Source organism: Lycorma delicatula, chromosome 3 (assembly GCF_047948215.1).
Source record: "Lycorma delicatula isolate Av1 chromosome 3, ASM4794821v1, whole genome shotgun sequence".
NCBI lineage: Eukaryota > Metazoa > Arthropoda > Insecta > Hemiptera > Fulgoridae > Lycorma > Lycorma delicatula.
This window is the reverse complement of record NC_134457.1, coordinates 28347854-28924569: the sequence shown is the minus strand read 5'-3', so window position 1 is coordinate 28924569 and position 576716 is coordinate 28347854. Positions and strand designations below refer to the sequence as shown.

Below are 576716 nucleotides of genomic sequence, written 5' to 3'. Positions count from 1 at the left end.
CTATTTCGTTAACAAATAAATTTTTTTCTAACAGTACGTTTTTTTTTTTTTACTTTTTATTATTAGGTACAGAATCATATATATTTATTATTTTTTTACGTTTTCTTCAAAAATAAAATTGGGTTAAACTGGTATAGAAGATTAAGTGAAATTTAAGTGTTTGAACTGATTTCATAATTTTTATAGATTTCTTTGGTAATAAGTTTATTTGCTTATCATTGATTGAAGTCTAAAGGTTTACTTTTAACGCAGCAACTAGAACGAACAGAAAAATTCAACAGTTCACTTGAAAATGTACTGATTGATAGATTACATTGTAAAGTCTCTTAACCTGATTTTAAATGTACTTGTGATTTAGAAAATAAATAGTAGTTAAAATTGATTATAATAATAATAATGATAAACAATTATAATAATTTAACTTAAATCTTTCTCTGTTTATTTCTATTTTCGGTTAGTTGTAAACTAGCTTTAGAATTTTTATCGTGTTAACATCTCTAAATTTTATATCAGTCTTTCATTTGGTAATAAAATTTATTTTACGCTGCTTTTTTTAAAATATGGATAGAAATAGTTTATATTTAAATTTTGTTGATTATTTATATTATAAATGTTAGCATTATGTTTTTTTATGTTAAACATGTCGAGAAATTAAATCAACAAGCCTGTTTCTCGTGGGTTGTAATTAGGTAAACAAAATTTCCTAAGTAAACTATACATCTATTTGTAACTTAACCGTACGTAATCAAGTTATAACCTTACTTTAAAACCGTTAAAATGAGTTTCAGCGTACTGTAGATTCTCTCGATTTATTTATTATTTTCTAGTGCAAACCTCTTTTTTTTTCTGATCGTAGTTCTGGAATAACTGTTAATAATCTTCGATTATGTTTTTTTCTTAGCGATCAAGAGTCTTTTTGTCATGTTGTTCTTGTTAAAACAGTAGTGGTTATAATGTAAGAGGGTATTATTTTTTTTAAATTCTTTTTCTGAGTTTAATTTTTTTTTATTGAATTTCTTGTTTTTATTTATATCTTTTGTGTTTTAATTAAAGGTTAAAGGTATTATTTAATACTGAATACAGGTAAATTCGACGTAAATTTCTTTTATTTTTCTTACAAATTAACTCGTATAAAAAAAAAAAATATGAATTCACTATTAAATTAAAGTGGTTCTGGCAAAGTTTAAAATTAAAATTAAACATTACAATGATTAGTCTCATCATTCAAAATTATTTTATATTAATAATTTAACATTTTATTTAACCTGTTAGTTAACATTTATTTTTAATACTTAGTTTTGGCATTTGATTTAAAATAACATAATCCTATAAATAATAAGTTTTGATTCTCTTTTTGGGGCGCCTTTGTGTAATTTTCGTTATATTTATCAAAACTAAAAGGTTGGACTTAGATGTTCAACGTACTGGATTAGAATATAAAACAGACAATGCCATATATATATATATATATATAACTATTTTTACAATTTCTGCGTTATATTAAAAACCAATATTTTTCTGTACTTTTAAAATTGAATTAATAAAAAAAATTTTTAATTACATATTAAATCATATTCTTGTTTTTTAACAGTTTTTTACCATATGTACGTAATCTTCATTGAATTTAAAAAAAATCTGTTTAAAGATTTTACATAAATATTTATCATTTATAACCGTTGCTATCTGTACTTCCTAATGACATAAATTTACCAATTTGTAGAAAAAAATGAATTACGCATATATCTATAAAATGCGAAAGTTTCTTTGTCGACAGGACCAAGCAAGAATCTACTGACCGATTGCTTTCAAATCTTCAAAATACATTCGTGTTATCCTAGAGAAGGTTTTCAGCTAGAGTTCGAGGTCCTAGGAATCTAGGAGGTGGGGAGTGTAGTTGTTATTTAAAGATATTCACTAAAGAAAGAAAAATTTATCCTTTTACTCCATTATATTTCTGCCACCATGATAATAGAAATATAGCGTGTCCCAAAAAGAATCATCCAATTTGAATTCTTTATATTTTGAAAAATATTGAATATAAAAGCTTAAGATTAATTTTGTAGTAAGGTTTATTCATGAAGTTTTATTATATACCAAGTCATAGGTGCTCAGTATAATCCACTTGAGATGCAAGGCATCGTTAATATTTAATTTTTGAGGAAGCACCCACCATGGACTAATCCGGTAGCCCTCCACCCCTGCAGTTTCTAGGTTAAAGCTTTTACCTGCAGTCCTCAAACGCCCTCGACTTGCACTTTCCAGTACTCGCCGGGCTGCTATGTCCATTCCTTTAGCCTTCCTGGAATTGCCTCCAGCCTGTTCGGGAATTATCCCGGAACGGCACAAGAATGTCGAATCGGGCGCCTCTCAACTCTGAATAGCCGTCCCTGAGGGCGTGCGCCCTAATATCTGTTTCCTATAATCGCCGCATGTCCCGTTTACAATATCATTTCTTTAACGATGACAAATATGGACCGCCCTACCCTGCACAGAGTTCCCCTCAGAGTTAACAAGAGAGCGCGACCTCAAAGGGCCCCGCTTTGTAGCTGGGGAGACTGTCTGTAGCCTAAGCTCTACGTAATCGTAGTTATATTACTCACATTATTTCACATATACCGTGAATAGGGCTTTTCCTTTCTCATCTTCCATTAAAACCTTTAATGTCAAACAGGTGCTCAATACGGTTTAAGTTCCTGATCAAAATAATTCGGTCGTGCTCATCTGGAAATAGTTTGTATATGTGCCTACCGCGAGGCGATTCGTCCCAACGACGTTGCCAATCGTCGTAGCCTTGCTGCTCAATCTCAGTACATCGTTCAGAGATATAATTTTCAAATCTCCGCAGGGCAAACTTCTTCATCCTTTCAGTGGCCACGATATCAAGTGGTTTGACGCTAGCTGTAACATTCATCGCATCGCTTAAGACACCAGAGACGCCACACCTTAGCAAGTGTTTCACTATTCACTGCTGCCACGGCTGCTGTTATGCGGTTCCGTAGTTTGACCGCTGTTGCTGGAAGGGGAGGCACATAAACGGAATCTTTTACAAACCCCACAAGTAAAAATCACACATAATGAGTGTGGTAATCTCGGAGACCAGTGATGTAAAGCTGAATCGTTAGGTCCCAAACGGCATTTCCATCGTTGAGGAATCCTATCGTTAAAAAATTCTTGAAAGTACAGACTCCAGTGAGGTGGTGTTCTGTACTGTTGGAAAATGAAATCTTCCGAATCGGCCTCTAATTGAGGGGAAAGCCAATTTTCAAACATATAGAGGTACATTGCTCCCGTAACAGTGTTCTCTAAGAAAAAAGAGACTATACACCTTTACCCGAGAAATTGCACAAAAATATGAACTTTTGGAGAGTGTCTCTCATGCTGTACAAATCAATGTAGCTTCTCCATACCCCATATTCTAACATTGTGGCAGTTTACTTTCCCACTTAAATGAAAAAACAGCCTCGTAACTAAGCACTAAGCGTGTTACAAAATTGTCTACTGCCACCTTGTTAAGGACGAATTCACAAAATTCTACTTGTCATTTTTAGTCATCTACATAAAGACCTTGCAGTAACTGAATTTTGCACGGTTTCCGAAGTAAACGTCGACACGAAACTTCCCACGTTGTCGTTCTAGGAATCTTAATTTCGGGGGTTTCGTGAAAAACTTGATTTCCTCATACACAAACAACGCTTGTCTGTAAATTATCTATACTGTCGCCTAATGCTCTGAATGGTAGGAGGGTCAGCATCGTATTCACAACGAAAATCACGCTGAACAGTAATTCCGGAGTCACACCGCGCAAAGCGTAGAACACGAAATGGTTTCGGTTAGGAGTCGCTATTTTCTTTAGCACTGAAATGAACGAAGTTCTGGTGCTACCTAGCGGCAACCGGTGAAACTCGAGAGTACTTTGTTCGATCAAAACGGATTAAAACCTGAATAGTTATGAAATTTTAAAATCGGATATTTGTAAAATATTTAATATTCATAGTACTGTAGTTACTACTACTCTGTCTTTTGTAATTTAGATTTTATTAAACATTATTTGTAATGTCTGTAGATTTCTTCTTTGTCGTTTCCTTTTCTCTATTTTTTTTTTTTTGTAGATTACGTTCCCTTTAATTATTCATTTTTCTTTTACCTCCTTTCATATAGTGCTTTCAATTTTCTTTTCATTATGCTCTAAATCATTATTATAATTTTTTTCATTAAATCTAGGACGATCAAATTTCGCTAAGCGTAGCCGGGTTTCCAGAGAACAAGAAACTAAAGTGGAAAGAGATCAGTGCCTGAAGCTTGAACGAGCATATAAATGCGATAGTTTCTCACAACCATGAGGGTAACGCACACATACAGAGTCCGGACTAGACGGTCGGGCGAGTCAAGCGAGCACAGACCGGCTAATATATATATGTAATAAATTCTCGAATTGGTCTAAAATAATTAAAAATATTCGTAGATTATAGACTGGTAGTATTTTATATAATTTTTAAGAGAATAGTATTTTTTTATGTTTGATGGTAACAGCTTTTCTTACCTGTAGAAAACGTTTATATCTAACCAGGTTTAAGAAAATCGAACATGGGTGCCTAAAAAAAAATTATCTAAGAAGTTTCACTAATAAGATAAAAATCAACACAAATTTTTTTACGTTTTTTCTCGAATGATTAAATAAACATATTCTATTACTTATGACAGTTATACTAACAAAGAATGTCTTGAGATAAACGTGAGGAAAAATATATATTTGTAATCATAAAATTTTGACTATTGCAAAAAAAAACGTTCTTATCTTATTTACCAGTACCTTGTAATTTTAAATAATTACTTGTTTGTTGTGTCTCCCCCCAAATTCAACAAATAAAGTTAAGCAATTTAGCCATTTTAGATATAATTAAATAATATATCATTCATTTTATATATTTATACCTGTGTAAAATCCTCGTGCTGTATAAAAAAATAATTTACTCATTTAACTAAAAAAGACTTTTTATTGTGATCAAACTGTAAGTGGGGAATCACATTTTTTTAATATATATATAAATTTTATATTATATATAAAATGTCATTCCCTACTTACAGTTTGATCACAACAAAAAGTCTTTTTAGTTAAATGAGTAATTACTCTTTTTTATAAGTTTATTTTGTTTTCTATCGTTCTAATTACCCTGAATGGTACTGAAATTATATATAGTGGGAGTTATTTATAAAACTTTGATGTGGGTGACCACGTCGTGACTTCTTTGTTCGCGTATTAACTTACACTTTTTTTTTAATATGAAAAGTACATAAAATTTTATTTCATTTATAACTTCTATATTTCTTTTTTTTTATTATTGTTGAATTAATATTAATCGTAATTTAATTTTACAATCAGAGGTTAATAATTATTATTAAATCAATATATATAAATTAAAAAAAAAACCCTTTCGGAACGCCGGACGGCGGAGTCAGATTTCACTAATTAGGTGATAAAAATGTTTCCACCTTAAAGTTAAGAAAAACTTCAAATTTCCTCAATACAACAGTTGTATCTGAAAAAAGTTTCATATGCTTAGAATACGACAAGCCCCCATCTTCCTACAATTCCAGCAGTATTTCGGTCATCCCTTGCCGTAAGGGTGATCACATCAAAAATTGTTTCCGACAAAGGTTTTAGGTAAGGTTTAGAGGACTAACGACCACTTTCAACGGATTCGATTCTGTGCCTATTAAGGGAGGTACGTTTTTTTGTCTTCGAAGTTTAATTACTCTTTTACCTTCGAGATTTCTTTTTACCTTCTTTATTTTATTTTTTACCTTCGTAAAAAAGTTAATATTTTATCAGTATCCGTTTGGATTTCATAATTAAAAAAAAACACTGAAGATATCTGATCGGGTTTATAATATTTATCGAAAAACTTGTGAAATATCAACTAAAAGTTTTTAAAACATAAATATATTTTACTATATCAAGGTAAACTAAACGTAGTTAATTCTAACTATTACAGCGTAACCTAACTAAGCTAAAGTAAATTAAGTCTACTTTAATTAAATTTAGTTTAACTAAATTGAACCGTGGTAAACTAAAGTAAATACAGATAAAAACGAATCTAAACCGAAGCAAATGTAGTTTATTATAGTTTAACTTATCAGTTTTGTTTAGTTTTGCTAGGAAGAGATATGAGCAGTCTATGAGAACTCTGATAAATCAATATTTCATGTTGGAAAGCTGTATCCCTTATATGAATATGTATGTGTAAATATTTTTTTTATATCTGAGAATTAATTTTTATTCATGGTTTTACATTAATGGGTTTTTTATAGGGGGTTCTCATTAAACATATTTTTATAAAATTTTTTTTTTTTCTTGAATTAGCCACCATAGGTCCACAATAAACATCTGAATCATTTTTTTAAAAATTCCTTTCTTCCCAATATTTCTTCATTCTTTCTCCATGTTTTCGCTTTCTTTCTTCACTCCATCTGTTGTAATATCTTTTTTTCAGTTTTGTTTGGAAACCCTTTTTTTCTAAAATAATATTTCTGAATTTATTCCTATTTATGATTATTTCTTTTGTGTTATTTATTTCTCTCATATTCTTTAAAGCTTCATTAAACCAGGTGTATTTTTTAGTTTTTTGATTACAAATAATATTAAAAATTCTTTTAGACAGACTTCTTTCTTCCATTCTGAAAATATGTCCAAAAAACATTAGTTTTCTTTTCCTTATAACATCTTAAAGTTTTTCATTAAATGTATAAAGTACTTGCTTTTTCTAATCCTTCAGTTTTACCTGGCTGTAATATTTTTCTGTCTTTCTTTTCTAGCTTTTCAATTTCGCCTATCTTATTCATACATAAACACTCCGCATTACAGACATTCTAATAACTATTATAATGCCTAATTTTTGTTTTACTAGAAATTGATTTTTTATTGTATAAACGCTTTGGTGTGTGTGTTATATGCAAGATTAATTGCTAGCTTTCGTTTTACTTGAGTCTATCTAAACCATTGGGGATTTAATAATTTCACCTGGATATTTAAATTTATTCACTATATTCATTTTTCCTATTCGGTTTTGTTAAATCTTTTTTTTGAAAAAAGAAATTTTTTTATAAACCTTGGGTTTTCTGCTTAATTTGAATTTTCGCAATTTTAATATCCGGGAACAAAATTTCCAGATCATCTTCAAAGGCCAAACAATTGATTTTGAGATTCATACCCATACATCCAAGTTTCTTATATTTTATCTTTAAAATTTTCATCTGAGTATGTAAGTATTCATTTTATTTTTTTAACTCTGAAAGATTACTGAGAATTAATTTTTATTCATACGGCTAAATTAATCTTTTTTTTTTTTTACCTAGGATGGAACGGAGATAGTATATGTGTTTGGGGTAAGAGGTTGTGCGTATGTTTGTGTGTATGGCTGTTACCATTTTCCTCAAAAACTACTAGACCGATTTCGATGCGGTTTTTTGCATTACATAGGTATCACTTCAGAGCAGGTTCTTAGGCAGGTTTTATGGTTATAGGCCAACAGGGGGCGCTGCAGGAAATTTGTTTCTCTAAAACGGTTGGACCGATTTTGATGCGATTTTTGTATTACATAGGTACATCTCGGAGCAGGTTCTTAGATTAGTTTTAAGGCTACATGCCACCAGACGGCGCTGCAGTAGATATGTTACTTCAAAACTGTTTCGTAGGTTTTTAAAAAAATTTTAATTTTATCACTTGTTAAGTAAAATTAGTTTTTATAATTTTTTTGCATTTTAAGTAGTTTTAAAAAATTTCTTTTCATTCTTTTACTTATGGTCGCATTAATAATTTTTTAATTTTATATTTTTCATCATACAAATTACAGAATAAATGTTAGAAAAATTATATGACTCACCTTAAGGTTTCTCTACCGATAAATTTGAAAATAAATTATTAATGTTTTGTTTAAAGTAATCTTTATCAGGTTTGGTTAATTAATAGGTATTTTTAATATTTATTTTATGATATTTAAACAATTTTTTTCATCAACTAAATTTGTTAATACTACTATGATAATTTTTTTTTATAGTTCATTTTAAATTTACATTTTATTTCTTTATCGACATTTTGCTTTTAAAAGTGAAATAATATAGCAAAGTTAAGAAGGATTGATGTTTTTACAATTTTAATGGGAAAATAGAAAGTTGGCCAAATGATTGTCTCTTTAAGAATGCTACTCATGAACCCGTATGTTTTCAAAATGAGATTTTATCTTCTTATCCGATTTCCATCTTTCACGAAGTTTCGTGCTTTTTTTTCTTATAAGATTTTATAAATAAGATATAATTAGTTTAGGTTTGTTTTCTATGCCGTTCCACTTTGTAGATTTACTACTGCTTGGTTCTCGTTAGAATTACACCATCGTAAAGTCTTTCTATTGAGAAAGAAAATTTAGTCAAGATTTTATCGCATCTTCTTCTTCTCATTCCTGCATTCAACAATATTAACGACTTTCCTTTCATTTTATTTCTTCAATGGTGACGGTTCCCGCATCTTTTCTCTTCTTACATCCATTCATTCTCTCTTTGTACCTTTTCTATGTCATTTCTCAAATAAAAAGAACTTCTTTCGCCCCCAAAGACTAAAAGTTTTAAAGATTTAATTAATTTATCCGTTAAAATTATTATGATGTAAATAATAACAGTATATATGTTTAATTAAAATATATTTAATAATTTCATTATTCTCAGATTTTTATAGTCTTTATAAAAACTCTTGTTTTCGATAAATTTATCAAAATTTCTATAAATATTTCAATAAATTTAGTCAAAATTAATTGGGGAAAAAATTATGTAGGTAGAAGTAAATTTTTACGCCTTTTTACAGTGTTTTTAATTCTTCGTAAAAAATCTGATTCCTCCGAAAGATACTTGCGTGACGTACTTCTAAAAGATGGAAATAATTATGTTATTTAAAAAAATATAATTTTACCAGCATATATAATTTGTAAATTTGTAGATTTATTTTTAATAAAATGTAATGGTAACATAATAATATTTGCATAACGTAAATAATTGTGAATCGAAATAGTTGTTACATTATACCCTTTTCTTATAGTATATCATTCATGAAATCCAAAAAACTCTGGTAACTCGTAAAAAACAATTTTTTACGATTAAAATAATAATGTAACAGGTTTCCCTCTTTTGTCTCTTGACCATTATTTGTTATTATCGTCTAAATAAAAAAAAAATTCTGCAATGAATAATTTGTACTATATTATATTTAAATACACATTTGTTCCACGTATAGAAGACGCAGTTTTCTTGTCATATTAAATCAACCGAATAGCTTAAAAAAAATTATATAAAAAATTAAGATTTACAAAGATATTTATTGAAACTATAATAATTAACCGATAATTTCTCAAATTATGAAATATATGTATGAAATTAAAATGATTTGCTCTACTATTTTACTTTAAATTGATTGATTTGTGTAATTTTGTTGAAACTTGTATAGTTTTGTAGTATCTACCTGACTCTCGTAAGTGATCAACAGAAAATTTGTTAAGTATAAAACTGTACCAAAAAACACAATTTTTACCAACTACACACTAAATACTTTACACTAAATACACACTTTTGATTTTAGTGATCCTATTGAAACATGGTTTTCATTTATTTTTACTTTTTCGGCTATAACGATATATACGATTAGCGTAATAAGGAAATTGACTCAAAATAGGGGTAAAAAAAAAAATTTAAGTTTTTTTCTCTTGTGTCTTAGACATTTAAAAAAAATTTAACAAAAAAAAAAATTTAATAATTTGCGAAAAAAATGTTATTCCAATGCTTCCAACTCCAAAAAATATTTTTTTTTTTTCAAGACGGACGTTTGTGCGTATGTATGTTGGCATCTGGTTTTATAACTCCCGTTAACCGATTATCTTCAAAATTGTTAGACAGGTACTATCTTTGAGGGAAAGAATGCATTAAATTTTGTAAAAATTGGAGAAAGGGGTATGGTTGTTTTGGCTGATATAAATATATGATATATATAAAATGCATATCGTGCTAAAACTTTTTTTATCGTGTTTTTTTTTTTTTTTTTATAAAACACAGATGTTTTAGCTGTTAAATATAATTCAAAGAAATTTGGTCGTTGTGTTTGACAGCGGCCATCTTGCATTGATCTGATTGATTTTCCTTTGTTTACATTTCCAAATCAAAAATGTACAAATTAAAAATATATAGATAGATTTATTAAAAATAGATGAAAACAATCTTTGATGCGGGTTATATATCGTGCTAAAATTTGAGCTCAATGGGTGCAGAACATTTTGAGTTTTTGAAGCGTACACAAACGAACTTAACATTTATATATATATATATATATATATATATAATCATTAAACCTTTATATCACTATACAAATTTTTATCCATCCCAGTCCAATGGTCTGTGGTTGCAATAAAATATTACTTTAATTCAAAAAAAAAAAAAAAAAAATTAAATTTAAAACAATTGAAATCCATCTCACAAGCTACCTATTTAAAATGTAAAGATCTTAATTTTTTTTCTATCGTTTGTTTATAGCGGTGTCAACGATCAGTCATTAGCGACTTGGATAACAAATATTGGAACATTACCACTAGACTATTTTCACTGCGCACACAGTATTCTTTAAGGGATCTCTAGTAAGCTAAAAACCCCTAAATCAAGTTCTTCATCCCACTGTCATAGAGAACTTAGTTACTAACAATTGGAAGTCACTATTATTTGTCCATCTTTGCACTAAGTTCAGGAAATTCTGTCTTCTTTCTGTAGTAGTTTCGATCTTTTTGTCTCTACAGTTGATAGTGATGTTAGCGAATATACTTTTTTCACCGGGTGAATGGTCATATCTTCTACCACATTTATATCCAGCAGAAGAGCATTTTACTTAGGAAAAATGTTTCGAAACTCCATTTATAATTTCAAAGACTTTTGAAAATACCCCATTAGCCCTAACATGGATCGTTCGTTTACTCAGAAAATTAACCGCAAAGTTTAACATATTTCCGATAACACCGTTCTGTAGACAAGGATTATACTTTCTTTCCAAACCATCTCATAGCCCTTTTCAGTGCCTAAGATCACTAAAAGGAAACGTTAGATATGCTCTTTAGAGGTGAATGCCTCACAGACATTAGTCTGTACAGATACTAACTAGGTGATCCACGGTAGATCTCTTTTCTCTGAAACCGTATTGGTACGAGGAGAAGAACTTAACTCTTTCCAGATGCCGTTTCAGTCGGTAATTTTTTATCTTCTCCATCACCTTGCAAAGGATGCATGTTAAGGTAATCTGATCGTAGTTCTCTGCCGAAGTGAAGTCACGGTTGGGCTTAGCCACGGGATAACTGCAGCCTTCCTCCAGACACCCGGAAACACCCTTTCTTCCAGGATAGTGTTGAACAGGTTTCAGAGGTGGTGGAAATCTTCATGGTAGCTGCCGTTCGAAGACATACAATATTCCAACAGGCCCAGGGCTGCAAGAATTTTAATTTGCAAGTGCCCGTAATTCGCTCAAGGTTAGAGGAGCGTTCAGCTCCCGGTTTATGTTAGTATCCCGCCAAAGCATGCACTCAAAGCTGAATTGAGGGATATTCTTAAACCTACCGGGTTGGTCTAGTGGTGAACGCGTCTTCCCAAATCAGCTGATTTGGAAGTCGAGAGTTTCCAGCGTTCAAGTCCTAGTAAAGCCAGTTATTTTTACACGGATTTGAATACTAGATCGTGGATACCGGTGTTCTTTGGTGGTTGGGTTTCAATTAACCACACATCTCAGAATTCGTCGAACTGAGAATGTACAAGACTACACTTCATTTACACTCATACATATCATCCTCATTCATCCTCTGAAGTATTATCAAAACGGTAGTTACCGGAGGCTAAACAGGAAAAAGAAAAGAAAGGGATATTCTTCATCCTCTGAAAACTGTCGTTAAATTTTGAGTCGCTCGAATTAAATTTTTTATCTGTTACTGTTATTTTTTATCTGTTACTCTTTAGTGTTTCTTGAAAAAAAAGTTAGTCAAAAATATTGGTTCCCTTCGTAGAAAATTGCAACTTATTAACAATTATGGCTATATCTTTGTATTTTTAAACGATTTTAAAAAGTTATTTTTTTTTTATTTATTATCACCACTTACGGATTATTTCTTAAAAATAACTTTATCCAAATGCATTCTTTTTGAAAATGGAAGCCTCTAAAATGAATTTTTTTTCCCAATTTGAATTTTTAATGCTTAAATCGAATTTTTTTAAACAATAAAGTCACTAAAATAGAATCCCCTTCTATGATGGTAGAGCTCCTAAATTTACAGAAAATCGTAAAAAAAGTGTTTTTAATTTATATAAAATCAACTTTAGTAAATATTTTATTTATTAGAAAATCTTCTTGATGTATGAGCCCTCAAATTTTCAAAAGTCGAAAACATATTTTTCGAATTTGTGATGCTAATATTCTAATATTACAAATTTTGGTTATTTTATTGAGCATCTTGACTTCAAAGATAAAAATATTTAAATATAATCAAACACGTAATTTTATATTTAATAGAAAAAAATTTAAATGCTTAAACAATTGAAATAATTTTAAAATGATAGGCAATGTAAACAATTTTTTTTTTTGTAGAATAGCATTTACTTTACATATTTTTGCCATCATTCGTCATACTTGCAGTAGGTAAATGAACATATTAAAAGATAGTTGTAATATTTCTTAATTTTCTTGAAGAAAATTTAAAAAATGAAAACTTATGTATTCAACTGCAATATTAAATTTATCATATCGTGTACTTGTCAACATTTCCACGCTATATTAATAATTCCCTTTGTATCATTTATCAGTCTTTCTTTCTCCCTCATTGTCTATCTTTTTATTTCTCATTTAATCTGATAAGAATTGTGTACAGGAATGTTTGGAATACTTCCGTTTAAAAGCAGTATATATATATATAGATATATATATGTATGTATATATCCCACGAAGAAACTGAGAAACTTTCAAAAAATGTTCTACTGGTGAAAAATCCCGAAAAAAAGTTTATATATAAACATAGTTCTGGAAACGTTTTGTTTTCGAGTTACGGTTAGCAAAAGATTTTGCCCTTATTTCAGCTCCAATAATAAAAGGAAGCTCCGTTGTAATTTTTGGGACTCAAATTAAGGAGTAACGTTGGTTGTTTCTTATGTAATTTGAACTGGAAAATAGGATAAAATAGGTCCCAGATCCTTTACTCCAGTAGGTTTTAAGAGACACGTAAAACACAAAATTCTGTGTCAAAATAATTTTTTTTTTAGGTTTTTAGTTCAGTAATTTAGTTAAATAAATGCGGAAGATTAATAACAAAATTTGTACAGAATTTAAATTAGAAAATTAATATAAATACAGCCAATAAAATGTAAATACATTTTTTAGAAATAAAAGTAATAAAATTATATATAAAAAAAACAATAAAAAAAAAACATTTTTTTTGGTATATTAACGTTTTTCCACATCCCCAAATGAAGTAATCTAGTGTCGATAAGTCAGATAATCGTGGTAACCAATCGATTGTCCCACCACGTCCAGTCCAGTTAAGAAATTAGCAATCAAGTGATTTCTAGTTACTAAAGTTTTGGCGAACCATTTGCAATCTAGTTTGATTATTTTTCAGAAAATGAAGGAATGCATCTCTCATAAGGTTTTCATCAAGAAAACAAATTGTCCCAGAATTTTGTCATAAATAATGCCACACCAAATATTACTGTGAAATTTACCAGTATAAATTAACTGAATGAAATCTCGTATGTTAGAAGCTAGTTTCCAAAGTACCATGTGAATTTTCTTCGTTCCTAATGACTACTTTTATAACTGAAGATTCCTTATAAATATTCTTTACCAAAACAAAAATATAAAATAGACGAAATGATATATTGAACACTGAAGAATATTTAAAAAATAAAAAATTATTAGGTACACAAAGAATAATTCGATTTTCTGTCTATTTTTCGTCTGTTTTATTTAAATAAAAAAACCGGTTTTTGAAAGGTTTTATATAATTTTTATTCTCTGTATTTACATTCATCTTCTCAAAATTAAATTATTCACTAGTTTTGTTACTAAATCTTTCGCATTTATTAGTTATTTAACAAAGTTATTGTATTACAAACCTAAAAAAAACTTGTTTTTTGACATTGAATTTTGTGTTGTCGGCTATCTTAAAAACTACTGAGTTACAGTTCTGAGACCTATTTTAATCATATTTCCTAGCTCAAATTACGTAATAAACCACCAATTACACTCCTTAATTGGGTCCCAAAAATTACAGTAGGACTTCCTTTTTATTAGAAAAGCTGAAATCCGGGCGTAATCTTTTCGCTAGCCCGAACTTGAAAACAAAGCGTTTCCAGATTTATGTTTACATGAACATTTTTCGTTATTTTCATTAGTAAAATATTTTCTAAAAGTTTCTTCGTGCGATACTCTGTGTATGTATTTATATTTATAAATATTAAATTTAGTTCGTCTCTGTACAGTATTTCTTTATTTGTGTACACGATTTTGCTACAGTTCTTTAAAGCGTGATACCATATGCTATTTCATACTACATTAGGGATAGATAAAAAGAGTTTTTTGAAAATATCCTGAAATATGTTGCAGTTTCATTCACTTGTGGTTACCGTAAATGATAAATTTTTTTTTGCTCGTGTTTCTCTGAAATATGGATTTAAACGAAAGAATATTTAAATAAGCAATCGATTTTAGAGTCCCTTGATAAGCTACTTTCTGTTTAAGAGAGGTACATATTGTCGGGAAATAATATTTAGATAAAATATCATATTTAATTCAATTTTTTAATGAAAGGAAACTAAACAAAACTGTTTTTAGTTACTGGTACTTCAATAAAAAAATATTTTGTAAAGTTTTTAGGTTAGTTGTATGCGATACATTACTTACATAAAAGTTAGCGCAATACGTTACGTTTCTTGGTCTACTTATACACAGAAACTGACTTTAATTTCAGGTGCAAGCTTGTTTGTGTTTGGTTATTATAGATTGGTAGTTAATTTTTTAAAATATTTTTGTACATCACCATAATCAAAATGAGGTTTAAATTTTAAAAAGTAATGAATTATTATTAATTAATTAATAAGACACATATTACTTCTTACTTAATTAAACCATTTCTATTTTCACGGCTGAAATATTTTTGCAAAATACATCTATGTATAAAATGAAAAACAAACGTGCAAATGAAATTCTTTTTCTAGTGTCAGTATAATATTGATAACGCCATAGGCTGCATAATTAAAAGGCTCAATAAAAATATATAGATCAGTAATTTACGCTCACATCAGCAAACTGCAGCCGAACTTACCTTTTACTGCAGAATGTATACCTCGAACTCTCCAAAGTAGATAATAATTTCACAAATAAAGTAAGTAGAAAGCTATTCAGAACTGACACAGTTATACAAAAATCTCCAATTACTATACAAAAATTAATATGAAGGTTTTTTAAATTCAGTTATTATGGTTATTATAGATATTATTATCAGTTAACAATTTTGTTAATGAGTTTACAACAGCATTTAGCAAATTTTCTTTTTCCTCCTACATTTGCTGACAGCATGACATACAATGTATATAAACATTTCTAAAAATTTCCGGCATTTTATTAAATTATGTTGTTCTCTGTTATTTCTTAAATAATGTTATTCTGTAAAATTTCAGATCGTATTATTAAAAATCACCATTAAGCAGTTATCAAGGATAAAGTTAGTAACTAAGGAGAATGAATACTAATTAAATTGTTGTTCCTCTCCAATGATTGCCCTGTTGAGCGCTCATTCATCCAGTCATAAAAAATACACACACAAATGTAGGATGTACTACAAAAGAATCATGCAAACCATCGGTATACTATTAGGGTTGTCCAATTTTTCCGATATTTAAAAGGATTAGTTCATTGAGTTTATGTTATAAATCTTGGCCGATTTGGACCGAAGACGGAGTAATAAATTTATTAAATTCGACCGACCGGTTATTTATTTAATCTTAATCGTTACATGTGTGAGTGTGCATTTATCAACTTTACTTTTTCTCATAATGTATTAATCAAGTAATGGTTTACCAGTTAAATTGCTTTACAAAAAGTATTTACTTGCTTTTCTTAAACTTGCAATGTTTTTTTTCATGTTAGTCCTCAATTCTTGTATCCTTAATTTAGTATGACATTGCCGATTGATGAAATTTTGCACAGTTACTAAGGTAGGGTGAGAATACAGTATTCCATCATTACGTTTGCAAAAATCTCCCCGTACAGGGGGTAAATTAAGGGTGCAGGTATAATAATTTAACATACTTCCTGATATTGGCTATTGATGAAATTATGCCCAGAAGATAAAAATATAATATAGAGAGGTGGTAGGTTTATGGATTATGTATTAAGATATCCAGGCTTAGTTTCTAGACGATAAGACAGTAAAGAAGAACAATAGAATGTATAAAGTACGTAAATGAGGATTTCGGTTGGGTTAAACATGTTGAAAGGTTAAAAGATTAGGGCAGAACAGAGATAATAGAAAAGACACTGAAATAAACCACGGCCCCAAAAATTAAAAAAAAATGATATAAATTCTGTATTGAAATCCCAATTTTTATTTTATCAAATTTGTCCTCAAATCTTGCATCCTTAATTTAACATACTTCCTGATTGATGAAATTTTGCACAGTTACTAAGGTCGGGTGATAATACAATATTCCACCATTACTTTTGTATACATCCTCCCGTACGGTGGTAAATTAAGGGTGCGGGTGTAAAAAATTGCAAAATCTGAAAAACGGCTATGGGGGATTTTGCGGGTCGCAGATGACAAATCCGGTAGCCGTTTGACATAAAAGAAGAAACAGCGACTCAGCAAAAAAGGAGTTTAGAGAAACCGTGGCAGAAATATCTGGACAAAGAGAAGATAGATGAGAATAATGAAGCAAAGCGTGGTAGATTGGATTCAGATAGCCAATACAATGCGCAACGAAGAGCTACCGAAAAAAACTAAAACAGCGTGTAGGTCGATTGACACTTCAAAGACAACGCCAGTTGCAATCCCATGCAGCAGAGATCACATGTTTGATTGAAAAATTGTTTGATATTTTATAAATATATTAGAAATGTCAATATATGAAGTTTTCTTTTGAAATCCAAATTAACCTATGAATTAAAATCATGCAATGTATGATAATAATTTTTTTAAAGTGTGACTAAAAGTATAAAGCGAGTAAAAAGTATAATCAGTTTTCTTATCTTTAACGGAACCAAACAGGGTGATATTAAATTATGTAAACGGTTTCATATTTCAAAACTGGGTGATACTAGGTGATAGAAAGAAGTATCTACATAGTTACAAAATTACTAATTTATGGTGCGTTTGAAATTTTGCCATCGTATATTTAGATCTATGTTCAGTTACAATTAGACCAATTTTTCCCTGTGTTCAGTAACGTTTTCTTCATCGTTTTCAATTATACTTCTACCTTTTTTACTAACTAGATTAAAATAGTTTACATAACTGAAATGAATCTTTTCGTTTCAAGATAAGCCTTCCGCCGTCGCGTCGGTTCTATTTTTCTAATGACACATTCCAATGAAAAATTAAACAAAACTGGATAAAGCGTGTGTTTCTCCTTCAGCTTATTACAAATATTAAAATCATGAGTCATTGTATATTATGTATCAATTTGAAAGTGATTGGCGCAAAATTACGGCAGTTTTCGTCTACATTAGAAAATGAAATATATATATATAAACTTTTGAAGTGATGGTGGTTTTGGGGTCTGGGGAATGTGAAACGTGAAGATACATCGAAAGTTTCCGGAAGTAGAATCACGGTACCTATTACAATAGGTAGCTTTCTTATGAAAACTATCTAAAAGTAACGTGGTAGACAAAGTGCAAATTTAAATGGCAAGTTTGGCCTTCAGAAAATGATAACGGTACTTAAAAAACACCAAACTTACTGTCCGACCTTGTCTATGATCGGCGTAGAAAGCACGTCAAGTTCATTTTTTTTTGTTAGTAATTAACAAAAAAAAATTGTTAATTACTAAAAAAATGTTAGTTATTAAAAAATTATTAACTAACATTTTTTAAATTCTAATTTATCACTTATATTGTTTTTTACTAACTGTTTTTGTATCTGTGAGTAATATTTTTTTGTATAATATATTTACAATAATCATTTCGAAGTATACTTTTCTTTATTTTATCGAAATTTTATTAATACTATCATTAGTATTTTCATTCGTCCGTTTTTTTTTTGGCGCGGAGGGGGTTGTACGTATGTGCGGGTGGGTGCTTCCTCTAGTAACAGTTTTATAGTTGAACCTGCAGATGAAGTCTTTATCATCATTTTTATTTCGACTATACCTCTGTTAGTGTTGCAGCAGAGTAGCTATAAAGTATCCAACAGTCAAAATTTTGGGTATCGGGGTTTTTGCAAATGTCGAAGTTTGAAGACTCTAAAAAAAATCTAAAAAAAAAACCGCATAAAATTTTTTACAAAAATTTCCGGAAAAATGTATATATGTACTATGTATGTACATTTATTATACTGTATTTTGATTAATATCGCCGGACTTTTTTTTCTTTCTTTTTATGTTTAGCTTCCAGGAATCACCGTCAATTATTACTTAAGATGATGAATGAGGATGATATGTTTGAGCTTAAATGAAGTGTAGTCTTGTACAGTCTCAGTTCGACCATTCCTGAGATGTGTGGTTAATTGAAATCCAACCACCAAAGAACACCGGTATCCACGATCTAGTATTCAAATCTTTATAAAAGTAACTGCCTTTATTAGAACGATCGATAATATTACTCATAGCTTCTAAGAATAATATACGTAATTCTACATGAATGAATACCATAAAAATTTAATAAACAATTTATCCAAATACTAAACGTGATTCCTAACTATTCTAAGAAGAGCATCTTTAATTTCAATAATTAAGAACTTGATTATTTTCTTGGAAGATCTTCTGGAAGGATGATAATTCAGATTATTTTAGAAAGCTTATAAAATAAGTAATTCTTAAATTTCTTTAGTTTCTTAAACTAATATTTGCTTAATTTTTTGTTTTATACTTTGAATTAGTTATTTGAGGAAATGTGCTTCTGTGCGCGGGTGTGTATAGCGATGAAATTTAAATGGTTGTCTTTTGATTTATTGAGCGTAACATTTTATATTACGTTTAATATAATGTGAATTAGGTCAGTAATAGAACCTTAATGTAATGGCAAATCTAATATCTAGGTTAATCTTTTTCAAGTATAAATCATTTTTATGTAAGAGAAAGTTAAAAAGTGTAATTTTTTTCGTAAACTCTGTTTACGTGATGTTGATAATGTCTTTTAAGTGCACGTTTTAAGTTCAGTGCATTTTAATAATTTTCAACATCCATCTTAATCTTATCCTTCGTTCCATATAATTAATCAGGATATGTACTAAAATTGTGTAGTAGAAAATTTTAATTTTATTTATCTCTATTTTTTTTATTTCTTTACAGGTAGGTGGTGGTGTCAGTTAATGTTGATGTCGGTTGAATTAATGCTGATAAGAACTTCATAAATTGTATTCGTGGGTAAATAAATTACACGACTGTATGTTCCCCATTTTAATTATACTACTTTTTAATTATTACTACATTTCAGGTAAGTTTTATTCTGATGCACAAATATCTCGTAATAATCATTTAATTTACTTTTGAATACACAGTAGCGTTTATATTATAATATTATTCAGGCATAGTTTTCTTATTAATAAATAAAACATCTATTTAGGATTTTATAATATAAAATCCTAAGTAAAAGATCTCCATTTTATTGAAAAATATTATTTTATAATAAAGTAACTGCTTCATTTATATTTTTATTTAATTTTGCCTTTCCTTCTATTAAATGGAATAAAAGAGGTAAGTACTGATAATCCATTATGACAATCTCACCTTTGAGCTCACTCCCCAGTTTTTTATTGTGTATTTTGTAAGATTCTTTTATCAGTTTTAATGTAATGTATTTTTTATAATTTTTTTTTAAACGCAGAATTGAAAAAATGATTATTTTCATGAAACAAGAATTTATATTTATACAACTGATTTTATAAAAGAATTTTGTTTGTTATAAAAAATAATAAACTATTTGTCGTAAATAACTATTATTTGTTGTAAAAACTGCAATTTAAGTTGTTATAAGTTACTGGGAAACCTAGGATTGTATAAGATTTCCTCATTAGTGTGAAGAATGTATGAAACTGGAGAAATACCTCCGATTTCTTAAGGAATATAAATGTTACCAAATCAAAGAAAGTAGTAGCAAATAAATATGAGAAGTATTATACACCCAATTATATCTCGTACGTTAAAAATATTTTAGAATAGCTTTTATTTTAAAATTATAAAAAATAACTTTGTAATTAATTACAATGCAAAAAATCAAGTATAAATATTTTTCCTCTTGTATATACAGAGTATCCCACGAAGAGGTATACGCTTTTGATTTATTAATACTTGCCCATCCCCCCACCGATTTTGTTTAAACTTTACAGACCTTTTAAGGAAGGTTCTGAAACACGTTCTGTGAAAATTTCAACCTTCTAGGATCTATAAAAAAAAATGGCGGCTTTCAAATTAAAACATCATTTCAGATAAACCATATTTTCATTCATTACAAAATAGCTGGTAAAAATTATTAAAAATAGATGATGTTAAACAGCTGTTAAAATTGAATAAAATAAGTTAATAATTAGTTATAACCATGATTAAAATTATGTAATTGTTTTTAATTATTCCAGTTCTAATTATCATCTGTTTTTAATCATTTATACCAGTTATTTTATATGAATAAAAAATGTGGTTTATCTGAAATTGATATTTTTATTTGAAAGCTACCTATACTATACTATAAATTTGAGAGCTTCTGTTTCTATAAATCCTAAAAGGTTGAAATTTTTACAGGACATTTTTAGAACCTTTGTTAAAATTTCTGTAAAGTTTCAATAGAATTTGTAGGGGAATGGGCGAGTGATACTAAATCAAAAACGTATACCTCTTCGTGGGGCGCACTATATATAATTAATACGAGTAAAATATTTTTTATTTGTTCATAAAATAACATACTTTTTATATTAAGTAATGAGTTAAAAAACATATGTTAATATTTTGTTACTACAAGATTGTTTTATACTCTTATTTTTAACTAAAATACGTCATTTAAAATTTACGTCAAAACGTAAAAAAATGTGTTTTTTGACCCTATTTTTGGCGTTTTACATGTGATATCTCAGAAACTTAGAGAGATACAGTTCTGGAACCTATTATTTTCGATTTTCCAGCTCAAAAACCATAAGAAACAATTGAATTTGCCCCTTAATTGACCTTCCCAGAATTTCAGAAAGCGTTAATTTACCCGTTGGAACTGAAACCCGGGCGAAATCTTTCACTCTGTATAACTCGCTAACGAAGCGTTTTCGAACCTATGTTTATATTAAATTTTATCTTATTTTTAGCCTCTAGAATGAGTTGTCAAAGTATTGGCCTATCCTCCTGAATTATTCTGTATAAATACATTAAAAATTAAGTCAAACAATGATATACTGAAAAGTAAAAAAAGAAACAATTCATGAAACGTAATATCAATTTTTCATAGATTTGTCTTTTTTAACTTTTTAAATTTGTTGTCAAACATGTTGAGGGAATTAAATTTAGGGAGTACTGACATAATACTACTGTCTACTTGTGAGAGTTAGGGACAGGTAACTGATTTTAATTGTGTAAAATTTGGAATTCTAAAATTATTTACAGAATTATTATTAATAATATTAATAATTAATATATATATATATATATATATATATATATATATATTAGATATCTATAATACACAGTAGCCGCTATATAACGGCGAATTTGGATGATCAGCCCGCACGTCAGTGCTGTACTGTTGTTCTCTGAAACATTGGCACACCATGATTAGTCATCTCTTAGTTGCATATACATGATGGTACTTTTTTTTACGAAGCAATGTATTTTTGTGTTCTTACAGTATTAAAAAAGTGACATCTTGTTTCAAATACAAAAAAATTACTTTTTTTGCTTCCTTGTACGAAGTAAAGGAAGTATGGTGATCTCGGAAAATCTCGGTTTTCAGATTTCAACGGAAATACCCAATTTGACCAGCCCTTAATCCATTTTGACTAGTTTCGACGTGACGTCTGTACGTACGTATGTACCACGCGTAACTCAAAAACGATTAGCTGTAGGATGCTAAAATTTTGGATTTAGGACGTTTGTAACATCTAGTTGTGCAGCACCTCCCCTTTTAATTGCAATCGACTGGATCAAAAGTGTCCAAAGAGCCCAAAATCCAAAAAAACTAGATTTTTCATTTTTTCTTAACTGCAGTAAAAAGCCCTCATTGAGAGCTTTTCAACGATATATCATAAGCGGTACTGTTTTCATTGGTTGCAGAGTTGTAGCCAAATAAAATTTTAATTAATGAAACATTTGGATCTTACGAGGGAAGTCATATCGGTTCGAATCAGACTTCATCTCCTTCATCCGTTATTACATTTTACAGTGTACAATACAGAATTAGTCGACTGTATTTAATTTCGAATTGTTGCATTCATTTATTAAAAATAGAACAATTATTTGGTAAGGGGGATTACTAAGAGCGAGGAACAGTAATGGGAAAAAAGGTTAAGTTTTTTGAAAGTTTTTTTTTCACAAACCTACTGATTATTATTATTTTAAGTCGAGAACTTCCCAATGGAAGACGTTAAGCATTCATGATTCATATTTCTTTCGCTTGGCATTCTTCTTTTCCCTCAAAAATTCTTTCATTCTTTCCGTTCTGCAGACCATTTCGGACGATGTTGTTTAGGCTTCGGGGCTTCTGGTTTAACTTCCCATCTATCTATTTTGTTTTTGTATCTGTTTCTGTCTCCCTCCAGCGTAATTCCGGCGTGTTCTAAATCTTTTCGTGTTTCTGCGAGCCAGGGTATTGTAACTTTTAATGATGTTAAGTACGCGATTATTATTTTCGTCAGTCGGTTTTCCGGCATCCTGCAAAGGTGTCCGAAGAATTTCTTTCGTCTTTTCCTTATGTCAGTTTCTATGTTAGAGTATGTTTCAACAATTTTGTTCGGTTGTGATCTGTATCCTTCTTCAGTTTGTCTCAGTCCCAATATTTTCCTTATAATCTTCCTTTCCTTTTTCTTTATTTCTTCTATTTCGGTTTTCCTATTTAAGGTCAATGTTCCTCTGGCATATAATGCTGTGGGTTTAATAACTGTGTTGTAATGCCGAATTTTCGTTTGGTGCGAGAGGGATTTCTTGTCGTAGAGATTTTGTACTAAACCTAGATCTTTCCTGATCTTCTGCAGACGGTCCAATTGACTCGGTTTCTCAGAGCTCTTCGGCGTAATAAATTCTCCAAGGTATTTAAAGTAAAGGACTTTATTTATTATTCCTTATTTTGTGATTAAATTTGGGTTTTTTATTCTGGAGAAGATGAATACTGTTTTTTCAAACGAAATTTGTAGTCCCACTTTTTCTGCACATTCCTTGAGTGTTTCTATTTGTTTTATCGCAGTATGTTGTTCGTCTTTGGCAAATCGTCTGCAAATGCCAGGTAAGTAAGGGATACCTAAATTTAATTTCGCAAATCCCAATGAAATCGGTTTCCAGTATTTTTGTTGTTTGAGTGTATCTTCCCACTCTTTCATCACTTTGTCCAACGTGATGTTAAATAGCAGGGGGGAGAGTCCATCCACTTGTCTCACTCCCGTCTTGATTTCAAAAGGTTCTGAGATTTTGCCCATAAATTTTATTTTAGATTTAGTTCCAGTTAATATTTGTTCTATTAATCGTCGAGTTTTCTGATCTAGTCCTCTCTCTTCTAGAATTTTGAAAAGAGATTGTCTGTCTACGGAGTCGTAGGCTTTTTTGAAATCTACAAATGTGCAGATGTGGGTTTTCTTCTGCTTTTTTTAATTTTGATTATCGTTTTAAGGCTGAAAACGTCTTCTGGGCATGACCTATTAGGTCTAAAGCCTGCTTGATATTTTGATAGGTTTGTTTCCGTTGTTCTTGTGCTCTAGTTAAAAGACAGGATGATAGGATTTTGTATGCAACCGGTAAAAGGGAAATTCCTCTGTAGTTGTTTTTACGTCTGTCGTATCGCCCTTTTTATATAATGGGTGAATTAAAGCGGTTTTCCACTCTTCCAGGAACTTTTCCGTTTACCAGATGTCGTGAATAATTTTTGTGATTTCCTTCAGAGAGTTGGGTCCTAAATTCTTCAGGAGTTCGGCTATTATTCCATCTACTGATTATTTGTTATAATTAGTTATTTTCTAGAATTTATAACTTAATATCAGTTGTAGGGACTCTAATTTATATTTAATAAAAAATTATATTTAATTTTCGGGTTGTTCCCATAAATTAAATTGCAAGTTATTAAATTGTCCTGTCATATTGGTATATGACAGGACAACTCATTTACCTGAGTTGCATGATGGCGATTCTGGTTTTGATTATTGATTTACTGAATGTTACGTAACTATACATAGTGTTTCTGTCTAAAAATAATATTTTTAGTATATGTTACATTTATATAACACATATTTTATTTCTGTAGACTACATCCATTATAATTTATTAAACCAATATATAATGTAGAAAAGTAAATCTGCGCTATTTTCACAATATGTTATGGAAATGCATTATCGTTAGGTTGTTTATTATATGTAATATACGATCGATGTTTGGTCAGTTATTTTGCTCTTTTATTCCTATCAGAAAGAGTTAGGGGTGTGGAAACAAAACGAGCTGATTAATTCAAGATTAAAGCTAATTTTAAAATACAATAAATTGATTTCCTCTGCAGTTATCAGTGTTTGTGTGTGTGCATGTATTTCGTAAATATTTAAAATCCTAGTTATGGTAAAATATTGCAAGCTGTAAATTTTAATATACATTATGTTTAGAAACCATATTAATATTGCCAGATACTGTATCTAGCTCTGTTGTAATTAATTAAATGGGACTTTGTGGGCGTGGTCTTTCTGCTCCAATCGATAATTTATATGAGAGTAAACTGTGTCCCTTCTATTCAGTAATATTAACAAATTTAAATTTTATTTATTTTTTATTTTTTTGTAATTGTTAAATATATTTAGGGTATTTACTTTTGTCATGCGATCTACTTCATATGTATATTTTATTTCAAGAATAAAATAAATAATGTAGTTCAACAAATTTCCGATTATTGTACAACTGGTGGATGAATTAAGAAAAATTTGATTGTCTATTTACCATAGTAGTGAAAAGGACTTTGTAAATCCTTTTTACAACGCGTTCCAATAAGCTAAAACGCTGACGTTTAGAATAAAGTAACGTTGACGTTTAGAATAAGTAAAGTACAGTTAACGTCACCTGAGAAAAACTGTATAAATAGCAACTTTTTTCGTTCTGTTGGTTTTTTCATCAATTTTATTCCTTATTTTTGTTTTTTAAATAAACAGTTATAAGAAATAATATCTTAAAAACAACCTCTGTATGTCATAAAGCTAATTTAACATTTAAATTGATTAAAGAAATTAATCTACCCTTACTGTGATTTTAGCTAACATATAAATTCAATGTAGTTTATATTTTACCTTTTAAATATTTCAATTTTGGTTGATGTAAATAATACCGACTCTTGTCGAAGACAGACGTCGAATTATAATTACCCTTCACGTTTTATCTCTTTTAGAAAGATCCAATTTTTTCCTTAAAGAGGAAAAATAATTAAATAGATGAGAAGACCCGGAAAATTGGTAGATTGTACATTTTCATTTATAATAGAGGATTTAATCATATATTTTATTTCAGAAAATGTCATCCTTAAAAAAAAGGAAATAATTTCTTCAACCCATTGGTACACGATACCATTTTCAATTTCCTCTGTTACTAGACAGCACAACATTTTTAAAACTTTTTAGTATATTAAATACTTTGAAACAGGTATTTTCTTAACAAAAGTGGTTGTGAAAGAGCTTCTGAAACGATTGAACTTCTTTACATTTTAGCACTTTTCTGACTGGAAATTGAAATCTGTTTTGATCCTTTGGCATCTTTTTGATAATGACCATTTCTTGTTATTTTACGGTGCACTTGATTTTCAGATGGATTCATGTGAACTTTCACGCTTTTTCTCCGCCTAGGTTTTTCCTTTATCACTTTGTAGCCCTTGTCTTCCTAGTATTTGTTGCAATATTTCTTTCCTTCCTTCTACTTTTATAAGATGTATTGTCTTTGTTGTGTTTTATAAAATTTTAAGCCATTTTTTCTGGACTTAATGCTTTAGAAACACCTTTCATTAATGATACATTGCAACTAATTTCATTGTAAAGGTACAATTTCATTTACAATGAAATTCTTTTGTTCTTGATCTGTATTAACTATAAATTACTTGAAATTTTGATTTAAATTAGCATATATTACAGTTTTATGATTACAAGACGGTATAATTCGGCATGTGAAGGTTAGTTCTCCAAAAAATATCTACTAAATTTTGTTTTATAAATACACTATTTTTAATGATGAAAAAATTCTTGCTCAGTTCTGCACAAGAAGAACGACTTTTCGTTATTCTATTTTGTTTCCAGTTGTTCTAGCTTGCAGCATCATAACGAACGAACCACTCTTCTAACATGACCAGCTCAAATTTTTTTGCCCTTAAATTTAGAGTAACTCAAGAACGACTCAACCAATCTTTGTTAAGTTTTCACATGCATACTGCACATTCACTACTATAGCATATCTCAATTTCAATGAAATTGATCCAGTAATTTTGGAGATTTTCGAGCCACATAATTTTAAACATAGACCTATAAATAAATAAAAAAATTATTGTATATTGTATAAACTGTTTACCAATATATATTCGTTTCCCTCTAGCGGTTTCGGCTATTGTGCCATCTTCAGGATGGATTGTAATTTATGATTGAAATATAAGAAAGTTTAAAACTAGCATATTTAAATATACATGACAATTGATCTTCATTTTGTAAAAGTTAAAGTGTCACGTCAAAGTAACTACGTCCGTATTGTAGTAGTATCACAATTGTTATGCACCATGTAGATAGTGGAATCAGTTTAGCCAACTTAATTAATATTATTTGCTTATATAAAATAACATTATCGAATTTAATTTGTCCATTTATTAGTTTGTTGTGATTATTGTTTATATGGAATTTTTTGAGATTAAAAGTATTGTAATAATTATTAGAGTATTTCAATACTTCCATGAATTTGTTTGGATCATAATTATGTTTGGTTTCCAGAATATATGTTTAGCGAATTTTGAACATTATATAAAGATATCTTACAAAGACCGTTAATTCATAACATTTTTTTATTTTATTTTATTTTATAACTTCCGGCTCCACCGTTAGGCATGCTTCAGAGGATAAAATTAATTGTAGAGTGTGTGAAAATGCCATGCCTGATCGGGATAACAATTGTGATACTATTACAATACGGACGTTATTACTTCGATTTAAGACTTAAACTTTTACAAAACGACGATCAATTGTTATGTATATTTTGATATGCGAGTTTTAAACTTTTATGTATTTCAATTATAAATTATAATCACTCCTGAAGATGACAGGATACCCGAAAGCGCTGGAGGGGAACGAATAATATATTTATAAGTAGTTTATATTATATATAATCATTTTATTTTACCAATTGTGCCATGTTAGAAAGACTTAAAAAGCAAAATGTTTTGTGTATTATATATATTTTTATATAATTTTTTTATATATAATGAAACCACAGATGTTTTTGTTTGTTTTAATGAATTGTATTTTCGTACTCCACGTACTTCAATTTTTCAATAAAGAAAAATCATTTTTACACTTCACTCCCATCATGCGACTGAAAGTAATATTGTAATTTTCTTTGAAAAACCCGTAAAAATCCTTAATGTTCCTGATTTCTTATTTTCGCGTTTACCGTTTCTCTCCCTTTTTGAAGAAGTATTTTTAATACTATCATAGACCTACTCTAATAGTAGTAATAGAATGTTTTTTATAGCTCTTCCACCCGTTCTCTTGTAGAGCATCTTTACCACCCTAGACAGACATAAAGTGGCAGGTAACAGAGGGAATTTACATACAGCAAACAGCCGAAGCCACTAGTATTGCTCAGTAAAAAAAGAGAAAAACCCAAGAACAGCAAGGGATCACTTAAAAAACGAAGCGATGCCGTCAAACAAGTAGAGTCAAAGTTACAGTAAGATTCTCTACATATTATTCTTGAAAATGTTTTTATCTTCTTCGAAGAAATCAATGTCGTTCCACAATGCAGAGGTGTACTAAAAAATCTTCGATCTGAAGCGGGCGATCTTTAATTTGGGACGATCAGAGGACAAAAATTGCGCAGTCTTCTGGTTGGTATTCTGAGACTGATATTCGATGCAGAACCACGACCCTTTATTACGTTGTAACATAGTAGTGCATTGTTAAACTGTCTTCTCGCAGATAAAAGCGGCAGTTTATATCGGAGTCGAATATCATCAGCAGTAAGGTTTTATAACTCGAATTTATGACGCAACCATAGTATGAAATTATTCTGGACGCCCTCAATATCGGCATCGGGATTAGCGCGTATTCTGCTCCAGGATGTTGTAGCATACTCAAGATGACATCTTATATGCGCTTTGTTGCAGTAGAAAACATTTGGCGATCTCTTGATAAGGTTTAGATATCCATTTTATAAATCCGAAATTGCCCTTAGCCTTATTAACAATATTATTAATGATTATTCATAGTTTATATATTAATACGTAATTTGGAGTCAAAAATAACGCCGGGATCGCGAACAAGCCTTTCTCTTCTTATTACATGGGAATCTATGAAGTAATGGATGATAGTTAAGTTTATCTTTCGTAAATATGTGATATAAACAATTTTTCGTTATTCAGCGGCATATAATTTAGCTGTAACCATCTGAAAACGCCATCAGTATTCTTCTGGAGGTGATGGTGATTATAAACAGAACATATATTATGGTGGATCTTTAGGTCATCGGCGTAAAGTTGAAAATCAATAGACATGACTTCCGAATATCATTTACGAAGAGCAGAACAGAAGGGGGCCCAGATTCGACCTCTGCGGTACTCCATATAATTATAATATATATGAAAACGGAAAAAATTCCTGGGAATTATTACTGATATGTCCATTATGTTTTTCGCTTTATTTAATTCATCATGTCATTTATTTATTACTTTTTTTAATAAATTTAAAATGTTTTTAATTGTTTTTTTAACGTATGAATTTTTTTTTCTTTTATTAAACTTATTTATCTATTTAACGGTACGGAAGGTGTAGAAATAATGCCAAAACTGCTCTTTGGTATTATATTCTAAATAAATACTACATCTTATTAAACAAAAAGCACAAGTCTGATATTTTTCTTCATGAAACTTTGCATAATTATTTAATTTGGAAATCTTATTTTGTATAATGAATGTAAAGCTTGATCGGAACTAAACCCTGGACTTTCTAATTGAAAGACTGAGGCGCTGTAGAGATCATTCTATGCTTAATAAGAAAGAATCTAAACAAAATAATGAGGATTAAATTACCGTAACAAATAAAGCAAAAGAAATGATGATAGATGTAAAATAAAACAAAAATATTTAATTTTAAAATTATATATTTGTTAGTATTAAATATTAGTTAAATATTTAATATTAGTTTAAATATTAGTTGATATTTAAACATAAAAATAAATGTTGAGACTTAAAACTTAACATGTATACTATTAACGATGATTAATCTTAAATGTTACCCATTTAATTAACAAATTTTACGCCTTAATGTAGAATCCAGCTAAAGTGTCATTGAAAATATCAAAGAAGGTATCCTCTATGTAGTTAATCTCAGTAATTCATACGAGGGTGGGTTTCTTGACATAATAAGGGGTTACTCTTATTCAAGTGACACTAATTTATCTTATCATGAGTTTTAAAGTAGAAATATAAAATCTGCACCAACAAAAAAAAATTTAATACATAATTTAATAATTAATAATTAATTTAATTTAACAAATTAGTGCTTTATAACCCCCTCACAAATGACAACTGAAAGTACGGTTGAAGATTTAATTTCTAGCCAAAAATGTTTGTTACTAATTCAATTAATATGGTTTACTTTTGTATTTTTTTCTGTATATTTACGAGTTGGTATTAATTCATACAAAAATTTAAAAAAAAAAGAGAAGGAAACAATTTTTTTTTCATTTTAACTATACCTCTTTTATATTAATATTACCGTAATACTTTTATAGCAGAGCATGTCATACGTTTATTTTATATCAGAATTAAATTTTGTTAATGAAGTAAAAAAAAATAATATTAACCGATTGCTTTGTAATAATTTTGCTAGATTTTTGTCAATAAATTACACAGTCTTGACATTCAATAATCAGTTTCTCAAAAACTATCCGTAATATTTTTTTTTTAATAAAAAAAATGTGGTGTGGACACCACATGACTTTCTTGTACGCCTATTAAATTACATATACACATTTTTTCTGCTCTTTATTTAAACTTATTTCATTTGAAATTGCGATACGATCATCCAATTTTTTAATAAATTGGAAAGTTTCACAATCTTTAAAATATTAGTTTTTATTAACATCAAATATATTATTCATTTATTATTTCAACAATCTTACCTGGAAAATTAGGTTAGAAAGTCCTTTTCTTACTCTTTAAATAAATGTGTCTTATATGTATCTAATTCTATGTTTCTTAAGTTATTATTATGTAACCGTCAACAAAATGAAAACAAAAACGAAACAGGAGAAGGTTTCTAAATTTTATAATAATATTTATGATCAACTTGATTGAAACAAATTAATAAATAAAAATAATACGATTCTAAATTATAATTTTCAATTAATATTAAATAATCAGACGTTTCACCAAATCTGATTTGACACCTTGACTTCCTTGTACATCTATTAAATGACATTCACACAATTTTTAAAGTACATAAAATCTTATTTCACTAATAACTTCTGAATTATTTTTAAATATTTGTTTTATTACTGTTATTGAATTATTTATTGTAAACATTTTTTTTTTACAATAATATACACATACAGTAATGTAAACATTTTTTTTTGTGCCTTCCCCTTTTAGGATCCAAATATTTCATTAATTAAATTTTTATTAGACTACAACTGGAACCAATTAAGTACCACTAATGACATATCGTTGAAAAACTCTCAATGAGGGCTTATTACTGCACTTAAGAAAAAGTCCAAAATCCAAATTTGTTCGGATTTTGGGCTTTTTTTGGATACACTTGGTTCAATCGATTGCAATCAAAAGTGAAGGTGAACTAGATGTTACAAAAATCCTAAAACCAAAATTTCAACATCCTATAGTTAATCGTTTTTGAGTTGTGCTAATACATATGTACGAACAGACACCACAATAAAACTAGTCAAAATGGATTCAGCGGGATGGTCAAAATGGATATTTCCGTTGAAATCTGAAAACCGAAATTTTTCGCGCTCACCATACTTCCTTTACTTCCTACGAGAAAGTAAAAAGATTAATACATAATTCTCTTACATCATTTTCTGTTTATTAAATTATCATGCTTTACGTGATCATCTGAAAACTTTGTATTAACATGAATTATAAAATTATATATGACTTTCTCGTCTAGGTAGCGGTTTGTATGTATTTACATACATACCGCTTCCTAGATATGGCTATCTCTTGGGAGATGATTCTATAGCCAAAAGTAAGAAAAAAAGTTCATATAAACACATCAGAACTGGCAGTTTCGGTTCGCAAAACATTTAGCTTCCTTTCTGCTCCTTCTGTGAAATTAAATCGTCATCTAAAATTATTTGTGTAAAAATCGAGGGGTTAATTTGATGCTTCCTTTATGGTTTTTTATCCGAGAAATTGGATGAAAGTATTCCAGACCATTTAGGTTTTAAGAAAAATGTTATAAAAGACTAAAAGGTTTTGTTGGAAATACACATGGATTGAACAGAATGGCGGCCATTTAGCAACTGATTTGAAGAAATATTTGCAGCTTTATTTTGATTTTTAACAATTTTTAGACAAAACAAAAAGGTATTTGATTACTAGGTAGATTTCATAAGAATGCTACCTATTGTAATGGATTCTGTGATTCGACTTCCGGAAAATTTCGACACATCTTCGCGTTTCACATACCCCAGACTCCAAAACCACCGTCAGTTCAAAAGTGTATAGATACATCTATACATATATATATGTAATATGTATATTTCACTTTCTTTTGGACACGATAACTGCCGTAATTTTGCGCTAATCACTTTCAAATATATACATAAAATATAACGACCCAAAATCTTGGTCGAGTTTGTTAATGGGCAAAATCGGTTCATGGGAGTGGAATGAAGGGCTTTTGCGAAAAACAAAATATTGCTATCACTTTCTTATTAATTAAAGTATCGAATTTATTTAAAATTCCTACTATTCTTTAGATAAGATCTAAAACTTATGTAAAGTTTTTTGATATCACCAATTATTGGCTGAGGGGGTGGAAAAAATTTGGTTTCGAAGACAAAGTCACACCTCCCTTAATAGGCATAGTATCGAATCGGTTTAAAGTGGTCGTTAGTCCTCTAAACATTATCTAAAACTTTTGTTTGAAACAAATTTTAATATGACCACCAACCCTTAAGGCAAGGGATGACCAAAATGATGCTGTAATTGTAAGAAGATGGCGGCTTTTGTATGCTAAACATGTGAAACGTTTGTCACATGCAGTCATTGTCGTATTGAGTAAATTTGAAGTTTTTCTTTACTTGAAAGCGGAAATTTATTTTATCCCTTACTTAGCACCGGTTAAATCTACCTCTCCGCCTTCCGGCTTGCCGACAGGGATTAATTTATTGTAAAATTTATTTAAATTCTTTTTTTTATTGATAAGGTATCCAAAAGGTTTCTGTTTGTTTTCATTTACATTATGTTGTTCAAACAGTGATGAAACCTGTTCTATTTAAAATCGTATCACTTTTCCGATCCAATTTGTGTTGTTTGTTTCTAATTTAAGTTGAACTTTTCAAGTTTGTGTTTAATTTTAATAGACTTTATTTATGTCACTTTTCTCAGAGTTAAATTCTCTACAAAGAGAACTAGAAATTTTCATTTATTTATTGGTAAATTAACCAAGTTTTTTTTTCCAAACCTAAAAAAGAGTATTTTCCGACAAAACTTTATTCATGTTTTGTAAGCTACTTTGAAATAACTTATTGTATTTAATAGAATAAAAGGATCCTGTGTATTTAACCTCAATAGAACACGTAAAGGAGAAATTACAAGTTAATTTGATTAGTAAAACGATTCTTCTACATAGCGTCTATTTTCTGCGGGATAGAAGAAATAGTGTAAAATAATATTCATGTCTCAGTATTTATGAAAATTCTCTATAATTATTCTTACAGTAACTTACTGTACGTCACTATATTATTGTTTTAAGTTGAAAATCGCTTACATAATTAACTGAATTAAGCAATTCGATAAGCACTGATTATCATCAGCACACAATTTGTCTTCTCTTTTACTATCAAGTTTATAGTACGAGTATGATTGAGCTGTCTGAATAATAAGGTGATTTAATTTCAAACAAATAGCTTATTTGTTTTTTGCACTGCTACCGGTAAACATTTTTTTATCGAGGCATACAGTAAGGTGAAAAATATTATATTATAGATGTATCTCCACCAAACTGCACTCCTAATAACATACAAAACAATTCCATTTGACACGCCGGAAGGCACCGGGGAAAATTAGAAATAGGTGAAGCTCGGATTGTACTAGCTCGTATCAAACATTACTTTTCATTTTTTACGGACACTACACTTTTTCATTAGACTACAAGCTATTGGTAAATATATCAAGACTTCCTTATGATTTTTCCTGAACTGCTTACCAACACACCTATTTGAGGATCAGTGGTAGATTCTAGGTTTGCTTCTTTGTATTGATAAAAAAAAAAAATGTCTTCAGAAAGTTTTATTTAAAAACGTATAAATTTAACGACAGTGATGTTGAGAAGCTGATTTGAAAGTACAACAGGCTTACTTTACGCACATTAAGGGCGTAAACAACTTACATTAGATACTCTACCTTGTTTGAATATACCGAACGTTTCTTCTTATGTCTAGGCATATTTACTCATATTCACATTAAGCAAGGATAACGCACAGAAAAATCACACTCGTGACGATAAAATATTTTCATTTGCAAAAATTAAAATATACATAGTACTAAGTCACGGCACTTTAAAATGCGTTCACTTCAAATTCACTCAATACGACAATGGTTTCATGTGTAAACAAGTTTCACATGTTTAACAAATGGGAAGCCTCTTCTCCTTACAATTCCAACGACATGTTTATCCCTTGTCGTAAGGGTTGATCATATTAAAAATCGTTTAGGACAAAATCTTTAATTACTGTTTAGAGGACTAACGACCATTGTAAACGGATTCGATCCTGTGCCTGTTAAGGTATGATTTTTTTTTGTCCTTGAAATCCACCTTTTCCATCCTTAGTCCTTATCCAAAGAATAATAGGAACTTTAAACGAATTCGCTGTTTTACTTATTACGAAAGTTATAGCGATATTTGATTTTATTTATTTATTTTTTTGTTTCTGTAAGGGTCATATCAAAAATTGTTACAGACAGAAGTTTTAGATAATCTTTAGAGGAATAACGACCACTTTAACCGATTCGATACTGCGCCTATTAAGGGAGGTATGATGGTTTTTGTCTTCGAAAGCCCATTTTTTCCACCCTCTGGGCCAACGGTTGGCGTTATCAAAATATTTTATTTAGATAAGTATCAGGCCCTTATGGAAAGAATAGTAGGAACTTTAAACGAATTCGATATTTTACTTAATAAGAAAGTTATAACCATATTTTGTTTTTTCGAAAAATCCACTCCAATTTTACCCCCGTGGTCCGATTTTGCACATTAACGAACTCGTTTGAGATTTTGGGTCATTGTATAATATGTATCAATTTGAAAGTGATTAAAATCAAAATTACGGCAAGTGATCAAAATTACGGCAGTTTTCGTCTTCACGAGAAAATTATATGTATATATTTTCTTTTCCATTTATTTATAGATGTATGTGTAAAATTTTGAACTGACGGTGGTTTTCGGGTCTGGGGAATGTGAAACGCGAAGATACATCGTAATTTTCCGGAAGTCGAATCATGGTACCCATTACAATATGAAAACTACCTAAAGATAACGTGGTAGGCAAAAGTTTAAATTTAAACGTCAAGTCTGACCTTCAGAAAATGATAATGGTACTTAAAAAACAGCAAAAATACTGTCCGACCTTGTCTATGATCGGTGTAGCAAGCATGTCAAGTTCATTTTTTTTTTTTTTTTAGTAATCAATTCTAATTTATCACTTATATTGTTTTATAATAAATGTTTTTGTATCTGTGAGTAATAGTTTTTTGTAAAATTTATTTACAATAATCATTTCGAAGTATAATTTTCTTTATTTTATCGAAATATTTATTAATACTATCATTAGTATTTTCATGGGCCGTTGTTTTTTTTTTTTTGGGTGTACGTATGTGTGGGTGATTGCTTTCTCTAGTAACAGTTTGATAGTTAAACTTGCAGATGAAGTCTTTATGATCATTATTATTTCGACTATACCTCTGTTAGTGCTGCAGCAGAGTAGCTATAAAGTATCTAACAGTCAAAATTTTGGGTATCGGGGTTTTTGCAAATGTCGAAATTTGAAGACCCTAAAAAAACGCATAAAATTTTTATACAAAAATTTCCGGAAAAATGTATATATGTACTATGTATGTACATTTATTGTACTGTATTTTGATTAATTTCTCGGGACTTTTTTTCTTTCTTTTCTTCTTTAGCCTCCGGGAATTACCGTTCAGATAATAGTTCAGAGGATGAATGAGGATGATATGTATGATTGTAAATGAAGTGTAGTCTTGTACAGTCTTAGGTCAACCAATCCTGAGATGTGTAGTTAATTGAAACCCAACCACCAAAGAACACCGGTATCCACCATATAGTATTCAAATCCGTGTAAAAATAACTGACTTTACTAGGACTTGAACGCTGGAACTCTCGACTTCCAAATCAGCTGATTCGGGAAACGCGACCCATCCCATCGCATTGTGACCAATGCGGGTTAAACCCGCATTGGTTTATCATAAATTCTTCAAAAATAGCTCAAATATTTTCTACATAGGGGCCATTGATGCCGTTATATTTTGATGAGAATTAAAAAAGGGGGATGGGTAGATTTCGCTATTTCGGATTTTTTATTTTTTTGTGTTGAGTACTGAAAAATTGGACTTCAGTACGATGAAAGTAGTTGTTAAGTTATTATTTCAAACTTTTAAGTTTTAAATCGATCAGATATTCTACATTATTTATAAACAGTTTTTGCCACATATATTTTTAACGGAAAACTCTTTGATCGAAAAGAAGTTACCTACCTCCGCGGCTGAGTAAGTAAAATCTCGGCATTTTGTGTGGAGGTCCCCGATTCGAATTCCGGCCAGACATGGCATTTTTTCGTAAGCTGCCAGTTTCCATCGGGCTAATGACTATAGCTGTTGATGCCGGTTTCTTTCATAACAAGAAAAAAAGGTGAATACGAATATTCAGTTTTATATATTTATATATATATATATATATATATATATATATATATCCCAGCTTTTAGCCTGACCCATCGGACAAGGACACATCACGGAACCCATATTTTATTTTAGTAAATCATAATTTTTTTAATTTATTGAATAAAAGTGGGTCAGCGTATTGAAATAAATCATTACACCAGACACAAATTTTAATGTCCCCAAAACAAATCGGACTAAATAGAATCGTACTAAAATATCAATCGTTTAAAGTTTAATTTTCAAGACTGGAAATTCAACTTTATTTAGTATTGATGTAGACGACATGGAAAACTGTTTAATAAAGGAGGGTTCCATGGGACCCAACTTTTTTTAAATTTTTGATATTTTACTTGTTTTTCAAGCTGTGACTTGTTATTACAAATTTATATGAAGTAGGTTTCGAACAAAATGGTCAAATGAATCTCTCATCTTTTTACTAAAATTTGATTTTTTTTTTAATAACAATTATACCCTTAATACAGTTTAATTGTGATGATAAAAACGTCGTTTTGTCAGTAAGGTCAACTGGGACCCACTTTTTTTTAATAATTTTTTCTCGTTTTTATATTAACAGTAGTGAAAGAAGAGACATACTTATTAGCAGACATATTACAAAGACATACTAAGGTGTCAATCGAATAGTTGCGTTGATATTGGAGGTACAGGTAGATGGAAAAAATTGTGCAGGCAGGCAATGTTTGGAAATGAAACGTCTGGCACTAGCTAGGGAATCTTGGAGAGCTGCAACAAACCAGTCAAATGACTGAAGTCAAAAAAAAAAATTAATACTCTATCAGGTATAATATAATTTTAAGGAAAAAATGTCATTTGATGAAGAGGCCAAATCGGACCTAAATATTTTTACTGAACATTTTGATATTTTTCGTTATTTTTCGAAAAATGTCAGTTTACAGATTTCAACGGAAATATTCATTTTGACCATCCCTGAACCCATTTTGACTAGTTTTTCGTGTCGGCTGTACTTACGTATGTATCTTGCATAACTCAAAAACGATTAGCCGTAGAATGTTGAAATTTTGAATTTAGGTCTGTTGTAATATTTAGTTGTGCACCTACCCTTTTTGATTGCAATCGACTGAACCAAAAGTGTCCAAAAAAAACAAAACCCAAAATTATTTGGATTTTGGACTTTCTGTTAACTGCAGTAATAAGCCCTCATTGGCAGCTTTTCAATGAAACATCATAAGTGGTACTTAATTTCATTGGTTCCAGAGTTATAGTCAGATAAAATTTTAATTAACAAAATATTTGGATCTTACAAGGGAAAGACACATCCTTTCGAATCCGACTTCATCTCCTTTTTTTTTATTTAAATGTATTGATTTATTAATAATTATTAATTGATTGTAAAAAAGAAAATTCGGTAAATAATAATTCAGTAATAACAAAAAAAGAAAAGAAAAAATAACAGAAGTTATTAATGAAATAAAATTTTATGTACTTTTCAATTTAAAAAACAAAATGTGTAAATGTATTTTAATAGGCGTACAAGGAAGTCACGTGTTATTCATATCACATCTAAAAAAATTAAATTAAATTTTAAATATTAACAATTTTAATTTATGTTTCGACGTATAAACAAACTAATATCTTATTTATTATATATATCTTATTTTATGACTTAAACTATCTCAAACATGAAATACACGAGGGTATGATAAGATAAGTAGGAAACCAATTAGAGTTTTTTAAACCATGTGCAATTTTTTTTTAAGTCATACGTTTAAAAAGGTGAACTGAAAACAAAATATTCTGTTGATAAATAATTTTATTAAGTAGTTATTCATTCCTTACATCTTTTAATTCAATCGATATTTGATTCAGTGAGAGAAAAAATGAATATAGTACTCGGATAAAGGATTAAGCATTTATTTTTCAAATTTTTAAAATCTGTATTTTTAGTAATCCATTATTTCCATTTAAGTAGGTTGTGTAAAAACGATGAAAATGGTGCCTACTATTGCTCGGTGGGTTCGTTCAATTTGCACGCTTCCCTATCGATGACGCACGCTTATGTTCCGTTATGGTTTATATTAAAAAAAAAAGTAAGTTTTGCAGAGCTAGCAGTGTGGTAGTAGCAGCAGTAGAAGCGGATACTGAACGAGTGGTTTTAACACAGAAAAGATGATTAATTGGGTGAGATGAAGCGGACTGTTAACTGTACACCTAATTACACTGCGCTGCGCTATCGTCTACCGACCCATTTTCATCCTATCGTCATAGTGTTATCCTTTTCCTTGTTTCGCACATTTAGCGTTCAAAACTTAAACGAAACCACTCTTCATCAACATCATCATCATCATCATCATCATCATCATCATCATCATTGTTGTCGTCATTTAATTATCATCATTTATAATTTTTATAATAAACTTTATCATTGTTATAGTAATAAATTTTCTTTAAGATATCTTAACGTTAAAAAAATTATTATATAAATTCTGAATACCGTCATCAATTATAAAGTTTTGTTTAATCTTTTCACACGTTTTTCTTTGAAATTTTTCTTATAGCCGATGATTTGTACAGCTTATATTAAACGTTGAGTTGCAACTCATCGTATAAATTCCAATACCAAAGAATATTTTTGAATTTTTATTTATCTATTTTTGAATTTGATCTGTTACTTGTAATCATCGTAATTTGTTGTTTTTTACGAAACATGCTTCCGAAAAAATAAATGTTTTTAGAATGGTAATGTTCATATCCTAAATTCAGTCCATTGAAATTTCAAAATGGTCCACTCGTAGATGTTGGAGGTTATGATAAATTTTGAAGTGGTTTTGTTGTCCCTTCAAGAAGCATTTGTTACTAAATAACTAAAGTTTTATTTTTGGAATTACTGTTGTAGCTAATTGCTAACGAAAATTAAGAGTATGTATGATTCTCAGCTGATTAGCTGTTTTGACGAGCAGACTTGAGTAAGATCCAAGTGTTATATTTTGTAAAAAGGTTTCGAAGAAAGGATTTTCTATGAAAATTGACCGGGTCTATTATTAGCCGTTTGAAAAATAACGTAGGGCATTGCAACCGTCTCTAGAAATATTAATCAATATTGCCACGTGTCTAAAATTGATTCTCAGAATTAATCCAAGAAAAGTTCTTGGTGTCAACTTTTTTCTTTACTTTCATTCTTTTCTCTTCAGAGAGAAACTTCATTTCAAAGAATGAAATTATTTTTTCTATATTCTTTTTCTTACATACACGCGAGCTCGTGTATATATATATGTATATACATATATAAACACACACACAAATACATGTATATACAAAAATAAAGAAAATATTCCAGGTACTGCATGATTAATGGTAGCTGTTTCCATGTGACAAAATAACCAAAATTTGTTTACTTCTTTGTATAGGTAAGATATCCATTTTACCTATGATGTTGGTTCCATTCATACTTATAGATATTACAGTATTTGTAACATTTCGTACTTTTATTGTTATCGTTAACGGAAGAAGTTCTTTTTGTTTTTTTGTCTTCAGTCATTTCACTAGTTTGATGCAGCTCTCCAACATTCCCTATATAGTAGTGCTAGTCGTTTCATTTCGGTATACTCCCTACATCCTACATCCCTAACAATTTGTTTTACATATTCCAAACGTTGCCTGCCTGCACAATTTTTTCCTTCTACCTGACCCTCTAATATTAAAGCGACTAAGCCAGGATGCATTAATATGTGGCCTATAAGTCTGTCTCTTCAACTATATTTTTCCAAATGCTTCTTTCTTCATCTATTTGCCGCAACACCTCTTCTTTATTTGTCACTTTATCCACCCATTTGATTTTTAACATTTTCCTGTAGCATCACGTTTCAAAAGCTTCTAATCTTTTTTTCTCAGGTACTCTGATCGTCCAAGTTTCACTTCCATATAAAGCGAAGCTCCAAATATACACTTTCAAAAATATTTTCCTGACATTTAAATTAATTTTTTATGTAAACATATTATATTTCTGATTGAAAGCTCGTTTCGCCAGTGCTATTCGGCATTTTATATCGCTCCTGCTTCGTCCATCTTTAATAATTCTACTTCCCAAATAACAAAATTCTTTTACCTCCACAATCTTTTCACCTCCTATTTTCACATTCAGTGGTCCATCTTTGTTATTTCTACTAAATTTCATTACTTTCGTTTTGTTCTTGTTATTTTCATGCGGTAGTTGCGTAGGAATTCATCCGTGCCGTTCATTGTTTCTTCTAAATCCATTTTACTCTCAGCTAGAATTACTATATCATCAGCAAAACGTAGCATCTTTATTTTTTCATCTTGTACTGTTACTCCGAATCTAAATTGGTCTTTAACATCATTAACTGCTAGTTCTATGTTAAGATAAAAAGTAACGGGAATAGGGAACATCATTGTCGGACTCCGTTTCTTATTACAGCCTCTTTCTTACGTTCTTCAATTATTACTGTTGCTCTTTGGTTCCCGTAAATGTTTGCAATCGTTCTTCTATCTCTGTATTTGAACCCTAATTTTTTTTAAATGCTGAACATTTTATTCCAGTCTGCGTTATTCCAGAATGCCTTTTGTAGGTCGGTAAACTAAGTATGTTGGTTTTTTCTTTAATCTTCCTTTTACTATTAATCTGAGGCCTAAAATTGCCTCCATTTTTCCTATACTTTTTCTGAAACCAAATTGGTCTTCTAACACTTCTTCCACTCTCCTTTAAATTCTGCAGTAAAGAATTCTAGTTAATATTTTTCATGCATGGCTAGTTAAGCTAATTGTCTGTTTTCTTCACATTTATCATCTCCTGCTTTCTTTCGTGTCATGACTTTAACACTCTTTTTGAAGTCTGACGGAACTTCCCCTTTTTCATAAATATTACACACCAGTTTTTATAATCTACCATCGCTTCCTCACCTGCACTACGCAGTAATTCTACAGGTATTCCGTTTATTTCAGAAGCCTTTGTGCCATTCAAATCTTTTCATGCTCTCTTAAATTCAGATCTCAGTATTGTTTCTCCCGTTTCATCCTCTTCGACTTCCTCTTCTTCCTCTATAACACCATTTTCTAATTCATTTTCTCCGTTTAATTCTTCAATTTATTCCACCCACCTATCGACTTTGCCTTGCGTATTATAAATCGGTGTACCAGAACCAGTATTTGTTTACCACATTATTATATTATAATTTATGTACCCCAAAATTGTCCTTACCTGTACTTTATTTTCCGTCTATTTTACTAATGTTCATTTCTCTTTCCACTTCTGAACACTTTTCTTTAATCCACTCTTCTTCGCTAGTTTGCGCTTCCTGTTTATACTGTTTCTTAATTGTCTATAGTTCCTTTTACTTTCTTCATCTCTAGCATTCTTATATTTTCTACGCTGATTCATCAGCCGCAATATATCGCCTGAAATCCAAGGTTTTCTACCAGTTCTGTTTGTTCCGCCTAAGCTCGCTTCTGCTTATTTAAGAATTTCCTTTTTAAGATTCTCCCATTCTTCTTCTACTTTATCTTTTTTATTCATATCTCTTGCGATGTTCTCCTCAAAAATTTACTTTACCACCTCTTCATCAAGCTTCTCTACATTCCACCGATTCATCTGACATCTTTTCTTCAGATTTTTAAACCCCTATCTACATTTCATTATCACTAAATTATGGTCGCTATCAATATCTGCTCCAGGGTAAGTTTTGCAGTCGACGAGTTGATTTTTAAATGGTATAATCTATCTGATACTTTGCAGTATCGCCTCGCTTTTTCCAAGTGCATATTCTTCTATTATGATTTTTAAACTATATGTTGGGAATTAATAAATTATACTTCGTGGATATTCGTTTTTGTAAAACCGATATTCGTTTTTGTACAACTTACTCTGTAAGTTGTACAAAAACGAATATCGGTATTTTACTTTGCTATATTTGTTGGATGAAATGTAAGGGTTTGACAACATTCTAGAATAAAAAACCAAAAATAAAAAAAGATACTTTTATTTGCGCAAATGGTGATACATTGCTTTAGTGACTTTCCGCTTGACAATGCCGCTTTTAGAAAATATGGCGACTACTGAACACAAACTCCTTCTGTGTTTTTCAGTTTGCTAAGTGTGAATCTGTAGTTACAGTACAACATGCGTTCCATAGGAAAGTTAACTGTAACCATCCAAGTGACAACAACTTTTTTCGATGGCATAATCACTTGTAAAGAAGAAGTCTGTGGTAAGGAAAGAGTTCTGAACGACCAAGAGTGTCTGAAGAAGTTTTTGAACGTGTTAGGGAGTCTTTCCTCCGTAGTCCTAAAAAATCTGTTAAGAAGACCGGCGCTTACTAGAAACGCCGGTGACCACAATGTGGAATGTTTTACGTAATCGCTTACATATGCTTCCATACCATTTACAACTGTTTTCTACATATTTCGCTATGCGTGCCGATTTTCCAATGAAAATGTTGCAACATGAACTTTCTTGTTCGTATATAAAAAAAATTTTTTTTTTTACTGACGATTAAACATTTCATCTTAGTGAAAAAGTTAACACACACAATTAATATCCGTATCTGGGGGGTTAGAAAATCCCCGTGAACTCTTACAGTGTAAAAGGGACTCAAATTAACTATTTACCGTGCCATAGTTTATGGCTTCGCTGAATCATTTTTGCATATTCTTATTACGAAGCATATTTGGATATGCTGCGTACTTAGCTCTTTCCTCAACTGCAGAATGGACCAGAGAATTATTATTACCTCTGATATAATAATAATTTGGATCACACAGAATTATACCTCCGGTTTACATAATTTTACCGAGACATTACAGACGGAATTATACAGAGATATAATGCTCTGGTCCGGAGTTATTACTTCAGAGGATGAGATGATTAAACATTTTTGTAGCGTGTAAAAAATACCAAGCCTGACCGGGATTCGAACCCGGGACCTCCGGATGAAATGTCAAACGCTACCACACGGAGGCCGACAGATAAATTTTATTTGGCAACAAGTTAGTGCACCTCCTCACTAGCATAATTCTGTACGAGATCCGTTGAATGACGTTTTTCCCATCTTTTGGATAGTCGGAACGGATCCGATGACAGAGCTTGCTTGCGTGGCCTCCAAGATCACCCGCTCGGACTCCATGTGGTTTCTTTTCCTTTGAATTTTTATAAAGGATCTGGTGTATGTAGGAAAACTTGTAGGAAAAATCTAAAGAATTAATCTTTCATTCTATTTGCGATTTGTTACTCAAGTCAAAGTTATGAATAGTACGAGTATTTAAACCCCGATTACGTGATTATTTAGAAGAAATGCCAACGTAATAAGTAAAATGTATTATATTAATATAAATAAATATTATATATTTTTAAAGATAATATTATTTTTTTATGCATATAAAGATTTATTACAGGTTGGATTTAATTAGCCATCTAAATCAAAACTTCGTGTTCAATTATTTATTTTCTGCACAATAAAACTTTCATCCAATTACTGCAAGCTATCCTGTAGCTTCACATATAGCACCAGATAAACTTTGATGTTAATATTCTACGAATTCGTGTAATAATTTTCATTTACAACTAAATGGAAGTGACCTATTTCAGAAAAAACGTAACATAATAATCGTTGTCTGTGTAACCAGTTCATTACATAAAGAATAACTAGCGAATACAGCCATCATCCTGAAAAGGATAATATTTACATGATAGTTATTTATTTTATACTACAATAGTATATAGTAGTTAAATGTACTATTTACTTTGAATAATTTAAATTTATTATTTTTACTATAATTTAAATGGCTTATTTAGAAACTGGATTTAATTTACATAACTCTTTTAAAATTAAATAGATAGATTTCAGTGAACTCAGTATTTCAATAAATTAACATAATAATGTTTAAAGCAAATAAAACAATTTCTATAATATTTTTAAATATAATTATTAAATATTTTGTAGGTAATAGTAAAAGTCAGAGTCTAATAAACGTGAATATGTAAGTAGTTTGAACGTATAATAATTGTATATTTTCATAGATTTTTGTCGTAAATCTTTATTATAACTTTTCTTAATATTGCTTTCTTATGTAAAATTACTCTGAGATTTGTTATATTTTGATAAATACAGTGCGTTAAAACCTTTTCAGATCATGTAGCCTTGGAACTGGCTATGTACGGCAACAGTTTTAAAACGCTGTTACAAAATCATTTTATATGGCATCTAAGTCGGTTATTTTGTTTTATATTCACAAAGGAATCAGTTTTATTACACAATTTGAACGACGTTTATACGATGTAAAATGTTTTATTTAGACTAGAATGAATATAACCATTTTTTTTCCTCAGAAATGTGCTTGTGTGTGTATGTGTGACTTGTGTATTATAATTGCTATGAGGGTTACGGATTTACTTCCGAATATGGGTAACGAAAACACTTATGAAATTATGGAGTACATTCGTGCGAGCCCTAAGGCCATGAATTATGTGCCAAAAACAAACAAAGACTTTACGGCCCTTTCTTCTTCCAGGAGGCAACCCCATAAATGATATCGTTTATCTGGACGTGCTTCAAAAGTTTCTAATCCCTCATTTAGACGATGATGAACATGATGGACGCCATTACTATCAGAAAGGCAGGGTACCCCCACACTACCGCCTAGAAGTCCGAGATTTTCTTGACATTCGATTCAAAGACCTAACATTTTTGAAATTGGTGGATTGGTCGTGAAGGTCCAACTACATGGCCACCTCGCTCCCAGGTTTGACCCCGCTAGATTTTTTTCTTGTGATATTTTATAAAAGATTGGTTACATACCACATTTACCGATCCTTTGATTATGTTGAGCTAGACTTTGAATTAACGCCGTAGCTGTAGAGTAACGCCCGACTTGCTGGCTACAATCTGGAACGAAATCGACTTCAGGTGGGATATATATCGCGTTACAAATGGAATCCATATCGAACCAAAGTGGATGTTGAGTGACGAACTTGATGTGTTTTTCTATGAAATGGGACCTTAATCGAATCTGTAAGTTATCGTAATAAATTTGTGTATGCTTTTAAAGTTGTGAAGTCCTTTTTGAATCACCCGGTATACCTATTCTTAATTACGTATTGTAATTTGGTCAGTGGGGTTTCTTAGTTAGTAATATTTTAGAAACAGTTTATATAAAACTGAAAAATTTTAATTTTATTTGTATTCTATCTTTTAAAGGTAAGATCCATACAACAATAGAATTTTGCAATAAATAATCCATTATTATAAGAATGAAGAAATTTTGGCACGTTTATTAGTGGTCATTCTATTACTTTTCATACTCAATTGTAGATTAATCTTTGAATTTTTCAAATGTAAACAGTTACTTCTTTGAATATTTAAAGATATAACTGTGGATTTTCGTATGTTGTTTTCAGTATAATCTTTTTCTAAAACTTAAATAAATATGTATGTACGTTTGTTTCACCGAAGCAGCTCAACAACTGAACCGATTTAGATTTATGACCACACCTTTGAATCCTTACTTTACCGGGAGTCTACATATATATATATATATATATATATATATATATATATATATATATTTATATATAATGTTTAAATACATTTAAAAAAACTGAAAAAAAAATGTAAACAAAATTGTCACTTGCACGCTCTTCAATTATACTACATTGAAGAGCAATATTTGTCAGCAATGTTTTTCCGTCATGTTTTTTAATTTTCAATATTTATCTCTTGTTGAAGAAGAGTGAATGAAAGTTGAATCTCAATCAGAACAATTCAGTATGGAAAAAACTTAACTGGTTAAGATATCAGAATAAAAGTGATCATCAGAACAGTTTTCAGAGATCAATAGAAAATCCAAAAGAGAAAAGTCCGATGAAAAAAGTAAAAATTATAGATGATCTATAAGGAAACAGTTTTATTGGGAATAAATGAGAATTGTGACTAACACACGGTGCGAGGGACCTACTTTATACTTAAATATTCCTGTCAGTTTAAATGCTTTGCTATGGGATAGACTTTCTTGAAATACCTTTTGCATTTTTTTTTTCTTTTTTTTTTTTTTTTTTAATTAAAGAAGTATAATAGAAAGTATATCTTAAGGTAAACATTTGCTTTCCATTTTTTACTGTTCATATACTCGTAAATTTTCTTTTATAATGTTTCGTAATGCCTTTATTTCGTTTTTTATTAACAATTCCTTTTAAAAAGTGGTTATACGGTACTTTTAAAAGAAACATTAACTATATCTTTATTTTTTGTTATATGCAAAAATCAATTTTAACTATAAACATGTTTGTTTGTTCTATACGATAATATTACTTGAGTTTATTGTGTAATATTTTATTGATGACCAATATATTGCAAAATATTAGATTTGTATTTTATAAAACGAGTTGCTTTATCTTATAAAAGAAATTAATTGAAGTTAAATTGAATTGAAATGTAAAAATATATCAAATTACGGATTTTAAATTAATTATTGTTGATAAAAGTTTAATTTTGTTAATCTTGTTATATGTTTTTTTTACGTAAATTGAAAATATCAGTAATTATTTCCTTCTTTGTTAAACTTATTGATTTTTCGTTTTTGTTCTTTTTTTTTCATTTTTAATCTTTAATTAACATTTTTTAACAATTTAATACAATTAACAAATTTCTTTTTTAATTAAAATTTCTTTGAATTTACTAATATCAACCTGCTTGGATATACGCTTTAATACCCTTATATATTAAATAATTTTTTATAAGTGGCCTACTTATCGTTCTTTTAATTACTCCTCAGTTTTGGATGATTAATAATAATTACTTAATTTTCTCATAATTCTAATAAAAATAGATTAACATTTTCTCAAAGTATGCGGAAAAATATTCTTGTTTAAAGCACTTTATTTTTCATTGTATAAATCGTATACTGATGTAGTATTATTATTAATTTATATGGACGTGAAATTAATTTTCGTTTTTTACGGTTATTGAAAAAATTGTATGTAGATTAAGGTACATTCTATAAAATGTTTTTCCTAATAAATACAATACAGAAATTTTAAATCAAAACCATTTGACATTAAGATACCGACAACCTGGTTTTTCCAAACCGCTATCTGTGATAAGATTAACATAACCGACTAAAGAAATTGTTCAGTATTTTTGACCCTGGAAACTGATCAAAAAATGTGTTTATATTTTAAACAAGAGTTTTAAAGAATTTTAATAAGAAAAGAGAATTCGATAGTCGGGAAATTTTCTTTATCAATAAAATTGCGATTCCAGGACCTAAAAAAGCATTAAATTTTTTATTTATTTTAAAATAATTTTATATCATTAGATAAAATCATTCTGTGTTTATTCACTTTTAAACTTTTTCGTGGTAAAGAAGAATATCTCTTTTATCCGTTTACGATCTATCTTTCCTTAAATTAATTTGTATCTGTTCCTACCGTTTATAACAAGCGTATGTTAGATCGTGATGGACTTTTTTTCCTGTGGTTAGGGGAGTAATCCCATTTGCGGACATTGTCGGACTCGCTAACAGGTTCCGCAGATATTATGACGTATGTAGCCTGCGCCCTACTGACTAAACCTCCACCTCACCAGTCCCCCCTCCAGAGGCCGGAAACCGCATGTAAGCATTACTCAGCCCCTGGAGGCGGCTTCGAGCTCACTGTATTCAGAGTCCCCGTGCTTCATCACTATCGCTCATCCATGCAAGCACGAACGAACGCCAGCTCTGCAGAGGGCTGTCTGTCTTCCCTTCGCTCTCCAGTCCGGTATCCTTCACCTCACTTCTTGAGGTCTTCGCTGGTCTTCGCTGGACGCATGTTATTATCGGAGAGCCTTGCCTCCTCATTTGAGTTGAGTCAGCCATGACTCAACTCCCAATGCCTAGACGTGGTTGCGTCCCGTTTCTTCTCACTATCTGTTCAGCTGTCCACTCTGCTCCTTCTCTCGCAGAATCTTTGTGGCCGGTTCTGCTACTCACTCTCTATCTCCCCTGAGCATATACTCCAGCATATTGTTCGGCGTCAGTTGGAGGACGCCGAGGTCTCTCCGTAGCAGCACCCACTTTCCACAGTCGAAGAAGGTGTGCTCTGGGTTATCTAAAGTAGACAAACTCAAGATCTGCACTATGCGTAATCTGTGCTGGTAGGCTCCAAAATCGCCGTGGCGAATGAGAATCTGTGTAAGGTAGTAATTCAGCTCCCCATGCCTTCTGCTTTGCCACGATTCAATCCGTGCGACGAGCTTCCAGGTCCACCTCCCCTTCTCCGACGTGTCCCATTGTTCTTGCCAGGCCGCTGTAAGCTGCTGCCTGGCTTCTACTGGTGTCAGTCCTCTACGTCTCTGGTCTAGTTCCTCAATCAGTAACCTCAGTGGATGTAGTCCTGTCAGTACTTGTATCGCCTCCCCCGAAACCGTCCTGTACGCCGTTGTTATACGTAGCGCAACCCTACGCTGTACGGCTTCTAAGCGTTTCTTGCCACTCTCATCACCTCACACGAAGCTGGCGCAGCGTACAAGAGGAGGAGATTGAGACAGTCGCCGACATGACCAGTCTCCTCCTTGAATTCCTGGGCATTATCCTGCCCAGTAGATCGGGATGGACTGTGTGAATTAATGCTTTCAATGATTTGTAAGCTTATTACGATGTTATCGGGATTGTGTAAAACGAAAACAGTTTTTATTTTTTACTTTGATTAAAAAAAAATTTATTTATTCATTATTTATTGATGATGATTGTTTAACAAATGAATTGACCATCTATTTTTAAATTTTAAATAACCTTTTTTAAACAGTTTTTATCTTTGATTTATTACAATAACTGCTAAGTATAACTATAAATATTCAAGCTATGATAATATTTTACAACAAATAAAAATTAAAAATCAGTAATTGTCTTATTTGTTTTATTTACTTTTCCATACATATATTTTATGCTAAATCTTTTTTTTTTAAATATATGTTTTCTCGTCGTATGCATTATTTATTTTTCTTTACGGTCATAAATGTTATATAATGTAATATTCTGTATTTATATCTCTCATTTGCTCTTAAACTTCTAACACTCTACTCTATTAACTAATTATTATACTAAATTTATATGTATGCACATATATGTATGTACTACACGCAGGCACATTCGCAGACAACACACACACAAATATTACATATCAGATGCATAAGTCATCATTTTTTACACTTTCTAGCTAATGGCACCATAGCAATTCGGGTCATCGGACACATCTTCTCGCAATAGGTGGGTCACGTACGATATATTTAAAGAAATCCTGGTCAATATAAGATTATCAGTACAAGTTTGCAAGAATATATATATTTACTTATATTATTACAAAGTTATTTATATTATGAGCATTATGATTATTATTCATATTACTGTTATATATTTATGATTCTCATATCAAGATTAATGTAACTATGAGTATTATTATTATTATTATTATATTATTCTTACTGTACTACTATTTTTATACATCGTCATTGATTTGTGATCACTATTATATATTATATTGATAAAAAAATTTTAAATGTACTTGCTTTATCTTGTACTACTGAAACATAATAATGATTTAATTCATATTTATATAATATTTATGTAACTTATAACTTAATTATATTGATATTCACATGTTATTGTCAGAAAAAAGTACTTCTTTTCTGGCGGGCAGTACGTTCAGATTCATTTGTTTTTTGTCCTCTTACTTAATGTAAAGATCTCCTTTCATTTTCTTTCTTCTTATTTGTTAATTAACCAGCCGATATTAATTAGTGTTCGAATTATTTATATGAATTTATTTTTTTCTTTTAGATGTATTAGCTACGTCACTAATTTTTTATTGTTCTAGCTAGACATATTTCATATATATATTTAAAATGTGAATAAATGTGAACTTAACTAAAAACATAAATTATTATAACTCGTTGCAATTTTTAATTAATGAAGTGTAAATCTAGAAAGTAAATAAAGGAAGTGATGGTTAGTAATTAGTTATCCGGCATTACTTAATGTGAACAGTTTACACAACCAACGAATTGCTCCGCGCCTGAAATTGTTGTTCACTAATAATCATTCTTTTAAAACATTTGTTTAAGCATTCTTTTTAAAAATTATACGGTGTACCATTTATCATTTCGTGCATTTTATTTTTTTGTTTTGCTGTATTAAAAATGTTTATCGGTACAGAAAGAATAATACGATTTTCTGTCCATTATTCTTTATATTATTTGTATTTTATTTTGTCTATATTCTTTTTATTTTCGTCTGTTTTGATAAAAATAAAAAAGATATCTTTAAAAGTTTTTATTGGCTGTACGTATATTAATTTTCCCTACAAGTTTTATTTGTAAATCTCCCGCATCTGTTTGTTATTTAACAAGCTATTGTAGTACAAACCTAGAAAAAGAATTGTTTTTCGATACCGAATTTTGTGTTTTACATCTTAACACGTATTGGAGTTATAGATCTGAGACCTTTTTATCCTGTTTGTCAGCTTAAATTAAATAAACTACTAATTTTACTCCTTAATAATTTGAGTCCCAAAAATTAGCTGGACTTCTTAGAAAAGAACTGAAAGCTGGGAGAATCTTTTGCTAGCCATAACTCGAAAGCAAAGTGTTTCAAAGCGGTCTGGAAACGTTTTGTTTTCGAGTTACGTTTTAGCTTTTTATTAACTTTTTCATTATTTTCATTAGTAGAACATATCCTGAAAGTTTCTCCGTTTCTTCGTGGACACTGTATCTTTTATTCAACTTGTCTGCGGATGTCTTTACAAAGATAATTTTTTTTTTTAACTTTGGCTATACAATACATGTTCATGCTTAGTTCTGTTACCTGAAGAACTGGTAGGATGATGGAAGAAAGTCATTATATAACACTTTTACCTTCTACGAGTAAGTAGTTTAACTCCTTTGTTAGTTAGGTATTTTCAGTCTTTCTTAAGACTCTGTGAGATTGTTTTGAGTTCATTAATCAGTAGTACATCGATGGGAATGTCACTCGTGGCCGAGGCGGACTGGAATATTTCAGAAGCCGAGGTTTCGAAGATGACCTCCGGTAAAGCCCGTAAGGGCTATCCGGTGGAGGGTGTCTTCCCCTACTGGGTCAGGATAACACGTATGCGCTTCTCAATTGCTTATAATACGAAAGGTTCAAGACATCCTTTTATGTAGGATTGATTGTTATTGATCTGTCGCGCTAGATTTATCCGTTTTGGTAAATACAATGCACAATGTTACGGTGACTAAGAGTTATACTGGTAAGCTAAAACGGAAGAATTGTATTAGCTGATGGAAGGGGAAAAAATTAAGGTCAAGATGTCGACGGGTAATAATAGATGAAACCTTTGTGGTAACAGTGGGGAAGTTAGTAGATGGGTGAGTGCAGGTCGGTGATGGATGACTGACGAAACGTGTTATACGGAGCAGCCTTCTCCCCTCCAATCAAATCATTCGACTAGCCAATAGGCTAACTGCTAGCCGCTAGCCGCTAGCAGATCCTATTTCAGGTTTTGTTTCTTTCCTTGGTTATAGTCGTCCTCCCCCCTCCTGTAACGTACATCCATTCAGTCTTGTAATAGACAAAGTAAAGAATTGGGAAGTAGTTGATGATTGGCATGTCAGTACCATTTTATTTAAAGAATCCATAATTAATTAGATAACACAATATTTTATCTATTTTACTTTATTTAATGAATTTCATAACATTTGGTAATCTTGTTTTAAGAACCATAATATTTTTCGCTTGTTGTAGAACAGTCACACTGAAAGAAACCTTAAGAAAATCAGGATCGACATTTTGTCAATGAACAGTAATTTTTATCCATTAGTGTAAACCTTCCCATTAGTGTAACGATTTTATCTATTATTTGTTGACGTTGTAGCCGTAATAAATTTCTAAATTGGGTTTATAAAAATGATGGATTACTTTGAAATTAGTTACTTTATATTTCCTTGTACAAAGTAAAGGAAGTATTGCCATTGCGAAAAACAGATTTCAACGGAAATATCCGTTTTGACCATCCCCGAATTCATTTTGATTAGTTTCGATGTGACGTCTGTACCTACGTATGTATCTCGCATAATTCAAAAACGATTAGCTGTAGTATGTTGAAATTTTGGATTAAGGATCCAAAATTTGGATAAGCCCTCATTATAAGCTTTTCAACGATGTATCATAAGTGGTACTTATTTTTTTGGTTCCAGAGTTATAGTTAAATGAAATTTTAATTAATGAAATTTTTGGGTCTTACAAGGGGAAGGCACATCGGTTTGAATCCGATTTTTTCGAGTCTCCCTTTTTTTTAACTGATCAATTTAAATATATTGATTTATTAATAATTATTAACCTCTATTGTAAAAAAAAAAATCATTAAATAGTAATCCAATAAGAATAAAAAAAAGTTATTAATGAAATAAAATTTTAGGACTTCTTATTTCAAAAACATGTGTATATATAATTTAATAGACGTGCAAGGAAGTCATGTGATGCCCAAATCAGATTTTTTCTATTATTGTTTGTTGAGGTTGTAGCCGTATTAAATTTTTAAATTCGGGTTCTAAAAATAATGGATTACTACGAAATTAGGTACGCCTTTTATTAAAATTACACAAAAACCACGCTTAAAATTACGATTTGTAAGGTAGGTGTACGTCATGAATATCTTATTTTGAAAAAAATATCCGGAAAATTAAATTTTTTTAACAAGTATAACTACGTTGGTTTTCCACAAAGTATGATTTTTTTTAATTGTTCCTCGAATTTTTTTAAAATGATTTTTGAGAAATAAATTATTATACGACTGTTAAACTGAATAAGTTCAAAAAATTGGACTCTTCACGGCGTGTAGTGGAAAGATAAATTAGATTTATTAACAGAAAGAGAATTATAGTATTTTTTTAATTTTCTTTTAATAACTTTATATATTAAAGTGTGATATATTAACAACTGAAAGACCAGATATTTATCAAAAGAAAATAATTGATACGTCTAACTAGATAGTAGCTTTTGGTTAAGGACGGTATTCGGTAAAAACTACAGAAGAAAACCGAAAGTAAAATATAATTTTGAATGTAGGAACTATGTTGAGTTTAAAAAGTATTGTGAGTATAGATAATATAGCCGGCCTCCGTGGCGCTAGTCGTAGCCTCTCGGCCTTTAATCCGGAAGTCTCGGGTTCGAATCCCGGTCAGACATGGGATTTTTTCACATGCTACAAAATTGTCATTTCATCTCATCCTCTGAAGCATTACCTAACCTAAGTAGAAGATATATTTATAAGCGAACAATTGAGTAATGATAGTACAAAATAAGCCTAAAATAATGCACGAATGCAATGGAAGTTACGACCGAGCCTTGGCTCGTGTAGTAAAGTTCGCCAAAGTGCATTAATAGTCATAACAGAGAGTTGCACACCGTGTTTTTTCTATGGCTGAGAAAATACTGGAATTATTGATTTAAATTAATGGTAGAATACATTATTTACGGAATATTTTTTAAATTTTTTTTCAAAAAATACATTAAACATATTTCGTGGCAATAATTAATTAGTCATTAGTTCTGCATTTTCTTTAGAATCAATTGGTGGTGACATTTCTTCATTAGTATCCGAGGTAATTAACAAAAGGACAAACAGTGCAATACAGAAATTTAGTGTACTTTCATATTAACCTCTGCTTGCTAACTATTAAATCGTTTTATAATTAAGTAAAAAACAGCTGATACATTAAACAATACCGCTTCTGATTGGTCAGTGCTTGCAGGCTTTTGGTCGGGTTAGCGCTGTTTCATAATGAAAATTTGTTTCATAATGACTCTCATTATGATACAGGTCCATCCGCGTAATTAAAACGTTTTAATACAGCCGCCAAAGTCGTTTTTTATGAAACTATATTTTTTTGTAATTTTCATAGAAAAGTTACTATTTCTTACTCTATAATGCTGTTTTTTCTTAATAGTTTTATAAACTTTTATACTTTTTACATATAGACTACAGTAGAATTTTAAATTCTTTATATCGTTTATTAGGTGGATTTCATAAGAAAGCTACCTACTGTAATGGGTACCATGATTCGACCTCCGGAAAATTTCGACATATCTTCGCGTTTCACATAGCCCAGATCCCAAAACCACCGTCAGCCCAAAAGTTTATATGTGTATATATATATATATATATATATATATATATATATATTTCACTTGTGGACACGATAACTGCCGTAATTTTTCGCCATTCACTTTCAAATTATTCCTTAAAAATAGCTCTTCCCAAATTCTCGGTCGAGTTTGTTAACGGCCAAAATCGGATCATGGAGGTGGAAAAGGGGGAATTTTTTTTGATAAAACAAAATATCGCTGTGATTTTTTATTAAGTGAAATATAGAATTCTTTTAAAGTTTCTTTAAAGTTTAAAATTATGTTTTGAAGACAAAAAAACTTAATAGGCACAGAATCGAATCGGTTTATAGTGGTCGTTGGTCCTGTAAACATTACTTGAAATTTTTGTGTGAAACAATTTTTGATATGACCAACCTTTACGGCAAGGGATGACCAAAAAATTGCTGGAACTGTAAGAAGATGGGGCTTCCATATGCAACCATTGTCGTATTGAGTAAATTTGAAGTTGTCTGAACTTTAGGTGGACATTTTTTTTGTTTCGTACTTAGCACCGGTGAAATCTACCTCCGCCTATTTAATCGGTTAACTTCTTCATTCATTTCTGAACAGATTCTGAACAGATATTGATGATGAATATTACCTCTTAGATTACCAAGCACTTTTTTGTTATATGGAATACCAAGGGGTTTCGTAGAGCCCGCAGCAGTCAGGCTTCATTGTTATCAATAAAATATAAACTAACCTAGTTATGTCTCTATAATACAGTTTAATACACATATTACTAAAAAATGCCTTTTAGTGGTTGCAAAATTAACACAATTACAATTACTAGAGTTTACTTTAAAAAAGGTTTTTACTTTATAATTTATTTTTTGCTTTATATGGAAATGAAACTTGGACGATCGGAGTATCCGAGAAGAAAAGATCAATCTGATACTGACATTTTGTATCTGACGTAATCTGACTATTCCTTTAACTATCAATTTACTGATGAGGAAAATAAAATTTAAATCTTTTTAGTACAAAAAGATTAGTAGCAAAAAGAAAGTAGCATTTGGAAAAATATAGTTAAAAGAAGAGACAGACTTATAGGCCACATACTAAGGCATCCTGGAATAGTCACTTTAATATTGGAAGGACAGGTAGAAGGAAAAAATTGTGTAGGCAGGCCACGTTTGGAATATGTAAAACAAATTGTTAGGCATGTAGGATGTAGAGGGTATACTGAAATGAAACGACTAGCACTAGATAGGGAATCTTGGAGAGCTGCATCAAACTAGTCAAATGACTGAAGACAAAAAAAATTACAAAAAGTATAATTAGCCTCCAACTAATAGATTAATAATATTAAAAAGATGAAGATAGAATTTAAATACAATTTAAGCTTTTGGAATGTGGATGGTGTAGGAGAATGTTAAAAATCAGATGGGTGGATAAAGTGACAAATGAAGAGGTGTTGCGGCAAATTGATGAAGAAGAAGCATTTGGAAAAATATAGCTAAAAGAAGAGACAGACTTATAGGTCACATATTAAGGCATCGTGGAATAGTCGCTTTAATATTGGAGGGACAGGTAGAAGGAAACAATTTTGTAGGCAGGCAACGTTTGAAATATTTAAAACAAATTGTTAGGGATGTAGGATGTAGGGGGTATACCGAAATAAAACGACTAGCAGTAGATAGGGAATCTTGGAGAGTTGCATCAAACCAGTCAAATGACGACAAAAAAAAATTATTTTTAAAGACATTATTTTGTAAATTGAAACACGTTCATTCCAAGTCACTTGAGGAAACACATCGGGTGCAGTTTACTACAGTTTCAGAATGCTTCTTGCACTCAAGTCTGTTGCGGGAATGACAATATTGAAATTTTTTGCTCACATTAGGTGCTTTTTTTCGATGATCCATTCTTTGCGTATATGTAACATTGACCTCTATTCCCGGGCAATTATTAATAAAAAAATATTGTTCGTACAAAGTTAAAAATTAATTTTTAAAGAAATAATAAGTAAAAAATAATTAATGTTTTACGACATGTTGACATTCTTATGCCTAAACAATTGTTTAGGAAACCGATCGATTTCCAATGGGGGGAGGGGTTCCTAGAGCCCGCTTGTAACGTTTCTGTCTGTCACGTGTAAAAACGTGCATATTGTTTTTTACCTTTTCCCCAATAGTAAACTGTTTTTGACACATAGCTTAGAAGAAACGATTTTAAAAGAAGCGGTTCCTGTAAAATCGATAAAATTGTAAGGTATGGGCAGTTGGAACCCCCCCCCCCCCCCTCTTTGTAATGTGTTATAAAATCGAAATGAGTTTGCAGATATATATTTAATTTTTGAGGAACTACTAATTTATTTTTTTTAAACTAAGATGATGTAACTGACAAATTCTCGGGATTGTATGTCTTTTACAAATGCCTCTCCTTAATACTTCGATTGCATCTGAATTTGTTGAATAGTTAAGCAAGACGCTATCTTATTTATAAGACAATATTATTGTTCATGAAATAAATTCAAAATTGAACAAAGTTTCCGTCACGACGGGTAGCATCTTATGAGAAACGTGTTATTCTCTTCATTGAACATCATAAGTTACTGTCAGTTTTGAAAGACTTAGTTACAAGTTATGCATATATCATGATACCTATGTCATTACATGCTTGCGATTTAATTTATTTTGTTGCTGATGTTATTTGAAATCATTTCCAGTTGCCTTTAGTATCACGAGTTGATTTCCCAAAGGGCCGCGCCAAATTTGCGGCCAACATTGCGGTGTATGCGAGTTTAGTTACCGAGCAGATCCAGAGTTCTCCTTTCTTTTCCTTTCGTATATTTCCATCTTTCCAATTACTTTATCAATTTATTCTTTTCAATTTTTCTTTTTTAATTCTTTTTTATCCGTTTTTATATTCCACGTATATTATTCATTCTACATTGTATGATTTAAATGAGTCAATTCCTATGAATGTATAAGGAAGAGATACTTTTTTACTATAATCTCGCTTTTATTATATCTACTGTTTTGGGCTATCGAAAAAGAATAACGTATCTGATAACCATTTACATGTATACGCTGCATTAATGTTTTGACCACTAACTTCATGTAGGGTACACTTGTTTTCATTATTATGCAAGTAAAGATTTTTTTTTGGAAATGAAAAGGAAAATCATAATTGTTTAAAACTTGATTAGAGTGGGTATCTTCAAATAAGACGTAAAAAGTGGTTCTCCATATTTAGTTTATAGAACATTATATAATATTGATTTAAAAGGAATCTAAGTAAAAGAGATAAAACTTTAATCTTTAGTCAAAATAAACATAAAAATATCTGATGTGGGCCCTACATTGACTTCCTTGTAGGCCTATTAAATTACAAATACACATTTATTTAAAATGAAAAGTACATAAAATTTTATTTCGTTAATAACTTATGATATTTTGTCATACTTTTTTTTTATTATTGATCGTAATTTTTTTTTTACAATCAGAAGTTATTAATAAATCAAAATATTTAATTTAAAACAAAAAAAGTTAAAAAAAAGGAGATGAAGTCTGATTAGAACCGATTTGCCTTTTTCTTCTAAGATCCAAATATTTCATTTGGCTATAACTCTGGAACCAATGAAAATAAGTACTACTTAAAAATTATCGTTGAATAGGTCTCAATTAGGGCTTATTACTGCAGTTAAAAGAAAGTCCAAAATCCACAAAAAAATTGGATTTTGAGATTTTTTTTTGGACGCTTTTGGTTCAGTCAATTGCAATCAAAAAGGGAGATGTACAACTAAATATTACAACAGTCCTAAATACAAAATTTCAACATCCTACGGCCAATCGTTTTTGAGTTGGCGAGATACGTATATAATATATACGTACGTACAGACGTCACCCCGAAACTAGTCAGTATGAAATCTGAAGACCGAAATCTTTCGCGATCTCCTTTACTTCGTACAAGGAAGTAAAAAATAAAAAAAACTGAATTTCATTAGTCAATTTGTCTGTTATTACCTACACCGGCACGCAATTTTACACATTTCTTTCACCCGTTTGAGGTTGCTTTTTATCTTATTCGATTTTTCTGTTGTATTTATAAGATTAATTTTTTTTACGGTAGGGTTGATGATCTCCTCCGAACATTAAACTGTTAATATTTCGTAATAGGCAGAATGAGTTTACATAAATTTACAATAGAGACGGGGTGAATAATAATTTTTCGAACTTTTTAAATTTTTTTTTATAAATTTCTTTTTTTTGTTTCCTTTTTACTGAACGGTATTAAAACTTGATTAATACCGTTTAAAAGAAAGTTGTTTTAATAAAAGTTTGTAATTCAAATTTGTACTTTATTGAACGTTGTGTTATGTAAGTTTCTTCTACACCGTTTGAGAATCAAGGTTTATAAATTTTACCCGATGGCCATTATGCTACTGGCTGCTTGCCTGTTACCAACTGCCCTTTATGCGCCACCTCAAAGGCTTGCTGAATATTTTATTTAGCTGAGCTAGCAAACCCCCCTCTACTCTTATTCTCACGCCCCTCTCTTTCTCTCATCTTTCCTTCCCTAATATTTTTTGCGGGAGAATGAATGGATCACTTGCTATGTTGTATGTTTTTCCTCCGTTTACTTTCATGAATGTATGCCTTTCAAAACTGCATATCACATGAATTATTCAAACATTTTCGATCCGTAATGAAATGTTTATATATTAATAATCTTGTATTATTTATGTATCTGTATTATTATTTTTATATTTATTTTATCCAGTATTGCTTCTTTAGAAAGTAACGTTTGTTTTTTTATAAAAAGATATAAATTAACAGTATGCGCTGGAAAAAATTTAATTATAAAATAATCTTTAACGTAAATAAATTTAATTACAACAAACATTTACTGGAAAAATTTAAAAATTGTTTATTTTTTATTCATTCAAGTCTAATTGTTGTAATAAATAATACATAATAAACCCGCCGGGTTTGTCTGTTTGAACTCTCATCGCAAATCAGCTGATTTTCGAAGTCGAGAGTCTAAGGTTCTTGGCATTGTAAAGGTATTTTCTTTTATATGAATGTAAATGCTAGACTGTATATAATAGTGTTATCTGGTGGTTTTTATTTTTACTGTTTGGCCTCCGGAAGTATTACCGTTCAGGTATTACTTCAGAGAATGAATGAATATAAAAATAATATAAATATAAAAAAAAAGAAAAAAAGAATGAATGAATATGATATGTACGAGTGTAAATTAAGTGTAGTCTTGTACAGTCTCAGTTCGACCATTCTGAGATACGTGGTTAATTAAAACCAAACCACCAAAGAACACCGGTATCCACGATAGTATTCAAATCCATGTAAAAATATCTGGCTTTACTACTACTTGAACGCTGGAACTCTCGACTTCCAAATCAGCTGATTTGGGAAGACGCGTTCACCACTAGATCAACTCGGTGGGGTTGTTATTTGGTGGTTGGGTTTCAATTAACCACACGTCTCAGGAGTGATCGACTTGAATCTGTTCCAGACTGTTTGTTTACCCGTACATTTACACTTACATTGCACTACATCTATAGTATTTACATCAGGCCTGGAAATTCGGTAACAGTTATTGCATTTGCGTATTCACGCATACCCGACCTGACAGTTGCTGGAAAACTGGTTCGAGAAATAAAAATAAAATTAATATGTTATTAATTATTTCGCAAAAATTAAAGAGAACTGGTTAGAAAAATGGAAATGAAAAACAAACACTTAATATCACCAAGCATTAACTCGCTGGATAGTGGTTTCTTCATGTAACTTTCTCTATATTCCATATTTTATTTATTTTTTTAAATCACATATTCCTTACTTAAGTTTTTTTCTTCTCAATGACTTATTTCCATGTTGGCATTAATATTTTAAATAAGAATTTTAAAAAAACCTTTCAATAACTATTACGAACTTGTAAAAATAAAATAAAAATATTATAATTTTATTTTTTTTTAATTTTGGTTTTCTTGAATAGACGCTAACATATACTAGCAATTTACTAATCTTTAGTTTGTCCCTTAAATTTATATAAATTTGGAGATAATTATTTTTAATATTTGAGATGAACACGCATATAAAAGTATATAGTAGTATATACTACGTATATAATAGTAGTATTTACACTTTCATCTGACTGAACCTGAAACGTTCATTAACGGTTAAGTTTGAAATTTTTTTTTTACTACAAAATTCATCTCACATTATCATTACCAGAGACTGTATGAGTAATATGTTAACATATTTGCTATTTGAGTTTAATGAAAAATATTTATTATTATTACATAATTTAAAAAAGTTATACGGGAATTTTATTGGAAATTAAATAATTACACCAGAAAGAGGTAAGCGATTTGAATAATTATTACAGAGTTTCAGGATCATTACATTGAAAGTGTTTGTAAATTTACAGTAATTTATAATTTCTTTTTGTTAAAGGATATGACGTGTTTAATAATACTAAAACAATCACACAAAACTGTTCGAAAAACTAATGTAAATTTAATAATAATCGTCAAATGGAAAAAATTTTAATTTAAGAATGTTTTATCCATCCAGTACTATGCCTAACAGGATTACATTTTTAATATCAGCAAACAAATCTGAAATTATAGCGATAGTCCAACGATCATTTTGTCATAAATAAATTAAAATCTTACCCTTGTCTATTTGGTCAATGCAGATTCTTATCTTTACTGTATTCTGCAAAGAATTAAAGAAATTTCCTTCTAAAATGTAATAGTATTGACAGTGTTTGTTTTTACATTATATTACAGATAATAACCTCAATTAAGCGTAAATACAGCTCCGTGGGGTGCCATCGTCTCAAACTAACTCGGCAGAACACACGATCCCACCCAGATAGACCCGGTCTTTCGATTAGTCGCCATGCTTCAAATGAGGGACCTCGAAAGGATCCTGTTCACCGAGACTCCGGTCTTTAGTGAAATTTCACTAATCATAACGCCCCGCCTCTAGTGAAGAACTCCTAGAGGGAACCCCCACCGGGACTACTGTCTTATTTACCCACCCATGGCTCTACCAGGAGTCCCCGTCCACTTATCGGTGATGAAACCCCGGAGAATCCCACCCCTCCTGAACGAGTCTATCCCGCGCCGGAGCCACCATAATTCTATGCTCCACAAAGATTACACCTCATTTTCGGTGTACGTCTCTGCAACCCCGAGGCTGCAGGAAGTGCAGCGGGCTTCCTTCTGGCAATTCATTTTGACACGGCCAACTTCCCCGCAGTTAAAACATTGGCCAGTCCTGTCAGGGCCACTACACAGCTTCGCCCGGTGCCTCGTATCCCAAAAACGGAAACACCGCTCTTGCAGTGGCCGGCGCATTACTCTGCAGGCCACCCACCAATCTGCACCCGGCCGTCGTGTAGTAATCTATCCATCAAGATGGTTGGCAGAGCTATATATCACAGATAATAAGTATATATTTATTTACTTTTTACTATGTTTTTATATTTTTTACAAAGTAAATACTTAAATAACAGTATTAAACAAGTAAAGTGCACTCGGTGCGTGTAAAAAAAAATAATGGTAATAACGTAATTTATTTACTTGTAAATAATTTTTCCTATTATCTTTAAACGTTAAAATTCATCATGTTTAATAATGTTAATTACATCTATCATATATATATATTATCTATGATAATATATTTGTTATGTTTAACAGTACATTATTATCTTTAAAAACCTTTTCCGGCTAACGCTTATTAAAAAAAAAAAATGTATTCAACTTCGTCAACTTGTACGAAGTAAAGCGAGAAATTTTGATCGCGAGAAATTTCATTTTTCAGATTTCAACGGAAGTATCCATTTTGGCCATCCCTGAATCCATTTTGACTAGTTTCGGCGTGACGTTTATACTTGCGTACGAATGTGCGTATGTATTTCGCGTAACTCAAAAACTATTAGACGTAGGATGTTAAAATTTTGGATTGACGAATGTTATAACATCTAGTTATGCACCTCTACTTTTGATTGCAATTGACTGGACGAAAAGTGTCCAAAAAAAGCCCGACATCCAAACAATTTGGATTTTGGAGTTTTTCTTAACTGCAGTAATAAGCCCTCATTGAGAGCTTTTCAACTATTATCATAAGTGGTACTTATTTTCTTGGTTCCAGAGTTATAGCCAAATGAAATTTTAATTAATGAAATATTTGGATCTTAGAAGGACACGGCACATGGGTTCGAATCATTCACAATGAGACTTCATCTCATTTTTAAAACATTTTTTTAAAATTTATTTATATTGATTTACTAATAATTATTATTAACCTATGATTGTAAAAACATTTTACAATAAATAATAATATTCAGTAATAACAATAAAAAAAATATATGAAAAACTATCTGAAGTTATGAATGAAATAGAATTTTATGTACTTTTCATTTAAAAAAATGTGTATATGTAATCGAATAGGCGTCCAAGGAAGTAATATGGTGCCCATATCAAATTTTTTTATGCCACGATACCCGGCTTTCAGCATAACTGAGATCCATATTGTATTACTTTCGGGACTCTAGTGAATGGTTTGGAGAGTCCTGAGCACAATAACAACAGCGTTGACCCCTGGGGACTTCCAACTACCTGCCCGCCTATACCGGCAGCCATTAACCGTGATGATCCTGTTTTATTATTTTAGTCTGAAGAACGTCTCTGTTCATGGCTGATATCGCATTCCAGCGGGTTTCACTGTCTAATTGTTTGGCCATCAGGTTGGCAACGCGAAATCCTCTGGTGATATCAATACGTCGTTGTCTCACCTCAACCCACCTGGCGCAATCAAAGAAGGTTGATTGACACAGACTTACTTTGTCACCCAAACACAGTAGTCACACCCTGAATCTTCTCTTCTTCTTTTCGCTGAAAAGAAATCGTTGTTTCGCAAATGAGTAGACGTAATGCAACAGTGATCTTCTGATTGATATCCAACCATATAGGAATTTCAGGCATTGTGCGCCCAGACATTGCGACAAATGAGGCTTGTTTTCAGACTCCTTTTACCAGTTGCGTTGCTTCTAACGATCTTGTCTGTTTCCTGAAGAGGGTAGTTCATGATGAGTGAAAAATAGAGTGGGATGCTACCATGAACAATTAACTTCGCCCATTTAAAATCACCGTTTCACTGTGGACTCCTGGTGCAGAAATAACCGTCGAGAGGAGGTTATTATCTGTCGTTTGCGAATAGGACACGCTGGCGTGCCCTATTCGATGCCCTATTCCATGAGTGAGCCTGGGCTCACTCATGGATATTTGATGACTCAGACAGACGCACCAATTTGTGTGCTCGCTGCCACTGCCGACTGAGAGTTCACTACAGCCTTATGTATTGTATCTAATATGCGGCATTGCGTCGCACATTTAAAGTAAGGACTAACATGCAAACAATTATTTGGGGATAGTGAATGCGGTTACCTTCTATTTTAAAATTTCTTATAACCGTTCGTTTGTATTCAGATATATAAATTACTGAGTGTGTTCCAAATATTCCGTTTGCTATAATGCAGATTGCGATTTTTTCCTTGACATATATATCGTGATGTATCTTTGTATTGTTATTTCGTTATTAATATGCGTAATAGGCTTTTTACTTTAACGATATAATTTTGCGTATCGGGGATTTTAGTTTTTTAATTCAGTTTTAACTGTCCACTGTTTTAAGAACAAATATCGTACCTGGGCTACGATAACACCAAACTGTTTTCGCCTCAAAAAATAAAAACCTTTTCGCTAAGTAAGCATTGAAGGCTTTATGAACCGTTAAAAGCTGGGTAAGTCAGAATTTGACCTTCCCATGTCCCCGACAAATCCACCTTTCACACTCGGAATGACAACATGTGTCCAACGACCAGTAGTGGAATCATTCCGCCTCTCTTGGTATCTTTCCATTATTAAGAACCTGGCCTGCTCCTTTGTTTTGCCCTTCCACTTTTCTTGAGACTCTCTTTTATTTGGGGGTCGGTCCAAAAACGGAGTTCCGGCAATCACGAAAACCGCATCTCCAAAACGCTCCTGTAAGTGGAGGCTATCCGCACTGCCATCCTCCTCTGGATTCCATTTAGCGTCTTGCATCTACCGAAGTCTAGCATGTTGTGCCAGACCGAACTCGCAACTTCCTTATGGAAACACGATGACCTCCTATATTCTTCATAAGCGTGGAGAGCGCCATAGCTACCTTTTCCACTTTCTTTACCGTCTTGAGAATGTAAACCGTGAATCTTATTTTCCTGTCTAGCCATTCGTCGAGATATTTGATTGTCGCAACCGGACAATTGGCAGCCTCAACTCCTTGCCTTCCAGCCATGTTCTCGCGATCTCTACAGTTTGGTTGGCCCTTGGTTGTAGGCCACTAGGCTACTTGTCTATTTTACAATCAAGGCTACGTTTCTATTCAACCTGATTAATAAAGTTTATATTTCTAACTAAATCCGATTTATTCCTTTATTTAATTATCATTAAATACAATATATTTAGATTTAAAAATTGTAATTTTAAAAACGGTGAAATCTTGTTTTTAAAAATTTTGATTATGATATAAAATATTAACGATGCTGATCGTATTCATTTATGTATGCTGAAATTATGAACAAAATACTGGCTGGTAAACTATATTTTTTTAACTTAAGTATATTAAATCTTAGAATAATATTGAAGGACGACTTTCAGTATTGATTATAAATTATTTTAAATTCTTCATTTATGGTTGCATATGTTTTGGTATTACATATTTTATTTTTATAATAAGTTGATTAAATGCACTAAAATTATGGTATTTAATTTCTAAAAGTCAATGAGGTATATAAGTCCTGAAAATTATGAGGTAGTTTATTTTACTGTGTTATTTTAAATAAAATCAAATATTAAGACTTAATTTTTGATTTTTCGAAGTTTGCATCTAATTAGATATAATTACCTCCAACTTATTAACAAACCATTAATTTGGTGCTGACTTCAAAAAGTCAGAATTATTAATTTAAATATTTTTTTGCCGTCTAGTTTCTTTTTTAGATCAACATTATTAACTCTTATGTTTTTTTCAGTTTAGTGTATGGATATGCCTACAAAATCGTTGGCTGTATGAAAAAAAAACCGTTTCCACGAAACGTACTATAATTTTGCGTTTAAAACGATGCAGATTGCAGAAACGAATAACTATATACATTCGTATGTTATTATTTATATTCATTAAAAAAAATTTCTTATTTATATGCTTTTAATATAATTTGTATCTATATTTTTGATGTTACTTCAGATCACTGAACTCAATATTAATTTTTTTCTTTAACTTTCATCTTACTGTAATTTTATTTTTATGTATAAATTCATAAACGAATATTGTTTTACTGAAAATCGTTAATACAGATACACTGAAAAATATTAATATTTATCGCTGAAGTTACCTTGAGTAACGATTATTATTTTTAATTTATGTTTCAATGGCACAATCTGGTGCTGCAGGGATCAGTTACTGAAAATTGATGTTTTATACATAGAGGTCTTTAAACTGTATAAAAAAAAATATATGATGAAGTAGAAGAAAAAGTTGATAGGAGGGTTAGATTGCTTTTAATTTTGGTTGTGACAGAGGGTGGGACACAGATGATATTTGACTTGAGCCGTCATTTGTTTTTGTACCCCTTAATGGTAGTCCATTGTGGGCAATGCATATCGCCCACTTAACGCTACCCAGTGGTAGTTCCCTCAGAAATTAATTCGTTCCTCATCCCTTCTGTTATTATTATTGAACGTTACTCATAACTTGATGACTGGTATGAATGTTCTCCCTTTTTGTGAATAGCCGACGCTCAGTCGGTATCGCCTAGTTCTCTTATTACACATTTCCATTTGCTTTATTAAATAATCTCTTACTTGCCCTTATTGGAGTATTGTAAAACGTCTCTTAATGTGTGTATTTCTTTATGTTTATTAAAATAAATAAATCGGCTGGTCTTCATGGCGCTAGTGGTACCGTCTCGTTCATTCATCCAGAGGTCCTGGGTTCGATTCGCGTCAGGCATGACATTCTCTCACGCTACAAAATTGTCATTTCAACTTAAATAATTTGAAGTTGAGAGGGGTTACATAAAAGCTTTTAATTACCGGAAAATTCGAATTAAATACGTTTTAATTTCGGGAGTTTAAAATCCACTGAAATAAAGATCCTAGATTTATAAGGGGGGGGGGGGGAAATTATGCTCAAAAAAACTTTACTATAAATAAAATAATAATATTATTAATAATAATATTTATATGATTAAATCATAAAAAATGAACGATTACATCAACTCAAGTGATAAAATTACGGTGTGAACAGTGTTAGTGTGTAATCATGCCGCATTGTTAACTCGCTAGAATAATTTTTTTTCTACGCTAGAGCAGGCATTTCTGCCAATTTATTCCTCACAACCCAATATATAGCCGCCATATTAAAATGGCTCTAGTCAGTTACCATAGGTCAAGTTGCCGGACATACAAATATATGATCGGCTGTCATTTCTTCTTCGTTGCATAGAAGTCACTGTGAAATCTCAGCTACTCCTGTTCTGTTTAGATGGTGTCGCACGTTATCTAGACAGTATCTAAATGTCCCCTAAAGCTAGGATAATGGTTTTCTCCTTATAGATAATAACTAATCTTAGAGAAAAACACTCCATATATGAAAAAATAATATACATGAATACGGGAATAATTGTTTAATTACGAAAAATCGAATAAATTATAAAATTGCAAATTAAATGAAGTATAGTATACGTTAGCATTTTTGCAAACAAAAAAACAGCGAATGCCGGCTTCCGTGGCGCGAGTGGTAGCGCCTCGACCTTTCATCCGGAGGTCCCGGGTTCGAATCCCGGTCAGGTATGAGATTTTCACACACGCTATAAATCATTCAACTCATCCTCTAAAGAATGTCTAACGGTGGATTTAAAAAAAAAAAATGCAGAAAAAAAAATTGTAAAAATTCAGTAATTCTTTTAATACACAAATATGCACACATACATTTAATAAAAAAGGAACTTATTGGGTATGAGAGAGTAGTGATTAAACATATTTATTTACAAGTTTTGAATTTTGGTGAATGAGATAATTTACTACGTTTATCCTCTCTTAATTGTGTGGTTTGTAGTCTGATACATAACTATTTTTAGAAAAAGGTGAAATACTTCATTTAAAAAAAAATATAGCAAAACAACTATAACTATCTCCTGATTATAGAATTTTATTATCAGAAATCATGTTACTTATTGCTTTCTCTTCTCCTGTAAAAATAATAATTTATTTTCTTTACATGATTTGAACAAATATGAGAGACAGTATGTTTTTTTCTTATCCTTCTGTCGTATAGCGAATACAAATATTCGCTAAACTCGAAAGTTTCCATCGTAGAATATATAAAAAGTAAATGCAAGGTACTCCACATTAATAGATGCCAATGGGAAAATCACCCGTAAACGGAAACCGTAAACAATAAAACACTTGATAAAATGCTCAAAAACTAAACTTACAGATATCTAGGATTCCATCGAATATCAAAATCGATTGTACATGTAAAAATGCGACTCAAAAACGAATTCCAAAACCGGCTTATTAAACTTCTAAGACAAACTAAATTCCAAAAACCTTCAGCCATCAGCACATTTGCCATACCCGTCCTCACATTCTTCTTTGACATCATCAAACGGTCACAGTCAGATGTAGAAAACATTCATTTTTTCAACCACTCGGAACTCACTAAATTCAGAATGTTACATCTCAACACATGTAAAGAAAAACTTAGCATAGAGAGAAGACAAGGGAGTAGAGAAATCATAGACATACAGTCGGCTACACAAAAAAAAAAAAAAAAAATACAAACGCCTAGGAATTTCTTTTATACGAAGTAAACCAACCTACATACAACAATAGTAAAAGCAGACACAAACTGCACACCCCTCACCTTATCACACACAAGCCACGCAGCAGACACGCCAATCACAAAAAGAAAAGATGAATACGAGTACCTAGTCACTAAAAACATTCCATGGAAAACACAGATAACACGTTACACAAGATTACATCAAAACAAATAATCATATACCTGGTTATAGGACGGTCAGCTCTTCCCCGAAACAGAAGGTTTCCTACTTGCTATCCAAGAGTACATCATAGCAACCCGAGTTTACAAAAAGCATATAATCGGTGACCCATCCGTCCCAAATGGCACATGTAGGAGATGTCATCAACAAAAGGAAACAGTGAACACACATCACAGGTAGATGCAGAACTCTATCTAAACAAAAAAGCGCGCGCGTGTGTGTGCGTGTGCGCACACCCACACACACACACACACACACAGATCGGACGCACAGCCAAATATAACTACTCTGGGATGATAAAATACCGATAAAATAATCCTTGATACTAGACCAGACATAACCTTATCCAAAAAAAAAATCACCCACCTAATCATAATAGTATGAATTGTAAAAATTGTAATTGTATAGTAATTGAAAAATACAGAATCATAATAATATTTGTACCGACTTGGCATAGTCTTTTAGCGCAGAATAAAACTAATAATGATTATTAATAAATGTATAAAAATAAATAAAAATGGTTTTTATAAAAAGATATTGCCATCCCCAACGACATAAACATTCAAACCAAATACACCGACCTAGCAGTAGAAACAAAAAGCTCTGGAAACAAGAAAACGTCATCAGTCCCCTCATTATGTCAGTCACACACCTCACACATTCACTCCAAATCTAATACAGTTAGGGTTCAGTAGACATGTGCAGAGACTTTCAGAAATCAGTCATACTCAAAGGATGTATCATTGTCGTCAGATCTTTCTTTAATGCAGAATCATAAGTATTCGTACCGACTTGGCATAGTCCGTCAATGCAGATTAATACGACAATCACTAAAGGGAAAAGAAAAATGCATAGCCTTCGTCCAATCCAAAAAAAAAAAACATCACCTACCTAATGGAGATTTCCATTCCCAACGACATAAATATTCAAACCAAATACACCGAACTAGTGATAGAAATAAAAATGATTTGGAAAAAAGAAAAAATCATTATCATCTCCTCATTATGTCAGTCAGACGCCTCACACCGTAATAGTATTTATACTGACTTCACATAGCCTGCCAGTGCAGATTTGGATTGCAATCAGGGGAAAAAAATATATTGATTAATAATCATAATAAATATATAAAAATTGTTTTTATAAAAAATGTGTTTAATTTTTCTGTGTATGGAAACTTATGGGATATTTTGCATATACAAATTTAATTAAAAATATATGAACCGTTCTCGCAGATGATTTTACAAAGATATCACGAAATTCATTATATACAAATTATATAGGCTGTATACATGCCTGGAGTAAAACATGAAATGTTGTAATATGATGAAATAGGCAATCCTTTGTATGCCTAAATATTAATTTATTTTAAAATTTTATTCACGCTATGAATTTTGTTAAATATGTACCTTTTGTTTAGAATCATTTTGATTTATATTTTTTCTTATTGTATATAATTTTTCTGAGTGAGTATAAAACAAGTTTTGTCATTTTAAGTTATTATTCCACTGCTATGAGTACAAAAGTACCTTCCTTTTATTATTATTATTAATATTATTATTATTATTATTATTATTATTATTATTATTATTATTTTTAACTTTACAAGTTTATTCAATATAAATTGAAGAAAAAATGAGATTGAATTTCCTGACATACATTGGTTTTTTTTTTTCAGTTTTCAGTTTATTGAAGAAAATTAATTTTTTAAACGATCAGACTGTAAAACACAATTTAGCTTTTATTGTGGGATTTTGAAAAGGACTTTTTTAAAAGCAGAAGTTGTACGAGCATACCAGAGTTTTATCCATCGTCTTTTTTTATTTCTTATGTCTCTTCTTCCATCAGAAAATCGTTTTACAAAGTTTCTTTTAACGTTAAGCAATTCAAACAAAATGTAGAAATTCTTTCCTTCGATGTCTATTGGCTACAACTTTTTAACTTTTTGGTTTGAAGGACCATTCTGGTTTTTTTTCTCTTCTGTACAAAAAAAAAACTTTTAAATTGATAATTTTTTTTCATTTTATGCACCACATAATATTTTTGTTGCTGTTATTACTATAGATGACGTATATATTTACGTCACAATGAGTATATATTTATTCTACCTACATAAAAAATATAAAGGTCCTTTATTGTAAATTTATTATTATTTAGTTTATCGAAAAATTTTCAATAAAATTCTCTACTCTATTCTTTTTATATTTTTTAATGTTTAATTCTTTCTACATAAGATTTCTTTAGTTCATAAGTATGGTAGTTTAGTGGAAAAAAACAAATCTAGGACCTGTGGTGTATCACTTAATAGCTATCCGCTGTGATACCGAATTTAAGTACGATAGAAAACATTCACTCGCCATGAATATTAAAAAGTAAAAGTTTGTCCATAAACATCTAAAAATTTCATAGAAGCGTATTTCTCTTTCCTTGATTTTTATCTGCAAAACTGTGATTTAACAGTCAAAATAAATATGTTTTATAAGAAAGCGTGAAAAATTATGTTGTAGGTTCAATGACATCACTGTGTTCAATGTCTTTGCAATTTACTAATTTATACTTTTAGATGTTTTTTTTTTTTTTTTAATTTCAACTCTGCACAATATTTTGCATAATAAAAAAAATTAGAGCAGTAGTCTCCCTTGGGTGATGGGTAGTGGGTAATCAATTACCTTAAACATGATAAGACGAAAAATATTGTTATTAGAAAACTGCTTACTGTCGTAACTACATGTTCGGTCTACCTGGTATTATAGTGCTGAACTGTGCGCCATTAATAAGGCTTTTAATATCATTAACCCAAAATACCGTCAAATCCTTATTTGTAGCGATTCGTATAGCGCACTGCAAATCTTAGAAAATTTCATCAAGGATACTTTGCTTTCATGTAACTCTTCATGCAAGAATAACCGTCGAGAGGAGGTCATTATTTGCCGTTTCAGAATAGAACACACAAACCCTACTCATAGACACCTAATGAATCAGACCGATGCACCCGTTTGTGTTTTCTGTGACTGTTCACGAACGATACACCGCATCCTTGTGGACTCAGTGTGTTGTGCGGCATTGCGTCGTAAGTTTAAATTAGTAGCTAACATAAAGATATTCTAAAAAAACAATATGCGGTTGTTGTCGAATATCTTGTATTTTAAGGCCGTGCAAGTGTATTCGACTGTTTAATAATTATTGTGATATTTTTTTTTAATATAGATTAAAAAAACAGATAGATATGTACCATATAGATAGATATGGGTATGGATATAGGCATATATAGATAGATATGTAACAGATATATGGATAAGAGATAGATACATAGACTTTTTTGTAATGCAGGTTATATTTGTTCCAGGCGACGATAACGCAAAATTGTAATAATCATACTTTTAAAAAATCTGATGTGGATACTACATGACTTCCTTGTACGCCTATTAAATTGCATGTACACATTTTTCTAAAATGAAAGATACATAAAATTTTATTTCATTAATAACATCTGATATTTTATCATATTTTTTTTATTGATATTATTGAATGATTATTTAATGTAAAACTAATGTAAAATCAGAGGTTAATAAATATTAATAAATCAATACATGTAATTAAAAAAAGGAGATAAAGTCGGATTCGAATTGATGTGTCTTCCTCTTGTAAGATCCAAATATTTCATTAATTAGAATTTTATTTGGCTATAATTCGGGAACCAATGAAAATAAGTACCACTTATGATAGATCGTTGAATAGTTCTTAATGAGGGCTTATTACTATAATAAAGAGAAAACCCAAAACTCAAAAAAAATTTGGATTTTGGGCTTTTTTCCATACTTTTGGTCCAATCAATTGTAGTTAAAAAGAGAAGGTGCATAACTATATGTTATAAAGTCCGAAATCCAAAATTTCAACATTCTACAGCTAGTCGTTTTTGAGTTATGCAAGGTACATACGTACGTTCAGACGTCACGCCGAATGTAGTCAGAATGGATTTAGGGATGGTCAAAATGGATATTTCCGTTGCAATTTGATAACCGAAATTGTTCGCGATCACATTACTTAAGTAAAAAAGACCTTTCAGATACAAAGATAGTATAAATTTCTAATACAGGATAGTTAACATCAGATATACTAGGACTAGAATATTATAGGAATAGTGTACTAGGAGAGAATGAATATTCATTTAGCCTGTATTACATTTAGTAGGATCATTAAGACACCGAAATATGCACTTATTTTCGTGTGAGAGTAAAAAAATAATCTAATAACAATGTTGTATACTTTCCTGGCATTGGTTATTTATTTTTGTATAGTGGAAAAATAATTTTTAATATTACTAAAAATTTAAATAAATGACCTAAGGTATTAAAAAATTCCAAAAAATTGGATATTTTAAAATTTGATCGGTTCCCCTTCAATGTTACCCCTAAAGTAATTTATTTTTATTTTTTGTTTGGGTCACTTTACGATTATTATGCCTAGGAAGATAAAAAAATGATTCGGTTAAAAAATATGCAGTAAATAAGTAAATTGTTGTTTTCAGATTTTGGGAAAGAAGGAGTTTCCTATTCTACTCGTGAAAATAATGGATAATCACTTGTTCTAACACGATTCGTTTGCGAGCTGGAAAAAGATTTTGTTTGGATTTCAGTTACCCCGTTGAAATTAGATGTTACTAAAATTTTTAGGACGTTAATTAAGGAGGAGAGTTAATGATTTATTATGGCTTTTGTCCTGAAACATTGAATAAAATAGACCCCAGAACCGTTTGTGCAGCATCTTTTGAGAAATCTGGGGTGAAAACCAATAAATTGTGGTAAAAAAACCCTTTCTGTTTATGTTTGACGTACAATAACGTTAAATGGGTAATAAACATGTAAAATCTTTAAACAAAACTTGTAGAAAATTTGTAGAATTCACTAGTTCTGCCTCCTAATTAACATGCTAAAAATTGTAGTATGATCTCATTTCACCGCGGTCGCTGAAATCCGAGCGAAATCTTTCACTAGCCATAACTCGCTAAGGAAACATTTTAGGACAAATATTTATATGAATTTTTTCCATTATTTTCACGAGTAGAATAGGTAATGTAAGTCCCAGGAGAACTTCACATTCTGTATATATCTTTGTATATGTGTGTGTGTGTGTGTGTGCGCGCGCAAACACACACACAAAGATATATACAGATTTTTTCTCTCGCAGAAACCGTTGTAGAAATCATGTTACGTCCCAATTAAAAATTCGTGAACTGTAAACACAAAGAACACAAAAAAAATCATAGGAAGAACGGTTTTTATTTCATGTTTAAATACATATTTAAGTATCACGTTTCACCTTTACATTCATTAATTTTATACGTTTGTACTTTTTGTTATTTCTATGTTGAAGAAATTATCTCTCTTTTATGATGTACAAAATATTTCCTTTCATAACTATAAATACTTTTATAAGAAATATTTACAAGTATAATTATCAGTAAAATTAAAGTTATTTTACAAGGAAAATGGAAAATGTAGTTTTATGATATTGTATAGATTTATAATGTTTATAAGTTCGGCTTGTTAACTGACAAGTAGAGAAATTATGCAGTTTGGAGATTGTTGAATTTTAAATGCAAAAAAATCATGCATTTTTAAAAAAATTGTTGCTAAACGTATATAATTAAATGTTATTAAGTTATATAGTTATATAGAAAATAACAGATTTTAATTGTTAGATAATTTTTTCCAACTGAAGTTTTTTCTTTCAAAAATACAATTTAAGTACGTTGATTATATAAACGTCCGTAAAAAGCGTAATTTTTATTTAATAACGTTAACGTTACGTTGTTTATAAAGAAATCATTTATGTTTCTTTTTATAAATTGTTAGGAAAACATCTGAATTTTGCTATTTTTACTGATATTTCTAGTGGTTTCATAGTATGCTGGCTCGGTTTTGATTACAGTTATGTTTTAGTTGTAAAAACGGTCCGCAACGTAAATTTTGTGTTTTACTTGTTTTTGAAAATGATTAACCTTGAATTATATAACATTTCATTTTAATATGGTAACATAGTTTGCTTTATGAAACATAAATTAGAAATATCAATCTTGCCCTTGGAAGAAAGTTTAGTACACTGCACGTTTAACCTTTATTATGTACTTTAAGTGAATTTCATTAACGAAACGTATTTTGTAATATATATTGTTTGTTCAAATATTTAACGTGTATGTTGGACTTATTTTGTGGTTTTAAATTGAAATAGTCAGATTTTATTTTTATTATTATTAGAGAAACGTTGTTATTTATTGATTCGATCATTTTATTTTAATTCCGCTATAAAAGAGGGTGTTATTTTGTAGATTCTCTCTGTAAACAATTCATAAAAGAAGTAATATATTTCAGAACAACCCTTGTTTAGAATACAAAAAGGAATTTCTGTTTATTTATAGTGACCGTATTTACAATTTATAAGGCACTCTATTCAAAGAATAAGTAGACCTACCCCTATTCAGTGAGAAAAATCGTAATAGAAGGGGTTGCTGTTTAAGGCTGGGGATGGCAATTGGGGCTGCATAAATTAACGCTCGAGTCATTACGTCGGCCCCCATATCCCCTCTAATTATCCCCTCTTTCGTACCCCGTTCCTTTATACCAGTGAAAAATTCCGCTGCTATGTGGTCTCACTAATGACTCCTGAATAAAATATCATTCTTCCCAGCTGATAAAACACTAATGAAATGGTACCGAGGCTTTTTTAACACCCATACTTGCACTATACTAAAATCAACGCTATTAATGTTACTGTTTCCAGTAAATCCCATTTTATTATTACTATACGCTTTAATTTTAATTATTTTTTTTCGTTTATTTGTTATAATGGTATATGTAAATTAATAAATTTGTTCATTGTATTTGCCAATGATAGTTTCAGTGACAAAAAGGTTTTTGTATTTATTTTTTTTGCAGAGCTCGTTACTTGAAATAGAAAGTTTCAATTTCTTACAAAAAATATCTTTTTTTTGTTTATTGTAATATTTTCAAAAGGGTGTTACATTATTTAAATATTGTCACATATTTCATTTATCTATCCCCGTAAAATGCACCAGTACCTTTTTTTTATTAAAAAAAATAATTGAAAAAATTTAATGAAAAAAATGACTTTCTCTCTCTCTCTGTCTATATATATATATATATATCTTTCTCTTCACTACAAAGTTCACTTTAAAATTTAATATTTGGCCTGTAAAAAAAGACAACTGTAATATCTGAGTAAAATTATAAGCGAAAGATTATAAGCAATATTCGATTATTACACTGATTTTTGGGGGGATTAGTGTAAACCAAAGAAGAAACTATTTTGAAATAAATTTTTTAAATAAGAATAAAGTAGATTTGATAAAAATAACGGTAAGGAATAAAAATATACAAAGATAAGGTAATATAATATACTAAAAGTTGAATTGTCTTATTTAGACAATAAAATTTAAAATGGATGACGAATTAAGGATAGTATAAAAAGAAGGCACAAACAAGGAGGTCACTCAGAAAAAAGTAGTATGTGGACACCATATGACTTCCTTGTACGCCTATTAATTGCTATAAAAATGTTTTCTTGCACTTCATTCAAACTTATTTCATAGTGACAGTTACACAATTACTGAAACTAGAGAACGTGTACACAAATTAAGATCAAACCAAAGAGCGATTAAATGATTGGCAACAAATAAACGAAGGGAGAATATTGTCCGACAATATCAGAGGAGTAATGAACTAAAAGATAAGAAGTTTTTAAAATTTATTAAAGATCGAGCATGTATGCCTTAGTGTATATGTTGTTCTTGTGAGGGTCTATTTTTCAGTCACTCTGTAGTTAAATTTAATGTAGATAAAATTAAACAGAAGTTCCAGAATAATAAAATAAAATTAAACAGAAATTAAACTAGAAAATCCAAAATAAATACGATTGTAAATTATAATTTTTAATTAATATTAAATAATCAGATGCTTCACCAAATCTACTGCTACATATACACAAATGTAATAAAAACTATTAAATTAAATATACACATTTTTAAGAGTACATAAAATTTTATTTCACCAATAACTTCTGATTTTTTTCATATTTTTTTCTCTATTGTTATTATTTAATTATTAGTTATTGTAATTTTTTTTACAATCGTGGGTTAATAATTATTAATAAATCAATATATTTAAATTAAAAAAAAGAAGTGAAAAAAAAAAAAAAAGTTAAAAAACAAAAGTAGATGAAGTCTGATTCGAACCGATGTGCCTTCCCTTATAAGATCCAAACATTCCATTAATTAAATTTTATTTGGCTATAACTCTGGAACCAATGGAAATAAGTACACTTATGACAAAAGCTGTGAATGAGGGCTTATTACTGCAATTAAGAAAAAGTCTAAAATCCATATTTGTTAGGATTTCGGTCTTTTTTTGGATACTTCACTGGTTCAGTCGATTGCAATCAAAACGAGAGGTGCACAACTGGATGTTACAACAGTCTTAAATCCAAAATTTCAACATCCTACGGCTAATCGTTTTTGCTTATGCCATACACATGCGTACGTTTTAATATGACTACCAGAAGATAAAAATTAATTTACAGAGGAGGTAGGTTTATGGACTATGTATTATGATATCCAGGTTTTGTTAGTTTGATTTCTAGATGACAAGAACAATAGCAAGAAACAAGAACAGTAGAACAAAAGATTAGGGAAGAACAGAGATAACGTAAAATAAAGACACTCAAATGAACCACGATCCCAAAAATTTAAAAAAGTGATGTAAATTCTGTATTGAAATATCAATTTTTATTTTATCATGTTTGTCCTCAAATTTTGCATCCTTAATTTAATATACTTTCTGACATTGCCGATTGATGAAATTTTGCTTAGTTACTAAGGTCGGGTGACAATATAATATTCCTCCATTACGTTTGCTGATATCCCCCCTTACGGGGGTAAATTAAAGGTGCGGGTGTAAAAAATTGAAAAATAGCAAAACGGCTATGCGGGGTTTTTGGGGCCGCAGGTGGCAAATCCGATAACCGTTTGACATAAAAATGTCCATCTCTCGATGGAGTTGGAACGAAGAATTGGACAACTCCAAATTTACAGGAAGAAAACCTTGCAGTAACGATGAGTTATCAGAGATAGATCGAATGAGAAATCTTTTATAAAAACGTTTGTCGAAAATTGGGATAGTTAATTGAATAAATAAAATAGAAATTTCACTTTGCAAAAATTTCCCTATTTCGTTATTTTGTATAGTAAATGTTTGATTGAAAATATATTGATATTTTATAAATTTCAATATATGATGCTATGTTTTGAAATCCAAATTAACCTACTAATTAAACTCGTGCAATGTATGTTAATAATTTTATTTAAGTATGAATAAAAAGTATAAAGCAAGTTTTAAAAAAATTTGTAATATTATTTTTAGATTTTATTTTACTTTTTTTTTGGAGTGGGAGGGAAAATAAAAATAAAATAAACTCAGAAAAATAACATTTAACTGTAAAATTTTACGAATTGCATTTTGCTTTATTAATTAAATTGTTAAACTTTTTATATACTGAATGGTATCAGTATTCAGTGCATTGGCAGATATTAATATGTGGGATCACTGTTTCTTTTGGCTGTAATGCATACTTGAAAACACTTTATGTACAGGAGACAGTAATCGGAGTTGTTTCCTTTGTGAAAAATAATGATCTTTATTGTAGGTTCCTTATAGTATCGCTTCTCAGCCTCTTGGTTGAGATCAAAGTGTAGGTACCGTATAGTAAACAGTAAGAAGTTATCGGTTGTTGGGTTATATTATTTACATTTCGGTGAGTTTGGCATGCTGTTATTCAACATTTTATTCAATTCAATGATGACGGCGATGAAAAACCATTTCACTTCTCTAATTTTAATACTCGTAGACCTTGAGATTGTAAATCTTGTTAATAGCTATGTCATTTTCATGATTCACTTTTGTCTCATATGGATTACTTACTACTGCAGGTTATGAGACCTACGACTTTTTAAATATTTCTCAAGGAATGAATTTCTAATTTATTCGTCTACATTTTGTTTTTCTTAAAACATCTTTTCAGTAATTATTTATACTTTCCCGCCGAATATAGCTAAAATACCTATGTTAAGAAGAAAATTATATTGATTCTGTCAAAACTGACGTATTGAGTTTTTGGTAGACATTTATATTTTAGCATCCAACTAGTTCATCTAGTTTAAAAAAAAAACAACAAAAAACATGAATGTACGTGTGTCGCATTACTTTCGACCTTGTCTCTCAGGATTGTCCGAAACAACTTTCTTCAAATTCCGCTCAAATACAATACTGTATTTTCTATATACGGCGGGGGCATTGATCATACTAATTTATTCAAAACTTGTTAAGGGGGTTGAATTGGTTGACTTGGCATTTCTCCCGCCACCACCTTATTCAGTCGCCCTAAAGCATAAGACCGAATGAATGTCTGTGCCACAAACGGCTACTTAGCCTCGAAACAGTTTAGCGACCAGTGTCCTAACTAGCTACTAGAGCTAACCTAAAAACGTGAACGGACTAAGCGCGGTGCCATTAACCACCGGCTTACTTGTCCCTACCGCTCACTTGTCACATATTTACTGAAATGGGTAGGCGCACCCCGTCAACCACTTAAAATATATATCACATCCGTAAATTAAAATTTACTTTGTCTAGACAGCAATTCATTGCCATATCTAGGTCGCTGAAAGCACTTGGAGCTCTAATTGGCTGGTGGTCGGCCATATATCTTATGGCCGACCATGGGAGTGGGGGTTATCGCGAACAACCAATTTTGATTTTCATCAGCGGTATTTTAGAGAAAAAATTATTGAAACAAATTGCTATCTACGCATATATAAATAACCCAAAAAAAACTTTTTCAAAAAATCAACCCCCACCTCTTAAAATTGAAATATATGTTTTGTTCTTCCCTTCGGTTTAAGTATTTTTTTAAAAACTTTTTAAAGTTTATACTTTTTATATAGAGCTATCAGGAAATGTGTACAATCTTTTTAAATTATTGACCCCGGACCTAAAATGCAGAAACGTTTTTTGAACATTCTCTTTTTTATTTTAACCTTTATTGAACGAGGTATTAAATTTACAGAATACCCTATTTAAGCAAGTTTGTTAAGGTTAACCCATATATGAATATTTTTAAAATAACTTTTATTTAAATTTATTCATCCACCTTTAAAATATATGTTTATATATTTATTTTTTGACTCTAACCCTTTTAATTAAAATTTTTTGGTTGATGATTAATTCATCGATTAATTCATCGATTAATCACATAAGCTTGTACGTTGGAATAAGTAATGTAAATGTAGCATATGAAAAATCCCTTGCTTGACCGGTATTTGAACTCTGAACCGTTTGGATGATGCGCTAACACTGCATTTAAAAAAAAAAAAAAATTGTTGTGATTAATGAATAAATTATGATATCAAAAAACTAATGATGTATTTAATTTACTTTAGCACCAAAAAAGATTTAAAGATTACCTTTTTTTAATACTAACAGCATTGCTAATTTTTTACAGAATTTTGTGAAAACTTTGAGAAATGTGAAGGATTTTGTACAGATAGTTTAACTTTGATGCTTGCTTGTCATTTGAATTTATTTATTTTCTTTTTGCTTAAATTGAGTAAAAGATTAATTTTGTGTACTGGTGTTTTTGAAATGTTTTATGAGAAATGTTTCAATTTCTTTTTAAAATAAAATGAAAATATTACTTCTCAGAAAAAAAACTGTAAAAACAAATTTAAAGAAAGCCTTATTGACATTTCAGTAAAATATATAAAAAAAAAAAAATATATCGGTCTTTTTTACTACTTTGAAAAACGTTTTATTAAAAATGTACTACGCCAGGTGAATAAATTTTGTTTAATTTATTCAGTTTAAAGCTTGTAGTTTTTAAACTTTTCTATTAGGTGACCCAATAAAATAATTACATTTCTAACAAGACAGTTCGTAATAGAAGTGATAATATTTTAATAAATAAAATAAATTATGATGGAAATATTTTAGAAAATTATTAAAATATTTTCTTATTAAATAACTATTGTATGAGGAAAGAATTTTGCAACTTTGTTTAAAAACCACCTTAATGAAAATTTTACTGCAGTAAAAAAATTTTAACGTATTCAGAAAAATATTTTTTCTCCAGTAACCTCATCGTTCCAGTTCTTGTATTAATCATTTCCTGGAGTCTTGTAAGTGATTCTTTCTTCTCCACCTGGAAAAAAAGCTTTGATCACTCCTATCACCACACGCTATTCCCACGGGTACCTTTACTACAGAATCATCCACATATATCAGTCCTTCCCTCAACATCTAAAGTTTTGAAGAGAATTGTCTTTGGAGACATCTATTCTCTCGTCCGACACATTCGTTCGCCGACGCAGCACAGTTTCAGAAAAAGACGATTAGCATTGTCTTAATCTGGTAGCACTCATGATTTAAAAAAAAAGTAGAATACTTTAATTTATAAAAAGCCCTACATCGTAAGGTGCCCCATCGCCAGCTATATCAAAAGCAGCTGGGCTTGTTTCCCTGGTTTTAGTAACCAATACGTCAACTGTATAAAATTTTATCTTCATGGTAGAACTTTCTCGGTGTGTTATACTGGCAAAATTTCTCGTCATTCCTCTATGTCTTCCAGGGTTCTCCAGGATCAAGTCATCGCTTCCTTCTGGACCTTTTATTCATTAACGACATTTTTAATGTAACTGATTGCAAATTCAATTACGAATTTATATAGTATAATATTTGCACCAGACGATCATCATATTTTACAAAATAATGTTTATAAAATCTGTGATTGTACACGAACCAACTTTATGCCACGGTGGAAAAACTATCTGGTTTTTCCACCGGTAGAAAAACCACCGTGAAAAAACTTCAGGTTGTATTATTCTCAAGGAAATCTTCCACCTTGTATAACAGTTAAAGCGTTGATGTACCTTTTGTGTATATGAAGTGAGGGATTTAGAAATCTTATTTAACGGTAAACTTCTCTTAGTAAAGCTAGAAGAAACCTTGGTCTCTTATAATGGATGGCGCGTAACTAAGGGTGAACACCTGTATTGTTCTGTCTAAGACAATTATGTGGTCTCATCTTGAATATTATACAGTCATCTGGAATCGTGACCGAGAATACATCTCTATTATGATTGAGGGTGTCAGGACAGGTTTCTCTTGTGGTTTAAGAGGAAGTTTCTTTCCTGCCAACTGTGACGAAAGAATGTATCCTTCAACAATTCGACTTTCTTCTTCTTGCTGATGGAAGACGTCTCTGGAATATCCTACATTTTAATCGCCTCCTGCACGGTTAATTTTTCCAGGAATCAGATATTCAGGTTCCTCATTATATAATAATGATATAATTTGTTCCTCATTAAGGATTCGACGATTGTTTTTGTATGATCGAAGGTTTAATATTTCATCTAATGAGCGATGTAAAGAGGTAGCTAATGTTTACAATAAAAAAATTGACTTATTTCAATTCAATGGGAACAAATCTAAAAATAAAATTAAGGAGGTAATATACTCATAGGTAATATGCCCTGTACTGATTGGTTCCCTATATTTATTATGCAACTGGCCAAGGCTAAAATAAATAACATATCAGATTTTTATTATAATAGTTTTGTTTTTGGTCTACTTATTTTTTGGTGGAATGTGTTAATAATGGTTATATTTTTTTCATTTTTAAAATTACAATCATTATCTGCACGTAAATGTTTTTTGTTGAGTGTACAATGTACAAAGGCTTACGTAGTTGTAAGCCTTTTTTGTAAGCCTTTCTGTTGTACTTTTTTTTTTGTCTTCAGTCATTTGACTGGTTTGATGTAGCTCTCCAAGATTCCCTATCTAGTGCTAGTCGTTTCATTTCAGTATACCCTCTACATCCTACATCCCTAACAATTTGTTTTACATATTCCAAACGTGGCCTGCCTACACTTTCCCTTCTACCTGTCCTTCCAATATTAAAGCGACTATTCCAGGATGCCTTAATATGTAGCCTATAAGTCTGTTCCTTCGTTTAATTATATTTTTCCAAATGCTTCTTTCTTCATCTATTTGCCGCAATACCTCTTCATTTGTCACTTTATCCACCCATCTGATTTTTAACATACTCCTATAGCACCACATTTCAAAAGCTTCTAATCTTTTTTTTCTCAGATACTCCGATCGTCCAAGTTTCACTTCCATATAAAGCGACACTCCAAACATACACTTTCAAAAATCTTTTCCTGACATTTAAATTAATTTTTGATGTAAACAAATTATATATTTTACTGAAGACTCGTTTAGCTTGTGCTATTCGGCATTTTATATCGCTCCTGCTTCGTCCATCTTTAGTAATTCTACTTCCCAAATAACAAAATTCTTCTACCTCCATAATGTTTTCTCTTCCTATTTTCACATTCAGTGGTCCGTCTTTGTTATTTCTACTACATTTCATGTAGTACTTTAGTACATTTCTGTTGTACTAAATAAATAAAATTAATTATTATTATTATACCACTTATCAATCTATCGTATTATAATTATTATTATTATTCTACTTTATGTCAGAGGCTAAACAAAAATTGGTGGAATTCAACCAGAGTCCATGGTGCATATGTTAAACATTTTTTTTTTTAAAGTAAGTTTTTTGTAAATATGACATTAATATTTCGATAATAACTGTGAGCATTTAAAATAAATTAAAAAAAACAAAATGCAAGCTGACATAAGCAATGATTTAAAACAAAAAAAATAGTCATAAAATAATGTGCAGGAAAATAAATTAAAATTAGATAGGCTTGAATTAAGTTAAGCATATTTTATTATTTACAGAGGTGAAAATGGTAACAAAATTCCGTTCGTAGAGATTTTTGTATAAATAATGTATATAGAATTTCGTAACTTTTTTACAAGCTTATTTTTGTAATGTTATCTCATTTTGTTAGTCGATGCAGCCTAGTTAATATTAACGCCTGCACAGGTAACGATAAGCAAAGACCCATGGCTATTTCTTTTCTTTGCGGATAATACAGGTTCTGTCTTCCGTCGAACACTTTTTTTTTTAATCTATTTTTGTTATTTTATTTTGTAATTATTTTTCGTTGTAGTCCATTGGTTAATTTCAGATTTTTTTAAAATTGTCATTCCGTTTTCCCTCAAGGATAATCGATTGATATTTAGAAAATTAGAACTAAATTTGTATTTACTCTTGTTTCTTAATTGTCGTTATTAGTTATATGTATTATATTCAATAATAAATTATTATATATTTATTGTAATTAATTAAATTTTATTTCATTTTAATGATTTAAAGATTAATATCATGTATGTTATGCTTACCTAAAAATACATTGTTGAAAAGGATTCCAAAAATAGTACCAGAAAAACCTACTTAAAAATAATTCCATCATCGAAAAATTATTTTAATATCTCCCTACGGAGATGTCAAACGTACAAAAGTTGTGAGATGTTCGTACGTTTACAGACTAACAATTTTTTTATTAATTAACTGAAATATGAGTTGCTAATTTTATTTTTAATTTTAATAAAATTTCGTGTTTGGTTTTATATTCTTGAAAAATATTGGTATATGAATTATAATGAACTTGCAATGCTACTTTTTCGTTTTCCGTTGGTATTTCCTTTTATATAACAACTTCTATGAATTTACGCTCTCTTGTTTATTAGTAGGCTGGATATGAAACACTGAATCTATTTAATTATTCAGTTTCATGTTTTTATTGTTTGATAAAAGTTTTTATTCCCTATGGTTACTGTTATGAGTCGATTGATGCTGAAAAAAAGGATGCTCTCTTAGTTTGCTCTAATAATTTACTCGTTTCATTTTATTACCATCTCCTGTCACCCTGTTATTTATTATTTTCATGTTAGCGTAGTAACGACCAATAATAACTGTTCTTGTTCTAAGTCAACAAAAAATAATTGGAATCAAGCTAGTTCGACTTTTATTACTTGTTATTTATGCTTTAATATCACTCTTGTATAGCCTTAGTTTAATTGTTTTGTATTTTTGTACTTTTTGAACTTACACGTAAACATGCGCGCGGACGCACGCGCACAGAGTGAGAGAGAGAGAGAGACAGAGTGAGTGTTACAAATGAAACGTATCAACGTTTACAAACATTTAATTTGTTATATTCAAATAATTGTAATAGAAACACAGGAATAATATTCGCTACGATTAATTTTTATTAAAGGGGAATTTCAATAACGTCACCATTTGTCTTTAGAAATGCTTGAACACGTTTCAACATGTTTAAAAATTCACGCTAAAGCACCAAAGGAATGATTACATTTACAAATTCAGTTACGTTATTTTTCAGTTATTTTTTTTTTCAGATTGGATTAATCTTGTAAACAGAATCTTTCATTGCTCCCCATAAATAGAAATCTGTATTTAAAACATCTGGAATGTCAGTCACCAAATATTCTTTGAAATGATCCTATTCTCGAAAACTTAACGCAGCAAATTTAGCGAAACATCGGCCGACGAAAGGATAAATGATCTCATTTTAACGTTCTGAATTTATAGTGTTGCATTAAAATATCGTTTTTTTAGTATTTTATTGAATTATTTTTTTATACTAAACCCTTATTCATTGTTATGCATGTACTATAACAGATTCTTTAGTTAAATCATTATTCTCTATCTTCTCTACGTGAACAAGTTGCTTCATGTGCCCTCACAAATAAAAGTCCATATGTGTAAGGTCGGATGATCTTTGTGACTATTCCACTGTGCCACGCCGACCAATCCATTGGTCAGACATCGAGCCACTGATGAACACAAAGTGTGGCGAAGCACCATCTTGTTGAAAAAACGAAGGGAACGTTTCATCGTCATTTAAAGGGGAAGGAAAGACAGTGTCTCTCATCATGTCTAAGTATCGCTCGGAATTAAGGACTCCGCCGATGAAGATTGGTCCAAACACACGGGTACCCCGTATCTCACACCACATCATAATTTTAACATCTCTAACAACATTAGATGGGTCAATCCAGTGGGGGGATTTTCATCACACCAATATTGGTGATTCTGCCGGTTCACCTCGCCACTGATATAAAACATTGCCTCGTCACTGAATAGGATACTCTGTGGGAATGTAGGATTGTTCTGATATTGACGAACTGCCCTCGTACAGAATTCGACACTTCTGTCTGGGTCATCCTCAGAAGGTTTTTGCAGCGTTTGCATCTTAAATGGGATGCCATTTGTTATTATGAAGAATACGCAGAATGGAGGAACGACTAACGTCAATTTCACTTGTAAGACGTCGAGTGCTGCGTTGTTGGCTCCTCACAAAGGTAGCCAAGATCATTGTCGAGGTTGTCTCATCAGTGAAAGATTTGGGACGACCACTCCGTCGTCTGTCGGACACATTTTCAGTTTCCTTGAATTTGGATATGAGACATGCAACAATGTTATGCGAAATCGGTGTTCTCTCTGGGTAGCGCCTGTTGAAATGTGCTGCAACGACTCGTCGACTGCTTCGTCCACCATATATCAGAGTCACCGTAATTCGGTCTTCCTTCGTCAATACCATCATATATCACCTGCAAAAGATAAGATTTTCAAACTTTTGGATGCCAATTACTCCTACACCGTAACAGTTATGTGAAATCTGATTGCAAAAATGAATTCGTGGAAAAATTGCAATCTGCTTTGATACGTTACATGACTTCCTTCCCATTTAAATAAATGAACGACGATTCAAAATGGCGGCTATTGTTGTGTTGTACCCCAAAGGTGGGCCTTCATAATTAATTTACGTTGGTGTATCCAAATGTTTCATTTTCTTTACAACTTCTGAAATAATAGTCTGTGCTGCGACTTTTGAACTATTTTGTATATGCTTTTATATACATACAGAGAGAGAGAGAGAGAGAGAGAGAGAGTGCGTGAGAGAATGAGCAGACGAGCAGATCAATATTGCTAAAATAAATAATAGACATACAGGTAGACTGTGCAGATTTATTTATTATATAGATTGCATAATCATACACAAAGCAGAATAAAACAATTTATTAATAATTGTTTAAAGTGGTTTTTGTTTCCAAACGGCACACTCTTCCATTGCATCAGTCGATAATCACGATGACTTAAGTTCCAATTATTATTTAATGCTTTTATTTGAATTTTCTAACATCCGTCGGGTTCTGTTCGATAAATATTAATTAATTGGTTGTTACTGATTGTTGACATTAGAATCTTTGTTGACTTTCAAAGCAGTATGTATTTATAAGTTTGAATAGTTATTTACATCAGTAGTAATTTATGGTGTAGTATTCTGACTTTGATGTTAATTGTTATAAATCTAATAATATATTATTTCAGTCGTGTATTTTGTAATTGCTGTTCCGTTAATTTTCCATCTGCTTCTTTATTCATCAATTATTATATAAGTGAATGCTACATTTCAGTTTAATTAATTATCTAGCGTTGATCTTGTGATATGTTTGTATCCGTATGTATGCACAAAAGTTAAACGCGCACCCGCGCGCGCGCGCGCGCGCACACACACACACACACATATGCATATATATATATATATATATATATATATATCACACGCTTGATTTCTTCGTTTCATTTAGAACTCGCTCGCTCGTTTTATTTAATAGCTGAAACGTTGGTTGGTTGATATCGGTGACAAATGCAGTGTCTGAAGCAGTAATCTCTTGTGGCGGGAGTTAAAAGTACATCAGTCAACCAGCAAGTCTGTTATTGTTTCCGTCCAACTATAAAACTTAGAGCATCGTTCACAGTTTCTTGGTAATGACGTCACTTAACTACTCGAATGAGTTACTTAGTTACAGAGTTTGTTAAAGTTAACATGACAAATAAGTATACTTCCTTACAGGTCTTATTTAATGAGTCGGATATTTAATTTTAAGATATAATCTTAAAATCAGAGTAATTTGTTGTTTCTTCTCAGTTAACTGTTTCTAATTATTTTATCTTTTACAAAAGCAAAACTAAGATTTTGTGTTTCTGGTTTTGTAACAGCTTGATTTAGGTTTTTTTTTATTATGTAAGTGTAGATGTTAAATAAGTATTCTTTTATCTAGATAATTGCGATGTTAGATGCAGAATAACTTCTTTAAAATATCTTTTATTGTTTATGGATTTACAGTTAATTCATTGATGAAATATATTATTATTATTTTATTTATTTTTTTTGTAAGTTATTAACATTGATTGGGTCGCAAAATTGGTTTTGAAACATCGTCTTCCTATATTTTCTTGTAGCCTTTTAAGGGAAGGATATGTGGAGTAAGTAATATATCCCATTTTTGAGGAATCTAAATAATGTATTGTTTTTCCCAGATTCCAACCTTTTCATACGATGATTTGAATAAAATATGTATGTATTTATTTATTATAGAAAAAGTACTTGTTATTGGATTTCTGCATTGCTACTGTTCCCATTCTTTTAAAAAACTGTAAAAGTTATTCTCATCGTATTCTTAACTGCTCCGGATGCTACAGAAGTTTTCTTCTGTATATATAAATAATTATTAGTCTAGTTAAAAATAATGTGGTGTTTGTATTCAAAAATATATTTACTTCCCCCAAAAAAAACTGAGATGAAAGACTTATAATTGAAATGAAGAAATAAAAAATTTAATAAAAAAATCAAATAATAATTTACGTAATGAAGTTGTAAAATTAATGGTTTGATAAAGTTCTGATTTAAGAAGAAATTTTTTTTATTGCTGTGAAATTGAAACCATTTAATTCCTTTGTATTACAAATTTTACTTTACAGGAAAATTATACGGTACATAGATACAGCATATCATAACAGAAACAAACAATTTACTTTTCTGTTCATTTCCTTTATTGTTTAATCATGGATTTCATTGTTTTATTGTACACATGGTGCATATACTAGTGTGAATCTATCTTAGGAAGCCTTTAATCGTTGACTAATAAGTATTTTTAAGGTTTAATAAAATTATTAAATCTACTGCATGTTACGTATTGTTAGGCATAAATAGAATTACACATGATTTAACAAAATCATGTGTAATTAAATCAAAGTTATATCTTACAATTTAATTTTTAGGTTAAAAAAGATGGCTTGATAACTAAAGATACTATTTACTTCGTCTAAAAATTAGTATAGGCGATGAACTTTTTACCTACTTGTTCAGGGTAAAGGAAGTATTGTGAACGCGAAAAATCTCGGTTTTCACATTTCAACGGAAATATCCATTATGACCATCCCTGAATCCATTTTTACTAGTTTCGGCGTGACGACTGTAAGTACATATGTACGTACGTACGTGCGTGCGTATGTACATATGTATCTCGCATAACTCAAAAACAATAAGCGGTAAATTTTTGAAATTTTGGATTTAGGACTGTTGTAACATGTAGTTGTGCTCACCTCCCGTTTTGATTGAAATCGACTGGACCGAAAGTGCCATTTATTATAAAACTTTTTTACAATCACAAGTTAATAATTATAAATCAATATATTTTAATAAAAAAAAAGTTAAAAAAAGGAAATTATGTCTGATTCGAACCGATGTCTTCCCCTTTTAAGTTCCAGATAGTTCATTAATTAAAATTTTATTTGTCTGTAACTCAGGAATCAATGAAAATAAGTACCATTTATGATATATCGTTGAAAAGCTCTCAATGAGAGCTTATTATTGCAGTGAAGGAAAAGTTCAAAATCTTAATTTTTGGGGTTTTTGACTCTTTTGAACACTTGATTGCAGTCAAAAGGCGAAGTGTTCAACTAGATGTTACAACAGTCCTAAATTTCAACATTATACGGCTAATCGTTTTGAAGTTATGCGGGATACATCCGTACGAATAGTCTTCACGGTGAAACTAGTAAAAATGCATTCAGGAATGGTCAAAATTGATATTTACGTTGAAATCTGAAAACCGAAATTTTTCGCAGTTATAATACTTCGTACAAGGAAGTAAAACTATTAAAAACTACCAGAAGTTATTAATGAAATAAAATTGTATGTACTTTTTATTTAAAAAAAAAAAAAATGTGTTTATGTAATTTAATAGGTGTACAAGGAAATCATGTGGTGTCCACATCAGATTCTTTTACTACTAGTAATGAAATGAAATTGATGTAATTCGTAAATTTACAAATTAAAATAAACTAATCAGTTAGAGGATGTCCGAGGAAACATTATAGTTGCTGTCTAATCTAATCTTATTTCTGAAGAAGTAGATATTATTTTGTAACATATATATATATATATATATATATATATATAATAATATATATATATAATATAATAATAATATAATAATATAATAATATATATAATAATATAATAATATATATATATATATATATATATATATATATATATATATATATATATATAGCAAATATTCTCATAACTAATAATATATATATATATATATATATATATATATATATATTATTAGTTATGAGAATATTTGCTAATGTGTTGTTTGGTTTGATAGCGAATACATACATGCACAACGTAATATATATATATATATATATATATATATATATATATATATGTAGGATAAATATGTATGTATAACGTCAGTAAAAATCATATTTAAACAAGAGTGTCGGTAACCTCGTTTTTCTGACGTCACTTAATTTGTAATTATGACGGAAGCAAAAAGCGGTGAAGGGATTGGGGAACACATGGCAATTGTTATAGAAGCAAAAATCCATATGAGGGTGAAACGTTTTAGACGGGTGAGACGGTTCGGTGAGGGAAACCGAAGTCGGGGATGAGAGAAACACATGGACTCCCCTAATCGTGGACATGAGGCTACGATAGGTTGACTGGCCTCTCACTCCGCTTTAGATAACGGGGATTTGCGCACGCGGGGAAACTGCACAGATTAGATACAAGTCGGCAACGAGCCAGATCCAGCCGCATTAGCTACTGGCGCCTGTAGCGGCAGACCGCTGAATTAAACGAAATACGTAATGCATTGTGTTGTACTTAGTTTAACTTAAAATAATGTTTGTTACGCTTTAGTTAGGTATTAAGTTGACACATGTATATATAGATCGGACTGTAGTGATACGCTACATTCTGAATCGTGCTGTTATTTGCATTTAGTATTTTGTAATTAACTTGTGGTCTCGTTGCTGTAATAACCCGTGTTGGTTAATTAACGGGTATCAGTAATATTTGAATAGAATCACAAATTAAAATTAACCAAGATGACAAATTATAAATTGATATCTATATTCTCCGCTGATGTATCATTTTTGAAATTGATCTTGAAATACAGAATTGAATGGTTTTAATGGTATTTTTTAATTAATTTTTTTTTTAATATAAGTGATACACTGTATTTTGTTAAATGCCCCTATAAAATTCCATCTCAATTAAATGGTGTTTTTTTACACTTTTTTTTTTTTATAAGTACACATATATTTTTTATAAAAGCTACATTAACTTTTTATGTTGTATACACACTGTAAATTATTAATACGCCTGTTTTACAAATGTTGTAACTTAACTTCTGTCAACTGAAGTAATTTTAATATTGGTTGTTAAAACAATACAAAATGAATTGTATTTAATTATTGTAATTTTCCTCTATTTAATCCGGTTTTAAAATAACCTATCGATTATTTTCCTTTTTTCTATTTATTATTTGCAATCAATGATTAATTATGTAATATTATTTATGTAATATACTTTAGAATTAATTCAGTTTTGATAATTGCTCTGAATAATTGATTCGTAATAATAAAATGATTATTTTATTAGTGGATAGAAATTCTGTATATTAATGAATAGAAATTTCGTTTATGCTTTTATAAGCATCTCTTGATTAAATTGTTTAAATAAAAATCAATTAAGTGGTTCAGAAACCATATTTGCTTATTAATAATTCTAAAAGTTTGGAAATAATTATATAATATGACTAATTTTAAGTATAATTTATTCGTGAGCAAAATTTTAGATCATTACCTAATGTAAAGAGTAACTTCAAACAAAACAAATCTTAAAGAACTATATGAACTGTAAAATTGAGAAATTCGGTAACGGGAGATTGGGAGTATGGAACGACACTAATTTTATTAATCCTGGAAGTAATAATTATTTTATAATTAGTAGTTGTTTTAATCATTAAAAAAAATGAAAAATGTTTATTTTGATAAGCTGATTATAAAAACGTATATAATACTAAAAACTGCTCGGTCGTAGATGAACTCGTCATCGCAAATTAACTGATTTTGAAGTCGAACGTTCTAAGGTACAAATCCTAGTAAAGGTTGCTTTTATACGAATTTGAATACTAGATCGTGAATACCGATGTTCTTTGGTGGTTGGTTTTCAATTAACCACACATCTCAGGATTGGTCGACCTGAGACTGTACAAGACTACACTTTATTTAGATTCATTCATATCATCCACTGAAGTAATTCCTTACGGTGGTTCCGGATGATAAATGGAAAAAAGAAAAGATAAAGAAGAAGAGATGAAATGGTATCTTGGGAGTTACTGACGATTAAAATAACTCTCAGTAGAAAAGGTTCAACCGGCGTATTGTTATACAACGAGTTCTCATAATAACATACGTGTGGTTTATCTTATTATTTGATTATTTCAATGCTTTTACCTTTCCATTACGGTTAATTTAGAAATTATTTTAAATGATTTTTTTCTTCCAAGTATTACTCCGTTTATATTATGAAAATGATTACTTTTAATTTCTGTACACATTTTTTTTTTAGCTTAGTTATTAGGAAGCTAATAGAACATATTTTAATATTATTTTTTCTTACTTTAAACCAACGTAAATCATGTTCGGTTTAAAAAATCCCAAAAGATAATTTCACTTTAATTTTTTCATACATTTTTGAAGACAGATTTTTGGAATGTGAGCTTACATAAGCTAGGAGATAACTAATGGGGGAAAGATAGCAAGTTGCCCTCGACTCTTTTCCCTTTTTTTAAAACGAGTTATTAAGCTTCTGACTCATCGGTAATCGTTTAACGCGACTAGTATAGTAGAGTGCATAGATACTCGATGTTTATTGGGTGGTATTTACTTATTATCGATACTCAGTTCCCGTCACCATGTGTCTCGTCGTGGTTTTTTTTTTAAGAAAAGCCTATTTTTATTTATTTTCAAAGTCGGCTTTCACAGTTTTTCTTGTCTTTCGTGAGTAAGATTTTATGGCTAAGTACATACATGAACGGATAAAAGGGGAGTTTTATTTGTTTTATAAATGAGCGGTATCATCAGAAGCTGATTTTTTTATGTAAATTCAGCATCTTCGCGAAAATAGAATTAAGCTATAAAATTTACATCGAATCTTTTTTTTATTATAATTTTTTTTTTTTTTTTAGTCTACTGTGGTTAAACTGAATTTTAATTAATTTTATTTTTTAAGTTCCCAGTTCGATCACTGTGCAATTTATCTACGTATCTTCAGTTTTATAGGTACTATTCAACACCAGATATATCGATTTTGATGATTTTTCTTTTTGAATTTTTAAACCATGTTCTAGCGGTCCTGTTGTATGTTCCATTTTAAGCTAAAAAAAAAAATGTGACAACAAAGTTGTAATACTTTCCTGACATTTGTTGTTTATTCTTTATAACGAAGCAGAAGCGATATAAAATGCCGAATAGCACAAGCGAAACGAGCCTTCAGTAAGAAATATAATTTGTTTACAACAAAAATTAATTTAAATGTCAGGAAAAAATTTTTGAAAGTATATGTTTGGAGTGTCGCTTTATATGGAAGTGAAGCTTGGGCAATCGGAGTATCTGAGAAGATTAGAAGCTATTGAAATGTGGTGCTATAGGAGAATGTTAAAAATCAGATGGGTGGATAAAGTGACAAATGAAGAGGTATTGCGGCAAATAGAAGAAGAAAGAAGCATTTGGAAAAATATAGTTAAAAGAAGAGACAGACTTATAGGCCACCTACTAAGGCATTCTGGAATAGTCGCTTTAATATTGGAAGGACAGGTAGAAGGAAAAAAATTGTGTAGCAGGCCACGTTTGGAATATGTAAAACAAATTGTTAGGGATGTAGGATGTAGAGGGTATACTGAAATGAAACGACTAGCACTAGATAGGGAATCTTGGAGAGCTGCATCAAACCAGTCAAATGACTGAAGACAAAAAAAAAATGGAGAAATAATTATGCTGTACATGGAAAAAGTTACCTAAAAGTTTTTTGTGTTGGAGGTAATGTATGACGAAGTTTTAATGTAAAGTTATCGTTTTAATTAAAAACTAAATCGGTTTTTTAAACATTTTTTTCTGCTACTCCCCTTCAAAATCATCTTCCAAAATTGTTTTTTTATTTTTATACCTTTGCTATGTTAAATGTAAAAAAGTAAAAAAAAATCGACTAAAAAATGGACAACCAATAAAAAGTTACCTGAGATTTCTTTTTTGTGGGTGGCGGTAAATTATGAAATTTTATTATAATGTTATTACTAAAAGTTAATTATTATACTTTTAATGTTATTAAGTGTAACATAATAATAAATAACTTATACCAAAGTACAGTTTAAAAAAATTTATAGCGTATTCTTATTTTTGCGAAGATACTTAATTTATACAAAAAAAATTATACAGTTTTCGATGCTACCGCTCGTTTACAAAACAAATGAAAGACCTTATATATGTTTTTTTGGCCACAAAAATCTTGTCCACCAAAGCAAAAAAATTATAAAACCCAACCTTTAAAATAAATAAAAATAGTATTTAGGTAGAAGAAAACTGTTAATAGTTTTAAAAATTTAAATAACCCAAAAAAGTTTTGAAAGTTTAAAAAAATCGAAATTTTAAAACATTAATATGGTTCTCCTACTCCTAATATTACCTCCAAAGTACGGATTTTTGAGCTATTTGCATTTATACTATGCCTAGGAAGACATTTTAAAATATTTGGTTAAAAATATATAATAAATAAAAAGAGTAAGCACGTAAGAATATTATCCCCTTTTTAGGTAGATTTCATAAGAAAACTACCTATTGTAATGGGTATCATGATTGACTTCCGAAAAATTTCGACATATCTTTGCGTTTCGCATCCCCAAGACCCCAAAACGACCGTCAGCTCAAACGTTTATATATACATATTTCACTTTCTTGTGGATACAATAACTACTGTAATTTTGCGTCAATCACTTTAAAATTGTTCCTTAAAAATAACTCGTCAAAAAATCTCAATCGAGTTCGTTAACGGCCAAAATCGGACCATGGGGGTGTAACTGAGGGGTCTTTTTCGAAAAAAAAACAAAATACCGCTATAACTTTCTTATTAAGTAAAATGTCGAATTTGTTTAAAGTTCCTACTATTTATTTGGATAAGGGCCTAAAACGTACGTAAAGCTTTTTGATATCACCAACCGTTGGCTCAGGGGGTTGAAAAAATGGGGTTTCGAAAACAAAAAAAGTATACTTCTTTAATATGCACAGTATCAAATCGGTTTAAAGTGGTCGTTAGTTCTCTAAATATTATCTAAAACCTTTGTCTGATACAATTGTCTGGAATTATAAGAAGATGGGGCTTGCCGTATGATAACCATGTTAAACTTTCTTTCACTTGCAACCACTGTCGTATTGAGTAAATTTGAAGTTTTTCTTAACTTTAAGGTGGAAATATTTTTTATCCCTTCCTTAGCACCGGTTAACTTTACCTCCGCCTTCCGGCGTGACGAAAGGGAATTTTATTTTTTATTTTTTGGATCCCTGAGTTATGAGTCGTGAAGAAAAACCCATATTCCATTTATTAACTGATTACCATACTTCCATCTTGCTTCATAGATCTAGAGGTATGATGCCAGGAAAATAAAAATGAAATATTTAATTGGTCTGTTTATGATGATACAAATTTCAAGATGCTCTTTATTTGCATGTTCTAATAAACTGTTATTATAATGTAAAATAATTAGAATAGTTAAACAATTTTCACGTCCAACTTTAATTGAAAAATACGATATAAAAAGTTGTATAAAATTTCTGCTGAAATGTAATTTTTATCATTCCACTTATTACTTGTAACCACATTTTTTGTTTCATATGAGTAATTTTACTTTTCATTAGGAAGTTGTTTTTTCTTTTACTTACCCTTTAAAAATTAAAAACAAAAAAAAACTAATTACACAGTCTGAAAACAATAACAACATACTGTTCCAAAAAAACCGCATTAAAATTACTTGTAATAGTATTAAATACTATTAAATATTAACAGTACTCTTAATAATCCATTTTAAATTCATAAATAATAATTATATTTTATATTTTTCAAATATTTAATACTCAAGCAGTAAATATCCATAGAACTTTGAAGGAAATTTTCTTAAAAATAAAGAAAAAAGAAACGAAAAAAGGTATTAATTTGAAGTAATCTGATATAAAATCGTCTTTTTATAGCTACATATTATAATAGCGAATCATTTCTTTTATGTTATTTTTATAGAGGCCATTTATTTCCAAGTAGTAATCTTATAGTTGTTGAGAGATGTATACATGGAATTTTTGATATAATATAAAGCTTTATTGGGGTGTGATGAGATGCTATAGTCCGTGCTATGCGTTGAATGAGACATCTTTTTGTAAGTGGAGAGAAGTTGTCAGGCGGTCATTGTACTCATAAGAGTTGAAGGATTCAGGAGAGGAAGGCAGATGTGAGCAAAGCTTCAAGCAGTAGTACGTTGTAGGCTGGCGGGCAGACAGGATGGTTTTATTGCTTGGCTCAAGATGGATGGTCGGGAGTTGCCAATACCTTCTCGCCCCTCTCGCCACTATTTTCCCCACCATTGTCCTGCGATTGCCGCCCACAAAAAAAAAAAAAAACTTATGAATTTATACTGTTTGGCTCCGCCTAACAGCTGACGTTGTGTCAAAACTTTTGTAACTCAGTACTTTTTTGAATCGATTTTGTTTTTTCGTGATCGATAGCATACATTGAATAAAAAATCTGATGTTGATACCGCATGACTTCCTTTTAAACGCCATTTAACTTTATCCTTTTTTTAAAAAAAACAAAAGTACATAAAATCGTATTTCATTTCAAACATTTAATATTTTTTCATTTTTTTAAAATTATTATTGAATTATTATTTATTGTAAAACTTTTTTTACAATCTGAGCTTAATTATTATTAATAAATCAATATATTTAAATATAAAAAAAAGTTAAAAAAAAGGAGTGAAGTTGGATTCGATCCGATGTGCCTTCCCCTTGTAAGACCCGTATATTTCATTAATTAGAGTTTATTTGGCTATAACTCTAGAACCAATAAAAATAAGTACTACTTATGATATATCACTGAAAAGCTCTCTGTGAGGGCTTATTACTGCAGTTAAGAAAGTCCAATAGTGTTGAACGCATCTTCCCGAATCAACTGATTTGTATGTCGGTAGTTCCAGCGTTCAAGTCCTAGTAAAGTCATTTATTTTTACACGGATTTGAATACTCGATCGTGGATACCGGTGTTCTTTGGTGGTTGGGTTTCAATTAACCACACATCTCAGGAATGATCGAACGAAGACTGTACAAGACTACACTTCATTTACATTCATACTCATTCATCCTCTGAAGTATTATCTGAAAGGTAATTACCGGAGACTAAACAGGAAAAAAATAAAGAACTTAAGAAAGTCCAGCATCCAAATTTTCTTTTGGATTTTGAGCTTTTTTGGACAATTTTGGTCCAGTTGATTGCAATCAAAAGGGGATGTTATGACAGTCCGAAATCTAAAATTTCAACATCCTACCGGTAATCGTTTTTGAGTCATGCGAGATACATACCTACTGACGTCATGCCGAAACTAGTCAAAATTAATTCAGGGATGGTCAAAATGGATATTTCCGTTGAAATCTGAAAACCGAAATTTTTCGCGATCACAATACTTCCTTTACTTCGTACAAGAAAGTAAAAAGAAACTAAATATTTCGATTTTATTATGTAACTGCACTTTCATTTATAGAAAGTAATTTAATTTAAAAAAAGTAGTTTAAATTAAGAAAGTAATTATTTCATACAATAATTCGGTAAAATTAATTTATGTATATTGATATATATATATATGTGTGTGTGTGTGTGTGTGTGTGTTTTCTGTTCAATTTCTTCGGAGATCGGATTGTATAGCAAGTTAAAATAAATTAAATGTAATATTTATCAAGGTACTCTTTATATTTATTATTTTTTTATGGTGAAAAATTATTTATAAATATTAAAAGCACTATTTTCTCATTTGGTTTAGTAACCATGACTGAACAACTAAAGATCCTGATTTCGGCCAAAACTTTTTTTTATTTTAAAGAGTATTCTCTCACTCAATAATGCCTTAATTCTTAATAAAGGTGTTATGTAACGTATTATAGTAATATGTATACTTCTTAACGACACAATTGTATACGCATTACATGTAAGGGGATATGTACTTTCCCAAACAGATTAACTGTTTATATGTAAACATCTATTTACTTTTCTGTTTTATGATGTAAGTATATGTGCTCTAACATATCGTTAAGGTTAAACAGTTTGTAGTACAATCTATACATTTTATAATTCTTGAATTATAAAATGTTAGCCTCAATCTGCAAACCTTCCATCTAAAATAGAAAGTGTCGTAATGGAATGCGTATTAGTCCAATGTACATACAGTTGAGTAATTTTATGTAATTTTTCATATTATTTATATTTTTCACGTAGTTTGGTATTCGATGTTTTATTTTTTATTTCTTAATATTACAGGTGCGGAAGACGTTTATCGTTTCTCCGGCAATACATCCGCATCCGATTATTTTCGGTTGGTTATTCAAGATGGACCATCGCTTCTTGTTGGCGCCAGGTGAGTTATCCTTTTATTCTTGTTTTAAATTTCATTATCTGTTTTAACTGATTTTTTAGAGCTTTAAACATTTTTTAGCACTTGGAAATTTCGAACGATAAAAAGTTATCTTTTATATTTTTGCAATAAATAGTATTCCGATAGTTTTTACTTTAAGACGTAAATAATCTAAATGAATACAGAATTGTTTGTCAGTTGGTGTTCGTATTTATGGGAGATATATTTTATTTTACTATACTGTTCGATGGAAGTGTTTTTGGTAAACTATTTCACTGTGTTTATTCATACATGTATATTTTTATTATATAAATCTCAGTTCTATGTATTTTTCTATAAAATAAATTTTTTTTATGAAGCTGTTCCCTAGTGTACAATAAAAAACTACTTTTAATACTTTATGGTAAAATTAATTTTTATGTTTTTCTAATATTTATATTATTATTATTATTATTATTATTATATTAGCCTACATAATACGTGAATCGCAAATGTTGAACTAATAAATTTTGTGATTGTTTTTTTCGACATAACAAAAAAAAAATAATTAAATTGTAACATACGTGCTTAACCAAATTTGTAATATTTCCTTGTAATCTAAAACTTTAATAAATAGTTTTTCTTAGTAGTTTAAACAAATTTATATACCAAATTTTAGATGGTTTTTTTTTTTACCTAAATGCTTGCTCAAGAAACATATTTAATGATTCATGAAGAATATAATAAGAGACTTTTAGGATATATTTTACTAGTTAAAATAAAGAAGAAAGTTCATGTAAATATAGGTTTGGAAATATTTTAGAAAAAAAAAACAAGGAAAATTTAATTGTTTATAAGTTGATTTATTGTTTGTGTTGTATTTGTTATTTTCCTAAAATATTTAATTTGTAATGTTTCGTTTAATACTTAATATCACATTATAATTTGTTTTGTTATTAATAACAAATACTTCGAAACTTTTACGTTTGTATTTGACTATGGACTTTATTCATACCATTTTACTTAAAATCAAATTCTCTACAAGTTTTGTTTAAAAAATTTATGTAATTATTATTTTTTAACAAATTTATTTTACGTTAAACAAAAAATAGTGTTTTTGCAACCCAAATTTGTTACCCTAGAATTTTTAACCTAGAATTATCGACAATCTATTAAAGTAAATTAATGGAACAAATTTTGTTTTTTAATATTTGAAGATCAGATTTCATATAAAATTGCTAAATTTACCCCTTAATTTGGCTTCCAAAAAGAACAGTCTGGCTTAAATTCTACCGAAGGCGCAGAAATCAGAGCAAAATCTTTCGCTAGCTGACAATAGCGAACGCCGAATCTATGAAGAAACGTCCCGTATCTATGTTTATATTTTGAAGTTTCTTCTTTGTTTTCACCATTGGAACATACCCAGAAAGTGTTAAAATCTTGTGTGTCATAAGAATTTCTATTTTATTTAATTATTTTAATTTACTTTCAGTTTAAAGAAATTATTGAAGCTTTTTTTGACGATTATAAAAAAAAAGTTTTGGTGGATCATTTATATACTTAAAACAATCTTTAATTTGTTACAACCATCTACAATTCAAAACTTATAAAATATTTTTTAACAGTAATTAATTGTTCGTGAGTTAGTGTATTGATTAGCATGCTGAGTTCTAGTTTATTCCCAGCATGTGATAACTTGTTTTCGCGTATCAAACTTGATATCTGATATTATTTATTAAAAACCGTGCAAAAGGATTACCTGAAGACGTAAAAATGTAATTTAACTATTCTATTTTTCTAAAAAAATAAATTCATATAAGTAACAAAAACGGATGTGCAATCGTAAAACGTTGAATTTTTACGCCATAATTATCAATATCGTTATTATTTCATTAAAAACGTTTTTTGCACAATACCGTTATAGTTCTTTATTGAAAGATGGTTTAAAGAGAAGATCAATAAAAAACTGATGACAAGAGATTTGACATGCTGAGTGATTCACGAAATATGTAACAAACTTAAGGTCAGACTTCCGGTCAGATAATGACATCTAACAGGAAAAATTAAAAAAAAAAAAAAAATTAATATGGTTCAATAACTGTATTTCTACAACTTTTCGAGAAATCTGGGATAAAAAATAAAATATTGTTGTCGAAAACTACACTATCTTATGTTTGGCGTAAAATAACTTTGTTAAATGTGTAATAAACGCAATAAAAGTTAATGAAACAGTAAAATAATAAGAATAAAGTCCACAAAAACTGAATAAAACTTAAGGATTTCGAAGTTTATTCAATTCAAAACATCCTAATGTGTCAAATTTTAACTAGGTATTAAACGAAACAAAATTTCACATAGATTGATTTCATATAAAACAACTAAATTTACCCCTTAATTTGTATACCAATTATATAGCTAGCTTAATTTTATCGAAAGCGCAGAAATCAGGGCGAATTCATTAACGAAACGTTTCCGAACTTATGTTTATATTATGAATATCCTTCTTTATTTTCACCTGTTGAACATGTCCTGAAGGTTTGTTGCAACTTCGTGAATCACTCTGTATAATGAAAAAATATTAAAAGTCGTTAATTAGATAAAGATAGTTTATTAATACTTTTCTTTATTAATACTTTCTTTTACGACTAGCATTTCTTTGTATCTATACTACAGAAAATACGCGTCAGATATATTCTATGCACCGTAAATACTGTACAAGGTACAGTTTCAGAATATTTTCGATATTATAAAAAAAGGTAAAAGCCAAACGGAATTACATATTATTGTTACTTTTTTACAGCTAATTTAAGTTTATTGAAATGAATTTTTTAATTTTTTTTTTTTAGAAGTATTCGGTTAGTTTTTTCATTGTTGAAATAATTTAACAGTTTTATTTTTTTATGGAAATTGTTATAAAAATAGCTGTTTTATATGGACAACTTTTTTAATTATTATTAATGTATAGACACTCAACAATTTCTTTTTAGCGTATATTACATGAAAGATTAAAAAATTCTGTGTCTTGAAATAATAATACATGAGTTTAATGTTGAAAACGTGAAATTTTAAAAGGAAAAGAATACAGTTGTGATGTTGGTAGGCGTGGATGCGGACCAGTTGCTCAGGCTGTGCGGTATAGCGCACTTTTGGTGAACACAAAGCAAATTAGGAAAACTGTGTAGTGTAATCTGGCCTGTGTAATCAGAGTGGACACAAGACACTGCACAGCGTACAGCTCACTGTGAAACGGCACACCGGCTACTAATTACCAAACACCTGGCAGCCTCGCTCTGACCTCTATCTTTCTTGCTCCTATATGTTTATCTCCCACATTCCCTCTGATGCTTATTTTCTCTGTCTTTCTCTTTTCTCTTCCAAACACACAGTGGCTATTCCTATCTTACCATGATTTTTCTCTCTCGGGACACAATCCCCACTTGCTTACCCTTGCGGGAAATGAACGCTTTTGTATGTACTTTTTACCTCTCCTGTTATTTCATTTCCTTGTTATTCCTAATGTTATTTTATGTACATTCGTGGAAGAAGAATAGAAAACGTTTGTTTAATTTTTTTTCTATAAATGTCCTGTAAAACAGTTTTTTTATAAGTTGCACAGATTATAATTTAAATGTTACATTATATTACGCCCTGTTATTTTGAACAGTAATCAAATGTTATCTTTGGTTTTTTAAATAACAAACTTCATATACATGTTTTGTTATCTACAGGTACGATTTATAGATGAACCATAATTTATATTGAAGACAACTGATTTTTTTTAATCAATGTTACTTCTCCTTCGGATATACAAAAAAATAGAATATGTGTCGAACCAGTTTTGTAGAAAATTAATACTCTTTCAATATGTATTATCATTTTTATTAAAAAAAAAAAATCATTCAAAAACTAGTAATAGTAAGGAAGTAGCCCTTTACTTTCATAAAAAGGTGATCTTTTGCCCTGGAAAATTTTCTTCATTAGCCCTTCTTGCTAGAGAATGCTTCTTAGCAATCAGAATGTTATCTGTCAGTCAAATTCGTTTTTAAAATTGAATTTTAACGAATAATGATTAGAAAATAGTTTATACCAGTTTGGCATTTTCAATCAAATAAATTGAACCGAACAACATGATGAAAACGTGATTACAGTTTTAAGTTAATAAGCATTATAAATGAGTTGTTTACAGAATATATAAAGCTTAGATACGTTTTGGATGGGCGGCTGAATGATAGATTCATTAAGAATGAAATGGGTAACGACAAAATAAATTCAAAACTCTATACTAAACGTAAATAACCCTTCATTTTCATCTTCCATTCTTATATCAACAAAAAAAAAAATGTAGAAAGGTACAGAAAAATACAAGAAACGAAAATACTACTGCCAGTCTAAAGAGTAACGAAAAAAATTCGGCGCTAAGCTCTGTAATATTGTGACATATTTTTCAATAAGTATCACAAATTAATCTTTAATTATTGATTAATTATTTACTTTTCTTTTGATGTATTATTTGACATTATTATAACTAAATAATCTTTAAAAATTACGTATATTTAAAGTCGAGTAACATATATGGTACTCACGGCCTCCTGCAGGAATTTACTGAGTACCAATAATGGTACTCATACCAGTCAATTTTATATATATATATATATATATATTTATAAAATTCAAAAGTCCATTTTCCTCTTAACTGTTGAAGATGAAAATTAACTAGTAACAAAACTAGTACAAAAAAATTTTTAACTAGCACAAAACCATAACTTCACTTTACACAATATTCAATCTCCCCGGTTTTTTGATGAAGGGAGTAGAGTGGGAACCTGCTTAGATATTTTAAATATAACTTTAGCTCGTGTGGCATATAATTTAAAGTCTGTTTTTTTTTCTTTTAAAACAAACCACAATGGTCAGAACTGGAACATTGATCAACACTACGTAGTTTAATCAATATATAAAAAGGAAAATTATTCGTAAATTATTTGAGGTTCCCAGGATTGTTTTGATCCTGGTTGATTCCAGGTTTTTAGGATGTTTTGATAATTATTACAAAATGAAACATTTAAAAAGATTTTTTTAAATTTATTTACTTAATTTTTAAAATGAAATCTCAAATCGTTATTCCTTAGAAAATTAGCCTACTTCCAAATACATTGTTGCACGTCAGTATGCTAAGCATACCGAAATTAGGAGATATTTCTTTCTAAAATTGTTATTTTCACTTTCAGAAATAATCGTTGACTGTTTATAAAATAAGCGAATAATTTCCAATGATTACTAAAAACTTCTATGATATCCCTTTTAAAATAAGCATTCAAATTGTACAATCATATTTTGCTGGCTGTAGTGGAGATGTTGTTGAAAACCTTTCCTAACATTACGCAGTTTGATATAGGCTTGGTAACGATAAAGTGACGAGAACAAGATATTATAGATTATAAATGTATTGTGTTACTGTAGTACCACGACTGTGGTACTACTTCAACTAGTCTTAATAATCCCTTACCATTTGTAATATTTTAATAAATACAATTTTGACGTTTATATTTATATGTTTCAAACTAATTTATAAATTAGTAAAAAATTTTAAAACAGCCTGCAAAACTGTATTTTGGACGATTCATAAATGAAGATGACAGGAGAGATTGCATTAAACCAATTAATAATTACGTGACGTATCTAAACAATTTTAAATCTATGATCGTTGGTTTTTGTAATTATATAGTAGAAAATTATTTGTCAAAGGTATTTATATTTAACTTGTAAAATTTATCCTGCAAAAAAGCGAAAGGGAGAGTAAGATATAGCTTTTTTACGTGCTAAGTGCGATAAACAAATTGTATTTACTTAGTGAAGCTTATTACTCTTGCTTTCTAGACCTCGCCTTTGGGATTGGGAAGAAGACTGCAGCTCTTTAGAGTTTCTATTAATTACGGCAGCGGAGAGAGCTAAGTTTTTAAAAGAGATCCCTTTGTTTTGTGGTCTCAAGTATGTTCTAATCTTACCACTCTTTTACGTACACTTTCTTTATTTTTGTTTGTTCGTTCTTTACTTCTACTTTTATTGTTTTTTCTTTTGTTTATTTGATGTTACACTTTCTATATACACATTATTATTATTACTACTACTATTTTATAATTATTTTAATTCTAATGTGATGAAAGTGGTAAATAATATCAGAAATAGTATATATATGCATAATCGTTTATTTCCTAGAATAATCAGATACTTTTCGCAGTTACAGCTGAGGTTTCAAAAGTCCCAGCTATTGGTTCATTACGATAGAATAAACATTGGGTTATACTCAGTGATTTTAATGATTTGAGTTACTTATCTAACAAATGACGAAACTGTAACTTAGTACAAAGAGAAACTTTTCTGTTAATATTTGTTCGAATAAATGAAGTTATAAGTAACTGTATATATTTGTAAACGGCACCCTCATATGTGCATTTTAGCTCTAAATTTTACTATAAACGACGTGAGAGAAAAAAGGAAACAGGTATGTACGAGGTATAAGCGTTATTGGTTGCTGACAGAAATTCACACTTGGCGTTGTCCATCCATCAAATTTGTTATATGCAAGGTATCCAAATAGCTCTGTGCCATACGTTCAAATCTAAAACCAATTTGGATGTATGGCATAGAGTTATGGTGTACTTCGAGCAAGAGCAATATTGAAATTATACTACGTTTCCAAAATAAGTTGGCGAGATCAATAGCATAAGCACTGCGGTTCGCACGAACGAAGAAATTCACAACTAACTCGAATTACCTTATATTTGCAAAGAGGTCAAACGGTTCGGTTTAAATTATAGACAGAGGTTAGATAACCATGTGAACTTTCTAGCAGTTAATCTCCTAGAAAACAGCGGGGATGTCCGGAAACTAAAATGCCTTCGCTGTACTGGACTTGGGGGAATCTTGGTGACTCTTAACCTGGTTTAATATCATTTAGGTGATGAGCATCTCTTTGTACCTTGATGAGGAGCCTAGCATCTTTCCATTTATCTCCATGAGCTTGTTACGTTGTTATTTGTTTCTTTCTTTACTGTTAAATGATGTTATAACTTTTTTTAATTTTTCATTAGGCCTTAATAAACTGTAGTGTCTGTGCGGCCTAATTCAGTGCGAGTGTGTTTATATATATGAACTTTATATAAGTATGTGCTTTATTTATACCTTTACTTATATCTACGTTTTGTTACGGGTGTTCATTGGGAACCCCTCATCATGTGAATTTTGTAATACTATTTACTTGTGGTTTCTTACCCGGAACCGATTGCAAATAAACAAATTGTGAGGCAAAAAAAAAAAAAAATAAAAATATTTTACTGTATTTAAGTGTACCTTAACATGATAGGTAATCTGTTATAAAATATTTACTTCGGAAAAAATTAGATATACATTTCCAAACATAACCCCCCATGGTAGGGTTGACAGAGCTAATGAATTATGGTGGGATTTCTCGTTGTGTTCTTTTGAACCGAATATGCTCTTGCGCATAAGTACACCAATCGTACCGAAATTACGAAACGTTCTGTTCTAAATTTCTTATTTTTACTTTCAGAAACAACTGTGAACTATTTATACAGTGGATATCACTTTTTACACCCAAAGAATTTGTCCTACGGTTCTTTTACTAATTAAAATTGTAGTTTCATTTTTACAAGATGTTTTAGTTGAACAGGATTTATCCTTTTACTTTAAACTGATATATATATATTTTTATTAAATAATTTTCTCATAACATTTGACTTGTACGAACACGTTATTCATTTTTACTTACACTTAATATATTTCAAACAGTATGCTACTGTTTTCTTATTTCTGGTTGAAACAATTTGATTATTAGACTACCAACAGAAAAAAAGAAACATCTTAAGATTTTTCATCATTACCGGAAATGAAGGTTCTTTAACAATAAAAGAAATGTAGCATTGATCATTATCAAACGTTCTTATTTAATTAAGCTATTTGTTGTCTTTAAAGATTTTTATTAGAAATTTATATATGTATATTACGCGATTCTACTTTGTTCTGCTTTGTAGCTATTAATTTGTATCGCTTAACTATAATAATATTACTGATTTTATTTTACTAATAACAATTAAAAAAAACTATCATAATAATTGGTGATAAAAACATTTCCATGAATTTGAATCAGGGATTTATCTTATCATAAGAGGGTGGATTGAAAAGTTCTCAGTCTTGTCCGTAGATCGCAGCACTTGTCGCATGATTTTTGTTTCCTCGCATTTTGGTACAACTGTTAGAAGGCGTCATGTGAAATTGCAAGTAATTCCATTCAGCAGTTGGCTGTAGGCAGCCATCTGACCCAGTTTCGGTCTCTGTATTGTTATAAATGAAGTAGTCGAGTATCGTGAAGTAATAAAATCGATAAATAAGAGGTTTGACGCCGACTGAGATTCATTCAAGGATAGTAAATGTATATGGTGATTCTTCTTCAATTTCCACCGTGAAGAAATGGACGGCCGAGTTTATACGTGTTCGTGAAAGCGTCCAAGATGATCAACGTGAAGGACATCCGAAACGTCCAACCATACCATAAATCGAAAAAGTTCGCGACATGATTTTGGAAGATCTGCGTACGAAGGTGCGTGAAATTGCCGAGACTCTAGGGATTTCAGAAGAACACGTCGGTTACGTTTTGTACGAAGAAATGCACATGAAAGAGTTGTGCTAGATGGGTACCGTGCGTGCTCACGGCGGATCAAAAACGCATGCATTCATACGACACTTTCCGAACCGTGCTTGGCGAGTTTTACGAAGACAATAGTAATTTTCTGAAACGATATGTGACAGTGGATGAAACCTGCATTTACCATTACGCATCAAAATCGAAACAACAATCCAAATAGTGAACAGAAGCCGGTTCTTCAGCTTCGAAGAAGGCGAAGACAACGCCATCGGTTGGAATGGTCATGTCGTCAGTTTTTTGGGGATTTGAGATGAATTATCGTAATCATCTGAGAAAAAGTAAAACTATAACTGGGAAATACTATTGTAACCTTTAAACCAAACTGGATGGAAAACTTCTTGGACCCGGCTTGCAGAAGAAAATAATCATCTTCCATCAATTTTATTTCTTCCTACAAAATTGTCTTGGCGATGGGAAAATTGAGGGATTTCCGCTACGAAGTGCTAGAAAATCCACCCTATTCAAGTTTGACTCCCGCGGACTTCTATTTCTTCCCAAAACTCAAAATCTTCCTCGCTTTTCAGCGTTTTTTGTCCAATCAAGAAGCGATTGCGGCTGAAAACGAGTATTTTGCAGCATTTCCGGAGGAATACTACAGTGAGGGGATAATTGTAATAGAAAAACTTTTCATATACGTTATGAATGGCCTAAAGAGCCAATCGGGTGCAAACATGAGAACCCCATTCCTTTGCGAGTAGAAATGAATTTTTTTCCGAAGCTAGTTCACCAGTAATTCGTTAAACTATTCTTTTTGTGATTCTTGTGACAGACGCAACGCGTTCTACAACTTTTTTTGGGTCACTAACAAACATTCCAACTGCAGCTTCTTCTGCCATGTAATTAAAAACGTTGTGTAAAATTTGTTTTCCTTTGAATGCCTTTTTCATGAAAATTAGATATAATATGCGAAATAATAAAATAAATTCACTACCATAAGAATAGAGCCGATAAAAATTGTGCTGGAACACCGCGAATGAAATGTATCGAAGGAGATTATGTTGAAAAATAATTTTTTTTTGTAAACATAAAGTCTCAGGTCTGTAAGGACAAGAACTTTTCAGACCACTATCTTACGATTCACTAATATAAATTTTTTCTAGATTTTACATTCATTCTTTTAACCTATATCTAAAATGTTTTTTATTTGTTGAAATTTTTAAATTTGCATGAAGTTTTCATGCTTTTTATTAAATCGGTAATAAAATGAGTTAGTAATGTAAAAAAAAATCATAAATCCTTTATGAATTAAAGGGATGTGAAATTAGCAGATCATAGTGCGGTTGAAGTTTAAGGGAATACACGTATTTAAGTAGTTTCGTAGATACACTCTTTAGTGAGGCGAGGAGAATTCAGAACGGAGGGTTTAGGTGGATTTCGCAATCATATCAGCGAGTGGGGAAGAATGGAGAGATGTTATAAGATTTAGTATAGCAGGGAGTATCATCGGTCGGGGAGGGTAAAACTGCTTAGCGAAGTCCTAAAAAAAAATCCTTCGTTTTTATTGTCTCGCTTTTATGGCAGTTCTTATAAATCTGGCGCTGATGACGGCGGCACTTGCGGCCATTAGACTCTCTTACTTCACTACAGTACATTCGTTCAACTTATTATCTAGATTTCAGTTCTTTTTTGTTCTTTATCATTGCTTTTATAGTTTTTAAAAAAATTTTAAAAGTGATTCATGTCATTTAAAAAGTCTCTCTTTTTCTTCTTGGAACAATAACGGAACTCTTTTTTTCGTAATAAATTATGTTTGCTATCATTTTAAACATTTTATCAATTTTTGTTTTATAATTTTATGAACATATGTTACAAAAAAAAAAAAAAAATAAAATTTTATCTTTTTCTATTATCTAGTTATATTGTTATATCGTTATATTTAAAAAAAAAATTACCTATTTTTTTGTCACTTTTCAGAAATTTATTCATAGATATAAAAATGTTATATTACAGATTATCAGTAATAATAAACAATTTATTGGTGTTTATTAGAAGCCTTACTTTTTTACATTTAGGTAGTTTAATTATTCATGTATTAAGAAAAATAATTATCTTTTATGACCGCATAGGATCACTTTAGTCAGTCCATTAGCCACGTCTCTTCGATGGGACTGTTTGGGACTTGCTGTCCTCCCAGAATTTTTTCATACGTTCCGGTCTTTGTGCTCTTTCTAATGTTAAAAATGTTTGCGTTGTGAGTTTTTTCTTGATGTGTTTTTGTTTTTTATTTTCTTGTTTAATTTGATCTTAGCTGTGGTGTCTTCTGGTGTAAGCCCAATTTTGTTGATCATCTCTTATTTCTTTGATCCATTTGCATCTTGTCTTGGGTCACTTTTCGAGTCGAGCTTGTACTGCACTAGCTATTTCAGAAGTTTTGAATCTTACATTCTCATGATATGCCTAAAGAATCGTATCTCCTTTCACGCATGGTATCAGTGATGGATGGGTTCTAACTCTTTGTACACGACGTTTTTGGGCACTGTCCACCACTGCCCGTCTTTTTGGTACTTTGTACTAATGCAGGTTCTTCCAATTCTACTTTTGATTTTCTGGAGTCTATCTTTGATTGTTCTTTCAGGTAGAAGAGTATTGCTGCTGCATAAGTGGCTTCTGGTTGTTAAACTGTGTTGTAGTGTCCCATTTTTGCGTTTATTTTTATTGTAAGTGTACCAGGTTAATTTTTGAGCTTTAGTTAGTTTGTTTCTTCTTATTTGGATCGAGGTTTTTTCGTTTAGGTTTTTTTATTATTTAATCTATGTATTTAAATTGAGTTACTATTTTGATTTTATATTTTTATTACTTCTTTTAATCTTGTTGATTTATGGGGCATAATTTCTGTCTTTTTGAATTTTATTTTGAGGCTAATTTTATTTATAATGTTTTAACGTTCTAATATCTGTGATGTAGCTTCGTCGATGTCGTTTACTATTAGTGGCAGGGCGTCAGCGTAACCAAGACAGTTTGCTTTGATTTTTTGGCTAATTTTTACTTTTGGGAGGCATTTTTTGTGCAATTCCCTCATTATCGCTTCTAGAGCGTACTTTTATATTATTCAATATCAGTATATACTGAATATTGAATATCAGTATATACTTGAGACATCAGTATATGTCTCAACTATAGTGTGGTATATTTTTTATATTAAGGTTTATATTTATATTCCTATTGTAATTTATAATTGTTTGTTTCCTGTGTTTTTTGTCACTCGGAAAGTACCCTTAGTCAAAATGAGGAAATATTTTCATTAATTAATTTTATTTTTGTTTTAATCATGGAACACTGAAATCATTACTAAAATCTACATACAATAAGAAAAATCGCGTAAAGATTTCTTCCAGAAAATACTCGGAGCCCCTGTTTAAAACTTAAAAACGTTTTCTTTGTAAATTTTGTTTTTTATGATGTTTTTGTCTTCTGATTTTGATTTTTGTTTAATAATTTGTTTTGTGTAAAACATAAACTATTAAACTGTTTTTTTTTTGAGCAAAAAATCCAAAAACCGGAAGTGTGTGTTTATATATATATTTTTTTTTTGTTAATAAGAACTGTGAGATTTCCTCTACGCATTTTCAGTTAATAATTACCTAAATGTTCAATCAAATTAAAATAAATTCATCCAGTTGCAAAATTCCATTTTTGTATGTGAGTTTGTGTGTGCGCGCGCGCGCGTATGTGTGTATACATACGTGTATACATATGTGTGTTCTACCTCATTTGTACCTATGAAAAATTTGAACTATTAAATAAATATAAGGTATTAAATAAAAAGTATTTGTACACTTTTTATTTAATACCTTATAATTTTTTCAAATGTCCGATTTTAATTAAATAGAATACAAAAAAGTCCATATAATTTTTTTGAATTTCACTATGGAAACCATATTGCTACCTTTTATAGTACGTTATTTGTTGTCGTGTGAAATTTTGCTAATGAAAAATATCAGTGAAAAATGTGACAAATATCGGTTAAATCACACCCACAACCTTTTTGAAAGTTCAATAAATTAAATATTATTTAAATACGATCAGAAATTTCTGAGATCTACTTGAATCGAAATAAACAAATATACATATTCTGCTTAAATTTAAAGACTAATTATTAACCTGTCTGCTTCTTTTATTACATAAAAATTTATAAATGAAATTTTTGTTAACTGTAATTTTAGGAAGGTCCTTTGAATTGATACTTAATTAATATCAATCTAGTTTAAGTGAAGATCATTTTATTTTGTCAATTGTGGGATTTTTTTATTGAAATATCAATGTATGAAAAGTGTTTATTAAGGGACTGTAGATCTTCATGTTTTATGGTGTGATGTTCTCATTTAACAGGAATTTTTTTAGTGCACCATTATCTACCCAAATTATAAATTAATACATATATATGTTATCGAGAAAGATCGATATCTGTAAATTTCGATATTCTTGGGTGAATGTCGACACATACCAAATCCATCGGTGAAAGACCGAAATATTTGCTTATTTGAACCTTCGCCGGTATATGTCGGCAAACACAGATAAGCTCTGGTGGGAGTCGAAACGATTCAAAATAAATTAGAAATCAAAAATAAAATCACCCAATACCAATCTCTAACGTAAATAGATTGAGAAACCCCCATAAAAATAGAAAGTTTAAATTTAAACAAAACATAACCTGCACTTCGCTCGCTAACCTCGTCTAATTAATGTTACATATACAAATTATACGCTTATATATTACACTCCAACACTCGAGGGGATTAATGAAATTCACCACATTTATGAAAAGATTTAATCAAATTTTTTGTATTTTATGAATTGAAAGGACCAGTCAGGATGTATAGAATATGTTAACTGGATGGATGAATGATGATGATAAAAATAATTGGTCAGATGGTTTGCCCTTTGTTCGGTTTTCTATAAAAATTATATTTATTCAATTTTCACCATCAGCGCATGCCTCCAGTGTTGGAGAATCAGATATATACTCGTAATTTGTACATTGAACGTTAATTAGAAGAGTTTAGCGAGCGAAGCAAGCGTAGATTATGTTTGTCGTAATGTTTCTAGTTATCGTTTCGATTTCCACCAGATCTTATCTGTATTTGTCGACATATACCGGCCGAATAAGAAAATATTTTGGCTTCACCGTCATATTTAGTATGTTTTGACATTCACCGGAAAATATTGAATGAAATTCTTTAATTTCGGTGTTTCACAGTGACAAATGTTTATTTATGTACATGAAATCACTGAAATCTTCATAAGTAATGATTAATGTAAAATAGTTAACTATATTATGGTATTTTGAATGAAGCCATGCGCAAAAGGCTATTTTTCTCGGTTCTCAAAACCTAAGCGCAAAGTAATAAAAGAAAGCAGTGTTTAAGAATTATTTCATCATTATTTAGTAAAAATTAAAATTAAGAGTTTTTTATTCATTTTTTTTGTCGTTTGTTCAATGATACTCGATAAGAATTACATTTTTAAATTAAAAAATCAAAAATCGGTTCGGTAGTTTTAAAATCAGGTAAGATTTCTACCTACCTAGAAAAATATACTGAATATTACTAAAATACCAGATTTACATTTTCTGTAACTTATTATTTTGAGATGAAATTGCGTCTTTAAATTTATTCCTATACCAGAAAAATACTCTTACGTACTGCTGCTTGTAAAATACAATGACTTCATGGTAAAAGCTATTATCACCTTAACAGAAAAACTTCTCTAGAATTTTGTAATGTAGATCATAAAATCCTCTAAATCAAGATTTTATTGAACATTATGACTTTATTTATTTTTAACTTGATGCCTTTATTTATTATAATTTCAAAACCAATTACTTTATAATAAAATGTCACGCAAGTTTATTATTCACTTAATTACCAGTAATTAGCAGTATCTTTAACTTCATTAAAAAAACCTTCCCTCTTTTAAAATATGGTACACATAAAAAGTAATTATATATTTTACCGTTAATCGTTACGTAACAAAATTATTAGTCATTCATTCACGTAGTTATTAATTAATCAATAATTCATTCATTCACTGTATCCATCCATTTTTTAATTACTTTTAGGATAATTTATTTTGTAACATTAATATGAATTTTATTATCGGTTTTGTTTAATACCCTTTGAATGTATTATTTTAATAACCGATTTAAAAAAATGATCATTTTAAAGAAAGGTCTTGGTAAATTTTTAGTGTTACGTATCGAGAAAAAAAAAATTGAGGTTTAATTTGTTAATTCAGTTGACTTGTTGTAACCAATTTGCATCGCATCATGAAGTATCTAAATTTTTCACCGCCGCCGTTATTTTATTCACCGACTGATTTATTCATCGACATTAATTCAGACCGGGTAGCTTTTCTTCCCGGTACACTTCATTCTTTTCCCTACCTCTTATCATCTAGTATATTTACTCCTCTTATTCCTTCCTGTTTCCCTTCCATCCCCTAAGGAGTCTCTTACTATTCCGTTTTCCACAGCACCGGCTTGAATGGAAACTACGCTTGTAAATACGTGAAAAGCAAAGAAAGCTCAGTAAGTGAAATCGACTCGTAATGTATTTTGTATGCTCCTTTTTTTCTGTTTCATTGAAACTCTTACGAAGAAAAATACTTGTTAACAAAAGTAAGGAATAGTAATCCATTACTGTACCATCAACTAAATTTATATTTTTTAACGTAGATATTTTTCAAGTAAGTTTATTCCAAAAGTAATTAAAATAAGTTTCTTTTTTCACTTTATTTGGGGTTGAAGTTATAAATTAGTTTGTTATTATTTAGAATGTAGGTAGACATTTTAATGGTTTTAAATACGAGTGTTTTTTTTTAATTTAGAAATAACAATAATGTATTATTTCTAGTAATTTTAAATATAACTATATATTACGCTGATGCAGATTATAAAATCATCTTTCTGTTAACATAAAATTAGATCATTAAAATACGTGTACCATACTAAATCTGTATTATTAAAAACTGAGAAACTTTATTGAAAATATCCTTTGGGATATTACGAGGTTTGCCCCAATAGTAAGTGTACCGATTTTTTATTTAATTATCTATTGGACTTACCTGAAATTACAAGTTATCTCCTTCGCATTATGACCCTTGGAAAGTTACACAGCGGTTCCAACGTTTTTTCCACTGGTCATAGTAGTACCGGAAGTTATTTTCCTTACCCTTGTGTAGCTCATCGGTTACAGTTTTTTTATGTTTTTCATCGTCCCGAAATGATGACCCTTCAACTTCAATTTCAACTTAGGGAAGAGGTAGAAATCGCACGGAGCTAGAGCTGAGCTGTAGGAATGCTGTGGAAAGGGGAATGTTTTACTTCACCAGTAATTCTCGAATTAAAAGCGAAGTTTAAGGTGGTGCGTTATCGTGGTACAGCACCCAATCATACGCAGTATCCGTTTGGACTCGCTGGAAACACGTTTTCAACACATGTTTCAAGACATCTTTGTAAAAGGCGCTATTAACTGTCTGTCTTGGAGGTAAAAATTCTTTGTACACAATCCACACAGCTCGCACCACTTCCACTTTTCATATTTTATTGACGAGTTTGATCTTTCAGAACGAGGGTCGTCTTCAACATTTTCTTGGCCCTCTTTGAAAGTTTTGTGCCATTTAAAAACCATAGTTTTTGGAGTAGCATCTCCATACGTTTTAGTTAAAGAATCAAATATTCCTGTGGGAGACTTATTGAGTTTCACACGAAATTTGGTAGCGTAACGTTGTTCAATATTTTCCTCCATCGCAAACCTAAGGAGGTTATAAAACATGACTGACCATACACGAACAGCAATAGCGCGCGACTGACTCAACCGATCCAGTTCAAACAAGATAGATGCACGGGCAGCCGTGGTCACTATCTTTTTTTCTTTTACTGTTTAATCTCTGGTAATTACCGTTCAGATAATACTTCAGAGGATGATATGTATGAATGTAAATGAAGTGTGGTCTTGTACAGTCTCAGTTCGACCATTCCTGGAAATGTGTGGTTAATTGAAACCCAACCACCAAAGATCAACCGGTATCCACGATCCTGTATTCAAATCCGAGTAAAAACAACTGACTCTACTAGGACTTGAACGCTGGAACTCTCGACTTCCAAATCCACTGATTTGGGAAGACGCGTTCCCCACTAGACCGACCCGGTGGGTTAAGGTCACTATTTACGCTCTGTTATTTATCAAGGACGTTTTGCAATATCTGTTCGTCCGTAGGAAAATCCTGTACAGTTACTTTTGGGACAAACTTAGGTTATCTCAACGTTATTTTGTTATAAGTTAATTTGTAAGTTATTTTGTTATCCTTTGCAAGTATTATGTTTTCTGATTATATTTGTTAATTCTTAATTATGTAATATTTTGTACAAGGGAAATAAAGGTTTATTTAATCATTCTAAAAATTTGCCACGGATAAGGAAGAAACTCCGTCGAACCATCCCAATGAAAAAACTTAAGTAAAGTTTAAAATAAATATTGTATTAATACAATATTATTATTAATATATTTAATTAAATATTGTTCAGTCAGCAAGTTTATTCTCAATCATATATAATGATTTTTTTATCTTTTTATATGGAAACGTGAATGCATGAAGAGATATTGAAATAGATTGACTGCCAAGGAAAGTGACATTTAATAAATGTTCTCCTTATATATTTTCATTACTGAAGTCAGGTGAGACAGATCCATTAGTCTAATATCTACACACTTTGCTATTTAAGGTTTTCATTCATTTATATAGAAGAATACTGAATAATTTATAACGCAGCAGATGAAATGCATTATACTAGACCTTAGCAACAATAGAATTGAAAGTGTGTTGAACTAATAATATCTACTCGACGGCTTCAACGGTCGCCTATTAAAAATTAAGAAATAAGAATACGTAGTTAAAGTTGTGGAGAAATCGTAATATCTTGATGGAATGCGCCTCGCATGGTAATGATACTAAATTAAAATATGTAATAACGTCAAAAATATTTTCATCAAAATTTTATTTATTAAATTTCCTTTTGAAACGTTTATTTTAAAGTAAAATTTATAATAAGGAAAATTAGGAAACCGTTTTTTTTTTCTTTTTTATTAAAAGAGGCGGCATCTCCAGGTATTTTATGACGTATTAAATATCTAAAGTTTGAATCAGCCAAAATCCCTTTTCGAGTTTCATTAAAAGTATATTGGTTATAAAGGAAAAAAGACTATAAGAATCAAAAATGTTGTAAAAACTTTATAAATAACCTCCGTTTGTTTTCTTATTTATCTCATTTCGTTTCAATAAATATTTCATCGCTGGATGCTAATCCATCTTTTTCAGTCTATAAAACCTAGTTCATACATCTATTGGATTGAAGTTCAACTGAAGACTTTGTAGATTGTTTGGGTACATACATAAGTCACAAACTTGTGAAAATAAGGGTTTTCATTAAGAAAGGCTTAAGTTGCTTTTTTGTATCGTGTAGAAAGGTATTTTTTACATCATATGTTAGAGTTTTCACTGCAGCTAGCTCAATCAACAATTTACTTTATCCTGGATAAAGAAATCGCTGTCCATCAGGAAGTTATTGAAGAAATGGATTCCCACCGGTTCCAAAGGTGGGAATGAAGCACTTCTTAAGATGGAGTTGTTTGTTTTTTAACGGTTTTTTCAGTGATAATTCGTTCCTTTATTGCTATCCATCCATTTCCTTGTTCTTGATATTTTCCCGGCTAGATAACGTCTGTATCCTCACATTGATTTTGTAGACCTATTTTTCGGTTACGCTATTCTTGATACCTGTTTGAGTTTGTTGAGAACGAATTCTCCCTTGGAATCATATCGAGCCTCTGTTTAAAAACAGAGGCTCGATGTTTTTGAAAAAAAACATAATTTTATGGTATGGTAACTTTTAGTAATAACGGGTTTCCTGACTTTTCATAATATACGAGGTCTGTTAACAAAATAACCGAACTTTTTTAATTAGGCGCCACCGGAGATATTTAGTGAAGTGCGGTTGGCAGTATTGTGTTTCGCATAACCTCCTCTGTAACCAAATGTCCTTGGATTGTTGATATCTCGTTTAGTTTATGTGTTATTGTTGTTTGAGTGCAACGTGTTTAAGTATTAGTAGCGGTTTTCGTAATGTGCGACTTTTTGATAATTGAACTCTTGCCTCATGTCGTAGCCGTAAACCAGGCTTTCGTCTCCCGTTACGATCGATCCTTTGCATGAATATTTTATTGTCGTCGGTTTGCTTAAGGAGTTGTTCTTTCTGCTGTTCGATCATCAAACGAGAAACAAACTTTGCTGCAACTCTATACATTTTCAGTCAAAATCACGGCATGATCCAATGGAGATGTTAAACCGTTCTGCATGTTCTTTCACAATCGGCGATTTGCTTGCACCAAATGGTTGATTTTCTGAACGTGTGTGTCATCAATTGAAGTCGAAGGTCGACTTCAATTGAATGACAACCACTTCTTAATCGTGAAAATCATTCGCAGCATTGCGTACTTGATTAATTATGATTTAATTATTGATTAATTATGTGTAGTATGGTTAATATTTATTTTCACTAAATATTGAGATGTCGACGAAAATTGAATTAAAAAACGAAACGTCGAAAAATTAATAATTAGTGTAATTAATAAATTTTCATCCACGTTACTTAAGATTATTTTAAAAAAGTACCTCCTGCATTTTTTTTAATTTAATAATTTTGATGTTTCATAATCATGTGATAGATTACTTAATCAATTAATAAAAAATTAAAGCACTATAAAAAAAGCAATGTAGTTAAAATTTTAGTAGAAATTTTTATCATTTTTTTCATTCTTTATTTTACTATCTATTTTACCTAATTTTAGATAATTGTAAATTTAAAACAATTTTAGAAAATTTTTTATAAAATTAATCAGCTACAAAAATTATAACTTCAATTTTTTAAATATACTTTAAACTATATTTATTTTACAAACTGGCATTTTTATTTTCAAAGAGCCGTTCAATACTTCATAAGTTGCATAGAATCAAATGCGAACTGACAATTTAAATTTGTAGGTTAAGTTGATTGTTATTGAATGCACAATGAATGATGTGTATACATCATTAAAATTCATGAAAAATCATGTAAAATACTCACTTCAATACTACATCTTACAAATTTGCACATTGTATATTTTTTAATTACACTTTAAAACGTTATTTCAATAAATAATAATATAATATTCTCAATAAGCGCGCAATTCTAGCACACTCGGAAATGCTTCGCTATCGCTAGATTTGAGTATACATACAGAGTAAATGAACACAATTGAAAGTTTCATAAAACGTTAAAAACAATGAACATTAGGAACTTCACAAAATCTAACCTTTCACTTTATAAAAGTCAGATTGTAAATAAATCCAAATGGGCAAAACAACAGCACTACCTATAGGATTTATTTCACACCACTCTCTAATCAGAGTATTCGGTGGAAAATAATTTTTTAACGAAAAGGGTTGTGGCTGCAAAATCATTACAATTAATACTGAACATTAAGAAATTTACAAAATATTACGGAACTTTATAAAATTTAACCTTTCACTTTATAAAAGTCAGAATGTAAATAAATCCAATTGTCAGAACAGTACTACCTATCGGATTATATTCAAACTATTCTCTAAACACAGTAGACCGTTAAAAATACGAATTTTAATGTAATAATAACATTAATCTACCACGCAAGTAACTGATATGCGAAAAAGCAACAAAAGAAAAAAATTTCCTAGAATCCGATCGCAGCACCAACTAACGGTTCTGACTGATATGACAAAAATTAAAAAAAATTCTAAAATACGCAGCGCTGCCTACCGGATCCAATTGTGAACCTTAACCATCCCAAGTTCAACAACAACACATAAATAAATTAATAAAAAAAAAAAAAAAAACATTTTCTATCGGATGAAATTCTGAATCTAAGCCATTCTCGAATCAACTTAATCACACACACAAAATTTCATCAAAATCAGTCCAGCCGTTTAGGAGGAGTTCAGTTACATACACACGCACACAAGAAATATATATGTAAAGATTATTATTTATATTTTGGTCTTCGGTCGATATCCGCTAAGGGAGTCTAAATTTCTTTTTCATCTAATATTTCATATTATTTTCAACTTTTAAATAACTAAAAAAAAAAATCATAAACGAGATCATAATTTATTTCCTTTTTTTTAAGCAACTACACTAACCATTCAATTACAGCCATAGTAAAATATGAAGTTTGAACCTTGTGAAAACTGCTAAATCTGGGATTCGAATCCAGGATCCAACGAATGAAAGTCAGAGAAGCTATCACTTAGCCAGAAAGTAATATTAATAAAAAATATCAGAGTTGATAAAGACGCCTTTGAATCCGGAGCATGAATAGGCTTTAAAAACCTGTTACCACTGCTTTTTTACTGGAACTGGCCGTTACTTTGAACTCTTTTTGGATCAGAAAACTCTCCTGAATGTTAGAATGTAATTTGATGTGGTTTCCTCTACTGTACATATTAAAATTTACATTTCGTTTATTATTTGTTTAAATTATTATTATCTAAAATTATTATATTTTAATTTTTAAATTTTTAATTTTTTAATTTTTTAAAAAAATGCACTTATTTGAGTAATAATAAAGCAGGGTTAGCGGTATTATATTTATCATATCTTAACTTTGACAAGAAATATCATCTTAAATAAATAATATATCATAATTATAAATCTAAAAATATTAAATATATCTTAAATATGATGATTTCCCTAGTCGGTTTTGACGTTAAGCTTCTTCACAGAAACAAAATTGTAATGGTTTTCAAATTGCTTGTACCTTGTCTTTTCATTTTCTCTTTGTTTAAATGATATATTCGACGCTTGACAGTTTCTAAAGTTTTCTGCCCGACTGGTTTCCATATCTACCTACTAATAAAAATTATTATTGCTATGGTTACCAGTCAAGTACTAACAACAGACATCAAAATAGATAATAGCTTAGTACGGGTTGGGCTCTCAATATTCTTTTTATTCCTTCATGTATCCTTATTTTATTACTGATGATGTAATACTAACACTTGAATCCTAAGGTTATCTGAATAAACTTATTTACTTAATACCCAATACAATATTCTATTTCAGATTGTAATAATAATGCAAACGATTATCATTTAAGCTTATATCAAAACTACTTCGAAACTAGCGTGCTCAAGGATCTCGAATCAAGTCAGATAAATGTGCTGAACTTTTAAAATTGTGTATAAAATGTACTTGACGTCTGTTAAACTGATCTCCTTTTCTCTCGGATTTGATGATTTGCGAAAAAAAAGATTTTTCGATAATAAATTATTTGTATCTGTTTTTTCTTTTTATATTTTATTGATATGAATATTTTTGAAAGAGATAAAATGAAATTTTGTGGAGCGTGTGGTAAAAATATTATTGCAAGTTTATATTGCTCATATTTTTGTATTTCATGTCCGTTTTGTTATATTATTGTATTTTATGTAGTGTTTTGTGGTTTTCACTAATTGGGTGATAATAAACTTTACGGTAACTACTGTTGTGGTTTTAATATTGGAAATTAGTACATATATTTTTATTTTAATTAATAACTTTTTCCTTTGTTCTCACTCCTACTCTCATTCTCTCTCTCTCTCTCTCTCTATCTCTCTCTCTCTCTCTCTATATATATATATATAGAGAGAGAAATGAGAGAAATGAAAGTATATGAAAGTAAGTATATGAAAGTAAGTAAATGAAAGTATATATATGAGAGAGAAATGAAAGTTTGGCTGAAAAATTTCATCCTAACGTATTACAACTCGGAATTTGTACAATACAATACGCAGTTTTGCGCAAATTACACCAAATTTTCAGGTGGTGCAATTTAAGCGTTTATATATATATTTTTTTATCTCAGATGAAAAATAAAAGCAGAAATTACGGCCTGTGGCATGGAAAGGGACACTGCTGCATAAAATGATGGGGATACAGGGCTTAAGGCCATTTGTAGAACTTATCCAGGCCCAAAGAAAACCTTTGAAAAGAAAAATACATCGCTACAGACGCTAAACAATTTTTTGGTCGTCACCAAGATTTGCCTCCTGAATTAGAAAATCAATTTAAAAAATAATCAATCATTAGAAAATCAATCATACTTTATAAATAGAAAATATGTTTCTTGGGTTTGATAGAGACGAACTGAAAAAATAATTACTTCTGAAATTACTGAAGCCAATTCCATTCCGCATGGATTCAACAAACAATTTAAAACGGCGGGGACAAGTGGTATAAATCAAATCATTTAAATCTTAACACCCAGAGTTGACTATACGGAAACCGGAGGCTACAACAATAGCAAGGGCTACTCATACAAAGATAGTTTATATAACAATTTACAACTGCAGATATCGTTAACGTAGATGAAACTGCGCTCTTCAAGGTCCAAAGACCTCGTAAAGTTTTAGTTCAAAAATGAATACACCAAGTAGGATCATATAGAGTGCGGAAAGAACTAAAATGACGGGATATTTTTTTTCACGAATGCAGCTGGCGTTTATGTTCCTCCTATTTAGGTCTTCAAAGGGCTAAAGTTTAAGTTGAAAAGAGGAGCTCCACCACGGACATGCTTGAGTGAAAGTAGTCTGGACAAACTGATCCAGTAAGAAAAAGATAAAAAAAGCTTAAAGGGAAGAAATTGAGACATAGGGAAGAAAAATAATAAAGAAAAGATACAAAAGTAAACCCGTCATTGTAAAAAAAAATTGACTTTGAAGCTAATTCTAAAAACTCCCAGCTTGTTTATGAGAAAAACATTAAAAATGTATAATTACGTCATCCTCGTTCTGCAGAATTTGTAAGGTAGCAAAGAAAGAAGACAGGATTCAATACTTACAGCGTTTTGTTGGGCTTCATGTGGTCTCTACTGGTGTAAAACCATCTCAAAAAAGTTTTATTGTTCCTTTTGCAAGGACGGATTGGCTCAAAATATTTTACCTAAGAACGTTTTTAGTGTGACTACAATTAGAAGAATTATTTTGACAATTTTCTGTTCTATTTTACTTTAGTTAAGGGTGCTTAGATTATAAAACAACATTTGTCTATTTTTTTAATAAATATAATTAGTTAATTTTTACTTTCCCGCTTAGAGCTATAGTTCTAGATGGGAAAATATTGTAATCGGTCCAATTTGGGCACATGCGGATTTCACCGGATTTTGACATCTAAGGAACTCAAAAAACCCAAAAAACTAGATAGAAATATTCCTGATGTTCACATGTACGTGTGTATGTTCGGTGTCGCCCTCTAAATCACCTGAACTACTGGACCGATTTTGACCAAACTTCATCAGATTACCCCATATATTATCATATATGGGGGATTGATGTCATTAAACTTTCAACTTAAAAGGTCAAGGGGGTAAGTCAAGGGGGTTTCAAGTCAAGGTCAAGGGGGTAAGGCTGTAGAGCAAGGTCACCCTTAGTATCTCGAGATTTCGCCTAATTAAGGTCTTGGTTTCCTTAGTACATATTTAACAATTAAAAATTATAATATTTCCAAAAAACCTTTTGCAAAATTACACTCCAACCCCAAACATACTCTAAATAAACCAAAGGCTAAATGGGTAAACTGTGTCAACCCCCTCTCATCACAAGGAGTGCTAGTGAAGCACTGAAGTACAGCTGCTGAGTCAACTGCTATGTTGTGACGTCATAGGTGAGCGGTAGAATTAAATAAATGAATAATATTTAAAGTGTAAAAAAATATTTAAAGTGGCCGCTAGTATCACCACAACCGCGAAAATGAAGTACGGTATTCGCGCGCGCTTTAGTTAAAATCGTTGAATTAAATAAACAAAAAATAAACAACTATTTAATTTAATTTTAAATAAAATTAAGTTAACAACTTTTTCTTGTACTCATTTAACATAATAATTTTTTATTTTTTTATTTATGGAGTACTTCTTTTCTTTAAGGGCAATTTAAGAAAACTGTGTATTTTAGACAATGAACGGTACAATTTCTGCACACAAGGTGCAAGTTGGAAATATTTTTCTCACTATATAATTATTTATTACTCAGGATATTTTTCACGTTTTCCTATAAGTTATCACTTGGACATTACTTCATAAACAGTATTTCATAAGAGTTTTGATTAAGCATAAAAGATTTCAATGTAACCAATAAAGTATCGTTCTTAAGAGTGTATACATATTTTAAGAGTGTATACGTATTGTATTGTACAAATTCCGAGTTGTAATAGGTTAGGATGAAATTTTTCAGCCAAACTTGAGGATATTTCATTGCTAACTTTAACCACTTGAAAACTATGTAATTGAAATTTTACTCGCCATATAAAAGAGCGTGTTGTAAGCATTTTAACAACGCGTGAAAATAGCAAAACACACGATTTAACAATAATTTCTTATAGCGGAGCTATTATGCATGCGAGGATAACGGAACTTAGTGCTGGGACTTGAGTAGAATTAAAGATCACATATTATCTCCTTGGATCGTTGCATACAAAATCATTTCTAAAATATTTACGAGTAATGATGAATTTAATTCAATTTTCTTGCGTGTTTATACTAACAGTACAAATTAATAAATAAATTTACAAATAATGAATCTGAGAACTAAAAGAGTTGAAATTATGAGTGTGTAATAACATATTAAGTAATAATTGTTCAGAAATAATTTATCAACGTGTTAATGGTAATTCGCTTTTCTGATAATTTTCGTATGTCTACTCTTTTCAACGTGTGCTTGTGATATGAAAAATATATATCACAATAAACTTATATAATTAATTGTAATTGTAAAATTATTAATAAAATTGTTGCGGTGACGGACGTAATAAGTTGTGTAAGGAATTTAAAATGATAAATGGACAATTGATTTGATCCTTTGGGCATTTTCAAATAGGGATGAACAAGGAAGATTAAAAGTTATAAATTTGGTTATAAATCTGTCTGTAAATTGTCACCGATTCTGTAGAAATATTATGACAGAATAGAAAGGAAGAGAAGAGTGATCAATGAAAATAAATAACAATAATATTAAACGTAAATAATTTTGTTTGATTTTCATCTCTGTACTTGATTATAATTTTTCAGAATTAAAATACCCTAAATGTTTCGGTTAATTACTTAAAATTTCAGCCCAAGTATAAAATTTCAAGTTATAACACTTAATATTGGAAATGAAAGCGTGTCTTTATGAATTATAAAAATATATACCGTAGTAATATAAATGTTGAATTTATATACGTATGAAAAAAAAATACAAGGTAAAAGGTCAAAACTTGAATGATATAAGTAAAAGTTGGTTTGATCAGTACAATATTTTCCCTTTGGTGTGCAATCAACCTTATATTTATGTATCTACTCTATTTCAGATAAACTACAAAATTCAAACAAAATGATATTTTCCTATTTTCTTCATGAATAAAAAACACATATTTTAGTTACAGGTGAACAAAAATATTTTAAGGAATTGTGCAAAAAAAAAACCTTTTATGCTTTAGTCTAAATTTTAAATTAAAATAAACTAACATATAAAAATAACTTTTACTGATATTACATACATTTTAGAAAAAAAAGTTTTAGTAAAGCTATGACGTGTCATGAATGCACGCCTTTTTTTTTTGTTAATTTATTCCTAAATAAAAATTAAGACTAGCCAAAAAGTAGCTAAACTTATACAATAATGCTTCAGTTTGATTGAAAATATATACAATATTTAACTGAAATACATTTTTATATTTTAGTTCTTTGTATTGGTTTTTCATTTGTAAAAAAAAACATAAGAACCTCTATCAACCTTCATACAATAATATCACTTGTTACTCGTATTACCGGTTTGATATTTTTCGTTGAAAATTATTGCTTTGAAAGAGTTATGTTTTATTAAAAAGCATTCAGTCCGACGTATTATTAAAGTTTACCGAGTTATAGGCTGACGCAATGAGAATTTTATAATAGTGAGATCGCCGTTGTTTTTCTCGAGTTTTTATGCTGAGGAATGCCTGCCTAAAGTTGTCGGAGCTCTCAAGAAGTTGCGCCCTACCTCAACGATGAACACATGGTTTCTTCACCACGATAACGCTCTAGCGCACAACTCCAAATTTTTCTTCAAATATTTGACAAGTACTGAAATAAAACTGTGGTGAGTTAGAACACCCTCCCTTCAGTTCTGATGACCTCCATGTGACCTCGCACTGTACCTCCAGATGAAGAACCGACTGAAAGGAAGGCATATTACGAGCGACGATGACTTGAAACCTGATGGCTTGAAACGAGTGTTTCCAGAACTTCGACGAAATTTGGCAGGGTTTCTTTGAACGACTGGTTTCAAAGGATGGAGAGTATATTTAATATGTGGTAGAAACCACATTTTGTCTCCGTGTGCTACACGGAGACAAAAGGTACTGTTGAGTTGAGCGTGGCAGCACATGATAGCTAAAATCCTCCTCTACAAACTTTCGATAATGCGTTGAAATCCGTTTACCGGTTTGTTTTCAGTAGCAGTTAAAATGGAGTCAAGTACGGCAAATATATCAACACGGTTAAAATAGCGCTACGTGATCGAATTTTTAACAGCAGAAAATGTGAATCCTACGAATATTTTTCATCGTTTAAAGGCGGTTACCGGTAATGAAACTGTTGACAGGAGTACTGTGAATAGGTGGGCAATGAGATTTCGCAAATGTGAAGATGGTAAAGCGACAACTGAGGACGCACCTTGCAGCGGACGACTAGTTTCTGTGACTGACGAGAATCATCGAAAGGAGGTGGATGATTTGTTTCAAAGTGACCGTTGAATCGCCCAGCAACGCTTCGTTTCTAAAGAACGAGTAGGCCATGTTATCGAGCAATTGGGTTACCGTAAAATTTGTGCACGATGGGTACCGCGCAACCTCTCTGATGGATTTCCGCAAGCTGAAGTCATTACACCACCGACGATGAGGTGAAGAAAGCTTGGTGACCACTTTGCAAAAACTTGTCACCCGTAGGGAAAGATGTATGAGTGTAAACGGGAATTTTTGAGAGAATATCTAAACAAATTTCTAGATTTTTCGAAATTCGACCTTGAAAGGGGTAAAAAAAGTAAAAAGTATTTTGAACAATGATTGTAAATTTTCCCCTTTTCTGACTGTAATAAAACGATATATTCACTAAATTAGGGATTGAAAATACTCTAAAAAAAAGATAAATATCTAAAAACCATTTTCGATCTAGTTTAATTTCGATTTTTTAAGGGGTGCGACACTGTGTACGGCGCGCGCAGGTTCAATCAGAACAGCCACTGCTACTTTTTACTGTGTATGCTACGCGACTGGCTGCACTTGTCTCCGGCCATTTGACTAAAAAATATAAAATAAAACAAAATTGAATTTACCTCCCAGTGGTATTTGATGGGTAACGGTAAGAACCGGGAAAAATATTTTTACCTATACGAAGGACGGATAACCAGTTATAACTATTTTTAAGATTGAGGCCGATTAGTTTGAAACCTGCCTTTTCAGATCACTCAATGTTCGGGTGGGTCCTGTACTGTCCAAACTGTTGCTCTGAAGAAATTACAATACACTGTTAGTTTTTATAAATTGAAAAGGCTTTAATTTTTATTTATCATCATTATTCTCACAATCATGAGTTAATGATCACAGGGAATGATCCACGGGGTAGAGCTCCTTGATTGGCTAGTATGTATATTTGTTTAAGTTATCTAAAAGAAAAAGTTATATTTTTCCGATCTGAAATTTATATTATTCCATTCCATCTTTTAGAAGGTTTCATTTAGAATATAGTTTAACCACAAAAAACACAGGTTAAAAATTGTAATAATGTTTAGGCCTACTAATAATAATAACAGATTCATAAAATTAATATTAAAATTTAAAACCTAATTCTGTTTAATTGAAATCGTAAACATTTGGAGGCTTTACAGTTAGTTGTTATTTATTCTTTTTTCTTTCTTTGTTTTTTACTCAGCTCCCCCGGAGCCGAACCCGCAATTAAGCATAAATAAAACTCCGGGGGGGGGGGGGGTGCCATCGCCCCAGACTACCTCGGCAGAACACAAGGTCCCACCTAGATAGCCGGGACCCGGTGTTTCGATTAGTCATAATACCTCAAGCGAACCTCAAGGGGAACCCTTCGGGGTCCCGTCACCGGGACTCCGGTCTTTACGCCTCGTCTCTAGTGAGGAACCCCCAGAGGGATCCCCCGCCAGGACTACGGTCTTATTTACCCCCCTCTCATAAAGGATTCCCCATCACTCATCGGTGATGAGACGCCTGGACGAGATGAGACCTCTCCTGGACGAGACTATCCCGCCCCGGAGCTTCCATAATTCTATGCTCCACAGCGAGTAAACCTCACTATTTATTCTTTTTTGTAATGTATTAAATAAAGTTGTAATTTTTTAATATCTGGAGTAATACTAGAATATTATTTTTAAAAAATAGATTGATCTACCAAGACAAAGGGTATGCTTAAATAGTGACATATCAGACAATGAGTTTAAAACGTGGAAGTACTAGAATATATGAACTATTTACATTAAAAATAGTTTATAAAAGTTTGTTATATTTTATCATTTTAGTTCATGAATATTTAACTTTTTAAATCATTTAGATATAAAATTTTTATATGCATTTAAAAAAATGTAATATGTAATTCGTCCGCAGGATTATTGTATGTAGGCGCGTGTTCGCGGCTCGATCAGGATATTGAGAGATTTACAATTGAAAATGTTTATATAATTACAATTTATTAGTTAAAGAACATAAGTAAAACAGATAAATCAATAATAATAGTAATAATAATAAGGACAGTAAAAAACAACTCACAATAATTATTAGAATAATGACAATAATGAATAAACAATTAATGTTTGTAGTGATCACAACCAAAACAACAACTACAACAATAATAATAATAACAATAATAAATGTTAATAATAGTAATACTAAACAGTGATTACATACAAAACAGAATTTAAAGTAATCTTCAGGATTATTTACATGTAGTTAAATATAATTCAGTCCCGTTGACAAAAAGACATTAGAATGACCGATAGTCTTAACTCTTTTAACCACTAGTCGTGTATTAATAACAATAGTACTATAAATAAGACAAGTATAAAGTTCTTTTACTGCAAATACCTTTGCTGTTTCCAAATAAAACTACCCTAACAGTTTATGAATGAAATTTAGTACATTATATCTTTCACTTATAATCTAACAGTCACTCATCGAACCATTTCTTGTTTTCGTGTACTGGAATTACTCGTGGCGTCACTTTATTTGCATCGAACCTGCACTCGAAAATTTCCTCTTCACTGACCTTCTCGCAGAATACTCTCGCTGACTGATATCTCGGACTCTCATCTCGCAGACTAACATCATAACGTCTCGCTTAGACTGATTTCAGAGAAATAATTTCAACTGGTCTTCCCCGGAGTATTTATACTCCTATTTTCTTTACCTGCAGGATCAGACCCCAGTTGAGGGTGAGAACAATCGACCGCCCTCACATTTTCCCATGAATTTCCAAACCTTGGTCCGGTAACTCTTCTCACGGAATTACATTTCTGTAGGTGTGTCAGTAGGCATTATTACAAAAGAAAATTGCTAAACGGACCTGTTACCTTTACTAAAAGGGTTTCTTTTAGCCCCTTTCTGGATTCCTTCCATTATTGTATTTTCTACTACTTTCTTTTTAATTGGTAGGAATCCGTTACTTAGGTCCGTTATACAGGTCTTGTTTCAATATACAAGTATATATATATATATATACATATATATATATATAAATAGTTTATTTATCATAGAAAATTATATTTGTTTTAAAAGGTTATATATACTTTTAATTAAGAAAAGGCTTTTATACGAATTAAACAAGGTTAACCATAATAGTTATAGTCTTTATACAGTGATAGCATAAGTACATTTATATTTAATGAAGTCAAAAAAAAGGGGTCGAAAATAGGGTGTGTGTCGACTTGGTAACCGAGAACCTTGCCTTCCTTCAAAACCACTTCTTCCCCTCTTTTCTTTGCAAGTCAACACGGCAATTGTAATTAAATGCAAACACATTTAACTAAATACAGACGTCGTAGAACTAACTCTTAATCAGCTCTATCTAACTCTTCCTCAAAGTACTTCGTTTCTTTCTTTACCCCAAATTCCCGGACCGAAAGAATTTGTTGAATAATTACATTTGGTTTATTTTAATTTCTATTTAATCTTCTAATTAGAAGATTGTTAACAACTTTATTTTGTTTAATTTTTATTTCGTTCAGAATTATTCAAAAATAATTTTAATGCAGTCTTATCTACAGTGTTCTGTGATCTGTATTTTCCTACACACAAATGAAGATATTTTCTAAAAATACTAAAATGTATTTAAAAGTTTTACTAATGTTGTGTGTTACTGGTATAGTTTTGTATAAAGTTCATGTCATTTCTATTTTCTAATTACGTAAATGATAAATTTGAAGCTAATTATTCGTTGTTTTTAATGACGCATTATTACAAAACCTATTAAAAAAAGATTACCAATTACGCATAATGTTAGAAGAAAATTAGTCATTGAAAGTATAAAACATAATTCACCACAGAATTTACAGAGAAGATTGTACTTGGGAATATTGAAATGGAATTTTGTAGCGTATAAAAAAAGACGCCTGACCGGTATTCGAATCGGAAAACTTCAATAATAGGCCGAAACACTAACACTCCGCCACGGAGATCGGCAATTTATGTTTTAAACTATTATTAAAGAGTGAAGGTGACACCCGCTTTAGGGTTGAGTATTACAAACATTTTTGTTTGCTTGCCGTGCTGACGTGCGACCAGTGGCGACTCGTAGCTAAAGGTAGAGGGGGTGCTGCTACAGAAAATGTTTTTCTGGGCCTTTTGAAGACCCGAGGTTAAAGTTTTCTGTAAAATAAAAGAACCGAAAAAAAATTAATCAAACAGAATAGCTAGAAGCAGGTTGGTTAGTAATTCAGTTTAACCGAATAAATAATAAAATGTCAATACAGATAATATTTTGTAATATTATTAGATAACTTAATAAAACGTCCGCTTAAAAACACCATAGTCCAGTGGTGCTTATTTAAATTTCTATGTACACAAAAACAAATAGTTTTTACTAATTACCTTCTCTTTCGCCCTTCCAGTGTGTTTTTGGACAAATTTGGCAATCAAAGAGCGTTTGCTTTCCGCCATCTTCTGATCCCTACTGAAAAAAACAACTAAACCACTCTCATATTCCTTCCACCGACTAAACTAGAAAAGGGAACGAACAAGGAACGTTTCATACACATACGGAGTAAAAAAAAAAACTACCTTCAACCGGCACGCCAGGGTCAGCACTGCGAGAGTGATAGTGCCCTCTCTTCCTCGCAGTCTTGTGTCCAGCTTCCTAAGTGCGCATGCGCTTAACAGCCATACACCCCGCCGTTGAAACTGCGGAGCGCACAGTCCCATATAAAGATTTTTATATATTTATCATAAACTGGACGAGATCTAATGACATTAAGTTTAAGGATTTTATATATTGTACAAATATAAAGAAAGAATTAAGAAAGAGGACTGCTATTATATGTTATCGATAATATCAAGTGGAAACAGGTTGCTACAGTTTCACAGTGGCTATACACGAGCCGCCACTGCGTGCGACAATACACTCTTCGGTTCATTGACAAAATTTGTAAAATCCAATTCATTTTCCCTCATGTTTCTTAGTAAGTCTGGCATGAGATGATTGTTATTCTTGATAATGCTTCAATTTTAAGTTATAGTATATGTCTATGTATAGTATATAGTATATAGTTTAAGTCGGAAGTTTAAAATTTAGGTAGACTGTGATTATCTATGATGAAAACGAAGGTAGGTGTTCCCAGTACATAAAATCGACGGTTAATTAAAGATATATTATTAAGCATTACTTTTTACATATGTGGTGTTTTTATTTATTAAATATGATACATCGTTTCTGATAAATAAAAAAGAAAAGGTTTTTACCCATTATAAAAATAATTTGTCAGAAAATATCATGAAATTTTTATTATGTAGAATGTCAAATGTTCTAGAAATCCAGGATTTTTCCATTTCTATAAAACTTTAACCCTATGTCTCGAGAGATTATTTTCAGAGCAATAATTTTTTTCATAATTTAAATATCACGAATATGATTTTTGTTTTATACATTTAAATAAAGGAGAACATAATAAAGTATTGTGATAATCTGGTAAATCTGTAACTATAAAATTCTTGGTAGAAGCTCTGATTTAGAATAAACAAATTCCTAATCCAAACTTAGAAACCACCGCTTTAATTTTTCAGATTTTTGTAGCTGAATTTTCCAAAATTGTTTTGATAAGCATGATATGATTTGAAATTTTTGTGGAGTTGTTTATTTTCATGTTGAATATTTAATTTTTTGCCACCTGGAAAGAAATTTTCACAAAATTGTTGAAGAAATGAATTGTTTATATCTATAAAAGAAATTGAATTTAAAAACTGAATTATGAGGCAGTCAATTTTTAAATGTATTTTTTTAATTTAAAAAGAGATTGGTGTAATTGAAAATCACTTAATTGATGATGATTGATTATTTTTAAAGATTGTTATTCGATTAAATATTGTTTCTCATATCATAAATATAAATATTATGATTATTAATAATAATTTTTCAATTTTAAATCGCTTCATATTTATCAATTACCATCGTAATTGATAAATTACCATATTTATAATTAAAATTGTAAATTAGTAGGGAAATTTAATATTTATGCAATACACAATTTAATACAACACATAAAGAATTTATCAAATTCAGTATAAGAAACTTGTTTCACAAATGAATGCATATATATTTTGTTATTGTATTTTTATTATACAATAACAAAAACTTTGTTATACTTTTGTCATTGATATATATATATATATATATATATATATATATATATATATATATGGACAACTTATGAACTTAGTCTTTACGAACCAAGTAGAATAACACCCAAGGGAAATTTCAGATCAGATAAATAACTTTCCCTTGAAAATTTATTAGTTTATTTTTTATTTTTTGTAATTATATCGACTAATATTTTTGCATCAAGATAAGAAATATTTATTCTTAAAAAAAGTGTTTAGAATTCTGGCTTAATGCAGCTTATTAAATCAAGGTGAATGAACAAAAACTTTAATCTTAGGAAACAACAATGAACAAAAAATCAAATAAAAATAGTTGGAAAAGACTCAATTTTTATAAAAATTAACAAAATCGTAGTATAATACAAATAAACTGTTGGCTATCTGCAGCTATCATTAACAACAATGCTAATGGATCCAAAAAGCCTCTGGAACAAACATTCTATCAATTTGAAAATTAGTCGTTTATTTTTTAACAATAGTTATTCCTTTTTTTGAGAGAAAAAACATTACGAACTTTTAAGTTATATTTAAAAAAAAAAGTTTAATCGCACCATTTTCTAATCTCTGAATAAGTTTTATAAAAGGAAATTTTTATTCGAATCAAATAGCGTATATTTTTATTTGATAGCAGGCTTCCTATTCTTCAAGATATTCCAGCAAATTTACCGACTTCTGACAAAACACCTTCATAGTGGTAGGGTTTCTTCTGCCTTTGATCCAAAAGGTTTCCGATTGAAAAAACCAGTCAGGCATAGTATTTTTCACGTATATAAAAATTCCTTCGCATATGCTTTAATCTTATTACTGAAGTGTATAATACATAAATAAAAAAAATTTTCAATATATTATGTGTCAGTCGACATCTTATTTTGGAATAAATCACTTTTTCCTTCTTTATTTCACCTTCACTACCGCTAGCTTTATTAATAATTTGCTCACTGGTTGGTTATATAGTCAAAGTTAAAAACATTTTTAGGATCTCCTATCAACTAATAATGAATATTTTACTCATAAATCTCTTTTCCCATAAAATTTTATCGTTATTTTCATACAAACTTTTTTCAAGTCATTTTTATTCTTTCAACCATTACAATGTACAGTACATAACAATTTTATACAAACAGAAAACTTTATTTGGGACTTAATATATAAAAAAATAAAAATAGTAAAAAAGCCAAAATTAAATTTTTTCCTGTGTCAAGGTTACCATGGGACTTAAAAATTAGTAATTGATGGAGAATTAAAACTAAAGTTATTAAATTAAAACTAGAGTTAAAAAAAGTAAAAGTAGTAATTAATCATTTGCAGCAGAGCGCACAAGTAAAAAATATTAAAAAAAAAAAAAATAATAATAATGGATTTACCAGCATGAATTCTATAATTTGAGAAAACCTATTGTACAGCTAGTAATAATAAAGATAGAAGCTACTCTAAAAAAATACAAAATTAAATACATAACATTACAATACAAATATTACTAATAAACACTCATTACACTGTAGTGTTGATAACCAGTTTTTCAAATTTCTTTTAAATAATTTAATGTTTTAGAGAGTTTTTGTTTATAAATACAGGTAATTTTATTAAACATTCTTGGGTAAAAATATGTGTAAAATTTATTAAATGTAAAACAATTTGATTTTGGCATGTGAAAGTCGTGCCTAGACCTCAACTGTTGTCGGTATATATTAATTTCTTTTGGTTTGCTACCATTTCTTTTGTAAAAAAATTTTAAAATTTTATAAACATACAAATGTTGTAGTGGGAAGATATTTAGATTAAAAAAATTTATCTCGAACGTTCAGTTTGAGCTTCTTTTTGCAATTATTGGAATAATTTTTTTGTATGTTAGCAATAGGAATTAAGTTTGTGTCAAAAGCCGCTCCGTAATTAGTTAATCCTTATGGATTAATCTAATTTACCTTTCATCAAAGAAAAATAGAGCTTTCGACTGATCTCTTATGGGCAGAGATTAGTTAGGAAGTTAAAAATTCTTGTGATTTTATTTAACTTTTTTTTTCATCTATGAGAATACCCAAATATTTCGTAGAAAATTCTCTGGGGGAGCATTTTTAGCATGCACTGCGTGAAACGATACACTGCAGACACCTATAAATAACCGAGTTAAAAGACTCTTGAGATTTTCTTACAGAGAAATTAATATAATTTGTTTTTTGAGTGCTTAGAATCATTTCATGTTTAGAGAACCATAAACTTAATTTGAGCAAATCTTCTTCCATAACATCTTTATTTTCTAACCAAGATAAAATAACGCAGTATCATCTGCAAAGGATATTATTTTACCGTTAAATCTTCCACCATATATATATGTTAATATATATGAGAAACAAAATTGGGCCTAACACGGTTCTTGAGGTACCCTGGCATTAACAAAACCCCAGTCACTAATCTGTTCTCCTACTTAACACATTGTTTCCTACCTGATTAGTAACTTTCAAACCACCTATGTGTCACTTCTCTAATGCCGCAATTCCACATTATTTTTAATAATTTACTGTGATCCACCATATCAAATGCTTTTGTTATATCGAGAAAAAGGCCACTGATTTTTCGTTCTTCGTCGACTCAAAGCAACTACAGAGCTGCTTTGACTCATAAACAACAACGCTAACGATTTCATCTCTTAAAATGAACGTATAAATAGCTTCTGAAGACATTGAAAGAAAAAGTCTTAACGAAGTTAATTTAAAATTATGTTTTGCAGACTTCCGTAACTGAGTAGGTAGCGTCACAGCGTTTCGTGCGGAGATCCCGGGTTCGAATACCGGTCAGGCATGACAGCTTTTCATACGCTACCAATTTCCACTGGGCTAATGAACGCTCTTTCATAACAAATAAAAAAAATCTGATATGGACACGACATGACTTCCTTTTACGCTTATTTTGATATACACATTTTTTGCTGCACTTCATTTAAACTTATTTCATTTGAAAGTGAGATACGATCCTCCAATTCTATAATAAAGTGGACAGTTACACAGTTGATGAAACTAGAGAACGCTTACACAAATTAAGATCAGAAGAATTATATGAAACCAAAAAGCGATTAAATGTTTGGCAACAAAAAACAAATAAACGAAATTGATTGATCATCATTAAGTCGGAATCGATTCCGACTTAGGGAGAATATTGTCCGACAATATCAGAGGAGTGATGAACTAAATGATAAAGATTTTTGGCAATTTATTAAAGATCGGGCATGTATGCCTTAGTGTACATGTTGTTCTTTTGAGGTTTTTTTTTCATTCACTCTGTAGTTAACTTTATTGTAAATAAAATTAAACAGAAATTCCAGAAAAATTAAATATAATTAAACAGAAATTAAATTAGAAAATCCACAAATAGGACGATTGTAAATTATAATTTTTAATTAATATTAAATAATCAGATGTTTCACCAACTCTACTACTACATATACACCTATGTAATAATGCCTATTAAATTAAATATACACATTTTTAAAAGTACATAAAATTTTATTTCACTAATAACTTCTGATTTTTTCTCTATTGTTATTAATTAATTATTAGTTATTGTAATTTTTTTTTAAATCGTTTGTTAATAATTATGAATAAATCAATATATTTAAATTAAAAAAAAGTTAATAAATTAAAAAAAAAAAAAAAGGAGATGAAGTCTGATTCGAACCGATGTGCCTTCCCCTTGTAATGGAATATTTCATTAATTAAAATTTTATTATACCAATGAAAATAGGTACCACTTATGATATTTCGTTGAAAAGCTCTCAATGAGCGCTTAATACTGCAGTTAAAAATCAATTCAGTCAAAATCAATTTTTTTGGGATTTGGGCTTTTTTGGACACCTTTGGTCGAGTTGATTGTAATCAAAAGGGGAGGTGCACAACTGCATGTTATAACAGCCTTAAATCTAAAATTTTAATATTCTACTAGTAATCGTTTTTGAGTTATGCGAGGTACATACGTCACGCCGAAACTAGTCAAAATGGATTCACAGACGATCAAAATGGATATTTCCGTTGAAATCTGAAAACCGAAATTTTTCACGATCTCAATTCTTCTTTTACTTCTACGAGGAAGTAAAAAGAAAAAAGAAAATTATGTTTTAATTTGAATTTACTATAATTCGGAACATTTATGTTTCGTTCGTTAGTTAATTTTGACAGTCCTCCTCTTTCTTTATCTTAGTTGTACACAATATCTATTACCTTGAATCATTTTAAATAGTCTATTTACATTAAAGGAACACCTCATTTTGAAAATTTATTATAACTCAGAATTGATTTTGTTACAGTACTCCCTTGACATTGTTTTATGTATAAAATATTACGTCAGTTTACGTAAGTATTTTTAATTGTGTTTTCGCACACCATTTTTTAATGTTAACTATTATTAATAACGAGTTGAGATTTAAAGCGGTGAAATCCACTTTGCGGTAGCAAAATAGACGATGGGACGGTTTTGGCACAGCCTTAATACAGAAGAAGAAAGTTTTTCAACACAATCAGATTAATTAGAAGTTTGTGGGTAATGGCGCGACGGTGTCGCTGTCGATCCAGAGACGGCTTCTTGCTATAAATCACTGAACCCACATTCATTTATAACCTACCGTCAAGAGTTTTTTCTTCAACTATTCTCAAAGTTTTTTTTAACGTTTTATCTTAAACGACATGTTTGCTTTTGTAATCTTTGGCGCTCGGCATAATTTCTGGTTTTAATTTATTATTGTAATAAAAAAAATTGTGAAAATTAGATTTACATAAGTAAGCCGATCTCGTTAAAGAAGCAGACACGTAAATTAGATTACAAAATTGATTAAAAAAAAACTGTATTAGCCTTACTTTACTATATTTATTGTATATTATAATTTATGTTCGTTATTTTCGAAAGCTGTTTTCTTTGCATATTATTTTACTTATATAAGACCTATATTTATTCTTTTTTCAATTTATTTTCGTCATAGTAATTTATTTTATACAACTCTTTACTGTAAGTTATTATCGGAGATCCGATTTTATCGAGTGTCAAATGCTTAGAGCCGTTCTTTAGAAATATGGTTATGTAATTAAAACTATTTTATAAGTTATTCTTTCAGTTGTAGTTATAATAGTACTACTAGAAATAGTTTTTAGATCGCTTTGAAACTCTTAGATAGCAATTTCATTGCAGGTTTTGACTTACCTAGCCGAAAAAGTTTTAAAGAAACCGACCTTTAAAATTTAGTTTAACAGTACGATTAAACGACAGAAATTTCTTTTTCGATTTCAAAATAGTAAGAATATTAAAGGTAATAAATAGAAACCTCGACTACGAACAAATCGAACGTAATCAAAATCAATCTTTGTTAGATTTTATCAACACATCAATCAAACAGGTATTGTAAACTATTTTTTTTTTTTTTTATTACTATCTCAACGAAAAGAAAAAAAATCCCTTTCGGCACTTCAGAAGGCGGAGTTTGATTTCACCTGTACCAAGTAGGGAATAAAAAGATTTCCACCTTCCATGAAAAACTTCAAATTTACTCAATACGACAATTGTTGCATGTGAAAAAATGTTTCACACACGACAAGCCCCGTCTTCTTACAATTCCAGCAATATTTTTTTCATCCCTTGCCTTATGGGTTGGTCATATCAAAAATTGTTTCAGACAAACGTTTAGGTAATGTTTAATGAACTAACGACCACTTTAAACAGATTTAATACTGTGCCTATTAAGGGAGGTATGATTTTTTTGTCTTCAAAACATCATTTTTCCACCCCACGGGCCAACGGTTGGTTATATCAAAAACCTTTACATAGGTAAGTTTTCTACCCCATTTTTTCTACCCCTGAGCCAATAAATATAAAAAAAAACTTTACTTTCATAAGTTTTAGGCCTTTATCCAAAAAAATAGTAGGAACTTCAAACGAGTTCGAAATTTTATTTAACAAGAAAGTTATAGCGATCTCTTGTTTTTTCGAAAAAGCCCCCCCCCACCATTTCTACCCGATATTGCCTTTTAACGAACTCGACAGATATTTTGGGTCGTAATATTTCATGTATCAATCTGAAAGTGATTGGTGCAAAATTACGGCAATTATCGTGTCCACATATAAACTTTTGAACTGCGGTGATTCTGGGGGATGTAAAACTCGAAGATATGTCGAAATTTTCCGGAAGTCGAATCATGGTACCCATTACCCATTACAATAGGTCGCTTTCTTATGAAATCTACCTGAAAAAGATCATATGTTTTTTTTTATACTGATGAATTTTTGAATAGTAAATTATTATTGAACTTCAAAAATATTAAATTATATCTCTATTGTTATTCTTTTTTATTTTTTATTTTTGGATGTATCCCAAAAATATATTATTATTTGTAGGATTTAAACAAAGATTTTGATATTCTATTCTTTAACACTTTTTTAACGTTGTAAAATTAATATTCAAACCTTACTTATTCTAACTTATAATATCTGTTCCCTAGTTTTTCTTAAGGCTATTACGTATGTAAAATTAAACAGTACAGGCTTACGGAAAATAACTTAGCGCCATATAGAATAAAAACTAACAAAAAAGGGAAATTTTTGAAAAAAACAACTGACAACACAGTTGTAGGACTAGTTCTACAAGTAATGGTTGTTTCTAATGCACGACTTACACACACATATACACAACTTAATTTAAAATATTTATAATTTTATTTAAATGTAATATTTTTTCATTTATCTAATTCAATGATTCTAACTAAAGTGCGTGCACATACCGTATTTAATTCACGCAGGTGTGGCGGTATTAGCGGCGACAATCGACACTAACTAAAATAATGTAATTTCGCAACATGCAGAGAACAAATTTAGCTTTTACGGTTGGCAGACTGGTGTAGTCGCGAAGCTATTAAGCCTCGCTTAACCGCATAAACTGGTGAATTAGCACCAGTTACTGAGTAAAACGGGAGATCGAATTCGAGACCAAGCCAGACCGAGTTATTTTTTATACTTTAAATATTATTAATTTTTTTAATTCAATAACTCACCTGTGACGTCACAACATAGGACGACTGCAACAGCGTTTTATGTGGTGGGGTAAGATTTTGTGATAATTTTTTGTTGTTGCAGATACTGCTTATTTTTTAATTATTAAAAAATAGGTCTAAGAAAAATGTGATCTTAATTAGGCGAAATCTCGAGATAGTGAGGGTGATCTTGCACTACGCATTGATTCTCAAACTTTTTCGCCGACCGTCCACATTGAGAATCAAACATTTTCTAGCTCCCCCAAAATTTTTTTAATTTACCATCTGTTAAAAATATTACCGGAATTGCTGTTTTTAAGATGCGCTTTTAAAAAAAGCAACTGCAATTACTGTTTTTAAACATGGCGTATCTTACTTCTGAGTTGAAACTTACGTTTTAAATGAGAGAAATTAAAACGCATACTTAATCATATTTGGAAGTATTTTTATTAAAATTGCTTTCAAAAGAATTGCAATTGTGCCTATACAGTTATATAACAACCATAGTGATAGTATATTCAATACAACTATACAATAATTAAAAGAAAGCTTTCAATTGAAAAATTACACTTAAGTGAAATATGAATCTGATGTGCTTTAACGAGTTTGTTAATATCAGGCTCGAATTTACTTAAAAACAGCCGTAAGTTGCCGCGTTCGGTAACTTGCAACCGATTTCTCTTTTTGGTTAGCAACGTTAGCAAAGTTTTAAAAATTGGAAAGTTTTTCTTCGTGTTTGATCGACCGCATGGTGGAAACGAAATTTTTTTCAGTAAACTTGTTAAAATCGTTTGAAAGCTTAAGACTAGCTTAATTTCTTCTTTTGTATGTTTCTCTACGATTTTCCTGAACCGTAATATTTCACTTAAAAGAGTTTTAAAAAAGTTTTTCTTTAGTGTTGCATATCTTCCGACTTAAGCGATGTATTGATACAAATAAATATGGAAATTAAAGGGCTTTGATGTAGCTTTAATGACAGATTATGAGGTCTTTAATGTAGTCATTGAAGTTTTTGGATTTTGTTCATTTTGTGCCGAGATATTGAAATCTTTAACGATTGCGACAGTAACATGATCTTGGATTAAGCTGAGAGCGGTTGATACATGTTGCCGTCTTAATATGCAGCATTAAAGACAAAAGTGGCGTTTTCTCTTTAAAGTGGAATATTTCAATTCAGAAAAATCGTAGAAAGACGTACAAAAGAAAAAGCTAAAACTAATGTCTTAACTTTTCAAACGATTTTAATGCAGTATACTGAAAAAAATTCTTTTACACCATGCGCTCGATTAAACAAGAAATTTTTTCGAATTCGTCTTCGTAAGCCTCAAAGTTAAAGTAGTTTGAATACAATCATTTTTTCTCATAAAATACAGGTGTCCTTTAATTTATTGTACTAGCGTAGACTGTATTTAATTTTAGTTTGAAATATCAGGAAAACATTATTTTTTCCCTGTTTCTAATCAGCCATCCCCTTCCTAGACTGCGTGAACGCCCCCAATTTTCTGAGGACCTTATACCGCCCTTTTTGAAGGCCTCCAGCGCCCAGAAAGGGGCGTTATCGCCCACTTTGAGAACGAATGTTCTGCAGCCTCATTCCCTTGAACTTTTAAGTTGAAGATTTAATGGCATCAACGTTCCATATATAGAAGTTCTAACCAAGTTTGGTGAAGATCGGTCCACCGATATAATCATTTACATTTTATTCAAAATTATATTCGTTCAGTTGAAAAAAAATGTGGGACATGGAATGGTGATATGGAACAGTTGTTATTCTTTGGATGGTTATACTGATTTCAGCAGTGACTTCTATCTTTTTTTATGATTATACACGTAATAAATAAAAACAACTGGATCTTTAACGATATAATACGCTTATTTTTTTATTTAATTTACAAAAACCTGTAGTGGTTTTAGTTAAAAATTATTTAATTTAATCCTGACTTTCATTAATCCGTAGAATCTTCCACCAATTAATACAGATTAAAAGTTCTGTTGTATCTTTATTTATGAAGGTATAGTTAGGAAATTACGTTCATATTTCCGCAATATTGAGGGAGATGTGTGTATAACAAATTTAATAATATGTTTCGTAAGTGTAATCGAATTAAGTTGTATGATTAATTAATTCTTTATGCTTCTGAATTTAGTAAGCTTTAAAAAACAGAATTTTTTGATTGTTTGAAAGGTAGCGGTAAAATATTTAAAGAAAATTTTCAAATGCAAATGGTGGTATCCTTCATCTGTAGTCGTCGAGGAAATTACAATAAGTTTCCCCTCTTAGTCGGTCTCCGTCGGGATAGAGGCACGTCAGCAGTCGTTTCTCGCGCTTGTTCCACCCTCTTCTTTAATCAACATACTCATTATAGAGTCGGTAGACTTAATTTATTGCCTAGTTGCGTCCCTCTAAAACCGCACCACACGAACGGTATCTTACGTGCTTACTTATTACTCTGATATAATCGAGTGTGTGGCTTTCACAGCTGATGTATTCGTGTTTGTACTGTCAGATCCTTTAAAATTTTCATACGTTTTGACTGCCTTGCTGTACTTTGATAAAGTTCTACCGTGCTATTAATTTTTTGTATTAAATTATTTTAAGAAATTAAATTTTTTACTTGAATAATTTTTTCACGTTTAACTTATATATTCACTTAATGGTATAAATTAAGAAAAAACAAACTAAAATTTTACATATTTCCATTAAGTTTTTAGTTTTCGTTTGAAAGAACTAATAAAAGAAAATTACCTGGCCGGAAAAAGGATATCCATGGAAAATATAGAAATATGTAATATTCATTGATGATGCTAACCAAAACAGAAGGTACAATGAATTTATAAATTCGATTACAAGTAAAACCAGTGAATCATTGTGAATAAAATGAAACAGAAAGGTAAACTAATTAGTTTTTTTTTTAACTCCTCCAAGACCCACGCTAAAAAGATTAACACAGTCGCCTCAGGGTTTCATGGCAGCGCAGTCTGCCCTCCCTAGCTCGTCCAAAGTCGGACATCCCATCGAGGTTTCCCGTGCCTCCTCGAAATCATACTGATCACCTCTTCCGGTGATCAGAATTTTTCTCCGCAGGAGAGCACCCTTCCAGTCCCTATTGTACCTGATCAAGACACACATTTCGTTTGCCCTTCACAGTTACGCGTCCCCCCATGCACACCTCGAGGGTCCCCCATGCCATCATCGGGGAGCTCCGACCCACCCACTCTTGCCCGTGAGTAGGCCCGAACACCCTAGGCATAGAGGCTGCCTCCCTGGCCCCTACACGCATCAAGATGGACTTGTACCTGTCCTCGATCCCCCACGCATTCCCATGACCCCCCTCATTACTTGTTGCGCCATGTCTCCCTTGCCGTCAGCGGTAGAGCACCGCACACAATATCCCCCCACCCCATGTACATCGGTATATCCGGCAGCATAATCCAACAACAACATGAGCAAAGACACATAGTACAATCATAAATTCCTAACCTAGCAAAGTACATTAACAACTACAAAAACAAAACACATTTCGACGTCTCTTTTGACATCGAGGGCCGTGTGCACGTCAAGGTGGTTCCTCCTGCCTCTTCGCTGTTAGTACGAGACGAGCCACTCTCTCTACCTCCCTCCACCCATTCTCACTCTGGAGCATGTGTCTGACGACGTTATCTGGTGTTAAGGCCACCGGAATGTGACGTCTCTCGTTCTCCCATCTGACACAGTCGAACCAGGTGTGTTCGGCTGTGTTACTGACTTTTAATTAGTTACTAAGGTAACTAATTAAGGTTAAGCACATCACATGATATAGTGTGGTATATGTCTTAACAGAAACAATCCGTTTGCTGTTCCTTTGAATTCTATGTCATATGCACGCCCCTTTGTGTAGGATTGATTGATTCCAACAGATTGTATTCATATTATATTATGATACATTATGTTCTTTTCAGGCGGTATGAGACATTCTTTGCACATCCAAAAATTGCGGACATTGTAACGTCTGTTTTTCTGCTCAGGAAGACGTTTGTTACTTAAAATTGTACTACAAATTACACCTTTCTGTAAGTCTGTTCTTACGCCCAAGCTAACTCATTTACGCCCAACGGTACCAACCTAAGTCATTTTTCTGCCTTCCTTTTTTTATACAATCGTCAATTTTTTTAATAATAATTGTTCTTGTATGTGCTTACGTGTTTGGTATACTATTTAAGTACGCTTGATTTTTTTTACTATAAAATAAGTATGATTTTCTTCATTTCTTGTCGACGATAAATAGTATAACCTTTCTAATTTCATCCGGAAAATTCTGAGTCGAATACAGGTCAACTTACGTATTTTTAATTCGTTAGAAAATTCATTCTAACATAAAAGAAAACTGTAATTTGGCGGCAGGTTGTTATTTATTTATCTTTAAAATAAATATTGCCATGCTTTCTATCTCCGACATAAAAAAAATATATATTGAAATTTTCTTATGAGGGACTCTAAAAAAATAAAAATGTAAATTTTTTTTTTTTAAATTGACTTATTTTTGTTTCTAGAAGGTTCAAATTATTCTTTTTGTTTTGTCATTCTTACTTACTTGTTTTTACATCCTAAAAAAAGAACTAAAAATAAGATAAAAATTTAAAAATTTGTATCAAGTAAAATACAAGAAGTTTTATATAAACAAAGCACAGAATATTCATGTTTTTTTTTTTAATAAAATATTCTGTAATAAAACATTTTTTAATTAATTTTTTTACTTTGTTTTTTTATGGATAAAGTAAAAAATAACTGAGATGTTTATTAGGATAGAAATCGATAAAAAATAGTTAACTAAACTTTTAAATTTGTAATATTGAAAGAAATAAGTAACTGTAAAAAGGTGTGAACTTTTATATGGACAATATTAATATTACGTATGTCTTTTTTTTTCACACTTTTTTGTTAGTTTCTAGTTTTTATTGTTAATGCAACTATTGTTATATACATATATTTTTCGTTCCTTTAAAATTATATTTTCTGCTAATTTTTTTATGATGAAAACTTAGAAGACGAATTTAATTTAGAAGTTATTAATTTTTACAGTAAACAGAACAAGGGATTAAAATTAGTTTATTTCTAGTATAATCTCTCTCTTCATTCATCCCCCTCCTTTCACTCTCTATCTCTCTCACTCTCTCTCTCTCTCTGTCTGTCTGTCTCTCTCTCTCTCTCTCTCTCTCTCTCTCTCTCTCTGTGTGTGTGTGTGTGTGTGTGTGTGTGTGTTTGGTGGGAGGGGGTGGATTTGTGTATATATGATGCATATGATTACATATTTATACAATATATTTAAATTTTATATTACATTTTTTGTATTTGTATGTGCGATTATAATTACTGAAGTTTTTACAGTAAAAAAAAAATAAATAAAAAAACTGGTAGTAACATAACGGGTATAAATTATATTTTATAGTCTATATATTCATATTAGCTAAAATAATTTTAAAATTTTTATCAACATACGTCAGGATGAAACTAGCAGAGAGTAGGAAAAAAAATACTGTGAAATATTTTATTATAAGAGATGAAATATATTCATTGATTCCAATAAGAGTATCACAATTTGAACGACAGAAACCAATTAGAAAGAAAAAAAATATCAAGAGAAAAATGTAATTCGGTAAAAAAAAATATATATACTTTTATTTTTCCTTGTGTATATAATATATATAATGAATTCCTTTTATTTTTATTATTATTACTATTCATTCAACCATCGTCTTATAAAAAAGTTATTTTCATCTTTCATTTATTTGTTCGAGTCAAATGCATGAGGGGAAACCGAACGGAGGACTTGTCATTCTTATTGCCTCATTACTTTTTCAACTTTGATTTTTTTTTTTGAATCTTAAATAAACTCATACTTTCGTAGGAAAGTAGTCTAAGATATTATATTTCCTATAGTTTATTTCTGCCCGATCGTATTTAAATCCATTTATTCAGTAACTCTTTCAATATGAAAGTTTTTTTCTCCTTATATGTGAATTCGCTAAGCTTCTATGGAATATTTGAATTACTGTCGAATGAAAGACTCAATAAATATATTAGAACCTCAAAAACGTTTATGCAAACGATACATAAAAGCAAAGAAATCAATTTTTACAATTTTGATAAAGCTTAAAGATTAAATTATAGAATTATGTCTTCAATTGGATTTTGCAAAAATCGATTATCAGTTTTTTTACACTACTGCCCAAAAAGGAGTGTTATGTATTCAGGGTGTATGTATGTATGTTTGTTCCACCGTAGCATGTCAACGGCTGAACCGATTTAGATGTATGACTCCTTCGTTACATAAATAAATATACTGTGTATATTTGTATATACATCCAAAAAAATTACAATGAAATTGTAAACCGTACGATAAGTCTCGCAGATATCATTTCTTCCGCTTAAAACACAAAAATTTCTGTATTATAAATAAAACTGTTTTTAACAAAACGATACTGATATCAAAAACGGTAAGACGCTACATTTCTGTTATCAAAATCTGTTATTAATTTTAGAATTATCTGTTAGAATTTTCTTTAAAAAATACATGTTATATATATATATGGAATAGACAATAGATATACAATAATACATAATAAGCAGCAATGTTTAAGCGTTCCATATAATAATAAACAAAAAGAAAAATTTTTTACAAAACTCTTACCGGTCCGATTTCATTTATTAATTTATTGAACGAATAAGAATTGCATTATTTCTGTGAATGTGATATGTATTATTTTATTTTGATAATGATAATAATATTGATGATTTTGGTAATAGAAATGTAATGTCTTACCTTTTTTGACATCATTATCATTTTTTAAAAACAGTTTTATTTATATTACAGAAATTTTTGTTTTTTGAGCGAAAGAAATGACAGTTACATTGTAATTTTTTTGGATATCATTGCGTTTTCTTAGATTATTATTTTTTTTATTACTAATTGTTATCTTATTGATTTATTATTAAATTTTATTGCTTTTCTAGAACAGATAAATTGAATTTCACGGCCAATTTTTTTTCTTTGTTGCTAGTCATATTATATATTTTTTTTTTTAATAAAACTAGTATAATGACTTTTACGAATCGAAGATCCGCATTGGAATATTGCACTTATTACTTTGTAAGTGTAACCTTCTATTTTTATCGTTAAATTCGGATTTACCAATCGAATTTATTTCTGTTTTATTTATTCCTTTTTTAATAAAACTAATATAATTTCTTGTAAACAAATACTTTTTTTTTTTAAGAAGTGATGGGAATTAAAAAAATTGTTTCTTCTTCAGTACTTTCATTTAAATAAACTGTAGTATATTTTCTTTAATTTTTTTTTAATTTTATTCTTTATTACGAATCTGATTGAACTGAAATATAATGTTTTCACAATTATTTTATTCTTTTCCCATTTTTATTTCACACTTAGGTTGGGTTTCACATTTAGAACTGTAAATGTAAACTTCGTCGGCTGTTACCGACGAAGTTCTAACGATCTCCGTGATAGATATGTAGTAGTGGAAATTTACTGGTTGAAGTACAAACTTAATGAACTGTGAGTCTTTATCATTGTGTGAGCTGGGTTTAAACTGATTGATTCGAATCAGTCGAATAAATAATATTACAAAAAAAAATTAGAATTAAATTTACGTTAAATAAAATAAAATATAGGATAAATTAAAAAAATTACTGTTTAATAATAATTGACTTCTCGTGGGGACTGCGTGTGAGGCTAGAGTGGAGAGGTGAAGCGAACACCTCGTCCGAGGCTAGACCAATAATGATCATCATCTGCTGGTAACAAACGGGGTGCCCCTGGGGCGCTGTTTTGGGAGGTGCAATGGGATGCTTTTATAATATCTCTCCAAAAGAGCGGCGATTTTTTTTTTGTAGTCTTGTTTGTTAATTTTTTATACTTCTCTGTTGTTTTATTATCAGGAACGATTCTTTGTAAAATATAATAAAATAACAATTGCTGTTAGGTTCGTTTTAATAATTTGAGGAGGAAGATGTGTATATTTATTTAAAAAATCATAATTAAACCTGGAACAAAATAATATTTGAAAAAATATTAAAATCGCTCAATAAAATGGAATTACCTTTTTTTACAATTATTATGAATCAAGCTGTTTAGTTTCAAATTCGTCAGAAAATATATGTTCGTTATAATAAATAACAAATATAATATAATATTTGTGTCATAAAACAGACGCTAAAGTTTTGAATTTAATTTTATTTATTTTGAATTTTAATAACTTCAAACAAATAAAATTTTTGGTTAATTTTTTTTTCCTATGAAATTTTTATTCGTATATTTAGTATCAAAGAATGTAACTATTACTATGTTTCATTCTTTTTCTTTCTTTAGCGTTGAGAGTACATCTGCCTTGTGTTATTAAAGGAGTAGTTAACATTGTGGTAAAATTCTGTTAACTATTTTCTTGAGATTGCAGCAACAATCTCAAGATAATAACTATATACATTTACTACCTTATTAATATTAGCATTTTAGTACAATGCAGTAATGTTCTGTATTAACTTAAGTGAAGCTAGCTTAATAATAGTAAAATAGTAACCGTACAGAAGTTGTATTAAGGAATGTTTGTGTATTAGATTACTTCCAGCATTCAGTTTATTTGTTATTTGATTTATTTAATGGTAAATAGTAAACATTTCAAAATTACCTTTAAGTTTCCGATTAAATTTATTTGTATTTCGTTATAATGTATGGAAGAATATTTTATTTGGTTATTATATTAAAATTTGTGGGAATAAGGTAACTTATTAACAAAAATAATGATGTTTATTCCAAGGAATGGTATTTAGTATCCAACAACGAGTGGTTAAAATTAGTTACCTAGTTGTAATGATAAAGTATATCTTCGTTATTGGTGGAAGATGATCATTCGAACGAATCACCATCACCTTATGAATCAATGACGGTAAGATGAGATAATTTTTCTTAAATAACTTACATCATTTTAAAAGTAAACTAAGTATTTTTGATTACATTTTACAAAGAGTAAACAAATTTGAAATACATAAGTATAATTCTAAACTTTGGTTCTGTTAAATATGCATGTATATTAGACGCCATAACAAATAAAATTGTAGAAGAGATCTGATATAAGTCAAAAATTATTTCCGAAACAGACATAAACAATTCTCCATGCAGGATGCCCAGGCTTACTAAAGATAATGACCAGGGAAGTGGTTTCCTTTTCCCTTCTTCACTGAGATAATATACTGTTGTACTAGACATCCCAAGCGTAGTAAAATGTAGATATTCTGCTTTAAAAATGTCGACATTTTTAATGGTCACTAATGCACTGGTTATATTAATGGATATCATTGATTTCAGAGAAAATAACTCGATAGTGACACTTATATTTTATGTATTTTTCCTGCATCACAGCCATAAGGAAGACAAATAATTTAAGCACCACATTAATTTATTTATTACTGTTTTACATCAAGAAGCAGTATAAGTTTGAAGTATCTTACAAATCTTGTAAACTCTTTACCCCGTTGTATATAATATCCTGACCCCCATAGGGGAAGACACCCTTCTCGTGACGATCCGGATCGCCACACCATCCCCTCCGTTCATAGCTCTAATGGGTATTACCGGAGGTCATCTTTTAGACCTTGTAAACTCGATAACACAGTCATCAATTGAGCCTCCGTAAGGAAGCCACCGATGCAAATGCCTCGGCAGACATCTCCATCAGTGTATTTACACAACCTACTGTCGCCTTCATACGACCTCTTCCAACCACGACCACCTACCATAATTTACAACCCTCAACTATCAAATTAACCGATTCGCGGAAGCGCGATCTCCGCGTCTTCCTCTAACACCGAAGGTTTCACACAAAAATTCTTCCCATATCTAACTTCAGTTAGACTATGCACTCAGATCATTACTTGGTTAGTCTTTAAACCCCAAAAAAATATTATCCTCATACTTACAGATTCACAAATTTTAATAAGCCTCTAATGAAAGCATATCCTGTCTACTATCTCTGCTCTGATCCGCCTTCCGGAGACAGGTCAGTGCCTTCACCCTCCTTCACCACAGCTCCATCGCATCTATCTCATCCTAACAGCGAATATCTCAGTTAACCGGGACTCGATGTCAAAACGTCTATCTTGGCGGAGTAAGCACCCAGGCGGGTCCCTAGCCACCCAATTTGGTATTGCAGCTAAATATCTATAACAGCATTAGATCCTCTCAATCATCCCCACAGGACTAAGAATCTAAGAATGCCAGCAGCTATGTTCTATTCCCTTTCGATTTTCCAATTAACTTGTAGATGAAAACCACAATTGATTCTTGCAAGCTCTCCAGCTATTTCGTTACGTTCAGCTTCCTTCGTGGGGCAGTCACATGAGACATGGCGCACATCATCATGGGCCAAGCACTCTGGTCATACTCCTTGTATATATGCAAGTATGTGAAATAAGAAGTGAAATAAATTATTTTTCACGTTTTAACATTTTTAAATGTTTTATCAATTGTAATTTATGATCAGCTGGTTGACTGGTATTATTTTTTTTTGCAGTTTGGTCTTAAAAGTTTTGCTGTATTTTAATGTATCTTTATTTGTTTTAAGTAAGTATTCATATTTCATTTCTATTAGAATAATTTGTTGGCAAACTGATTTTCTCTTATAGCAACCAATTCCTCATCGGTAATAGTGGAAATTGTATATCCTCTTAAATAAAGATATCCTACATAAAATTAAAAAAATTTAGAAAGAAAGTGCAGAAGAGCTCTCTTCCATCGTGAATTTTTTAATGTATGTATGTGTACATAAGTACGTATTTATATATTGGTATTTGTACTCCCCCAATAAGAATTTTATTAGTATATTAAAATCATTTTAATTTAATGCAGTTGAATTTAAAAAAAATCCCTTTTCGGCACACTAGAAGGCGGAGGCAGATTTCACCGGTGCTAAGTTGGGGATAAAAAAGATTTTTTCCTTAAAGTTAAGAAAAATGTCAAATTTACTCAATACGACAGTGGTTGCATGTGAAAAAAGGTTTCACATGTTTAGCATACGACAAGCGTCTTAAAATTCTATAAAAATTTTGGTCATCCCTTGGCGTAAGGGTTGCTCATATCAAAAATTATTTCAGTCAAAATGTTTTAGGTAATGTTTAGAGGACTAACGACAACTTTAAACAGATTCGATACTGTGCCTATTAAGAGAGGTATGATTTTTTTTGTCTTCGAAACCCCATTCTTTCCACCCCTCACTCCGTGGGCCAGTGGTTGATGATATCAAAAAACTTTACTTAGATTAGTTTTAGGCCATTATCCAAAGAATAGTAGTAGCAACTTTAAACGAATTCGATATTTTACTTAATAAGAAAGATACAGCGATATTTTTTTTTTGTTTTAGTCATCTTTTGCCGTAAAAGTGGATCATATAAAAAATTGTTTCAGACAAAAGATTTAAATAATGTTTCGAGGACTAACGACCACTTCAAACCGATTCTATACTGTGCCTATTAAGAGAGGTATGATTTTTTTTGCCTTCGAAACCCCATTTTTTCCACCCCTTGGTCCAATGATTGGTGATATCAAAAATACTTTACTTACGTAGGTTTTAGGCCCTTATCAAAAGAGTAGTTAGAACTTTAAATGAATTCGATAGTTTGCTTGATAAGAAAGGTATAGTGATATTTTTTTTTCGGGAGGAAAAAGCCCTCCCGATGGTCCGATTGTGTCCTTTAACGAACTCGACCGAGATTTTGGGACGAGTTATTTTTAAGAAGCAGTTTGAAAGTGATTGGCGCAAAATTACGGCAGTTATCATGTCCACAAGAAAGTGTAATATATATATATAAAGTAACTTAGGACTTTAATTAAATTAAATAAATTGTATGAGACATGTTTTTTTTAAAGTAAATACCGTTTTGATATAAAAAATAATAATCAAACTTTTTTTGAAAAAATTATATTCACCTGAAAGCCTGGATCTTAATGTACTATTTTACATAATTTCTGCTTAAATTAAGGCTTTTATCGTATCGTGTAAGTTTCTGCATTCCAGCTACGTATAAATATGCCGCCTGAAAAAATAACCATTGCTGACATCCTCGTCGTCGTGTTGCTGCTTAAAATGCAAGAAAAAGTGGTAGTGTCTGGTCACCAGGTCAGGACTATACAGTGGTTGATTAATTTGTTCCCAGACGAATGACCAGATAAGTTCTTGGGTACGTGAACCGAGTGTGACCGACTATTGTGAAACACCAGGATTCCCGTATCGAGCATGTCACAGCTCCTTTTTTTTGATCTCCGTGACGCAGTTTAGTCAAGGTCTTACAATATGTCTTCGCATTTAATTTGTTACCCCAAGGCAAAAAATCAACAATCAACGGCCTCTGTCTATTTCAAAACCTTAAAACACCCATAACACTGTGCAGATGTTTTCGGGGCTGACATTGTTTGCTTGAAATTCATTTTCTTGGGAAATGTTGAGTGTCTCCTTTCCATTTGCTATTGTTTTGTTTTCGGTGTAATGAGAGATACCCTTCTCGTCACCGGTGGACTTAAATATGGATCGCCTTCATTACTATATTTCGTGAGAAAATTCAAAACATTGGTTAAATGTTTGTTTTTGTTTAACTCGGTCACAATTTTTGATGCACAGTTTGTGCAAAACTTCCCGTAATTTAAGGGTACCTCGTATTATTGTACTTATTAAAGCTATTTTCTTAAATGTTCTCTGGGAGAAATATTATTCTTGGTTATTAAAAAAAGAGATATTCCTGGAAAAGTACGGATTAACAAGGGAATTTCGGCCCTTAATCCGAGTTTTTTAGTCTAATTTTAGTTATTGTATTTATCTTATATAATAAATTTTATAACGAAATCCAATGGTGTAAGCTTAGTTTAATTATTAAACAGACATCTTAGTTTTGTTTCTATAATAGAATTACTGTTTTTATTTAATTAATTCAACATCGTTTGTTGATGACGTGTTCAGTTAATTTTCATCATGTATCGACGTAACTTCATATTTATGTGATTTAATATTGTATATCCATAATCAAAATAATAATAATAAGAATAATAATATGATTCCCTGTCTCTGTAGCGAAAGCATTTCATCACTCACAAAAGCGTAGAAACTATTTACTACTCTGTTTGTTTTACTAAGTTACACCTGTATATATATATATATATATGTGTGTGTGTGTGTGTGTGTGTGTGTGTGTGTGTGTGTGTGTACCTCGTTTCAATTGTGTGTGTTTTATCGTTGTTATTGTTTATATGATGCCATCTCACGGCAAAACCAGTTATGTTATTGTGCAATCTCCGATAATCTATTAAATTGTACAAAACTGCCAGAGGAATGAATATTTGCTTCGTTGCACAATATTTGTTTGACTTGTGTATGTCAATCGTTTAAGTTATTACAATTAAATAAATAAATAGCTTTATAATTTAAATAATAAAGAACCGAAGAACTCTTTTTATCCATAACTGTTATTATTTTTAAATATATCCTCACGACTGACATAAAATTATTATATATTAATACTATTAAAATGGATGTACCTTTGATCACAAAGGATGTTATAATATTTATCCTTCGTTAATGTCATTACATTTCTGTTTCTGTTAAAGCGTACATTTTAATTGATATTCATTGGGGTTGATCAAAATGTAAAATGAGTTGGGGATAGTGAAAAAACATGTTGATATATATAGTACCAGCGTAATTCCCTTTCTAATACGCTTTTTGTATTGTTTTAATGTCACTGATATAACAGTATAGTATTAGTTATATTCGGTGTGTGGATAGCACTTCTCAGTTACGTATTTTTATTTATTCATTCGTTTATTCTTTTTATATTATACGGGTGTTTATTGACATTTAATACTATTATCAAATATAACTGTAAAAAAAAAGAAAAAAAAGTTTTTATTATAAATTCTAGTAATAGTATTAGTGAATATTCATACAATTTACGAAAAGCTTATAATATACATTTCTTTTATGGTGAAGTTTAAAATTAATAATTTTTTTTTTAAATGAGAAATTATTGTTCCGTTTAAGTGAAAGATATTTTATAAATTATTGATGAATTATTATGATATAATATAGTTGTATGTAATTTTTTGCACAAATATTGAAAATACAATAAATTGCAAAGTAAAAATATATGAAAATTTAAAACAGTTTTTAAAAAGATTTCAGATTAAGTGGAGTTCATATTGGTTTGGTATAGAATATATGAGTAAAACATATTGTCATTACAAAAATGTTTTATCTATGGGTATGTTTATCTATTACTTTACATTTTACGTCCTAATTTTTTTTTATGGCTGTGATGCGTGGAAACTATCTGATATACAAGAATCATGAGTCCAGTCAGAGTCGTTTTTTCTGAGAGGAATGATGTTCCTTACGCAACCAATCTCTGTAGTGAAATTAAGATCTCATCGGTAAGGATAGTTATCATCTGCATTTTGATAGGCTTGACAAATTGATATTCAGCAAATTTTAATCGGTGAATTAAAGGGAAAACTTTTCAATTTTCACATTTCTTAAATCTAAATTGTAAACCAATAATTGTACGCTTGTTATTCTTCATAATGTGAGACTTTTTACTTATTTCGGTTTTTTAGTTAAAATTTTAATTTATGATAAAAACGTTTTAATAAAATTATTTTTATTTACGCAAACTTATATCGTTTATCTGATTTATTATTTCGGATTTAAGTACGTTTTATATGTAAATAAAGCGAGTTACTTAATTCAGTAACTCGGCAAAAGTTAGTATGATAGTATTTTAAACAACCATATGTTATTTGAAAATAAAAGTGTCTTAATATATTAAAAGGAGAGTATGCGCGTGTAGTCTAATTTTAGAATGTTTAATACAGGTCGTAAGGTCACAGGAGTACAGAAAAAGTTCGAAAAAAAATATGAGGTGAAGGCCGAATTTGCATAGAGATAAGAAGTCAACCGTTTTGGAAAAGCGCTCTAGTGACCTTACTGAGTTGCGGGTTAAAATTTGCGAGAACCAATTTCAGAATCAATTTATGAAGACATCCCGTGCGGCCGCAAAGAGGTTGAAAGCACCTATACGAGTAGCGTCGTCGCAATGCGCGTCTCTGGCGCCAACAGTAAGGCGCCTTCCCTTCCTTTTTGGAATTTCTTTTTCTACTGAACTATATCTCCGGAAAACATTCGTCCAGTCCGACTGTCCGGTTTAAACATATACACTTTCCATGTTCGTGCCGAAAATATTTTTCACAAACACTATCGGTGTTCGTTAACTTTTGTTGTACCATTTCCTTTAGTTATAGTTTTGGCTATGTTATTTGTAAAAGTTATGTTGTTTGTAAGTTAGTTAGTCTTTCTACAATGAATTCCTATAGTGATCCAGTTGTAATGAATTTTATCAAAGTATCGTATAGAGGAGCCATTTAATTCTAGCACTCTAAACATTATTGCAGCAAAGGTTTTGTATGTTTTTTTGAAAAGTATAAAGCGTAAATTATTTGAAAACTCTGAAACCGTTTTCATTTCAGAAAATTATTTCTAACTTATTTTTGTTTCAATACCACGCTTCATATTTTTACATTGAACGTTCGCTTACGTTGTCTGTTAAATTGCTCGTAAAGTCTTTCATCAAATTTTTAACTAAAATCTGAAAGTTATTTTATAATATTTTCATACTTTTCAACGTTATATATCAATAATTTAATTAATTTGAAACGAATACTATTCTTACATTTTTAACCTTTAATAAATATTGAAAGTTGTCAAACAATTATTTTTTTTCAGTTGTACATTTATATTTCTGTAGATAAATTAAGTGATAAAGCCTGTTTTAAATAAAGTGATTTAAGCCTGACTGATAAATTAAGCTATAAAAATTTTTGTTTTAAATTCTGCATTCATGATATGGAACATACAAACGTGAAGTATATGAATGAAATATCCTTCGTTTTGGTCGGTGGACACGAACATGTATTTGTATTTAATTTCCTTCATTCATCGGAAAAAGTATTATAAAGAAATGAAATTTGATATATTTACCTTTTTTTATCAGTAGCAACAAATAATATATTTTGAAAAATTGCATTAGGGATGGGCAGGTAATGAAAGGATATTTAGAGTAAACGTTTAACTTAAAATTTTATTGAAGATATTAGAAATATATTGAAAATTTTTGAAAAAAATTTAAATAAGTACCTCCACCCTTAACCCACCGGGTTGGTCTAGTGGTTAACGCGTCTTCCCAAATCAGCTGATTTGGAAGTCGAGAGTTACAGCGTTCAAGTCCTAGTAAAGCCAGCTATTTTTACACGGACTTGAATACTAGATCGTGGATACCGGTGTTCTTTGGTGGTTGGGTTTCAATTAACTACACATCTCAGGTATGGTCGAACTGAGAATGTACAAGACTACACTTCATTCATACTCATACATATCATCCTCATTCATCCTCTGAAGTATTATCTAAATGGTAGTTACCGGAGGCTAAACAGGAAAAAGAAAGAAAGTACCTCCAACCTTAAGTAAAATAGATTATTTTTCTAAGTATTGACTGTTAAACAGAACGCAAGGAACTTTTTTTTTTAATTTATCTCTTTTAAATGTGTGATGGAAGTCGAGCCTCTCGACTTGTGATGACTGTGAGCCTCTTTCCTTATCATGATGGAAGTCGTTTTCAACCCTTTTTAAAGAGGGGTTTTGAATTAATACCCCGTTACCCCTCAAAAACGACTTTATTTTTTTTTAGCTATCTCTCTCGAAATAAGAATTATTTTAAAATAAAATACCTACTCTGTAAATTATAACCATTTTATATAATCGTGAAAAGTAAAAGTAGATTTTTCTTCATGTTTCTATTACTTATTTTACGGACCATTATCATTATTTAAATCATTACAACAATTTGGATAGTTTTTTGTTTATGTTAAAGTAATTTTTCTTTTAATAACCAAAAATATTTTAATTTGAGGTTCTATTAGAATAGTCAGATACTTGCACTTGTAACTGCTATTTTTTTTTCATAATTGCCCAAAAATACGAGTGTAATATTTTTAGGGTGTATCTATGTTTGTTTCACCGTAGCGGATCAACGATTGAACCGATTTAGATGTATGACTCGCGTTGGAATCCTTAAATTACCGGGAATGTCATATGCTATATGAATATGTAGGATTGGAGATTTGCCGGTTGAAGCACACAAACTGTGAAACTGTGAGCCTCTATCACTGTATGAGCTGGGTTTGAACTGAATTATTCGAATCAATCAAATGTAAAATATTACAAAAATAATAATATCTAAATATGTTAAACAAAATAAAATAATATTAAAAAATTAGAAATTCTTTTGTTAAAAATAATAATGGGCATCACCTTAGACGCAGTACCGTGGGTACTGCGTCTAAGGTGATGCGAGCAGCTCGTGCGATGTATCTTGTACTTATGAAAAGGTGTTATTTATTATTGCGATTTGTATTTTCATTTATGTTCATTACATTAATAAAACTGCATGCGTTCTTGGAATATTATTTGTCCAAAAACCAATACAATGTATTTAGGGTACAGTGTATCCTTAATGTATGTTTTTTTCCACCGTAGCAGCTCAATGATTGAACCGATTTAGATATTTGTCCCAGCATTTAGAATCCTTACGTTACCGGGAGTATCATGTATATATATATGTTTAAATAATGTTAAAAAATTGTAGACAATTATACTATATACAAAATTTTCACCCGCACGCTCTTTAATTATCGTATTTACTAATAATTCTATATTAAACAGCATTTTTTTTTTTGTAATCGTATCTTTTAATTTTTAATATTTATAAATATCTCTTGTTTATCTAATCAATATAGAATATTATTTTTTCCCTTAGAAAATAAAGTATGTTAAAAAAATAAGAAAATAAAAATATGATTATATTTTGAGCTCACTTTAAAGACCTGTGGAAACAAATTTTGCAACATTTCTTTCTTTAAATTCTTACTTTTAAGTATTATTTTTACAATTTTAATGAATGTTATATTTATTATATTTTTCCTTTTATTTCCTTAGTGTTTATTCTTATATGTAACAAATACAACGTAGAGGGTTACTTTCTAAAAAGATTAATACGTAGAAGGTATATATACCTTTTACGGTATATATTAGAGAAGAAAATATACTTTGATCATCTGATTTTTATTCTGACTCCTTCTAAAGGTTGCTAAATATACTCGGTACAATTTGTATTATTTAAGAAAAGCTATTGTGTTCCCTAGAATAATGTAAACAGTAGAACTGATAAACAGAAATTTGTTTCTCTAAATTATAAGCTTAGCCACGAACTTTTGACCTTGTAGCCAGAAACGTGCTAGTTTTATTTCTTTTTACTCTGTTATGGAATACTAAGTGTTAAAAACATAACAAAATAGTGGTACCCGCAAAAATACTGCATAATGTTTACACTTGTACCAATTAAAATTAAATTTAAAAAAAAAACATTGCATATTCATTTACGCACTGATAATAAATTAGATTTATTTTCAATCTTCGCAGCTAAATATTTTGTGTTTTTTTATTTTAAATAAATAATAATCTGAGAATTCACCTGATCTTTAAAAACTGGTGAATTATTAATTTAACAATTATAATATAATTAGACTTTCCTCTTTCTCTTACTTGACAAATAGGTCAAACAATCATTTTTCAATAAAAAGGCTATATTTAATTAAAAAAATCTCCATTACACTTTCGAGATATCTCAATATTCGTAACAGGAAATAATTAACTTATTTCCACTATTTATACCAAGATTATTATTACGTCTATCAGATAATGCTATACTTCTTTCTTAGAATGAGTAATAGATAAAAAAAATTATTAAATCTCTTTCAAGAACTCCCAATAAAATATTAAAATCGATGCAAGATTAAACCTAATAGCGGCAAACATCGCAGCTGCGACGTGGAACTTTATCCATACAAATATCACATGTGGAGCTCTTGGTTATAAGATTTTTTTTATTCAAATTTTTTTATTCTTAATACTCTTGATTATCGTAGTATTTATTTCTTCATCATACTGTAAATTCTAATTATTCTTTCGAATTACTCATTTGATATTTTTTGTTTCAAAACGTTCCTTTTACATGACTTTAAAAATGACAAAAATATCATAACTTCCTGGTTATGTTTACCTACTCTGGTTTGATTTCATTGTTTGTTTTGCTTTTGTAATTCAGAGTGTATTTTAGCGTGTTTCAGATGTAATTTTGTATACTTTTTTTTTTTTTGTTTTTTTTTTTATTAAAATTATATAATATTTTATGTAAAAATAAATAGGAAATTATGTGATCGGTCGATAACAAAAAAAAAATTAACTAAGCTAATATTACTACTCCACATAATAATAAATCTCTAAGTTTATTTTTTGTTACTTTAGTATAAAATAAGGCATAATTTGTGTTTGATAAATCAGTGTCAGGACTTGACATAATTTTTCCGTATCTGACATCGTAGCTCTAGAGCTATGCTGCAAGAAGGAAATAAATCAGTCAAAAAATTGTTTAAAGGTTATACCTACATCTTTCTACATTTTAGACAGACCCTGGCACCGCAAAATAATAAAAAAGCGAGGGTATGTACGTGTGTTGTCATGTTTTGAGCTTAATAACTTCAACGATAGATAATTTTTGGGGTCAATTTTCTCAAAATTTTGCTAACGTAATCCCACTTTTTATTAATCTAAGAATATGCGTGTATGTTTATCTTACAATTTTTTTTTTTAATTTGCAACTAAAATTCCCCCTTCTCCAAAAATCGAATAAAGATATCTTTTTAATTATTTATTTTTTTGCATATTTTTTAACCGATTTTGTTTTGTTTTCTTAGGCATAATAGTAATGAAAGTCACAAAAAAAATTTTGAGGCAATTTTGAGGGTGGGGAGCCGATCAAACTTTATAAATATAATTTTTTTTTTTTTAATTTTTTAAATACCTTTTTATTTTCATGTATAATTTTTTTTCCAGTATATAAGACAATTTTAGGATTATTATATCCTGGAAGTAGGGTGGATAATTTGTTGGGGGTCAATTTTCTCAAAATCTTGCTAAAGTAATTCCACTTCTTAAGCTCAGAACATGCGTGTACGCTTATCTTAGCATTTTTTTTTTTTTTAATTTGCCGCAAAATTCCCTCTTCCTAATAATCGAAAAATAATTTTTATATTTTATCTATTATGCATACCTTTTAACCAATTTTTAAAAAATATCTTCCTAGTGATAGAAATAGAGTAAATAACTTTAAAAAAAAGATATTTTGGAGGGTAATACTGGGAGTGGGGAGCTGACAAAAGTTTAAAAATATCGATTTTTTTTTACTCATTTAAATCTATTATTATTTTTCCACTTTATAAGAATAAATAACCAAAGCCGGGCAAGTACTTGTATTACAACTTTGTCGTAAGATTTTTTTTTATTAATTATTATCCCAATTAAATTTGTTTTGTGTTAGTAAAAATATTTGAGAAATATTACTAAAAAACAATTAAGATATGTTATAAATACAAATAATACAGTTGTGATTAAAATTTTATCTTTAATATAATATGCAATACGAAAAATAAAACTTTTGTAATTTTAAATAGGACTCTACGTGTTCCTAACAGCATACATGTGGATTCTTTATGATATAACTGCCATTAAAAGGTTTAATTAAGAAAAGAATTAGATCACGAATACTGAGTTGTTGAAACTACTTGAATCTATAAAAAAAACCACTTGGTCGTATCCAACACTAGTAATTTTTTTGCCCACCCAATACATAATTACAGTCTCGCTTTCTATTTCAGACAAAAGAAAATATTACGATTGATTATGAACAAAAAAATGGTACAATAGGATTGCCAAAAGAATCATCAGTGATTTCAATGGGCAAGGAAATTTATTTGACTGAACCTGATAAATTTCGATGTTTGAATTAAATCTTACCTTTGATTTTTAGGGGATCGTTTTTCTGTAGTTACTTCTCTTTGTAGTAAATATATGTATCTGCTAATAAAATTATTCTCTTCAATTTGTATATAGAATAATTTAATATTATAGAGTAATATTAATATGTATATATGCATATTGATATATATATAGAGTAATATTAATATTCGTAAAAAACGTAATAAAATTTTAATGAACTTTATTTTATTATTTTATTGATTTTTAATTGTTTTTTACACGTTTTGTGATTTACTACTTTTCTTTACCCGGGTTTATGGTTTAATCTTACTTTAATTAAATTAAGGTATATCTTTTGAAACTCTGTAATAATGTGCTATAAATACTGGTTTAAATATTTACTTAAGATATATGTATCAAGTTCGTTCTAGCAATAATAACTTTGTAATCCACTTTATATACTTGTTACAAACTTAATACTTTGAAAACGTTGTACTTTATTATTATTACTATATCTTCTTTATTAAAGTTCGATAGATTATTATGTGACTTTATCTTAATTTTGGTTGAATTAATACTCATATTACTATTTTTTCAGTTATCTTTAAACATTTATTTTATTTTTAAATGTCCTTTTTAATCCTGAGAATGACAGTACACTTAATTAAACTTAAAAATATGTGTATTTAAAAATTTATAAAAAATATATTGCCGGGAATAAAGAAAAATTATTTATAAAAACAAGTGAAGCCTAAATAATAAGAGAACATATGGAAGAGAATTATTCCTGCTTCTTTTAACCGAAATATCATTATTAGTTTTTTATTTCCTTGTACGAAGTAACCGAACTATCGCGATCGCGAAAAATTTCAGTTTTCAGAATTCAACGGCTATATCCATTTTGACCATCCCTGAATCCATTTTGACTAGTTTCGGCGTGACGTCTTGGAATTTTGAATTTAGGTGTGTTGTAACATCTAGTTATGTACCTTTCCTTTTGATTGCAATTGACTGGACCAAAAGTGTATAAAAAACCCCAAAACTCAAACAGTTTTAATTTTGGAATTTTTCTTAACTGTAGTAATAAGCCCTCATTCAGAGCTTTTCGACTATATATCATAAGTGATACTTATTTTCATTGGTTCCAGAATTATAGCCAAATAAGATATAAAATGAAATATTTGCATCTTACAAGGGAAAGGCACATCGCTTCGAATTCTACTTCATCTCTTATTTTTAACTTTTTTTTTAATTTAAATATATTGATTTAGTAATAATTATTAACCTCTCGTTGTAAACAATAAATAATTCAAAAATAACAAGAAAAAATAATGAATGAATATCAGAAGTTATTAATGGAATAAAATTTTATGTACTTTTCATTTAAAAAAAATATGTATATGTAATTTAATAGGCATACAAGGAAGTCAACATCAGAATGTGTTGTCAACATCAGATTTTTTAATATTTGGAACACAAACATTATCGTATTTATATATACAGAGTGATTTAGGAAATGTGTAAGATATTCTCAAACATTTGTATTAGGTAAGAAAATGCTAGTCCAATTCGCTAACGAAGCATTTGGAACCTAAATTAAATGTTAAATTTAGTGGTTTTATGTGAAATTTGACCTGCAAATTTTTTTCTGGTTTTTTAGTCTATTGTTCTTTTTTTTATCAATTTATTTTTCTCTTGTAATAAACAATATTTCGTATCGAAGAGCTATCAATATTTGTTCTAAATAATCGTTTGTTTCTTCAAAACTATGCTGTTATCAGCGAAACTTAATATCTTTATTCTCTATGCTTGAAAAGTATTATTGGAAGGACAGGTAGAAGGAAAAAATTGTGTAGGCAGGCCACGTTTGGAATATGTAAAACAAATTGTTAGGGATGTAGGATGTAGAGGGTATACTGAAATGAAACGACTAGCACTAGATAGGGAATATTGGAGAGCTGCCTCAAACCAGTCAAATGACTGAAGACAAAAAAAAAAAAATGCCACTGCAATTCCTTTATTTACCTCTTTAATTTAAACATTTAATTGGCGACAACAGGAATGAAATGTTACTTTAGATCTTTCTGTATTACAATTTGCCTTTTTTCGTTATTCTTATAATATCATTACTCACATTACTCTTACAATAACTATATTACTCTTATAACAGCTAGCTTCTTGGTATATTTCAAATTCAATTAGTAATATTTCATTTGTTTTGTGTTATAACCAACGTCAACCCGATCAGTTTATTAAAATTTAAAAATTATGTGCAAGCAAGGTTTTTGTTTGTTTCTAACTATTAAGATAATTCTTAGAATTTAATTTTTCCTCGCATACGAAATACCGATAAAAATATTTAGAGTTTTTTGATTTTATTTCTTATTGAGCTAAAAATAAAACAAATTTAGTTGTTTTTTTTAATCAGTAACTACAAACAATAATAATATAGAAATTAGCTTGGATAAATCCCCAATGGTTTTCCAAAAAATATTCCCTTTATGCCTTGATATTTAAAAAATAAATATACATAAAAAATAAATATTTCGATAAAAAAAATGTATTTAAAAAAGTCGCAGAATAGAGGTTCTTTTGAATACAAAAAAGAGAGCGTATGTGCTGGACAGAACGAAAACACATCTTAGTGAAAGAATGAAAGAATTTTAGAGAAGAAAGAAGCAAAATCAGAACAGAAGGAATTGAAATGTTTTTTGTGAAGTTCTCTGTTGGAGGTTGAAAAAAATTGTATTTAAAAAAATAAATATAAATATGCAGGTATATTAATTTATTATGGTGAATTAATAATTAAAGATTTTCCCTTGACACAATCAAGCAGAAGTTAATTTTTTATAATTATACTTATAGACGAGTATTTCTTGACATTTGACAGGGTACTTATTAACATTCGAGAATTTTTTTTACCAGTTTTTATTTGTGAAGCATATATCAAGAATTTTGGTAAATTGATACGATATTGATCTTAACTTCATTAATTATTAATATTACTCACTTTATTGTACTTAATAACGTTGAAGTTATGAATAAATGGATATCATTTTTCATGGTGTTATAAATCAATTCAGTTTCTAAAACTGAAAAATCAAAGATAAAAATTTGCAAATGTCGGATCGGAATTAAATAATGTGAATGATTTTTATCATCGACAAGAAATTAATTTATTTAGAGTTTTTGATATTTGCTCTGTTGTATTATACAGTAAAGTTAACATTCAGAATTTAAAAAAAGGAAAGATATAAATTGTTTCAAATATTCTAAATCTAACAATATTATACTTTTGTCAAAATCCTACATTTAACTTATTACTCTGGACTGTGTTATTGTGAAAAATTTTTGGACGTGCTACGTATTTTATTTTTATTTGCTATGAATATTTTATTAAACATATAAGTGAAATATTTTTATTTTTATTGTTTTTTTTTTTTACTTACTTGCACGAAGTAAACTTTTCACGTTTCTTTGCACGATATTTTTTAGGAAATATCCATTTTGACCATTCTTGAATCCATTTTGACTAGTTTCGACGTGACATCTGTATGTACGAATGTATGTATAAGATACATACGTACGTATACGTATGTATATGTACGTATCTATCTCGTATAACTCAAAAACGATTAGCCGTAAGAAGTTGAAATTTTGGATTTAGGACTGTTGTAACACCTAAATCTAGTTGTGCACCTCTCCTTCTGATTGATCAAACAATTTGAATTTTGGACTTTTTCTTAACTGCAGTATTATAAGACCTCATTGATAGCTTATCATCGATGTGTCATAAATAGTACTTAATTTCATTGGTGCCAGAGTTATAGCCAAATAAATTTTAATTAATGAAATATCTGGATCTTAGAAGGGGAAGGTTCGAATTCTCGTCAACTCTTCAACAGTGTGCCATATGTGGAGTTCAAGACGCACATGCTTCCTATGTAACTCTCAAGAGGAAGAAACAATTGCACATTTTCTGGTTCATGTCGGATTCTCTGAATATTAGATTACTGGTACTTCTCATTTGGAGGAAGCCGAAATGATTTAGGAGAGCATCTGTATATTAAATGAAGAAGACTAATCCGTTAATTATGCCCGGGATGCACTAAATTTAGAAGTTTAATTATTAATTAGGAAATGTCAATATTTTTTGTGTAGCCTGTCTTTAATTTTTGAGTTTTTTTCTGTAACTAATATTGAACATCAGTAAAAGATTTTTCTGAAACTAAATTGGTAGACGGTCATGCTAAAAGATATGGTAATCTTTGTACATTTTTTTTTAATTGCTCTTTGACTAATTCATTTTTTATAATTCTATTTAACGTCAATAAGCATACAGTTTTTATTTTTTATTTTTTACCTGAATTTTAACGGGCATCGACTGCTAAGGTCATTAGCCCTCGTCACATTCTTTAAAAGAAATTACTATCACCATCTGGATCGTCATATGTAAGGGTGTAAAGGGCCCTTACATTTTATTTAAAAGCACAAACTACACAAAACATTAAGACAAGTACAACACACAACACTTACGGTGTGTAAAGGGCCCCGATATTAAAATTTGAGATAAGGTTCTCAAAAGACCATGAAATTAAAAATTCAACCCATCAATACCACATCCTTCTTTCTTTCTTCTACGAGTCTCGTTTATAGTTTGTTTGAGCACCCTCGGGGCGACCAGAACCGCCGTTGAGCAGTATATCAGTCGCGCCTGGGTGCCGTGGCAGTTGAATCCTTCTTATAAACAGGCTATAGGCATGCACCGCGCACACCCATAGCCTCGCGTCCTCAATCCACCCTTGAGGGTCCCCTAAGCCATCATCGGACACACCCCGACTCACTGCTCTTGAATGCCGGTGAGCCAAAATGGCCTAGGCAAGAGGGCTACCTCCCGTCACTATACGTGCCACGCTTCGAGACTCCCCTATATATATATAAAACTACCGCTAAGAGATTCTTTTGTCACAGCTTTAAACTTTCATTTTATAGACTTTTAAGAAGTCCACTGGCGTATAAAAATGCAACTATATTTTCTTCATTTCCACAGTTTTTGTTATTATTATTGATTTTACTTTCGCTGATTTTTGGTCCATCTGTCGGAAAGTAGATGTATGATTTGTATACGACAATTAGCTTTTAGTCATGTTTATTTTAGAAATAAAAATAAAAATAATTATCCCTGTAAAGACAATATTTTTATAACATAAGAGAAATTTTATTTCAATAAGAAAATAAATAAAAATGACATATATATAATTGTTGTATATTATAAAATACTGTATTTTAATTAACATTATAAATGAAATAAAAATAGTTTTTTATATGTAATTCCTCAAAAAAGCTTATTTTATCTTAGAGGAAATTTTATTACTACTGTAATACGACTCAATAAATAAATAAATAAATAAAAAAAATATTATTATTTAATTCAACCTAACGTTAAATTAAGTGATATGATAATACTAAAATTTGTTTTAAATAGACGTTATTGTTTAACTAACATAAGTATGAAGGATTTTTATTCAAAAAGCTTTTGTACCTCGAATGTATATTAACAAAGACAGTATTAAGTATTAAAGTAAATTATTTACATTTCACGCATCAATATAGAAAATTTGTGCATGAAATACAAAATATATAAATGTATAACTAATTCTTTTATTTAAATTTAATCTTTTAATTTCCTGTTAGTCGGTGTTTAACAGTGTTTGATTGTAAATAAAACTGGTTGTTTTTCCATTTTGGTGGAGGAGTGTATTTTTGAAAATTGTAATGCAAGCGAGTTCTACTGGGCCCGTTTTTAGTCAGTGTAAATACAGATACGCTGTATGAATGTTGTCTGGTAAGGATTAACGTATGCTAGGGTTCTGTTCGTACGGGGGGTGAGATCCATGGTGTGTAGTACAGAGCAGGGAATGTTGAGCCGTTCGCGATCATGCTGTGCTATGAAGGGTTGAGGCCGGGTTGATGTTTGCAGTAATAAGATGATTATCACCCCATGTTGACGCAAGGACAAAAGACGGGCTCCAGTTCCTGCAGCGGGTTTCATTACAGCGGCTCATATTCCATTCCTTCCACTCGCTTATCCCTCACTTTCATCCCCCCTTTTTCATTCCCTTCTAACTATTCCATCCTTGCTTTCAATACATCCACAGCCGACTAGTGACTACCCTCATTTACTCATGCACATATACACGTGTACAAACATACGCAAATGCCTTCACTCATGCATGTAACATGCTTGCTTACGTTCATGAAATCATGAAATATAACTTTCCTGAAGCACCTTTACTGTTCATTACATTATAGGAGGGTATGGCAGCTTTTAGTGTAACTTTGATTTTATTCAGTTATTCATATTTGTTGCTTAGTTGGTTTTCTATTTCTTTTTATTTTTTCCCCTTATTTCACTCGCGTTTCCAGGTAAGAAGATTAATGATGCTTTATAATTTCAAGAGGATAGTATTATTTTATAATTTTTTTCTATTTTAAAAGACATTGTAGGTTTTCCATTTTTATAAATAAAATATTTATAAAAAAAATGTTGTAATTAAAGGTTTATTATATTCCGAGAATTAAAAAATATATTTATAAAATCATTTCAGTTTTATAATTCTGTTTAAAAAAATAAAAAAAATTGCGCAGTATTGTGCAAGAAGACAGTCTTTTCTTTCATTTAATTTGGTTTTAATATTTTAACATTTTTTTTAATTTGGTTTAATATTGCTAATAACAGATACAGCGTATCTGTATACGCCTTTAGCTTGCCCCGACGAGGGGAAATGTTTTCGACGTTAAATTGACCATAACTCAAGAAATACTCGACAATCTTCATACAATTTTCATATTCATAACTTTAGGCACATTAGTATAGCGTATCTAAATTTCAAAGAAATTGTTTGTAGTTCTTGAGATTTTCGAGTCACAAAATTTGAGTCTTAAATTGAGTGTAACACAAGAAAGACATCTTATGAAGATGTCTTATGAAGACATCTTCATAAATTTTTCATATGTGTAACTTTAGGTACATTAGTGTAGCATATCTAAATTTCAAAGAAATTGTTTGGAGTTTTTGAGAAGGGACGGTGGACACATCAGGTGCTTGGTGATGTCAAGCGGTGGAGCGGCAGACGCCACGGCTCTCTAGATTATTACTTAACGCAGTTCCTGACGGGCCATGGAGGGTTTAAGTCCTACCTGTTCAGGTTCTGCCTGGACGATTCCGATGAATGCCCTGTCTGCCACGAGAAGGAAACCGCCTACCATGTGTTTTATAAGTGCGCAATATACGATCGTGAAAGAAAAAAATCTATTAGATGTTTTGCATAAAGAGGATATGCTCACACCAGAAGCGCAAGATATATTATTGCACTCGGAGACGAATTGGAAGGCTGTTGCTGACTATACCAGGACAGTCCTGCGGGACCTAATTACCTGCTAGGAGACCCGCATAGGAGCTAGGCGTCGAAGGACACGTGGGCGAACAGGCCCTCGGCCGAGCGCCTAGGAGGCCCCCCGGGCGTGTGAGGGTTGCCTTGGCGCGATGAAGCTGCGGGCACATCGCACAGATGTTGGATGGCGGTCTGGGTGGCTTGGTATTTTAGGTATGTACTGTACCTGTGAAACGAGTAACAGCTGTGTACAGCTTCTGTGGGCTGCGCTTCTGGTGTGACATACTCTGTATATTTTTATCTTCTAGTACTTATATAATTTTTAGTTTTAGGTATTATGTAAAATGTATGTATCCTATTCTGAATGATAATAGCTGTATTTGTACATGGATACATGGATAATGTATAATTTGTATCATTTGATGTTTGTATTGTGTTTTGTACTGAATATTTAATGATCTCATGTAAGAATCTTTAATGTGTTTTCAACTTATGATCTGTATTTGTAGTATGATATGACGTTTGACTGTATATGTATAGGCGATCTCTCCTACCTGATGGAATGCGTTATTAGCTATGCCAGGGAGGGTGGATAGCCAGGGTTGGAGGTTTAGTCGGTAGTGCACAGGTATTCATACGCTCTTCCTAAACCCTAGCGAAACCTGTTAGTGACCCCGACCCTGCTTCGGCGTCTGTAAAATCTTCGTTCACCAAGTGCTTTTTTATGGTGTGGGCTATTCTGTACTTTACATGGATCTAAATCGCTCAAAGGTAAACAATTTAAGCAGAAAACTAATGCCACAAATTTATTTCAACTTCACACCAAGGAGGTTGAACAAAACACCGATGGTCTTTGGTTGGAGACAGCTGCATTATATCACCAAAAAGGTGCACATTAACTCTGCCGAATAACTTATCGTTATTAAACAAGAAATTAGGAAATAATTATTTTCAAAAAAATAGAACCGTTATCAAAATGCGCGCTAAAATGTAAGAAATAATTTCTTACAAATATATAATTCATTTCTTAGATACTTTTTTGAATCGGCGCCAAAATGCACGATCCATGGTACTTGAATGAATATGTAGATGGCGTGTATAAAAAAACGCAGTAATCTCAAACGGAAAAGCAAGCAAAGTACATAAATATGAATTTCACTGATGCAATATCGGTATTGGGTTTTATATAGTATACATATATAGTATTATAGAACAAATTTATATTATATCTAGAAATTAATTTTGTAATAGCTGGCGCCGATTCAGAAAAGTGTCTAAGGGATTAGTTATTTGGACGAAAATATCTTACATTTTAGTGCATTTTGTTGTCGATTCCATTATTTTAAAAATTATTATTAACATTCTGGATTGGGTTAATATAAATTATTCGAAAATTATTAATTTTTTAACGGCAATTTTTAACAGTAAATTTTGTTTTTACAAATTTTTCACACCACCAAAAAAGTATTTGGTTTTTGTTTATTTAAATAAGTACTTTACTGGAAAATTTAGTAATGACCCTCTCTAAATAAAATTCAAATTTATCTAACATTTCTCTGTGTTATTCAACTTATTTTACACCATTCTGTTCAAATGAAATTTTATACAAGTTTTGTTTAAAAGTTTTACTTGCTTATTACCCTTTTGACAAATTGATGTACGTACATTAAACATAAATATGGGTATTTTTACTTTAATTTATTGGTTTTCACCCGAGATTTCTAACAAAACAATACTGGAGATATAATACAATACTGAAAAACAATATATTTCTAGGAACTATTTTATTCGATCTTTTAGGTGAAAAAACATAAGAAATCATTAATTCTGACCCGTAATTAACGTCCTAATAATTTCAGTTCGACCTCATTTCACTGCGGTAGCTGAAACCCGAGCGAAATGTTTCACTAACCGTAACTTGCAAACGAAGCATTTTAGGCTTGAACTAATATATGAGCTTTGTCACGAGTAGAATAGGTTATGAAAGTCCCGGGAGAACTTCGTGATACACTCTGTGTACTTTATCCTGTAAAGAAAGTTCCTTGATACTCTAAATTTCATAAATAGTATTTATAATATAATATATTATTCTCTTACGGATGTACTCGTATATACGTTTTTTTACAAATAAATATTTACTTACTTTGATATATTTAAAGTTGCTTTGAATCGACCCATACATAATCTACTTCTTGTTGATTTCATATTACTTTCTTGTTTGCTGCCAAAAGTTTTTTGTTACATTCGCACCATTATCTGTAAAAGTCAAAAGTAAATTTTACAATTAATTTAATTCATTTTCAATTATTAATCTACATTACTGTTTTTTTTTGTATATTTAATTTTTCATTTATATCATGTTTACATATATTGGTGTGTTTGATTAGATTAATTAATTTTGTAAATCTCCAATTTCATGATATATTTTTTGTTTAATATAATGTTACAGTAACATTGGTAATACTCTTTAGGTATAATGAATTACAATAGATTTTTATAATTTATAATTATTATTTCACAGAAATATTATTGTTATAAATATAAAAACAAAGCCGATCTCCGTGGTGGAGTGGGGGGCTTATGTGGGGAATATATACGTATATATATTATTATTATTATTATTATTATAGATATTATCGTTGAATTATTATTGTTATTTTACATACTGCGGAACTCTATTAATGATTACTCCAACGTTTGTTTTGGTTTCAATATATACTTTACGCTATTTATATTTATTTCGTTGTTTCCGTTTAAAATATGTTTGTATTTTTCCTATAAAACATTTTTATATATTTAGCTTGGTTTTTAACTTACATTAAATGTTATAATACTCATCTTTTCATATACGCATTGAAATTCAAATAAAAATCCTTCTGTTCCGGATGTGCACTTGAATGCTAGCCCCTGCATGGAGATTTAAATATTGTAACGGATAGGACTTTTAATTTTGCAGTGGGTAATCATAACTTATATAATTACTGTTCAGTTGTTGTTCGATTCACTTTTGCTCCTAAATTGAAAATAATATCATAGACAAACTAATATAAGTAGAACTAATATAAGTCAGGAACGAGTTTTTGTCTTTAATATTGTTGGGAAAATATACTGCTACCGCTGTCCTTCATGTGGAATTATATGTGAGATTTCTTAATACTTTGCTACCGACCCTGTTGACATTTGCGTAAGGCGAACATAAAATTTAAAAATACTGGAGGCGTTGATGCTCTACTGTGGTCAGATAGGCCTGTAACTAGTTTTTTTACAGAAAAGAAGTTTAGTTAAAGGCGTTTAAAATTACAACCGGAAATGCTTCCTTTATGATGGAAATACATGTAAAAAATATATGGAAAATTTTAAAGGAACGGAAGTTAGTTATCGGCCAAGATTTATGTGCACGTCTTGCTGGTGATTCTGGTCGAAGGATGGAATTTATTATTTATTTTGAAAATATTCTCATTTTTCTACTCGGTGGTGCAATCTGATGAAACAGGCTGCTGATGAATAATGAGTAGCATCAACATGATTAAAATATTCCCTATCACCGGGACATTCTCAGGATGGGCGCCGTAAGTTTTTCTGTGCGTTTTGTTTTTTGTGCGTTCTGCATTTTCTTCGTGTAGATCACCCTTTCTTTCCTACCAACCTCTTATTCTTTTTTTGTTTTCCCCTATGTTAACTTTTACGGTAAGAAATCTAAGTATCCTAGGTCTGTGCTGGATGGCGATTACACTCATAATATGGACGTTAATTTTCACTTTGCTCTCCTCTAATCTTATATCCTTATATACCTTTAAACCCTTATACCTTTAACTATCATTTCCTTTCATTTGATGATCATTTTCTTAATTTCATGAATTTACAAAATATTTTGCGTAAAGTATCTCAGTTTTAAAAAATAAAACATAACTGAACATTTTTCTAGGTTAATGACGAATTTAATTTACAGCTCAAAATAATTAGAATAATTATGTAAATCCTCTTTCTTCAATTCTCATAAATTAAATTTGTTACTGTGTTTCTGTATTATAATTTAACTTGTAAGTTTATCGAATTATAAAATTACAAAAGAAATGTATCTTCAATGGCGATTCAAAAAAAAAATTATGATTCCATATTTCAGAGTGCAGCAGTGGATCGCTTAAAATAAAATAACAAAATAACTTTGGTGGTTGGGGTTCAGTTAACCTCACGTCTCGAAAATGGTCGGCCTGATTCTGAACAAGACTACATCTCATTTACATCTCCTATAGGAGCGTGAGAGGTGGCTTACCGTTTACTAGTTGAACAGTTCAATGTACACATTAGGAAAAAAATAATATTAGCCAACATTTTGCAAACTTAAGCTTTACAAAGTATGGAAAGTCATGTACTACTAAACTTTACCTTCAAAATACAAGTTCAAATATTTAAAAATAAACACGAGAAGTTTTCTATTTTTTTTTTGTCATATAATAAAATTATAAAAAGAGTAATGTTTTTAGAGTAATTTTTTTTAAAACGAATATTCGTCGTAATTTTTGCGATATCTACAAGTCGTAAGCCAATTGTTTGTTCAGCTCTCCATCCTCAGAAAAAAACATTAGACTCTTTTGAAAACAGTAGGATTTTGTTATTATAAATAATCTCCTCTTACCAGGAAAATAATTTTAAATTTAAGTATATTTTTTCGTAAATTTTCATAAGTTCAGATTATCTTCAAATTAATAATTACAATTCCAATAATAAAATATAAGAAATCAAGTTATTTAATATATGAAGATTAAAAGTACACTTTTTACATCAAATAATTCATAAAGTACAACTCTTTAAAGTTATGTCATTCTTTGAACAAACATATTATAGAGAAATCTTTCTCATCAAAAAGGCGTGTGGATTTGATTGTTTGTCGTATGTGTTCACATTTTTATTTTAGCTGCTATTGGTACAGAGCAGACCAATGTTGGTGCGTCGGGTGGCTGCGCACGGCGACCCCCCCTCAGCCAATTCTCTACCGCTGTCAGTTAATTTACAGATTATTTAATTTAATTACCAAGCGTAGATTATTTTTATTTATTAATTTTATATATATCTTTTTTTAAGAAAAGAAAGGAATTATTAGTTGATATTAGCAATAAAAAGAAAAAAAATATATATTTTTTTTACCTAGCGGGAGAGAGTCGTTGGCGGGCATCCGGCCGGCCCTTTACGTGGTCCACTCTGCGGCAATAGCCAGCAGCTGGACCGGCAATTAACAACCTCACACGAACACACACGAGACTAAACGAAAAAGCTCTTCCTGTTATCGATATGGCTAGTGTTAAACATTGTATTTCTCTTAAAAACAATAAAATTCTATATCTACTCGCTCCTGAAGCCTATTTTAAATATAAAAACACCAAAATATTCAGAAAAATATTCTCTACGCAATAATATTTCTTTTCTTAAAATATTTCTTTAAAATACTTAATATTTTCAAAAATATTAAGTATTTTAATACTTGCTCCCTGGACCCTCGCGTCGAGAGTCCAGAGAGCAAAACCCCCTGACTAGACGCCTGGAATGTTGTAAATAAAAAGGGTGTAGGGTTTGTTTGTTGTATGTGCTCACATTTTTATTTCAGCTGCTATTGGTGCAGAGCGGACCACGTGGTGGTGCGCAGCGCACGAACGATTCATTCGTTCGAACGATTTATATTTCTTGATACGAACCATTTATCTAAAATTATATTTCTGTTTTGGGGATAAAAAAAGGAAAACACTGAGGTCAGAACTGTGTTAAAAATCGTAACTCAAGAAATAGCTAAAAACTTTTTGAAGCTTTTCGTTGTAATCTTTTTTTGTTGTTAGTACGCTGAATTCATTAACGTTGTTTAGTTAAAACTGGCAAAAGCATTTAACAAATTCGTATGTAATGAAACATAAATCATACAAAATTTTCGCGCCGTTTTTCTGGTAGAGAAATAGTTTATTATTTGCGAATCATAGTAGTATAACCGGATTGATATTTCACATATTTTACTTTTTTCTCGAATGTAGATGCAGTGTAAATTATGTTTCCATATAAAATAAACATCAGTGTAAGATATTGTGAATTGATTATTGTAGTTCGTCGATATAATAATTCAAAAATAATGTATGTAGCGCCATTAAAAAGAAAAAAACTTATGTGTTATTAAATGAGGTTACGATCGCGTGACGTCATACGTCATTTGATAAGATCCTCCTGTTGCTATATTACAATATAGTGTTTAACTACATTATACCTTCCCTTATTAGCATATTTGAAAATTTATTTAATTATTTCAGTTTGTTGAATCAACACGAGCTGGTGTCATGCAATGCATGGCGTGTTATGCAACAATATTACTTACCTTGTTTCTTACATTTTTTTTAAATTTTACCTTGTACTTATTTTTACATTAAAACTATATTCTTTTCGGCTTAACTTCTTTTCGGATTGTGTGAATTTCTAACAGAAAGTCAGGTGTACTCGCCTGTTTTGTAGACTCCTTTCTATCTAACATTTTTCACTTTTTTCAGTTTGAGACAGTAATGTTTTCCTATGTAATACTTAGTACTCTTTACCTGTATACAGCTTTTATTGTGATAGTATAGCAGGGATCTTTGATGTAAGTTCAGTCCTTGATATATCCATTTCCAATTCCCGTTTTTCCATTAGAAATAATATATTATTTAATGATTCATATTTGTTATAATAGTTTTTCCATTTGCGTATGGTATTATTTATACATGTATGATAACGATGCAGTTTATCATATTGATAATTTAATTTTTATTTTTATTTTATATTCGAATATAAAGTATATGTTGATTTAAATTTGTCAAATCTCATTGCATACCTTTAGAATTCTAGGTTTGTAGTTTTAAATATTATGAAATTCCAAATATTTTATTATTCTTATGAAAGATATATCAGATAGGTGATGAAATTAACTAGTGAAAAATTTCGCCTAATACGGATGGATCTTACAGAAAGATCTTTAGATCTTAAATTTTTACCATTTAATTAGATGATTAAGAATTCTTTTTTTTAACCAAAAAACACTGTTGTGATTTGATCAGTTGATATAGTTCATATTTTCTCTGCAAGACTGAGATCGTTTTGTCGTTCTGAGCAGTGCAAATATTTAGTTCCTAAAAATAAGTAAGAATTTTTTATTAAGAAAAAAAGTCTTGTTTTTTATTGAAAAAAAAAAAAACTTAAAACAAAGAAAAGGTAAACATTTTTTTGGTCTGTTATTAAATTTTAGTCATTATTTTCTTACGAATATTACTTACATTGAGTAAAAACACAGGTTCTTTTTCACAAATAAAAACACATTGAATAAAAATATTTTTTTTTACAGTATTGAAATACATTTCTGAATATATTTTTTTCTAAATTAAATATTAAATATTTTCTTTTAATGTGTCTTTTGTTTGCTATCTCTCTTTCTCTTTTTTGTGTGTAGCCTCCGGAACTACCGCAAGGTATTACTACAGAGGATGAATGAGGATGATATGTATGAATGTGAATGAGTCTTGTACAGACTCAGGTCGACCATTCCTGAGATGGGTGGTTAATTGAAACCCAACCATCAAAGAATACGTACAAAAGTAATTGTCTTTACTAGGATTTGAACCTTATAACTCTCGACTTTGAAATCAGTTGGTTTGTGACGACGAGTTCATCACCAGACCAGCCCAGTGGGGTAGCCTATTGCATCTGAAAATGTTAAGGTTACCCCTTAATAATTTAATTTTATAGAAGTGATTTATTGCATTATTTATTTAATTCATTCAGATGTGTTAAAAAATGTGTCGAATTTTTCGTCCTTAACGATTCCATTACTTATATACTTGGTATTGTAGGCTAGCTTTTCCAGTGAAAAGCTATATTGCATAATATAAGTATAATTTTTTGAAAAAGCATACTTCTAAAAAGTTAATTTTTCATAATTATAATTTTTTTTTTATGTTATGCTAAATTTTTATTTAGCATAAAAATTTCGTAGCTTATGAAAAATGCTGATCCTTACCAGGGATTCGAACCAAAAGAAGCCGGTTGAAAGGCTGTAACGATACCGTACTTTCCGGAAGATTACATTTTTCACTTTATTTTAAATATGCTGCTTGTAAAAATTTATGTCTTATATGCATTATTACTTCCTTGTATGAAGTAAAGGAAGTATTGTGATCGCAAAAAATTTCGGTTTTCAGATTTAAATGGAAATATACATTTTGACCATCACTGAATCCATCTTGACTAGTTTCGGCTTGACGTTTGTACGTACGTGCAAAAAAACCTGGAGTTTTTACTTTTTCTTAACTACAGTAATCAGCCCTCATTGAGAGCTTTTCAACGATATATCATAAGTGGTACTTATTTTCATTGGTTCCAGATTTATAGCCAAATAAAATTTTAATTAATGAAATTTTTGGATCTTTGAAGGCACATCGGGGAGAATCCGACTTTTTTTTTGTTTTTTTTATTTTTATTTAAATATATTGATTTATAAATAGATTTTTTCACTAAAGAAAGAGGTACGTTGTACTAACTGCTCCATTCTTTCTTATGGCTGTGATACATATATATCACAGTTTTTAAGTACCTGAGGTACAAGAGACACCAGTAAGAGTTGCTTTTTCTGATAGTAGTGATATATATAACCAGTCTCTTTGGTGAAAAGCATGGTCATATCATTCGTAAGATTGAATGGCTGTCATTTTCGGAAATGACTTTTGACTCTTATTAGATCGCCTACAATCGTTATGTTTGTAGCGTATAATAAACTGTAAAAAAAAAAAAAACTAATTATGTATATAATCTTAAGTTTTTTCTGTTCGTTTTAATAATCAATTTTCTTTTTATTGGTATAATAAAGAGTTATCAGAAAAACTTTACAAAAAATAATCGGTAGGAAGAAAATTTGATTACTTACTTTAAAACACAAAAAGGTAGGGTTTTTGTTGTGCCTTCAGTTTTATGTATTATTTTGAAATATTTTTCTACTTTATATTTTTCATTAAAAAAAACTAATATAACCCTTTTAAGTATGTAAAAAAAATTTCCTGAGGTTAAAACATTATTCCTACCTTTTCTTGGTATTAACATTCTAAAAATTGTATGTGTTTTAATTGATAAAATGTTTTATTTTGAATGTTTAATGTGATTAAAAATCATTGAGGAATTTTTATTTACTTATTTTTTTTATTTTTATTTATAACAATCATAATTATTTATATTTTAATGTAAAATAGAAAATAACCAACTGATATTATTTTATATATTTATTGGCCGTGTTTTTAAAATATTTTTTTGAACTTTTTCTATTGGTAACAAAATAATAAGTTTCTTTTGATAAGTCAGAACAGTTTATTTGTCACGCTATGTAACAGGTTTCATATTCGTTATTTAATACTATAAAAATTCTTGATTTGTAAACTTCTATAAATAAATTACATTTCATTCTCTGAAAACTGTATTAACCGAAACTAATTTCGGTTAATTTTGGTAATAAACATAAGAATTATCATTTTATGTATTATCAAACAATAATATACCGATTAAGAGATAGCATTAAAAATAATCTTACAAAAATTATTGTAGTATTCAGTAATTCAAGATAAGGACAGAAGACTGTGGAAGCAGCAGTCATTCTTAACGTTGAAGTGCTACTTGGATTGTAAAATGTTTGCGTTTCTTTTCGACTTTACACCGAAGTAATTCAGATCGTCCTGAGGTGATGGGACCTTGCTAGGCATTCCCTTCAATCGATTTCTTCTGAAAGCTTTTAACTCTGAATGAGTCGAAGAGTTAGTTGTCCTCACGCGACTTGACGACGAATTGCTCCTCCATTATTCACAACTCTTCTTAAGTGGTTCCAGATAATTGCTGTTATTCAGCTCCATTTACCGTTCAGAATTCGTTGATTTAACTACCGAATAACTTAAAAAAAAGAAAAAACACAGTGTTTTATTATATTATGAATTTTTTTCTAGTTTTGATTTATCCGTGAAGATTAATTTTAATTGCTGTTTAAATAAAAAAAAAAAAAATCGTTTTGTCTTAGGAAAATGATTCAATTGTCTACTCTTTTTTTTTTCAGAACCGTTTTACAGAGCACAATATTAACCTGTTGGTCCAAACTTTCATTTAATTAGCATTGATTCGCGCCGTTCGTGTAATATTCCTAACATTTTTATGAAACGACAAACTAGTATAAGAAAGAAAACGTTTAACAGTAAATTACCAGTAAGTCCTATAAATTCAATTTAAATGCTAGTGATTTGTTTTAACGTAGTGTGTTTTAAAAAAGTAGACAATGAGTAAATTTTGTTTAAATAATCAATAAAGGGGAACTGAATAGGTAAAAAATCTGAATAAAGTAAATTTAAATAAAAGCTTTAGCGATTGATCCATTGTCGTTTCGTCTAATCAGATTGTTAAGGATTTCTAATTTGTTAATATGAATCAGTTTAATATTTTCATAATTACTTAAATTTTACTGAAATTGATAATAAATTATAACTACAAGTATTTATAAAATATATATATATATATCTACGATGATATATAAATATCATCGATAATAAATACTCTCATCAATATTTATAACTATTTTTGTGTGTATATTTGTTCTTACAATTAGTTTAGTTTAAGTTATATTTTAGTTTAATAAATAATCCTCAAAAGAATATTTTTTTAAATATTTATAGATTTTATAAGAAAAATAGGGTTTACGTAAAACTGGCAAAATATGAAAATCCCCTTTTCACCATTACCCTTCAGTAATATATATTCTACTTTTTTTTATAACATATCTTACATTGAATTAGTTAATTTTGAAATAATTACGTTCGCTTCTTAACTTTATTGTGATTTCGATGAAATACTGTCGGTGTAGAAATTTTCTATCCTCTTTAGAACAGGAGTAAGTTCGAATTCTGATCAGACTTTGCATTTTACACACGCTATTAATTTCGGTTTTTATATTTTATAGTTGTTAGACTGGAAATTAGTCGTAAAAATTTCGCCTAACTTGAAAAATGTACTCGCAAAAACGGATATAAAGGATATCTCCTTTTTATCTGCAATTAAAGAATAGTTGTTAGAGTTTAGTTATTTTATAGTTGTTAGACTGGAAATTAGTCGTAAAAATTTCGCCTAACTTGAAAAATGTACTCGCAAAAACGGATATAAAGGATATCTCCTTTTTATCTGTAATTAAAGAATAGTTGTTAGAGTTTAGTTATTTTATAGTTGTTAGACTGGAAATTAGTCGTAAAAATTTCGCCTAACTTGAAAAATGTACTCGCAAAAACGGATATAAAGGATATCTCCTTTTTATCTGTAATTAAAGAATAGTTGTTAGAGTTTAGTTATTTTATAGTTGTTAGACTGGAAATTAGTCGTAAAAATTTCGCCTAACTTGAAAAATGTACTCGCAAAAACGGATATAAAGGATATCTCCTTTTTATCTGTAATTAAAGGATAGTTGTTAGAGTTTAGTTATTTTATAGTTGTTAGACTGGAAATTAGTCGTAAAAATTTCGCCTAACTTGAAAAATGTACTCGCAAATACGGATACAAAGGATATCTCCTTTTTATCTGTAATTAAAGGATAGTTGTTAGAGTTTAGTTATTTTATAGTTGTTAGACTGGAAATTAGTCGTAAAAATTTCGCCTAACTTGAAAAATGTACTCGCAAATACGGATATAAAGGATATCTCCTTTTTATCTGTAATTAAAGGATAGTTGTTAGAGTTTAATTTAGAGTTTAGTTGTTAGAGTTTTAGTTTAATAAATAATCCTCAAAAGAATATTTTTAAAAATATTTATAGATTTTATAAGTAAAATAGGGTTTAATGGTGAAAATCCCCTTTTCACCATTACCCTTCAGTAATATATATTCTACTTTTTTTTATAACATATCTTACATTGAATTAGTTAATTTTGAAATAATTACGTTCGCTTCTTAACTTTACTGTGATTTCGATGAAATACTGTCGGTGTAGAAATTTTCTATCCTCTTTAGAACAGGAGTAAGTTTGAATTCTGATCAGCCTTTGCAATTTACACACGCTATTAATTTCGGTTTTTATATTTTATAGTTGTTAGACTGGAAATTAGTCGTAAAAATTTCTCCTAACTTGAAAAATGTACTCGCAAAAACGGATGTAAAGATACAAAAATGTATTGTGTAGAAATATTCCTGATGATTAGAAGAGTCCTTCAGTAATTATCTTATAAACTGCCTGATACGAATCGTCACTCATTGTAGTGTTTAATTATATAGCGTTTAATTAAGTTTTAATAAAACAAAATGAAAAGTCTCTTAGATGTAAACAATAAAAAGTATGTTTGATGCTGCCCTACCGGCAAATGAAGCATTCTGACCTCAGACCTGATGCTTCATGGTGGTTCAGGACCATTCGACGAGCATAAAATTAATTTAATTTGATAAAAAAATCAATAAAAAAATCGTTTGTACGATTAATTTAAAACATTTGTAATGTTTCTTTCTTCGATAGGAATAATTTTACAGAAATAAGAACGAATATATGATGATTAAACGTAATTAAAGGATATCTCCTTTTTATCTGTAATTAAAGGATATTTCCTTTCTTTTTGACCATCTTTGGTTGTAATGACTTATTAATTTTACAGTGACAAAGTTATAGGAACGGGAAAACACTTAGTTGAATGTATCCGGATTCGTTTAATAAGCTCAGACAGTTGCAATAAAAAAATAATAACAGAAAAATTATATAGAAGATAGAAAAATATAAGGAAGGATGCTAATTGGATAAGAACGCTAGAAATGAGAAATTCTGAAAACTGAAGTTAAAATTATAGAGGAATTTTATGTGATATTTAAGAGCATTTATATTTTGTCGTAAGATATTTTGATTAACACAAAAAACAACACTCTCTCTTTCTCTCTCTGTGTGTATATATATATATATATATATATATATATATATATGTGTGTGTGTGTGTGTGTGTGTGTGTGTGTGTGTGTATTGTATGGAGGAGTATATTGAGGGGGATGTACAGAGGAAGAGTTAAGATGAACAATTTTACAATTTATAGTGCACTTTCTTACTTTTTTCTTATTTTCTTGTTTGTCTTTACACTTGGATAATTCATATTTAATATATTTTATGAGAAAATTTTATTGGTCTCGACAAGTACTTCTCCTGTTCAATAGTTCTTGTTGTTTGTGTTTTATATGTTGTACTTAAAAGATGGTTTTATTTTACATGTAAAAAGGTAGTATATGTATTAAAACAATAAAAATGCGGTTGTTTCCTGGTTTTATTACCGTATTCTTACACATGGTTACATTTTTAATAATATTAAAAACTGTGATTTAAAAAAAAAGTAATAATAATAAACTTACAATTAAGGATTGAATGAAAAAACCGGTTCAAAAGTCATTAAAACTGTTGAAATTTAATAAAAAAGTACGAAAAATTTGTTATATCTTAACATTATTCATAGAAAAATCGTATTTTTTTTTTTAATAATGGCTTTTGTTTAAGAAGACGTTCACGCTTCCCTATGCTCACCAATGAAACTGACCTGACAGTTAACATCGCTTCTTTTATCGGCAGTTGTTTATCTCCACTGTCTTTTTTCCCCTTCAGTCATTTGACTGGTTTGATGCAACTCTCCAAGATTCCCTATGTAGTGTCAGTCGTTTCATTTCGGTATACCCCCTACATCCTACATCCCTGACAATTTGTTTTACGTATTCCAAACGTTGTCTGTCTGCACAATTTTTTCCATTTACCCTGTCCCTCCAATATCAAAGCGACTATTCTAGGATGCCTTAAGAAATGACCTATAAGTCTCTCTCTTCTTTTAGCTATATTTTTTAAATGCTTCTTCAATCAATTTGCCACAATATCACTTCATTTTTCACTTTATCCACCCATCTGATTCATCTTTATTCATCCATTCCACTCAACATTAACCTACACCACCGCATTTCAAAATATTCTAATATTTCCTTCTAATATTTTCCTTCTCAGGTACTCCGATCGTCCAAGTTTCATTTCTGTATAAAGCTACGCTGCAAACATATATTTTCAAAATTGCTTTCCTGATATTTAAATTAATTTTTCATGTAAGCAAATTATATTTTTCACTGAAAACTCGTTTCGCTTGTACTATTCGGCATTTTATATCGTTTCTGCTTCGTCAATCTTCAGTAATTGTATTTCCCAAATAACAGAATTGTTTTACTTCCATAGTCATTTCTCATTTTTTTTATATTCAGTGGTCCATTTATTTTATTTCTACAGGAACATTAATCTTGAAAAAATCGGTTAAATTTTTTACTTTTTTTACTCTATTGTTTATGTCAAAATATCAATTTTCTTAAAAAAACATTAGTTGTATTTCAATTAAATATTGTTTCCTGCAATGTCAAAATAAAAAAATGAAAAAAATAAAGATTGTTCCTTTTCTTATGTTAAACTATTAATCTAAAAAAATCCCTTTCGGTAGGCCGGAAGGCAGAGGTAGATTTCACCGGTGCTAAGTAGAGAATAAAAAATATTTCAACCTTAAAGCTAAGAAAAATTTTTAATTTACTCTAACGTCAATGGTTGCATGTGAAAAAAACTCAAATGTTTAGCATAAGACATGCCCCATCTTCTTACAATTTCAGCAACATTTTGGCCATCCCTTGCGGTAAGGGTTGGATATATTAAAAATTGTTCCAGACATTGTTTTAGGTTCCAAAAATTGTTTTAGGTAATGTTTAGAGGACTAACTACTTCTTTAAACCGATTCCATACTGTGTCTATTAAGGAAGATATGATTTTTTTTTTGTCTTTAAAACCCCATTTTTTCCACCCCCTGGATCAATGTTTGGTGATATAAAAAAAATTTACGTACATTAGTTTTAGGCCCTTATCCAAAGAAACGTAAGAATTTTAAACGAATTCGATATTTTGCTTAATAAGAAAGTTATAGCGATATTTTGTATTTTCGAAAAAACCCATTTCCACCTTATGGTCCTAGTTTGCCCATTAACGAATTCGATCGAGATTTTGGGTCGTTATATTGTATGTATCAATTTGAAAGTGATTGACACAAAATTACGGCAGTTATCGTGTCCACAAGAAAGTGAAATATATATATAAATGTATATATAAATTTTTTACTGACGGAGGTTATGGGGTCTGGGGAATGTGAAACGCAAAAATATGTTGTAATTTTCCGGAAGTCGAATCATGGTACCCATTACAATTGGTAGCTTTCTTGAGAAATCTACCTAATACTGAAAGCGGTAAGAGTCCCTATAATATAATATTATATCGTTCTTATATTTGCTTTTGTAAAAACGTTATTATATAGATTGTAATATTAAATTATTTTTATCAAATATCAACTAATTAATGTATAATTTTTCTTGTAGTTTATTATTCTAATTTGAATAAAAGTAAAATAATGGAAGTAAAAGAAATATTATTTTTTTATTATGAAAAAGTTTAAAATATATTTCCTTAGAAAGTTACTTAAATATTCTTTTTAGCTATAAAATAGTTATACATTTTAAAAAGGAGAGCTTGTGTAAAGAATCCTAAGGCAAAGAAATTTCTATAATAAATAAAGACGACGAAGACTTTTCATTCATTGATGCTTTCAAAACTTTATATCGTTTTCAAGAAAATTTTAATAATATTTTCTCGTATCATTTTTATGAAGAAATTTTATAATATTACTTTAAACGTTTGCATGTATTCAGAAATTATAAAAAAAATCTAAAAATGTATATGTATATATTTCTTTTCTAATTTAAATTAGATAACAAAAAGCACACGTATATTCTTATAATCAATTTTTAATCAAACATGACTAAGAACGCATGTTTTTTATTTTGCTCTTTTGAATTTTGTACTTATTTTAAAATGAATTGTACAGTTTTCTAATGAAGTGTTCACTGCAACAAAAGGTCTCACACATTAATAAAAAAAAGAATGATAAAAATAATTTATTAATATTATACATCTACTTTTAATGTTTGTTTTAATAACCTGAGTAGGTTTTAATTTTTTTTTCTATTGCTGCTAATGATAGCTAGCCACCGGTAGCTAAACTAATCAATTACTGTAATTAAATAAACATAACCAAGTTGTAAACTAATTTATTTTATAATTTCTTACTTTTTTATCATACTGGAAGTTTTGTTGTTAAACATACCCAAAAGGGTATGTTAGGTGCAACCCAAAATTTCGGGGAATTTTACCGTAAAAATAAAATAGCTTACCATAACTTATAATTTTCAATGTCTCCTTCAAAGTAATCCCCTTGGGCATTTATACAGTGATCCCAGCGTTTTTCCAATGATTCCATGCATCCCTGGGAGTCTGCAGGTGTGAGTGTTCGAAGCACGTTCTGTGTTTCTTCCTGAATCACTTCAATTGTGTTAAAACGACGGCCTTTCAATTGAAATTTTATCTTCGGAAAGAGAAAAAAGTCGCACGGGGCAAGGTCAGGCGAATAGGGTGGGTGGGGAATCACTACCGTCTTTTTGGAAGCCAAGAAATTCCGAACGGCTAGCGATGTGTGCCGGACGCGTTGTCATGGTGCAGAACCCAGCTGTTGTTACACCACAGATCTGAACGTTTGCGCCTAATGCTTTCACGTAACCGCTTCAAAACTTCATGATAGAACAACATCCCATTGACAGTTTGACCAAGAGGAACAAATTCCTTATGGATAATGCCTTTGATGTCAAAGAAAACAATCATCATGGACTTCACGTTGCTGCGAACTTGGCGTGCTTTTTTTGGCCGCGGTGAACTTGGCGACTTCCACTACGACGACTGCTGCTGTTTCAGGGTCATACCCGTATACCCACGTTTCGTCACCGGTTATGATATTGGAGATGAAGTTAGGGTCATCTCTTGCTTAATTTTTCAATTCACTACAGACAGCTACGCGATTTTGTTTCTGGTCGCTGTTCAACAGTCTCTGTTCAAATTTTGCAGCGATGCGTCTCATGTTCAAATTGTCCGAAAAGATGCGTTGCACGGACCCATATGGCATTTGTATGAATGCGCAAACATCATGGATTGTTTGTCTACGATCCGCAACAATAGCCTCTCGCACTTTCGCGATGTTTACCTGTGTTGCGCTTGTTGATGATCTTCCTGAACGCTCATCGTCATCGACTGTCGTTCGTCCATCTTTGAATCGTTTATACCACGAAAAAGTTTTACTTTTATTCATAGTATTGTCACCAAATGCTTCCACAAGCATGCGATGTGTTTCTGCACCAGTTTTTTAAGCATGAAGCAAAATTTGATGCAGGTTCTTTGCTCTTTAAAATCTGTCATTTAGAACTTCGCCGAAGCAGTAAAACACAACGTTACAGAACCGCACGATTTATCTATCTATCTAGCCACATCTATCGGCAGCAGGTCGTACCAGCAATGTTTCGCGCGCGAAATTCAAATTCCCCGAACTTTTGGGTAGCGCCGCGTATAAATTGAAGTATGTAATTAATATTCCATAACTTCAGTTAATATGTATATTACATTAAAAATGTATTTTTTAAGCAAATTTAAGAACGTAATTTTATCTGTCGTTTAATTTTTTTTCCAGTGATTTATTCCTATGTGACTATTTCGATACATTATAACAAAAAAAATATTAAATAGATGATAACAATCAAATTATATATGATTCCACATAATTTAAATTAACGGAATCGTTGTTAAAACGATTATAAAAGAAAAAGAAATTTTAATTAAAATTACTGGCAATTACGGCTTTTGGTTACAAGAGATAAGTATTAAAAATTAAAAAACACGACTGCTAAAAAAAAAACCATTGCTCTTTAATACAGGATAATTAAAGAGCGGGCAGGTGACAGTTTTGTTATAGTATAATTTTGTTTTCAAATTTAAAAAAAATTTATCTAAACATGTATAATGATTTCCCGGTAACATAAATATTCCAATGCGAGTCATACATATAAATCGGTTCAGCCGTTGAACTGCTACGTTGAAACAAACATATATACAATATACACTCCAAATACATTACACTTCTTTTTGGGCAGTTTTGTAATAAATTATTAGAGAATAAATCACAGTGAGTATTTTTTAAATATTTTAATTTTTAAAAGGTCCAAATTTATTGTACTAAAAATAACAGTTTTTAATTTTTAGAAATTCATAAGATATTGGATAGATTTCATATGAAAGCTAACTATTGTAATGGGTATCATGATTCGACTTCCGGAAAATTTCGATATCTTTTCGTTTCACATTCCCCAGACCCCATAACCACCGTCAGCTCAAAAGTTTATATATATATATATATATATATTTCACTTTCTTGTGGACACCACTGCCGTAATTTTGCCCAGTCACTTTCAAATCTCGGTTGAGTTGTTAACAGCCATAATCGGACCATGGGGGATAGAAATGGGGATTTCTAATGGGGACCATGGGAATGTCTTTTACGAAAAAAAAATATCGCTATAACCTTATTATTAATAAAATATTGAATTCGTTTAAAGTTGCTACTATTCTTTGGATAAGAACCTAAAACTTATCTTAAGTAAGGTTTTTGGATATCATCAACCATTGGTACAAGGGTGGAGAAAGTAGGGGTTCGATGACAAAAAACCATACCTACCTAAATAGGCACAGTATAGAATCGGTTTAAGGTGGTGGTTAGTCCTGCATACATTACCTAAAACTTAGGTCTGAAACAACATTTTTGATATGACCATCCCTTACGGCAAGGGATGACCAGAATGTTGCTGGAATGTTGCTAAATGTTGATGGAGCATGTCGTACGATAAACATGTGAAATATTTTTTCACATACAACCATTATCGTACTGAATAAATATAAAACTTTTTATAACTTTAAGGTAGAAATTTTTTTTATACCGTACTTAGCACTTGTAAAATCTACCTCCGCCTTCCAGCGTGCCGAAAGGAATTTTTTTTTTTAAGTTTGTCAGGATAAAATTTATTATACATTTAACAAAGTTATTATTGTACTTCAAACCTAAAAAAAAGTTTTTCGTCATGAAATTTTTCTGTTTTATGTGGGGATATCATGAAAACTACGGAAAGTTCTATGACCTGTTTTATTCGATTTTTCAATTCGAAAAATAAGACCATCAAGTTTGCCCCTAAAATACTAAAATTTCACTAGGGTATTGAAATTCGCTAGTTGTAACTCGATAACAAAGCGTTTTCGGACATATGTTTGTATCAAAGTTTTTCCTTATTTTAAACACTAGAATCAGTTTCCAGATTATTTCCCTTTCCTTTTGAATCACCAGCATATCTTTATATGTATATATTTCTTGTGTGCGTGTGTATGAAAGTGAACTTCTCCTAAACGGCTGGACTGATTTTGATGAAATTTTGTGTGTGTGTTCAAGGGGATTCGAGAATGATTTAGATTCAGAATTTGGTCCACTAGAAAATGTTTTTTTAATTAATTTTTTATTTATAAGTAGTTGTTGATTTTGGAATGTTTTACATTGAATCCGGCAGACTGCACTACCATCGCAGTATCGAATATTCAATAATATTCTATTTTAATTTTTAAGTTTGTCTCGACAGTTGGTGCTGCGATCAAATTGAGAAAAATATTTCGTAATTTTGTGTTATTATTGTGTTACAAAAAATCCCAAGAAAACAGTCTTTTAATAAATAAGAGGCTAATAAATCAGATGGAAATGTAAACAAAGGAAAACCAATCAGATCAATGCAAGATGGCCGCTGTCAAACACAACGACCAATCACAAAGAGCCCGTATGGCCGTTGCCAATGTAAACAAAATCACAACTGATTAAGTAACAAGTAGGCAGCACTGCGATCGCGTTTAGAATTGTGCGCGTATTGAGAAATATTATATTATTTATTGAAATAACGTTTTAAAGTGTAATTAAAAAATATACATTGTGCAAATTTGTAAGGTACAGTATTGAAGTGAAAATGTTTTTTTAAATTTATTTATGTGTTGTTGATCTTGGGATGGTTAAGGTTCACAATTGGGTCCGGTAAGCAACGTGTGGGTCCGGTAGGCAGAGCTGCGTTCGCGTTTTAGAAGGTTTTTTTTAATTTTTGTTTTTCAGTCAAACCCGGTAGTTGGTGCTGCGATCGGATTCTAGGAATTTTTTTTATTTTGTTGCTTTTTCGAATATCAGTTACTTGCGTCGTAGCTTAGTGTTGTTCTTACATTAAAATTCGTATTTTTAACGGACTACTGTGTTTAGAGAATAGTTTGAATTAAATCCGATAGGTAGTGCTGTTCTGACAATTGGATTCATTTACATTCTGAATTTTATAAAGTTAAAGGTGAAATTTTATAAGGTTCCGTAATGTTTTGTAAGTTTCTTAATGTTCAGTATTAATTGTAATGATTTTGCAGTCACAACACTTTTCGTTAAAAAATTATTTTCCACCGATTACCGTGATTAGAGAGTGGTGTGAATTAAATCCGATAGGTAGTGCTGTTCTTTTGCCATTTGGATTTATTTACATTCTGACTTTTATAAAGTGAAAGGTTAAATTTTGTTAAATTGCTAATGTTCAGTTTTTTAAGGTTTTATGAAACTTTCAATTTGTCATTTAATCTGTATGTATACTCACATCTAGCAATAGCGAAGCATTGCCGAGTCTGCTAGAATTGCGCGCTTATTGAGAATATTATATTATATTATTATTTAAATAAATAATAAATAACGCTTTAAAGTTTAATTAAAAAATGTACATTGTGCAAATTTTTAAGGTGCAGTATTGAAGTGAGTATTTTACATGATTTTTCATGAATTTTAATGATGTATACACGTGCATTCAATAACAATCAACTTAACCTACAAATTTAAATTGTCAGTTCTCATTTAATTCTATGCAACTTATGAAGTATTGAACGGCTCTTTGAAAATAAAAATTTAAGTTTGTAAAATAAATTATAACATTTATAAAATTAAAATATAAGTTACTTATAATATACTTTAAAGTATATTTAAAAAATTGAATTTATAATGTTTTAACCGATTAATTTTATAAAAAGTTTTCTAAAATTATTTTTAATTTACAGTTATCTAAAATTTGGTAAAATAGATGTTAAAATAAAGAATGAGAAAAATTATAAAAATTTCTACTAAAATTTTAACTACGTTGCCTTTTTACAGTGCTTTAATTTTTTTATTAATTGATTAATTAAGCTGTTACTTGGTTATGAAACATCAAAATTATTAAATAAAATAAAAAAATATTTAGGAGGTACTTTTTTAGAATGATGTTGTGAAAATTAGTAGTAATGTGGATGGAAATTTATTAATTACACTAATTATTAATTTTACGACGTTTCGATTTTTTAATATCATACTAATCGTCATTTTAATGAAATTTAGAACACATTCCTGCTAATTTTAACTTAATTAAGTTACTTATATTTATGTGTGTGCATTTATTACAGAATAATGCCGCGTCAGGACAACGTCTGTCGGGTCCGCTAGTATATATATATAAATCGGTTCAGCCGTTGAGCTGCTACGGTGGAAAAAACATACATACTTACACCCTAAATATATTACACTCCTTTTTTAGCAGTTTTGTAAAAAGAACACAGTGGCCTCATATTACTCTTCACTTAAATAGCTGTTCAAACATACACAATGTCTTCAGCTGTTTTTACGCTTACGAGAACAGACTATTGTACTGTTGTATAAATTAAGTTTCCACTTGCCAACAATTTTAAAAGTATAAATCCTAATACTTTCGGAGCTGTTACACCATCTTCAGGGATTTTATTTAAAAATTAAATTTTTATTTTAAATTTTGTTTAAAAACGATTATTGATTTGAATTTAAATTAACATCCCTGAAGATGGAGTAATAGCTCCGAAAGTATTAGGATTTACACTTTTTAAAATGTTGGTAAGTGGAAACTTAATTTATTACAATTGTATTAATACCAACGGTGCCAAATACTTAGTAAATTAAATCTAAATATTATACTGTTTCTTAATCAGCAACGGTTTCCGCCGGCTTTTTTTTTGTTTTCGGCAGATTCTCTAACCCTGTCTTAATTAAAATTATCTATGTACCGTATTAATGTTGTTAATGTATATAGTTAAATTCATAAAAAATTGTTTCGGAGCTCTTTCGAAAACTGAAATACAATTTTTTTTAATGATCATCATATGAAAATCAATTAACGGAAAAATTCTTAAAAAATCGTTAAAATTTGTTCTTAAATACATAAGTACTATTTTTCTTATACAACCTATTAACAGATTTATCGAACTTGTAAATTACATTATTATAAGTGGTGAAGTTTCCGTTTTATGCGTAATCTACCATACGAAATTCCTTTACGTTTTATTTAAATATATATATTTTTTTTTAATCACGGTTCGTTAGACGCAACTGTTTAAAGACAAGTTTTTTTCTTTTGTGAACACAATTTATTAAACGAAAGAATGTGAGGCAAATCAAAACAAATCAGATTTCAAAACTCATTGATTAAATAGAATAGTCAATGAAAGTACTTTGCAATCTTTTGATTCTGATAAATTTTACTGTCTCAAGTATTAGAATAAATAAGAAGTGAAAAACTGTTGTTAGTAGTCAAAAAAATGCCCCCCTCATATTTTTTATCTTCTCTCCTATCTTTAAACGGTTTGCTTAGTCCAAATAAAGAGAATTTCTGTAGAAAACTCCCGTCGTATATGAAAATTGTACTTTATATCTCAAAATAATTTATTTCTAAAATCATGAAATTTAGAGGAATTAATTATATTGCATGTTTTAAAAATTCAGTTAGGCGTATGGTGAAGTTAAAGTTAAATCAAATTAAAATTATACTTTAGATATGGATACTGTCTCGAACGGGAATTGTGCAAAAATCGACGTTTATTTGTTATAGGTTTTTACTCTACTGATGAAAAAAAATTGAAAAGTGGGGCCGATAATACAATTGAAAAAATACCTGCAAACACAACCTATACTTCCTCCTATAAATTGATTAAAGTTGAGTGATTGGTTGGTTTATGAGCAGCTTAATTTAGGTTTGTAATTTTACAAATTTATTTAAAGTAGAATATTTAATTCTCGTAGAAAAATGTAATTAAAAACATTTTCTATTTTTACTTCCTTGTATAAATTAAAAAAAGTATTGTGGTCACGAAAATTTCAGTTTTCAGATTTTAACGAAAATATCCATTTTGACCATCTCTGAATACGTTTTGATTAGTTTCGGCTTGACGTCTGCACGTACGTGTGTACGTATGATGTCGCATAAAAAACAATTAGTAGGATGTTGTAATTTTGTATTTAGGACTGTTTTAACATCCAGCTATGCACCTCCTCTTTTGATTGCAGTAGACTGAACCAAACGTGTCCAACTAAGCCCAAAATTAAAAAAAATTCGATATTGAACTTTTTCTTAACTGCAACAATAAGCCTTCATTGAGAGCTTTTCAACGATATACCATAACTGGTATTTATTTACATTGGTTCCAGAGTTAAATTAAAATAAAATTTTAATTAATGAAATATTTTGATCTTGGAAGGGAAAAGCACATCGGTTCGAATCCGGCTTCATTTCCTTTTTTTCTTTTTCTTTTTTTAATTTAAATATATTGATTTATTAATAATTATTAACCTGTGATTGTAAAAAAAAATGCAATAAATAATAATTCAATAATAACTATAAAAATTAAAAAAAATAAATATAAAAAGAAATCAGAAGTTAATAATGAAATAAAATTTTATGTAATTTTAAAATAAAAATGTTTATATGTAATTTAGTAGGCCTACAAGGAAGTCGTATGGAATCCACATCAGATTTTTTACTTTTGAAAGTTAAACAATTATATTGTTTTAAACGAACTATTTTTTTCTTTATTAGCAACTTAAATTTTTATAAGAAATCACCTAATTGAAAACTCGTATATTATAAAAAAAATTACATGTTAGATATGATTAAATATAGTAGATTATAATTAATTGTAGTAGATATAAATCAATCTACTATGGCTTACAAAAAAGTTCAGTCGTCTGCTACATTAGCATATCAGTAGGTCTGTTTATTATGCCAGATGTGATGATTTTCTACCATTATTTGTTATATCTTAACGATGTAAAATTTGTAATTTGTATAAAAGTTACAAACATTTTGAAATTGAAATAATAAATAATATTTTAACAAATAGGCTTTTAATTTGAAATCCTTTCGATAAAAGGATAATTTAAAAAATTTAAAAATAGAAAAATGTTTTGTTTCAATTTTTTCTTATTGATTACTAAACAATTTTTACTCATAATTATTGATTTTGATGGTATAAAATGGTAGATTTATTGTACAACGAATGCGGTAAGTAGTATTGATATATAATTTTAAAAAATGTTTAGATTGTTTTTTACTTCCTTGTACGAAGTACAATTGTAATCGCGAAGAATTTCGGATCTCAGTGTTCAACGGAAGTATCCATTTTGACCATCCCTGAATCCATTACGTACGTATGTAGGTATGTGTGTGAATACAAATAGTATACGAGTACAAGCATGTAAATACAAATCTTCTGAATATCTCGTTTCCTGTAGCCGGGATTGAGATTTTTAATCATTGATCATCATTTTTTTTATCATTCTTCATCCCCTTTCAAGGTTGAATTAAAAAAAAAAACTATAAATTTTATTGACGAAAATTATAATCACCAAAAAATCCGGTTGATTTTATCATTCAATTTTGCGTAACTCAAAAACGATTAACCGTAAAGTATTGAAATTTTGGATTTTGGACTGTTTTAATATCTAATTGTTCACGTCCCTTTTTGATTCCAATTGACTGGACAAAAGATGTCCAAAAAGAGCCCAAAACCCAAAACATTTGGACTTAAGGCTTTTTCTTAACTGCAATAATAAGCTTTCATTGAGAGCTTTTCAACGATATATCATATGTGCTACTTATTTTCATTGGTTCCAGCCCAAATTTTCATTGGGTTAGAGCCGAATAAAATTTAAATTAATGAAATATTAGGATCTTTCAAGGGGAAGACATCTCGGCGGGAATCCGAGATCAAAAAAGGGAGATTTCATTTCTTTTTTTTAATTTAATAATATTGATTTATTAATAATTATTAACCTGTGATCGTAAGCAGTTTTTAAAATAAATAATAATTCAATAATAACAGGAAAAAAGTAAAAAAAATATAAATATATAAAAAATTTCGTAATTTAATTAATAAATAGGCTTATAAGGAAATCATTTGTTGTACACATCAGATTTTTTCTTTTTATTTATTTATAAGTTTTTATAAAACGAACGATTTTAAGTTCGATATTAAAAGAAGAGAATCAGACTGTACTCATGACCCAGTTCGAAATTATATGACCATTTCCAATATTCTCATATTATACCACCGCTCGACCCTTGCGTGGTTTCCCTCCTACTTGACATCAACTTTGTATCCCAAGTATTCGATCTTGGACTATTTTTAACAGAACGTATTCAACCGTGTATGAATGTTTTCATTATTATTTTCAACTATACCGCTGCAACCATCTTTATCATTATTTTTTCTTTTTTTTTGTTCGGGAACATTTAATTCAAATAAAACACCTTGTTTCTTTAATAGATTTTTGTAATTGATTTTATTTTTATTACTAATTCTTTATAATGTACCCTGAATTAATAATAAGCAAACGTTAAATTATTTTTTTTTTCTAAAACTCTAAGTATTTCTTTGTTGCTGAATTTTTATTTAATCTTAAGTAATGGTAACTGTAAAAACCAAAAAATTGAATTTTTCTAGTACGAACCAAGAAGAATGTAAACAATAGCTTTTTACGTTCAACAACAGCGGAAGATATTTATAAAATTAATTATTATAAGAGTATTTACTCACTTCCATCATTAAAAATATATTTCATACCTTTTTAGAAAAAAAATTACAAGATATTAATATTATACAATTAGATCTATCATACAGAATGTATCATGATCTGACAAAAATATTTTACGAACATTCTCTTTTAATAATATTAAAGAAAAAAGTTCGGGTAAAAAAGATCAATAAAACATGTATTTATCTAACTGTTATCGAAATATTTAATACAAATTTTAGTATAAAAGCGCTTATTATGAGTAACTTTAATTTTGTATTTGTGTTAATTTTGTATTAATAGAATTAATGGTTCTTGTTACAAATTCAGAGAGGATAATTTGAATTGATAGGTTTTAAATTTTAAGAATTTCTCTACATTAACTACAAATTAGTTAAAAAAAAGACCTAAAACACACCACGTGAAATTTTAACGTTTAGCATTGAATCACTGTAGATATTTATGAAATAATGATAAATAAATAAATAAATATATATTTATTCTGTAAATTGCATTATAATTACAATATATTACATAGAACGGTTATTCTGAATATATCCTCCTACCCTACTAAAGAACATTTTTGTGTGTGTCTCCCTTAACGTAGCACCAGAATGTACTGATCACTAGCGGAAAATTCCGATTCGTTATTATCAATTTTTAGAGTTAAATTTCTAATTTAATTATTGTTATATAAATTTTCATCATTCAAAAAAAAAAATGTATTTTTACACAAGAGGTAATCAATTTTGGACACCTAATAATCCCATTCCGAGATCCCGCCAGCCAGGGCAACCCATCCGGAGGACGTGTCTACGGCTTGCCTCTCCAGCTAATATATATTTATATATAAACAGCATATATTATAAACATACATAAACAGCATATATTTATAAACAGCATATACATATAGCTGAAATCTCATTTTAAGTGAAATCTGTCGCTAGCCGTAACTCGCAAACGAAGCATTTTTAGTACATAAATATATCTATATGAACTTTTCCCTTATTTTCACGAGTATAATAGGTTATGGAAGTCCCGGGAGAACTTCCTGATACTCTGTATTTATATATATATATATATATATATATATAAAATAATAATAAAGAAATTACTAAATAGTGATGAAAATTAAATCTCCAACTTCCTCGTATATTAAAGTGCAGTTTATTTAACGTTCGTAAAATTACAAAGATTCAGTTTTTATTTAAAACAAAGCTGTTTATAGACAAAATTCACCGGATTGATCTAGTTGTGAACTCGTCATCGCAAATCATCTGATTTCGAAGTCAAGAGTTCTAAGATTCAAATCCTAATAAAGGCAGTTAATTTTATTCGGATTTGTATGCTCGGATCGCGGATACCGGTGTTCTTTCGTGGTTGGGTTTTGATTAACCATACATCTGAGGAATGGTCGACTAGAGACTGTACAAGACTACACTTCATTTATATTCATATATTACATCCTCATCAATCCTCTGAAGTAATACCTTACGGTGGTTCTGGAGGCTAAACAGAAAAATAGAGAAAGGTTTATAGGCAAAACAAATAATAAGTAAAATTAAAAGTAGTGTGTTTGCTGTATTTGAAACACTAATTATGCTTTTATTCTAAAAATTAATGCTATATCTTTATCGGTAGTAAACTGAAATTTTTTTTATATATGTATGTTTATGAGAATCGTTATTATTTTTATTTTATCAGGCTCGTTTCTTAAGTATTTTTGTTCGTAACAGATTTCTTTGTTGTTTGCAGTACAGGTATATTATTAGTAAAATTAATTACATAAAATCATTTAGCATTTGTTACATGTGATAGCTAGCAATTTTAATACTTAGTACTACTTCAGTTTTATAAATCTATTGTACATAATCGATTTTAGCTTTAAAAATACAGATAAAGTTATTTTTTTTAAGAATAACTTTTTTAAAGTTCTTAAAATTATTTGCTGGCTGAAATAAAAAAAAAAAATAATTTAGCTGTATTTCGTATTTGTGGAAATTTTTAATTTTTAAAATTCATCAGTTTTTTCATAACATAAGTTATAGTCTGAAAGTATAACTACACGAGTAAATACGATATTTTACGATAAAATACGATGTTTTAAAAGTTAGTAATGTATCAATTAACTAATGATTTAAAAAATAAAGTGACAGAATTAGAAAATTATATTATTTACTAAGCATTTGGCACCGTTGGTATTAATAAAATTGTATAAACAAAAATTTCCAACAATTAAAAACCAACAATTTAAAAAGTATAAATCCTTGTACTTTCGGAGCTGTTACTCCATCTTCAGTGATGTTAATTTAAATTCAAATCAATATTCGTTTTTAAAATTAAACTGTTATGTTTATAATAGTCGGTCGTAGAATAAAATTAATTCGTACGTCAACAAGACAGTAACGTCATGTTTGTAAGATATTTGCGACTATCAATAATCGCAAACATTTACAAATAATAATAATAGTAATAATAAAACACAATGAAAAGCTGCAGAAATATACAGATTTTGCTTTTGAAATTCAAGAAATGTGGAATCAAAAAGAATTTTATATAATCCCAATAATTATATCTGCGGAGGGAATAATACCATCTACTTTGCACTACAGTCTTGAAAAACTGAAGGTGCAGTGGAAGACCCATGCGTTAATGCAAAGGAGTGTGTAATTGACACCTGCCATGTTGCCCGGAAGCCACTTAGTCAACAATAGCAAGCCTAATCTCTCGTTTGTATAAATTCCTCCGAGTTTAGGGAATTTCACCGGCAAAAGAAAAAGCTGTGAAAGTGTGTGGGGTAAAAATAATAGTAATAGTAGTAATAACAGTAATAATAATAATAATAATAATAATAATAATATAATAATAGTTAATAGTCGCAAACATCTTAAAAACATGATGTTACTGTCTGATTGACGTACGAATTAATTGTATTCTTGACGACCGACTATTATAAACGTAACAGTTTAATTTTAAAAACTATTATGATTTGAATTTAAATTAACATCTTTTAGAAAATCTCTGAAGATGGAGTAACACCTTCGAAAGTACTAGGCTTTACACTTTTTAAATTGTTGATAAGTGGAAATTTAATTTATACAATTATATTATGACATTTGACTCGATCTGGTATTTACAGTGTGGCTTTACATACAGCACTAGAATTTTAGCGGGAGTTTATTAAAATTTATAACCTACCGACCTATATTATTTCAGCTGTACAAACATATACCTACGGATATTGCAGGTGTCATAATTACTTTATATTGATCATGTTTAATTTTATTGATAATTACTGTTTCATGAATAAAATTTCACGTGTGAAATTTACGCGTTTTTTTAGTGTTGTTTTCTTAAGAGAAATTGTGGTGAACATCAAAATAGAAAAAAACCTCCCTCTGAAGATCAATTCTTATTAATCCATTTGCATTACACACGTATAACTTGTGTTATTTCTTTGTAGAAAAGTGCGAACTACTTCTTATACAACAGTTCAATAAATTGGTAACTAAATTTTAATGTTTAATGTTTCGCCAGTAAACTTTATTTATTTCTGCTTATGTTTCATTAGAATTTTGTGATTATTAGGAATATTGTTTTATTTATTATGGCATGGCATTATTTCACAGGACTATTTTTCTAGTAAATTTAAAGAAAGTTAATATATTTTTATTGATTTTTATGCTGGAAATTATGTAAAACTATTGGTTATAATTGACTTTCTTTCTTTGTTGAACTTTAAAACTAGCAAAATTTATTGTAAAAGAATTACTATAAAATTATTTGGGAATTATTCTTACAATAGACTACTAGCAAAACATAACCTTAGTATAAAAATTTAATCGTTTAGATTGCACTATGTACTATATCGGACAGACAGGGTGCACATTCATTTGTAGTTGCAATAGACATTACGGAATAAACTTTGACAAACTATTTTGTATAATTTATATATATATATATATATATATATATATATATATATATATATATTTACATAGACACACAAAAAAATTTTATATAACATTTAAAGTTGCTATAATATTTAAAATAAGAAATTAATGTACCTACTAAAAAGGTTTTTAACATTTTTACTTCGGACTCCGTTAAAGCAACGCTAAGTAAAGGAAAAAAAACAGCAGAAAGTGCTGCTAATTAGCTCCGAATGGATCTCTGAAAGAAACATTTTTATGAAGTTTTATTTATCAGTCTTGTAATTTTTAATAATTTCAAGCAATGTTAAAAGAAGTTATTTAAAATGTATAATTAATTAATTTACTGATTAAACACTTTTAACTGCCATTAAACTTCTTTAGTGAGTAGGATTGAAACTTATTTTCTTTCTTTTCTGAACTGGTATTAAATTTTATATAAAATATGCTTGATGTAGGAATCTTGCTTTCTATAGATATAATTCTATTGTTATTCTATCATAATTTGTTAATACTTAAAATATTTGGTCGGTGAAGTAGTAGTGTACGCATTGTCTTAATTTGATTTATTATGTAAGCATTGTCTTGAAGTGTATACAATAGTATAGAAGCGTAACATCTTGTTTGGAGAAGGTACGTGCTTACATCATTTTCAGTATAAAGAAAGTTCTTGCGATTGTACGAAGTTTGCTATGAAATATTTCTTGGAAAGGATCGCCCATACAGGATATTTAATAAGGAACATGTCTTGTAATGAAATTTTCTGAGACAAATATGCTTTTCTGCGCCCCTTCTACGTATTTCATAATACCGCTTTTCATTTCCTGTCACAACGTTCCGTGAAATCGGCGATTGCAAAATGAATTCAATAGATGTCTTAATGTAAAGATTCGATAAAACCTTAGCTGTTCAGGATATTTGATTTTTATAAATATATATTTTTAAATATCTCTATTTATTTTATGAGTTTTTGAATGCATATTTTATAATTTAATTGATTTTTCTCATATTGATATTAGTATTTTTTCCTTTATATAAACACACGCTTCTGTGCGTTTATTTTTTGTAAACTTGATTTTATTGATAAAAATCTTGTGTTCAAAGGAAAAATGTTATTTTTATTTAATACTTTTTGTATAACATCCTGTTTAGAAGTAAATGACATTTACAATTCATACTATTTAAAAAAAATTGTAATCTGTATAATAATTTTATTCTTTTTACCAATCAAGATTAATCAATGATCCGATTGTAATATGAAAGCATCCGTGTTTATTAGACGACTGCCCGAAAAGGAGTGTAATGTATTTAGGGTGTATGTGTGTTTGTTCGTTGCACCGTAGCAGCTCAACGGCTGAACCGATTTAGATTATGACCGCGTTGCAATCCTTACGTTACTGGGAGTGTCATAGGCTTTATAAATAAATGTATGTTTAAAAAAATCTGAGTGGACACCACATGACTTCCTTGTACGCCTATTAAATTCCATATACACATTTTTTTCAAAATGAAAGGTACATAACATTTTATTTCATTAATAACTTCTGATATTTTTTCATGTTTTTTTTTTATTGTTATTACTTATATTTTTTATATATTTATATTTTTTACAACCAGAGGTTAATAATTATTAATAAATCAATATATTTATATTAAAAAATAAGTTAAAAAAAAGGGAAATGAAGTACGATTCGAACCGATGTGCCTTACCCTTGTAAGATGCAAATATTTCATTAATTAACATTTTATTTGGCAATAACTCTGGAACCAATGAAAATAAGTACCACTTATGATATATCATTGAAAAGCTCTTAATGAAGGCTTATTATTACACTTAAGAAAAAGTCAAAAAACCAATTCTTTTTTTAATTTTGTACTTTTTTGGACACTTTTGGTTCAGTCAATTGCAGTCAAAAAGGGAGGTGCACAACTAAATGTTGCAACAGTCCTAAATTCAAAATTTCAACACCATACGGCTAATCGTTTTTGAGTTATGCGAGATACATACGTACGTATAGACGGCACGCCGAAACTAGTCAAAATGGATTTAGGGATGGTGAAAATTGATATTATTTCTGTTGAAATTTGAAAACCAAAATTTTTCACGATCACAATACTACCTTTACTTCGTACAAGGATGTAAAAATAAGTATATATATATATAAATTTTGTTTTAAAAAACTGTTCCTTAATATTTTTGATGAGAGGTCAATATCCGTTGAAATTAAAAAAGGGTTAATTAAAATTTTATATTAAATATTATAAAATATGACCTGAATGTTTAAAACAATTGCTTACCAAAAGATAAAACCCTTGTTTAATTTTTCAAAAAAAACATGTTTTAAAAACTAGTTTTTTAAACTATTTTTTTCTCTTTAATATTTATTTATTCTCTTTAATTCATTTGTTACATTTCAGCTTTCGTGATTAAATCATAAAAAGTTACTTCCGGAGGAAGAGTCATTCCTCCTTTCCCTTCGTTCAATATTTAAGCAGTTATCATAAATATTGTTGCAAATTAAAAAAAAATAATAATAAAATTAAATGTTACAATCACATTAAGTTTTTAGTTTTTATTAAACTTTATAGTTTTTTTTTTTTCAGTTTTTATACATATTCTGTTAAGTAAATTTTGTGTTTACAGAATTTCTGACATTTATGAATTAGATTAGATTATAGAATATTTCCAGAATTATTCTGATATTTTGAAATATTAAAAATAAGCTAACTTTTGTAAGGATTTCCTGTTTCATGTTCACACAGTTTTTCTATGGCATTAGGAAAGGCAAAGTGTTGGCCGGGTTTTTTCCATGAAACATTGAAAAGGTCTTGCCGAAGAAAAATAGACGTATTACATGGGTTGAATTTATTTTAGAGTTTTCTTGACTTCTCGACTCATCTTGGAATCAATGGTCGTTCCTACCACTTTAAGACAACAGAATATGTGTCCTGTTTTTACGACCTTTATCTATCTGACAATCCTAGTAAAGCCTTTTACACCTTTATATCTTTGCGTTTTCCTTTATGTAACTGAATTTAAATTTTAAAACAAACATTTGTTTATTATTGCAACAAGGGTGTGTTGTGTTTTTTAAATTTGCTTTTTCTCTTAAATTCCATGGATCTTGGGCTAAGAAATATTCATGCGGGAATGAAATTCGTATTTATATTATAAAAAAACGTGGTGTTTTCTATAATTTAACAGATAACAGAGCATTATAAAATTTTAATTTAGATACTTATTTCCCTTTTTAAATAACTGTATGTTTTCATTAAATTATTTATGTCATTACGTATAACTCCAATGCCCTCATTCATTGTATTTTTTATTAAATGATACAATAAATGTCAATAATACATATTTATAATATTCTAATAAATATCTTTTATTAAACTGCGGTTGCATTTTTTTTTTTCAATTTGTAATTTTTATCGGATTATTGGTCAAATTTGTAGTATGCTGAATAACGTTTATTATTTTGTATAATTATTTTATTTTTTTATTAAATAAAATAATGACTGTACGAATAATCAATCCCATATGAGTTGAACCTTTCACAGTCTTCCGAATTAAATCTGGTACACTATAACGATTCAGTTTGTAAGGAAGTTTTTATCATTTAATTTATCAAATCAGAAATATTATTCAGATAATGTACGGTTACAACTTATCCTGCTGAGTTATAGCGTGAATCAATTTAGCATACTCTTATAACATTTAATACTAGATCCTATTTTACAGATCTGAAAGAAAAGTGAGCACTATAATCAAGGAAACAAGAAAATGTCTGTAAACGTTAACTTAACTGGATAGAAGTAATCATTTTTTTTTTTTTATTTGCTTTTCGTAATAAGAAAAAGGCGACGGTCTTTTTTTATTTTATCAGCAGTAAGGGTCTTTTGAAAACATTTTACTGTTGAATTATATAAATTTTCTCGTATTTAAATTTGACAGTTTATTCTCAGTTTTAGAGAAAATGTTGTGTGGTATGTTAAATTATACAGGTTATATGGCTACATAAGATAAAATTATTTTTAAGTAAGACGAACATTTTTCGGAGTTTGATTTATGTAATATTAAAATTGTTAAATAAATTACTTATTTATTTTGGTAGCGTTGATTTTGTAATATTTTCGTTTTATTAGAAAATTCATGAACATCTATTTGTATATAAATACCTACATTTACAACTAGAGTTTTTTCTTAATAAATTAATTAATAAACTTAGCATAAATGAATTAATTGACTCTAAAAACACTACATGCAAGTAAAATATGTGATACAACAGTACATCAGATAATTTGAAAAAAGACCTGAGAAGTATTGTTTTACAACGTTAAACATTTTCAAACATCTCTCATGTTTAAATAAAAAATCCAAGAGGTCTATAAAAACATAAATTGGTTTGTCTGGTATTTCTTCCACTACCATCCCATTCGGTCGCCCTAAGCATAAGACCGAATTTCGGTAACGACCACTATCCTAATTAGCTTCTAGAGCTTACCTAACTGCGTGAGCGGAATAAGCGTGGTGCCCTACACCACTTGCTTGCGTGTCCCACCTCTCACTTGTCATATATTACTAAAATGGGTCGGCGCACCCCGTCTACATACTAAAATTTATGACTTATCAATAAACTAAAATGTATTCTGTCAAAGACAGAAATTTGCTGCCACGCCTAGGATCGCTGAATGCCAGCAAGTACCTGTCCACCATATTATAGCGCTTGAAGCTATATTTAACGATGGCCAGCCATTTCTCGAGGGTAGCTTTCTACGGCGCTTGCCGTAGGAGTCTTATTTCTCTGAAAAAAGCAACGGCATTAAGGAACTCCCACATGGTCCAACAATGCGGCTCACGCCACATTGACTCGCCGCTTATGAGTAGCCAATTTTCCCCTTGACCACTAAGTTCCAGGGTGGCCTGAGTTCTGGGCCCCCCAAGAGGTGGGCAGTCGAACATCATGTGTTCGTTCGACTGGACCTCCCCGCAGACGCACAGCTCATCAGCTTCAGGTGGAATCGAAACAAATATTGGTTCAAATTCGCGTGGTTGGAGAGGAGTTGTGCTCCCGTTGCCCTTAAAAACGAGCTAGAGGCGTACCATCTCCCCAAGTCCTGCATAAATCGATACAAGAACATATCCTTACTTGTGGCATGCCATGCTTCCATCGCGAGACTGTAAAGCCTCCTCCGCAGGCGGGAGATGGGCAACTGTTCGAAATTTAGAACCGGTGCATTGAGATCACCGTTCACCGTTCCGCTCCGGTACTGGCCCGGCTCGAAACCCCATCCCAAATACATCATCCTCCCTACCACTTCACAATTTCTACATGGCCGCCTGTACTTTCACCACTAAATCGATTGAGAGAGCCTTTCCCAATACAGCGGTAGCCTCGTAGGAGATTGTTTTAAACATACCAGTGTATACGATTAAGGCTCTGCGCTGGGCATTCCTTAAATTTAAATAAGTGCTGGATTTCTTTCCAAACTATGCGCCCAAACGGACGCAGCATAAGAGGTCATATCTTCGAGGACACCTCGGTATAGAAAGATACATTATTATTCTCGTAAAATGAATATAAAATAATAGCTTTTACATTTTCCATTAAATTATTAAACGTTCGTTGAAATAAACATTAACGAAATTCATAAAAACGTTTTTAAAGAAATAAATAATTAAATAAAATTTTGAAAAGTTGATAAATAAAAAAAAAATTATTTAATTTTTATTGTTATGAAAAACTTTAATCAGAATGATTATATGTTTTGGAAACTATGATGATGATGACAGTCAAAGAATTAAGACGAGATAAAATAATTAAAAAAGAAAGAAATATTTTAAGAAAGATCTTAATACTTAAATGTAAAATTAATAAAAATATCTTAAGATTAAATGAGGAAATTTAACAGAAATTTGAAAAAATAAGAAAAAGAAGATTTCGCTTTTACGGACACTTAAAAAGAATGTATGGTAACAGATAAATTATCTTTCTAAATTAAAAAATAAAAATAACTGCTTTCAGGAAATCGAAAACGGTCTAAAGGAATTAAATATTAAAAGAAGAAGAAATTTTGGATCAAAATACTTTCACAAATAAAACTAAAAAAAATTATTTTAAGAACAAGAGGTGGAAAATTTTTTTCAGAAAAAGGGAGACGAATTTAGTTAAAAAATTAAAGAATACTGGCAGAAAAGAAACAAAATTCACAATAAAGATGTTTCATTAATGCGATTCTTAAGAAGATGAAAAATCAAGTGTATTATTTAGGTTATATTAGCATTTTAATTATTAGGAACCTCGTTAAGTATACCGATTTCTGAAAAACAATACATATTTTAATTTTTTTAGGAATAAAAATTAATTCAAGATATATATATATATATATATATATATATATATAGTAAAAAATAAATGAAAAAAATTTGTTTCATTTTCAATAGGTAATGAATGAAGATAATTTACAAAAAAAAAAAGAAAACGCAAAAATAAATTAAGAAAGATTGTGTTTAATTAAACGAGTAAAATTAAACTGAGGGTTATAATATAAATTTTAAAATTAACTAATACCTCTTTGTAATTTCTTAATGAATTCAATTATCATAACCAAACCAAGTAGAAACCATTGTGAAGCCGCAATAATGAAAACTGTTACATTATTATTATTAATTTTATCATTATTGTTTAACAAATATTCGTTGTAGAAAAGCACATATACATCGTGTAATGTAGTCTGTGAAGATACACAAGTAAACTCTGTTTAAGAGTGTGTGTGTGTGTGTGTGTGTGTGTGGATGTATGTATGTTGTTATGCGTTTTGTTTGTTCTTGAAGTAGTAATTAGTTTGCAGAGATTCCCGAACAATGAAGTAGCTGTATGAGCATGAGGTGACTGCAAATCACTTGTGTTGGTTCATCCCATATCGCAGCCAACCTTAAGACCTGACACGAACTGAACTTAAACAAAGAACGGAAAACAAGGTTACCGGTTAAGGGCTCACGCTCACGCGTGTGTGTATGTATTAACTTAACCCATTTATGGTGACAACGAGATACACTTCAACAATATTCTCTTATTCTCTTACTTATATTAGGAAGATAAAATATATTGTTACCAGTATTAAAGAGCTTATTTAAATGGAGCAATAATAATAATGAAATGAAAATACTAACTGTATAAAAAAAAAATTCTACTGTAATAAATATAACCGAAAAAATTTAGTAATGTATTTTATACAAACAAATTAAAAATATATTTGTGAAAAAGTAACTTTTTTCATTGAATTTACGTTTAATACAAGAAAAGAGCAGCAAATTGCGGCATAAAATGAACATTTTATAAAGCAAACAATAGAACAATTCTTTTGTTATGAATTTATGTACAAAATATACGGGTAAACTAATATAATAGCCTATTAAATTCTTTTTATTTATACATATAAAAAATAACTTTTTCCATAAACTGGCAGTTTATTTAATCATATTTTAATTTTAGGAATATGTTATGAAAAAACTTTTCATAAACGTTTTAATTTTTTCTTGAAAGACCAGTTTGAATTTACTTTTTACTTTTTTATAAGAAGTAAAGAAAGTATTGTGATCGCGAAAAATTTCGGTTTTCAGATTTTAACGGAAATATCCATTTTGTCCATCCCTAAATCCATTTTTACTAGTTTCGGCGTAATGTCTGTACATACGTATGTATCTCGCATAAATAAAAAACGATTAGCCATAGTATGTTGAAATTTTCGATTTAGCACTGTTGTAACATCTAGTTGTAGATCTCCCCTCTTGATTGCAATCAACTCAACCAAAAGTGTCCAAAAAAGTCCAAAATCCAAACCAAATTGGATTTTGGACTTTTTCTTAACTGCAGTAACAAGCTCTCATAGAGAGCTTTTCAACAATACATCTTAACTGGTACTTATTTTCATTGGTTCCAGAGTTATAGCCAAATAAAATTTTAATTAATGAAATATTTGGATCTTACAAGGGTAAGGCACATCAGTTCTAATCCGACATCTCCTTTTTTAATTTTTAATTTATTTTAAATGTACTCGTATTGATTTATTAATATTTCTTAACCTCAATAAATAAAAAAAATACAATAAATAATAATTCAATAATGACAATAAAAAAAAGAAAAGAAAATATATCAGAAGTTATTAATGAAGTAAAATTTTACGTACTTTTCATTTTGAAGAAATGTTTATATGTAATTTAATAGGCGTTCAAGGAAGTAATGTGTTGACCATATCTGAATTTTTCTTGAAAGACCAGTTAGAATCTAATTTTTTTTATTTATTTATTTTTACTTTTAGAAACGGATTGAAAATGTTTTTCCTAAAAAGATATTAGTAGCCCTTCCGACTGGTTTAGTGGTTAACGCCTCTTTGCAAATCATTTTTTTAACTGATTTTGGAAGTCGAAGGTTTAGAGGTTCAAATCCTTGTAAAAGTTAGTTGCTTTTATACGGATTTGAATACTAGACAGTGGATACCGGTTTATCTTTGGAGGGTTGGAATTCAATTAACTACTTATCTCAGGAATGATCGGTCTCACTCTGTAGAAAACTACATCTCATTTACATATCATACATATTCTAATCTGATTGGGCCGTGGTGGGATTGGTTATTGTTCTCTAGTTGAACAGATTACAACGTACACATTAAAAAAAAGAAGATATTTGTTTCATTCACACGTTTTTTATTTCTTCAGATAGACTGTGCCATAATATTCGTAGTTGAATCAAATAAAATTAACAAATATTTTGTTGAGATTTTATCTAGATATATAAGCTTATTAAAACTTTATTTATAGTTTTTCGTGTAGTTTGGTGTGAACTTAACTTAATTTTTTTTTGTTACAATAAATTCTTCTCTTTCTGATCGACTATTTACGGAATTAAAATAATAAATTTAATTCTTATGAAATTAAATATCAACCGTACAAGTTGATATCTTAAATTATGAATTTATAACAAGTTCTCAGGAAAGTTTTTATTATTCATTCCTGTAATGACCTAATTGGTATCGTATTAATTATCTTTTATCATATTTCTTTACTGCTTCATTACAAAATGTATTCGTAATTTGTTACATAATTAATTTATTATTATTATTATGTTATTGTAATTTTAATACTTTATCTAACGGAGTTTAGTGGTGATTAGGTTTCATATTTCATATGCAGCGGAAGCTGAACGGTTATTGTTTTCATATCAATGTGGCAGCGGTGATGGTAAAGAAAGGAGAGCAGTTTCGGAGAGGGGGCTGGAGGACGTGTTCACTTCAAAGCTCATCTCGTTATTTCTGACGGAGTCGTTCGTGTTGGGCATCAATATTCTGCTAGACCGGCTGGGTGGAAGCGCTTCTACGAATATTCAATATTCCACTGCTCCATCCCTATTTTTCCCGTCCTTCTTCACCTCATCGTCCTTTTCCTTCACCTTCTAAGCTACCCATTCCTTCTTTCTTCTCTATTTCTTATCTTTTTCTCTCTTTCCTAGTTCATCTTCTATCACTTCTCAATCTCCGTTAACATCGAATCGTTCTTAGAAAAATAATTATACCGGAAAGGTTTGCGACGGACTTGACTTCAGTTAGCATCCTGTGTCGTGGACGTTTCTGTTTTAATAGTTCCTATGGGAATTTATGTTATCAACTATAAATCTGATCTTTAATCTTTATCGCTTTCCCCCTTCACTATTTTTAATTTAAATGAAATTTCTCATTTTATGATATCGTTTTCTTAGATACTCTTCTGAGGTTTATTTTTATCTTTGTAAAAAAAAGAGAAAAATAAATTTCTTGTTATTTATTTCTATGTTGAATAAAAATACAGTAGTGTAGTTTTAAAAATATTTTTTTTCTTTTCAGAGTTAACAATTTCCCTCTGTAAATAAAATAAACCCTATCCTTGCTCAATATTTAATGCCATAGCATTACCTAAAACCAACAAGTCTCGTTCAATGCATAAGATGCCAATAGTAAGGGAACACAAAAAACAATTACATCAGGCTCTTCCGCTGTGTGAAATGTGGGGAAGGCTACCATACACCCATTGTCCCAGGAAGGACAGGAGCAACCTGTGCTTTATACTTATCCGACCATTCGGCAAACTATCGGAGTTACAGTGTACCAAAAAATAGAGAAAAAAGAAAGACAAAAGGCGAATCGGAACTCACAACTTACTTCAAAACTTGAATCTGCTAGCTGTAGGACAACTGGCCTCACGTTTGATGATAACTAAAAGTAGAAATAAATAATTGCAGTACATTATTAAAAAAAATTATAAATTAATAAAATTTTCCAAACATTTAGAATTTTCTATATAAATAAAAATGTAAATGTTCATTTGTCCAATATACCAACTATTTATATACCTAATATGTTACACCTGTGAAAAAACATGCTTTTTTTAAAAAAAAACAGCGATATCTTTTGGACGTAAATGCAACACACGCTATACTAAATATTTTACGATTTCATTACAGTGTTTCTGATATGTGTATCCGCTATAGCAAAATGGAAAAAAGGGGAAAATGGGGAAGAGGAATAAAAAGAAAAAGAGGAAAGGGAAATAAGGGAAGGAGAAATGAGGGAAGGAAAGGGAAAGGGTACATAGGGAAAGAGAGAGGCTAACGGGGGAAATGGAAAGGAATAGTGTGGAAAGGGAAACGGAATATGCTAAAAATGAAAATGGGAAAAGGAAAGAAGAAAGGGAGGTAAAAGGGAAAGATTAAATTTTGTGAAGTTCCGTAATGTTCATTTTGCTAATGTTTTATCCAACTTTCATTTGTGTTCATTTAATCTATATATATATATATATATATATATATATATATATATATATATATATATATATATATCAAATCTAGCAATAGCGAAACATTACCGGGTCTGCTAGTAGATAAATAATATAATTAGAAAAATTAAATATGTATTAACCATACATAAATTACCAATGAATTACATAATTACATATTAAAGAATTTCATATTACTTTACATTCATGTAATAATAACGCAAAAAATAATCTCAGTAAGAAACACAAATATAAATCTGTGATGTTGTACCTTGAACGTATAATACTATCCAAAGAAACATGATGAAATGGTTATTCAAAAAATACCAAACTAGTTTTTTACTACAAATTAACCGTGTGAGTAGAAAGAAGTTTAGTATTAAGAAATTTTTCCGAAGGTACTTTTAAGTATAAATTATCAAACTAGTGTGCAAGAATTGTGTTGAATGTAAATTAGTAATTAGCAGATAAAAACCCACCGGGTTGGTCTAGTGGTGAACGCGTCTTCCCAAATTAGCTGATTTGGAAGTCGAGAGTTCCAGCGTTCAAGTAGTAGTAAAGCCAGTTATTTTTACACGGATTTGAATACTATATCGTGGATAACGGTGTTCTTTGGTGGTTGGGTTTCAATTAACCACCATACATATCTCAGGAATGGTCGAACTGAGAATGTACAAGACTACACTTCATTTTCACTCATACATATCATCCTCATTCATCCTCTGAAGTATTATCTGAACGGGAAATAGGAAAAAAATTAACAGATAAAAAAAAAATAGAATTTTTAAAGTCTGTTTTGTAATATTTATTGAAGTTTAATTTTTTTTGCAAAGGAGATAACTGTACCTCAGTACAGCCAGAGAAGCTGTAGAAATGGTTATAACTTCACAATATATTTAAATGTTATTACTATTTATGCTTATTATTTTAAGTGAAGAAACTCTATACATCACTATTTCCTGCAGGTTTTATTAAAATAAATCGAACCGATTTTCCATTAGTAATCGAAAAATGACGCTAATTTTTTTCATTTTTATATGAAATTTAAAAAAAAAATTATTTATTATTTTTTTTAAATTATTGACGAAACTACAGTTTTTACTTAAATATTTTATGTAATGTTATGTTTAAAATTTTTAATAAAATATGTAGTATTTCATTTCCCAATTATTTTAAATTATTTTTCCCTACAGATACATTGTTATTTTATGATGATATTCAATTTGGATTCTAATAAATAATTAATGTATATTTAAAAGTTACACTATGTTTCCTTGTAATTCATTTTCATTTGTATTTTATTACAATTTAATTAGGTGATATTATTACATTCCTAAAATTAATGTTTTAAATTTAATTAGGGTACGGTTACTAAAACATTTTGTTTCATTGAGTTTGGGAAACAGATGTAATCAAGTTGCACTTTACCAGATTAACAGACATAAACTGAGTCGTAAAACTATGGCTTTAACCAAAATATTGTGTTAGATTTTATTGCCCGTATAATATTCCATCTAATCCTTTACAAACTGGTACAGTTCATTACTAAATTTAACTTCATTTTGTTAATCATTTCTATGTTATTAATTAATGTTACTTTTTATGTGATACTCCTTTAAATTATTAATTCGTGTATAATTTGATTTTGTTTATTTTATTACTCTGATAAAACATTCTTTATGTTATGCAAACGGGGATGTTTTTAATTTAAAAGGAAGTGGGAATCTTATAATTCTATATGTGTACATCACATTACATGGTTTTGATGTCGGTTCCATTTTTAAAAAAAAAATAATTACTATAGTTTTAAATATCTAATGTCAAATTTTACATAATATAAATTTACTTAATATATTATGCTTACGATCATCCTGTTACTTGTAAAGCCATCATATTTATTAGATATTAATCGATGTGGATTGGGTAAGAGGCTTAAATCATTCTGTCAGCTGATCATGTCCATTTAGTTTTAAATATACTTAATTGTATTTCAGGCCCGTTTTGTAACCATTATACATTTGTCATTAAAGTTAAATTAAAAGTTTTGTCACCAAATTGGTTGACCTGAAAACGGACAAGACAGTATGGAAATTGTCAAAACGCATTTTATTTAAAGGGAAAAGATAATAGAGACGTGACCTGTTATTAGACGTAAACACCAGCGAAAGTGACATATTATTAAGAATAACATGTATACTACTAAATAAGGAAAAAATGAGGATTGAAGTAATTTCGCGTTACTTTCTATAGTTACTTAGCTTAATCTGAGTACACTCAGTTATACTGTTAGTTTTACCATACTAATCCCAGATAATTACAGTTCGACTTTCAGTCTAGGATGTCTTTTTCACTCTGTTCAATTCAGGTTGTACAGTGAATATCATTTTTCTTATTGAAAACACGGTGACTGGTGCTTCTTCTATTTCATAACAAAACCGTAGAAACGACTCTGCCTTTGGTCAAAAAAATAGAAATGTGTCCATTTACATATAATTCTTCGATTTAGTACGGGAATAATTTTGTTGGACATATGAAAATAAAATCTTTAACCGTAAAATGTTTATGTGAAGGCCTTTAGGATCACTCTTGAAGATGTTCAAAAAAATTATTTTTTACCTATGGAATTTAAGAATAATTACCAAAACACTTTTTTTTTTATTTTTAGGATTATTCTAATTTCTTGCTTTTTTAAAATTTATATAAATCTAAAAAAAAAAAATAGAAAATTAAGTAAGCCGCTAATTTTGTATTTTGATAGGCTTTTTCGTTTACTTATTTATTATTTTTTCGCAAAATTTACAAAAAAAAATTATATAATTACGGTTTGAATTCTTTTTTAATAGAAACTCAAAAATCTTTAAGCTTTATATCGTAAAAAAAATAAAATATGTGTGTATATATATATATATATATATATATATATATATATAGTGTTTCTAAAATGTATATCTCAAGTTTGGATAGAGGAATCATATTAATATTTGGTAAGCGTCTTTGTAATAAAGCTGTAAAATTACGAAAATTCACGACTTAAATACCTTCGCAAATTACAAAATGGCGGCCATGTTTGTTTTTCACTCCATTTTATGTCCATAAATATTAGTTTTATCAAAATTTATGTTATTGACTTAAATATTATGCCTTTTATTTTGAACAAAATGACATTTTATTTTTGAAAATCGGTTAAAAAATAGCAAGTTACGGCTGAAAATTGATGTAATTATGTGTCTGTTTTCATGACCTCCACTTTACATTCAATTCGATGAAATATTAATTGTTTTTATTTATTGTTAATTCTAGTATTGTAAATTAGTATCAAATTAAGTAGGTATTTTCTCACAATAATAGACGTAATAATTATGACACAAAATTACAACATCAATCTTCTCCCATAACTCGACTTACGTAAAATACAGGTTTTACGGGCTTATTGAAGTACATATATAAAATATTACATGGATGTTAATTATATATTCAATTAACTAATGGAATCGAAGGTAATCGTGATAAATGTAGTGAAAATAATATCGATCAGAAATGTGATCCAACTAAAACATTTTTAATGTAAATTTTTAGTTATCGTGAATAAATATTTACCGGAAAATATTATTTTGATAATTTAAATAGAGAATCGTATATTCATGCTTTTGTTATCAATAGGAGTTTTTATTGCTATGTTTATTCATGTATGAAGTGTTTGCGTATACAGAATATTTGCCGTTAAAAAGAAAAAAACTTTCCATCATTATATTACAAGTTTGCAGGCAACATTCGTTTTTCATATTATAATTAAAAGGTTGTCTCAAAAGAGTCTATCATACTATCACAAATTAATACAAAACAGCGTTAAATATTGTAAAGATGAAAAATTATTCTAAAGATTATTTGATTTTTTTTTTTAATACTTTTATTTATTGTCGGATCAAAAATGAAATCAATTAGCGAATTATCAGTATAATGTAACTGTACCGGTAAATGTGCAATCTTGAACAAACTTAGTCCAACCATTCCTGAGACGTGTCGTTAATTAAAACCCAACCACCAAAGAAAACCTACATCCACGATTTAGTACTCAAATCTGAATAAAAACAACTACATTTATTAGGATTTTAACTGACAACTTCCACTTCGAAATCATCTTATTTATTACAAGTTTACCACTAGACCAACCCGGTGGGTTTAGACACTTTTAATTATTAATACTTTCCATTCAACTAATAATTTTTTTTTTTGCCTATTTGTGTTTCTGTAGATTATTTTTAATATATATTGTTAGTATTACGTTATCCAGAAAATATTTGCTTATTGTAGAAAACCAACGATTTAATAATCTGATAAAAATATTGATAACTACACCAAAAAGAATTTATCTTGTTTTAGTTAAGATACATTTAATGCGTATTTAAGGGCTAGCTATACATTTTAAAAGCTAAGAAATATGCATTTCTTTGATTTTTTTAAAAGCTTCTATCCCTGCTGTCTTTTACGTCCAATATTTTATATCTTAAGCACTCAAATTTTGTTACTTGACTCATAAAAAAAAAAAAAAAATATTTTTATAGCAATAATAACGCATTCTTGAGTCGCGTTAAATTTTAAATGTTAACATTTATTTTTTGAATGTAGATATACAAACAGAAGTACCTACTAGAAACAAGAGAGAAATTCAGCATGGATGTAGGAATGAAAGGAGCACTAAAATGATAGTGGGGGGATAAACTACTGTGTTATATTGGAAAACCCGAAATGTGGGCGTACGAAAACACGGTCGTATGTTTTCCCCTGCTGCTATGAAACGTGCAAATAAAATGATACAGTTGCGCCACATCCGACTACCATAAATTGCACCTACAGAATGGGGCAGGCGTCATACCGCTCCGGTTTAAACAATGCAGAGAGGTTTACGGGAGGAAGTAGAGTGAATTGACAAGACTTGTGCGGTAACACCAAACAACCAGCGAAAGCGCAATGCAACTACAACGTGTAGCTTACATAATGTGCGACGTCGTATAATTAATATTGTATCATACTATTATAAATTATATGTATATATATATATATATATATATATACACACACATACAAAAACATACGCGCACACATATACACAAATCATTTTACGTGTTTCTATATTTTTTAGTTTCGTTATCTCTTTTATTTTGCGAGATAATAATTTATTCTTGCACATTTACACGTATACAGTGTGTCTGTATGTAATTTTATGAAAAGGGTTAGATGAGAAATTCCATTTATTACAAACAATAACGCTACAATCCTTTCTAAGGTTATTCAAGAAAATCCTAAACGTTAGTCACCTTTGAGTAATTAGTATTCTAGGTAAATGCCAAATATTTTTAATTAAAATTTTCAGTTTTACGCTACAATATTTCATTTAGTATTAGTTTTAAGTATCATAATATTTTATCCCTTAATCTTAAATTTAAAATCTTTGTTAAATTACATGTAGGACGTCACATATAAGTTTATTTTGATGTTTCAATATTCAGTATGTAAATATAAAAGATTACTAAAAAGGTAATTGAGTACGTACAGTTTAAGAAATAAACGTTTACGATACTTTGGGATTTGAAAAAATAAAAATCTTAAACACGGATTAAAATAAAAGGCTTAAGTATTTGAAATTTAATATTAAAGTAGGAGGTAATGACTAAGGAGTTGTCTAAGAGAGTTAAATGCAAGAAACAGGTTTTTGATGTACAATATCAGTGACGGCTCGTGTATAGGCACTGTGGAACTGCAGCACCCTCTGTTTCCACTTGATAATACCGATAACATTTAATATAATGAGTCCCATTTTTTTTAATTCTTTGTTTATATTTTTACAATATATAATTCATAAGTTTAATGTCAGTACCCATCCTCCAGTTTATGAAAAAGATACAAAGATATTTGTACGGAACAGTGAGATTCACAGTTCCAGCGGCGTGGTGTTTGGCTGTTGTGCGCATGCGCACGTAGGAAACTGCACGCGAGGCTGTGTGGGAGAGAGAGCACTGTCGCTCCCGCAAGTGCCGTGCTGGTGTGGAAGGAATTTTTTTTTTACTCTGCGTGTGTATGGAACTTCCTTGTTTGTTCTCTTTTCTAATTTAGTCGGTGGAAGGAATATGAAAGTAGTTAAGTTGTTTTTTTAGTAGCGATCAGAAGATGGCGGAAAGCAAGGGCTCTTTGATTGCCAAATCTGTCCAGAAACAAGCAGGAAGGGCAAAAGAGAAGGTAATTAGTAAAAACTAATTATGCATTTGTCTCTGTGGTACATAGAAATCTAAATTACGCACCGTTAGACTATAGTGGTTTTAAGCGGACATTTTATTAAGTTATTATCTAATAATACAAAAAAATTATCTGTATTGCCATTTTATTATTTATTCGGTTAAACCGAATACCAGTATGGATACGGTACCGAGTACCATATTCTTGAATGTGATAAAGTGTAGAGTTAAATTATTATCCTGCTTCCAGCATTCTATTTGATTAATTTTTTCGGTTCTTTTATTTTACAGAAAACTTTAACCATTGCCTTGAAAAGGCCCAGAAAAAAATGTTCTGGAACAGCACTCACATCAATTTTAGCTACAAGCCGCCACTTTACAATTTGGTTAATAAACAGAAACAAAATTAAAAAAGTGAATCGTTTTTACGAGTAGTTATTTTTTTAAGGGTTTAAGTGTATCTATAAAAGGAAGAAGCTGAAGGAATAATTTGAAAAAAGTATAATGCTGTTAGTTTTATTTACAATTATGAACCAGGTAAATAACAGGTTTGAACGAGTAAATCATTTTAATAAACTTTGAGAATTCTAATTTTCTTTGAAAGCGGTTATTTAAAATTTATTGATGTATATGTCAGTGGAAAGAATATTGATATATTTAGATTTTATCAGTTATTCATTTTAAAGAGATATATTTCTACAACAAATGACTCTGTAAATACCATTTACAGAGTAAATAATAAATTTAATTGATACATACCGGTTTGGTCTAGTGATAGAATTCGTCGTCGTAAATCAACTACTTTCGAAGTTGAGATTTATAAGGTTAAAATCCTCATAAAGGTACAACCGGTATCCACTAGACCGTGGATACCGGTGTTCTTTGATGGTTGGAATTTAATTAACCACACGTCTCAGGAATGTTTCGGCTGAGTCTGTTCAAGACTACTCATTTATCGGTACGTTTACATTTACACGTTAGACTTCGCACAGATGCCTTGAAAGCAGCAGACTATAGTGACATGATGTCACTTTACTGTGTTACAGGTATTATATAAATAAATAAAAAAACATTTTATAAATCATTTTGTATTCATCGACTTTAAAAATTAGACTTATACAGATGATCATGACTTATACAGATTATCTTGGGACCTAGTTTTTTTTTCAGTTTTGTAGGTCAGATTCATGTAAAACAACCACATTTATTAAATGCAGATATCAGGGTGAAATCTTTCGCCAGCTGACGCTCGCTAACAACGCGTTTTCGTACCTATGCTTATATGAACTATCTTCTATTTTCACTGCTAGAACGTGTGCTGAAATTTTGTTACATTCTTTGTGAATCATCTGTAGAACAATAATATACGTGTACTAAAAAACGTTAACCTGGGTTTTTACTTTTCTGTATATAAATAGAGTAATGAACGAAATCCTTACAAAAGCAGTATAGTTAGGAATTTTAAAACAGACACCCCATTCACTTAAAACCTTTGCTGGGTTGATCCTCCGTGCAGGGTCTAAATAATTCAACAGATAAAATATTTGCCTCGGAGATTACACCCGTTTATAGCGGAAGTGGACTAAATCAACCCCAAGCTACGGGAAAGTAACCCCACGCTACCTGATACTATGCGTTGTTAATAATTACTGTTACTAATTAATATGTTAATTATTTTAAAAGGTCTATATTTTGCTAAGACTATTCAGAAAACTTTGAAAAATAATCAATTAAAAGCTAGTTTATTATTAAGAATATTTAATTTTGTGTAGTTTAATAATTAAATTAAATAATGGAAAGTGAAACGACATTTTTGTGATATTGTAATCTATCAAAGGTGCCGTTGTTGTTGAAATGAGCAGCTGACGCGCATCATTTTTTTTTTAACACTTCAACACACCGAACAATGACAATGCAATGTGCGAACATTTTACATCAAGTGGCGAGGAGGGTGGTTGGAATGGGGTTGTTGGAAAGAGATTTTGAATAAAACGAGCCGAACTCGTCGGGTACGATAACCGGGCTTCTCCCCGTCGATGCACATAAACACAGGAACACGTATACGCAGAGAACGAACGAGTAAGAGAGAGATAAAACGAGCGTATGAGGTACTATGGATGGTGAAAGGGAAGTGGCAAGAGTGAGATAGACAACGACCTCTATCCACAATTAATCATACGGCGACATTTTCCTTGATTAATGGTGCGAGCTGTGCTATGCTGTGCGGTGAGACTCCTTCGCGCGCTTTTCTCGCCGACCTGTGAACGTTAAATTGAAATGTTATCGATTTGAGAATTTAACTCGGCTGTTAGATCTTATTTATCTTCATATTTTAAAAATTGAATTTTTATTATTAGAAATTAGTTAGATGAAATTTCATTTGAATCATTTAATTTAACCTTTACGTTCAATTTGAAGGTTTAATAATCAAATTTTAATTTAATTTTATCTTAAATTTTATCCATTTTTTTTCCTTATGTAAAATATGAAGTTTAATTTTTAAACTTGCATTACTCAGATTCCAATATATTAGTTTTCAGGTAATATACTATTTAAAGATATCCGAATTTTTTAAATTTTCGTTTACAGCACATTTATATATTAACTCAATGTTTTTAATTCTTTAAAGCAGTTATTATTCTGTACTGATTTATTTTATTACCTCAATCAATTTTCATATTTTTTTCAAACTACTATTTTTCAAATATGTTAATATAACCAGTTCCAATTTTTTATTTATATATTATTTTGATCGTGGTTATTCTATTCTGTTTACACGCAGAAAAACAAATCATTGTAATACTTCTTTTTTTACGTATGGTTTACCGTATTTATTCCTTATATATAATTACGAATGGTAAAATATACATATTCTCTGTAAATAAATTAAAAGAATTTTAAGTATTTTTCATTTCAACTTCTTCTTTCCGAATATTTCATCTTAATTATAAGACATTCTTTCTTTTACCTCAAACGTTTTCAATTTTGTTTTTTTTTCCATAGATACAAAACATGTCATGTGAAAAATTAAACTTTATTGTATTTTTATCTATTAACTGATTTCAAAAAAGGAGGTTTGATTCCACCTGTAAATATATATTTTTTTTTTATGTTCGCGCATATTTTTTTCCCTATAATCCGATTGAAATAAAATATTTTCGCAATCGACGCAGATGCTTTTGACGGTGATACCATGACGAAAAATAGTTTTAGACGGAAAAAATGGGTTTGAAAATTGACAAAAAAGTTTTTCGTCCTCCGGTTGGTAGTTAGAAATAGTGAGAATCTGATATTCTATATTTAGAACACGTTATATGAAAGTACACGTTAGATGATGTTTTATGGGGTTCTATGGGGCAGTTAATGTGAGTGTTTGGACAAGATATCGTTAATAAAAATTATCAAAAATGAGATATTTCGTCTTAAATCTTTCAGACCCAATATATGTATGTATAATATTCAGCAATGGACGAACAGTGGGAATCTTATAGTTCTGTATACGAATATCACGTTACGTAGTCTCGCTGTTGGTTTCATTTTTTTTTTTAAATAATTATTTTATTTACAATTTATTATTTTTCATTTGGTATTGTTAGTTACAAAGCATTAATTTTTAATCCAGACTTTCTTTAAACTAAAATTTTTCTAATATAAACACTTATTTGTTCGGGTTTTAATTAATAAAAAAGAGTCGTAAACTTCATTATGGAATAATACTTTCAGATCAGTATATTACTGAATAATTAATTGGACCAAAAGTGTCTAAAAAAGACCAAAAACAAAATAAAATATGATTTTTGACTTTTTTCCTAACTGCAATAAGCCTTCGTTGAGAGCTTTTCAACTATATGTCATATAAGTGGTACTTATTTTCATTGGTTCCTGAGTTATAGCCAAATAAAATTTCAATTAATGAAATATTTGGATCTTACAAGGCACATTGGTCCGAATCAGATTTAATTTCCTTTTCTTTTAGGAAGATTTCATAAGAAAGCTACCCATTGCAATGGGTACCATGATTCGACTTCCGGAAAATTTCAACATATCTTCGCGTTTCACATCCCTCAGACCCCAAAACCACCGTTAGCTCAAATTTTTATTTATACAATATATATAAATTTCACTTCCTTGTGGACATGATAACTGCCGTAATTTTGCGCCAATCACTTTCAAATTTTTTCTTAAAAATAACTCGTCTCAAAATCTCGATCGAGTTTGTTAAATTTTGGGTAAAATCGGACCATGAAGATGGAAATGGGGGATCTTTTTCGAAAAAAAACATAATATCAATATAACTTTCTTATTAAGTAAAATATCGAATTTGTTTAAAGTTCCTACTGTTGTTTAGATAAGGTCCTAAAACATATGTAAGTGAAATCTTTTTATATCACCAACCACTGACCCAGGGGGTGGAAAAAATGGGGTTTCGAAGAAAAAAACAGTCATACCTTCCTTAAATGGCGCAGTATCGAATCGGTTTAAAGTTGTCGTTAGTCCTCTAAACATTATCTAAAACTTTTATCTGAAACAATTTTTGATATTACCAACCGTTACGGCAAGGGATGACCAAAATGTTGCTGGAGTTGTAAGAAGAAGGGCTTATCGTATGCTAAACATGTGAAACTTTTTTCACATGTAACCATTGTCGTATTGAGTAAATTTAAAGTTTTTCTTAACTTCAAGGTGGAAATCTTTTTTAACCCTTACTTCTTTCTTTTTCCTGTTTAGCCTCCGTAAATTACCGTTCAAGTATTACTTCAGAGGATGAATCAGAATGATATGTGTTAGTATAAATGAAAAGTAGTCTTGTACAGTCTTAGATCGACCATTCCTGAGATGTGTGGTTAATTGAAATCCAGTCACCAAACACCGGTATCCACGATCTAGTATTCAAATCTGTATAAAAGTAACTGCCTTTACTAGGGCTTGAACGCTGGAACTCTCGACTTCCAAATCAGCTGATTTGGGAAGACGCGTTTACCACTAGACCAACCCGGTGGGGTTTTATCCCCTACTTACCATCGGTGAAATCTACCTTCGCCTTCCGGCGTGCGGAAAGGAATTTTTTTTAAAATTTAAATATGTTGATTTATTTATAATTATTAACTTCTGATTGTAAAAAAAATTACGATAAATAATAATTCAATAATAAAAAAAAAGTATGAAAAAAATCAGAAGTTATTAATGAAAACATATTTTATGCACTTTTCATTAAAAAAAAAAAAAAAAAATGTGTATATTTTGTAATTTAATAGGCGTATACGAAAGTCATGTGATGTACACATAGATTTTTTTTTGTTTTTGAAACGTCTGAAATGATATTGAATAATATTAAAGGTTTTCTATGTATGTTATAAATGAAATTGGTGAAAAATAATTCTGTTTTTAATTTAAAATAGTTGAACATTTATATATAATTGTACTTTATTCTGTATATTGACTTGATATATTTTAAATTTCGTTAGATGATCAGTTGTTCTTGTTCATTCTTTTATTTCTTTCATTCCACATTTTTTATATCAATGGAGATAAAAACTCAATCGGTTGCTTTGTTGTAAATATTACATAATTGTATTTGATGCATTTTACGTTTATATCGATAGATTTGTAACAACCTGATCTATAATGTAATTAGTCTGGGATTTAACCAAATTATCTGATTCTGAAATTGTACGACTGACTTTGCGAAAGAAATACAGTTGATGATAGAGAGAGATCGTGAGAAGGGGTTGTAACTGGGTCCGGCCCAGTCTAAACAAGCGCTGTGTATATGCAATAAAGCATTTGACATGTGGGTGTGTTTGCATTAATACAATATGCGGGATGCTGTTTTCCTCATGCGGTATGGTGTTGTATGTTTCGACTGGCAGGAGTGGTTGTCAGAGTTACATTGCGTCACGGCTGACCCACGGCTTGACCGTATTGACCTGGCTACCCTTTACCGTTCCCTCCATTGAAATTTCTCATCCCTGCTTTTCTTGAACAGCGTAACCTCGTCTTCTCCGTTTTATAATATTTCGTGTCAAGCTCCTTTTGAATAAATAACCTTGCTGTTTTTGTTATCGTGCATGTTTCCCCAAAATATTCTACATCTGGCTTTTATGTATTGTTATTCGTTTTACGGTCTCCTTGTATGTTACCTATGTTGTATACATTAATTTACAGTCGTTTGACCGTTTTGTTTATAAAAATAAAACTTATAAATTTATTACTATTTTATATCGTATGTGGACATACATGGAAACATATTACAGAATACATTTATTTATACATGTATAAATCTGTCTTAGATAGATTTATATTACAAATACGAGTATAAACTGGATTATATTTGTATTAACAGAATTCTTGATAGAATACACGATATTTCATGTTTTATAGGAATTATCGTATTTTTCACTGCGGTATAAAAAATGATTATTTTTTATTCTTTTTCAACGAACAGTATGTTTTCTCTGTATTGCAAATAATGAAAATTAGGTAATAAAAAAGTACTTAAAAAATAACATTTTTAGAATGAGAAAAGCAAATAAATCACTAATAATACCCGTTATAATATGTCCTTTGTCCTTAATTGCAACGGTTTATTATTTCTTTACCTAATAATGTATTCGCTTTAATGTTTTACATATTATTTAATGAATCTAATTTTAGATTTCAATAATAACAGGCGACATTTTTCAATAAAAATTTAATTTACCCGACATTTTGTTATGAAAAACAAAAATTTAATATAAAATATTAAGCACCTTTTTTATATGCCACCATTTCTATTACCGGTATAGAATATATAACCTTTTCTTTTATATAAATGAGTTTCTTGTAAAAGGTAATTAAATCTCTTTAGAAGTAAGGTAGATTTTTTAGATGTATTTTTTATCTCTTTAGATGTAGATTTTTTATCAAATCATACGTAAGAAGTAGGAATGCTTTTTCCTTACACGTTATACTTTGCTCTATGAAAGGATCTTATTATTTTTCTGATGATAAGTGTTTAAATAATACTACTTTGTATTTTTCATACTTGTTTCATAAACTTAAATACGTATTCGTTTTTTTTTTTCAATTAATGCCTTCAGTATTTGATTTTTGTACTGAATCAATTTTATTACTTTTATGTAGTACTGTTACTAATAAGTAATTATTATTTCTTTTTATTATATGGACTGGAACTATTTTTATTTTTTTTTTTCTTATGTTACGTTCTGCTTTAATCAAGAGTTTTCCTTGATAATTCCTGGAAAACTTTCGAGCAGATTTGCTTATTTGATATTCTTTGAATATCACGTGCACGATTTTTGACGTGATTTATATAATGTACAATTATACATCTTAATATAATTAAAATATGAAGCTTTTCGTCGAAACTCTTTGATAATAAACTGTATTATTACAATCATTTAACAATAGCACCTTCTTTTTATTAAGTTGGAATGTTGACTGTGAAAGCTGTTTACCGAAAACTAATTATAACAGTTTTGGATCATGTAATTATTACTACGTATTTTATAAAATGTTCTTTGTTATCTTGTTTATAAAATACATGAGCTGTACGTAGTAAATTAAATTATAAATGTCTTTTCTCAGTATTAAACGTACTTTAAAATTTAAGAACGTAGTTAAAAAAGAACTCTATTAAAAAGCAGTTCAGTTTAGTATGTTAAATAGTTATTTTAAGTGTATTTTATTATATACTGTTATAAAGAAGTGTATCAGGTGCTTTCAAATAATATGTAAGTATAATTTTAATGATTTTAGCCCTTTGTTAGAAATTACGGACGTAAAGACCATAACATTATTATTTTTTTATTTCGTTACAGATTTCATTTTTTAATTTACGCGCTATAATTTTTTTTTGAACTATCTATTTTTAAAATCTGTCGCCAAAAGGAAATTGCGATTAGAAGTAAAATGTTTGGCTATACGATCTCAAATACGATATTAAGAACGTAAGAAAATACAAAGCTTTTAATTAGCCCTACGTCCCTTGTCAGAGATTGTAAGCAAAGCTCTCTCCTTCCCCTGAGATGCTTACATGCTACTTGAACGGCTCCATATAATAGTACATTGTCACTGTTAATATACATATATTATAATTGTTAGTGTATATATATATATATATATATATATATTATAATAATTGTATGAATGTTTAGATATATTTTAGAAATTATGATGTATTTTAATGAATGAGCTTTAAGCTAATTTGATATTATCTACTGATTTATTCCGTGTACGTGAGGAATATTCCTTTATTCCAGTAAGTTTGTTGTTCATTTAACTGCTTTAGCATGCCTTATTAGTAAACAAATACTCACGGGTAACCTCAGGGTTTTACGGTTTAGTTTTTAGAATAATGCGTTTTGTATAATATTACTTGTTCTGTTTGAAAAGGTACTCTTTATATTTCAATAAAACTAATATTATTTATTGTTGTTATAATATGAAGATTATTTACAAGAATTAATGGTTTGTAGGATACATTTTTGTTAAAATAAATATTATTTTTTATTACTAATATACTTATCTTTAAAATAATTTGTTTTTATTTGAAATACGGTCTACTTTTGAAAATTATAAAACCTACTAGTTTCGTTTGTTTTTATTGCATTATTACGTTACGATCGGTAAGTAACTTAAATTCACCGAAGTCTAATGAAGGTAACTTTTTTACCTTCATTTATGATTCCACTTAAATATGGTACATTTATCAAATTGTCGACTTTTGGTAGTACATTTTGAAGTTAGAGTTAGTTTAAGCTATAATTATTAACGGGTATAATTATTAACCACATATTAACAGATAATCCTTGTATTCCTTGAATTTTAACTTTATACGAGTAATTCACCAGAAATTGAAACTCGCCTAAAATATATAAATTATTTCTTTCAAGGTTGTTTGAAATAAGATGTGCTTTAAATTGTTTAAAAAATGAACTTATACATTTGTTTAACTGAAATAATATACAATACGAGCGAACTTATACCATGGTCTGATTTTTACAAAAATTTAATAATATCAATGTTGCATTAACACATTTTACCCTATCTAATGTCATATTTATAAGTTTAAATTTTCCAGACACGTAAAATTGTACGAATTTCACTGTCTTGTTTTATCTTGAGAAGGTGTCGTAGATAATTTGTTTTTGTTTTTGCTTTTGAAGGGACTTTAAAATGTCGGAGTGAAACAAAAAGAATCTTCATAATGTTTATAAGGGCGTTTCATAATGTTCTTCGGAGTTTTGAAAATTCATTAACAAAAAACTATTTCACTCATAAGAATAAAACAAGTACTGTACGAAAGAATACTTCAAATAGTTTTTTCCACATATACTAGGCAGTTAGTAAACCATTTGCTCGCTAGGCGCCGACAGTAGAGAAGATGGCTGCCACGGGAAGCGAGAAGTCGTTTTGTGTGTTAGAATTTCACTTGTCAAAGTCAGTAATTTCTGGGCAACGTGCGTTTCGGTTGAAATTTCATAAGGAGCCACCAAGTGACAATTCAATTTGTGCACGGTCTAAATAATTCAGTGAAACCGGTTTCCTTGTGCAAGCGAAAATCAACTGGTCGTCCATCAACCTCAGAAGTCAATGTCGAACGTGTGCGTGCAAGTTTCATTCGCAGCCCGTCAAAATAGACTGCGGCTGCATGCAAAGAATTAGGAATTCCGAAAACAACAGTGTGGAGAGTACTGCGTAAACGTTTATTATGCAAACCGTACCGTCTTCAATTAATCCAGCGTCTTTCTGATGGAGAATAAACACGTAGGCTCGATTTTTGTTTACAGTTACAGGAAAAGATGCTGTTAGATGAAGGTTTTCTAAACAAGGTAATTTTCAGCGATGAAGCTACTTTCCATGTTAGCTGCAAAGTAAACCGTCATAACGTGCAAGTTTGGAGAACTGAAAATCCACACGCTTATGTGGAACGCATTCGGGATTCTCCGAAAGTAAACGTTTTTTGCGATCTCTCGTGAGGCAGTGTATGGGCCGTTATTTTTTATGGAAACGACAGTAACCGGCATGATATACCTGGATATGTTACAATTATGGCTTTTGTCTCAGCTACTCAACGACTTCATTTTCCAGGAAGACGGTTGTCCTGCCCGTTTTCATAACGAGGTTCGACAGTACCTTAACACAACATTACCTCGGCGCTGGATAGGACGTGCGTCTGGAGAAGACCAACACATTATGCTGTGGCCACCAAGATCACCGGATCTCACGCCATGCGATTTCTTTCTCTGGGAATACGTGAAAGATAAGGTGTTTATCCCACCAATGCCGCACAATATCGCTGAGCTAATGGATCGCATAATCAATCCAATCAACTCTGTCCAAAAATACATGTTAGAACTTTCGTGTTGATGTGTGCCGTATCACCAGAGGAGCACATATTGAATATTTATAGATTTTAACAAAAACTGTTGAGTCCCTGCCTCACCTCGTACAACTTTCATTTAGGTAAGTGAAATACCTTTTTTGTACTGAATATTTGTAACTCCTAAGAACATTATGAAACGCCTTGTATTTTTAAAATATTTTTTAGTAAAAAAATACCATCCGTCCATTTGTAGGGGATAGGTTCACTGTTAATTTAATTTTTGGGTGCGTGCGCCCCGTCTGTGTGTGTACATTCCTCGACATTTTCTGTGTGTACATATACACACAGAAAATGTCGAGGAATATAGAAGAAGATCTAGCATGCTAATCCAAAATTTGCCTTGTTATAGTAGTTTTCCTTTAATATCCACCAAAGTAAAAATTATTTAGCAAAAGGAATAAAAAGTTCTTCCTCAGTACATATTAATTCGCTATATTTTATAGAATTCTTTTTTTTAATTTATATTTTAGATAAATAACTTTAACATGGCCGGCTATCTATGTGAATGTTTTAGTTTAAAAAACATCCTAAGTTTTTAGTAGAAGTTTTTCGGATTTCATTTTGATTCAGCTTTTTTGATTACCAACGAAGACATAAACTCAATTTACTGAAGTAATTATTAAATTTGCTTCACTTAAAAAAAAAAAAAAACAACAGGAAATTTATACTACTACACTACGTATAATTTTGAATATTTTATAGACGTATTTTGCCTCTTAAATGTATCATCAAATGGTTTTGAATAGTAACACAGTTGTTTCTCTATGTATGTAACCAGTATAGTATTAGTAGTATCTTCTTTTTTTTTTTACTTTTTAAGTTGTCTACCATACTTGATAGTAGGCGTTAGTTGCTAAATACAGTCTATTCTTAAAAATCGTGTATTCACACTATTTATATTTATTATGATAATAATTTAAAACAAAATGTATACTATGACTTAAAGTATATACATCCGTTTATGTATTTTTTAAGAAGAATTAAATATATTTTTTCAAATATATAAATTATTAATGGTTTTATAAAATTAAAATAATTCTTATTAATGATGCATTTTTTTTTTTAATTTCAGAAATCTGGTTTATAATCTCAGTCTCAGCGACATGTCAGAAAATCAGGTAATGCATTTTATGTATGCTACAAATATATTTATCATTTATTTATTAAAAATCTTTCTTCTGTATCTCTATGATTTCATTATACTTAAAGATATTCTTCAATTTTTTTTCAGAAGTTTTACTTGAAAGAGTACGTGTATTATAACATTACATAACAATATCTATGTATGTAATATTTATAAATAGTAAAATTATTATATACGAGTTTTTTAAGATAATATTATTCTTATTATTACATTTTGATTCAGTTTTTTTGATTACCAACGAAGTCATAAACTCAATTTACTCAAATAATTATTAAATTTGCTTCATTTAAAAAAAAAAAAACAACAGAAAATTTATACTACTACACTACGTATAATTTTGAATATTTTACAGACGTATTCTGCCGTTTAAATGTATAATCAAATGGTTTTGAATAGTAACACAGTTGTTTCTCTATGTATGTAACCAGTAGTATTAGTAGTATCTTCTTTTTTTTTACTTTTTAAGTTGTCTACCATACTTGATAGTAGGCGTTAGTTGCTAAATACAGTCTATTGCTAAAAATCGTGTTTTCACACCAATTAAATTATGATAATAATTTAAAATAAAATGTATACTGTGACTTAAGTATATACATCCGTATATACTTTGATACATCCGTATACTTGAAATTGATTATTCGCGAAATCAATATACGGTGACTTATATTACAGTAATCAAAATGTGTATTATAGTACGTTTTTGGTTTATTTTAAAATTATGTGTAATTCATTAAACAAAAAAATATTAAATTACAAAAAATGTTTTTAAACAAGATTACCAGATTCTTATATTTAAATTGGGTGAGTTTAAGAGTGTCTACCCGGGCTTCTACATTAAAGAAGTGTTTTATTGATATTTTCTTAATATATTACAAGATTTTGAGCTACATTTCTAGCTGTATAATTTATATGTTGTTATTTAAATCTGTTTATTATTTATTTTCTTTCTTTTAAAAAAACGTATATTTTTGATCAGTATAGGGTTTTGGCTATTTTTATTTTAATTTGGTATTTTTTTTTTAAATTTTATCCTTTACAACCACGTACTATATTAACATTTTCAAATTTAATGATTTCATTTACCAAGGGAAATTTTTAATTATATTTTATATTAAAGGCATACGAATATTTTACTTGACAAAAATATGTTTGCTTTCTTTAAAAAAAAATCCGATTCATACAAGTTAAAAAGGTTTTGTATGCTTACTTATAATGTAGACTGTTAAATTCTTTTCATAATAATCACGATAATAATAACTTTTTTACGGCATGTTAAAAATTCTACTGTTAGTAAGAGTTATGTTAAAATTAATGTACATGTGTAATTTAAAAAAGAAGATAAATAATTTTAGAAAACCAATCAAAAGATTAAAATTTAATCGATTAAAAATTTATATAATAATTATTTACAGTTTATAGAATTAACAAATTACCTTTAAAAGTTTAGTTATACAAATTAATAATTTACGAAATATTACACATTTTAAGGAATCCATATTATTAAATAAATGTTAATGCAAAAAAAAAGTTGAAACAAGGTTGTTATACTATCTTGGCATTAGGTGTTTATTCTCGTGAAAAAAGAATAAAAATTGCAAAGAATTGGTGTTTATAAACTCTGATCGGTTCCCCTACCCTCAATATTCCCCTCAAAGTATTGTTTTGGGTCATTTACACTATTATTATGAAGACATAAAGAAAATTCAATAAAAAAGTATGCAATAAATAAAAAGATAGCTTTTTTGATTTTTGGGGAAGGGGAGAATTTGGAAATATAATTTTTTTAAATAGTAAGACAATCATGTACCCATGTACTGAGGTTAATATAAACTGTATTTATGTTAGCAAAATTTTGGAAAATATTCACCCCAAGGAAACTATCTACCTCTGAAGATATTGATCTCAAACCTTTATCAAAAAATATATCCCCATATACGTGAGTCTCTGTGCCATATTTTATTAAAATAGGTTTATCCAATTAAAAGTTATTAAGCTTCAAACGATACTTTCCTTCTTGCGGCATAGCGATGCCGGAAAAGTAAAAATGGTAAAACGTTTGTTTTATAATTTACCGGAAGTTAATTTCCAACTAATGTTAAAATATACAATTTGTTAATAACAAAAGTCTTATTTAAACTAAATACAATAATCAACATACAAAATGTCTCAAGAAAATAGCAGTACTTAAAAACAGAGAAAATTAAGTGCTCCCCTCCCCGTTAACACGTACGTACGTGTGGAATTTATCAAAAATGCCACACTAAAAAATAAAAAACAGTACTATTCATCAGTCCTTTCAATTTTGACTTTATGAAATTTGGTTAATTTATTACACGATTGCCCAAAAAGAAGTGTTATGTATTTAGGGTGTGTGTATGTTCCTCTGTAGCAGCTTAACGGCTGAACCGATTTAGATGTATCACCCCGCGTTGGAATTTTAACGTTACCAGGAGTATCATAGGCCTGTATAAATGTGTGTGTGTGTGTGTATATATATATATATTTATATATATATTTATGTAGTAGTGGAAATTTTCCGGTTGAAGCGCAAATTTTAATGAATTGAATTAATGAACTGTGATCGGTGAGCATCTGTCACTATCTGAGCTTGGATTGAACTGAATGATTCGAATCGATCGAATGAATAATATTACAAAATTAAATATTTAATTATTATAGAATTAAATTAAATAGAATTAAATTTTCGTTAAATAAAATAATATTCTATAGATTTAAAAAATTTATGTTTAACAATAATGGACTTCCCATGGGAACTTGGTGTTAGGCTAAAGTGGTGAGGTGATGCAAGTGCTTTGTGCGAGGCTAGACCAAATATCATCATCACCTGATAAGAAACAGGGTGCCCCTCGGCGCTGTTTTGGGAGGTGCAATTACTCTTGTAATATTTCTGCAAAAAATCGTCCTACTTTCAAAATTTAGACAAGGTATTTGTTAGTAGGTTGAAGGCTAACTTTTGCATGCGTCAGGTACACTCTCGATCTAACAGATCACGGTTATTCGGAAATGTTGTTATAACTTCGCAACAATTTTTCGATTTTCAAAATTCAAACGGGGTATTCGTATAATACAAAATCATGATTGAACTAAACCAGAATGGAAAGGGCAGTGTTTGTCAGCTATGTTTTTGTTTCAGCAGTCGTGTTTTTTTAATATTTATCTCTTATAAAATTCTGCAAATCGTTTATTTGGGGGAGATTTCAGAGATAAAAATTTAAAGAAAAATATTTTACTTTATTATGCTTTTTTTTTTTTTTTAAAAAAAAAAAACATTATTATATTTTTATTTGCGAAATGGGCTGTATGTTTGTCTTCAAATAAATATCCCTATAGACCATTCTCAAGAAAATGAAAACGTGAACCGAGCGTTTTGATTAAAATAACAAGAATATCGCAAAATTTAGTAACTTACACTAAACATTAACTAAGGCTGTCAAAAAATGTGGAAGTATTTGTTAATACTTTCAAACAGTTTTTTTTTTAATTTTCGCCCAAAAAGATATTTCAATAATATCAGGGAAAAAACAGTCGAACTGAGAATCTTTTGTTTAGGAAAATTATTTTAAATAAATAGCCTAGAAAACGATATAAAAAGAAAATCCCCTATCTACGAAAGATAGAATTATCAAACGCCCCAATAATTCACTATGAACAAAAACCTTATTCTACTTTATAGGTTGAAGAAAAATTACTGAATATTATGAGGCCGTAACGTGAAATCATTGGCGAACCAAGCACCAGCCTCAATAAATACCATGAAGGCTCTAATTTTTTGAAATATGATTTGATTTTTCATACAGATTTAGAGAATGATACAACGGCATGAACAGTTAATATTTTATGATTTAGTTATTCATGAAGCGTGGCAATGGAATTCGATAATCTCTCTTTTAATTTTTGGACCATCTGATCAACTTTTGAATTTTATAAATACTTATGCAATAGGAAAATATAAAGTAAATATAAAAATAATAATGAAGATTATATATATATATAGAATCTTCAAATATAATATATATTGTTCCGTTTCACGTCGAGCCGTCCGGTACTGCGATCTAGTGGGTGCTAGCGCTCACCGGAGAGTTCCGCCCGTACTAGCATTCGGCGCTCAAATCTGATCCAAGGCGTCACATCACACTTTTAGTCCGGATGGACTCCATTGTTTGTTCGGATGAACGTTAGCTTCAATGTTTTATTTAATTTTTTATTTTTATATGTCAAGTTACACGTGATGTTATAATTCATTTCATTAACTGTCAATACGACAATTCATTAAACCATTATTCAACAAGCAACAAGGCGTTGTCTTCATTCATCACCTATGAACATACAGTCCAACTTCGCTCTAAAATCTATCATATATAAGTAAACGTGTGCTTTTTTAGTAGATAGGTTCTTGAATAGTATACGCTCGTTATTTAAATGATTTTAATTCAATTTTGAGACATCTTGACTCCTAATAATGCAATTACATTGCTTTGGTTGTTCTAAAATTAGTTCCAAGAACTGATAAATGATAAGGGTGCATTTTTTATTAAATGTGTTAAGATTTTCTCTGTCAGATAAATTGAGAACTATATGAAATTAGATTTATCAAAGTAAATTATCTATCATTTTGTTAATTTAGCTTCTTTCTAAAATAATCCATTAAGTGATATAATAATTGATCTGTAATTATTACAATACAAGGATATTCATACATCCACAAATTGAGATATTGTACGAGATGCATTCTCCTTATAATAACCTGGAGAGGTTATTTTTCCCGTTTTAATGAAAATTAATAAATTTTCCTTAAAAAAAAATAGTACTACGTCAGAGATAGAATTCTTGAATCTTTGTACCGACTAGTCCAAGTGAATATTAATATCTAGATGATAATGAGAGATGATGTATGAGAAGGATGAGAGGATAAAGGATAGGGAATATTAAAATTATAATGTGGTGAAGATGAATAACAAACAAACGAAAGCGTAAACGGCGTGTTTAAACATCCTTATTATACAGAATTACAGGTGTATAAACATTTATCCTTAGTATACTCTTATGTATGTGAATTAGGAGAGTTTGCGTAATTGAATAAACTTAGTCTGATTCTGTTTTTTAATTTATTTATTTTGATATAAGTTGTTATTTTTTCAACATTGTAAATCTTCCTTTTTTGTTTTAATTTTTTGGTGTTTGCTTCTCTTGAAAATTAGTATTATTGATCTTTTTTTGTTATTATTTAATCCATTTATTTATAAATTTTCTACGTTTGCTAAAAAGGAATAATCAATTATTCTTAAAAAGTTACAGTATCCACTATTTTCAAACCAGAAAACAAATCTGTATTCGTGTAACTCAACAGAATACTTAGAGTTACGAGAAAGAACCATTTTTAATAAATTATAAAATACCATTTAAAAACTCTTTCTCGTTTATTTGAATTACGATTAACATATTTTTATAGAAATAATATTAGCATTTTATCTATTTTTAAATAATCAACTTTTAAAAATATTCTAAAATTGTTTACATCCCGTTCAGATGGGCATAAATATATGCTGAAATAATTTTTATAACGTCCTCTGAATTGTAGTTTTATTTATTTTATAGTATATTTATTTGTAGTTATTTATATTCTTTTTTACCAAGGAAGGCGCCTACATCTTTGTTATATGAAAATACAGAGAGCTTCATTTTCTTGGAAAAAAGCAGCTGTAATTCTCCATTTCTTTTACCTGCGCAGTACTCAGAAGATTGAGTGATGTTGTATGACCGTTTAAGTCGTCCTAACCTACGCCCTTAACAATTACTGAAAGAGCTGCTGCCCTCTTTCAGGAATCATTCCTTAGTCTGGCTCTCAACAGATACCTTTCCGATATGGTTACGCCTTCAATCCATCTACTCTGTGTCACTGAGCACTCAAGCCCCTTCATCATCGGCAAAGTGTCATGATTCATAGAGGGAGATTACTAAAGATGAACAGGACTAATGATGGACGAAGCAGGAGCGATATAAAATGCCGAATAACACAGGCGAAACAAGGCTTCAGTCAGAAATATAATTTGTTTACATCAAAAATTAAAGATTTTTGAAAGTATATGTTTGGAGCGTAGCTATATGTGAAAGTGAAACTTGGACGATCGGAGTACCTGAGAAGAAAAGATTAGAAGCTTTTGAAATGTGGTACTGTAGGAGAATGTTAAAAATCAGATAGGTAGATAAAGTGACAAATGAAGAGGTATTGCGATAAATTGATGAAGAAAGAAGCATTTGGAAAAATATAGTTAAAAGAAGGAACAGACTTATAGACCACATATTAAGGCATCCTGGAATAGTCGCTTTAATATTGGAGGGACAGGTAGAAGGGAAAGGTTGTGCAGGCAGGCAACGTTTGGAACACGTAAAATAAATTTTTAGGTATGTAGGATGTAAGGGATATACCGAAATGAAACGACTAGCACTAGGTAGGGAATCTTGGAGAGCTGCATCAAACCAGTCAAATTACTGAAGAGAAAAAGAAATACTCTTTTATTACTATTATTCCTTGTTCAACCATGTATCCTCTCCTTCTTACTTTATGTAAATAAAGAAACTAATTCTCTCTTCTTTTTATTCATGTAATGCTATAAAAATATTTTTATAATTCAGTTGGCTTAATTACCAGCTGACTTTTAGGGAAGTGCTATAAATTATTACATTGTTCAGTGTAAATTTAGTATTCGTTACGTACATACACATTCAGTAACACATATATTTTTCAACAATGTAATATACAAATTAAATTAAATGGAAACATTAAAGGGATCATATTTAAATATAAAGTGAACAATGTCTCTTTCATTATTATTTGAACCAGCAAGTTAATATTCGAATAATGGATTCAGAACGGTAGTTGTTCGATCAACACTCCTTATCAAATAAAATGTTGATGTTCAAAGTTATCCTTGAACCTATCTGGACGTATGGGATCCTGCTCTGGGGGACGACAAGTAACAGAAATATTTAAATAATTCAAAGATTCCAAAATAAATTGGTGAGGACCATAACAGAGGCGCCATGGCTTGTTAGAGGTAGAGAAATTCAAGGTAATCTTGGATTACGGGTTTATCCTTCTGTTTACGAAGAGATCCAAAAATTTAGCTCGCGGTATAAACAGAGATTAGACAAGCATATAAATTATCTGGTAGTAAATCTATTGGATAAAAGCGATGACATCATGTGACTAAAACGTTTCACGTGTTGCACCTGGGAGATATAACCAGAGGAGTGAGCGGGAAAAGGAATTTAGAGTGGGAACACTGGATGAGTCTGCCACGTGCAATGAACGTCACTTTATAGTCTAAAAATTACATATCCTATTACCGACGAATATTTGTTTAATTTACAGCGTTATTTTCCTATACTGGTACTTATGACATAGTTTTTGTTTTTATTTTGGGTTCTTTTTACCTGTGATTTGTTTCTGATGTGTTGAGTATTGAGTTTTACTTGGACTACTTAGGCAAGTACTTTTTCTATATTTGAGGTATTGAACTTTGGTATATGATTTAATGACGGGTTTATCGTGGACCTCTCTTCACGTGATTATCATTAATCATATTTACTTATGGCCCCCTAAGAGGTACCGATTGCATGTACTAACACATAAACAAAAAACAAATTATACTTCTTATTTATTTATAATTATTTATTTAATATATTTATTTTATTTTTTTATGTTTTACTTCCCCGTCTAATATACCTATACTAAAGGAAAAGTATAGTAATCGAATTCCAAAACTGGTTTTGTCTCAAAGGAACGTTTTAGAAAAAACATTTTTTTCACCCGAAATATATCCTAACATTTTATATTAAAATTGAAAAGAAAAAATTGTAACATTATCGTTAAGCCCTAAGTAACCATCTTTATGAATATAAGTGAATTTTTTTATACGAATATATGTTGGCCTGTTTGAACCCCAAATTCTGCGATGCAATTTTCTTAAAACTTTGTAGGAAGATGCGTTCTCGGGCGTTTTATTATATTAAATGTTTATAAAAATTTGAAAACAGGGTGGGGGTGTTTTGTCTAAAATAGAATTAGTAGATTTTTACTAAAATATTTTATCCAAAGATATTCTTATAAAAGTTCCTTTTTATCAGGATATCAAACTGTCAAATTTTTTTTAATATTCACTCCCACCCAAAACAATGAATTAATTGTTTTTTATATTTTAGCTATTTCTTGCTTTAGAAAAGGAATTAATGGGAATATCTTACATTAATATTCTTTTCATCAACGGGCATTTAAATGATTATGAAAAGGTTTTCCCTGTTCCATTCCTATAGGCTGTTGCCACGAAAAATCGTTTTTTGAATTTTTTAAATGTTTAAAAGCTCAGGGTGTAATAGCTTTTGCGTTTAAAATGTGAATGTACTGATATTTCATTATCGCCAAATTGTGGTATATTTAAAACATAAAAAATTGGCAAAAAATCTCCACCTCCTTCCTAAAAGATCATACTTGAATTTATTTAAAATTATGGGTGTATCCTTTTATTGTTTCAATATTTAAAAAAAATTTTTCTTTACATTTTTATTGCGACTTTGGGGCTAATTTTTTTAAATATTATTATATTTAGTATCTTCGCATATATTTTTTTTTGTCTTCAGTCATTTGACTGGTTTGATGCAGTTCTCCAAGATTCCCTATCTAGTGCTAGTCGTCTCATTTCGGTTTACATCCTACATCCTTAACAATTTGTTTTACATATTCCAAACGTGGCCTGCCTACACAATTTTTTCCTTCTACCTGTCCTTCCAATATTAAAGCGACTATTCCAGGATGCCTTAGTATGTGGCCTATAAGTCTGTATCTTCTTTTAAATATATTTTTCCAAATGTTTCTTTCTTCATCTATTTGCCGCAATACCTCTTCATTTGTCACTTTATCCACCCATCTGATTTTTAACATTCTCCTATAGCACCGCATTTCAAAAGCTTCTAATCTTTCTTCTCAGATACTCCGATTGTCCAAGTTTCACTTCCATATAAAGCGACACTCCAAACATACACTTTCAAAAATCTTTTCCTGACATTTAAATTAATTTTTGATGTAAACAAATTATATTTCTTACTGAAGGCTCGTTTAGCTTGTGCTATTCGGCATTTTATATCGCTCTTGCTTCGTCCATCTTTAGTAATTCTACCTCCCAAATAACAAAATTCTTCTACCTCCATAATCTTTTCTCCTCCTATTTTCACATTCAGTGGTCCATCTTTGTTATTTCTACTACATTTCATTACTTTTGTTTTGTTCTTGTTTATTTTCATGCGATAGTTCTTGCGTAGGACTTCATCTTTGCCGTTCATTGTTTCTTCTAAATCCTTTTTACTCTCGGCTAGAATTACTATATCATCAGCAAATCGTAGCATCTTTATCTTTTCACTTTGTACTGTTACTCCGAATCTAAATTGTTCTTTAACGTCATTAACTGCTAGTTCTATGTAAAGATTAAAAAGTAACGGGGATAGGGAACATCCTTGTCGGACTTTCTTATTACGGCTTCTTTCTTATGTTCTTCAATTATTACTGTTGCACATAATTTACCTTACTATTATTTTATGCGTTAATATTTTAAATAATTAATATGGATCTTAATCTGTCTGTATTTTATAATTAATTACATATTTTCAATGCACTTTAATCAACGTTTTACCAGGTTCCCTTGATTAATTCAGCCTGATGCTGAAGCAATTCCTTTTTTTTTAGCCGTGTAATAACACAGCTATCCACTCGTGATCTATGTAGCACATTTTTATGTACTGATCCAAACAAAATATTCATTTATGCATAAGAAAAAAAAATTAATAAATCGAAAATAATCTTATAATGTTTTATTTATGAACTAGTACCTGCTTAAGAATATGCTATGAAAATAATATTATCGAATTTTTACGTTGAATTTTTTTGAAAAAACATGCAATTTGATTGCGTTTGAAAAGACTTTCATTGAAACTAAGATTTTTATTAAAAAAATAAAAAAACTGTATATTTATTAACAAAATATAGTAAAAAGCAGATTTTTATACAATAATGATTTCTTATAATACCATATCCAAAGTATATATTTGCTATCTATGTAAAAATTTATAATCTAATTAAATAAAATGGATTTTGTTGTTGTTGTTGTTGTGATTTCGACATTATACGTAGACTTAGTTTTGGATTATTAGGCGTTGGTTGGTATCTTGTTTATGATTGCTTTTATGAAACGTTGGATCAGTGAATGAATGAACGAGTGGTCAGTTGAGTGGAATGTGGTAGGGTTAGGATTTGTTAGGCGTAGTTGTTACTAAGGGATCGTTCGAGTTAATTCAGTCGTATACTAATCGATTCACGTCAGTTATGCTTTTCTCTTTTTTGATTGGCATCCTATGCAGATGAATAATTTTGAACTAGCGTGTCGTTCTATAAAGTACAACGTGATTGACGAATCTTGTTGCACGTGTTTCATAAATTTATCTTTTTCATTATTTTTTTTACTTTATTTTTATTACATAATATTTTATTGCTTTATCGTTTTACTACGTTTCGTAATATCACATATTTTTATTTAGTACCCATGTAAATCTGTATTATATTTTACAATTTAAAAATAAAATACAATATAAAATAAATGTCCACTATTAATTAAGTGATATTAAAACCTACCTCTGAAATGCGTCTTTATGATTAATTATATAATAATTTCTACTTACCAACTATTTTTATGTCCGAGCGCTTTCAGATATTAATCCATCATCAGGAACATTTATGTGTTACGCATTATAATTATTTCCTTCATAAATTAATATATTAAATGAATTTTGCATTTTAAAAACAAAAATTATAAATACAACAATTGGTGAAAATAAAATAAATGCCAAAAGGTAAAAATAATGTCGAGGTCCGTCATGTCAGTACGAAGAACTTCAAACTGACATGAAGGACAACGTCGTTATTATTTTTACGACGATCAATTGTTGTATTTATAATTTGGTTTTAAAATTCAAAATTCATTTAATGTATGAATTTGTGAAGGAAATAATTTTAATACGTAATACTTAAATGTTCCTGATGATGGATTAATATCCGAAAGCGCTCTGACATAATAATAAAAATAGTTGGTAAGTAAAATTATTATATAATTAATTTATATTTATACCACGGGGCTATGATTAATGATAAAAGTCTTGCCGTTTCATTTTTAACACTTGATGGCACAGATATATAACTTTTATATATATATAATATTTCTTATTTGTATATATATATATATATCTGATTGTGTGTGGAGTACACAGATAGACACAACGGATTATCAATTTGTTTTAAAAGAAGTTTATATTTTTTTATTTTTTCAGTGAGCGAAAAACATTGTGAAATATAATTTGTTTTTTTTTAACTTAAAGATTGACGAATCAAAAAACGGCTGCAGCAAAAGTTGTAAAAAGGAACAAATAAAGGGTAGAAAAAATGTGAAGTTCATAAGTAAGATTACTGAGAAAATAGGTCAAATGTTAACGTGGGAAATGATAGGCATTAGGACCTCCCTTAATTCTTGATCTTTCCTTTCAAAAAATTAAAAGAATTCTATTTTTTTTTTTAAATAAAAAAAAAATAAAAAAAAAAATATATATATATATATATATATATATATATATATTTTTTTTTGTGGATTTTTGTGTTGCCATATTTCTGTGTGATAGATATTTTCATCCATCACATTTTTTTTTTATCATATGATCCCTTTACCAACTTTAAAATATTTTGTTTCAGGATAAACAACATCGTAAAAAACAAATTACGATGCTGCTACGTACACAGAAATATCAATGTTTAGTTTTGAATAAAAATTTGAAATACTAAGTAACGTATGTTGTAAAATTATTATTGTTGAAAGATATTTTCCGTGCGGAATGTTAAGTTTAATCCTTGGCCGGTTTTTTTAACTTTTAATTCATTCGATTCTTCTGTACTTGTATCTCAGCCATTATTTTGTTATTAGACTGTAATTAACTATTTATTCTGGTTTGGTGATCCAAAGATGTTACAAAATTCAGACGCACAAATACGGAATGCAGTAGTTTTATTATCCTCGATTAAACCAAACTGTTACGAAGAATTTTTGTAATGTGAGTAATTTAATTAATTGTTATTAGAAACGGTTTGTTAGAGGGTTGACAATGATTGTCAACCCTTTAATTGTGGTTACACATTTTAAATTTATTTTTTAATAAATCTTTTCATTCATCGATTTAAAATCAATAAATTTGAAAATTAAAAAATATATTACTCTTAAGTAAAGAGGGGTTTTATTTAAAAATATTAACAGTTATACAGTGTGTAAATTAATTAAACTTTTAATTTATGTTTATAATTTTTAAATTTATAATTAATTTTGTTGTAAATGAAGTTCAATTAAATGTTTACTTAATGTTATTGTGCTTCGTTGAAAGGTTTGAAAATTAAACATGTTTACTTAAAAGTTAATTAACTTCACTTTACACGGAAATAAATACACACAAATTTATCGTTATGCTTTTGAATTTACTTTAAAATGTAAGTAACATTATTTGTTTTATTAATGATAATTTGAAATTAAATTACTTCGATAAGTTTGTTATTAATAATAAAATGTATTAATTAGTTACTTGAATTAGATTATTGTCATGATTTACGTGTTGCATTGTTATTAGCGTTAAATAAGAAATTATACTTAAATAAATATTTTTTAACCCTTTTATTGTTTTCCAACCTCTTTCTTTGGTCATCTAGACTTTGGGCTGTGGGATTTTATATTTGAATATCAGTTATTTAAATTTAAAATATATATTAATTTACCATAATTATTTGTACACCTTTGTAACTTCTTATATTGTAAATTGTAGTAGGGAAGCAGCGATTACGGCTTGTTTACAGACGAGATCATTTGTTTTTTAAAGTGGTATAATTGAGTGAAATTATATTTGGGTATGTCGTAGTTTTAACCCCTTGTCTCCCGCTGCTTACATATTAACCACTGGTAATCAATTTTTCAAATTCAAATTTCTCATGAACCATTTAACATAGAAAAAAGATTTTTTATATGGATTTAATCACAACGCCTTGAATTATGAGAAAATTCAATAAGCGTAACAGCCGTGTATAGTGTAGATATTTCACAAGGGATCACAGTACTTTTTTTTCACTGAAGTCATTTTATTATTTTGGTATTTTTTTATTTATTTGATTCTTATATACATTAGCGGTTTGTTATCTTCTATGTAATTGCTATGCAAATATAAATTCAACAGAATAACGAGTTAACGTGACTTTATGAAAGAAAGCAATAATTTTAAATTATTTTTTTAAATCATACTTGTTCTTTATTCAATATTTTTATACATGTATCAAAAGCAAAACTTTATATATATATATATATATATATATATCAAAGTTAGATTTTATACTGGTTTAATGACACAAACGTACGCACGTATACTCGCATGCATAGTCAGGCCTAGGATTTTATTTCAATAGCGCAGTCCATTGCGGAGCGAGATACGGTATTGTAGTGCGTTACTGTAGTGTTCACGAGTATTTATATTATTATTTTTTTCTTTATAAACTACATATTTTATATTACTTATATAAAAAAACATAGGTCACTGATCACTAAAAAAAAAAAATCAAAAACTAAAAAATTGTAGTTTTTTATACCACATTATATTAACAAAAATTAATATTTGTTGAACAATATGAATTAATAACGCATTGTTTAGCGCAAGCTAAACGAGCCTTCAGTAAGAAATATAATTTGTTTACATCAAAAATTAATTTAAATGTCAGGAAAAGATTTTTGAAAGTGTATGTTCCGAGTGTCGCTTTATATGGAAGTGAAACTTGGACAATCGGAGTATCTGAGAAGAAAAGATTAGAAGCTTTTGAAATGTGGTGCTATAGGAGAATGTTAAAAATCAGATGGGTGGATAAAGTGACAAATGAAGAGGTATTGCGGCAAATAGATGAAGAAAGAAGCATTTGGAAAAATATAGTTAAAAGAAGAGACAGACTTATAGGCCACATACTAAGGCATCCTGGAATAGTAGTTTAATATTGGAAGGACAGGTAAAAGGGAAAAATTGTGTAGGCAGGCCACGTTTGGAATATGTAAAACAGATTGTTAGGGATGTAGGATGTAGAGGGTATACTGAAATGAAACGACTAGTACTAGATAGGGAATCTTGTAGAGCTGCATCAAACCAGTCAAATGACTGAAGACAAAAAAAAAACGCATTGTTAACATCACTATTTTTTTCAGATTTTTTGGATGAAAAACAATTCAGTAATAGCGAGATAAACAAACGTTAACCAAAATCAAGATTTGCGCGCGAAATAAAGCGGGAAGTTAAGGGTTAAGTGTGGTTATAAGATTTTCTAATCCTAAACGTTCAAGAAAAATACAATTACATAACTCGTAAACTATATTTTCCGATTTACTCTGAATTCTAAGCTTGTAAATTTTGTAATGTAAATTACAAGCACGCACATACATGTATTATCATTTAAGTTAAAAACGATTTATTTTATTAGTTTATTTATATTTTTACTTAATTTTTTTTTAGCTGATTTCTAAAGAACAATATTAATCTAAATTTTATCTCAGATATATATTTGGGCTCTGAGCTAATTTTGCCTAGTTTAGTTTTCTTTTATATTTTTTTTTGTTATGTAGTTAATTATAAAAAGGGAGGCATTTAATGCGTCAGCGAATTTTCTAGTCCAAATTTTTGCCTTGATTTGTAGAATTATAACTATTAGTACAAGAGTGCAATGAGATTCACGACTTGTCAGCTTTAAATATTTAAAAAAAAAAAATTTTCTACTCGTTGAATATACAATTTATGTTTCATTGAATTTGTTCTCTGCAAAGCATGGCACAGAATTAATTGGCCTACTCATCCCTGAAACTTAGTCCTTTCTGATGGTCGAATGAATTTGAAATTTAAATATAAGCTAACATCTGTATGGAAATTAGGAATGAATAATTCACTCTTATTTATCCTTTAGAACGTTCTAAAATATTTTTATGGTCCAACATAACAATTTAAATAATTATTGCTTTTTGTATAAATAATTATTTTTATCTTTTGCGGTGTTCCTATATACATATATATGTATAAAATAAGAAGGTATCTCTTAATATAGTACTATTCATTCAAGGGTCTTTCATTTACTCTTTCGTTCGCGTATTTTAGTTAGTGCTCTGCTCCGACGTTAATACTTCACTCACGTGCTGTTCATTGTTTACGTAACTAAATACTCATTAATTTTGTTAAGCAAAATTGAAACTTTTCAGTATAATTGAAACATTGAGTGTTCTTTAATTAGTGTTAATAAATATTTATTTAAGTACGTACAGTGCGTGTATTATATATCAATTTCATACATGTTTTTATATAGTACCTTTAATAACTACGATGAACGGTGTACATATTTATATTACTGTTTATATTTACGTTCATCCTAATTATGGGTGTATTGACTTTTATTCCTACATATGGATTCGAATACAGAATTTTACATTTCATTTATAATATTTTAATCCATATTAAAGCCTTCTTAGATATCCACCAGACCTTCGACAAGATCTGGCTGCGTGGGCTTTTATACAAGACGTAACTTCTCAAACTTATTACTTTGTTCTTTGTGATCTACTTGGATGGGCATTTCTCCCTGGTAAAATATAATCAATTATAATCTGCGTTTTTTGACACTAAGTCGGGGGTTCTGTAAGGCTTAGTTTTGGGACCTGTCTTATACTGTATCTTTATTGTCAATCTTTCGCTTGAGAATGGAATCGTTGACGCTTCTTTTGCTGATGACACAGCTATTCTGACTGTTGATGGCATTCTCAACTAGTCACCCTCAACTGATCTACAAGCCGAATTAAATCTAACCAGTAGATGGCCGGATATATGGAAGATAACGGTTAATCAAGCTAAGTCGATCGATTACGAGACTGAGAAGAGGAGACTGCCCACGGATCTTCCTTGATCGCATTTTAATCCCGCTTACAGAAATGTAAGGTACTTGGGTCTTCACCTGGATCGTCCTTTGATGTAGAAGGTTTACGTAAAGGAGCAGGGAAAGAAACTTAACATGAAGTTCATGGAAATGTACTAGTTGCTGGGCAGGAGGTCTGAATTATCTTTGATTAATAAGCTACTTTTTTACTCAGCAATTTTGTAATCAACATTGACATATGGCATTCAACTATGGAAACGGAAAGCAAGTCAAATGTTGAAATCATACAGCGGTTTCAAAACAAACGAGCGAGTTGTATAGCTGAGGGGCCGTGATCTGCTAAAAAGGTGGTGTGCCTATGTTACATATATAATTAGAAGGTATCTCTGATTATAATACGAGTTATTCAAAGATCGTTATCCTTTCATTCCAGTATTTTAATTAGTGTTCTGTTCATACGTTACTACTTCAAACATATGCTTTCATTGATTACGTAATTAAATAGTCAATAATTTTTTTAAGCAGAATTGAAACGTTTTAGTGTAAATGAAAAATTGAGAGTTTTGATATTCAACGAATATCGAATGGGTCTACGGTACGTCAAGAAAGAAATACAACATTTCAGTTTGAAATATGAACTTCGGCTAAATTTCCACTTTAACCTCTTCGGCCGTAAACCTTCTAGACAGTTGTGAGGATGTTAGAAGATAAAGCATAATTTGTTAGAAAATTAACATTCAATAATAAAGCGAATTATTTATATATATACATGAAAAGAGCAAATAAGTATTTCTTTTGAAATAAGGGAAAATAGAAAATTCATGTAATTTCTAGAGAAGGGATTCTTTTCAAGTTTAATGTTTACAGGGTAAGAATGTTAAATAATTTATAAATTCTTTCATTAATTTTTAATATTATTTTTTTAACTTGTGTACCAATTTTCAAACGACTAAGAAAAAAGAATAGATTCCTTTACAACATTTCAAAATATTTTATTGTAGATTTTTTTATTAAATTTTTATTTATGTATTCATAAAAAATAAAATTCGTAATAATACATGACTTTGATTTATTTTTTTCTCTAATATCAATTTCTAGCGTTTATAATTATTTTTGTAATTAATTGGTTTAGAGTGATAATTTTTTCTAGAATTCCATTTAGATTCCGGGTTGAGATGGATAGATTTATGTATTGAATAATAATGAAAATAAACAAGAAAATATTCCCAGTTTTTATTAGTTATTTATGTTTTTTTTTTAATATTTAATTTTTTCGTTGTAAAACATCTTATACCTTATTTATTAATATTTTAACAAACAAAATTTAAAACCCTATGAAGAGTGTTACACTCTTCAAATATCATTAGATATGAATGAAATTGTTTTTAAAGTATTTTGTAGTTAAATAAATTTGTAAAATTGTAATTTTTAACTAATGTTAACATAATATTACTGATTTATCATTTGGATACAGAAATTAACAAGTTTTCATTTATCATAGATTTTAAAACTGTCAGCTTTCCATAATTTTTATCATATTTCTCATGTTTTATTTCCTTTAAAAGTTTATACCTTTCATAAGTTTAAAAAAATTCAAATCATTAATCATTTTCTTCAGTATACGTAATAAATTATTCGCTTTTAAAATTGTGATCTTTTTACGATAATAATTTTTATATGAATTTATTTCTTGATGAAGTGTAAACAATGTTTAATTTTATTTTAATTATAAAACAAGTGGTTGTCATGTTATTCTAAAAGATAATGACAAATATTAATAATATAAACCTATTACTTCTTGTCAAAACCTATTTAAAATAGAAGTAAGGTTTCAAGATATAAAGCATTACAACCACAAAAATGAAAAAAAAGTGACTAGTAAAGGTATAGTTTATTGATTTGTTTTAATTGCTGAAAAAAAAGTTTAGTATTACTTAACAATTTTTTGAAATGCATTATACTGCTTTAAGATCTTTTTGTTGAAATTTTTGTTTTGTTCTAATTGAAACCGATTTCGTAACAAAATTAATAACCAATGGCATTTATTTTTTTTGCATTATTTACGATTGTATGAAACTGGAATTTGTCGGTATATATAAAAATATTTCTTATATGTTTTGTACGTTTATAAAAAAAAACAAAAATAAAAATTATTCAGATTATAAGGGGACATCGCATGGTGATCTTGTATTTGACCTTCACAGTTATTTCAAGGTTAACTCATTTTTTTTAATGGAATGCCCTATATTTGACTCCATTAGTGAAAAAAGCAGACTTTTTTTATTGAAATATGTGGTCACAATATGACGTTGAAATTTTTTTCCAGGGTGTTTCATTTTAATCGCCTCAGGATATTTTATCGTAAACTACGCACAATAAAAAAAATTACCTAAAGAAAGGTTACTCAGATTAGAGAAGGAACCTTATAATGATCTTGGATTTGACCTTTAACATGTCCTTGACTTTATTTCAAGATTAACACGATTTTTAAAATGTAATGATGCCACCAATGAAATGAGCAAAATATTTTTCATTGAAATATGTGGTCACACATGTTATTGGACCTTTTTTAAGGTCATACGGCTAGCCATCAGATATAGCGTTATACGGAAATAGTATTTTACGAAGTTAAACGTTTTTGAAGGTCATACAATATTCCTAGCATATTCATATTCCAGGCTATTTATTTCGAAAACTACACGAGAGAGCATAAAAATGACTTTACACTGTTGTATAACACTATCTCTGACGATCAGCAGTATGACCTTCAAAAAAGGTTCAAGATCATACTTGTGATCACATATTTAAATGTAAAATACTTTGTTATTTTCATTGGTGGGTTCAAAAATAAGTCAATCCATTCAAAAATCGTGTTAACCTTGAAATAAGGTCAAGGTCAAAAACAAGGTCCCCATGAGATTTCATTCTTCAATCTGACTTTTGTTAGGACATTTTTTTATTGTGCGTATTTTACGAGAAAATCGCTAGGGCGATTAAAATGAAACACACACACACATATATATATATATATATATATATAGGCATAATGTCTTTTCTCAGAAATGTTTGTTTAACGTACCTATAGCTCATTACCTAGTTTTTATTATACGGGTTTTTTTACATATTTGGTTTTGTTTGTTTTCAGTTTTTTTACAAAACGAACATTCCGTTGATTATATTTACTTTAAGACATCATGCAGGATTAAATATTAACTTTATGCAAATCATTCTTATATTTATTTATTTTAATGATCCTGTTATGTCGTATCTGATTTTATTACTCTAGCTTAGGTTATATTCGTATCCTTATAGCGTGTTTTATGGTTGACATTACAGAATTAAGATGGCGTTGTAATTCGTTTTATTGCTAACGAAATCGTAAATGTCCATTAACGGACTTTCTTTTATGTGATGTGTATGTGTTAGTGTGAGTCCATACGCGTCAACATTTGTTTAATCCACTAGTCAAATATCATTTTGTTCTTTTACTTTGAATTTTATGGACATATAAAACATAAAAATGGAATATCCATAAATAGTGTTTTTGAATTTTTAATTGTAAAATTAATTAAAATTCACCAGTAATTCAAATTAAAAATAATCTACTTGTTCCCATTATCACGTAAACGAATTATTTTATTTTAGGTAACAAGAAATCAGCTGATTTTCTTTTATTAAATAAAACAATTATTTTATAATTTTTTTTTTCAAAATTCGGTTGTTTTTATACGGATTTGAATACTAGAAAAGTGGATACTGGTGTTCTTTGGTGGTCGGGATTCAATTAACCACACATCCCAGGAATGGTGGAACTGAGACTGTACAAGTCTACATTTCATTTACACTCATACATAACATCCTCTGAAAAAGTAATACCTGAACGGTAATTCTCGTTCAGGAGGATAAATAGGAAAAAGAAAGATTTGAAAAATAATAGCTCTAAAATGACATCATAAAATATTACGTTATAAATAATAGATTTTGTACTTTATTAAATATACCTAATAATCTCGTACTTTATTTCGCTTTCAGCGTACCTCACAGGCGTTTCCCATTTTTTGCTGTGTTATTATATTAGATGTTTCGGCACATATGTTGGCGTAGGGACTGAAAGCCTACGTACTAGCATTTTGCATGCATTAGCTTCTATTATAAGCAAACTAAAAACATTGTCATTTTCTATTTGTCTTATGTGGTATGGTAATATATAAAAAACAGGTTTCATAAACTTGCTGTAGCGAATGTAATTGTTGAATTTTATTCTAAATTATATATTGATATTGTTATGTAGGCCTACTTCCTGTTGCATAGCTATTAATAATCGTAGAATCATTCATGAATCATACCTGACTAGTGTGCTATTTATGAATTGTTGAAAATACAACACGCAATTATAAGAATTTCATTTACCTATTTTTAATCAACTCTAATCATTACGCTGTGAAGAATCATATGTCATACATCGTTTGTAATTATGTTCTAAAAGTGGTTATCACAGAAACATTTATTGCGTTATATATTATACTTAATGAAGTGAATTGCTGTTAGTGATTTATTTTTACTATTTTTTCTGTTGTTTTCGTTTAAGGTTTTGTCATAGATTCAGTCATGTAAAATTTTAATATTACAATATTGTTATTTTCTTTTAAATTGCCCAAGTTAGGAGGAAAAGGTACAGTAGTTCATAATCAGGCGAGGGAGATTGTAATCAATATTTACAATTTATTTTTACAAAATAATGCCGGAACCGGATAGCGCAGAAAACTAAAGTGTTGAATACGGTTGTTCAAGCGAAAAAGTATCAAAACGAACGGTCCAAAGAATTTTAGGTGAAGGAAAATCAAATGAAATTAAGAAGTCTGTGTTCGTTTTGCCAATGAAGGGTGTAAATTGCCCCAGTATGGTGTGCAATTTAGATTCGGTTGACATGGATGCTTCGAAGAGCTTAATAAATAAATTTTAGAAAATGCGTTACTATTGTGAAGAGAATCATGCAAAAATCCCGCGAAAGTAAAATTAATTACAAAGAGATCTTTAAGGACTTGAAATAACTTTAAGGAGAATATTACATAAAATGGGAAAAAAACAGAAGACATTCGGAAAATACTGAGAGAACAACATGACATTAAAATGAAAAGAATTTAATTTTTACGACAGATTTCCCTGTTTCGCAAAGAAGGAAGACCGATTGTATACACAGATGAAACCTACATTCACAGTAGTCATGCGACACCAAGATCGTGATTAGACACAACAAACCATGACGGAGTGAAAACACCAGTATCCAAGGGATCATTATTAATAATTGTTTATGCCGGCTGTAATAAAGGATTCGTTAACAATGCTTTACATGTATGAAATAAGAAGGGAGATTATCACAAATCGATGGGTACCAAAAAGTACACGAATTGGTTACGGGAGAAGTGTGTTCCCAACTTGCCACCTCGGTCTATTGTACTAGATAACGCATCGCATTACAACGTTCTGCTAAAAAAGCAGCCAAATTCTAACACTTTAAAAAGCAATATGATATATTGGTTAGCCGAACAACGAATTATCTGTTCTCCTGCTATGACGAAGACTGAATTATATGATATAAAATTACACAAAGAAAATGAAAAGAAATTTCTAATAGATGATATTTTCAAAAATTATGGTCACACAGTTCTATGATTGCCACCTTATCACACTGACTTAATTTTCATTGAAGTAATCTGGAGTCAAGCGAAAAGGTAAGTAGCTAAAAGAAATACAATTTTTAACATGTTCTTATGTTAGCTGAAGAGGAATTTCATAAAGTGTCTGAAAGCTGAGTAAAGAAATATCTATGAGCATGTTGTCAACGTTGAATAAAAAAAAAACATTAAAGATGAGCATTTATATGATGTGCACATCGACAATTTTACGATAAATGTAAATTCAGAATCCAACGCGAGTTCTTTAAAATCTACCAACGACAGTAACTTCGGAATTCGGGAACTACAGAAATTGAAGTGGATAGAAAAAATAGCTATTTAAAATATTTTAAAATAATAATATTAAATGGGATAGTAAAGTAGTTTTAATTAAATAGCATCGTATGTATTTTTAGTTATAAATATCATCTACGAGATATATTAAACTGACAATGTTTTTAGTCCGCCTAGTACCGTGCCAAATGTTTGCTGAATGCATGTACTTTTTGTGCGAACTTATGTGCCCTAAAGTTCTACTGGGTGTTAGTTTTTAATTATTTTTAATTGTAAATTTTTAAACTTTATTTATTTACTTACTATACTCTCATTTTGTCCGGGTAATGATGATATTTCTTTTACGCCCAGAAAAAAAACGTGCTTTCAACTGCATCTTCCGGTTGTTACAGTATGGATTTCAATTCCGAAATAAGCAAGACAAGGGTCTTTGTATACTCCAGCTGCTTTTAAAATGTTATATTTGATTTATGAAAGATAAAAATATACAATACGAAAACCAGGAAGTAAAATGATGGAAGCTTTTAGAAAGTTATGTAACAAAGGATGTTTAAAATTAGATCGGTTTATAAGGTAAGAAATGAAAAGGTTTTATGATAGAAGATAATGGTTGAAAAAAGAACTAAAAGGTTGGTGGATGCAAGTAAATAATGTAAAGGGAAACAAAGATTAGAATTCAGAAAAGAATCGTTGCATATAAATAATGGCGAATCGTTATAAATATTATTGAAGTTATGAAATTACCAGAAAGGGTATTAAAAAAAAAAGGGAAAAAGAATTGATTTTGAAAAGCTGGCTAGTAAAAGATTTGAAACAATAGAATTTATTGTTTCGTTTTAGTAAACACATTGAATGAAAGCCTAAAACATCAGTTAACAGATTAGTTTATCTTTTAGGAATTTTTAAAATATTTTATCTTTTTACTTCTTTATACGAAGTAAAAGAAGTATTGTGATCGCGAAAAATTTCGGTTTTCAAATTTCAATGGAAATATTCATTTTCAACATCCCTGAATCCATTTTTATTAGTTTCGGCGTGCCGTCTGTGCGTACGTATGTATCTCGCATAGCAAAAACGATTAGCCGTAGAATGTTGAAATTTTGGATGTAGAACTGTTGTAACGTCTAGTTGCCCACATTCCCTTTTAATTGCAATCAACTGAACCAAAAGTGTCCAAAAAAGCCAAAAATCTCCCAAAATTTGGATTTTGGACTTTTTTTTAACTGCAGTAATAAGACCTCATTGAGAGGTTTTCAACGATATATCATAAGTAGTGCTTATTTTGATTAGTTTTAGAGTTATCGCCAAATAAAATTTTAATTAATGAAATAATTTGATTTTACAATGGGAAGGCACATCGGTTCGAATCCGACTTTATATATATATGTCGGAGAATAAAGTACAGTGGAGTATCTTCCGACAAAACGATGAGAATATTCTTTAGAATATCTGTATTTTTAGTAGTTTTAAGAAATGTACTATTACTTGTAATATTTTGTAAAATAAGGTTTAAATTGTTTTATTGCGGTAGGCTTAGGCCTAGGTAGGCACATGGTTGTCAACGTAGTCGGGATCCCAGGACGATAGGGGTATCATAAAATTAATAAGGAAAAGGAAATATGCAGTAGGCATATTATTTGAGAATATTGAGAAAAGGTAGTCTTGCTTTGGAACCCAGATCGAACAGACGTCCTGGTGATCGCGAATTCGTTATTTCCCTGAGCCTCGGTCTATCGCAAGTTGTTTTAATATTATTTGAATTCTAAATTGAATTAATCTTATATTATAATTCGTGTACTACTGAGTTATTGATAAGTGATAATTATCATTTGTAATTATTTCATTGTACGAGTTATCTACTCATTTTTATTAATTGAACTTTATTATAATCTTATATATTCTCCACTTGTAATAATAAAAATGAGTGAAACACAATACGTTGAATCCCTGACAAATCTCCTCGCCTCTCCGACATATATATACTTTTTTAAACTTTTTTTTACTTTAAATATATTGATTTATTAATAATTATTAACATCTGATTGTAAAAAAAAATTAACAATAAATAATAATTCAATAATAATATTAAAAAAAAAGAAAATATCAGAAATTATTAGTGAAATAAAATTTTATGTACTTTTAATTTAAAAAAAAAAAGTGAATATAATAGGCGTAGAAGGATGTCATTTAGTGTCTACAACAGAATTTTTAAAAATTTTATTACTGTAGTACAATGTTTCTCATCCTGTGGGGCGCCACGCTTCCCTAAGGGGTGCATGCTAACACTAAACTGGAGGCGGGGGGGGGGGGGGGCGAGCATATGAAAAGAAAATATTATTAAAAGAATTTATAAATTTACTGAAATGAAAGCAAAACAAAATACATTCTGACATAATAAGTAATAAAATACACATTTACACTAATATAATACACTTATTAATAGGATTGTATTAGTAGTGCACAATGCATTGTGCATTGCTGACTACTATAGTAAAACTAAATACTAAATTATAAACAAGTTAATATTTATTAGTGACCCCCTTGCATCTGTCTTGTAGATGAACGTTTTTCGAAGGAACGTTTAACATTAGAAATAGACACTCTAAGTTCTTTTTCTATATTTAACTCAGATGTATATTTTGTCTTCAAAGCAGCCACTCCAGAAAATCCGGTTTCGCAAAAGTAGGATGTTGAAAATGGTAATAGTATACGAAATGCTCTTGCTTTATTGCAGAAAACTCATCATCCACCCCTGCCCAAAATTGAAATGGTGTTTTGCTACTAAACTGTTTTTTTTTAATTTCGCCACTTGCCGTGAAGTCTATTAAGATTTGTACTTCGGCAGTTGAGAGCCCTTCGGGTGTACTTTGAAATGGATCCCTAACACACTCATAACTTGTTATACCAAGTTTTCAGCAAGAAAATACTTTTCAAAATTCTTTGCCAGCATGGCTAAATGATTTTCAATGGTTACAAATATAACTTTCACATGTTCTTTAGCCTTGTAATTTTTAACACATTCATTCATATTTGCAAACATTTCTAGGTTTGCTTTAAATTTCTGTTCCACAATTCCAATTTTCTACAAAAAGCATTAACTTTATCAGGTATCCGCTACTTGTAGTTGAAGATTGAAGGTATTTAATTTCTGAATACGTTGACCAAGTAGCTCAATTCAATTACAAATAAACCATCTCGAAACTTCTCGGCTTCCGGCCGGTTTTCCTTTTCTAGATAAATGGCGATTTCATCTCTTAATTCATAAACACGTTCCAGAATATTCGAGGCAAATCGAAACTACTCGCGAAGCCGCGAGAATGTCCGATATGGTGGACGTAAGACAGAGAGCAATAGGGAGACATCGAATCTGGTTTTGCCAATGCAGCGGAACGGTGTTGGCAAAAACACCGTGTTCATAAATTTACTTATTCTTGGTAATTTGTAAGGTTTGTAATTAAGGTCGTAGTGTAGCTTTAGCGTCAAAATACTCAAAATATATTATTATTGTATACATTGTTCTTGTTTGAGAGGGTGGGTCGTGATTAAAATTATAATCGAAAATTGGATGGCAAATACTAAGAGGTTGAGTAACTCTGCCGTAGTACTTTGATTTAGTTTTGTTTATATTTCTATGGTTTTGAATACTTTTATAATAAAACTGATGTGAAATAATCCGAATGAAACCCCCAGTAAATTAAGGATAATTTAAAAGACAAGAAGATCATTACTTCCTTGCTGCACCTATTGTGGCCGATATCGACCTAGGTGTTGTCATAATATTGAAAATGTTACAATATGAGGCAGTGTGGTTTTTATCAGTGTATGTAATAGTAGTACTAGTATTACAAACTAAGGAACAAGAGTTAATCCACTAGAGTGGTTGTAAAATTTACTAAACGAATAAGCGAATTTTCTTGTGCCAACTTACTGTGTTATGTATTTTACGTAGTTTGATTGCTGCTGCTGTTACATACTTTTTTTTAGAGAAGGTAGTCTTTTGTGGTCTTTACCGTCTAATGCACACCCTCAAACCTGTTCAGTTCATTGAGTATTGATTCAGTATTTTACTTATTTTTTATATACCAGCTTGGTCAAATGGTTTTTGTTACTTTTTATTTAATAAAAGTTTGTAATATATTTAGGTCTGGTTATTTTTTTTACATCGTACTTAATAAAAACCGTTTAAAATGTGTTCTGTTTTTTGTATTTTGTTTTAATGTGTATTTTTACGTAAAATATTCTAAGAAGTTAATGATGCTTAATAGAAAAATACATAATAATGCAGTAATTTTGTAAATAATAGAATTTGCGTGAAATGTAATGAATAAATTAAATCATAATGTGCCAGCGTTAGGAGCTAATAGATAAAAATCAATCAGTTATGTAAAAGTACTGTAAATAAAATGTAGAACTTCAGTCAACAGATTAGTTTATCTTTTAGGAACGCTTTTAAATATTTTATATTTTTTAAATTTTATTACTGTAGTACTGCAGAGATAAAAATCGATCAATTATGTTAAAATACTGTTACAGGCAGTAGATTTGAGTAAAAAAATTATTTTCTCAATCCACGTGTGGTAAATCTTTTTTTTAAAATACATTTGTCTAGAAATAATAAATAAACCAGATATATTATTAAAAGTTTATAATATTTATAGAGTGTTTCATTTTAATCACCATAGGCTATTTTCTCGTAAACTACACACAATACAAAAAAAACAAAATTACCTAAATAGAAGTTACTCATATTGGAGGGGAATACCTCATGATGACTCTCGATTTCACCTTGACCTTATTTCAAGGTTAACATCATTTTTCAAATGGAATGACCTATTTTTGACCTATCACTAAAGAGGAGAAAAGTTTACATTGGAATATTAGTCACATATATGACCTTGGAATTTTTTTTTGAAGGTCATAGGCTAACTATCAGTGATAAGGTAATGCAAAGTCATTTTTATGTTCTTTCCCATAGTTTATGAGATAAATGCCCTTGAATATACGACTAAATATTCCAGGAATGACTTTTAAAAACTTGTAACTCGTATAACACTATTTCCGTATAATAGTATCACCCGTATAACACTATCTCTGATGTTTAGCTGTATAATATTAAAAAAAGTTCCGATGTCATCTGTGTCACCAAATATTCCAATGTAAAACTTCGTATGTTTTTTTCATTGGTCTGATAAAAAATGGGCCATTCCATTTGAAAAAATCTTGAAATAACGGTCAAGGTTAAGTTCAAGATCAAATCCAAGGTCACTATAAGGTGTCCCTATCCAATCTGAGTAGATATTTATTTTGTAATTAAAATAAATTTGAATGTACGGAAGGGATTAAAAAACCCTATTTTAAAGATTAAATTGGTAGTGTTGCTGCCTCTCTGTCATACTTGACAAGAGGGCGTTATCGACCACCCCTTATATGTGACAATACAATATCATTCTTATATTTTGCATTTTATTGTCTTATTTAAAATTATTACACCTAATAATTTTTTTTTTTTTATTTCATCTTCTCTATTTTAAGTAATTATTTTGTTATTATTATAATTTTAATTTTTATAATCCGTTTAATATAACTTAGAATTTCACGACATTATTAAATAATTCACAACAATTATTACAAATAGTTACTTAATATCTGTAATTTAAATTATACGTTTTAGAAATGTAGGTAGAAAACCATAGGTAAGACGTTAAAAAACAAAAATTATTGTTGGCATGAATATCCAATCACAATCAGACAAGGAATCACGATACATAAGGAATAATTAAGTGATGTATTGATGTAAAAAAAAGAAATTTGTTTTGATTAAATGGAAGCTGATTAAAATTATACAGATTTAAACAAGTGTAAGAATGTAATAGAAATAAATTAATATATTTGACCGAATTGCAATTTTGATTATTAGACGTATATACGATTGAATAAGCTACAAGAAGTTATTAAAATTTTCATTATACAAACTTTATGCAAGATTAAATCTTCTCGGAGAAGTATTTTCAAATTCCAGTAAAAGTATAATAAAATAATTATAGTTTAAAAATAAAGAAGAGAAGATAAATACGTTTTAGAACTAGGCTCACGATCTGCGTGGTATTTAAACGGTATTATAAATGTTGTGAGCTGACATTTTTTTTTATAAGAACGTTAAGGTTTATAGGATATAAATAAATAAATAGAAGATTTAATAATCTGTGTAAGAATTTATAGAAAACCAAAAGGCTGTTACAATATGATCATCAGTAAAGGTCGAATGAATGGAGTCAGTTTACAGGCAGTGGGTGTTACGCTAGAAAGGTTGAAAAGGTGTGTGTACTTGGGGAGTAGTTTTTACGAACGGTGAGATCGCAGACTGGAAATAAAGTGCAGTATTGAGAAGGCCAGAACAGCCTTCTTCCCATTTAAAAACGTGCTCGTGTCGCTAGAACTTTCATTGGGCCTGCGTAAAAGAATGCTCAGATGCTCGTGTTTTTTAACTTGTATATGGTAAATCGTAGACACTCACTAAGGTATCTATTAAAAAGCTTGAAGTCTTCCAAATGTGGTCTTACAGGAACATTTTAAAAGTGCGTTAGACGGACACGGAACCAGAGATTGTGCGAACAGTCAAAATCAGGAAATTATCCAATTTTCTCCACATTATGAGATATACAGATAAATACTCCCTGTAATATCTAGTTATTCAGGGATAGATATCACAACATTTTGGTCCAGACAGATAGAAGACATCATGGTTAAAAAATTTGTGATAACGTTTTGGAATGTCGAGTACACTTATTTTCCGGACAGCTGTGTATAAAATTATGATGGCCAGTATGCTTAACCAATGTTCGTTGAGCGGATAATGCAGAATGCTTAAAAAAGTGTTTATTAGGTACAAAAAATAAAATACGATTTTCTGTCTATTTTCCATCTGTTTTCCTACAATAAAAAACGATTTTTAAAAGTTAATATGCACTTTTTATTTATAGTAGTAATTTTCTCAGATTTAAATTCTCTCCACGTTTTTGTTACTAAATTTTCCGCATTTTTAGTCATTTAACAAGACTATTATACTAGATACCTAAAAAAACTTGTTTTTCGACACCAAATATAGTGTTTTACGTCAGATATCTTAAAACCTACTGGAGTTACAGTTCTGTGAGCTGTTCTGTCCTATTTCCCAGCTGAAATTACATTAGAAACCTTTTATAATTACAATAAGAAACTTTTATAATAAATATTTTTATAGAAGGATATTAAATGCAGATTTTCATTATGAATAAAAAGTAACATCTTTATCAAAACAAGAATTAAAAATTAAATATATATTTATATGAATGTAACACTTATTTTTGTTTAGCATACGTTATCAAGAAGTTCGTTAGAACTTCGCCGGTAAGAGTCCGTAGAACTGGACGGCACGGCGAAGTCAACCAACTGTGTTTACAGTTGTAAACTTGACCCTAAAACTGAAATGAAAATGGAAAAAAGAAATTTTAAAAAACGTATGAAAACATTATATTTCATTATATTGAATTTTTAATAAAGAGTACTTTCAAAAACTACCTCAAATTTTATTAAATAGCGTTTCTTCTTCCATTTGATGAACCGCGGGACTCGAATATGTCACTTTTCCTCATAAAGGTGGGTTTACGAATTGCGCCACTAGGTAGCACTACTTGATAGTACTAGGTACAGATAATAAACAGTGTTTAAGCGTTTCATATAGTAAGCAAAAAATAGAAAAAAAATGTTATAATACTCTTACCGGCCTGATTTGAATTACTCGTATCAAACAACGAAATTGGACCGGTAAGAGTTTTGTAACAAATGTTTCTATTTTTTCTTATATGAATTGCTTAAACATTGTTTATCATCTATTATTTTATGTTTATTGTCTATTACTTATGTTTAACATGTACTTTTTAAACAAAATTCTGAATTAATAACAGATTCTGATAATGTATAACAGATTCAGATTCTGATTATCCGAATATATCTGATATATTCGGATGTAGCGTCTTAGATTTTTAATATCAGTATCATTTTGTTAAAAACAGTTTTATTTATATTACGGAAATTTTTGTTTTTTTGAGCGCAACAAATGATGTACGAGACTCGTACCGTACGGTTTACAATTTCATTGTAATTTTTTTGGATGTATTAAATACTTCGGATATCACTTTTCTATGAAATAAATTCCTGGTTATATAATTTGCTTTAATGATACTTCATACTGTTACCCCATACAAAAGAAAAATTTAATACAATTTTTATTTGATTAAAACTTAATATTTTTATTTTCATAACTTTTGCCTGTTGAACTTCTTGGATAAAAGTACATAGGTTTTTTATCATTTTATCCGTTTCTTTTGTTGTGTGTTTTCATCTCCTTTATTTGTAAAATAGTGTAACAAAGATATTTACGTAGAATCATTCACTTTTTGATCACGTATTCTTTTAAGTAAACAAACATATTTTTATTCTTGTTTAATTTTTTTTCTCTTTTTTGGATAAATGTTGTTGAAGAAACTGTTGTTTTTTTCGGACTCGATTCTTTTTTTTTTTTAAAGCGATAAATTGTACTGTGTATGACGAAAGAAATACTTTACTTTTTCTTTCGATGTTGTGTAACTTTTATATTGGTTTATTTGTTCTATTTTATTCTAAATATTTTTGAAAAATTAAATTTTCGTTGAATTTGTTTATAAAATTTATGAATTTGTTTTTTACTTCCTTGTACGAAGAAAAGGAAATATTGTGATCGCGAAAAATATAGGTTTTCAGATTTCAACGGAAATATCCATTTTGACTAGTTTCGGTGTGACGTCTGTACGTACGTATGTATGTATCTCGCATAACTCAAAAAAGATTAGCCGTATGATGTTGAAATTTTAGATTTAGGACCGTTGTCAAATCTAGTTGTGCACCTTTCTTTTTGATTGCAATCTGCTGAACCAGAGTGTCCAAAAAAGGCCGAAATCCTAAAACCGAGATTTTGAAACGAGTTATTTTTAAGGAATAATTTCAAAGTGATTGGCCCAAAATTACGGCAGTTATCGTGTCCACAAGAAACTGAAATATATATATAAAAACGTTAAACGGTAAACTTTTGAGCTGAGGGTGGTTTTGGGTTCTGGGGAATTTGAAACGCGAAGATATGTCGAAATTTTCAAGAAGTCGAATCATGGAACCCATTACAATAGCTTTCTTATGAAATCTACTTAAAAAGAAACACAACGATATGAAAAACAGTATTTCAAACAGTTAGAATAAATTTTATTTCATATCTATAAATACCATCAAATTGAATTTTTTGTTAATCATTAAACATTTAAAAAATTTATTCGTACTATTCCAAATAGTCTACAGAATAGAAGGTGTACAGCTGTTTTACTTGTAAAACTTTTCACTTTACTAGGAAGTAATGCTGCAAATGACTGAGAAATAAAGTTTACCGGTAGAAATGTTAGCGTAGTTTCTCAGCTGAATCTATACATACAGTACTTAGTACTGAAATCGAAATAGGAATGAAACTTTTCCTTGATGTTAGTTACTAATAATAAATTAATAGCAAATCTATTTCTCTTTATTACATAAATCTGACTCATAAAGCATAATATTGCTACGACTACATCTCTTAGTTTGTGTTTGTCTTTTTGTTTGATGACAATCAAAGTATACACTCTAGTTTATTTAAATATTCATTTCCGAAAAGTAAAGTAAACAATTGGTTTTTGTTTTCATTTTAATTAATTTGTTTTCTTATTTACTTATCATTAGTAAATAATGATAAGTTCTGACGAGAAATAAAATGATTACAGTGTATTGAATTTTATAAAATCCTGGGCTGCATTTATTTTTTTATATTCTCCTCTCTAGAGAAGGTAAAATACTATATATTATAATTTATATAATATACATTTTTTTTGTTACAACTGTAGTGGTTAGATGCTGTAATAAAATAATTGTAGGTGACCTGAATGCATCGGCATACTCTTAAAAGTTATGTTATCATTCTTAATGGTTTAGAAAAATAAGTATCTCTGAACCAGTCTTATTAGAGAAAATTGAATTTAAAATGAATTTCCTTTATCTTCAATGTATCAAATATATTATTTATTGTATATTAATATGCCAGGCTTATCGAATATATGGATGTTTTGAGCCCTTTAAATGAGACGGACCTTCTCTATTCCCACAGGGGATGTCTATATAATTGACGTCATTATTCTCAGACAAAGCGAGTCTGACCGGGGTCTCCTTCACCTCAGGTGCTTTACATGCATCACAGACATAGGAAAAACTTGGATGAATAGTATAGAACAAATAAATTAATTTATCACTTTCTGATTGAAGTAGTATACTATATCCATTTCCTCCGTTCAGTTGTAGAAGACAGCTACTATCTCAAGGTAATTTAAAACAATAAATTAATTTGTCAACTTCCGACTGAAGTAGTATAATGTGTATTATTTGCATTTCCTCCGTTCAGTTCTAGAAGACATCTATTATCAGAAGCAATTTAAATCTTTTTTTATTAAATTATGCATAAATTCAAGTCGGTTACTTTTTAATCATTTCTTAAAATTTAATTTTTTTGAAAATGGTTTTTCATAAGATGTTAATCTATATATATAAAAAAAATGTAAATGTTCGTTTGTTCAAAATCTTAAATCTCCGAAAGTTCTTCACCGATTGCTTTGAAATTTTGACACAACGTTACATTCGATTACGCGCGTGTTTTTACATACCTAAACATGTTACATGTAATATAACTAAGATATTACATATGTGGCAGGTAAAATATACTTTTTTTTAAAACAGCCCTATCTTTTGGACGTAAAAGCACCACCACTATACCAAACATTTTACGATTCCATTTCAATGTTAACGATAAAGTGTGTCCGCTGTAGATTAAAAAACTACTGGACCGATTTACGCGCGGGGAAAAAAGAAGAAGGGAATAATCGGAAAAGTGAAAGGAAAGAAGGGGAAAATGGAAAAAAGGGGAAAACAAGAAAATGAAATGGAAAAGTGAAAGGAGAAAAAATAAAAGGGGATGGGGGTGAAGAGGAAGTGGAAAGGGAAAAAAGAAAAAGATAAATTGGGAAGGAAGGGAAATGGGTGGAAAGGGGGGTGGAGAAGGGAAATGAGGAAAAGGAATACGATAAAAATGAAAATGGAAAAATGGTGGAAGAGAGAAAGGAGAAAAAGTGAGAAAGGGTAAAAGGAAAGGTTAAATTTTGTAAAGTTCCGTAATGTGCATTATGTTAGTGTTTTATCAAACGTTCAATTGTGTTCATTTAATCTATATATATATAATGAGCACATCTTACTAATAATAAAAGAAAGTGTTAAGTTAAAATGAAAACTTGATGATTGGCTTTTCTATTTAAATAGTTTTTTCATAATTGGATTCTACCATCAACAAGCCCTTTTTTAGTTTTAAAGGCGATTCTGCATTTTGGTAAAAATTACGTATTTCGATTTCATTCAGCCACTATTAAATAATATGCATTTTCCCGAGTAGGAAAGCTATTATACCTGTGTCGTTATCTAGCTGCTTTTAGGAGAGAAAGTTGGTGTTATTGATATCATCTAGTAAGGCAACACCCAGAATGCACTGAATATATAGGTTCTGACATCCTCCCCATGAAGAACATATCAAGATAAGAACTTTATTATCAAAACCATTAGCGGACTGGAAGTGTTCTTCACTAGCAAAAGAAGTGGATGGTGACAGAAGACGATTTACATTTAAAGAAACCGTACCGCGATCCAAACAACTCTTCCAGAATTTCAACCTCAAACCCTGGCTCTCTTCCACTATCCTCGGGATTCTAGGCTTTCTTACGTAGATAAAAACACCGTTTTGCGTTCATTATCCTAACTTGTATTGCAGAAAAATTTTCTATCTGTATTAAAGTACTATTTACAAGTACAAGTTTCTTTATGAAACTTGTACTTTACCATCTTTAGAATTATGCGGCGTAACCAGTTGCACTGTACACAGTTCTTCTAATGCTTAAATTTGTTACAGTTTTCTTTAATTTTCAGCCAAATCGGAATAGTAACCGTTAATTGAATTTTTGTAGTTACCGTAAATTAAAAATATTGTTTTACATGTAACTTCGAAGAAACCTTAATTTTTCAACGAAGAGTATACCTATAACGCATTAATTTTCAACAGGTTTTTTGTTATTTGTATTATATTAATATTTAGAATTTACCCCGCGTCATTAACTTTTTCTTTTATTATCTTTCTCTTGGAATTAATGTCAGGATTTTTTCAACCGAATGTCATTACTGACGCCATCCTGCTGTAGGATGCTAACAGCTAATGAAAAAAAATGCGTGTTCGCTCATCCGTTTACTAATTTTTCTTAATGTAACTTAATTCTTAATATCTCTGTGAGTTATTGGTAAACGTAAATATTTCAGCTTTTCTTCTTGTTAATTGATTAAACTTTACTGCGCTGTTCGAAAATGGCAATTAAAAAGAAATTTTGAGTTATTTTGCATTTTATCACTAAAAATTTGAAAAACAAAAGATTATTCATACTATTCTTGTATTTTTAATTCTATATGAAACTAAAGCAAGAAATTCTTGTTTATAGGCAAGAAGAGTAACTTTTCATTATTTTATTTTGTATAATATTTTCGCGCAAGAAATATACAAAAGATAAATGAAAAAACTTAAGCAGATATAATATTTTTATTTTTTAATATTAACGTATATTTTCTGTTTATAAAACAATTAAATTATTATAACAGTTGATAAAATAATTAAAAATAACGAGTAGTACCTACATGGAGATATCAAGTTTAAACTCATTCGTCACTGTGACTCACTGGATAAGCGTGTGTGAAAAATACATTACAAAATCAAAATTACTTCAAATTGAGGTTAGGTTATCTATTATACTTAATTGAAGAACGGACTCAACCAATCTTCATCAAATTCTCTTATGCACCACTTCGGATACACTATTACAGCATATTTAAATTTCAATGAAGTTGATCTTGTAGTTTTAGAAATTTTCGAGCCACAAAATTGTATACATGAATACGCCCCCTATGAATAGTATAAAGAAAATTCATTTTCACCCCCTTAATTTCACCAAAAGATTACCTCAAATTGAGATTTTATTGTCTATTGTAGACCTTAAATATGACGTAACTCAGGAACGACTCAACCAATCTTCATCAAATTTTCACGTGCCCAACATATCACTCTTAATATTTACAGTAATAACATTTCTAAATTTCAATGAAATTTATCTAGCTAGTAGTTTTGGAAATTTTTGAGCTACAATTTTATACATATTTTATATATACAGAGTGTTCCTAAAATGGTGGGCTGGCTAACCTTTATCGGATTCTACTTATAAAATTAAACAAAAAATATCCTTACGAAAAATAGCGATTTCTCCTTCGTTCTCCGCCGTCCGCCATTTTGTTTATTTTATATAATAATTTATATCTCGAGTTCGGATTGATGAATCACCTTAATATTTGGTAAGCGTCTTTGTAATAAAGTTTTAAAATTAGCAAAAAATCAAGACTTAAATTACAAAATGGATGTCATTTTTATTTTTCAATTCGTTATATTTCCATAAATATTATTTATCAACATTTATGTTATTTTCTATAATATTAAGTTTTTATTTTCGACATAATGACATGTTATTTTTTTTAAATCGGTTAACAAATAGTCGAGTTATGGGAGAAAATTTATGTTGTAATTTTGTATCATAATTATTAGATCTATTATTGTGAGAAAATTATTACTTAATTTGATACTAATTTACAATACTGGAATTAACAATAAATAAAAACAATTAATATTTCATCGAATTGAACGTAAATGAAAACAGATCCATGATTACATCGATTTATATATATACTAGCAGACCGGCAATGCTTCGCTATTGCTAGATTTGAGTATATATATATATATATATATATATATATATATATATTAAATGAATACAATTGAAAGTTTGGTAAAACATTAAAAAGATTAACATGACGGAACTTCATAAAATTTAACCTTTCACTTTATATCTTTTTCCCTTTAAACTCTTTTCTCTTTTTACCTTTTTCCCTTATTTTCCCTGCTTCTCTTTTTCCCTATTTCCCTATTTTCCTGTTTTTTTTTCTTTTCCCCATTTCCCCTCTTTCCTTTTAAATTGGACCAGTAGCGTAAATCGGTCTAGTAGTTTTTTAGTCTATAGCGGACACACATAGGAACATTGCCTTTTATATCTATAGAAGAAGGAAATCTGTATATTTCTTTCTTTGTTTCGTAAATATCTCGACACCAGCGCCACCTAGCGGGTATTGTTTTTGCAAAAATTTCTCTTTTCGCATAACTAATATGTATTGTGAATATGACCCAAATCCGACCATAAATGCAATTTTCTCCAAATATCACTACAGCGCCATCTAGCCGGTCCATTTTTTGCAGAGGTATTTCTTTCCATGTAACACATATTCTGAATATGAGCCAAATCGGACCATAAATACAATTTTTCAAAATATCTCGACCCCAGCGCCATCTAGCGGGTCCAAACTAATTCAGAACCTTCGCGGGCGGGCGTACAACAACTTACCAAAGTTTCATCGTAATCGGATGAACGGTTTAGGAAGGCATAAGAGTTATACAGACAGACAAACATTAATTTATATATATATAGATATATATGTAAATTTAATATATGTATGTATTCAATTTAAAAAAAAAGATTGCCGTTCTTGGCGTAGTGGTAGTGTCTTGGCTTTTCATTCGGAGGTCTCGGGTTTGAATCCCAGTCAGGCATGGCATTTCACACTCTGCAAAATTCATTAACAACAATCAGTCAGTAATTTCAGTCATTAACCATCAATCATTAACCACTTACAATTGTAAGTGGTAACTGTAACTGTAAGCCTGTTGCTGTGTATATAAATAATATATGTATATATAAAATACCATATACTTAAAATGTAATTAATTATACGTTATATATAAGGAAATTACATTTTAAATAAATGGTGTTTTCGTAATCCTTATACCTCAAAACGTAAAGAAATTGAATTTTACCACCAATATCCCATCGTGCGACCGAAAGTAATATTGTAATTTTCTCCGAAACGTTGGTAAAAAATAATTAAAGGAGTAGTAGTAAATAATGAAGTGTAATTCTACGTAACAAATAAAAATACTAAAAGATGTATTTTTTAAAAGAAAACCATCAATAGATTATTTTCTTTAGGAAGGAGAATTTTTTGAGATTTTACTGAAATTTTCTTAAATAAAGAAATAGTTATATTTTATCTTTTTGTTTAAATTCAACATGATTGTTGCATAATAAAAATGGATAGGTCGCTCGACGTTATTAATTTTTGTAGTTTATTTTTAATATTCGTTTTTTATTTGATTTTAGCTGTTCACGACTAATTTTAGCTGATAACACTAATTGTTTTATCTGTTTGGAAGTTAATCAAAGGCTGTAGCTTATTGTGTTAAATAATTGATTATTTCCGTTGTAAAAATATATAAAAATATTTAAATAATATTAAATAACACAAGACTTAATTCTTTCGGTTCATGCTGCGTAATTTTGTTTTGTAAATAGCTTTTATTTTTATTTAAATTTTTACAGGAAGCTGGAGAAATATTCGTGTGTTTTTTCGTTACGAATAATAAATTTTAATTAAAAACATCAAATATTGATAATAAAGAAACGGTACCTGCATGAATTCCTGGAAATAGTAAAGGATAAAACAATATTTTGATTGTTTTGCTGCCCTACGGGATTCCACTCTTGAAAATTAAATTTTTTACATCAAACAACTAGCTGTTCTAGAGTTTTTTTTAATTGAGTGTTTTATTTCATTAAATTTTTTATGTAAAGTAATTAAAATTAGCGTTGAACACTCATTGATATAAACTCCGTGTAGAATGAGCTGCATCGTTGACTGGATCACAAAAATGATCTTTAATTAAGAGTTAAGTATACATCATATAATACTTATTTTGAAGAATATCTCTGATAATGGATTAATTTATTTATCATCTTTTAATTTATAAATATTAAAGTAAATTATTATTATGATATGTTTATTTTTTACTACGTTAATATATAAAGTATTTTTCTTATAAAATAACTAATATTGTTCTTTTACTTATACAGGTAAAACAAGTATTGTAAACGCGAAAAATTTCGGTTTTCAGATTTCAACGGAAATTTCCATTTTGACCATCCCTGAATCTATTTTGACAAGTTTCGGCGTGACGTCTGTACGAACGTACGTATGTACGTATGTATATCGTATAACTAATAACCGATTAGCCTTAGATTGTTGAAATTTTATATTTAGAACTGTAGGAACATCTAGATGTGCACCTTCACTTTTGATTGCAATTGACTGAACCAAAAGAGTTCAAAAAAGCCCAAAATCAACAAAAAAAAATTCGATTTTGGACTTTTTCTTAACTTCAATAATAAGCCTTCGGTGAGAGCTTTTCAGCGATACATCATAAGTGGTATTTATTTTCATTGGTTCCAGAGTTATAACCAAATAAAATTCTAATTAATGAAATATTTCGATCTTTCAAGATGAAGGCACTTCGGTTCGGATCTGACCTTATGTACCTATATTTTTTTACATTTTTTTTTTTTTTTAATTTATATTCATTTATTAACCTCTGATTGTTAAAAACGTTTTAATAATAAATAATTCAATAATAATATTAAAAAAATATGAAAAATCAGAAGTTATTAGTGAAATAAAATTTTACGTACTTTTCATTTTAATTCAAAGATTTTTACAATTAGTGTTTAATAATTATTATTAAATCAATATATTTAAATTAAATAAAAAGTTAAAAAAATTATATGAAGTCGGATTCGAACCGATGTGGTTACGGATACGACACGTTCTCATACCACATATCATATAGTTTATAATATATAAACTATTATAAAATGCTAAGAAAGTTTTTATGGTCATTTTTCTTGAGTGTAATTGAATATTGCATGTTAGTATTTTGTGATGAAGACACGTAAACAGTGTACTATTCACACACGCAATATGGTTCAAATCGGTGTCCCGAAGCCCGTGCCTTCCCCTTGTTAGCTACAGTAGTATAATTCTTAGATGCTTTATGCTGATTTAACTTTTTATAGAAAAAGTCCTATAGTTTTTTCTTTTAGAATTAGAAATAATTTGCTTACGACAAACAATATTTTTTTAAACCTTATATATCATCTAACATTATTTATTTTATTTGTATTTTTAAACATTATTTATCTTAGTATATTAGAATAATTTTATTTCCAAAGCCTATCTTGTTTTACCTTTTATATATTCTCAAAAGCGATTAGCCGTAAAATATTGAAATTTTGTATTTAGGCCTGTTGTAATATCTAGTTGTGCACCTCCCTTTTTGATTGCAATCGACTGAACCAGAAGGGTCCAAAAGAAAGCTCAAAATCCCGAAAAATTGAATTTTTGACTTAAGCCCAATTTTGCAATAATAAGCCCATATTGAGAGCTTTCCAACGATATATTATAAGTGGTACTTATTTTCAATGGTTTCAGAGCTATAACCGAATAAAAGTTTAATTAATGAAATATTTGGATTTTACAAGGGTAAGGCACATTGTTCGAATCCTACTTCATATCCTTCTAATTTTTAACTTTTTTTTAAATTTAAATATATTGATTTATTAACAATTATTAACTTATGATTGTATTTTTTTACAATAATAATTCAATAAAAAAAAGTGGAAAATTTAAATATGTATGTAATAAAAAATATAGATATATAAAAAATGTGTGAATTTTATAGGCGTACAAAGAAGTCATGTGGTGTCCACATCGGATTTTTTTTTCAACTTTAGCTTAATTTTTACGCCCATCTGACAAGGATGGATCACGGTATCTACAATTTTTTTGGCTTATTGAATAACATTGATTCAAATCAGGCCAGCTAGTCGAAGTAAATTATTACTCCAATAAATCATACTGTTAAGCCCTATAAAACAAGGGAACTGAAGACAGCTTAAAAAAATACATTTTTATTAACTTTAATTTTCAAGATTGACTAAATCCAGTAAATCAAAATGTAGAGAACATGGGAATTTATTTTTGTTTTTAATAAAAACGGGATTTCCTTAAGATCAGATTTAAGAATTTAACAGGTTTTTAATAACTTCTTTATCTGTATTTCATGTTATCGGTATTATTAAATATTTTATGTGAGGTAACTGTCGAAGGGGAGATGAAATGGATAACAAACATTTTTACTAAAAATTTTTATTTTTGTTTTAGCGATTATTATTTAAATACCATTGAATTTTAATAATAAATTAGTTATTTGGTGAAGAGGATCAACTGGGATCCAAAACGTTTTACTAAGATTTTTTCCCTCAATTATACTTCAAATAATGCCTATTTTTTTTTTTTTTTAGGAAAAAGCGTAATTTGTTCAAGAGGGTAAACTCGGATTCAATTGTTTTTATTGAACATTTTTATATTTTTTCGTAATTATGCTCTAAATATTGCATCATTAAAATTCATTATTATTTTAAAAAAACGTATGGCGTATTTAGAATAAAAATCAGTCAAAGGAAAAGACAAGAAAGATGTGTAAACCTCTCCCGATTACTTTTGTGAATTGCTTACATCTTTTTGTATTATATCTCACAAACTAAATGGCATTTTTGTTTATCTTTCCAATCATTTCTTTTCTAATTATTTTCCTTTTGCCAGCAAAACACCATCCATCCACTGCTTACCAGGTTGCTCTCGTCTTCTTTCCAGCAGAACCCCCAATTGTAAACTTTATTCGGTCACGTACCTTCAACAATTTTTCGTAAATAGTCATGTCTTCTTTAAATCTTTCATTACAGTCCTCTGTTCATCCGATTCTCATAAATTTTTTGTTTCTTCCTTGTTTTAACCTGGAGATACACCTTATAAAAAACACTTTTGGGATAGTTAACACCCTCTTCTTATATTTTTTTAAAATTATTATCTTTTAAGCGAATTTTAGATTGATTTATTCATTATGAATTTTTTGAATTTCTGACAGATTATCTTAAATGTTTTTTACATATTTTAATAATCAGGCTACAATCTCTGTAGTCAAAATAATTCAAATATAGGTTTTATAGCATTCCAGATATGTGACAATTTTAACTTTTTCTAACTTTATCTTTAATTCTTGTTTTTTTTTTTTTTTGTTTTTAAAAAACATCTATAAGCAAAAAAAGAGAAATAAAGTTTTAGGATGTTTTTAATTTTTTATAATTATCTAATTAATTTTAAACTTTTCTCTTATTCGAATTTATGTGACCGGTTTAATGCTGTTTCTGTTCCCTTCTCTTCTGTCTTAATCTTTTAATTTCATAATATTTTACATACAAATCCTACATCTTAAATTTATTTATTTATTTATAATAAATAAATAAAACAATTTATTTATTGTAATTCTTTTCTTCTGTTACTGTTTTTACCTTCTATCAAACCCTTTATTAATACATAACTAAATTTGAAGCATCTTTTATTTTTTTTTGCTGAATTATTTTATTTACTTACAATATCAGCTTCTACAACGAAGCTGTAAGTAAGTCGTATGACTGACCATCAGTTGAAAGGGAACCACCCTCAAGTAATACAAAAACATTAGTATAACATAACAAACAATAATATAACATTAAATAGTGTCTTTGAATAGAACAGGAAACGAAACAGTAACTTTGAAAAAACTAAGAAACAATAAACGTAAGCATCAGGATGCCAAACCGAGATCATCATAACGGGCCATCAACAAGAATCAAGTACATGGATCCTTTTTAATCTCCTAATGCCCTCGCTGTTGTCTAGCAGATTCAAAGCGAGATGTTTAATATGCTTATCCCACCGCGATACATACCTCGAAACTAGAGATCCAACTTCCTCACGGACGTATAGAATGCCTACGAAATCGTGGATCTCAGCATTCCTCGCGAACCACGGTGCGTGGGTTATGTTCCGTAGAAATTTGTTCTGAAACCGTTGCTGTTAATGACCGTTCCCTAAAATTCAATCCCGTACGTCCATATCAGTTTCATGAAAGCCTTATAGATAAAGAACCTTGTTGGATAAAGAAAGATGCGATCTCTTACTCATCACTCAGTACACCTTCTTTAGCTTAATGTCAAGCAACTTTCATTTCTCCCTAATATCATCCTTCCACATCAAACGGTGAAACGATGATCAAGGTAAAAGCCCAAATACCGTACTGTACTAACCCAGCATGTCAGGAATCTTATATATTTAAAATATATTGAACTACAAACCTATTTCAATCTGTGTAAGCGTTCTTCTGGACGGATCGGGCTGATTTTTATTTTATTTTGCTCGGAATGATCTACAGATATATCACAAAGCGTATCGAACCCCAAACTTGAGTCTTTTCTGAGAAGTGCTCAAAAAATCGCCATTTATTCTTTAACTTCCCAAGGCTATATTACTAACAGGAAAATCACTTTAAAGGTCAGCTGATGCTTGATGACATATCTACGGGCTATTCCGAGCAGAATAAAAAAGAAATCAGCCCGATCAGTCCAATAGAATGACTGAACGAAATATGTTTTGAGCTCGCATTTAGCCTATGGTAGGAAAGGAAAGAGAAAAATAAGTGGTTAGAGGATGATACTTGTAAATAGGATAGGTTTTTAGCCGATTTTTTAAAATATGAAACATTACTTTGCATTACTTCGCGGGCCCACTAGGTTTTTAGCCGACTTTTTATATAACATTACTTGTAATAATAACGCTGTGGAGCAGCAAGGGATCATAGTAAATAAAATTCAATATATTCCGTTACAAACAAGATTTTCTCTTTAGTTTCATCTTAAAATCATTTCATTTCCTGCTAAACTAATCTCTATGATTTTATCATTTCTAAAGCCCCTATTTTTCCCCCTTATTTTCTATGAATTTCTAAATAAAACATTTCAAGCGCTTCACTTCAAACATATTAACTGAAATATATATTTTTTTAAATTCTTAAAACTATGATCAGGGTTTTTCTGTTTGGTTTAAATTGTTTTTTATTTTACTCATTTTTTTTTTTATTTTCTCTATTTCATTATAAAGATATATAAATTATAATTCCGCTTACCAACCAATGTAATTAATTATTATATTCTAGCGGTTTCGGAAATTATTTTTTTATGAAAAAATAACTTCTGAAAGCGGTAGAACATAATAATTAATTACACTGGTTGGTAAGCGGAATTATAATTTATATATTTTTGTATTATATATATAAACGAGACATGCTAAATAAAGTTGTTCTATAATTTTATAACTTTATTGTACAAATAATAAATATGCGTAATTTCAGGAATGTTATGTTTCTATCCTATTCATTAATTTTTCATTATTCATTTTCCTATATCATTTCATTATATTATTTTTAAGTTATTCTCTTATAATCTCTTTATATATAAAAATAAATAAATATATATGCATTCACACCACTATTAAAATCATTTTAAATTATTAAAAAAATTTATTTATGTGAAATTTTTTAGTTAGTTTTCGTAAAAATTTTTAATATAAATGATAAAAAAATTAATTTGGAAGAAGGCTGTGTTACCGTCTTCTGTTCTTACTCTATACAAAATAATTATTTTTATACGGTAAATTCTTGTACGACTATTATTGGTTAATTATGTAAATTTGTTTAATCTTTAAAAAAATATCATTTTGGAAATTATCTTTTTAATTAATAAATTTAATCAATTTATAGATATCATCAATACAGTATTTATAACTGTTTCAATATTTACATTATATTAGGTAATATTGAATATTTACATGGCTAACATCAGTATTTACAATTTGTATAATTACTCTGTCCTAATCTATTATTTATTTTAATACATTAATATAAATATATATCTATTGTCAGTTTTCAAATAAAACTTTTTTTTTTGTCTTCAGTCATTTGACTGGTTTGATGCAGCTCTCCAAGATTCCCTATCTAGTGCTAGTCGTTTCATTTCAGTATACCCTCTACATCCTACATCCCTAACAATTTGTTTTACATATTCCAAACGTGGCCTGCCTACACAATTTTTCCCTTCTACCTGTCCTTCCAATATTAAAGCGACTATTCCAGGATGCCTTAGTATGTGGCCTATAAGTCTGTCTCTTCTTTTAACTATATTTTTCCAAATGTTTCTTTCTTCATCTATTTGCCGCAATACCTCTTCATTTGTCACTTTATCCACCCATCTGATTTTTAGCATTCTCCTATAGCACCGCATTTCAAAAGCTTCTAATCTTTCTTCTCAGATACTCCGATTGTCCAAGTTTCACTTCCATATAAAGCCACACTCCAAACATACAACTTCAAAAATCTTTTCCTGACATTTAAATTAATTTTTGATGTAAACAAATTTTATTTCTTACTGAAGGCTTATTTAGCTTGTGCTATTCGGCATTTTATATCGCTCTTGCTTCGTCCATCTTTAGTAATTCTACCTCCCAAATAATCATTAACTGCTAATTCCATGTAAAGATTAAAAAGTAACGGAGATAGGGAACATCCTTGTCGGACTCCCTTTCTTATTAGGGCTTTTTTCTTATGTTCTTCAATTGTTACTGTTGCTGTTTGGTTCCTGTACATGTTAGCAATTGTTCTTCTATCTCTGTATTTGAACCCTATTTTTTTAAAATGCTGAACATTTCATTCCAGTCTACGTTATCGAATGCCTTTTCTAGGTCTATAAACGTTTGTTTTTCTTTAATCTTCCTTCTACTATTAATCTGAGGCCTAAAATTGCTTCCCTTGTCCCTATACTTTTCCTGAAACCAAATTCGTCTTCTCCTAACACTACTTATATTCTCCTCTCAATTCTTCTGCATAGAATTCTAGTTAAGATTTTTGATGCATGACTAGTTAAACTAATTGTTCTCTATTCTTCACATTTATCTGCCCCTGCTCTCTTTGGTATCATGACTATAACACTTTCACTATAACACTTTAGTGTTAGTGTAAAGTCTGACGGAAATTTCCCTTTTTCATAAATATTACACACCAGTTTGTATAATCTATCAATCGTTTCCTCACCTACACTGCGCAGTAATTGTACAGGTATTCCGTCTATTCCAGGAGCCTTTCTGCCATTTAAATCTTTTAATGCTCTCTTAAATTCAGATCTCAGTATTGTTTCCCCCATTTCATCCTCCTCAATTTCCTCTTCTTCCTCTATAACACCATTTTCTAATTCATTTCCTCCGTATAACTCTTCAATATATTCCACTCATCTATCGACTTTACCTTTCGTATTATATATTGGTGTACCATCTTTGTTTAACACATCATTAGATTTTAATTTATGTACCCCAAAATTTTCCTTAACTTTCCTGTATGCTCCGTCTATTTTACCAATGTTCATTTCTCTTTCCACTTCTGAACAGTTTTCTTTAATCCACTCTTCTTTCGCCAGTTTGCACTTCCTGTTTATAGCATTTCTTAATTGCCGATAGTTCCTTTTACTTTCTTCATCACTAGCATTCTTATATTTTCTACGTTCATCCATCAGCTGTAATATATCGTCTGAAACCCAAGGTTTTCTACCAGTTCTCTTTATTCCGCCTAAGTTTGCTTCTGCTGATTTAAGAATTTACTTTTTATCATTCGCCCTAAGATAATAAAACTTTATCTTTAAGAAAAATTAAAATCATTTTCCGAAATTATTTTTTTAATTTTATTTTATTATTTCGTGAAAACCAAATCCTAGAGGTATCTTATGTATTTGTTGATAATAGGTTGATTTTTTATTTTAATTTTAAACATATTTATCTTCTTTTTTTTAATTAATTTAATTTAAAAAAATAAATCCACGTCGTACAATTAAATTTTTCTGATTAAATAAATTTTTTCTGCCAAAACAGAATAATATTATAAGCAAATTTCGTTTTTATTTTTATTGTTTATCTTCTTATTATATTTTAAAATTCAATTTATTTAATAATTTATCTAGAAAAGAAAGGTTAACTAATTATATCAATCACAAATGTAGACTCAATAACGTTTGGATATTTATACTGGAATATCCGACTTTATTTTTAAAAAAAATTACAAGTTCTAGTTTTTATCTTGAATAGAAGTTATTTTCTGTAAATCTGTTTAACGTTATAGAATAGACTAATTAAGACTTTTATTTGCTGAACAATAGGTATTTTTTATGAACTCTCTATAAAATGATTGATTGTTGTATTTTAGAAAAGTTATTATTATTTTACCATGTTGTTTAATGAATCAATATTATATTGTGTGTTTTTTAGCCAGGTTATGCAAGAATTGTTTTGTGTTTTATGTATACTTTTTTAGTTTTTTGTATACTGAAAATTGATTATACGTATATTCTACTTGTTATTTTTCTGCTTTATTTTAGAATGAAGTATTGATTTGTGTTATTCTCGTTATGTAGTTCAATTTTATTTAATGTTATTTAATCGAGATTCCTTTTTATAATGCAACTGCTTAAACTAAATAAATATTTATTTTTACTTATATTTTTAACTAGCCCTTCCCGTCTTGCCAGGGGCTCCGCCTCTTGAACCTTCACTATGTTCATTATCCTCATGCTTGTGAGAATAATGCTGATGAATAATAATTAAAGCCTCTTCAATTTATAAAAACTACCACTATATTGTATTTCTTCAAAGCAACGGTTTGGTCATCTCAATCCCCCCCCCCCCGAAAGGGAGCAGAAAACCCGCCTCGCAGCGTGTCTGGTCGCTACACCACCCCCTACGTTCCTAGCCATGAGTGGCTTAATCGGAGGACATCTTCTTGCCCCCAAACTGATCACATTCCACAGTTATCAGCCGGCCTTGTGAGATGCCACCGATGCAACGGTTTGGTCATCCCAACCACGTAGGGGAAGACACCCGCCTTGTGACGTTTCGGGTCGCCACATCCCCCCCTGTTACTAGTCCTGATGGGCTTTAACGGGAGTCCTCTATCGCTCTCTGACTTTTTACATCTCATAATAATAAGCCCGGCCTCGTTGGAATGCCACCGATGTAAATGTCTCAGTAGACATTTACAACGGTTTGGTGAGCACAGATCTCGAAACTTTGAGTGATCTAAATAAATTATGCGGGTTTCAGAATCTTCGATCCCATCTTAAAAATAGTAGTGTAGCTGGTTACCCGGTCTTCGGATTGGTAAAAAAAAAAAGAAGCATTTTGCCCGGTTGTTAGCGTTCCCATACAAACATCATGAAGAGATGACCGTACTTCGTTTCTCTTTTTTTTTATTTGTTTATTTTATGTTTATTAGTTAAGTAACCGAAGGTATATGCAGCCAGTCACGTCACACAATACAAAAAATTTGATTTCACCAACGGTTTGGCCATAGTGAATTTGAATATCAGCAAGGAACATAATCTGGTTGTTACAGCAAGTAATCAACGTGGCCATCAACTCGAAACTCTGAAAAATATCGTAAAGTCAGTAAATACTTCTGTGTTCTTTCCAGATATAAAAATTGTGTTCATGCAAACTTTCAGCTCAATCGATTGAGTAACTTTTACGTGAAATACCTATAGACTCACAGACACCATTAGTTTTATATATATATATATATATATTATATATATATATATATATATATATACACATTAATTAACACTTAATGAGTAATATACGTAATAATAATTCTGAAGTATACAATTTGAATAGTATTTATAAAATGGTATGTAATGATTGTGGTCGTATTTATATTGGTACGACCATTAAATTTTTTAAAACCAGATTCATGGAACATTTTAAAAGTTATAAAAAAGGTAAAATGGGGATTTTCGAATGTGTCAGATCATTTTATTAAAAATAAACACAATATCAGATATTCAGACAAACCTAAAAAACGCTATGCATATTGGAATAATAAGGGTTTTGACATTTTATAAAGGTATTATAAACATAATACGGTAAGGTATTTATAAACATAAGAATAAATTTAATATGATCAATCTTCAGACAAAATAGAGCGAACAGAGCGGAACGGTGATCGCAATGCACCGGTTCTAAATTTCGAACAGTTGTCCATCTCCTGCCTGCGGAGGAGTCATCAGCCTCGCGATGGATCCATGGCAGCAAGAATGGCACGCCACGACTAAGGGTGGTCCTTTTATAGATTTATACTGTACTTGGGGGATGGAATGCTTCTAGTTCGTTTTTAAGGGTAACGGCAGCCCAAGTGCAATCCAACTGCGTACAATATTTGTTTCAGTTCTGCCTAGTAGCTGATGAGCTGTGCGTAGGGGCTAGAACTCAGGCCTCCCTAGAACTTGGAGGTCAAAGGGAAAATTTGCCACTCACAAGAGGCGAGTCAATGTGGCGAGAGCTGCACTGTTGGACCGTGTGGGCGTTCCTTGATGCGGTTGCTTTGTTCAACCGCCATGAGTAGTTTATCTAAGGGAAAAACTCCTACCTCGCTACTGTGGAAGCTACCCGAGAATTACGACTGGCCACCACCCAACTAAAGCTCCAAGCGCTTTTAAATCGTGGACAGGTACTTTCTTGCAATCACCGACCTAGGCGTGGCAGCGAATTACTGTCTTGATAGTATAGATTTATTTATTGACAAGTCATAAATTTTAGTATGTAGACGGGGTGCGCCTACCCATTTTAGTTATAATGACAAATGAGCGGTTGGGACACGTAAACCGGTTGTGTATGGCATCACGCTTAGTCCGCTCACGCTGTTAGACAAGCTCTACGAGCTATTTAAAACACTTTTAGCTAAACTGTTTCGAGGATCAGTAGCCGTTTGTGGCACAGACATTCGGTCTTATGCTTTATGACGACCGAATGGGGTGGAGGCGGGAGAAATACCAAGCAAACCAATCTTCAGACAGAATTCGTGGATGACTGTATTATAAAGGCTGCTGTAGATAGTACCACTATCTCTTTAGATAATAGTGTTGAGTAATTGATCTTTCAATACGGTTAGTAAAGTAAAATCAGTGAAATGGCTACCACATCATTTTGCTTTGCTTAAGCTTTTGTTTTTTTTTTTTAAAGTTTTAATTTTTAATCTTTGTTTTAATTACATTTTAATTTTGACTTGGTTAATTTTAATTAATTGAACTTTGCAATTTTAAACAATTTATTATATTTTATGTTTTCATCTCTTGTTGGGTTTATAATCTTAAATTTTTAATTTAAATAAACGATTTTAAATTTTTGTGCGGTTTTAAGTATTATAAGTTACATCTAATTTAAAAATTATTTAACATAAAATTATAAATGAATAGGCGGTATGTTGTTATGGATTGCAAGTTTTTGATGGTTTTGTAATATATATATATAAAATTTATGCAGCTGATGATGCGAAACAAATTCACGAAAGCGCTTGTTTTATGTAATGAAATAAGGTAAGTCATCCTATTTCAATTGTTCTGTACTTAGGATTGATCTATTAAATATAAATTAATTTGTATTGGTACAGAGACGTATGGTTATTAAAAGAATTAAAGAAAAATATATATATATATATATATATATATATATATATATATGTGCGCGAACACAAATCAATTGTTATCCTTTTTGTGTATGTATTATTTCAGGTGGTGTATTTTATCATTTTTTTAGGAGATGAATATCAGTGTGTAATATATGAAAAAAAATTTACTATTGTAATGTTATTTCTCACTAAACACTTAACAAGATAATCATTCTAATTTCTAAATGCATTACAGTGTTCAACAAACTTTAATTTAATATAAATTGTTGAGAATTATGTAACATTTTTGGTGGTTTAATAGAACGGGTGTTGGCCAAATATATAGAAGAGATCAATTTTACGATTACTTTTGTTCATATATTTCCTATGCGTAAATTGTGGGACATAATACATGAGTATATGCGTGAAAATTTTATAGAATGAAGGATGCACAGCTGTGTGGAATTACCAACAGCTCGTGCAGATAAATCACAAGGCGCCTCATTACCATCGCCTGACATGGTTTCGACCCTTCTTTTACACCTGTGAACCGTATAAATTACCGTCTAGGTCGCGACCTGTCAAATAGAGCTAAAGTTAATTACACTTCTGTTCTAGTACATGTCATTATAGTATATAGTTTACTACGATTTTCTACGTTCGTAATAACATTTAACGCTTCTAATAAAGTAAGCTATTCCGTTTAACACCGTCATTCTAGGAATACGGAATGCTCCTTAAAACAAACAACGAGTCTTCTTATTGGCTAGTCTTGATTAATTGACAGTGCGTAAGATACTTGAGGTAAAAAGACGATGAATAAAGAAGACTAGAAGTATGTGAAGATAAAATAATTGTTATTATTGTAATTTGCGAGGAAGAAGAATGGAAATTTTAATTAATTTTAGCAAATAATTTATTTTAATAAATAGGTAATATAATAAAAACATTCTAAGTAGTAAACAATAATATTTCTCCCATTCTTTTGTAGATTTCAGTTTAGAAGTCGTCGATGATTTAAAAATAACTCATAAACGATGATTTAAAAAATTATTTTGGCGCCTTTTTCAAAATAAAGAAATTTTTAAGTAGATGTGAAAATGTATTATTTTTTATTTTTAGATTTTTTCTTTCAATTTATGTACATTTTTAATACTTAAAGTAATTTAGATATTACTAATCTCCGTGGCAAAGTGGTAGCGTCTTTACCTTTCAATCACATTGTTCCAGATTCGAATCCCGTTTACGGGGTAGAATTTTTTTATAAGTTACAAAATTGTATAACATATTTCCAAGCGCAAATGTTTGACTTACGCCGTGAATTAATTAATTATCTAAAAAAATAAATATATGTAAACCTTTCATCCGTTTATTTATTTTAGTAGATGAAGTTTAATATATTTTTGTATTATTTTTATTTATAATATCGATAGATCGAAAACAAATTACCGGGCTCGATTAAAAATATGAAATGCATCTAGGAAAGAATAACAAAATAAATTGAGAAAAGTGATTTCAAAGAGACTTCTATCTATCTTGCTCGAATTATGGAGGTAGAAGAATTCTGTTATTTGGGAAGTAGAATTACTAAAGATGGACAAAGCAGGAGCGATATAAAATGCCGAATAGCACAAGCTAAACGAGCCTTTAGTAAGAAATATAATTTGTTTACATCAAAAATTAATTTAAATGTCAGGAAAAGATTTTTGAAAGTATATGTTTGGAGTGTCGCTTTATATGGAAGTGAAACTTGCACAATCGGAGTATCTGACAAGAAAAGATTAGAAGCTTTTGAAATGTGGTGCTATAGGAGAATGTTAAAAATCAGATGGGTGGATAAAGTGACAAATGAAGAGGTGTTGCGGCAAATAGATGAAGAAAGAAGCATTTGGAAAAATATAGTTAAAAGAAGAGACAGACTTATAGGCCACATACTAAGTCATCCTGGAATAGTCGCTTTAATAGTGGAAGGACAGGTAGAAGGGAAAAATTGTGTAGGCAGGCCACGTTTGGAATATGTAAAACAAATTGTTAGGGATGTAGGATGTAGAGGGTATACTGAAATGAAACGAATAGCACTAGATAGGGAATCTTGGAGAGCTGCATCAAACCAGTCAAATGACTGAAATCAGAAAAAAAATAAAAAATAAAATATCAGAATTATATCAGATAATAACTAGTCCAACATTAACTCTACCGACCTACCATCTTTAAATACTAGATCGTGGATACCGGTGTTCTTTGGTGGTTTTTTTTTTCTTCTCTCTACTCCTCTAGGTCGGTCCGGACTGGGTATAACTCCACCCAGAGGAGTGTCTGGTTACTCTAACGAGCCTTCCCACCAACCGGCTGTATATCCAGCATGGTAGGTCGGCTCGTCGGTCAGCTCTTTTGAGGAGTCCTTATTGTGCCCTTTCTTGACGCCGTGTCCGGACATATCTGCCCAAAACACAGCGCTGGGTCTTCTGTCTTTTACTGTGCCTACCATCCCCTGGAGTCCCCAGAGAATCATAGGCACTGGTACACCTGGGCATGCCAGCACTCACCTCTGGCGCTGTCCTCCCGTTCCTATACTAATACCCTGGCGTCGCTCTTCTTGATTTAAAAAAAAAATAAAAAACCTACATGGTAGCGTCTCACCCTCTCTTTCTTTTAAAGTTTAATTCCCAGTCTGGTTTGACACTTTTAGCGCGTTACAAAATTTTTCATTATAACATTTCCATTCATATGCTACTAGCTTTTGTGGTAAATACCCATTAATGTAAAAAAAAAAAAAAAAATAGAAAGAATATTTCGTTTAAAATATCTGTATTTAAGTTATCCAAAAAAAACCTGGTTCCTTAATATTATTATCATTACGTTTGAAATTATAGTTTTTAAAAATTATAAAATACTATTATTCAATATTATTAACTTTTTACCTTTGTTGATTCTCACTGTAAAAAAAACTTTAATTTCTCAACAAACGTTTTGTAGCTGAGTTAATGTCAATATTATAATCTACTATTAATAGAATTTAAAGAATTTTGAATCGATGACTATAAATTAATATATTGTGTCTATGTCTTTGAGAAGTTTATCTTTTAAACAAAAATAAACATATTTTTACATTCATTAGTAAATGTAAACTTATTAATCTTATTGAAGATTAAAACACTGAGTATTATTAAACATCATTACTATTTGAAAAATTGCTAATTCATTGTTCAATTTTAAAATATTCCTATGGTAGTAAGAGATATGACCCAGGTTTTTTTTTAGGCAAAAACTATATTAGAACACTATATAAGTCTTTTAATTAAAAGAATATATATATATATACACACACACACACACACACACACACAGAGTGAGCCAAAAGATACGCAACACAATAATATTTTTTCATAAAAAATATTTATTAACATAATATACTCTACTGTATTTTGTAGGTGAACAAAAAGTATATTTATATTTAATTATTTTTCTCACAATAGATGCTGGAAATCTCCTCCATCTGCTGCTACATATACCTCAATACGTTTCCTCATGTTAGTTGTTTTTTTCGGATGGTTGCTGCACTTATGCGAGATATTTCGTCTTCAATGTTGTGCTTGAGTCGGTCGATTGTGTAAGGGTTGTTATGGACATTATCCTTCAGATTTCCCTAATGAAAAAAGTCGGGGGAAGTTAAATCTGGCGATCTAGGCAGCTACAATTTACGAGAAATGATGTCTCCCTCAAAAAACTTGCGTAACATTATCATTGTGCTGTTCGCTGTGTGCGCCGTTGCACCGTCTTGGCAGTCTCGTTCATCAGACTTTAACAGAGTACGAATTGCATGATGATATCCTTGTAATTTTCAGCTGTTATCGTTTCCGTGAAAAATGTTGCGCCTACAATTCTTTATGTCCGAAATCGCATACCAAACTCCAACCTTTTGTGAATGTACCGGGGTGTCATGGAAAATGTGAGGATTTTCTGAACTCCAGTATTTGTCTTTCTGGATGGTTACGTTGCCACGTAGATAAAACCGTGCTTGATCAGATTAGTAAACATATTTCAACGTCCGAACACTGCTGCGAATAAAATTCAAAAACCATTGAAACTATTGTAGTCTTTTCTTCTATCAAATTCCTGAAGCTCATACACAACATGTGTACGATACGGACGGAATTTCAGTTTCTTTGTGGCTCTGCGAACACTCCCGTTAGACACACCGATTTGTGAACAGTATTCTATCAACTTTCTTGGTGAAGTAAGAATCTTCATGATGAAGTAAGATTCTTTCTTGACAAAGAAAGAATCCCCGTTGCAAGGATACGGGGATTCTTTCCAAGGACACACCCTTAAAACGGTAGGTCGGTCGGACCGTTTACATTCAATCACACTACCAGTTTCTCTGAAACGAGCGACTACGCGTTAAATCGTTGATTTATTACCCATCCGCGATTCAGGAAAAGCTACCCTAAAATCTACCTGACATTTTAAGTATAACTGCAATTTAAAGAACTTTCAACAATGAATGCACGTTAAGTGTGGGTAAAACACATGTTTGTCCGCTCACAACTTACTCACCAGTCATCAAAATGAGGTAAATTGCTTGGAACGGAACACAAGGGTAGCGAGAGTGTTTGTATCTCCCTATTAATCGCAGAACCTGGACCAATGTCCCTTGCTACTGTGTCCTTCATTTATCAAGCGGGTCATTGTTTATTTAGTGGCGGTTATAATTAATTTGTGTTTTATTTATGGACAGAGTTGTTATTTGCGTTCCGAGAAATTGCTATCGTGTTACTGTTATACCACAAGGTCACCCGTTGCCAATATACACATTCCCGCCGGCAAAAACCTAAATTTCCCTCCGCAATATGTTTTTGAATTTAAGGTTGCGTGTTTTTGGCTCACTTTGTACATATATATATATATATATATATATATATATATTAATTTATGGTTTAAAAATATTGTCAAAAACTTTCAAATAACTTTGGTTGAATTATTGTCTTGAAATAAAAACAAAATTAATTGTTTTATTCTAATAATTTTTGTCCATTTTCCTCAACTGATACATCAGAGTTTCGTTCCATCGTGATACGTAAGTAAATGAACTAGTATTTTCGTATAGCAGGTGAATCTGCAATTTAGAATTAAAAAATTCTTTTAATTAAATAAATTTTCAGTGAAGTAACTATTCATGTTAATTTTTTCCTAAAAGACAATTTTCGGATGTACACAGAAAATGCTTAGACATATGTTGAAAAGAATATTCTCTTAAAATGAAACAAAAAATTATCTGATTAAAGAAATTTTTTTTAAGTTTTCACCAAAAAATACTTTGATCTAAGCAAGTTTTTATTTCGTTTACTCTGCATCGTCTTTGATGAAATCGTGAAGTTAATTACAAAAACCTAGTTTAATTTTTCTTTAACAACATTAAACGTTTTATTCATATTTACGTAGATATCTTAAAATGTATTCAATAAAATTAATTTCGTTTTATTTATTTAATTACTATATAATTAGAAAATTAATTTCGTATCAAGATTCATATCTTGTGTTGTTCATTTAGCTGATTATTAAAACTTGTTAACTAAATTCACTTTTGTAGCGTAAAATTATTAAATTTGTTGTTCATGTTCACATTTATGTATTTGTAGGTCCTATATTATACATATATGTTAAAGTAACACATTTTGTGTATTTTATAAACGTGTGTTTTATTAGGTTATTTGTTGGTTTTTTTTTTATTTCATTGATATTCTTATTCGTGTAAAAATATCATAAATTTTGTTGAAAACTTTGTAAATATAAATAATATATATATATATATATATACACGCTTACAGTATTCAGTTGAAATCTTCTTATGAGTGGGCGGTGAAGGGAGAAAGCGTTGAATATTTATAAGGAAAGCGTTCTCCAGGACAGAGTTATGTGTAATGGAACATTTCGCCATTTCACTTCTCCAAGTCCACGCCTTTAGAGTGTCTGTTTCATTTTTTGTATTTTATTCTTTCTCAAATTTTTCTTTAGACATTTGTTACAAATAAGAACTCAAAGCGACAAAAAATTTTACTGTACAGACAGTTCGGTCGTTTATGACTTTTTGTTTAAAATTTTTAAAACATCTTTTTTCTTCCGTTATATGTTTTTATAACAAATGCACACTTAAAATGCGCTGACCTAGCTTCTTTGGTTTATTTCTCGTACTTAATTCTTTATGAATAAGTTTTATCTGCTGTATTCCCGCTTGAGTATAGTTTCTCTTTAACTAAAATTGCATTTTCTACACTTCCTTTAACAGTGTGGTATTGAAATAAATGCCATTTGAATGCATTACAGAAACCTGGGTTACAGACACAGAGACACTCATTCTCTCTCTCTCTCTCTCTCTCTCTTCCCATGTACTGTATTGGAATGAAATTCTGTTTGCATTTTTGAATTTCTCATTATGTACACCATTACTTTTTAAATTTACGTTCTGTTACGTTGGTATCATTTATTTAAAAAGCAGTACCTCACTTTGTTTTTTTATCTACCTCATTTTTTAATATTGTTTTAGAAGTTTATTGCTACTATTAAGTTTAAAATATGGTATTTTTTAATTTCCTGAGTATTTAAAAGAATTATAAATTTTGTTTTTTATTCTATTAAAAAAATAAAAAGTAATGTTACAAAATGTTACTTGTTTTTTAAACGAATGAAATTTTAAAACGGTTTGGGCATTAGGGATCGGAAAGCGATCTTATGCTAACGGCGGTAGAAAATTTTATAGTTTATTCATCACTTTTAATGGACCTCTTACTTTTTCAAAATTCCCAATTGTATTCTGTTGTCTATAATATGTTATCCTGAATATGGCTATATATATATATTTTTTAAAAATAAAATTTCAACAAATATATTTTTATTGGGGATTGAACTTAATAAAAAATAAATTTGTATCATTAATATAGTATTAATTAAGAATTAATTACTTAATTTTTTGTAGTAGATATGATGAAGCAATATTAAACTATTCGGTAACTTTAACTTTAAAAATTATTAATTTAAAAAGTTCTGAAATTTAAAAATTTCATAAGTTTGCAAATTTTTTTTATAAATAATTTTTATTGTTATGCAATTTTAAAAAAACAATGTATCCCAGCGAAAAAACTATATTAAATATATATTTTTTATAGATGGAAGGAAAGATGATGGAACGTAGTTCAGAAAACATTGAATAAATCGTAAAAAAAAATTTCTAACTTTAATGTTGTAAAAAGATATATTTATTTAAAACAAAAAAAATGAAAACAAGTAAATTAAAATGAATTTGTATGTATATTTTCGATCTTTATGTTATAATATTTATATTTTAATTAATTCTGACGAAGCTGAAATCTTTGTGAAAGCGCTTAACAAAAAGATAAAAATAAGATATTAAACAATATGTAAATAATAATTAATTTCCATTAAATATTTGTATCTTGCTTTAGAAATGCAATTTGCTAAGTTATTAATTTAGAAATAACTATTTGTTAAATCTACGTTTTAGTAAGAATAACTACTAATGTCCCAGATATCATTTGTCACATTACTTTAATATTATTTAAATAGTTTAGTAAAGAGAGAACATTTATTAACGTCAGTGTTGTATGTACGTATAAAATTATGATGCTGCTATAACAGTTGTCCTAATTGATTAATGGAACTGCACTTGTTCTACGTCAACATCAACAAGAAGAAATGTTATACTTTTTATATGAATCATGTATCACTAATTTTCTGATTTTACTTCATTAAAAAATGTATTATTTATTTCATATCAAATTTTTATTACGGTGGGAATTGTCAGTGTGATATTATACAAATTTACAGATCAATCGGTGTGTTTTTTATACAGTATATATAAAAAATGACCAGATTTCAAACATATATATTTCATAATAGAAATGTGTTATTACAAAACAAGTTATTATTCAAAAATGTTAAAAATTTCACTTACCATTTTATAAGTGTTCTGTAATTTTCTATAAACCTCCATCTAATGTATAGATAGTGTCGCGTGTTCGCGGCTCAATCAGGGTATTGAGAGATTGACAATTTAGAATGTTTATATAATTACAGTTTATTGGTATAAAGTGTTCATAATTACGACAAGACAAATCAGTATTAATGACAATGGAGATAATAATAAGTGACAGTATTAGAACAATTAATGAATAATGGTAAATACACAAACATTAATCATAGTAATTACAACCACAATAATAATTAGTATGATAGTATTAATAGTAGTAGTAAACAATAATAGCATGTCAGTAACAAACAATTCAACCAATTAATACGCAATATAATACATGACATAAAAATAGAGCGTAATACATAACATAACGAAGAGCAGTAACATTTCAATAGCAGTGAGTCGGGGTGTGTCTAATGATGGCATGAGGGACCCTCAAGGGTAAACTGAGGACGCGAGGCTATGGGTAAGCGCAATGGATGCCTGTAGCCTGTGTATAAGGAGTTAACTGCCACGGCATCCTGGCGCGACTAACATACTGCTTCACGGCGGTTCTTGTCGCCCTGAGGGTGCTTAAACGAACTATAAACGAGACAGGTAGAAGAAAGAAATGGTATTGATAAGTTGTATTTTTAATTTCATGCTCCTTTTGAGAACTTTATCTCAAATTTTAATATCGGGGCCCTTTACACCCCGTAAGTGTTGTGTTTGTCTTGTTGTTGTGTCTTAATGTTTTTATGTTTTGCTTTTAAAAAAAATGTAAGGGCCCTTTACACCCTTACATATGACGATCCTGATGGTGATACTAATTTCTTTTAAAGAATGTGACGAGGGCTAATGACCCTAGCAGTCGATGCCCGTAAAAATTCAGGAAAAAAAACAACGAAGAATAACAATCATAATATTACACATCAAGTAGTCGTAAATGTCAATAGTAATAATAAACAGAGATTACACACAAGATAGACTTTAAAATAAACATCGTCGGAATTTATTCCAGGTAGATGAATAGAAAACCATAATTCTGACCCGCTAACAAAAGAAACAGCTAGACATCCCTTTTTAACCACTAGTCTTGTATTAACATACAATAGTACACTAGATAAGAAAAGTATAAAGTATACTGCAAATGCCTTTGCTGTCTTCCCCAAATAAAACTGCCCTAACAGTTTATGAATGAATTCAGTACATTATTTCTTTCTCTTATCGTTTTAGAGTAACTCGCCGAGTATTTAAAGAAATATAGTATTTCTTGTTTTCTGCAATTACTCGTGGCGTCAACTTAATTGTATCGAAATTAATTCACACTGGAAGTTCGCTCCTTCATCTGCCCATCTGCCCTACCCGCAGAATGCTCTCACTGACTGACGTCTCGCACTATCGTCTCGCAGACTCATACCGCTGAATCTCCTCACCTGACTGACGTCGTAACGTCTCACTGGACTCACAGAACTGATCTATAGCTACCATGGATATTTATACTTCTGGCTTCTTTACCTGCCAGACCGAACCCAATTCGAAGTGTGAGAACGATGACCGAGACTTTTGTTCCCATGAATGCCATAACCCGGTCTGGTAGCTTTTCTCAAGGTACAAAAGGTGTTCATTGTATGTCAGTAAGCAGTATAACAAAAGACAATTGTTAAACGGACCTGTTGCCCTTAATAAAAGGATTTCCTTTTTGTCCCTTTCTGGATTCCTCCAATTATTATATTTTCTACTACTTTCATAATAATTGGTAGGAATCCGTTACTTAGGCCCGCTATAACGGTCTTGTTACACTAACATCAGAATGTCAGCGATTTCTTTCGCAACCCCTTGCAGACAGTTTTCTGTTACAAAAATTACTGTAGCTTTGATCCTGTTTTTTTTTAGTTTACCAAATCAGCAGGTAATGGTGAAACACAGACCCTTTGTTTCATATATTCTAACAAGAAAAATTCACGTGTAATGTCTAGGGATCTTGGGAGTCAAAAGTGTAGTGCAAGTCTTGGGTTTTGGTTAGCCCTATCCAGCGTTGTGGCAAACTTTGGTTTTCTTGGTTTTTTTTTTATAACTTTTTTAGCTTATTTATACTTTAAGTAGTAATATTACAATCAAGAAATATTTTTTGTACAACGAAGTAGAAAAAATTTTTTTTTAATTTATTTTTTAAAATCTGTTTATTTATCATATTTTTCTGTTATAGAAGAATCCAACCAGTGTTTGGAATATAATACATTTTATCAGCTTTTTTAATTAGAAGCTATGATAATGTTAAAAATTAATTAAAAAAATGAAATTTAATACTTTTGAAACATTTCATTAATTTGAAATGTTAGTTGGCATAACTGAGAAGGTTTTTAGATATATTTCATCTCAAAAAATCTCGAATACATATTCATGTATGTAGTAGTGAAGATTTGCCAGTTGAGCACAAACTTTAATGAATTGTGAACTGTAAGTCTCTATCACTGTATGAGCTGGGTTTGAACCGAATGATTCGAATCAATCGAATGAATAATATTACAGAAATAATAAGAGTTAAATTTATGTTAAAATAATATTAAATAAATTTAAAAAAATTCAGTTTGACAATAATGGACTTTCCATGGGGACTGTGTATGAGGAGACTAGATTGGTGAGGTATGCAAGCACCTTGTGGTTGACTTGATCAATCATCACCATCAACTGGTAACAAACGGAGTGCCCCTGGGACTGTTTTGGGAGGTTCAATGGGGTGCTCTTATAATATCTCTGCAAACAATCGTTCAATTTTCAAAATTCAAACGGGATATTTGTTAGCAGGTTGAAGAAAACTTTTGCACGCATCAGGTACACTCTCAATCTAACAGATTCTAACGGTTATTGGGAAATGTGTGTGTATTTATACGTATAAAAACTGTTTATTTGTTTGTTTTAGCGTCACGCGAGAAGTAACCGACTGATTACATTCAGATTTGCAGGATACATTTGTGTTATTTCAGGGAAGGTTTTAAGCCATCGACCGAGACCCTAGTTCCCTTGAAAATTAAGATATTAAAAATATTCATTATTTATTCGCCCCCAAGGAGGGTGAAATTGTAAATTAAAGATATTTATTAAGAAAAAAAATAGATTGATTCTTTTACTTCATTATTACATTAATGCTACCAGGCCAACGAAAAAAGTTATGAATTTTTCGTTGTCAAAGGTGTGTGTACTTTGTTTATCATAGTTACTATTATTCTCTCTTTTTTTTAATAAATGATTTTATGTTAATTCTTTCTATGGTGATTGGCATGAATCTGTGGTTTATCCCACAAATTTCTGAACATTGTCCAAAAAATACTCCTGGGTTTTTAGTGTAATTTAGTTTCTTTTACAAGATTCTATAAAGTCTGAATACTATAATTATTATTTTTCAGTATTATTTTCACAACCATGAGGATAACATACAATGCTGGATTCCATGAGCGTTTGAGAATGGCGACCGAAGCAAGCTCTGCAAATGTCCAGGGCGCCGGTCCCCCTGGCAAATTGGGAATGGCGAGCGAAGCGAACTCTCCGGCCATGGTGTAGGCTCCGGGAGGCCCTGACAACCCTCTGAGTTGGCTCTGGGGTTCGCCTGGACTGACCTGAGCCTCGAGGATCCTGGTTCTTGCTAGATGGGCGGGTTAATAGTAGTATAATTAGGTGGTGATGGTACAAACGATTTAAATAATTTTTTGTTTTCATGATTAATTCACCTCATAAAATTGAAGCTTATGGGTTGGAATGGAAATTTTTATCGTATGAAAAATGCCATATTGACCGGGATTCAAACTTAGAACCTTTCAAATGAAAGACAGGTGATACCATTTCGCTGCTTAGGTTGTTGGAGGAGCCTCCGTCACATTATATTTTTTTATAAACCTGTATTAATTGATGAGTAGTAATTGCTTGCTATAAAATTGAGCACTTATATATATATTTATGAGAACGCGTGTATTATATGTCTTTATAAAATTTAGATTAAAAATAATAATGCATAATAATTTAGTCCTACGTTAAAGAAATATATATATTTTTATTATATAAAAAATAAATAAATAAAATGTTTTTGAACTATTTAAAAAAAAAATTAGTAATGTTTTTATGTTTAAGTTTATCTTGAATTAAAACTGTTCATACCTATTATATGCCACATTTAAGGAAATATAATTTAATTGCTCTTTTGAAAATAATAAAAAATTAGAAAAAATTGATTGAAATTAGGCTTTTAGTCAGTTTAAAAAAATTCAGTATAAGATTAATTTTAAGATATTGTTTGGTAAGGCAAAAAAAAATAATAACCCGGAAGCAGAGTTAAATAAAACCCTTATAGTAATAAATTATAAACCTTAATCTTCCCTCGACATCAAATGATAAAAAAAAACCGTATCTAATTCGGGTCATCAGTTTAACACAGTTTAATTTAATTAAGTCCAAACCACTTGGAGGTAGAAGAACTTTTCGATATCTTCCCAACTTTAATTGGATTTTTGTAAAAAAAATATAATAAAATTAATTCTTGTACACATTAACTATTGTACTAAATTTTGTGATAAGCATTGTTGAGATATAAACTTAAATAAAATCAACCCATATATGCACAAGTAAACAAATTATTATTATTATTAACCCAGATATTCGGTATTTTTAAATTGACTTTATCTCGTAATGTTTAGAAACACTAAAATTCAGACCCTACGGTTATTTCATTGACCGGTAACAATTGATTTTTCCTTTAATGTAATTACTGTTAACAGCTGGGGAGTAAACATTTAACGGTATCGTAATGATCATTACATGTTACGGCAACGGTAGTAATATATTTTTAACCATAATCTTCCAACTAGATCAATGTTTAAAAAATCGGTATCTAATTCAGGTCATCGGTCTATAACAGTTATAACTTAGTTGTACTATAAAATTTTTGCAGTTATTCTTTTTTTTTATTTAATTCATTATTATTTTTTTAATGGAATGAGCTGGATTTTGAAATTAGTAAAGAGATAAATTTCTATAATAAGTTGTGTTCTAGTTAATATGTAGCGTGAAAACGTAACTGATGTGTTTTCATGCGACAAGTGTACAGCACTTGACCACATGCATTGTGCTTCCTGGTTTTGTGTATGTGCTTACGTGCGTGTACGCGTGTATATGTGTGTGTGTCTGTGTGTGTTTATGTACCTTTTACGTCCTCCCTTTGTTCATTGCTTGATGGTAACCCTCTGTTACCTTACTCTCCTCTGTCCTTCTGTGTATACCCATATGTTATTAGTGTCGGTCAGCATAATAGTATAGCATACTCCCGCTAATGAGAACATTATGTAATGAGGTTATACACATACTACATACATTAGCCATCCTACCCTGACCGTTCTATGATACAGTACTATTAAGTACGACGTAGTACTGCTGGTAAGTATATTATAGTCGACTATTCTAAACCCTACTGTCCAGAATAGCCGGATCACACATGCTTGGTCAGTCACTCTATTGCCAGTGTCCTCACTGCTTTGTTAACACTAATGCGTTTCGCTGTTTAATCAAACAACGCTAACACAATTAACTGCGACCAAGTTATACAACGTTTTATCGTTAATAAATGTTATTGTGATGTATTCAGTAGGGAAAATTCTCCAATCCTGTTTAATTTTATCGTTGGTTCTGTAGATATCCAGAATAGTATTATACTAATATTACTATTAGGTGAACCAATGTAAAAAATAAACCTGTTTACTAATGTAATCTGTGTCAGTATATACAAGTACTTATAAAGAACTATGCTAAAATATTACTGAAATTCTAACTGGAAAACATGCTGAAGATTTAATACAAAGTTTTACTTCAATTCCAAACCTAAATGGTCATTACGATTGTTATATAATCATCATCATCAGCAAAAACTGTGAACAATTTGTATATTAAAGTTATGTAAATAAATAAATAAATGGTAAAAGAAGAAATAATGACTAAAAAATATTAATTTACAAATGTAGTAGTATTTGTTACCGTGAAAGACCAAAATTACGGTGAATGTCAACACATAGTAAATACGTCCGTGAAAAACCGAAATATTTACTTATATTATTATACTTTACGACCTTCGCCGGTATATGTCGACAAACAAAGATAACCTCTAATGGCAGTCGAAACGATAAGTAATTATAAAAAAAACTCACCCGATACCGCTCTCAAAGGTAAATAGATTACGAGAAACCTTCGTAAAGAAAAATAAGTTTAAATGTAAATCAAACATAACCTACGTTCGCTTCGCTCGCTAATCTCGCTAAATATTATATGAAATACCTCATATAATAGTTTCTTATTTGATTTAATTATTTCATATTTTTTTTATAAACACATATTCTTTAATTAGTAACACAGTTTCTTGTTATTTTAATATATATTTTTGTAAAACATTTAATGAATAAAAATAACATAATTTTTTTTTGTCCAGTTTTTGTCTTACAATACGTAAACATAGATCCTTAATAAAATATGAGAAAAATTAAATAACTTTTCAGCTATTAAACATAGAAGAACAAAGTTTAGTCTTCTACCACGAAATGACCTATTATTCGGTATATTGTCTATAAAAAATTTCGAGTTGTGACAATTCTAATCAAAATGATGATCTTTTAATTTCTATTACAGCTAGTTTCAAAAAAGATTTTCAGAATCTTTTTAATTCGTTTTCAACAGTAAAAAAAAGCAAATGCTTTTATCTCTTTAATAGAAACCCACTTTTGAGGCTAAGTTTGAAATATATTTAATGGCCGTCATTTTTATTAGGGTTGTTTTTTAGCCCATAGTTTGTTTTTATATCAAAACGTCATGTTTTTCTTGCCCTTCAAATTATATATTACAATTCTACTCTTTTCATTTAACATTTTTGATTACTAAAAAATTGATAATTTCTATGGCGGAGCATTTGCTAAATTTAATTTTTTTGTGTTTAACTTTTGAAAACTTATTTAAGAGTTTCCATCTATAATGAATTAACACTCTTTATACAAACGAATGAAATATTTTATTTGTTTGATCATTACAGGTTGTTACCTGATAATGAATAATAATTTGTTCCCGAGGGAATTCACTTCAGTTTACTATATTATGTTTTATTTATAAAAATAAGAAAGGTGTTCCGTGTATTTTTCCCTGAATTACGAAAAGAATATGTTTATTATTATTTTCTTGAAAAGTTTAATAATGCAATGCCATAAATAAATAAAAAATAACATATTAAAATTAATAGAACAGATGATTGACTTGCAAAAATACATTTGTTACCAAGTAAAATGTAAAACGGTGCACTGTGGTACAAGTTTTACTGCAAGTAATTTCAAATCAATAAAACATGTATACTATTGCAGTTATCGACATAAAACTTATTTTTATAAATTTACGTGATAAGTGAACATAATGACAGCTCACTTTGTATTCATTTTATATTAATCATGTGAATAACAAAAATTTGTGCACATGTTAAAAATAATTTAAATAGAAAAATGTTTTTTCCTGTTTATTATTAGTAGAAACGCTAACAGTTAACATTAAAAGGATTTAATGCATTAATAATTGAAGTTTGTTTCCGTAAATCATTGTACATAGTTTTGTAATTAAAATAATCATGAAATATTTTACAAAATTATTTTAATTTATTTGAAGGTCATTTAACAGATACTATTTATTCATTCAATTACAGTCGTCTGACTTATAATAGGTTACAATGATAGTAACAAATTATCATGCTTAATTTTATATAAATTATTTACATTTGGTTTCGTAGATTATTAACTACAAGTAAATTTTATGACAATCAATTTATAAAGAAGTTTCCCTTGAAACACCTTAATTACATTCTAGACATCAACTGTAAATCAAAGTTAGCATAACCATAAATAAAGTCCAGCCAGTAATGAACTAGACAACATAATAATGTCCATTACTATCTATAAAATTACAGTATAAAAAAATAATAGAACGCAGAAACAAATAACATTTTAAATATAATCCGCTTTAACAACTACCTTACACTTCCCATTTTCTACTTGTTAACAACTAGATAACTGTTTACGTGGTTGTATATTTTTCTTTGAGGTGATTGTCATCAACTGCTTTGATCATTTTGCCCTACGAGATTGGAAACTTATAGCATATGTAAAACGCCGTGCCTGACAGGGATTCGAGCCCAGGACCTCCGAATCAAAGACTGAGAAGCTACCACTCCGGCACGAAGATCGGCATGGTTGTTAAGTCTTATTTTGTACTTAGATGAAAATCGATAGATTTCCTCTCGAACGCACGGTAACCCTAAATATTCATGATTATCGTTGTTTCGTACGAACTACGGCGCCTGTGTAATGTATCTCGCAAATTTATTCTGGATCGTAGAATAATCTCGATATTGCTGGTAATTCACAGAGTTGGATTCGGTATGTCCAAACCGGTTTTAGAATAACTTTGTAAACTAGCTTAACCAGAATAGCTCCTTAAATTTGAAGGAGCTATACGAAGTTATTTTTGAAAAATTATAATTAACATATGTTATTAATTAAATTAGTAAATGTGATTTCAAAATTGATTTAACTTCATTTTAAAAATATTCCCTGGCTTCTGAATATAAACTACTGGGTACAAACTGAATTAAATTTAAAAAAAAATATATAAATGAACAATTTTAATTGTTATTTCTGTTCTTGAAATTCTAGCATCAGAAATTATACGTTATTTTCATGCTTCTCTTTTTGGTAATAAAAATTTGTTAATTTGTGTTGTTTGTGCAAGTGCTGACGTAATTTTGTAAAATAAATGCCGGAAAAATGGACTATAATGTGTTAAATTTTAACGTTCAATTGGTTAGAAAAATCTTTCTCCATAGTTAGTTTTTGCTGAAAACATCTTAGTTTTACCACACACACGCGCCCGCGCGCATACGGACACACACACACACACACATATATATATATATATATATATATATATATATATATATATATATATATATATATGTATGAGAGAGACTAATTGCACATATTTCGATGATTCTGTTTTTATTTATTTTGTGAGGAAGTTCCTCTTATTGTGTCATAGTAAACAACAACAGGAAACATTACATCGTTTCGTAGATCTTTGAAAATTTTTTTGTTTAACCTAACATTGCACAATATCAGATTGTTATCGCGCAATGATATATTATTATTATTATAACCTAATATAATTTTGATATTCCAAATATTTTTATAGAAACTTGAAGAAAATTAATGAAAAAACTTGCAGCTTTGTGCGAAAAATTAGTGTCAGTTGCCAATCTCCCTGACGGAATGATGCGTAATGCATCTTTAAACTTTCTTCCGGAAGGTTCAGGATTTTAATTCCGATTAGGAACTATATTTTTCATTGGCTACAAATATTTTACTTCATATTTCCACGCGCAAATCCTGAGCATACGTGTGGTGAATTAGTCATTTAAAAAAAATTGTATGTATACCCGCTTTTCAGGCGCCCTTTTGCCGGTGTTAACGTCGATGCTTTGAATTCACTTTCTTATTTTTCTGAAGATGTTGAATATTGTCTTTGTGCGTTTATTGCAGATTATATGTTTTTACACGACTGCCCAAAAAGTGTAATATATTTAGGGTGTATGTATGTATGTTTGTTCCACCGTAGCATCTCAACGACTGAACCGATTTAAATGTATGACTCCACGTTGGAATCCTTACGCTATTACCGAGAGTTTCACAGGCTATATTAATGCTAATGTATATATATATATATTAGTGGAGATTTGCGGGCTAAAGCACAAACTTTAATGAATTGTGAACTGTGAGCTTCTATCACCGTCTTAGCTGGATTTAAACTGAATGATTCTAATCAAGTGAATGAATAATATTACAAAAATAATAGTATTAAATTTACGTTAAATAAAATATAATAATATTAAATAAATTTTAAAAAAATTGTTTAATAATAATGGGCTTCCCGTGGAAACTACGTGTGAGGTTATTCGAGTACCTCGTGGGAGGATAGATCAATTACCATCAACTGGCAACAAACGGGATGCCTCAGAGGCGCTATTTTTGGAGGTGTAATGGGGTGCTCTTATAATATATCTGCAAACAATCGTCCGATTTTCAAAATTCAAACGGTATTTGCTAGTTTAATTCATATCACGATGGAACCAAACCAGAACAAAGATTAATTGATATACTCAGAAATACCTCTTATTCAACGCTGCATCGCATACGAATGTATCGCATACAAAGTTACGTTTGTTACTAAATTAATGTGAAACCAAAAGATTAATTAATTCGATAGCTGTATTTAATTAAATAAAATAATGGATGACCAGTCCAACATCAGATAGTTTAATTTCTTTAAATATATTTTTCAGGTTGTGGAAATAGCAGCCATTTTAGGTTGTTTAATGATTAAGTTCTTATCTGGTCTTACATCGATAAGAAAATTTGTACTTCGATGAAAATTTTAAATTCATTCAGGGGGCTCTGAATAGTAATTATTCTATATTATAGAGCGGGAGTGTCATAAACTATATATATATATTTTTTTTTTCTTCAGTCATTTGATTGGTTTGATGCAGCTCTCCAAGATTCCTTATCCAGTGCTAGTCGTTTCATTTCGGTATACCCCCTATATCCTACATCCCTAACAATTTGTTTTACATATTTCAAACGTTTCCTGCCTACACAATTTTTTCCTTTATCTGTCCCTCCAATATCAAAGCGATTATTCCAGGATGCCTTAATATGTGACCTATAAGTCTGTCTCTTCTTTTAACTATATTCTTCCAAATGCTTCTTTCTTCATCGATTTGCCGCAACACCTCTTAATTTGTCACTTTATCCACCCATCTGATTTTTAACATTCTCCTATAGCACCACATTTCAAAAGCTTCTAATCTTTTCTTCTCACATACTCCGATCGTCCAAGTTTCACTTCCATATAAAGCGGCACTCCAAACACATAATTTCAAATTTTTTTCCTGACATTTAAATTAATTTTTTGATGTAAAGAAATATATATATATAAATTTTAAAAAATGTGAAAAAAATTTATAATACGAATATATACAATATTGTCACCCTCACGCTCTTTAATCCTATATTAACGAGTAACGTTTGTCAGCAATGTTTTTTCTGGCAGTCGAGTTTTTTAATTTTTAATATTTTATCTCTTGATCCATTTAGGAAACGTTTTGTATCCGATCTACCAACAATTGTTGAATATGAAATTAAAAATTTTGAAATAAATTATCTGAAAAACTGATTTCACTAAGGTTAAAAATAATACTATTAAAATTCTGCCTAAAGTTATTACGTTATCAAATCGACATATTTCTTTTATTTTTTGAATTAGGTATTTTTACCAGCCAGCAGTTTCAACTTTAGGTTAATGATAACCAGAAAGATACTTATTGCTTTGTAATATTTATTTATTTTTTACCAAATGGTATTTTAAATTGAGTAGTACTCATATGAAACACTTACATTTTTAGGTAATGAATTGAACGATTTTTTCTAGAAAACTTAATTAAATTAGGTCAACATTTTTTTAAATTATGATAAATAAAATCAACATACACGGAGTAAATTCTGGCAAATTCAGTTTTATACGTAGACCTTATTTCCTTTTATAAATTGTAAAGGGCATAGTGTAGATAAACTGCGATGTGCATTATTTGTAGCGTGATAAAAAATATGAAAAATAATTTTTCTTTCTAATAGGATTATAAATAAACTGTTTCTATTAACTTCACAAAATGTTTCACTGTCAAAAGAAATAACTTAATTCGTATTTCTTTGCATTTTAATGCAAAATTTGAGTATGCGTGACGTCTTTTTAACTATTTATTCATGAATGTAAATTGGTCTATCAATCATTGTAACGTCTTGTAGAGATGGAAAAAAGTTAATGTTTAACTGAGTAAAGTACTGTAATGAAATTTTATGTTTTATTTTTTTATTTTTTTGCCTTAAAAATGAAACATGCAAACTTTCTCTATTAAAATAAAAATGACATCAGGGCAACTCGGAAATATTCTCTAGCGTTTTGTTAATGCTAACTATTAGATACTTTAACGTGACTGTAATTTGTTACTACGTATATATATATTTATTTATTTAAAGTTTTTTTCATTACTTTTTTTAACAACTTTAATCAGGTATATTTATCATAACAGTTAACTTCATTTCGTGTAGCTGATTTTTATCCTATCTGTTTTATATCGAGAGATAATAAAAATGTTTTTATTTGTTGTTGATTTTTATGAATTACTGTACTTAAGTAATGTAATTTTTATTGTAATATAGATTATAATATACATTCATATGTATGAAAAATGGAAAGCAAATTAGTCATACTGATTTATATATTTTTTAGTTTTCTGAATTCAAAAAATTGATATGGACACAAAATGTGGTGTCCATATCAAGGAAGTCATGGGCTTCCTTATACGCCTATTAAATAACATATAGACTTTTTTTTAAATGAAAATTACATAAAACTTTATTTCATTAATAACTTCTGATATGTATCATTTTTTTTTTAATTGTTATTGAATTACTATTTATTGTATATTTTTTTACAATAAGAGATTAATAATTATCAGTAAATTAATATATTTAAATTAAATAAAGGTAAAAAAAGGAGATGAAGTCTGATTCGAACCGACGTGCCTTCACCTTGTAAAATCAAATATTTCATTTATTAAAATTTTATTCGACTATAACTCTGGAACCAATGAAAATAAATAGCCTACCACTTGTGATATATCGTTAAAAAGCTCTCAATGAGGGCTTATTACTGCAGTTAAGAAAAAGTCCAAAATCCAAAGAGTATTTGGATTTTGGGATTTTTTTGGACACTTTTGGTTCAGTCGATTGCAATCAAAAGGAGAGGTGAACAACTAGATGTTACAACATTTATTATCGTGCTTTCGATAATTAGGAATTAAAGGAATGATAAGTTGTATTAATTTTATTTACTCTTATTTATTTTAAAACTGAATTTTTATCTAGTAATTAATTAGATGAATTAAAAGAAATACTGTTCTTTTAATTCATCTTTAGTTTTTTCCAATAGAACAGTATCATCTGCGAATATTAACTTCATTAGGTTCTCTCTTTTGTAGCTACTTTTGAAATTTTCCGTATAATTGTATACTGATATACGTACGATTCCACGTAACTATATTTCACTTTTTCTCTGACTTAGTGTTTGCTTTTTTACATCTTATTCTGTTATCATTGCATCTTGATTTGAAGTTGCGATGTAAAAAAATGATTTGAACTTTAAGTATAAAAAATGTATATACTCGCAGTTTAACAATGTCACCTCTTTATTACGTAATCTGTGACAACCGTTTCATTAAAAAAAATGGCATCATCTAGTTTTTACGGAATTTATATTCTCTTCAAAAAATAAATTATTCAAAAACAGAAAGAATTATACAATCATTACAGGCGTATTAAATTTGTTTCTTGATTTCTAAGGAAATTAGTAGTACTTTGAGTAAATTGAATTGTAGAACAAAATTTTCGTTGTTGCAATCTACACTTGTTTTTTTTTTTATATGAGAGTATTATTTTTGGTGTTTAAGACCCAATCAAGTAATGATTGGAGTGCATAGCTAATTGAAGTTAACCCACCGGGTTTGTCTAGTGGTTAACGCGTCTTCCCAAATCAGCTGATTTGGAAGTCGAGAGTTACAGCGTTCAAGTCCTAGTAAAGCCAGTTATTTTTACACGGATTTGAATACTAGATCGTGGATACCGGTGTTCTTTGGTGGTTGGGTTTCAATTAACCACACATCTCAGGAATGGTCGAACTGAGGAATGTACAAGACTACACTTCATTTACACTCATACATATCATCCTCACTCATCCTCTGAAGAATTATCTAAACGGTAGTTACCGGAGGCTAAACAGGAAAGAGAAAGGAAAAAGCCTAATTGAAGTTAGATGTAGAAAGAGTTTTATTGTGGAACCTTCGGTGTTAGAACAAGGCGCGGGAATCACGCTTCCGCAAATCGGTTAATTTGATAGTTCAGGATTGTAAGTTATGGTAGGTGGTCTTGGTTGAAAGAGGCTATACGAAAGCGATAGTAGGTTATGTAAATTCACTGATGGAAATGTCTGCAAAGGCATTTGCATAGGTGGCATCCTGACAAGAGACCAAACTGATGACTGTGTTGTGTTATCAAGTTTAGAGCGTCTAAAAGGCGACCTCCGGTAAAGTCCATCACGGCTAGGAAGGGAGAGGATGGTTTGGCTACCAGGATCGTCACAAGGTGGGTGTCTTCCACTACGGGGTCAAGATGGTGTAATTTTATGATAAATTGTTGTCTTTAAATATTACGTAAAAAGTGATTAAAATGTGTAAAATTCTGATGATGCCACTTTGTGAAATTAGGTAATAAGATGAGACAGTAGTAGATGAATGTCATTTTATTAAAATTAATTTACATTCATATTTTTTTTACTTAATTTATTTAATATTCAAATCATCATTTTTATTTATTTTTTTTTTTTGTTTTTTAAAGATTTATAACACTATAATCATGCATAAAAATTCTGATTTGAATTGAAAAGATATTATTTATTGTCATGCAATTTTAAAAAGCGTTCAAGGTATTTATGAAATTCTGTTGGTAATTACAATTATATGTACAAAACTCTTCTTTTATTGAAAATTTTTAATAAATTTTGTTTCTTTTTTCTTCGTTACCTTTTACTTAAATAGTATTTTATTTTATATGATATTATTTTACAATTAGTAAAAGAATATTCCGTGATATTTACTTTTCACAAAACAGGCTAATAAGTGTAAAAATAATGCAGGATCTGTTTGATTCACCTGGTTACTATCAAATAATTTTTTTTTTTGTTTTTTACTTAAATTATTAAAATACTGCAGGCAGATAGTTAGCGTGACTTAGTCTATTTCCTTTCTTGGAATTGAAGTCTGCAGATAACATTTTACACGCAATGTACTACTATTATGTTTTCGGTTTTTTGTTTTAGTTTTCTTTTAAGAATATTACACTCATATTTTAACAGTTTACGTTATTTAGAGAAAAAATTATTATTATTTATATAGTATGTATAACCACGCTAAATCTACAATAAAAATATTAAAATGATAACTTTAAGAAAATATTTTGATTATAGGTCATTGTAATTTGAGGTTTATCGGTATACAAAATAATTTATGAATCTTTCAAAGTCGTACAAACACCTTTTATTGTTTCAATACTTTTACAGTATTATTATTTGCTTTTGTTTATTGTTGTTATTATTTTATATGATTTACATTAACCGGTGTATTTTGTGGCACGAAATCGGATTCCTGTTGTTTTAATCTAATTTCTCTTAAAAAATTTGTGGAATTATATAAATTCTGTTGCACTATTTCCTATTTTTTTCCTTTTAAAAAAAATATATATATATATATTTTTTTAACGTACTTTACGAATGTTTTTTTAAATATTTAAAAAAAGGCTGCTCTTTAATTACTAAATACTGTCTGTTTTACAATCGATGTTTATTTCTAACGTCAGTTAGTTTTTAAACATCTATTTATTGTACCCTTCTGTTGACCCATTTCCTATATTTTAAATAGACCGTTCGTTTAACATTTATTTGCTTGTCTGTTACGTCAAAATGACGTCAGTAAAATTATTGGAAAGAGTCAAGTGCGCGATCCCTTACGGAGTTTCTACATCAGTAGTTGTGCTTGATACATATTAGTTGATAGCTTTAATTTTTTCTACATTTATTACACAGAACGTCCCACGAAGAAACAAAGAAACGTTTAGGAAATGTTCTGACGGTGAAAATAATAATAAATGAACATTTCAAAAGTGAATAATATATTTTAAATTCTGATGATGTCACTTTTTGGAATTAGACAATAAGATGAGAGAGTGGTAGATATAAATATATCATTATTAAGATTAATTTACATTAATATTTTGTTACTTAATTCATTCAATTTTAAATCGTTATCATTTTAATTTTTTTGTGTTTTATTATTAACATGTATAAGACTATAATCTGGAAACTGGAAACGCTTTGTTTTTGAGTTACGGCTGTTGAAAGATTTCACCCGGATTTCAGTTCTAATAAAATGAAGCCCTAATGTAATTTTTGGAACCCAAATTTAGGAGTAAAGTTAGTGATTTCTTATGTAATTTGAGTAGGGAAATAGAAAGAAACAGGTTCCAGAATTACAACTCCAGTAGTTTTTAAGATATCTGACGAAAATTACAAACTTCGAATTCGAAAAACAAGTTTTTTTTTTTGGTTTGTAGAACAGTAGCTTTGTTAAATAACTAATAAATGCAGAAGATTTGGTAAAAAAACACTTGGAAAGAATTTACAGCTAGCGAAATTTTTCGCTCAGTAACTCGGAAACGAAGTGTTTTAATGTAAAAATTTTCATCGATTGAGGCTTTTGTGATGTAGATATAGAGAACAAAGTAGAAACTACGAAGAACCGATAAATTAAGGAATGAGAAACACAGAACAAACAGACGAACGAGAAACGAATAGAGGAATGAGGAATGAACAGGATTAAAGAAGAAAAAGCACTCATGCGGAAAGTACAGAGAAGGAAACTAATTAGGACATGTTGGAGGTAGGTGGAATCTTGAAAATTGCATCAGAAGAGTCAGCAGAAGAAGAAATCAAGCTGAGAAGAAGAAAAATGAAATTAATAAACGAGATAAAATTTGGAAACTATAAGGAGTCGTAGGGGAAGACTTTAGACAGAAATGGATAGAGACCTGCTGCGTAAGTGACCTGTCGCCAAATAAATCTCCAGATGATGATGATATACTTGGGATATAGAGAAGTTCTTGTTAATTAGTATATAATCAGTGATATTTGGTCGTTCCAGAAGACATAGCTTGAGGCTGTTTGTTAATAAAATAAGTTAATTTTTGACGTGGTTAACCTTCCATTAGTCAGTTACGATCGACAGTTAGTTTTGTAATTTATTTTGGGTTTTACTCTATTTAAATTTCGTTCTAGAACTCCGTTTTTTAAATTCAGAGCAAAATGAGTGAGGTCTTTTGTTCATAGAAATATTAGTTAAAACTTATTTGATTATTATTGTTCTAATGTGATTTATTTGTTATGCATTTTCTGTGTTTTATAAACATTCTATTTATTTTAGTTATTTAATTTTTGACTGTATATTCAAAAATTGTTCATATTAATTTCCATTTATTGTCATTTTTAAGTTATATTTTACAGAGTAAATTTTTTGATGTTCTGTAAGATGTTTCTTTAAGATACATCAATGAAAGATTTCTTTAAAAAAATTACATTGTCAAGTTCATTTGAAAATGTGTTTTATATGTGGTATCAACACTTAGTACTAGATTGTTATTGAATAGTTATATACAGACTGAAATCATTCGGTTTTTCTAAGTATTTGTTAACCTAAGCCGAGTGGCAGTTGGCTTGGGTTGCGTCAATCACCGGAAACTGGACCAGGAGACTGATCCCACGGGTCGACAGATGGGTGCAGAGGAGTTTTGGTAAGGTGGGTTATCACCTCTCCCAACCGTTTATCGAACACGGCGAGTTTGAGGGGCCTACCTGCACCGGTTTGGCAAGCGAGCTACGCCGACTTGTAGATATTGCGATGAAAATGATACTGCCGAACATACAATCTATATTTGTAGCAGATGGGACGAGATTTGTCAAAGAACAGGACTTCCTGATACAACACCTGAAGAGACTGTATTTATGATGAGACTGTATTTATCCATTTATGATGAAAGGTTGACCTGAATGGTATCAGGTTACAACAATGGTCACAAAAATACTAGGTACCAAAGCAAAGGAAGCTAGGGAATGGGAAGGTGAGTAATCTGCAGGTAGGGATTTCCGAGGACAGCCCAGCTCATGAGAGGGTGGTTCGCTGACGTGAGCCGCTCTTGACGACTGACCGCGTGGACCATCGTGTTTGTAGGTAAATAAAAGACCTTAGTTTTGGCTGAGTCTCTTCCTCACGGGTGGGACCTGATTTGAGCCCTGGCAAAGAAAAGACAGAGTCCCGACCTGCTGTCTGAACGACCCCTGTGGGGAACTTTGTGGGATCCCGCGGGATCTCGAAGGGTTTGAGGCGAGGCAACCGCTGAGGTTGTGCTATGTATTCGACGCTGGTCCAACCTCAATGGTAAGGGAAAAAAGTATTTTCATGCAAATTATCAAGTTGGGAAATTTGAATATAAAATATATAAATTTAAAAATACATAAAACGTTAATGGTGTTTAAGGTTGTTTTCATATTTAATCAAAATGCAGGTTTTTGCCTTTGACTTTTTATCAGTTTGTATACGACAGAGTTTTGTTAGGGCTACCACTATTTTAAATAAACATAAAATTACTAAGTCTTAGTAAAATTAAAATAATAAAATCAATTTTAATAATACTATTAAATTTTTCTTCAAATTCCTACTTGTTGAAATCAACGCAAAATTACGGATTTATTAAAAGTTGATATTTCTTTTTTTATTTTTCAATTGGGGCAGACTTTAAAAGCTGAAATTTAAAAAATTAAATAATAAAGATTTAAAAAATTGTTCAATATGTCTCTGGAAATCGCTTTTAATTATTTTGTTTTTTAAAATTATTTGTCTTCTCTTATATCAAATTTGTGGAAATGTATGTATAAAAAAAAAAATGTACCTCTAAAATTAAAAATTACATGGAACGCATCACCACTTTTAGTGTGCAACCTTCTTACTAGCTTTTAGCACATGGCCAGCTTCCAAGCTATTCGATCTTCCGCTAGTTTTTTCGTGCTTCCCTTCAGCCCTAACGTCGTCTATTATTTGGTATTTCTCCTTTCTTTTATCTTATCTACCTTCTTTCTTATACAGTGTCCTGTCCAATTTCTTTTTCTGCTTTTATAGTTTTTAGTACTTTCCTGCTTTCTCCGACTGTGTTTATCACTTCTTCATTTTTCATTTTATTTTCCATTTAGTCTGGTACAACTTTCTCTCTCTCTCTCTCTCCACATCCACATTTCTAATGCTTTAAGTCTTTTTTCATTCTGTTTCCTGTAAATCCTAGTTTCCAGTTCATAGAGAGCTTTATCCTGTTCAGAATGTGTAGAAGATAAAGTTTCTTCTTTAGATTCATTTCTAGGTATATGTACAGAAGATTTTTTTTTATAAATGTCTTACTATTAAAATGTTTATTGTTACTGGAATAATAAAAATTATTTCAGCTATTTAAAATAACTTAACTGCGTTTTTTACCATTTTTTGTATTAAACTTTTTTTCTCATTTATGTTCATTCCATATTTTTCACTAAATAAATTCTCTAAATTCTTTATAACTCGTAATCTATGGTCCATTTTTGTAAACGGAAAGTCAGAAGTTCTATCTATTCTTGTGGGTTTTATTATTTATCTTTTTTGTCTTTATTCTAGTTGTAACTTACTATAGTAAAACAAGAGATTCATTGAGACATTTTGATTTTATTTAGAATTAAAAGACACGACCGCCAAAAAAAATCATTGCTGACAAATATTGCTCTTTTATACTGGAGAATTACTATAATAGGATACTTAAAGAGCGTATGGTTGACAATTTTGCATGTAGTACAAAGTGATTTTTTAGTCCTGTTACCCAATTTTAAATGTAATTTAAGAAAGGGAAATTTCGGTGGAATAAAAAATTGTATTTGTTACTTACAAAAGAGATTTAATAAAAAGCTATTACTTACATAATTGTTAAAGAATATGCTCAAAATGCCCACCCCTTGCGGTTATACACGCACGGACTCTTTTCAGCATATTAGCAGAAACCTTTTTAAGAGTTGCATTGGAAATATTCGTGATTAAGTCTGTAATATAATGACTTTAAGTTCATCAATAGTGTGAGGATTGTTTTTGAAGGCCTCGGACTTAATATAGCCCCCACAAAAAGTAGTCAGGAAATTTGAGGTCTGGGGACCTTGGAGGCCATAAGCCCTTGCTTATTATTCGATCATCAAAGAACTCTTGCAGAAAATCTATGGTTTCGCGAGACGTGTGGCATGTAGCGCCTGAAACAAGCAATACCGTTTTTGAGGTTCCAGGAGGGACACAAATTAGCGCACAATATTCCTGTACACATCACCACTTACTGTCTATTCGAAGAATATGGATCCGACGACGATGACGAGATATACGATGACGAGATATCGCACACCATACATCAATTTCAGGATACAAAGAGTTGTCTTGTAAAGCGTTAGGATTTTCAACCTCCCAAATTCGATAGTTTTGATTGTTTACATAACCATTGAGATGGATCCAAGCTTCATCACTAAAGAACAATGTGTTTAAAAATACGATTCGTTATCATTTACGAGAGACCTAAACCAACGGCAATATTGCAATCGCTTGTTTAAATCTGGAGGCTGAAGCTCTTGGACTAATCGTACGCGATACGGATACAGTTTCAATTTTTTAGCAGCTTTCTGAACGCTCGAGTATGACAAACCGACTTGCACGGAAAGTTTTTGTAATTTTTTCCGTGGAGAATTGACCAATCTTGTTTTCACATTCTCTAAAACGTCATCTGTCAAGCGAGTGAGTTGGTCGACCAGTATGTTTTCTGTCGCAAACGCCACCTGTCTCTCGAAATCGGTTTGCTAACCTAGAAATTGACATTTTTTCTGGCGAAGGAACACCAAAAAATTTAATCTGAAATGATTCTTTTACACTCGCGTACGATTTCGTAGCAAAATATTGTTCAAGAATAAAAACTCGTTGTTCTTTGGTAAAAGACATTCTGTTCGTAACACGACCGGAAACGGCACAAAAGTTTACGCAGCTCAAGGAGAATCAACTCACACTGCCGTATCTATACCGGTTGAGTAGCGCTACCAACTTCGTATCACAAAAAAAAAATTTCCTTTCTTAGAAAAAATTTACTAGACATTAACTATTAGGTAACAGGACTAAAAAATCACTCTGTATAATTTTTTTTTTCAACTTTTTTAAATTTATTTAAACATATACATATATATATATATATATATATATATATATATATATATATACGTATTTATATTGCCTACTTTATATTTATATTGTGACACTTCGGGTAATGTAAGGATCCCAACGCGGAGTAATACATATAAATCGGTTCAGACGTTGAGCTACTATGATGGAACATACATACATACTCCGTCTAAATACATTAAACTTCTTTTTGGGCAGTCGTTTAAAAAAAAATCGAATTTGCAACTGTATTACATTCAGTTGTTTTCTGTTTTTATTAAATTTGAAAATAAAACTCTGAGTGACTGATTTGTGCAAAGACATGAAGATTATATACTATTTGAAAAGGCTTGCTTGTTCAACATAAAACTAATTTTTAAAATAACTTAGAAATCAGATTCCTTTAGTTTCAATATTATCCCTCCAAATAAAACATTTTATTTTTTTTGGTAAAGTTACTAAACTAATTAATTTTTATTTATTATTATTATTATTTTAATATTTTTCGATAAAGTAAATGATAATGTAAGTAGGATTCGTAAAATGGAAAAAGCTTATAGACTGACAGCGGATGTTTACAATAAGAAATCCTTAAGCTACGAAGCTAAACTACGACACTACAAATCAGTAATTTACCCAGAAGCGTTTTATAAAGTTTATTATAAAGCGTTTCAGGAAAGTTTATTATAAGAAGAGATCTTTTAAAAGAAGAAAACGGAATCTTAAGGAAGAATTTTGGATCCAAAAGAACAGAGGAAGTTGATAGGTTAAATCTAACAAAGAAATTTACCAAGAAATGAAATTCAGGAATTTCTTTTTGTTAATTTCTTCTTTTTTTTCATTTTGAAATTTTAAATTAAGGCGGATATTTAGAAACAGAAATGCGAAAAAGAAGAATTAGGTTTTTTGCCGTATTTATAGAATGAGTGACAATAGATTTACAAAGCAATTACGTATCTCACCTTTTTTGTTGTCTTCAGTCATTTGACTGATTTCATGCAGCTCTCAAAGATTCCCCATCTAGTGTTAGTCGTTTCATTTCGGTATACCCCTTACATCCTACATCTCTAACAATTTGTTTTACATATTCCAAACGTTGTCTGCCTGCACAAATTTTTCCTTCTACCTATCCCTCCAATATTAAAGCGATTATTCCAGGTTGCCCATAAGTATGTTTCTTCTTTTAACAATATTTTTTGAAATGCTTCTTTCGATTCGCCGCAACACCTCTTCATTTGTCACTTTATCCGCCCATCTGATTTTTAACCTTTTCCAGCAATGAAATGTGGTGCTTTTACAGCACCACATTTCAAAAGCTTCTAATCTTTTCTTCTCAGGTACTCCGATCGTCCAAATTTCTCTTCCATGTAAAGCTACGCTCCAAACATATACTTTCAAAATGTTTTCTTGACGTTTAAATTAATATTTGATGTAAACAAATTATTTGTCTGACTGAAGGCTCTTTTCGCCTGTCCTGTTCGGGATTTTATATCGCTCCCGCTTCGTCCACCTTTAGTAATTTTACTTCCCAAATAACAAAATTCTTCTACCTCCATAAACTTTTCTGTTCCTATTTTCACATTTAGTGGTCCATCTTTGTTATTTCTACTATATTTCATTACTTTTGTTTTCTTCTTGTTTATTTTCATACGATAGTTCTTGCGTAGGACTTCATCTATGCCGTTCATTGTTTCTTGTAATTCCTTTTTATTCTCGGCTAGAATTACTATATCATCAGCAAATCGTAGCATCATTATCTTTTCACCTTGTACTGTTACTCCAAATCTAAATTGTTCTTTAACATCATTAACTGCTAGTTCTATGTAAAGATTTAAAAGTAACAAGGATAGGTAACATTCTTGGCGGACTCCCTTTCTTATTACGGCTTCTTTCTTATGTTCTTCAATTATTACTGTTGCTGTTTGGTTCCTGTAAATGTTAGAATTCGTTCTTTTATCCCTGTCTTTGAACCCTAATTTTTTTAAAATGGCTTAAAACACTTTATTCCAGTCTACGTTATGCCTTTTCCAGGTCTACAGATGCCAAGTATGTTGGTTTATTTTTTATTAATCTTCCTTATATTATTAATCTGAGTGCTAAAATTTCTTCCCTTGTCCCTATATTTTTCCTGAAACGAAATTGGTCTTCTCCTAACACTTCTTCCATATCCTCTCAATTCTACTGTAAAAATTCCTCCTCTACAGAATACTAGTACACATTTTTTATGCAAGGCTAGTTAAACTAATTATTTTGTATTCTTCACATTTACCTGCTCCTGCTTTCTTTGCTATCACGACTAAAACACTCTTTTTGAAGTCTCATGGAACTTTTCCATTTTCTTAATTTATTTCACTTTTTCAAAGATAGAAAAACAAAATTAGAGTAGCACTGTGAAGTAAACCAAGAGCTAGAAAAACTAAATAAAAATTGGATAAAATAATAGCAGATAGAATAGATTTTCGGAAAACTGTTGAGGATTTCAAACTAGATGAAAGTAAAAAATCAAAGAACAGGTCCAGAAAATTTACAGAAAAGCAAAAACAAGCACTCTAGGCAAGAAGGTAAACGCAATGGAAACAACGGAAAAAAGATGTAATGAAGAAAGTGCAACGAGATCTAAAAAGCTCTAATCGAAAGAAGAATGAGAAAATTATAACGAAAAAGGAGCAAAACCTTTTTTACAATCTATCAATAAATATTGAATTGAAAGACACATAAATCAACTACACTAAATTAAAAATTAAAATAGACTTGTTATTGTTATAATGTTACCAATCAGTTTAAAATTTACGTTCATCTTTGAATAAATAAAGTAGCCTGCTATGATTTTGTTTCTTGTTTTTTTAAATAATAATTACATTTATTTAATATGTTTGTTTTATTTGTTTCAGAGGCTGGTTTGGTATTCGCCTGACGATACCGTTAAGATGTGCGTTGTAAAGGGGAAAGATGAGGTATGTTAAATATCTTTCATTGTATTGTTCTGTTTTTCTTTTTAAATTTAATTAAATAAATTTTCCTTGATATTAATGTAAATCATTTATAACTTATTTCAAAGAAAGGTATTATGTTTCGTCGTATGAGAAACATATTTATAACTACAACAGAGGGAAAGTTTCTGCTAAGCTCTACAGGGTATCTTTTGAATTAAATCACTGTAAACCATTCGTATAAATTCGTGTAGATCCGGAATTACTTTGTTCACAGTCATGAAAAATTTCATAAAATAATTTTTTGAGAAAAAAACAAACATAATTGTAGCTCAGTTCCATCTATAGTTTACTTTCCTCTCGATTATTAGTTTAGATTTTGGAACACTCACATCATAGGATTTGCATATTTTCCACTGTTAACACATAATTTACTGTTGTTTGGTTGTTTTTTTTTTTATAGTTCATAATATTTTATTAAACAATTATCAAAAAAACAGTTAAAAGTATTAAAAAATCAATTTTCTCTGCCAATATTAGAACTCTAAATTATTTGGTAATCATCAGACAAATTTTTAAAAACGCTTATAACAGAATTAAAATAAATCGATAAAATAATAATAATTTTTTTTAATAAATCTATAACATATAAATCATCTAGAAAAATGTAAGTATTGCGATTCTGTATCAAAATGCTATATGTTTATTATAATTATTTCCGTTTTCAAATCTAGTTATTTGTACAGTATTTCAGGACGTTCTAACAGAATTTTAAAGTGTATTCCTCAGATTAAAAAAACTTGAAAAGTTCACAACAAACATGGGTTTAGAAATTCTTTGGTCGAGTTACAGCAAGTAAAGAATTCCTCATGATTTTCGTTCCAGCAGTTTAGTTCCTTATGAATATTCCAAAAGTCTCCATATCTCATGCAGCTTTCTGGATTCGAGATCCGTAGGCAGTCGATCCCTTGCTTTTAATGTGTGACTGAAGTGTAGTCTTGTATAGTCTCAGGCCGACCATACCTGCTACTTGTGGTTAATTGAAACTCAACCGCAAAAGAACACCGGTGTCAAATAAATCCAAATAAAACCAACTACTTTTATTAGGATTCAAACCTGAGAATTCCAGTAGTAAAATGAGCTGTACTGAAATTCTTGGGTCATACCCTAAACTGATGGTTTGTATGTTTTTTAACCTGAAAAATAATGAGCCTTATTACTGTACATCCTAAGTATTACTGTTTATGAAAAAAAAAGATGTAAAATCCAAAACAAAGTCGAAAAGTCACCAGGTTGGTCTAGTGGTAATCTCGTCGTCGTAATACAGCTGATTTCGAAGTCGAAATTCTCAGGTTCAAATCCTAATAAAGTTAGTAACTTTTATTCGGATTTGAATACTAGATCGTGGATACCGGTGTTCTTTGGTAGTTGGGTTTCAATTAACCTCACGTCTCACGAGTAGTCGACCTGAGTTTCTTCAAGACTACAAATTTACCGGTACAGTTATATTTACTAAGTCGCTAATGACTTGCTGAAAATGAATTGTTAACAATTGATTGATTAAAAATGAATTATGGATGCTACTATAAATAAAAGTATTAAAAAAAAGTCGAAAAGCATATTTTTAAATTTGTACAAATTGACTTATTGTGAAAACTTTGATATAAATGAAGTAAAAGATTTAAGAAAGCACAAAAATTTCAGAAATTCGATTTTTAATTGAAATAAAATTGTCCAAATTTGGTAGAAAACTGTTTATTTATGGGTTTGAGAAAACCTTTTTTCGTATTTTAATGCAAACGTAAAACAAGGTTGTTTTTTTTATATATTTGAAATGAGGTTTATTAAATCAAATGTGTGTCGTTTTCAGCGACCACCGTATTCTATTTCTGAGGTAAAATCATAATCCTGAGAACTGAGGTAAAATACTGTGATAACTTATTTTCATAAGCCTCTTTTAAAGATCTAGAAGAGTCTCACGGTGCAAGGATGGGACTTTACAATAAATATATCAGATCTTTTCAACCAAGTTGTCTTAATTTTTTATGAATCACAAAAGATATATGGGTTTCTGGCGTTGCCGTGATGGAAGACGACATTTTTCCTATTGATTATTGTCGCTTTATTTCATTTGCTTATCGTAATCTTTCCAGTCGTTGACAATAGAAATTAGAATCAATCGTTTGTCTGGACGGTATTAGCTCATACTGAGCAATTCCTTTCCAATCCCACCACACACAACATCACTTTTCATAGCGTCAACCCTGGCTTTTCCACCGTTTGCGGAGCTCCAACTCGCTTCGATCACGATTTTTTCTTGCTCGTTATTAAATTGTACGTGATCTAATTTTTGAAATGAGTCATTTCAAAAATGGTTCGATTTCTTACCGTTTTAGCAAAGACTCAGAAATCGAAATTCAATCTATTAAATTTGACATTGTTAAATCATATGGCACCCAAACATCGAGTTTGTTGTATAACAATCTATATCTAGATAGATATATATATATATATATGTTGTATAGATATAATTATATCTGGAAAAAAATAATTATAATAAATGTTTTGACTTAGAATTAAAATGCTTACATTTTTTTAAATTTATGTTAGTTCCGATTCTATATTAAATATGCATTGCAGATCTTCGCAATACAGAAGATATCACAGTTGTATCTTTCGCAAACGACACAGCATCTTGTCGGTAAATCGTGAACCCAACCTTGTCTCGGGCAAACTGCAACCTGCACTTCACCTTATCAACGAATGGCTGCGTAGATGGAGGATGAAATCAATCCTGCCAAATCGAACCACGTGAAATTTACCATGAGGAGGAATAATTGCTCTCTGATTCAACTGGACAATCCTTTCATCCTTGATGCGGACACAGTACTTTACCTAGGGTTATATCTAAATCTTGATTTAGATATTGATTGACTTGGAAGGATCTCGTTAGAGAAGAGGAGATAACTGAATCCTAAACTTGCACGTATGTACTGGCTCCTTGATACCAATAAAACGGTGTCATTGTCATTTGTTCTTGCGAATAAATTATTGTTTTATAAGGTTTTCCTGAAACTAGTATGGAGGTATGGTGCCCACGTATGGGGACAGTAACATTCAAATCATCCAACGTTCTAAAACCAGGTATTCAGGGTAGTATCAGGGACTCCATGGTTCGCTAGGAACGATGAGATGCATGAGCATCTTGGGGTGCCACGTGTTCGTGAGGAGATACGGAAAACCAGTAGGGCCTACGTATCAAAGTTGGACAAGCGTGTGAATCATCTGGCGCTGAATCTACTTGACAAACGTGAGGAAGTACGAAGATCGAGGAGGCTATACGTCCTGGACCTCGTTTTTCTTTGAGGGCACAGATGATCATTGGACCCATTCCTCGTGTATTGATACAGTGGTTATTATGATAAAGACAGTTTAAACTTTAAGGATTTATTTTAAAAATTTGGCATATTTTGAAGATGATGGTTGACTCGTGAGTCGGGGGTCTGGTTTTTCTGCTGAGAATTCGTTGACTGCTGTTTTCTGACTCTTGCTTTTATTTGCCTTTATTTGACATTAATATCTGTGACTTCACTTGAAGAACTAAAATCTTTTCTGCCTTTATTGTTTGTCATTTTTTATCTTTCTTTTTGTTAATTAATTGCTTTGTGTTGGGAGAGGTGATTCATATTATTAAAATTGTATATGAGATGGGTGAATTGTATCTTTGGATGGTTTACTGACGTGTTACTTTTAGCCAAAAATTTTATTTGTCACAATCCTTTTGGCGACCGAATGTAAAAATTAATTGCTGAAAATTAAAAGTAGTTTTATAAAGACCGATTAAGAAATTACGTGATTTAATTTAATATGCTCCTTAGCTTGTTTATATTGTTCCATAATAATGTCTTATGTATATATTGTATAATGTATTATGTATATAATGTCTTATGTATTTATGTATATATATAATGTAGATTTTCTTTATTAGTAGTGAAAATTAATTGCAAATTACTGTTAACTGTTTTATTTAATACTGTTTTAATGTAATTCTATTTAAAGATTCGGTAAATTGTATAAGAAATAAAACATAAAATACATGTAATAACCTCTAAAATCGTATAATTTTTAATTCCGAATTTAAAGTAGTAATCGAAAAGTGCGTAATACTCTATCGAAATAAACTCGTTTTAGTTTCATTCAATTAGTTCAAATTTTTTAATATTATGATAACTGTTAAATTTGAATACCACGCGATCGTTGCCGCGAAAAGATTGATACACACACGTGCGCGCCTACAAAGTACATGATATATACGTCTAGTTACAAAAGCATACACATGTACATACGTCGTGCGTGACAAGAACTAACGCACTTCGTGTAGTGATTTCTTTAGTTTATTACGGTAGTGTATTTTCCAGGACAGTAAGTTAGGTACTCATGTGACACTAGAAGTACTCAAGGGGGTCTCAAGAAGTGGGAGTCAATTCCAAACACGTCAGTTTGATTCTCGTGAGAGACATTCTTCTTTTTCAGTATACGCTATTCTTTGAATTTCAATTTTTTTTTTTTTCTTAGGATTATATCAAATACTAATACATATTTTCCTTTCCTGACAGTGTTACAAAAATGTAAAGGGTTTATGTATTCTCTACCTTCTTGATCTTATCCTTTTTAATTTTATTTCGCTAATATATTAGTGAAATATATATTCCTTTCCACTTTTTGTTAAATTATTATTATAAAAAAACACATACGTAAAGTCAATTGTGAAAGTCATTCTTTATTCGTTTAATGTTATAGACGTTTAAAGAAAATTATAGGTCACGTTACGAAATTTAATTAATCTAAAAAATTATTTTAACAAATTATTATCATTTTGAATAAAACGTTTTCAGCTTTTTACATATACTTACTTGAAGGTACATACTTATTCTTTTTTTTTTTTGTTTTATAGTAAATATTTTTTGAGTTACCCAGCTTAGATTTGGTACTGTATACATTTAATAAAATCCTATTGATGCTGAAAAAAATATTAATACAACTTTCGCTTTCTTTATTTTTTTATATTTTTCCTTCCTTGTACGAAACAAATGAAGTATTGTGAACGCGAAGAATTTCGGTGTTCAAATTTAAAGGATATATATCCATTTTGACCATCCCTGAATCCATTTTGATTAGTTTCGGCCTGACGTCTGTACATATGTATGTACGTATATACGTAACATAACTCAAAAATCATTAGTCGTAGGATGTTGAAATTTTGGATTTAGGACTGTTATAACATCTAATTGTGCTTCTCCCCTTTCATTTCAATCAACTGGACTAAAAGTGTCCAAAAAACCCCAAAATTCAAAACATTTGAAATTGGAATTTTTCTTAACTGTAGTAATAAGCCCTGGTTGAAAGCTTTTTAACGATATATCACAAGTGGTAGGTAATTTATTTTCATTGGTTCCAGATTTATAGCCAAATAAAATTTTAATTAATGAAATATTTAGAACTTATAAGGTGGAGCCACGTCGGTCCAAATCAGACTTCATCTCTTTTTTTTACCTTTTTTTTAATTTAAATATATTGATTTATTGATAATTATTAACCTCCGATTGTAAAAAAAAATAAAATTAATAATAATTCAATAACAATTTGTAAAAATTAAAAAATATCAGAAGTTATTAATGAAATAAAATTGTATGTACTTTTCATTTAAAAAAAATGTGTGTATGAAATTTAATAGGCGTACAAATAAGTTCATGTATGTGTTGTCTATATCAAATTTGTTTAGGTTAAATTATGTAAAAAAGATGTTAAATAAATATATAGAACCGATTTTTAAAAACCTATAAAATATTAAAAATTAATACTTCAGTTTTTCTTTTAGTGTAAACTTCTTGAACTCGATATTAAATTATCAATCACCAGAAAATTACTACTAATTTACATCGATATCAGAATTCGAAATTAAAACAAGGATGGAGAATTTATTGATTTCAATTATTTACTACGTTTTTTAAATATTGATTCTAAACTTTAGAACTTTAATTTTATTTAAAACTAGCTCCCCGCCGCAGCTTCTCCCGCGCTATATATATTACTTATGTTACCATAGCAGTCAATCTTTTTATTTTATGTTTTTTTAGTAACCGGAAGCAAGTGCAGCCAGTAACACATACAATAATGATGGCAGTGGCTGGTTTCATTGACCCACAGCGCTGTATTCTTTCGCATCCCTTAAAAAAACCGCAATTAATAAAACCCGAAAATAGTTTTTAAATATTTATCTGAAGAGTATTTGCAAGCTTAGATCTACTGAATATCTCGTGTACTACATGGTTTTACGTTTTAGTTTCTCATTTAGTACATAGTTGGCATTGGGAAAATTTACAATCATTGTTCAACATTTTTTTGACTTTCCTTCATTCCCTTTCACAGGAAATGTAGAAACTGGTTTTATTAACATGAAGATTGACCTTACCAAATATCAGGTTGATTCTTCATTTTTTGAGAAATTAAAAAACTAACAATGTTTTGAAAAAAATTCAAAAATCCATTTTAACCCTTGAAACTCGGAATTTCAAAATATCTAGAAAATGGATTTTATATATTAGTAATCATTCAGTTCAGACCCAGATCACACAGTGATAAACATTCATAGTCCACTATTAATTAAAGTTTGTCTTCAACCGGCAAATCTCCACTACTATGTAAATATATATATATTTTTTTAAATTTTTTAAGATTAAACATATCTAAAAACCTTCTCACTTATGCCAAGAAACAAGGGTAAAAATTTGGTTGTATTGATCGGATAATTTTTTTGTTTATCCAAAGAAACAAAACCTTCTTCCTTCTTATATAATAGTATAGATATGTATTGATCTACAATAAAACATTGTGTACAAAGAATTTGCCGTTAATAAGAGAGGTGAAGATGAGAAGAGCCTGTCTTGATAAATATTATGGGTAGAAGCAACGTTAACTATTACTATCCGTGAGTTAATTCCTTCAAGAATGTAGTAGAAATGTGACATTCTGTTTTATAAAAACGGAATATTTATTAATACTCAAAAAAAATTCTAAATTTACATTGTCTTTAAAAATAATTTGAAAGATATATCTAATTTTTAGTTAAACCTATTGTAAAATGTAGCCTTAACGGTATTAAACTAATATTTTTAACTAAAATAATGTCTTTTATCGTAAAAAATTATTTTTCTAATTCAATAATATTTGGTCGGGTAAATAAGGTTGCGCCCCTGAAAACTCGTCTGCACACAATGAACGATACGATATCATCATGTATATTTACCGTTTTGTGTAGTTATATTTTTTTGTTTTTTATTAATAAATTTGTGCTCATGTATTATTTCATTAATCTTAATATTTTGAAGCTCCTCATGACGTGTTATACCGCTAGTGAAAGATCTTTCAAAACAGGTTAATTATTTATTTTCAGTGAATAAATATCTCACGTGACAGATAAGGTGGATAAATTATTTTATATTATGTAGAAGTATGTTTTTTTTCTTTTTACTTAAATTTTCTAACCCGTTTCCCTGAAATTTCTCGCAAAAATATGTCAAATATGAATGACATCAGATTACGTATTATTATTATATTATAACGATCAAATATTAAGAATGATGAAATTATCTTCAAACATTAACCGTTGATTCCATAATTCTTTGTTTTAATAATCTTCAATTTAAGTTATCTGAAAAAAATACCATCCGAATTGAAATTTTTTGAAAATTTTTCTCGGAGAAGATATGGATATGAAAGGCATTCACTACTGGAAAAGCGCGTACCTATCCTTTACAAATATTTTATTCCGATCGTTTCTTCTCCTTAAATGTAGAAGGAATTTCTTAGTGTTTGCTATCAAGAATGAAAGGAAACCGTAAAAAAATTTTGGTTAAAACATTGTCACAAAATTTGAATTTCTCTTATTTAACATTTATTTACTACGTATATTACATTTGTACTTTTTTAAATTTTTACTATTTCTTATTAAAATATTGCAAATGTTGTACTTCACTATTGTATACTTAAATATCTACTAGTTATTAAATATCACTTTATTTTACATTTAATAATTTGTATGTATTAAAACATAATTTGTATTGTATGTATTACAACATTTGTACTTTATCATTTAATATTTGTAACATTTGCACTATTTCTTATTATGACATTGTATCTGAAACGCATTACTATTGTAATTATAACATTTATACTTTACTAGCCGGCCCATTTAGCCAGAACCTGGATCCTTGGGCTCAGATCAGCCCGGGCGAATCTCGCAGCTAACTCAGAGGCCTCCCGGGCCAAGGGGCCTACCCCATGACCGAAGAGTTCGCTAAGCTCGCCATTCCCAATTTGTAGGAGAGGCCGGTTCCCTGGATACCCTAAGCTTGCTTCGGCGCCATTCCCGTCTGCCCGAGGGCTCCATCCCCTGGACCCTGCAGTTTATGTTATCCTCATAGTTGTGTTAATAATACTGATAAACAGTAATTATACTTTTCAGGCTTCATAGAAATTTGAAAAAGAAACTAAATTACAAAAGATAGAGTAATAGTATCTATGATAACCAAAGTACACACACCTTTGACAACGAAAATATTCATAACTTATTTCTTTGCCATGCTGGCAGGAATATAATAATGAAGTAAAAAGCTTAATATATTTTTTCCTTAATGAATATTTTTAATACCTTAATCTTCAAGGGAGCTAGGACCTCGGCCGATGGCTTAAAACCTTCCCGGGAATAATAAAAACGTATCTATCCTGCAAATTTTAAAGTAATCGGTCAGTTGTTTCTTGTGTGATGCGATAAAAGACAAATTTTATATTTACGAGTAATGTATATACAAGTATATACATTTCCGAATAACCGTGAGAGTACCTAATGCATACAAAAGTTAGCTTCAACCTAACAAATTCCCGGTTTGAATTCTGAAAACCGGACGATTGTTTTCAGAGACATTATAAAGCACCCCACTGGATCTCCCAAAGCCAAAGCGCCCCACGGGCACCTTGTTTGTTGCCTGTTGATGGTGATGATTGGTCTAGCCTCCTACTATGTGCTCGTATACCTCAGCATATTAGCCTCACACTCAGTACCCACGGGAAGCTCATTATTCTTAAAAAGAATTTTTTTTAAATTTATTTAATATTATTTAATTTAAAGTAAATTTAATTCTATTATTTTTGTAATATTATTCATTCGATTGTTGGTTCAAATCATTCAATTGAAGCCCAACTCATACAGGAATAGAGACTCACAAGTCATTAATTCAATTTATTAAAGTTTGTACTTCTACCGGAAAATCTCCACTACTACATATTTTTTTCTCGAAATCTTTTGAGATGAAGTATATCTAAAAACCTTTATCATTTATGCTAAGAAACATGGATAAAAATTTGGTTGCGATTGATCGAGTAGTTTTTTGTTTATCCCGAACAAACAAAAACCCTCTTCCATTTTATGTAATCTACCTATACTATTAGATTATTATATACTTAAATATCTGTAATTTGTATATGGAATTGTGTAAATAGATTGAATTTAAATACAGTACATGTCATAAAGAAAAGTATCTATTAATGTACAAATTAAATGAATTTATAAAATGATACTAAAGAAATTTTATAATAAAGTAATAGGTGAAAAAAATAAGTAAAAAACACAATAATATTTTTATTGAAATTGCTTTATTGCATTTTTATTGAAAGTGCTTTCCCGTGAAACAAGGATGAAGAAAATGAGATTATTTGATTAAATTACTGTTATTTATAAAGTTATGAATATAGTAATAGTTTTGTAAGGAAAAATAAATTGTTTATAAAATGTTTAATAAATTTTCATGAAGATCTTTGAAACGGCTTAGTAATATATATAAAAAATTGACAACTAAAGCATCTTTTTTTTTAGACCAATTGATTAAGTATTTTCATTACTAAATAAAAAACAAATAATAATAAACTGATTTATACATATTGATTTTGTGAGTACGTTATACGAATGTGGCTTATGTAAATGCATTAATTGATTGCATTGATATTTATTTGGTGTGATAAAGTTGAGTGTTATTAATTTTAATCAAAAAATTACTATTTAAAAATAAACGGAACCACGTTCATTTTTTTATTTTATTAATTGATTAGAGGTTTGTTTGTCCCTCGTTTTTTGTGATGACTTTTCTGATAGGTAATTTTTTCCTGTCTTTCCAATATGCTACAATACAATATTTATATCACAAGCAATATGTCTTTCAATATACAACCAATGATAGGTTGTTTGGTTTATTGCATTGTTTATGATCTGATATTACAAATTTTATTTGATATTGGATGTTAATAGACACCGTTAAAATGTTATATAAGTTTCAATTGTGTTACAATCCCTGTACGGTTGATATAGTTTGAGTTTTATTGTTTAATTGGCAGGAGCGTGTCATTAAAGATGAACCTGAGGTTGGGTAAAACTAATTTTCTTAATTTAATTAAGCTTATATTCCTTTGCAAATATTTTCATTTCAAAATAAACGTTGCTGTAGTTTATGTATTTTATTTTATTAAAAAATATAATAAAATAGATTGCTACACATTGATTTTACGAGTACGTTATACGGATGTGGCTTATGTAAATGCATTAAGATGTTTATTTAGCTTGTGTGAATAGAGAATGCAGTGTTATTTTTATGTAAATTTTATTAATTTCCAGACTACGTAAATGGGGTTAGAATTTTACATCGAATCTAAATGAAATTCGTATAATACTAATAGTAATTATAAGGGTTTAATAAATGTGTACGTTTTCTATGTAAAAGTAGATTTTATAAAATTAATATTCAAATGATAAGTATTAGATTTAATTTTAAACTTACTAAGTTTTCGGATCTAAAGCCGAAGCGGTAGCATTACGACTCGGCTGTTGGGGTTCAGTGAGAGGCGGAGTAGGTATTGTGGAGATTTCGTCTATGAGGGCTATGAGGAGAGAGAGTATCATATCAATTCCGTTCCAGGATTAGGAGGAGGTTGAATCCCCTTCTACTTTCCTCTTGCACCGTAAAACCACAATACATTTACATTCCGTTTGCCTCTGTTTCTGTTGTTTCAAATACTGCTCATTAATAGAATTATTTTGGGGTTAATCTGTCGAGTGCAGTCTATGAATTCGTTGTTGCCATACCACACTATACCGCTACTACCATCTACTTTACCACCATTGTAATCAATACAGTCGCGTTACTACGTTATGTGCATGCGTATGTCGGTGCGCATGTACTTGTGCGTACACATGTCTACGTATCTTTACATAATGTACGTTAGTAATTGTGTTTATATCCCTCTGATTGTATTAATGAGTTGTATATATCAACTCGAGTTATTTAAAGACAAGCCTAAAAAATTTTGTTTTATTTATATATTATAACGGATTAATATTATTTTTTTATTAATTAACAAGCGTGGACATCTTTGTAAATACAGAAACACCACCTCATAAATTTCAATTTTAAAACGCACAAATCACTTTGCAAATGTTATGGTTTTTTATAATCAAAGTGTGATAACGAATTGGGCATTATGTTTTATATCATAAACTGATAAAATTTATACAAATTAATGAAATTCCACTACAAATTTTCAATCCTTTTAAAATCTTCAACCAGGTAACGTTTCACGTTAAGTTATATCACTTTACTTTCCAAATGTACGTATATTTTAAAGGATAACCGTAGAATAACATGGTAAAAGTTACCAATTTTTGTATGAAATTTTTTTTGGCATTTTCTATTGTAAGAGTATGTAAAATATTAAGTTACCGGCATTCACTAGTTTTTAATATTATCATATTGGTAATAATATCACTTTGGTGAAAATTTATTTAAATTTTGCCCCATCATAACAGCCACCTAGCTTACGTAAAAGATAGAAATATGACCCAAGCACGATTATAATTCTCTTAAAGCAAATCCAATAAAAAATTAACCAATGACAATACACATTCATCCTTTCATATCGGAGATTACACTTCCACAGATTACTTCAGTAACTAACTAATCAGAATACCGCATTTCCTAACCAATCACAAGGAAGAATAAGATTGACCAATCAAAAAGTAACTACTTCGAACATTACTACAAAGCACAACCAACTTACTACGGTAATAAATTCCAACCAATCATAATCCATCATTTTTTATCCAATCATAAGGTGTGAATAAAAGTTATCAATTGGAATACCACCAATTTTGACCCGTACAATGCGGAACGTTTCTGAATACTGTTAAATAATACTATCTTATTCAATCACAAAACTTTACATTTTATCAGACACAAAGAGTGAGAATCATCCAGGAAACAATTAATGTTTACTAAATACAAGAAAGAGAATTGTCACCACCATTATACTCGTATTATCCGATAAGAATAACAAAATTATTTTTTTAACCAATACAAATCCATCTATAATTCTAGATTTATATTATTATACACAACCCACGTATTCATGTCAGATTTTCATTTAATATGTTAAAGGTTTTTCTATATATCTAGTACTTTTTGAAAGATACCAAAAAAAGACTGTATGTAGGCGATAAATTAAAGTATTAGCAGTAAAATATTTATGTACTTTTATAAGCAAGAGCGATGTCTATAGCATTTGAGAGAATAGGTAATGTATTTCCTCAGAATTGAGAATTAAACTTATAAATTTAAAGTTCATTTCACAAATTTTGTTGTACGAGTCGAAAAAAATATGTAACGGCGTTTAATTTATATACGTCATCCTAAAGAGAAGTTGGTCAATAAACGAGGTCTTGTCACAAAAAAAAAAAATTAATATTCGATTTTGCTCAATGATACCACGGAGTATTTACTTTTTACTAAAGAATCGCGAGAGGTACGAAATGGACCCTGAAAGTTTCGTATTCAGGCCGCAAACATAGCCCGAATGAATGAACACTAGTTCGCTCGATACGTTTGTAAAACAGGATCAAGTCTTGATGATCGGTCGGTTAAAGTTCATATATAAGAACAAAAATAATCTCATTTGAAAACTTTCTTTATAAATTTTGGATAGTTTCAGAGTTTCGTTTTCCCAGTAAATGAAAAATGTTCATAAATGTTAAAATAATTGTATGAATTTTTAGAAAAATGTGTGTCAGTCTGTATTAAATTATTAGTTTACATTTTTCTAGTGACTATTAGGAAATTATAATGTATCTTTGGTAAATAAATTGTCGACACTGTAGTAATTAAATGTTTATTAGTGTAATATCCGGCAGCTGATTTCTGCAGGTATACGTTTTTTAATGAAACTCGATTTAAATGAATGATTAATGATAATATAATACATTATTGCTGGGTTGCTTAGTAAAAATTAGCCGCAATTACCTTTAATTAAATATATTGTAATTCATTTATTTTAACAAATTAAAACTATTTTTTTAAATTAATTAAACGTCATTTGAAAGAAAATGATGTGAAGAATGTAAAAAAAGTGGTTGCCAGCTCTCAGTCAGCTGCAACCCCCAAGTTGCCAGGTATGTCATCGTTAATTATTTACGCTCATCGCGTTTTACAAAAAAAAATTATATACTAAATTGAAGTTTAATTTTTTCTGTACACGATAACTCATGGTTGCTTGTAAAAAAATGGTCCCAAGTAGTGATTGCCATTATTTGAACCAATTACTTTCAATCTGGATGAATATGAACGAGAGAAGGAATTCGCACGCTGTTTCATGTTGTAAACAAGAATGCAGCGCGAGTGTCATGCCCAGAAGAAATTAAACTTCTTAATTTTTTTTTTCAAAAACACGATGAGCGTAAATAATTAACAGTAACATTCCTGTTTACACCTGACAACTTGGAGGTTGCGGCTGACTGAGAGCTGGCAACAAATGTTTTTTTTACATTATTTATATCTTTTTCTTTCAAATGATGTTTAATTCACTTTAAAAAAAATATATAGTTGTAATTCGTTAAAATAAACAAATTACAATATATTTAATTAAAGGCAATTGCAGCTAATTTTTCCTTTGCAACCCGGCAGTAATATATTAAATTATCAGTAATCATTCATTTAAATCGAGTTTCACTAGAAAAAAAAAAAAAAAAAAAAAAAAAAACAGATACCCACAGAAACAGCTGCCGGATTTTAGACAATAATGCTTATATTTTTTCACAGCATACAATTTACGTAAAATATCAATTTGTACGATTTTTGAATTTATTAATCTCCTTATATTCATTTGCTATTACTGTTTTTTTTTTTTTTTTAATCATGCTGTACTATAACATACGTTATCTGTTTACGTTCTACTTCATCCTACTTAGACCATAAATCTGTATAATTTATTGGTTTAACGCATCAGAAAGTTTTAGTGGTGATTTTCTTGAAAGCACTAGTCCCATCGCAGAACATTTAAATTAACATCTTGTATACACCTAATAAACATTTAATACGAATTATTAAATAACAATTCATGAAAAATATCAAAATAACTTTCCGTAAATATTGTATTAAATGACAAATTATATTACATTAGTAATTTTATAAATAATTTTAATAATGGTCACCTACTATGTAAGAAGAACGATCTTAGATTTATTAGAATAATTTGTTGTAAGTAAATATAATAAATTAAGTTATTATTATAACTTAATTATAACTAAATTAAATAACTAAATTATAAGTTATAATTAGTAATTTAAGTAAATTCTTAAGGTCCCTATATAGTCCTAAAATAAAAAAAGATAATTTAGTTTGATTTTTATCAATATCTTATAACAGTTTTTACTTCCTTGTACGAAGTAAAGGAAGTATTCTGATCGCAAAAAATTTCGGTTACCAGATTTCAACGGAATTATCCATTTTGACCATCCCTGAATCCAATTTGACTAGTTTCGTCGTGACGTCTGTACGTACGTATGTATCTCGCATAACTTAAAAACGATTAGCAGTAGTATGTTGAAATTTTGGATTTAGGACTGTTGTAATAGATAGTTGTGCACCTCCCCTTTTGATTTGATTGCAATCAACTGAACCAAAAGTTTCCAAAAAAGTCCAAAATTAAAAAAAATTGGATTTTGGACTTTTTATTAACTGTAGTAGTAAGCTCTCATTGAGAGCTTTTCAACGATATATATAAAAATGGTACTTATTTTCATTGGTTTCGGAGTTATAGCCAAATGAAATTTTAATTAATGAAATATTTGGATATTACGAGAGGAAGGCACATCGGTTCGAATCAGACTTCATCTCCTTTTTTTAAATTTTTTTTTATAATTTAAATATATTGATTTATTAATAATTATTAACCTCTGGTTGTAAAAAAAAAATTACGGTAAATAATAATTCAATAAATACAATTTAAAAAAATATGAAAACCTATCAATAGTTATTAATGAAATAAAATTTTATGTCCTTATCATTTAAAAAAAATGTTTATGTAATTTAATAGGTGTACAAGGAAGTTATGTGGTATCCACATCATATTTTTTAAATGCTTATGTTTATTTTAAACTATTTTTCATAATAAAATTTAATTCAGTTGCTCGGGATATTTTTCTAATTGTGACGGACAACTGAGAGAATGAACGAGAATTTTTTCATGATCGCTGATTACTATTTAAAGAAAGCAGTTTCGTGGTATATATTTTAGCCTGTTAATACTTAATCAGTAATTTACTACTTTCATCCTGAATAACATGTATGTATTTCTCTAGGGATATGTTGGTAGGGTAGGCTCCCTCTTCTAAGAAAGTTACCTCGACAGATTTCTTTGGATAAATGTGATTGTTTCGTTTCGCGACCCTTATGTGATTAGTTATCACTTTTTATTCGGTGTATTTTGGCTGTTGTTGGCTTAGCGTTCTATTGATTCGTATTTGAAGAGCATGAATATAGATTTGACCGTTGATAAATAATATTTATTCGCTAACTGCACAAAAAGTCAAATCTTGTATTTATGTACTTTTGATTAAAGTCGGTTCTCTTAATTATTTTTTAATGCAACAGAAGGAAGAATATTTTTTAAAATATATTATGTTGCGCGTATCAGTCTTTTATTATATGAAACAGAAAAATGAACCTCGGCAAATAATCATATTATTTGAGATTAAAAAATTATGAAAGATATTTGAATCATTACTAGAAAATAACCAGTTTAATGACAATTCAGATACAAATTTAGGAGCTGGATAAAAAAACAGAAAGTTGTTTTGTCATTAAAAACCAAAGACTGGAGTGGTTTGACTATATTTTAAGATGAGATAATTTCTTACCAAAGAAAAACCAAAAAATTAGTAGTTCTTTAGGAAGAAAAAATTCCGGTTTATAGGCATAGAGAAAAATATAAGTGGCCGCAGAAGTATAGAATAAATGAAGTAAGTTTACTCTGAAAAATAGAGATTCATTTCACAGTATTCCTTCAACAGTATTCCTTCAATCTGTACTCTATGTAATGTAACTAGATGTGTAGTTTAATTCAGAATAAAATTTCTTGATGAATCGTCAAGAAGTTGTAAATTAAATGAAATATCCATTACTCGTAATTAATAGTAAAGTTTTTTTAACATTTCTTTTCATATTTTGATAAATTCCTATGTTGACAAGTCAAAATGTAAGCTGAAGTAACAGATAGGTTAATGTGTTGCTACGAGAAAAAAATTATAGCTGTATCATAATTATAGCTGTTTAAAATTACGTTCAACTATTTATTGTACATAAAGTTATGAAATGATTTTGTTGAAATACTTAATAAATCAAAATACTCGTATCATTGATTATAGTTTACAAATATTACTATTGTTAATACTTGTTATTTATGGATGTATTTAGTTTTTCTTTAATGATCCGTGCATTGCTATAGTGTTTTCACTAACCGCAACAATTATTTTTCTGTTTGGCGGTAAATTAATTAATAAATTAAAAGATTTACCGGGTTTTTATAAAAAAAATGAAATGTTGTTACTTCAATATATAACAGCATGACATATTTTATTCTGTTAAAATGCTTTATGTACTCAATATTTGGTTCCTTAACATTTTAATATCTAGTACAGGTAATACTGATAGTCAAATATGTTTTACTAACTTATCATCTTTAGTTATTTCCTTTTTTTCATCACTAAATCCCACTCTTAATTTTTATTTATTTATTAACTTTTATTCTTTTAACCCATATAATTTTCTTCGATTTCCATATATTTCAAATGTCTGAAACTATTATTAATTTACTGTGTCTTATAAGGCTTGATAAAAATATTTTTGAACCTTCCGATACGGATAACTTATTTTGTATCAGTTAACAAAAATTATAGTATACATAAAATTTAATTAGAGAACTAGACCAAAGCCGTCATAAATAAATATTTGCAACATATCTGCACATTTTTGTAACATAACGGAACACATCTGATTTAAAAAAACCCATCAAAGAACAACTAGCAATTGTATTTACTCTACTTTAAGGATTTACCGTCTGTACACATTTTTTAATTTCCTCTTTTACCGTCATCGCTTCGTCATCGTTTCGAGCCAAAAAGAGGACTTAGAAAAAGTAATGAAATAAGATTTCTGTTTTCCTAATGTGTAAGTTGCAATCTTTTCAACTAGTGAACAATGGGCAACCCTCCCCCCACGACCCAATCAGATGAGAGTGATATGTAAATGTGGTGTAGTCTTTTACAAACTCTGGTCGACCATTCCTGAAACGTGTGGTTAATTGAACCCCAACCACTAAATTACACCGATATCCACTGTCTAGTATTCAAATCGTATAAAAGCATTTTACTGTTAGTAGGATTCGAACCTCAGAACCTTCGACTTCAAAAATCAGCTGTTAAATTCCTTATTTGTGACGACGAGTTAACCACTAGATTAGCCTATTGGACTACAGCTGATTTTCATAATCGAAGGTTCTACGGTTCAAATCATAAGTTAGTTACTTGTTTTTACGGATTTGCGTACTAGACAGTAGATATCCGTATACTTTGGTGGTTGGGACTCAATTGACCATACCATCTCAGGAATGGTTGACTGAAATCTGTACAAGATTGCACCACATTTACATGTCATATATTACTTCATCTCATTAGGTTAGATGATCACTACTTGAACACATTGTAACGTTTTAGGAATAATAGTAATAAAATAAGTGAAGTTGTAAGTCTTAATTTAAAAAAACCTCATTTATGTAAGGAAGAAACTTAAAGAAAAGATTTAAAAAGAAGATACAATCAAATTAATTTTTTTCAACAACGAGGGAATGAGGGAGAGCTCCCTGCTGAGCTGCTATTCGTTCGTGCATGCACGGATGTAGCGGTGAAGAGGCACGGGAAATCTTTCGTCCTCTTGAAGAAAAGACTGTAGTCCCGGCGAGAAAGCTCCTTTGGCTGTTCTCGTTTGAGGCAAATAAGGCATAAAGACAGAGTCCCGGCTCCTAGGGTGGGGGAACAGGAACAACATTGTCGGGCTTGATAACTCTAATCTGGAAGTTAGAGGCAGGCATTAATGGTTAAAATCCAGCTGACTTATAAAAAGACTCTCCCTCCCGGACCGTTCGCTGTGGAATCTAATTCGGGGGAAAGGGGAAAAAATATCTGAAAAAAAATTATATTCTGTTTTATGAGTACTAGTGTTTTTTATTGTTATCTCTAATCAGACAAAAAAGGTTGTTCAATGACTGACCAAAAAATTGTATTTTGTATTGTGTAAATATAACATTTTTAATTACGCATTCAAAAACAAGCTAATTTACAAGTATTATTTTAAACATTTTTTAAAACTTGGCTGTCGAATTCCGAAAAAGTACCGATACCCGGTAAATTAATTGTTTCTGGATAATTGTTTAATTGTTTGATATAAATGTTTTTCTTTATTTCGATGTAAGGGATAGCAATAATAACGTTATAGTTTTAAAATAAGACCATGTTCTCCGTATTTGCATAATGAAACAAGATCAAATCTCTTATTTCTGTGTATTTTCAAACCTGACATGTACGACAATATGTAAAAAAATCTATATTTGCGGAATGTTTTATTTATGAATTTATTTTTTTACTTCTCTGAATGTATATATATATATATATATATATATATATATATATATATATATACATTCAGAAGAAGTAGGAAGAAGTGGAAGAAGTGTTAGGAGAAGACCAATTTGGTTTCAAGAAAAGTATAGAAACAAGGGAAGCAATTTTAGGCCTCAGATTAATAGTAGAAGGAAGATTAAAGAAAAACAAGCCAACATACTTGGCATTTATAGACCTAGAAAAGATATTCGATAACGTAGACTGGAATGAAATGTTCAGCATTTTTAAAAAATTAGAGTTCAAATACAGAGATAGAAGAACAATTGCTAACATTTACAGGAAGCAAACAGCAACAGTAATAATTGAAGAACATAAGAAAGAAGCCATAATAAGAAAGGGAGTCCGACAAGGATGTTTCCTATCCCCGTTATTTTTAAATCAAAAAGTATTACGTTACTTTTTAATCTTTACATAGAACTAGCAGTTACTGATGTTAAAGAACAATTTAGATTCGGAGTAACAGTACAAGGTGAAAAGGTAAAGATGCTACGATTTGCTGACGATGTAGTAATTCTAGCTGAGAGTAAAAAGGATTTAGAAGGAAGAATGAACGGTATGGATGAAGTCCTGCGCATGAACTACCTCATGAAAATAAACAAAAACAAAACGAAAATAATGAAATGTAGTAGAAATAACGAAGATGGACCACAGAATGTGAAAATAGGAAAAGAAAAGATTATGGAGGTAGAAGAATTTCGTTATTTGGGAAGTGGAATTACTGTAGATGGACGAAGCAGGAGAGATATAAAATGCCGAATACCACAAGCGAAACGAGCCTTCAGTCAGAAATATAATTTGTTTACATCAAAAATTAATTTATACGTCAGAAAAAGATTTTTGTAAGTATATGTTTGGAACGTTGCTTTATATGGAAGTGAAACTTGGACGATCGGAGTAACTGAGAAGAAAATATTAGAAGCTTTTGAAATGCGGTGCTATAGGAGAATGTTAAAAATCAGATAGATGGATGGAAAAAGTGATAAATGAAGAGGTGTTGCGGCAAATAGATGAAGAAAGAAACATTTGGAAAAATATAGTTAAAAGAAGTGACAGACTTATAGGCCACATATTAAGGCATCCTGGAATAATCGCTTTAATATTGTAGGGACAGGTAGAAGGAAAAAATTGTACAGTTGCCTGCCTGTACAATTTTGAAATATGTAAAACAAATTGTTAGGGATGTAGGATGTAAGGGGTATATCGAAATGAAACGACTAGCACTAGACAGGAATTCTTGGAGAGCTGCATCAAACCAGTCAAATGACTGATGATAAAATATATATATATAATTTTTTTTTTAATTAATTTTCATTTTTTTTAATGAATTACGTAATAATTTTACTGATTAAAAATTCTACTTGAACATGTACATATTAATTATAATAATATAACCTTGTATTTTAGCTAAGGTAATAAAATTGGATTACTAGATAAGTATTCTCATGTTGTGAGTGATTAAAAATTATTATAAAAGTAACTAATGTGCTGTTTTAAGTAAAATTTTATTTGTAATATAATTTTCATTAAGAAAAGAAAAATAACAATAAATGAAAACAATAATTAAGAGTATATTTTTATTTGTGATGAAAACAAACTAGTATGATGTGAATTAAATTATATTAGTTAGATTGTGTAAGGGTGCACTATTTTATGTACCCTAAGTCATAATAACGGAAGATTACAGCCAGCCATCAGAACTGAAATTAAAAATTCTCCGACGATATTAAATTGTTGGCAGGCAAGGCTAATGGCCTCTCTGTCATTAATAAAAATTTTAATTAATTCAAAAGATGAGGGGTGTCGGTTTTTTGTTGGTTTTTTTTTTTTTTTGTTTTAAAATAAATTGGTGTAGTTACATTGCTGTAGCATTAGGCTTTGGATCATTATAGGGAACAATAAAATTGCTGTGCTTCCTTTTCCTTCACCCTTAAGTTCCTATTTTATCCACCATCGTAATACTTTTTTTATTACCGGTATTAGCAGGTAGCTAATGCCAAGATGACGCAGAAAACATTTTTATTTATTTTTTTTTAATTTTTATTTTATCATACGATATTTATTACTGCGAAATAAGTTTTTATTATTATTATTCAATTAAATTGTTATTATATAAAATAAAAATTAATTATCGTGTTTTATCGTGCAGTTAATCTTTTATATAATTTTTCTAACATATGACATTTTTTGGTGAATAAATCTTTTAAAGTTTGTTACTTGGATTCTGTAGATCTGAGTAAAATAATATTTTCAGTCTGAAAAAAGATTAAAATAAATCCTCATTTTACTTTTACAGTAAAAAAAAATTGTTCTACTTTTTAAATATATATCTCGCTTCTACGTTTACAAATTATTTTACATTTGTTCGGACAACCGGGAAATCTACTGAACCAATGTTCAGTACCATTGGTTCATCCATCACTACGAAATTTTTATTGCCGATTTCTTATGATTCCAGGAATGTTTAAGGCAGTGCAAACCTCAGTAATCTCAATGCTATATAAATCATAAATAAAAAAAAATTAAATAACCTAGCACTTCTTTTAGTAAATCTAACTAGAAAAAAGGCTATGGTCCGCCGCAAAAATGTTACATGGTTTATGTTTCATTATTCATGATTCTGTTACATATTTTTGCCATCTTTAACTAAATAACGTTCATGAATTTAGCGTACTAACAACAAAAACTTTTACAACGAAAAGCATCAAAATTATGAACATTTTTAACTGTTTCTTGAATTGTGATTTTTAAACACTACTCTAACACCAATGTTTTCTTTTTTTTATCCCCCAAACACAAATATAATTTTAGATAAATCGTTCTTATAAAGAAGTATAAATTGTTCGTGCGCTGTGCGCAGCCGCCAGGCGCACCACATGGTCCGATCTGCGCCAATAGCAGCTAAAATAAAAATGTGAGCACATACATCTAACAAAGAAACCCACGCATCTCCTTTTTTATGAGAAAGATGTCATTGTATATATCGATCATATCTATGTTAGTATCGACTTTTTTAGACATTCTTGATTAATTCTTCAAGTTTCATTAAAACGGATTGCTTTTTCAACGGTAACACCGTATAAAATTTAATACACAAATGGATGAAATGAGTACAATTTAAAATAATAAAACAATTTTAAATTAAAACATTTTTGCTTTAGTTTTCAACGGGAATGTAGAGGTAATTTAAAAATTAAAGAATCTTACAAATTATTTGTAGATTTTAATTACACATATGGTAAATAGATTGCGCCCACTGCGAATGAATACATATGAAAAACACTATACAATAATATTTACTTTTAATTGTCATCTGGAGAATAATTAATAGGGGTTTATAAATGAAATATTTATATATTATTAGTAATGTGTCATTTTACAATGACACATCTTTTTTATTTGTTTCTCATAATCGCAAAAACCAAACATTACGAAATGTTAGCTGTAATTTTCTTATGACTCCCACGAATGTTTACCAGATTTCAAACACCATTCACTAATATATAAATAAAGAAGAAGTATAAATAAATAACCTAGAACTTTTTTTATGAAATTTAATACCAATGTGTATATCGATAGATACTTCTATATCAAATAATGTCTATGACGGTATCGACTTCTTCAAAACAGTTATATGTGATTTATTAAATTTATTGTCATAGTCTACTCAAGTTCAATTTGTTTTATTATCTAATATACGTAATACGAAATTAGTTTGATAATTAATGCAATTTAAAGGGAATTTAAATTTGCAATAAAAGGAATGACTACTATTTTACGTAAACAACTAAGTTATTATTCATCCAAATTAATATATTTTATCCTGTAAGTAGTAAATAGCGAAAACGCAGAGAGCAGTAGCCATACATAATTACTAGAAAATTATTTACAATTTTTGAAGTTCTATAGGCAAACAGCGCTTGCGGATCCCGTCGCAGGATGCTATTAGAGTAAAGATAGTTTAGTTGTATTATTATCGGTATTAAAAGAAAATAATTTATATTCGATTTTATTTACAATTATCAATTTGTTTTCTTTCTTAGTTCACATTGTTTTACAATTTTTGTCAGTTGTTTTCGTCATTAAATATTTTATTTAATAATTTTACATATTTTCCAAATACGCGCACACACACACACACACACACACACACACACACACACACACACACACACACACACACACACACACACACACACACACACAACACACGTTAACTCCTTACAGTAATGAAGAACTATATGTAACATCTATTCATTCTATTAAAACGTTTTTTGGGAGTTTGTATGAACAAAATAAACGCTTTCTAATGATACAACTACTGAAATGAGCTGAGGAGTATGAACTGGAAAAAAATAAAAATAACTTGTATATGTAGGTATAAATTATTTGATATTTTAAGTTTATAGATTGAGTGTACCGGGAATTGTTGATCAACAATCCAATAAACAATAAATGGGAAACCCATTTACGGGCTTCGGCGCCCGTAAATGGGGTTCCTCCACCTCTAAAAGAAAAGAGGATTTGAACCTTAGAACTCTTGACTTTGAAATCAGCTGATTTGCGATGACGAGTTAAGCGGTAGACCAGCCCGGTGGACAGGAATGATTGACCTAAGACTGTACAAGTAAAGTAATTCCATACGGCGGTTTCCGGAGGCTAAACAGAAAAAGAAAGAAGATGATCCATTTTAGGATTTATCGTATAAATTCCAGAAAAAAAGAGCGGCAAAACTACGTAGTCAATTGTATTCTTTTTTTTTTGTTAAAAAAAAAAAATATCAAGAGATTTCTTACATTTTTTCAAGCCATATACAGAGGTTCCATTTTATTTTTTAAATAGCACTATATTCGTAATTAGTGATGTAATGTAAAACAAAAATTATCTTAGTACTACACGTAAATGTTTATAAAATTTTAACGCATAAATGCCCAGTGGTTCAATCTAGGGTGTCTGAAGTAGTGTTAGTACTTTAGATATCAAGAAGCCTGTTGTCGGTGCAGTAATCCAGCCCAGTTCTAGGCCTCAATTTAATTTTCTTAGCTTTGACGTTTAATTAATTTCTGTTTTAAATTATTATAATTAATTACAATTATATGAAGTTGTAGTCTTACACTGAGTCATTTCAATTTATAAATATAATTATTTTTTATCTGTCGTAAATGAAATGAACGCTTGAGTAAATTATTAAATAAAATAGGATATTTTAGATTTTATGTAATTGAAAGGTTGTTCTGTAACAGTTCAGTTTTAATAACGTTCGTGTAGTGGTTAGTTAACTCCTGTAATGTTATATCTAGTATATTTGTTGAACCAAGTACCGGAACGTTAACGTTAGGATAGTGTTGTTACAGCTGAGGGTTAGCGAGGCAGTGACTGTGGTGTAAGAGTGGAATTAGTAGGACTTAGAGACGCAGTGGCTGTCGGTTTGTATTAAGCCAGGGACTCTACCTTCTTTTGCTTCCTCGTAATATTTCTCTATGTCCCTCTCTCTCTTTTCCTCTTCTAGCTTAATGTACCGTTTTCTTCACCCTTGCCTGCTTTAAGAATAACGACCTCAGTACTTGATTACTTTATTATTATTGCTATTATTATTATTACTACTACTTCTTCCAGTTGTATTCGTAAAACTTGGGAATAATATTGGTAACAGATCTATTTTAATCTAAATTTTTGTATATAGTATGTATTCAATATGAGGAAAGAAATCTGTTTATATTAAAACCATACGTTTTATAAAGTACTTCGTATGTATGTATGAGATAATTTCAAGAGCTACTCGGCCTGTATAAATTCTTTCACCGGAATATTGTACGCATTCCAGAATTTATGTTTTACTACACACTTAGACTCGAGTGTGTTTGAATAGTGAACGGAATTTAACCAGGTAGATGCATCATAAACTTAAAGCACCGCTATAAGCCGGTTACGATAAGCCTTTATTTCCTTCTAATCATGGAAATGCTTTGTCAAAAAAATGAAATATATTTTCATTACTTTATATTCAGTACCGAACTTATAATATCAACTTATGTTTTGTATATACAGATATTAAATCTTTTATATTTTTTGCCGTTCTATTTTTTTAAGTTTTTTTAGTTACCTAGGTAACTAAACATGGATTTTAATGTAAGGCCAATCAAATTAATTGTTTTTTATTAGATTTTTTCACAAATTTCTTTTTTCTCTTATTCAGTCTTCAACTCGATTTTTTTTCAACCCCCTAAGGGGTTGAAAAGATACAATATCTTTTTATAACATTTAAAATGTAAATGTTTATTTATTTCCATATCCCACGAATAAGCATATGTGGCGATATCATCGAGCAAAAAAAAAAAAAAAATGTTTTTGGTTTTATCTTTTAGTTTTCCTATTCTACACAACAGATAATATAGATTAAAACTCTCTTCTTGTTTGTGATCAATATTTTTTGTATTTTTGAAACGTCATTAGTGGTTTTTTTTTTTAAATATTAAGATTTCCTTTAAAAAAAGTAATACTCTTCTATTTTAATATTTAATTTCTTATTATTAATATCATCATTCTCTTTTAAATATTTTCATTCGTTTTTTTAAATTTATTTTCAGATTAAATTTCAATCCTAGGAATAAAACTTTACCCCATACACTAATTAATTTTGGTTATTACTAAAAGAACAATATCATTTGTGAATTTTGAGATATTTTTTACTTCCTTTTATTGTTATTCTACTCAGAAAATTTTCGTTAATTCATTTATAATAATTCAAAAGCAGCAGGAACGGTTTCTTCTTCTCTGATTTCTATACTTATCAGAGCTACTAGATTTTTTTATTGTTTTTTCTACAATCACATATCGATATATATATATATATATATATATATATATATATATATCTTTATCCGTTTAGTTGTAATGAACAAAATGAAGTGAAAACAAGAGTGGATCTAATATTTTATCGTAATAAACTGCTTTACAACTCGTCTGCATCGGTAAACAAGTTCTAGATTGATACCGTGTAAAAGATATACGGGAGAGGTGGTGTCGACAGATATTTTTAGGTTAGTATAGAAGGTGTAAGTTAGTAGCGGTTTGGTATGGGTATAAGGGTTGGTAGAGGCGTTTAGGTGATTTACGCCCGGCCGTCCCGGGATATTGATGACATTTCATCAGGGTGCTCTCCGTTCCGTTTCCTTTGATTGCCGTATTAATTATCTATTGGCGCCTGATAAAGAAAAACCTGTTGTTTCTTTTCCTATTTCTTTCCACAACTTAGTCTACCGTATAAATCAGGACAGAAATTATACAGCACACTCCTTTTAATCCTAAAGCCTTACTCTTTATTTTTTTTTTTTTACTTTTTTCAAGTTTAGTTATTTATTCTTTTTCCTTTCATATTTCATAATCTATGACAACGGTGAATTTACTTTTCATTTATAAAATTGATTACTTAAAAATGTTTTCTCTATTATTTTTTTTTTAATCTTTTTGTAATTTATACATATTTTGTAGGAATATTTTATAACAATGAGAAATTTTAACTACTGAATAATTGATTAATTCATCAGATATATTTTAAAATAATGCTTTTTTAATTTCTTTTTAATTCAAAAACAATACTTAATAAAATTTCTGTAATATTTATGTGGATTTGCGCGTTTTTATATTCCAATGTGTAAAAGGATTAACGCAAAGTAATTAAAACATTTCTATTTTAAATAATAACATTTATTTATATTAAATGAACGTCCTTTTCTTTGTATTTAATTCTTTTGAGTAAATTGTAAAATATACCTTGTTATCTTTTTTTTCGAATAAACTTCTGAAATATTTTTTAAATTTTTATTTAACCTCTGACTTAAATGATTTGTAGATTAGATAATTCATGAAATTTATATATGGCACCGTCAATTGGTTACAACTATAATAAGCATTGTGGTTTCAAGTACATTCAATTGTGGTTATAACTTTAAACAATATTTTTTTTAAAAGTAAATATAAAGTAATCTATCAAGCAGGATAACTAACATTTTATGTAACTCATTTCAGTAATTCGCCGGATAAGTCTTATTTTACTTCCACTTTTTATAGACTCATTTAAAAGATTTTTTCACCAATCTATTTAAAATATTTTATTTTATAAAACATTTATTAGTTATTATTAATTTAAATAATTTCGATGGGTTATTAACACAATGTAATTAACAATTAAAAATAAAAATCTGATGGCAATGATATAAATAGGTGAACGTTGTTAGTTAGCTGGAGCGTGAATGAATGCTTCCTTGTGGTTACCAATGGTGGTAACATAGCTGGGTATCATTTTGGGTCGGAAAACGCATCAAAATTCAACCTTGTAATAATTTCAGATATTTAAACTGTTAAAAATCTTTTTTAAAGAATAAAAACAATAATTTTCAAAACTATTTAGTAATCCACCAATTCAAGGAAATAAAGAACACAGTTTCTTATCGAAAAACATTAACATCTTCCGGGAGTAAAAACTGGTATAAAAATAAATCCTAAATTTTATTTTTCATTTGACATGACAAATAATATGTGCTCAGATATATTTCATTTAATTTTTATATATATATTTTAATTGTAGTTTAAACAAGTGGTATTTTTATTTATTTAGTTATTATTATTTAATGGATTTATTGTTTTATAATAAAATAAATTGCAGTTGTAATAAATAAAATAAGTGAGGTTTTACTGCTGATAAATTTATTAAAAGAATGTTAACCAGATAAAGAAGGGTTTTTTAATTCATTGTTTGATACTGACAGATTGCTGTAAATGTATATTCAGAAAAATAAAATAATTACTGTTTTTCTACTATACACCGATTGTATAGTACGCTAATAAGTGTGTATTTAGAAATATACGTTATTTTTTAGAAAGGAAGGAAATTTAAAACAGCCTGAAAAAGATCCTTTGTTACACGACTGCCCAAAAAGGAGTATAATATATTTAGGGTGTATGTATGTATGTTTGTCCCACCGTAGAATTTCAACGGCTGAACCGATTTAGGTGTATGACCACGCGTTGGAATCCTTACATTACCGGTAACGTCATATACGCTATATAAATATACTAGCTCTCCGTTGCAGCTTTGCCCCGCTATATGATTACTTGGGTTTCCCTTAGATTATCTTTTCATTTTATGTTTTTTAGTCAAGTAACCGGATACAGGTGCATCCAGTCGCACATACAGTAACGGTGGATGTGGTTGTGTTGGTTGAGCCACAGCGCCGTAAACCTTCGTAACCCTTAAAAAAGCAGAAAATGGTTCTTAAATATTTATCTGAAGAATATTTGCAGGCCCAAATCTGCTGAATATCTCATTTTCTATAGTCGGGGTTGGGAAATTTTTTTTAATCATTGATCAATATTTTTTTTACCTTTTTCATCCTCTTTCAAGGTTGAATTTAAAAATCAAGAAATCGGTTTATCAACATGAAGATTACAATCACCAAAAATCAGATTGATTTCTTCATTTGTTACAGAGAAATTAAAAAATAACACGATTTTTAAAAAAAAATCAAAAATCCATTTTAACCCTTGAAAGTCGGAATTTAAAAAATCTAGAAATTGGTTTTAAGATATTAATAATTATTCAGTTCAAAGCCAACCCACACGGTGACAGACAATCACAGTTCAAATATCATTAATTTAATTAATTAAAGAGTGTGCTTCAACCGGCAAATCTCCACTAATACATATATATATATGTTACAGATTTTTCGAGATAAGTATATCCAAAAATTTTCTCAGTTATGCAAAAAAAACATGGATAAAAATTTAGTAGCGATTAATCGGGTAGATTTTTTGTCTACCCCGAACAAAAAATACCCTCTTCCTTTTTATACAGGTGAGCAACATAAAACCGAATCCGTAATGTAACCGTTACAGAATAGGTAGGTTATGTTGGAATGAAATTTTATGAATGATACGAATAAATTAAATAAGAAAAACATAAAACGTAAATTAAATGTTGCATTTATTTACCTTGTTACAAAAGAAAATGACTATCCTGGGCATCAATGCACTTTTGTGCTCCACTGATCAAATTGAGGGTCGTCTGACGCAAAACGTTGTTGTCAATTGCGTTGATTTCTCGTTGAATTTTCACCTTCAGTTCATCAATATTGTGAGGATTAGATGCAAACACATTCTCCTTTAAGTAGCCCAAAGGCAAAAATTCGCAAGTAGACAACTCTGGGGAATGTGGAGGCTACCGTCCTCTGTTGACAGCTCGTTCATTTGTGAAAGCTGCATGACGCGATTCAGTGAAACGTTTGATGTGTTACACGTTGCTCCATCTCGTTGGAAGAAGCTGTATTATTTTTCTATATCAATTAATTGCGCATAGAATTCTTCGAAAATTGTGAGTTAAACTTGTGTATTGACCGTCCGATCAAAAAATATTGGTTCCACTATACGATTACCGGAAACGGCACACCAAACACCAATTTTCTTATTGCAAAGTGGACGCTTGAGTATCTCTCGAAGATTCCTCGCTATCCAATACCTGGTGTACTGCGAATTAACAAGGCCAGGTAAATGAAACCATGCCTCGTCTGACATGAAATACGACATCGGGTCTAGCTGTCCACCAACAATGTTTTCGAGAAGCCAGTTGAAATAATCAAGTCGTTTCGGTTTGTCTGTTTCCTTTAGATGTTGCACAGTTATAACGCTGTATGGTTTCAATTTTAATTCATGAAGAATTTTACGACAGGATGTGTATTTAACACCAGATTGTTGGGATAACTTGCGGAGTGATTTTATTGACCGGGTAGTAATTCTCCTTTCAATATCGGCAATGGCTTGTGGAGCCCTAACGGAAGATTGCCTATTTCGTTTTGCATTCGAGATCGAACCTTTTGTACGCCATTTTTTAATAAATCATGTATGCTACTCTTCGCTGGGGTACAGGCATTCGGAAATTTTTCTACGAATTCTTGACGTGATTCTTCAAACGATCCAGAACGACTACAAACCTCAACTGTAGGTATCCTCTCCTGGTTTGAATAAGGCTTTTTTTGTCCTTTTTTTAAAACACATTGGCACCTCCGGAAGAAAATCAAGTATTAAGAAATTACAGGAGGTCCGACAACAAGTAACAATAAAAGAAGCAGTAAACTAATACTACACTCGTATTGGCAGCAATACGAGTGTAATACTACACTAATACTAATATTACACTCCGCAGCCTTGAGGGTCAATATGGAGTTTACTAGATTGGCCACTTTGGACCAGCCCTCGCGAGTGCAGAACATGTGTTGAACAACCGTATCAGGGGTAATCTTCACAGAGAGCCGAGATCTGTCATTGAATCGCCTGTTGCAGTTGAACCAGGTGTGTTCGACCGTGTCTTTAAACTCAAATATCTGCATCCCGCATACACCCTCCGCCTAAATCTCGGTAAGTAGCTGCCGAAGTCCCTATGTCCGGTTAGAAACTGGGTGAGGTGGAAGTCAACCTCCCCTTGTCGCTGCCCCACCCATTCGTTCAACTCAGGGATAAGGCCCCTGGTCCAACTTCCCTTCTCGCTAGCTGCCCACCTTCTCTGCCAGCGAGCCATAATTCTGACTCTCATCTCCGGTTTTGATAATCCACCAAAGCGAAGGCCCCGCTCCACCGCCAGCAGATCTGTCGGTGGAATACCGGCTATCACACAGATCGCGTCATAGGAAACTGTCCTGTACGCGCACACAATGCGCAGCCTCCTATGAAGCGATTCCAACGTTACACGGTACCTCTTCACCCGCACGACTTTGGTTAAGGCCAGGGATGCATATAACATCACCGAAGTGACCGTCGTGCTAATCGCCATCCTCCTTTGTTACTGTGGTCCTGCGGTGTTAGTCATGATCTTGGATATGACTGACAACACCCTCCCGGCCTTGGCTGCAGTCTCCACAGTATGGTGTCCGAAGGACTTCCTACTATCCAACTACACCCCGAGGTATTTGGCCATCCGAACCTGTCATATCACCGAGTTGCCAATCGTGAAACGGATTCTCGCAGTACTCTCCTTTCCGAAAAGATTAGGGCCTCGGATTTGTCAAGGGCAAGTTCAACCTGTCGCAAAGATAACCACTCACGTATAGTTCTCAACGCATCATTGCCCCTCGCCTTCACCTCATCCTCGTCTACACCTCCGACCAGAATTGGCAAGTCATCGACAAACCCGACAACCTCGACCCTCTCTGCATGTTGCAGTCGAAGTACTCCATTGTGCACAAGATTCCAGAGGGGCTTCAGCAACGAACCTTGGGGAACCCCCGCCTTCATTACAAATCTGTAGTCCCCTACCTCAGTTGTCGTCGAGACTTGTTTGTTACTGAGGTAGCTCTTAATATTCAAAAGCTGGTCTTCGAGTCCCCATTCCTCCAGCGTCGCACCGATAACATGCTAGTATACGCTTTTAAAGACGTTCCTCACGTCTAGACTCAGCAGTAGTCTAGAATCAGCAATGGGATCTCACTAGTTCTCCAGGTACCCCCTGCTGCCTCGTCGACAAAATGCATAACGTGCCTTGCCTTACATCATGCACCGCAGATTTCCCCTTCCGAAAGCCATACTATCTCGAGAAAAGGCCCACAATATGCTACATCCAATCCCTCAAGCGTCTGTCAATACCGCTCGCAGATCTTCTCTAGCGCATTAAGGAGACAGATGGGCCTATACGCACCAGGGGCGCCAAGATCCCGCCCTGCTTTGGGGATCGACACCAGTCTGACCTCCCTCCAATACTCCGGGAGGATTCCAGTCGTTAAAGCGTTGTTCATGCAGTCGAGAACTGTGTGCGGAAACTTGTAACTACCATCCGTCCCCCCAGCCCCACGGTATCACGTCGAGGCTCTAAATAATTGTGTATTTTTGTGACGCTGCTGTGATCAAAGTTATAATCCCTTGATTAGTCCAGCAAATGCTGAGATTATTTTTTTGTATCCGAATAGTAACACTCTTATTCATTTGTGACTTAATGTAATAGTCAACAGAATGTTTATTTATTTACTACTAATAGCTCTATCTTATTTCCATCGTTGCTTCCCTACTTGCTGAATAAAGGATCTGCAAAATACAATGTTATAGTATTATTGCATCGACACAAATCAAAAGATGTACTTTTATGACGTAGAAGTTAAAAAATGCAAGCGACTGTATTTTCCAAAAATTGTAAAATCTATGTACTTGATTTATTGGTTTTTTGCCATCTATTGTAGTTTTTAAAAACTCAGGATGAGGTTGTAAATTACGCTATTGAAAATATTTAAAGACAGCGTCAATGACCGTTCTTTTATTCTACTACTTGATGATAATAATATATTTTATATAGCCTGTAGGAAAAGTGGAAGAAGTATTTGGAGAGAAAATTAGTTTGGTAACAGTCGTTGCATGTTCCCGTGTAAGATTCTTTTCTTTGAATTATTCACTCCTTTATTGTTCAAAACTTGGAAAGTTTGATTACTAGTCACGCGATTTTTATTATGATAAAAGGTATTCATTCACGCGTTATATATAAAAAAAATCCATTCCGTTTAAAATTCATAAGTGAATTAAAAATATTTACATAAAATTTTAAAAATTGGTCTAAACAGAGCATAGATAAAATTATTCGTGTTGTTTTTATTGTACATAAATTTTCATACGATACAGTATTTTTGTTGTTTTTTATTCTAATTAATATTTGAATAAATTAGTGTAAGAAAGCTCGTATCTTAATATTACAGTAAAATTGTTTTATAAAAAAATGTATCCGGGTCAAAAGGTCAGTTATAATATTTAAGAAAAAGATTTCAATACTGTCTGGACAACTGTTACAATATATTCTTGTTACGTTGTTTTCAGTCGAGTCAAGTATGCTATTTTCATAACTCAGATCCTCAATAACCATCAACCCCATTTCCACTTTATACTTAATGCTGTAAAACTAATCTCATACAGTTTTAGTAAACTTAGAAATTACTCTTGATTTACTCTTGATTCTCGTTACGTAATTACCTATACTAGAATAAGTAATGCAGGTGTAACCACAGATAAGTCGTCTTCTGTACTCTCTATTTTCTGAACTAAGTACTCTCGTGTTCTCTTAGTTGATCCTAATTTCTAACTACCAACTGTACATTTGATGATGAAGTTTATATAACATCATATATTTGTTAGTTGCTACCTACATACTCTTCGTACAGATTTCTGTGATAGTTCGTTTAATATTAGATTAATAAATTTGTTAAACTTTTGTATTAGTTTAATATTGAAATTATATAACAGAATCTTTAATTGAAATTATAAGTTTCGAAATAAATAAAATATATTTTCTGTAATGCAATAGAGCTATATTCTATTCTATACATTCTATATTGTGTAAAAGAGCTAGCTGCTTGCTTACAGCTGATTAGTAATATCTTAAAATAAACAGATGATTGAAATTTCATTTTTCAATAAGAGAACTCATAAAATAATGTTCACTCCTGACTCCAGCATATTCAATGAGAAGTGCTTCTAGGTAATGCCTTTGGTCCTTTGCTGTTCTTAATATTTATAAATTATCTTCCCAATTATTCGTTGGTTCCCTCGTAATAGATGATATCACTATATCTATGTCAGATGTTAATTACTAGAGAGAGTTAAGAAATAATGTATTGACAGTTCAAAAAATCATTCATTGGATCGATTAGAGCTGACTAAATATGAATAAAAAGGTTGTAATGTGTTTCTCAGGATATAATCCCATGAATAGTATTCTCATTCATGATGAAACTAGTACTTTTTTCTGCAATCTTTTTTAAATTTTCTTTTCAAATAAAAAAATTCTAATCAGATTTAAATAAGTGTTTAATCTTATCTGGTCTCCCCTCTACCAATATGAAGGCAGCGCACTACTGGAGTGGCGGTGATAGGGATGACTAGCCGTGCACGTCTTTTCTTCTTATTATATTGCATATTGTTGTGTTATTGTATGTAGGTGCATGTGATACAGTCAATTTTTCTTACTTTTGTGTAGTTTATAATTACGTCCGTTAAACTTTCTTTGTTTAAAACAAAATGTGCAATTTCTTGATTTACCGGAGAGGTTGTTGATAACCCACATACCAACAACATTGTCGTCCGTAAGGTTATTTGAAGCCTCTTAATCAAACAGTAAGCTTGTCGTTTTTATTAAATATGTATTAAACCTAAGTATAATTCTACCCGAAATAAGGTTGTCCGGGCTAAAAGTATTTAAAACTAACAGTTTATATTAAGAAAATCAGTTAATATAATTTAATATTTAAATAATAAAAAATAATTTAAAAAAATTTTAACCACCTTACCAACAAAAAAAAAATGTATTTTTTCAAGATCTTTGGGTTTTTTCAAACCATCAGGAGATTAAAAATATTATAATAAGCCAAAAATTAGAATAGAATACAATCATGACTGTTTGAATGTCAACTTTATAATAATCTGAGTATACTGTTGACACTCAAACTAAATGACTGTATTCTCATTTTAATGTTTGTCTTAATACATTTTTAAGCTCCTGATGATGTTTAAAAAACTGAAAAATCTTGAGAAAATACATCTTTTTTGCCTGGTAAGGTGGTTAAAAAATTGTTTTAAATATTTTTTATTATTAAAATATATCAACGGAAACCATGTTAAAGAAATTTAATGTAATATATTTTTTTTTTAATCAGCACAGCAACTCACCAAGTTTTAATGTAAGTTAGTAAAGTTCACCTTTTGTAGCTCGGCAAACATCTAGACAATAATCTTAACACCAGCCAGGTGTTTAGGAGCATCTGCATCGTTATTAGACCAACATCTTCAACAGTTTTCTGTTTTAAATCTTACAAATCTCGAAATTTTGTTTGGGACACAGCTTTTAATAAATCCCCTAGAAAAAACAACAATTGTATCTAGGGATCTAAGTGTCCGTACAGTTGGATCTCCTCGTCTAACCAAACATCTCAGAAAAGTGTTGTTCAAGAACGTGGTAACATCTCGATGAAAGTGTGATGGAGCATCCTCTTGTTGGAAACTGAAGCCTGCAGGAATCTGCGAAACAGCTCTCAACCATCTCGAGTACCGCCTGTCATAGTAGACTCCATAAAAAAAAAAAAAACGGATAGGTGTTGCCATTTTTGTGCAGTCTTAACCAGAGACTTTCATTTTTGATTATATGTAGATTTTCAGTACCCCAAATTCGAACATTATGTCTGTTAACTTTCCCGCACTTATGAAAGGTTGCCTCATCACTAAATAACACGTTTAAAGATAATTTGGGCTGTTTTCGATACGGAGCATTAACCTCTGCAGCAAATTGCTATCGGAGACAGCGATCATTTGGTTTAATGTGATGAAGGAGTTGTAACTAGTAAGTTTTTAAACGAAGCCGCTTATGAGAAATGTTGTAAACAGCGTAATGAGGATTTGGAGTTCGTAAGTAGCCCGCCTAATTGACTTTCCATGATTGCCAATGAATGCATCGCGTACACGATCCTTAATCTCGTCAGTAACTGAAACGTTTTGATGATTTCCATTTTGTAAAACCAAGTTTCCAGTCTCTCTTAAAATCGTATCTCATTGGCGAGAATAGACTTGGATATAGGAGGAACACGTGTAACTGATTGAAACTCTACTAACTAAAGCACGCACTGAACCTTTTGCTGTGGGGTTCACATCTCGACTGAATACAATTCTATTGCGAGTCAGTTTGCTTACCGATACGTGTTCTGCTGATCTTGAATTTATACAGAACAAATCTTAAGAGATATTTCCTACCGATTAAGCCTACGTTTGAGAGAATACTACCACTGGTTTTCTTAATATAGGCCATTGCTTTTGGAAACCTTTAGCCCGGACAAACATATCGTGAGGCTCTTGGAAAAATTCAGGAATTGTAAGAATTAAAAATGAGCTGTCAAAGTTTTATTTGATGTCTCTTTTTAATCTTTTACTGTGATACTTAATAAATTAAAAATATTAAAATTTCTTATTAGCCTGTATATAATAATTTGTTCAATAAGAAAGAACCTTATTCACTATTTTTTAATAAATTATCAAACAATGTAAAAGACCTTCTGAACAATTAAATTGAAAGGTTTTCTTATACAGAAATATATATATTTTTTAATTTGGTGCAATTTAGATTCTCTAAATTTTCGCTCACTCGTTTGTCATGTACTTATACAAGGGGATACCCGTGTATAAGTACGATTATATAATTTAAATATAGTAAATATATAATTATATAATAAATATATTTCAATATTTATTAATTAACGTATTCAAAAAAAATTATTCTGTGCTTATTTTATTAATTAATAATAACAAATAATTAATTAATAACAAGCAACTTAAGTATCATAGTTTTATATTATTTTACGTAATTTGTTAAAGTTATTCTACATAATTTTGTCACTTTTAAGAGCTGTCTTATTACTGCATGTCTCAACTAAAAAAAATATCTCGTTTAAAGAACATATGTAATGAAAGTAACAATTTTTTAAACTTCTAAAATCTTGGCTTTATGTTATTAATCCACCCGGTTGGTCTAGTGGTGAACGCGTCTTCCCAAATCAGTTGATTTGGATGTCGAATGTTTCAGCGTTCAAATACTAGTAAAGTCAGTTATTTTTACACGGATTTGAGTACTAGATCGTGGATACCGGTGTCCTTTGGTGGTTGGGTTTCAGTTAACCACACATCACAGGAATGGTCGAACTGAGGCTGTACAAGAGTACACTTCATTTACACAAATACATATCATCCTCATTCATTCCCTCAAGTATTATCTGAAAAGTAATTACCGGAGGCTAAACAGGAAAGAGAAAGAAGGCTTTATGTCATTGGCCATTAAAGTTAACCTTTTTTTTTGCGTTGCATTTTACCACTCAAACATAATTTAAAAAAAAGAAGATTATATTAAAATTTTATTACGGTATATTTTCAGCTGAATTATTACAGCAGAAAAAATTTAATGGGTTTTTACAAAGGAATACTTTCAATTGTGCAAAAAAATAATTTTTCCCATTAGTAAAAGTGTCATTGTAACCGAGCACAGACAACAATGTGTTTGAATTGGCGTGTAATGTTTCAGACAGTTTTAGTGCCACCATCAGTATTTATGTTGAACAACAGAAGTGAAAAGTGCCTTTCAGTTACACATTGAATGGTTTGAACTATTATGTGTGCGACAGCAATGAACCGAACAGTTTTCCCTTACTGGCTTGTCTCGTTTACTCTGTTCATGTTACCACAAAAAACTCTGTCTTTTCCCCAAAAAACTGAAAATAATAATAATCAAAACGAAAATTCCTTGCAGCCACTTTCCGTTTCCTGTTGACTGATTTTTTTCTTTCCTTTAAATTCTAAATAAATTAGAAGGTTACTAGATGCAGAGTTATCGATTAAGATACCCATTTGTAAAACCCTCTTTACGATAATCAAATTACATGACAAGTTATGTCCCATTTTATTTACTTAAAAAAAAAAATTAAAATAGAGAAATTTTGTAACTATTAACATTACTAATTCACTATTACTTATTTAAGTCCTAAAGTGCTTAAGTACTTAAGTGCCTAAAGTACAACTTATTATAAATGTAACTTTTTAAAGTGAAAAAAAAAATACGAATTTTGTAAGAAAAAAATATATATATTTTTTTTAAAGAAGTTAATAAAATGTTCACAACGCAGTTGTTTCCCATAATGCGGCTAACGCCGCGTTCCGAGAAAGTCCTACAACTGTGGGTTGTTTTTGATGCACGGCTTACACATACATACGCAACTTAATTTAAAATATTTATCATTTTATTTAAATATAATATTTTTTCCTTTATTTAATTCAAAGATTCTAACTAAAGCGCGCGCGCATACCAAATTTATTTCGCGCGGGTGAGGCGGTACTAGCGGTGACAGTCGGTACTAACTAAATTAATGTAATTTCACAACTTACTTACATAAAATTCCGCTGTCGACAGACTAGTGTAGCCACGAGGCTACACTAGTCTAACATACCAAGTACCGAGTCCACCCGGTGATCGAGTTAGAGACCCAACCAAACCGAGTTACTTTTTTACACTTTAAATATTATTCATTTATTTAAATTCTACCGCTCATCAGTGACGTTACAACGTAGTAGACAACTACAGCAGAATTTTTTGGAACTTTTTTTTTTGTTGCAAATATTGTTTTTTTTTTTTTACTTTTCAACTAATATGCCTAAGAAAAATATGTCCTTAATCAGACGTTATCTCGGATTACGTTGCTCTACAGCCTCATCCCCTTCACCTTTTTAAGTTGAAAATTTAATGGTATCAATGCTCCATATATAGAAATAATCTGACCAAGTTTGGTCAAAATCAGTTCAGTAGTTCTGGAGATATAATGGTGATTTGAGGCCAACATCAAACACAAGTACATACAACCATTAACATCCGGAAAATTTCCATCCGGTTTTTTGGGATCCTTAGGTATAAAAACGTCAAGATCTGGTGAAAACCCCAGATTTGCCCGAATTGGACCGATTCTAGAGCTATAGCAAAGCTGTATTTCTATCTAAACGGAAAAGTAAAAACGTCTGTCTATAAGTATGTTTTCTATCTAGACGGAAAATTGGTAATAATTAATTTAAATAGATATATAAATCGGTATGAAGTCTGATCTTAGTGTGTTTCGCGGTTCATTTGTAAGGTTCGAATACCAGTTTGCTATTTCTCGTATGATAAAGATAAAATCTATTATATTTCCACGTACAGGTTTCAAAATTATTTGTTGTCTAGATAAAAAAAAAAAAAATCACTTCGTGGCTGAGTAGGAAGCGTCTCGGAATTTCACTGGACTTTTAATCATAGTTGTTGGTGCCCGCTTTTTGATAACAAAAAAAAACTTTATGTAGTTATTTATATAAATTATTTTAAATCATTTAATGATTATTTAAAGTGTGTTTGTGTAACTCACCATGCATTAAACTTTTCAGAAATAATGTAAGGAACCATTCAGTTTTGTTTTGCCTAGTATTCTACGTTTATATCAAACATTAGTAACTTATCAGTAAAATAATTTAATTATTATTTCATTTGCTGCTAAACCCTCGTAAGTATGAAAAAACAAAACTTATAAAGAAGTAGTTTTATCAAACGTCAGTTAGAGATATATTCTTATTATACGAAAATTTGCTTATTTCATTTCTAGTTAAATTAGATCAACTCGAATCTTATGCGGGTATACTTGGTTCAATTTTTATACCAATATATAAATTGAAACTACCAAATAAATACTAAATGGTCTTAAAATTATTATTTTTTTCTTTTTACTGGCAGCTGATGAACTGTGCATCTGCGTGGATGTCCAGGCAAATGAACACCTGATGTTTGACTGCCCTGCTCTTGGGGGGCCTAGAGACCGGGCCATCCTGGAACTTAAAGATGAAGGGGAAAATAGGCCACTCACAAGCGGCGAGTCAATGTGGCGAGAGTCGCATTGTCGGACCGTGTGGGAGTTCTTTGATGCGGTTGCTATGTTCAACCGACATCAGTAGTTTACTTAAGAGAAAGACTCCTACCGCACAGCTGTCGGAAGCTAACTTAGAGATATATGTCTGACCACCAGCAAATTAAGGTTCCAAGCGTTTTAATATCGTGGATATTTACTTGCTGGCATTCAGCGACCTAGGCGTGGCAGCGAATTGCTGTTTAGACGAAGTAAATTTTAATCTATGGGTGTCGTATATATTTTTAGTTGTTGAAGGAGTGCGCATACCCATTTTAGTAAATATATGACAAGTGAGCGGTTGGGACACGTAGGGCGGTGGTGTATGGCACCACGCTTAGTCCGCTCACCCTGTTACGTAAGCTCTAGGAGCTATGTTAGAATACTGGTCGCTAAACTGTTCCGAGGCTGAGTTGCCGTTTATGTCACAGACATTCGGTCTTATGCTTTAGGGCCACCGAATGCGGTGGTGGCGGGAGAAATGCCAAGCAAAGCAATTTTGTTTAGATAGGAATTTGGGTTTCTGTTTACTTTGCGGATTATATTTAGACGTAATAAAAAACTCCATTTATTTGTTCTAACAACAAAGTGTTTAACTTCTCAGAATTGACATGAAAAAAGGTTTGTTGTAGGCAGTACTGTGTTTATTTAAGAGGTTTTCCTCTTTTCACAACTTCATTACTATATGTGGCTTATTAATTTTCACACAGAATAGAGTTTTAAAGAAAATTATACTTATTTGTTCCAACATGTTTTTATATATATAAATTATAATTTTAAATAAATAATCCTTCTTTTAGTACTATTTTTTCTAAATTAAAACTTCTTTAAAGATTTGAAATTTATGAAAGTGTGAGATAACATGGTAAAGAAAGTACGAAATCGTTGAAAAGATCTGGCAGCGAATATATTATTCCTGTCATTACTGACAGTCTTTGGCTCGAAAAAGAAATTTTTCTTCTTTTTGAGATGAAGAGTGCCAAAAATGAATTCAGAGTAAGATAGTGGACATATCTTTTTTGTTTTCAAATGGAAGAACTCTTTAGCAATGTAAATGATGTATTATTATCTTCTTATAGTAGTAAAATGTCTTTTCTGTTAAAGAGAGAGAAAATGACTAGGGGCGTTGAGAGAGAGTGAATAAGCACGAATTTCGTGTCAGAAATCAATGTGCATCATATAGAAAAGCTGCTATGGTAAATGACTTGGAACAGAACTTGATTCACCATTCACCCTTTACTATGACTACCACTTTCAACCCCTTAACATCGTATACCCTTTCTAACCTCCAACATAAACAAACGCAATGCGTGCTTTCTACAATATTCTCAGCATACAATCTTACCTAATCTGCTGTACAATATAATTCTGTATCTGTTTAATGAACAATCATCGTTTTCTAATTAACAATCATAGATTGTTTCGTACTCGGTTTTCTTTCATTATTATTTATTATATTCCTTCACGTTTCCTTCCGGTTTATTTATCTTCTGTGTTAATTTTCTTGTAAAATATTTTCTTTTAATTTCATTTAAATATACTGAGGGGGGTGGTGATGGTTCATGTAATTAATTGATTCATTTTATTTATTTATTTTTTGTATCTGGTTGTTATTTTTCTAATAGATATTTGACGATTTTAAGCACTCGGTTGCAAGAAATGGATTAAAATATATTATCATTTTCTAGATATTTTCCTACTACTATCTGGTTGGTTTTTAATTGGTTTAAGATTCAGTTATATTAATTTTACCGGGTTCACTTTTTTCTGGGTAATTCGTTAATTTTTTTCTAGTTTTTTATGATTCTGAAGGAGTAAAAAAAATTATCCGATTTGATTTTACATGCTGTCGAGTTGAGAATATCGTATGTGTTTTGGTGAGTTGACTGTTAGATTTTCAAGAATTAAAGATAAGGTTTTAGCTCGTTCTTTTTTAGTTATTTATTTTTTTTTTAGACTTAAAATATTGTGATACTTTCAGAGGCATTTTAAATAAATTATGAAAATAACTTACTTTTAGTGCTTCGATTCCGGAAATCTTTTCTGAATGTACCTTGCGGAATACCAAATAATTTCAAATGTTGATGATAGTTTTATTTTTTGCAGTATTTAAATGGATTTCATAGATCTCAAATTAACGATCTGTGAAGGAAATAATTATTTAAACATGTATTATTTAAATGTTAAATAAATTGTTTAAATCTGCTTCAAAAGTTTCAACACCTGAATAATGGGCACAAGTATTTTGGAAAAAAAATTGTATCTAAATTTCTCAAAAAGGTTCTTACTACGATTTAAAAAACTTTAATAAGTTATATTATTATATGTAGAACAGTTATTACATACCTTTCAAATGGTTAGGTCTTACCTTTTCTTTCTTTTTTCCTGTTTAGCCTCCTGTAACTACCGTTTAGATAATACTTCAGAGGATGAATGAGGATGATATGTATGAGTGTGAATGAAGTGTAGTCTTGTACATTCTCAGTTCGACCATACCTGAGATGTATGGTTAATTGAAACCCAACCACCAAAGAACACCGGTATCCACGATCTAGTATTCAAATCCGTGTAAAAATAACTGTCTTTACTAGGACTTGAACGCTGTAATTCTCGACTTCCAAATCAGCTGATTTGGGAAGACGCGTTAACCACTAGACCAACCCGGTGGGTAGGTCTTACCTTTTAGATGTCTAAATCTTAACCCACTTCTATTATGCCTATAAACCTTTTTAAATTTTCAAAAAAATTATTAATTTTTTCCAAAAATCTGTTTTTATTATTTTATGAGGTATTTTGTCATTGTGAATTTTTTACATAAAACGTTTTGAATCTTGTAATTATGCTCGTTTAAAATTAAAAAAAAATTAGTTGCAATTAAGTTAAATTGAGATATCACTTCTCTCAGTTGTATACATCATCTGACCCTGTAGGAGAAGACACCCTACGCAAACCCCTCCTTTCCCTGACTTCCGGTAAAGCCCGTAACGGCTCGGGATTTACCGGAAGTCAGGAGGTCATCTTCAAACCTCGGCTTTTGACACAATTCCAGTCCGCCTCGGCCAGGATGCCACCGATGCGAAAACCACGAGTGGCATTGCTATCGGTGTACTACTATGTAATGAACTCAAAGCAAAACACATCTCACTGAATTTTAAGCAAGACTGAAAATACTTAACTAAACAAAGGAATTGAACTACCTACTCGTAGAAGGTAGAAGTGAGTTCAACACACAACAGGAAACATAAACATATTACACGGAAAAATAACAACCCAGTAACATTGAAACAAAAAAACAGCAATGGACAAAAACACAATTTATAAAACAAAAACAAAATACAAGAAAAATCCAAGTAGAGCTCTAGATTCCCTCAGCAATCCTTTCTTTTGCTAAGTAGACTACAAACGTCTCCACGATCGCCCATTCGGCCCGGCTCCACCAGTTTACTCGGAGATCCAACGCCGACCTGATAAGATCAAGCCGACAGATGTTCTCTGTACTCATTAACTCGTACTTCGAGCACTCATAAAGAACATGGTAGGTGTCGTCCAATTGTCCACACAGAGTATACATCCCAGAATCTATCAGACCGAATTTCTGCAGTATGCAGTTGCATACATATGAACTAAAAATAGATAGACAAAAATGACAAATATGTTGGTTTAGTAGTAAAGGTTTCTATTTACTGCATTATAGGTTCGATTAGCCAGTAAAGGTATGGAAATGTTTAATTGTTTGAACCTATTACTAAAAAAAAATTATCACTGTAGCTGGTCTACTAAGTGTGTAAACTGAATAAGAGAATAAATACAACTGAAGTCGTTTATATTTGCCAATTATCTTCCATCATGTAAAAATATGAATTATGTGTCTATTAAATTTATACTAGCTACGCATAGAGAATTACGTATACTAACAGGTACGTAAGCAGGTATTATTACAATTTAATCGGTTTGATTTAAAGTTTGTTGACTGTAATTTTAAAATTTGTAGTGGTTGTTAAAATAATAAACCGAGTATTTGGTGTGATTAAGAGATTAGACTTAATGTTTTACAGATTTCAATTTTGGAACGGCATTATATATTCTTGGCTTAGAGAAGCGCGTGTGCTTGGCAGGAAAAAATGAGAACTTATCGGGATCCAATTATTGAACTTCAGATTTTAATTTCAGATCTTCATCCCTTTTGTGTGTTTGTGTGTGTGTGTGAGCTCAGCGCACGTTTTTTTTTCTCTAACTCTGATCTTTCCCTTTACATTAACACATATGTTATTATGCAGGTACATTTATATAACAAACATATATTGAATAAGTTATCAAATTACTTTGTTATCAACTATAAAACTTTTTGTCATTATATCGAAAAATTATTCATTTATTAAGAAGAAACTTTTTTTTAAATTGTGTAATTGGAATGTACCACGTGATGGACGTGGAAAATTCGTGGTCATTTAATAAGAACTGATGACGTTAATGGCGTTTTATTTTTGCTTGTTAGTTTTTTTTATATTGCAGGATAATTTCAGTTTTTTACCTGTAACCAGTTATTGTTTTATTCAATGAGATAAGAACTTCAGTCTTCCCTCCCCAAAAAAAAAATATATATATAGACTTCATTTATGTACTTAAAATATTAATTTAATGCAATTTTTATTTTAAGTATTTTATTTCAAAAAAATTGTATTACATTTTTGTTAGATTGTTTTATATTTGTATTATAGATTTTTTTTTTTATTTTTTTTTTTTTTGTTTGCTGCTTAAACATTGGTAACTTTTGTTTAATTAACTTGAATGTTCCGCTAAACATAAATGATAGATGTTTTTCGTTATAAAATAAAAGAAATGTGCTTAATAGATTTTTTTTATACAGTGTATTTTGTTACTAACTATCATAATTAATTATTACTGTTCTGAAATACTGAAGATTCGTATAACATATTGAACGTGTTTATGCCAAAGCTTTTGAATCCCCTTCAGGCTTGTTTTTGTTGGTTGTAGATATAAAATTAGGTAAATTGGCATAATAGTAGAGTAATAAAAACAACATACATATTTGAGTTGCTGCGAATCGTTGTAGTCCTTCTATACCGCATTTTATGTAGAAAACGTCGTAATATATGGTGTTAAAAACAGGTAAATTCTTTGTTGATAGAATGAATGTCGGCCTGTGCACACCGTAAAATAATAAATATAATTTGATTTATGTTAGTCTGGCGATGGAGTTTATTCAACGAGTTGATGATAAATATTCCCGCATATTATTTTAGCGCCTCCACTTTCCATTGTATTCGTAACACATTCTTAGTCAAAAGTGTGTACAAAATAACAGCGGTATACGCCTTGTAACAGCGTTCACTGCACTTGTTTCAGTACCGTCGTCAGAATAAAACAACAACGCTGAACACAATGCGGCCGTAGTTTGTTTATGGGTGGAGTCTCAGAATGGGAAATGAGTTTGTTGGGAAGCACCCCCTTCACACACTTAAAATACGTACAACAGTGTGAGCGGTGGGTATAGCGAGCTAACACCGCAGTTTTGTTTTCCGCTGATTTGTGGTGCAGTCGCAGCGAGCGGGTAATTTACTCTTAAAGAAAACTACCTTTTATTTTCCAATTTAGAGGCGGTCGGCAAACACTTCTTCCCTTTATCCTACATTAGTATCACACTTTGTTTTACCCGTAGTTGGTTTATGTCAAACCATGCTAATTACACTCTCTTTAATTAATCCCTTTTCCACACTATTCTAAACTTTTTTGTTAACTGTACTGTTTAATGGCAGATAGCTTTTTCAAAATAAAAATTGGTCTGATTATATTTCTCTAATGTATTTAGTATTACACAATATAAAAGCAGTGTGTTTTTCTTTTTAATACGCGCTATTTATATTTTCCTTGTTATTGTTAGTTAAGCTATTGTTATTATTTTTCTTTATTTCTTTTTTTAATGTTTTTCGTTAAAATATGTATTTAATTTACTAATTTTGTACAGTAACCCGTATACAACTCATTTAATTAATAATTTTTTGCTTTTTTGGGGTATGTCAATGTTATTGTTTTTAATACTGTTTGAAAATTTCTTTATGGTGTGCTTTTTACCGCAATTATTGAAACTAATCACTATACGTATTGATCTTTGTAATAAAACGGTAAATTCATTAAAATTGATAGTATATTCAATAAGATTTTCTTGAAACATACAGATATACTTAACACACGTTTTTAATATGATGAATATAATGTAACAAAATGGAAATAGTGTTTCACAGAAGTTTATCCTCTACAAAATTTAATATTTTTCAAGTGAACGATAAAAAATGATTAATTTAGTGAACTCATAGTAGTATATTATGCAAAAATGCATAATGATACCTATAATGATACCCATTAATGCATGAGTGCGACGGTTTGACACGAGTCTTTGCGAGTAAACGTTGTAAGAGTGAATTAATGACCATTATAAAGAGTTGCATACCCTACTTTTTCTACCACTGAAAAAATATTGGAATTATTGATTTAAATCCATGATAAAATACATTTTTTACGGAAAATTTTTTTTTTTTTAATTACTAAAAATTACATTAAACAATACAGCTTTCTTGCAATAAGTCATTAGTCATACGTTCTGGTTTTTCTTTAATATCGAACAGTGTTAAAGACATTTCTTCTTCAGAATCCGACATAATTAAAAAAAGGATAAACAATATTATATAGAAATTTAGTTATCTATCGATGTACTTTCAAATTTATTTGTGCTTGGTAAACCAGATTTAAATCAAAGTAAAAAAACAGCTGATATATTAAACAATACCCGGTTCTGATTAGTGAGTTGTTGAAAACTTTTGATTGGTTAAACACCTTTATCATAATGAAAATGTGTTTCATAATTACCCTCATTATGATACAGGTTCTAGCAGCGTAATTCAAACGTTATAATTCAGCCGTAGAAAAATTTTTTTAATTATAAAATATAAATATAGATTACCTAATAGGTTTCTGTATAAGGAATTTGGAGGGAAAAGTGGAATTTTTTTATCTCATTAATTTTCTTTGGACATTTTAAACCAAAAACCTGTGATTTTTTTAACAAAAACTACTAAATTTAGAAACGTCCTTATTCTCTTTAAAATATTTACTGCATAATTTTTATTTAATTTTAATTATTTATATTTTTTAATTCATTTTGATACTATTATACAACCTCTGGGTTTTAAAGATATTCTGAATAATTTTCTTATACGAAAGATTTGATTTTATTATAACAAATTTCATATATGAAAGATTTTTTCCTGCGCGTAGAACGAAGTGTCGTTATCAACGCCTGGACACATATTACTTAGTAAACAATTTAAATTAACCACACCAAACTTAAAAATTAAATAACAGTAATATAAAAAAAAAAATAAAATCAACAATTAAAACACACAATATCATAACGAAAAATATTCCACTTTATATAGAAGTAAAGTAACTATGCCGTATGCTAAAGAATAAATAAAACCACAGTTTATTAAAAATCTAACTTAAAATAATAAAATTTAAATCAAATGACATAAATAGCATAAATAGTTACACATATAGTAATAATTAGGTTTTTTTTAGTCCAACTATACGGTCTTAAGAAATCATAAGAATTCAATGATAACATCGACATACTTTTTCCTAAAATATTTCGGATGTTAGCCCCTAATTTAAATTTCCGACGCAATGTCACATAACAGACATGTCCACAAGAATGTAATGTACCGTTAGGTGGCAGCTCCAGCGAACACAAACGGGTGCATCGGTCTGGGTCATGAGATGACCATGAGTGAGCCCAGTGTGTCCTATTTGCAAACTGGAAATAATATCCTCCTCTCGACGGTTATTCCTGAATGAAGAGCTCTACGGTGACACAGAGTTCTTAGCTGGACAGTTTCTTAGCTGGGCGAAGTGGATGGTAGTATACCATCCACTTTGAATTCACATCAAGAATTACCCTCTTCAGAAAACGAGACAAGTTCGTCCAGAACGACGCGATTAGTAAAAGGAGGCTGCAGAAAAGCCTCTTTTCAACCAGCTCGCTGGTTGCCTAAAATCCCAATATGGCTGGAGATCCAGTAGAAGCTCCTTTCAAAAATAACAGACTGTATCTCATAGACAACAGGGTGCCTGGAATACATATCACTAATCGCTTGCAATACACTCATGGAATCTGATGAGAGAAGTATGTGATAAAATGTTGGCCTAACTAAATTTAAGGTCTTATTAATAGCATACAGCTCTTCTATCGAAGAGCCAGTACGAATAATCTGTCTTTAAATTGAAATCCTTCACTCTTAAAAATGTTTTACTTTTAATATTATGTCAAAATCTTCTATGTATGTATGTATTTCTTTTAGGTGGTATTTGTTGTAAGGTGAACAGCCTGCTCATTATCTATTTTATTTGGTTGTTTCCAAAACAAAACAAATATATATATATATATATATATAAATAAAAATTGTAATGGTTTCTGTAAATCTTCTACTCTTTCACGCAAAAACTACTCAACCGATTGGGCTGAAATTTACATGAAAATAATTTTTATGCATGTTAAAAATTACATGTATAATTATAAATTAAATATAAATTTATAATTAATGTAATGTAATGTATACATATAATTTATATACAAATAAATTACATGTATAATATGTCCGGTTGTTGCAGTTACGAAATATTTCAAGATGGTGGCCGATTTAATGGCTTGTGGTAACAACCGGACTATGTTTCTTGCCGATATTCAACTCTACTATGATATTTGGTCAATAGTCGTTGATCAAATCGAATTCAGAAACCACTTGCTGTATTTGAAATTAAATATTCTATAAAAAAGATTTTCTTTGTCTTTTTCGATTATCAATAAAAGTATCTTTAAAGGTGCAACGGTGTACGGCTTACATTCCTTTAGACTTGCCCATCATATTCAAGCCCCTCCATTTTCAGTTAAAGTTGCTTTTCAAATGCCAGTAATTAAGTCACTTGGGTAGACACTTCAAGTGGCTGGTCACCTTTTGAAAAGAAAAGCTGCAAATATTACATGAAGTTTATTCTTTAGATAACGTTGTTCACAAACTGTTCCACAAAAAAGTTAAAAACAAAATAAAAAAAAAAAATATGGTCACTTCCTTGTCGTGTTTGTTGGGTAATGCCAACAACTGTGCAAAATACTTTTTTACCCGTACAAAGGACGGGTAAAAATAATAAGTACTTAATAAGTACTTTTTTTAAGATTGGGCATAGTATTCTGAAACCCACTTTCTTCAGTTCACTCAAAGTATCGAGTCCTTTGGAGACTCCTTTCCCCTTTCCATTTCCTTTTCCCGTTTTTCCTTTTTTCCATTTTCTCCTTTTACCTTTTTCGATTTTTCCCTATTTCCCTTTTCCGATTTTTCCCTTTCTCCGTATTTTTCCGCGCGTAATTGGGTACAATATTTTTTTAGTCTATAGCGGACACATATCGGAAACACTGAAATGGAATCGTAAAATATTTAGTATGCTTCTGTTGCTTTTACGTCCAAAAGATAGCGCTAGTCTTCAAAAAAAGCATGTTTTTTGCCCTTTCACAGGTGTCACAACTTAGGTATGTAAATAGGTATATAAAAACACGCGCTTATTCGAAAGCAACGTTGTGTCAAAATTTCAAAGCAATCGGTGAAGAACTTTCGGAGATTTTAAAATTTTGAACAAACGAACATTTACATTTTTATTTATATAGATAATTCTTACCCCAACATTTCTGTTGGGTAGTTTAAGAAGAAGCTTTATGTAACATTTATCCTATTTTCTCGTGTAATATTTCTATAATTGATCACAGACTTTACTAGAGCAAAATAAATATTAATCTACAAGTATGTAGGGTACCAAAACAGATTTATTCTGTATTACTATCTAGGAGTAAATTGATTAATATTAAAAATAATTCGTTTTTATATTTAATAATTATTTATTATTTTTATATTTATAAAAATAATGTTTTGTTTCAAATGGGAAACAAAACGAATTAAATTCGTATACATTATTACGGTAAAAAATGATTCTGCTTGTGATAATATCTTTTAAAATTATGTATTTTGTGAAGATAATACAGTATTGAATAGTTGTTTCTTTAGAATATTTAAATTAGGTTAATTTTAAAGATAAATTCAACGAATCGTAATTATTCAAATCTTTTGTTATTATCTAGAGAATAGAAATAATATAATAAACTTTAACCTTAGCTAAAATGGATTTTACCTTCTGATAACGAATATAATGGAAAATACTACTTCCAACTTTAACTAGCCACTTAAAACCGTGAAACATTTGAAGCGATCGAGGTCAAATGTCGATCGGTATACCTTGAAAATGAGGAGATAACGTGAGTCTAAATTTGTAATTGATATTTCAGCTTCTTTAAAAGTAAGAAAAAAATAATAAATGTGGATAGAAGAGAGAGGATATATTGAAAAAAGGTCATAGGAAAAGGATAGGGATGTATGTATTAAGATAGAGAAAGAGAGAGTGAGAGTGATTAGATAAAGATGGACTGAGTCTGAGGGCCACCCATTAGGCACTGTCGACCTCTGGCTGAGGTTAATGTGAAAACTTGGCAGTGCTTGCAACTTAGCACTAACTTGGCACAGGATCATTGCCGTTTCGGATTAGTTCAAATTAGTCCCTCGTTTCTGCTCTCTGCTTTCCCTTTTCTATACTCCCTTCACCTTGTGTTCCTTAGTCTTTCAGTGTCCCTTGGGATTCTGTTACTTGGAGACTGTTTCCAGTTCACGGAAGTCTTTGATTATGAGATTTCTTAAGAGAAAAACATTTGGAATTACTACTAAGATCGATTATTTTCAAAATAATTATTATTTTGATAATGATAAAAAATATTTTGTGACTTATTTTTTTTAATTTTTGGGTAAAAAAAACTGTAAATTTTGTTAAAAGAATTTATAATTGAGTTAAGTAAATATTGAATTCTTACAGTTTTATTTGTGTAAGTAATTGTATATTTTTATAATAATTGTTTTATTGTATTAATATACAAAGAAAATAAAATTTTTAAGGCAAGAAATCAAAATTAAATCAGTTTTTTCCGTAATTACAGAAGAAACAACATTTGAGTATAATTTATACAAGACTCAATTACTGATTACGAAATACGCGCTGGGAAACGCATTTTAATATTAAAGAATTTTAAGGAATTTCTACAGGGTACTTATGTTATTAAAATTTTAACATTTTATTAACAATTATGGTTAAAAAAAAGCTGGGAAAAAAGTTGAAATACTTTCCTGGCATTGATTATTTATTCTTATAAAGTAAAAAAATAACGATACGTTAAAAAAGTTAACTAAGCTTTCTTTTTTTGGGATGGGCGTAATTTACGATGAAGTTTTATTGTAAAATTATTATTATTATGATATATTTAAATAAACAAAGTTTAAAAAAAAATCAAAAAATCTATTTTTTTTTTCTTTTCTGATCTACTACCCCAAAATCTTCCAAGAACTTTTTTTGATTTGTCTACGTTTAGTATGTTAAATGGAAGAAACTAGAAAAAATTCCACTGAAAAATGTACAATAAATAAAAGGTTACCTTTAGATTTCTTGATTTCTTTTTTTGGGGTGGGGTGAATTATGATGATATTTTATGGTGATATAATGATATTATTAAAAGTTTAAATATATAGTAAACTTTTAAAAAATCAATTTTTTTAAACCTTGATCGGCTCCTTTAACTTCAATATTGCCCCAATGTTTTTTTTTTTTTTTTTTGGTCGTTTGCACTACTACTACTACTTTGCCCAGAAAGACGTAAAAATTCGGTTAGAAATAAGCAATAAATAAAAAGATAGTTTTTTTGATTTTTGGGAAGGGTAGAATTTGGAGGAAATCGTTTTTTTTTTAAATATTAAGATAAGTATGTACACATGTAGCGAGTTTAATATGAAGTTGTGTTTGCAAAATATTTAGAAACTTGACCTTTTGGTTTACCAACAAATTGTCCCGTATACACGACAAATTTCAGGAAAATCAGTTTATGCTCTCAAACGTTATTAAGCTTCACATACATTACGACCATTACCCACTACGGTTTTTTGGGGTCCCTGAGTCATGAAACGTCGAGAATGCAAAAAACCCCATACCTCATTTTTGACTGATTACAATACTTTCCTTCTTGTAGAATAACTCTAGAATTGTTATATCTACTCTGATGCCTGGAAATTAAAAATTTGTCAAAAAATGTTTCAAGTAAATACTAGATTGATTTCAAATTTTTTCGTATTTATTTTTTAGGTAGTTTTTCATCAGGATGATGTGACAGGTTTGAACCAGGAACATCTGAACATAAAAACTCTCCCAAATACGTCGAGGTTCTCATAATTATATTTTTAAAACTTGTCTTTTGCGCTTTTGAAAATGATTAATAATTAGATAATTATGTTTTATTACTTATATTGCAAAAATATGTTACGCTTTTTCAATTAACGGAAAATCCGATGTATAATTTTATTGTGTTTACAATAACCACTTTATGATAACAATTTTATGGTATCTTTCTGATTATAAAATTCAAAAGTAAAAAAATGCACCTATATCATCCATTCTTTTGAGGTTACCCTTAAGTGCAAAATGTTAAAGGAATATTTTTATGTAAATTAAGATATATAATGAACAAAGATGTACACTAAGCACAAGGTTAAAATTAACAAAAATTCTGATTGTAAAAAAAAACTTTACTAAATTGCTGTCTATATTGTTTTTAAATCTTTTTTAGAATACAAAGTACCGTATCAAACTATTCGTCTGCATATTGTAAAAGACATAGTACTGCCAATTTCATGCGACACAAATATTTAATTACTTCTTACTATGTTATGAACGTAGTAAGAAGTAACATGCTTCTTTAGAATAACTCTAGAATTATTATATCCAGTCTGATGATGCCTGGAAAGTAAACATTTGTCAGAAAATGTTTCAAGTAAATACTAGATTGACTTCAAATTTTGTTTCGCAATTATTTTTTAGGTAGTTTTGCGTAAGGAAGATATGATACGTTTGAACCAGCCAAAAAATACGAGTAGAATAAACTTATAAACAAAATATCACTAAGACTTTATTAAATAAAATATCGAATTCGTTTAATTCGATATTTTATTTAATAAAGTCCTAGTGATATTTTGTTTTTTTCACAAAAGGCCCCCTCCATTTCCATTCCCATGGTCCGATTTTGGCCGTTAACAACTCGGCTGAGATTTTCGGACGAGTTATCTTTAAGGAACAAATTCTCTTCCTCAAATCTTCGAGTAACATAATTTTCCATTCCAAATATATCAATTCGTTTTTTCCTTAATAATAAAAATTATTTCTATTAATTTTTTGATTTAATTCACTGTTATTTGAGGTTTTTAAAAAAAAATTAATGGTTAATCTGATTCTGTTTTTACGGTATATGTACTCAACCTTGATTTATCATACTCAAATACTTCAATATTTTTTTTTTCTCTTGAACAAAACGGTCTTTATAGGATATTTGACGATAATACTTATTTATTATTATCACTGCTTAGCACTGGAATGTTACCGTTTAGTAATATACAGCCAGTTTTATTTTGTCATATTCAATGTATCTTACGTGAAACTTAAAGAAATAGTTTAGTATTAACGGAACATATGACGTCTTTTTATCATTTTAAATACAATATTTTAATTGCCAAATTACGATTGTATAAAAAAAATTTACTCATTGATAACAGCCATAAATCGAATTAACAACAACATTCTAATTAAAATACTGTATTCAATATTATAATATTACAATACTATAATTAATATTAGAATATAATTTACAATTGTGAATTCAGTTATTAAAATCCCTTTCGGCACTCCGGAAGGTGGAAGTAGATATCACCGGTGTTAAGTAGGGGATAATAATGATTTCCACCTTACAATTAAGAAAAACTTCAAATTTACGCAATACGACAATGATTGCATGTGAAAAAAAAGGTTCACATGTTTAGCATACGACAAGCCCCATCTTCTTATAATTCCAGCAATATTTTATTCATCCCTTGCCGTAAAGGTTGGTCATATCAGAAATTATTACAAACAAAAGATTTAGGTAGTGTTTCGAGAACACAACGACCACTTTAAACGGATTCGATACTGTGCCTATTAAGGGAGGTATGATGTTTTTTGGCTTTAAAACCCGATTTTTCCACACCCGGGCCAATGGTTAGTGATATCAAAAAAACGTTATTTACATAGGTTTTAGGCCGTTACCCAAAAAGTAGTAGAAACTTTAAACGAATTCGATATTTTACTTAATAAGAAAGTCTTAGTGATATTTTGTTTTTTCGAAAAAGCCCCCTCTCATTTCCATTCCTATGGTCCGATTTTGGCCGTTAACGAGCTCAGCTGAGATTTTCGGACGAGTTATTTTTAAGGAACAATATATATACACTTTTGAGCGGACTTGGTTTTGGGGTCTAGGGGATGTGAAATGCGAAGATATGTCGATATTTACCTGAAGTCGAATTATGGTACTCATTAAAATAGATAGCTTTCTTATGAAATCTACCTAAAACATAAGATTGTCCAAAAATATAATGAAATAAACTGTTTTGTAATTTGGGGGGGGGGGTTTACCCATTTAAAACCCCTTAATATTGGATACTTCATACGGTTTGAAAAGTAGGTATTTTTAATAAAAATAAAAACAATAATTAATTTTTAATTATTAAAGATCTTTCACTGATTTTGAATAAAAGTGCATTTAAATGCATGACCTCGTTTATATTAGAATTAACATCGGACCTTTAATTATTAAATATCACATCATTATTTTCAAGTCATTTAAATGTAAAGTTATGCGTTGATATTAAAATGTAAGCTGCCCAATCTTATTCCTATTGTATTGTAATATAATATAATATTAGATTTAAGCTCGTTTTCATATTATAATTTATTATAACCGTGTCATTCACGTGTATTATTCGTATTTTATAAATGTTGTTTCTATAAGATAGGCATTTTTAATATTATTACATTCTATTAAATGAAATGTTTTATCTCTTTAATTTTTAAATAGCAAATGTAATAATATTTTTAATTACTTTAGACCAGAACACTCTTTTATAATTCTATTTTGTAATTGTCGATATTAGAATATAAACAAATACAAATATATATATATATATGTAACTTTTTACTTCAGGATTATTATGTTTGTTCCTATTTAGCCTCCGGAACTACCGTAAGGTATTACTGTAGAGGATGAATGAGGATGATATGTGTGAATGTAAATGAAGTTAAGTCTTCTACAGTCTCACGTCGACCATTCCTGAGATGTGTGGTTAGTTGAATCCCAACCAACAAAGAACACTTGTATCCATATCCACTATCTAGTATTCAAATCCGTAAAAAGGTTATTTTTGCCTCTTCTAGGATTTGAACCTTAGAACACTCGAGACTTCGAAATCAGCTAATTTCCGATGACGACTTACCCCCGAGACCAACCGCGTGGGTTTACCAATTAAACCTGCTACTCTTCAAGATCTCCGAAATCGAATTGTTACAACAGTGAATTCAATAATCAGGGACCAGTTAAGAAGAAAAATTGTTAAGAATGTTATTTATAAATTTCGATTTTTACTTTCTTGTACGAAGTAAAGGAAGTATTGTGATCGCGAAAAATTTCGATTTTCAGATTTTAACGGAAATTTTCATTTAATCATTCCTGAATCCATTTTCACTATTTCCGGAGTGACGTCTGTACGTACGTATGTGCGTATGTATCTCACGTAACCAAAAATAATTAGGCATAGAATGTTGAAAATTTGGATTTCTGAATCTTGTAACATCGAATTGTGCACCTTTCCTTTTGATTACAATCTACTGATCCAAAAGTGTCTAAAAAAGCACAAAATTCAAAATATTTGGATTTTGGAATTTTTCTTAACTGCAGTAATATGTTTTCATCGAGAGCTTTTCAACGATATATCATAAGTGGTGCTTATTTTCATTGGTTCTAGAGTTATAGCCAAATAAAATTTTTAATAATGAAATTATTGGCTCTTACAAGGAGGAGGAACATCGGTTCGAATCCGACTTCATTTCCTCTTTCTTTTTAAATAAAAAGTACATAAAATTTTATTTCACTAGTAACTTCTGAATTTCTACATTTTTCTTCTTTTTTTTGTTATTTTTGAATTGTTATTCATTGTAAAACATTTTTTACAATTAGAGGTTAATAATTATTAATAAATCAATATAATTAAATTAAAAAATATTTGAAAAAAAAATTCACCGGTGCTAAGAAGGGATAAAAAAATGTCCACCTTAAAGTTAAGAAAAACTTCAAATTTACTCAATACGACAATGTTTAGCCTACGACAAGCCCATCTTCTTAAAATTCCACAAAACGTTTGGTCATCCCTTTCCGTAAGGGTTGGTTATGTCAAAAATTGTTTCAAACAAAAGTTGTAGATACTGTTTAGAGGACTAACGACCACTTTAAACCGTTTGGATACTGTGACTGTTAAGGTAGGTATGGTTTTTTGTCTGCAAAACATCATTTTTCCACCCCACGGGCCAATGGTTGGTTATATCAAAAACCTTTACATAGATAAGTTTTAGGCCTTTACTCAAAGAAACGAATTTGATATTTTACGTAATAAAAATGTTATAGCAATATTTTGTTTTTTCGAAAAAGCCTCCCCATTTCTACTCCCAAGGTCCGATTTTGGCAGTTAATGAACTCGACCGAGATTTTGGGTCGAGTTATTTTTAAGGAACAATTTGTTAGTAATTGGCGCAAAATTACCGCAGTTATCGTGTCCAAAAGAAAGTGCAATATATATATATGTATATATTAACTTTGGAGCTGACGGTGATTTTGGGGTCTGGGAGATGTGAAACGCGAAGACATGTCGAAATGTTTGGAAGTCGAATCATGATACCCATTACAATAGGTAGCTTTTCAAGAATCCTAATTTTTTTTTTAGGTAAATTTCATAAGAAAGATATTGTAATGTGTACCATGATTCGACTTCCTGAAAATTTCGACATATCTTTGCGTTTCACATCCCCCAGACTCCCAAAACCACCATCAGTTCAAACGTTTATATATATAATATTTCTCTTTCTTGTGGACACAATAACTGCTGTAATTTAGCGCCAATCACTTTCAAATTCTTCCTTCAAAATAACTCGTCCGTAAATCTCGGCCGAGTTCGTTAACGGCCATAATCGAACCATGGGGGTGGAAATGGGAGGGCTTTTTCGAAAAAAACAAAATATCGCTATAAATTCCTTATTAAATAAAATATCGAATTCGTTTGAAGTTCCTACTATTCTTTGGATAAGGGCCTAAAACTTACGTAAGTAAAGTTTTTTGATATCACCAACCATTGGCCCAGGGGGTTAAAAAAAATGGGATTTCGAAGACAAAAAAGAATCATATCTCCCTTAATAGGCACAGTATAGAATCGGTTTAAAGTGGTTGTTAGTCCTCTAAACATTACCTAAAACTTTTGTCTGTAACAATTTTTGATATAACCAACCCTTACGGCAAGAAATGACCAAAATGTTGCTGGAATTGTCATATGCTAAACAAGTGAAAATCTTTACACATGCAACCATTGTCGTATTGAGTAAATTTGAATTTTTTTTTTAACTTAGGGTGGAAAAAGCTTCCATCTTTTTTATTTCCTACATAGCACCGATGAAATCTATCTACGCCTTCCGGCGTGCCGAAAGGGATTTTTTTATATTAACTTATTTCCATAAATTGTATATATAATTTAAAAAAAATAGGATTACTTACTAATCCATATCCTTTTTTTAAACTGTAAAGTAGCTTTAAAGCTACTTTTTTTGATAACCGAAAGAGTTATCATGAAAGACAGAAATAGAAAATTTATTTTCAAATATTGCATGTGATCTCCGAATTCAATTTGATCAACGGTTTGGCCTTAGGAAATTTGATTATCGGCAAAGAACATAATCCGGTTTTTACTGCACACCATTGAAACGGCCACCATCTTGAAACGGTGAAATATATTTCGTAACAATAGTCTTATGTTCTTTTCAGATAAAAAAACTATGTTCATGAAAAATTTCAGTTCAATCTGTTGAGTAGTTTTTGCGTGAAATAGTAATTGATTTTCAGACACCACTAGATTTATAATATATATATATACGTACAAAACATACTATTAAAATCACGTTATAAGAGTACCATAAAATTCAGATTTTACATTATATTCTGCAATACTGTGAAATAGAATTAACAATAAACTATTCTGGCTTAAAATTTTAATTTATTAGTCTGTAACTTCTTAAAAAGGATAGAAAATACATTTAGCAGTTTTTCTTCTTATACATACTGAATTACACTGAAAATAGCAATTTTATGAAAAACTAAATACATCTGATTGCGATTCCTAATATTGTAGTTGTGATAATGACTGGTTACAAATTCAAGAATTTATTATTTGATTTACATTAAAACAGTAGACTTTTGATTAATTTGTATACGAAACGTTAATGTAACGTGAAAATGAAAAAATTAATCTAAGCAGTTTACACCCATAAATTGTATTTAGATTGTGTAAATTGCGCTCGCTAAGAATAATTTCGTCATTTGTCTTCTGATAAAAATAAAATTTTTTTTTGTGAATTTTAAAAGATTTACTCGTAAATCTTTTTTTAACGCACGAGTAACATAAAAGTACATATTACTATGTAATAATTTTCTATATAATAATTCTCGAAAAGTTTTGTTGTTGATAAATTTGTCTTCTGGTAAAGCATGAAAAGTTTGATTTAATTACATTTGATTAATTATAAAAAATTACTTTATAATTAATTTTTAATTATATAAATTTATATTTCATAAATTTTACTTAAAACTTACATTTGAAAATTGTGAAATAACAAAACCATTTTTTAAATCGCTGGGTATATTAAGAATATGCATCAGCAATAAAAGATAATAAATTATTTTTAAAATGTACATATTGATAAAGAAAATATGAAATTAATGAAGAAACCACGTATCTAACTTTGGCGAAATATTATTTATGATGAGACTTACTGTATAAAGATAGCGCTGCAAATTACGATACATGACGGTTTCGACTTAAAACCAACTCCCAATCGATAATCGTACATTATGGATAAATTTATACCCGAAACCATACTCATCATCATTAAAATTAATTTATATTTACCTACCGGTTTAAATATTATTAATCAATACATAGAAAAATAAAAGTACATTTTCATTTATGTAGTATAAATACGGAAGTGACTAACTAATCATTCAAATGTGCTTCAACATTTAAGAAACACTTTTTTTTTGTACATATTGTCGAAGTCTCCGTACATTGACAATACGTGGATTTAGTACATATTTATATAAATTTGTACTTAGATTACTTATCAATTACCGATCAGAGTGTGTACACCGTCGTGCTAAACGCACAGAGCTATGCGTCCCCACAACTTTCTTGACATGTTGCTAAGCATCTACGGAGATATGATCTAAATGGCTTCTTCTCAATATTAAGCAATTCTTCATTTGTTGCATATCTTGCATTTGTTGAGTTGCACAGGTCTTGATTATTCCCCACAAAGAGTTGTATGATAAGGGTTCTTGGCGGCTATTTGCAATGAGGCTGCGACCGATCCAGCGGCTTAGTAATCGTTAACTTAAGATATCGCGCACTTGAAGGACGAAATGAACAACGAGGGATATCTCTAAAGTAAAGACCGCTGGGAAATTTCTCTCCTTATCGTTCATGGCCATGCTAGTATTGTACACATTGCATTAATGTCTGAAAGTTGTTGCGTTGTAGTATCTTTGATTACGTGTGAGTTATTACGTTATAAAATGAAAAAGGAAAATCGATGTTGCGCCGACTGTGAAATACGTTGATCATACGTTTTTTAAACCATCAAAACGTTAAGCTGGAACACCCTGTTCTACAGATTTATCCGATAATTCATTCGTAGAAATTAGTAGAAATGACTTCATTTTAAAATTTTATTTATAAAAATGATCATGCACTTTGAAAACAGAGTAGGAATACGAGTCGCATTAAAAAAGTTATTTTTGAGGAAACTAATTTTCGCAACTTTTAAAACAGTAGCAACATGTTAATTACAATGATGGGGTACGGCGAATTCTGGGACATATTGTTGATTAATAATTCACCTAATAAGCCGAAAGGGTATAGATATAAAATTGTATATTATATGAAAAAAATTTCCTTGCCTGTTCGGAATTCAAACCCGTAAACCACTTCGTCACTGAAGTAGCTTACTTATCGAATGTCTGTTTATTTTAAATTTCTATGATTCTGTTTATTTACCGTTTTGAATTACTAGTTTGTTAAACTTTTTGTATAAATCTTGATAAAAAATTATTTAATTTTCTTTTCTATAAAACGTAGTATAATTTTTCATGATTATACCTTGTGTTTCGAAATGAATATCGGGGTTTTAAGGTTGTGTAATATTACTAAAGTTTCACATAAATTAATTAATTAATTATACATCAAATGAAAGAGCAACTCAAAAAGTTTTAGTTGAGCTAACACTCATAAACTGCTTTCTGTGCCTTCCGCTTCAAAGCGCTAATAGCAAATATGGTGACCCCCAACAGAAAGCGTTCTGTTTTGCAGTTTGCAAAGTGTGAATCTGTAATTATCCTTCAACGTTCGTTCTGTTTGAAGTTACGTTGTGATCCCCCGAGTGGCAATATCATTCGTAGATTATTTTAAAATAATTGAAACCACAGACTGTATTTAAAAACAACACTGAATATTTTTTTGTGCCATATCCTGACGGTAAGTTTACGGGCCGTTCTTTTTCGCGGAAGCAATTGTGTCTAGAATGAACTCTATTTGCTACAAATATGGCTGTTTTTTTCAATTGCAATACGAACCACAGAACTTTATTTGGCAACAAAATGGTGCGCCTCCTTATTGAAATAACGTTGTAGATGATCGGTTGAATGAAATTCTTCATGACCGCTGGATCGATTGCAAGGGACCAGATGACAAAGCTTGTTTGCCGCGGTCTCCACGTTCGTCCTATCTGATCCCGTGCGATTATTTTCTTTGGCAATTTACAAAGGATCAAATGTATGTGCCATCGTTACCAGCTGACCTATCTGATTTGAAACACAAGATTGAAGCAGTTGTCGCATCAATTACTCCAGACTTGCTGATTAAAGTATGTGATGAACTGTCGTATCGGCTGGATGTGTGTCGTGTGACGAATGGTATTCAAATTGAACACTAATAGGAAAAACTGTTTGTGTTGTTCTTTCATTTCACGTACAATTATTCTAGGATAAAAATTATTTTGTATGAATTTCTAAATTTATTAATATTTTGTAAAATATTGTTGCGTAAATAATTTTGATTTTTTTTAAATCATCGATAATAATTATTTTGTCGTACAGTTCATCTATGTTTAAGAAAATATAATATATGTTTTAAAAATACTAACATTTATATAAATACAACACACATATACTGGAATTGCGTGCCCGGTTTAGCCATAAAAAAATCAAGCACGCGAGATATTATAAAAAGTTAGCCTTAAAATTTGTAAATGTTGTAGGTCAGGATATATGACCATATATTCAGACATGCAATTTATATATAAAATAAAAAGTATTAAAATAGTATATGCGGTTACTTTGGATAAATAATTTAGAATTAGCGGAGTTGATTCTTGTTTTTATACATTATTTAAATCATTTGAACATTATGTGTGATTAAATAATAATAGATGACAAAAAAAAAATTAATCGAGGAATTATTTTTTTAAACGTTTTAGTTCTTTTTTCTTTTTTAATCTGATTTGATGATCATGAATATTAATTATATTAAAGCAGTTGTTTTCGACTGAGCTTATTCGGTTTAATTTGTAATAAATATTCATTAAGTAGAGATAATAAAGTATTTATATATTAATGAAAATTAATTATTGTTATTTTTAAATTACAATTTTAATGATATGATTTTATAAAAGAAAAAGGGAAAATTTCATTAGCTTCTGTTATGAATAGTATCATTATTATTAATAAGAGTATAATAGGTTACTAAAATTAATTGTTATTATTAATTTCATTCCAGCATCATCTGGTTTATGATTATAGGATATTTAAAAATAACATAAAATGATTTTTACATGTGAAGAATGATTTGATTGTACGTTAATGAAATCGATGTAGTTTTTTGATGTTATATATGTATGTATTTTATTATTACATAATTTTTTTATTTAAAACAAATGATCAATGCACCAGATTTTTTCTAATAATTTTTTAAATCTCTAGTAATTTCTTTTTTATAATATTTTTCTATATAAACTTTTGCCTTTTTGTTAAAATATTTCAAGTCGAGAATCTAATTTTTTTTTTTTAACTTAAAAAAGTAGTTTTAAAGATTTTTTAGAGGAAATAATTCATCAACCATATTTTAAGTGTATTTATTTCATGGATTAATTACCCTATGGTTGGATATTTATTAAAATAATAAATATGGATAATTATTAAAATTAAGTTCATGAATTGTTTAAACCTTCCTCGACATAACACTCGACTAACATTAAATTAAACTAAACTTTTATTTACTAACCGACTTCAAAAAATAATTTTTTCAGGTTCTTATTTTTTTAAGTTTAATCTTAAATTTTTATAAAATTCGTCAATTATGATTTATTTTATTCTGTAGAAAGAGTTCATCTGGATGATGCAGTAATTGTTTTCCTTGGCATTTCTCCCGCCACCACCCCATTCGGTCGCCCTAAAGCATAAGACTGCGCTACAAACGGCTACTGAGCCTCGAAACGGTTTAGCGACCAGTGTCCTAAATAGCTCCTAGAACTTACCTAACAGCGTGAGCGGACTAATCGCGGTGCCATTCATACCACCGTCCTACGTGTCCCAACCGCTCACTTGTCATATATTTACTAAAATGGGTAGGCGCATCCCGTCAACTACTAAAAATATATATGATACCCATAAATAAAAATTTACTTGGTCTAGACAACAATTCGCTGCCACGCCTAAGTCGCTGAATGCCAGCAAGTAAATGTCCACCATATTAAAGCGCTTGGAGCCTTAATTGACTGGTGGTCAGTCATTTACCTCTAGGTTACCTTCCGACAGCAGCGGGGTAGAAGTCTTTCCCTTAAGTAAACTACTGGTATCGGTTGAACATAGCAACCGCATCAAGGAACTTCCACACGTAAATTATCATTACGAATTGTAAGATTTTTTGTCGCATCAATGCCTAGGTTGGGTATTTATAATGTAATACTAATTTTTAATAGCCTGTTTTAAATTTTTTTTTTCAAAAAAAATTAAAATTTAAGAAATATCTTTAGAAAATTATATTTAAAAAAATTATAATAATATTTATTTCCGCTTGCTAGAGAGTCTTAGCTCATGCTCAATAATAATCTCTAAACATCTCATTTATATATTCTGATTTTTATCACAATATAGATTTACCGCTTTTGTGTAATTTTTGTTAATAGTTTGATTTCTTATGAAAGCGTACTTTTCATTGGCTTTTTAATATTTTAAATAAAAAATTAAAATTTTTTATTAAAAAACGTTAAAAATTAACAAAATTGACTAAAATGTTAAAAAAGTATTCTTTTTTAATAATGTTTATGAAAATTGTTATATTCTAAAATAGACGCTAAAATAATATTTTGTTATATGTAGTTGAGGGTACAGTTGTTACATTTTTACTTTACACACACTTCAACCGTAAAAAATATTAAAGTCTCTTTAAAAACAGTTATTATGTTTTTCATTATTTTTTATATACTTCTTTTTAAAGCATTTTTCACTTTCAAGAAAATGTTTGGGTGGAATTTCAGAATTAATAATGATTAATCTTGTTGTAATAATGCTATTTTTGTATAAGACTTTTCTAAATTTTACAAATATTTGTAATCCTTGAGGAAAAGATTTCATGTTGTAAATGCGTCGTCAGTGTTGATTGGGAAACGGACATCATGATTTTCAACTGCATACTGTGTAAATTAATAGATAAAACTTTTGCAGTACTATGTTTCCAAGTATATGTAAGTTATTTGGATAAAAAAAAAAAAAATAGTTTACCTGCTAATATAAGTATGATTATTTATGTTGGAAATATGAAGTTTTTTTTTAGATAGTTTTGCCAATTATGTAACATTTTATTAGTACATTTAAAATATTAATAACTTACACATAAAGTTTCTGATTTTTTAAATTTTTATGCTTGTTTCAGGAAAATTGTCAAAATTACATTCGCATCCTAGCGCAGATCGGACCGGGTCGCCTTCTTGTCTGCGGCACTAATTCATTCAAGCCCCTCTGTCGCGAGTACACCATTCAGGTATGTTTTGATTATCGAATATTATTTTGAAAATAGTTTTTTAATATTTATAATTTAAGTATTACTGTAATATTTCTGAGGTGTAAATTTTTTTTTTATTCGGAAAGGTAGAAGTTTTATGAATTTAAAATTGTAAAAAAGAAAATACTTCTGATTGTTTTTTCGTATCTTACAGGAAATTTAATACAGAAATTTATCAGGGTGCGGATAAATGGTTATTTTCTCTATATTAATTATTCTAGCTGGTTAGGACCCGTCTAAACCTTCCTGGACCACGCTTTGTTCGTTATCCTTATGGTTGTAATACTTATCAGTATTATTTTATAAAATTTAAAACCTGAAAAGCTTTCTTTCTTACATTGTTTCCCTTGTTCTTGACGTATGTTTTTTATTAAAAAACTTCGTCAAGAGCGTAGAACCTCTTGTTTTTGACGTAGAAGCTCTGATACTCTCCTGCTGAAGATCTCTTGGTCTCTTGGTCTTGGCCGAGAACCACGCACTTCAGTTGTTTCGAGAACCGAGATACTCTCATTCCTTTAGTAAATTTTGAGCAATAAGAAAAGTTACTTCTCATTTCTGGAGGCATATTTTTTTAACTTTTGACAATATAATATCAACTGACAAAAATAAACATTCAAAACCCACAAATGTTCGCTAAAATTTCTAATTCCAGCTAATACAGTAATAATAATAATAAAATATTTCGCAGTGAGCACTTTGAATTTATTGTAAGAAGCAAAAAAGTATTCAAATGTGTTACATTTGTCTGGGTTTCAGTTGGATTCTACTTTAAAACTTCTTTGTAGCCTACATTTGTGGTTGTACTGTCAGTTTGTAGCAGTACCACATATCAAGAGACGCTCATTCTTGAGCAAACCACATACAGCTGCCCGTGCGAAAACAGTCCTCTTTTAATTCAATGCCTGCTAACTTTAATGACTGTTCCCGAAACTTGGTGATAGTCATAGCAAAGCACAGCTTAAGAGGAAACTGTAATTTCTTAAAAGAAATTTGATAATCGGATGAGTGGAATTCGAGGGATAAAAATAGATCGAATAAGTGGAATTGGAGGGATGAAAATAGTATCTTCATCAGCATAGTCGATGAACACAGTCGCCTCGTATCATATTTCTGTGAAGGACTTTCACTTGGAGTCTGGTACCATTACACAATTTTGTTGGATCGAGATTTCGAAGCAACATCATAGGTGCTCTCACTTTGAGGGAAAGCCTATAGGCTGGCAAGCCAGGTGGATCTAAGATACTCAGAAATTCCACGGGTTAGTGGAGAGTCTCGTCTGGGTTTAAAACATCTGAAATCATTTGAAAGTACAGAGATGGAATATAAGTCGGTTGATTCTGTTTTAAACAATACGGGCTCGAACATTCTTCTTGAATTTCCGCAACTGTTTCATAAATTAGAAAATATGTGGATCGGAACAGGCAAGCTCCATCACTCCGGATGTGGACCGCTTCGTTAGGAACCATATTCCCATCAATCTCTAAGATATCTACAACCATTTTTATTTCGTGTGAAATTTAATTAGAGTATTTTAAATTTAAAGTAATCGATATAAAGATATTCATTAAAGAAAAAAAAAATTTAATCGTTTTACTTTCTTATATTTCTTTTACTATGGAAACTGTTAGAAAATTAATAATCCCATATCTAGGAGATATAATAACCCCTTTTCATCTCATTAGGGGATAAAGTTTGAAAAATTCTTTCTTAGTGGGTGATACTCCTATAGAACGCTACGTGGGAAATTTCAAGTTTATACTTATAGTGGTTTGCGCTGTGCGTTGATGCGTGAGCCAACCAGTGAGGATAAATTGTTTTGTTGATATAGATTATTCATGTTAAGATAGATCAATCAATGACCATACAAATTAAATTCATGATTGACATCATGAGTAATTTTCAGAAAAAGAGTAGTGTCAACATTTTTTCTTAAATATACGTCAGTGTATAGAATTACTTATTAAGGTATAATTTAAGATAGTTTTCTTAATACAGTGAGGTCCAACTATTTGATATTTTGTGCATATGTTAGCGCATAAATCATTTACATATTCAATACAAAAAAAACTCTAAAAATAAATTGTAATTAGTATTTCGGTCAAAATTTATATTTCACCAAAAAATGAAGGTAACTAAAATGTAATTATCGTTCCCAAAAAAAAAATCAGCCTTTTTTTAATCAGTGTTTAATTGATGTCGCCTAAATTATAATCTATAATAACCACTATATTTCGAGTGCCATGATTAGGTTGCACTTTTTTTAAGTATATTTTATAACAATATTCATAAGATTGCCGTTTAACTAATCGTATTGCCTGTGGCAATATCGCAGTAACCGTTGTATTGTGACAGTTTTCAAAAAAATTTTTTAAAACTTTAAAAAATTTTAAACATTTTATTATATTTGTTTAACTGAAACGGTTTTTGTGATCACATCATGTTAAAGTAAATATGTTGTAAAAGGTACATGCTATAAAATTTTATTATTAAAAATGTAAATATAAAGTTAGGATTTAATGTAATTTCATAAGTAAAAATGGTTGCAGCATTACGTCTGGGATTATAACGCACCTCAACATGTATATTATTGAATTAAAAAGTATCGATTAAATTTCTGATAATTTCGATTACATAAAGAAGTAACTTAAAACCACTTAACTAGTTAATTGAATTAACCTTGTAATATATACGTTTTATTTTATTTAAGTTTTTATTTTAATGAAATCATATTACTACAGTTAAGAAAAAGTTCAAAATCCATTTTTTTTTTTTTTTGATTTTTGGCTTTTTTGGACTTTCGTCCAGTTGATTTCAGTCAAAAAGGGAGGTGCGCAACTAGATATTACAGCAGTCCTAAACCCAAAATTTCAACATTCGACGGGTAATCGTTTTTGAGTTATGCGAGATAGACGTACGTACAAACGTCACGCCGAAACTATTCGAAATGGATTCAGGGATGGTCAAAATGGGTATTTTCGTTGAAATCTGAAAACCGAAATTTTCGTGATTGCAATACTTTCTAATACAAAGAAGTAAAAAGAAAGAAAACAAAAAAAAAAATCACAATTTTATCTTAATTTGATTATTATGAAACTATTTTTAAAACTGTGCCCATTTTTCATTATCTCCACCGATCTTTGAATTTTGGTAATTTTTCAAACAAATAGCTAATGATTAATATTATAATAAAAATCAGGAACGATTGTTTAAAATAAAATAAAAACCAATATAAAATCTAGTTAATTCGTTATATTGGCTGAATTAAAAAATGTGATTAATAAAATATTGATTGATCTCTTTAATACACATTTTTTTAAATTCTTTTATTAATTAATTGAACAAACTTAAAAACATCTTATGCTTGCGCATATGATGGAAAATTTTTGTAGGGAGTAAAAATGACATCCCTGACCGGGATTTGAAACTGAACTATCGAAATGGAGCTATCATTCTGCTACATAACATTGTAAATGAAGGTGCATTTTTGTAAAACCAAATTATCAGGAAGAAGATACTGTCTGTAGTTTTTTTTTTTTGTTTTACTATACTGAAAATTTAGTTATTTAATGAAATTCCGTGGATAATCATAAAAAGTAATTATGTACTAAAATAAGACCAACCTTGATTTTTTATTACATTTATAAAGAGAGTTATTAATTTTCAGATTTATTGGCCAAGACACAACGTAATTAAAATGAATATATATATATACATTTTCTTAAACAAAAGTTTTATTTTTAAAAATTGTTGGGGGCAGATAGTGATAGTAATTACTTAACTATGTTTCAGTTCATTAACTGATTAGAAAGTTTAAATAAATTTATAAAGCGAAACGAACTTGTTCTGGTTTGTATTACATTTTTAAAAAGTGATCTCATTTATTCACTTAACTGTATTTTTTATGTGTTTTGAATTTATTATGTTAATATTTAGTAGTAAATTAAAATGAATTGACTAAATTTTTATAAAAAAATTCTATGTAATTTTTTTTGTATGTTTTTTTCTATTAAATGATTCTAGTCGATTATAACAAATATTTCATATAAATAATCGATTGTATCTATTCGTTAACAAAAGTGTGAGAGAAATACAAAGCAGTAGATTGTAAAGGGCAGTTACTAAATTATAGTGGGAAGGTTGTAACGGTCTTAAAGCACTATAAGTTGTAAAGAGTTAGTGGTAAGAAGTAGAAAAACGTTAAGGAGATGAGTGAAATAGAGAAAAAGAGAGAGAGTATAAGATAAGAATAGGACATCGAGGTGTTAAAGTACCACCGCAGCACCTTGTTTCGAGCGCCTTTACTTCTCTTTAGCTCAGCATCTTTGCTCTCAGTACCTATTTTCCGTAGGGAGCTGAATTGATAGTGTTGCAATGTACAAGTTAGATTGATGCTGCATCTATCCTCTTGTAACCAACTCGTTCGTTACAGCCCTTTCTTCTTTGCGTTATTTTCTATTCTCTCGCTCTTTTTCTATATACAATTTCCTTCCATTTATCCTTTTGAAAACAATCTCTTTCACAAAAGTGCATAAGAGTAATGTATTTGAGCTTAATTTCATAAATAAATGTATCTCTCGTGATTCCTTTTGGTTCTAAATCTCTTTAAAAAATTCACCTCTCTCTTTATTCAGTTGTAATTTTTTGATGTAAAATTATGTTTATACGTAATGTCTTTTGCTGAATAAATTTATTGAACTCTTGGTAAATAACCTCTTGTTATTTTATTTTTATCGAATTATCTTACTGAAAAGATAAATAGTTCCTTCATCTTCGGTTTTCTGCTTTGTCGATTTTATTTGTTCCTCTTCAGTATTCTAACCCTTCTATTCATGTTGATATAGCCACATTGTCTTTTTATTTTTTGTTTATCCATTTCTTTTACTGTTCTTTCTGATACATATCTAAACAAAGCTTCCATCCTCCTTATGTATATAAATCACTTTCATGTAAACATAATTTTATTGTTAAAAATGTTTTCTTTCCGATTTTTTCTCATTTCTTTTCTCTCTGAGAAAACTTGTATCTTTAGCATTTTAATCCTTTTTCAACTGACGTTCGTTTTCAGTTTTTATCATTCTTACTTAAGTCCAAACTTTACAACTATTATTTTACTCGTTAGTAAATTATTTTTTTTTAGTGTATTCTTCCTTTTTTTTAATATGTGGAGGAAACGCATTCTGTTACAGTACAATATTTAAGTTTCTCTACGTCCAATCTATGATCAGTAATGTGTTATTTCCAACCTGGGTAAATTTAACCCGATTTCCTGGGGGATTATATAGGAAATGTACTCACAGTAACTGGAGGATGTCATTTGCATACCTTTGAGTGTGGGTTTTTGTCTTGTTTCGTGACCTTCTGTGATCAGATGTTTTTCTTATAACTCCATCCATCCTTATCGTTATCTTATATTCTCATTCCCAATGGTTTTTGCTGGATAGTCATTAGATCCTTAATATTTTTACGTAGATTTTTTATAATTTCTGTCTTCTTGATATTTGTTTGATTTAACTATGGCGGGGAGCTCTGTCTACAGACCTGGCTGCGGGGAGTGTGTTTCTTATCCGATAGTTGTAAAAAAAGACCCGATCTTTAGTTTTGCGTAATGCAATTTAATAACCTCCGTTCCATCATTCCCCTGATTTTTATTTCATTTTCGCTTCTCTAGTCTTCTGTTTTTTCCATTCTTGTATAATGAAATAAATTTTTACAACTAGTTTCAATATTCTGGGTTTTTTAGCCTTTCCAGTTTTCATCAATTTCGTTTTCTTTTCATTTTTTCTATGCTCAAACTCTTAACTTATAACATTTTTTTATGTTATAAAAATTTATTCAAATATCCCATTCTAAGATAATGCTAAAAAAAATTAGAGTATTTCAAAAAATATATATGTTTTTATACCTAATATTCAAATTCTTGGCTAACTGTATCTATGAAAGCACAGTTTAATCTGTTGCTTTTAAACACCTTCAGTTAGTAAATAAAATAAATAAACTGTATTATGTTTTTATACTTTATTAAAACCATGTATTAATTCGATTATTAACGAACTGGATATACAGAGGAGGTTGTCCGCAATATGTTTCCAGCACATCCTTTACTTACAGGGAAAAATCGAAGGCAGCAGGTCATGTGGAAGACCGCTGAAAAGATGGCTGAACCAAATTGAAGAGGCGACTAGAGAAACGTTTGGAACATTGATTCGAATGTTAGAAGACCGTGAGCTATGGCAGGAAATTGTCAGCGGGATATGAATCTGATCACCAGCTCTCAGACATGAAAGGAAGGATCACTGATAATGATGAAACTATATATTAAGGAAAATGAATGTGTAAATCTAAATGTTATTTGAAATCCCAAATTGAAATTATGATGGATTTATTTTAAACGAACCTTAAAAAATATGTTGCTCCATTTTAATACCTTCGAGGATTATTAGACATTAGTGGATGTTGACTTTCAAGGAGATTTTTTATTTTTTCTCTTTGTATTTTCAAATAATTTTACAAAAAAAACAACATATTATGAGATCTAAGGCTACGCCATTTTTAAAAAATAGGTTTTTTGAAAAATCGTTTTCTACAGTCTATTTAGCTTCTCTCTTTTTTTGTTTAGCCTCCGGAACCAATGAATATAAATGAAATGTAGTCTTGTACAATCACAAGTCGACCGTTCCTGCAGTCCTCCGTGGCGCGAGTGGTAGCTTCCTTGCCTTTCATCTGGAAGTCCCGGGTTCAAATCCCGGTCAGGCATGGCATTTTCACACACGTATTGCTTCATCTTCTGAAGCAATACCTAACGGTGGTCCCGGAGGTTAAAAAACAAAATCGACCGTTCCTGAGATGTGTAGTTAATTAAAACCCAACCAACAAAGAACACCGGTATCCACGTTCTAGTATTCAAATCCGTATATAAGTAACTGCCTTTACTAGGAATTGAAGCTTAGAATTCTCGACTTCGAAATCAACTGATTTGCGATGACGAGTTCACCACTAGACTAACCTGGTGGTTTACATACAGTTACAGTTACAGTTTACATACTAGACTAACATGGTTTTCTAGCTTTGATATGTATTCCTTGCTTGGACTTCCGTGTTTCCTCACGAACATGTGGTTGTCCCAAGATACCTGTGCACCTTATCGTTCCTGGCTAATCACGGAGCCCCTGATACCATTCTAATCACCTCGTTTTGAAACCGGTGGATGATTTTAACGTTATTATTACAAGTAATCCCCAATTTTTGTGCTTCATACCTCCATATTAATTTTAGGAAAACCTTAAAAAACAACAATTTATTTATCAAGGACAAATGTGGCCATCTATTAAGGAGCCACTACATTCGTGCAAATTTTGCATTCAGTTGTCTGCTCTTCTCTGACGAGATCCTTTCAGGTCAACTGACGATCTAGATGTGAGTCTAGGTACCGTACGTGTCCGCGACAGGGATGAATGTACTGTCCAGTTGACCCGGAGGGCTATTAAGATCGATTTGCGTATGTAATGTTTAGAGTTCATTTCTAATTTTCTTGATTCGGAGTAAACTCGAATTTACAATTATTTCGGTTACTTTTATGTTCGAAATACAAAAAATTGTTTTTTAAAAGGTCTTTAGAGTATAGGTTTATGTAATCGAAGAATAGTGCAGTATTCTTCAAATACTAAGACAGTGATCGCAAATGTGTTTTTTATCGTATTATTTTCATTGTAAATAATATCATAGGGAAGTTCTATTTATGGGCAGTTTAGCTAAACTGATCCGAAGTTTTTATTTGAAGAACAAACAGGAAATAAAAATGTTAAAAAAACTTAGTGCTGCTCACCTAGTTTCCTAAGTCCTGGTCTGAATCTTTTATCTTTTTTAATTCAATTTTTTCATATTATTTTTAAACTTTTAATAAATAACTAAATTTTTTTTCAATTTTTCGTTGTGAAATATTGTAGAAACAGGTTTAATATTATTATTTTTCTACGAAAGAAATGGAACATTTTAAAATTAAACAGATGATATTCGAATCATTGAATGATCTATGTTTCTTGCAGTCTCGTTAAATTTTCTTGGAGTTTTCTTACAAAAAAGAAAAAAATATGTTTAGAAACATAATACGTAAAAGGATATTTTCTCCTTCCACTTTATACTTTACAAATATAAATTTCTATTTTGTTGCTTGTTATTTTCCCCCACCATATCATTTGAATATTCAATCCTTTTGTGACTGGTTTTCTCAAGTTTCTTTGACGATGTAATAAGGAGCTTCGATCCCTATCTATCTACCACCCATTTACAACCTCTTTCCGGCCTCAACGTAGAATTCTGAAATCACTACCGAGACACAATGCGGGCCAATCAGTGAGATCAAAGTGACACTCAATACATAATGACTGATATTATTATTATTATTTTTAAAATTGTGTTACTGTATGTATTTCTTTTCTTTTTTCCTCAGCTGTTGCCATCATTATCGCTTTATATATTTTTTTATCTTTTCTAATATAAAAGTAGGTTATTTGAAATCAATAGATTTTTTGGGTCATGATATATAATTGTCTGTTCCGTTCTGTTGTATGATATTTTTTAATTAAGGAATATTTACAATAAATGGATAACGATACGTTATACATTTTTAATTATTTGTTGTGTATATTTTAATCTTAAGTCGTCCTTTTTTTATAATACATATTTTATTCTACAATTTTTTTTTTCTGCCACAAAGTTTAATTTTCAATGTTTTCCATTTTATCGGAACCTTAAGTAAATTTGAATATAAAAAATTACACGTAAAGAGGGATTTCCATTGAAATCCTTCAAAGAAATGCATATCTATACATATCTTATACAGTATACATGAATATATAATAAATATTTATATGTATATATGTTACCGAGAAAGACCGAAAGTACTCTTTCGGTCTTTCTCCGAGAGACCGAAAGAGAGAATGTCAGTACTCTACACATTCCGCATAAGTTGATGAAAGACCGAAATATTTGCTTATATTATTATTTATACCTATATTCGGACCTTCGCCGGTATATGTCAACAAAACAAGATAAACTCTGGTGGGCGTCGAAACGATAATTAAAAATAAAAAAAAATCACACAATAACAATCTTTAAGGGTAAATAGATTACGAGAAACCCTCGTAAAAAAAAGAAGTTTAAATTTAACCCAAACATAACCTACACTCGCTAACCTCGACTGACGTTAAATATACAGATATGTATGTTATCTCCATTAAAGACGATTAATGGAATTCATTGCATTCAGCATGGACTGGTAGTGAAAGTTTTTTTTAATAAAAAAACGGAACAAAGGGCATTTATTTGATCTGACGAGTTAATTGTATTATTATTGTTCAACCATTCCTGATTTGCCCTTTCAATTTATAAAATGCTGAAAATTTGATTATATTTTTTTATAAATGCAGTGAATTTGATTAATTTCCTTCAATGTTGGAGAGTAACATATATTATTTGTATATTTAACGATAATTAAACGAGGTTAAAAAAAAAAACGAACATAGGTTATGTTTGGCTTAAATTTAAACTTACTTTTTCTACGAGGGTTTCTATTTATCTTAGAGATTGGTGATTTTTTTTTTTTAATTTCTAGTTATAGTTTCGACCTTCACCACAGCTCATCTGTGTTTGTTGACATATACCAGCGAAGGTCCTAAGGAAATATTTCGGTCTTTCTCCGACCTATTTGGTATGTATCGACGTTTACCGGAGAATATCAATCGATATTTGTCAGATATCGGTCTTTTACGGTTACATATACAAACGTGAGTCCAAGAAACATTAATAGTTCATAAAATAAAAAGCAAACAAAAATTTAAAAAAATCTTATTAATAACGCAAAGGATAACTAATTAATCATTGAAACAGTGAAATAGTTAAACGAATCAACGAACCAAAAAATTTTTGCGAAACGAAATTAACAATTTTGACGATGCGCAAACCTTAGGGTAGTTGATTTACTTTAAATTCTCTAATTTGATTAATTAAATTAGGTCGTCTGATAAATATGCCGTTCACCAATCTAAAATATGTCCACAATCCAAATATATGACAAATATAATTTTTTGTCTTAAAAAAAATTCTTTATTTAAAATCTGTCAACTTCTATCATTCTTCTGTTGTAACATATTTAAAAGTCTCATTTCTGTTTATCCTACTGTCGACTTTAGATCGACAATTAATTAATTAATCAGTTAATTTAATTAAGTAGTTAGCAAGCAACCAACAGGTCAGTCTAGTGGTGAATTCGTTAACTAATTTCGAAATCGAGGCTTCTGTGGTTCAAAGCCCAGTAAAAGTTTTATACTTTTATATGAATTTGAATAATAAAAAGATAACTAACCTTCATTTGGATTTGAACCGTAGAACCTTCGATTTCGAAAATCAGCTGTAGCCCGATGGACCGGTCTAGAGGTTAACTTGTCGTCACAAAAAAGATGTTCGTTCAACAGCTGATTTTCGAAATCGAAGGCTCTGAGGTTCGAATCCTAGTAAGAGTTGCTTTTATTTTGATTTGAATAATAGACAGCGGATACTGATGTGCTTTGCTGGTTGGGGTTCAATTAACCACAGGTACCAGGAATGGTGGATCTGAGACTGTACAAGACTACATTTACATTCATATAAATCATTCTCATTAATTCTCTGAAGTAATACCTTAATTCCGGAGGCAAAAAAAAAAAAAAAATAAAGTAATTAGCAAGCAGAGCTTGATTTGAAAGTACACCAATAGGTAACTAAGTTTCTATATCGCACTGTTTATCCTTTTGTTAATTATATCAGATTTTGAGGAAGAAAAGTCTTTAATACCGATCGATATTAAAAAAAGGCAGAACTTATGACTACTGCCACGGAAATGTATTCTTTAATGTAATCTATGGAATTTTTTTAAAAATATTCATAAACAGTGTATTCTATCATTGATTTAAATCAATAATCGCAATATTTTCTCAACCGTAGAATAAATACGGTGTGCAACTCTCTATAATGACCATTAATGTACTTTTGCGAAGTTTATGACATTCGCCAAGTAAACTTATTTAGCATTCTTGCATTAATAGCTAGCTATCATTATAAGCTCGTTGTATAATGCACTTTTATATTCGTGTAATAATTTTTTTTCCTTTTAAGATAAAATTACAATTCTTCATTACCATTTTAATTAATGGATACATTTAAATGAATAAAAATGTGTAGTTCTTTTATGTTAATTTTTTTTTGCTAATTTTCAACTTTGATCTGTCCAAGATAAAAGAAAACAAACTTTTTTACCATGCTATAAGTTGAAAATTTATCTTTGGAACGCGTCATCTAGCGAACCCAAATGTGAAATGTTGAAACCACAATTACATTTTTTTTCAGTATTCTTAGCCTTCGTTTTAATAAATGATTAGACCTGTTTAATCCGATAGAGGAGTAGAAATTTTACCGGTAAAAAGTTAGTTTCTAAACTCGATTTCACTACGATTTTGTTTTTATAAATATATTTTTTTGTTTATATTACATAACTATCGTTTTTCTACCATTGTCGGTATAAATAACCTGACAGTATTAGGTCTACAAGTTGCTAAGTTGTGAGACCATCACTTTCTAAGAGCAGGAAGTCATGCAAAGTAGATTAGATTCGAAGAAGAAAGAGAGTGAGTGAGAGAGAAGTAGGGTGAGAGAATGCGAAAGAGAAACTGTGGGGTAGAATTGCGGAGATGGCTGGCAGCCGTGACTAGATGGGACAATACAGTAAAAGGAAAGGGTCCACTGCAATCAGCGCACAAGAGTAGCGGGGGTTGAAGTAGACTGTGCAATTTGCTCGAGGCCTTGCACACTACATTGCCCTCATTAGGTCCTTCATCTTGATGCTATTACTGCTTCGGTCACCTTCATCCTCATCCTATTCCCTCTCCACCTCACTTCTTCCATCCTACATCCATTTCGACCCTCAAATACTGCTAATACTAATACTACATGGACAGCCCACTTCTATATTTGTCTGCAAAGTCATTCCTTACGACGTTTACTGGTTCCCCATTCGTCTATCTTGATTTATTGACCTTTCTTGTTTTTCTTGCCTCTTTTTTTAAGGAAAAAACAGATTTGGTGTATTTGCTGAACTGTTTCAGTGTTTTGACACGTGGTTGTGACAGTGAATTTATGAACTCCTCTACACATTGCTCGTTTATTAAATTATTTTCGGCATATACTTTTATCGCGGCTTTGATACTATGGTACCGTCATACCGAGTATTGTTTTTACAATTATTCATACGTTATTATATAAATATGAATGTATGACTAATTACGGTAAACATTACCCAGTTAAAATAATATTTTTATTTAATAATGACGTAACACAAGTGAATCAGACTTAAGTGCATCGTTATGTTTACAGTTCTTTAAAGTACACTTTAAATATATATCTATATACAGTTTATCAAAGAACTCTTCATACACCTAAAAAACATTTTTTTTGGTGAAATTATTACATATTTTGAGCATTTATATACTGATATATTTTTGAATTATTTATCCAGTAGATGTGTGTGGATACCGTCTTGCTGAAACCGGTGAAACATGCTTCTCTGTGTTTTTGTTAACATGTTACGAAGCATCGCCGGCATTCTGGTTCGGAATACTATCCACTTAGTTATGCAGTTCTTAATTTTTTGGTATCGACATTTTAATACATAGGTCATGATTATTCCAGACGATGAGTTCAGATGCGGTAAGGTTAGAACCGCATATCGCCCATTACAATGGAGCCGATGATGCTTGTAAACCCCATGGCCAATCCAACGGCCTGGAATATAGAAATCGCCCACTCAAAGAGCAAAATGAGTTAGAGCCTCGTCTTGCTGCATCCAGACACGTTCCGTAATACCTTCTCTTAAAGTTGAAGTATTAACTTTATTTCCAACAGGAGATCTCGTATGATATCAAATATTCGGGATGATACACGCGATATCATCCCTCCCTTATCGTGGATTCCTTTTCAAACTCACGCTAAGGAAAATGAGAATTCTCCTTAGCTCAGAAGATATCAGATTTTTGGTCATGAACTTGTACTTTCAATTAAAAACAATACTCATGAGAAGGTCAAATCATTTGAAAATCGAGTTAATAAAACGTGAGAGAATAATATACCGTATCTCCATCCGATAATTTATTCGCAAATGATGGTCGAAATAATTTCATATTCAAGTATATTTTAATACAGTCACGTATTATTGACCAAAGTGTATTAAGTTCGGCCATTTGTTTGCGAATAGATATTACTGGAGAATTATAAATGGAGTGTTCCTATTATTTTTAGTTATGTTTAATTGTTTTCCAGTTCTAAACATCTGTTGTAGAAACAGGATATTAATAATACATTTAGGCTTGTTATTTTAGTAGTAAAATAATTTACAATTCCATCATATATTTATTTCTTATTTTTTATATGAATTATATTTTTTTATATTGCGAAATAAAGAAATGTTAAAATATGTAGTGTACGGGTTGGGTGGTTATGTCAATCTTACGTTTACGTGAGATCGAGGTGGCCAGTTTATTGGTTCGTTTCGACCGATCCATTGCTTCCTAAATGTGTTATTTAAACGATTTCATTACGTCAGTAGTGAGCAGGTGCACCATCATTGAAAAACCACATCTGCACTCGATCTGATTTTGCTGTAAAGCTGAAATCAGATCGATTTCAGCTTTACAGTTTTTAGTTTTAAAAATAATATTAAAATTTCCAGGTTTTCTTCCTTTTTATATAACGTAACACACAGTAAGCGGTGAGCAAAACTTTGGAAATTTATATTGTCAACCAATTTTTTATTAATATTAATAATAATTGCAAATACAATGAAGGAGCATATTTTTTTTATATTGCATTATTATTTGAAATTTGATTTTATAAGTTATTATTAAAATTTATTCGTTTATTATCATAGTATATGCAGTTAGTAAAACAGAACATATTTTACAGTAAAACTAAATTGTAGTGGTTTTCCTTTTGCTATTAATTTTATTCACTACAGAAGCCTTGAGGCTTGATCCGTGGTAATACGCTACGGAAATTTTTAGAATATGAATTACGTATATCATGTCCAGTCAGTATTCATTGTAAAATATTACTGGATGAAAGACTTTTCCGCTAAATAACCGCATAAACATATTTTAATTCAGAAATTCTCTACTACATTTTTCCTCATCTAGTTTTATTTTTATCTCATCTTACCGATTAAAGTCTCGTAGATAATTGTGAGGGAGGAAAATTGAGAGAAAACTGCCAAACGCCTGCAGGTACCATACTCTAGTTGGTGAGCTGCCAAGATCTAGGTCAAACGTTACTCGGTTTGCTTGAACAAAATAAAATTTGACCGGCCGTTCAAAAACTCAACTAACTTAATTATAATAAAACATATTATATTTCCACTTTTAATTATGCTAGTTCGAAATAATTTCTTATACTTCAGTTTTACTGGTAGGTTAGATTCTTGCATTTGTAAGATAGAGAAGCAGTAACAATTGAGAAAAGGGTATCAGATATAAACGTGGTAATACCATTGCAATTACAAATATTCTAAGACGACAGATTCTTTTTTTCCAGGGTTTATAGTCCTTCTTAATGTTATATAATACTCATAGAAAAGATAAAGTTGTAGTAAACATTCAAGGTTTTTTAAAACTGTAAAACAAAATTATTATTTAAACCACAATATAATAATTTTATTAGGGAAATAGTAATTTAACTAGAATGCATATTAGTAGGAGCACTCAATCAATAATTATTTATTTATTTTCTATCTATAACATTTTAAATAACTTATTGTAGCTTAAAGGTAATTCACTAAGTTATGTTTTCATTTGTCTATCTATTAGCGTGAACCTTTATTATAACTATTAGTTTTTTACTACAAGAGTAGATTGAAAATTTTAATTTAATGTAATTTTTTTACTTATTTACTTGTGGATATATTTGTTTTAGTATTATCTTTTGTTTTTTTTTAATTATATAAGTTTTAATTTAAATTATATATAAGGGTTTTTTTTAAAAACGCAACCCAAAAAAATCTGATATGGACACTACATGACTTCCTTGCACGCCTAACAAATTAAATATACACATTTTTTGCTGCACTTCATTTAAACAAATGTCATTTAAAAGTGAAATACTATCCTCCAATCCTTTAATAAAGAATTTTTTTATTTCTTTTTTATATTGCTTTTTTTTTTTTTATTATTATTGAATTATTATTTATCGTAAAAAACTTTTACCATCAGACGTTAATAATTGTTAAAAAATCAATAATAATAAAAAAAAAGGAGATGAAGTCTGATTTGAACCGATGTGTCTTCCCCAAATATTTGATTAATTAAAATTTCATTTGGCTGTAACTTTGAAACCAATGAAAATAAGCACCATTTATGATATATCGTTGAAAAGCTCTCAATGAAGACTTATTATTGCAGTTAAGAAGAAGTCAAAAATTAAATTTTTTTCGAATTTTGGGCTTTTTTTGATACTTTTAGTTCAGTCGATTGCAATCAAAAAGGGAGTTGCACAACTAGATGTTACAACAGTCCTAAATCCAAAATGTCAACATCCTACGGCTAATCGTTTTTGAGTTACACGAGATACATACCTACGTACGTACAGACGTCACGCCGAGACTAGTTAAAATGGATTCAGGGATGTCAAAATGGATATTTCTGTTTAAATCTGGAAACCGAAATTTTTTGCGATCGCAGTAATTCCTTTACTTCGTACAAGGAAGTAAAAAGCAACCCCAATTTAATGAAAAATAACGTACAATATTTAATGGGATTAGTAATAGATATATTATTTATTTAAAATTTTCTGTAAAATATTATAAATTTTTAAATTTTCTGTGGATGTATAGGTTGTGATTGGATGATGGATTGAATTGTTGGAGCAAACAATTCCCACATCACTAGTAACGATCATTCCCACTATCAACAAACCAGTCACAAATATTATCATTATTTGTGTAAAACAATATTGAAATCATATTTTTTTATTACAAATGTTGAAGGTGTCCACAATTCTCATCAATGCAAGCCTTTACCCTCTTTTTTATACTCCTTGCAACCCCTTTCGAAGTGTACCTCTTCCAATTTTTCGTAATTCTTGAGATGATGGCTTTCTGTTCTTGAATGGTGTGTGAATGATTTTTATATACACAATCTTTTAGATATCTCTAGAGAAAAAAATATGCAGAAAAAAGATCAGGTCACCTAGCTGGCCATAAGCCAGTCGATATTACTATTTCAGGTCCAGGTGCTCTTGTGATACGTGTGGACCCGTCTTTTTAAAATCATGAATCTCTCTCATTTAATTCTAAATTTTCGATACATTGCATTATAATTTCTTGGTAGAGGTCTGCATTAAGAGTGTTTTCAAAAAAATATGAGGCCAGTTATTCTTCGCCTGAAAATTGCAAACCACACAACAATTTTCTTCAGGTGTAGAGGTTGTGAATGAATGTATCGAGGATTTTTTTAGCTCTAGTAACGATTATTCCGACTGTTAACGTAACCACTGAAATAAAACCACGCCTCATTTTTAAAAAGCACATTATTCAACACTTTAATGCATTCCCAAACAAACTGATTAAACCATCGATGGACCCTAGCAGCATAATCAGCCGGGTGTAATTCATCTAATACATAAATTCTATGTGGATTTAAGTTAAGTAGCCGGATAGCTTTAAAGGAACTATACACAGATATTTCTTTTTTTGCGCAAGTTTTTGTAATGATTTGTTTGGTGAGTTTAAAAAGCTTACCCTAACATCTTCCAATGTTTCGTTATTAAGTAGTGAACGTTTCCGGCTATGTCTCTTATTGCAAACAGGATCAATCCCTCTATATTTATATATCAACCGATGAATTGAAGATTTATTTGGTACACTCTTACCGGGGAGCTGCAGTTGAAAAGCTTCTTGGCATAAAACAAGAGATTTAGCTGTTAAATAATTTTTCACAATAAAAATCCTTTCATCCGTATTCAAAACAATTTCTTCCAAATAAAAAATACAGATAACCTAAAATAACTAACTGTTCACAAAGAAGGAATAGAAAATGATATCTGCTGATTATAAAACAACAATAGGTCTCTCTTCATCCGAAATAATAATTATTGTATTTACTTTTATAAAAAGTATTTAAGCAAAATACGTTTTATAAAAGGTAAGCAACCTAAGCAAGGTTGCTTTTAAAACAGATACCCAGTATATATGTACACGCGCGCGCACGAGCATTTATACATAGGAATATATTCTTATCTCATATCTGCAACACAAGTTTAAATATAAAATATCTCTAGCTTATTTATATATATATTTTTTTAATCCATAGTAAAAGTTGAGAACGATTTCTGTTAAAATTAACACGGAAAAAGTATAGAAATTTTTATTTTATTCAAGAAATGAAAATCCCTGTTGATTAGTTTTGTTGGTCTTGACCTTTGGTAGTTATGGTAGTCCTAAAACAATGCAGAATTAGAAATTTTTTTTATTTTTTTGTTATTTAATTCTTAGTTATTTTTTTATGTGAACATAGATATAGTCTGATTTTGTCGGTTTAAAGTGTATGTCATTAATAAAGTTTATCTGTAAGCAATTTTCTAAATTTAAGTTCTAATTTACTAGGTTCGATTCCCGGCAACGGAATGGTATATGTTCAACTATCATATAATTTTTTTTCATCTTTTTCGTTAGAATGCTTACGTAAATGAATGTTTGAATCAAATAAATAAATAATTTTTTTTTTAATGAGGATTTGCTTCGTATACAATTCGTGTAAATGAGGCCTCAAAACCTTTATGAATTTGAATTACTTCAAATTAATTTTGTTCATAGTTTTTTTTTTAATTGAAATAGACACTTTATTAAGTGTTTCAAATATATTTGATTATATGAGATTAATTAATTGGTTATTATCAAATAACCTTCCTAAAAATAACTACACCTTAATATCAACTTCAATGACGTTAATGGTCAACCATACATAATCGGGTAAAAAATATGTTTACTACATGTTCATTTCTCAGTCAGCTTTCTGTCTTATCAACACAGTTCAAAAGGCCAGTTTTGTAAAGCCTTGAGAAAATTCCTGAATTTAATTATTATTGACAGTCGCGAGTGAAATACTTAATAATGAGAGAGAGAGAGAGAGAGAGTGAGAGACAACTTATTTCTTACAAATGTAGGAATATAAAACATGTGTCTTAAAAGTAACAATCGTCAAACTTCCAATAATTTCTCTTGTAGAGCTTGTAATATTTTCTGGGTTAAAGATTATTTGAATTTTTGCTGTAATCCACCACTTGTCTGTCGCACCACCCTATTGTCATTTATATGTTTTTTGATCAATTTTAAATGATAAATACATTACCTTCAATGTTGCTGCTAACTGTGAAATTGGAGCATAGCGCTTTTTTATATTTTAAAATATTTTACTGATGGTAATCTACTGTTTTGTGCGATTTTAATTCAATAAATGAAAGAAATGTACCAAAATGTTTGAAATGTTTCGAAAGTACAAGACAAAGAGTTTTCTAGGCGACCCTTGATCATTACCAAGGATTTCTTGAATCAGTTTGGTGACCTACTGATAATTGTATGCCTCAAGCAACAGCGATTCCCATATAATCCTCCTGTGAAACACTCTGAAAATCGAGCTTGTTATCCAAATTCAAAAACACGGTTACTATCAAAAGGCATTGTGTTGTCCAAGAACATCTTGTAGCTGTAAATGACTTTAGATGAGAAGCTTGATGTGAATTTTTGTTCATCTACCGTCATTTCGAACTTAATTTAACAATTTAAAATATATTTGATTAAATTAGTTAACTTAAATATATTTTACGTTTACATTAATATATTTAACCAATTTATATTTAATCTGATAAAACATAAATTTAGGAAGGATGTATAAAACAAAAAGAAGAAAAAACAGCATTATTTTATCGTTATTGCTGCATAAATCCTGCTGATTGGATGAATCAATCTTTTTTTGGCGTGTGCACATTCATTATAGTGATTTAATGAAATGGTATGCATTTCATTAAAGAAAAAAATATGTAATTGAAAATGGTGGTTTACATCAAAGTAAAAGCAAAAGATGTGGGAGACATCTCGCGGTAGCTGTAGTGTGATCAAACAACTTGTTTATATCTTTTATGTAGTTTTAGAAATATAATCTACTATTAGAAATTGCTCAAAACCTTTTAGTCATTCAATTTTATTCCCAAGACATCACATAATGTTGAAAGTAATATTTTAGCATTCACAGGATTAAAATCTAGTATATATTTTGTTTAGAATATTATTATAATTGAAAATTATAATTTAATTTATTATAATTTAAATTTATAATTATAATTATAATTTAATAATTTAAATTATAATTTTTATTATTATGAGTTAAATGCACTTGTTTAACTAAAGTAAATTAAATTTAATCAGTTTAATATAGTTAGATGAAATGTTTAGAATTAGTTTAAATAAAGCTGTTGTGTAACATTCAAGCTTTTCTTATTCAGGGTTTTGAATTTTACATTCATTTCTTGGTGAAAAGAATATTAATCTTTCTTAATGAAAAAACCCTTTAAAAAACGAATAAAGTGAACAAGAAAAAATAGTTATTTGTACTTCTGGGCCAATGATCACTGATTTAAAAAAAATATCGTGGACGTATTATGAAAGTATGGTTGGATTCTTGTAATAGAAATATTTATTACCCGAAAAAAAGATTGTGCTAGGAATAGGATAGACGTAATAACTAAGTAAAAATTACCCATCAGATAAGACTTTTCACAACTGCTGTTGTTGAAAAATAAAGTTTGTGCGTACAACTAATTTGTTTACTCAATTTGTAAATATCGCTATTGTTATATACAAATATACATTTTTATTTACAAATGATTTATAGGAAAATTTTAAATCAACGCATAACTTTTCATTGATTAATCTTTAATATATTTGTTGTTCATTTTTAATGATTCGGATGATTTGTACAAGAAGTTCGTTAGAACTTCGCCAGTAAGAGTCCACAGTATTGGACAGCACGGCGAAGTAAACGAACTATGTTTACAGTTCTAAACATGACCTGACCTAAAAGTGAAATGAAAATTGGAAAAAGTTAAAAAAATAAGCATGAAAACAATATGTTTCAGTTCAATTAGATTTGTATTGAAGAATACTTTCAAAAAATACCTCGAATTTTGTTAGATAACGTTTATATTCCATCTGATGAACGGCGGGACTCGAATATGTCACTTTTTCCTCAAAAAAGGTGGGTTTACAAATCGCGCCTCTAGGTAGCAGTACTTTGGATTTGAATACTAGATCGTGGATTCCGGTTTTCTTTGGTGGTTGGGTTTCATTTAACCACACATCTCAGAAATGGTCGACCTAAGACAGTACAAGATTATACTTCACTTACACTCATACATATCATTCTCATACATCCTCTAAGTAATACCTGACGGTAATTCCCGGAGGCTAAACAGGAAAAAGGAAGGAAGGTAGCAGTACTTAACGGCACCTTTAAATTTACGAATGATCTCGTACTAAAACTTGATAATGCACTTGAAATAATAATTTTTAGATGTAAATATACTACAGCTTGGTTTAATAGTAAATGCTCTTATTTAAATGAAAATACTGAAGATGAAACAATTTTTTTAATTCCCATTACTTCATTAAAAAAAAAATAAAAGTATTAGTTTACAAGTGGTTATAGCTGCAAATAGAACACAAAAAACACGAACAGAAAGAAAGTGTAGCAAATGCGGCAACAAAGATTTGTTACAGAAATAAATTCGATTGGTAAAATCTTTACATATTTGAACTAATTGATGGAAAAATAAAAAAAGTTCATTTAAAAATAATATAAAAAATGTGTACACGGATATAATAAAAATCGAGGATTACACCTACAAAATAATAAGTGAAATATTACATTACATCATGGATCTTCGATTCTTGAAGGTCGTTATATTAGTTTTATTAAAAAAGGAAAAATATGGTGTGAAGTGAATGATATGACTATCAACAAAAAAATTGACCGAGAAATTCAAAAAATTTATGTTTGTTCTAGAAAGGCAATAAATTTTAATAATAAATCCATAATATAACAATCAGTAATTCATAATAAAAATAATCTAACAAAACGCAGTGATATCCAAAAAAAAATTAAAATGAAATTGGTAAACCGTTACGATAAGAATCTCGCACTTATCATATCTTCCGCTCAAAAACAAAAGTTTTTTTGTAATATAAATAAAACTGTTTTTAGCAAAATGATACCGATATCAAAAAAGGTAAGATACTACATTTCTGTTATCAAAATCTGTTATTAATTTAGAATTTTGTTAAAAAAAAAAAAATATTGTTAAATAAATCTCTACCGGCCCGAATTCATTTATACGTAATACATTTACAGAAATAATACAATTCTTATGATCATTTGTTGTTCAATAAATGGAATCGGGCAAGTAAGAGTTTTATTTAACATGTATTTTTTCTTAAACAAAATTCTAAATTAATAACAACAGATTTTGGTAATAGAAATGTAGTGTCTTACCTTTTTTTCTATCAATATTATTTTGTTAAAAACAGTTTTATTTATATTACAAAAGTGTTTTTTGAACGGAAGAAATGATATCTGCGAGACTCTTAACATTCGGTTTACAATTTCATGGTATTTTTTTTTTTTTTTATTAAATATTTGTTTAAACCTAATTATTAAAGTATCTCCTTTTTATTTCTTATCTTGGTGTTTTATTTTATTTACTTTTTTCTTCTTAAATATAAAAGAAATGAATAAAAAGAATAAATTATGCTTAATAAATCGTATAGAAAATGAAAGGAAAAAATAAGGTACGTAATATTCTTTACATATTTTGATTGCCTCGCTTTTATGTTGGGATGGAGAGATAGCGTTGTTTGGGATTATAGCGTTATTGTCCTGGACTTATCTTCTCACAGTCAATGGACACTAACAATGGCGGCCAGTTAGTGGTCAGTGCCAAGCCCTGTTTTAATTCACACCCACTACCCATACCCTAACCAACTATTACCCCTCATCATCTTTATTTTTACCCACCCACCGCGTCCTGTGAAACTTATCACAGGCTCCATACACGTATATTTATACCGCATTATTATTATCATTACAAAGTCACATTGTCTCTCTGTTTATTATTAACATATCTTTTTCACCTTTTTTTTTGTTACGAGATTTTTTTTAGTTGAAAGCGTGAATTCTAATATTAGTATTAAAATTATTTCTTTATGAAAGTACATAAATGAATGAAGTCAATGTCCGTTAATAAAACCTATGCGTCTGCTCGGACATATGTATATATGTTTTATAAAATGTGTACGTTGAGTATTACTATTTCATTTTTTAAAATAACACTTTAGGTTTCATCAGTATGAAAAATTTTTTTATTGATTTCATTGCGGTGTATTGAAAGTATTACTGCCCCTTTGCGTTGTATTTTTATAAAATTTACTATTTATTATGTTAGTACCTGAGCGTTATTCTTTCTTTTCTTTTATATTAGAAATCATGATTATCGATTTTTTTTGTGGTGTAATTGATTTTTTTTATATTTGAATTTTTGTTTTGAAGCGATAATACAGAAAAATTTTGAATTTTATTAAAATAAAATCAAAACTTAGGAAAATATTTTATTATATTCATTTGCCCAGTGGCGGCTCGTAAGTAAAATTAGTGGGGGTACTGCTCCACGAATTTTAGTTTTTTCTGGGCCTTCTCAAGGAAGGCCATAATTAAAGTTTTCTGTAAAATAAAAGAACCGAAAAAAAAATCAGTCAATTAACCGGTGGAAACAGAATAATAATAATCTAATTCTACACTTTATCACTTTCAAGAATATGTTACCCATATTCGATTTAACCGAATAAATAATAAACTGTCAATACAGATAACATTTCTTTAGTATTATTAGTAATAACTTAATAAAATGTCCGCTTAAAAACACTATAGTTCAATGGTGTTTAATTTAAATATCTATTGAGACAGAAACAAATACATAATTAGTTTTTACTAATTACCTTCTCTTTCGCCCTTCCAGTGTTTTTGAACAGACTTGGCAGTCAAATAGTCATCTTCTGATCGCTACTGAGATAAACAACTAGACCACTTTCATATTCGTTCCACTGACTAAACTAGAAAAGGGAACAAACAAGGAACGTTCCATACACACGCGGAGTAAAAAAAAACTATACCTTCCACCAGCACGCCAGGGTCGGCACTGCGAGAGCGATAGTTCTCTATTTCCCTCGCAGCCTCGCGTGCAGCTTCCTATGTGCACATGCGCATAACAGCCAAACACCACGGCGCTGGAACTGTAAATCGCACAGTTCCGTACAAAGATTTTTGTATATTTTCATAAACTGGGGGATGGCTACTGACATTAATCTTAAGGATTATATATTGTATAAGTGTAAAGAAAGAAGGACCTATTATATCAAATGTTATCGATAATATCTACTGGAAATAGAGGGTGCTGCAGTTCTACAGTGCCTATACGCGATCCGCCACTGCTCGTATCTTAAATTATAAGAAAACTTACAACTTTCCGTTCTATAATTTTTAAATACAGCTTCCATTGAGTAGAATATCTGAAACGAACTACGCGGTTTTAAATTAAATTAACTTAATTGCTTTTAGAATTACAAACATATGTGTTTTATTACATGAAATTCTACAGCTTTTTTAACCTCGTAATATAAATTAATATGAGCACTGTTTATGGTCCTGCAGATGTGAAATTGATAATCCACCTCATTCCACAATCTGGTTAACATCTCTGCAAGAATGCTTTCCACGGATTCTGTTATTCTTTGGCGCAAATGGTTGATTGACTATATATTTTGTTGGTATTCGATGGCTTTTATGTAGTCGAAAAAAAAATTCATCGGCGTCAAATGATGAAAGCTTCTCCATTTTTTCGGGCTTCTAGGAAGCTGTCGTTGATCACACAACGCACAATTTCTGCATAATGTGGAGACCCTCCATCCTGTCGGAAAATTAGATCCTTCAGTTTTCAGTCTGCAGAGGAACAAGGGCCTGACCGAGTAATGTCCGTAATAATCTGTTCTTGACAAAAAAAATTGGTCAAAAATCTGATTATGTATGATAACAACACCAGACTTTTGAACAATGGACAAATTTCATCGATTTTTGTGGCTTATCTGAGCCTCATATTTGACAATTAAAAACATGATTATTTTGAACTTTCCATAATTTTAGTTAAATTAACCTATGAGAGCCTACGTCTATTTGTGTGCGTGTGAGTGCACTGTGATAATAATTGCCAAGTTTTTACTTCTTATAACCTAAATTGCCAATACAAAAGTGTTTTTTTATCTCGTTTAAAAAAGTTTCATTTCTGAGAATTATTTCCTCGAATAAATGAAGCCAATTTAACGTAACGCTCATTTATGGCTTAATTCAGTTTTTTAAGAGCACTAAGTACATGTAATAAGCCATTAAATTATTTTTAAGATGTTATTTTTTTTATTCATGGAAACGTCTTTGTTTAACGTTTTTCTGATTCCTTTCGCAATTAATATTTTCTGGAAAATTATATGAATTAATTTTTTCTTGCTCGACTTTTGTTTTATTTTTTTTATCTTGAAAAAAACGTAGTTGTACTCCAAAGAAATGTTAACTTTTCGTTAATTTATTTTCTTGGTTTTATTTTCAGTAAAAAGGTTTGCTTTAGAATTTGGTCTGAAAGAAGTGTACATTTTATACAAGTCCCTTTATGGGTGTAGTGAACATAGCTGTTGTCTTTGATGTTCCTCTAAAGTTGTGGTGGCGGTCTAACAACGTTACTAGGGCGTCTCGACGCCATTAGCTCCATCCCTTTCCTAGCTCTTAACGCCCGATTGTTTGATATAGGCCGGTGGCAAAACTTATAAAGGACATTCCTTATAGCAATATTCATAAACTAATTACGAACGAATTTTGTGTTAAAAGATTTGTTATTCCGTTTGTAATGCATAAAACAAATTATGATATTTAAATTTATAATATTTTATTAATAAATTTTTACAATGAAATTTTATAGGAATATACTTATTTTTGTTATTTCTATTATTATTGTTATGTTTTTCTATTCAACAATACTTTATTATTTTAGTATATTTTCATTTAAAAAAGCATAATAAATTAAAAAAATGTGATACTTTATTCTTCCTTGTATGAAGTAAAGGAAGTATTGTGATCGCGAAAAATGTCGGTTTTCAGCTTTCAACGGAAATATCCATTTTGACCATCCCTGAATCCATTTTGACTGATTTCGGCGTGACATCTGTACGTACGTATCTCGCATAACTCAATAACGATTAGCCTTAGGAAAGGTTGGATTTAGGACTGCTGTACATCTAGTTGTGCACCTCCCCTTTCGTTGCAATCCATTTAACCAAAAGTTTATAAAAAAATATCAAAATCCAAAAGAATTTGGATTTTGGAGTATTTCTTTTTGGAGTATTTCTAATTGCAGTAATAAGCCCTCATTTAGAGCTTTTCGACGATATATTATAAGTGGTACTTATTTTCATTGGTTCCAGAATTATAACCAAATGAAATTTTAATTAATGAAATATTTGGATCTTATAAGGTTGTCACATCGCTTCGAATCAGACTTCATCTCCATCTTTTACCTTTCTTTCAATTTAAATGTACTGATTTATTGATAATTATTAACCTCTGAAAGTAAAAAAGTTTACGAAAAATTATAATCCAAAAACAATAAAAAATAAATATCAGAAATTATTAATGAAACAAAATTTTATGTACTTTTCATTTTAAAAAAAAATGTGTATATGTAATTTAATAGATATACAAAGAAGTCATGTAGTGTCCACATCAGATTTTTTTATAAGTGAAATATTATTATTTTTTAAAATTTAAATATTTTAAGTTCAAGCGTTCTTTTCGTACGAGGAAAATGTAAAGAGAAGCGATGAAAGACATGAATGTAGTCTTTTCAGTGAATCAAATATATTGCAGTTCTTTAAAACAGAATTTTAAGCACACTGATTGATTTGTAGGTTAAATTCCTTTCTAAAAGTGATATCTTCATTCTATAGGTAATAAATGGGTAATGAATACTACTTTCAGAGAAAGAAACTACGTCAAGTATGACTGAGATGTTTAGTTGCACTATATCTATAAATATGGAACAATATCTTAACAGTAATTAATTTAACAATATGTATAATGAAACATTGCGTTTTATAAAAGTAACTGGTTAAGGAAATATAAATTTGAGCCCTTAGGACTATTATAATAATAAAAAAAGTTTTTATATATTTTCAAATATTTACTAGTATTCATCACCTAAGCCTAATAATATTATAATATTAAATATTAGTAATACAAATTTAAACATTCTGGAGATGCATAATAATATAAAACTCTAATATTAAAAAAAAAAACTAAATATAATAATATATACATACAGTAATTCTTTTTCAATTAATTCTATGTGAAGTTGTTTGAATGAAAATTAATTAAACTAGATTGAAACTTACATTTTCGATTTAATTATTATTCGTATTATATAGAAAATGCCACCTTCATGCAAACTCATTACTTTCTAATTCTATAGATTATGATTGGCGTTCCTTAATGATAATTAATTTTATACATTATTTGAAAACTTTATAACGCTCATGAAAGTTTAAAAAAAAATTGTTAAAAAAATTAATTAAATAAAAAGGACACTCAAAAATTAGCATACAATTCGTAAATATTATTAATTGTTTTTAATTAGCCTTATTATTATTACTATTCATTATATTTTTACTTTCCCGTCTAGATAGAGCTGTAGCTCTAGAAGGGAAATTATTGTTATCGGTCCAATTTGGGCAATTTTGACGTTTTGACACCTAAAGAACTCAATAAAGCGGATGAAAATTTTCCGAAAATTACCGGACGAAAATTTTTTGTTCGTATATGTGTGTTCGGTGTTGATCTCTAAATTACCTTATATCTCCAGAACTACTGGACCGATTTTCACCAAACTTGATTAGATTACTTCTATACATGGATCATTGATTCCATTAAATTTTCAACTTAAAAGGTCAAGGGGAGAAGAGCAAGGTCACCCTCACTATCTCGAGATTTCGCCTAAAATGGTCATATTTTTTTTAAGTCATATTTATTAAAATTTGAATAGTAATAATATTTGCAAAAACGTTTTGCAAAATCGCTCCCTCACCCCAAAAAGTGCTCTAAACTACTGGCTAAGATGGCATAGTGGTCAGTAGTACCCCTTGTCACCACAAGGAGCGCTAGTACCACAGTCCGCCGTCTTAGAATTTCCCTTTTTCCTTGTGGGAAACTCCCTTTTCCCTCGTCCTTTTGGATCGGGAAATTTGAAATTTCACAGGGTTTGAAACCAAATTATTTTTTGTATACTCTAAGTATTAATTATTAATTTTATTTATTTATTTAATATTTCAAAGATTGGTAGCACTGACATACAGCTGTTTTAGTCGTCTGCTACGATGAGACATCACAATTGAGTGTAGAATTAAATAAATGAATAATATATAAAATATAAAAAGTAACTTGGATTGGGTAGATCTCAAATTCGCCGTTTTGAACTTTACCAGTTTACCGACTGTAGAAGCGAAATTTATTGTATGTAAGTTGCGAAATTACATTAGTTTAATTAGTGCTGACCGTCGCCGCTAGTACCGCCACACCCGCGTGAATTAAATTCGGTATACGCACGCACTTTAGTTAGAATTATTGTCCGGCCTTCTGTGGCTCGAGTGGTAGCGTCTCGGCCTTTCACCCGGAGGTTCTGGGTTCCGAATCCCAGTCAGGCATGGAATTTTTCGCACATGCTACAAAACATTCATCTCATCCTCTGCGAAAAAAAATTGCTTAACTGCGGACCCGGAGGTCAAACAACAACAAAAAAAAAAAAAAAAAAGTTAGAATTATTGAATTAAATAAACGAAAAAATATATTTAAATAAAATGATAATTATTTAAATTAAGTTGTATGTAAGAAAAAAACTGTGTTTTTTCTTGTAATATCAGTTTTTTTAATTACTAATTTCTTATTATCTACTTATGTTTGTTTTACAATTTAAATTGCAAGTATTTTAATTTTTTAGTGGGTTTTAAATTTAAATCAACTATTGAACACAGCTCTTTCCCTGTAAGTAGATTTATACACATCTAATGTGTCTATTTAGTGTAATAGTCTAGCCGGGAAATTCAATCATCTCTCTTATGTTTTTTCTTTTAATCATAAAAGTAGTTCGATTTTTATTTGTATTTAATCGTTAATAGTTATGGGTATCATTTTTAATCATTAAATAAACTTTCTATAGTTTCTTAATAACAAAAAACTACATATATGTAAGAAAATGCTAATAAAGGGAGTTAGAAAGAGAAAGGTTGAATCATAAGCTTATAGGACCGCTATTGTAAACGGAAGTTTCATTTAACAAGTCAAGTTTTGTTCAGTTAAAGTTTGAAATTGTTGTTTAGTTTAACATTTAGATAAATAGCCGCTCCGTCCACGTTTTAGGGTAACTGAATTGCCAGTTTACCGGTGGGAGCCGTGTTGTTTGTTAGGTGAATGATGGAACGTAGTCGTGGGACGGATGAAAAGAGGTGATTTGCATAAAATATAAAACTGGTTGGATAGACAGCCAGCTTTTGTAAGTCTCTTTCGGTTGTACAAACAACGAAGATCCCGCAAGAAGTATCTTCGTCTATCTTACGCTTTTACTTTCTTCTGTTATATTACTTTTACTTCCTTTTATTTATCTCTCTCCCTCTTTTATTCTTCGTCAAACCTATTTGCCGCTCTTCAAATATATTGTGGCCCTCCTTCTACAGATACCTTAGCTCTATTAAACTCTATATGTACTCTATCCGCTTTGTACACAGACCAGAATAAAAAAAAATAATAATAACCAAGTAAAATATCTTATTGTCTTAACTTATTTATTTATTTTTTTTGCAGTAGCAGTTTCCAGTGATCGTTTACTTTTATGAAAGGTTAAATTTATTTTTCCATATAGGGATATCATCCTTATTTCCAGTAATATATTGGATTATATCGTTTTTATAATAAAAATAGTACTAATATTCTTCGGATTGCTTTTCTTTTTTCTTCTTTGTTTGCTTTTTTTCTTAAGAAAAAAACGTCCCTTTAAACATTGTTATTTTCTTGATATCTTTTTAGCATTTTGTACTGGAAAGTTAATACTTAAAAGAGGATCACTGATAATGAAATTATTCTGTTTGATTGTCTATTTTATTGTTTATCGAGATTTTTTATATATATATTCCTCATGCACATCAAAATTTGTTATTTTTCAATAATTTTTAGGTATTACTGTTTGTTTATTTAATCATTTTACTATTTAGTTACTAGTTTGAATTATATTTTCAAAAAAAGCTTGACAGATTAAGCAACTTGATCCAGGATTATTTCTTGATAATTTTACTTAATAATGGAAGTTTTAGCTGTTGATTGGCTGTTGTTTGGCTTGAAAAGGAAGTCAATTAAAAAACATCTTCACTAAATTATTTTTTGAATTAAAGACAATAATTTTATAAAATATCTATTTGGTTCGATCTATAACATACTGGAATTTATTTAATTCTAAATATTTTGTACCTTTCTAGATTTCCATGTGATATAAAATGTTAAAAATGAGATTTCAATCTTTTTAAAAAAAAAAAAAATTATAAAATTAGGTAGACTGGAAGATTAGAAGCAGAAATGTTTTAACGATTAGGAAAAAAGAATTTTCGTAAGACTGTAGTTGGAAATTCAAAAAATAAATCTTTTTTAAAAAAAAAAAAAACAATACGAGATTTTCTTGTACTTTTTCTTAGTTTGTGTAGTGGAGAGAAAGTAAGTCTCTCCATGACGACATTATTACATCTATGCACAAAAAGAGAGAGAGAGAGAGAGACCTGATTCGGATGGAAATATTGTAGGTATTGATTTTAATTTCATTTTATATCACATTTACTTTAAAACATCTAATTTATGAATATCTTTCAAGAAATGTACTGCGGGGGAGACACGTTCACTGCTTAGTCAACCAGTGAAAATATGAGATAGGTATTTATAAAACTGTAGTAAGTTTTCGTTTGTGTGATGTAGTGTTGTGGGAGGGTATAGACATTAACCTCGCTCCCGAAAGCGGACCAGAGCAGAGAGAAATAGGATATATTTTGATTAGAGGCTTACTAAATTTGTGAAATTTTTTTCTTGATTTTTAAGTAAATCAAGAGGACTTTGAGTAAATTGAATTGCAGAACAAAATTGTCGTTGGTGTGCTCAATACTTTTTGTTTGTATGAGGATAGTATTTTTGGGGTTTAAAGACTCAACCAAGTAATGATCTGAGTGCATAGTCTAACTGAAGTTAAGAAATGTTTGTGTGATACCTTCGGTTTTAAAGGAAGGCGCAGGGATGGCACTTCCGCGAATCGTTAATTTGACAGTTGAGGATTGTAAGTTACGGTAGATGGTCGTGGTTGGAAGAGGCCATACAAAGGCAATAAATAGATTGTGTAAATACACTGATGGAAATGTCTGCTGAGGCATTTGTATCCTGAGAGGCCTAACTGATGACCGTGTTGTGTTATCAAGTTTACAGGATCTAAAAGACGATCTTCGGTAAAGTCCATCAGAGCTAGCAACGTTGTGGCCACCGAAACCATAACAAGATGGTGTCTTCCCCTACAGGGGACAGGATGTCAGGATATTGGGGTTATTGATTGATATAAATACGAAAGAAGGAAAGCTGTAAAATACTATTTAAAGAAACTACACCAGGATCGATCTCTTTAAAGGTTTAAAAGAAAAATGATTTGAACACTTAAAAGGTTGACCTAAAAAAATAAACCTTAAAAGGTGGATCGTTCTAAGCATGATAAAATTATAATAAATAGTTGACGGTTTCGGAAGTCATTTGGCAATGTTAACTCTTAATGGCCTATTAAATTGTCTTTGATGATGATTAGGATAATATGATGTGATATTTGAAAGTGTAGTAGTTACGGATTTCTGTAGCCTTTAGCTTTTAAAATAAAGTAAAATAAAAATAAATACTCAACAATATTGATTTTAAGTAGTTGCTTATGGCGTCAACAAAAAAATTTCCATATCTTTATAATATATATATTATTTTACGTGTAATTTTCCTTTGTTTAAGTACTACTTTTTTTATTAATATTCCTTTTAAACGTGTAAATTTTCTTCATCATTCTCTAAATTTTGTTTTGCTATAATATAAAAAGCTTGATAAAAAACCCAAAAATAAACAGATATATAACAAGTAATAAATATTTTAGTAGAATATATATATAAAAAACGGAGGTTAAATATGTAGAAAAGATTCTTGTTATTAAAAAATAAAATTAATTAATAAAATAATCTATGATAATAATAGATTTTTCAAGTTTATGTTTAAATAATAAAATTTAACAATCATAGTATTTAATTTGATAAAATTTTAATACTTATAACATTCCTTATAAATTAGTTTACTTACATATAGCTATTACAAAGCATTTGATTGACAAATCTATTATTCATAAGTTACATTACTTTATTTTTAAATTGTTTTAGTTTTTTAATTTTTATTTAAACTGACGATACTTCATCGGAACGTGTCGAAAAGCGCGTTCCGATGAAGTATCGTCAGTTTAAATAAAAATTATATATATATATATATATATATATATATATAATTTTTATATATATTTTATATATATATATATATATATATATGAATAGATAGATAATAAATATAGATAGATAAATGAAGAGTCTATCTATCTATCTACAGATAGATAGTCTATATCTATTCCTGCTAAATGTATTATTTAGCGTGAGTGATTGCGTATATGGAAGGAAGATCCACTTATCTCCCTAAACCGGCTATCTATCAACCATACGTAAGAGTGAATATTTACATGGTCTGCCCTTTTACATTTCTGTTATTCTGTGTGTTCATCTCTCTACGGATTCGTATACTTGTATCAGAATTTGTTGAATAAGAATACTATGTAATCTATGTTTCTTTCCTACAATGGTATATGGCTAAACATTTATATAGTTTTGTTGAAAACTTCTACAGGTTATATATATCTAAGAATGGGCGATGGTTTTCCTTTAAACACTAAATTAATTCTCAAGTTAATATTTATTACCTGGAGAATATACATAATTTGTTAATAGTATCTGTTTAAAATGGTCTCTGAAAAATCATTGGTCGATAATGAACTTCTCTCACTGTAGATGAAAATATTTTGACTTCCCAAAGGATTATGAGCAAGATGGATGATGCTCCATTCTTTAAGAGGCTTAAAATACTCCTTTGGAAAAATTTATTTTTCCTTTTTTGTGATACGCCTCTGGGTAGATAATTATCATGTTATCTGATATAGTTTATCATCATGTTCTCTGTAGATTTTTGTTAAAAGCCCATTAAATCAGTATTGAAAACCTCTTTCATTACTGTACAATTGATATTCTTCTGTTTGATTGGGTTTGCTCTGCCCATAGACCTGTCCAGGAACTCAAAAAATTACGCGTAAAAAAGACGTTTTTTGGTAAAGACGGACAATTTAATTCTTTTTCTATTTTGAGTAGAATAAAATTCCATTCAATATACTCTTTTCTTTTTCCTGTTTTAGTCTCGGGTAACTACCGTTTAGATAATTCTTCAGAGGATGAATGAGGATGATATGTATGAGTGTAAATGAAGTGTAGTCTTGTACATTCTCAGTTCAACCGTTCCTGAGATGTGCGGTTAATTGAAACCCAACCACCAAAGAACACCGGTATCCACGATCTAGTATTCAAATCCGTGTAAAAATATCTGGCTTTACTAGGACTTGAACGCCAGATATTTTTCAATATACTCTAGTTATCCTTTAAACTTTGTTAACATTTCATATAAAACATCTGATGGAAAATCATTCCATCTTCTGTAGGAAAATGTATGACCTTAGTGAAATCAGATATAAGGCGGCTTCACCAAACCTCATAATCTATACTATTATACAGGAATATACTATTATACATAATCTTTATAAACAGGAAGAGGGTTTTTGTTTGTTCGGGATAAACAAAAAACTAATCAATGAATCGCAACTAAATTTTTATCCATGTTTCTTGGCATAACTGAGAAGGTTTTTGGATATATTTCATCTCGAAAAATCCCCCAGAAAAAACAAAACATATATATATATATATATATGTAGTAGTAAATATTTTCCGGTTGAAGCACAAACTTTAATGAATTTTGAACTGTGAGTGTCACTGTCACTGTTACTGTCACTGTGTGAGTGACAGAACTGAATGTTTACGAATATCCAAAAACCAGTTTCTACATTTTTTAAAATTCCGAATTTCGAGGGTTAAAATGGATTTTTGAATTATTTTCGAAACCCTGTTATTTTTTTTAATTTCTTGGTAACAAATGAAGAAATCAACCTTATTTTTCGTGAGTGCAATCTTTTGTCAATTAACCGATTTTTGAAATTTCTCCTTGAAAAGATGAAGAAAGATAAAAAATAGAACAATGATTATTGCAAATTCTTCCAATCCCAACTATAATAAACGAGATATTCATTAGATTTGGGCTTGCAAATACTCTTCAGATAAATATTTAAAACCATTTTTGAGTTTTTTAATTCCAGTTTTTATAAGGGTGCCAAAGTATTCCGCGCATTGGCACAACCAACACAACCACTGCCACCCGTTACTGTATGTGTGACTGGCTGTACTTTTTCCGGTTACTTGACTAAAAAACGTAAAATAAAAAGATTGACCGCTACGAGAACAAGTAATCATATAGTGCGGGCGAAGCTGCGACGGGGAACTAGTTAGTAATCGTAAATAAAGATGAGAAAAATACAAAATAAACATCGGTAAAATTTAATTTAAAAAAATATCTTTTCCGTTACTATTTTTATTTTTATTTTTTTTTTAATATACTTCCGTTGAGTACTTTCACATTTTTGAATTGGATTCGTTCTTTTGAAAAGTTAATTAAGGTCTAATATTGTAAATTCAGATGTTTCCTATTTAAGCCCTATCTAAGGGGTACAGAGACATATATAGCTGTAGTATTTTAATGATTTAAATGTAGAGGTTTTTATTTTTTTTTGTTAAACTTCCATAAAAAAATCCGGTAATTACGTGTTAATCCGTCGATCATAACCATAATGATCCCGTAACTTTGAAGTACTTTCAAAGTTACAGGATTATTAACATATTTTACATATTAAAAATATAAACATTGTTGCTTATAATTATAGACATAAATTAATCACACTTAACCTATGTTCGCTTCGTTCGCTTAGCTCGACTAATTAACACTAATAATGAGATTATTTAAATAATAAATAATTGCAATAATTACTGAATTTGTTATTTAAATACTCAAAACTTTACTGTGTTAATTAGTCAAGGTTAGCGAGCGTAGGTTACGTTTGATTAAATATTTTTTTTTTGTCTTCAGTCATTTGACTGGTTTGATGCAGCTCTCCAAGATTCCCTATCTAGTGCTAGTCGTTTCATTTCAGTATACCCTCTACATCCTACATCCCTAACAATTTGTTTTACATATTCCAAACGTGGCCTGCCTACACAATCTTTCCCTTCTACCTGTCCTTCCAATATTAAAGCGACTATTCCAGGAAGCCTTAGTATGTGGCCTATAAATCTGTCTCTTCTTTTAACTATATTTTTCCAAATGCTTCTTTCTTTATCTATTTGCCGCAATACCTCTTCATTTGTCATTTTATCCACCCATCTGATTTTTAACATTCTCCTATAGCATCACATTTCAAGCTTCTAATCTTTTCTTCTCAGATACTCCGATCGTCCAAGTTTCACTTCCATATAAAGCGACACTCCAAACATACACTTTCAAAAATCTTTTCCTGACATTTAAATTAATTTTTGATGTAAACAAATTATATTTCTTACTGAAGGCTCGTTTAGCTTGTGCTATTCGGCATTTTATATCGCTCCTGCTTCGTCCATCTTTAGTAATTCTACCTCCCAAATAACAAAATTCTTCTACCTCCATAATTTTTTCTCCTCCTATTTTCACATTCAGCGGTCCATCTTTGTTATTTCTACTACATTTCATTACTTTTGTTTTGTTCTTGTTTATTTTCATGCGATAGTTCTTGCGTAGGACTTCATCTATGCCGTTCATTGTTTCTTCTAAATTCTTTTTACTCTCGGCTAGAATTACTATATCATCAGCAAATCGTAGCATCTTCATCTTTTCACCTTGTACTGTTACTCCGTGATTAAATTATATTTATAAAATAAATAAATATAAATAGTTATAAAAATGGCATTATATCGGGTGATATTATTTAACAATAACCCAAAAGATTGCTATTTATAATTATAGGTATAAATTAGCCAAATGTAACCTACACACTCTTCGCTTGCTAACCTCGACTAATTAACACTTATATTGAGATTATTTAAATAATAAATAATTGGACTAATTACTGAATTTATTACTTAAATATTCAAAAAATAATGTCTTAATTAGTCAAGGTTAGCGAGCGAAGCGAGTGTAGGTTAAATTATATTTATAAAATAAATTTAAATGGGTATAAAAATGGTAATATAATGGTTATATCGGGTAATATTAACAATAACCCAAATGTTTGCAATTTATTGGTCGATGGGTTAATACGTATATACCAAATATCCTTTTTAAAGAATCAGATCTCTTTGTGAATTGTTAATTTTAACAGTTTTTCGATATTGTAATTTTTGGTTGAAATTTGTTAAATTATTATAAATAAAAATATTAATTAAATACCATTAAATGTATAACTATATTTTAACAATTTTTAAAGTTTTTTAATACTATAATAGTATTGCAATATAAAATAGTATAAACTTATTTTCAGTGCTTTAGCTTTTTTAAAGAAAAAATCCTGAAGATGAAAAAAAAAATCAAAATGCAATATAAATATATCGTAATAGTATAATAAAATTTTATAACAGCTACTTCAAATAAATTTTCTTTTGTGCTTTACCCGTTTTTTACACATGTTTCATAATATCTAAATAAGTGTATTGTAAACAGCTTGAATGTGTGTGTGTGTGTGTGTGTATGCTCGCGCACGCGCGCGTTTTTTCCCTTTTTCTATACATGATTACGTTTGAGACTTAACGTTCATATAAATTGTATTAAGTAAAGAAATCGGTGTATTTAACTAGGGAATTCTTTTCACTGATTAAATTTTAAGTTAAATTAAAAGTAACAATGTGCTTTGTATCAGTACTCTGACAAAATTACATTCTTTCTTTATATCTGAGATTTTTTTTTATCTTAATACCTTATTGCAAAATACTCGTACTTCATTGAGCGAATGATTTTAGAATAATTAAAAATTTAATCTTAAGTCTTTTCAACAAATAAATTATTTCGTTTTTTATTTAATTTTATTCAGATATATACATATATTACACTGATTTATTCTTTACCTTTATTAAAAACCTTTGTTTTTGTTGAGTAAGAAGTTAGTTACTCAAATTGATAATTATATTTTAGTATTTTATTATTAATTAATCATAATTTTGCTATTAACAATTGTAAAATTAATTCTGTGAATGTGTGTGTGTATATATATGTGTGGTTGTCTAAAAAGTATTCTAAAAAATAATGTCTAAAAGTATTGAATCTAAATATGTCTAAAACGTAATGGAGAATATATTTATTGTTACTGGAAATCAACATTAAGAGACCACATTTTCATCTGCACCACTTTTTTTTATGACCTGCCATTTTCTGATAACATCATAATCCCGTCGCTATAGAACAATTTTGGTGTCTGGTAAACGAATTGTGACACGTGGTTTTCACAAACCTCTTTCGAAACTAACTTAACACTATTCAGGGAGTTTTGCAGAGACCGAAACAAATGAAGTCTGACGGTGTCAAATACGGACTATACGGTAGTTGTATTAAAACCACCCAGTCAAGTTCTCTCAATTTATGACAGGTCGTTAGAAATTTATGCGGTCTGGCGTTGTCAGCGTGGTATATGACACCCTTTTTGTTGACCGGTTCAGGCCGTTTCTTTTGAATTGCTAAGTACAATCGGCCTTATTGTTGACAGTGCCTTATTGTTATCGGCCTTTGTTGTTATCGACCATTGTTATCGGCCTTATTGTTGACAGACAGAAAAATAGACTATTTTTCTGCCTGGCAGCAGTAGCTCGTGATCCAAGATGCCCTTCCAATCCCACCAAACGCGCAGCATAACCTTCCTGGGCGTCAGTACGGACTTTTTCCAAACTGATTTTTTTTTTGTCAGTATGGGCTTTATCACAGATTGTGGAGCTTCTCCTCGCTTCCACCACGATCTTTTTCGTACATTGTTGTCGTAGGTTATTCACTTTTCATCACTCGTAATCAACCGCTTCAGAAATAACTCGATTTCTTTACTTTTAAGTAGAGATTCGCAGATAGAAATTCGATCGAGTTTTTAGAGCCCGCCTTATTCAAAAACTGGCCGGTTCATCTTGGGACTTACTCCGAAACTCTAAGAATCAGTTCACTACCTCTCGTACATTCAACCGGAGAATATTGTGCTCCTGTTTGGATTAATAGCTGCCACATCAAGCTCGTCGACACGCATCTGAACTAGGCTAGGCGAACCATAACTGGAACCATTAGAACAACTCTGCTCCAGTGGCTACCATTTCTGAGTAATATCGTACCCCCCAAACTAAACGATTGGCTGGTCCTCAAATCACAGTTGGAAAAATTTATATTTTTTTCTAACCCATCTCTACCTATTCATGCCGATATAGATTTTTTCAAACAACACCGGAGATTGAAGTCCAGAAATTCATCTGCAGCAGCCGCCAATCGGGTCAACGACCTCAACACAAAGGATCACTGCAAATAACTATGGCAAGGTCAGAATATCACTAACTCCAACCTTGTGACAGATCCGATTTTGAGGGTACCAGGATTTATTCTTCCAAGAAGACAATGGTGTAACATCAACAGGATTCGCTCAAATCATGGTATCTGCAATAAGAGCATTACCTACTGGGGAGCTGCGGAAAGCCCACTATGCGACCGATGTGAAACTGAAGAAAAAACGATCGCCCACCTGGCCCTGGTTTGTCCAAATACATCTTTTAGAGCCTCAATACAAGACATCCATGACGTTATCCCTGAAGCATTAGAATGGCTGACTCACTGTGACCTTTGTAATAAAAAGGTGCAATAGACGTATCATTAATAATATTGTTGACATTATATTGTTAAATTATTGTAAAAATTGCGATGTTTGTAAGTTCATTTGAATTTATATATGAACCGATCAAATAATTCTGTTTCCTACGCGTTAACTGCTCAATAAGCCAGCTTAATTATTTAAGAAGGGTCGGTTAAATTAAGATTTCCTCTCTCCTAAAATTTACAAATAAAAAAATTAAATTGATATAAGAACCGTTTTATTATAAAATAACCTAACGTTTACAGTAAATTGTTCATAAAAAACAACAGTTGTTTACCTATCTGCTGTTGAGTGAATGCTCTATTTATTTTTGTGATCAAGGCATGGAGATTATTGATAATGAGAAATATGTGGGGATTTTTAAAAAGAAAAATTATTCACAAAAATTTGAACTTCTTTCCTCGTAGTTATTTAAAAAAAAATAATTAAGCAAGTACGTTTTATGAATTCATTTTGTTATTTTTTTTTAAAAATCTATAGTCTATTGCAGCATTAACTATAGAGTTATATAATCTGAAATTTTAAAATCGAAATATGTATGAGCTGTACTTAATTTATAATTTGTAACTTTTAATTAACACGTCTGGAAATTGATCCTTTTCAATTCTACGTAAGAATCTAACTACTTTTAATGATATTTTTATTATTTAATTTTGTCGTTGATGATTAATGTTATTTATTTTTTATTAAATATTTATTATGAGGTTTGAAGAAAATCAACTATAAACAAGCAGAATAAATTGAGGAGAAGCAAAATTGTTATTGTATGGTCTTAGAGTTTGTTATATAATTTCAAATGTAAGTAAAAGAGACTTGTCAGGTTCATTATAAACTGTATATTTATTCAGTAGATTTTCCTCGTCTTATTATTCGTAAAATTATTGAAATATTGTTATTTTCATGATATAATTTTATGTCTAGGGTAACATATATTTTTGTTATATAATATGTAACATTTATGTCTAAACATATTATTTGATATTAATTAATTACGTCTTATCATAATATTATTGTAATTATTTGAAATACGAGTAATATGGTTGTTCTTATGTAGATAAAATAATAATATTAAATTTAAATGTTTTGTTCATATTCAGCCCGAGTTCAGTTTAATATAATGTCAACTAAACGAGGAATTATATATTCATATCATTCCGGTTTATAATTTGCTAGTTTTACTGAATGGTTTGTAAATAAACTGTACCAGTTTAATTTAACTTAACTTCAGTTATCTCTTCTCCTTTGCTGCCTAAGTTGAGTTGATGTATTAAGTAGCTTGTTTGTTTACTATGTGGTTTCTAGGTGGTGGTAATGGTGGGTTTGGTTGTATGTCGTTTGCAGTGATGACGGTTACACGCTTCGCCAGGTTCCGGCTCAGATTTCTAGATTATAGTTAATGCTTCGTGAAATTTAATTGAAAACTGGATTCTCATGTCTAATTTGTGTGTGTTTATATATGTGTAATATATTATATGTATGCGTTTGCACTTGAAAATAAGAAGAGGAAGGGAGGAAATAAAATTATCTGTCAACATTTCTATTTCACTCTCTTGAGGTTTACCTTGTATAAATGCCTTTTTTTTACTTAAAGTTGTAAATCTTGGGAATATAACATGTAAATATATAGTGTCCCAGAATGAAACGGAAAAACTTTCAAAACGTGTTCTACTAGTGAAAATAATGAAAAACGTTTATATAAACATATGTCTGGAAACGCTGCTTTATTTTCGAATTACGGCTAGCGAAAGATTTCGTCCGGATTTCAACTCTTCTAATAAAAATAAGCTTTACTGTAATTTTTAGGACCGCAATTAGGGAATAAAGTTAGTGGTTTCTTATGTAATCTGAACTAGGAAGTAGAATAAAACAGGTCCCAGATCTATAATTCCAGTAGTTTTTAAGATATCCACCGTAATATACAAAACTCGGTGTCGAAAACAAGTTTTTTTTATGTATATATTACAATAGCTTTGTTAAATTATTAAGAAATGCGGAAGATTTAGCAAAAAAACTTGTAAGAATTTAATTCTGAGAAAATTAATGTAAACACTGTATGTAGTATAAAAGAGTGTCTAATCTGATCGGTACGCGAACCCGGAACCTTGGTGGATTCCGGGTTATGCACAAGCCCCTTATACACAAGATCTGGTTTAAGCTCCTTGATTGATACGGACATAAGCACAAAAATTGATAATATATAGGGTAAAAGCTTAAATGAATAAAAATACTGTTGAAAAAAACATAAATTAGAATTATAAATCAAAGCGGGAATTACTTACCAAGAGTAGGAGATGGCATTTAAAAAAGAAGTTTTATGAATCTCTTGGAGCGGTTTTTCAGTCTACGATTTTAATATATTGTAGGCAGGAAATCCTTCTATTTGTGTAATCGTACCGATTACTCATCAGTTTCGTCCATTTTTCTTTTAGAGTGAGTGATTTCATTCCAGTATTAATTTTTAAATATGTTTTACTTTGTAATTCTTTCTTTGTAACATGAATATACAAACACATAAATTTTTTGAGGAGAATGGTGATTTCAAATGCCGATGAAAACTTTTAAGCTCCATTTGTTGTAATCGGCAGCACTTCATCAGTCGGTTCAGTGGCCCATATATATACAATATATTTTTTCGAGTGTCGTAAACTTTGGAAGAGGGCATTAATGGTCATTATAGAGAGTTGCATACCGTATTTTATCTACAGCGGAGAGAATATTGGGATTATTGATTTAAATAAATCATTGAATACATTGTTTACGAAATATTTTTTTAAACGTTTTTCAAATAACATTAAACATGTGCCAATAGATTATCTATTAGTCATAAATTGTGCCTTTTCTTTAGTACCAATCGGTGTTAGACATTTCTTCCTCAGAATCTGATATCATTAACAAAAGGATGAACAGTGTAATATAGTAACTTAATACTTTGGTTTTACTTTCAAGTTAACTTCTGCATCCTAACTACAAAATTGGAATAAAATTAAAGTAAAAAACCTGGTGATAGTTAAATAATACTCACTTCTGATTGGTCAGTGGTTGAAAACGGTAGGATTTTGATTGGTTGATCAGCTATATCATAATGAAAATTTGTTTCATAATGACACTTTTTATGATACAGGTTCTAGCCGCGTAATTCAAGTATCAGCCCTAGAAAAAAAAACTATTTGATTTCCTATTTCATTGAAGTTATGTTTAGTTGTCATCAAGTCATATTGTTTGTCTTCCATCAAACGTATGTTATACATTTAATTTTTTTTAAATTATCCCTGCTTGTAAATCGGATTACCTCATGCAAAATATAAACTATGCTATGTATTTTTTTCTCTCTTTTTTGGGTTAATGACTTCTTTTGTAGTTGATCTATATTTTCAGAAAAAAAATTTGTTTCTTTTGTACGAGTGTACCCGTATTCCCGTAGGTTGAGTTGTGTAGTGTGCGTATGCGGGTGAACATATGTATATGTGTGTAATAGGGAGAGAAATAAAAGAGTGGAAGAGCATGAGATAACACGCATTATCCAACATTGGATAAATCATTGAAATTTCATTCTTTTTTTTTTTTTTGTAGTAGACATTTTTTTTAAATGTATAATTAAAATTATGGATTTGAAAAGTAGTTTCAATCCATCTCTTGAGGTTTTCAAAAAACTGAATATTTGACCCATAAAGAATCCATACAAATACAAAATATTAAGAGTATATTTCAATAGTTGTAAAGATCATAAAATAAATAATGTGTACTGTACAAGAAGTATGAATGCAGAAAATACAAAATCCCTGCTGTATTTAAAGAACGGTTTCCAAAATCATTTGTCTGTTTAAGACCTAAAATTTACAACATGTTAGACAATAGTATAAAACATATAACTGTTGAAAATACCTTCATTAAAAAGGTGAAGAAATGGGTTGCCAGTAATCAGTACACCAACCCACCGGGTCGGTCTAGTGGTGAACGCGTCTTCGCAAATCAACTGATCTGGAAGTCGAGAGTTCCAGCGTTCAAGTCAGTTACTTTTATACGGATTTAAATATTAGATCGTGAATATCGGTATTCTTTGATGGTTGGGTTTCAATTAACCACACAATTCAGGAATGGTCGACCTGAGGCTGTATAAGACTACACTTCACTTGCACTAATACATATCATCCTCTGGAGTATTACCTGACAGTAATTCCCGGAGGCTAAACAGTAAAATGGAAGGAAGTATGCAGAAATGTTTTGTTTTCTAAATTAGAACGAATAAAATTAAAATAGTGAATCGAACCACATGCCGTCTTACATGTAATGATTAGTAATATGAATAAGACTTGATATGACACACTTTTGATTAATAATATTTAGATTAGGATATATTTTAAAACTCATTTCACTTATTTATTATTACTTTTGGCACTGGAGCTTTTATGATGCTCTAAGTATTCCAGAGAATGGAAATTTGTAATTTTGTACTTTGAAAATTATTATTGGAATAAATTTGAATTTGAAAATGTACTATTTTATGGGAAAAGATTATGAAGAAATTAAAAAATTAGTAAAAACGTTTTTTTAGGTATGAAATTAAATAAAATTTTTAATCAGAAAATCATTATAAATTACCACCAAGAGTTACAATTCTAAAATACTACATTTTATTGTGAATTTTATTCAAAACAGGAAAATACAATATTTCCGTTCAACTTATACTAAACATAAGTACTTAAACTTCAAATTTATAACCACTACTAGCAGACCCGGCAATGCTTCGCTGTTGCAATATATATATATATATAGATATATATATAGAGAGAAAGAGGGATAAAGAGTGGGAGAGAGAGAGTTTAAATGAACACAATTGAAAATTTGATAAAAAAATTAAAAAACTGAACTTCACAAATTTTACCTTTCACTAATTCTCCTTCCCCTTTTCCCTTTCCAACTTCTCCCTCCCTCCTCTTCCCAGTTTCCTTTTTACCCTTTCCGTTTTTCCCTTTTCTCCTTCCACTTTTTCCCCTTTTCTACGTTTTCCATTTTCCTCTTTTTCCCTTTTGCCCGGGCGTAAATCGGTCCATTAGTTTTTTGGTCTAGCGGACACATACGAACATGCCTTTTATATATATATATTTATATAGAATAAAAAAGTCTGTTTGTATATTTATTTGTTTTTTTGTTTGTTTCGTAAATATCTCGACACCGGCCCTACCTAGCGGGTATAGTTTTTTCCAAAATAATTTTGTTTTCACGTAACGAATATTCATATTCTGAATATGAACCAAATCGGTCCATAAATATAATTTTTCTAAATATCTCAACCCCAGCGCCACCTAGCGGGTCCAAACTAATTTAGAAACCTTCCCTGGCATGCGTCCAACCATTCCATTTGGTTTAGGAAGGCTTAAGAGACATACAGACAGACAAACATTAATTTTTATATATATATATATATATATATATATATATATATATATATATATATATAGATAAGTTTAGAACTAGAGATATGTTTATGCAGATATGACAAAAATTATATGGTTCTGTACAGTTAATTAAGCGAGTTCTTCAGTTTTTGCTTTCTAAAGAAAGGATTGAATGTACTTTTTTTAACATCTTTATTTTTAATATTTTGTTCATAAATCTTCACATTTCGATATCACTTATGTTTTTAGTTATGCTTTTATAAAAATTATTAAAGCAGCTCTTTGGTAAATTTTATTACAATATTCATCTGACATGCTGACGTATTTTCAGTACTCTAAAAATATAATTTATCTCAGATATGTAGTTAAGTAACCGTGAGGGTGAAAGAGAGATAATATAATAAGGTACGTTAAAGATATTCCATTTCGTTTATCTGATAATATTCGTGCAAGGTTATATACGAGATAAAATTATAGTTTCATTACAGTAATGTTAAGTAGTGCATGGATCAGCTACTTTATATATTATCCGTACAGTATTTACATTTATTTGAAATTTTCGCTTACGTTTTGTGTTAAATGAATATAAATTTATCTTTATTAAATTGAATTTAAATTATTTAAGATGAAGTTAGTAAAGTGTGCTATTTTAAATTACAGTATTCTTACCTAACTTGAATATCTTTTCATATTACATATATACGTCACATCCTCTATTTAGAAATAAATAATCCATGCGGAAAAATCTGTTTAATAATGCAGCTATTTATTCCTTATATTTATTTTAGTTTAATAAACATTCACTGTTTCAAGTTACACTAAAGATGCTTTATATACTTATATAATAATCTTATTTTTTTATAAATTAATAATTTATTGATAACATTTAGTAAAATTGTTTAAATAATTTTATCAAACATAACCCGGTGGTGTGATTATGTAATTAATTATTAAAAAATCTACTTACCAACAATTTTTTTATGCGTTCAAGCGCTTTCGGAATAGAATTCCATCATCATAAAAATATATATTATATTCTTAATAAAACTAAAACTTCGTTGTCATATATAAAGTTTATTATGTAAAGTATACAAATTATAACGGTGGTCGTTATGTGCTTAAAATTGTTTCGACTTAAGATCCTGTCATTATGAACGTCTTCAATGTTATTTTATTTAATTGACAACGGTGGAGTCATTCATAATGACAGGGTGTTAAGTCGACACAATTTTAAACACATGATGACCACCGTTATATTTTATATACTTCACATAACACATTACTTACATATGATAGCAAAGTTTTAATTTTATTGAGAATATAATATACATTTTTAAATTCATGATGATGGAATTTTATTCCGAAAGCGCTTGAACGTATAAAAAAATTGTTGGTAAGTGGGTTTTTTAATTAATTAAAAATATTTTTACTTATTTATTTCATAACTCACCGATTTGAAAATATTTTGTAATATATCATTGTATTATATTATATCTGTTAATTAATAATAAAAATTTCCAATTTGTAATATTTATTTAAAAAAAAAAAACGAAAGTAAAATAAAAATCCTTTTACAGGATAAATTGTTTAGTAAGTTTTATTCTTATTTAATTTTAATTAAGGTAAACACATATTTTTATTTCACGCTTTAAATTTTCTTTCATTGTTCTCTAAACAATTAAATTGTTTTCAAATACATAGTGAATCAAAAGTATGGAAACTCCTCAACAACTTTAAAACCGTTCCAAATAGAATACTGTAACTTTCAAGATAAATCGGTTAACTTCTTTACTTTTTGACGATAAATAGAATTTCAATGCCTTCTAGAGGGGTGGCCCAGGAGTTATAAATCAAATATTTTAAATAGTAACACCCTTTATGTGATAAATTATTTTAAAACTCTCTTTAAGACAAGAAAAATGATATTAATAAAAAGTTGGTACAATGTCTATACCCAAAATGGCGGTGGGATAAAATTTTGATTTTGGATTTTGACCTAAATAATACGGACGTTTCATAATGTTCTTAGGAGTTATAAAAATTCAATCCTTTAGCTCAGCGATATCGTGCGGCATTGGTGGGATAAACACCTTATCTTTCACGTAACCCCAGAGAAAGAAATCACATGGCGTGAGGTCTGGTGATCTTGGTGGCCACAGCATAATGTGTTGGTCTTTTTCAGATGCACGTCCTACCCAGCGCCGAGGTAATGTTGTGTTAAGGTACTATCGAACCTCGTTATGAAAATGGGCAGGACAACCATCTTGCTGGAAAATAAAGTCGTTGAGTAGCTGAGGCGTAAGCCATAATTGTAACATATCCAGGTATATCATGCCGGTTACTGTCGTTTCCATAAAAAAGAACGGCCCATACACTGCCTCACGTGAGATCGCACAAAAAACATTTACTTTCGGAGAATCGCGAATGTGTTCCACATAAGAGTGTGGGTTTTCAGTTCCCCAAACTCACACGTTATGACGGTTTACTTTGCCGCTAATATGGAAAGTAGCTTCATCGCTGAAAATTATCTTGTTTACAAAACCTATATCTAACAACATGTTTTCCTGTAACTGTAAACAAAAATCGAGCGTACGTGTTTAATCTCCATCAGAAAGACGCTGGATTAATTGAAGATGATACGGTTTGCATAATAAACGTTTACGGAGTACTCTCCACACTGTTTTCGGAATTCCTAATTCTCTGCCTGCAGCCGCAGTCGATTTTGACGGGCTGCGAATGAAACTTGCATGCACACGTTCGACATTGACTTCTGTGGTTGATGGATGACCAGTTGAGTTTCGCTTGCACAAGCAACCAGTTTCACTGAATTGTCACTTGGTGGCTCCTTATAATTTTCAACCGAAACGCACGTTGCACACAAATTACTGACCTTGATAAGTGAAATTCTAACACAAAAAACGACTTCTCGTTTCCCGTGGCAGCTATTTTATCTATTGTCGACGCTTAGCGAGCAAATGGTTTACTAACTGCCTAGTATATGAGGAAAACTATTTGAAGTACTATTTTGTACAGTACTTGTTTTATTCTTATGAGTGAAATAGTTTTTTGTTAATGAATTTTCGAAACTCCGAAGAACATTATGAAACCCCCTGTAAGTTATACTCATTTTTAGACAATCATGTAATTAAGGTTTGGTTCCATCGAGATTTTATATTATATTAGCAAACATTCCGTTTTGAATTTTGAAAATCGGACGATTTTTTGCAGAGATATTATAACACCACCCATTGCATCTTACAAAATAGCGCTCCAGGAGCACCCAGTTGATGATGATACGTTTATTATCAGTTGATGGTGGATGATTGGTCTAGCCTCGCTCGAAGTGCTCGCGTCACCTCATTACTGTAGTCTCATGCTCAGTCCCCATGGGAAGCCCATTATTATTAAAAATAATTTTTTTTAATTTACTTAATATTAATATCTTTTATTTAACGTAAATTTAATTCTATTATTTTTGTAGTATTATTTATTTGTTTGATTCAAATCATTCAGTACAAATCCAGCTCACACAGTGATAGAGGCTCACCGTTCATTAATTCAATTCATTAAAGTTTGTGCTTCAACCGGCTCACCTTTCTCATACATATATATATATATATATATATATATATATATAGCCTGACATTCTTGGTAACATAAGGATTCCAACGGGGATCATACATCTAAATCGGTTCAGTCGTTGAGCTGCTGCAGTGGAACAAACATACAAGCCCATATGTACACCCATGCATATGGGTGTACACCCATATGTATACATGCCCATATTTTACACCCTAAAATATGTTAAATTTTGGCTAGTCGTGTAAAAAAGTTATAAAAATGGACATTTTTTTTTGAATACCTTATGTTTTTCTATGCCAGGGTGCAAAATTCAACGTCAAGTTTCAGTTTATAGTTTTACACAGTTTTTCCACTGTTGCTGCTGTTTATCTCTTTAATTATTTAATGATATTTATATATGCTTTAAAGATAGTTTTGTAAAGGAAATATTTTAAAAGTTTTTAAAAAATTTAATTTTGCATGAAGTTCCATAAATCGTCAGTGCTAATAAAAAATCTTCAACTTTTTTTTGTGTATTTTAGTCGGTATTAAATATTATACTGAAGAATAAAAAAAAAAAAAACTAAATGTATAATTTTTCTAAACGTATTTTATCAGCTGATTTTTATTATTATTATTAGTATATATTTCTTTTTTTACGAGAGTATGAAAAACGTTTTTGTAATTACATTTCTATTTTTAGTTGTATTATATTTAAATGACTGTAAAAGTTATATTTTTTATCCTTTATCTGTTATTTTATTGTTACAGACGGGCTCGTATACTTTAGAAAAAGAAAAACCCGGTCAGGCCGTTTGTCCTTACGATCCACATCACAACAGTACAGCAGTTTATGTTGGTAAGTACTGCATTGCATGCATTTTTATCATTTCCTTTGAGTTCTGTATAGAGAAGGTATTACTATGACTTCTCAGTTATTTTGCTTATCACATTCTTTATTTTATTCTTTGTCATTTCACTTTAAGCCAGTAATAAATCAGAGATAACCCGATTTGATAAGTTTGTAAAAACATTGATTTTTATATCAGTCTTTGTTTTGAAACGGATGGTAATAATTTATTTACTGTTATATACGTAGTTAATAAAAGAAAATCTGATTTTAAAAAAAATTCATATTAATCTTATAAATTATGATAGTAAAAAAAAACGATGTTATACAATGTCAAATTTATCCGCTAAATTTGAAATTCTCATAAGATTACGAAAAATGATTAGAAATAGTCTCGAAACGGTCAGTATCATACCGAAATCTTAGAAGAAAGTATGTTGCGTAATTTTATTTATTGAAATTAAATCTCTTGTTATTCAATTAAATTGCGATTAACACATCTTTAGTAAAACTATTAATCGATAACTAAAAAAAAGGATAAAAAAAGAGGTTTGAAAGGAAACTCCGGAAGAGGTCCTTAATATCAGAAAGTAGAATAAATAGTAATAATGACTGCAATATACCGGGTGTCTGAAAATTATCTGATATTGAGTAAATAATTTATTTATTAAGATATAAAAACGGGTTGTATGAATTTAGAAACATTAAAACTGAAATTTTTTAACCAGTAATCAAAAACATTCAATCTGTACATCCTAGTAATTCGCAATATATCCAATCGTTAAATCAATTTCATGCCATGTTCGTTGTAACATAAGTACATCTATGAGTTCGACTGCGTTAGCAATCCACTCCTCTCCTTAAGGTTATCAATATTTATTACAAGTTTTTTTGTATACATTATCCTTGATGAAACCCCATAGAAAAAAGATCACATAGAGTTATATCCGGTGATCGAGTTAGTCAAGCGATCGATCCATCGCGTCCAATCCAGCGATTTGGGAGCATGTTCATGAGCAGTGGCGGCTCGCGAATAGTCACTGTGGAACTGTAGTACCCTCTATTTCCACTTGATATTACCGGTAAAATTTAATATAATTGTTCCTTTTTTCTTTGATTCTTTCTTTATGTTTGTACAATATATGATTATATATTAATCTTAAGGTCAGTATCTTAAGCTTAAGGTCAGTAGCCGTCCCCCAGTTTATGAAAAAGATACAAAAATCTTTGTACGGAACTGTGCGTTTCACAGTTACAGCGGAGTGGTGGTTGAATGTTGTACATAGTAAGTTGCACGCGAGGCTGCTAGGGAGAGAAAGCACTGTCGCTCTCGCAGTGCTGACCCTGGCGTGATGGTGGAAGATATTTTATTTTTACTCCGTTTGTGTATGGAAGGTTCTTTGTTCGTTCCCTTTTCTAGTTTAGTCGGGGGAAATAATATTAAAGTGGTTTAGGTAATTTTTCAGTAGTCATCAGAAGATGGCGGAAAGCAAGGGCTGTTTGATTACCAAATCTGTCCAAAAACACGATGGAAAGGCGAAAGAGAAAGTAATTAGTAAAAACTAATTATTTATTTGTTTCTGTATACATAAAAATTTAAATTAAGTACCGTTGGACTATTGTTTTTTTAAGCGGACATTTTATTAAGTTATTATCTAATAATACTAAAAAATATTATCTGTAATGACAGTTTATTTATTCGGTTAAACCGAATATGTGTACCATAGTCTTGAATGTGATAAAGTTTAGAATTAGATTATTATCCAGCTATTCTATTTGATTCATTCTTTTTTCGGTTCTTTTATTTTACAGAAAACTTAAGCCATGGCCTTGAAAAGGCCCAGAAAAAAGTTTTCTGTAGCAGCACCCCCATTAATTTTAGGTACGAGTCACCACTGTTGTTGAGGGATTCCCACAATAATTAACCCCATTGTGACGACGCGCCATCTTGTTGGAATATGATTTCGGGTTGTAACTCTTCAGGCCGAGGGCAAACAAACCCTTCTAACAAGTCCAGACAGATATCAGCGTTAACCACAGCCTAGCATTCAAATCCATATAAAACCCGCTGCCTTTACAAGGACTCGAACCTTAGAACTCTTATAAGTATTACTCTTAAGAATGAAACTTTTATAACGTTTAGATTTATTATACCAGTTTGCAGTAATACCATTAATGTTACATCAACATTTTATTGTGATCGGATTACCGGATATCTTGCATATATTCCAAACTATAGAAGATGATAACATATATTTACTGGGAAATGAAAGGTGCTCATGTATATTATATTTATTATATCATCATATTATAAAATTATCTAATAAATAAATTTCTTTCCCACTACAAAGAAAAAAGTAACATGATTATGAGAAATATTATATCCTTTTTTACTAGTCCGTGCCATTGAAAATTGTACTTAACTGTTTACAAGGAACACTAACACTCATGATAGACTTCCCCTCGTTCTGCCTTTTACCTTCAGCTAGCAGAGGAGATAACATGTTCACAATATTTTAACCAACCAATAATCTTACATAGGGATTGCGTAATATTTTTATTTCTTTGTTATAAAAAAACCTCATCGTAATGAAAGTAAATTATTTTTGTTTAATTTTATTTAATAAATGTTTTGATTAGTTTTAATTTACCATCAGTTTTATTTGACAAAAATTTTATCCCAATTATTTTCATATAAAAGAAGTTAAAAAAGTCTCTCTAATAAATCAAAATTATAAAGAAAATCTTTTTTATATTTTTTAAGCATTGAGCCTAGACTCATAAACTGAGTCTGTGAACTCTTTCTAGTCCGTTTATTTTCTTTTTTTGTCCAAGTTGAAATTTGGCGTACTAGTAACGTGTTTTACATCTTCAAAGTACGTATGCATGTATATATATATATATATATATATTCTCTTTTCTTATTTTGTAAAGCTTTAAATTTTTAGTTTTAATGGAGCTGAATTGTAGCCAAGTGTAAAAAGTTGTAACACGTTGGCTTCGCGCCATCAAATACATTTTATTTTACGAGTAGTGAAATACGCTGCGGAAACATTTTTATTTGTTATTATTTCATTCTTTACAGCATTTTTGTGAAATATATATTCCATACTAATAATTTTACTCCACAAAGTATAAAAAAAATGCGTTAATCTTTAATAATTTAATTTATGTTTAATTAAATTTATTTTCATTATAATTAATGATAATAGTAATTTTTGATAGTAATTTAAAATGTTTTTTAAATCATATATATTTCTAATATCTTACGAATTTTTGATAAACATTTGAAAATTCTAAACTTTCTTTGAACGTCAGAGCTCAATTTTGAGTTGCTCTTTACCCAGGAGACATTAGAACCATCTCGTTGATCTTGAAAAGAGGGATTGTGTTAGTCAGAATGGGGGGCGTATGCATTATTTGGTAGGGATAATTGTTGATAATGGGAAGAACTCCCTTTCTCTCATCTCTCATGTATTTCTCTCTTCCTGCCTGTCTTTAGGTCTTTTGTCTCTGTCTCTTTCTATTTCCCTCTTTCTGGAAAAGGGATGGGATATTATTCTATTATTGCCTATCATCCCTCCGGAACCGGAATTTGCAGTCTGCGATCGGAAGTTAGTTTAATGGCAACCCTGCTTTCTACTACAACTACTTTCCTTTCAGCGTTTCTGTGAACTTCAACGATCCCTATTGCATCTATTTTCGCGAAAATAAAAAGCAAAAAGTTTGACAGAATCGTAATATATTTTTATCGAATGTCCCTTTCCTTCACAAAATTTTTGTTATAAAAACTACCGATTCCGCATCATTTGAGAACAGAACTTTCATCTTGTAGGAAATATACTTATATTTCATTTGTTGTTTGTTGATATTGTTGTTTACTGCCGTTATTTTAGTAGGATTTTATACCGTACTTGTTTTAAAATCAGATGAATCGCCAATGAATCTACAATCTACATTCATTTTTTTGTAGATTGTTATATTTTATTTTATTTAATATTATTTAATTTTTTAATACACCTTATTAGCGGTAACAATGAATGTTAAATCTTTTTTTATTCTTTGTCTAATCTCAGTAAATGAGCATTTTATTTATGTTTTCGATTTCGGAAATATTTCATCTTCAGATATTTAATGCTTTATGATATTAAACGAATTTTATGTATATCTTTATACGTATCCATGAATAAATCTCTTTTATTTATTCTGTTAAATATTCGTAAATGTACGTATTCTGATATATACTGTATATGCTTAATTGTATATGAAATTCGTTTAATTAAAGTTAAATAAATGAAGTTGGAAAAAACTAGAAAACTAGTGGTGAAAATTAAATTTACCAACCGCTGAGAATAAGTAAAAATTAATTTATTTTAACAATTTATTTAAATTAAATAACAATTTTATGTAATAAATTTAATAATTTTTTTTTTTTTACTTTTCTTACACAAATGTTTTTTTAAGTCCAGTTAATTTAATTATAAAAGAGATATTCGAATGTAAAATAAAAACGTAAATATAAAAATGTGGAGAAATTTAGCCTGGGGAAAACTTTCCCATAATACATTAGTAGAATTTAATTTTAAATCATTTTAATTAAATATACTTTTTTTTTTATTTTCATTATATTATTTTGGATATTATATATTATAATAAATATATTTTTTAATTTACTTCAAGTACTTTTAACTTAATGATTTAAATAGTTTTGAATTTTTTGATTTAGAATAAAATAATAAGTTAATTTACTATCAATTATTGGTACTTTATATCACAGAATGACCCAAGACAAGTAGTTTGTTACTTTTTTAAAAATTGTTGCAGATGTTTTAGCGTTTCATGGACTCCCAACGTACTACCGAAAACACATTATTTTGTCCTAGCTTAAATTAATAAAGATATTTTTTCTAGCACTTCTTTTAAAATATTACATAAAACAAGAGATAAATATTAAAAATAAAAAAAACACGGCTGGAAAAAAGTAGTGGTCTGTAATATAGGATAATTAAAGAGCGAACGGGTGATAATTTTTTATATAGTATGATTATTTTTTTTCAAATTTTTATATCTATTTAAACATATATATTTATAAATCCTGCGACACCGCGTAACGTAAGGATTCCAACGCGGGACCATAGGCCATATATCTAAATCGGTTCAGCCTTTGAGCTGCTACGGTGGAATAAGCATACATGCACACTAAATACATTATTCCTTTTTGGGCAGTCGTGTAAAAATCTGGCAACAAATAGGTTATTTATTTTTATAAAGTGAAAAACTAATGATACGTGAAAATAAACCAAAAAAGGTATTTTTTTTTAAATTTAAAAAATCGAATTTTTTAAGCTTTGATCAGTCCTTATAGTCCCCATATTGTCCAAAAAGTAATCTTTGAGGTTACTTGCACTGCTAGGCTTTTTTTTAAATCTCCGGGTCCACCGTTAGGTATTGCTTCAGGGGATGAGATGAATGATTTGTAGTGTGTGCGAAAATGCCATGCCTGACCGGGATTCGAACCCGGGACCTCCGGATGAAAGGCCGAGACGATACTACTCGCGCCACGGAGGCCGGCGCTATTACTATACCTAGGAATACATAAAAAAAGTAGGTTAAAAGATATAAAATAAATAAAAAGATAACATTTTTAATTTTTGGGAAAGGGGTAATTTTGGGACAAAATTAATAAAAAAAAAATGGTAAGATAAGCATGGACGCATGTACTCAGCTTAATATAAAGTAGAGTTATGTTTGCAAACTTTTGAGAGAAAAAATGGCCTCAAAAAAATATCTATTACACCCCCTGGAGATATTAATCCCAATAATACCAAAACTCTGCACCCTATACACGAGTGTCTTTAGAAAATTTCATCAAAATCGGTTAATCCATTTAAAATTTATTAAGCTTCAAACAAGCTAACTCATGTGCATACGTTCGTTACCCCAACTTTTTTTAGGGGAAAATATCACCCTTGGAGATATTAATCCCAAACTATTACCAACAAATTGCCCCATATACACGAATGTCAGTAGAAAATTTCATCAAAATCGGTTTATCCAGTCAAAAGTTTTTAAGCTTCAAACAAGCCAATTCATGTACATACAAACTTTAACCCCAACTTTTTTTTTAGTAGGTGATCCCTTTGTCATTAAACGTGGAGAAATGCTATATTCCATTTTTTTATTGATTACGGTAATTTCCTTAATGCAGCATAGCTGTAGAGCTATGATACCGGAAAAGTAGAAATACTGAAAGTATGTACTCGTATGAATAGAAAGTATGCATGAATGAAGTATGTATGAATAGAAATTATTGTGAAAGTTTGGAGAATTAATCGAAGTATAAATATAAGTTTTATCTTTATTATGCTTTTCTATCTAAATTTAAATCTGAAAATATGATTAGGTTAGCATTCCATATCCTGATTTCGTATGATTTAATTACTAACCACCTAAAATAACTTTTTTAATAAAAAATAACTTTGTACGTTGTATTTGTAAAAGTTTAGTCGGACTCACGCATTATTTCATTATCACTGGAAAGAAATTTGGAACGACTTTTAAAGTTTTGGAATGATGGTCATCGCTATTAAGATAAAATTATAATTTATAATTTTAAGTTTACTTAACATTATATTTTATCTTCTGACCCTTAGTATTTGAATTTTATTTATCGGTAAACTTGTATGTTTTTGTTTTGTTTGTTTTTTGTTTTTTTTTTTTTTTAGTTTTGATAAGATTAAAGTCTTCTTGCATTTACGATCGTTCTTACTGCATTTTTACGAGAAATTAAAAATGTTTGACCACTTTTTATTACAAAAGTCACTCTCTTTTACGACGGTAGGCTTTTAGTTATTTTTTTTAGTTTGTTATAAGATGAAACAACCTCTAAATTTAATGTTATAAAAAAAGAAAAAACTATGAATATAGTGTTTATTAATCGATAACATAACGATTAACTCTTATTAGTAATCCACTATAGTGAAATATTACATTTTCTTTCATTTTAATTTAATAAAAAATAGATTCTTACAGTTTTAAAGCTTATTTATTTACTTTATAATAGTACAATACTACTCCATTTGTCTTTCTGATAGTCTTATTATTATCTGTAACATTGAAGTTATATCTAAATGGATCAAGTAAAATAATATTAAATTTTTCATGTAAGTCAACTATTCGATCCGAATGCAGGAAAATTATTACTATTAAAATATTTTTGAGTTCTTAAAAAGTAAATGCAGTCTTCGAAAAAAAATTACTTTTGAGAACTTTGAGTCCGGTATGAAATATCGGAAATCTTATTTCTTAGGATTGATATATTATTATGCCGTTTGTGTGTGTTTTTTAAAAATAATTTCTAAGTTGTCGGTTAAAAAGAAAATTGTTCTCTCGTAGTTCCGATTATCACTTCTAAAATTTGAACAAAGTCACAGTGTTTCTTCATACATTCAATGTAATATTCGGAATAAATTTTGATTATAAACAGTAACAAACATTTTTTATTTTTTCTATTAACTAAACTATTATAAGTATAATTAATATAAATCTACAGTATTATTATTAAACTCTTCATATAATAAAATGATAAATAATTCTCTGAACCATTCATCATAAAAACTGGATTGAGACAGGGCGATGGCTTTTCACCACTGCTATTCAACTGTGTCTTGGAATATATAACGAGTAAATGGTATAAAGTCATTTATTATAATCTTTATAATCGGGAACGTTAGATAAAAACGATTGATTTTGTGATATTTAAAAAAAAATCTAAAAAAAATTATGATTCATGTAAATATGAATGTTTTATAGTGGAAAAAAATATCACAGAAGAAATATGATTTTAGGATTGATCACTTTAATGCACTGAATTAACACCATAACTTACATAAGATAAAATTGGTTTTTATAATATAATTGCTTAATTAGGTTTTACTTACTTATAATTGTATAATTTATATAATATCAAAAAGCAATTAAGTAATCTTTGATATTTAGTATCATAAACAATTAATCAGGATGAATTATGTATTTTTTCGATGAAGCTAAAGAGAGGTTTGATTTCTCATGCTGTCTGTATATATGTTTCTTTAAAATAAAATATATATAAGTTACATTATTCAGATTAGCCTGAGAGTAGATGCATTACATTCCATAAGGTACGTGTGTTGCCTATCCCTAGTTTTCAGGAAAAGCTACCGTGAAAAAGAATGTAATGCAGCTGCAACCTTTGTTTCTTTATTCTAATAGGACTCGTTCGATTCACATCGTTCTATTAGAGATCCAGCCAGACTCTGATGAGGTAAAGAAGTCTTAAGCTAGGACTGGTTCAATACTATATCGTCCTATTTTTAGTGTTAGCATGTGTGATGTTAAAAGAAAAAATATAATATTAAAAATAAAAAAATTATATAATAATAATAATAAAATAATATTATAATATTTAAAAGAAAAAATGCAGGACCCAGCGTTAAGAAAATAATTCTTAAACATGAACCTGAATTGTCAGGTGACCAATTAATTTTGAATCGTTTTATTACTTTATGTTAGAAATTATTCGCAAAATAACGACGACTTTCAAAATAAATATTTATTTTCCACAATTATTTCTAAAATAAAATCACCTGCATTAGAATTAGTAATAGGATCAAATAGATATAAAAGAAATGATATTAGGCAGGCATTATTAAATGGTTATATCAACAAAAGAGATTGTTTCACATTAAATCTAGGATTAGCTTAATTAAAACAGGAGAGTAATGAAACTCCTTTTGATTTTTTGAACATAAAAAAGTTATTAAACATGCAAATAGCATATTTCACGAATAAAGAGCTAGTAATCGCAAATGTTTTTATTGAATATGTAAAGAAATTAGCATTAAGAGTATTATTAAGAGACTTACTTGAACCGATAGCATCGCTAATGCGAACAAAAAAAACTAATTCTTTAGAGGAAGCACTAAGTATGTTAACTAATGATTTTCAGTTTAAAATGAATAAGTATAATTTTTTAAATAATAGTAATCGTATTGTAAAGATAGTTGCTTCGACCAAAAATCCAAATATTTATAAACACCAAACATCAAGATATCATAGTTATTATCAAAATTATATTCCTAAAACCCTAAGCTTCCAAAGGGCACCTTTTAATAGACAACCGTATAATCACACACAGCCCAATTATTATCAAAAAATTCCCTTCCAAAATCTCATTCGACGACCATCATTTAAACGAACGATTACCAATGATTCGGAACGAAATACAAGAAATTCGGTAGAACCTCCAAATAAACACCCGAAATTATATCAAGTAGCGAGTAATAGGTCCAGAAAATAAAAATTAAAAGAATCTTATGATATCTGTTAAGTTTTTTTAAATTTTTATTATAATTATTAACTGACGATTAAATTTAAATTGGTTGTCGGGAAAGAAAAATAGGGGGAAAAATCTTTAGACCTTAGAAAAAATATTTTTGAAGTAAGTAGAATTAATTTCGATATTGAAAATGAAAAATTTGAAACTACATTTTAGACAGACAATTTGTATAGGAGTGGTAACAGACGACGAAGAATTTGAAATAGATAATTTTTATTACAGTATTAATGATGAAGACAATGAAATAGAAAATTTTAATTTGCCAAATGAAACTATTTTAGATTTTGAGATCGGTAATTTTTTCAACAGTTATCAATTAGATAATGAATTATGGGATAAAACGGTCTCGTATTTGTTTTTTATGGGATATGAACCTCAGAACAGATCAGTAAATACATTTTCCCGTGTAAAAATTGGAAAAGACCCTACGTTAAAATTATTAAAATCAGTGCATGATACTGAAACAATAAATGGTTATAATAACTGGCCAATGTATAATAATTATAATACAAAAATAAATACATACGTAAAAGGAAAGATAGGGCCGGTAGTAAAACGAAAAATAGTTTTAAAAATGATATTAAAAGTAATGAAGTGCAGGATAACACAAATAATAATTAATAAATAAAAATTTAAATTTAAAAGGAAAGGATTCTAATATAAATAATAAAGTGAAGATAGAACAAACAGATGCTAATAGAAAAACTGTACGTCAGAAAGAAGCGCTTACTACACGTAACATTAAAATTGCTGTTGATATAAATATTAATAATAAAAATAATAATAATAATGAAAAGTGTATACAATTCTCAAATAATAGTTATAAAAATAATAAGCATAAGAAAGGAAACATAATAATAAATATGATGAAAATAGTGATATTAAATTTGATAAATGAATTAAGCGAAACGAAACAGATATTAAAATTACCAAAAATTAATAAAATTTATTAACAAAAATGACGTTATATATAAAATAAAAAATATGAGAAAAATTATGAAGAAAAATGTAAATAGTTGTGTATTGCCGAATGTTAATAATAATATAGTAAGGAATCGTAGAAGTAGGTGCCTAATATTAACCCACCGGGTTGGTCTAGTGGTTAACGCGTCTTCCCAAATCAGCTGATTTGGAAGTCGAGAGTTACAGCGTTCAAGTCCTAGTAAAGCCAGTTATTTTTACACGGATTTGAATACTAGATCGTGGATACCGGTGTTCTTTGGTGTTCTCAGGTATGGTCGAACTGTGAATGTACAAGACTACACTTCATTTACACTCATACATATCATCCTCATTTATCCTCTGAAGAATTATCTAAACGGTAGTTACCGGAGGCTAAACAGGGAAAAGAAAAAGGTGCCAAATATTATAGACAAAGAAGATAAATATATTAAATAGGGAAAGCGCGGTATTAATAAATGCAGTAAAGAAAATATTGATGGAAATAAGTTTCCAATTACAAGTAAAATTATAATATTAATATTCATTAGCATAATAATTACAGTAACAAGAAGAAGAAAGGTATTAATAATAATAATAATAATAATAATAATGATGATGATGATGATAAATGTAAAATGTTGCCAAATGTGAATAATAATGATAATTGTTTATTGTCCTGTATTACTGATGAAGATAATAATAACAAATTTAATAAATATAATTAAAGGATCTATAAAAGCAGGAAACTAAATAAAATAAATAATATCGATACGTTGTCAAATATTAATAGATATCGTAGGAATAGAATTAATGGAAATAATGAAAATAAATGGATATGATAAGTATATTATTGAGAAAATATTAAGTGATAGTAATAATAGTGCCAAAGATGAAGTTAATAATACTAAGTTATTGCCAAATAACAATAAAGATAAGTGTTGAAATAAATAACGACGTTAATGAAGTAATCAGGAAGGATATTTTTAATAAGTTGCCAAAACCTTATGAGGTTATATACAAAGAAAATAATACAAGTGTTAGGAAGAAAAATAAAAATAAGTTGCCGAAAAATATGGAAAATTAAGAGAAATAATGAGGATAATGTTAAACTGAAGAAAGAAGTTATTGAAACGACGACAGATAATATTAATATTAAATTGCCAAATAATATTATAGAAAATATTGAAGTTAATGAAATAATCATAAATGATTATGGTTATGATAATAAATATAGTAAGGTTATTGGATATGAATTTAATATTGTCAATGAAAATAATGTTGGTAATGAAGAAAATAATAAAAATAATAAGAAGACTATTATAAATGAACATAAAGAAAGTGTTATTAGTAATTTTAATACGATTAAATACATGAAGAATTTGGTTATGTTAGATATTAGGACCAATCAAACGAATTTGAAGAAGAGGAAGAAGTAATAAAAATAAATAAATCTGGGTATTGGACTGGTAAGGAAATAAAATAATTAAGAAAATGAATTAAAGAAAATTTAGAATATTTTTGTATTGATGAAAATATTAATTATCAAGAAAAATACATTAATTTGAATTAAAGATGATTATTGGGGTTAATTAAATGATATACACATATTAAGAAGAATTATTATTAATTATTGAATTATTATAAATACTTAAATGAACTAAATATTGTTGAAATAATGGAATTAATTTTATGAAGAATTTGCCCATATTGAAATAAAATAATTATTAGAATAAAATAAAAATAATTGTCAAGAAAAATAAAAGTAGAAAAATTAATTGATATGATGAAGTGAAATAATTTTATTTATTATGTTATAAAAAATATAAGAAGGAGATACTTCTACAGCTGTACAACGAAGATTAACCGTCAAGTATATTAGATAATATTACCAAGGCTACATTATAATGAAAAAACTATTAACAGTATATAATAAAATATAATATGTTAGAAAATAATTTTTAATGCGAGAATAAAAAGAAAAATATATATAAGTTATGCATGCAACAAAACTATTTGAAATAAATGTATTACTATGAGTAGATGTTATTATGAAGATTATTTGAGAGTACTTTGTTATATATTATTAATGAAGAAATATTATGCACATTTTCAGAAGAATTGTTATATAAATAATTAATCTTAAATAAAGAGAAATTATGCTATAATTTATTATAGGTGACATTGAAAAAGTCTAGGTCAAGATTAAATAAACTATAGAATACAGTAAATGCTTAAATGATTTAATAAATGTTATGAATTATGAAAAATATTTAATCTATTGAATCAATAGTCTAATATAAGATTTATTGAAATGTTAACTAGCTTTTTTAATTTAGAAAAGGATAATATAACTGGCATTTAAAACCAATAAATTTAAATATGAAATAGCATATAAAAAGGGAAATAAGAATAAAACATGCTAATATCAGAAGATCTATTTAATTGTAATAAAATTCAAATAATAATATAACTAGTGCATAAAGTAAAGTAAGTAAATGCGTATATATAATTGAAATAAAATAAAATACACAGTTAAATGTAATTTAATATTAGCAAAATATTTTAAGAGTCGTCAACTACAATTTGTTAAATGAACCGTACTAATTATTACGTAAGAAAAACGAATTATTGTGGAATACAAGAAATTGTAAGTAGTGGGGAATTATATTATCAAATGCGAACTATGTTTGAAAAATAAAATAATTATATTTAGTAATTTAATAGTAATAATATTTTACGAGTGGAGTTAACTCTAAACTTAACTGGCGCATTAAACAATAAAAAGGAATACCTAAAATAATTATTTTAACTAGTGGTATTGTGGAAGAGGTATTTTAATAGAGATGCTATTAAAAATATAGTTCAGTATAAAATGAAATATATAATTAAAAACACAAGAAATATATGTTAAGTCGGTCCAGAAGCAAAGTAAAACAAAAAATAAATATAATAAGAAAACGTTACGTCGGTTAACGAAGAAATAAAAACCGGAAATTGAACGAAGACATAATAAAACAAAAAATTAAAGTTAATTTATCAAATACAAAACGTCCTAGAAAGTTTAAGGAAATTCGACAAGAAATCCGATTTTCCAATGTAGGAACTAATCCCTACTTAAATCCTGTTTCAGTTACATCCTCATGTCCCTAAATAAGATAAATCCCAGATCTCCATGGGTAGAAGCAGAATGTATATCGTAATTTTATATATTGCTATTATGTTAAAAATAAGTTTTTTTATATTATAGAATTTAATAATATTTATGTGAATGAATTAAAATGATGTATATGAACTTGATATGAACTAAAACGATATATAATAAAATCTGTTTTAATAATATGAGGATATATTATTTGAATTATTTTAAATATTATATACCATTTGTAAAGGAAAATGGATGTAATAATTAATAGTGATATTGAATTTAAACTAGACTAGATATATTAAATGATTTAAACGTTACTGATTATAAAATATATTATTAAATTATTAAATGAATTATTATTAAATGACTAGATACAAATAAAACAATTTAGCTGCAACTTGAAAATTTAAAAAATATAATTATGAAATATGTAACTAGAAATAATTTTATAATAATAGTGAGAAAATAATATTTATTATGTGATATATATATATATATATCACATAATAAATATTATTTTCTATATATATAAAGAATTTAGTATTATATGAGACTATGTATAAACATATTTTGTTAAACATTTGTAGAACTGTGCTGCATATCAGAATATGTGACAGATGAAATTACAAGTTTATATTACAGCAGAGCTACAGTGAAATAGAATAATACACACATAACAAATATATATATATATATATATATATAAAATTTAAAATCGATCAATCTTATGTTAAAATAGAATATTTATTAAAATCAGAAAGATTAAGAATAATTGAATAAAGTAATAATTGTAAGAATAACATATAATAAATATTTTATTGATATAAATGAATTAAATGTAGAAAAGGTGTAGCAATCAGACTTACTGATTAATTTAAATAGTTTGAAATTATAAAATATAAATGCAAATGATTTATTAATGCTCAGGAAAAATAATATTGTCACAGGTGATATATCAATTTGAATTATAATATTGTATTGAATGTTGATTGTAATTATTATTATTGTTGTATTTTATGTTAAGATATTTAAAAATGAAAAATACCTGTGGCTACTGAGCGAACCCCAGTACTCTTTTATCAGGGGGGGGGGGCTGGGAGTTACATTTCTGAGAGTAGATGATGCATTACATTACGTAGGCAAAGTGTGTTGCCTATCCTTAAGTTTCCAGGCAAAGCTACCGGGAGAAAGAATGTAATGCATTTGCAACTTTGTTTCTTTATTCTAACTGTAAGTATAATTATTCAGTTCCAATCCAGGACTCGTTCGATTCACATCCTCCTATTAGAGGTCCAGGCAGACTCTGATGGGGGTAAAGAAGTCTTAAGATAGACCTAACGTTCAATTCTATATCGTTCTGTTTATAATGTTAGCATGTACGTATAACTTACATTTCTATTATATAATTAGTATGTGCTTGTATATCAAAGAAGATTGTATGATACATTGTGTTTTTAAATAAAATGAATATTTTTTAAAAACACATCATCATTGTGTTCAGTATAACATATGTACCAACTAAAATTAAAAATTTAAACCAACTAATCAAATATAATGAATTAATTCGATTTCTCACGCATGAGTTTTAGGCTACAAAAAATTTGGGAAATTCAGATTGGGCGACCAGAAAGCTAAATTCTTTGTTAATTAAAAAATGTAATTTTATCAAAATAAGTCGTTTTATATCCAACTCAAAGGAATAAACTGGCTTGTAGTGTTTTAGTTTGTTGTTTAGTTTTGAGTTTTTGTGCTTTTGTTAGAAGTTTTATTAGTATTATTTTTGTAGTTGTATTTTATTAGTTTGTTGTTTTCGTAGGTTGTTTTAGTTTACTTCGGCTGTCTTTTGTTTTGTATTAAATATTCTGGTTTGCAATTTATTTAGGATTTTTGTAGTTTTTATTGTTAGTTGTACGGCTTTTGGGTACGGTTATTTACGTTAGCAACGGCAGCCACATTGATCTTTTCTGATTGGCTGTTTTTTGTATGTTTACATTATTGGTTTGTTCTATTGGCTATTACGTTTTGTTAAGTTTGGCAGTGATTGGTTGTAACTCTTTATTCGTTGTGTCTGTATTTCAACGTTTTGAACTTACTCGAGTGCTGTAACTTAAAGCAGACCATAAAACTTCAAAGAAGGTAGGATTGAGAAAGCTGTTGAGGTCGCCCAGGAGGAAAGTGATGCTTCTGACGACGATGCCGTCACTGCGGTTAGTCCTGTGACAAGTATGTCTGGTCGGGTACAGAAGCAATCCAAATCTGAGCGTCAGCGGCTAAGGAAGGAGAAGGGGAGTAGGTTGAAGGTGGCATCTGTGACTGCTGTGAGGGTGGACAGCGCGGCAGTAGAGGAAGAGCATGATGATTTTGGCTCTGACACGAGACTTGTGGAAGAGGTGTTTGGTTCAGTCGTGAAAAGCCAGCTTTGCCGCCCCTGAAGGTTAAGAAGGCTGAAGCTGTTGCTTTTAAAATTGGAGACGCGGTTGGCATTAACACTTAGTTTCACCTGAGGTTGTCACTGAATTGGTTGATATGTTTAACAGAATATGTGGTGAGGTGGAGGAATTCCTTGGAGATTCAAAGAATGTGAAAGAAGAGTACCACCTACATCCAATCTCGGCTTCGTAAGTTAAGGTTTCTTTATTTGTTGAACGAGAAAAGAAATGATAGACTACAGTGTTACATAGAAGGCTTTAAAGCCGGTTTGGGTGAGCGGGTGAAGATTGTTTCGACACCAGCTGTTAAAAAAATCATCCTCTGATGTTCAATCGCAGCCGAGGGTTATATTGATAGGTAAGCCTTTGGGGGTCCCTCAATGGCTTTTAATGGTGAAGTCATTAAACAACTGTTTAACGTCCTAGCTTCTAACTAGAAACTAGGCAGGATGGCTTGAAAATTGTAAGCATAAAGGACAATCCCAAAGGCGTTAAGATTATTGTTAATGACAATTATACCGAAGAGCAAATCAAGGATAACGATAGAATCAATCAGTGTCCGATAAAGACAGTGACTAAAAAGCCTCTTAGGCCACGTATAATCATATACGATGTCCCTCGAAATATAGAAGAAAAAGATTTTTTGGAAGCAGTACGGTCACAAAACAATGCTTGTGACACCTCTGAAAAGTTTGCTGGCGCGTTCAACATTGTATTTCGGGCAGGTTACAGGGGTAGTAGTACTATGCATTATGATGTAGAAGTAGATAAGGGTTTTTGTTTGATCAGGGTGGTCGTCGGTTGTTTGTGGATTTTCATTCTTTTAGGGGTAACGATTATTTGAGAGCGAGTAGGTCCTTCCGGTGTAATTGTTTAGGGCATATGGCGAAGCTATGTAAAGGAAAGGAACTTTGTTCTTATTGTGTTGGTGAAGGTCATCAAGTGAAGGATTAATCGACCAAGCAGAAAGGGGTCTCCAGTCTGTATTAACTGTTCTCGAGTGCGAATTAAATGTAAACCGTGTAGTTAATATAACATGTAACTTTAATTTATAGAAATGGTTTATTTAGGATATATTGCTTGTTGGAGAACTGTTTGTTTTAAATTGTGAAAGTTTTTTTAGAAAAAAAAAGCGTCAAAGTGCAGTCTTTTGTAAAAAAATAATGGATTTATTCAATATCGATTTCCTGTTGTAAATATGAATTAAACTTATAAATATATCTTATAACTTTTCGTCCAAACTCTTTTAAAAATAATAAAAAGTTTTATAAATAAATCTGTAATGTTTTGTATGTGTTACTATAATAGAAATGTCAAATAAAATTTACTACGTAACAATGTAAAAAAGCTAGCTTACTTTTAAAGCGTTGATCTAACAAACAGAACATTGGAGTTAATAAAAGTATTATACTGTTTGTTTACTTGATAAATATCCATCTACACTTATATTGACGTGCGTACACATACACACTACATACCCTTACTTTTGTGTTCATCCTTAATTCTCCTACGATATATCACAAAGAGTATCTAAAACAAAGTTTTTGATTTGGTTAGCGATGATTTATTTTTCAATAAAACAAGTTAAAGTATAAATGGCGACTCGTTACTTCAGTTGAAAATAATTTGTTATTGTATTGTAACTCAACCAAAACAAAATGTGTTCAGTTGGTTTTTTAAAAAAAATTATTTGCACAGAAGTTTTAATCATGCAGTTTTAAATATTAATGCGATTTTCTTGTTTTATTCGACTTTATTTATTTATTGACCTTGATAATGTTTTATTTCATAATATTTTTGTGAAACTTATTATACTTATTAAGTTAATTATACTTATTTTTTTAAATTTATATTTTCCAGTATATTAGTATTATTATACATAACAGTTTATAATAATCTGGTACGGTACAATATATAATATATACTGATGTAATATTTGAAAAGATTTAAAGTAAAATTTTAAAAGATGTGTTATGTCACATCGATTAAATTAAATTATAAAGTCAGGTATATTATTTATAAATGTAGATAAAAGAATAAATATTACATACAAAGCGTTCATAAGTCACGCGATCCAAAACTATAGGGTTCATACTCTTGTAACGTGTTAGTTATAGGGTTCTAAGAAAGGTGAACATTATGCTATGTATACAGAAGTAGAAATCAAAACATGTAGTTCACGTGATGTCATCTCTCCATCACAAATAATAGTCTCGTAGTATTACAACAAACATATCGTACTTGTAAACATAGAGTGTATTATGGAATATAATACACATGATATAATACATGATGGATCAAATCATGTTTACAATAACTGAATGATTTTTTACGACTGGCTTTCTTGATCGTGCAGTAAAATATAAATCCATTGTTGCTCTTTTATTGAATGTATTTTATGGAACAGGGGCTAAATGCGATCATAAACTTCATAAAAGACATCCGTCAGATTTACATGTGACTTGTACATTTAAGTAAATAATGTACAATTATTTAAGTAAATAATTGTTACTTTTTTCTCATAATTTTATTCGTTTTAGAAACTATCTCTAGAAACTTCTCTTGATGTTAAATAAACTTATCTGAATTAACTAGTCAGGGAGTTAGAGGACTTGACTTTTACAGAAGACATCCACGAACACTGTAAATAGATATAGATATTTCGTTGTAGATAGCGTATTTTTCCTCATATGCTAACATCCAAAGTAGCAATGTATGATACTACGAAAATTCACAGATTTTTAAAAAAAGATCTTTGGCTTCCCTGCGAATTATCGTGGTGTTCAATTTCTTGACGAACACTATACAAATCCATTTTTTTAAACACATAATTGCTGCACATTAACTGGGAATTATTAAGAGCTTATTAAAAATTAATTAATGTGAATCTTGTTTAAGAATGCCATTATACGATTATTACAATTGAGCGTTGTATGCCATTTTATTAATTCAATTGTGCTGATGATGTGTAATTTTTCAGCGACCGTATAATTTATTGTGAGCTACGGCCATCATATTTAAGACTATAATCTCCAGATCTTTATTCAAGGATTTTTCTAAATGTGTTTTCATAAACAACCTACACATATTTGGACAGTTGAAAAAAAGCAACAGGCGGGATCCACAAATTCATTACAAAACTCTATAAAGTAGTGAGTGCATTGATGCATCAAAATGGGTATCTTCCACTTCTGTTAAGAAATAAATGTAAATTAAAAAAAATTTAATTTTTTAATTAATTTCTTTTCACATATAGTTGAATTTGTGCTTGACGAATAAATAAATATTTTTAAACGTTAGATGTGTGATTTTATAAACATTACGTATTAGTGTTTATGTAGATTTGATAAATTGTTCGACTTTTTTGTTTTTTTATAATAATGTATCAGCGCAAAAAAATGGCACATTTGTAAAAGAAGAATGTTGTATTTTTATTCTCCTGATCATAAATTTACTGCTGTTGCAGAAGCGTAGCTGTAAAAGGAAAGTACAGCGATAGGCCAACTTTTTGAGTATCAGTAAATATCGACATTTCAATAATATTTTACTCTAAAAAAAAAACAAAATAAACTAAAAAAAATATAGAAATCTCCGGACGATCTGCGTACATATATAACGTGTATTAGCTTAAAAAATATGTTTGATATTAATCAAAATACGTACCTCTGGATTGACTCAAAATAAATTTCTCGAAAATAACTCAAAAACTTTGTATACGTGGACCATTTGCATTAAATTTTGGACAAAATTAAAAAAAAAAAGAGAAGTAGTAATTTTTGCAATTTTTAACTTTTTGTGCAATGGTCGTAGAAAATTGAACTTTACTACTACGAAACTACTTTTTAAGTTAAATTCCAGAGATTTAAATCGATAGAATTTTGAGGTAAGCAGATATTCAAGATTATTTCTAAACAGTTTTTTCTTCATACCTCTAAAGCATGATAACCATAAAAGTTCAAATTTGGCACAAATATTTGCCTACGTATATAGTTTGTTAGGAAAGTTGCCGTGCATTCTGAAAACTAGTGGAAATCTTTTGCTTTTTTTTTTATTTAACTTCTGGGACAACCGTTAGATATTGCTTCACAGGATGAGATGGATGACAATGTAGCGTGTGAAACTGTCATGCCTGACCGGGATTCAAACCCGGAACCTCCGGATGAAAGGCCAAGACGCTACCACTCGCGCCACGAAGGCCGGCAAACTAGTGAAAAGCTAAGATTTTATGAATTCAGTAAAAATGCTAATATTAAAACTGAACATTTTTGAGGTTTCTTTTTCAAACACTATTAATTTTCATTAAAATAGATTTAAAAAAAAATTGAAAATATTAATCTTTCTATGATGAACAAATTCAGAGCAATTAAATTAAATTTTACTGTTGAATTTTATTGTTAAATTAAATTAATGACTGTTTCTTTCTTGATTGGATTATATAACAAAAACAAAATCAACTATTTTAGAAAAAATCTTAGGTGAGAAACTAACTATAAATAACTTTATAAACGTGATGAAAGATTTTAAAACCTACAATCAAAATTTTATGGGTTTAATGATGGAGCCTTGTATCATAAAGATACAACAAAACAAATATATATTTATTAACTATGAGAAAGTGGTTATATGAAAATTGATTTTATTTTTAAATTATCTTGGTACTTACTTTTTTCTATATATGGGGCCATTAAATTTTCAACCTCAAAGGTTAACAGGGTGAGGCTGTAGAGCAAGGTCACTTGCAGTATCTCGATATTAAGGTCATATTTTTCTTAGGCACATTTTTTAACGATTAAAAAATAACAATATTTTCAAAATTGTACCCCCACCCCAAAAAAGTTTGTTGTAGTCTCCTACTATGTTGTGACGTCACACGTGAGCGGTAGATTTAAATATATGAATAATATTTAAAGTTTATTTAAATTTTCTTTCTTTTTTTTTTAATTTATTTTAAGTTTATTTCCGGAAAATTTTTATTTAAACTTTCCCGGAACGCGGCTTTTGCCGGGCGACGGGAAAGTTTGTCATTTTTTTAATTTATAAATTAATTTCTTAGTGACAAAGTATTTCATTGCCGATCACCGTGGCGGAGTGGTAGCATCTCATCCTTTCATCCAGAAGTACCGGATTCGAATACTGCTCAAGCATGGCATTTTTTCATACGCTACAAATTTCCTTCAGGTTAATGACAGTTGATTATCGTAAAACTAAGAAAAAAAGAAATATTTCATAGTTGATGTAGCATCTCATCCTTTCATCCAGAAGTCCTGGATTCGAATACTGCTCAAGCATGGCATTTTTCCATACGCTACAAATTTCTTTCGGGTTAATGAGAGTTGATTATCGTAAAACTAAGATAAAAAAGAAATATTTCATAGTTGATGTTCTTTATTATGATCGAAAACTATGTAACTGTTGAAATAATGTAGTATTGAATAAAACTTTTATTGATTTAATATGCGACATGAATTTAGAGTGTTATCCTATCCTTCTACCACGCATGACCTATTTATCTGTTATGCATTCATACACCATTGTGAAACTTTGCTATTTATCTTAATAACGAAACAAGAAATATCGGTAAACTTGTCTCGTAACAACCAATACGGAAATAGAATTTGTGAACTATCGAATATTAATCTAGTGGTTTACATATATATATATATATATATACACACACACACAAAGATAAATTAACAATAAAATCGATTTTCATACAACTACGTCATAATTTATAAATATGAGGGCTTTGTTTATCTTTACGATTCAATGTTCCATCGTTAAACCAAAAAAACGTTGATTGTATGTAGATTTAAAATAGGTATCTTGTATTACATTTATAAAGTTACTTATACGAGTATTTATATTGACTGTTAAGATTTTTTCTAATATAATTTATTTTAGTTTTGTTATACTATCCTATCAAGAATTTAATGAAAATAAATAGTGTTTGAAAAAGAAACTTCATAAAATTTTAGTTGTAATAGAAGCATTTTTTCTTAATTCAAAAAATCTTTGCTCCACTTGTTTTCAGAATTGTAGGTACGTGTTTATCACTACCATTCATATTTGAATGCTATTTCAGCTGAAGCTGTTTGCTTAATTATGGCGGTATTTTTTTCAAAATGTGGAAGTTATCTCGATGTGATATTATATTTCAGTTGTATCTATTACTTTACTATACTGATATTATGTATTCAAATATTTATTATTTTTGTACTTTTCAAGTAAATCAATATTTCCTCTTTATTGAGTTATATTTAGAAAATTACTGTGTTATTTTTACTTCCAATAAAATTTATAGCTTTATCAATTATTAAAAAAATAGTGTATAACGATCGGAAAATATTTTTGTTATTACGGTTTTTACAAACGTCGACATTGTAAATCCCTTCTTTCTTCTGTCAAAGAGACATTTCAAGTCTTTGTCAAAAAATCTGATGTGGACAACACATGACTTTGTTGTACGCCTATTAAATTACATTTACTCATTTTTTTTTAAAATGAAAAGTACATAAAATTTTATTTCATTAAAAACTTCTGATATTATTATTATTATTATTATTATTCATCGTAAAACTTTTTACGGTGAGAGGTAATAATTATTAATAAATCAGTATATTTCAATTAAAAAAAGAAGTTAAAAAAAGGAGATGAAGTTTGATTTGAACCGATGTGCCTTCCCCTAAGATCCAAATATTTCATTAATTAAAATTTTTTTGGCTACAACTCTGGAACTAATGAAAATAAGTAAGTACCAATTATGATACATCGTTAAAAAGCTCTCAATGAAGACTTATTACTGCTGTTAAGAAAAAGTTCAAATTCCTAATTTGTTTGGGTTTTGGGCTATTTTGGACTTTTTTGGTCCATTGCAATGAAAAAGAGAGGTGTACAACTAGATGTTACAACAATCCTAAATCCAAATATTCAACATCCTACGGGTAATCGTTTTTGAATTATGCGAGATATATACGTACGTACAGACGTCACGCCGAAACTAGTCAAAATTCATTCACTATTTGGTGATGGTCAAAATTAATATTTTTGTTGAAATCTAGAAACCGAAATTTTTCGTGATTACAATACTTCCTTTACTTCGTACAAGGAAGTAAAATACATAAAAACGTTATAACAACTTTCGAAAGGTATGTACGTACTTTCGTAGTGTTGGCCACTATTTTAATTAATATCTCCGAACCTACGCAACATAAATTTATCGAATATGGCTAAATAAATTTTATATATGGGGCATCGGTATCGATGGAATCAATTCTACCAATTAAAAAAGTGGAAGGGGTAGTTTTCGCCCTTTATAATTTTTCATTTTTGTATAGTTGTCATAGAAAAAGTACTTAGTTATTTAAAAGTGCCAAGTTTTAATCAGACATGGTGGTGGTAGAATACTCAATATTATTTATAAACAGATTTTTCCTCATATTTCGTAAAACCGTTGACCACAATAATTGAAAATTTGGAACAAAAATTTAGTTGCATATATATAAATGTTAAATTTGTTTATGTACGGCTTCAAAAACTCAAAATGTTCTGCACCGATTGAGTTAAAATTTTAGCACGATATATAACCCGCATCAAAGATTGTTTTCATCTATTTTTAATAAATCTATCTTATCTATTTTTAATTTGTACATTTTTAATTTGGAAATGTAAACAAAGGAAAACCAATCAGATCAATGCAAGACGGCCGCTGTCAAACACAACGACCAAATTTCTTTGAATCGTATTTAACAGCTAAAACATCTGTATTTTATTAAAAAAAAAACACCAAAACAAAAAGAAAAGCCACAAAGAAGGACAACCGCAGTTGGTGATGATATGAAAGATTTATAGCGTATGAAAATGCAATGCCTGACCGGGATTCCAACTCTGAACCACCGGATTAAAGCCCGAGACGTTACCACTCGCGCCACGGAGGCCGGCAAACATATTCGTTAGAAGCCGAATAAAAACACGACTTACCAATATGGCGTTGTGTGTCAAACCAATTTTATACGGACTATAATTACTTTTAATACGCGAAACCCTTTGCAATGATTGAACATTAACTTAAACCTCTTCAAAAATTATTCCTTTTGAACTAAACCACATTTTGATATCATTGTTTTTCTATAACGCGGCTGGAATTCTTTTCGTTTAATGATAAGAAGCGTTGTCGAAGACAATAACCGAATTCTCTTCCAAAGGACTTAATACACCGCTAAACTATTTCTAAATAATTCAAATTCGTGTAATTTTTTTACGAATCGCGTTTTTATCAAAATCTCACCTTTTTCTCAATTGACCTGCAGGGTTTTGTTTTCTTTGGAGACCGTAATTCATTAGTAGATTCATACTCGAGAATCACGTTGTTCATTAAAGCAGCACAACTTCTACTTACGTTAGCAGTTTATTAACATCTGAAATCAACGCCGTTTGATTATTCTGTAATTTGTAAGCATTACTCTGCTTTTGTAAGCATTTAAAATGATGTGTTTTTCGCACGACTTAAGGGCTTTTTTTCGCAGCCCACAAATCTTTATATATAAAAATGTTAAGTTCGTTTGTGTACGCTTCAAAAACTCAAAATGTTCTGCACCGATTGAGCTCAAATTTTAGCACGATATATAACCCGCATCAAAGATTGTTTTTATCTATTTTTCGCATCAGTCACATACCCGCGACCGCGAGAAAATAGTTTTTTAACGGTCAGCTGTGTAGCAGTGACCACGCCATCTGCCGGAAGCGAGGGGAACACTCGCCATACTAGCTAACGACAACCGCAGTCACATGTGAAACAATACCCGTTCCCAATTACATTGTTTATTAACAAACAAAAAAAAAAAAACGTATCCACTTGCATCTGATTCAGATTATTATACAATCTGAATTAAATATTCACTTTAATCTAGGTACTTTTGTGTGATCGTGTCGTGATTGAGCTGCGCCTTTCACCAAGTTCTGAATTTATTAGAAAACGACCAACAGTGGGATATATGTATTAATGACGCGTGCAACACTGCACATCCAAACCAAATTCGCGCATAATTCGCAATTATATTGACCGCTTGCTTCCCTTCATCTTCCACAGAGTTATGGGAAAGATATCGATCGCATATGGCTGAGGATATTTTGCATAGAGTACGCCTAGAAAATACCAATATGACCATGGAATTTACAGAAGGCATTTACAACGAAGCATTGATAAATATTGAAGACAAGTGCTTAGCTATTGCAAATAAAGTTCTTAGTCAATTGGGAATGCCAGCACTCACCCCGAGCTGCCATTGCTTCATTTGATGTGGATTTACGCCGTGAACAGAGTTACAACATTGGTGATCTTCAGTCATATGTCCGATCAAACATTCCCAAATTAACTCGTGAGCAGATCGCATAATGCAAATGATAAATGACGGAGTTGGGGGGGGACCTTCTTCTTGGATGCGCCAGGAGGAACTGGGAAAACATTCCTCATTAGATTGATTCTAGCAACGGTTCGATCAAAAAATGACAATTATCCTGTTGCGGAATATTAATCAGCCAAAACTCTGCAACGGCACGCGACTTGCAGTTAAGAAATTGATGAATAACGTAGTGGAAGCAACGATTTTAACGGGGCCTTTCAAAGGTGAAGATGTCCTCATTCCTCGAATACCCATAATCCCGACCGATACACCATTTTAATTTAAAAGATTGCAATTCCCAATTCGATTGGCATTTGCAATCACAATCAATAAAACTCAAGGTCAATCTTTAGAATTGTGTGGTTTAGATTTAGATGCGGATTGCTTCTCACATGGGCAACTGTATGTTGCGTGTTCCCGAGTCTGCAAACCAGATAGCCTTTATATATACGCAGACAGTGGAAAAACAAAAAAATATTGTATATCCACAATTATTGCAAAATTAAACTTCTATGAAACGTATGCTTTGTTTTGTTTCTCATTTCTCATCCAGGCAACCACAATGTGCCACAGCGAAGCGTGGCGGGTAGAGCTACTATATATATAGAATATATAGTCCATTTTTTATGGATTTGAAAATCAGGCCAATAATAGTACAAGGGGCACACAGTACATATATGTATTTGTTTTTTGTAAGAATAACTTTTTAGCCTTGCGAAATAACACGGCACCAGATTGGGCCGCTTTATAAAGTAAATAATTACTCAATTGGCTAATAGATAACCTTCTAAGGCTCAAAAATAGAGCTAAATGGTACCAGTACATAAAATATAATTTTTTTTTTTTAATTTCATTAATGAAGATTGAAAATCTAACTGCATCTAATATTAATATAGACAACATGACATTTTTTGAAAAAGAAGATCCTATAATATAAGGGTCCCATTAAGAATTAAAAAAAAAAATAAGTTTTAGCAGTTATGGAAAATAACTTTCATTCGATAATTTGCCTACTACATAAAGTTTCTTTTTCATTCTAATATAAGACATTTTTTGTTAATTTTACATAAAACTCTATGGACAATTCCATCTTCAACTCTATACAGAAAATGAAATCAAAACACATCTTGTCAAGCATAAATTTTTATTCGATCATTTTCCTTCTACGTAGTTTGATTTTTATTTTAATATAATTTTTATTACCTCCTCATACATGTTCACCTCTATGCAAAAAATGAAATCAAAACACATTCTCTCAACCTTAAACTTTCATTCGATCATTTTCCCACTATATGTTTATTTTATATTTTAATATAAGACATTATTTTCTACATAACTCTATGCCTAAACATATTTATGTTCAGCTAATGCAGATCATTTATATACTAGATCTCAACGAAAGAGATGTAGTGAATAATCTGTCACAACTTTTGTTTAAACAATATTCTTAATAATATTTCGTTTCTTATTGAATTCATTCTGTACAATTCGATGTAGGATAAAACAGTATATCTCGTATTAAATTGGGATCGCTATAGAAAAATGGAATCGAAAAAGTAACCTACATCGTCACTGGATTTATTTTCAATCGAAAACACACGGGACTTTGATCGTACTTGACCGGTCCGTCGAAAGAGATTTTAGGATAAGTTATACTATAATTTGGTAGTTGAGTAAACTTTTTCTTTCTTCTTTCATCTGATCAGCTGATGATCGGTCGAACGTCTCGCAAGTTCGAAGTATAAATATCAGAGTAGTTACTGTGGGACGATAACGCTCTCCATTAAAAAAAATATAATGCTAATCAAAAAACTATTCTACGCATAAGATTTAATTTTTTTCAGGATTCTTAAACACAATTCATATAACTAAAAATCATTCTTATTTATTTAATAAAATGAATTTTTTTTAACGTCTGGGTCCACCGTTAGGCATACTTCAGAGGATTAGATGAATGATTTGTAGCGTGTGTGAAAATGCAATGCTTGACCTGGTTTCGAACCCGGAACCTCCGGATGAAAGGCCGAAACGCTACCACTCGCGCCACGGAGGCCGGCAATAAAATGAATTTGAAGGTACGAAAGGTGTCGGAAAACCCTATTTTAAAGAATAAAGGGGTATTGTCGCCGCCTCTATCATACTTACCATAGAGGGCACTAGCGACGGCTTCCAATGTTATATGAGATAGTTCTCAAGCAAAAGGGTCAAATGGGACCCAAATGTTTTTACTAAAATTTTGTTTTTTCAGTTATACTTTTAATTACATAATTTTTAAGGTGAAAACGTCGTTTGATTAACGGGTTCAAATCGGACCCAAATTTTGTTTTTTAGAACATTTAATATTTTTCCAATTATAACATAAATAGTTGCACAATTATGTGTAATATGTAAAATCTTCATGTTGTATTTGAGATAAAAACTGTCAAGGGTAAATGCCGGTAAAATTACGCAACCCTTTGGTAGTCTTTTTTATTATGGATTTGTATTTTTTCAACTCTGTTAGATTGCATTTAAGAGTTTTTTTTTGGAAGCTTCTTTCTATTTGTTCGATGAAGAACTTCATGGAATTAGAGTAGTTTAATTTGTACACTCTTGAGACTTGTGCTTGTTTGTATATGTGATGCGTATGTTTGTAGATGCGTATTCTTTTATAATATTTATTTTAGTCTTCTCTTTAATAATAAAGTGTTTCTTTAATTTATTACTTAACAGAGTACCTTTTTGTAATTTTTTTACTTAACATATATATGATTTTTTTTTTTGCCTTTTTGAGATATAAGGTCCTTTATTAAGCAGTTTTTTTTTCTAAAATGGTAATAATTTTATCTTAAATCACTTATAAATTAAATTTTTTAGTCATTCTGAATAATCAAAAAAATAGAACTTTTGTAAATAATCTGTAAATATATAACGGTTTATAATAAATCAACACAGCAAATAGTTTATGTATATATGTTTTTTGCTAAAGTATATGTATTAAATAATATACTTCTTTATAACCCGCCGGGTTAGTCTATTAGTAAACTCATCACAAAATCAGCTGATTTTCGAAGTCGAGAGTGACTCTTCGTAAAGGCAGTTGGTTTTATATAAATTTAAATAATACCGGTGTTCTTTGGTGGTTGGCTTTCAAATAACTGCACGTCTCAGGAGTGGTCAACATGAGTGAGTTCAGGATTACATGTTTACCGGTACATTTGCAGCTACAGACCTGGCAAGCCGGTATCAATAATTGCATGTGCTTATGCACACACATGCTTATACACACACCCAGATCTGGCAGAAAGCTGGAAAAACTGGTTGAAATATATATACTGCGTAATATCAAGAATTCGCTCCCTAAAAGATGAAAATGTATTTTACCTAGCACAGCTACAATTGGTCGGCCAATTAATTAACAACAACATTTGAAGCTCAAATATTAAGAAGTGTATATAATGTATATCATATGAGAATAAATTTACATGAAATATTACAAGCTTTTTCAGGATATTTGAATCTGGCTTTGTAGTCAAATCAGTTTTGGGTTCGATTTCCAGGAAGGATCTACAGTTTTTACATCACTTCATCCTCGTTATTATAAAAAAAAATGATTTCTAAACCTGAGCGAAGGTGTGTTATGACAATCAACTGAATAAAGTACCGTAATGTGTTTTCTTTAACTCATATTTAGTTTGCTTACAAACTAAATTGATAATATTGTTTCGCTAAAAGATTAAATGTAGATTTAACATTGGAAACAATACCTTGTTCTGTTTATAACATGAATATAACAATTTTTTTTTGTAAACGTAGGAAATATATATTGTAATATTTTATAAACATGAATTTCTATATAGCTTCTATGGTTGTTAGTTGTATCAACAGCTGCGTCATGTTTTTTTTTCTACCATTCAGTTGCAGATTTAATAATAATTAATTGATTCAAAAATCTGTTTAAATCATAAACAGACATAATTGCTTTTCTTAATTTCCTTCCTTTTCGTAAGTGATATGACGTAAAAGCCCCTAAATTTGTTTATTGTTATCACCTACAGCGGAAAGTAAATTAAATAAAAAAATAAAAAGGTGAGTTAAATAATTCTGATATTAGATACAGGTGCAGCTGTTAGAAACAAGAGTATCAAATAAAGCAGGCTAGATTAATTATAATCTGTAAGAAAATGAAATATATCTTTTTATAGAAATAATTTTGGTGTGCTGTGGTTTAGATGAAGAAAACATTGTTTCAAAAGACTTAGTGGTGGGGGAAAGTGTTAACGCCAAAAGGATTCTAGGAAGAGGTAACTCACTGGAGCACTGTTTTGGGATAAGATAAAACAGAATAATTTTATATATGCGTATCCATATGGGAATAAATTTACATAAAATATTGCAAGCTTTATTCAGGAAATTTGCTGTTGCACTTTTGAACAATAATTTTGTACTTGGTTCTGATTTATACCGTGATTATAAAAGTTATATTGTATCGACTCTTCAAAGGAAGCATATTACAATGAGTAGCAGTGGAATAACTGGTATTTCATTTGATGTTTTAGAAATTATTTATTTTTCTCGTGCACTGCTTCTTCATTATTATGTATTTTTAGGTTTCATTAGAATAAAATCATGCCGAGATTATAGTCCAATGTGCAATATTACTCAAACCGTAACACCTTATAATTTTCATAATATTAGTACTTACTGAAAAAATAGTTGATAACTATTATTTGTTCTAAAGAATAATTTATTTTTAACTTAACAATTTATTTTTTCATTTTGTATAACCATTTGTTACTGAAAAAAAAAATCACTACCTATAGTTCTTAGAGTATTATATTCAGGAACATTAAAGTAAACAATTTTATTTCAAATACTGGCCTATGAGTATTAAAATGTTACCTTCAAGATAACACAGTTTTGTATTTTTCTTTAATTTTTTCTAATTTAATAATACGTACGATAAATTTCATTTTTTTAATTACTGAGGCGCTTCTTTGTTTTTAAGATCTTCTTGATTCCTTTGTTTTCCGTGTGAATTTTCCGATTGTAATATGATAAGACTATTAGGAAAACTATTTTTTTGGAATTGTATTTCTTAAGAATACATCTTACCGGGTGAATAGAAAGTAGTAGGAACTCTATTATAAAATTAAAATTTTTCCTAAAACCTAAAATTTGGAGACACTATAATTGTGTGTGCGCGTGTGTGTATGTATGTGCGTGCGTGCGTTATGTTGCGCGCGTTTCATACATATCTGAACGACAATTTTCTGTTTAAAATCTTTAGCAATAAGTTCCTGTTGATTTGCATTGAAGATTACAAGATAAAAATACGCTTATGACTTTTAATAACGTTATATCTGATATGAAAAATTCTCAAAGAAAATTTCTAAATAGAAAGTTTTTTTAAATAAAAAGTTTTTCGGATGAATATTCCGGAAATATCCAGATATCCCATGCAGCTTTCTGAATTCAGGACCCGTAAGCAGCCGCGTCCCTAGTTCGTGATGTCGGTAATTTTGAAGTGTATTTGTATGGAATTGGGAGAAGGGAGTCGCCTGACGGTATGTATTGTGGTGAACGGGACACAGTTGAGCACACCCTCATAAAGTGTGAGGAATGGATTAAACAACGTAATCGGGCTGGTATTGCAAATCTGGAGCTGGAAGATTTATTCCCGTATATACTGACGTCGCAGAATAACTGGAGGAAAGTGGAGGAATACTCGAGGGAGGTGCTTCGATGCAAAGATACGGAAGGTAGAAGAAGAGCGTTTTAGTGTAGGGTTGGGTGGATAGCCCCAGTCGGGTGAGCCGGCATGCCGAGGTATGCTGGTTTCGATGATTGATTCAGAACTCCAAGGAAGACTAGGTTAGGGAATACAAACGAAAAGACCCGATACCGGTGGAGGGGAATCCAGTAATGGAGTACCCCCATTAGAGTGAAAAGTAAAGAATGAAAAGATCCAACCGGGGGGGGGCTGACCTGCCATGCCGGACTTACTGCCAGTAGAGGGGGCTTCTTAGAGTAAACGACACTCTCCTGGGCTGAATTTTACTTTACGGTATGTCCGGCCCGGGGGGGAGTAGGGGAAAAGAAGTTCTTGATGTGTGTGTTAGGAGTAGTTTTGTACAGAGTCAGGCCGATCATACCTTAAACGTGTGGTTAATTGAAACCCAACCATCAAAGAGGCCGGTATCCAATAAATTGGAATAAAAGCAACTACGTTTATTTTTAACGAACCTGAGAACTCCAGTAGTGAAGAGAGGTGCTGAAATTCTTGGGATGTAGCCGAAATTAATGGAAAAATTTGGTTTGTATGTTTCTTAAATTGAAAAATAAAAAATATGAGCCCCATTATTGTATCACCTAAGTATTACAACCGAATAAAGACCATTATATTATCCTAAAATATAAAGGAATATTACTTTATTTGATCATTTATTATTTTAAAATAAATTACTAATTTTCAACGATTTTTTAAAATTCAATTAATTTTTTTATAAATAGAGCATTTGATGAGCGTATAATAATTCCAATTTATATACAATAATTTGCCGTTAAATCTCTTTGTAAATCTTTAATCATAACCTAACCTTTTGGGTTTGGAGTTTTTTAAGTATTCTCTAATTAAAGGTTACCGTTTGTCGTTTTAACATTAAATTGATAAATATGGATATTTTATTAAAAAGGAGTTAAATCTCCTTTTACCATTTAATTATTAAAAATTTCATCAAGAAAAATTCTTGCTTTTTTATTGTTTGTATCTGGAAGTAGAGTGTATCAATTTATTCAATCGTTACCTATTGGGTATTGAATCATTTTAAAAAATTTCGTAATTAGAAAGGCAATGAGTTAAGTGGAACCTGAAGTTTATAAAATTTAGGTTTTCTAAAACAAGTTTACGATTTACCCGCTTTTAAACTATTGACCGCTATTTCGTTTTTTTTGCGTTCCTATTTTTTATTTTTTTGACAAATTGTTTTCTAGTAAGAAGTTGAACTGAACGTTATTACAGTTTGCTGTTCATTAGAAGAGAATGCGGTTACCAAGCTATGCAAATTTGGTTAGTTTCTGTGTGTTTTAATGACTCTGCCAGTTTTAACCGCCAATCCATCATCCTAGCTATCCTGTTAGATAATACCTCATGTATAACTGGTGACATTGACCAAACATTTACATCATCTAGAAATGTTTTAATTACGTAATCTTTTACTTTAATTTTATTTAATAAGTTTCTCTGGAAAATACAATAGTATGGGACATTGTAGTTACATGATTTTTATTAATTTAATGATGCTGTATCAATAAATTCCGTAGTTATTTATCAAGTTTTCAAATAAAATTAATGTTTTAAAAATACGTACTAACAGAACACGTGCTGCGCGATAATATTTTTCCTGTTCCACTTCAACCACAAATACGACTTTTCTTTCTCTTTTTCTACTTGTACAGTTCAGTATCAGAGTGGCGGGCTGTTGAAGAGCTTGCGGCTGGGATCCTGAAGTCGAAGGAGGAGTAGTATCGTGTCTGTAAAGCAGATTGGGGAACTACTGGTAGGGGAAGGGCGGGCAGCCCTAATTAGATGTGGTGGTTCGTTGAGGTGGACCGCAGCCGATGAATGACTGGGCACACCGGAGGTCTCGAGAGTGGAGCCTGTGGCTTAGACGGGCTGTCTAGGAGGGGGGAGTTAAGACTATGTCCCGATGATGGATCCCTTTGGGGATTCACCTCTTGAGGCAAACCGTAAAGACCATAGTCCCGATAGGAATCCCCTGGGGGTCCCCGTTAGAGGCACGGCATTGCCATAGTTTCCCAAAGGGGGGCCCCAACAAGGGAGGCGTGACGTAGAAGACCGAGTCCTGGCCGCTTGGGTTGCTCTGACGGGGACAGCATAGCCGGGTGCACCGCGGGGTCCTGAGAGGTTAAAGGCGAGGCACCTCCCAGGACCGCATGATGCTTTATTGCAAGTTCAGCCCTGGGACGCTGGAGGAAAAAAAGTTCAGTATCAGAGTGTCATAAGCCAGTTCCTCCATTTTTTCTGCTCCTGGTCAATCTCAACTTACCCCATTCTCCTCGTCCCTTTTATCCAGATCCTTGATTCGACCTTCATAAGTTGTTCTTCAAACCTTAAGACAAATCCATTCTTTAACACTGTCAATCTATCCTGCCGCTATCACTGATTTCTCTTCTTCATCACCTCACTCGATCAAAACCTGCTCCCTCAATTTCTGCCTTCTTACAATTTGTTATTTATCATTTCCATTTTCTAAAGTCATGAAAGTGTTTTTATACTGTTAAACTAACATACTTTATCCATTTTAATTTCTGAATTTAAATTATTATCAAGTGAGTGATTGATTCAAGGTTGAAGTTGCTTAATGGAGATACTGCCTCTATAAAGCATTCTTAGCTCACCTGATTTTTAAAGGGATAATATTTTTATTCCCTCACTCCACGATTTGTTTTTAGTATTTACTTCATAAGGTGTCTGTATTATAATGTTATTTTTAAGTTTAAAGGATTCAGCTAAGGGAAATCCTCAGCTCCCTAAACGCAATTCCTTTAAATTGAACTAGTTTACCCCTGGGGGTTAATCACCAAACATTCTATTGCATTAGTCGTTTAGCTGAGGCGCAGTGGTCAATATAATTCAATAATAGTAATATTAGTGTAATTTATATTAAGGTTACTCAAATCTTGCAATTTAATGAATATGGTATAAGTTTTTTCCGAAACATCGCGTCAAATACAGACTTAATTTTCTTATGATACATAGTTTTGGTTATTTTTTTCTACTGTTACTCATTTTTTTTTTGTGGGAATGATATTATCTTGGCTCTCGCTCGTAGCTAGTACGCCTCAGTTAATAATGGGATGTACATAAATTTGTACGTGCGAATATATATTGTACACATCTACAGTCTCTAAAATAACCTTGATGTATAAGTAATGATGATAAATTCGGGTAATAATCAAGATATGAATTACCAGCGACCAATTTGTAGATGAATACTATACTAATAGTAATTTGTTACGTTCTTTAAATCAATTGAGATGGCTGTTTTATCTGAATATGAGAGGGGCCTCTATTCTTTCGATAATATATGGGTACTTTTATTATTACATAATTTTTTTTAATATTTTAACTAAATTTTGTTATTTTTTATGATATTTATTTCTGGAAACAGTTGTTTGATTTTACTATTATTGTTTCAGAACAAATTTTTTATAAACTTAAAATTTACATTGTCCATTTACATCAATATTTATTTATTTTTATTACTTTATTTGTAAAATTTTTGTTTTTACTTCCTTGTACGTAGTAAAGGAAGTATTGTTATCGCGAAAAATTTCGGTTTTCAGATTTCAAAAGAAATATACATTTCGAGCACCTCTGAATCAATTTTGACTAGTTTCAGCATGACGTCTGTACGTACGTACGTGTCTCGCATAACTCAAAAACGATTAGCCGTAATAAGTTGAAATTTTAGATTTAAGACTGTTGTAACATCTAATTGTGTACTTCCCCTTGTGATTGCAATCGACTGAAACAAAAGTGTCCAAAAAAAACCAAAATAAAAAAAAATTGGATTTTGGACTTTTTCTCAAGTGTAGTAATAAGCCCTCAATGAAAGCTTTTCAACGAAGTGGTACTATTTAATTGGTTCCAGAATTATAGCCATATAAAATTTTAATTAATCAAATATTTGGATCTTACAAGGAAAGGCATATCGGTTCGAATCAGACTTCAACACTGTTTTTAACTTTTTTTTTTTTAATTTAAATATCTTGATTTATTAATAATTATTAACCCGGGATTGTAAAAAAAGGTTTACAATAATTAATAATTCAATAATAACAATAACAAAAAGAAATGTAAAAAAAAAGGCTTTTAAGTTATTAGTGAAATAAAATTCTAAGCGCTTTTAAAAATACGTATATGTAATTTAATATGCTTTATTACGTACGTGTTTATGTAATAGATTTGGTGAAACATCTCATCACCAAATCGCTTATACGGTATATCAAGTATTGCTGTTCCGCATCATATTATTAACTGAAAATTATAATTTAGAATCGTATTATTTTTGGATTTTCTAGTTTAATTTTTGTTTAATTTAATGTACATTAAAGTTAACTTCAGAGTGACTGAAAAGTAGACCCTCACAAGAACAACATATTCACTGAGGCATACATGCCCGATCTTTAATAAATTGCAAAAAATTCTTGTCTTTTAGTTTATTACTCCTCTGATATTGTCAAATAATATTCTTCCTAAGTTTCGATTATTTGTTTTTTATTTTCAATCACTTAATCGCTCTTTGGTTTGATAGATAATTTTTCTGATCTTAGTTTGTGTACACGTTCTCTAGTTTTCAAATTTTCTCTCTCTTTATATTCATCATCCTCTCTTAGTCTTTTTATTCTTTCCTTGGTGTTACATTTTCTTCCTCTTTATATTTATCATTGCCTCGTAATCTTTTTATTTTTTCTTTCGTTTTAACATTTACTTTCTTATTATATTTATCATCTTTTTTTAATGCTTATTCTTTCTTTGATTTTAACGTTTACTTTTTCTTTATGTTTATCATCTTCTTTTAATTTTTTTATTCGTCCCTTGTTCTTAACATTTTCTTCTCCTTCATATTCATCTTTTTTGTCTTTCTTTTTCCCGTATGATTGTTTCTTTTTCATTTTTTATTATTCACCAAATAATCCAATAATAAAAACTGAATATTTTACAGCGTAAGATAAAAATGAACATTTGGAACCAGTATAAAGGAGTTTACTAAACGGAATAATTTAATTATTATTAACTTTTATTTATAAGATACATCAGAATTCTAAAACTTTTGTTAATCAGCAGCTCACGAAGACACGAATAATACTGATCTAGTAATACAAGTATTAAAGTATTTTACTATAACCTAACATTTTAGGTAAGATTGTTGAATTAATAATTGTATAAATATTTTATGTTAATAAAAACTAATATTTCAGCAATAGTGTAACTGTTCACTCTATTAAAGAATTGGAGAAATCGTATGTCACTTTCAAATGAATTAAGTTTAAATGAAGTAAAGCAAAATACGTGTATATGTAATTTAATAGGCGTACAAGGAAGTCATGTGGTGTCCACATCAGATTTTTTACTTTCATGTTTTGAAAGTTTGATGGAAACACTGTAATGCTGTTAAAACTTCGTAACAGGATATAAACCTGAACTACTGTGCACGGTTATTCGGGTAAAGAAGCTTAGTTGTTTACCAAGCGCCATATGTTCATAACGGAACGGTGCAGATGTAAATTTATATTAATTTGAGTTATTTTTCAGTTTTTTAACTAATATTTTTTAGCCTTAAAATTAAGCTAGATTATTTTTTTTTTTTAATTTGATTTAAATTTTTTTATGTATCTTTCTTTACTTTATTAAGTGTGTAAAGAATGTTTTTTTTAAAATAATTTATTAATATATTACAAGCATCAGTTGCAAAAAAAAAAAAACTACATACGGAACTTCTTGTGGCATCTAATTTGAGGCTAATGAAAAATTGGTCCTTTTTGTTTTAATCTCAAAGAAAAATTTGATATTTGGTGTTTCATAACTTCTTGTAAGATATATTGTAACATTTCTTTAACATCTGCTAATAAAACACATTAAACATGTAACATTAATCTTTTATAAGACCGCATTTAAAGGCCAGCTTTACAGAATATTTTCGGTGTTTAAACGTGGAAGATTTTCCAACTTATACAAATTCTGATACAAAAAAAAAATGGTTTTATAATTCAGCCATAATAGTGTACACATATTTATAATAATGATACATTAAAAAAACCAAATATTTATATATGTACAGTATTCATACACAATAAGTGTAATATGTTTGTAACTATATCTGTAAAACATAACTGTAAAATATAATGTAAAACATTATGGCTGAATCCTTCAAAAATATTTTATTGAATTTTAGCATTTGTATGAGTTGGAAAATCTCCCACTTTTAAATGCCGATATTTAGAAAATCTGATCTCCTACAAACGATATCTTATAAAAAAGTGTTATAATTAGTTTAATTTATTGTTTAGTGGATTTTAAATTAACAAAAAGAAGGAAAGAAGCTTCTACTTCAACATTTAAAAAAATTAAAATCGTGTTCAGCACCCTCGAAAATGTATAAATTGATATTTCACAGGACCGTGTTTGTTACTTTTTCCGCGAACCTCAAAGTGGCAGTCAAAGTTCAGTTTTATAAAAAAAATTGTTTTAAAAGCAGTCTTGATTACAATAAAAAAGGGAAAGAAGATTTTTATGTTAAAAATGCAACACTTTTGATCGAATTCGGCCACTTGGTGAGGTTTAAGGCTCCAAATTTAGTAAAAAATTAAATTTATATGCATAATTAGACGACAATAGAAGAAACCACAAAGAAAAACAACCATCATAGTAATCACAAAAAAGCTTCAAAATTTAGCACATTTTTTTGGGCTGAGGGTGCGATTTTGCAATTTTTTTGTAAATATTGTTATTTTTTAATTAACAAATGTGCCTATAAAAAACATGACCTTAATTAGACGAAATATCAAGATACTGATGGTGACCTTGCTGTATAATCTCACCCTTTTGACTTTTTAAGCTGAAAATTTAATGGCAGTGATGCCCCGTATATAGAAGTAATTTGACGAAATTCGATCAAAATCAGTATATTAGTTTTGAAGATATAAGGTGATTTAGAGGCCAACACAGAACACACCAACATTAAAATCCAAAAAATTTCCATCCGGTTTTTTGGGTTCCTTAGATGTCAAATCGTCAAGTTCCGGTGAAAAACCGTATATACCCAAAATAGACCGATTATAATACGTTCCCTTCTAGTGCTATAGCTCTGTTACAGCGCTATCTAGACAGGAAAGTAAAAAAATCTCATTAAAATTGTAAAAAAACAGATTTTACAAAGAAACCTCAGCTACTGCTCAGTATCATATTGCTATGTCATTCACAGGTAACTCGGAATTCGTGTTTTTCACATACATCCCCTGTTGGAAAAGCTGTAATAAGGTGGCTAATAGTCCTGATCATCATATTCAAAATATTTTTTGAGACAATTAACAAGTCTATCCCTTTACACTGCTCTTGTATTGGTTGATAGTATTCTGGTTAATAGTATTGGTAGGTATCGTGGAGTTTATTTCATTTTCAGCATCGATTCGTTCGTGACGTCACACTACCATAGTATTTTAGCTAGCAGAGCAGTTGATTCTTTAACGGGATTATGTTTGTGATGTGTGAGTCCTTAATGAGTTTGCTTAATGGGATGAGCTGTGGTCCAATCTGGAATTATTAATAAGGTAACACAAAAAGCTAGATTAACTGCGGTAAATTCTGGCTTCTTATTAATTTTTAACCAATCGATCAAATGGTATCGAATACTTATGTAGTAGATGCATTGTCTTTACAAATATTTATCGTTTAACCTAATGATTATCGTCATCTTTAAAGAAAAACTAAAATTTCAGACAGTATTTCCTGAAGAGAAGTTCCTTCAGATGTGATATGTAATAATTTCATTCATTTACCGGAATGTATATCTTCATCTAAAGAAGGTATATATTTCTGGAAAAAATATGAATAGAATACGTTACTAAAGAAACCAGAAGCTTGATTGCATTCGAACCTTTTCAGGTACCTGGTGGGCGTAGTTTATTGATAACAGATTTACAGCTTCTGTTCGTTATCTATGTAGACTGTTATTGTACTTAGTTTCTTACTAACTGAAGAAAAGATCTGTTAAAACTTATATTATCGATGTCTGTGAATAAACGTTTCATTTATTAGGTTGTTATCCGATCATGTTGAGTTGCATCGTAGGCAAGCTTTGTTGTGAATTTATAATTTCTTCTGAGCAGTAGCGATTCGCGTATAGACACTGTGGAACTGCAGCACCTCCTATTTCCACTTGATATTATCGATAATAATTAATATAATAGGTCCTTTTTTCTTTAGTCCTTCTTTTTAAATTCTTTCTTTATACTTGTACAATATATAATCCTTAAGCTTAATGTCAATAGCCATCTATCCCCCAGTTTATGAAAAAGATTCAAAAATCTGTATGGAACTGTGCGCTTCACAGTTCCAGCGGCGTGGTGTTTGTTGTGCGCATGCGCACATAGCAAGCTGCAGGCTGAGATGGAGAGAAATCACTGTCGTTCCCGCAGTGCTGACCCTGGCGTGTTGGTGGAAGGTAGTTTTTTTTTTACTCCGCTTGTGTATGGAACGTTCCTTGTTAATTCCCTTTTCTAGTTTATTCGGTGGAAGGAATATGAAAGTGGTTTAGTTGTTTTTTGTAGCGATCAAAAGATGGTGGAAAGCAAGAGCTCTTTGATTGCCAAATCTGTCCAAAAACACGTTGGAAGGACGAAAGAGAAGTAATTAGTAAAAAACTAATTATGTAATTGTTTCTATGTACATAGAAATTTAAATTAAACACCATTGTTGGACTATAGTGTTTTTAAGCGGACATTTTATTAAGTTATTATCTAATAATACTAAAAAATATTTTCTGTATTGACATTTTATTATTTATTCTATTAAAACGAATGAATAATTAAAGTTTAATAATAAAATATTTCGGTGTACCATATTCTTGAATGTGATAAAGTGTAGAATTAGATTATAATCCTGCTTCTAGTTATTCTATTTGATTCTGTTTTTTTCGGTTATTTAATTTTACAGAAAACTTAAACCATGGCCTTGTAAACGCCCAGAAAAACGTTTTCTGGAGCAACACCCGCACTATTTTTAGGTACGAGCCGCTACTGCTTCTTAGAATTCAGATTGAACTAATTTTTCTATAAAAGTAGTTTTTAATATTCATTAATTTTTGTAACACCGGATAACGTATGATGTACCATCACATAAAATTTTTGTATTATTTTACTGGGACAGTAAGTATACATGAGGTAACATTTTTAAATATCCAAAGCATAACTTAAGAAATAAATTTTAATTTTTATATCTTCATTTTAAAGAAGCTGTAGAGAGAAAAAATATTTCCCTATACGTAAATTTCTTCCATTGCTGCTCTATAAAATTACCAATATTTGTCTCGATATAGATGCCGTTAATTACAGTAAGCGTTTACATTTAGAAGATATCTAATTTAAAATCAACCAAATGGAACTGAAAAGATTTTTTTGTAAGATTTATCATGCAGTTTTTAAATTTATTTTTTATTTATTAAAAATTATTTTTAAGACGTAGTAAAAACCTCTTTAAAAGCTTTACCTATATTGGGATAATGAAGGTTGAACACCGTCAAATCGTTCGTAGATTGCCTTCCGGCAGGTCACAAAGAACGAGACTGAATACAGTTTGATTAAGTTGTAATTCGATTAGAACGGGAATAATAAAGCTGCCAGGAACAGCACTGCTGATAAGAGAGCAATCAGTTTGCATCTGACGTTGCAATAATGTTTGTTTAAAACATTTAACGCGTTTCAGAAATGTCACTTTCAATTTCTTGCAGCGTCTATTTTTTTATGATGATTATTTGTCTCTTTAAATTACAGTATCATATATTTAATAACATTTGTTAACGCGGTAGGCGTTACTTGTAATAAAACTAAAACTACGATAAAATATACAAAGTACATAAGTAAATTAAACTGCTGAAATCTTTTGGAATTTTTATTTAAATTGAAAAAAAATCAACCGGTTAAAATAGTTTAAAAAATTAATTTAAAAGCGGATTAAAGATAAAATTTTAACTACTGATTTCGGAAGAAACTGTTACTTCCATTTGATTTCCAATGGCCGATTGCGGATATGCTGGTGGGGTTATGCTAACATACGAGTATAATTTAGGTTTTAGGCATATAATTGATCAAACTTCAAAATTTCAAAAAAATATTAAATTTTAATGTTTGATAAACCTGTATAAACATTATTTTTTTCAAAAGTATTTCAAATTGCATTGTTTCCAATGTAAAGAATATTATAATCTATATATTTTTTTTTTCTTTAAAAAGCTAAAAAAAAACAAGCATAAATAAAATTTTCATAAAGCTCAAACTCCTTTTAGGTTCCGTATGTTCTTTAAAATTTACTCAATCCTTCGTAAGAATTGAAAAAAAAATTAATACTAACCTAATCAAACTCCTGATTACTAAACTAAATTTTATAATTGTTGAAAAAAAATGGTAATTTTATATAAAATTTCAATGTCAGAAACATCATTTCAAGCTCTTTGTTTATCCTTTACCGATTATTCTAATGTAACTGTTTTGGACATATAAACTACTGTTAATTTCTAATAATAATACATAATTATAATTTTTAATATATGATTTGTTATTAATAAAAATTTATCTGCATTAGCAGGAATTGGCAGATACATATTAATTTCTACTAATTAAAAAAAAAGTAAATGGGTTATATTAATTATCATAGAATATATTTTCGTAAATTACGTGAAATAATTGATTTATTTTATGATAATTTATAATTTAGAAGATTGGTGATTTTTTTTATTACTTAAAGCAATAAAATTTAATAAAATAAAGGCGTAAATGGTCTATTTGAAATTTTAAAAAAAATTTTTAATAAAAATCAGTTGTTTTGTTTTCAAATAAGCTATTCATATTATTTTTTTTTAAATTGCTTTTAAACAGTTATATAATAATTGATAGGTTACAAAATCCGCCCAGTATTAAGATACTTAATCCATATCGTGCGTCGTAGTGTAAAGCTTTCTCGTACTCGTCCTGCCTCTTTCTATATTTTCTTCATCCCCTCACTCTTTTGATGTCTCTCCGGAGACGCATTCATCACCAAACCCCTAACATTATCCCTTATTCAACTATCCCTCTAGCTAATCGTATTCTGTAAAATGTACTAATATAACTGTTACGGTTTCCGGAATATTGTTGATTGTAACTGAAACGACATCCCAAAGGAGACTCCAGTGAAGTAGGTTGTAAATAGGTAAATAAATAAATGTCATCAAAACTTATCTGATTATATTTGTTATAATTATACCATTGTTATTATTATCAGTGTTAAATAACTAGTTATTATCATAATAAATTCCGAATTTAAATAATATTTATTTACGTTTGAATTTAACTTCTTAATAATAAATATATGTTAAAATTACAATTTAATTTTAATTTAACCTAATTTAATTTAAACTAAGGTATCCTGAGATTACCTGAGGTTATATTTATCGTAATTTACTTAATTTAGATAATAATGTTGTAAGATAATGAAACTTGTATAATTATGAATTATGAATAGAATTAAGTCATTACTTGTGTTGTAAATGATCGAATGAAACCTGCTTGAAGAACTACGATAATTATTAATAAATTTTAGGGCTAATGACCACAGCAGTCGATATCCCCTAAAACTAAAAAAAAAAAATTCTCCCCGAGTCCGTAGCTGTATGGTAGCATGTCAGTCCTTCATCCGGAGATCCTGGGTTCGAATCCCGGTCAGGCATGGCATTTTTCATACGCTACAAATTTCTTTTCTTATAATGTAAAATGACCAAAGCAGTCGATGCCCATCATCTCAAAAAAAAAATTCTCTACTATTATTTCATATAATAATTTAGAATATTTAGATTAGAATAAATTACTATTATTGAAACCTATCTAATCAGAATACTTCATTAAGAATATTTAAGTGTAAATAGTGTTAAATTCATTCGTATCATATTAGACAATATTAGTAATATTTTTAATATTTAAACTACTTTAAATGAACCGAAAAGATCTGACATTAGTTTACTAATATGGGTTTACTGAACATTCTTTAATTTATACACTGGAGGAGGAACAAGTGTTAGGAAGAATACCTCTTAAATAAAATATGTTTGTTCTTTAATTGTTCGTCCAGTAAACACTACAACTGTTATTAACATAGGCGAGTTATCTTGTGGAAAATATTTAATTATAATGTATTCACAAAAAAAAAAGAAATAGACGTAAGAGTTAAAAAATTAATATTTTGAGATATTATTGAATCTTTTTTTAGATAATTTTTTTTTTTTTTTAATACTTTTATTTATAATCGCATCAACAATTAGAATCATTAGCGTCTTATCAGTGTAATGTAACTAAATCCGGTAAATGCGTAGTCATGAACAAACTCAGGCCGACCATTCTTGAGGTTAATTGAAACCCAACCACCAAATAATACCGGTATCCACGATCTAGTATTCAAATCTGAATAAATGTAAATACTTTTATTAGGATTTGAACCTGAGAACTTCGAAATCAGCTGATTTACGACGATGAGTCTATCAGTTGACCAACCCGGTGTGGGTTAATTAAAATCTTTTAATATATTAATTTAGAGTTTTTTTAATGTTTGTAATAAATTACGTTTTTCTAAATTGATTGGGGTTGGCAAGAAAGTAATTTCGGTTTTCAAAAATAGAGAGCTGTATGTTTGTTTTGAAGAATTGTCAATGTCTTTTGACTTTTTTAGTTATTGTAGTTAACAGTCATTTGTAGTTAACTGTCACTTTTAGGATACTTTAGAAGCAAATTGCGAGTAATTTTGTTTGCACCTCTTAGTTTATGTTCAATTTTAAGATGGAGTGAAAAAACGAACATTTTCGACATTTTATACTTTTTTATTTCCGTAAAGGAAAGAGAACTGTTGAGGCTCACAATGAAATATATGAAGTTGATGGTGTTAATATGTGAGAATTGGTTTAGAAAATTCCGTTTTGAAGATTTTTCACCAAAGATGACCAACGCTTTGGTCGACCTACTGAAGTTGATAAAGACCAAATCAAAGCCGTAATTCAATCGGATCATTATATAACTGTGCGACAGATTACAAAGAGGTTAAATGTGTTGCACACAATAATTGAAAATCACATAAAATATCTTGGACTCGTTAAAAGAAGCTAAACGAGTCCAATCTAAACGGGTTCCGCATGAATTAAAAGAGACTCAATTCCTAAATTTCAAAATAATCAGATAAAATTAATTCTAAATAACAAACTTTATACTAAAATCGAAAAACTGTCAGACGCGATAAGAAAAAGACGAATTGCATTTTACTTTCATTTATTTAGAATGAATAACTGTATATGTACTAAATAAATTTTTGATTTCTTACAAAGTAAAAAAGCTAAAGGCAAATGGTTCCAATAACGCCTAAAAGAACTGAAGATAGCTGTAGAAATTATAAGAATAAGAGAAATTTTAAAAAGAATTTTATTAAAAGATGAAAATAAAATGTTCAAGAAGCGCCAAAACGTAAGAACAACAGAGCTTCAGAACTTTCTGAAGAACGAAGGAAAGATATATCAGAAAGAATGAAGAGGTAAATAAAGAAGCAAAAAAAAAAGAAACAACCGGAAATAAATAAATAAATGATCTAACGTGTTCCAAGGTGAACTATTCGGGGTAAAAAAGATATCAGGATGAGATGGGTTTTCAGTCTCTATCGTATAGTTTTGAGATGAATATTTATTCTTTTTTTACGTAATTTTTTATTCAAATAGTCCAGAGTATTGTCATTTTATTATTTTTAATAATAATCTGCGATAGATAATAAAATATAAATATGCTAACCTTTAATACCTTACTTTTGGCAATATTAATTTTATATGACAATAGCGGTTATTTTTTTTTAACTAAGGAATTGTGGGTAAAGAATAATTTTTAACTTCATTATTATTGGCTGAAAGGTTAATTTTACGCTAAACGCAAATCTCGGAAAAATTCTGCAATATTTTTGTCAACAATTTTTTTTTAACGACATAATTAGTTTATTTTTTTTAGTTCGATGTGCGATAGATATTTATTAAATTTAAGAATTTTCAAATTTATAAGGTTTCCTGGTTTGTTTTTGATAAAGCGGAGGCTGTTATGTAATTTTCTGTTAAATTCTGTATTGTATTTTGCTAGTTTAGAACATGCGGTTTTATTCCTTTTTACTCTTATTTGATGTTTGTAAATTGAATTACGCAATTGTTTTGTGGTATTTTTCTGTCCCTTTTTGTTCTCATATTATATATGTTGTAGATGGTGCCTGGACACCTCGATTCCAATTTCCGTGGTTTCCACTGGGTTTGTTGGCTTGGATATTCGATGTGTGTTCTGTTTACGCTTGCCTGCGCTTTCAATCCTGCTTAAATTGAATGCGCAATTATTTCTGAATCCGTGAACCGATCGTCCTGCTTTGTTTAAAAATTTTAGTTTATATTTCTTTTACGTATTTTCAAATTGTTTTGCTTTGTTTGTTTAATTTTTGTTTATTTTTTTACCTTTATTTATATCGTATTTGATAAATTGTAATCAAGTTTATTTGTGTGAGTTTTTTTTGTTGTGTGTAAATTTCCCTTGTTTTTAAACGTAGCTAGAAGAGATCAAGTGGTATTTTTAAAACCGTGTGACCTACCCTGTGACAAATGACTGGAAGATGCTAACATTTCACCTTTTTTTAAATTTATTTTATCATAATTTAAAATACGTAAATACAGCAGCTATCGTTATCTCTAGAATCGTACGTAATAAAATATTTCAATTAATAAAATTAATGAAACCTTTTCACTTACTAAATAAAAAAAATTTAAATGTTTTTATACTAATTACAACCCATGAAACTGAAACCGATTCAAATTTAATACAAAATTTTTAGTATTAAAAGTCAGTACGTATGTGACTTGAGTTCGGTAATATTTGGCTTAACTATAATAAGCGAAGGATTTTTGTTTGTAATTTTATTAAAGTAAAACGTAAAAAATTTATGTTTTTCTCACTAAAATATTTAATTTTATTTTTTAAATGAATCTTATGATAGACAGAACATATTGAATAACGTAATGAATAAAGATAGAGAAACTATTTTTTATCTTAGTTCTATCAAAGATTCGATTAGTAAGAACATACCAGTTGACGTTGCCATCATCCGAACTTTGAATTATCTACCCTTCATAAGATCAAAATACATAAAAAATTTCATTCAAACAATAACTTAGTGATTACTGGCAAGAGGATAATTTTCCTCTTTAAATAGTTGTATTATTTTCATTGAGGATCTGACGTCCTTGCATCACACAATTCTGAAAATGGTTAAAGTTTTCTTTAGATAAACCTTAAGAAAGAAGAAACCCTGTCCAAGAAAATTTTTTTCAATATTTGCAGGACTGGTAACTTGATCCAGGATATTTTTGAAATTATTAATATAAAATCATTAGTAAATAATGTGCTGTTCCAGTCATGGAGAAAGAGAGGTGGATCAGTTAAGGGAAACCTTCTCTTATTCGTTTTCTTTATCGGTCTCTCTTTACGTAAATGTTTTTCCACGGTTCATCTTTTGCGAGTACTGGTTAAAATGGATGCATGAAAAATTTGTAATTATTGTAACTTAATATTTTGATTTGGTGCAGTCAGTTTTGCTTTTGGAGCTTACCCTCTTCATAAGAGAATATAAAGAATAGAGAATATACAAAATGCTCTCAATATACACAAAATCTTAATTAAGACCTAGATCGTTTTGGGCGAAGCTTTCCTTCCATTTAAGCTACATTTGCGTGGAAAGATTTCAGTATAAAATTACTTAATCATTTATATTGTTAATCATTTTTATTGTTAATCATTTTTATTATTATTACATCTTTAATTTCATGGTTCAGTTAATTTTTATCGTTCTATTTTATGTATATGCATAATTAATTAATTGGCTTATTAAATTGGTACGTGTCACGTTCATCAATACTAGCTGTCACCAAGATATGCATTACTTAGTTACCCTTGCTTGGGTAATATAATCGTTTAATTATATAAACTTAATGGTTGTTAGGAATAACCTTAATGGATTCTCCGTTATATTATAGGATTATATACGTAATTATGTGCATTAAAGATATTAAATTAATAGTTTTAACGATAAATCTAATGACATTTTTTCAGGTTTATGATATAGGATTTTTGATTAATTGAATTAAAGGTTAAATTGGAATTTTTAACTAATAACAGTTGAAAAAAAAAATATATATATCGTGAGTGATTCATAATCAACGCCCAGCAAAAACTACTAAAGATAAATTGATGAAAATTTGTGTACACGTTCTTCTTATGGTGTTAGTGCACGTAAGAAAAGTTTTTTAAATTCCAAGTTTAAAGCGTTAAAATGGAGCAACAATTAAATTTACAATTATTTTTTTTTCTATTCATTGGTAACAAATGAAGATACAACTTGATTTTAATATCTAAAAACCAATTTCTAGATTCTTGAAATTCCGAGTATAAAGGGTTAAAATGGCAATGTTTTTTTTTTAATTTCTCGGTAACAAATGAAGATATCTTGATTTTGATGTTTATAATCTTTATGTGAATATCTAAAAAATCTTATGTAGTCATCACATTACTACCTTATACTCCTATTAAATTACACCTTTTTTTTTTTTAAATGAAAAGTACATAAAATTTTGTTTCACTAATAACTTCTGATATTTCTTCATTTTATTTTTATTATTATTTTTGAATTATTATTTATTGTAATTTATTTTTATAATCACAGGTTAATAACTATTAATAAATCAATATATTTAAATTAAAAAAAAAAATTAAAAACAAGATGAAGTTGGATTGAACCGATGTGCCTTCCCTTTGTAAGTTCCAAATATTTCATTAATTAAACGTTTATTTGGCTATAACTCTGGAACCAATGAAAATAATTACCATTTATGATATATCGTTGAAAATCTCTCAATGAGGGCTTATTGTTGCAGTTAAGAAAAAGTTCAAAATCCTATTTTTTTATTTTTTTATTTTGGGTTTTTTGAACACTTTTGATCCAGTCGATTGCAATTAGAAGAGGAGATGCACAGATAGATGTTACAACAGTCCTAAATCCAAGATTCAAAATCTCAAAACTCAAAATTGTTTTTGAGTTATGTGAGTACATACGTACGTACAGACGTCACGCCGAAACTAGTCAAAGTGGATATTTCGGTTGAAATCTGAAAACCGACATTTATCGCGATCACAATACTTCCTTTACTTCGTACAAGAACCTAAAAACCAATTTATAGATTTTTCAAATTCGACCTTGAAAGGGAATGAAAAAATTAAAAAACATTTGAACAATTTTTCTTCCAATTTCCTTGACAATTTACTTGACTAAAACATTATTAAAAAAAAATTGACCGCGACGGGAAACGTAAATAACATTATAGCGCGGGCAAAGCCGCGACAGGGATGCTAATATATACATAATTTATTATCGTTTATGTGGCTTTTTTTTTTGTGTATGTAAAATTTAATTTTGGTTCTTAAGTAAATTGCTGTGACGTGAATATTGCGTGTAAAATACTACTTACAAGTAATTTAAAGCATGTCGCATGCAATTTTTGTTTTTATAATACATTATTTTTACTTCTTTGTGTTATTACAATATTTATAAGATCCGGTAAATTTAATACCACAGGTATATATATCTTAAATACAGCTGTAAGCTGCAGTTTGCTTCAGCGTAATATATCGCAAGGTCAGACAGGTAATACAAGCGGATAAGTTTTTATCAACCTAAAATAAGTAGTGTAGTATGGATAAATTTAGATTGGTTTTGAACAACCTCTCTTATGTGTAAGTTAAATTAAAAAAATTGTTTATTATTCCTATTTTATAACATATGACTGTACAAGAGTACAGTTCATTTACATTCTATATATATTATCCTCGTTCATCTTTTGACGTAATACGTGACGATGGTACCGGAAGCTAAACAGAAAAAGAGAGAGATACGGGTTTATATATAACACTGATTATTTTTCCTATAAAATAAAAATTATCGTTTTTTATTTTTATTTATTTATTTTTTTTATTATATTACACTCAAATGCTGTTCTTCATTTTTTATAAATCTTATATATCTTTGGTGCATTATATCTTTACCGATTAGTTTAAAACTTAATAATACTGGTAAAACGTGACTCTGCTTTTCAAACCTAGGTATTTTTTGACCAGAAATTTTCCATTTATTGATTATTTTATGAAATAATAAATATTTCAGTTAAATTTATTATTTTTTTTTATTTTTAATTTTTATTTTTTTGTCTTCAGTCATTTAACTGGTTTGATGCAGCTCTCCAAGATTCCCTATCTAGTGCTAGTCGTTTCATTTCAATATACCCTCTACATCCTACATCCCTAACAATTTGTTTTACATATTCCAAACGTGGCCTGCCTACACAACTTTTCCCTTCTACCTGTCCTTACAATATTAAAGCGACTATTCCAGGATGCCTTAGTATGTGGCCTATAAGTCTGTCTCTTCTTTTAACTATATTTTTCCAAATGCTTCTTTCTTCATCTATTTGCCGCAATACCTCTTCATTTGTCACTTTATCCACCCATCTGATTTTTAACATTCTCCTATAGCACCACATTTCAAAAGCTTCTAATCTTTTCTTCTCAGATACTCCCGATGTCCAAGTTTCACTTCCATATAAAGCGACACTCCAAACATACACTTTCAAAAATCTTTTCCTGACATTTAAATTAATTTTTGATGTAAATAAATTATATTTCTTACTGAAGGCTCGTTTAGCTTTTTTTATTTAAAAATCGGGTAAGTTTATTCTAATAAGCTGAACAAAAAACTTCGTTTAATAATGAAAAATATAATCATTATTGTGTTGTGGATTAATTTATATTTGTAAATAAAGATTTTTATTAATTTTTTGTGTCAGAGCGGGTGATGTACAGTAACTAAGTAAATGTTTAGCTAGCTCATTGTCTGAATGAGAACATCAGTCAACAATACAGCCCATACAATACAATGCTATGTTATGTAATGTTACAGAATTTCTCCCCTTCCCATTGATTAATTATAAAGTATAATAAGAATTTTCTTCTTTTAAAATACCACTTCAAACCCTAAGATTAGAAGTAATCATCTTAATGAGGATTATTTTTAATTACTTTTATTTATATATACAATCTCTTTTTCAGATTTTATTTATAAGTATTTCTCTATCAATAGCTATTACTTGGAAAATAACTGATAACTGAAAAACCTTTTAATTTGATAAGGAAAATGAAAAAGAGTAATTTAATTGCCAAGATTTTTTTTTTTTTGCTCACGGATATTAAATTTAGTTGGGTATATAACAGCCTAAAAATAATATCATTAAGTTTTTTTTTTACTTTTTTTTATTAATTAATATTTTTTGCTAATAATTAAACACTGAAGTTTATGAAATTAATTTGTAAGTTAACTAAAAAATAAATTAATGAGGAATATAATAAGACCAACCAGAATTTTTTATCGTCATTATGAAGCTAGTTATTAAAGTTTCAACCTCATCAGTAAAGATATAGGGAACCAAGAATAGATCTGAATTATAAAATACATATTAGAATTACGTTAACAAAATATAAATCAAATTATAGTAAATTGTATAAGTCCATTCGTTCGTGCTTCTGTCTTAATTGCAAAATGTTCTTTATCCACCACATTTCTCCGACTGAAATTTAATTTGTTTCATTAATTTTCCGTTAAAAGCTATCCTAACATTCATTTCTCATTTAAAATGTTGTACAACTCTTAAATGAAAATATCTCACCCATAGAATACTCCATCAATTGGTGCTGTCTAGGTTTATACTATGACCACATTCGTTAGTTTTTATATAAGCCAATCGTAAAGAAATTGACCTTGTTATCCATGTTCTTCAAAAGTAGTGTGATGGTTTTTGATGGTATGTTGTTTGTTTATTCCCATATAATTCCTGACGGGTGATTTTCATGAAGATAATACCAAACGGTTTGTCATTTTTGCTAGTTAGGGCGGAGAGCATGTGACATTTTCTTTAATTTGAAAAACAATAAAATAATATCCTTTATTACTAATCAAATGGTGTAACGAATAAAAATGTTAAAAACTAATTTAAAAATTGTACGAGTATGAAAACCTTTCATTTAATTTAGGGTTTTTTTTTTTGTATAATAGGTAGTTTGAAAAATATTGAGCCTTTTGCGCACGACTTAGCGAGCGCTTTCTGACAAACATCGAAGGAAATCCGCATGGAAGGAAATTCGCCATTGACCTAAACATCCATCACTAAACAGTGTTAAACTATATGGAAAAAGCTGGCTATAAAAAGAAGCTCGACATTTGGATGCCAAATGATGGGAACAGCAAAATTTACTCGATCGAATTTATATTTGCGAATCTCTACTGAAACGTAACCAAATTGAACCGTTTCTGAAGTAGTTGATCAACTGTAATGAAAAGCGGATAACCTTCGACAACAGTGAGCAAAAAAGATCCTGGTCGAAGCGAGGAGAAGCTCCACAGACTGTGGTAATGCCCACACTGACGTCCATGAAGGTTATGCTGTGCGTTTGATGGGATAGGAAGGGGGCATCGTACATCACGAGCTGCTGCCGCCATGCAGAATGATAGACTCAGATCTCGTACTGTCGACAATTAGCGCAGTTGTACCTAGCAATTCAAAAGAAGCGGCTTGCACTGGTCAACAGAAAGGGTGTTGTATACCACGCTGACAACGCCAAACCGCATACATCTTTTAACGACCCGTCAGAAATCAATACTTTATAGACAGCCTAATATTACTAAAATATAATAAAAATATTTTATTAGATTTAAAAGCTATTTAATAAACTGTTAGTTATTAAAATAAAAATGAGTATATAATTTTATATAAATTTAAATTTGAGCCACTGGAAATATTGAAAAAAGTAGTTATCATTGAATAACAAGGGAAAAAATATCTCGTTTTACAAATTAAATTAATAAATACAGTGTGATTGTTGATTTTTATAGCACTTAAAAGTTTTAGAATCTTCGTGAAGATATCAAATCGTTTGTGTCTTATGAGTGATTAAAAAAATATATTTTTTTTTTTAATTATTCATTTAGTACTCCAGAATTGAAGATAAGGAATTTAAGACTTATTTCAGAATTAAAAACGTTACTAGTTTTTTTTTTTAATCCAACATCGAGGGCACAAACAAATTTATCAATAATAACTCTCCAGATTTATAATGCTGTTATCCCTAAGGTATCATAATCTTATAAAAATTATATCATAATCAAAAAAAAGATTAAAATAACATACATAAATGTAAATAAAAAATGTAGATTAAAAGTTTAATTTTCACCTCAACAAAACTTATCAACTAAGAAATTTCTAAACAAACTAAAAAGAGTATAAATGAAAAAAAAATCCCTTTCGGCACGCCGGAAGGCGGAGATAGATTTCATCGGTGCTAAGTAGGAAACAAAAAAGATTTTTCCACCCTAAGTTAAAAAAAACTTCAAATTTACTCAATACGACAATGGTTGCATGTGAAAAGATTTTCACTTGTTTAGCATATGACAATCCAGCAACATTTTGGTCATTCCTTGCCGTAAGAGTCAGTTATATCAAAAATTGTTATAGACAAACGTTTTAGGTAATGTTTAGAAGACTAACAACCACTTTAAACCGATTCGATACTCTTGTCTATTAAGGGAGGTATGATTTATTTTTGTCTTCGAAACTCCATTTTTTCCACCCCCTGGGCTAATGGTGGTGATATCAAAAAACTTTACTTCGATAAGTTTTTAGGCCTTTATCAAAAGAATAGTAGGAACTTTAAACGAATTCGATATTTTACTTATTAAGAAAGTTATAGCGACATTTTGTTTTTTTTCGAAAGAGCCTCCCCATTTCCACCCCTATGGCCAGATTTTGCCCATTAACAGACTCGACCGAGATTTTGGGTCGTTATGTTTTACGTATTAATTTTAAAGTGATTGGTGCAAAATTACAGCAGTTATCGTGTTTAAAAGAAAGTGAAATATAAATATATTAACTTTTGAACTGACGGTAGTTTTGGGGTCTGGGGAATGTAAAACGCGAAGATATGTCGAAATTTTCCGTAAGTTTCCTGGAGGTACTCATTACAATAGGTAGCTTTCTTATGAAATCTATTAAAATGAAAATCTTTCTATAGAATCATATCATCCCACTTCGACAACTAAGTTTTTTAACTTATTAGTATAAAATTTTAAAAAAAATCTCTAAAATAGAGTATATTTTTCGTCAGATCTCAATTAAAAGACTAATTATTATGCTATCTTAGCACAGTCAAATTAAAGAAATTAAAATTGATTTTAATGAGGAGTGAGTCTGATTTTGTTTCTATATTGAGTATATAGATCTTTTCGATTTCTTTGTTTTTTTTTTTTTTTATTTGAGTGTAGAAATATAAAATAATTTCTTTAATTTGAAATTCTTCGTGTTTGAATTCTTTACTACCACCCCGAATGGATAATTTTGTTACCAGAAAGCATTTCATTTTATTTATTTATTTTTGTTTACATAAAAATAATTAATTTACTCTCAAAAGATGTGATTGCATTGTTTTATAAATATAAACTACACTGTAGAGGTTTTCTGTAATTGTGTTTTTCTTAATGTCTCTTTTTTACTTTTTTTTTTTACAGAGTTACATGATTAATTAATTATTTGTTTAAGTTTCATTGTTCTTTATTTTCTATAAAAAGCAGTGATTCCTTCGTTAAAACTGGTCTATACTACAAAAATAAACATATCCTACGTTGAATAAAGAGGACCTTGAAGTTGTAATTAAATAATGTAATTAAATAAAAAATCTACCGTTATAAACAAACAAGCATTGGTTTATGTTCCTGTTAACTATTTTAGTATGGAACAGCCGTTACTTTAATTAAGTATTTGTTATTCCGTTAAACTTAGGATAAAAAAATTAAGTTTATTATTACTCGGCAACTTATTTTTCTTTTATCAAAAGAAAGTTTAGTTTTCTTGCACATCATTTAGAATAATTGTTTTCATATTTGTTACGGTGTCGTCATTCGTTGTTTCATTTCCTTGTTTCAAGGATATCATTATCAACAATTTAGTATTGGCTACGTATTTATATTCAAAATTTTTATTTTATTTTCAATTAACATTTTTAATGTATAAACAACCGAACAGAAATGTTTCTAAAAATACCATGAAATCTAATGGATTTGGGTAGTCTTAGTAATATTTTTTTTACTTATTTAAAAAAAATCTTATATCTTCCAACAGATTATTTTCCTAACGATAATTATTTGAAAATTAGTCTTGTCCAGCCTGAGCTCTAACGAAATGATAGGTTCTAAATAATAATTATTTATTTAGAGCCTAAATATAAAATACATCCATTTGGATTAGATATTATTATATTTTTATAATTTTGTCCGATGTGGAAGCTTAATAATGTATTTATATACATTTATTACATGTTAGTTATAAAAAGTATTCAATTTATAACAAATATCAGTGCATTATAATTTCTTTAGAGCAACAGTTTGGTCTACACGGAACTTGGAACTTTAAGTGATCTGAAGTATGGGGGTTTCGAAATAGTCGCCCCCCCCCACCTTAAAACTAGCAATTATAGCTGGTTACCCGTCCTTTGTTTAGGTACAAAAGTGTTTTTTGCACAGTTTTTAGCGTTGCCTGACAAGCACCTCGAGGAGGTGATCGTACTTCGTTTCTCATATTTTTATTTTTTAATCATGTAACTGCAGGCAGGTGCAGCCAGTGGCATCGCATACACGATAACATTGAAAGTGGCTGTATTAATTAAGCTGTCGTGCCGTTTACCTTTACAATTTTAAAGCTACTTTTCTCAATAACCAAAAGAGATATCAAACAAGAAATTAATATTAAAAATTAAAAAACACGACTGCTGAAAAAAGACATTTCTTACAAACATTGCTCTTTTTGTTCTGGTTTGGTTCAATCATGATTTTCGTATACTAGCAAATACCTCGTTAGAATTTTGAAAATTGGAAGATTGGTTGCAAAGATATAACATTTTCGAATAACCGTTACCTGTTAGACCGAGAGTGTACCTGTTGTATGCAAAAGTTAGCCTTCAACCTATTAACAAATATTCCGTTTGAATTTTGAAAATCGGACGATTATGTACAGAGATATTATAAGAACATCCCATTGCACCTTCCAAAACAGCGCCCCAGGAACACCGTTTGTTACCATTTTATGGTGATTAGTGGTCTAGCCTCGCACGAGATGTTTCTGTCACCTCACCACTCTAGCCTCACACTCAGTTTTCCATGGGAAGCCCATTATTCATTATTATTAAATATAAATTTTTATGAAACATTTTTTTTTTTAATTTATTTAATATTAGTTTATTTTATTTAACTTAAGTTTAATTCTATTATTTTTTAAATATTATTCATTTGATTTATTCGAATCATTCAGTTCAAATCCAGCTCACACAGTTGTAAAGGCTCACATTTCACAGTTCATTAGTTTAATTCATTAAAGTTTTTGCTTCATCCCGCAAATTTCCACTACGACATGTATATTTATAAAAATAAATATACATGTAGTAGTGGAGATTTGACGGTTGAAGGACAAACTTTAATGAATTTATTAATATATATATATATATATATATATATATATATTTATACTGCCTATGAACTCCCGGTGACGTAAGAATTCCAAAGTGCCAAAGCCATACATCTAAATTGGTTCGGTCGTTGAGCTGCTAGTGGAACGAATAAACATATACCCTAAATGCATTACACTCCTTTTTGGATAGTCATGTAAAAAAGTCAAACAAGACAATTTTTTGAATTCAGTTTCACCAACGATTTGCAACAGTAAAGTTGAAATCGGCAAGGAAAATAATCCGTTTGTTATTGTAAGCCATTAATACGGCCGTCATCTTGAAACGATAAAATATTTCTTAACGCAGTACTCTTATGTTCTTTCCAAGTATAAAAACTACGTTCATGCAAAATTTCAGTTCAATCGAGAGAGTTGTTTTTGCGTGAAAATGTAACAGACGCGCAGACACTGCTTGATATATATATAAAACAGATAACAAGTGTTCTGTAGTAGTTTATTGTTGTATATTTATAAAGTGTATAGTTTTTTATTCTACCTCTACCGAATCCTATATTTTATTTTACCGTATCATTAAATTATCAGTAGATTGTATATAGAAGATTACTTGTATTTTAATATGTTTATCTAAAATTTTGCGAATTAGCAAAAAATAATGATGTATTAGCAAGTTATGATGTATTGATTATTACTTTTTTGACAGTTAGAACTTCAGGTAATTATCAAATTAATTTTAATTAATTTAGTTTTCAGTTTGGGCAAGTTGGGATAAAATTTAACAAATATTCTCAAAATGAGAGATTCAATTTGTTTTCATAACTAGTCAACATATTTTCATAAATTGTATATATAATTTTAACAAAAGGTTTCTTATTAATCTAGATCCTTTTTACTTCCTTGTTCGAAGTAAAGTATTCGCGAAGAAATTTAGAAGAAATAATTCGCGAAGATCGCGAATAATTCGGTTTTCAGATTTCAACGGAAATATCCATTTTGACCATTCCTGAATCCATTTTGACTAGTTTCGGCGTGACATCTGTTCGTACGTGCGTATGTATCTCGCATAAGTCAAAAACGATTAGCCGTAGGATGTTGAAATTTTGAATTTAGGACTGTTATAACATCTAGTATGCAACTCCCATTTTGTTTGCAATCGACTTGGCGAAAAGTGTCCAAAAAAACCTCAAAATCAAAAACATTTGCATTTTGGACTTTTTTTTAACTGCAGTAGTAAGCCCTCATTAAAATAAGCGGTACTTATTTTCATTGATTCCAGATTTATAGCCAAATAAAATTTTAATTAATGAAATATTTAGATTTTATAAAGGGAAGGCACATCGGTTAAAATCCTACTTTATCTCCTTTTTTTAACTTTTTATTTTTTTATTATAAATATATTGATTTATTAATAATTATTAACCTCAGATTATAAAAAAAAATGTTATAATAAATAATAATTCAATAATAAAAATTGAAATACAAAATATGAAAAAATATCAGAAGTTATTAATGAAATAGAATTTTATGTACTTTTCATTTAAAAAAAATGTGTTTATGCAATTTAATAGGCGTACAAGGAAGTTATGTGATGTCCCATCACATTTTTTTAATCTGTAAGAATTAATTTAATAAACAGGCCAATAATTGTAAAAAAATGTATATAAGTTAAACTAATAATACTTTTAAAATTATATACAATAAAAATAATAACAAATATTAAAAGTTGACTATTCATTTATCTTATTCTGGCATTATTATATTTGTTCGTCTAGTTCCTCTCATGAATATAAGGCAACACTCAAGCTTGAAATTAAGAAAACCGATTTAAATTAAATTAGTAAAATATTTCTGGCTTAAATAAAACGAAAATTTATTCTTTTTATATGTATATTTGAATATATGTTTGATGTATGTATAAATATTGTTTATTTAATTTTTGCCATTAATATGTTATTGTTATTTTCAGATGATGTACTTTATACTGGGACAGTTGCCGATTTTTCTGGTATGGATCCAATAATTTATCGAGAACCATTACAAACGGAGCAATACGATTCTATGAGTTTAAATGGTAAGTCTATTCATAATAGCTTTTAAAATCTTTTTCTTTTTTAGCATAGTTATTTAAAAAACACAGCGTTGAGCGATCAGGGCCTAACACTAATTATTCAATTAAATATCTATATACAGTATTAGGAGACCAAGTCAAAAAGTAAACTGAAATTAAAAAAAAATTAATACATATGTTTGTATTTACATAAATGATACATGCATTATTTTTCAACATAATCCCCTCCTACTTCTGTGCACTTAGTCCATCTTTTAACCAACTTTTTAATTCCTTCCTGAAAGAAATTTTTCGATCTGTTGTACAGAAAACTTTTCACCGCTCCTCAAGGCCTCGATAATGATTCCCTCGCAACTCTTCTTTTAATGGGCCAAAACGATGAAAATCGCTTGGAGCCAGGTCTTGATTGTACGAAGGATGATCCAGCAACTAAAAACGAGATCTTGAAGACAAAGGACTGAACTCTACTTCAGTTCATATTCCTTTTTTTTTCCTGTTTAGCCTACAATAATTACCTTTCAGGTAATACTTCAGAGGATGAATCAGGATGATATGTGTGAGTGTAAATGAAGTGTGATCTTGCACAGTCTCAGTTCGATTATTCCTGAGATGTGTGGTTAATTGAAACCCAACCACCAAAGCGGCATCCACTATCTAGTTTTCAAATCCGTGTATAAATAACTGTCTTTACTAAGACTTGAACGCTGGAACTCTGCGATGACTCTGCGTGACTCTGCGATTGAGCAGAGTCACGCAGAGTCACATTTACTTTCTTCAACCATCGTCGAGATACCGCTACACCTCACGGCTGATGGGATCCACGCCCTCGGCAGTGTAGTCGCCATTCCGCCGACAGTGTCGTGTGCTCGTTCAAACTACCCTCTCTAAACGGCGCTACACCTCACGGCTGCATGGTAACCCATGCCCTCAGCAGTGCATTCGCCGTTACGCTGATTGCTAACATTCAAATAATCACCACAATTTCTATCTAACCGTGGTTCGACACCAATACGCCTACCTCCGGCCAATCAACTGCCCAGGCGGTCTCCAGCCCGAGGTAATTGCAATATCATTAACTGTAATTCGTCGATTACCGAGAATCATTTTTTTAAGCGCTTCAATATTAACGTTAGTCTTTGAAGTGGAAGGCCTACATTACCGTTCTTCATTACAGAGAGAAATTCTACCATTTTTAAAGAGATCAACCCATTCGTAGAACTTGCTTTCACTCAAATAACTCTCTCCATATTGCTGCTCTAGTTGTCGAATAATTTCTGCTGGTTTCGCCCCTTCTGAACTGAGGAAATGTATCACTGCTCGCATTTCTTCTTTGGTGCAATCAAACAAAGGAACACTCATTTTAAACACAATCACAAGTAGTTAACAATGAAACAATACTTTCAAAGAACAGCTGATAGAGGTTATGAGTTGTAGCAGAACAATCATTGCTGCCATACATGTGATTGGGAGGGAAATCTAAATTTCTCTTTATTTTTTCACATACCCTCGTAGTATGATTTATATAAGAATTTGATTGGCTGTTGCTAATTTCGTTGATTTACTTATTGGTTTTCTCGTTAATATTTTCCAAACGATATTTTTTAATCACTATTTCTTATTGGGGATGACTATAAACTGTTGAGTACACGTTTTTCTGGGAGTTTATATGTAATATGCCGAAGCTAATGTTCAGTTACATCAGTAAAACCAGTTACGGCTTAATTAGTTTATCAATTTGTAGAACAACTGTATACAACCCCGGCTTGATAAATACTAATCAAAATTTGCTTATAGCCATAAAAATAATAAAATGAATATGTTTTTAATTTTTTATATTATTTTTTTTTTAATTAAGATGAAAAATGAAGTGTTAATTAGCAGCAATACAGGTGGTCTTAATAGGGTAATCGACTTTCGAACTTGCTTCTAGATGGTTCCCATAATATAGTTTGGTGCACCAAAACCACCACCGCTTGAACTATGTAGTCCATTCTATTCTGTAAATTATTAAATTGAAATTAATTGTGTAAGTTACTTTGTAATTTAATTATTTACTTGCCAATTTGTCAAACTTGACAGGATGCTGAATTTAATTATATGAAATATGTAGCTAATGATCAATTAATTTTAATATCTATTTTGTTATATGTATTATTATTATTATAGTCTGCTATAAAGGAAAATTTGAATTATCAAATTATAAATATTACAGAAGTACTTTATTTAAAAGATTTTTTTTACTGCATTTCACTTTTAAAATCACAGGATATGTTCAATAATGTAAAGCATTAGAGTTAGAATCTTGCTTGTTTTAATTCAAACGATATTCTTTTGAATTAAAAAATCTACATATAACTTAAAATTAAATATGTTACTTAAATTTAGGTATCTATTTAGTTAACTATTTAGCTACTGGTGAAGTAAATCTGGCGATTTCCGATGCACAATGGTAACAACAAATCAGTTTTTTATCCAAAAGGTTCCAGATTCGAATCCGATCAGGAATACATATTTTTTTTGTAAGTTAAAAAATTTCTGTTCCATATTCCCACACCCAAGTTTTCAGTATATGTTATCAATGAATCATAAAAAAAGATCTAATTATATTATTCTTACCACACGAATTGAGTTTAAACACCTTTAATGGTAAGATGCAATTACTGTGAATTCACGTACTCACCTAAACTTACTGAGATCTTAAATACTATTTTCGGTGCTTGTAAAATGCTCTTGATATTACTTTATATAGATTGTTTCAATTATAATATTACTGTGGGAATTTCATCTTTCCATTTTTAACTCAATAATTTGAATTGCTAAATCAAATTCCGATATCCGTGTCGGAATTGTAGTATCTCGGCCTTTCATCTGGAGATCCTGGGTTCAAATTCCGATCAAGCTTGGCATTTTTATATGCTACAAAATTCTATCTCCATATCGCAAGCTTCAAGCTTATGTGATGAAATTATCAAAAAAATTTGGCTTGTTTAATATTGCTTACAGCAAAAAAATTTGTCATATTTACTTCTTTATAATTAATATTTTATCATTACTTTCCAGTTTGGATGTTTTAGAAGTAATAGTTTTCCACTGTTAGTCAGTTTTTAAGTTAAAGACTTTTTCAATTTTATTTCTAAAACTTAAACCTAAAAGATTGTGTTAATTTTGATGAGCCAAATAACAAAAATTAGTATAATAATTATACATTATTAGACAAAAATTAAATGGTACATTATTAAAATAACTTTTATGTTAAGAAGAAAAAGGATTGATGATAAGATGATGTACTGTTTTATAGCAGTAAAATAATATTAGTTGTATACAATGAAAATATAAGTTTATCATTGAAACAAAAAAAGAAAAGTAAAACTATTATACTAAAGAAAGATAGGAAATTATTAGTCTATATTATTTATTTATTCGTCAGTCAACAGGCTAACTGTCCAAATATAGTCACTATTTTTTATAATAAAAATTATGTCGTAGTTATCGAAAATTCCCGAATCTGACTGGGATTCAAACATAAAAATTCCGAATGAAAGACAGGTATGTCATTATATATGTATATATATATATATATATATGTGTGTGTGTATATATATTATAGCTTATTCATCAAATATTTGTTATTTTTGTTTCATTCTTTTTTTTGGATTAGAGAATAAAAGCTGTAGAAATGATTTTGCAATATAAAATAGTCTATACAGAGAAGAATATGAGGTTATATTAATTAATTATTTTGACAGAAAGAATTGAATAAATTGTTGATATTACAAATGTAAATATTTATTTATTATTCAAATGTGAATAACGGAGGTTTTATTTACTTAATTATTTATTTTACTTTTAAATATTTAGCATACACGTGTACATATTTTACAATGATTGCATTTATATTTACATATTTTACATGTATAATTGTATTAAAACTGGTTTTTATTCTTAGATTCTGATATGTGTTAATACGAAATATATAATGTGTCAAAGCATATTATTTATCCAGATTTGGCAGCATCACATTTTACTTAATACAGATAGACTAAAAGAGTGGTACAGTCGCTTCTATCACATTATTTAATCAATTGTGTTTGATTTTACTATATACCACTGACCAAAAGAGATATTTCAAGACATAAAATATTTATTTTACAAAGTCGAATTATATCCTACGTTAATATTTTATTTTTACTTTTCGGTTATAGCTTTATTCTTCATACACCAGTACAGCTGTAAAGGAAAAGGTATAGGCTCGGCTAAAATTTTGCGTTCTGGATTTTTGACAAATGTTGACGTTTCAAGAATCCCCTTCCTAATCCAAATACATTATTACGATACGATAATTAATATTATAATAGGGATAATTAATACGATTTTTCCCATTAACGAACTCGACTGAGATTTTCGGTCGTTATATTTTATGTATAAATCTGAAAGTGATTGGCGCAAAATTACGGCAGTTATCGTGTCCACAAGAAAGTGAATATATATATATATATAAATTTCGACATATCTTCACATTTCACGGAAATTTTCCGGAAGTCGAATCATGGTACCCATTACAATAGGTAGCTTTCTTATGACATTTATCTAAAAGAGGAAGGGTTGTATTCACCATCTTTAATTTTTTATTAAAATTTTTCAATTTTAAGTCAGTCGGTTGTTGTATCGCCCCACCGGTGATAGGGGAGAAGTATTCAACATTATTTTTAAATAGTTTTTGCTTCATACCTCGAAAACTCGTTGACTAAAAATGTTTAAATTTGGCATAAATAATTGGTAATATGTATACTAGCCGATCGGGCTCTGCCCTGACGGTTGTAAGAATAATACTGAGAAATAACAATTGAAGTATTCAGGCTTTACGGAAACCTGAAAAAGAAACTAAATTACGAAAGAATAAACTGAAAAATTAAATCACACAATGTTCATCATTAACACGGATGATTTACTTGGTGTTCATCAGAAATAGAACACGCTGGAAATGACCCTTTCGTTCGTAAATTCTGATACACCGATGTTTAAAAAGAATTAATATTAGATACAGAAATAATAATACGATTTTCTGTCTATTTTTCGTCTGTTTGGTTTTAAAAAAACCGGTTTTTAAAAGATTCTGTTTGCTTTTTATTGCCAGTATTTACAATAAATTTTTCATGATTAAATTCTGTATAAGTTTTTTTCTAAATCTTACACATTTATTAGTCATTTAACAAAGCTGGTATACTAGAAACCTAAAAACAAAACTTGTTTTTTTGACGCAGACTTTTGTGTTTTACGTGGAATATCTTAAAAACTTCTGGAGTTACAGTTCTGGGACCTGTGTTATACTATTTCCCAGCTCAAATTACACAAGAAACTACCAACTTTACTCCTTATTTTGGTTCCAAAAATTACAGTAGTGCTTCTTTTTATTAGAAGATCCAAAATCCGGGAGAAATCTTTCGCTAGCAGTAACTCAAAAACAATACCTTTTCAGACTATGTTTATATGAACGTTTTTCATTATATTCACCAGTAGAATTTGTCCTGAAAGTTCCCCCTTTTCTTCGTGGGCCACTTTGTATATAAGATATATCCCTGACGTTGGTCTGATATTCGATTTTCTGGTTTGCTGCACAAATGCATCATGGTACCACATATTTTTACATTAAACTGTAGTTTTTTTTTTTTTAGCTTTGTTGAATAACAACATTTCACCAAATTGGACTGGCTTATTAAATTAAATAATTACTTCAGTAAATGAAATTTAAAGCTCCAAAAAACAAGAGGACTTTACAAGAGGATTCTATGCACGTCCATTCATGGACGTGGATAAAATATGTTGTTAAACTTTATTTAATTTTCATTATTGAAAATCCAACTATATCTTATACGAGGGCTGTCCAGAAAGTAACTTACGTTTAGAAATAAAAAAACAACCAATTAAAAAAAAAGAAATTTTATTACATACATTTGAAAGGGACAATCTTTAACTGATTTTCCATGTAGTCTCCATTTAAATTGAGGCACTTTTATAACGACGCACAATCTTCTCAATTCCTTCTCTGTAGAAATTGATTTATGGCATCCATCTTGCACAAAACTTGTGATAACCAAGCAAGCTTTCCCGATAAAATTTTATGCAGTAAACTTCGTGAAATTTGGGGGAAATGAAGCGAGAGTTCCGTAATTGTAATGCGGCGATTTTCACGAATTTTATCGTTGATTTTCATCGTCAGTTCATCAATCATAAGGCTAGACCGACCAGTGCAGTCCTCATCGTGAACATTGGTACCGCCATTTTTAAACTGAATGTACCACTGCCTCACTCCACCTTCACTTATTATTCCATCTCTAAACATCTCACAAAGTTACCGATGAATTTCAACTGGTTTCTGGTTTTTTTACCAGTAATAACCTCATCAGTGGACGCACCTCACAACTCGCGGGATTTTCTATAAAATTGCACATTTCAATAATTCACAACGAACAAAGTAGAAAAATCACAGTCTACACGCTACGACAGCTTGATACGTACTGATTTTAGAATCGTTTTGACGCTAAGATGGCGGCTGTATCCCTATCCATCTCCACGCTAGGCACAAACGTAAGTTACTTTCTGGATCGCCCTCGTATTATTCTAAACGACATCGGAACTTTTTTAAAAGAGGAAGTCCTGTTGGATTCGACGTAAGAATTATTAAAAATGTTTGAATTTTCTATAATTTCTGATCTTTTATCTGTTATTCAGTTATAAAATATAATTTTGGTGATAAAAATATATACGTGTCAACTTAAAAAAAATATTACTATATTTACTGCATTTTTACTTATAAAAATATATATAAGGGTTCAACTGGAACTGATTAATGTTAATTAATAATTTTTATCTTTTTCACAATTACACTTTTAATACTGCATAAGGTTTTAGGTAAAAAACGTTATTAATCAACAACATTAAATTGGATCCAAATCTTTTATTATTGAAATTTTGATCTTTTTCGCAATTATACTCTAAATAATTAAAAAGTCTATAATATTTAAAAACAATATCTGTATTTAAAAAGAAATCTGTCAATGCCAAAGCCGGAAAACTTATACACCCGTTTGCCAGCATTTTTATTTAGTGGGATTGATTAATAAATTGCAATGATATAATTTTATAACATGAGATAAATATTAAAAATTAAAAAACACGACTGACCAAAAAAAAAATTGCTGGTAAACATTTCTCTTTAATGTAGGATAATTAAAAAGCGTGCAGGTGACAATTTTGTATATAATATTTGTATATAGCACAATTTTGTTTTTAAATTTATTTATATACAGCCTTAACGTTATTTATATGTAGCCTGTGACACTCCCGATAATACAAGGATTCTAACGCGGGTTTATACATATAAATCGGTTCAGCCGTTGATCTGCTTCAGTGGAACAAAGGGTGGTGATATACATACACCCTAAATACAATACACTCCTTTTGAACTACGTAGGATCCTGCGGTTAAGATGTGCTCCTTAAATCGCTGATAGACATAATAAGTTTTAAAAAAACTATGATGTTTCATATTTATAATTATATATAATTTATAATTTCATATTTACATTCATAATTAAAAAAAAAAAATGTTTAGTTTACATCTTCCTTGAGGAGGAAGTTCAGGTAACACCAGAGAAAACCTGTAAGTTTTTAGTTATAAATGCTTAGATCGCATTCTTATCCCCAATCTTACCTAGCGCGGCCTTCAAAATGGAACCAGAGAAATTCTTGTATAAATTCATCATCAGTTCAGAAAAAAAAACATATGTAGAAGTTAAACAGAAATAAAGATATGATAAAAACATTTAAAAAGAAATAACACCAACCAGGTTTATCAGTAATAGATTTAACTTCTTTTTTGTCTTTTTTTTAACCTATGAGACTTTCGGTAACGTAAGGATTCCAACGTGGGCTCATACATCTAAATCGGTTCAGCCGTTGAGCTGATACGGTGGAACAAACATATATACATACACCCTAAATACATTACACTCCATTTTGAGCAGTACTTTATTAATAATATAAATTGCATGTAAAATAAAAATTGTAAAATATTACTTTGGTAAAATATATGAATTAAGAAAAATTATTAATATTTTATAATTACTTATAACATTAACCAAATAGTAATGACAGATAGTAAGTATAAAATAATTTACAGTGGTTTAATTATTATCTGAAAATAATGTATTATTTTCATATAATCTAGTTTGGTGAAAAAGTTTTTACATATTTCTTGACTTTTCTATTTCATGCATGTGCAATAGTTCTTTTTGCGTATATTATATAATATTAAAAAAAAGTTATTTAATTATTCTAATTTATTTAATTTTTATTCTATTTAAATCATTGATTTTATATCGGAAAGTTCCCAGTAAAAAAATAAATGGATCGAATTCAACAAAAATTAAAAAAAAAAAAATACTAGTTTGAGAGAACATAGATTTTTTTTTTGAAAAAAGTTGTTCTCAGATTTAATCGTTCTCAGTAAGTAAATGACACAGTGAAGAAGTGCTGTTGATTTTATTATGAAAACTTCATCCACCTAAAGTGTTAAGTACGAAACTTTTTATGAGAATAGACAAATTTATAGATAATAGAGAGTTCATTTTAAAATTATTCTATTTTGTTTCTCTAGCATAGAAAAGAACTGTAATTCTCTTTTCCCATAAAAGTAAAACTTATTTATATGTTTTTTTTTCTTTAATGATTTTTATTTCTTAAATTGTATAAACTTATTTTTTATTACGATTTTATTACCATACAATACTTAATAAAACTTTATGTAGCAAGCAGTTCTTTTTTTTTTAATATGTCCTTTTATAAATGTAGTATCATTGTAGTTAAGTAAAAAATTTTGATAATTTCAATCTTTTAGAAAACAGATAAAAGAACTGTTATGTATTTTTATAAATTTTGCTTAACCCATTAAATTTTTTGGATATTTTTAATTACAACGCATAAATACGAGCTTGGATGAATATATTTTAAGAAAACCGGTACTGTACCTTTTTTCAATAATGTAATAAAGTTGTAGATAGATTCAGATAGCGTGAAAATATTTCGCTCCATCTTATCAAAACTCGCAAATTAGTGAGAAAAATAATAAAATATTTTTTATTAGGCGTTTAATTTAATATATTACAAGAGTTTTTAAAGCCTTTTACACGGGCAAGGCTAAAAGAAGTTATTTTTTGTTTTTCGTTTTTTTATATAGACAACTTCTTTCTTAGTGTCTCTTCGTTTTTTTTTTTTTTTAAGAAAATTTAATAACGGAATAGAAATGTGTATTTTATCAGAAAAAAAGAATGGTGTAAAAAATTAATATCCTCAATTTTTTACTGCTTAAATTTGTTATTACTGCCACTGTAAACGTGCGCAATACTTGATATAAAATAATTTCTGCTTTAGTTTCTAAAAATCAATTTTTTTATTTGTTTCAGCTCCTAATTTTGTCAGTTCAATGACTCAAGGGGATTTCGTTTATTTCTTTTTTCGAGAAACCGCTGTTGAATACATTAATTGTGGAAAGGTAAGTTTTATCTTTAAGTAATTACTATTATAATAATAATAATCATTATTCCACAAAATAAACAATTGTAAATGAAAATAAAATTACTTACAGTTATAAATTCTTAATACATAAGCTTAGTAGACATACAACCAAACAATATAAAATAGAAGAAAAATAATAAAAGTAAACAATTATTACATAATCTTGTACAACTAGGTACCCCTGTAGTAATTGGAGGTTACCATCCAATTATATTCAGTGAGTAAAATAATAAACTAATCATTTATTGAATAATGGTCAAGTGTGGATTTCCAAGTTTGATTTCAAAATTAATTACAGGCTACAAGTCTTGCAGTACTAAAATTTCAACTAGTGACAAATTATATACACAAACATACAGAGTAAATAACTCTGAACCTTAAATATAATACAAGAATATATTGATAAAATTGAAAATGAAATTAATCCTAGATAAAATTGAAAGAAAAATAATGATAACAAAAACAAAGATAATAAAAATATGAAACTTTTAGAGTCATCGATTCCACCCAGAAACACAAGCCAATCAATTAAAAAAACTATCTACATCTTCATTTGACAACAGCCAATTATAAATTGATAGTGCAAACCTTTTAGAATTTTCTACGGATTTAAATTCCCTTGGTAAGTGATTAAATATTTTTGAACTTAAGTATTAATAAAAACGTTTAAATAACTCAATTCTTGGCCTAGGAGTCACTCCTAGGCCAAGAATTGAGTTATCCGCTTGCCGCAAAGGCCTCGTAACCAAAGTTCCAAGGATCCTATCCTGTATACAACCTTCATAATACGTCATTAGTATTCTATAGAAATATATATGATGCAGTGGCAAGATCTAAGGCCTCTGAACAATAGAAAGGATTCATGTCGTTTACTTGTACCAAATATTATACGTACTACATGCTTCTGAGCAATATAAACAGATCTAAAAACACTGTAGTAAGCTCCACCTCAACATATCACCCTATACTTTTTTTAACCTTGACTCTACAAAAGCATAATACTGTGATTTCAGAACTCTAAATTTTTCTATACATATTACATTATTTCTGATATTCGTAGTACTGTACTTTACTGTACATGGTTAACACCTTCACAAATTATTGTAGTTTCTTAATTAATTATTGTATTTATTAATTATTGTATTTATTGTATTATTGTACCCAATTTAAGTAAATATGTGTTTCGAATTAATAGATTTCTTTCATAATTTTGCTTCTTTTTAAATTTTTTAACGATAATTTACACAGTTTTGTCTTGTAAGATATATGATGAGTTATAAAATTATTTAGTAATCGTTTGTGAATTTGAAACATTTGGTTGGATCAAGTGATACTTGTTACGTATCGGAATATCATGTGAAAACCTTTGATTCGATATCGTAAGGCTGTTGGGTTCCTTGTTTATATAGTGAATGTACCTTTGTTAAATATCTAAATCGTCATGCTACAATATTTTCTTAATTAGAATCCGAATGTTGAATGCTGGTCAGGAATCAGTACCGCCCCCCTCAGGAAAGCCAACTCGGCAACCAGAAGAGAAGGTCGCGATGTCTCGATCAACCAGGAGGGACCCCGATGTGAGCTCAGCTCTAAGCTGCAATTAAAGGGAGGGTTAATCTACAGCCACGTCACTTTGGGTCGACCGAAGCAACGTTCACAAGGCGATTACCGGTTGCCCCTAATTGGTTAAAAATGGTACGAAAAAAAAAGGAATCAGTACCGAAAAGCAGAAAAGATATAACTTGTACAACCGGGACTCGAATTGTTTATGTCTCTATAGCACACTATCAACAACCCTATACAACACTTTGAGTTAATGTAGATTATTCGAACGTTAAAAATATAGTTGAAAAATTACATTTTGAAATAAAATTTGAATCTTAAATGTAATATTTTAAGTACCATAATTGTAACAGTTTTAGGCAACCGATATGAGCCACGAATCATTCCCGAAAATGACGGTCATTCCTAAGAATAACAAGTATTCCACATCAGTTTATTAGGGAATGTAAGAAGCGAATTGGTTTCTTGTTTTTTTTCTTCACCGAGTCAAATATACGATTGAATATCAGCATTCCAAGTTTACCGAAATACAAGTGATATTCAGCCCTGCAGAAATGACACCTTCATCTTGTTAACTGTAGGGACTTATGTATTAATACACTGGAAATCATTACTCTCAGAGAAAGCATCTCTGATTGGTTCCTCAGGTACTTTATTTGTATCACAGCCATAAGAAACACGAACAAGTGGTGTAAAATTAATGCATCCCTTTTTATTGTAAAACAATACGTTATATGCATTACTTTAGCTTAGCAGATGATAAAAAATAAAATAGATGAAAATGACGTGATATATACCAGTTTTTTTTTTTTGTTACGTTTTGTACAACCATTTTACCATATTAACGAATTTCTACAGGCTCTACACGTGACTCTATTATACTTAAGGCCCCTCGTGGCTAATTTTACGAACGCATTTTGTTTGTTTCAATTAACATCGTGCTTCAGAATCTGTGCTGATGGATTTTTTGTTACATGTACGAGTTTTGTAACACATAAATCAAATAAACACACTCACATACGCACCTGCTGCACCTTACAGCACTCTTGTCATACAAAGAGAGAAAAAAATATTTGAAATTTAAAAACAATAAACTAAAAATAAAAATCGTGGTAGCTACAAATGTATTAATCAATAAAAAAAAGCTGACAGCACTGTTGAATACTTTTCTAGCATTGGTTATTTATTTATTCTTATTTAGTGGAAAAATAATGATCATGAAAAACTTTACCTAAGATTTCTTTTTTGTGATATGGGTATGGGTAGGGGTATGACGATAATTAAAATTATCATTTTATATTTAAATAAACCAAAAAAATACAAAAAATAAATTCAAAAATTGGTGTTTTTTTTCTGCTCCTCCACCTCCAAAATCATTTTCCAAGAAAACTTTTTTGATCTTTCTATTTTTTACTCTGTTAAATGGAAAAAATAAACAATTTCACTGAAAAATGTGCAACGAATAAAAAGTTATGTATATTTTTTATTATTATATTATTATTTAAACTTTTATTAATAATCTAGTTTAAATAAACCAAAAAAAGTTTTAAAAGATTCAAAAAATCAATATTAAACTTTGATCAGCGCTCCTAATCCCAATTATCCCTCACCCCCCGAAGTATTTTTTGGGCCACTTGATCTACTAGTATGCTTAGGAAGACACTAAAAAAAAAAAATCAGTTAAAAATATGCAAAAATAATACTTTTTTTCGATTTTTAGGGTAGGGGGAAAATTTGGAGGCATTTTTTTTTTAACGATAAGATAAGTATGCACACGTATGCTAAACTTAATATAAAGTGGGATTATGTTTACAAAACTTTGAGAAAATTGACCACAAAAAACTAACTATTCCCCTCCCTGGAGATATTGACCCCAAAAGTTTATCAATAAATTGCCCCATAGACTCACTCTAGTGTCTGTACAAACTTTCATTAAAATGGGTTTATCCAGTCAATAATTATTAAGCTTCAAACATGCCCATACACGTGCATACTTACCGTATGTACGAGCGTTACCGCAACTTTTTTCAATGGTCTGTGGGTCATAAAGCGAGAAATGCAAAAAAAACCCATACCCCATTGTTTGATTGATTACCATAGTTTCCTTCTTGCCGCATAATTTTAGAGCTAAAACTAAAAGTCAACGTAAAACGACGTCTTTATGGTCATGTTGCTTTATATTTCTATAATGAGAGAGAACTTTTTTTTAATAAATAACATTCATTTTTATTTAATTGCCAAATATGCATCTGATAACATTTTTTATTACGATAAATAATAATTACAGCATATTAGAACGCGTTTGTATAAAAAACCTTTTTATGTTGTTTTTTAGGAATTGTCATTTTGAAATATATAATTGTAATAAAAATTGGTTGTAGTTCAAAGTTTGAAATTTATTTTAGGAACTGTATCTTTTTTATTAATTAATCCATTTTTTATTATGATACATAATTATTCCAGCATATTAGAACGCGTTTGTATAAAAACTTTTTTTATGTTGTTCTTTAAAGAATTGTCATTTTGAAGTACATAATTGTATTAAAAATTGTATTTAGTTTAAAGTTTGAAATTTATTTTAGGAACTGTACCTTTTTTATCACATAAAATAAAAAATTATCGATTAATTTCTTGTGAGATAATTTTTTTTCCTGCTTCCTTTTTTTCAATTATAATTAAAGTCGGTTTCTTTATCCGATTATTTATTTTTATCCTTTAAGAAACGGGGTAGATTTTGTGAGTTAGTGATTAATATACTTCTATTTATTACGGTAAACATGCATGATAAGTCGGATGACAAGTGATATGATAAGCTACTAAGGTACATGATGTTCTTATATCAGGAAGTATAATGTTGTGGACTGAGTAAAAAAGGGATTCGTCATTGCTTATTGGAACCACTCCGTTTTCTGCTACATGAAGTCACCCCCCCGAGCGAAACTGATAAGGTTACAATGAACGCGCCCTCGCAGCTTCCTTTAAATTCTAAATTACCCCCTTTAACGCTCCTTTTCTCTGCTTCCATCTTCTTATCGGGTTCTTCTCCTCCATTTCGCCGTGTTATTATGTACCAGTTTTATGATATATCTTCACTCAAATCAATCTTCTCTCTTGTTACCGAGTTTTCACTCCCTAACATTTTCCTTATCCTTAATCCTTCGTCCTCTCATTCCTTCACGAATTCTGGTCTCAAATGGTCGACTTTCCTACCAAATATCTAAATTACAATTCTTTGGCTTGGCTTTTTTCTTTAAAGTAAAATAGATTACATTATTGATTTTTATTTCGTTTTTTTTTGTCAATATCTCAACATAATTCGTAAAATAATTAACATGTGAAATAAAGACTTTAGCAGTATTGATTTTTTATTTAATTGTGTTAATTAACTCCTTCTTCTTCAAAAAATGAAAAAAAAAATTATATAAATACATATAATATTTTTTTTTATAAGTATCAACTGCTATCATATTATTATAGATTATATAATGGTGTTCGCAAAAGAACTGCGAGGTTTTAAATTAAATTTTCTTTATCACATTTAAAATTAAAATATATGTATTTTATTAGTGAAAGTAGAAATTCTAAAGTTTTTTTACCTTTTAATGTAACTCATAAAAACACCATTTATAGCCCTACTACTGCTCTTTTTCTGTTTAGCCTCCGGAACCACCGTAAGGTATTACTTCAGAGGATGAATGATGATGATATGTATGAATGTAAATGAAGTGTAGTCTTGTACAGTCAGATCGACCATCCTATCCATTGGGTTGGTCTAGTGGTGAACGCGTGTTCCCAAATTAGCTGATTTGGAAGTCGAGAGTTACAGCGTTCAAGTCCTATTAAAGTCAGTTATTTTTACACGGATTTGAATACTAGATCTTGGATACCGGTGTTCTTTGATGGTTGGGTTTCAATTAACCACACATTTCAGGAATGGTCGACTGTACAAGATCACACTTCATTTACACTCATACGTATCATCCTCTGAAGTATTATATGAAAGGTAATTACCGGAGGCTAAACAGGAAAATGAAGGTCGACCATTCCTGAGATGCAACCACCAAAGAACATCGGTATCCACGAACTAGTATTCAAATCCATTTAAAGTAACTGCCTTTACCAGGATCTGAACCATAGTACTCTCGACTTCGAAATCAGCTTATTTGCGATGACGAACTGACCACTAGACCAGCCCGGTGGGCTACCGTTTATAGCCCTGCAGACGTGAAACCAACAATCCACCTCATTCCACACTCTGGCGAGAATGTCTGTAGGAATCGCTTCCACAGCTACTGTTTTTCTTCGGCTCAGGTAGTCGAGTGATTGGATGTTTTCTTGGTAACGATGTCTTTTACGTTGCCCAAAAAAAGAGATCTTTCGGCGTCAAATCGGGATTTCGCAGTGGCCGAGCGAAGGAGCTTTTCTATCTACTCGGCCTTCTGGAAATCTGTCGAGTGCAGTCCGCATAACTTCTGAATGATGTGGAGTGGTCCTCCACATTTTCAATTCCTCCATATTTTCAACCTGCAGAAACACAAAGTTCCCTAACATGTCCGCGTGCATTATGCCCTTAAACATGCTCATGGAAAAAATAGTCCAAATATTCGATAACATACAAACATTGCATTCAAAACAATTATGTTCAAACATGCATTTTTTGACAGTTTTGGATGAATTTTACCGATTTTTGTGAGTTTTCTGGAACCCGTACTTTGCAATTACGGCGATTCACGACTTCATCAACATAAACTATTGCTTCATCAGAAAATTAAATGCGCTGAAAGTAGTTTTCATCAGCAATAATGAAATCTAACGTGGCTTTTACAAATTGGACTCTGTGGTTTACCGTTTCGTTTAATATAATAGAGTAGCTGCATTTAATAAGCACGAACTTTCAATCGATGCAAAAAAACATCAGGATAGTGATTTTAAGAATGTTTATTTGCCTACTAACACTATAAACCGTATTTTTTGACTTCTGAAAAGACAGTCAAATTTTTTTTCGGTACTTGATTTATACCTACCGTGTGAGTGTCTTTTCAAAACGCTTCCGGTTTAAAAAAAACTGTTCATTCTACTTTCGTGTGATTTTTTTTTTCACTCGGAAAATTTCTACGATAGACTAACATATGATTTCTTTGTACGATAGTCACTGATGTTGTTTCTGCGAACCGGTTTACGCGTTCTGCTTTGTTTTGTGGCGACGCTATCGTACTGAGCCCGGGCTAACAGCGTGGCTTATGCAGTAGTTTAACGCAGCTGAGCTGCTGTCTGATGGAGAATATATAAACTAAAACTTAATTGTTGATGCTTCAGTATTATTCATAATATATTACTGTACTGAGTGCTGCAAAATAAAAAATATATTCGTTCTTGAAATCACGGAATTTTTTTTCAAACACCCGGTATATTATAACTACGAGATTAACATATTAAGCTGATAGTCAGTAATAAAATAAAACTACATCATTTAAACTTATTCCTTTACACATTTATAAATAATATAAATCATTATTACTTCCAAAATTCAAAAAAATACATGGTTGAAATTTGTACATGATACTCTTTCTGACATTTACCTCTAGTGATTATCAATAACTGAAAATATAAATGAATAATTTCAGTCATTAAATGACAATGTGTATTGTTGTTTTTAACTTTGGTGTTCAGTATCAGTACACATCAATCTGGAATACATATTACAGTGTGGTAAATTAATATAAAAAAAGGTAAAATAAACTAAAATATTTATAATTTATTTTGAGTTTCTTAGATCAGCTTCATGTTTTTTTAATGTCAATAAAATTATAAAAATAAAATAATTGCGTTATCAAACAAAATTTGTGTAAAAAATAACTAAAAATAAAATCATTGAGATAATTATTCATCCGACTAAATTTATATTTTTAATCGATTAAAAAAACCTCAATGTTTTAATAAAAAAACTTCATGATGTGTAATCAACCTTAGCTTAAAAATGTACTTCTAAAATTATTAAAGTAAAAATAATATAATTGTATTTGTAATTACGTATAATTTTATGTATGTGGTTATATTAAAGTAAGAGTAAAAAAACAAGGAAACCACATGATTCATCTGTATCCATTAAACGTGTACACAAATTCGTCCTTAAAATAATTTTCAATAGCGGCTTCTGAATTGTGAATTATTTATAGTAATTTTTTTTGTATTTAATACATTTACCTTAACATTATTTCATGTGTTTTCATTTAAATAATTGATAATTGACTTTAACTACATCTATTTTTTTATCTTATAATTATAATTATTCTTCTTTTGACATCTATATTAAGAATTTTTATGTTCTGATTAGAATAAAGATTAAACAAAGAAATTAGGTAAGAATTAAATAAATTAATTAATATTAAAGAAATATATATTTCAATTTAGATTCGGAGTAACAGTACAAGGTGAAAAGATAAAGATGATACGATTTGCTGATGATATAGTAATTCTAGCTGAGAATAAAAAGGATTTAGAAGAAACAATGAATAGCATGGATGAAGTCCTACACAAGAACTACCGCATGAAAATAAACAGGAATAAAACGAAAGTAATGAAATGTAGTATTCAGTCAAAAATATAACTTTCTTACATAAAAAAATTAAACGTCAGGAAAACAGTTTTGAAAGTATATGTTTGGAGCATAAATTTATATGGAAGTGAAACTTCCATGATCGAAGTACCTGAGAAAAAAGATTAGAAGCTATTGAAATGTGGTGCTATAGGAGAATGTTAAAAATCAGATGGGTGGATAAAGTGACAAATGAAGAGGTGTTGCGGCAAGTTGATGAAGAAAGAAGCATTTGGAAAAATATAGCTAGTACAAGAGACAGAGTTATAGGCCACATATTAAGGCATTCTGGAATAGTCGCTTTAATATTGGAGGGACAGGTTGAAGGCAAAAATTGTGTAGGCAGGCCACGTTTGGAATATATAAAGCAACTTGTTAGGGATGTAGGATGTAGGGGGTATACCGAAATGAAACGACTAGCACTAGATAGGGAATCTTGGAGAGCTGCATCAAACCAGTCAAATGTCTGAAGACAAAATTAAAAAAAATATATTTCTGATTGGGGCATAAGAATATATTACATAGATCATGTCAAAATTGTATTTGGTGTTTACGTACTCTTAAAAAAAAGTTGTTAAAGTTTTGCATGGTTTTCCCGGCTTTCTGGCTTTGTCGGAAAGTCTTTTTATTATCATAATAAATGTTTAATTATTGTAAGTAACAAAATAATTTTTTAAATTTTGAGGCTCATCCGTAACAATGAGGCTTTTTTATTGATTATAATAATAAACCAAAATTAAATTAAGCATTAAAATTATAAATTTCAAATTAAAAAAAGTTTTTTATTATGGGGTCTTCCTTATTCTGTAGGGACAATTTAGTAAAAATTCATAGAAATGATCCAACAAAAAAATAAAAAATTTAATAAAAGAATTGTTTAAAAATATTGAAATGATAGTAATGAAAAAAATATTTTCTTATTTTGTGTCCAGGGTATATTAGAAGGACCAAAACTACTTAAATTTTAATTTCTCTTAAAATAACAAAGAAAAAAACTTTAATAATAAAAATTAAAAGAGTTAGAATCAAAAAACAAAGAAAAAAACAGAATATTATATTTTTTTAGAGGTGGAAGATAAATTTTATAAAAGGTTTTCCAAAAATATTCATATGTGTAGGTTAAGCTTAACAAATTTGCTGAAGTTAAGTTTTCCCTAAATCTAACGTCCTACAATAAAGTCTAAAACAAAAAAATAAAAATTTTCATAACTTTTCTCTATTTAAGGTCTGTGGTTTGTAATTTTGGAAAATTTTATATGTATATATATATATATAATATATTATAATATTATAATATATATATATATATATATATATATATATATATAATATATTATAATATATATATATATATATATATGTAATATTACTTTTATATTTTTAATGTTTTAAATACATATTTAAAATACAAAAGGAAAGTATTAACAGGTCCTCACATTCTTTAGACATAGGTCGACTGATTGACCAAAAATCCATATCAGAGCATCTCAGAAAAGAAAGGATTGTGGATAAGGAAAAGGGGTAAACAGGAGTAATGAAAATGATCAACTTATGGAGGGATTAAGGTATTTCTAGTAATACAGAATTAGAAATGGTACCTCCTAAGGGAACATTTCTAATTCTATTCAGGTAGTTAGTCTTCATCCTGCTCGAAAATTCCTTGAGAAATCACGGTATAATAATACCCTCAAGGAACTTGGGAAAACCCAGGGTTTTCCAAATATTAAAAATCTTGTAAGAATATGCTAAGACAGTGTCAAGTAAAACTCTTGTAAACCTTAGAATTAAATTTAATAGAACTACTTGTTAAATAATTAATAAATAAACTTTAAAAATTAAGAGAATTCCCAAAATTAATAATTTATTGTTAAAAAAATGAAATTTAAAAATTTCCTTTGATGATTGTGTTTCTCGGCTGGGTTTCTTTCATAGAATAATGTTTTCCTAAGGTAAAAAAAAACAAATACTTTGGTGTTGGTTAATTCATAACATAAATTCAAAGGTTGTGCATGGGAGCATGAATGGAAATTTTGTAGCAAATGAAAAATATCATGCCTGACTTGGAGTCAAACGTGAAACCTTGATAAAAGGCTGAAACACTCACATGTCGGGTTGTAATTTAATGCACAATTACAGACATAACTACTTTATAAAAGTTGCTTGTGATATAAGGTATACCAGAAATGCTTAAATTAATAAATGTTAATAACAATAGAAATTACAAAAAAAAAATATGTTTAATATATTCTCTTATTAGGGAAAAAATAGAAACATAGAATATAATAAAGGTATTATTATTATCATTGTTTATGATTTAACCCTGTCTAAAATTTATATAATATAAGGATTAAGAATTTCTATTCTTAATTATTTATTAAGAATTTATTGATTAATAAATAGTAAATAATAGTACTTACAAAATTATTTTTTGAAGAAGTTGTGAGCTGAGTTAAGACACTGAATATAAATTTTATATTAAACAAAGATACAGGAAAATTTCATCATGCTTCTATCTTATTTTTACTATTTGATGGAAGTGGTGGGGTTTACTGGTTCTATAATCATAGTTAATAGTCCCCATAATCATAGTTAGAAGTCAGGAAAACAGGAGAAGATTACTTCTAACGCTTTGAGATTTAGAATTGTTCAATTCAGTTTTTTCTTTTAATAATTACTTTACTAATAAACTACACTCTTTTTTTATGTTTGAACATGATTTTTTTTATGTTTAACATAATTTTCATGTTATTACTTTTAATAATTTTGAGTAGCCATAATTTTTATTAGATTTTTTCTTTTTTAATAATATGTTATTGTGTATCAAACAAGTATGAAACATCACTGCCATAAGCTTTCAATAACAAACTTTTGTAAAGGGACCTTTCAGATATTATTGTTGCATATAATTCTGTTACTAGGGAGTTTATAATCAGCAGAATGATTATTTGTGATGCAAACGTGCTACAGGGGTTGATCTTAGTGACTCAGCTACTCAATTAGTGTTTTATACATAAATATAATTGTCTATTTGTATATTTATTTATTTGTTTTTCTACTGATGTTCACATAAGACTCAAAAGCATCCAGGCCAATTTGATTAATTGTTTTATCAGTGTATTTATTGAGTCTTGGGGATGGTTTTAGGATAAATTTATCCATTTAAGTCCATTAATGAATAAACAATAATATTTAAATTGAGAGCTTGTATATTTTACATTATCATTTTTTATGAAGTAGTGTTTTGTAAATATTTGGAGCTGAAAACATATTGGTATTTCATTATCAAAATGGGTAAAAGTTTCTTGGTGTATCAGCTATTTAATAAAACGTTTTATTACATTCCAATTTACATAAGTTAAAAAGTGATGTAATATTTAATGACATCTATCTATAATTCCACTATTTTAATTTGATGGTAAATGCATTATCGTGATTTTTAAAGCATTGTATCAATTATTAATGTTTATTTTTTGTGTTGGTACTGTATTAACTTACTTAGGTTTAATGAAACTTGCAAAATAAACTTATTTTAATCTGTTATACTGATTTAGTGATTGAAATCTTATCTGTTTTTTTTATGTAATAATTTGATATATTTACCAATAGGTTATTCCATCTATTGATGAAAAATAAAAAATCTTTTGCATTTAATCACTTTGGATTCACTTAATAAAAAAAAGTAACAGGACAAAAAATTAAACCTTCTACCTTTATTCGCAATTTTTTTCTAGCTTGCCCAGTATAAAAAAAAACAACCAAAAAAAAAAACAGAAAGTATATTTGTAATAACTTTTGATAGAATTTTTACTTCCTTGTATGAAGTGATAACAAAAAATTTTGGTTTTCAGATTTCAAACGAAAATATCCATTTTGATCATCCCTGAATCCATTTTGACTTTTTTCAGCATAACATCTGTACATACGTTATGCATGTATCTCGCATAACTCAAAAACGATTAGCCGTAGGATGTTGACATTTTGGATTTAGGACTGTTGTAACATGTAGTTGTGCACCTCCCCTTTTGATTGCAATCAACTGAACCAAAAGTGTCCAAAAAAGCCCAAAATCAAAAAAAATTGGAGTTTGGAGTTTTTCTTAACTATAGTAATAAGCCCTCATTGAGAGCTTTTCAACAATATGAATAAGTAAGTGGTACATATTTTCATTGGTTCCAGAGTTATTGCCATATAAAATTTTAATTCATGAAATATTTGGATCTTACAAGGGGAAGGCACATCGGTTCAAATCAGACTTCATCCCCTTTTTTTAGCTTTATTTTTAATTTAAATATATTGATTTATTAATAATTATTAACCTCTAATTATAAAAAAATTTCACAGTAAATAATAATTCTAAAAGAATAAAAAAAATTGGAAAAATAACAGAGGTAATTAATGAAATAAAATTTTATGTACTTTTCATTTTTTTTTTAAATATGTTTATGTAATTTAATAGGCGTACAAGGAAGTCATGTGGTGCCACATAGATTTTTTTTATGAAATTTTTGGAATTTTCATTTCAGAGAAATTTATTTCAAATATTCTTTTGGAAAATTGTTTGAGGAAAATACTTCAAGTTATGAAAATTAAAGTAAATGGAAATTTAATTCACAATAATAGGAAATATTTTGAAATTTCAAACAGATGTTTTGTTATTATGTAGGAAGTTCATTATTATTTCTTTACTGGAGATATACTTTAGTAAAATATATCAGGGGCAAGAAGGTGAAAAATTATCACATGAAACTCTTATTTATTCTATTGGAGTTTTGAGTGAACAGTAACTACAGACTGAGATTTGGAGGAACAGTGGATAAGACAGTTTGCCATTCTGTATTTCAATAATTAACAGACTTACTTTTTTTTTTAATTTACTATGTCTTAAAATATTTTCTTTAACTATTTAATGTATTGCCTTATACCAATAGAATTGGGTTTTGAATTCCCGTAAATTTTAATGGTTTAACCTACATTGTTTCTATTATTCTATAGAATGTACCTAAATATTTATTAATTTATACATTTTTTTACACTATGTTTTACTGAAAGCAAGTTTTTATTTTAGTGATTATATTGTAGTAACAAGTTTAGAAATTATTTTAATCATAAGTAAATTTTATTAATAAAAATTTCATTTATAAAAAATATATTGAACTATCAACTATTAATTTTAATTTTTAAAAATTAATTGGTTTCCAACTGATCAAATCTTAAATATGTTAATATCATCAAATAATATGAACTAATATACAGATTATTTTTAAAAAATCCTCAGTTTCAAGTATTATTTAAACAGCATTATATTTAATGTATTATTTACATGTATATATCCTGAAGTTTTTTGGTGTTTAAAGAACTTTGATATGTGCAACATTCATTGCCCTACACATATCCAGATGGTAATTTAGCTCCTCCCATTTACTCTTCAGCATGTCTAGTGTAATAGATGCTACTGAAGTAACAATACTGTTGGGTGCAGGTAGTTGATGTCATGAATTTTCTCTAAATAAACAATACTTACCCACTTACTCGTCAACATGTTAATGTAGTAGATGCTACTGAAGTAACAATACTGTTGGGTGCAAGTAGTTGATGTCATGGATTTTCTCTAAATAAACAATATTTTTCATATGCCCCCACAAAGAGAAATCTAGTGGGGTCCTGTCTAGGCTCCTAGGTGACCATACGATTAGCCTCCTCTATCCACCAGCTTTGAAAATGAATGTTTAATGCAGCACGGACACAATTGCTTTAAAGCATCATGTAGCTGATAGAAAATTAATCTTTTCTCTTCTTCAATATTGTCAATCTGTGGAAAGACATAAATTTTGAACATATCACAGAAAATATCTCCATTAATTGTGCTATCTACAAAAATGAATGGGCCTACAATACAGTCATTCATCAGTTCACACCAAACATTGATTTTGGGAGAGTCACACTGTGTTTGATAATTTCATGCAGTAGCTCTGATGCCCAAATCCTGCAAGTTTTTTCAATTTACCGACCAAGCCACTAATGTGGAATGTTGCCTGATCTGAAAACATCACATTTTTCAGGTAGTTCTCATTTTCATCAATATTGTTAGCACTAAAATTACAAACTCCAGTCTTTTCCCTTTGTCATTATGTTTAATTTCATATAAAAGTTGTATCTTATACACACATAGTCTAAGACACTTACACATCACTTTGTACGCTGTACATTTAGATATTCCTAACTCTAAACTATGCATTGCTAATGAAATTTTTGGGCTATGCATACAAGAAGCTCGGCGGATCTGTTCTACAGATCCCCTGTATCCTCTGTTGACTTCCCCTTTAAGACACTGTCTCTTTCTCTTTCCTTAAACTGATTAAACCATTGAAGTATTGTTTTATTCGTAGGCATGGCACCACCATATTCACATCGATAATTACACTGAACTGTGATAACTATCTTGTTTGGGTAAACCAAATCATGCACTGAGCTTTCTGCTGTGGTGTCATCATGACCAAGAGTGAGACAACTGACCAGATATGCAGTGAAGGTCACACAGTGATGTCAACTGCAATGAATATTTACTATGAATAGCTTAATAATATAATGAACATAAATATGACATTTGTATAAATTAAAATTTCCACTTACCAACAATTTTCAATAAATCTAAAAATTAAATATAAAATATAATTATATATTGAGAAGTTACACATATGGATTTTGAATTACATCTTCTATGAAATCCCTGATGATGGAGTAGTGACTCCAAAAGTACTAGGACATATATATTGATAATTATTGGTAAGTGGAAACTGTAATTTATAAAAATTGTGTTAGTACCAATGGTGCCAAATCCTTAGGAAATTAAATAAATATGAAAACTGATGCTTTTAGCTAACTGATTTCATTATTTAATTATGATTTTTTTAAACCAAGGAGTTCTTTTGTAAATACCCCGTATTTATTTTTTTTCATGTTTACTGAAAAAAAGGATAAATCAAACAACCAAATGAAGATGTATTTAAAAAATGGAAAAATGTTTTTTTTTTTTTTTTTTTTTTTTTTTTTTTACCTTTCAACAGAATTATTAAGAGAGAATATGTCATATAAATGGCTGATGAATTATATATTGATAAATTTACTTATTTGCAGAACCTTATTTCTACCTCTGACATTTTATCCTCTTCTTTTCTTCTGTTCAATTGAGTTTTCACAATGTATATCAAAATTGGAACATTTGTTTTACTATGTTTTGTTACTGTTTTCCAGTACCTGTGTATACCACATCAGTCCCCTAATACTTTAAACCTGCTGCACATAATTTTTAAATAACAATGAGTCTAAACCTGTTTAATGAATATGATAAATTTGTTGCTTAAACGTTGCATACTTTGCATTAAAATTACAATAGTTTAAGATTAATGAAAATATTGCATGTGAAACAAAGGGTATTATGAGATGAAAGAGAATGCACATATCAGATAAAATGGTTCCCTTTATAAAGTACAAAAAGAAATGACTGCTGCTTATCACTAATGGTATGTAAGTAAACATTTTATATAATTACATTTTATATATTTTATTGTTTTTTGTGAGTGGGAGAATATTGGAATGAGTTAAATATACTGTATATAGTTGGCAATAATTTTTTTTAAATATATGACTATAAAGCTAGAAAATAGGATATTGGAATATAGATAAGTGTAAAAATGAAGATTATTAGAATAGCTAATCATGAAATTAATTTAAAATAAGAAATAATGCAGCTAGCTGGAAAGCATGAAAATCAGAAGAATGAAAAATAAATAAGAAGCAGAATAAAACTGGCAAAATAATAATTTAACAGATGCTCAAGTACTTCTGTTAAGTGTTAAATTGTTCTGTACTGAAAAATAAAATAAAATTAAATCTCAAGAAACATCTTGTGAAGTGCTTTGTTATGAGCTTTCTCATCAGAAAGCTCACACCAGAAAGCTTCACACCCGTACATCTACGGGTGTGAATATAAGCTCCACAGAAGAGAGGAAAGGAGTGATTAGACACCTTTGAAATATAAGTGTTGAGAAACATGGAAAAAATAAATTGGAACAAAGTAAAAAATATTGCAATCTATATAAGGGTGAATAAGGAAACTTCTCTTCTCATACAGCTTGAAAAAAAATGCCAAGTACTGTTACATAATATTTGTGCTGTAGTAATATTTGCATGAGAGTTGAGCCACTGCTGGATGTTACTAATAGAAGAAAAAATAACGGAGGATTATATTCTAAAAGGACTATCTCTATAAACATGTGTAAGGATCAGTGGGAGGTAAAAGAGGAAGAGGATGTCAAAGGATATAACTGGCAGATCATGAAGGAAACAGTAAGTATAAAAAACAAGAAAATGACCAGGAACAGAGTTGAATGAAGACTCCACTAGTATCACAGATTTGCCTTAGAGCACTATATCTCTATTGTTAACTTACATATGTTGTTTGGTACCATTTTTACTTCCTTGTATGAATTAAAGGAAGTATTGTGAACGTGAAAAATTCCGGTTTTCAGATTTTAACAGAAATATCCATTTTGACCATTCCTGAATCAATTTTGACTTAATTTCGCTGTGTAGTCTGTACATATGTATCTCGCATAACTGAAAAACGATTAGCTGTAGGATGTTGAAATTTTGGATTTAGGACTGTTGTAACATCTGGTTGTACACCTCCCTTTTTGATTGCAATTAACTGAACCAAAAGTATCCAAAAGAGCCCAAAATCAAAAAATTTGGATTTTGGATTTTTTCTTAACTATAGTAATAAGCTGTCATTGAAAACTTTTCAACAATATATCTTAAATGTCTTATTTTCATTGGTTCCAGAGTTATAGCCAAATGAAATTTTAATTAATGAAATATTTGGATCTTACAAGGGAATGCACATAAGTTCAAATCAGACTTCAACTCCTTTTCTTTGTTTTTAACTTTTTTTTTAATTTAAAAAATATTGATTTATTAATAATTATTAACCCGTGATTGTAAAAAACTATTTACAACAATTAATAATTCAATAACAATAAAAAAAATGAAAATAATCAGAAGTTATTAGTGAAATAAAATTTTATGTAGTTTTAAAAGTGTGTATATGTAATTTAATAGGCATTATTTCATTTGTGTATATGTAAAGATTTGGTGAAACATTTGATTATTTAATATTAATTGAAAATTATAATTTAGAAAATTTTTTCTTTTGGATTTTCTAGTTTAATTACTGTTTAATTTTATTTAATTATTCTGGAATTTCTGTTTAATTTCAGTGACTAAAAAATAGACCCTCACAAGAACAACATATACACTGAAGCACACATGCCTGATCTTTAATAAATTGCAAAAGATTCTTATCTTTTAGGTCATTACTCCTGTGATATTGTCAGACAATATTCTCCCTAAGTCGAAGTGGATCATCATTTCGTTTATTTGTTTTTTTTGCCATTCATTTAATTGCTCTTTGGTTTGATACAATTCTTCTGATCTTAATTTGTGTACACGTTCTTTTTTTAGTTTTCAAATTTTCTCTCTCTTTATATTCATCATCCACTCTTAACCTTTTTATTCTCTCTTTGGTTTTAACATTTTCTTCCTCTTTATATTTATTATCTTCTCTTAATGTTAAAGGGACTTTTACTCTATCGTAATATTTCATGTAAGATTGTTGAATTAATAATTGTATAAATATTTGTTGTTAATAAAAACTAATATTTCAGCAATTGTGTAACTGTCCACTTTATTAAAGAATTGGAGGAACGTGTCTCACTTTCAAATGAAATAAGTTTAAATGAAGTGTAGGGCAAAAAATGTCTACATGTAATTTAATAGGCGAATGATTAACAATCATTCATTTGAACTTTAATAACTCACCCTTTATTATGAATTTTGTAGTTAATGTTGTTAATCTGAAGGTTTTCCTTGACCCTCAAAAAAATACTGGAATAATTTCTTTTATCTATGGACTGGCATATCTAACTATTTTTTTATGGGTGTCCACATCAGATTTTTTATTCATGTTCATTTTCACATAGTTGTTTTATTATTAATGTGTTTATTTTCATAAAATTATTATTTTTATGTACAGACTATAATCTATCTTTGTCCTTTTTTATTTATTAATTTTTTATTGGTAAATTTTATGTGGTTTCCCACATCTTCCTTAATGATGCACACATTATACTACTAATTCAAATGACGTAAAAATTGAAAGTATTTAGTTGACAGTGTTTCAAAAATTAGTGTAATAGCAGTACGCTACTAATTATTTAATTTTTAGAATTTTTTAAATTTCTATTAATAAATTAAAAATTAAATTTTAAAAATTTCTTTGTCAAAAGTACTCTAATTTTTAAATATTACTGGTTAAAAACATACAATTATTTTATATCCTTGTTTCACATGCACAAATAACCTTTGCTTAATTTCACTTAATACTTTCCAAATTTTTATTTTATTTTATACTTTATTTATTTATTTTCTTCATATGTTTGCTTTCTGTTATTAAATGTCTACATTTTTTACTGTTATTTATTCATTTGAACTTTAATAACTCACCCTTTATTATGAATTTTGTAGTTAATGTTGTTAATCTGAAGGTTTTCCTTGACCCTCAAAAAAATACTGGAATAATTTCTTTTATCTATGGACTGGCATATCTAACTATTTTTTATGGGATCTGTATTATCCATACTAATATATCAATTTGAATAAAGTATTAATTTGCTTTTTTATGATCACTTTCAAATATTTATTTTCAACAGTGTTAAAATAAATAAGATATCCTTTAAAAATTTATTAAATTTTTTTTTCTAATTTTTACAAATTTTACTTTTCATTCTGTCTGTTTTAATATTAAATTATTTCAGCAAAAATCTGATCGATTGTGATGCTATTATATCTTCTTTAGATTATTTAGAATTAATACAAAGATATAGATAGTGACGAAGTTGTTTGATAGAATAGATGCTTTTTTTCGGATACCTGACCACTATGATTTCAGAAGAGTAATTTCTAATCCTATGTTTATGAAAATATATAGATAGAAGAATTGCAAAATAGAAAGGAAAAGAATAGAGAGATTTAAAATGTGGTGTTAAAAAGGAAGATGTTAAAAATTATACGGATCAATTAAGTATGGAATTAATAAATCCTGAGATGAATAGGAGTAGAGAGCATTTTGTGGCAAAATCTTGTGAACAGGCAAGTTAAGTTTGGTGTGCCCTCTTTTAAGAAAACTAGTTTTAACTGATTTGATGATAAGAGGACTTGTAGGGAGTAAAAACTGTAGATGAAGAAGATTGGAATATGTAAAGCAGATAATTAAGGATATAACATGTAGTAATACAGTGATGTTAAAAGAATAGTGTAAAATAGAAAGTAATGGAGAACACATCAGACTTGTCAACTAAATGATTACTAAAAAAAAAAAGAATGTGTAATGTAATGTTTATTTAGTGTTTATGTTAATGTTAGGTAGTTTTAGAGCTGTTAAATGTATACATGGTAATGCTAAAGAGTTTGTAATGTCTATAAATGTAGTTTAGATGTGTTGAATGGATATGGTATGAAGCCTATGTACAGTCAAAGAAACTCAACAGATTGGGCTTCAGGGTTGCCAGTCCCTGTATTTCCAGAATGAGAGCCCGTAAGGGAATTTTTTTATGTAAACATATTATGTAGATTTAATACACGGGTAACACAGGTGTTTCAAACAAGTAAAAGAAGTACCAGAGAGGGTTATTTAAGATATATAACTGTTAAAACAATTTTATTCAGTTCTCTCCTTAGAATATTATGCTGTAATTATAGTTTGTTTTGCTACTGTTGCATTTTCTCTTGCGGAATGAAAGAATAAATAACTTAAAAAGGGCTCTGTACTAACCTTAATGACTTGAGATAAAATAAGCATAGCTTGGTAGAAGAGAGGAATGGTAGAGGGCGCTTAAAGCCTGAAATCCTTTAATCCCAGCCACAGTTTCAGCAGTTCAGTCTTCCATTTCTGTTCTCACTCGTCCCCCACCATATCACCCTCCGTTAAATACAAGGAATATCTCTTCACTATTCCAATTAGAGAGATACTGACTAAAATTAAAACCTTTTACGTGAAATAAAATTTCTGGATGGACTGCTACTATTATGACATCGAAAATAAAATGCTTCTTTAGAAACACCTTTAGTGTCATTCAAAGAAGCTTTACCAAATGTTTTGTAATTGTTAAAATTTACATAAATGGAGAAAATTTATTAATTAATTAGTTCTATATTTCCCTTTTATTCATTAGAAAAACTTTAAATTGCCAACTTAAGTTAATTATTTTTTTAAGCTTTGATTTAATATAAGTCTTTAATGATTATTTTTAATTAATCTTTCAGGAATTTAGATAAAATTTTAATTCTATTAAACCTAGACATGTTCACTTTTAATAAAGAAATCGTTGAATAAGTTATTAAATTATTATTATTATTAAATTTCATCTTTAATAGTATAAAGGATAAAAATTATGAAAAGATTTAAAAAATAATTAGGAAAACCTTTGTAATTGAACTGCATATAAATGTGTGTAGTTAATAATAAGAAATTTGCAAAAATAATTATTATGACTATGTATTAAAAATTCTTAATAGCATATCAGAAAGGAACAGACATATTTTAATTAACTTTATAAACCATCTAATGTAATGAATAAAAGGTAAACTACTTTTTTGTTATTTTTATCCTTTTCATCTATTTCTTCATTATCGCTATCAATTCTTTTAGAATTCACTTAGTAAGGAAAGGAATGGGTTTTATATTCTTTAATATATTTAATAATTTTTGTATAGTGATGAATTAAAAGCAGCATCAATAATCTTTGAATCTTCTATGTACTATAAGGGCAAAATAGCTTATTTCCTTTGTTTATATTCAAGTTACAAATTATTGTATAAAAAATATTTATTATTTAAAATAGACTAATACTAACTGATGGCAGGCTCACATATTTTCTAAACATGGTTACATCAAACCTCTCTTCTTATAAGTAAATAGTAAGTTTTTTAACATGGCTGTTTAATTACTTAAAATTGATACAGTTTTTCTTGATGAATTTCTTTATTTTTTTTGTTGATATTCATGTAGGATTATGATTGTTAATATCACATGCATGTCTGTCTTTGCAAGGATTTGCGTGACTATTCTTGCAACATTTATTAGTTTTAATAAGTTGAATTGATTTAACAAACTGTGTCTCTTTTTCAAAACTATACTAAAGTAAAAATTTTCTTCCGAATGATGTTCTGATTGTAGGAACACTTAACAAATTTAACTTTGTATTTCAATTAAGAAAAAATTATATATGGTTCACCGAAATGTAGCATTAAAAAAAAATTATCCTCAGACTATGTTTTTTTATGTTAAGACAGAGGATATTAATTTAAATAAACATTGTAGTAACCTATATATGTCAAAATTTTGTCTCATCTTGTTCTAAGCAATGTGATAAATTATGCCCATCTTTCAAGATAGTCTTTCTATGCATTGATTTTTTTCTCTCCTCTCCTTTTCTATTTTGTTTTTTATTCTTTCTTATATAAATAGATACCATGGGAATTATTTAACCATTCTACAGGCTTGATCTGCAGTAGCATGTTAACATTAATTGTAAGTAGGTGGAACCAGTACATTTTTTAGTAAAATTGTAGGTTGCTTCTGAGTTGGAATTACACAGAAAGTCTAGCAAGGATGTAGTAGTTCAACTTGTGTTAAATTTAAATTTTATCATGATATTATTAATGTTACTTCACATTTTACAATCATTTTGCTATTTCTAGATAATTTTTAGTACAATATTGTACTATCAAATAAACTTTAAGTCTGCCTTTTGTTTGACAATTTTTTCGTAAAATTCAGGTTATTTATATTACATTCTTATGTCATAATATCACTAATCATAATAACGTAAGATAGCATAGGATAGTTTGTAAAGTGACATAAAATTGCTGTTTTGCTATTTAGAAGAATATGTGTTTTTGCTACCATAATGTTTAAAACACCACTATTGCATATACAACATACTATTATATTAATTTGTGATTTTCTATTGTGGTAAAACGTTTTTCTGTACAAAACAAGATAATAGTAATTACTGTTCTCTTAATTACTTGTTCTTATAGTTACTGTATATACACATAGTTTTACTTATGTAATTTAACCAATTTACAGACTGTATTATTATCTGTAACCTGACCTTGGTTTGGCTATTTATCATGTAAAACTGAAAGCTGCAGTATTTTCTCCTTCCATAATTTACATAACATATATGTTAATATTTCTTTTGCCATTTAAAATATATATATAATTTTTTTTATCTGTTACAAAAATTAATTTAATTTTCTCTTTTTATTCATGACTATCAGTGTTAAAAATGATTCAAAACTGATAACTTTTTAAAATAAACTGAACCATTCCATATAAAACATTTTGAAGTATGTTAAAAGTGTTTTTTTTTTTATAAAATTGGTTCAGTTTGTTAAATGATAATGTTTATAATTTTATATGACCAATTTAACATTTGATGCTGGTATTCATAAAATCATTTAAAATTTTGAAATGATTACATTCAAGTTTTTTCAGCCAATTTAGTGCAGCTATCTTTCTTGTTAATTCATTATGACTCTTATTGTCATAAGTAAATGTTTAAGTCTATTATAGTAATGGAAGCAACAGCAAAATCTTAAAGCTCAGACAGAAAATACCTATCTCATGCTAGTATTTGGGGAAGAGATAGAAACTTTAATAAAAAAAAAAAAAAAAAAAAAACAGTTTGTTAACATATATGTGATATGATAATTAAGATTTTTAGTAACTTTTTAAAGAAAAGTGTGGTATTACTTTCAGTCACATGGTGTGAGGGGGATGAAAATAACCCCTTTCTTTACGCTTTGAGATATGAGGATATGAAAATACCATTTATTTTAAACTGGGTTTCCTTATATATGCCTATGTATAAAATTTTATGGCTCGAAAATCTCCAAAACTACTAGATCAATTTCTTTGAAATTTAGTTGTAGAATAATGTATCCGAAGCTGTGTATGTGAAAATTTGTGGTTCTTGAGTTATGCTCAATTTAAGCTGAAAAAGTGTTAAGGTTATATTGACTATGTAGTATTTTTCATACATGTTTCTGCAGTGAGTCGGAGGTAAGGGAGTTGAAACTTTTTTTTTTTTTATGGATCAAAGGTTTTTTTTTGTAAAATTTTAGATTAGTATGAGTTGATACTTTTTCTAAATAAAATAAAATAAAGTTTATCTTCTTGCACAGAACTGCACAAGAATTTTTTTTATGACAATAAAATTTATAAGATTACATTCAAAGCATAATCATATATTTTAATTACGATAGTTTCACTTAAATTCACTTTTTTAAAAGTGATTCCAGCAAATTATTGGGTTTATTTTTTAGTTGCATTAATATCATCATTAAGCAGAATTATGACGATGGTCTTCTGCTTATAGCAGTAGATAACTCTGTTTTAATTTTTTATTATTTATATCAGTGATGGGCATTTTGGGAAGAGATAACATACTATTTCTCACCATTAATTGAATTTTATTTAGATATAGTTTTTATTTTTTTTTAAGTTTATCTAGTTTTTAAATAATTTATAATTTTTTATTAATATCTAATGGTAGTAATTCACAAGAAGATAAACTGTTACTGATAACAGTGTTTTATTTACATGATTCAAATCTAGATGAGACAAATATCTACAAATAAGACAAATATCTACAAGATGCCTAGTAATCTATTGACTTCATGGGGAATTTGCATCACACTCAAACATTTGCAAGATTCCTACTGTTCATTTACACATTAAAACTAAAATTTTGCAAAAAAATGTGTTCTTATTCCAATAAATAAACATACTCTTTTTGTACAATGCACTAATTAGTACAATCATTTCAGTTTCATTTATATACTCATGAGTTGCTGTGTTTGCGTGCGCGCGTGCGTGTTTGTGTGTGTAAGTGCTTGGATGGTATTTCTCTGTATGATCTTGTGTGCATTGTCTTTAGTTTTGAAAATGACAGTCATCTTATTATTGAAGAATATTAGCATTTTTCTATAATTGTAAGTTGATTTTGATGGTTCCTGTATATTTTAGTTGCCATTACATAAAAATTTTAGGCGATCTGATATGAGATACAAATTACTTCTAAAATTGACATTTGAACATTCCATGCAAATCTTAATAAGGAGTAAAGAATTAAAATTCCTTCTTCACTAATATGTTGTATTGCATACAACATATCAAGCCTACTGAAATATGGTTGTGTTCTATAATTGACTCCTTCACTCTGCTCACTACAGACTGGCTGTTTAATGACTATAACTTTTATATCTTGGATAGTTTGCACGTGTCACAACACAATAAAGACCGGGGAAAACAGTGCAAAGCAAGAAATTAATGTACCCTTTCAGCTGAGAAACAATTGTTTACATTCAACCATTGTTTGGGTATATATTGTCTATATTCAGTACAAGATTTTAGAATTGTGTGGTTTCTATCAGTAGGTTGATTTTTGATTTTGTTCTACATTCTGTGTGGCATATTAGATCTATAAATGTTGATGGGTAGATCCTATATTGAGTCATTATTTTATAGAGTTTGGATCTTCTGTGTAACTGTCAGCTGACACAGGTGACAATCCAAATTTCTTCCCATCAGACTTCTCATTACTTGAAGTCAAGTTTTACAGCCATGAAAAGTAAAAACAATTACACAAAACTAGTAAACATTTCAAAACAAAAGAATTCTCTGAGTAGAGTGGTGATATAATATTTAAGTTGTTATTTATTGAATAAGTCGTATTGATACAATAATCGTTTGACTCTACTCATTCAATGGTCTTTATATAACAGCCAACAGAATTAAAGGAAAGTAAAATATAATTACGTTGTTTTTACTTAATAATTCAACAGTAACTTTAATGAAGATAGATATAGATTTGTTTGATGTAACAAAATTTGTTGTTGCTATATAAATAATTGTTCTGTATATTTAATTCCTTCAGTTTAAATTAATATTTTATTATTTAAACAATTACGATGAACCTGTCTTTATTTTTATTAATCTTTATTTTTTTATTTTTGTTACAGTCAGTCTTTTCCAGAGTTGCTCGTGTATGCAAGTATGACAGAGGTGGACCACACAGATTTAGAAATCGATGGACTTCTTTTTTAAAGTCTCGTCTCAATTGCTCAGTGCAAGGAGATTTTCCTTTCTACTTTAATGAAATTCGTAAGTGCAACTTGCTTTGATCTCTTATTCAGGAGAATATTATAAACCAGTGTGTGTGTGTGTGTGTGTATGTATATATGTGTAACTTTATTTGTGTTTGCATATGTATGTTTGTTAAACTTTCTTTCACAAACTTTAACTTGATGTCTTTCATTTGTTAACGTGACTTTCCTCAGGTTTTCCTTTCATACCTTATTTTCAATTCGTGTACCTAGGATAACTTATTCTTAGAGCTTCAAAACTTAAGGGAAAGTTGTTTTGAATTAGTAATGTGATTAAAAGTGCTATATAATATTACGTAGTTTACTTTACATTTACTGTTTTTTGTCTCTTTGATCTTGTTTCTACGCTAAAATGATACTTAAATAAATTATAAATTTGTTTCATTTTTATTTATTAACTGTTAATCTCACCTTAATGGGATTTTTCAGAATTTATTTTAATATTTGATAACACATTAAATATCAAATTCTGAAAATAACATTTTTAAAGAGATTAATATCTTAAAGTTTTATTTGTGTGAGTGTACCTTGATTTTTAATTTAACAACTTATTATGTGCTATTAATGATTATCAGCTTTTCTTTGTTATTTAAATAGTTCCTAAAAATTAATTTTTTTCTTGTGCATAAAATGAGACTAGTATTACGCCATAAAGAAAATTCAAACCTAAAGTCACTTTTAAATTTAGGACCTTTGATATTTCTGTCAGTTGCAGTACAAAATACAAAATACTCAGTTTGTACTAAATACAAAATTTCAACATTCTATGGCTAATCGTTTTTAAGTTATGTGAGATACATGAATATGTACATACAGATATCACACCAAAACTAGTCAAAATGGATTCAGGGATGTTCAAAATGGATTTTTCCATTGAGATCTGAAAACCAGAATTTTTCACGATTACAATACTTCCTTTATTAAGGAAGTAAAAATAAGTGAATTAATAAATTTAATTGAGAATGCCTAATATTGATTTAAATTAAATAAGTGTGTAATGGGAATGTAATTTTTATAATAAATAATGCATTACTGGTCAGTGAACCTCCAATTTCTTTTCTTATGTTTCATTTTTGAATAATATTAAACACATTCTGATAATAATAAAACAGGGTTTGTTTTGTTCACCTATTTTCTTATTGGTTAACAAATCAGATTTGATTAATCAGCAATTATATGAAATAATAGGTTATATCTGCATATTTCTACATCTGTAACATAGACTGTGTATAATCAATAAATATGTATGTCTCAAGACAAAGTACCTTAACCAATAATATATGATTTGGAAAATAAAAACATTAAATTATTTAAAGTTTAGTTGTAACTATTTAGATATAATGATTTAAGAATTGCGTAGTAAAGTACACACAATGATTTGTTCATAGATGGGATCGTTAATTGTTATTTGGCCAAAACAGATAATGTAAATAGACTAGTTTCTGTAAATTATTACTAAAGTTTTTTGTCATAAATTCAATTATGAAATAATTTTTGAAGGGTTTAATTAATTTTTTAAGCTGTTTTTATTTTGAAGAACAGTATATATCTAAGGAAAGAGGGGATTATTGATTATCATAATAAATATTAATTAAGTATATATTTGTTACATTAAAAACAAAGGTAACAGTAGTTAGTTATTAGTGTCATGATTTTATATTATGGGAACAATTATATTTCATATTTATAATTAAATTTGATAAAGAAAAGCCCAATTTTATTACAAAATTTGATTATTTGCCAGTGTTAATTAATCTTTTTTAATTAATGTAAAATCATAATGTTCATTTTATTAATGACAATTTATTTAAACAAATCCATTTATCACATTTTGTTTGTATTATTATTTTATAATTTTAATGAAATTTTTTGTATACAAAAATGAAAAGTTCTATAAAAAATATGTGGATAAAATTATATAAAAATGAAAAAACAATTTGCATTTGGAATTGGACCAGCGGGTAATCAGTAGCAAAAATGAAACTGGTATTGAGAGATGAAGAGGTAAAGAAAGAACAAGAAGTAGGAAATAAGAGGAATGAAAAGAGTAAAGTCAGAACACTGTTCAGGGATCTCTGCTGAATCCCTTGAGCACAAGGATGCAGTCAAGAGTTACTGTGTTTGGGGAAATTGAAACACTGTGAGCAAACCTCCAGTGCTTCGTAGAGAATTGAAACAAAACTTTTGCAGAAAATAAATTGAAAATTATTTTGTTCAGTTATTTGTTCTAGTTCTTGAGAAAAAAAGTCTTAACATACTCCTTGAATATTGTTCGTTTTACAGACACTGTATGAAAGTAGAAAAAAGTTTATAATTTTCTCAGATGGTTGTATTTAAATAACTTTTTATTACATCAGTAAAGAAGTTTTTTATATCTTGTATATAATGTTTTTTTTATGTAATGTCTTTTGGCAGATAGAATTACACCAATGTTCTTGACCTACATAAAAAAAAGTTGTATAGAAGTAAGTTTTATTCATCTGGATAAGTAACAGATGCTTCTGTTAAAAGTAAACTAGTGGTACTAGTGATAATGTAACCAAGAGTTTACAAAATGTCTAAAATGAATGATGTCATTAGTATATGGTAATTACGCAAAGATTAGTTGCTGGTTTCCTTCCCTCTTTGTTGGACTAAATAAATGGTTGTCGCATAACAGTCTGTCAAGACCACTGAAATTTTATTCAACTCTTCAAGTGACACATTCACTCAACTCACCCCAGAATTAATTATATAACAAAAATCATTATACTTTGTGTAAGTTATATCTGGTCCTTTTTCAACTTTAAATGCTTTACTTGCATTATTTGTAAGAAAGATAGGAGACATAGTATAAAGCAACAAATTTTTCTGTAAGGACCATGACTGTGTAATCAATAAGGATTAAAATTTGATAAATTGGATATTAATGTCGAAATTTTATGTAATTTAAGACATTTTTGTGATTAATAATGCTTTAACTTCCATGTACTAAAATTTTTACGAAGCTGAAAGAAATACCAATTTAAATTATTAGAAATGTACTTGAAATTTTAATTGTATTGATTATAAATAGAATATTATACTATCATGATTTATCTCAATTGTTTGTTTTAATTAAAATATAAATTTTATAATTACTTTTTTGATAAAATCAGAATTATTCTTTAAAAAATAAATAAGTAATTATTCATTTAAATCAAAATCCTATTCTTGCTTACAGCGAAAGAGATAATAGAAAAGAAATAATTTAATAACAGTATTATTTTTGTTTAATAAAATAACTTTATTTCTAATTTATTCCCTTTATTTACAGTCAATATTTCCATATGTGGTTTGCAAATATATAAGAAAAGTTATTACCTTATTTTTTGGGTAATATTACTTGTGAATAACATAGATCACTGGATTATGCAATAACATAACTTCAGGAATTTTTGAAAGTGTAGAAAGTATGATTGTTAATAATTTATGTGTAAAATATAATAAAGTAAATTAATGAATGAATTTTAGTATGAATGTATTTAGCTTCCAAAAAGAGTAACTGAGATTCAGTATAAAAGTTATAACATCTTCATTTTGATGATTGCATAGCCATTTAAGTGTCAAATATTTCTAATTTATAAGTTTAAAAAAAGTATAGCTATATGTGGCTATTTCTCATTCCAAGTTATAGAAAATTTCATGCAATATTAAAAACACTATGAAACCAAAAATTAAAAAAAGATTGACTGGTTCTTACAAAAAACTCTTAAATTGATTAGAATACATTATTACAAGAAAATCCTACTATAGATTATAATGTAATTTGATTTTAAATAAAATAAGCATGAAAACTCAGATTATATCTTAGCATTATATAAAGGGCAATAGGAAGGTTTTACAATACGACTTTATTTTTTATGTTTCAAGATAATTTCTACTACACATTTGGTGGATGCATACAACTTATGCATCCTTTGAAACCACTCTTCAAAGAAATCTTGCCATATTTCAATGGAAATGTAGGCATACTCATTGTCCTGAACCTTTCAATCTGTTCTTCATCAGGGGGAACACCATGAAGTCACATGGAACGAGATCAGGGCTGTAGGGAGAATGCTCTGACAGTTATTCCAATGTTGGCCAAATACCCAAAGCAATCTGTGAAACAGTGTGTTGGAGTGTTATTATGGTGAAAAAACTGTCTCTCCATCCTTGAGTATGGATGCAGCTTCTTGAGAACTTTAGACTGGCATTCCTCAGAAAATCATTTTTCTGTAATTGTCTTCTGGGTTCCCAACACAACTCTCTCTAAAGCGCCTCTTACACAAAAAAATATGGCCACCATCTTTACAGCTCTTCCTTACAGCTCTGGATTTTCAAATAACTATGGGGGACTCCTCATCTTCAAATAACCACATTTTTTTCCCATTTTCAAACATTTAGGATTTCACAGTACCATGAAACACAAGTACCATCTGATCATCAGTCAAGTTATGCAGTGCCCAAACGATACAAAATTTTCTTACTTGAAGGTGATCTCACAGAATAGCATGAACTGTGGTGCATTAATACCCAAGGACACCTCTATTTGGTGGTAGGTCATATGCTTATCTGTCTCAAGCATTTTTCATACTGCAGCAACGTTGCTTCAGTCACAGTCAAAGATTGTTGACCTGACTTGGAGTGTTGTCAAGACCAAAGTTTCTCTCTCAAACAGCCAGTACCTCCTAATTATTGTTGTACCATGAGAACAGTCCTCTCCAAACACACGAGTCATTTCCTTTAAACACTGATCAACACTTAAGTACAGAATTGTAAAACAATCCTGCCCGGTATTCAGTTTTTGATCATGAAAATATCACTACCTCTTTTTCCTAGCACAGCTAAAAAACATATGACAGAGAGACAGTGACTTGAGTGCCTACAGTGCATGTTGGGACCTCTCTAGAACGAGTGCTAAATTGTAACCACCTATGATGATTCATTCCGTCTTATTTCAAAATTTTCCTGGTGCCCTTTGTATATACTTTGTAAAGCAAAAATCATTTTTGAATCAAAAGATAGATCTTTCAATTGTGAAAGTAAAATAGTTTATCATTAATTTAAAATAGTTTTATTAATTGTTTAGAAAAGGTTTATTGTGATATACTATTGATAAAAAAATAGAAAAATTAGCTGATTCAATGTTTATTTTTTTCCAATTGTATTCTTAAAATGAATAAATCTCATAAGGCCAGGTATGTCTTGTAATAAGGTATGCAAAAAAATTTATCATCCTTTACTTAACTGTGTACAAAACAATATTTTAGCAAACAGTCATATGCCACCGGTCTTGAACTGTCTATTACCACATTCAATCATGCTAACCCATTCAGCTATGAAGGTTTTAATGGAAAGAAGTGCTCTAATTAATTGAAAAAAAAAAAATGGATTACTTTGCAATAGCTGATGTATCCATGCTTTGGTTGGGCATATATTGGACTTTTAAGCTCCTTTCTTTGTCCTTTTGTGTTCAACAAAACATTATGTATGTTGAAATCAGTATAGTTTTTACATTCATGTCAATTTAAAATTTTATCTGTGAATGGATTATATGAATCCTACTTATTTAACCCTTAGAGGCTCAAGGTAGCGATATATCGTACATGAGTGCTTGTTCTAAAAGTCTCACCCGTACGATATATCGGTATGTAGTTTTTAATGTTCATATATTTCTTTATGTTACTGCTAGATCGCTCATATATTCTTAAAGCTTACAATTCGTAGATATCGATAATGTAGGTTTTTTTCATTTTACGAAACGTATTTTAGAGAATAATCGATTTCAAAATTCCGATAATCTCTGATGTAAACAGAAGTTTGTTCCGTGCATTCATGGTTATGTTTTGGTTACTCCGTGCGTTTATAAGGGATTTTTTATAGGTATTATAATATTATTTTATGAAATTAGAGTTTCAATTATAGTTTTAGTTACTGATCCGTAAAATATTCAGATTTATTCGTTAGTTCGGTGTTTTTTTTTTTACAATGTCCGGGCGTTGTAGACGTCTTACCGATGCAGAAATTAATAACTTTTTTGTTGATGATACTGATAGCGATTTCGAATTATCTAGTGACAGTGGGGCTGAAGAAGATGATGAATTAATCACAAGCGATAGTGATGGGGATTCAGAAGAAGATGAGGCATACAGAAACATCATTGAACCGGAAGATAATGTCCCTCTTTCACATCAATTTTTGGAACTCCCCGGCCCAAAACATATGCCTAATCCAGGTTCCACACTTATAATTTATTTTTATTTATTATTTACACTTAATTTATTTGAACTGATGGTGAAAGAAACCAATAGACCAGCCAATCAATATTTAAACACAAATAGAAATAGGCTGTCTGAACCATACCGAAAATGGAAAAATATTACCATTTCTGAAATGAAAGGTTTTATAGCTTGCATACTGAATATGGGGATAATTAGAAAGATTAGAGTTAATAGAGTACAGTATCATCACAGGCAACCCCTTGGTTTGGTAAAATGTTTTCAGCGCACCATTTTTGAATTATTTTGAAATTTCAAAGCATAAATGATACAAAAAAATGGTAACACAAAAATTTCAATAACTCTGTAAATAATATGAATTTTTAAGTGAAATTTTTTTTGTTTTGTTCAGAAATAAGTGATAGATTAGATATAAATAGCAAGGATATTTTTCAAATAAAGAACAAATTAAGTATTTTTTTTTTTAATGAAAAAAGTTGAATTTTATTTTTTAAATAATTAATCATGGGTGTAACACCATTTTGGATTGCAGCACCACAATCTACATAGTTTACTGAGTAATTACAATTTTTTTCATAATTTTATCGTGTATATTGTTATTTCTGTGGCATTTCTACCAAACATCTACTTTTTCTGAAAAATGTGCTTGAGGCTTTTAACTAGTACTTACAAAATAAGCTTGAGGCCGAAAGGGTTAAGATATGTTTAACTTACAGTTTTGTATGTAGCAACATGTTCTTATTTTATTTTTCTATCTCTTTTAGAATGTAGAGTGAAAATAAAAAAATCTCCTTTTGATTTAAACTATTTTCCTAATTATAGTTTAAAGGGGAAGTTTCATATTATATTATCATGTACTTTCATAGTTAGCATCTGTGCTGAATTTTTATTCTGTTCAAAATTTTAAAAATACTCACATGCATTATGGAATTAATATTTATAATTTTTTTACCATTGTTTTGAATTAAATGTAAATAATTTTGCATAAATGCCTAATTCTTGCTCTGCTTAGCCAATCACTTACTCTTTCTTCTCTTTTCTTTTGTGGCTGTTTTCTACCATGTTTCTGTTCTTTGTGATAACTGGTACAAATTTAAGATTTTGAACTCTCTTGTAAATAGGAAAATCAGTAATGAATGAGTTAGTAAGGGCATTCTAATTTTTTTGTGTAGTTTAAACCAGTAGTAAATTCTGAACAGATTCAGCTCATCTTTCAAATAAAGATATTGATGAGATTATGCTGAGTAGAAAATGTTATCATGAAATTCCCTGTTATTTGAACCTAAGAACAAAATTCTTAAGCATTTTGTTTGGAAAGCTCAAATTCAGTCCTTCAACAAATTTATGGAAATTAGAATACTGTTTTACCACAGGAAGAACCCAAGATTTTCATAATGTAATAGACAGCTTTATGCATGTTATCCTACAAGTTTTTAAAGGATGATTGCAGAAACTAAAAAAAGTTCATTACTGCCCGTATTAATAAAAATTATAGAGTAACCCTTCTACAGTAATTAAATAAATTAACGTGTGTTTTATTATGTGATTTATATAAAATTTGAATCATTAACAAATGGTTGGAAATGAATTACTGTAATTTTTTTTGTATTATTAACAGTGGATAAGTAAGATCATTGATATTATCTTCCTGTTTTGGTATACATACATTTTTTTTTAAGTTTAATAAAAAAATTTATTTTTTAATCAGTAAATTATAACGGATCTGCAGACTACAGTTACCAGATTGACATTAATTATTTTATATATAAAAAAATTGTATGAAATGCCTGTTTGCATTTTATATGTCATTTCCCTTCCCTCCATTTACTGCATTTGTTGTGTTGACAACTCACATAATTATAGTTTGTAATATTTTCATTATTTTATGGTATTAATGGGTTATTAAATATATCAAATAATTTTCTACAGTTCTCATAATAAGCTGTGAATTTTACTTTAATAGAAATAGTCTTTTTTACACTGCATTATCTGGAGTGAATATTTTCAAATAATGTTTGAAAGAATCTTAATGGAATATTAATTATCTTTTGAAACACTTTCCCCCTTCCCTTGTACATCTTTTTCAGAATGGTAGTGGAACTGAGAATGATGGTTGTGTTTGGAGTATGAGTTTGGTGAACATCGAAGAAGGGATATGATTCTTCACAGAGAATAACTAACTAAGTGATAATTAAATATCTTCTGTCTTCTTCTTTTCCTTCATTTCTTTAAATTCTTCTTTTTATTTCCCTTACTCTTCTTTTATTTCATAATGAAAAACATACTTTTGGTTTCTAGATGTTTCTGTATATTTTGAATTAAAGTAGAAGTTTTGTTTTATAAGAAAGTTAAATCAGTTGGGAAAACTTAATTAAAGTAAATTCGTTGATGGGAAGGTTTTTTGGCCTAAAGAAGTCTCGTTAAAATAGTAATATTTTCTTATTATTTGTCAGACCTGACTAGATTATTTAATATTTATTAAGGTGAATTATTTATCCTAAATTTATAAAAATATACATTTTATATTTCAACTGCTGATCATTCATAATTTATATGAAGTGCCATTATTTTACTTTGCTTTAAACAATAGCTGTATTTAAAATTTAATTTTATCTCCTAATTTTTTTTCTGTAAATAAAAAAAAATTATATACATCATCATAATTTCAGCCGTTATCAATCCACTTCTGGATAAAGTCTCTTCAGCATTAGTCTTATGCGATCTTCTACCAATTTGGTCAAATGCATTTAATATCAATCCAACAAGCCTTTGGTCTTTTTTGTGGGTATTTAACATCTAGTGGTATCCTTTCAAGTGCTAATTTGGTCTATTTGCCACCAGTTCTTCTTGCTACATGACCTACCCAATGCCATTTTAATTCTTTAACTTACATGATGATATTGTATTCTTTCGTCTGTTCTCTGATCCATTTCCAAGTTTTCCTATTCTGTCTGATAACTCCAAGCACAATCATTCCATATCTCTTTGTGCTACCTGTAGCTTCTGTAATGATGGAACATTAATGTTCAAGTTTCACTTCCATAGATAAGAATTGGTAGGATTCATTGATTGAAAACTTTCTTTTTAAGGCAATAGGAAAATTTGTTTTTGAATTTGGTGTTAAGTCTCCCGAATGCTTGCCATTTATATATAAATACACATAGTGTTTCAATAAAATGTATACACACTTTGAACTACCACAGAAAATTTATTTTCCTACCTACAAGGTTAAATTTCTGGTAAATTAAGGCTGCAGCCTAATGTGAAAAATAAGTGTACGTTTTGGTTAAACTGAATGTTCCAAAGATGGTTAAAGTAATTGTTCAAAATGGTAGCCTCACAATCTACGAGACAAATTTGAGGTCCATGGAACAACGTGTAGAGAGGCTGATCAGCGGGACCTTGCATGGCTGCAAGTGATGAATCCTCAGGTGCGATGCTAAAACTGCTTTAGCGTTCACCACAAAAATCTGTAAGACAAGAGTCAGATGAGAGTGTTGTAAATGCTAGCAGTGTGTGCCATATTCAGAAGAAAGGCAAGTTGTGTGTGTACATTCCAAGGTTAGTGCAGCAGCTAAGTGATGACAACCCAGGGTACAATTTTGTGAATGGGTTAACGGAATGGTTACATGTGAACCGGGATTTATGGGTACCATTGTTTGGTTGGATGAAGTACAATTTAAATTTAATGGAACTGTCAATAGGCGTAATTGTATGTACCAAGCTGAGGATAATCCTCACATTACTGTTGAAAAGGCTGTGAAATTGCCTGGTGTGAATATGCGGTGCAGTTTGTCTCCTAAGGGATTCATTGGGCCTTTCCGCTTTGAAGGTACTTAAATGGAGAAAACCAATCATAATTTCATAACATTTTACTTAATAATAAATAAATACTTTATTCAAAACTGAACTTCATAAATCATTTACATCAAATCAGGAATGGTAGTGTGGTTACTCCATTAATAAAATGGAGTAACAAAATTGAGCCTGAAAGGATCAAGGAAAGTCTTAGTAGCACAGAAAAATCTTAATCAGATCAGTGTTGTACAAAGTACAAAATAAATGAATATAAATCAGAAATAGTTATGGTTGTTATTAGAACATTAAAATAATGATTTTATGAAATAATAGTTAAATAGCTATGTAAAGATAATAAGAAATTAAATCACTTAGAATAGAATAACAACTTTGAAGGCATTAATAAATAAATATTTGAGTATGTAAATAGTCCTAGCAAAAAAATCCTTAGCAGCAAAATATAATTATTTATAAAAGTTAAAGTTATTACGTTAAATACACTAAAATAAATGTTTATGTTTATTAAATATGTTTTAAACGTATTACGTTAAATACGTTACGTTAAACACATTTTAAATACGTTTAAAATACATTAAATATGTTTAAGTTAATTATGTTTATAAAACTTAATTAAGTTTACTTATTGCTTAATACATATATATATAAATAAACATTTTTTTTCTCTTTGTTAAGCACTTTCACAGAGATCTCTATTTCAATAGAACATATTAAAATATAAAATATTTTATTAAAAACATAGTTTAAAAAGTAAAATACAGAAAGGATGTATGTACAGAAAGAGAAAAAAGCAGTTAGTAAATAATAATAATGTTTTATAAATCATTTGAGTGCCTACTCAATATGCAGAAAATTCAGGTTAATCTAAGTAGCATTACTTAAGAATTCAACAGAAACTTTTGTTGCAAAATTGTTCAGTGTAATTTATAGTGAATAAATTGGAAGATCACTTAGATCATTATTTATTATACATAGAAACTGAAATAAAATAATGCCTTTTCTGATTGCTCTTATCAAGATCAAACCTCTTATGAACTCTCACAAGATCACATAATGTGTTGTACTATAATATTTTCTTTTTTGATATTACAAGTGAAGTTTATTTTTAGGAAAAAGCTTAAGGATTAATTCAAGAAGATTCAGGGTGAAATAGTGTGTTTTTATAAACAAAATCAATTTGATCACTGCCAGGTAATTTATCATCTAACAAGATCCCAAAAATATTTACCCTGTGAACAATAGAAAATAAAAACTATTATAAACATTAACGTAAATACTACCAACATGATTATCAGTAGGCTTCCAGAAGAGCCTACTGGAATTCATACATGAATTTATATAATCTATTTATGATTTTTTAACTGCAGTTCCCCAAGAATCCTTGTACATGTAATAAATAAAGGGTCTACAGTAGTTAACAGTTCAAGTTATTAATCATACATTTGGTTTACAGTTATATAATTCTACAATAAAAAGTAAACCGTTGGTAACATTTTGCTGTAGATTTCATGCAAAACATCTCATTTGATTTATGGTTAGTTTGGGATAGGAATATTAATTATAAATTGTTTTGTAATTTCTTGTTTTGTTTTAGAGTCTACAACTGAATTAATTGAAGGAACTTATGGCTCAGTTACAACACAGCTGCTTTATGCTGTTTTTACAACACCAGCTAACAGCATAGGTGGATCTGCTGTTTGTGCATTTGCATTACAAGATATAAGTGATACATTTGAAGGAAACTTTAAGGAACAGTCTGAATTAAATTCAAATTGGCTTCCTGTTCAGAGTGTTAAGGTATTTTGATTGTATGATTTTTTTAAAAGTTATTGTTATAAAAAATAGATAATAATATACAATTCATTGATTTTATTAACTTGTTAAAAAAATGCTTATTAAAATCATCAGTAAAATTCTTTCATTTACTTATCAGGGAGGTAAAATTTGATTAGGTAAAAATGCTGTAGTCAGAAGTTTTATATGTTTTGTAATCAATACTATATGTACGTGAAGTTTAATATAGAGCATCAGTACAACATATCACTTTTTAACATTAATCTTTCTTTATTGTTTATGGTGAACAATAACTTAGTGGTATTGTTATTGTATTGTTAACTGTCATTTACGTACTGAGTCATTGATCACAATGAACAAACTTTTTATTCATTGAAAAAAGTTTAATATAGATAAAATTTTATTTTAAATTTCATTTCAGTCTTTTAAATTGATTTTATTACATCTTATGAGCTGAATAAATGTTAGTTATATGTTATTAATAAATCCGATTCCTTTACTTAAGTGAATTAATTATATTATTCAACATAAGTAGTCAACCATTAAGTGGTTATTAAAAGACATTCCTCTTTAGCATGTAATCCTATCTATTAAATCCAATAATTATTATCTAATAATAATTATCTTGTCATGTAGATTATATTTTTTATAGTGCATGAGACACTAGCAGGATAGAACATACTTCAGGGTGTCAAAATGTTTTGTACACGGTCATGTTAATTCATTAATTTCTTTATAAATACTTCAGATTAAACATTGCATAGTGACTTACGCTTTTTAATCTATGGTATGTTATAAAATTCGAGTGACGGAAACTAACTTATTTGGTTAAAAAATAAAAATAAAACATGAGAAGTAAAGATTTTATTACATTTTGAGAAAATCAGAATGTTCCTTCAATTTCCCGTGGTAATCCTCTTTTGGTTGGCTGTCGCCTTATGTTCACATTCTCATTTTCAGTAGCCTTGATTCTCTCTTCTCTGGATAGGTACCAAAGGAATTGCCTCACCTCCAAACTGGCTCTATCTACAGTCTGATAGTCGCTTGGATCAGTCTGAACATTCAACTATAATACCTTATTGAAGGAAGATTGGAAATTTTTAGTATAAGCTTGTTCAGGGACTCTTAGTTTCTATCCAGGGAATCCTAAAAGTCCTAACCATTTATTAACATACCTATTTAGTGTAGGACAAATAAAAAAACTCCTGCAGTTCAAACTATAAACTTTATGTTTTGTTTTATTACAGCCCTTTAATATATGTACAAACTTCCAGAAAGTACAATTGGATTAATTAATGATTAATTAAATTTTCATATTAACTATAATGAAAAATTAATGAACGCTTTAAAAGTTAATTATATTTTTATTTTTACATTAATAAGTTAAATTTTAAAAAGTAGTTGAATATGTCTGGTGAAAAAACATATTATCTTAGTATATTTAACCAGTTTTATTTTATATGTCAATGTTCTAGAAGGCATTATAATTAAGATATAGTGCTGATAAACTGCTTATAAATTGTTCAGAGTTGAATGACTTGTATTTTTATACTGATATTAACATTATTAATTTCATAAGATGTATTTCAAACAATATGTAATTTAATCAACAAGAATTATTTATTTTCAAATTCTATTTTCAGGTGCCTGACCCAAGGCCCGGGCAGTGTGTAAATGACTCAAGAACTCTGCCTGATTTGACATTAAATTTTATTAAGACCCATTCACTGATGGATGAGTCTGTGCCTTCATTTTTTAGGCAACCTATTATTATACGCACTTATTTCCAGTATGTATATCATTAATATCATATTGTTAAGTATAATGTTAAAGATTACTGTATATAACTAATTTAAATTATTTTATTTTATAGAATAATAATAATAATAGTTCATCACCTTTAATGAAGATTGACTTTTTTAATTTGTAAACATGAAAAAATCAATTCATTTATTTCAACATGTTGAATATTATTCTTGATCTGTTTTAAATTTTTTATATAGTCACTCTATTGATCCCATTAAAAACAGTTTGCTGGAATTAGAATTTGGTCAAAATGTTTACAGATTCCTGATTGAGATAAAAATTTATAAAATGACTAAGTTTTTACTTTTTTGAATTTCAGTCATTTTTGCTTATTTAGATATAAATGAAGAAAAAATTAAAAAAACTGTTTAAAAAAAAATTGATATAAGTTATTTCAAATCTACTGCGGGATTAACTTGTAAAAACTATTACTTAGTATTTTTTAAATTATTCTGCAGCTGATATCTATTACTGTTTTCCATAGTCCTATCCTTCCATAACTCATTGTAAGTTTGTAAGTTTTAACTGTTTAAAAAAAAATTGATATAAGTTATTTCAAATCTACTGCGGGATTAACTTGTAAAAACTATTACTTAGTATTTTTTAAATTATTCTGCAGCTGATATCTATTACTGTTTTCCATAGTCCTATCCTTCCATAACTCATTGTAAGTTTGATAAAACTTCATTTAATCATTGAACATTTCGTAAAAACACGTCAATGACAGTATAATATATTAATAGCAGGAAAAAAGATTTTTCCTACTATTAATATAGCAGGAAAAATACACTTAGCAGGGAAATATAAGGTAAATAGACTTTGATTAAGATTAAAGATTAAAAAGAATTGTACTTCATACAGGTCTAGTTATGAATGAAATAAAATATAGAAATTTTATAACATTTGTATGTGTGGAACATTACAAAGGACTGACATAGTAAAATAGAGATCAAAACCAAATTGACACAAGTAGAGCTTTCATACCAAAAAGAAGTTTGCAATTTTTTAATATAAATTTAAGAATTACAAAGATATTCTAAAAGGTTTTTCTGTGGAGTATACATATATATGATAAAAAAAAACCACAGCAGAATGGAAAACATAAACCTTTGAAATGTGATGTTATAGTTTGGAAAATTTTGTTGTTTGAAAAAGTATGAAATGAAGTCTTCATTTAAATGAATAGGAATGTAGAGACGTTTGTAACAGGATCTTATAATTTTTTCCCCAGGGCGAAAAACGCATTCACGTTATTATTGCCCTGACACGCTGTACTAGTTATAAATAAATAAATGTTAAAAACTGACAATTAAAGAGTAATTAAAAACTAAAACCCATCAAAGTAAAAATACATCTTAAAAGGGAAAAACAAGCCTGTAGCTTATGCTAAAAGCAAAATAAACGTATATCACATTATTTATCGCTATTAAGGTAATAAAATTACCATTTGCTTTACGGCATAAATAGCTGAAACACACTACAGTAATTTAAATATTTGAATATAAACAGATGACCCTAAGAAATTATAAAACATAAGATAACTTCGTTTCATTATTCCCTAGAATAGTTTGCATGTTATAGTCACTAGTTTAAATTTTTACAATGCAATGCCATATAACAGATGTGGATTGTTAGTTGGCAGTCGCAGCGAGTACAAAGGGATGCATTTGTCATTTGTTTGCATCATCAGATATTCATGAGTGAGTGTAGTGTGGACTATTGGTAAACAACGAATAATGACCTTTTGATGGTTATTTCTGCATGAAGAGCTCCACAGTGATACAGTATTCTTAATTCGGTGAGGTCTGTTGTTAATAGTAGTATCCCATTTACTTTGCCACGCATCATGAACCAGCCTCTTCACGAGGTTTCGAAGATCGTTCGAAACAACACTGTTGGTCAGAGGAAGCTGGAAAGAAGCCTCTTCTACTGCATTATCAATGTGCTCATTGTCTGAAATTCCAATATGGCTTGGGATCTAGCAGAAGCTCACAGTTGTATTATGTCTTGTCATTTGTGAAATAACACACTGAATCTCACAGACAACAGGGGTATCTGAAGTACATGTCACTAATCGCTTGTAAAGCACTCATGGAATCAGTGCAAACAAGTACATGTCGAAATGTTGGGCTAATTATATTTAAGGCCATATTAATAGCAAACAGCCTGGCGAAAAAAATGCTGGGGAGGCCAAACATGTATTGTCTGTTGCCAACCACAAAAGCACAACCCACAGAATTAACGTATTTAGAGCCATCCATAAAAACTGTAGCAACAGAATTCAGGCTGTTTATGATATTACAAAATTTGTTTTATAATATAACTGGATTTGTGTTCTTTTTATTATACTGACAAAGATCAAAACAGTAATTATAAAGAGAAGGATCTTATAAAGAGATAAACTAGTTCATGGTTCAATGGATCAAATATTTAGAAATTTCAGAATCAGCTAACTTGGAAATGGGGGAATGAGTAGAAGACAAAAACTATTGAAGAATATCAAGATCAAAATTTATAAAAAAAAAATAACTGAGGATATAACATGAAGTATTATTTTGAGGTTTAAACATTAACACAAAACATAAAGAATGGAGATTTGCACCAAACCAGTTTAGTTAAATGACATGACTAAAAAGAAAGCACTTAGATATTAAATAATTATAACAGTACTACCTGAATTGCATTTAAACAGATTTCTGGTTTGTTAAGAATTTTGGTTTTAGTTTCAATACGTATTGAAAATATGGGTATTTAAATAAATGTGGATGGTTGAATAAAACAGTTGTTACACCTTTCTTAAAAATGGTTTCATTATTGTGCAATTTAAAAAAAAAATACATTACACAGGTTTATATTTGCTCAGTGATTAAAAAATTATTGTGCTGTATTTAATTTATGAAAAGTAATATTTTAATGTGTAATAATCTTATAATAGTGCCTTTCTTGTCCGTTGAAACAATAATTATTGTAAAAACTCTTGAGAATTGTTAAAAATTATAGTAATGAGTCCAAATTTTAATGTAATGATTTAAAATATTATGCAATCTGAATTTAAAAATTCTCAAATGAATTTACCTAGTTTCTAAAAAATACAGTAAAAAGAAAAAATGACCTTTTAAAAAGTAGTTCTGATGAGTATAGCAGAAATTATATTTCTAAGAGGATTAGATAAAATGAGTAATAAAAAAATAATATTTTTACTGGTTCAGTTATACCGATTTCAACAGTATCTGAATGGAAAAGGAAAAATTAACTGATGTAGCCAGTAAAGTTTTAATTAAAAAATATGTTAAATAATCAGCACATTCCAAAAGCATTTTTTACCTAAGAACCATTTTTTATGTCATGTTATAATAAATGAAGTTGCAGGTTTATTGCTCCTGACATTTTTACATTAAAATTCAATAAACATGAACAAAAACATTACTAACCTGAGCAAATTGTTCATGGCATGTCAGGCTGTTGAGACTGCTAGTAATGAAGCCAATACTCTTCAACGGAAAATTTTGCATTAAATACCTTCTGATTAATTAAGGGTAATAGGTATGCTTTAAGTATTGTATTTTTTGTTTAATGTAACTTTTGAAATACAATTAATGTTTACAAATGTAAACTTAAAAAGTGTGAACAATGTCAGCATATTCATAATTTGATGGCTATCCCAAAAATTTACCTATTATAGTAATATTACTGCAGTGCTAATACAAAATATCTATTCAAAATGCAACTTTTCAAGTTATCTGGATTATTATTTATTTATTAAAACAGACGGGATAAATCCCATGATACAAAATAAAGTTATAAAATAAATGGTCAACATTACACTGTCATATACAGTTATTTAATTCGTATTTTAATAAACATCTAGATTTAAATTTAATTTGATACAAACTAAAAGCATACAAATCAAACCATTTAGGGTTTTATTACAATTTAATGACAATTGTTGAACATTTGATCAAACATCTTCATTATTTCTACATAAAAGTAGTATTTATTGTTTCCAAGTTTCTGAGCCGGATCAAAAAGAATCAACAATTATCCATAATCGTTTTTATCTTGATTGTTTTAGATAGTTGGGAGTTAAACTCTACTTTCTAGCTGCCCATTTAAGCAGTTTTTATTAAATTTGTCTGAATGTTTGCATACTTAAGAAATAATCTGAGGATTTCTTAGAAAATAGTTGTATGTTATACATGAGGTTTGTCCAGAAGACCCATTCCTTCTCACTGCCACATTTCTTCTAAATAAAATTCTTTAATGATGTTATTATCACATGGTACATATTCACAATGAATGATAGCATTCTGATTAAAATAGACTACCATTATCTTGATATTGGAGCATTTTAGCTTGCATGATATTTGAAACTGATATCACCATAATGCTGTATGTTTAAGGCTCAAAACTCCTTCCACATATAACCTGTTTATAATACATTCAAGTTATCTGTAAATTTCTTGCCCAATTTTAATCAGAATTTCATACAAATGTTCTTCAAGAAACAGTTTCTTTTTATTAGAAAATTTCTGCAAGTATAAAATATAACCTAAAATATATTCTTGACTAGAAATGAAATAACACAGATTATTAATTCTAGTCTCACTGCACAGTGCCACTGTTGGAATAACGAATCACTACACTGGCTTTGCTATTTCAATTTTTTTTTTTCATCTAAACTTAAGAGTATAAATCTTAACAAAAATTAATAAATTGTTTTATTATGTGTGTAAAATCTGTTATAAATACAACATATGATATCTATAAAACATAAGTTTAATATACATTGATTGTATTGATTATGTATTCACATTAAAATTACGAGAGGTCATCTCTGAAGTAAAGACCATTTCATTGTAAAAAAAATTTATTTTGAAAACTTTATAAAAATTTTTTATTTCTCTTAAATTACATACCCTATACTACTTCTCTATATAATCCCCACATGAATTAAGACATTTATCATAGAGGTACACCAGCTTCAATATACCCTCCTTGTATTCTTCTACCACCAATCTATTTAGCCACTGATTAACACCACCTTTAAGATCATTGTCATCCACGAATTGCTTACTGCTCAAACTCAATCTCAATCTTGCTTGCTTCTTTCAATCTCACAAACAAATGGTAATCAGAAGGAGCTAAGTCTGGACTAGTGTGGGCAGGTGTTATTGTGCTGCAGGACAATGGCATCAGTTAGCCGCCCACATCGCCGATTTTGAATGGTGCACCGTAACTTACGTAGAGTTTTGGAGTAGGCTTCTGCATTTATAGTTGTTTCTTGTGGCATGAAATCAGTTAGCAGTATGCCAAACCGATTCCAAAAGACTTTGGCCATCAGTTTGCGTCCAAATAGCTGTGGCTTGACCTTTTTTGGTCTGGTTGGGGATTGAGGATATGCCATTCACTTGACTGTCATTTTCTCTGTGGCATATAATACGAAATCCATGTTTCATTGCTGGTAACAATTGAATTAAGGAACTCATCACCTTTTTCTGTGTAGTGCATCAAAAATTTCTAAGCAGATCACATTTGGATTTTTTTGTGACGTTCTGTTAAGACATGCAGCATCCAATGTGCACAAATCTTTCTGAAGCATAAATAGTCATGAAAAATGCAACCAATAACAGCTCTTGAAACATCAGGAAAAAGAAGGCCCAGGTTGGAAATCGTTGAGCGACGATCTTTTCTGATTTCATCATCGACACGTTTCAACAGTCCTCAGTGATTATCAAGGACCTCCCTGAATGTACTTCATCATGCACATTAATTCTATTATTTTTAAAATGTTCACACCATTTTTGGACATTTCTTTCATTTGTTACATTATCACCATGCACAGCAACCATGTCTATGAATTTCAGCCAGCGTAACATTTTGATGATTTAAAAAACTTATGATTCCACATATTTCACAGTCGGTGGCAACATTGATTTTCATATTCATTTTATAACGTAATAACTCACATGTAATCAAAGATACTATAAAACAACAACTTACAGACAACAATGCAGTGTGTACATTACTAGTGTGACCATGAATGACATAGGTTTTCCAACCTTAAGAGAAAAATTTCCCATTGGTCTTTACTTTAGAGATATCCCTCATACATTAAAGTCTGTATGCTACTTTAGCTTACATTTTTAATTTATTTCATGTTTAAATTTTCTATCCATGTACTTTTGATACTGTTTTTTCTTTTATACACATACATTAATTTATAATTATATTTTTTTTCAGTTACCGATTCACCCAAATTGCTGTAGATCCTCAAATTAAAACTCCTGGTGGTAAAGCATATGATGTTTTGTTTATTGGAACAGGTATGTATTATTTTTTTATGTAAATTATCAAATAACATAACCATAATATGCTTTCTAATGAGATGAAATTAATTTAAAGTAAAAGTTGGTTGTAATGTTTTCTAAATAAGTTTTTTTTTTGTTCAGTAAACCTAAACAGAGAACCAAGTGAAAATTCATCACTTCCACTGAAACATGTATTTACCTACTTTACCTTAATACATATTTACAAGGTATGATTGGAAAAGACTGAGCTTGTAATTTCAAAATTTGCACTATGTACAGACTATTGTGGAGGATTTCTTTCAAAGAAGTCCCCTTCTGATTCCAACAGTGTTTCCACTTTTAGAAGCATTTCTGGAAATTTTATTTTTAAGGGTGTTAAGATATATCTCTCCATATATTTGCCTGGATGACTTCAATTGAGTCAAATCGATTCCCGTTCAGTAAAAATTTCGGTTCTGGAAATAGGTAGAAGTCACCCTAAAACAGATGATTAGTTGGGGGGGAAGCACAGCAATTTGGAATTTTGCCAAAAATTTCATGATTGAGAACACACAATTAGCCAGTGTGTTGTCATGGTGGAGGTCTCACCAGAGTACAGGCCTTTTCTTCTGTTCATTTTTACTTAAATGCTGAAGGACACTTATATGGTATTCCTGGCTGACTGTCTGCCCCCTAGGAGCAAATTTGTGTTGCACAATACCCATAGAATTGAAGAAAAACACCATTGCCTTCACATTCAACCGACTTTGTGCTTTGTTTGTTCAAGGCAAACTTTTGTACCCTTCCCCTGGGATGGTTGTACTTTTGTTTCTAGGTCATACCCATAAACCCGTGATTTGTTCCCTGTAATTACTTTATTTAAAAAATATTTGCCTGATAAAGTCAGTTCTTGGAACACTAAGTTGGTGTTATTTCTACTGGATTGACAATAGTTTTGGAATGAATTTTGCAGACACTTGACGCATGTTCATCTTCAGTTAAAATTGACTGAGCAATTAAAAATTTCACCAAGTTACTGTAATTTAGTTCATCAGCCATCTCCCTAATTGCAAATCTACAGTCAGGGTGCATTAAATCGTGAACTTTCACAAAGTTTTAATTGGTTTTTGAAGTGGAAAATCAGCCGGACTGGGGCTTATCTTTGATGATTTGTGACCATCTTTGAATCTGTTGAACCAGATAAAAACATTTGACCAGCTCAACATTTGATAAATTCCATAAATAAATGTAATTAATATTTTCTGTAGTTGTAGGCAGACGTTCATAAATTTTTAAAAATTCTGAAAAGTTCAGTGTAAGGACACCTAACTTCTTAGGCAAAAGATTTTGCTGAACACAAAGTTTGATTTAATTAGTAATGATCATCCATGAACTTAAACTGAATATCATAAACAAAATTCATAAATAAATTATATATGGCAAATCCTACACACATATATCATTAAGAATTAAATGCTGTAGTGACCATTTGTAATTACATGAAAGCAACTGTGAATATTAACACATGTTACAACATAGCTATCCAGGAAGTATCGAACTATGAACAATGAGGAAGCATAACACAATCAGACAACTGCAATGCTTCATGCATGTTACATTATAATTAGAGTAAATTTGTAACAGAAAAAATAGTTGGTACTGGAGGTTAAGTGCAATATTTTGTTGGAATTGAAAGTACATGGGAATTTTTTTTTTAATTTAAAGGTTACATGTAATGTACTATACAGTATGCAATGGTTATTATGTACCTATATAACGCTACCTATAACTGGTATACATACAAGCAAGGTAATCATGTGGTTAAAAATGATTTCTACATTATATAATTCCATTACCCATGTACATATATACATATAGATAACTCATATCTATAACCTGGTATTTAAATAACAGCTTACATTTTACTAATTGAATATGATTAGTATTACTTTGAACTGTTTGTTCAAGATTTTTCTCCTCATACCAGACTTAGATTTCTTTAATTTTATTATCATGGAAATTTGTGGTTTTGGTCAGATTTTTTTATTTTCTTGAGTCTGAATAATTAATTATTTTTAATAGTTTATTGAGTTTCTGTTTATTTTGTATAAAATAAGTTTGTAATTAACTATTATCTTAATTACTGATATCTTATGCATCATAAGATGTACTCGTACAAAAGATATTGAGAAAAACAATCAAGATAAGATATTAAGAATACAAATAAAGTAATGTCCATGCAAAGTAGAAATTGTAATAAAAAACCAAAAACTTGTGTTGATGTAAGTTAGAATAAATAAAAAATTTAAAAAAAAAACCTTTTTGGAAGTAATAAGAATAAGAATTTTCCAAATAATGGATAATCAATAAGCAACCATTCTAATTAAAAAGCTGTACTGTGGAATATATATTGTGATTATATCTGGTAATATGCAGAGGAATTTACCCTGAAGCTAGAGAAATTAACCATTAAAAATATCAAGTTTGTGACTTCTTAATTAACATACAGTGGAAATTAGATAATTTGATGTTGATAGAATACAAAAGAAACTTAAAAAAATTTCAAATAAGACAATTTATAATTAGAAAATTTAAATGTACTTAAATACAATGATCAGTTGATATATGTTGAGAATTCATAACAAAAAATATTGATTTCATTTTAAACAGTTTTAATTAGATTGTTAAAAGTGAATATTGCGGTTGGATTTTGTGAAAATTAATGCACACAATTTTCAATTGCATTACGAGAAAAAATAGTAAGAACAGTGATATTAAAAATACTTATTAAATTTGAATTAAGAGTTTATTACACCTGACTTCATCCATTAAATCATCCAGTGATAACCTTAAAGTTATTATTCCTTCAGCTTCTTTTTTGTGATAAGTTCATAAGATCTAGTTTTGTGATAAATTTATAAATCTAATGTTGATTACAGGAGTCCACTCAACACAAAATTATTCTAAAATCCATGTTATAAATGGAAGATAATTTTATTTACAAACTTTCAAGCATTGTAAAAAAAAAGTGAAAAAGAATATTTGTTTAGAAAATCATTAAAACTTTCAATTTTTAATAACTGTGTAAATGAATTCAAATTTTTTCATGGGATTTAGATATTATTATTATTGATTATGTAATATTTAGATATCAGTTTGTTATTTATTTTCATGATTGAATGTTAATTTTTCTTTTTTTTTCCATGATTCTTCAAATTTTTCAATATTTCTTTAAAAAAAAAATTAAATAAATAGAGACAGGATATTTAATCATTTTAGAAGTCAGGGAATGTCATGAACATTATAAGTTAAAAATTATAAAAACAAAGCCATTTTTTTAAATCCATTCTTTTGATACACCAGAAACAATAACTCCCAACTTGTATTGCAGGAAAATTTGTGCCTTCTAGTTACCCTTCTGTTGCCATACTAAACTGAAATTAAATTCTGTAATAAGAACATTATATTTAACTAGTATTTAGTACTTGTAGATTCGTTATTTCTATTTGTTCTCTATTGGTCAGCTGCCTTTCATATACTGTGTGCTTCTTTAATCTAAACAAACATAAGTAAATATTTATATTTTATGATTATTATTTATATTATATTAGTGGAAAAAGTTTAATAACTATTAATGCTGTATGTTAAAGAAGGTTTATTTTTTAAAAATTATTCTTATTTAATGTTTTTTTTTTTTACAGATTATGGAATGGTTTTAAAAACAGTGAATGCTGATTCAGCAGATTCTATCGAACGAGTAAATCCAGTACTGATTGAAGAATTGAATGTGTTTCATACGAATGTCTCAATTCGTTCTTTAAGGGTTGTCAGAAATGATAATCAAGAAGGACGTCTTATTGTTGTTTCAGATACTGAAGTTTTATCATTACGTTTACACAGATGTGATAAAGTTACATCTGGTTGCAGGTATGATTGTTTAATAGTTACTGATAATTTTGTTAATATTTTATTTATGAATTTAATTTTATTTATATTAAAAGTGATGAATTTTTTGTAGTTAGCATGTTAGGCTGTAAAATTACAGATTGAATAAAATTAGAACATTTTTTCAAATAGCGTATTTAACTGTGAATTATTAAACAGAGTAGCTTAGTGATAGGACCAGGGATTCAGAAGGACAACATGCCTCAAGATCTATAATTTACCACTAAGTTCTACATTTTATCACCCAGAAAGCACAGTATTATTAGATGGAAGGAACTACACAAATGTTAATGCATAGTTTATTATTGTATTAGTTTTATTATTGTATTGTATTATTAGTATTGCCTGCAATATACAGTAATTTTTTATTCAGGTTTTTACAAAACAATTATTAAATTTTCTACAGTTATTAAATTTTCTTCTTCTCTTCTTCGTCTTCTTCCATCATGGTATAGGCAATTCACCTGTTCCAGTTTCAAAGAGTTACCAGCGCTTTCTTGGCTGTCCTATACTTCTTTTGCCCTTCGGTCGATAGCGTATTATTTCCTTGGAGAACCTTCCATCTACCATCCCATTAATATGTTCCTTCTACCTCTCCCTGTTCTCTGCTATTGTGTCACACAAGGGTAGAACATTTAACTCTCTTCTGATATCCTTGTTCCTAAAACGATCTTGTGCACCCCTTTACCTGCCTGAATTTTACTGAGCTGTCTCTTTAATAAGACCCAACCCTCAGACCAAGTTCGGTGGCTTTAAGATGGCAACCCCATCACTGGACTACCCTACAAGATTTTGGAAGTGCCTTAAGGGAATTAAGAATTACTCACAAGTGTCAGTTATTAAATTATTAAAACAGTTATTAAATTTTCTCAACTATGTACTAAAGTTGATATGCTAATTTGATGATACAACTAAAGTAAATTCAACCAAGTAACTGGTGTCCTATACTACATGTAAGGTCTAAGTAGGATAATATTAATTTGTATTGGGCAGTCATTTGTTTCTTGGATCAACAGATTTTTGATATTCATATTTTAATAATCAATATCCTTGTAGATAGGATGACTACAATATCTATTCTTTAAAAGATTGTTGTTTATTAAAACAAAGTTATGGCTTTACTTCCAGTAGCTGCCATGATTGTGAATGTAATAATTGAACAATTCAATTACTAAAATTAATATTATATTAATTAAATTAATATTATATGATAAGATATGCAGCAATGTCCTATGTCTTACCTATAATTATTTAAGTTCAGTCTAGCAAATTGAACTATTAACATATCAATGTAGCTGCTATATAATATATTATTATATATCCGTAATATTATTATTCTTATTTTTTGTTTTAAAACTTGCAAGGTTTCAAAATTTAGATTGCAAAATTTCAAAACATTTTTTATTACTCATTTTTAGCAGATCTCTATTGATTTATTTATTCACTTACTAACAACAGGTTGATGTCCAATAATTGTTGACTGTAATAGGTGACAATGAATTTTGTAATGCATGAAAAATACAATTCTTAACTGGGATTCGAATGGAGAGTTTCCAGGTGAAAGGTTAAGATATTATCAATCCACCATGGACATGAACAATAAATATATCAACAAGTAAAAATATTTTTTCTGGCAGCTAATAGGGTTCATTCTAAAAAATCTGATTATGAAACTATTAAATTTTTTTTTATCTCATTTGCTTGTTATGTATCATCTTTTTCTAATTTTATTCACCCATTTCTCGTTATGATCCAAATACATTAAATTCTCCAACTCTTCGTATTAATCAAGGGTTGGTTGAAGTCTCTTCAATTACTCACATGATTATCCCTGTGTGTGAACATTAATTTCCAGCATATAGTGTAATCCTGCTTCTGCAGAATTGTTGCAGTGAATTGTAGTTTGTAGAAATGTAATTTACAGCTTATATAGTTCTGTTCATTGATCATAGTGTCTTGTTATATGTAATTAGACATATTAAACTAAAGAAAAATAATATAATCTATTTAAATAAGTGGTAGCTTATGTTACTTAGTTATTTATACAACACATCTTGAAAGTCACTCTGAACTTGACTGTATAGACTGAAAGTCATTAAGAGATTAATTAATTTTTTATACAAATTTGACGTTACCAGATCTTATAAAAAAATAATGGAACAATCTCACTATGTGGATGTAGAAGGCATCAGTTAATATGCGTAAACACAACACTACACACTAGAATAACTTGTGTATGTGTGGAGGGGGAAGGCGACCATCAATAGCATTCCCGTCTAGTGCAATCCTGTCTAGAGCTTCGCTTGGTTGTAATAAAATAGAATTGCCTTTTGTTAAAACAGTATTTATCAATACTTCTTTCACAGTGTAAAATATAGTTTTTTAGTACTACTTCCACAGTTTGTGTATTTTCAGTTAAGAGTTACTGTGTATAGAATTATGGTATTTGATGCCTCAAACAAGCTCTAATTGTTGATTGGGACAGGGAGTGGCTATAAGAAGCCAGACTAGATGTATTATAATGAACAACTACAAAAAGATTTCAGAAAAAATACTGATGTTACGTTCAGAAACACAAGCTCATGTTGCTGATGTGTGTGGCATATCAGTTCACATGGTGCAAAAAATTGCAACTGAAAAAAATATAATTGGTGAAAATGAAAGCTTCATTACACCAGGAAAATCTCTACAAAGAATAAAGAAAAAAGTTAGTATCGTAAAAGATACTTTTATGATAATAAGTGAGTCTCCCATTCATTTATGTGAGTCTTACATTCATTCAACTCGCATAAAAAGTTTTGGTTGGACTGATGACTCTGCTTGTGGTTACTAGAAACCTACATGAAAAGAACAGAGAGAGATTGATAATGGTGCACACCAGAGGTGAAACTAGAGAAGTTCCTAATGCATTTTTAATATTCAAATTGGGTCAGAAACAAGGTGAATATCATGAAGTCATAAATAACTTTGAAAAATGGTTGAAAACAAAATTGATTCCAAATCTTCCACCTCATTCAGTTTTAGTTTTCGACAATGCATCTTACCACAATAAAAAATTATACCAGGTTCTGAACTCAAATTGTAGAAAGTAAATTCTATTAGAATGGTTGCAAACTAGAAATATTCCATGCTCATTGCAAATGTTAAAAGTCCAACTTTACCGGTCGATGAAGTTAAATAAAGTGCGCTACGAACAATTCTGTTTTGACAAAATATTGGATTACAATCACAATGTTGTAAGATTGCCACCACACCATCCAGAACTTAGCCCGATAGAGCTGATTTGGGCAAGGATAAAGAATCAAATAGCTGAAGAGAATGTTTTACCTCAACAAAATATTAGTGAAGTTAATCAAATGGCAGAAAATGTTTTTCTGAATTAACAGCTGAAGACTGGAAATTATGTTGCAATCATGTTTTAAACTTTGAAAAAGCATATTCAGAGACAAATGCAGTTGCACTTATGAAAACTGAAAATTTTATTATAGTGACTAATGATAATGATAGTGCTGATGAGTGTGGGTGTGTGTGATAATACACATCTGTGTGGGTGTGTGATAATACACATCTGAAGTATGTCTTGTCAAGTAATAATTATGATTGCTTTAATTGTTTTTAATGGTTGTTACTTCTGGTGATACATTTTTTATGATTATTGATATTCATAGTTGATCAATTATCTGATTAGAGCTATATTCTAAAATGTAAGCTAGATTTGTGATCATTTATATTATATTTAGTATTATATTATTATATTTATCATTATACAGTTTGTTATGTTTATTTATATCATGCAGCTTGCACTGTTTTTACATTGCCATCAGAAGAATACTAAAGTAATTGAGACAAATCTTTGTAGAATATTAAAAAAAAAACAGTTTTGCTGTTTCTTTTGTTCAATCATAGTAATCTTTATACTATTGTGTAGTTTATTTTAGGTTAACAAATGTTCATTTAATGAAATTGTATATTATTTATCTGTTACAACAGTGAGTGTGTTGCTTTACAAGATCCATATTGTGCATGGGACAAAACTGCAGGTAAATGTAGGTCAGTTGGATCAGGTGGTGCTAGATGGACTGATGAAAAAGCATTTTATCAGAGTGTTGCAACTGGTGTTCATTCAGCTTGCCCTCCAAGTAAGTATTTTTTACTTATTCTATAAGATGAACATTCATTGAAGTAGTCAAAGAAAAATTAAATAGATTAATATTTTATTACAATAAACATTTGCTAAAGTTACTTTTAAAAAAGTATGGAATACATTAAAATTCATTCATGTAGAACAGAAAGAATTTATTTGTAATCCTATGATGACAATGACCAGATAGATGAATGTTTAGTAAAAACATGTGTTTTCTTTCTTTTTTTAATTTGCACTGGTTGCATAGATAAAAAATAAAGTTCATCATTTTAACATATTCTTTCATTAAAATATTAAATTACAGAATTTATACATTAAATTATTTAATATGATTGTAATTTTTCAACTACTATTAATTAATTTTCCAAATTTTTGAAAATTTGATAAACTGCAGCTCCTTGCAGCTGATGACAAAATATCTGCTATATAGCAAGAGACAAAATGAGTAGATAAAAATTTATCAGTACTAATTTGTCAAATGGTTTTGTTCCACTTATTTTCATTTTCTGTACTAAAAGCAGCTTATCTGGGTTGTACTTAATCCATCATCAGTTTTGGTAAATTAATATTTTCTGTTACTGATTAGTACTTCCCAGAATGAATCAGTAACAGAAAACATTAATTTTACAAAAACGATTCATAAGAATAATAATGAAATTACACGGCAGATTTTTCTAAACAGATACTTAAAGACCTCCCAGAATTCAATCCTCACTATTAGTAAGCAAAGAAATCTAGAGCTTTAGTTTTATTTGCATAATTCAATAATATATGTTCTAGTCAGTTAAACAGAATAGATACATAATGTAATAATATCAGCAAAGAAAATGTATCTTTAGCTAAAAATTGATAAATACATAAGAGTAGTACAGTTCTTTTTGTATTTATTGTTACAAGGTTTGATAAAAAAATGTGCATAATTTTTTAATTTCCTGGGCTGTTTAAGTTCAATTGTCACAAATTTCTGTTGTGTTGGTACACTTGTTTCTAAAATATATTTTCATACCATATTGGATGCATAGTTTATTGTTGGCTGTCAAAAATGTTTTTTATGTTTAAGTAAGGTCAGCTATTTTTAACTTGTGGAAAAAGTGGAACAAAGAATTTTAATTAAATTTTGCTTTAAGAATGGAATAAAGTGCAGTACCACATTGGAAATGTTAAATGTTGCTTTTGGCAATTCTTCTATGAATAAAACAAGTATTTACAATGGTATTAATGTTTCCAAGAGAGCCATGAACATGTTAAAGAAGAAGAGTGCTCTGGATGTTTCAGCACATCGACAACCAATGACAACATCAAAAAATGATTATGGATAATTGCCGAATCACTATTAGAAAGGTTTCTGATGATATTGGCATATCATTTGACTCATGCCAAGCAATTTACCGAATGTTTTGAGCATGAAACGTATGGCAGCAAATTTTTTTCCAAAATTGTTGAATTTCAACCAAAAGCAGTGCTGAATGAACTTGCTCAGGAGTTGCTGATTGAAGTGTATGACAATCCAGAACTACTCAAACAGGTTATAACTAGTAGTGAAACATCGGTGTATGAGTATGACATCGAAACTGTGGCCCAATCATCCCAGTGGAAGAGCCATGCCTGAAAGAAGCTTGTCAAGTTGAATCGATGTGAAGGTTCTGATCTCTGTATTCTTTGATTTCAAATGCTTAGTGTATCATGATTCTTTCCAGGTCACACAGTCAGTAAGGAATACTATCTGGTTCTAAGGCGTTTACATGAAGCAATCTGAAGAAAATACCCAATTTGTTGAGAAACAGTTCACGGCAATTGCACCATGATAATGCACCTGTTCATGAACTGCTTGTTCATGGGCCAAAAAACACCAATGATGCCTTATCATCCATCTTGGGGGCCAGACATGGTCCCCTATGACATCTTCCGATTCCCCATGCTGTTGAAAAGAACCAAGAAAGGATGATGTTTTGCCAACATTGAAGAGATAAAGACAAAATCACTGAAGGGAGCTAAATGCCATACTGAAAATTCTGTTCCAGAGGTATTTCAAAGATTGGAAAAACTGCTGGCATAAGTGTATTATATCTAAAGCGAAGTATTTTGAAGGTGAGAAAGTCAGTATTGATGAGTAAATAAAGATTTTTTGAGAAAAACTAGAATTCTGTGTATTCTTTTTATCAAACCTTGTACAGTAATAAATGAATAATTGTTATTAAGTAATTATGTATTTTTAATTGATGATTAATAATTATATAAATTATTAATTCTACGTTAACTAAATGTTACAACTACAAACATGAAAACACACTTAGGCATAGTGCTGCTCTCTCTGTTTGTACACTATTGTTAGCACAAGGGATCAAAGCTAAAAAAGTAATGCTTTGTTAATGATAAGAAATTATATCATAGTTAAAAAAATATGTCTATTATGAATGATTATTCAGCCCAAAAGCTAATATATTTGTTCAATAATAAATTTAGGCTGTTGTAGTTTTAAGGTTTTTTTTTAAATATGATTATCATCCAACAAAGGTAATATTGACAGAAAGTTCGTAAATATTGTCTCTGAAAATTCAATAGATTTCTGAATTTTGATTATGATTATGAACTCTACGACTTTTGATTTTTTATTTATATTTAAACTTTCTGGTATCTTTAACAATATCAAATCAATGATACTTTCTTATTAAAAAATAGTAATGTATTTTTTATGAAAGAATTTAATGAGAGTGGTTTTTTGAGTCTTGGTCATGATAGTTAATAAACATTTAAATTGGCATATTTAAATATAAAATATCTTTTGAAATATATTTTACTTCAAGGATTTGTCCAGTTTTTAATAATATACTTTGTTATTTACAGAACAAGCTTTAAATGGAGAAGGAAATTTCGGTGGTTTGTCTGCCTTACATCCTAAATCATATAATCAAGATACTGGACAGGAAAGTAAAATTTCTCGAGAAGGTGAAGTAATAACTATGACCCGAGATGAAGAGGATCGTTACACTGGTGAGTTACATTTTCATTGCCTTAAAGTTTTGGATTTGTTACTTTCTTCTTTTTGTAATTTTTAAGCTAACTTCGTAGCTCCAGCATAGCATTGCAAGCTGTTTTATCTTATTATAGAATAGATTAAGTTCCTGATTTGTGCATGTATTTTATAATCATACTAAAAAATGTGCAATGCGATCTGTATAATAAGAAAACTATACTTCATATTTTTGAATATACTTTCTTTTCATAATGTTAAATCTATTAAAACTTTAATTACTGAAAAAAATGTTTTCACATTAACTATTATTACTGTTGAATAATTTGACATTGGTTAAATAAACAGTAATCAGTGCATTTATAAACAATCATTAGTTGTACTTTCAGTTAATGCTAACAGATCACAAAAACAAAAATACTTCCTTTATTGGGCTTCATTGTTAAACTACAATCTGTACCAAAAATCAACTATAATCAAATTTTATTTTCATGATTTTAAAACTTATTAACTCAGTATCCTAGTCACTACTGCAGTTAGCTATAATATTATTCTGTCATTACCCCTATATCTAGAAATAATATTCAGTAAAGATTCGTACTAATTGTGAGTAATCTATCATTCTAAACGCCATATTATGCCTTAAATTTCACATATTGACTGAGTGGTTACTCAGATAATGTAAAATATCAGGTTCTTCACCATCTGCATAAATAATTGGGTTTCTGATTAATTCAAAATTAGTTTACAAGCATTACTTACTAGTCTATTTATTTTCTTTTAGTATTTATATATAATATTGAAAAAAATTAACTTGTGCAGGAGAACTAAGAAAAAAAAGTTGTTTCAATGGGAAACTTGAGGTTGCATATTTTTCACAACATTGTTTACATTTAGAGATGTGCTGGAACTAGCCTATCATATTCTTTTAAAGCTAGAAGTCTGCCAGCTTCTGGATTTAATATGTTTTGGCTGAAGGATATTTGTAAATATTCCAAATACATCATAAAGTTTCTCTTTTACTACTTTTTTTGTCTTTAGTCATTTCATTTTGATATACCCCCTACATCCTACATCCCAAAAAATTTGTTTTACATATTCCAAACGTTGCCTGCCTGCACAATTTTTTCCTTCTACCTGACCCTCTAATATTAAAACGACTATTCCAGGATGCCTTAATATGTGGCCTATAAGTCTGTCTCTTCTTATTACTATATTTTTCCAAATGCTTCTTTCTTCATCAATTTGCTGCAACACCTCTTCATTTTTCACTTTATCCACCCATCTGATTTTTAACATTCTCCTATAGCACCACATTTCAAAAGTTTCTAGTCTTTTCTTCTCAGGTACTCCGGTCATCCAAGTTTCACTTCCATATAAAGCGAAGCTCTGAACATATACTTTCAAAAATCTTTTCCTGACGTTTAAATTAATTTTTGATGTAACAAATTATATTTCTGACTGAAAGCTCGTTTAAAGTCTGTGCTATTCGGCATTTTATATCGCTCCTGCTTCGTCCATCTGCAGTAATTCTACTTCCCAAAAAATAAAATTCTCTTACCTCCATAATCTCTTCTCCTCCTATTTTCACATTCAGTGGTCCATTTTTGTTATTTCTACTACATTTCATTACTTTTGTTTTGTTCTTGTTTATTTTCATGTGTAGGACTAGTTCTTGCGTAGGACTTCTTCCATGATGTTCATTGTTTCTTCTAAATCCTTTTTACTTTCAGCTAGAATTACTATATCATCAGCAAATCGTAGCACCTTTATCTTTTCACCTTGTACTGTTACTCCAGATCTAAATTGTTTTTTAACATCATTAACTGCTAGTTGTATGTTGATAAAAAGTAACGGGGATAGGAAACATCCTTGTCAGACTCCCTTTCTTATTACGGTTTCTTTCTTATGTTCTTCAATTATTACTGTTGCTGTTTGGTTTCTGTAAATGTTAGCAATCATTCTTCTATCTCTGCATTTGAACCCTAATTTTTTTAAAATGCTGAAAATTTTATTCCAGTCTACGTTATCGAATGCCTTTTCTAGGTCTATAAATGCCGAGTATGTTGGTTTATTTTTCTTTAATCTTTCTTCTAATATTAATCTGAGGCCTAAAATTGCTTCCTTTGTCCCCATACTTTTTCTGAAACCAAATTGGTCTTCTCCTAACACTTCTTCCAGTCAATTATTCTGTACAGAATTCTAGTTAAGATTTTTGATGCATGCCTAGTTAAGCTAATTGTTCTGTATTCTTCACATTTATTTGCTCCTGCTTTTGTTGGTATCATGACCATTACACTCTTTTTGAAGTCTGACGGAACTTCCCCTTTTTCATAAATATTACACATAAGTTTGTATAATCTATCAGTCGCTTCCTCATCTGCACTGCACAATAATTCTACAGATATTCCATCTATTCCAGAAGCCTTCCTGCCATTCAAATTTTTTAATGCTCTCTTAAATTTAGATCTCAGTATTGTTTCTCCCTTTCATCCTCTTCGACTTCCTCTTCCTCTATAACACCATTTTCTAATTCATTTCCTCTATTTAACTCTTCAATATATTCTACCCACCTATCGACTTTGCCTTTTGTGTTATAAATCTGTGTATATCTTCATGTTTAAATCTGTGTACCATCTTTGTTTAACACATTACTAGATTTTAATTTATGTATCCCAAAATTTTCCTTAACTTTCCTGTATGCTCTGTCAATTTTATCAATGTTCATTCTCTTTCCACTTCTGAACACTTTTCTTTATCCACTCTTCTTCCGCTAGTTTGCACTTTCTGTTTATAGTATTTCTTAATTGTTGATAGTTCTTTTTACTTTCTTCATCACTAGCATTCTTATATTTTCTATGTTCATCCATCAGCTACTATATATCGTCTGAAATCCAAAGTTTTCTTCTAGTTCTCTTTGTTCCGCCTAAGTTCGCTTCTGCTGATTTAAGAATTTCCTTTTTAACATTCTCCCATTCTTCTTCTACATTTTCTACCTTATCTTTTTTACTCAGACCTCTTGCAATGTCCTCCTCAAAAATCTTCTTTACCTCCTCTTCATCAAGCTTCTCTAAATTCCCCCAATTCATCTGACACATTTTCTTCAGGTTTTTAAATCCCAATCTACTTTTCATTATCACTAAATTATGGTCACTATCAATATCTGCTCCAGGGTAAGTTTTACAGTCAACGAGTTGATTTCTAAATCTTTGCTTAACCATGATATAATCTGTCTGATACCTTGCAGTATTGTCTGGCTTTTTCCATGTGTATATTATTCTGTTATGATTTTTAAACTGGATGTTGGCAATTACTAAATTATACTTTGTGCAAAACTCTATAGTTTAGAGTTAGAACTCTTATAGAACTCTTATAGTTTAGTCGGTCCCCTCTTTCATTCCTTTTGCCCAGCCCGTATTCACCCACTATATTTCCTTCCTTGCCTTTTCCAATGCTTGCATTCCAATCTCCAACTAGTATTAAATTTTCAACCCCTTTTATGTGTTTAATTGCTTCGTCAATTTCTTCATATATACACTCTACCTCATCATCATCATGGGCGCTTGTAGGCATATAGACGTTAACAATCATTGTTGGTTTAGGTTTCGATTTTATCCTTATTACAATGATTCTATCGCTGTGCATTTTGAATTACTCTACTCTCTTCCCTATCTTCTTGTCCATTACAAAACCTACTCCTGCCTGCCCATTATTTGAAGCTGAGTTTTTATTATTCTAAAATCACCTGACCAAAAGTCGTTCTCCTTTTCTACCGAACCTCGCTAATTCCTATTACATCTACATTTATTCTATCCATTTCTCTCTTCAGATTTTCTAACCTACCAACCTTTTTTAGATTTCTAACATTCCACGCTCCGACTCATAGAATGTTATTTTTTAATTTTCTGGTGACCCATTCCTTAGTAGTCGCCACCCAGTGATCCGAACGAGGGACTAGTTTACCTCCAGAATGTTTTACCAAGGAAGGCGCCTCTATCATTGCTATATGAAAATGCAGAGAGCTACATTTTCTTGGAAAAAAAGCAGCTATAGTTTTCCATTGCTTTTAGCTGTCTAGTACTCAGAGGACTGAGTGATGTTGATATGGGCATTTAAGTCATCCTGACCTACGCCCTTAACAACTACTGAAAGAGTTGCTGCCCTCTTTCAGGAATCATTCCTTAGTCTGGCTCTCAACATATATCTCTACGATATAGTTGCACCTTCAGTCCAGCTACACTGTATCACTGAGCACTCAAGCTCCCTCACCAACAGCAAGTCTCATGATTCATAGAAGGAGCTTTTCCTACTTATGCAAATTATTTGAAATGTCCTCACAATAATACTTTTTTTTTTCTATATTCTGCTGTAATATTTTAAAGAAACTCTTAAAACTGTGATTAATTGAGAACCCCAATTTTATTGAATTGATCCAGTAAGCTACTTTGAATATTATTACATGACACAATTTTCTTCTTTTGCCATACAAATTTTGTTCATGAATGAAATTTTGTTCACAATGAAACACACTTAACACATTTGGATCCAAATCTAAATCAGTAAAATTATTTTCTATTTTCAGGTTTACAAATATCCCCACCATTGGTGCTCCTTAATAGATGTTGCATGTAAATTCTTGCAGCTAAGTTCAAGTTTTTTCAAATTTATTACATACCACTTAAAAAATGTTATAATTTGTGACATTATTTTTCATAGTAAGCATTTCTTCAGTTATTTAAGTTGTCAAATAACAGCTCACATAAAAACAGCCAGTAGTGTGGCTGTGACATCAGTACTTTCTTCTAATATTATTGAAATTCCCTCAAAAATTGAGGATTGATTTATTAACTTATTGTTTGCAGCAGAAACAAGCTCATCAGTTCTCTATGATACAGTTGTATGTGAAACAATTACACTAATAATATCCTACTTTATCAGGCAAAAACTACTTGTTTGTGTGATTAGAGTTTTATAAATTTACCATCAGACCATTGATTTGATGATTTTAAATTGAAAAATTACTAAACTTTCCATTTACAAGGAAATAGATCTTTTCTTGAAGAATTTCTTTTATAAACCACAAAACTCTGTTTTAGTTATCTGTATTATTCACTTATATTTGGTTTTCAATATTTGCAGACATCATGTGCTTGATAGAATAGTGTCGTTGTAGGTTTTATTCCTTCATTAACATAATCTTTAAGAAACAAGGTCTTTAACAATCTTCAAGAAACAAGGTTTCCTTCAACAAGAGCATAAAAATAATGCTTAGCTACGTTTCCTGAAAACTCTGCATTCAATATCAATCTTCCACTGTTTAGTAAAGCCTTCATCTTAAATAAGCAAGATAATTCACATAAAAAGTTAAAAAATATTTTAACGCAAAACAAAACTTGTCAAACATGATTTAATACATTATGGTAGTATCGATTTTGAGCAAAAAGAAAGCCAGAGTGGTGATGAAATTGTCCAATAGATGCTATGGAGTGGCAAAGTGTAACCTGTAGATAATGAGGGCAGTCTGCATGGAAATCTGCTGGTCAGGAATGGTTACACACAGTTATTTCTTACCTTTAACATTAAAGTAGCATGAATTTTTATCTGAATTAATTTAATGATTGGCAGTTTTTATTTATTTTTTTTTTTATTTTAGTACTTCAGTTATAATGCATTTAGGTTAACATGAGATATAATTAACATGTGAAAATATCATTGAAATACTAAAATAATATGTAATATCAGGCACAATATAGAAAGTGAGAAGTGAAGTAGTCCCTTCTGCTTTGTTCACAAGCTGCTTAGCCATTGAAATTCAAGAGAAGCACACTTACAGGGGCTGGTTTTATAATGAGATTATTCATTTAGAGAGATTATTTCTAACTACTGCCTCTTATACCTTAAGTACTTTCTGTATGACAGTCATTAAGCAAATGGGATAGATATAGTTAAACAATAAGTTAATTATTTTTTACGACTGTTTATTTTTCATCTCATTTTTACTGTTTTCTGTCATTAATGTAATTAGTTTATTGTTTTTTTTTTTTTTATATGAGTACATAAAAAGAGGCTTTTTATAATGTATATAACTAAACTGAAAGTTAAATGTTTTTTGAAGATTAGAAATTACCAGAACCTTTTTTTAAGAAAAAAATAAGTGGCTTTATGTTAGTTCTTTATCTAATATTGCGATCAAAGCAGAAATATTTATGTAATTAGTATATATTTTTTTTAAATATTACATGGATTTTGTACTTGTGTATTGTTTCAATTTTTAATTCATCAAATAACTTCCTGTATGATATCAGTATATATAATTGCAAACTTCAATGAATGGTGTTATTAAAAATATAGTTTGTATACAGCAAACTTGCAGTAACTGTATATTTCTGAAAATCTAAACAAGAGGTGAAGGATCTCATATGATAATTTTTTTTTTTAAATTAAAATTTATGAATGTTTGACTGATTTATTTGTAAAGTATTTTTGAAATCTGAAGTTATCTACTGCAGCTTTGTTGATTCGGGGCATATAGAGTACTGATTTTCTTATTGATGAGCACTGTTTTGTTATTGAGTGGTCAGGAGACAGTACTTGAGAAGTCATTAATGTTAAAAAATAACTTATTAATTGGACCTCAAATTTTTTACCTATAAAACAGGAAGGAGAGCACTAATCATCTGCACCAATCTGACTGACAATGTATGAGTTATCTGAAAAAATTATTGAATTTAATGTGTAATAAAGTAATCGAAATAGAAAAAAAAGAGATGAAATTTAAGAGTTATCTGTAAAATTATTAAATTTAATGTGTAAAAAAGTATTCAAAATAGTAGAAAAAGAGATAAAATTTAAATAATTATATACAAGGAAAGAGTTAGGTTTCATGCTAAATACAATTTGAAGTAAATTAAATATCTTGCTTGAAGTAAACTGGAAAACAAAAATGCCCATAGACAGTTTACAAAATAAACTACTTAAATCTAAAACTTTTTGCTGTTAAAATATCATTATCAATAGATGATACCAATGAATTAATATATTTAAAAGATAAAATAAATGAAGTAATGATAATAATTAATAAATAAATAATACTACACAATAAATAAATAAACACTATACTAATAATGTAATCTATATATTGTTTCATATGTTGTGTTTGTTTGCTAAGTAATTATTACTTCTTCATTAGCATGTTTCATCTACTTAATTTTTTATAAACTAATTCCTCAGTAGATGAATAGAAGAATAAATACTATTCCTCAGTATCCAATGATGATGATTTAACAGTATGTATGTCTGACAATCAAAATGACCATTCAGTTTTATATATTAGGTAATTTTTTTTGAGAGAATTTTATTGTTTTTTTTAAATTTATTTATGCTTATCTATTCTAAAGTTTATTATGTACGAATTGTGTACATATAAAACTAATCTTGTAGTATAAATAATTACTTGCAATATTATTCATCAGGTTCTGTACAATGGGATGCTTACTGCTGCTTTTTTAAATTTCTTCTATCACTTCTGTTTCAATATATGTGCAGGAATTTTTATTGTAATTATTATCTTTTGACTGATGAATTAATTCACCACAGAAGCTTACAAAGAAGCTTGTATATGGGAATAGGAAGATGGAAATTTGTAGCATATGAAAAATGCCTGACCAGGATTCAAACCATGAACCCCTGTATGAAAGGCTGAGACTCTACCACTGCGCCATGGAGATTGGCTTTTATGAACAGATTTAACTTGTGGTGTAATCATGTGTTTTGGTATTGGTTTTATTGAGTGTGTTTTATTCAGTTGTTTAAGTATGACATTACTGAATACTTACATTATAATTGTTTTTTACATTACATTATAATTTTACAATTATAATTGTAATTTTACAATTACATTATAATTGTTTTTTAATCTGCTTAAAATTAAATTAGATATCAGATGTTTAATTATGGGTGAAATTAATCTATAATGATGATTAAGAAAAGGTTGACATCTTATAAGCTTTAGAAAATGTATTCAGGATTCACCAAAAATAAAGTTATAGTGCATAAAAAATTTTACTGATTCAGCGTCAGAAATACTCAATAGAAAAATTATTAACCTCTAAAAAACAAATACAGAGAAACCTCTACAAAATGGAACCTCAAAAAAACAGAAACCTCCTCAAAACATAGTTTCCTAAGTCCCAATATATTTTTATAGAAATTAATCTCTTCAAGATGGAAAACTCTGCAATACAGAAATGGAAAGAAAACATAGATTTTACTTTTAATTTTACATATTAATTTTGTCCCATAAAACGGAAAGGAAATTAAAAAAAAGATTGTACATTCCTTCGATTTGCAAATTTATAAATCCAGCAGATGATAATTATTATTATTATAAGTCAGTACTATAATTGTTGTTTATCTAATTATATGCTGTCACATACTTGGTTCCAAACTTTTTCTGGCATATAAGCCGACAGTCATTAATAAAATTTGATAGCGGGTGGCAGCTTATAAAATAATCAATGTACAGTTTTAAGAATAATTTCTTAATAAGTAGCTTGAACACTGCGGTATCCAGCAGGATCGTTTTCATTTTGTCATAGAAGCAAATTGTTATAATTTCATGCTGTGTTTGTTTCCTGTTGAGAATTTAAATACAGTACCCACATGTCTTTAATTTTAGTTTTAGTTACATGCGTTTTTCTTCTTTTAAAATTTTGCTCATAATTATGCCAAGAAAAAATACTTTACATTTAAAGGATAAAGGATAAAATAAAAGTTATTAATTTCATTTTTAAAACAAACGTTAACTTAGTGAAAAGTTTAATTGTGGAAAAACACAAATTTATGACATTTTAAAAAATGAAGATAAAATCAAGTAAAAATGGTTGAAGAGTGAAAGGAATGCTAGTCATAGACGACAGACTAAAAGCAAAAATAGAGAAATAAATTCAGTTTTATTTAAATGGTTCACACATGCAAGATCAAAAAATCTTCCTATTTCGGTGCCTATCCTGTAACAACAGGTGAAAGAAATTGCAGCTAAGTTAGGAGTTACTACATTTAGTGCTTCTAATGGATGGCTGAAAAATTTTGTGTGAGGCATTCTATTTCTTACAATCAAATTTCAGGTGAAGCTAAAGATGTAGACAAAGAGATAGTTATCGACTGGAAAAATAAAATTAAAGAAATAACTGCAGGTTACAAACCAAAAAATATCGATAATTGCAATGAGACTGGTTTATTTTTTTGAGCTTCACCGAACAAAACACTGTGTTTCAAGAATGAAAAGTGTATTGAAGGCAAACAATCCAAAGAAAGGCTGACTGTTCTGGTATGCAGTTTTGCAGAAGGCACATTACTTAAACCATTGGTGATAGATAAATCTTGGAAGCCTCGCTGTTCCAAAAGTGTTGTTCAGTTAACTTTGGAATAGTACGCAAATAAAAAGTCTTGGATAACATTTAACATAATGGAAAAATGGCTATATAATTTTACATGAAAAAATGGTTAGTGAAAATAGAATATTCTGCTGCTTTTAGACAATGCATCATGTCACCTTCATGGAAATTATTCTAACATAAAACTTGTGTTTTTTCCTCGAAACACAACAAGTGTAACTCAACCAATCAGGGGGTTATTAAAAATGTAAAAATTCATTATTGGAAACACATTCTGCAGTTGCTAGTTGCCAATATGAATTCATGTTCATCTGTTCAAAAACGGATACATAAAATTACTGTTCTGGATGCACTAAGATGCATCCACAAACTAAGGCTTTTCATCGTACAAACAAATTACAAATAACTGTGTTAAAAATCTATTTAAAGAAGCTGGTTTCTGCATGGAAACCGATAATGATATTGTCCCAATACATGTACTTTGCACAATACAACAATATTTTAAGAAGTTGAATTTCTGCTGCAAGAAAGTGGTTAAACAATGGTCCATGCTTAAGACTACGTGGTATTGATAGTGATTTGGTAACTGAAAAAGGATTTCAGACTGTAGATGAAATTATTTTGCCTGAAACTAGCATGGTTAACAAAAGTAAATCAAAATTAACAGTTTTGGAGAAGCATTGGGTATGGTCACACAGCTGGAAGAATTCACGATTCTTATAAGTAGCAATGATTTGCGACAGAATATGTTAAACACTGGAAATATTATTGAAAACAAGTTCCAAGAATAAATTATTGAAACAGAAAACTGTACTTGACTATTTTAGAAAATGATTTTATTTTAGAATTAGTGTTAGATCATGTTGTGTTTTAGGCTAAGTATATTTCTTCTAATTAACATAAATTTTAAAAGAAAGATTTCTAACTTGTAAAAAATAAAAAACACCTTTCAGTTTAACAGAACAATTTTTGAGAATTAGTGGTTAATATTCTCTATATGCAGTATAATTTCCGGACTATTCCAAATGTTTATCCTTGCCTATCTTCATTTTACATTTGTATAATTCATAGCACAGGACCTCATGATAAATTTGCTCAGTTTTTAAAAACTCTGCAAGACGGAAACCTCTTCAAAACGGAATACTTACTCGATCCTGTCAGATTCTGTTTTGGGGAGCTTTTACTGTATCAGTAATTTTAGTCAGAAACAATAATAAATATCATATCTTTTTCTTATTTGATTTAAATAATTACATTTGAAGACCTTTTTTTTGTGAAAACTTTTTTATTGATAAATACTTCATTAAAATAACATAACCATGATTTTTATGAATAATTTTTAAGTCTGTGGTGAGTCTGAATAATGAATTTTTCACTTATACAAAGCACGGTTTTAACTAGATCAGATTATCAGAAGTCTAATGTATTATTAATAATAATAAATTATTGTATAAGTGAATTATAGAACACTGTTACTTTTAAACAAAGAAAACACTGTAGTTAAATAAAACAGTATTTATGTGGATGATGAATATTTTTGTCTTCAGGACCTGAGGTGACAACTGCTGATAGTCCTCCACCACATTATTCAATGGAAACGCTGGCATTAGCGGTTGTTGCAGCATCCTTAGCTGCATTGTTGGTTGGTTTTATTACCGGTTACCTTTGTGGAAGAAAGTGTCATAAAGATGATGATGATAATTTGCCTTATCCAGACACTGAATATGAGTATTTTGAACAACGACAAAATGTTAACACGTAAGTATTATTATTATTAAAAATTTCTAATTTTATTTTTTAATGGAAATTCTTTTATCTTATTTAATGGAGGTTGGTTCTAATAGTTCAAGATCTATTTAATTTTTTATTTATTTTGTTATTACAGTCCTCCCCGGTTATACTGTATCTAAAGGGAGGCATGGCAAAATCTGTTATAGTCATACCCACAATTAATAAGCGGCAATGATATTACCTACCACTTAAACTGCATTTTCTTATTTACAATGATTATATGCTATTATTTATTTGAAAAAAATTTCATATATAGCTGAAAAATATTTTTTAAATTGTACTTTCTTTGCGATTGTGATCTCATGTTTTTTTAAAAAATATTATGCATTAAGAATATATTTCAGTAATAAAAAAGTTTAATTAGTTTACTACACAAAGTATTTATATATAATGAATATTTCATTAATGTAAAAATAAGTATACTTTATCGCTTAAAATGCCAAAAATCTACAAAAACACGTAAAATACATTTTTTAAATGCAAAATAATGTTTTAAATTGACAAAAAAAGCATTTCATTTTATTTATTGTAAACTATAGTTCATAAATTTTAGTACCATATGTAAAACAATATTTTTATTTTTTTTAAATGGCTTTTACTTAATTTTTTTAATTGCTAAACATTTTTGACTAATTAATTTAAAATTAATAGAATTAAAAGGTTTTCATTTACAGAAACAATATTACTCTGTCAATGAATTTTTAAATATGTGCTCAAATAATTTTCATTGACATTTTTTGAGTGCGGTTTATTTTGTAATTATATCTGTATTTAATATTTTCATATTCTTAATATTATTTCATGTGTTTATATTTTAAATAATCAATTTGAATTTTAGTCACATCTACTTTTTAATTTTATAATTAATTATATTTTTGTAATATTGCTTTAATTATCACAGTTTCCCTTGATTCATCCAGGAGAAAGTTGGTGCAGTTCCTTTTTTATCTGTGGAGTATTATTTATCTATTCAATTGAGGAATAATATTAATTAAATTGGATTCTTTCCTGTATTTTGAACCACTTCATGGTCATTTTTATTTCATATCTAACAATTATTGGACTGGAAGAATATTAGTTGCTTCATTTTTTCTTCATCAATGTTTGTTTTGATTTTTATTTTCTTAAACAAATCCTCTTTTCACTCTTATATTTAATTATTGTCACTACCCTCCTTCTACACTACAAGAATTCATACTAAATCTGATTTTTGAGTACGCCTTTTAATTGACTGGAAGTATTAATCTGTGCTAACAGATTAAGAGTTAATTAATCTTCATTTTCTGTAGGTGAAAAAAATTTCTAAGGATTTTTCTCCCATTATAGAAGGAATCCATAAAATTTTCCCAGCAGCTTTGAATTGTAGAATACAATTTTATAAGAAAACATTCTTTGCAGAAGGGATCTGTTACTCATTTCTTGCTTTCTTTATTATTTTTTCCTTTTTTAAAAGAAAATTACTAACATTTCATTTATCAACAGTGTGCATTCCAAATTCTAAGCTTTCATCTAAATCCTATTAATACTATTAGCAATTATTTCATGTTTTCTTTACTGTGATTTGATAGTGATATGTTTTTTAGATAAATTTGTTGGAAATGTAGTAAAATGTGAACGTTTAGCAGTATTTTTTTCAATAAAAAATTTTATTGTAAAAAAGTTTGTTATTTTCTAACATGGTACATATGATAGTTACTGTATTAGTTTAAGATTGCTTTAAATTTATTATTTTTACGAAATTTATTTCAGTGATTGAGGAACTATAAGAAAATCAGTAACACATTCACTGCCGCTTTTCATCAGTGAATTAACCTTGTGGTGAATTATATTTTTTTTGTTTTTAAGTATACTAGTTATCATCATTTACATATGTCTTGGAGTATAAAACATTTGAAAAACTTAAAAATACATGACCAAACATTAGCACATGGTGCACATGGAAGACAAAAAAGCACCAGATTTAAATTTTCTGTGCTGAACACTCAGTCGCACATGGTTGAGTGTATTCGTGGACTTCTTATTTGTTCACACTGGCAATCTATGTTAACTAATTTTCTAGTCTTTTAATTAGGTAAAAATACTTATTTCTTTGTTTTGTGAAAAAAGAAAAACCAAGTTTGTAGATTTTTATTTATAAAAAGTATGTGTAAAATTTATGTGCAATAAATCCTCAGTTTATTATGTACATCAATAATTGATTTAAAATTTTCTATTTTACTTTTATATCAGTTAGATTAATTTACAATTTATTCTCATCTGATTTTATCTGTCATGTGACTAGTTTATATCCTGAAAATTAGTTTTCAATTCCTCTGAATGTTTTAAAATAGATCTGACAAACAAGTAACTATATTACTTATGTTTTAAATACATAATGAAATAATGCAATGTATATTCAAACTTTTTTTTTTTAAGAATAATAATAAAATTAAAAATATTTATGTAATGTACATTTTATTATAAAGGATATACATAATTGTCAAAAAGTATTAATTTAAAATGAAAATAATTGTATCAATGTATAATAATAAAATTAAATTAAAACATATAATGGTCTAATCAATACTAATTGAAATACTAATAATTTATAAAATAAATTTATTTATTAAAAATATATCCTCTTTCAAAAGTGATAAAATTTCATGCAAATTTAAAATTCTACCAAAAAAGCCAATTCAATGTGACTACAAACTAACTGCACAATAACAAAATATGAACATTTCTGATGCACTAACATACGACAACGAGTCGACATGCTGACCCCACCAGCAGGGATAGAAAAACCGCTGTACCATTATGCATATGTGCATGGACATCAGGTTGCATGTATGCATAGACCATGTGTCTGCAAGCGCTCAGCACTGAATATGTAAAATAACATGAATAAAAACATGAAAATTTATCAAAATTATGAAACAACCTTTTTTTCAGAAATAAATATGTAGTGTATGCATGATTAATGGCAGAGAGAATTTTAATTTAAAAAAATATATTTCAAGAAACAAAAGAACATCATAGATATCTGAAACCTTAAAAACTAGAAATAAATGAATGAATTTTTATTATTTGTGTTTTTTTATTCAGTATCCTTGTCCAGATATTTTAATTTTTTATTTATCTACTTTTTTATTTTATTTTACAGAAGGAGACTTGCACCCGAGCCAAAGCTTTTAGCTCAAGAAGAAGTAACATATGCTGAACCAGTTTTGGTTGCTCAACCGAATAAACAGTTAAACTCACCAAAAGCTACACTTCGAAAAGCTGATAATCTTTTTCAATTTTCTGATGGTTATAATGCTGCCCCCTACCCCCGACCTAACCGTGATCATTTTGGAACTCTTCGGTCACAGCGAGATGCTGCTAAGGTAAATCACTGATATTTAGTTTTATGAGAGATTTGAAAATCTTGATTCAATCTCACTTACAAACTGTACTGTAAATTGTTGTTGTTAAGATAATAATTACTACTATCTTTTCTGCTAAGAACATTATAATTTCTAGGTTCAGTACTGTTTACCTTTCTTAGCTTCATTCAATATATATTGATGCATTTTGGTACCACTCCATTGTCAAAACTTATTCTACTGGTACTTTTAAATATCTATTAATTTTTACATAGCGTTAAGTCAACGCCCCTCCCTTTATTTTACGTCATGCCTTATCTGGCCTTCTTGCTTATTTGCTAGTAATGGTTATAGTTATCTTTTAATTTTATTTATCTATTTCCTGTTTTCAATTAACTGAGATTTTCTAAAATGTTCATTCTTCTTCCTTTAATACATTTGTGAATTAATTTCATTGATTCATTCATTTTCATTGCAAAGTTTCTAATTATGCAACACATTTAATAAAATAAGGACATACTCCAGTGAAAATGGAAGAATCAATGAAATTAATTCACAAATGTGTTTTAGAAAATTTAGAAATTTTTAAATTAAAAAGTAATAATTAAACGACCATAAATGAACAGACCAACAATCAAGGGATGCCCTTTTCAAGAACCTCAATTTATTGAAAACAGGAAGTAGATAAATAAAATTAAATAATTATTATAACCATTAATAGCAAATAAACAAGAAGGTCAGATAAGGTATGAAATAAAATAAAGAGATAGGCATTGACTAAACATTATACAAAGATTAACAGAAATTTAAAATTACCAGTACAATAAGTTTTACCAGTGGAATGGTTACCAAAAGAATGAAACTAAGAAAGGTAAACAGTACTCAACATAGAAATTATACTGCAAATAATTAAATCCTGCCAAAAGCAAAGCCTCGTAAAGACTGCTGCAAAGTATTTTTTTACTGAACATCTAAAATGAAATTTAGTTAAATAAATTGCTTTAGTGATTAAAAGTACTGAGTTAAAATATTGAGCTTTTTTTTTATAAAAGTACTAAATTTGTAAAATATTTATTCGTTATATAAGTATTTTTATGAATATTTATTACATATAAATATTTATATTTGCTATACGAATATTTATTCAGTCTTATAAGTAGATTATAAAGAGAATTCATTACACTTTATGTATATAAATATATATATTTAATTTTTGTTTCAGTACTTAAATTCTTTAATTTAATATAACATTCTATGAATATTATTTATAAAGGACATGCCAGCAATGAGAAGAGCAATTGACTTCTTTGTAAGACAAATCTCTGTTTCTTCAGCTATAACATTCATTTGGAAGCAGTTTTCTTACTTTAATAAGTTGCAGTTTTCTTTTATAACCCTAGCACTATGAAAATACTTATTTTTGCTAAAAAAAATTTGTCTGTGTTCTTTGGATGATTATCACTTGTTAGTGATGAAAATTTTAGCCTCTAACAAGCTTGTACATTTTGTTGATCAAAAGAATTGACCAATATGCCAAAACAGTTGCTGCAGTTAACAACCACCTAACATGTCTCTACTAAACGTTTTTACCAAATAGAGAACTTGATTTCAGTTTTTACAAAAAATTATATTTTGTGGAATTAGATATTAAATTTAATTATAATTTTACAACAGTATTAAATTTTTTTTTGATTGTAGATTTTTGTTATAAATTTCATAAAAAACTTGGAATGTTTAAGTTAAATGAAAAGTCAGTCAAATCACGCCAATTATGAAATAATAGGCCTGATTTGTTGTTGAACTGGCTGCTAAAATAACAGAACATATCGTCAGAAACCACCAGCAGTTAAAAATCTGCAGTTGATGAAACATAGAAACACAATGCTGCCAAGATACATCCATAATTGTGTAGTGTGTAGTGTGTGTATTTAAACACATTGAGTGTCAATGCTATAAGAGATTGGTATAACTATTGTAGGTTAAGAAAGTGTAAACACACAGATACACAGAAACTCGATTGGAAGTGGCATGTGAAGTGGTGTGGGCAATGTTAGTATGGTAGGGAGGTTAGTGCGATGCATTCAAGGACTGAGTAGAAGCAGGAATTTAGTTACCTTCTTGCATTCATGTATTTGACCTGTATGTTACTGGCATTTATAATCAGAATTTTTCAGTACTATTTAATTATAAACATTTTTTTCTTAACCAATTGTGTTTCAATTATGGAATTTTTAAATACTTAATCTTTCTAATGCCTCTTTCTTGCCTCAAGCAACCAAGATGCAATCCAACCAAGCAACCAAGATGCAATCTACGATTGCATCTTGGTTGCTTGGTTTGCTTGGTTGGCTCTAATGCCTCAACCAAGATGCAATCGCATTAGAAAGGCATCTAAAAAGCCAAAATAAATGTATAATAATGAATGTCTACAGAAAACTAGTCAAAGAAAATCCAGTGATGGTACGTGCTGAAATTCAATTCATTCAGTTAAATTCAATTCATTTGAAATTCGCATAGCGACCTTTGTGGAGTGTCTGTTCATATTGTGCATAAAGTGTTAACAGAATCAAATAAACTGGAAGAAAATGAGAATTTTAGTACACCAGGAAAAACTCATAATGAAAATGAAAGTTAACAACTTTCAAAGATACGCATTATGAAATATCATATACAATTTTCATATACAACATAAAGCCCTGCCAACATTGAAAAAGTTATTATTAATTTTAAAAACTGATCACCCAGATTTGCAGATGAATTGCAGTCACAGAACATTAAGGAAATTTCTGAGTACGGGTTTTAGATGAAGAAAACTTAAAATAACAGGAAAACTTTAGTAGAAAAATAAGATATACGTATTAAACAAGTAAATTATCTAAAGAAAATGAGCATTTACAGATGGGAAGGAAGACCAATAATTTTTTTAGATGAATCTTTCACTTCAAATTCCTTGACACACGGGAAAAGTTATGGTTGGACCAACGGCTCAAATAAAAACTACAAAACACCCGTATCCAAAGGATCAAAGCTGATATTGGTTGATGCTTGAACTGAAACAGGAGAAATTCAAAATGCTCTTTTAATTTTTATATTGGGCCAAAAAAAAAGGAGAATACTGGAATAACATGAATGCCGATAATTACAGAAAATTTCTGAGAACAAATTTGGCTAATCCCAAATCTTCCACGTCGATCAGTTTTGGTAATCAATAATACTCGATACCACAATGTAAATTACATAAGATGCCAAATTCAAGCAGCAAAAAACAATGAACTGTTAGAGTAGATTCAAGACAGAAATATTTCGTGCTCACCAGATATGGTAAAAACGGAACTGTATGAATTAATGCAAATTAATAAATGTGGGATCCCACAATGTAAAGAGTACTACTTCAATAAAATATTCAGGATCATGGTCACAACGTAATAAGATTGCCACCCTAACATCCTGAAAATTATCTGATTGAGTTGATGTGGGTGAAAATAAAACCTCAGGTATCGGACAAAAATGTTTGAAGTCGGAAAAATATAAATGATATATAAGAGATTGCTGAGAAAAAATTATCTGAACTGCCAGTGGAATATTGGAAGCAATGTTTCAAACATGTACTAATAGTAAAAAAAGATTATTATGAAACAGATCAAGTTGCCGACATGCTAAATGAAAGGTTTACAGTTTGTATTAATGACAGTGACAGTGGAAGCAGTGAAAGCAGCAATGAGAGCTGCTTTCACTACTTTCATCAGCGCTCAAACAAGGATGATACAAATGATGTGAGATCCGATGATGTGGATGGGATTGATACGCTTGATTAAAACCCTTATCAATCCTAATTTACTATCTATTTTTGTTAAATAAATAAATAAAGTAAAACTTGTAAAGAATAAATGAAATTTCAAAAGTAATAAAATTTGTAATTGTAAAACTAAAAAAAATTAATTATTTTAACTATATTTAAACAAACAAAAAAATTAACAAAAAGATTAAACAAAAAAATTTACCAGATTAAACAAGCAATAAATATAAATAAAACAGAACAGAAACGGTTAGACATTATGCATCCATGTGCATTCAGCGTGCTGTTGAGCATACGCATGCATGCACACAACACATCCTTGCATTTGTGTAAGTGTGGCCAATTCTCCGTTCCTCCCACCAGTGTAAAGCAATCTATCCCCACCCTATGCATTGACTTGTGTGTTTACACTTTCTTAACTTTGAACACATACTGGAAATTTTGAGAGGATGCATAATGAAGAGAGTAGAGCAATACTTAATTATGACTAATGAACTTATTCAAAACATTGAAAAAATAACGATTGACAAATGGTGTTTCCCTTAACACAACTTTAAAGTGAATTTTCATAAATTTTTGAAAAACCTTTTTACAGGATCATGTCAGGAGGACTAGATTTCCAATTAGTTCTACCCAGTGCGGGTACCAAGATAACTGACAAGATATGGTCATAGTTAAAGTGGTTCTGACTTTAACAGTTCTTCAGCAATTTGCACATACAAACTCCAGAAAAAAATATTAAATATTCTCCTTTTTTAATCCTTTACTATCCCATATAATAAGGTATAGAGATTTTTATAGTGGGGATGAGATGTGAGTCTAGTTGACAACTCAGTTCTTTGTAACAGTTGCTGACAGAAGGGGTTAATAATTAATTGTATGGATAACTTGGCAGCAGATTTTTCACTGAAGAATTCAGTAAAGGTTTGTGTTATGGTCTAATAACTGCTTGACTGTAGGCATTTCCTATGTGAAGAAGTAAGGAGATGTGTAGGTAACTTATACATATAATAAAACTTTTGCCTATATTTTAATTTTCATTTTAACAAGCCTATTGGATATTGAATTTGGAGTAACCCTCATAATCATTAACTTTTATTAATGAATGAGTGACTTTTAGTAATCATTTAAAAAATCTGGATTTATCTGAGCATCTTTTAAATAAATTTGGGATTTGATGTCTTTTTATAGGAGCTTGGGATAAGTAAAAATAATTTCTAAAAAGACAGACTCTGATTAATAGAAATGGTAGTTTTTATTACATTCAAATGATGTTTTTAGAACTTTAATAAAAAAAACTCTTCATCCCTGAAGGTCTGAAAATATAGTCATCATTAAGTTATAAACTAAATGATGGCTTCTTCATTAACTTCATAATATCTAGTTGTACACAAACTGCATGGAGTTTCATAAAAGTATCCACAATTGCATTTTGTTAATTCTTTATTTTATTGATTAACTTTGAAGTCAATTTTCTAAAAAAAGTTTATAAATTTTTAACAATTCTTGCTTTACATCAAATTTTTTAAAGTTACTTCAATGTACAGCAGGCTCAGAAAATTTAGGGACATCTAGTTTCTCTTATAACTCAGCATGTACAATGTATAAATTTTCGGAGGGACTATATGTTGATCTTGGGAAGATCAGAACCACCGTAGCCAGATATCTTTTTAAATTTTTCTATTGTTTCTAAATAGTAAACTTCAAATTAACTTGCTAATCTGTTGTTTTAGAATGATTCAGCCAACATGGGCTTCAGGGATGGATTTGGAACAACTCGCAGTGTAAAGAAGGTGTACCTCTGAGAGACAGGGGAGGAGGGGGGGAGAAGTCTACCAGGTAGGGTAACAGGGCGGGGCGGCCGGCGAGCACAAGGGGGCGCACACCACCCGCTTGCCACTAACACGCCTCCATCCAGCTCTTCGCCCTCACCACCATCCTCCTCCCCCTCCCCTCCCACAACCCCTCCTCCCTGCAGTTATATTTATCGCACCTGAAACTAGCCAAAGGACTCATCTCGTTGGACTCAACTCGTAGTTACTCAAGTGCCAAACATGCTCTCTCTTTATAGGATGTTGTTAAAAATAAAAATAAGACACAATAGTTTTTGATATGCTTGTGCGCTGTGTGGTTGTTTGTTGGAGCTTGTAGTGGGGGAAGCTAGATGCATTGTTTCCCACCGCACTTAAATTTTGGGTGTTACGTAATGACATCATTGACTATATATAACATTAAATACATAAAATATTATTATATATTTAGATTATCTCTGTTTGTTTATAGTTGATTAATTAGATGAATTCTATTTAATAATGAATGACGTATTATAATTATTATTATTATTAAATTATTATTATATAATAATAATTATTTTAAAAAAGTTGAGAATTAATTAGATTTAGTAATGTTCTGACTTGAAACTATTATTAAAAATTAAATAGTGATAATATAAATAATTATTATAAATTTAGCTGTAGTTATTTAATATTTTTAGACAGTTTCTTTTTAATATTACATACTGTAATGATTGATATATTATTACGTAAGAAAAAAAAATCCATGTAGTGTGGTGCACATTTATTATGATTATCAGGTTTCGGTCTGAATTCATTAATTAATTAATTATATATATTATATAAATATTTATTTTTATTTGATTATTGTTCGTTATCGTGTGCTTAATGCTTTTCAGTGTGTGTGAGTCGTGCTGCAGGAATGTTTTGATAATGAAGTCTTTATATTATAATTATATTACTATAAAATAGTTGTAGCATATCTATTATATTATACTGTATATAAAGTTAATATGTTAATATATATTTTAATTTAGAGCATTAATGTGCTATGCGAGTGATAAATTTGTGGTACTGTGTAAAATTTTTAGCTATTACTTTTTTTTAATTATTTTAATTTTAGTTTTTATTTTATTATTTTTTTTTGCTTTGCATATTTACATGTAAAATATCTGTATAGAAAGAGAATGTAGTTTTTTAACCAGTTAATCTACACTTATCAGTATAATTATATATGCCTGCTAAATTATATGATTATATAATTGTGTGTTAGATTAACTATAAGACTGATAAGTTTATTAACTGTTAGGAATTAATTATTATATTTTGACTAATTCAGTTATTATTGTAATAATTATTATTATTATTATTATTATTATTATTATAAATAATAATGTTGCTGTAGATAGAGTAATAGGGACACTGCGCCTTCAAGATAACTACATACAAGTTAAGACTTGGATATGCTGTCAATTGAATGATATAATGTTATTTATTTATTTATTGTATATGTATAACTTCGGTATGTTTATTGACAGCATTGATATTTTTGACAGTACAAGAAGCATGATTGAAATAATTTTTTAAGTGTTCCAATAGCATAGGTTTTTAGATGTAACAATTTTTATAAAATAATTTCCTTCAGTTATTGTTTTTTTTTTTTTTTTTAATGGGTTTAAAATGTTTTTAGTTTTAAGTGTTTTATGTTTAAAGGGGTCACATATATTTTTTATTTATTTTTAATAATTACTTATTCTAGTTTATAATTTATGAGAAATTAATAAATAATGTATATACTATTTTAATATACAAAAGCCAATAAATGATGTATTAACATTTTTATAAAATATGTAACATGAATCTATAATTTTAAAATTTTGTTCAATAGATCCATTTAAAAAAAAACAACATATTGTTGCATTACTTAAGTTGTTTTCATTTATTTATAACAGGTTAATTAGTTTTCTATTGAAATTGTTGATATTGTGCATTATTGTTTTTTTTTTTTTTATTTGAATAAACCCATAATCATTTTCTACAGTTATTATTAGTTTTTGAAGCATATTTGTTATTAATTAAAGCTAAATAAAAAGAAAATTAAATTCATCCTATTGAAGTAAAAATATGGTAAATATATATAATGAAAATTTTGATTTATTTTATAAATCTGGATAAGGATATAATTATATTCTTCAGAATCCACATGAATTCTTTGGTGTAGGATGCATTTTTGCAAAAAGTGGTAAGTTTTTTATTAATTTTTATCTTTAGACTATTGGATGACACCTCTTCCCTAACATTTGAAATATTTTTACTCTTACCCAAAGTTAATTTGGCATCAGAACTATCTTATGTCTATAATCTAGTAAATCTTATGTAATTAACCAAAAATTTCAGTATTTGTACCCATTTTTCAGTATTTAAAACAGTTGCCTGGTTAAGAAAAAGCTAGCTTGTATTTTTTATCTGGTATTACAAAACAAAATAAAAATATTTCTGGATCTTGATAGTAATTTAAAGTAACTTTTTTCTCTTCATTAATATACGATTTCTAACAAAACCAGGTGTTTTGACTGTTAATACAGTTCTGAAATAAATAAAATGTAGTAAAAAAATAAATTTGATTGTACACCTAAGGTTATTGCTGTATTAAAGTCGAGGTTTTCTTGATGTCTTGGATGTAGATATAATTAAAACACATTTCTGAAGTTAGTAATCACTAAATTGGCACTACATATCAAAAATGCTTGCCATATTGTTGTAAAAATTGTTATAATTATAAACTACAAACCAAGGTAGTAACAAGTACCATGTATTATTTTTTAAGTAATACTGCTACTGATGCATTTAGGTGTTTTTCTTATTATTGAACAAAGAGAGATTGCACAAAGAATGATGAAGAAAATATATAAGAGGTAATACTGGAAATATAAATAGTGAAAGACTGGATAAGAATTCAGAATAATTTTATTCATGCCTATAGAATAAATTTAAATGAACATCTCATATTACAAGATCACAGAACAGCAAATGAATGTTACTCATCATGAATGGAGCTCCTATTATAAGAAGAGATGCGGAAAAAATCAAAATATTTAGAGTATCAGTTGAAGAAAAGGCAGAGAATTCATGACACTGTAAAACTTCACAAAATTAGTGATACTTTATTGAGAGGTGTCATGCCGTAATTTATGATTTGAAAGTTCAGTGATAAAACTTTTATAATTTATTATTCTTCATCTTTTGATTTTTTCTAAGCTCAAAGAAAATTTAACTTGGACACAGAAATTTTGTATTCTAGGCCTTTCCTAAACTATTTACTAGGTTTTGATAACTACTAAACAAATTTGAATGATCATACATAATTATAACAATGAGGCAATTTGTTGTATTTAATAGCAGAGAGGATGGAGTTTTTATGTTTTATGACTGGTGATATGGTGACTACCATAATGACTTTACCTGTAATAATTTTACATTATTTGTAATTAACTCATTTAAGATAGCAAATATCTTTGTTCAATTTTTAAATAAATTTTGAAACTATTAATAAATATATAATAAAAAATATAGATTGTAAAAAAAATGAATTAGGTAGAAATGTCGTTTTAGATGCCAATTCTCTACGATCACTTAAAGACTTTTTAGAAATGAGCTGTCATCCCTGTTCAACCTTCTTCACCACATAAATTCATTCACATATGTTTTAATCAAACATAACATGCACATATATGTATTCCAAGTCTTGTTTTTAAATTTCACCTTAACCCAGATGGATTTCACTAACTGCATGTTCTATTCAGGTATATAAAGATTAGCGAATGATTTTCCTATAAATGTATGAAAATTTTTCTAATTGTCACTTGCTCACCATTGATCAATTTATCATTATGACAGGTTGATAAATCTGTTCTATAGTGGTATTTAGATATTGCAAATGGAACAGCGATAAGGAAGCACAATAATCACAATAAGCGTTATTCAGCAAATTAATCCAAAAATTCATTGCTGTGATAGAAGATTACTAATATTATTATTATTTTTTTAAAATAAACTTTTATAAATTGTTGGTCCTGTTCTCCTATCAAATACGGAATCCTAGCAAAGTAAATACATAAATTACTCTTATGTAACTGTACTAATACTCACAAACAGAACTTTGTGTACTCATGACTCCACAATTAAATGAAAAACATATTTTAAAATAAATTATAAAATATCATTTTGAAATTGAAAAGAGTCTTCTGCATTTCTCTTCCTGTTAAGGTCAATGTAATCTCATGAATTGTAGAACAATTTCATTGTGCATATAAAATTTATTTTTGTCATAGGAAATAAGTGGTTGGATTTTAATAATTATTGATAAGAGAAGGAAATTGATTTCAGAGATATGTTACAGTAACTCTTCTGAGTAACTATATTAATGATAAAAAATATATGGACTAACTGAAGCAAATATATGAATAATAATCATTTATATTAGAATGAGAATGAAAGATATCGGTGTAAACTGAGTCTGTAAGTTGTGGCGGAGAGATATCAGGTCCATCTATTATGGTAGATCCATCTATTATGGTAATTCAATAAAAGAACTATTGTTTCAGTTAAAAAAAAATTAGTTCACATTATATTAAATAACTTACATAAGTTAATGTGTATACATATATATATATATAAAGAAATTAATCTTTTATCAACTAAGTTTAAACCAGTTCTGGTTTTTAAATTACATCAGGATATACAATGTACTAAAAATTAAAAAAATATATACATTGTAATTATAATCAAATATTTTAATATGTTTTTGTCAACATATTCAACTAAGATGTTGAACATAATTTATTTTTATAAAATATAACAAGGATTTTAATTTTTAACCTATCCCCTGATGGTATAAAAAGTGAAAGTCCATATTATATATATATTTATGTTGATTTTTAATGTTATTATAGGTAAATATGTCAAAATTCATTTAATAAAATCGTAAGAGAGTTTTATAAAAATATTGCATTTTCATGTAGTAATTGGTGGTGGAAGCTGTAAAATTTATCAGCACCTCCAACAATTAACAACCAGGAAATTTCCATTTTTTAATTGTTTTCTCTTGATCTTTCCTGTTAAGATGTTATAATTAATACCATTAACTTTTGTTTGATTTTTAATTCGAAAACGATGACTTTATTTTTTTTAAATATTAAATTTTTGCTAAATAATTATTAATTTTTATTTTTAATCCTTAAAGTTGTACAATTGAATACATAATATGTAACCACAAATTTAAAAAAATTATCTTTTAGAAGCATTTGGTCAAATAGACTGTTTTCAAAATCTGTTTTCAGCCTTCATTACGTAAAATATTTTAACTGTAGATAATTATATTGTTAGATGAATAATATTTATTTCTGGAAGTGAACTCTATTTATTGCAAACTTGTTGTTTTGACAGTAAACTTGTTGTTGTCATCATTGTTACAGCAAAAGACAAATGACTTAAGCTCAGATTTAAAAAATAAGTGCAGGTTTGTGATTAAACTTAATGTTTTATAGAAGCAGAATTCCCTCATAAAAATTATATGCAAGAAGATTATTTTAAGAAGGTTATGTCTAGAAATTTTATCGGGTGTTGAAAATTAAAATATTGAGTTTTATTCTAACGTAATTACTGGATGACCTGTTATTTTCTATTATGATATGTTTTTTTTTTACAAATTTATTAACGTGAATTATTTCAAATAAATTTTAAAATGCAACGTTATTATTCTTATAATTTAATAATATGAGTTGATAATGTTATTTATTACATTTTTCTTTAATGTTTTCCAAATTTGACTGATTGCTCATTTTTTATTTTTTAATCAATAATGAACAATTAACAAGCATTGTTATTTATTTCAATGGAAGGTATGTTGCAACTAACTGCTGATGTTATAAATTAACATTAATATAAATCCATTTACTAAAACAAATAATTTTATTTTAAATACTAATTTAAATTTAGTAAAGGCTTACTAGATAAGTTCAAACTTAAAAAAAATTGAGAGATCCCGACATGAAACTTATCAATGTATCTTGAGTCAAGCAGCAGTTACCGCAGTTAGGGGTAATGCAAAATTTGTTTAAAGATTTTTTTCTAATTTCAGGCTTTTTATTATTAATATTATTTTTTTAAAAATTATAATACTTGATATAAAAATAAGATAAGAGATCTATTTTGATATTTTGTTATTTATATACTTTAAATAGAGATAATAGCTGTTAATTGCTAGTAGTAGCTGTAATTAATTATTACACACATTTAAATATAATTTAAAATTAGTTCATAACAACTACCTCTTAACAATTACTATATGCATCTTTCCCTATATTATTAAAGAAATAATCTGTTAACAAAATTTTAACATTAGTGTATGGCATTGTTATCCTAATCAAAAATTCAGTTAACTAGCAGTTTTAAAAGATTAGTTTTTAATATTATTAAAGATACTTCTGTATTTTATGTAGCAGTATCTTACTTAAATTTAACTATTACATGCCAAGTAAAAACAGGGTATATTAGCAAGTGATTCTTGACAGAAATGGGGATCAATATTTATTATTTTTTTTACGTTATTTATTCCAGTCTGTTAATGGCTATTATATATGTGAAACACCTGAGATATAAGAAGCATTATTTGGATCTGTTTTATCTGATAATAATGATAACAATTGGGCTGAATATTATTTCCTTTGTAGGTTTGACATCCTGATATGCAGTTGTATTTTGGTTTAAATAAAGAAGATCATTTTATTCCTCATCTAATATTTTCATATGCTTGGTATGTTACTTAAGTGTTCTAAGTATAATTACGTTTTCACATAAGTTTTGAGATTTATTTCAGTTCACCTGTGAACATTCTGTTTACATTAAAAAAAAATATGTATCATTTATAAAGGATTTAATAAGACATATGTACCATAACAGTACAGATATAATACAAACAGAAAGAAAACATATATTGGAAAATATTACATAGTTATAAATGTCAGAAACTATCAAAATATTGCAATCTAAAACTAACATAGCTTGTCACATAGGCTTGAATGGAACAATAAATTTTACATGTATAAGCTGATAAACAGATACACCTTTTAGAACTATTTCTAGCCCAATTATATTACACTGTTATAATTTTTCTATATATAAATGTGTGTAAATACGAATAAATATTTGTATTTTTTAAAATCAATTATACATTTAACATCTAAAAGCATTTATAGCAATTGTTAAATATACTTTGAAACTTACAAAACATGTAATTCACATCTTAAAATTAAACCAAAAAAAAAAGACATATATTAAATAAATATATATTTTAGGTATGTTTTAAATTAGTATGAATATTTATTTAAAATTTCATGGATTATATTTTTTTAAGTAATTACCTTTACATTTAGAAAATCTCTAATAAATTATATTGTGTAATTTGCATTTTATTTTAAACTATTATAATCATGATTATTAAAAACTTTAAAAATAATTAGTCATTAAAAATGTATGTAATTTGTTTTTTTTTTTTTTTTTAATTTTTGTGACCCCTTTCATTTTTATTTTAGTATTATTTTTTAATAATTTTTTAGATGGGCATTACAGTTTTATTTTTTACTTGTTTTCTAATAATGGCATTTTATTGCAATGAGTGTAATGAAATCATGATTGGTTACATAACTAACCGATCATTTCTTTCTGACATGTAAAAATAATTTTTTTCAATTCAAGTTCTAAAAGAATATTTATTAGAAATTAGTATAATAGCATTTAAAATATACATTTATAAAAACTTTTTTAGTAAATAAGAAATTGTTTCATAAATAAAATGTTTTAAAAGACATCAGTTGGTGGTAAAATACATGTATTTTGACATTTGATTGATCGATCTTTGTGTCTTGTATTTATATCAGTAATAAAATTTTTAATTTTAAAATACAGTGAAACTTTGATAATTCATTTTAGTTTTAAAACATTTTTATTTATTTTCGTCAGTTTCCTGATGAGTACTGTAAATGATGAGTACCAGTAAAAGTGAATTTTTTTGTTTCATTTATTAATACATTTTTAAATACCTAATTTTCCTCTTTTTTAATTTTAAAATTAAAGACGAATGTTGAAAGTGAAAATCATACTTAATGCTTTTAGAATTTCCAGTGATTATTATACAAATTTTCAAGACTTGTTAAAGTAGACTTCCAAGCCTTGAAAAATGTTGAAGTATCCAAAGATAGATGTAGTCAAACTGAAAACTGGAATGAACTTTATTTTTGTTGTTTATTGCAGTGGATTACCTGATAATTATTATTTGTGAGATAAGTGGGTATGACTTTATATATAAGGATGAAGGTAAATGGAAAGTTTAAAAAGATAATGAAAATAAAGAAGATATTGAACAATATCCCATGCCATGACTACAAGAAATTATTGAAAATTAATAGTGGCCTATTTTCATGTTTTGGGACTCAATTGATTATTTGAAAGAAACATTTTCAATTAGTCCAGAAAAGTTTTAGAAAAGTGTCATTATAAGAAGCAGATGAAAATAACTTAGTTATTCATATCAGTAATGAATGTAGTGTGACGTTATTTAATTGAAGTTCACTTTAAGACCAACAACATCTTCTACTCAAGATTATTAATTTGCAATACCATTAAAAATGATTGAATAATTTAATTTAACTGAGGGGCAATGAAAATTTGGTACAGCTACCAGATTACATAACGCAGGGTTTAATTAATTAAATTTTGTGAATCACCAAAGTTTCGCTGTTCTTTTTGTTGTACAGTCCATTTTTTATTTTTAAATGTATTTAAATTTACAATTGTTATATTGGATTTAATTTTAAATATTGTAAAATTTCTGAACATGAATCACACATCATAATTGCTGAAAGAGACATAAGATATATTCATTATGTTAAATTGTGTAATGTAAATTTAAAATTATCATTTTTTTATTTCTTCCATAAAAAAGACATTATTTTTTAATGATTATCTCTGTATTTATTTTTATTGTTTTAGAAAAAAGTAATAGTGGTATTTTTCAGGGATATTCTTATTAGTTACATTTTTGTTTTGTAGTAATCATATCATATGACTGATTGTTTGGTTTGTAACTATGATTTAATAAATGCTGTGTACATTTATTACATAATTTAATGTATATTCTGATGTCTATAAAAGTACTAGTAATATTCAAGAATCTTTATGAAAAAATTTCTAAGATAGTATCCAAAATACTCCAGACTGATACCATTAAAAAATAAAACCCATTGTAACTCCTATCAGCCACCAATACTTCTCTCGCTGTTGACATTCTTAACATTTTTCATAATTTCTCTGGCCATCTTGAGTCTTGGTAAGGCTAGACTTAGTATCAGGATGATTTTTGCTTCAATTTTGAAACATTATCATAAATCAGGTTTTAAGTGAAAAGATCCTGTATAAAGGTTTTTTTTGTTTGATATACTTGATAAATCTAAAGAGAAAATTTCAAATGATCTCATTGCTGAAATTGATAAATCAGAAGCGTGAAAGTAAATTTTGTAATTTTGTTTTCCCAATTCTGTAATCAGCATTCTTTGATCTATTCAACTTCTTATAAACATCTAGTGTTATTTTTAAGAACAAAAATTATTTTAAGAAAGAAATTGAATATTTCTGTGTGACATTTTGAGAAGTGCTAGTTGTTGGTATCAACTAATATTTTAATTGCCAAAAAAAAAAAAAAATGTTCTGATTTGTAAAAAAAATATTAGTAGTACATTTATACCTGTCATTAATAATTTTACCGATCACAAATTTAATTACACTGATGTATATGGTCACCAATTTTTATTTTTTTATGCAAAATGTTTCACTGGAGAGTGTGATTTTTATATAACACTTTTTGTTCTATCATTTCCTATAGACATTGCAGAATGTGCAGCACATAACAATAGAAATATACAGTAATATGACCCTTTAGCAGATATCAATTCAATAAAACTGCAGTTGAAATTGAACAGTATTTATTTTTAATCGTTGTAGTCATCTATGATATGTTAGTTGCACTGCATTCTTTATTTATTACTTTTATCTATTTAATTTTTTATGAATAAAAAATGGTTTATTCGAACATTAAAATGTTTTTTATTTTTTTTTTGTCTCTTTAATTTTGTTAAATGAGTTCAATTTTTATAGTAGTATTTTACATAATTTAGCGGAACATGTGATTCATATAAATGAACAAAATACATTACTCAGTATTGTTTGTCCTAACCAGGATATCATTTTTACATTGTTTTATTTTATCAAACAAACATTGATGAATCAAAAAAACAATAAATGATTTTTCTTAGTATATGCTAGGAACTTGCTCCCCCGGTTGCTTCACGGCCAGCACTTCAGAAATTTTCTTACCATGTAAACTATACAGAGAATCAATGACGCTCATATCTCAACACATAGTTTACGAAAAATTTTGGGTGAGACCTCATTAGGTATGACTAGATTATGTGAGTGTTATCAGCCATTGCCCGTCCTAGTAGATCAATTAGGTCTCAAATTATTGCAGTTTTCATGTTTTCAGCTCTTTTTTTTACCATTTTGTAATATAGGGAGGATTAAGTATTTTATGATGCTGTTCTTATCAGGGTTTTATCATGATTTCTCCTGATGCACCTAGACAAATGTTGGAGCAGTTTTATTATTATTAAATAATAATAAAAACATTACAATATTAAAAAAAAATCAAAATGGAGAAAAATAATAACAAAAAATTGAACAATTGTATAATGAATGGTATTGTGTACCATTTCATCTAATGCACTTAAACTAATGCTTTCATGAAAACTACAGCTCTATTTAAGTACACTAACATTAAGCTAATTATTTTGAAATGTATTGTTTGATAAACATTATTTTTAAAATTATAACAGTAGTAACAGTAATTTTAAACACAGTTTTGTGTTTAAAATACACAAAATAATTAGCTTAATATTTAAAAGAAAACCAAGTAGTAAAACATATTTTAGAAAAAGCTTTGGTAAAATGTATTTTCAGTAAAACTGTATGTGCTATGATCTAGTGTAGAAGCACTTCATTCAAAATAAAAATGTGAGCATATACGCACCATGCTTCTTGATATAAGGGATTTTTTTCATTTTAATCTGCAATATATATATATATTAAATTGATAGATATTACATATTCCCGTGTTTACATAGATGAAATATTTCATCTATCCCTAATATTGTATTGTTAATTTTGTATATTGTTCTGTAGGACACATTAACTATGATCAGCGAGCTACAACTGTACCTACTTGGAGGTATAATTCTTGAATAGTGTATCATTCACTAAAACTAGATGTAGTTTTCAACCTCATTCCATATTATTTTGGATACTACCTCATACTAAGCTCTATATAAATATTATATTTTTTAATTTGTTTATTTTCTTATGCAAATAAAAACCTCACTAATTTGGAGTTTATAAGTTATTTAAAATATGTTCAAAAGAACTAATCGGATAGTTAAAAGTAAGTAATGGTTAAGGATGTAAATGGAGTTCTTAAGATAGAATATTCTATAACCATATATTTATATAAAGTACTATCTATTACTGGATATTATGTTACTCTAAGAAGAAACAGATTTTATGTCTAAAAAAAGGTTCAAAAACTTTTTTAATTCTGGGGCTACATTAATAGTGGAATTATTAATATAATCCAGGAATATTCTGGTATAGAAAAACTACAGTAATTTTGTCATCAATAATTGTTAACATCTTCAGATTCTTGATAGAGGTTAATTATGTTTGTTGATGTTACTTTAAAAAATTACAGATATGACAAAATGTTTGTCTTGGTTTTTTTATCAATTTCATATTGTCATCTATTGAAATTCCAATAGAATTTTAATTTAATTTTTCAGTATAAGTTTGTTTTACAGAATTAAAACAATAACAAAATGACAAATAGTCATGCAATCTGGAAGGCAGGACATAAGCATAAAAGTCTCCATAGAATTTGCAGTATGTTTAGTTATTTTTTTTTATCATGAAACTTTACTTGATCCAACATACATTTTCCATATGTATCAACCTAATGGTTGATATAAAATGGAAACCTACATATTATTAACACATATGATCTGCATAAATTCTCAATGTTTCAAAGATGAGGTTGCAATATTTTAATTAAAAGGCTTCATAATTCATAGGCTACAATTTTATCCATTTTTTTTTTTTTTTTTGTATTTATCAGTTATCAGTTTTAACTGAATTATAAATAACAATAAGTTGTTTTTTGGTTTCTTTTTCATTATATATATGTTTTTATATTAAAAAATTAATGATAAAAATGTTCATGGAAATGTGTCCGCCTTTACACTCATACTTGGTAGCTTCTTCTGTTTCAAGCCTTCAGCATGAATTTCATTCATTATTGGTCAGAAATTTCTTATATACAATAATCTGTGTTTTAAGGTGATATCTAAGCTAATTAAGTTTTAAGCTAATACAAATATTAACTTAATAGTTTATGTAATAAAGTACAAGTATTTTGTAAATGTTTTTGTTTTCTTTTAATCTGGGTTAGTTCATGAAATGTTATGGTGAGTAACATTAGAAGATATTCCAGCCATTAACTGTATTGTAATAGTCCAAATTAGTGAAGTTTTAATTTCTGTAAATAATGTTATTTGCATATTATATATTTACATTTACAGTTATTTATTATTTTTCATAAGCTAGGTATATATTCACTTATTAATGTTTAAGGTTTGGTTTAAATATTAATTTCATTAAATAAAAACTAATGAATTACTATTAAATTGATTTCAGTAAAAAAAATATTGCTTAATCTACAATTTATTTTTGAC

General features: G+C 29.6%; 1 protein-coding gene across 1 annotated transcript; it reads left to right on the top strand.

Moving 5' to 3' along the window:
• The first annotated feature begins 98820 nt into the window (after positions 1 to 98820).
• Positions 98821 to 563972, top strand: LOC142320865 (semaphorin-1A-like). The gene is made up of 17 exons (XM_075358842.1): positions 98821 to 98913; positions 226208 to 226253; positions 307684 to 307746; positions 371607 to 371714; positions 419828 to 419915; positions 477582 to 477686; positions 487144 to 487232; positions 512559 to 512700; positions 524355 to 524557; positions 526198 to 526343; positions 532601 to 532683; positions 536349 to 536574; positions 540583 to 540731; positions 543581 to 543727; positions 554650 to 554860; positions 558036 to 558258; positions 563767 to 563972. The coding sequence occupies exons 2-17, from the start codon at positions 226239 to 226241 to the stop codon at positions 563836 to 563838; spliced, it is 2070 nt and encodes a 689-aa protein (XP_075214957.1). The 5' UTR covers positions 98821 to 98913; positions 226208 to 226238; the 3' UTR covers positions 563839 to 563972.
• Positions 563973 to 576716: the final 12744 nt, after the last annotated feature.

What these genes read in the sequence shown, in the direction of transcription:
- LOC142320865 (XM_075358842.1), top strand. An exon ending in TTTCTACTTTAATGAAATTC is followed by an intron (nt 512,701 to 524,354) that starts GTAAGTGCAACT and finishes GTTTTGTTTTAG; the next exon opens with AGTCTACAACTGAATTAATT. An exon ending in TGAAGAGGATCGTTACACTG is followed by an intron (nt 543,728 to 554,649) that starts GTGAGTTACATT and finishes TTTTGTCTTCAG; the next exon opens with GACCTGAGGTGACAACTGCT.